At 41.6% G+C, this 576,716-nt stretch overlaps 4 protein-coding genes, 2 non-coding genes and 2 pseudogenes across 11 annotated transcripts in view; 2 read left to right on the top strand and 6 right to left on the bottom strand.

Moving 5' to 3' along the window:
• Positions 1-166,157: 166,157 nt before the first annotated feature.
• LOC122444449 lies at positions 166,158-166,278 on the top strand (annotated as a pseudogene).
• A 12,458-nt stretch (positions 166,279-178,736) lies between these two features.
• On the top strand, positions 178,737-178,843 carry LOC122444500. Its single transcript, XR_006270318.1, has one exon. It is a non-coding gene; the product is annotated as a U6 spliceosomal RNA (small nuclear RNA).
• A 4,645-nt stretch (positions 178,844-183,488) lies between these two features.
• Positions 183,489-194,443, bottom strand: SKOR1 (SKI family transcriptional corepressor 1). The gene is made up of 9 exons (XM_043472826.1): positions 194,318-194,443; positions 189,864-192,063; positions 188,706-188,796; positions 187,721-187,828; positions 187,092-187,163; positions 185,707-185,781; positions 185,378-185,452; positions 184,800-184,865; positions 183,489-184,308 (listed from the first exon to the last, which is right to left on the bottom strand). The coding sequence occupies exons 2-9, from the start codon at positions 192,051-192,053 to the stop codon at positions 184,214-184,216; spliced, it is 2,772 nt and encodes a 923-aa protein (XP_043328761.1). The 5' UTR covers positions 192,054-192,063; positions 194,318-194,443; the 3' UTR covers positions 183,489-184,213.
• A 16,198-nt stretch (positions 194,444-210,641) lies between these two features.
• On the bottom strand, positions 210,642-471,930 carry MAP2K5 (mitogen-activated protein kinase kinase 5). Of its 6 annotated transcripts, XM_043470884.1 has the most exons (23): positions 471,173-471,921; positions 464,505-464,553; positions 447,210-447,277; positions 434,485-434,559; positions 431,145-431,214; positions 426,880-426,920; positions 425,786-425,853; positions 419,233-419,281; positions 412,041-412,105; positions 386,885-386,924; positions 373,705-373,773; positions 373,531-373,612; positions 362,530-362,591; positions 355,416-355,464; positions 325,459-325,532; positions 324,450-324,500; positions 313,855-313,926; positions 291,988-292,017; positions 272,246-272,272; positions 271,902-271,934; positions 252,892-252,953; positions 249,852-249,897; positions 210,642-211,094 (listed from the first exon to the last, which is right to left on the bottom strand). In XM_043470884.1, the coding sequence occupies exons 1-23, from the start codon at positions 471,272-471,274 to the stop codon at positions 210,990-210,992; spliced, it is 1,389 nt and encodes a 462-aa protein (XP_043326819.1). In that variant the 5' UTR covers positions 471,275-471,921; the 3' UTR covers positions 210,642-210,989. The 6 variants fall into 6 exon arrangements, with proteins under 6 accessions (XP_043326819.1, XP_043326820.1, XP_043326821.1 ...); XM_043470885.1 differs by lacking the exon at positions 291,988-292,017 and having other exon boundaries at positions 471,173-471,924; XM_043470886.1 differs by lacking the exon at positions 434,485-434,559 and having other exon boundaries at positions 471,173-471,915.
• LOC122444510 lies at positions 240,874-240,980 on the bottom strand. The gene has a single exon (XR_006270328.1). It is a non-coding gene; the product is annotated as a U6 spliceosomal RNA (small nuclear RNA).
• An 18,299-nt stretch (positions 471,931-490,229) lies between the features above and the next one.
• On the bottom strand, positions 490,230-495,332 carry C6H15orf61 (chromosome 6 C15orf61 homolog). The gene is made up of 2 exons (XM_043470883.1): positions 494,830-495,332; positions 490,230-490,456 (listed from the first exon to the last, which is right to left on the bottom strand). The coding sequence occupies exons 1-2, from the start codon at positions 495,173-495,175 to the stop codon at positions 490,329-490,331; spliced, it is 474 nt and encodes a 157-aa protein (XP_043326818.1). The 5' UTR covers positions 495,176-495,332; the 3' UTR covers positions 490,230-490,328.
• Positions 495,333-496,954: 1,622 nt separating this feature from the next.
• On the bottom strand, positions 496,955-497,419 carry LOC122443076 (annotated as a pseudogene).
• A 20,481-nt stretch (positions 497,420-517,900) lies between these two features.
• Positions 517,901-576,716, bottom strand: part of IQCH (IQ motif containing H) — a 236,794-nt gene continuing 177,978 nt past the window's right edge. Inside the window, exons 16-21 of the mRNA XM_043470878.1 lie at positions 576,412-576,698; positions 546,964-547,134; positions 536,011-536,133; positions 528,966-529,027; positions 523,421-523,529; positions 517,901-518,372 (exon numbers count right to left, since the gene is read on the bottom strand). Coding sequence (XP_043326813.1) covers positions 518,286-518,372; positions 523,421-523,529; positions 528,966-529,027; positions 536,011-536,133; positions 546,964-547,134; positions 576,412-576,698 — 839 coding nt within the window. The 3' untranslated portion in view covers positions 517,901-518,285. The remainder of the gene's footprint in view (positions 518,373-523,420; positions 523,530-528,965; positions 529,028-536,010; positions 536,134-546,963; positions 547,135-576,411; positions 576,699-576,716) is intronic.

The following is a 576,716-nucleotide window of genomic DNA, read 5'->3' as shown; positions in this document are numbered from 1 at the left end:
GCCCTTTACAGAAAAAGTTGACCAACCCCTGATCTAAAACACAGATTAACAAAACAAAACAAACTATAAACCCCCTGATGGCTTCCATCTCACTCAAGTGTCACTTTCTCAGGGAGACCACTTGAACCACCTATTTAATATTCAATACCTGCACCTCCCTAAGGTGGGCACTCCTGATCACCCTCCCCCCATTCTATTCTTTCCCACACTAATTGTCATCTTCAAACACTCCATTTTCAGTTTACTTATTACATCTGTGAGTCTGCCTCTCCTACCACAATGAAATCTTCTCTAGAGCACGGATTTTTGTCCACTGATGGCTCCCAGCACTTACACCTAAAGCAAGTGCATCGAATAAATAAGTAAAAACATAAAGCATTAAGTAGGGCTTCCCAGGTGGTGCAGTGGTAAAGAATCTGCCTACCAATTCAGGAGATACAAGAGATACAGATTCAGTCCCTGGACTGGGAAGATCCACTGGAGGAGGAAACAGCAATGCACTCTAGTATTCTTGCCTGGAAAATCTCGTGGACAGAGGACGCACACACACACACAAAGTGCTGTGCCTAGACCATAGCAAGTGTGTCGAAGCACTCATTGTTTTCATTACTATTGATTGATTAGAAATATGTATACAAGGGCCTAATGTAAAACAAACTTGTAACAGATTTTAATTTCCTCCCCTTCCCTTTATATCTCTTACAGTACTTTGAAAAATGTCTTAACCGTACTAAGCACTCACTATTCTGATGACTTTCCACTCACCCCTTACCCCTTCCTATCAAGCCAAATACTGGCCTTCTAATCCTTGCCTTCCTCCCAATATTCAGCCCTGTGGCTCTGTGACCAGGGGGAAAGTGTGCCCCACCTTACCAGATCTGCCTGAACCACTGTGAATGGTGCTGTGCAGAACTCTGCACCAATCTGGGAAAGACTATTCAAAAGCAAAACACTTAGGAGGTACAGATGCTTGTCCCTAAGATAAAACTGTAATAAAGTCTTCAGGGTTTGCAAATAACCTGGCTGTGTAACTACCATGGCTTCAGTTCAGTCGCTCAGTCGTGTCCGACTCTTTGCGACCCCATGAATCGCAGCACACCAGGCCTCCCTGTCCATCACAAACTCCCGGAGTTTACTCAAACTCATGCCCATTGAGTTGGTGATGCCATCCAGCCATCTCATCCTCTGTCGTCCCCTTCTCCTCCTGCCCCCAATCCCTCCCAGCATCAGGGTCTTCTCCAATGAGTCAACTCTTCGCATGAGGTGGCCAAAGTATTGGAGTTTCAGCTTCAGCATCAGTCCCTCCAATGAACACCTAGAACTGATCTCCTTTAGGATGGGCTGGTTGGATCTCCTTGCAGTCCAAGGGACTCTCAAGAGTCTTCTCCAACACCATAGTTCAAAAGCATCAATTTTTCGGCGCTCAGCTTTCTTCACAGTCCAACTCTCACATCCATACATGACCACTGGAAAAACCATGGCCTTGGCCAGACAGACCTTTGTTGGCAAAGTAATGTCTCTGCTTTTTAATATGCTATCTAGGTTGGTCATAACTTTCCTTCCAAGGAGTAAGCGTCTTTTAATTTCATGGCTGCAGTCACCATCTGCAGTGATTTTGGAGCCCAAAAACATAAAGTCTGACACTGTTTCCACTGTCTCTCCATCTATTTCCCATAAGGTGATGGCCTGGCTTTGTTTAAATAAGAGTGTTAGAAGAACACATTCAGGACTATTTAAACTCAGATTGTTTAGCTCCTAAGGAATTCAAAATATAAGGGTAAACACTTAAATGACTTTAAAGGTAAGCAAGATAGGAGAGTGTATAACCTATATAGCTCCACTCCTGGGTCTGGGGATCAAGCCATTCTCTCTGGAATATTTGAGGACAATAAATAAAGATCAGGGGATGGGGGAGATGAAGTCCATCTGTAGATGTACAATGAAGTCTTACCTCTTGGATTTTCTGAAGTGAAATTTGCTGTCATGTCCTACTCTTTGTGACCCCATGGACTATACAGTCTGTGGAATTCTCTAGGTCAGAATACTGGAGTGGGTAGCCTTTCCCTTGTTCTGCGGATCTTCCCAACCCAGGAATCGAACTAGGGTCTCTGGTTTTGCAGGCAGATTCTTTACCAACTGCGCTATCTGGGGCATGCTCCATATCAAATTTTCTGCATTGTCAGATAGTGTATCTTGGATTTTTATTTCTGCGAATGTGGCCAGCATTTTAATCCATTTAGGTTATCTATTCCAACACCCTTATTTTACAAAGAAGAACATGAGACCCAGAGAGAGACTACCAGTGCTAGGCATAGTTCCTGGTACGTAGGTCCTAACTAAATATTTACCCGTTACTATCCAAGATGGTGGAGTAGAAGGACGTGTGCTCATCTTCTCCTGCGAGAACTCCAAAATTACAACCCACTGCTGAGCAGCCATCAACAGGAGAACGCTGGATCCCACCAGAAAAGATACCCCACGTCCAAGGGCAAAGGAGAAGCCTCAACAAGATGGTAGGAGGGCTGAAATTGCATTCAGAACCAAACCCCATGCCCACCAGGGATGCACAGAGGGCTCAAACAAAACCTTATGCATACCAGGAGAACCCACAGAGACTGAGCCAGACCTGCCTTTGGGTGTTTGAGTGTCTCCTGCGGAGGGACGGGTCAACAGTGGTCTGCTGCAGGGGCAGGGGCTCCGGGTGCAGCAGACCTGGGTATGGCACAAGCCCTCTCTGAGGTCACCATTAACCCCACCATAGAGCCGCCAGAACTTACACAGACTCTTGGAGGGCACAAACAAAACCTTGCGGACATCAGGACCCCAGAGAAAGGAGCAGTGACGCCACAAGAGACTGCCCCAGACTTGCCCATAAGCGTCCAGGAGTCTCCAGGGGAGGCGTGGGTCGGCACTGGCCTCCTGCAGGGTCGGGTGCGCTGGGTGTGGCAATGCGTGCAAGGGCCCTTTTCAAGGAGGTCACCATTGTCTTCATTACCCCCACCATAGTTTGGCCTCAGGTCAAACTAAATCTGGGCCAATGACTTGATTAAAATTAGTAAATTGTAGAGTTAGAAGGCCTCCTTAGGCCCTCACAGCTGGAGACCATCAAGTCCATGATGTGCAGCATCAACTCCAAAGGTCCAATACTGACCACCATGGACAGACTGTTAGCCACCACAGTCCTTCAGGCAGGGGGTTTGAGATTAAGTGAGCTTCTGCATCCTTGCTGGGGTTTCTGGGCTACAGTCATACATTTCTCTAACACCTGTCTCACTGGTACCACGTGATGCTATTCTTAATGGGCCCTTCTGAGAAACCTGTCTTGTTCTGAGTCAGTCAGCTCTGTAACCTATATCCCCGTTTGCTTAGACAAAGGATAAGGCCCATGTCAATGGCAGCCATGTTTATAGACTGGACACAAGAGAAGTTCAGAGGATGCCAGGCATGAGAACTCTGGCAAACAGGCACATTCTCTCTAGCAGAGTGACCAGTGGACCCACCAGCAGTACACTCTAGAGGACAAAGAGAAGATGTAGGGGGTGGTCTGATGGATCACCACATTCCCCCTTTAGGATTGAGGCCCTCATTTTTCCCCACTGCAGGCATTATTGGCTATTCACAACCCACTCCTCTCCTAGACTTGCTCTCAGCCAAATTACACCCCTTCACCAGGAGCAGCCAGCATCTAATGTCCTGTGGGAGAGTACAAAGGGCTGGCCCCATGGACTCAATGTGAATCATCTCTGAGAGACTTCTGCAGCTCCAGAATTCCCAACGGAGGGGCTGAGGCCTTTGTATTGACTACATCAAAGTCTCACTTCTCCCTTGTCTCTTCCTTCTCGTAGGTTTTGATCGTAAATGTTCTTCCCAATAATCTTCTTGCATACAAATATCCATTGCAGTCTTTTCCTAGGGAATCCTAGGACAGAAAGGAAAGCAGACAGTGCAACAGAAGCCTAGACATATTCAGAGGAGACAGTAAGCAAAAGGCCTGACAGGTAGCAGACACCATGTCCTCGCAGAAAACCATTCAAAAGTCAGGAGCTACAGTTAAAAGGAGAGAAGAAAAGTCCAAAAAGCTCAAATCACTTTCCCAATACATTGTTAGCATCATTTGAAGTAACCCGAGTTGTCTCCTTTCCTTCTCACTGGAAAGACCCTTAGGACCACACTCAGCTGGGTAATTGCCTGGAGTCCTTATTGTTTCTCCACTTCCTGCCTTGACTCTGGGACCATGTGGCCAGGACAGTCTGCCCACATTTGTCAGCCTCTCCCTTTGAGGAACTGGCCAGTATTCTCTCAACCCCCAACTTCTGGCTGCCGTCTTGTTCTGAATCAACTGATGACCCAGAACAAAGGTGCTTCCGCCTGTCTGACTCTGAGTATGGCATGTCCCTTTGGACACTGTCTTGGACTGCTGCCCGTCCCCTGGGGGCTAGTCTGATGGCGGAGTCATTCTCTGTCGCCCCATGCCCTCCAGCTCTGGCTTCCCTTCTCTCTCCATTACCCCATGATGTTGAGGGTACAGCCAAGTACACTCAGGTTCCATAATCTCCTTTTCCTTTTTGACTTTAGTTTCACCTCTAAGAAAATACAGACATGGCTTACTACAAGTTGAGGATTTTTTTCCCCTCATGTCTTGCTTTCTTGGTCTGCATGTTTCATCCTTTAGCAAGAGACCTTCTTAAAATTTAAAAATTCATTAGGTCAGAACTAAGGGTTATGGAGAACAACTAACTGGTAGAATAAAGTGTTCATAGTGAGTTTGAAATATTAGTTCAAATATTTCTTGTCATAATATAAAAGTTGGTGGATTGTAAAAAGTTACTTTTTAAATGGATTTATTTATTTATTTATTTTTAAAATAGTAGTATGCAAAATTGTAGGGCTTCCCTGGTGGCTGAGTGGTAAAGAATTTGCCTTACCAATGTAGGAGATGTGGGTTCTATCCCTGGGGCAGGAAGATCCCTTGAAGAAGGAAATGGTAACCCAATTCAGTATAATTGCCTGGGAAATTATTGCCATGGGGTCACAAAAGAGTCAGAAATGACTTAGCAACTAAACAACAACAATGCAAAATTTTAAATGTACACAAAAGAAATCTTATGATGAAACTTCACGTACTCACCATCCAGCCTCATCTACCTAAAATGTACATACTTATTTCTACTATGTTCAGCTGAGTGAGTACAGTCAATAGATGATGAACCAACTGATTTACTTGCATGTAACTCAAGGTCAACCTAAAATGACAACTACTAATCACTTTGTTTGATTGATCTGTGCGTTCCATGACTCCCACATTGAACTGGTTGGAAAAATGAATGATTCTTCTTCCCAACTCTTGACTTTATCGCCTTCTCTCTCCATCCTATTTCTATAGTTTAGGGACCTCAGTCATCTCTTGACTGTGTAACTAGATTTTATATTTTGAGATTTTAATGTTGTCAGTACCCTTCCCCACCCCACTCCCCAATTTGTTCCTCTCTATTCCTCACATTCAAGCAGAGGGTCAGCTCTCAATTCGGATAGCTTGAGAAAGATCTGATGCAAAGCAGAAGGCAGAAGTAGGCAAAACTTTCTCACTTTCATTTCCCCAAAACCCAAGCAGTTTGAGTGAAAATTAGAGGGTTTGCAAAGGAAAGAAAGGAAGAAGTCTTTTTGCAGGTATAGATAGTATCTAGGGGCAAAAATAGAGTTCCTTGTTAGGGGCGGTCCCTGATCCACAGGGAGCCTGGTTCTGATTCCTGGGAGGTAGCCAGTACCCAGGGAGGAGTGACTTCTGGCTGCATCTAGGCTGGGTGACTATAAACAGACTCACAAAAGGTGCCCAAATCCCCAGTGTGGCACAAAGATAGCAGAGAATTCCTGGGGCTAAAGAGACCGTGTGGGTAGGACCAATGGTGGTCTCAGTGGTGCCTCACGTCTGATGGGAACACACTGCCACCCACCCGCACCTTGGCACTGAGGGGGACTCTGGAGCTGTGTGAAACCAGCCCTGTCAGTGAAGCAGGGAAGTCAGTTTCAAGTCTCAGTGGGATGCCCACTGAATCAGTTAAGTAACTTGCCCACATTTATACAACTGCGAACGCATGGCAGAACTGATATTTAAGGCCAAGTCTGTTAGCTTTACTCCAACCCCCCACCTCGCCTTCCCAGTTACTCTACAGCAGGGGTCCCCAGCTTTCAGGATTTAATGCCTGATGATCTGAGGTGGAGCTTATGTCATAATCATAGAAATAAAGTGCACAATAAATGTAATGTACTTGAATCATCCTGAAACCATCCTTCCCACCCTGCTCTATGGGGAAAATTTGTCTTCCACAAAAACGGTCCCTGGTGCCAGAAAGGTTGGGGACCACTGCTCTACATTATAGAAATTCAGTGCCTTAACACCTCCATCAGTTTCCTGAGGAGTGACTGAAATCCTTTTGCCCTAGAGACATGAGGGTACGCCAGACACCATTTCAGCTGACTTCTCTCCTGAGGGGGCTGTGAGGGTGAACGAGCTGAGGCCAGCACAGCCCCAGACCCTCTTAGGCTCACTGAGCCACGATGCCTGACGCCTCCTGGCCTCAGGTTCCTCTGTGAGATGGAGCTACAACATCAGCATCATAGGGTTCCTGGTGAGCAGGAGATAAGATAATGAGAGGAAATGTACTATAACACGTGTCTGATATTATTAGGAGTAATATTAGGAAGAACAATAATAACTAGTACTTTCATACCTAATAACCATGCCCCAAAGCCTGCTGGACCTTCATTATTTTAAAAATTTAATTTAATTTTTATTTTAATTGGAGGCTAATTATTTCACAATATTGTGGTGGTTTTGCCATACATTCACATGAATCAGCCATGGGTGTACATGTGTTCCCCATCCTGACCCTCCCTCCCACTTCCCTCCCCAGTTATGTTTCTGCATCTCAACTTATGCAGAGTTTGCTCCCCTTTCCTGGACATCTTGCCCCACTCTCCATTTGCAAACTCCTTTTTTTAAGCGAATAATTCTATTTTATCTTTTCTATTGTTTGGCTGCACTACACGGTGTAAAGGATCTTAGATTCCCTACCAGGGATTCAACCTGCACCCCCTGCGTTGGAAGCTAAGAGTCTTAACCACTGGACCACCAGGGAAGTCTGCAAACTCCTGTTGATCTAGTCTCACTGTAAAATGTCACCTCCCCTGAAGGCTCTCCCCACCCAAAAGCCCTAAGTGACGCATCCCTTCTGGGCAGTCCCTACCCGCATGTGTTGCCCCTATAGTGCTGAAATTGCCCCACTTGCCAGCCCATCAGCCCAATCCTCTTCCCCTGCAGCCTCCCTTCTCCAGCTAAACTAGCAAGTTTCTGGAGAGTGGGGGCTGTCTTATTTACTGAATTTCTAAGGTCAAGATAGAACATGGCCTCACACAAAATAGACACTCAAGGTTTTAAAATCTGTTGAAGGAAGGTACAAATATGCCCTCTGAGTCATCAAACAGAGATTCATTTGTGGCCCCAGTGGTTTCAGTGCCAAATATGTCTTACTATAATTGAATTTCCTAAAAATTGATAATACAAACAAAGTTTAAACATAACATAGCTAGTCAACAGCCACCCATAAGCACAACATAAGCTGCTCCTCAAAGGGCTTGATAATTTTTTGGCTTGCCTAAGAAACTTCAAGAGACATTTACTGAAAACATTCTCTGACATAAATCATACCAATGTTTTCTTAGGTCAGTCTCTCAAGGCAATAGAAATAAAAGCACAAATAAGCAAATGGAACCTGCATATAAGTTAAATAAGCAGGGTGACAATATACAGCCTTGACGTACTCCTTTGCCTATTTGGAACCAGTCTGTTGTTCCATGTCCAGTTCTAACTGTTGCTTCCTGACCTGCATACAGATTTCTTAGGAGGCAGGTCAGGTGGTCTAGTATTCCCATCTCTTTCAGAATTTTCCACAGTTCATGGTGATCCACACAGTCAAAGGCTTTGGCATAGTCAATAAAGCAGAAATAGATGTTTTTCTGGAACTCTCTTACTTTTTTAATGATCCAGCAGATGTTGGCAATTTGATCCCTGGTTCCTCTGCCTTTTCTAAACCCAGCTTGAACATCTGGAAGTTCATGGTTCATGTATTGCTGAAGCCTGACTTGGAGAATTTTGAGCATTACTTTACTAGTGTGTGAGATGAGTGCAACTGTGCAGTAGTTTGAGCATTCTTTGGCATTGCCTTTCTTATCATACTAAGTAAAGTAAATAAGAAAGAGGACAAATACCATATGATATCACATCAAATTGCCAACATCTGTTGGATCATAGAAAAGGCAAGGGAATTCCAAAAAAATTTACTTCTGCTTCATTGACTATGCTAAAGCCTTTGATTATGTGGATCACAACAAACTGTTAAAAATTCTTAAAGAGATGGGAATACCTGTCTCCTAAGAAACCTGTATGCAGATCAAGAAACAACAGTTAGAACCAGATATGGAACAACTGACTGGTTCCAAATTGGGAAAGGAATATGTCAAGGCTATATTTAGTCATTTTCCTTATTTAACTTCTATGCAGAGTACAGCATGAGAAAAGCTGGACTGGATGAAGCACAAGCTGGAATCAAGACTGCCAAGAGAAATATCAACAACCTCAGATATGCAGATGATACCACCCTTATGGCAGAAAGTGAAGAGGAACTAAAGAGCCTCTTGATGAGGGTGAAAGAAGAGAGTGAAAAAGCTGGCTTAAAGGGCATCTGGTCCCATCACTTCATGGCAAATAGATGGGGAAACAGTGGAAACAGTGACAGATTTTATTTTCTTGGGCTCTAAAATCACTGCAGATGATGACTGCAGTCATGAAATTAAAAGGTGCTTGCTCCTTGGAAGAAAAGCTATGACAAATCTAAACAGCATATTAAAAAGCAGGGATATCACTTTGCCAACAAAGGTCTATATAGCCAAAGCGATTGTTTTTCCAGTTATCATGTATGGATGTGAAAGTTGGACCATAAAGAAGGCTGAGCACCAAAAAATTGATGCTTTTGAACTGTGGTGTTGGAGAAGACTCTTGAGAGTCCCTTGTACTGCAAGGAGATCTAACCAGTCCACCCTAAGGGAAATCAATCCTGAATACTCATTGGAAGGACTGATGCTGATGCTGAAGCTGAAGCTCCAGTACTTTGGCCAACTGATATGAAGAACTGACTCATTTGAAAAGATCCTGATGCTAGGAAAGATCGAGGGAAGGAGGAGAAGAGGGTAACAGAGGATGAGATGATTGGATGGCATCACTGACTCAAAGGATATGAGTTTGAGCAAGCTCTGGGAGATCGTGAAGGACCATCTGGCATGCTGCAGTCCATGGAGTCACAAAGAGTTGGACACAACTTAGCAACTGAACAATAACAACATATGTGGAGTTGTTGGGCTGCACTCCACAGGCCTACAAGGCCTGTGCTTGCTCAACCTCAAGACTGAAGAAAGAACCTGGAGTCAGCAACAGAGACATCAATGGTTTAAAGGATGGGGGAGTTTACACGTCTGAAGCTAGGACCTGGAGTGATACCCCACCATGTGTGGAGCAGAGCAGGGAGAACATGGTGGTAGTCTTTGCTCCCAAGGGGAAGGAGAGATTACCAGTTACCGGGAAATTGATATCAGGTGGGCTCATTAGTTACCAGAGAAACCAGAAGAGGAGCAAGCCCTTACTGTTCCATTGATGAGAACAATGCCTAGCTGGTGGCTGGGGCAAGTACAGAGGAAGGTTAGTCTAGTGTATGAGATATAAGTGAAGCAGGCACTGGTTGGGCAAGAGATGTACAGAGGAGCCTGGTGAACTACAGTCCATGGGGTCATATAGTGTTAGATAGGACTGAGCAACTAACACACACACTCACACCCCACACACACTGTGTAACACAGGGAACTATATTCAATATCCTGAGTGGAAAAGAATGGAAAAAATGTCCATAATGGAAAAGAATATTTTTAAAATGTATATATATGTGAAAGTGAATTATGGCAGAAATTAACACAACATTGTAAATCAACCATACTTCAATTTTAAAAAGTTTTTAAGTCTAAAAAAAAGAAACATTTGCTGAGTAATTGGTCAACACCAATATTATAATCTTCCTTGACCAGTGTGAGGACAGAATTCACTGCATAAATTCTTACTGCTTAGCACAAGCTGAAGTGTGTTCTATGTTTCATAAATTATGGGAATTGGGAACAAGCTTTTTCCTCTTAAAAAAATATCAAATTTGAGTATATCAAGGCCTGATGCCAAGAACTATGAGATTGTTGGGATAATCTAAGGTCTAGATTCTAGACAGCCCTGCCTTCAATTGTTTACAGCCTAATGCTAGAAGATAATAAACAATACACCATTCCTATCTTAACCTTGGCTTCTGCTTAAGTCCGCAGATTTGTGCTCTGTCTTCTATACCTGAACTGGTCAATGAGAAGTTAATGAACGAAGAAGTCTGCCAAACCCTAAACCAACAACTGTCCCAAATATTGACTAGACTGACTGATCAGCCTCAGACAATTCACAATGAATGATGGAAGGGGTGATTCACAGGGAAAGAAAGGGATTCAATCTTACAGCAAACAGTACTAGATTAAATTGTCTCCCATAATACTAATGCAAACAGCTAGGCCATCAAAAGTACAGATTGCCACTTAGGCTAATATATTTTGTTTGCCTCTGGCCAAAAGTCATGACTGAGCGACTGAACAACAACAACAGAATTTTGTTTGCCTGATGCCTTCTGGAGCTGTTTATGTCTCTGCAAAGATGACAGATGTATGTGATATCTTAGTTTGGAGTAAGAACAATGAGGTCTTCTCTAAGTTTTGGAATAGACTTCCCATGTGTTGCTAATAGTAAAGAACCTGCCTGCCAATGCAGGAGATGCGGGTTCCATCCCTGGGTCAGGAAGATCCCCCATAAAAGGATATGGCAATCTACTCCAGTATTCTTACCTGGGAAATCTCATGAACGGAGGATCTTGGCGGGTTACAGTCCCTGGGGTCACAAAGGGTCAGACACGACTGAAGCCGCTTAGCATGCATGCATGCTTCTTATGTATAAGTTTTGTATAGCAGGTCTCAGGACAGCTGTCATCTTTTACAACACCCAGTGAACTCTAAGTACAAATGGTGCATTTACTCCTAAGGAAAAAAGTGGACATAGAGATGTAGTTTTTTCCTGTCTGGCTTCCATATCTCCCTTAGCCTTGAAGAAACTTCAAGGAATCCAAGGCTGGGTATCTCAGGCAAGCAGAGCAAATGAGTGTCTTCTCTGGGAATCTAGAACCAAAACTATTAATCAGAGACTCCATTTTCAGTGGGACTGGTTTACAGATAGGACTTACAAACTCAGGATCCGAGACCGATGGCTTCTGCCACATGACCTGTGGAACAAAGAAAGTAAAAATGCAGTCAGAAAAAAAGCAAGATGGAAAGGATGCAAAATGAAAGAGAAAGTTCTGGCACCAATCCATATTCTTCTCTGAGATTTGGCTACTTATTGGGAGTCTATGAGACTCTTCTGTATCCTCATAATAAACCTCTTTTTGCTTAACTTGGTGCAAATTTTCTTCTATTACCAATTTGTCTTTACCAATTATATTTGACTTAATCTATTGGTCAGAAGATTCAAAACTAATACACAATTTTGTGGCAAACAAACTGCAATAAGAATTTGAGCACATATAATACAATGGTGCTAGAACATTGGCAAGAAATTCTTGTGAAATGAATTGAGACCAGTGATTTCCTAGTAAATGCTTACTGATGGGCTTCGTGGGTAGGCGGAAGGGGTAAGCCCTAATTTGTAGCATTTGCCAATTTCCAAGGTGTAAATACTTTCAAGATATCAATGTGAAGTCAACACATACAGAGTTAGAAGTAGCATACTATTATATAGTATTTCTACAGTATACATACAAGAGATGTATATTACCTCAAAAGCATTGCTAATAGTAACATGTAGTAAAATAATTAGTAAATGATGAGGATTGAATAAAGATTTATCACTTTTGTTTTAAATAGAATGTATTTAATACGTTCCAATTTATGCTATTTAATTTTAACAATGGCTGTTTAATAACTGAAATTCCTATAAATTTGACCATCTGCTTTTGCAAACTGGTACAAACTTGACTCTAGCACACCACTGATTAAGATGAATGTTTGTTGGTCAAATTCTCATACAGATTTATTACCAGGTTAATATAATTGTTAGGGGAACCACTGACTGGAACCACCCACCCTGGCCTGGTCTGATTGTAACCACTTGCAGGAGTTAATCTTACAATAGGAGGTCCTGGTAAGGAACTTGAAACTAACAAGTTACCAACAACCAGAAGAATTTGGGAAAGGTCAAAAGGAGAGAGGAGACTCCAGTCCATATGTCCTGATAATCTGCCAGAATCCTTCTTGCTGGATTCCATCTGGGCTGAGCCATGTACAAGCCACCAGGAAGGACTCTAAGTCAGAATGATAGGCCTGAGACAACCTGGAAACTAACCCCATTACCATAAAACCTGAGACTGTGAGCCACATGTCAGAGTAATTCTCCTCACTTCCCTCACCCTACAGCTCTCCACCAGGGCTGTTGTTGCTCAGTCGCTTAGTCATGTCCAGCTCTTTGCAACCCTGTGGACTGCAGCACTCCAGGCTTCCCTGTCCTTCACCATCTCCCGGAGCTTGCTCAAATTCATGTTCATTGAACCAGTGATGCCATCTAACCATCTCATCCTCTGTCATCTGCTTCTCCTCCTGCCTTCGATCTTTCCCAGCATCAGGGTCTTTTCTAATGAATTGGCTCTTTGCATCAGGTGGCCAATGTATTGGAGCTTCAGCATCCATCCTTCCAATGAATTTTCAGTGTTGATTTCCGTTAGGATTGACTGGTTGGATCTCCTTACAGTCCAAGGGACTCTCAAGAGTCTTTCCCAACACCACAGTTCAAGAGTATCAGTTCTTCAGTGCTCAGCCTTCTTTACCACCAGGGTGTCCTTTCCCAATAAAGTCTCTTGCCTTGTCTGCATGTGCGTTTCCTCAGGCAATTCATTTCTGGGTGTTAGACAAGAACCCACTCTTAGGCCCTGGAAGGGGTCCACCTTCCTGCAACATAATAACTGATGCAGAGTAATCTCACCTAACCCTTCATTCCTATGGCTTGACACGACATATTATTTTGTTGTTGCTAAATCAGAACTTTCTCATTTCCCCTGGAAGCTGTTCTAAATGTTTACCCATCCTTCTTTCTAAATAAGTGATGTCCCACCCTTTCCAAACCCTCATCCCCCACCCGTAAGCTTAAGCTAGGAGCCAGCTCCTCAGGGACATCAGGTCATTAATTGCAGTCAGCGCATCCAAACCTGAACTCATTATTTCTGCCTGAACTTGCTCTTCCTCCCCACTCTTCACCTATTTACACCCTAACCACAAAGAACTATTTGTTCCCTATCTCATTTAATATCATCTCAAATTCTGTTTACCAAGGTCAAACTCTGAATGCAATGGCTCCCAACCTAGGCTACATTCAAAAATACATGCACCTGAGTCCCATGGGCAGCGATTCAGACTTAATTGGTTTGAGGTGTGGCCTGGGCATTGTGGGAGGGGAGGCTTAAAAGATTCCCAGGTGATTCTGATGTTCAGCCAAGTTGCAAACCACTGCTTTACTGTCATCCTTACCTACTCCCTCCTAGAATTTATTAAATTGGCTGCAAAAACCAGTCAATTCCATCTCCAAAATGTCTCTTAATCCCACTGCAAATCTCCATCTCTAGACTTCTTGCTCCTTCACTCCCTCACCTGGACTACCATAATGGCTTCTTGATCCGTCTCCCCACAGTCAGTCCCTCCTCCTCTCAAACATCCTCTTGCACTTATCAGAGTGATCTTTCCCAAATACAGGTCTGGTCGTGTCTTAACACCCACTGAAAATCCATTATAGTGGCAAGCATTTGCACCATAATATTTGGATGCAAGAAATATTGCGTCTCATTATCTCTCTCAATCAAATTAAATTGACTTTGAGCATCCATTTTCCAGAAGAGTGGCTTATTATTGAGGATCTTCTTTCCTAGAATTATACAAGAATCCCAGGAGGCCCTAAGAAGCCAGAAAATACGAGGAAAGGCCATCAAGGTACATCCTGGTCACTCACTGCTGAGTGCTATTTACCCAATTTATAAACTAAGTCCATCCCCTTTGAGTCAAGCAGGTCAGAAAGATCTTTCATCCAGACTTCCAGGCCCCAGCTTGTAGGGTCTGGCCTCCTAGTGCTGTGCTAGGTCACTCAGTCGTGTCCGATTCTTTGCAACCCCATGGACTATAGCCCTCTAGGCTCCTCTGTCCACGGGGATTCCCCAGGAAGAATACTGGAATGGGTTGCCATGCCGTCCTCCAGGGAATCTTCCCAACCCAGTGATTGAACCCAGGTGTCCCACATTGCAAGCAGATTCTTTACTGTCTGAGCAACCAGGGAAGCCCAAGAATACTGCAGTGGGTAGCCTATCCCTTCTCCAGGGGATCTTCCTGACCCAAAAATCAAACTGGGGTCTCCTGCACTGCAGGCAGATTCTTTATCAGCTGAGTTACCAGGGAAGCCCCTGGCCTCCCTAGGCCAGCCTCAGTCTGGGGCAATGGGTACCAGTGGTTGCTCTAGAGTTCACCACCTACAAACCGTCTATCCCAGAACACTCGGTCCCTTCCTTGCCTCCTCAACCCTGGAAGACTTCCTTATCCCAGAGGAACAAGCTTCAGATTCCAACACGAAGTCCTGTTTTCTGAAGGGCACCTGGCCTGGCAGGCCTGCCCCCACTTGGCATAGAGGAGAATCCTGGCCCTGGCCTGGTCTAAGCAGGTCACATCCCTGGGCCCAGAAATAGTGTGGGGCCAACACCACCAGCACAGATAGTTATGACTCTCCCTTTTCTAGGCATTTGTTGTGGACTCACCCACTGTCTTATCAACACATTCCTCTTTTACTTAACCCTATGGAGTTGCAAAATAATAGAAGGAAGGAGTGATTCATCAATGATTAACCAACCTATTGTTGCTCACGTTCTTGCAGAATCTAGCATCAGCCCAAAAAGAGTTCATGGGATCTGGGAGTTTGAGAAGAGTGTCTCTGTTCAGTTGGTCCCTCAGCATCTTCTTGGCCACTTCCAGTCACTCTCCCTGGGTATGCAGGGAACATAACGAACTACCTGTAGTTCACCAACCATGTACCTCTTGTGGCTTCCATAAGCTTGCCTATGCTGGTCTCTGCCTCTAACACCTCACTCCTCTTTTCTATCCTGGTGAACTCCGATTCTTTAACACTTACTTCTGTTGCAGGAAGGGGGACCCAAGAGTAGGGTCTTGTCTAACGCTCAGAAATGGATTGTTTGAGGAGGCACACATACTGACACAGCAAGAGACTTTTTTTGGGAAAGGGTGCTCTGGTGGAGAGCAGAAGCATAAGGGAAGCCAGGAGAACTGTTCTGACACATGGCTTGCAGTCCTGGGTTTTATGGTAATGGGGTGGGTTTCCAGGTTGTCTCTGGCCAGTCACTCTGACTTGGTCCTTCCTGGTGGCACACACATGGCTCAACCAAGATGGATTCCAGCAAGAAGGATTCTGGGAAGTTGGCAGGATGTGTGGACTGGTATCTCTTCTCTCCTTTTGACCTTTCCTGAATTCTTCCAATTAATGGTAGCTTTTTTATTAGTTAATAACTAATTAGTTATTGGTTCCATGTTTCTTACCAGGAACTCCTATTGTTTAGATAACTCATGCAAGTGGCTACTATCTTGCCTGGCTAGGGCGGGCAGTTTTAGTCAGTGTTTCTCCTAACACTTCAATGTCATCTTCTCTGAAACTCTTGTAAAAGCATTTCGCAAACACTTGAGATATACCTTCACCTTAGGCCCCATCACATTACTACCATTAATACTATACATGTTGGGACTTCCCTGATGGTCCAGTGGCTAAGATGCCATTCTCCCAGTGCAGGGGGCTTGGGTTCAATCCCTGGTCAGGGAACTAGATCCCACATGCTGCAACTAAGACCCAGCACTATACATATTACTTCCTGTGATAGTGAATATCTTATGGATAGAAACTGTGTTTTCCTTTAGCACCTTTCACAAGTCAGGCATATGTTAGATGGATTCTAAATTCCTAGAGTTTTAGAGCTATAAAGGAGCCTTTTGGATGGCATGACCGACTCAATGGATGTGAGTCTGAGCCAAAGTCTGGGAGACAGTGAAGGACAAGGAAGCCTGGTGTGCTGCAGTTCATGGGGTCTCAAAGAATTGGACATGATTTAGCAACTGAACAACAACCACAGCAAAGGAAACTTGGAGATCATCTAATCCAGTGGTTTTCAAACTCTATTTCTGCAATCTCTCTTCAAACAGAATCTTACTTGGAAATGATGTTTAGATAGGTGAGAACAGAAAAGCTCGAGTTAAAGCAGATGAGATGCTGGAACCAAGAGAGAAGCCTATGGACTTACCTCCACAGGTCAAAAATTGAAAATTCTCAGGCCTTGCTCAATGCCTTCATTTTACTGATGAGACAATCGTGGTCAGGGAACATTACTGTTTCATAAAAATCTACTTCACCCTGTATCCTTAGAACATTGTTGCTTTACTCTCTCTGATCTTCTAGAATCATCACAGCCTCACAAGAAGAATCAATGACCCATTTTTAAAGCCTTTGTGGGATAAACGATTTCCTTTGCAATATCTTATGCATAATATTAGCCAATTCTTCAAGGAAGGTGTTTACAGGCAAGTTATTACTGTGTCAGGATTGCAGAAACATGTATAGCAATTATCTGGGTTTTTTTTTTTTTTGCTTAAAAAATTTTCCCGTATAATATTGTGTGGGTGTTTGTAAAATTAACAGGCTTGAGTCCATGCCATATAGCTCTGCCAGTGTGCCTCAGTGAGCAGTTCCAACCTGCAAAAATACTCTTCCAGGCTGAAGATACTCAGGAAGTATCTGTAATCTACATGACAAGATCTAGTTTGGTTTTTGTTGTTGTTTTTAAATTTTCCAGGAAGTAGACTAAAGCACTCCCTCCCTCTAAAAGCCACAGAGCTTTGAGATGCAACGTTGAGGGTAGAGGCATTTGCTTATTCTTAAGCAGGTCTCAGGTACTTTTAAATTACAAGGGAAGACATTGGAAATTCTCAGGATCAGATCACAATTGCCTTAGGAGAAATGCATACTGTGAATTCCCGCAGAGAAAATATCATCACTGCCATCAGATTCACAACTCTTTAAATCATAACATTTCTCTCCTTTCCACTGTCACCACCCTAAGACAGGTCTCACCATCTCTTGCATGTATCATTGCTTTATATATATAATACATATATATATATATATAATTTATTTTTTATTTATTTTGGGCTGTGCTGGGTCACTGTTGCTGTGTGGACCTTTTCTCCAGTTGCAGCAACTGAGGGCTACTCTTCACTGCCACGCAGGCTTCTCGATGCGGAAGCTTGTTTGGGAGCACATCTTCTAGGGCACTCCCGCTTTAGCAGCTGAGGCATGTGGGCTCAACAGTTACAGTTCCTGGGCTCTAGAGTACAGGCTCAATAGTTGTGGCACACCAGCTTAGTTGCTCCTCAGGATGTGGGATCTTCCTAGACCAGGGATTGAACCCATGTCTCTTCCATTGGCAGGTGGATTCTTTACCACTGAGTCACTAGGGAAATCCCCAGGCTATTTCAAATCCTAAAGGATGATGCTGTTAAAGGGCTGCATTCAATATGCCAGTAAATATGGAAAACGCAGCAGTGGTCACAGAACTGGAAAAGGTCAGTTTTCATTCCAATCCCAAAGAAAGGCAATGTCAAAGAATGCTCAAACTACCGCACAATTGCACTCATCTCACATGCTAGCAAAGTAATGCTCAAAATTCTCCAAGCTAGGCTTCAACAGTATGTAAATCGAGAACTTCCAGATATTCAAGCTGGATTAAGAAAAGGCAGAGGAACCAGAGATCAAATTGTCGCTATATATTGGAACATAGAAAAAGCAAGAAAATTCCAGAAAAACACCTACTTCTGCTTCATTGACTATGGTAAAGCCTTGACTGTGTGGACCACAACAAATTGGGAAATTCTGAAAGAGATGGAAACACCAGACCACCTTACGTGCCCCCTGAGAAACCTGTCTGCAGGTCAAGAAGCAACAATAGAACTGCACATGGAACAACAGACTGGTTCCAAATTGGGAAAGGAGTACATCAAGGCTGTATATTGTCACCCTGCTTATTTAACTTATATGCAGAGTACATCATGAGAAATGCTGGGCTGGATGAAGCACAGGTTGAAATCAAGATTGCTGGGAGAAATATCAATAACCTCAGATATGCAGATGACACTACACTAATGACAGAAAGTGAAGAAGAACTAAAGAGCCTCTTGATGAAAGTGAAAGAGGAGAGTGAAAAAGTTGGCTTAACATTCAACATTCTGAAAAGTAAGATCATGGCATTGGGTCCCATCACTTCATGTCAAATAGATGGGGAAACAATGTAGACAGTGAGAAACTTTATTTTCTTGGGCTCCAAAATCACTGCCGACGGTAGCTGCAGTCATAAAATTAAAAGACGCTTACTCCTTGGAAGAAAAGCTATAACAAACCTAGACAGCCTATTAAAAAACAGAGACATTACTTTGCTGACAAAGGTCCAACTAGTTAAAGCTATGGTTTTTCCAGTTATCATGTATGGATGTGAGAGTTGGACCATAAAGAAGGCTGACCGTTGAAGAATTCATGCTTTTGAACTGTGGTGTTGGGGAAGACTCTTGAGAGTCCCTTGGACTGCAAGGAGATCCAATCAGTCCATCCTAAAGGAAATCAATCATAAATATTCATTGGAAGGACTGATGCTGAAGCTCCAATACTTTGGCTACTTGATGCCAAGGGCTGACTCATTTGAAAAGACCCTGATGCTGGGAAAGACTGAAGGTGTGAGGAGAAGGGGATGAGAGAGGATGAGATGGTTGGATGGCATAACTCACTCAATGAACATGAGTTTGAGCAAGCTCCAGGAGATGGTGAAGGACTGGAAAGCCTGGCGTGCTGCAGTCCACGGGGTCGCAAAGAGTCAGACACAGCTGAGCAACTGGACAACCACCATTGCTGTTTCCCTCTGACAAATGTCTCTGTCTTTAGTTTCTACCCGTTGGATCCAGCTTTTGAGCTGCTGCTAGAGAGGAATTTTGCAAATACATTTGTGTCCTTGGGAAGGGGTGGTGACCAAAAGGAGCTTCTGGGATGCTGATGTGGTTCTGTGTCCTGATATGAGTTCTTGGTTACATGGACGTGTTCACTCATTCATGATTTGCATACGTTTCTGTCTTGGTGCATTACTCTTATTGTGGCAGGTTTATTTAAACCGTTAGACTGTGATCCAAGGATACTTCTTTGATTATTTTTGTATCCTGGTATCCAGCACAAGTGGGTTATTCTACACATTATTGTTGAATGTTACAGGCATAAATAATCAAATGAAGAAATAGGATTGAAGAGTCAGATGGCAAGGGCCAGAGAGTCTTTCCTAGGGTTGGATGATTACCTACACTAAAATGGAATTATGAAAACTGGGGGAGTGGCTGGAGTAAAGAGCAGCTCAGAAAGTTGTTTGCAAGTGTCGTGTTGAGATAGGAGGAAGGTCAGAGTGAAGTGAGGCAGTTATAGGACACCAGCCAACACAAGCCAGACTGGGATCCCCATGTCTTGTTCCACTTCAGGGCACAATTCCTTCTTCCTCTTTTTTTAAAAAATATTTATTTATGTGTTTGGCTGTGCCAGGTCTTAGTCGCAGGTTGCAGCATGGGGGACACAGCTGCCTGAGCAAGGATTGAACCTGGGTCTCCTGCATAATGAACATGGAGTCTTAGCCATTGAACCACGAGGGACGTCCCCAACTCTCCTCCTTGACATCCCTCTTCTGAGACTGCCATCCTTCCCAACACAAAACTCTTCCTATGTTCTCTCTTTTTTGTCCCCTCCACCTTCAGTTTGCTGCCAAGATGCATGTTTCTCAAATCAACCCTTCTTCAGTTTTGATCACTGGCCTCCTTATTAAGATCCTCCTGACTCTAATAGTTCCTACCTGGTCCCCCAATTAGGACTTTTTGTGGCATGGAGCTGATATTGGAAATGGACTGATTTTTTTAAAAATAGAAAATTAAAAAGGCTTGGGGGGGAAGATTCATCAAAAGATTACAGGGATGACCTCTGGAACCTCAAAAAAGAAACGCTAGAGTTAGGGACAAGAAAAGCACCAAGGTTTGCTGCCTCTTTCGGCGTATTTCTTGGTAATTTTAGTCTATGCCTCTCTTTCCTTTTCCTCAGGCCTCATCATGGAAATCATGGTCAATGGACCCACAACTGAGGTTTTCCACCTGCCTCCAAGAGACCACTTTGGACAGGAATGAGAATGTCTCGGACTCAATACCAAATCTCCATGCAAGCGACTCTGATTAGTCTCCTGGGGCAGGCCTCTGCCTTGGGATCACTTAGCTGTGTTCTGGGGACCTCGTCCAAGTGCGCCATAGACTGTTCATGATCAAGCACCATTGCCATGAAGGAGGGTCATGGCCAGAGAAGAGGACCTGGACAAGCAATCCAACAATGAATTTATACCTTTGTCCCTGACTCTGCCTGGCCATATTGTCACAGGGCTATCCTTCCCAAAGGAGACCGCTGAATAAGTCACTTTGACTTAGCAACTTGATCTCGGCTGGAAGGTTACCTCACCTGTGGTCACAGCCCAGGGTGGCCTATAGCTGCCCGATAGTGAGGCCAAATGCGTATCGTAACTTGACCAGGGACAGCACTGCTAGGCACTATTCCTGGCAGGATTCCCCACCTGAGTGGCTGAGGCTTTGTCAAGCCGGCATTGCAATTCTACTTCTTCCTCCATCCTTCCTGTGTCCTGTTCCAGCCTTCGGTGGGTGTTGATCTCTAGTGCACTGTCTCAGTGTTTGCTTCCAGAGGAACCAAGCTTCAACAGTTCAAGGGTCTTTCTGTCCATCTAGATTTCCCATTTCCTACCATCTCTTCCTGCCTCAATTTGTCCTACTCTTCAGATGTCATCTCTTCTCAGAAGCCTTGCCTAGGTGCCCCAGTCAGACATACTCCCACCATTCAGCAATCTGTCACCACCTTAGATGGTGTACCTCTTTTATTGAAATTGTCTGCTTCTCCCCAGTATTGTAGCTATTTGTGAGCCTTTCCACCACCACCCGCCCCCATCCCCACAATACACACTAATCAGTGAGCTCTTGGAATGAGATTCCTAGTTTTGCCCTTTTTTTCTCTCTTTCTCCAAAGCTCTGCTCAGGACATGGTCAATCCTCAGTGAGGGATTATTATTATTATTAATTTATTTGGCTGTAGCATGTCTTAATGGCAGGGCGCAGGATCTTCGGTGTGGCTCAGAGGAGTTGTAGTGCACAGGAACCAGAGATAAGGGGCTCAGTAGTTTTGGCCTGTGGGTTTAGTTGCCCTGTGGCAGGTGGGATCTTAGTTTCCCACCCCCCTGCACTGGCAGATGGATTCTTAACCTCTGGACCACCAGGCAAGTCCTCATCAGTGAGGGGTTAATAATGTTCTGAAACACTCGGGAGAATCAGGCAGTAAATGAATATAAACCACCAAAACTCTTTAAAAAATTCTTTTTCTTGAACAAGATAGGATAAATTTTAACATACCAAATGTTTGCAAAATTGTTTAATCTTCACTGCTAGTCTATAAGCTTCTGCACAACAGAGATGATATTTTACCAATGTAGTCATATCCCTCCCAAGCAAATTTTAGTAAGATAAAGGCTAACTGACCAGGTCTGTAGTTCATTAGACCTGGGGTTACATCTTGACTCTGTCATTTACTTCCTGCACACCCTTGATCAATTCACTTCATTCATGTAACACTTAATTTTTCACCTGTACAATGGGAAATACCTGTAAAGCATAAGGTTGTCAACGGACTAAATGAGATAACCATATGAAGTATAGGGTCTGGGTTGGGTAAGGGTGTGATAACAGCTAATTTTATTTGTTATTAAAGGGTGTTCTATAATGTTTACTAAATGAATGGGTGAATACAAAGCAAGGAGGAGGAAGAAAATAACTTGGAGAAAATCTTTGTAAACATTTGCTGAAAGTAAATACCACGAGTCAAAGGATGAGATGCCAAGTCTTGTGAATTTTTTAAAAATTAATTAATTAATTTTTGGTAATGCTAGGTCCTCGTTGTTCTGTGTGGGCTTTCTCTAGCTGTGGTGGTGAGTGGCGCGGTGGAGGAGGCGGGCGGTTCTTTGTGGTGATGCACGGGCTTCTCACTGCAGTGGCCTCTCTCGTTGCGGAGTACAGGCTCTAGGCTCGAAGGCTCAGTAGTTGCAGCTCGAGGGCTCTGGAGCGTAGGCTTAGTAGCTGTGGCGCACGGGCTTAGAGGCCCCACAGCACGTGGAATCTTCCTGGACCAGGGATTGAACCTGTGTCCCCTTCACTGGCAGGTGGGTTCTTATACACTGTGCCACTAGGGAAGTCTCAAGTCCCGTGAATTTCGTAACTCTTTCATCCTACTTGTAAGTAAGTGTTTGCCCATGCCCATAGTAGGCACTCAATAAATGGAACTCTTCCAGAGACCAAAATGGGCAGGAGATCAACGAAACAGGTCTGTCTGTTTTACACTAGAGCAACTGCTCTCAAATCATTTGGTTTTAGGAGTGCTTTACGCTCTTAAAAATTATCAAGGATTCTAAGAACTTTTATATGGGCTACATCTGTCACTATGTACAGTTTTAAAAATGAAAACCAAGAACATTTTAGATATTGTTTTATTCTTTGAAAAATAACAATAACAAGCATGTTATTGTTACATTGTTACATAACATGTTACATGTTAACATGAATAATATCATTTGTGAAAAATAGATGTATTTTCTACACAAAAAAATGGTGAGAAGGGTGGCATTTGCAAATACCTTTGATGTCTGGCTAACAGAAGACAGCTGGGTTCTCATATCTGCTTCAGCATTCAATATGTGATATGTTGTTTTGGTTGAAGTACATGTAGAAAATCTAGTCTCACACAGCTATGCAGATGGAGAAGGGAGGAATACTTTAAAAGCCTTTTCAGATAATTGTGAATATTCCTTTTTGCTACCACTCTAAAACCCATGAAATTTAACTTTATTAAATCAAATAAGTTTCTTAAAGGTTAGCTGCAATGTGGATTATGAAACCACATCACGAACCTTTCCCACTCTGTTATATTAAAATCCATGTACTTTGGATCACTTTACTCATGTGTGATTTTGTAACATTATGTTTTGCTCATTTGGAAAATATTGGCTCACTGAGTTATATAGAACTTCCATATGTTGACATAGTTCAGTATATAATATAAAAAAATCACATTTGTTAATATTGCTACTAATCCCATCAGAAAAGTCTTTAAGTATTGGTAAGCTGTCAAGTTCTCAATGGCAAATATAGGTTTTCCAAACTTATAGTTTTCAGTTCAAAACCTAAATGTTATCATTGGCAACAAATGCTATCAGTTGTTTTCCTTAAAGTGACTGGCTTATTTTGTTTATATTAATATTTAAGAGACTGTCTACCAAATAATTGTCTTAATAAACATCTTTGTCAGTCTTCTTTCAAGTAAAAACACTGTTTCAGGGGAGAAAAAAAGCAGGGGATTCAGTTTTAATTTCAGAACAATCACACTTCTCAAGATGACCATTGTTTTTCAGTATTTAGTAGAAATGCTTTACTTGTACTTTTCCATTTCATAATATGTGCTTGCATGTTCAGTCATGTCCAACTCTTTGCAACCCCATGGGCCCCATGCTCCAGGCCCTTCTGTTTATGGGATTCCCCAGGCAAGAATACTGGAAGGCATTGCCCCTTCCTATTCCAAGGGATCTTCCTGACCCAGGGATCCAACCCACGTCCCCTGTGTCTCCCTCATTGGCAGGCAGATTCTTTACCACTGAGCCAGGATAGTATTAAAATACAGGTACTCAAAGATCAAGATATAATATAAGAAATACTTTCACAGCTTCGTTAAGGACACTGTTAAGTGAATCTGGCTTCTTTCCAAACTGAGAGTGCAGAGTGATTAAAAACGCCACATCTACAAGTACAGTTGGTGCCACTGTCTCAATCCATGCTAAAGTGCCAGCAATTGTGCCCATCACTGCTTTTGCATCATCACATCATTGCTTTTGCACCATTAGTGCAGATGTTAACCTGCGGTAAAAGCCAATAATATCTTGTTATTACCATGAAAGTAGTCTTGACAGAGCTTCTGGAATGGTCTTGAGGATCAACAAGGGTCCACAAACCACACTCTGTAATGGTTGGACTAGAAATTGAGAAAGCAGTAAGTCATAATTCAAAGGTTTATGGCCTAGCAGAGGGATTTGGGAAGCTGCAAGGAATTCTGAAGACAGTGTCTCTGGATAAGAGCCCCAGGATTGGCAGATTTTATAACTAAAGTTTTGGTTATCTTTGTTCTTATAGTCTCTAGGGAGAGCCCACCATTTTGTTGCTTGTACCTGGGGAGGGCTGCTCCCAACACTAGTTCTTGTTACAGTCCCGTTGGGGGCAGGGGTAGATTTTTTTGCCATGCATTGCAGGATCTTAGTTTCCTGAACAGGGATTGAACCTGGCCCCTGCAGTGGAAGCACAGAGTCTTAACCACCGGACCATCAGGGAATCCCTACACCCCTATTTTTACAAAACCCTGAAGGCCTGTAACTTGCAATCCTCTGCCCTTTAGTAAAGTAAGTCAGAGAGAGAAAGACAAACACCATATGATATCAGTTATATGTGGAATCTAAAATATGACCCAAATGAACTTATCAATGGAACAAAAACAGACTCACAGATATGGAACAGATAAGTGGTTGCTAAGGGGTCGGAGGAAGGATGGATTGGGAATTTGGGACTAGTAGATGCAAACTATTATATATAGGATTGATAAACAACAAGGTCATACTATGTGGCCCAGGAAGATATTATTTAATATCCTGTGATAAACCATAATGGAAAACAATGTGAAAAAGACTGTATATATGTATATAACTGAATCACTTTGTATATAGTAGAAATAAACACTGTAAAGTAACTATACTTCAGTAAAACAAAATAAAATTAAAAATTTAAGTGATACGAAAGTACTGTGTTACAGTTTATTTGACAGCGTTTTTTTGGTTCATTCTTAGTGATACACAAAATGATGGGTGTAGCTTATAATGAAGGTATATTAGATTTGATGAATTATGATGGTAGTATTTGCATTTAGGTATATCTGAGGTTTTGAAGCAGAGCCCTTGTGAATGAAGAAAGTCTAATGTATTTGTTCCTTGTTTCTTTCCTCATTGTTTTCTTCCCAATATACATTTGCAGCCGCATCACAAAAGATAAAAACAATTTAGAAATGAGTTACCCATAAACTTGGTCACTAGACATACCACTGTAAACAGAATATATTCTTTCAAGAATAAACTAAAATATACTTTTCAAAGAATGTGTATATGTAAGTTATGAAGGATAAAACTAATAACCATGAACCCATCTCCCCTGTTAAGAATTATAATATTCCAATAACATTGCATTTTCTTGTATACACCTTCCCAAGTCCATCCCCCAAATGCTGTTCCCCCACCCCAGGGAAAATTATTTTGTTGTTATTTCTCTGGTTTTCAGTATGATTTTACTGTATATGTGTGAATTCCTATACAGTGCTTTCTGTCTGTTCTCTTGCCTTTGAATTTTAAGAAAAATAGTATTATTCTGTATATATTCTTCTGCAACATGTTTTCGGCACCCAACATTATATCTATGAGATTCATCCATATTAATGCATATAATTCAGTTTCTCCACCTTGACACTGTTGATAGGTTGAACTGGATAATTTTTTGTTGTAGAGGGCTGTCTAGTGCATATCAGTGTCTGACACATAGTAGCTTCTCGATAAATGTCTTTCTCTTGTGGCAAATACAGAAACGTTTACACCAAGGTGCTCACTAATAATATTTGTTGAATGAATGAACTAAGCCTTTACTTTTCTGGGGGATCTTCTTAGGGCTTCTGCTACCCTAGCTTGTCATTCTTGGCTTGGTTCTTTCCCTTAAGTTTTTTTCTTTTGGTGTGCTGGGTTTTAGTTATGGCACAGGAACTCTTGCTTGTGGCCTGTGGTATCTAGTTCCCTGACCAGGGATCAAACCTGGGCCTCCTGCATTGGGAACACAGAGTCTTAGCCACTGGACTTCCCTGTGGGAAGTCACAAGCAACCATGAGAATACGTGACCCATTCAAAGAAGGTGGCTTCTTGTCAGTTCCATCTGAGTGTCAAAGGCCAGAATCTTCTGATTTTCTAGAGACTCCCCAAATTCCAGATTTTTCTGGATATCTTCTGATATTTAAGGGCTTCCCTGGTGGCTCAGAGGATAAAGCGTCTGCCTGCAATGCGGGAGACCTGGGTTCGGTCCCTGGGTTGGGAAGATCCCCTAGAGAAGGAAATGGCAACCCACTCCAGTATTCTTGCCTGGAGAATCCCATGGACAGAGGAGCCTGACAGCTTACAGTCCATGGGGTAGCAGAGTTGGACACGACTGAGCAACTTCACACCTCTGATATTTAAACATTGGCAACAGATTCAAATTTTTTTTTCCTATCACAGAGGACAAATTAGAAATGCCTAAGGTTTGCTTTGGCCTGCAGGCAGCCAGTTTGCAGCCTTTGCTTCAGGCCAGCCACCATAGTCCTGCTTTCAAGTGACCTCGGAGGTAATGGTTCTTGGCCTTGAGAACAGGACCTTCACACAGGGTCCTGGGACCCTTTCTGCTGTATCTTGCCAGACCAAACACTAAGGGAAGGGGAAGGAAGCCAATATCTATAGATGCACCAGATACCCACTCTTTCCCTCAATTGCTACAGCAGTCCTGTGAGATAGGTGTAATTGTTATCCCCATGTTGACAGAAACAGAAGATCAGAATTATTACATAACTTGCTAACATTCCACTTTGCTACTAAGTTGTAGGCTTTGAACCTGGGACTATCTGACTAGACTATAAATTCATAAAGAGAAGGGAGAAAAAAGTACCCTATTTCTCTGTGTATCCTTCCTAACAGAGGTCTGGGCATGTAGTCAGTGCTCAGTCGGCATGGCTGATTGGTGATCAATTAATTGGTGGGGAAAGACACACTTATGGCCTCATCCTTTTCACACTTACACAAGAAATTTGAGATTCGGTCCTCCACCAAGAAAGAAAAACATCACACATGTACAAATAAACTGAATTATCTGAACTGAGTTCTTATCTGAATTGGCATCATAGAGATGCAGAAGAAATGCAGAGTAAGTATTTAAAAGAATAGAATTGTGATTATTTACCAGCTTTTCATAAGCTCTTGCCAGTCTCCCTGCTTCTCGTCTCCCTCCACCAAAAGAACGATTTTGTGGTTAAAAAAAAGTCCCCAATTATTCTTTCATGAGCATATTCTGAATGGGATTCCATACACTAAATTAGTGCGAGTGGCTGGTGATGATGACAAGGATACCTCAGCTTGGAACACTGATTAATTCTCTATGTCAGTATTTCATGATATGGAGCTCAAGTTGCAAACTTAATCCAGTGAAAAAACATGACAGGCATTTATAGTCAAAATACTTGTTGAAAGACTCCCCACCTATAGAAACATACAGGATCGCTCCAGGGTGTATATTATCATTTTCCTAAAATTTTGGCAAGAAGCTGTTAGGAGCCCTGATAAGGCTGGCAAAATGGAAGAACATTTCCTTCTCTTAATGGCACCCAGCCAGCTTCTGACAGCCCTTGCCAGCTTCCCAGAACTGCAAATGGCTTGGGGTGATTTTATCTTGATTTTATTATCCTAACTCACAACCTATAGAAGTAATAAAGAAGGAAACACAACGGATGAAATGTGTGAAATGTGAAGCAATAGCAATGAGCCATGACCAATATACGATGAAGTTCAAAATACATAACCAAGCAACAGACTTAATCTAAATTCAAACAGTAGATAGCAAGGTGGACAAGCCCCAAAGAAAGTAGTGGCATTAGAAAACTACAAGGAAAATAACTAAAATATTCCTTTGCCTCCAAGTGGGGCCAGACAGGTAGAGATTCTGTTTCCTCTCTCTCAGGAGGCTTGAAATGGAAGTCAGGGATGAGAAAAGATTATTTTCAATGTAGTTCATGGTGCTCAGATATCATTTGTAGTATTATAAGAGACTGGGCATAATTTATTCATGTATTCATTTTAAAAATGTCTCAAAAGATGCATGCATCCTAATGTTCATAGAGCAATATTATAATAGCTGAGATATGGAAGCCACCTAAGTGCCCATGAACAGATGAATGGATAAAGAAGATGTGAGATATATATGTGTGTGTGCGTGTGTGTGTGTGTGTGCACATGTGTGCTGTGCTTAGTCGCTCAGTTGTGTCTGACTCTTTGCAACCCCATGGACTGTAGCCTGCCAGGCATATATGTGTATATATATAATTGAAATTATGCCATTTGCAACAATATGAATGGACTTGGAGGGTATTCTGCTTAGGGAAATAAGTCAAAGAAAGCAAATACTGTATGATATCATGGATATGTGGAATCTGAAAAACAAAACAAAGTAGTAAATATAACAAAAAAGAAACAGACTCTCAGATACAGAGAACCAACTAGTGACTACCAGTGGGGAAAGAGAAGGAGGAGGGGCAAGAGAGAGGTAGGAGATTAAGAGGTACAAACTATATATACAAAACAAATAAGCAACCAGGATATATTGTACAGCACAAGGAATATAGCCAATATTTATAATTACTATAAATGGAGTATAACCTTTAAAATTTGTGAATCACTCTGTTGAAACTTGTATAATGTTGTAAATCAACCATGCCTCATTAAAAAAAAAAAAAAACAAACTCTGAAGGGAAAAAAAAATATGTTTTGACATCTACCCTATTGTATTTCTGCCTTCAAATCCCTCATAGTCCAGGGAAGGGCTCAGTCATAGTGAAACGAAATGGTACAAGATGAAATGATAAGTTACAGATCAAAAAAAGTGGCATGCACTGAGGAAGGAGCAGTCTGACTCCTCCCTTGGAATGGAAACAGGAGTAGGAGCTGAGAATCTGAGGCTGGGGCAGGGAATTCCCCATCACGGGTTGTTGAGCCACCAAAACCAGATGGCTGAACCAAGTTCAGAGTCCATGCAGCAAGCCAAAGTCCCAAGTCGAAATAAAAGTCCTGGGGTGGACAAGGCAAAGGGCTCAGTGCTGGAGCACAGAGCTCATGATCCGGAGAATCAGAGAGGCCAGACTGACCACAACTGGCAGGTATTGGCACCCCCACCCCCTGCTGCTCCTATATTCCCCATCCCTCCCATGGGACCTCCCCAAGGTCCAGAAACCAGCGGGTTCAGATGACTCACCAGGGGCCCCCATATGGAGCTGCATGCTAGGCCTGTTTCTGTTCTGATAGCTTTTACATGCTTGTCAGGGGAATGAGATGCAGGCAGATCAGCCAAGTTTGATGGTTTAGGATGCGTTGAAAGGAGTATCTTGCTTTTTGGAGGTGAAAAGGAGAAGTTTTCTCAGACATGTTGAGAAGGCAGGTGTTGAGCTGATGGAAATGGGACGTGAGTGAGTGTGTGTGCAAAGGCAGAAAGCATGTGAGGAGCTGGGTTCTGGGCTCCAGGGGCCATGGGTACCAAGGAGCATGTGCCGGTGGATGCGAGCCATGTTGGGAAGCCTAGGGCACAGGCTTCGGGGCTTAGACTTTATCCTCCAGCCAAAGAGAAGACCTTCTTTTCAAAGGAAAAGAGGTGACTCTGGACCCAGGAGTTCTCACTGCCTTACTAGATGGGTCTGAACACAGGTTGTCACCATGTCTTCTGTGTCCTAGAGAACAAGCCACAGGGACACAGGCGTAAGCTGTCTGCTGCCCTGTCACTGCCTCTGCTGAGCAGGGCTGTCCCGGTCACAGGGAAGTGTGCTTGAGACAGGACAGAGGAGCGCAGACATCAGCTGTACTGGCTGACCACACCCAGGGGGCCTCAGGGGGTGAGCAGTCCCCCTGTCCCAGCTCCTGGGACATAACCATTTCCCTGAACCTCAATCTTTGGCCTCTCAGACTTCCAGGGGCTGGAGAGTCTGTTTTTACAGGCCCGAGAGGTAAGTTTTCACAGGACTTTGGTGGCAAATAATACATATTCTATAATGAAAGAATGTTACCTCACTTGGGACACAGCTTATCTATCCCTGGTCTGTGCCTTTGGGCAATAGCTGAATTGTACAGAAAGCATAAATGTCATCTGAGAATCCAACAGACATTCTTTCCTTCCCACCTATGTAAAAATTTACCTGTAGCCCCACTTCAGGTTGCTCAAAGTTTCAGGGACTCAGACAGACCGTGTCAACCAACTTCGTGGCAGCTTGCTATGGCTGGGGGTGGGCGTGGGGACTGAGGCTCAGAGAGGGTAAGTTTTACAATTTGTGAAATTGAGATTCAAACCCAGACTTGCCAGAAGCCCCAGTCCACACTCTTCCCACTGGCCCACTCTCTGTTTCCTCCCAGGGAAGAGAGGCAAGGCCAAAGTGAGGGCTGCTGTTTCCAAGGACCTGAGATTTGTCAGTTTGGTTGAGTTTAATACTCTTATAACTCAAATCATTTTGACTGGGCCTGAAAGACAACATCTCATGAAGGTGAAAAGTGTGGGAAGGGAGGGTTCAAAATATTATTTTGTATTTCTAGGACTCTATTTTCCCAAGCATTTTACACTTTCCACTGCACTGAGTTACCCAGCCCTCCTGTAAGGGAGCTGGAGAAGTTATTATGGCTGGCTCCTTCTGAGGGTTGGGGCAGAGATCAGGCAGGCTGCTCCAAATTTCAATGGCTCCCCTTTCCTGGGGCTACAAGTCCTCCAGGGTGTATTGGAAAAGAAGGCATTGAGTGGCAGGGACCCTCCAGTGCCAGGCACTCCTCTCTGCTTGTTGAGGCCTCCTCCTGGGAGCTTTTCATGGTCCCCTTGAGAGCAAGCTGCTTGCTCCAAAAGGGAGGGGCAGGCCACTCTGACCCTCCTGCCCCCTCCCTTTATTCTCCAAGGCTTCATCAAGCTAAACTAGTGGGGAGGGGAGGGTAACTAGGGACAATCTCAATGTAGCAATGGAAAAAATTTTAAGCATGCATGCTAAATATGATTTTTTTTTCTCCCCATAGATTGAGAGCGAGTGCCAAGAAGTGAAACCAAGAAGTTTGGGGCCAAGAAGTCATCCCAGGTATGTCTGTGAGAACCACAAGCCCCAGGGCTGCCACACTACACAACTCAGTCCCACCTGGGGCCTTGCCAGTCCCTAATCCTGGGCCCCAGCCTCATGCTTCTCTGAGAAAGCGTCTTCCGTTTTACTTCTGCCTTGCAGATCTGACGTGCAAACCTCTCTATTCTGCCTCACAAATCTGCTCCCACTTTTTAGGAAACCCCAACTTTAAACCCCAGGACTTGGTCTCACTGTAAAGCATTCCCTACCCCAGCAGTATCGTTGCTTAAGTATGAGTTATTCAATCTGGAATGATAGCTAGAAGGACTGCAGGACAGACCGCAGAGAGTAGTGGCACTCTGTTCCATAAAATAGTCAGAGGTTGGGGAGGGCCTCGCGTTTCCTCTAGAATCTGTCCCCCCATATCCTGACTGTCACCACCCTGTGAGAATCAGGTAGCCTTCTTTATTTTTCTGATTAACCAGTTGGTAACTTTAGATCAGATACACACTCATCTCTAATGGACAGTTTTCAGTCTAAATCCCTAAAGCTAAATAAAGTCTGCAAATATCTAGTTGGTGAGTGCTATGTTTTCACAAATGTTGGAAAATTTGAACTCCTCAAAGTAGGGCATGCCTTCTCAATCAGCCACAGTCCCCACTGTTCTCCAGTACCCTACACACAGGCTGACTCATTCATATGTATTATCTGTGTTGGCCCTATAGGTGTCTGTATTTGCTACTATTCTTCCAAACCCACAAGGAAGAGAAACATTTTCCTAATTGTCCCTGAGTTTGCAAACCTGCTTCTCCCTCAGTGGAGCTGGTTCTGCATATTATTACCGCATTATGCTTAATCTTTTCCTTAAACTCCCTTCTACCTTTCAAACAAACTTTCTTGGGTGTTGTGAGAGAGGTTCAAGAGGGAGGGGACATAAGTATACCTATGGCTGATTCATGTTGATGTTTGACAGAAACCAATATAATATTGAGAGCAATTAGCCTTCAAAAAACAAACAAAAACAAACTTTCTTGGCTCTGCTGGCATTTTAAAACTCCATTACTGGGGACTTCCCTGGTGGTCCAGTGGTTAAGGCTCTGCCTTCTGATGCAGGAGGCATGGGTTCCATCCACAGTCAGGGAATTAAGATCCCACACGCTGAGCTGCTTGTGCCTTAAAGGTTGTTCTTCTAATTATGCAAACACATGTTCGAAGTTTTGAAACCATCTCTGGCACTGGGGCAAGATGGTGGGGAAGAGTAGGCAACAGTCTAGCCCTATCACAAGCCAAGCAGGAGAGAGGTCCTGACCTGGCTCTCGGACTGGCCTTCAACTGTGGCGCTCTTTTCAGCATGAGCAAAAGGAGTTGCCCGGAATCAACTGACTAAGACTTGGGAGAGGAAAGGAGCAGCTGAGAGCATCAGATTCAGGTCAGGTTAACAGGAGGTCCCAAATGCTGCCACATGAGCTACTCTCCATCCCACACACTCATTCCCACAGTCTGGCAGACATGATTAAACAATCTCAGCACTGTTTCCCACCAGGCAGGCCAGTCCCTCATGAGTCTACTCCATCCCTCACTCTGGGCAGCTGGCACAGCCTGAGCAAAGCCGACAATCGTGATGAAACCTACTTCCTACCCTTTGATTACGCTGGATGGCTAACCAAGAGACCAGGACTCTGGTGTCAACCCTGCCATTGACTCACTGGGATATCTGGGGCTTGGGCAAGGCTGCTTACCTCTGCAGACCTGTTTCTTCATCTGATAAATGAAGTGGTTGGGCAGTTGATTGATTGACTTGCGACCTCATGTCAAGGTTAAGTGAGTAGGATGATGATTTAGGTGAGGAGGGCTGGAAGAGTGCAGGAAAGAAAAGGAACCCTGTGGGAGAGTGGCCCTGAGTGGGTCTCTAACTTAGGAGAATTCATGCAAAGCTGATGGCCACATTTACAGAGACAGGAGGGGCTTTCAAGCAGGCATAATCAGCAAGGGCATGGAGGTAAGAATGTACTGAACAAGGAGAAAGTCCATAATTAACAATGATCTCATAAATCCCTGTGCTAGACATATGCACTCACTCACTCAGTAAACCTTTCCTCCATCAAGAAATGTCCGTCTAGTCAGGGCTACAGTTTTTCCAGTGGTCATGTATGGATGTGAGAGTTGGACTGTGAAGAAAGCTGAGCGCCGAAAAAATGCTTTTGAACTATGGTGTTGGAGGAGACTCTTGAGAGTTCCTTGGACTGCAAGGAAATCCAACCAGTCCATCCTAAAGGAGATAAGTCCTGGGTGTTCATTGGAAGGACTGATGCTGAAGCTGAAACTCCAGTACTTTGGCCACCTCATGCGAAGAGTTGACTCATTGGAAAAGACCCTGATGCTGGGAGGGATTGGGGGCAGGAGGAGAAGGGGACGACAGAGGATGAGGTGGCTGGATGGCATCACCAACTCAATGGACTTGAGTTTGAGTAAACTCCGGGAGTTGGTGATGGACAGGGAGGCCTGGTGTGCTGTGATTTATGGGGTCGCAGAGAGTCGGACACGATTGAGCGACTGAACTGAACTGAACTGAACAGTGTGTTGGGTGCTGTGCTAGGAGCTGAGGTCCTGTGGTGAACAGAAGACATATACAGAGTGACTGGTGCTGTAGGCTGCCTCCTCACCCATAGTTCGTGCGTTCAGTCACTCAGTCACATCTGACTCTTTGCAACCCCATGGACTGTAGCCAGCCTGGCTCCTCTGTCCATGGGATTTTTCAAGCAAGAATACTGGAGTGGGTTGCCATTTCCTTCTCCAACCTTACTCATAGTGAAGCATCAATAGGACTGAATCCAGCTTGCCCTCTGGCCCTTCCACACAGGCAAGGAGATACATTTCAATGGCTGAGTGTGTAAACCCAATCTCCTAACTGCTTTCAGCATTTCTGAAGATAAGTGAGGTGCTTCATGTAAAGGGCACTTTGTAAACTGTAAAGTCCTCCATGGAAGTTGTTCCTAAATCTTAACTGGAATAATAACAATTGAACGAGATGCTGATGATAGATGTTAGATAAGGGCCCTCAAGTGGGAGAAGGCCCCTGGAAACCAACTCATCAAGGTGAAGCTGACACTGACCCTTGCTTCCTGACCGTCCCACCTTCCGTGTTTTGACCCAGTTTAGGCTTCCGTTTAAAAGCTCATAGAAATATTTCTTCACTATAATTACGGGCGAGGCTCAGGATCTCTGTCATAAGAAGAGCTGGTAGAAAAGGGACAATTAACCAAGGCACATAATTGAAGGGTAGATAAATATATCCGGTGGCAGATGAGGCCCCTTCCTATTGGACACTATTCCCAGTATCCAAGGGCAGAGATAGGAATGTGCTTCATTTAGACCAGATGATGCTGAGCACTTTATTATTAAAGGCTTCTGTCAAGAAGTGAGGTGCATGTGGGTGTGGGGGATGGAGACTTTCGGGTGCCTCCTGCGTGGACGGTGTCGACACGCTCCCTTTCCTACCCAGGAGGCTTTCCGTGCTGCTGGCAGTGGCTCCTTTTTAAAAGTTTGCTAATCATGAGATTGGAGGGCATGCTTGGAGGAGACAGTGTGACTCCTGTCACTGAGCAGAACAATGCAAAGTTCAAAAATAGTAGTATCTGCTAGTGGAAAACCAATAAACATATAATTTCCAGGTAATTACTATCATATAATTAGCTCTCTGCTTTTATATGCCCCAGCGGAAATTGGGTTGGGGAGCAACTGTAACACAGCTTAATAATCATGGTACATTCCAACAGCAAAATGAAGATTTTTTTTTTTTCTCCCAAAGAGCACCAACAGGGACTTCCCTGGTGTCCCAGTGGTTAAGGATTCACCTTCCAATACAGGGGACTCAGGTTCGATCCCTGGTCCGGGAAGATCACACATGCCATGGAGCAACTAAGCCCACATACCACGACTACTGAGACTGTAAGCTGCAACTAGAGAAAGGTGCCCATGCCACAAAGAAGAGACCACAATAAAAGATCTTGTATGCCACAGAGAAGATGCTGTGTGCTGCAGCTAAGATCCAACACAGCAGATGAGTAAATACGTAGTTTTTTTTTAAAAAAAAAGAGCACCAAGACTGGCTGATCCTGGGCCCAGTTCACATGGACTAGTGAGCCAGGTTCTTAGGTGACATAAAATGAGCTCTGGGCTCAGAATTGGAAGAGCAGGTTTTCATTCCAGCTCTGATCACCTTGTATGACAACTCCTCCAGAACTTGGTATCCTTCTAATTGGTAAAATGATGGCGTTGGACTAACTCATGCATTCTTATCACACTCGAAGGGGTGAACATTGGTTCTGGAGGTGAAACAGTCTTAGATATTGCAATGGCTGGTGGCCCTCCAAAGCTCAAGCCTATCTGGCAAAATCTTATTTCTTAGAGCTTACTTGTTTTCTCTCATCAGGTTTTCTTTTGTATTGACATTAAGGTCACAGAAGATACACAAAATGCATGCAGGATCAGTACTACAGGGGATAGATTGAAGACTTTCTCTTCATCCTCACTCAATCACAAAGCCCTGTCATAAGAGAAGGTTCATGTGTGCCTATTGGCTCCTATTCACTGCCTCCTGGAAGTTGTTTATGTTTATTTCTCAGTGACTTTGTGTGTGACTTGGGCTTTGACAATTAAATTAAAAGTTGTATTTTACTATATTTCATCCTACTAAGTTATTCAACCCATCAATAATTATGTCAAGTGCTGAAAAGGAGAAATGTCAACCATATCTGAAAGAATATCTAGCCAAGCACGCATGCATGCACAGTGCATAAATGGATATATAATATATCTGTGGTATTAAAATTTCATGGGAGCAGTGGATAGAGTTAAAAAAAATCTGAAAACACCCTTCGAAAGGTAATAATAGGCTGAGAACACTGCACTAGATATTTCTAAGAGTCCTTCCAGCTATGAGATTCTGTAAGTCCATGATTAAGAAGTGTCCTCTGAATTGGTCCCCACCCAGCACAGCAAAGTCACTTTTTGTCTGGTTAACTGAGAAGGTTTCTTAACCCCTCTGAACCTCGGGATCACAACCCAGGGATCAAACCCATGTCTCCTGCATTGGCATATGGATTCTTTATCACTGAGCCACCAGGCAAGTCCAGAGTCTTCATTTGTGTTCCCCTAAAAGCCAAGCCTGAGACAAGAACTTAAGTACAGGTAGGTTTGGGGAGATGATCCGAGGATGCAAGAGTGATGGAAATGGGAGTAGTGAGACAGAAAGGGTGAAAAATCAGTAAAGTATGTGAGTTGGTTATTGCTGTAGGCAGGTGGGCCTGAATCCTGCTGGTGAATCTCCTAGGAATAATCTAGAACACATCTCACAATTGTTCCTTTGAAGGGTGGGAGGTTGGGGCATTTGAGCATTGATTTTAATCCTCCATAGCAGAGGGTTATCCCTGGGGATGTTGACTTCTCTGCACTTTGAGGTTGCCCTGCACAGAGGCTGAGTGAACTTCTGCAGCTTTGGAAAAAGATTTGAGGCAGGACATGAAAAGATGCTTGTTATTGCTAATTGTTAGAGAAATGCAAATCACAGCTACAATGAGATACCACCTCACACCAGTCACAATGGCCATCATCAAAAAGTCTACAAATAACTGAAGGTGGGAAAAAAGGGAACCCTCCCGAACTATTGGGGGGAATATACATTGGTACAGCCAGTGAGGGGAATAGTACCAAGGTTCCTCAAAAAATTAAAAATAGAGTTGCCATATGATTCAGCAATTCCACTCCTGGGTATATATCTAGACAAAACTATAATTCAAAAAGACACATGCACTCTTATGTTCATAGTATCACTATTCAGAACAGGTATGACATGGAAGCGATCCAAATGTCCACTGACAGATAAATGGATAAAGAAGACGTGTGTATTATACACACGTATACAATGGAATACTACTCAACCAGAAAAAGAGCAAAATAATGCCATTTGCAGCAACATGGATGAATCTAGGGATTATCATACTAAGTGAAGTAAGTCAGAAGAAAGAGAAAAAGAATATATATGGAATCTAAAATATGACACAAATGAACTTATTGACAAAACAGAAACAGACTCACAGACACAGAGAACAGACTTGTAGTTGCCAAGGGGGAGGAGGGGCCAAAGAGGAATGGAGTGGGATTTGGGGGTTAGCAGAGGCAAACTCTTATATACAGGGTGGGTAAACGACAAAGTCCTACTGTACAGCACGGGGAATTTTATATATACATATACCCTGTGATAAACCATAATGGAAAAGGATATTAAAAAGACTGTATATATACACATGTATAACTGAATCACTTTCTTGTACAGCAGAAATTAATACAACATTGTAAATCAACTATACTTCAATTTTTTAAAAAAAGAGCTGAGGCAGAAAAGGGGATAAAATACCTGAGGTGGGACGCTGTCAGTGCACTTGGAAATATCTCTCATGGTCTCAGTGGTGGTCCAAAGCCTCTGCCACAACCACAAAACAGGGTGTGTTAAGCAGTACTCATGGCCATAGCACCATCCATCCATCCATGTAGCATTCACGCATCATCCATTCATTCAAGCATCTATCCATTCATCATACTCCTTCTTAGTATGAAAAAGATTTGAAGTGAGCCACCAACATGTGCTAAGACCCTGGAAAAGTCACTCCCTCTTTGTGGGATTTCTTTCTTCTCTGAAAAAAAAGTGGGGAGGGATTGCGATGCTTGGTCTTACACTCCCCTGCCAGCTTTGGGTTAAGTGTCATAAAAACAAGGATTGAAAAGGCCGGTAGAGTCAGTGGCCCATCGCACCTGGAAAAGTGAAGTACAGGTATGTTCTGGTGAGGTTGGCTGGTTGTCCAGAGAGGCAAGGCCTTGCTGCAGGTCCTCTCTTCAGAATCTGGTCTGCACTCCGGAGCTTTGGACACAGTTATCAAATCTGGATGTGACTGGATTTGGGAAATGGAAGTAAAAGGTGGTTGGGCCCTGATTCTGAATTCCCAAGTTCATCAGATACTCCAGAGGCAAATTTATTAGTTTAGCTTGAGATATAACTGTCAAGAGAAGCAGAACCCTTAGTGGGCTGATAAGGACATACAAAAGAAAACCTATATGGGAAAGCAAATGCTAAACACAGGCTGGGTGGGGAGTCTGGTTCAGAGCCATTGGCGGGAGCAGGTGGTTTCAAGGCAGGTGTCACTAAGCTATGACAGTTTGATACAGCCATCACTCTTTGGAGGCAGGCTCACAGAGGGTGCTGATAGAAAACCCACCTTCTCCCCTCATAAAGTGTTGAGACACGTGGCCAAATTCTATTCTCTGAGTCTTCACCCCAACTGTCCATATTCCTACTGAGAGCCTGTACAACTTCAAGACTGGATACAGTGCAATCAATTTTGAGTCAAGTGACTTGGCTGAAATCCCATAGCAGTTCTGCTTCCCAGCAATGTCCTGGGTGCACTCCACGATTTTGGTCGCCTACTAAGGGTTGCTTTAGAGTGGCTAATGGCATCCAACATGTATACGTTTTCTAGTTTGGCTCTCTGAGAGTGTACCAGCTAACCATCCCCTGCTCGTTGGCAACATACACACTTTCCCCAGATCTAGTCTCTGTCTATTCTGTGTCCCAAAGTCTGCCTCTGTAGATGCACACCCGCTCACTTGCCAGTTGACTTCTGGTTGGCAAGAGACGGGGGACAGGAGCAGATTGGGGGTCAGAGCTTTTTCTTTCCCTCCATCTCCACGCTGTCATGGCTTGTCTCTGACTGCTTCCCTCCATGGCTTGAGCTCCTAATGGGCAGTCCCTTGTCCCAGGTTCAGCAGGCCCCAGTAATACTCCTCCTCTTGGTCCTTCAGACCTAAGGCTGGTCTCTGAGTAGCCTCAACATCCCTTATTTGCTTCCCGAATTCTGCTCATGTCTCTGTATCTCCCCCTATCGAGTATCTTCATTTGAACCATCTGGGGGTAAATCCTACTTCTTGCTCTGACCCTGATCATTACAGAGTGTGCCCTTATTCTCCACACCTTGGTATGGGCCCATAATAGTTTCCCATATCTTCACAAAAAAGGCTTGATGTTTTCATGTGACAACATGTGCTAGTAGTATAAAAGCAAAAGCGATTGATATGGACAGATTTAGAAACCCTGGACAAGAATAAAGTGTTTCAAGGGATTCTTCTGGCAGTCCAGTGGTTTGGACTATGTGCTTCCACTGCAGGGGGCATGGTTTCGATCCCTGGTTGAAGAATTGAAATCCTGCAAGCTGTATGATGCAGCAAAAAAAAAGAATAAAGTGTTTTGAGAAATGTCTCAGCTGGACAATGGCACATTAAGGAGAAGACAGTTATGACCATCAGTGACCTTCTCAATGACACACCAAGGAGGGCGTGCCTGTCCTGAAAGGAATCCCATTTCACTTTATGAGAAAACAGAGATATCAGATTTAGAAATTAAATAGCTTATCAAATTTTAACTCTCAATCATAAGATATTAAAGTTATTAATTATTAAAAATCTAATCATTCATTAAAGTACTTTAAACCTTTAAAAATATACTGAGCTGCTAACAAATTAAATTTTACAAAAAGAACATCTGTTGAAATGAACAGAAGTTAATTTCTCTGGACCTTCCTTTCCTCTCTTGTTTGGCAGAATAATTTTTATTATCTTCCTTACCAGTTTAGAAAGTCTAAGATTCCATGATCCCATGGAGATTCCTTCTTCCCATCAATGTATTCATTCTGGTCACCCTTTTTTCAACTTATTTCATCAACTAACACTGCTGCATAAAAAGTATGTGGAGTCCTCTAAGAGCAGGGCTTTATCCTGCACCCGTGTCTGCTCCAAGCTCCTAAACCCTCCTCTGTCACCCTTGGCCATAAAGAGCTCACCCCTCCTTTCCTCATCAACACTCAGAATTGAAACCACACAGTTTGCCATCTGCATATATTTTGTTCTCTACTTGCTTCATGTGTATTCTTTCTCGTATTTTCAGTGAAATTATGAATCATTCTAGACATAAACAACAAACTTATAGTTATCAAAGGGGAAAGGGTGGGGGTAAAGGAGGAGTTTGGGATTAACCTATACCCACCGCTATATATAAAACAGATAAACAATAGGACCTACTGCAGAGCATGAGGAACTAAATGCAATGTTTTATAATAACTGATAAGGGAAAAGAATCTAAAGAAGAATATATGTATAAAACTGCATCACTTTGCTGTACAGCTGAAACCAACACCACACTGTAAATCAACTACATTTCGATTTTTAAAAAATCACTCTGGGATAGGCACACCATCATACACCATTGTATGCCCTTTGCCACCCAGAATAAGGGCGGGCTCACAGATATTACACATCCACTTAGCCAACACTTTTCTTAAAGAGATGGGAATACCAGAGCACCTGACCTGCCTCCTGGGAAACCTGTTTGCAGGTCAAGAAGCAACAGTTAGAACCAGACATGGAACAACAGACTGTTGTTGTTTGTTGTTGGTTTTGTTGTCCAAATTGGGAAAGGACTACATCAAGGCTGTCATCCTGCTTATTTAACTTATATGCAGAGTACATCATGAGAAATGTTGGGCTGGATGAAGCACAAGCTGGAATCAACACTGCCAGGAGAACTATCAATAACCTCAGATATGCAGATGTCACCACCCTTATGGCAGAAAGCAAAGAAGAACTAGAGTCTCTTGATAAAGGTGAAAGAGGAGCATGGAAAAGCTGACTTTAAACTCAGCATTCCAAAAACTAAGATCATGGAATCCAGTCCCATCACAATCACTGGATGGCAAATAGATGAGGAAACAATGGAAACAGGTAAAGACTTTATTTTCTTGGGCTCCAAAATCATTGCAGATGGTGACTGCAGCTATGAAATTAAGACACTTGTTCCTCAGAAGAAAACCTATGACAAACCTAGATAGCATATTAAAAAGCAGAGATATTACTTTGCTAACAAATGTCCATATAGTCAAAGCTATGGTTTTTCCAGTTATCATGTATGGATGTGAGAATTGGATCATAAAGAAGGCTGAGCATCAAAGAACTGATGCTTTTGAACTGTGGTGTTGGAGAAGGCTCTTGAGAGTCCCTTGGACCGCAAGGAGATCAAACCAGTCAATCCTAAAGGAAATCAATCCTGAATATTCATTTGAAGGACTGATGCTGAAGCTGAAGCTCCAATACTTTGGCCACTTGATGCCAAGAGCTGATTCATTAGGAAAGACCCTGATTGGGAGAGGCTGAAAGCAGGAGGAGAAAGGGACGACTGAGGACGAGATGGTTGGATGGCATTATTGACTCAATGAACAAGAATTTGAGCAAGTTCCTGGAGATGGTGAAGGACAGGGAAGCCTGGTATGCTGCAGTCCATGGGGTCACAAAGAGTCAGACATGACTGAGTGACTGAACCAACAGCAACTATGTGCCAGGCTTGGTGTTAGGCTCTGGGCATAAAGATGATTAAGATAAAGTCCAGATTCTCACGAAACTCAAAATCTGGAGAAGACAATAGATTTGTAAATGTAAAGTTATAGTACATCCCGGTAAGTATTCAAAGGAAATCATGATCTCAAATACCAGGGAGAGCAAAGAATGTGAGGATTGATATAGATGGTGAAGAATAAAGAATTTTCCTACAAGGGCAATGGTGGAAGAGATTCCATTAATGGGGAATTAAGTGAAAAGAACTATGTCTGCAGAAGGCGAGCAGTGGGGTATTTAGACACCTCTCGGAGAGGAAGGGATGGTATGATGCTGGGAGATGAGGTGTTTCAGAGGCCCTTGGTGGCCTCCCGGAGCTAGAGTACTAAGACAGGCGTCTGAATTCTAGTTTTGCCTTTTCTTTCACGTCAACCTTTGTGAACCACCATTTCCTTCTCTCTTAAACAGGAATGGTATTACCTATTGTTTACTGTCTTTGTAAGGATTCAACAAGGCAATGCATGGAAGAACGTCAGTTCAATGTCCTGCCATACCACTTACTGGTTATGGGATATTAGCCAAGTTACTAAATCATTCTGAGCCTCAGTTTCCTCATGACAATAATAATGATACCTAGATTAAATTATGTTTAGAATTTGATAGCAAGTCTTTTCTCTGCCTAACTGATATACATCCTTCTTTTGAATAATTATGGAAAGAATTGCAGTTTCCTTTTTTTTCCCTGGCTGCCAGGAAGCTCAGAAGCAAGTTTGATGCCCAGTCCCAGCAAAAATGTGTCTCCTTTTGTGACTGTCTCTGCCATCTCCTCTTCCTGAACTGCATTCTCTGTGTTTTTGCTCTTACTTTAAATCTGTCCTTTGTTGTAAGGCTTTGTTAGTTCCTTTTTTCCCCTCCCACTTAATCTGCTTCTATTCCATGAAAATTTATACTTTTATGAGATAGTAGTTTTAATGCTTGCAGAATATTCTTGAGAATCCAAGCACCGTTGTATAACCAACCCCTTGTTGCTAGAAATTTAATGAACTTCTATCCTCATATTTAGACAGAAGATAGACAGAGATATGGGGAAATAAAAACAAAGAAATATACTCATATAGATATCAAGGCCCCAAATTACGGCAGTACAGCACTCAGTACTACCTGAACATCTTAATTTATTATGATTTAAAATTTATTTCTTTTTGGCTACCCCGGGTCTTCGTTGCTGGGTACGGGCTTTCTCCAGCTGTGGCGAGCAGGGGCTCCTCTCCAGTTGCACTGCTTGGCTTTCTCAGCGGCTTGCTGCAGACCCTGGCTCCAGGTTGTGCAGACTTGTTAGGTGTGGTGCCTGGGCTTAATTGCCCCACAGCACATGGAATCTTCTCAGACCAGGCATCGAACCCAGACCAGGCATGTCCCCTGCAGTGGCAGGCAGATGCTTAACCAGTGGACCAGCAGAGAAGTCCAATTTATTATTATTATTTAAGTTTTTACTATATAAATAATACACAGATACATTTTCTTTGTGAAAAATGAAACATCGCTGATGAGGCTGAAGTCTTCTTGGAGCCCCTGACTCCGTTACCCTTTCTGCCTCCCCAGAGGAAACCATCGCTCAGTTTGATGTAAACTTCTCAGCCTGTTCCTACAGGAATATACACACTCATAGAAAATAGACTCTTCTTTGCATTTGGACAGTTAGTTTTCTGGGCTGTGCCTAGGGTTGCACTTCATATTCATGATTACTTTTTAAGACAGCCCATGTGTATGTAAGTGTACATAAGTGAAATAATTTATGAAACCTAAGAGAGAGAAGGTATCACCTGGGAAATATCTCTGGAAACTCCACAGCTTTTAAGAAAATAGAGAGCTCACATTCCTCCAGCAGCGTCCAGGTACTTTCTCTTTCCTGAGTTAACCTCTGAGCACTGAGGGCTTTCATGAGCGCTAAAGCAGTGGACACACTTTGTGCCAAAAGGATGAATGTTTCAGAATGGAAGATCCTTGAAAAATCACTCCCAATGCCCATTCTAGAGATGGGTATATCAAAACCCAGGGAGGAAGAAATCAACTTCCAAGGTCACGCAATTGGGTAGTGGCAGGGCTGGGGTAAAAACCCAGGCTTCCTGATTCCCAGTGCAGTATCCTTTTCATGCTCACACGCCCAGTTGCTGCTTTGCCTTTGGAAACTTGCCCCCAGACCAGCCTGTGTGCAGTCACTCAGAGGTGATAACACTCAGTCTACTTGTACACGTGTTGTGCACATTGTAGAGGATGTGGGAAAACTGTGATATTGAAGGATATTGTATGGATGTGCTCACTTATTCTCTTATCCTGATGTTCACGGAGTGTCTTCTCTATGCCAGGACCTGTGACAGGTGACAGAGAGGTCCAGGGAAGCATCAGACCAGGTCCTGCCCTTTAGGAGCTCACGGCTTGACGACATATGACAAGTGCACCAACAGCTGAGTGCCAAGTCTAAGGTGCTGAGTGCCACGCAAGAGGTGGACAGTGCAGACAGAGCCCAGACACCACGGCATCCAAGTCAGACAGCGTTTTGAAGAGGTAGCATCTGAATGAAACTCTGAAGGATGATTAGGTTAGTTGAGGGGGAGTAAGTGAAAGGAACTCCAGATACAGCAAGGTTCCCAGGAAGAAAAGCAAAGAGGGTTTTAGAGAAAAGGCAGAGCACAGGTTGGTGGACAATGAAGAGGCTTGTAAAGGATGTGGGTGCAGGTTAGCCTCCTTGACTTAAAATCCTGAGGCATGTATCTTGTTGCCTTCAGTACGGTGTGTGCCCCCAAAGAGGAGAGAGCTGACCTCACCTCTCTGAGTCTTCTTGACGCCTAGCAACGTCAGGCACACATTACATTATCATGGATTATATTATTATTTGTTGCTGTTGTTGTTCAGTCGCTCAGTTGTGTCCGACTCTTTGCAACCTCATGGACTATAGCATTCCAGGCCTCCCTGTCCTTCACTATCTCCTGGAGTTTGCTCCCATTTCATCCTCTGCCACCCCCTTCTCCTCCTGCTCTCAATCTTTCCCAGCATCAGGGTCTTTTCCAATGAGTTGGCTCTCCGCATGAGGTGGCCAAAATATTGGATTATATTATATCGATAATGATAGTATGTAGCATTATAATGCATACAATATATTTTATATATATGTGGGGCTTCCCAGGTGGTACAATGGCAAAGAATCTGCCTGCCAAGCAGGAGACATGGGTTCAATCCCTGGATCAGGAAGATCCCCTGGAGAAGGAAGTGGCAACCCACTCCAGTATTCTTGCCTGAGAAATCCCATGGACAGAGGGGCCTGGCAGTCTACCATCCATGGGGTTACAAAAGTCGGACTCGACTTAGCAACTAAACAAAAACGTTTTATACACACATACACACACACACACACACACACTATAGATTATACATGCATACATATATTTAGAATGAACTGGATTACAATGTTGTGGTCAGCCATCCAGAGCCAGACATTCTGAAGAGCGAAGTCAAGTGGGCCTTAGGAAGCACTGCTGTTAATAAAGCTAGGGATGTGATGGAATTCCAGTGGAACTATTCAAAACCCCAAAGAATGGTGCCATCAAGGAGTTTCATTCAATATGACAGCAAATTTGGAAGACCCAACAGTGACCACAGGACTAGAAAAGGTCAATCCTCATCCCAATTCCCAAAAAGGGTAGTACTAAAGAATGTGCTAATCATCAGGCAGTTGCACTCATCACCCATGCTAGTAAGGTCATGCTTAAAATCTTGCATGCTAGGCTTCAGCATTATGCAAACCAAGAACTTCCAGATGTCCAAGCTGGGTTTTGAAAAAGAAAAGGAACCAGAGATCAAATTGCCAACATTCACTGTATCACAGAGAAAGGAAATTCCAGGAAAACACCTACCTCTGTTTCACTAACTATGCCGAAGTCTTTGACTGTGTAGATCATGATAAAATGTGGAAAGCTTACACTCCTCATACTTAGACGCTGATTATGCATTTTTGTCAGAAACATGACCGAGGTGATGGTATGTCCTTATCAATAAAGAGGCACATGGTGCCTACTTGTCACATTAGTAGTGAGAAGGGGGCAACAGAGGATGAGATAGTTGGATGGCATCACCAAGTCAATGGACATGAGTTTGAGCAAACTCTGGGAGATAGTGAAGGACAGGAAAGCCTGGCATGCTGCAGCTCACGGGGTTGCAAAGAGTCAGACACAACTTAGTGACCCAACAACAACAACAATCAGACAGTTGCTTCCCTATGGCTCAGCGGTAAAGAATCCGCCTGCCAATGCAGGAGATGCAGGTTTGATCCCTGGGTCAGGAAGATCCCCAGGAAAAGGAAATGGCAACTCACTCCAGTATTCTTGACTGGGAAATCCCATGAACAGAGGAACCTGGTGGGTGAGAGTCCAAGGGTCGCAAGAGTCGGACACAACTTAGAGACTAAACAACAGTCACTCAGTTAAGGTGTTGACTGTCCAGTTTCTCCACTTTAAACTTACTACTCTTCCCTTTGTAATTAATAAGCCTCTCATGGAAACATACTCTGAGACTATGCAAATATTCTGTTTCCTGTTAAATTTTTACCCACCAATTTTAGCAACTATTGATGCTAAATGTTTTACTATGAAGTGAAAGCATTAGTCTCTCAGTCATGTCCAACTCTTTGCGACCCCATGGACTGTAGCCTGCCAGGCTCCTCTGTCCATGGAATTCTCCAGGCAAGAATACTGGAGCAGGTAGCCTTTCCCTTCTAGAAGGGATCTTCCCAACCCAGGGATTGAACCTGGGTCTCCTGCATTGCAGGAGATTCTTTACAGTCTGAGCCATGAGGGAAGCCAAATTCTTATCATGGTGGTGGCCAAAAGGAGATTTTCTGATTCCATCAAAGTTTCTTTACTAGTTGGAATTCTACCCTAAGGAAAAACTTTCCCTTCTCCCTCATTTATAGATTTATTCATCTTTTTATCAACATGGATTCTTATTTATCTTTATTTTATGGGTTATTATTTATTATTAATTATTCTGAAGCTTGTTACCCCAGATTTGTCCACTGGGGATCCTTTCAACTGACTCCTATGTTCTTCTGACAGAAACTCATCTTTTTTTCTGACACTTCTAAACTATCTGATGCACCAAGATAATCCGGGTTTGTCTTGTACCGTCCATGTCTCAGTCCTAGAATCTGTCATTTCTCCAAAGAAGCCTTGTTTACTTTTAGTGGATAATAGTATTTAGAAACCAAGATTTGGACAATAAGTGTACTCTTTACAACTAAAGTATCATTGCCTCTGGGCCCTGTCAGCAGACACAGCTAGGAAACACACATACACAAACACATACAAGCACATATTTATACTTGTGTATCCAAAAACATGTTTTTAACAAAATATTAAGTGGAAAAATACAGAATTACATGTATATACAGCAAATTGAACCTTACCCAGCCTTAGAAAATATAGGGGGGACAAGATATACATTCAAAAACAAGTAGAGGTTTTCTTCATTGTCCAGTAGTGTGAAGGATTCCATGAGACTGAAAGCAGGCAAGATTGGATTAGAGAGGAAATCGGTAGCAGCAACAGCTGGAGTGAGCCACTCCAAAGGAAGGAAGAACACCAATGTGTTCCATGTCCAGAAGTGATGGGAGAAAAAAATAGTGCCCCTGGGGTAATTGATGGGGGAATTTTGGGGAACAGTAGTAGGAGCAGACAGGCCCATTGACCTTGCATTTCTCCATGTACCTTGTATGTAAGAGCTTGAAGGTAAGTACTTGGATTAATGAGAAAGGACCACGTACTGAGTGGCTGTCAAAGTCTGGAAGGAATGAAAAACATCCATGCCCAGAAGACCAGCTGCTGAGGTTCCATGGGCAGCAGGTCCTGCCCATCAAAGTATCATGGAGTGCAAGTCCTAGCAAATGTTATGCCCCCTCTATAAGCGAACTGCTCAACAAGAGACAGCTGTCAACCTAATCAGACACTGCAACTGCAAAAATGCATAGACAGTCAACAATTGCCAATTGCTTGAGGTGTGCAATATTACAAAAAAAGACATCAAAGCTCTAACAGATAAAGGCACATTTGAGGAAATAAAATTAACCAGAACTAGACTTTAAAATAAATGTAACGATAAATCCTCAGAGCTATAAGGAAGAGTGTTTCATTTAAGAAGCAGGAAGAGCTGGTTGTAAAAAAGTAACAATTAGAGATTTTGTAATAAAAATATAATTATTGAAATTTAAAAATAAATAGGCTAATAGCTGAATGAACACAATTAAAGAGTGAATCAGGGAACTGAATGATAAGATCTAGGAATTCTTCTGGAATGCAGCACAAATAATAGAGATGGATGGTAAAAAGAACACTTAGGGATATAAATGATAGATTCAGATGTATTACTGCTACTGCTACTGCTAAGTCACTTCAGTCGTGTCCGACTCTGTGTGACCCCACAGACGTCAGCCCACCAGGCTCCCCCGTCCCTGGGATGTATTAATACTTATCTAAAAAGAGTTTCAGAGATATAGGGCAAAGACAATAGAAAGGATGCAATATTTAAAGAAATAATATCCAGAGATATTCTTTTAAAAAGTCTTCAGATTTAAAGGGTCCATCATGTGCCAATAAAAATTTTTAAGCCACCTTTGGATTCATCAAAGTGAAATTTCAGAAGATGAAGGCTAAAGAAGAAATTACAAATTAAAAGTTCATTTAAAAAATCAGATTTATCAACCACAAAAGAATGAAATCACATTTCTTTTTGGCAGCATCAATTCGATGTCTTCAAAATGCCAACCATAGGGGCACTTGAATTCATTATTTAATAGCCAAATTATTACTTAAATATGAGGATAAAAGAGAGGCATTTTCAGATATAAAAGTACTCAGAAAATTTACTCAGCTCTTCTCTCCAGATCCCTTCTGAAAACAAAACAAAATAAAACAATAGCCAATTAGATGTTGTGCTCCAGTTAAGGGGAAAAAAAGTAAATTCAAGAGGAAACTGTCATTCAGAGACCAAAGGTGAACAAAGAGTTTAAGAAATCATAGTAAGAATTTCCTGGAAAGGTTATAAAATAACCACCTGGAACTAAAATTTCAGGTATCAACAAAGTTAGCATGTATAGAAATATTGCACAAAAAGTGAAAGAAAATAAAAAAGTTTATTATCAGAATTTTAACCTTGTTTGAGAATATAGATCGTAATGAATTCTTTAAAAATGTATTTGTATATGTGCATTAAAAAATTAATGTTAATATAGAAATGAGTTGTATTTCTTTACACTAACAATGAAATGTCAGAAAGGGAATGTAAATAAATAATCTCTTTTAAAATCATATCCAAAAAAGTCCTTAGGAATAAACCTCACCAAGAAGGTAAAAGATTTATATGTTGAGAATTAAAAATCATTAATAAAAGAAATTGAAGATGATTCAAAGAAATGGAAAGATAGCCCATGACCTTGGATTGGAAGAATTAATATTTTTTAAATGGCTATACTGCCCAAAGCAATCTACAGATGTAATACAATTTCTATCAAATTACCCATGATATTTTTCACAGAACTAGAACAACTAATAATCCTAAAATTCACATGGAACCATAAAAGATCCAGAATTGACAAAGCAATCCTGAGAAGAAAGAACAAAGCAGGAGGTACAACCCTCCAGACTTCAGACAATACTACAAACCTACAGTAATCAAAACAGTGTGGTCCTAGCACAAAATGATATAAGGATCAATGGAACAGAGTAGAAAGCCCAGAAATAAACCCACAAACTTATGGACAATTAGTCTTCATCAAAGGAGGCAAGAACATACAAGTGGTATACTCAGCAAGTGGGCATTGGGAAAGTTGGACAGCTGTATGTAAATCAATGAAGTTAGAACGCACCTTCACACCATACACAAAAATTAACTCAAAATGGCTTAAAGACTTAAACATAAGACAAGATGCCATAAAACTTCTAGAAGAGCACATAGACAAAATATTCTATTATAGATCATACCAATGTTTTATTAGGTCAGTCTCCCAAGGCAATAGAAATAAAAAATAAACAAATGGGACCTGCTCAAATTTATAAGCTTTTGCACAGCAAAGGAAATCATGAACAAAAGAAAAAGATAACCTATAGACTGGGAGAAAATATTTGCAATTGATATGACCAGCAAGGGCTTGATTTCCAAAATCTATAAACAGCTCATACAACTCAATAACAAAGAAACAGTTCAGTTTAAAAAAATGGGCAGAAGACCTAAACAGACATTTCTCCAGAGAAGACATACAGATGACCAATAGGCACATGAAAAAAATGTTCATTATCACTAATTATTAACATTAAAATCAAAACTACAGTGAGGTACCACCTCATACCAGTCAGAATTGCCATCATTAAAAAGTTTACAAATAATAAATGATGGAGAGGGTATAGAAAAAAGGGAAGCTTCTTACAGTGTTGGTGGGAATGTAAGTTGGTATAGCCACCAAAAACAGTGTAAAGGTTCCTCAAAAGGTTAAAAACAGAGTTTCCATATAATCCAGCAATCCCACTTCTGAGCATATATCCTGACAAAACTATAATTCAAAATGATACACGCAACCTTATGTTCATAGCAGCACTATTCACAATAGCCTAGACATGGAGACAACATAAATATCCATTGACAGAGGAATGGATAAAGAAGATGTGGTATGTATATGCAAAAGAATTCTACTCAGTCACATACACAAAAAAATGAAATAACGCCATTTGCAGCAACATGGAGGGTCCTAGAGACTATCATAATAAATGAAGTAAGTCAAACAGAGAAAGACAAATGCCCTATGCTTATCACTTATATGTGGAATCTAAAATATGACACAAATGCACTTATCTATGAAACAGAAACAGACTCACAGACATGGAAAACAGACTTGCAGTTGCGAAGGGGGAGGAAAAATGGGGGATGGGAACTTGGGATTAGCATATGCAAATTATTATACATAGGATGGATAAACAGCGAGGTCCTACTGCACGGCACAGGGAGCTATACTCATTATCCTGTGATAAACATAAAGGAAAAGAATATGAAAAAGAATGTATAAATACATGTATAACTGAGACACTGCTACACAGCAGTAATGAATACAACATTGTAAATCAACAATACTTCAATAAAATTTTTTAAAATATATGTTAACAAGCACAGGAAGACGTACTCAGCATTATTAGTCATTAGGGAATTGCAAATCAAAATCACAACGAGATACCATTTCACACTCATTAGGACGACTATAATAAAAAAGATAATAAGTATCAGAGAGGATGAGGTGAAATTGGAACCTTCATATGTTGCTGATGGGACTCTAAAATGGTACAGCCACTTTGGAAAACAGTTTGGCAGTTCTTCAAAATGTTACATAAAAATTTACTATATTATCCACCAATTCTAATCCTGGTAAATACCCAAGAGAATTAACAACATATGTCCACACAAAAACCTGTAAACAGATGTGTTTCTAACGAACAACCATGTTTAAAAAATAACTGGATTATATGGTCTTTTACTTTTATCTAGTTTGTATCACTTTTTCTATTTCATATTCAGTGCAGGTTTGATTCCTGGGTTGGGAAAATCCCCTGGAGGAGGGCATGGCCCTCCATCCCATGGACAGAGGAGTGTGGTAGGCTACTGTCCATAGGGTCACAAAGAGTCAGACATGACTGAAGCGACTTAGTACATATGCACTCATGCTCCCATTTCAGTTTATGTTTTCCAGTTTCCCTGTCTCTCTCTTTTGTTGTTCTTTCTCAAGCCTTTATCAAGCATAGTATAAAAGCTTTCATATACATATATATAGTATATATAACATATATATCAGAAAATTTATGAATTTTTGCTTAGCTAAAAAATTATGACATTTTGGTTCCACCTGTTTGACTTAGTATGAATAGAATGCTAGGTTTCTAACCTATATTCACTCAAAATTTTGATATAGTTCCATGTATTTTGGCATCCAGTATTACTGCTAAAAGTCTAGAAAATTTACTATCTTAGTGATTAAAAAATATTTTTTTGAATGAGGCTTGAAATTTCTAATCCATTCTGAGAATATAAAGAAATACAATATTGTAAAAAAAAAAAAAAAACAGGAAATTAACAAGTAATACAACTTTAAAGTTCAGATTTTGCTCAATTTTCACAAAATTTTATGCCAGTGCCCATTATTTGCTTTCATACGTTATTCAAGACACCACATTGTATTCAGTTGCATTGAGCAAGTTGCATGCAATAAATTCTGGTAAATTCTCTTTTTGTTTTTATTCTATTAAATATTTTCCAATTTTCTGTTATAGCTTCTTAGATACACCCATCATTTAAAAGTGGACAGTTAATTTCCAAATACATGGGATTTTGTTTAGAGTTTCTTTAATATTAATTTCTCATTTTTTTAATGTATAAGATAGGTCATATGTTTAATAAATCATTACATGATTTTATTATTACATATTACACAGTATATTTATTATCTCAAGAGCAACAGTTCAGGAAATTATTATGCTGGTCATTTGTCAAAAATACTTTATTGCTATTTCACCTTTTTTTCAGGCCACAATTTCTGATTTTGATACTAATTTCTTGTTTAAATGCTTTCTTCTCTGCAATCACCATCTTGTTTTTTTCACTCTAACTTTATTGATGCTTTCAATGGCTAAGTTGAAGATCTCCTTGGTAAATGTCACACTGCACTTGCACTTGAAATATATGAGTTATTTTCAAATATCTTTTGATATTGATTTCTAACATAATTCCATAATGATAAGAGAACAGATCTTTAGACCATGAAATTTTTGCACCTTGTTTTATGTCCCTGGATATGTTCCAGTGTCTCCTAGTTTACCGTCATAGGAACTTGAATAGAAATTGGATCCTATTGTTGTGTGAAAATTGTATAAATTTTAACTCTGTTGAATTGGTTTGTAATGCTTTTCAGGTCTACTGTATCCTTCTACTTCTCTGTATATTCATTCTATCAACTTTTGAGAGTTTGATATTGAAACTCCATCTAAAAATCTTAATTTATCTACTTAAAAAATAATTGTAATATATAGTGGAACTATATGTAAACTTGTTCTGTATTTTCTAGTTCAGTTCAGTTCAGTTGCTCAGTCTTGTCCGACTCTTTGTGACCCCACGAATCGCAGCACGCCAGGCCTCCCTGTCCATCACCAACTCCTAGAGTTTACTCAAACTCATGTCCATCGAGTCGGTGATGCCATCCAGCCATCTCATCCTCTGTTGTCCCCTCCTCCTCCTGCCCCTAATCCCTCCCAGCATCAGGGTCTTTTCCAATGAGTCAACTCTTCGCATGAGGTGGCCAAAATATTGGAGTTTCAGCTTCAGCATCAGTCCTTCCAATGAACACCCAGGACTGATCTCCTTTAGGATGGACTAGTTGGATCTCCTTGCAGTCCAAGGGTTTCTAAGTCTCCTATAAATGTCTTATCATACTTTCATAATTTAAAAACTAAAAAAAAATTTAAAACCTATAAATAAATGGTCATAGAAGCATTATTCATAATAGCTAGAGTGGAAACAACTCAAATATCCATCAACTGATGAATGAATAAACAAAATGTGGTATACTCACACAGTGGAATATCATTCAACCAAAAAAAGAAATGAAGTACTGAGGAGAAGGGATAAATTGGGATATTGGCACTGACATATACACACCGCTATATATAAAATAGTTAACTAATAAGAACATACTGTATAGCACAGGGAACTCTACTCAATACTGTGTAATGACATATGGGAATAGAATCTAAAAAAGAGTGAATATATGTATAACTGATTCACTTTGCAGGACAGAAGAAACTAGCACAACACTGTAAATCAATTATACTCTAATGAAAATTAATAAAAAATCAAAATATCATGGTTGATACTATCAATGATTAGATTAAAATTATTTTATTATAGGATGTGTCAGAAAAAAAAAAAAGAAATGAAGTACGAACACATGCTACAACGTGAATAAACCCTGAAATCATTATGGTAAATGAAAAAAATCAGGTACAAAAGGATAACTATTGTATGATTCTACTTATAAGAAATGTCCAGAAAAAACAAAACTGTACAGACAGAAAGTAGATTAAAGATTGCTAGGGGCTAATGGGAAGGGAGAATGGGGAGTGATAATTGTTTGGAATGCTTTTTCAGAAGGATGATAAAAATGTTCTGAAATTAGAGAGTGATGATGGTTGGACAACTCTATAAAACTACACACAAAATACTCCGGTGTACATTTGGCAAAGGTAAATGTTATTGTATGTGAGTGAAGTGAAAGTCGCTCAGTGAAAGTCAACTCTTTGCGACCCCATGAACTATACAGTCCATGAAATTTTCCAGGCCAGAATACTGGGAGTGGGTAGCCTTTCCCTTCTCCAGGGGCTCTTCCCAAGCCAGAGGTCAAACCCAGGTCTCCCCATTGCAGGCAGATTCTTTACTAGCTGAGCCACAAGGGAAGCCCAAGAATACTGGAATAGGTAACCTACCCCTTCTCCAGGGGATCTTCCCGACCCAGGAATCAAACTGTGGCTCCTGCATTGCAGACAATTTCTTTACCAACTGAGCTATGAGGGAAGCCCATTATATCTCACTAAAATTGTTTAAAAAATTAGTGTCAGGGAACTTCCCTAGTGGTCCAGTGGCTGAGAGTCTGCACTACCAATGCTCATGGCCCGGGGTTGAATTCCTGGTCAGGAAACTAGATCCCACCTGTTGCAAGTAGGACCCTGTGCTGTCAAATAAATAAATATATATTAAAAATAGATTTATGTCAGAATGTAACATTATTCAGACTAAAAGAAGGAAGAGCATTCTGAAAGATGTTATGGCATGATTGAACTTTGAAGACATTGAGTGAAATCAACCAAGCCATGAAAGAACCTACACTGTATGATTCCACCTACATGTGATATCTAGAGTAGTCAAATTCCTAGACAGAAAGTAGAGTGGTGGGTAGCAGGGACTGAAGCAGGGGTGAATAGGGAGTCAGAGTTTCAGATGAGAAGATGAAAAAGCTTTGGAGGTGAATGGTAGTGATGGTTGCACAACGATGTGAATGGATTTAATATCCCCAAACTGTACATTTAAAAATGTTTAAAATAGTAAACTTCGCTTCATGCACATTCTACCACAATAAAAAATGATTGTTAACCACTGAGAGTCTCAAATAGAATATGCAAGTTTCAAATCAGTAGATGAAAAAACTGAATAAATAAAATTGGATGATTCTATGGTTTCAAGAAAATCTAGGAGAGTGTTTGTGGGTGGTGGTGGGGTGCAGAAAAAGTTTGCAAAAATCTAGAAATGGAAATACAAATAAGATGATCAAGAATAAGTGCAAGAAATGTGATATCCTGGATTCAGTCCTGGAACAGAAGATAGACACTAGTGGAAAAACTGGTGAAACTGAAAAAAAAAAATCTGAGCTTTAGTTAACAGAAACCTACTAATACTGGGTTTTTTAGTTTTGACAAATGTACCACTATACTGTAAGAGGATAACACCACAGGAAATGAACTGGATGTGCAGTATTTAGAAAATTCTGTACTATTTATATTTATTAGTGTATTAGTACTATCTTTGCAACTTTTCTGTAAATATAAAATTATTTCAAAATAAAAAGTTTATTAAAAAATGAGTATAAGAATATAAATAATTATTAAAATATGGTTAATTTAAAAATCCATTAAAAGAATGTGGTTATATTTTATTATATAGAAAATGTACTTTCAAAAATTACAGAGGAAAGCTGAAAAAGAACATTTGGCAAATAATTAGCAAAATACTTTTCATATTGACAAAAGGGATAATTTGCTAAGAACTTAGAATACTTATGAGATTTTGTGCACCTAACAGCATAACTCGGAGAAGGCAATGGCACCCCACTCCAGTACTCTTGCCTGGAAAATTCCATGGACGAAGGAGCCTGGTGGGCTGCAGTCCATGGGGTCGCACAGAGTCCATGGGGTCGCACAGAGTCCATGGGGTGGCACAGAGTCCATGGGGTCGCACAGAGTCGGACACGACTGAGCGACTTCACTTTCACTTTTCACTTTCATGCACTGGAGAAGGAAATGGCAACCCACTCCAGTGTTCTTGCCTGGAGAATCCCAGGGATGGGGGAGCCTGGTGGGCTGCCATCTATGGGGTCGCACAGAGTCGGACACGACTGAAGTGACTTAGCAGCAGCAGCAACAGCATAGCTATGAAATATACAGCAAGATTTTGTAGAATTCTGGGACTTCCCTGATAGTCCAGTGGCTAAGATTCCCCCATCCCAAGGGGGCCCAGTTTGATTCCTGGTTAGAGAACTAGATCCCACATACTACAACTGAGAGCCTGCATGCTGCAACTAAGACATGGTGCAGCCAATAAATTTTTTTTTAAAGATTTTATAGAATTACTAAGAGAAATTTATAAATCAGCGTTTCTATTGAGAGATTCTAACACACACACTTCAGATCTGACTAATAAGTAAGACAAAAAATGTAAAGGCATTGAGTACCTGAGAGCAAAAATGTTTATCAGTTTAGGTCACATTAACATCTTAAAAAAAACCCTCCCTTAAATATCAGGATTTTAAACATTAAACAATATAAGTTTATTTCTCTTTCATGTAAGATCCAATCTTAGATCACTAGGTACTGAGGAAGGGTCTCTGCTCCAGAGAGTCATTCAGGGATTCAAGCTGATACATATTCTGCAAGCTTCAAAATATGGCTTCCGTGATCACCTAAGTGTTGAGACCTAGCAGATAGTTGTGGTAAAAGAGAGACTGTGGGGGCTTCCCCAATGGCTCAGAGGTAAAGAATCTGCCTACCAACACAGGAGACATGGATTCAATCCCTGATCCAGGAGGATCCCACATGCCAAGGACAAACCAAGCCTGTGTGCCACAACTACTGAGCCTGTGCTCTAGACCCAGGGAGCTGAAACTACTGAAGCCCACACATCATAGAGCCCACACTGCAAATCAAGAAATGCCTCTGCAATGAGAAGCCCACACACCATAGAGTCCACACTCCAAGTCAAGAAAAGTCCTCTGCAATGAGAAGCCAGCACACGGGAACTAGAGAGTAACCCCTGCTTGCCACAACTAGAGAAAAATTCCACACAGCTATGAAGACCCAGCACAACCAAAAATAAATAAAAGTAAAATTATTGAAAAAAAGAGAAAGTGGAGAATCAACTGTGAACCAGTCCTAGAACTGACACATTATAAATTTTACTCAAGTTTCAGTGCCCAAAACTCATATGGCCACATCAAATTGCTAGAGAGGCCATGAAATACAGCCTTGTTGTGTGCCCAGGAGGAAGGTGAAAACAGGTTTGTCTGTCAGCTAGCCAGTCTTTAACATGGTAATTAACAACCTATGAATCTAATGGATATGTGCAGAACTCTGAACCCAACAGAAAATGTACATTCTTTTAAAAGACAAATGGAATATTTACAAAAATTATTAGGCTGCCTGGTAAGTCCCCCAAAATGTTTTGATTGATGTAATAATCTATTGACAACACAAATAAAATTAGATGTCAACAGCAGTATAAAGATGACCAGAAAATTGTATACACCTGGAAATTTAAAAACAGAGTTCTCAATAATTAATGGGTTGAAGAAAAATCATAAGAAAATTAGAATTGAATGAAGTACTGCTTTGGGATGCAAAGTAGTTTTCAGGGAAATATACAGACTTATAGACACCTATTATAAGGCACTTATAAAATCAGAGAGACCAGTGATGGATGACTTAGCTTTTGTATTAGAGCTGCCATGACAGATTATCACAAATCAAGTGACTTAAAACAACAGAAGTTTATTGTTTCATAGTTCTAGTAGCTACGCTCTCTCTAAATACTCAAGGGGAGGATACTTCCTTGTTTCTTGTTAGCTTTTGGTGACTGCATGCAATCCTTGGCATGTTTTGGCTTTAGACACATCACTCCACTCTCTCCCTCATCATCACATAGTGTTCTCTCTGTGTGCCTGTCTTAGGGCCCAGAGAAATATTTCTTTTCTTATAGGGACACCAGTCATATTGAATTTAGGACTCATCCTAACAGTTAGGATCTAACTCAGTAAGATCTCATCTTAACTTGGGTACATGTGCTAAGACCCTATTTCCAAATAAAATCACATTTATAAGTTCTGGATGGACATCAATTTTGGGAGACACCATTCAACCTAGTAGGGCTTCCAATAAAAAAAAAAATAATACACTGGGAAAAACCTTATGAAATACAAGGAAAGTGGAATAAAGGAAAATAGTAAAGACTATAGGAGTAAGCAATTAATAAGAAAAAGTTAATTAATAGTGATTTTTAAAAAGGACTTGAAGAACTTGGTTGAGTAAACCAAAAGTAGGGCAAGTTAACATTATATGTGCTGTGCGTGCTTAGTTGCTCAGTCATGTCCAACCTCATGGACTGTAGCTTGCCAGGCTCTTCAGTCCATGGGGATTCTCCAGGCAAGAATACTGGAGGGGGTTGCCATGCCCTCCTCCAGGGGATCTTCCCAACCCAGGAATCAAACCCAGGTCTCCTATATTGCAGGCAGATTCTTTACCATCTGGGTCACCAGGGAAGCCCAAGAATACTGGAGTGGGTAGCCTATCCCTTCTCCAGGGGATCTTCCTGATCCAGGAATTGAACTGGGGTCTCCTGCAATGCAGATGGATTTTTTTTTACCAGTTGAGCTACCTAACATCACATGCATTGACAAAATGGTCAAACTACCAACTACTGACTCAGAAGAGATTTTAAAGTTTTAAAAAACTACTAAATGACATTATGCAAAAATGAAACCCAGATGAAATGAAAACAGGAAAACATAAATTATCATCAGCCACAAAAGAAATTGAAACTATGGTTAAAGATCCATCCACTAAAAGACACCAGTCCATGTGGTTCTATGGGAGATTGTTACCAAACAATTGATTGTGCTCAGGCTTATGCTCAGTCACTCATTTGTGTCTGACTCTTTGCGACGCCCTAGACTGTAGCCCACCAGACTCCTACGTCCCTGGGATTTTCCAGGCAAGAATACCTGAGTGGGTGTACCTCCTCCAGGGGATCTTCCCAACCCAGGGATGGAAACTGCATCTTTTGCATCTCCTGCACTGGCAGGTGAATTCTTTTTTTTTTTTTTTTTTTAGGTGAATTCTTTATCACTAGCACCACCTGGGAAGCCCCCTTATCAAACCACAAGGGGACCAATAATTCCTATATTATATAAACTCTTTCAGAGAGGAAAAAAAGAGGAAAAGCTACTCATCTTATTTTCTAGGTGAATATTCCATGTGAGCCTGAGAAAAACGTTTATTCTGTTGTTGGATGAAGTAGTCTACAGATGTCAATAACATTAATATCTGGTTGATTGATGGTGTTGTTGAGTTCAACTATGTCCTCACTGATTTTCTGTCCAATGAATCTGTCCATTACTGACAGAGGAGTGTTGCAATCTCTAACTATGATAGTGGAGCCATCTATTTCTCCTTTCAGTTCTATCAGTTTTTGTCTCATACAGTTTCTCACTTTGTTGTTAGGTGCATACATGTCAAAAACTATTGTGTCTTCTTGGAGAATTGACCCCTTTGTTATTATGTATTGCTGTTCTTTATCTCTGATAACACTCTTATTTTGAAGCTAATTGTCTGAAATTAATACAGCTATTCTTGCTTTATTTTGGTTGTCTGCATAGTATATTTTTCTCCATTTACTTTTAATCTATATGTCTTTATATTTAATGTGCGTTTCTTACAGACAACACATAGTTGAATCATGTTTCTTGATCTACTTGGACAATATTTCTCTTTTAATTGGTGCATTTAGAACAATGGCATTCAAAGTGATTATTGAAATAGTTGGATTAATATCTACCATACTTGTTACTGGTTTTCTACTTGTTGCCTTTGTCCTTTGTTCATCTTTTTTGTCTTTCACTCTTTCTGCCTCTTGTGGTTTTAATTAAGCATTTTATATGATTTCATTTTTTTCTCCTTTCTTAACAAATCAGTTATATTTTTTAGTGGTTTCCCTAAAATTTGCAATTATATGTTTGCAACTACTCTAAGTCCACTTTGAAGTAATACTAACCCAGGTAGTGTGAGTACCTTATCATAACAAAATATCCTAATTCCTTTATCCTGTCCCTTGTATCATTGCTGTTATCATTTTATTATATATATATATATATATATATACATGCAAAATAATTGAATACATAGTTTCCATTATTATTTTGGGCAAACTATTATCTCTTAAGTCAATTAAGAATAAGAAAAATGAGTTTCATCTTGCCTTTGCTTATTTCTTCTTCAATGCTCTTTTATTTTTTAATGGAGGTCTGAGGTTTTAGCCTATAGTTGGTCCTCCATATCCATGAATTCCATGTCTGTGGAATCAATCGACCTTAAATTTGGGGGGAAAAAAAACCCAGGAAGTTTCAAAAAGCAAAATTTGAATTTGCCATACCTTGGCAACTATTTACATAGCATTTACATTGTATTAGGTATTATAAGTAATCAAGAGATGATTTAAAGCATATGTGAGGATGTGCATAAGTTATATGCAAATACATTTTATATAAGGGACTTGAGCATCCACAGATTTTTATATCCATGGGAGGTCCTGGAACCAGTCCCCTACAGATACCAAGGGACAACTATATATTTTTCTTCTCTTTAAAGAACTTTTAAAATTTCTTGCAATGCAGGTCTACCAGCAATAAATTCCCTCAGTTTTTGTTTATCTGAGAAAAAACATTTTAAGTTCTCCTTCACTTTTGAAGGATAATTTTGCAGGGTACAGAATTCGAGGTGGCTGGGTTTTTTTCCTCTCAACACTAAATATTTCACTTTACTGTCTTCTCACATGCATGGTTTCTGAGGAGAAGCTGGATGTAATTCTTATATTTCTTTTCCCACTATAGATAAGGTGTCTTTCCCCTCTGGTTTCTTTCACTTGTTTCTTTATCTTTAATATTCTGTAATTTGAAAGTAATATGCCAAGACATTGTTTTTTAAATATTTATTTTGCTTGGTGTTCTCTAAGCTTCCTGAATCTGACATTAATGTCAGATTAAGTGACAGAGAAAATTCTGTCATTATTGTTATATTTCTTCTGTCCTTCTTTCTTTCTTGAGGTATTCCCATTACACATACGTCATACTTTATGTTGTTGCTCCACACACCTCAGATATTCTGTCAAATATTTTTTTCAATCTTGTCCTGCTTGCTTTTTAGGGTTAAAAGGATTCTACTGAGATATTTTCAAGCTCAAAAATTCTTTCCTAAGCTGTGTCCAGTCTACTAATGAGCCCATCAAAGGCATTCGTCCTTTCTGTTACAGTGTTTTCATTTTTTTTTAATCTCTAGAATTTCTTTTTGGTTCTTACTTAGGATTTCCATCTCTCTGCTTATATTGCCCATCTGTTCTTACAAGCTATCTACTTTTATCCATTAGAGCCCTTAGCATATTAATCAGAGTTATTTTAAATTCCCAGTCTGATCATTCCAAAATCCCTGCCATGTCTGGTTCTGATGCTTTCTCTGTCTTTTCGAATTGTTTCTTGTTGTTGCTGTTTTTGTTTTTTGCCTTTGGTGTGTCTTATAATTTTTTCTTTATAGTCAGACCAGGTACTGTGATGTATCAGGTAAAAGGAACCACTTTGCTAATCATTAAATAAGATTATTTTTTTAAATTACAACATAATACACTCTATATAAGGAGAAAAAATATAGAAAAAAGACTGAAAGGAAATATACAACAATGTTGAACAATGGCTGTGCTGGGTGATATGTTTATGGGTGATTTTGTTTTCTCCTTTTTTTTTTTCCTGTACTTTACACATTTTCTGGAATAGCCATGTGTTATTTTATAATTAGCCATGAAAAATGTAAAATAAAAATAAAGAGCCTTTAAAAAAAACCCACCATCAAATTCAGTCTTTAAAGAGTAGTGTGTTTACTCCTCTTTCCCCTAAAGGAGGCCCTGACATTTAGAAACAACATAAACCACTCTGAAGCATCATTTAATCCTATTACACTTCTGGACCTCTTATAAACCAGGGGATGATCCTGTTGGCTCTTTAAAATAAATCTCCCAAGGTCACAGGGCTTGTCTGTAACAGAGGGGGTTGAAACTCCCAGGCCAGTACTCCTCCCCCTGCACCATCTGGCATCTCGGAATTTCATCAAAGACTGCTAGAGCTAGCCAGAGCCAAATGTTCAAATTTTTCTTCTTTCTAAGGAAACATTACTCCCTCTTAGGATCACTCTACTAAGAAGCCATTGCCCTGTCGCTGGGCCTTAGTTTCCTCCTCTGTAAAACAAGGGACTTGTGTTGCCCTAGCAGATGCGGAAATCCCAGGCTCCAGGACAACTGTGCTCTTTGTTTTCTCCCGTGTTACCTAAAGCGTTCTGCTTTTCTCTGCTGGCTCTGTCATAGTCCTAGGGATGCGATGTCCCATTCTGGTTCTGTCACAAGCTCTTTTTTTGGGTATCCTTGATCCGGTCAGTGACTACGTGGGGACCTCAGTTTTCTCATCCGTATTATGAGGGTTTGGGCCCAGACCAGAGATTTTCACATTCTGGGTGTTGCCACCTGGATTTCTGGGGAGGGTGGGTGGAATGAGCAGTGCCTACTCTGTTTGGTTTGCATACTGGATTCTGGGCAAAATTTCCTTTGAAATAAGGATCTGTAGCTACTAATACAATACTACTTGAAAACTACTGAGCCAGGAGACTCTGCAGAGCTTTTTCTAGGGCTGACATTCTATTTCTACACCAACCACAGAATGCTGGGTATTGGGGTGAAAAGAACACAGTACACTCCAATTCGCCATAGCACTGAGCTATTGGGAGAAGAAGTGGAGATGGGTGCTACTAGATGGTGCTAAGATCTGAGAAGCTCAGACCAACTCACACTCAGCCACCTCTCCTTCATTCTGCTCCCCTTCCTCAGTCACCTAGGCAACCAAGCGGGGCACTGGTTGGTGGGCCTGCAGTCCCCCCAGCCCCCTCCGCACTCACTCAAACTCCAGGCTGCGTTCCCACCCCTCTGTCTGTCCACAACTTGTCTGTGTCTGGAGATGTAAGTCTCACATTTAGGGCTGCCTTTTTGTGAGCATGAAACCCAGATTTCAAGCAGGGTGGGGGGTGGAGGCTCACCCCTAAAATAATTCTGGCTTGCATGCTGAATTTGCCTGATTTCCTGGAAGGTGTGTTACAGGCAAGGGGTCTGACCTCAGCAGGGCGGTGAGTGCCGAGCTCTGGGATGCCTGAGACCCCTGTCACCAGGGACTGGAGTGGGGTTTGGGGTTGGGGGACAGAGACAGTGGATGCCCTCAGATGGCCCTCTGTTGCAGGTGGGAGGTTGTGGGTAAAGAGTTCTAGGGTTTCTTTTTTGAGAATTATCTTGGCAACCAGAAGACTGAGCTGAGGGCCAGGGTCTGGGTGGGAGTCCAGCTGGATGATGGTTAAAAGAAGGTAAACAGGAGGTAGAGATTGGGGACTTGGAAGGGATGGATAGGAATTTTGTTGAGGGAACTCACTGGAATTTGTCTCTGCATATTACACTGAAAAGTTCCAGGTTCAATTCAGGGGGCGGTGCGCTGGAGTGCTAAGCTGGGTAAGTGGAGCTCAGCCATAAGAGGCAGTATAAGGTGGGCAAGTCCCAGCTACTGTTTCTTCAAAATTAAATGGAGATGAAAGGTGTGTGGAGGACTTCCCTGGTGGTCCAGTGGCTAAGACTCCCTGCTCCCAATGCAACGGTTTGCATTCCATGCCTGGTCAGGGAACTAGATCCCACATGCCCCAAGTGAAAGATACCACATGCTGCAACTAAAGATCCTGCATATTATAGCAAAGATCAAAGATCCTGTGTGCTGCAACTGAAACCTGCCACTAAGACCTGCTGCAGCCAAATAGATAAATGTTTTTTTAAAAGGGTCGCATATCAATAGCAATTAGAGCTAATAAGGGGGCTTCCCTGCTGGCTCAGTGGTAAAGAATTCATTTGCAATGCAGATGACTCCAGGGAGACCTGGATTCCATCCCTTAGTCGGGAAGATCCCCTGGAGAAGGAAATGGCAACCTGCTCCAGTATTCTTGCCTGGGAAATCCCATGGAGAGGGGAGCCTGGTGGGCTACAGTCTATGGGGTCCGAAAGACTTGGAGATGACTTAGCAGCTAAACAACAAGAGCTAATAAACAGATGTAGCAAAGTTGCAGAGTACAGGATCAATACAGAAACATTATATTTCCATAAATGAGCAGTTAATAGCCAGAAAAGGCAATGGAGAAAACAATTTCATTTATAATAGCATCAAAAAGAATAAGAGAGTCTATCAGAACTCTCCTTACTTTATGCTCATTTTTTCTGTAAACCTAAATGTCCCCCCAAAGTCCATTAATTTTTTTAAGTAATAAAATATTTAGGAATAAATTTAACCAGGACTTACATTGAAAATATCACTGAAAGAAAATAAGATCTAAATAAATGGAAAAACATTCTGGGCTCATGGACTCAAAGATTTAATATTGTTCAAATGGTAATATTGTGCAAGCAATCTATAGATTCATTGTCATCTTTATCAAAATCTGAAAGGCCTTTTTGCATAAATAGACAAAATGATTCTAAAATTCACATGGAATTACAAAGGGCTGCAAACAGCCTAAACAGTCTAGAAAAAGAACTAAGTTGGAGCACTCATTCTTCTTGATTTCAAAACTTACTATGAAGCTACAATAATCAAAACAGTATGGAACTGGCTTAAGAATAGAAATATAGATCAATGAAATAGGATTGAGAGTCCAAGAATAAACCCAGACATCTATGGGCAATGATTTTTGAAGGGTGTGATGACCACTCAATGGGGAAAGAGTCTCTTCAACAAATTGTGGTAGGAAAACTGAGTATCTAATTGCCAAAAATGAAGTTTGAATCCTCATCCCATATTAAAAATTAACTCAAAATGAATCAAAGCTTTAAATATAAGATCTAAAACCATGAAACTCTTAGGAGAACACATGGGAGAAAACCATGAACTCAGATTTGGTAGTTTTTTTAAAATGACACTGAAAACATAAGGAATAAAAGGGAAAAATTTGATGAATTGAACTTTATCAACATTAAAAACTTCTATGCATCAAAAGACACTGTCAAGATGAATGGATAAAGAAGCTGTGGAACATATATACAATGGAATATTACTTGGTCATAAAATGGAATGCATTTGGGTCAGTTCTAATGAGGTGGATGAACCTAGAGCCTATTATACAGAGAGAAATAAGTCAGAAAGAGAAAAACAAATGTCATATATTAATGCATACATATGGAATCTAGAAGGATGGTACTGTTTGCAGAGCAGCAATGGAGACACAGACATAGAGAACAGACTTATGGACAAGGGTAGGGGAGAAGAGGGAGAGGGTGAGATAAATGGAGAGAGTAGCATGGATGCATATACACTAACATAGGTAAATACACTGACATATATAAATAGATAGCCAATGGGAATTTGCTGCATGACTCAGGAAACTCAAACTGGGGCTCTGTAATAGCCTAGAGGGGTGGGAATGGGTGGGGGGGGGGGGTTGGTAGCAGGGGGAGGAAGATTCAAGAGGGAAGGGATATATGTACACCTATGGTTAACTCATGTTGAGGTATGCCAGAAATCAAACCAATATTGTAAACCAATCACTAAAAATAAACCAATCAATTAAAAATAAATAAATATTTAAGATAAAATACTGTCAAGAGAGTGTAATGACAGCCAACAGAATGAGAAAATATTTGCAAATCACATGTGACAAGGAACTTATCTTATCAGAATATATTACAGCTCATCACGAAAAGACAAAAAACACAATTACAAAATGGGCAAAGGACTTGAATAGATATTTCCATAAAGAAAATAGTCAACGACCAATGAGAATATGGAAAAAATGCTCAATATCATTAGTCACTAGGGAAATGCAAATCAAAACCACAAGATCCCACTTCACACCCACTAGGATAGCTATAACTTTTTAAAGCAGAAAGTAACAAGTATTGGCAAGGATACAGGAAAATCAGAACACTCATACATTGCTAGTGTGAATGCAAAGTGGTACAGGCACTATAGAAAACACTTAGGCAGTTCCTTAGAAACTTAAGCATATGACCCAACTACTCCTGTCCTGGGTTATATACCCCAAAGAATTAAAATAGGTGTTTAAACAAAAACCTATACAAAACTTATCATAGCAGCATTATTCACAGATAAAATGTGGAAACAATTCAAATGTCCCTCAAATGATAAATGGATTTTTAAAATGTGGCATATACATTGTTTTTGTTATTTCGTGAATCAGTTATATCTGTTGTATCCAACTCTGCTACTCACGGACTTAGCCTGCCAGGCTCCTCTGTCCATGGGATTTCCCAGGCTAGACTACTGGAGTGGGTTGCCATTTCCTTCTCTTAGGGGATCTTCCTGACCCAGATATCAAACCCACATCTCCTGCATTGGCAGGCGGGTGCTTTACCACTGAGTCACCAGGGAAGCCCTGTGGTATAAACATACAATGGAATATTATTCAGTACTGATGCATGCTACATCATGGATGAACCTTAAAAATATTGTACTAAGTGAAAAAAGCCAGGCACAAAAGGCACATTGCATGATTTCATTTATATGAAATACCAGGGATAGGCAAATCCCTAGATGCAGAGAGTAGATTAGTGGTTGCCATGGCTGGAGAGAGGTTAACAGAGAGTGATTGCTTAATGGTATTGAGGTCTCCTATCGGGGTGATGAAAATGTTCCAGGATTAGGTAGTGGTGAATACTGTAGAACACTGTGAAGGTTCTAAATGTTGCTAATAGTAAATTTTCAGTTCAGTTCAGTTCAGTCGCTCAGCCGTGTCCGACTCTTTGTGACCCCATGAATTGCAGCACGCCAGGCCTCCCTGTCCATCACCAACTCCAGAGGTTTACTCAAACTCATGTCCATCAAGTCGGTGATGCCACCCAGCCATCTCATCTTCTGTCGTCCCCTTCTCCTCCTGCCCCCAATCCCTCCCAGCATCAGGGTCTTTTCCAATGAGTCAACTCTTCGCAGGAGGTGGCCAAAATATTGGAGTTTCAGCTTCAGCATCAGTCCTTCCAATGAACACCCATACCATTTCTGTCCTTTATCGAACCCATCTTTGCATGAATGTTCCCTTGGTATCTCTAATTTTCTTGAAGAGATCTCTAGTCTTTCCCGTTCTGTTGCTTTCCTCTATTTCTTTGCATTGATCGCTGAGGAAGGCTTTCTTATCTCTCCTTGCTATTCTTTGGAACTCTGCATTCAAATGGGAATATCTTTCCTTTTCTCCTTTGCTTTTGGCTTCTCTTCTTTTTACAGCTAATTGTAAGGCCTCCTCAGACAGCCATTTTGCTTTTTTGCATTTCTTTCCCATGGGGATGGTCTTGATCCCTGTCTCCTGTACAACGTCACGAACAATTATGTATATTTTACCACAATAATAAAATGTTCAATGAATTAGTTTCCAAAAGAAAGTGAATTCCCTAAGCACCTCTCCATAAGCAAACAGACAAACAAGTGTGTTTTAACAGCAAAACTATTATGTTCAAGCACGAGCTTATGCAGAAACTCCAACAGAGACAAGTGGAGGTCCTGGGACAGGGGGTGACTGTGCCCCTTTCACTTCACATGAAAGCCCCTGAGCAACTGAATAGCTTCTGAGATGCCTTCTAGCCCTGATCTCCTGAGTCTGAGGTGCTTATGTGTTGAAGGACAGCTCAGCAGAGGCCACCAGAACTAAAGGGTCTTGGATTGGTGATCAGGCCAGCTCTAGTCTGTGTCCACTGTGGAATTCCAGCCAGAGCCTGCTGAGCCCAGCACTGGATGGCATTCTCTCTCTTAAAAAAAAAAAAAAAATTATATATATGCTAGGTCTTAGTTGAGGCACATGGGATCTAGTTTCCTGACTAGGGATCAAATCCTGCCCCCCCCCCCCCCTGCAGGATTTGGGAGTGCAGAGGCTTAGCCTCTGGACTACCAGAGAAATCCCTGGATGGCATTCTCTGAAAGATGACAAAATGAACCAGTAACAAAGGGTCCAAGAATGTCTGGGATAGGGAGGAGGCAGGTGTGGCACTCAGGAGCTGGAGGCTCTGGACCCAGTCTGCTGATTTTGATTCTCGTATCCATACTTACTAGCTATTTCCTGGAGTTAAGTTTTCAAACCATCTGTCCTCCAGGGATTAATAGTACTATGTATGGCATGGTGGTATCATGAGGATTAAAAGCATTAATTGCAGTAAAGTGTTTAGAACAATACCTGGCATATAGAAAGCCCTCAATAATTAATCTTATTTTTTATTCTAGAATGACAGGGTTCCCTTTCATCATATGACTCAATACAGTTAATCCTATGGTGACTGAGAATCTCTCACTGAGAAGGATCCAAGAGATGACCTTGGGCCACAGCTTGCCCTTCATCCTAGTTTCTCCTATAGCATGTATGGCTATGGCAAACGGAAGTATTCTCTCCAAAACATCTGTGTAATTGAGTTCATTTCCAAACTACTGGTCTTAGCCCATCAGTATTGAAATTAACTGAGTGGTTGTGAGCAGTTACGTTTCAAAATGTGAAAAAAAGACAGAATGGCAAACAAGAGTGCAACATAGGTAATTAGGGTGAATATTTAGTATTGTCTGTGGAAGCTTCTGTTTCAGTTTGTGTGTGTGTGTGCATGCTAGTGAGCACCTATGTAATGAGTTATGATAGAACATGTATGTCTTGGTAAGGGTTGCAGTAAAAGAAGTTTTAAGGCCATGACCTGCTAACACCTAGGAGTTTTCCAAAGGTCCCTGAGCTGAGCTGAGGAGGTCTGCCTACCCTAAGAAAGCAGATCTGATTTGGTAGGCAGGACTGATCTCAGGTCATCTGCCCAGCCCCCAGCAAAGCTGGGACAGTGGCTTGCAAAGAGGAGGGAAGAGTCTCAGTTGGAAGGTGGGGAAATTCAAAACATAAATCAGGTACCCTGATACTTGGGGCTTCCCTGGTAGTTCAATCGGTAAACAATCCTCCTGCCAATGCAGGAGACATGGGTTCAATCCCTGGGTTGGGACGATCCTCTGGAGAAGGAAGTGGCAACCCACTCCAGTATTCTTGCCTGGGAAATCCCATGGACAGAGGAGCCTGGCAGGCTACAGTCCATGGGGTTGCAAAGAGTCAGACACAACTTAGTGACTAAGCACCACCACCACCCTGGTATTTGAATCAAGTCAATAGAATTTGGAAGACTCCACTCCACTCCCCTCCCCTCCCCACATAAATGCACACCTCCAGCACAAATGGAGGGCCTGTATCCGATGTTTGCTGTCTCTTTCTTAGTATCTTGTACTTTTCAGGCTACCTTATTCCCCAGAGTGGTGTTACGGCCCCAGAAGCCCCCACCTTCCCCTGCCTTTTAAATGACCCATGCAGGCTCATTTCAGAACTACTAGCTCTGCTGCTCCCCTTACCCCCTGCCTTCTCAGATGTCACTGGCTTCCCTGGCTCCAATTTCTCCTGGTAGCTTTGGCCCTAAATAGACTCCTCCTCCCTCCACCCCAGCATGGAAGACTAGCACCCCCTCTCCTATATACGAACTTAGACTCAACAGAGGTTGGGAGTCATGGCCAAGGTCTGGGCAAGGGCTGTCAGCTTCATGGAAAGGGGCTTCTGGGTATTTCCCAGGTGGGGACTTAAACTGAGAAAGAGACGGCAAGAGCTGGAAGTATTGTTGAAAGTGTAGACAGTGGATAGTCTGGACTACTGATTGGTATTGCTTAATCCAGGATGAAGTGGGTGGGAAGTAAAGTTGCCTTTGAATGCTTGGGGCTTCAAACCCTTACCTTCCCTCACCTTCATGTGGGTCTCCTGGGAGTATGGCAATGCTATGAAGCTGGGACTATCAAAAGCCAAAAGGAGGGGGACTAGACCTCAGCTGGGGAAGTATACATTGAGACCCAGTTTTTAAGGACTATTAATGTGATTTAAAGGGGATTCATCCCATTGAAGGCTTTAAATCCAGTCCTTATGACAACCTGGGTATCACCCGTGTTGATCACACCTTTGCTTTGAATTGCCTATAAGCCATGACCACAGCCAGAGTCTATGGATCAGTCACTTTGGCTCTTTAAGCTCCATCTTCTTCAACCGCAAAATAGTTCTAATAGTATCTTTCATAGGGGGTTGTGAGAATAAAAGAAACTAACATACTAAAATATCCTAGCACAGTGCCTAAAGCAAAGCAGACATGTCACAGATCAATCAGTTATCACAAGCATCCTTGTAGTATCACAATTTTTCATTGACATCACATTTTATAACTTGATTTAAAATTAGTGAAAACACATAAAGTAAAATCCACCTACAGCTCATCTGTATATAAAAAGAAAGAATTGTACAAAGACTTCACAAAACCCTACTTTCTACTTCCTAGGTTAACAGTTTGCTGTGTCTCCTTATTTTTCTTCAAGTTTAATTGGACATCCTATTGATCACTCTCTCTTTCTTCATGGTTTTTTAAAATACAGAAATTAAATCATGTCATCCAGCTAGTCAATGTTTTAACTTGGTACATCATGAACAATATATGAATGCAGTCATTCCTTAGGTACTATCTGTCTTTTTAGTTTTTCCTAATCTGATGGGCAAAAAAGAACATCTCATTGTTTTGGGTTGTCTTTCTCTGATCAAGCATCATTTTGTGTCTTCTGAAAGTTTGCATTTTCTCCTCTATGAATTGCCAGTTCAAACCTTAACAGGGAACTTCCCTGGTGGTCCAGTGGTAACAACTCCCCATTTCCACTTCAAGGGGCATGGGTTCCATCCCTAGTAGGGGAACTAAGATCCTTCATGCTGCAGTGTAGCCAAAAAAAAAACAAAGAAACAAAAAGAACTTAAAACTGTAACCCACTTTTCTATCGGGCCTTTTCTATTTTTCCTATTAAATTGTAGAACACTCTTTGTATAGGAAGGACATTTACCTTTTGTCTGCTACTTGGGTTAAAACTATTTCCCCCCATTTTGCCCTTTGCTTTCTGACTTTATGGTATCTTTTGTCATTTAGAAATTTTAAATATTTTTTGTAGTCAAATGTGTCCTTTGTGGCATCTTGGCTTCTTTGGGTGTTGTTTAGCAAGCCTTTGTTTCCTGGCTTTCCTGGCCCATTGCTATGCTCTCCACCCTCTCATGGGTGACAGTTGGCAACGAATGTCCTCACTGAGCCCTGCTCCGTCCCTCATGCCAGCACCTTGGGCTCCTTATCTGTCAGCGCCGTGTAATAATTGTCTGGGCTGGCAAGTGTTACACTGTGTCAGAGGACACAGAGAAAGGCGAGAATGGAGGAGCCAAGACAGCCTGAGAAGGGAGTGAGAGAAGCCGGGCGGGAGCTGGGGTAGCTGAAAGATTGAAAAGCAGAGAGGAGTGGGGAGAGGAACTTCATGACCTTGAATTGAGTGTCTAAAAGTCACGCTAGCTGATACTCCGAGTCGGGTTTTTAAAACTAATGGCATCTTGGAAAGGAATTTCGTTTAACTTTTTTCCAAACTCATTTCATTCTTTACAAGCACTACATAGTGGCTGGTCTCCACACCTGGGAGGCAATATAAAAACCTCCTGCCAGACTCAAAATGAAAGAAAAAGAAACTGGAAAATAGGACCTCAGCTCAAAAGTATGTCTCTTCTTGAGTAAATTTTAATAGATATTCCAGGCTCCATAGATCAAATGCTTAAATTAAGAAAAAAAAAAATCAAGAAAGTAATGATACTTTGGTTAGAGTGAGTCTGAGTTCCTTACGTCTCCACAGTTTACCTTGCTAAATAAATAGACAAAAACAGTTCAGGTCACCACATTCATGGGAGCACCCACCCTGTACCAACTCTCTCTCCTGAAAACAGCTCTGGAGATAAACAGGACATGGTGTAGGGGTCACCTGGGATCACTGAAGCTCTGATGGCTGGAGCACGGCCTAACAGTCCCTGGCATCCTCTACACCCCTGACTATGGTGCTCCAGCATGAGGCAACAAAGCTACTCTCTGCCCCTACGGTAAGAGCTCCTAGAGGCTTCTGCTCACTCCCTTTCTCTGCTCCTCTGCAGACTTCTGCCTCTTCCCATGCCTCCTCGGTATGCACTGCCTCTTTTTTAAAAATTTTATTTATTTATCGGCTGTGCTGGGTTTTGTTTCTGTGAGTGGACTTTCTTTAGCTGTGTCAAGAGGAGGCTACTCTCTGGTTGCGGGGCACAGGCTTCTCACTGCAGTGGCTTCTCTTGTTGCAGAGTGTGGGCTCCTGGCATGCGGGCTTCAGGAGTTGCAGCACACAGGCTTAGCTGCTCCACTGCCTGTGGGATCTTCAGACCAGGGACTGAACCATGTCTCCTGCATTGGCAGGTAGACCCTTAACCACTGGACCACTAGGGAAGTCATGGATGCCCTCTTGAGACTCACACTCAAACTTTCCAAAAGACCAGGTCTGATTGGTTCTAGTTACTGCTATCCTTTTGGGGTTGTCTCATTGGCTGCTGGTCAATCTATACGGCCAACTCTTCTTGGGTTTGTTGCCCACCACTGCTTCATGGTGGCAAGGTCTCATGGCCAGCTTTCTTCAAAAGGAGCTCCACATGGGCATGAAGGCCCCAAGAATAAAACAAGCTGCTTTCCAATACTCATTCTTTCCAGCATCATGACCACTGAAACAAAATTTGACATCTGGCTATTTAGTTTGTAGTAGATTAGAATGTGAAAGAGGGGAAATGGGAGATGAGAAAGATTTACAGTCATAGTCAAACATTATTAGTTGACTAACATTTGTTAACGTTTCAATGTTTATTACTTTCTAAGCAATAAGTTATGGTTTTTTAAGGCCTACAATGAGGAAATAGGCCAAAACCTAGAGTACAAAATAGTGTAACTGACATATGAGAACTCAAGAAGCAGGACTTCTCTGGTGGTCCAGTGGTTAAGAATCAGACTTCAATGCAAGGGACGCACGTTTGATCCTTGGACGGGGAACTAAGATCTCATGTGGTACAACCAGAGCAAGCCCTGCATGCCGCAACAAAGACCCGGCACAACCAAAATAAAAATAAAAAAAATAAAAGGAATTCAAGAAGCTACCAAGTGGAGCCATGTATTGTTGCAACAAGTCTTGGCCCCTTCTGTGACACCTATCTACCCCTATTTTACAGCACTGAATAATACTTGAGATTCAGAAAAATACTTGAGCCATAGAATTGTTAAGGTGGGTTCCAAATATTCTACTCAGTGGTTAAGAACTACTTAAGTTTGTGATTATTGATCTGTCATCACTTTTTCATTTTGTTGACAACAGTCATCTGTTAGGCCAACTTTGTGGAATCTTCTTGCAGACATTGGGCGGAATACACAAATTTGCCAGAGGAGTTGACTCAAGATATTCTGAACAACCATTTCCTGAGATGTTTCTCAACTCCGTCTTCTATCTATTTTGATTATAGCAATCTTTCAGATTATACCATGTGTTTTTGTTACCCAAGATTGTTATTAAAAACAATCATAACTAGCACTACTACACCATTTCTAAGCTGTGTGTGTCACTCAGGATCCTTGTGGGGGATCTATGTGATTGGAGGAGAATATTTTTGGCTTCATCATGCAGCTTGCATGATCTTAGTTCCCTGACCAGGGATTGAAATCAGGCCTACAGCAGTGAAAGCGCCCGGTCCAAGCCACCGGACCGCCAGTGGAAGAGGATTTGAAAAGGGACTATTCACAAAAGTATGAGAGCAAAGTTTAGGGAGACTCCCCCGGGACAGGGCAGCACCCTGAGGCTAGCAACCGTGGGGAGCAGTTACCACTCCTAGGCTTACAGGGGAGAAGGGAGGAAGTGGCGTATATGGGCTGTATATAGAGAAGGTCCCTTGACAGAGCTGTGGCCTTAGCTAGAGACACGAAGCCAAACCACGGTGACACGGCAGAGAGGAAACCAAGGGAAATATCTCTCTCCTCACTTTCCTCTGGCCCTCCTAACCCCATTATTTCCCATTTGCAAAACCTTACTGGAAGCCTGAGTGCAAGAGATATAGTCCAAGGAAGTCAGCCTCCTAGGATGCAGAGTAGAGTAAAAAGAGATGAGGGGTGAATATAAAAGGGTAAATAGGCAATGTCCAGGGCTTCTTCAATGTCATATTCACTAATGACGTTAATGACAACAATATTAACAACATGTTCCATTTGAGTCCCTGCTTTGCACCCTTCACACCTGTTTGCCTTCTATGGGTAAGGAAATGATGGTTCACAGGCTACTGTGCTCTTCAGGGTCCTTGGAGAACAGGGAAATTACCTTCTGAGAAGGAAATTCATAAGAAAAGATGGGGTTGTCCTTGGTGGTCCAGTGGTTAAGAATCTGCCTTGCAATGCCAGGAATACCATTCAATCCTTGCTTGGGGAACTAAGATCCCACATGCCATGGGGCAACTAAGCCCACATGCTGCAACTACTAAGCCCACACACCACAAGAAAAGAAAAGATCCCTTGTGCCCCAACTAAGACCCAAGGCAGCCAAATACATAGATAAAGGATGATCTCAGCCATCTAAGGTATATTAGTTATCTGTCACTGCTAGCAAAACGGAGTAGTATAACATAACATTTATTATTTCATGCCGTCTCTGTGGGTCAGGAGCAGCCTGGGTGGGTGGGACTAGCTAAGGTCCTGTCATGTGATTGTCAAGAGTTTGACCAGGGCTGGAGGCCTCTGAAGGTTTGCAATGGGCTGAAGGATTCATTTTCTATGCAGCTCATTCACTAGCCTTGCAAGTAACTGCTGGCTTTCAGCACAAGGCCTCAGTTGCTCACCATGTGGACCGCTCCACAGGACTGGTATAGTGTCCTTGAGACATGGCAGTTGGCTTCTCTTAGGGTGATCCAAGACAGCAAAGCAGGTATATTCCTTGGTGGTCCAATGGCTGAGACTCTGTGCTTCTAATGCAGGGGGCCCAGGCTTGATCCCTGGTCAGGGAACTAGATCCCACATGCCGCAACTAAGAGTCCACATGCCACAACTAAGGCCTGGGGCAGTCAAATAAATAAATAGATATTTTTTGAAAAAGATAATTAGGATAAATCTACTTTAAAAAGGAAAGAACAAAACAGAGAGGAACCACAGTACCTTTTATGACCTAGTCTCCCAAGTTATAACCCATCACTTCCACCATATGCTATTCATTAGAAGCAAGTCACAAAACCCAAACCACACTTGTGGGAGGGAGCAGATACACGGCAGGGATTAAATGCCATCTCTTAATGAGATTGGTAAAGAATCTGTGAACATATTCTAAAACCACTAGATATCACAATAGCATATACCAAAGATATTGTAGTTATTAATACATGATTGAAGAGCTTAGGGAAAACTTTACATTGAAACTTGACCATCACCAAGCAAGGTGAAATCTCCCAAGCATACTGTGCTCTACACAAAGAAAAAGCAGGTTAATAGAAGAGGGCTAGTTCTCAAGGAATCTATGAGAAGATGGCCCAGAGGGGTAATACTATACAGAGAATGGTGAACCCAGTGGACACAGTTATCTGATAAAAGGAGAGGAATACTTGGTTTGGGGCAGGAATATATCAAGTCTACATGAAATATCTGTCAGAATTATCCATTTCCCCTGAGTGGGAGATGCCTTCTAGGAATGTAGAGTCTTAGGCAGCAGGCATGAGGGTTTCAGTAAATCTAAAGAATCAACTCCACTTAAGATCAACTAATTGCTAACGTCTGGGTACCCAGCAGTGCCTGATGAGTGTTGGTAATATGACTTGGGTCTGAGCATTTCCAGACTTGCAGAGCTAAGGACTAGACAGGCTCATGAACATAGAGGTCCCGCCCTACAGAGAAATCACTGCCTTGACTGATGCCCTTATCTCACCATGCCTTTTGTTATTGCAGAGCCCCTTCTATAAAAATTCATGTGTCTTTTCCATGCTGGCACCACTGAAAGCAAGCTGGGTCACTGGCAGGATCGCTGAAGCCACCTGGGAAAACTCAGCCAGGGTTCTCACTCATTCTGTGTCTGCTCAAACCAGCACAATCTGATCTGGAAATATGGCCTCAATATGGGCCATCAGCGTTTCTGTTGGTACAGAGAGGATACAGTCTTCATCAAGCCAGACTGAGTGATTTTCCTTGAATAGATTGTCCAAGACATTTACCCAGTGAATAAATAATTTGGGTTCTTTGTACATAAAAAATTTTTAAAAACAACTTCAAAAGAATTCATGCAATAATAGGACATAGTTTATGACACCAAAAATACTGCAAACAACCCAAATGTTTAGCAGGATGGGACTGATAGCATTAACTATGTTACAGCCACACAGTTGAATACATTAGCTGCATTGAACTTTCTGCCATGATGGAAATATTCTGCTCTGTCCAGTACGGTAGCCTCTAGTCACATGCAGCTACTGAGCACCTGAAATGGTGCTAGCTCAGCCAAGGAGTTACATTGTAGTTTTATTAATTTTAGTTTAAATAACCATATATGGCTGGTAGGCTATCTTAATGGACTCTGCTCCTCAATACATTGATATTATATGAACTCCAAGATAGACTGTGGAATAAAAAAACGAAACGTCGACAAAGTATAGAGTATGTTACCTTTTGTGAATGAAAGGGAGAGGAGTAAAAATAAATATTAATACTTACATTTGCATGAATTTTCACATAATTAGTGAAAGAATAAATGAAAAAGGACAAAGGGAACACGATGGATGTGGATGGAATGAAAGTGAGATTTCTCAGTGTATATGTTTTAATATTATTTAGATTTTAAAACCATACAAATGTATTACCTACTCAATAAAAAGAATAAACCAAAATAAAATAAAAATTTTAAGATAAAAAATCCATGTGAAGACACACTTAGCATATGAGTGTTAGGAATAGCTCTTTCTCTGAGTTCTCATAGACTTCCCTCTATCAGATAAGGCAAGATAAATAAATCATCATGTTTCTTTTTGCCTTAGTTGCCTGGGAAGCAAAGCAAAATGTAATGTTTAGCTATAGTATCTTCCATTTATCTAGATTTCTACTATAACACCTCCCCACAGTCCTACCTTTTTCCTGATTTTTGTTAATTTATCTTTCTTACTGACTTTTACTGTAAGCTTCTCTTCTGAGGCAAAATAGCAAAAATAAATAAAAAAATAAATAGAAAATACCTAATTTAAGAAGATAAGAAAGGCACACTTTTGATAGAAGTTTAAAATGATACAATCTTTTAAGAGTGTAATTTAGAAATGTCTATTAATTTCCTAAACATACATGGTATTTGATTCAACAGTCCTTCTAGGAATTTGTCTTGTGAAGATACTTGCAGAAATGTGTAAGATATAAGTACAAAGGACAATCATTGTTCATTGTAAATGATAATGAAAATTATAACCAACCCTAATGTGCATCAACAGGGAGTGGTGAAGTAAGTTATGAGAAAACATGCGATAGTGAAAAAGAGTGGGATAGACCTGTGCTTACTGACACTTGATGATGATCAAGTATTAAACAATGCGTAGAACAGCAGTTCTCAGACTTTTTGGTCTTAGGACTCCATTTTACTCGTGTCAATTAATTAGGACTCCAAAGAGCTTCTGTTATGTAGGTTATATCTACTGGTATTTACCACATTAGAAATTTAAACTACAACATTTAAATATATACTTCTTAATTTACTTAAGGTGTTGGCTAACCTTCCCAAGTGGCACTAGTAGTAAAGAACCTGCCTGCCAAGGCAGGAGACGTAAGAGACACAGGTTTGATTCCTGTGTCCAAGGGTTGGGATGATCTGCTGGAGGAGGGCATGGCGACCCCACTCCAGTATTCTTGCCTGAAGAACCCCATGAGCAGCAGAGCCTGGTGGGCTATGGTCCACAGGGTCGCAAAGTGTCAGACACAACAAGCAACTTAGCACACAGCACATTGGCCAACCCAATAACAATAACAAACACATTACATGTTTATGTAAGTCACATCCTTTTTATCAAAATGAACTATGGCAAGACGTAATTTAGTAAGAAGGTTGGCAACGTCTCACATTTCTGCAAATGTATTTAATATCTGGCTTAATAGAAGACAGCTGGATTCTCACAGCTACTTCTGCAATCAATCTGTTGTGATAGGGTGTTTTGGTTGAAGTACAGGAAGAAAAATCCAACCTCATACTCAGATGTAGTTAGAAAAGGGAGGGTGATTTTCATAGCCTTTTCAGATCATTTTGGATATTCTTCTTGGAGAGCACCAAATTTCCACAAGTGGTGGTTTCTCAAGGATTAGTTGCAATGTGGATTCTGAAACCATAGTGATGAACTTTTCTTACTGTTACTTTAAAATCCATCAATCTATCTTCCACTTGGAATGATTCTTTTACCCATGTATGACTTTGTAACATCATAATTGGTCATTTAAAAAATACCGGTTCACTGAGTTATATAGATGTTTTGTATATTGACACATTTTATTAACAATGTCAAAAATCACATTTGTTAATATCACCACCAATCTCATCATTACAGTCTTTAAGTGTTGGCAAGCTGTCAGCTCATAATGACAAATTTAAGTTATACAGCATACTTTGGGAGCTGTTGTGTAGCTTATAATCCCTTTTTTGTTAAAAAAAAAATCCTAATTTTTGCTTAGAAGTTTGAATTTCATCATTAGTAATACACACTTGTCAGTTTTCCTTGAAGTGACAGGCTCATTAGTTGTTGAGAAAATGTCTGAAAAATGCCCAAATCTGACCCAACATAGTTTGCCTGTTAGTCATTGTTTCAAGTAAAAATATTTCTCCATTAAAACACACACACACACACACACAAACAATTGAATTCAGTTTGCAAGTCAAACAATTGCACAAGTACTACTCCTCCAGGCCATTATTGTAACTTGGAATGCAGCTGAAGTGTTTGATGTGTACTCTTCATCTCATTACACAGGCTCTTAAATATAAAGGGACTCCAGGGTTGAAATTTAATAAAATTAGTCATCTTTACTATTCTATCAAGGGTGTTCTTAAGGAAAATAGAATTTCTGTTATTCTGAGAGTGCGCTGGTGAAGGATACAATGACTCCCCACCCCCACCCCAGGACAGTCTGGTGCCACCACCCTGATCTATGGCACCAGCAGTTTTACCCACTTTCGTATTTTGTAACATCAGTGCAAATATCAACATTGTGAAGAAAGCAAATAATGCTTTAGCACAATCATAAAAACAGCTTTAGCCTTACGGACCCTCTGAAATGGTCTCAGGGATCTTCTGGAATTCATAAAACCACCCTTTGAGAACAGCTGATATAGCCTATGATCCCTTTTTTGTTTAAAAAAAAAGGCAAAGACCAAAAGAAAGAAAGAAAGATACTCACTGAAGTGCTAACAGCAGCTCTAGCAGTAGAAAGTGATAAAGTGACATTTTCTTGGTACTGCACATACTTGTCTCATTTTTGAATCCTTTACAATGAGAATGTATTTCTTAAGTAATTAAAAACACTAAAGAAAGGAAAAGATTAAATAAATGATACACACCAATTACAACACACTCAGAGAGTGTAAAATGCTCCTTGGACCTGTTTTTATATTGAAAATATGAAGAGATTAGATACATAAAGTAGGGAGCTTTAATTATTAAAAAACAAAACAAGACACAAGAGGAACCTCACCCTGAGAAGTACCTCATTTCCCACAGGGCTGCAGGAAGGAAGTGCCGCCCTGCCTGAGATGCTGAGGCATCCTCCAGGCCCAGGTAGCTTAAATGAATGACCCTGCTGATACCTTTACATGCAGTCTGAAAATAAATCTAAAACACATTCTCTGTAGAAGGCAACAGGATTAGACTCGAAGAGTGATTTGACACTTTAGAAAGCTCACAGCTCCCTTCCCAGAGGAAAGACAAAATCAGGCACAGGACCCAGGGCTTACAGAGCAGATATCAAGTTTCTCTTTGGTGCCTTAAGCCTCCGAGCTCTGTGCCTTCCTCTAGACTGAACCCGTCACCTCTTGCCTCTGCCGGATCCAGCACTCTTCTGACCTCCTCTCCTTTGCCCCTACCATCTCAACTGCTACCACGGGATCAGTCATCCACGCCTATCAGTCACCTACACCCTAGCATAAATGAGTTTCCATGACAAGGCTCCCTCCCCTGCTGCATTTGCTTTTTAGATGGATCTCTGATGATGGACTAAAAGCCTGGATGCTTAGAGAAGGCAGCTGAGGCATCATCGGTAATTGCTGGGGAAGTTCCTGAAGCAGAAGTCTCTTTCCCGGGCTTCTAAAATCATGCTCTATGGGTGGCTACCGTCAGCAAATTTTCCTTCTGCTGTGTGACATCAAAGATGTTACTGTCCCTTTCTGGGCTCAGTTAACCCAAGGGGGTTGGACTAGTGACCTCCTGGGTTTCTGTGACTGAGCTCCATTAATGTAAGGGAGTACCGGCTCAGGAGGCCTGGGGAATGGCATCTTGTTTTCAGTTCCTGAATTAAAGGAGGATTCGGAGGAAACTCCCCTCAGCTCCCTGCAGTTTGCCCCCCTCCCCCCTTCTCTTCCTCATGACCTGTGTCTCCAGGGGGAGGATCAAACAAAGAGGTTGCCGAGGGTGGTGGAATGCTGTGTTTGGTTAAGTCCCAGGCTGGATGTGATTACAAAGTTCCTGTGACTGGGGAGACGTGGTGGGGAATGTGGTGGGAGGGATTCTGATGTCCAAGAATGTGTTCAGGCACACCCCCCACCCCCTGCACACACGTACACACACAACTCTTAATACAATTGTGAGTTGTTAAACTTTGTGCTCAGACCCTCACGTTATAGGTACCCACCACCTCCTTAGAGATCTTCTTACAGGCATTTGTTTTTTCCATAAAGGCTTTCAGAAGACCAAACAACTTTCATAAATTAAAGGAATAAATAAATGACTTTCTAGTATTTTTGCTTCTCAATCTCCATCATCCTACATGTAGTGAATTCTCAAGGACAAGAGTCACAACTGACCCCTCTCTTTATCCCTTCCCACTCCTTTCATCATGCCCTGCACTCACTCGATGCCTCTCCCAATTTTGTTCCATGTACAGATATGTGAATGAATGAATGAATGGAGAAATGAATGTTTCCACTAGGTTCAAAAAAGTGTTTTTAAAGGTAATGGGTTACTGGGACTTCCTGGTGGTCTGGTGGTAAAAAATCTGCCTTCCAATGCAGGGGATGCAGTTTCAATCCTGTCAGAGAACTAGGATCTCACTTTCCCTGGGGCAATTAAGCCCACATGCAGCAGCTACTGAGCCCATGTGCCACAAACTAGATAGTTCCGCACACACCAGTGAAAGATCCCAAGTGCCACAACTAAGACTTAATGCAGTCAAATAAATAAAGTATTTAAAAATAAATAAATTAACCTCAGATATGCAGATAGCACCACCCTTACAACAGAAAGCGAAAAAGAACTAAAGATCCTCCTGATGAAAGTGAAAGAGGAGAGTGAAAAAGCTGGCTTAAAACTCAACATTCCAAAAACTAAGATCATGGCATCCAGTCCCATCACTTCATGGCAAATAGATGGGGAAACAATGGAAACAGTGAGAGATGTCATCTTCTTGGGCTCCAAAATCACTGCAGATGGTGACTGTAACCATGAAATTAAAAGATACTTGCTCCTTGGAAAAAAAGCTATGACAAACCTAGACAGCATATTAATAAGCAGAGAGACATTACTTTGCTGACAAAGGTCCATATAGTCCAAGCTATGGTTTTTCCAGTTCCAACCTGGTTTTTCCAAAGCTATGGTTTTTTTCATATATGGATGTGAGAGTTGGACCATAAAGAAAGCTGAGCACCAAAGAATTGATGCTTTTGAACTGTGGTGTTGGAAAAGACTCTTGAGAGTCCCTTGGACTGCAAGGAGATCCAACCAGTCAATCCTAAAGGAAATCAATCCTGAGTATTCATTGGAAGGACTGATGCTGAAGCTGAAGCTCCAAAACTTTGGTCACCTGATGCCAAGAGCTGACTCATTGGAAAAGACCCTGATGCTGGGAAAGAAGGTAGGAGGAGAAGGGGATGACAGAGGATGAGATGGTTGGATGGCATCACCAACTCAATGGACATGAGTTTGAGCAAGCTCTGGGAGTTGGTGATGGACAGGGAAGCCTTGCGTGCTGCAATCCATGGGGTTGCCAAGAATGGGACGTGCCTGAGCAACTGAACTGAGCTGAAATAAAGGTAATGGGCTATTCCTCATGGAGTATCACCATGTCACTCAACTTGTCTTCTTGTCTCCATTTCCTTTACCGTAATTCACAAAAGAGTGGCCCTGGGGGAGTGTTCAAGGTAGATAAGGAAGAGCAAACCGAAAAGGATGCTGTGCTGGCACTTCCAGCTTTATGACCTTAAGAAAGTCACTCGCCTTTTCTAGACCTCAGTTTCAACTCAAAGATAGGGTTGAAAATACCTGCCTCGAGCCTAGAGGACCTATAGGAGCCTATGTGAGACTTCAGTTGAGTGAGCAAGATTTGTCAGGGCCACCCTGTGAGTTAGGGACAGGGAGACTCAGGCTAGCTGACCTCCAGCGCATGCTCCCCACTTGATGCCTGGCTTCCTCACCCCCTTGAAGACTCACAGCAACACAAGAAAAGGGAGCAATTTATCTTCTGCTCCCAGCAGCCCTTCAGAGCCACAGGGACCATCAACTCAACGGGACATTCTGGAACAATTGGTGGGGAGATGGTTGTTTGGTTGGGAGGAGGTCAGGGTCATAGGCTTGGGCTGCGCCCATCAGACAGTTCCGCAGAGCATAAAAGTGTTGCAGTGCAGAATGGAATTTCTTCCCTTAAAAGAAACACATAATGGAAATGAAGTTTAAAATTTTATTTTAACTTGACAATAAAGTAGCCAACTCTTGCTCCTCTGTGGAGAGGGTATCACTATCACGGACTCTCAGCTGCCAGAGTCCCATGCTCGGGTCAGAGCGTTCAAGGCCTGGCCGCAAGAGACGGCTGTGCCAGGGTCTGTGTTATCAGCCCTTGCCGCACAGGATGTCCTGGGAAAGTTGGGGGCAGGAGACAACATTTTCACCCCCAAAGGGACCTCGGCAAGGAGGCGTCACCACCTTGGACTCCAGCCCAGGAGTCCAAGAAGGGTGTCCTGTGGTCCTTCCCCGTGCTGGTCCTGGATCCCTGGGCAGCAGTGTCAGGGGACAGGCAGGAGCACCTGCAGGGTGGGCGGTCCGGGTCAGGATGAGGCCACGAGGGCAGGTTTGGCCAAGGCCAGGCTGTTGGGCATAGGCATGGCCACTTTGCCATCAACTTCTCCAAAATTGGTTTAACATTCTGCAGGATACTTAATCAGATGTTGTGGGAGGCGTAGCAGCTGCTGTTCCTCTTTGTAAAGACACTAGGAACAGAGTTGGGTTTGACCCTAACTGTGGCATGTTGGTGGTGGTGGGTTCCTCTGCCTCTCTAACCCCTGCCTTGTCCCTCTCATCTATGGTCAGCAGGAGAGTGGAGTCTCAGATCCAGCCCTGATTGTTCTCAAAGCCCACCATCTGTCTTCTACAGCAGAGGTCCCCAAACTTCAGGATCTAATGCCTGATGATCTGAGATGGAGCTGATGTAATCATAACAGAAATAAAGTGCACAATAAATGTAACGTGCTTTAATCATCCTGAAAACTTCCCCCTCCCCCTTCCATGAAACTGGTCCCAGGTGCCAAAAAGATTGAGGACCACTGCTCTACAGGACAGAAGCACTGGGGCAAAATTGTCTTCAGGCCCCCTCCTCCTCTCTGGGCCTTTCTCTAGCACCTCCAGCCTCAGATGGCCAGAGTCCCCTGGGTAAAGAGAGCCCGCCCCCTGCCCTTCCCTCCCTACCCCCTGCCCCTGGTTAGGGAGAAAGTAGCAGACAATAAACCCATTCAGGCTGAGGAGTTTTGTGGATTTAATGAGGACAGTTTTAAAAGGGGGAGATGCGAAAAAAAAGAGAAAAAAATAAAAAATAAAAGGGGGAGATGAACAAGAATGATATTTAAGAAAAAAATGGCCTAATTAGCTGTGTGGCTTTGGGCCTTTTACCCAATCTCACTGAACCCCAGTATCTTCATCTATACCGTGGGGACTAATACTATTCTTGCCTTATGGATATAATGATTAAACGTGGGAAATGCCCAGAACATATAGGAATCTATATATTTAGCATCTCTATCATGAGATCCACCACACTGATTTTAAGCTTTCTACATTTACCCATGGAAGAAAGGGCTGTCTCTCCTCTGAAGAGTTTTTTAACAAGTGTGCCCATTTTTAACAAGATAGCAGTAATTAGGGTCTGGGAAAGACATCAGGGACAGCAAAACTCTTATAGGCTCCCACTTCTAGCTCAACCCGTAAAGGAATCTGAGGGTAGATAGAGGAGGCAACCTGGATTAGAACAGCCTGTGTAGTTTAATCAAAGCTCCTGATAGCAGTGTCTCTCTAAATTTCCAAAGAACCATTTATAGCTGCAGAAAAGAATGCATACTGCCAAGAGGTTTAGACATGCATATGGAATTGGCTCTCTGCCGGTAGGACATTTCTTAGAATACACTTGTGTTCACATAAAAATTGCTGCAGATTCTTCTATTCTATGTTCAAATATACACGTATTTAATTTAAAAAAAAATGTGTGTTAAGTTGCTTCAGTCATGTCTGACTCTTTCTGACCCTATGGACTATTGCCCACCAGGCTCCTCAGGGGACTCTCCAGGCAAGAATACTGGAGTGGGTTGGCATGCCCTTCTCCATGGGATCTTCCTGACCCAGGGATCAAACCCAGGTCTCTTGCATTGCAGGCTGATTCTTTACCCACTGAGCCACCAGGAAGGCCCAGATATATATGTATTTAATTTAAAATTGAAAAAAAAACCACCCAAACCAAAAAACAACCACCATGTCTCCCTGCCCCCATACAATCTTCAAGCTGGCACTTTGAGAAGATACAGTGTGTTCAGACTATGGCTTTTTGCTCTGCCTGCATCTGCTACAGACCCCCTTCCAGGTCTGTGCAATTCCAATCTGCTGACAGCATGGTTCAGAACAAGGTTGTGAATCTAGGTGACCCCACCGTCTCCCTTAGTTCCTCATGCCTGACCTGACCTGCTCAGCCAGTGCCCACACCCCATCCACAGTATAAGTAAAACACAGCAGAACCACACATGTGTGTGCAAGCTGAGAAGCCTGAACCACTGGTAGGGGAGGAAACGGGGCTTGAAAGACCTAGCGGGCATGGGCACCATATTAGCCTGGGGTCTTACGTGGTAAGCAGTAGAAACTGACTCTGGGTAACTTGCCCAGAAAGCACTTCATCGGAAGATGAGAGGCAACAGAGAACTCAAAGAAAAACTGAAGCCAGAAGGATGGGTAGGACGGCAGTTTCAGGAATCCAGGAAGCAGACGCCAGGGTATAGTCACTGGAACTGAGATAAACAGACCCCAAACATTTTCTGTTTTGGTATCAACTGCTATCTATTGCTAGGAGAGAGTATTTAATCAGCCTAACTTGGGTGACACGGCTCATCCTCTGGCCAGAGATGATGGGGTCCCTTGATGGCCAATCCCATCAAAATGTATCAGATGAAAGACAGGTCAATCACTAAGGCAAAATTGTGGCGCTAGTACCAGAAGAGTGGGCACTGAATGCAATTCCCAGCTATCTGCAACAATGGACCCTAGAGAATATTGTGCTTAGCAAAGTCAGGCAGAGAAAGACAAATATACTCTCTGACGTCACTCATATGTGGAATCTAATAAATAATACAAATGAATCTGTATTCAAAACAGAAACAGACTCACAGACATAGGAAACACACTTATGGTTTCCACAGGGGAGAGGGAAGGGAGGGATCAATTTGGGGTATGGGATTTACAGCAATAAACTACTATATACGAAAGAGCTAAGCAACAAGGATTTACTGCATAGCACAGGGAATTATACCCATTCTCTTGTAATAACCTATCAATATAATGGAATATAACCTGCAAAAAGACGGAATCACTATGCTGTATGCCTGAAACTAACATGATACTGTAAACCAACTACACTTTAGACAAACAAAATTATCCAGGATGGATCCTACAGCTTGTCTCCAAAGCCAGCCTGGTTGTCCCCAAGTGACTCGCAGGTACTCTCTAAGGAGAGTCTGCTGTCACCCGATCACCTGCATCAGCAGCTACCACTGGGTGTTCCCTTCTCATGCCGGAGCCTTTCACCCCGAGCAAGAAGGCCCAGGATGAAGTACCTGGGCAAAAAGGCTCCAGGGGAGAGGAAGCCCATCTGGAGAGAGCTTAGTCCTCACCAAGATGAACTACAGCCACAATCATTCAAGGGAAGGGGTTACAGGGAAACAGGGTAGGGGATGTACCCACAAAGGGAGAACCCAGACAGAGAGGCCTGGGCTCCTCTAGGCAGCCCGACTACCTTCATAATTTGGCCAAAGGTGGGTGCCAGCCAAGAGGTCGTCACCCTGAGGAGTCTGGAGACAGGCCTGGTTTGTCAGCCAGAGTCTTCTTCCTGAAATACCCAAAAAAGAGGTATAAGCTGGGTGGCCCAGTGGCTAAGACTCCAAGCTCCCAATGCAGGAGGCCCAGGTTCCATCCCCAGTCAGGGAACTAGATCCCACGTGCTGCAACTAAGAGTTCGAATGCTGCAACTGAGACCTGGTGCAGCCAAATAAACAAATTTTTTTTAAAAAAAGAAAGAGAGAAGCAAAGAAACTCACAACACCACCACTAGACATGCAATATACACAGCATGCTTATAAAACTTTCAAGTAGCACAGAACTATATAGAGTATAAAAGTCTAGAATGACTCTTTTCCCCAAACATGGGCCCCATTTTATGGAATATCCAAGCCCGTGCTTTCCCATTCTCAGAGGACACCAAGAGGAGTCCCCAGGGTGAAGGAAGAGAGGACTAGTCAGGGAAACGCCAAGTGCCCTTCCAGCTCAAACAGAGCTGAGGGGAAACCAGGGCAGCCGCCCCACACCCCCACCTGCACGGTGGCTGCACCCTGGGTACCCGGGCAATAAGGAGCTGCTGAAGGAACGGGCAAGCCGGGAGAGAGGCTGGGAGAGAGTGAGGGAATTAAAGTCCCCTTTACTCCCCCATTCCACCCATTCTACTCTTTCCCAAAGGTAGCAACTCTTACCCACATTTCCTTACTCGCTTATATATGGCAGATAATCACATGAGAAATTGACTGGGTGTCATTTTCCTGCAGACATCTTATGAAAAGACAGGAGACCTATTTCACTCATCCTCTCAAGTAAGCAAGTCCACTTGGAGCCCTGGAGGACCGGGGCTCACTTCCCCGTTATCCTCCTCCGTAGAAAGGAAGTTCTAAAAGGAAGGAGATCTGTTTACGTTCTTCAGCTTCTCCCAAGCAGAGCTTGGAATATAGTAAGCGCTCGATTTTTTTTGAGTAAATGAAATTTCTTCTCTCTTTTCAGATGAAGATAGCATTCCCTCATAACAACACCTCCTCCTTGTCCTGACTGATCAAGTTTGACTGAGTTACTGGTCTTGCCACTCAACGACCTCCAGTTGGAGCCTATGTTCTTGCTCGTGTACCCTGAGATAGGGGAGTACATGATGGAGCTGGAAAAGCAAGGTTAAGCTCATTAGATTTAGAGACAGAGGACCTCCATGTGTGTTCCCGCTCCTCAGCCACTAGCTCACTAGCTGTGGGCGGGAGAGAAATGGTGGATAGTGTGGGGAATCACCCAGAGCCCTCTCCAGGGCTGAAGCCCACCTTTCCTAGCAGCTGGAAGTGCTAAAGGCTGATGGCTCTCAGCTGAGTCGCCTCAAGGACTTGCCCTTGGCTGAGAAGGCCCACCTTTCTCAAGCCCAAGGACCGCCTCCATGAAGGAGTACAAAGGCTCAGCCCCTACTTGCCAGGAGGGACAGCCCTACAGAGCCAGCCGAGATCCAGAACAGCCTACATGATGCCCTCAGCCTCTCTGCCCAGTCCTGCCTTCTTCACTCCCTAGGGATGCCAGTCCTGCAAAGGCTTCCCCTGCAGGCCTCTCTGCTGCACAGCCTGATTCTCAGGGTACCCAAAACACAACAAGAGGCCAAAACACAACACAACACATATTCCCTCTGTTCCCAGGCTCATTAGGTATTAAAGAAGATGGGTTTTGAAGTCAAACAGATGTAGATTTTAATCCAAATCCACCACTTGCCAACTCTGTGTTAATGAGCAATGTATTTAACCTTGCTGAGACTTTGTTGCCTCATCTGTATAATGGGGTAGAGGGGACACCTCTGGTGCCCTGCGTCATGTACCCTCAACTGACCTGTGATGTCAGCTGTAGCTATGGGGGACAGTTTCATGGGAGCTGAGTCTCCCCTGTGCTGCAGTGTACCACCATTTGTTCTTTACATCCTTCACTTTGGAGGGGATGTCCCCAAGCCACTTGACCTCTATATGCTTCACTGATGTGTTCGGCCCCAAATCTTGATAGCATTTATATCCTCCCCTCTAGAGTAAATGCATCAGACTTGTTACTTCTTCCTCACTTGGTCTCATTAACGTGGGGTCACTGGTATGGTGCACTCTGATGTGATGCTCTGTGGAATGTCCAGATGATCCAGGTCCCTCAGACTCCATGATGGTAGAAGGTGGGGGAGTTAACACAGCCCTGATGCAAGACATTAATGTATCCTCTCCTCTGCTCCACGTGAATGTGCACTGCTTTGACTCTCCTTTCTCACAGGGATGGAAAAGAAAACAAGAAACAGATCAATGAAGAAGAAGAAAATAAAAGCTCGATGGGCAGGCACCATGTATTGGAGGCTGTGTTGATCTGCTCCAGCAAAGATATCCTACTTAGCAAAACCACCAGCTGGGGCTCCTGCTCAGTTATCTTTGTGGTACTTTACTCTCATCAGCCACTTTATCCAGTTTCTGTAGAGGCCTGATGGGTGAGTTAAATGGGAATATGACAGAGACCACCATTACTGCATGTTTTTATCACTGAGGGTGGCACTGATTTCAGCCATTCCCCCTGGGATAGATACAATCTTGTATTTGATTTACCATCTTGGCCAGGGAGAGGGAGCATTTTAGAGGCTTCAGTTAGCCTTCTTTACTGTATTAGCTCTTATTCCATAGGCCAAGGAACCCATATTGGGGGTTCTACCAGCTACCAAGTATTGCCTCTTCCAATACGCACCCAGGAACTGTAAGTAACCACACTGGATCCATAAACTCCCAGTGAGCTGGAGCAGGGCCAGGGCTCCACTAGTCCCCCTCACTCTAATGGGGAGGGCAGTGGTGATGGCACTTTGGGTCACCAACCCCTGTCAATTCAAACCCTGTGGCCAAGAATTCTCCCAAGTCCTTGGATAAGGACATTCCCCTGTCACATGCTCAGTTACACAAGTAAATGGCCACAGGTTCTTTTTGGAAAGAACTTGGAGGGAGTACTACTGAATACAAATTTGCCATGATGCTCCATGTCCTTTAGTCAATGGCTCAGGTCCGGAAACCTGTTAAGGGATCACGACATTTTACTGGGGGTGGCTGCCTTCAAACCCCTGATCATCCATCCTTGATTTCTTTTGATTGTCTAAATTGAGTAACACACCCATCTATCTTGCCTCTAGGAACACTGTGTTCTATTAACCATCTCCATAGTCCTCGGCAGGTCAGGCACTCCTGACTGCCAATCGGATTGCCACTCAGATTTTGCTGTTCACGGCAATCGTTACACCCACCTGGGTTCTAAAGGCTAAGCACAGCCGCCTGACCACTATTATGTTGGGATCCTCTAATCCCCATGGGTATCAGACAGCCCAGCTCTGTAATAGCATTTCCTATTGTGACCCTCCCTCCCCAGCTTCTTCCCTACTGCCTGCATAAATGATGCTCTCCAGGGCTTCCCACAGCACAGAGCTGGCCGGTGGGTTTTCTGACCTCCAGTACTGCAAACACTCTGACATGCCCACTCCTTTGGGCCTTTTGATTTCTTCCTCCACCCTCTGCCACAGCAGCTCTGACATTTATACTTCACTCGTGTGGACCTTTGCTTTTCCTACACTTCTAAAATCCATCTTTAAAGTGTACTAGCACTACCTCGTAGGCTTCTGGCCAGGATGTTAAATCCACTATCATGGCAGAGTACTTCTGGATCAACACCTGCTCTTATCCAACTTCACCTTCCTCCCCTCTTGATCTTGCCCCCTTGGGATTCAGTTCTGTGCCTACTTCCTACCTGAATGTTATGAGCCAGATTCAGCAGGTAATCTCCCTCCTCCCTTAGCTAGCCCAGCACACCTGGGATATGACTCATTGTCAGTCAGATAGAGAAGAGATAGCAGTGGGTTCCTAGGGAGACAAACTCTATCTTGTAGGGCACCCACCTCATTTCAAACAGAGTGCTATCTTCCTAAATGGGGGAACCATTATTTGCCAACTAGAACTGTATCACTTCTGGGACTTCCCTGATGGTCCAGTGGTTAAGACTTCACTTTCGAATGCAGGGGGTGGAGGTTCTATCCCTTGTTGGGGAGCAAAGATCCCACATGCCTAATGGCCAAAAAAGAAGAACATAAACAACAGAAGCAATATTGTAACAAGTTCAATAAAGACTTTAAAAATGGCCCACATAAAAAAAAATCTTTAAAAATAAACTCTCAGGGACTTCCCTGGGGCCCCAGTGGGGGAAAAAAGAGAAGTAGGTCACTTCTGCAGGTCCGGTGGGTCCAGGAGAATCTGAGAGGTCAAGGCTCTCAATTGCATTTACTCATATATGCCCAGCCCAGGTCTCAGGCTCCCACCGCTTTCCTAACATTGATCTGACCTTGGCACACAAGGCCCTTCAGAACTAAGAATCCCACTTTCTCAGGAGCTCTTTTATTCTTACCATTATGTCTAAAGCCTGATCCTCCCTCTGCAGGTGGGAGCTCCTCAAATGCTGCCCAGGCAGTCCTCTGGCTTTTGCCTTTGGCCTGAGTGATTTTTCACTCTGAGACTGTCATTATCCCTTGTGAGTAAATCAATGGGCCTGGCAAAGTCCTTCATTTCCATGGTCCTTACATTCACTACTTCCTTCAATTGCCAAAGACATTGCACCAGCCAAGTGCAAATACCTCCCACCATATCCCAGCCCAATTCAGCAACACTGAGTGAGTTTTAACCATCACAGGTTATGGCATGCCAGAGACGAAGCTTACTTCTATCCCAGACTAAGCTTACTTCTATCCCAGACTAAGCTTACTTCTATCATGTTCACTGACTGGCAAATGGTCCCTCTCCAAATTCCCTTTTCTGCTTCTTAAGACCACTTCTGGGCCAAACTGTCTTGGTTCGGGTTCCCTGAAAGCAGACTCTGAGATGGAGGAAGTTTAGCAGGCAAAACTCTGAGAGATAAGAGCTATAAGAGGACAGGATTGGAAAGAGGGAGCAAATGATTACAATGTGGCTGCAGGCAAGGCCTGAGATGGTCGCACAGGAAGCTCTGAGCTGGGATGGCCCTTCTAGAGGGTTCCAGGATGTCGCAAGGAGGCCCGGGCATGACTTCTCTGCATCAACCAGTCACTGCCTGAAGATGGCCCAAAGGACAGGGCCTTGCCTTGTTGGAGGCAATGACTTGTAGCCAGGAAAATTCCCAGGGAGGAAGGAGCAGTGAGACACCAGTAGCCAATATTCCCAGCAGCTGGGTTTGTGGCCCTTGAAGGGGGGCCAGTAGGAACACCGTTCAGTTCAGTTCAGTTGCTCAGTTGTGTCTGACTCTTTGCGACCCCATGAACCGCAGCACGCCAGGCCTCTCTGTCCATCACCAACTCCCAGAGTCCACCCAAACCCATGTCCATTGAGTCAGTGATGCTATCCAACCATCTCATCCTCTGTCATCCCCTTCTCCTCCTGCCCTCAATCTTTCCCAGCATCAGGGTCTTTTCAAATGAGTCGGCTCTTCGCATCAGGTGGCCAAAGTACTGGAGTTTCAGCTTCAGCATCAGTCCTTCCAATGAACACCCAGGACTGATATCCTTTAGGATGGACTGGTTGGATCTCCTTGCAGTCCAAGAGTCTTCTCCAACACCAACAGTTCAAATGCATCAATTCTTCGGTGCTCAGCTTTCTTTGTAGTCCAACTCTCACATCCATACATGACCACTGGAAAAACCATAGCCTTGACTAGACAGACCTTTGTTGACTGTAAGTAATGTCTTACAGTAATGACAAAAAGTAATGTCTCTTTTTTTTTTTGCTTAAGAATTGTTTTATTGTCTATTCACAATTCATTATTTGTTTTATGTCTCTGCTTTTTAATACGTGTCTAGGTTGGTCATAATTTTCCTCCCAAGGAGTAAGTGTCTTTTAATTTCATGGCTGCAATCACCATCTGCAGTGATTTTGGAGACCAGAAAAATTAAGTCAGCCACTGTTTCCACTGTTTCCCCATCTATTTGCCATGAAGTGATGGGACCAGATGCCATGATTTTAGTTTTCTGAATGTTGAGCTTTAAGCCAACTTTTTCACTCTCCTCTTTCACTTTCATCAAGAGGCTCTTTATTTAGTTCTTCAATTTCTGCCATAAGGGTGGTGTCATCTGCATATCTGAGGTTATTGATATTTCTCCCAGCAATCTTGATTCCAGCTTGTGCTTCTTCCAGTCCAGCGTTTCTCATGATGTACTCTGCATAGAAGTTAAATAAGCAGGGTGAACATGGTTACAACTTATCAAACTATCTCAGCAAGTTCCCTGAGAATTAAATGAGAGAAATGTGGTGAGAGCTTAGCAATATGCCAGGTTTTCTTTAAAAAGTTACTGGAACTTCCCTGGCAGTCCAGTGGTTAAAGACTCAGTGTTTCCACTGCAGAGGGTGTGAGTTTGATCCCTGGTTGGGGAACAAAAATCCCTTATGCTGCATGGTGTAGCCAAAAAATAACAAAAATTATGAAAACAAAAAGTGCCAGCAGATCTTGTGTCTGGTGAGGTGCTTTTAAAAAAAAAAAAAAGGTAACTATTACTGTTTTTATTTCCAATAATAATTATAGTTTCTGTTTATATCATAGTATTCAGCTGAACCATGTTAAGTTGTTGACATTTAACCACATTTGGCCTACAGATCTCATATGGCTCATCTGTTAATTAATAAGAATAATTAAATAATACCTGTTCTGCCTATCTTATAGATGTATTTGAAGATCTACTAGCAAGGGGCATATGTAAAATGGTTTGTAAAGTGTTCTATTAAAATATTGACACACTAGATTATTGGTGTTCTATTTTGCTACCACATCTAAGAGAATGGCTGTGTTCAGGCTTCCCCAGCCAAGGGTAATAAAGCTATCTTATTCCCTTTAAATACTTAAATTACAACTAACTTTGAACCCTACAGGCCCTTATGGGAACTCAGCCCCAGCAGAGTGTTCCAGCCATCTTGGAGAGCCCCTCAGTGCTGGGTTACACCAGCCCCAGAACTCCCTCTTTCAGTTCTTCCCCTTCAGCTCCCGCAGTGGCCCCACACCCTCTGTGAATTCCCACCTGGCTGGACGACCACTCTCTGTGGCTGGTTGCACCAAGCAGCCTTCCTCTGGCCTCCTGATAGCCACTCAGCCCCAGGCATGACCAGGGGCCTTTTCCCATGCATCATACTTAACAGAAACCAGGCACAAGCTGACAAAATTTCGGAGACCATGGTAGAAGAGCAAAACAAAGAGAAATACTCAAGACCTTGATTGATATGGTTTTTCTCAGAGCCTACAGATCCCAGGCCGATCCCCAGGTAATCTCACAAGGTCACTGACCTGGCTAGCCCTGGCTAGTTCCATATGGCAGGGCCCGGCCCAGCACCATCTCCAAGGTTTGCTTGGACCATGGCTTCCATCAAAGGACAGATGCAACTTTCTTTTTTTTTAGTTTATTTATTTATTTGGCTGGGCCAGGTCTTACTTGTGGCATGATGGACCTTGATCTTCATTGTTGTTGTTCAGTCACTAAGTCGTGTCTCTTTGTGACCCCGTGGACTGTAGCCCGCCAGGCCCCTCTGTCCATGGGATTTCCTAGGCAAGAATACTGGAGTGGGTTGCCATTTCCTTCTCCAGGGGATCTTCCTGACCCAGGGATCAAACTTAGGTCTCCTGCATTGCAGGTGGATTTTTTACTGCTGAGCCGCTGGGGAAACCAATCTTCGCTGTGGTGTGCTAACTCTTAGTTGCAGCATGTGAGATCTAGTTTACTGACTAGGGATTAAACCTTGGTCCCCTACACTGGGAGCATGGAGGGTTAGCCACTCCACCACCAAGGAAGTCCCCAGATGCAACTTTCTTAAAGCAGGGACAGAGGAGGAGAGAGAGAGAGAAACTTCCCTGTCATCCCCAGGGCCCACATCTTGAGTCCTCAATTTCTGCCCCAGGACATTGTCCTCTTAGGATGACTGGCAGTAGGAATTTTTCTTTAATGGTATTTACCCCCCTCCTAAGGTCATGGCCTTGCTCTTTGCTAATTGCAGAATGATTACAGGAATACAGAAGGGCCAAGATCAGTGCAGTCCAGAATATTGTGTATGTATCATGTACATCCAGTCCAGGCTGGTCCAGACCCTTTTCACAGTTTCTGTTCCAGGTGACAATCAGGTTCAAATGTGCTTTCTGCAGTCCTCTGGAACGGAGTTCCTCAAATCTTCTGAAACATCCATTCAAAGCACCCACAGTTCCATAAAGAACAAGCAAGTTTATGGCCCAGTGCATTCTTGATCAAGACAGACAGACCCAAGAAAACTTTCTCCACCCTACACACACCCCAAAGAGCATAGTAATAGCTGAATGCCAACTACTTGCACCACACACACAAGACCCCTACTCTCAGGAACTTCCCCACCAGTAGGGGTAAAAGACATTAACAGGTCAGCCTATCAGCAGAACCCCAGCTGAAGGAACAAGGGCCCATCCATTTGAGGGAAGGCTGGGACAGACTTCACATAAAATGTGCTTTTTATTATGTGCTTTGAGAGAATTGTGGTCAGCAGCTTCTGAAATAGCTGCTGGTGATCCTGCCTCCCAGGATTTACATCCGTGTATAATCCCCTCCTTGTGTATGTGGATGATTGTGGTGGTTGGGGTGGAGATGGGGAACAGCTGGACCTAATAGCTTCTTCCAACAGCTAGAATACAGCAAAGGTCTTGGAGGTCACTCAGAGATTGGGCTTTAAAAAGCTAGGGACTTCCAACTTGCGCACTCTCTTCACAGGGCACTTACCTTGATGATGTAAGCTGCCATGTTCAAGAGGCAGCCAGGTCCTGCAAGGGACGAAGCCAAGGGTCTGGCAACTCCTGAGGGACTAAATCCTACCAACAGTTGCACAAGTGAACTTGGCATCTGATCCCAGCTGACACCTTGATGCCAGCCTGGGAGAGGCCCCAAGCGGAGGACCCAAGTAAGCAGTTCTAACCTACAGAAACTGAGATGTAAATGCTGTCACAAGCCACTGAGTTCAGAGGTAATTTGTTATGTAGCAAGATAATTACGATGGGAATAATCTTCAAGGTGTGTTCTTAAGTAGAAAAATCAAGGTGCAGAAAAATGTCTGTTGTTTTTATTTGTATAAAAGGGGAGAAATATTTCCATTGTGTGTGTGTGTGATCCATATATAGGTATATCCATATATATATATTTGCTTCTATAAGCATAAAATATTCCTGGAATGATATACATTAAATTCAGAATACAAATTGCTTTCTGGGAGAAGGTCTAATGGCTGGTGGAGGGGGAATTTTCCCTGTACACCTTTTAGATCTTGATTTTGTATCAGGTGAAACTGTTGACAAGTCAAAAAGTAAGCACAATTTTTTTTTTTAAAAGAATCAGTCAATAAACCAACCAGGAAAAAGAAAATGAAGATAAGGTTTTTTAAAAAGCAATTAAACTTTAAACTGAGGAGTTCTTATTGATTTGTACCTACCTCTTGTTCCCCACATCCAAGTGCTGTCAACTCTCAGAATATTTCAAATCTGTCCCACTTCTCTTTTTAAAATTTATTTTGTAAAGTCACACTCCATTTATAGTTATTACAAAATAATGGACATATTCCTCATGTTATACAATACATCCTTTATAGCCTATCTTATACCCAATAGTTTGCACCCCTTAATTCCTCCCCACCTCCCCACTGGTAACCACTAGTTTGTTCTCTATATGTCTGAGTCTGCTTCTTTTTTGTTATATTCATTAGCTTGTTGTTTTTTTAAAGATTCCACATTTGAGATATAATACAGTATTTATCTTTCTCTGTCTGACTTATTTGACCTCCAAGTCCATCCCTGTTGTTGTAAATGGCAAAATTTCATTCTTTTTATGACTGAGTAGTATTCTATCGTGTATGTGTGTGTTCTCTGCTTGAGAAGGGATCGGCTACCCACTCCAGTATTCTTGGGCTTCCCTTGTGGCTCAATTGGTAAAGAATCCACCTGCAATGCGGGAGGCCTGGGTTCGATTCCTGGGTTGGGAAGATTCCCCTGGAGGAGGGAACGGCTACCCACTCCAGTATTCTGGCCTGGAGAATTCCATGGACTGTATAGTCCATGGGGTCTCAAAGAGTCTGACACGACTGAGAGGCTTCCACTTTCACTTTCATGCAGAAGAGGAATTGCTGGATCATATGGTAGTTCTATTTTGAGCTTCCTGAGAAACCTCCATACTGTTTTCCTCAGTGGCTACACTAATTTACATTCCTACCAATAGTGTACAGAGGTTCACCTTTCTCCACATTCTCCTAATATTTGTTATTTGTGTTCTTTTTGATGACAGACATTCTGACAGGTGTGAAGTGATAGCTCATAGTGATTTTAAAACTGTCCCACTTCTCTCCATCTTCTCTCCTACTACCCTGGACCAAGCCACAAGCATCTTTTTCCTGGCCTATTGTAATAGCCTCGTAACCATTCTCTCTGCTTCCTCCCCTACCTCCTTTCCTGATTACATTGCTCCCCTTCTTCATACTGGAGCTTCCTGGTCAAATTTTCACTTTCTCTTTCAAAGTGAATTTCAGTATAGGAGATAGCTTCCAATTACAGAAATACTCTTGAAGAAACAAAGGGAGGGGACTTCACTGGTGGTCTAGTGGTTAAGACGTTGCTCTTCCAATGCAGGTGGTGCAGGTTTGATCCCTGAGCAGGGAACTAAGATCCCACATGCAGCAAAAAAAAGAAAAAGAAAATGCAAAGGGAGAAGGGAACTGCTATGTATTAGGTGCTTATGTAAAGCAGATTTTACATATAATACTGTTTACTCTTCGTAACAGCCCTATGGTGTGGGCATAATTACTGTCCCCATTTTACAGATGAAGACAGTTGAGGTCAAGGCTACAGTATTGTGTCCATGGGTACTATCTGCTCAGCATCCCCTTCTCCCGGGAACAATCTCTTCTTTGCTCCATCCATCTGCTTATTGTAGGAACGACCATCATCTGCAAATATCCTGCCTCCTGGTCACAGCTGATTCATTCAAGTACAGACAGCTGACCCAGTCTGGGCAGCAGAGCACTTCCTATCCTGCAGAGACCCCTTCCCCAGCTGCCAATGGCTGCAGAGAGACTCAGTAAACTGGATTGGAGAGGAGCCTTTGATGCACAGCACCCTCAGCTGAGAAGATGCTGAACTCTTATGATCAAAATTCCATGGATTTGGACCAGAGAAACTGGCTACTACTCCCCCTTCTGCCCTGAAATTGAGTTTGTCACTTTCTCTGCACTTTGTTATTGTGTTTGTGAAATAACAGGGTGGAGGCCAGCAGGGTAGTTTGGATTGGGAGAGTTAATCTCCAAGGGCTCTAACTCTTTAGTGCAACCTTGAGAACTCTGTTTCCCTACTCCGAGCCTCCATTTGCTCAACTGAGAGTTGGAGATGGCAGTGGGGGAGGTGGGGAATGGATGAGACAATCTCCTGCAGGACTTTCCAGTTCAGAAAATTAAGGGCCCTTCACATCAGAAGTAAGTGGCTGCCCTCCTTCTCAACAGGAGAGACGTCTCTCCCCCTAACTTCTGACTGAGCCCCTCCAGGCTCTTTAATAAGAGGATGGCGGACCTTCTAATCTGGGAAGGGGCCGATTTCACTCAGAACAAATGAACCACAGAGACAAAAACCATCTGTGGTGTGGTGGAGACCCTGCCAGAGTCCCCTTAGCAGCCTGCCTCTTGCCAAGACCCCAGCCCCCACCCCCAGCCCTCTCAGCAACCCCTCTCCCCATCCCAGATTTGATTAAATGTTACATTTCCCATCATGCAATCAGGCCTTCTGCTGTGAGGTTACTAGCTGCTCTTAAGAGTTCTTTATACAACTCCACTTGGGCTCCCAGCCACCAAATTCTTCCTGCTCATGCATTACTTAAATTAGCTAAGGATGTTGGCATTTAGAGCCAAATGCCAGCATTTATCTCGGAAAGCAGCCTCATGATGGCCACGGCTGTACTTTCAGGGCGGCACCCCTCTGCAGACAGCTCTTTGTAATGTAAGGTGTTACCCAGGCTCTTGCTGTATCTATAATTCTGCATATTTTTATGATTAGCTGACTAGGAGTACATACATTCCACTGCCGGCCTCCAGTATAACAACTGGTCCAGGAGACAAGAAATCACGTTCCAACAACTTTTGTTCCCTAGCTCCTTTTCAGATGACTCCATCCTGACTCTCGGCTGAAACAGAGCAAGTCTAGTGCCCTCCTCTGCCCAGGACGCTGAGAGGCCCTCACACCTGTGTGGCCTTTGACAGTTTATGAAAGTTTCACTTACGCTCCTCATGCTTCTGTGGCTGCTACCTTACAGATGAGGAAACTATGTCTCACAAAGAAAACCTGTCAGTTTCTAATGCAAAGCACAAATCGGTAGTTATCCTCATGATGCAGCCAGATTTCCTGAGTCTAGGGCTTTCCCTGCTATATCACAATAGTTTATATATTGTTTATAATTGCTATATATTGTTTCGGAAACGAAACCAGCTTTCAGAAATGGACTCCTTCTCAAGACGGTCTATAACAGATGTTAGGGCAAGCCTCAGCTGCTCTAATAAAGAGACCTGATAAAACTATGGTTTAGGGAGCAAAAAAGCCTATTCTTCTCTCCTATAACACTCCATGATAGCTGGCAGCTCAGCTGCACTCCATTTGTTAACACCCAGGTTCCTTCCAGCTTGTTGCTCTACCATCTCCAGAGCCCATTTATAATCTTATTTGCATGACTGATGCTGGTTTTGCAGCCACATCTGGGTTGCAGCTGGTGGGAAGGGAAAAGAGGGGAAGACGTGTCCATCATTTTAAGGCCTGAGTCCCCCAGTGCTATGTATCATTACCACTCACATTCCACTGGAGAGAATTTGGTCACAGGGCTACCCTTAACCGCAAAAGGGGAAGGGAAATATGATCTAGCTTCATGCCCAGGAAAGAAGGGAGATAGATTTGGCAGGGTGACTGGCAGAATCTCCCACACAAAGCATTGAAAGTCTCCAACTATTTTTCATACTCTCCTTGACTTCCTCCCAAGATAATAACTCTCTCTCCCACTTGCTTCCTTGCACCTAAAAATCAACCATTAAGGGCCACCTTTGGGTTTTGAAGGCCCTTTGGTCTTCTAGGAATCTTTTGTGTGTGTGTGTGCAGTTTTTAAAATACTTATTTATTTATTTTATGATTATTTTTTGGCTGCATCCAGTCTTAGGTGTAGCATGTGGGCTGCTTGTTGTAGCACACGAGCTCAGTAGCTGTGGCGCATGGGCTCTCTAGTTGAGGTCTGGGCACTCAGAAGTTGCAACATGGGCTTAGTTGCCCCACGGAGTGTGGGATCTTTATTTAGTTCCTCAACCAGGGATCAAACCCATGTCCCCTGCATTGGAAGGCAGATGCTTAACCACTGGACCACCAGGAAAGTCCCTATGCCAATTTTAAATATAGTTTTACTTAAGATGTTGCACTTTCCACTTACAATACAGTCCTTATAAAGTGCAATATTATTTCCTTTCTCTGTGTAAATATTCATATCCAAGTGTCAGGAATGCCCAGCTATGTACTATAGCAGCTCAACTTTAAAAGCATCATGAAATTTACTATCAATTTGGGTCCTTCAGTGTTTTGTGTGGAATGATGCTAAATCCATATGCTAGGTTGGCTTAATCAATCTCTTCAATGGTGTGCCCAGAGGAGGCACCCCCAGGTGGAGGAGCTCCGCCACCAGGGAAGCCCTCCAGGCCTGCCTCCTGCACTCTGGTATACCATGGTAACAATGGGGTTGCAGACTTTTTCCAGCTCCTTCTCCTGATGTTCAAATTCTTCCTTCTTGGCAGTCTGATTCTTATTAAGTCAGTTGATTATTTCATTACATATATCAAGAATCTTCTGTTTGTCCTCATCATTGATCTCGTCTTGAAGTTTTTCATCTTCAGCAGTAGCTGTCATGTTGAAAGAACAGGATTCAAGCGAATTCTTAGAAGACAACTTGTCCCACAGAAGCGCATCTTCATCTTTGTACTTCTGGACCACTAGCTACCATTATTTAAATATTTTCTCATTCTTTCAAGAACCATCCATCCTCTGTAATGAGCACCTAATAGTACCACCTTTAATCCTCAAAATACTCCATTAAAAGAGTGTCATTATCCTCCTTTTATAAGGGAAGAAACTGAGACTCTGAAAATGGAGTGGCTGATCCAAGACAGTCGGAAATCAAACCTGGTTCTGTCTGACTCCAAAGCCCTGTTTCTGCCACATCGTAATGATTCCAGACTGATACATTTTCTTAGTCACTATAGCTTTTCTTCTTATCCAGAAACACCTTCTGAAGACTGAGTACTGGTCCAAAAACGAGGTCTGAGGGACCACAGGAGACAGGCTGATGAGAGTTTGATGTTTCTTTATAGACCCCCTGTGTCACCACAAGACAGTGTGGGCCCCAGGACAGTAGTATATTGTTTGCATGCTTAATCACTCAGTCGTGTCCTACTCTTCGTGACCCCATGGACTGTAGCCCACCAGGCTCCTCTGTCCACAGGATTCTCCAGGCAAGAATACTGGAGGGGATTGCCACTTCCTTCTCCAGGGAAGAAGGAACCTAGGGATCGAACACGCGTCTCCTGCATCTCCTGCATTGGCAGGCAGATTCTTTACCACTGAGCTACTGGGGAAGTCCCAGTAGGAGCATGTTAGAAGCATCTTTGTCTCAGGCCTGTGCTGTGATTGCCATCCAGAAACTCTCCAGGGCTGTGACCCAGACTCTTCACGTTAAATATAATTCTTAACAAAACCAAAGCACATGTTTTGGTTCCAGATATTGTCTTACAGAAAAGACTAATCAAATAAGAAAAACTTTTTTCACAATCCTTGGAAAAGCCCACTTCTATAATAACCCATAGACCAACACGACTTTCAGCCCATATCCATTGTGGTTTTGAACAATCTTGTAATTAACTTCCAGGATGTTGATACTGGGCCCAGCAGTGAGGAGGAGGGGTTGTGCATTTAAATTCTTCAAGTAACAAACTTACTGTCTGTCTGCATCAATCAGCACAGGCAGAGAATCCAGACTAAATGGAACTCAAGGGTTGTCTACAATGAGACCCGTGCAGGGCTGTGTTTTTTCCTTACTGTATACATCCCAGCCTTGGATCCATTCACTTCCAAGCTACCACTGTACCTTTGGGCTACTCCTAAAACCTCAAAATTTTTCTTTCAATTCAACTGACACCTGTTTCTTGAACACCTTCATCTGTTGGCACTGATATTCCCGCTTGCATCATTGAAAGTAAATCTAAGGTTTCATTGATGGTTCAGTGGTAAAGAATCTGCCTGCCAATGCAGGAGACAAGGGTTTGATCTCTGATCCCACATGCCGCGGAACAACTAAGCCCATGCACCACAGCTATTGAGCCTGTGCTCTAGGGCCGGGGAACCGCAACTGCTGAGCCAATCACTGGAGCCCGCATCCCTAGAGCCTGTGCTCCATGACAAGAGAAGCCACTGTAATAAGAAGTTCGAATACCATAATGAAGTAGCCTCTACTCACTGCAACTAGAGAAAAGCCCATGCAGCAACAAAGACCCAGCACAGCAAAAAATAAAAAACAAAAAAAAATTATTAAAAGATAAATAAATAAAAAATAAAGCAAATCTAATTCCCTTCCCATGTGACAGCTCTTTACATATATAAGGATATGCGTATCCCTGTCTCCCAGAAGCTTCTCTTCCTTAGTGAACATCCCAGCTCCTTTGACTTTTTCCTGAATAACTGCCCTGAGTTTCCTAACTCCACAAGCACCTGATCCTCCCTCCACAGAAGGGATTTCCTTACATGTTGCCCAAGAGGCAACCCACTTGACATTTTGTCCAACTCCCTTGTATTGGTCAGGAATAGAAATCCAATTCAAATTAAAGAAAGACTAATAACAAATAAGTGAGGAGGTGTTAAGAATGTATTGGCTCACAAAGCTGACAGTTCCAGGAACTAGACCTTTGCCTTTAGGCATGGCTGGATCTAGGGAAGCAGTGTTACAAGAACTCAAGTGTCCATCTCTTAATTCTGATTTCTTCAGGGTTGTCTTCATTCTCAAATATAAACTTGGAATTAAGTAAGTCATCATAGCTCAAGGTTAACATTATCTCAGTTCTATAGCCTGAGTTGAATAGCTGCATTTACCCCCATGATTGCAACAAAAATTCCTGGGTGTTATTGGTAAGCCTGGGTTGCTTGTGTTTCCTTGAAGTCAGAGAATAAGATGAATCCCTCAGAACCACATAGACTGAGAATGGGGAAGGGAAACTCCCCAAAGGAAAATCTCATTGCTATTATCAGATAAAGGGGGAATATAGAAGAGAGCATAGGTAAAACATTCTCTGACATAAATCATACCAATGTTTTCTTAGGTTAGTCTCCTAAGACAATAGAAATAAAAACAAAAATAAGCAAATGGGACCTGATCAAACTTACAAACTTATGCACAGCAAAGGAAACCATTAAAAAACATCATAAAGACAACCTACAGACTGGGAGAGAATATTTGCAAATGATGTACCCGACTAAGGCTTAGTCTCCTTAGCCAAGACATGGTAACAACCTAAATGTCCACTGATAGATAAATGGATAAAGAAGATGTGGTTCACATATACAATGGAATACTACTTAACCAAAATAAAGAATGAAACAATGCCATTTGCAGCAACACGGATGGGCCTAGAGATTATCATACTAAGTGAAGTTAAGTCAGAAAAAGAAAGACAAATACCACATGATATCACTTATATGTGGAATCTAAAACATTGCACAAATGAGCCTATCTACAAAAGAGAAACAGACTCACAGACATAGAGATCAGACTTGTGGGTGCCAAGTGGGAGACAGAGAGAGTGACGGACTGGGAGTTTGGGGTTAGTAGATGCAAACAATCATGTTTAGAATGCATAAACAAGGTCCTACTGTATAGCACGAGGAACTATATCCGACCTCCTGGGACAAACCATAAAGGAAAAGAATATAAAAAAGGATGTATATATGTATGTAACTGAGTCTTTGCTGCACAGCAGAAATTAGCACAACATGTAAATCAACTATACTTCAAAAGAAAAAAGGAAAAGGGGAGCAAATGATGTGCAGAAAAACACCACTGAAAATAGACATCCATTCCATCACTTTTACCCTCTCAGCCACATGTGTTTTACTATCTTATCTTTCCATCCCCCAGAGTGTTCAGCACAGTGGGAGCTAAAAATTGCTTGCTGAATGTACAAGTCATGCTCAGTGAAAAAGACCAGCTCTATGCAAAAAAAAAAAAAAAAAAGGAAATTGCCTCAACAGGAGGCCAGTTACTCAACAAATATTTTTTGAATGCTTACTCTGTGACCAGGCACTGCTCTCGATGAACCAGCAAAACAGAGTTCTTGCCCCCAGGGACCTCACTTTCCAATGGGGGGTGGGAGGGGAGACAGTAATGATCATAAGTAAATGCACAAATAAATAAACAAAATGAACATGATAGGAAATGCTGGCATAGATGAACCTTGAAGATATTATGCCAAGTGAAATAAGCCAGACACAAAGTAACAAAGCCTGTATGATTCCATTTATATAGGGTATATAATAGTCAAATTCATAGGGACAGAAAGTAGAACGGTGGGTACCAGGGGATGGAGAAGCAGTGAACTAGGAGTTAGTGTCTAATGAGTACAGAGTTTCAGATGGGGAAGATGAAAAAGTTCTGCAGATGGATGGTGGTGATGGTTTGACAACAATATGAATGCACTGACTGTCATTTAAAATTGTACATTTTAAAATGGTTAAATTTCATGAGGTACATTTTTTTTAAAAGGTAGATGATAATAAACAAAAAGCAGGAAAAGGAGGAATTCCCTAATAGCTCGAAGAATCCACATGCAATGCAGGAGACCCAGTTTGATTCCTGAGTCAGGAAGATCCACTGGAGAAGGGATAGGCTGCCCACTCCAGTATTCTTGGGCTTCCCTCATGGCTCAGCTGGTAAAGAATACTCCTGCAGTGTGGGAAACCTGGGTTCGATCCCTGGGTTGGGAAGATCCCCTGGAGAAGGGAAAGGCTACCCACTCCAGTATTCTGGCCTGGAGAATTCTGTGGACTGTATAGTCCATGGGGTCACAAAGAGTTGGACACGACTGAGTGACTTTCTTCTTCTGGAGAAGAAAATATTATATTAGACAAAGGGTCAGGAAGACTCTTTCTTACAGGCTGGATATTGAAGCAGAGTCCTGAATGAGGAAGCAGGTGGTTCACTGACTCTGGGGCATGGGATGGGGGCTGGGGGAGGGGAGAATGTGCCAGGCAGAGCAACAGTAAATGCAATGGCCCTGAGGCAGCAGTGATGAACTTGGTAAGACCAGTGAGGAGGGTAGCACTGCTGGGACTCTACAAACAGGGAAAAACAGCGGGAGTGGAGATCTAGGGACCAGATCTCACAGGGCCTTAAAGGCCACAGGGAAAGCTTTGGGTTTTACTTTAAGGAGCTGGGAAACCATGGAAAGGCTTAACTAGCTTAACATTGTCACCCTCCCTCCCACCCCTTCTATTTATTTGGCTGCAACGGGTCTTAGTTGTGGCATGAGGGATCTTAAATCTTTGCGGCATGCACTATCTTTAGTTGTGGCATGTGAACTCTTAGAAGCGGAATGCAAACTCTTACTTGTGGCATGTGGGATTTAGTTCCCTGACCAAGGATCGAACCCAGGCCCCCTACATTGGGAGCAAGGAGTCTTGGCCACTGGACCACCAGGAAAGTGCCTCCCCAAGTTTTTTTTAAAAATTTCAAAAATATGGAAAGTAGGAAAATGCATACTAGTGAAACCACACAGGACCCTGTGGGGCTCCTGGGCATGGAAACCTTTCTGGGTCCCCCATTTCTTGTTTGTAGAGAACAGACTCCAGCCTCCATGACCTTCCCTGAGTCCCAAAGGGCCAATTCAAACAGCTGCTAATCAAGGAAGGGAGGGGATGCAGAGACAAGGAAGGAGCAGCCAAGAAATAATAGTACAGCCTTGGGGCAGGGTCCTATTTCTGCCTCAAGGAATACACATAGCAATATATCTGAGCTCTTTGCAGAACTAAGATCCTCAACAAATGGAAGGTGTTAAGGCTCTTCATTCCAGAAGAGACCACCTGAGGCCGGATTAAAGAAGTGCAGGCCCTGCTTGAATCTTGTCAGCAACCCCACCCTTGAACCCTTGCCATGAAACTCCTCACCAAATCCTCCTGGGTTGGGACACACAGTTTTTGAGACATGAGCCCACTGTGTCCGCCTTTGCTTGGCAAAACAATAAAGCTCTTCTTTTCTGCTTCACCCAAAACTCTGTCTCTGAGGTTTGATTCAGTGCCAGTGCACAGAGGCTGAGTTTTCAGCATCGCTGCCACCTGGATTTAATAATTATTAACATCTTACATGTTTGCTTCACCCTTTTAAACTTTGCTGAGTTTTTGAAAACAAATTTGTAGACATTGTGACATTTCATCATAATTAAATATGCATCTCTTGAAAATGAAGGCATTTCCTACATAACCATGATATCACACTTGTTCCTAACAAAATTAATGATTCTTTCATATCTGTATTCAAATTTCAACAATTGTTCATAATTTGATTTAACTCGGGATCAGACATGGCATTGTTTTCTGTGAGGCTGCCAGGGTTAATACCATGACGGGCAGCCTGGACCTAAGTTTTAGCTTCCCCCGAAATGGTAGGATTCCCTACCCCCATCAGGTAACCTGGAGCCAGCCAATCAATATGCGCCCAGTAAGAACAAAGGGAGAGCTGAAAAGCCCGCGAAAGTCTGTACCAATAGAATTGCTTTGCAAACATGTAACCAATCCACTTAAGCCAGCTACTAACCGCTTTTGCATATCTTATAAATTTGTGTAACAAGCTTGAGCTCGGCGCTTTCTGACCCTGCACCACTGTGATGTTTGTGGCAGAAGGCCCTGGCTCGAGACAGTAATAAACTTCCCTTTTTGCGAGTTGCATTGTCTTGAAAGCCTTCTCTCTCTTCCCGCTCAGGGATTCGGACATCGGGCATAACATTTTCGTGTTTCCTAAATATTTTAAATCTTGGACAGTCTCTCACTTCACTCCCCTTCTGATCATGCTTTGGCTATCAAAGAGGTTAGGGCAGTATCCTACGGAATGTCTACATTCTGCTGTTGTGACTTACGTGTTTAAAGACCACCCCCACCACCACCACCACAGACTGTAAAGGGACAAGGATGGAGGCCAGGAGACCAGTTGGGGGAGGGGAGGATGCTCACTGCAGTAACTACAAATTCTAGGTACACAAGGATAACAGAACAAGAATGGAAACAATTGGGGGAAAGAGTTGTCAATGTGCTAGGAGGGTGAAAAGTTGATAGAGGGATCCAGTCTGTCTTATCAGCGTAGAAAAGCCAGCTCTTTTTGGCTGTACATTCATGATATCATGAGAAGTAAGCCCATTCACCCTGTAGAAACCTAGAAAGTCTCAGTAACGGGGTACCAGGTAATTCAGAATGCTAAAAATAAGAGGCTTTGTTGACAACGACACTTAAGAGTTCCTCCAAAAAATATACTGCCTACTCTGTTCCCTTGAGTGTGGCCCACCATTGACAATCCTCTCTATGAATATAGAAATTCCATAAAACTTCTCAGTGACTCACTCTTTAATAAGAATAAACAAAGGTTTCTAGTAAAGTTGAAGAAAGCCTCCAACATTAAAGACAGAAAAAATCAGAAAATAAGAGCTTAGAGGAAACAAGGACAGTACAGACAGCAGAAGGAAACAAAAGTCACAGCCATACTTAATATCCTCAGAAGAGAATGAGAATACCCTGTGAATGTATAAAGAGAACATGCTACAGTAAAAACAACAAAGAACAAGACAGAGCTTTGAGAAACCAAAAGTATGGTAGCTAGAATAAAAATAACTTAAATAGAAGGACTGGAAGTTAAAGTCTAGGAAATCTCCCCAAAAGTAAATTAAAAAGAAAAAGGCAGAAAATAAAACTAAGGTTTCAATCCAACGATTAAAACCTAATGAATTTTTTTAGAGCTTCAGAAATCTAGAACAGAGAAAATGAAGGTAGGAAATTATAAAAGAAACATCACAAAGAAATTTCTCAGAACTAAGGGATATGAATGTTCAAATTGAAAGGGTCTGCTGAGTGCCTGGCACAATGACTAGAAATCAGGCCTCACCAAGTTACATTACATTGAAATTGAAGAATATTAGGAATAAAGAGAAGAACATAAAAACCTCTAGAGAAGAAAAAACATATTGTAGACAAAGAACTGAGTATCCAAAGGTTATTAGAATTCCAATAACCTGTATGTTTTAAAATAGTGAGAAAAAAATTATTTCCAATCTAGAATTCTACACCCTGAAAGCTATCACTCAAGACTACTGATGGTAGATTAAAAACATTTTCAGATATATCAAATTTCAAAATTTTACCTCCCATATACATTTTCTAAAGTAGTTACTAGAGGATGTGCTCCAGCAAAAGGAGGAAGTAAGTCAGACAAAAAGACATGGGATCTAGGTAAAAGAAATCCAACACAGAAAAGAGATTAAATGGATTTCTCCTTTCTTCCTAGGACAAGAGCTGAATCCAAGCCCAAAGGGATTGGATCCCAGACCACACTGGAGCAGGAGGCTGGAGGGCTCTGGGAGGGGTTTCAGTAAAACAATGGCACTGGGGGGAAAAATGTTTAACCATGTAGAAAATTATCTGAGAGAAGCTGTTAAAAGTCAAGAAACTATACAAATGAAGAAAAGAATGCAATAGTTATCAATTCCACATAAAAACAAAAGTTGTCTGAGAAAGGAAGTAGGAAATATCACTTGGCTCAGCAGAGAATAGTATTTACTCAGTCACAATATTGCAAACATTAATATTGATTTAGCTTATAATTATGCTATAACTTGGGGCTTTCCTGATAGCTCAGATGGTAAAGAATCTGCCTGCAATGCAGGAGGCCCCAGGTTTCATTCCCTGGTCCAGGAGGATCCCCTAGAGAAGGGAATGGCCATCTACTCCAGCATTCTTACAGAGGAGCCTGGCAGGATATAGTCCATGGGGTCAAAAGCGTCAGACATGACTGAGTGACTAATACTACGCTATAACTCTATTAAGATGACTAGGTAGGAGAAATAACTGCAAGAGAGTAAATAACAGAAGTACAGTCTTATCTGCTCTAATAGAAAATTAATGAGCAATGCTTAAAATTATAAATTAAGAAAATTAAAAATTATAAGGTTTAAGAATTAGAACAGGTGTCAACAAACTACAGTGCACAGGTCAAATGTGTTTTTGTAAATATAGTTGTATTGGGAAATATCGATACTGACTCAATTTACCTACACTACTTTCTAGTTAAAAGAAGAGTAGAACCGTTGCAACAAAGAACCGTTGCATATAAAGAACCGTTTATATGATCCACAAAGCTGAAAACATTTACTATGCAGCCCTTTACAGAAAAATTTTGCCCTTGTACAGAAAAAGTAAACCCCTGATTTCAAATAATGGAGATCAATACATAGTGAAGTAACTAAAGGGTTAAGGGGTTGTTCTGAGATACACTATTTTTGCTATAAATCTTCAAATACTAGCTGGCTTTTTAAATTATGTACATTACTACCTTTAATAAAAAATAAGAAATTATTTTTAAAGAGTTGTCCTGATGCCCCTGGAGAGACAGAGAGGGAGACCCTGGGCTGATATCAGGGTTTGTGCCTGAGCCTTGCCCTATTGTCTGCAGCTCTTTGCCAGCTGTCCATCTAAATGGCATTGAGTGAGTCAGAGCTGCCTGGCCAGAGTTTCATAGGAACTGGACATAGAACCATAGATACCAGACTTGGGAAGAACCACACTGGGTCAGCCTCCTGCCCATTAATAACAGCCATTATTAATATTGTCAATACCATCAGTGAATGGCAATGCAGTAGTGAAGTGGTCTAAGAAGCATGAGCTCTACTGCCAGACTGCCTAGCTTCATAGACTCAGGCTCTCCTCTAATTAGTTATGGTATGGGTAAGTCATCTCATTTCTATGTGCCTCAGTTTTCTCATTGCTAATTGAGGCTAATGATGCCTCCTTATAGTGTGGCAAACTTAATTCAACTAATACATGTAATGCTGAAATCCCAGCCTCTGTGCACCAGGGCCAGATCAAATCTAAGAGACAGAGTTTTGGGTGAAGTAGAAAAGAATAGTTTTATTGCTTTGCCAGGCAAAGGGGGACACAATGGGCTTATGCCTCTCAAAAACCATGTGCTCCAATCTGGAAGGATTCAGTGAGGAGTTTTATAGCAAAGAGTTCAAGGGTGGGGTTACTGATAAGATTAGGGTATGTGCAGGGCCCACACTCCTTTAGATAATTTGATGAGTAATCTTCAGGTAATCTGATGAGTTTCTATGGTTCCTTTCATCTAGAATGAAGAACTCTGACATCTCCCATTTGTTGGTGGTTTTAGTTAATGGAGAAGGAAATGGCAACCCACTCCAGTATTCTTGCCTGGAAAATCCCGTGGATGGAGGAGCCTGGTAGGCTACAGCCCATGGGGTCACAAAGACACAACTGAGCGACTTCACTTTCACTTCGCTTAGTTCTATAAAACCTCAAAAGATATCCCTTAAGGGATATCCCTTAAGGTGGAACCAGGACCCTGCCCCAAGGTTGCATTATTGTTTGTTGGGTGTTCTTTCCTTGTCTCTGCATCCCCCTCCCTTCTCTAATCAGCGACTGTTTGAATCTGTCCTTTGGAACTCAGGGAGGTTCATAGAAACTGGAGGCTGTTCCCTACAAACAAGGAACACGGGACATGGAAAGGCTTTGGCTCAGGAGCCCCACAGGGTTTGCTTGGCTTCACATGTAAGTCATATGAGCCTAATGAACATTGACTACTGGTATTCCCACTATCCAAGTGACATAAATGAGGTCCAGAGAAGGAAAGTGGCATATACTATATCACACAGCAGATCAGAGGCAGAGCTAGGCCTAGTGCCCGGGACTCTTGTCTCAGAGCAACACTCTCTCCTGGCATCACTCCAAGTTGCTTACATAAACGTAAGGCACTTCTGGAAAAATACACAAGAAATGAACAGCAGTGGTTACCTATGGGCAGGTGGAGACTGCAGGATAGGAGTCAGAGTGGGAGATTTTATTTTCACTTAAAAAATTTCAAACCATCTATTAGTAACACGAAACTAGGAAACAAATTAAATAAATGAGCTTAATGCCTTTCTCATGGCAGAGATCAAATGAGATAACAAAAGCAGAAGTCTTTTCTACATGAAAGTGATAGCCAGATATAAAGGGTTATTACTAGTAATTACAGTGCTTTTTAGTAAAGGCAAACTTTGCTGTGGATTTGTGGGATGAATTGTAAGAAAGGGCATACATTTCAGGACATGCATTAGCCAGGGCCTCCTCTATAGGGACAGAATAGGTTTCCTTGGCCACAGGGGAAGCCATCTTGGAGTGCAGTGGAAATTTCCACCTTGCAAGTCAAAGGCTTCTCCCCCCACTGGCTCTCCAACACCCAACACTTAGCATCCAGGCCCCCATTTGGACAACTCTTCTGGAAAACATGATTAAGGCTGAAGAAACTGGGGGTTTTATTGGGGATGACAGTGAGGGCCACAGTTTGTTTTTCAAGGGAGGGAACTAAGTCCCAGAAATAGCTGAGCCCGAGCTGGCAGGCGGCTGGCAAAGAGCAGGAGGCTCCAGGGCAACGCTCCCAGGCCATGTTGACTTTGGACGGGCTGCCTGAGCATTGTAAACAATTGCAGAAATGATTTCCTACCCTGGCAAAAGTCTTGTTTGGACAAGGGGTCTCCCCCCTCTTTCTTTAAAAGGCAGTTTTATCATTTGTTTGCAAAAATGCTCAAACCCCTCTTTCTTTTCTTGTTCCCTCTGTGGCTCTGGTCTCCCCCAGAGCCAGATGAAAAATCTTTGTGTTTCTTTAATGTTAACCAAACCCCCACTCCTCCTTTTTTAAACTGTTCCAGGTCTGTTGGACAAATACTCCCCAGCAACAGGACTTACAAGGGTCTGTTAAAGATTTTGTTAGGCTGGAGTCTTTAGCCAGAGTGACTTAAAAAAAAATTTTTTTTTTCTCCTTGTTTATTACATTTTAAACTCTTAGCATAATAAAATCTGCACACAAGGATTGGGAAAGCAATAAAAATGCAACTCATAATGTCTTGGCCTGAACCAGCAAATGCTCCATCTAGACACTGATATAAGAGATGTGGTCTTACCCACCCTCCCGAGATGTCAGACTAGGAAATAAACGGGTTGTCTATAGGAAAAAAGCAGAGGACAGGGTTGTGAGCTCTGGGCTGCTGGCAAGGGTGGGGCTTCTGAGAGGTTTGGGCAATGGGCTGCACACTCTGAAAAGCGGCCAGAATACAAAGTAGTGCAGAAAGGAATACTGTGTTCTTGACCACCCAGGGACGAGGGCAACCACAAACCAGATGAAAAGCCTGATACGGTAACCTACATACTTGCCTGTCACACAGCTCTAAAACCAGGAGAAGAAAGGATGAAGAAAAAGAATAGTGAGGGGCAGGCGTGGGGGACGGCAAAAGGGAAGAAGAGAAGAGAAAGAGGACAGAACACGTGGAAGGAAGAGGGGGCACTGGCTCTCGGGAATGGTGGAAACAGAGCCGTCCTCGAGCTGGATGACGGAGGAGAGTTAGTGAGGGATGACGGGCAAAGTGTGAGCAAGAGTTGAGGGAAGCCAAAGGGAAATGCAATTCACTTGGGAGCCTGGAACAATGGGAAAGCTGTTCCCAGGCCCAGGCTGGACAACTCTCCTCCGAAGACAGCACAGTAACATTCTTATCATTCACTCTATTGTCAGGAAATCTCTAAAAACAACCCAAAAGATGAATTCAAATTAAGAACTTACAAACAGAATCACTTTGCTATTTACCTGAAACTAACGCAACATTGTAAATCAACTATACTTCCAAAAAAAAAAAAAACAGTGTTTTTCCATGTAAAGAAAAAAAACTTACATAGAGGGAAATGAGGTATAAAAAGACTGGTGGTGGGCATTAAACCTATTTAAAGATATAATTAAGCATATGTAGCTATAATGATTTTATTTACCAAGAAAATAATGCTATGATTGTAGTTATTGTGAACAGCAACCAAAAAAGCCCTACAAAATGTTGTTGCTAATAAGTTATGGGGGGAAAGAACCTCAAATTGTCATTTAAAAAGAAGATGGGAGGGAATCGAAGGAAAACAGATTGGTGTGTGTTTGTTTGTTTATATGTATTTTGGTAAAATATGCATAAATAAAATTTACCATTTTAGCCATTTAATAACGTATACAATTCTGCGGCATTAGGTACATTCACGTAGTTGTATAACCTATCACCATCATCCATCTCAATAACTTTTTCATCTTCTCAACTGAAATTTTGTACCCAATAAACACTAACTCCCCATCCCTCTCTTCCTCCAGCCCCTGGCAACTACCACCCTACTTTCTGTCTCTCTGTATTGGCTGCTTTAGGAATCTTGTATGAGGAATCCTACAGTGTTTATCCTTTTGTGACTGGCTTCTTAATTCACTAAGCACATCTCCTAGGTTCACCCATGCTGAAATATGTGTCAGAATTCCCTTCATTTTTAAATTCAAATCCCACATTTTGTATGTCCATTCATCTGTTGTTGGTCACTCAGGCTGCTTCTGCTTTTGGGTTATTGTGAATAATGCTGCTAAGAACATGGTTGTACAAACATATGTCAGAGTTTCTCCTTTCACTTCTGTACTCAGAAGTGAAATTGCTGGGTCTTATGGTAATCCTTTGTTTAATTTTTTGAAGAATTACCATACAACTTTCCAAAGCAGCTGCAAGGAATACTGTTTAAATCACCAATGTTCTTATTTTTCTTAGGAGAAAGTAGATGATATTGCTTCTCTTCTGTAGATAAAAATTTGAAAAATATTGATTAAACATATTACTTAAAATTATAGAGGTAACCACCAGTGGAACTAAAAATGGTCCAAATACCTTCCAAATTGCCAGAAAGCAATAAACAAAAACAGATCACACAGAAGCATTAAAGCAGAGAACACAAAATATAACAGAAGTAGAATAAACCTATCTGTTACAGGGATGAATAAAACTAATAAAAACTCACTGTTTAAAAGAAAATGAAAAATAGTTATACGATATCAATGAGAGATATGCCTAAAACAAAAAAGCCCAGGAAGGCTGATATTAACGGAGGAGCAAACATATTGCATGTGAATACAAACAAAAAGTAGGCAAGAATTCTGTTAATAATAACAGGCTGAATTCACACTAAGGAATGCTATAATAAATAACAACATTGAAAAACAAAGTAAATATATAACAATTAAAAGGACTAATTTACAGATTATGATACTGAAATAAGTACAGAAATAAAAGTATATTAAGGAGCTGTAACTTAACCACTCTCAGATCTTGACAAATCAGACAGACAAAAATAAGTTGTGATTCAGAGATTTTGAATAATATATTTAATAAAATTGATGAGAGATCACTAACTAACAGGTTAAACAGGAAAATAGACCATATATATAGATATGTATATACCCTGAATATTGAGACCATATCTTATTTTCATGCCCTCATGAAACATTTATATAATCTGATGGTACAATAGGCCATAAACAAAATTATTTACAAAAAGCCAGAAATAGAATCAGTCTTATCTTCTGTCTATAGTACATCAGAAGTGACCAATGAATAATAAAAATAGAAGAAAAATTAGGAAACAGTCTCTAAATACCTTCTGAGTAAAAGAGGAAATCAAAACCAGTGACTATAGAAAATTCTGGAAACAAGAAAACACCGCATGTAAAAAAAAATCCATGACCTTGAAAACATGCTAAGTGACAGAAGCCAGACACGAAAGGCCTCAATGTTGCATGAGTCCATTCATGTGAAGTGTCCAGAATAGGCAAATCCATAGAGACAGAAAGCAGACGAATGGCTGCCAGGAGCTAGGTGGAGAGCAGATGGAGAGTAATGGACATGGGGGTCCTTTCTGAGGTGATAAAAATGTAACTAGGTGGAATTAGGAAGTGGTGATCCTGAAACTAGGTAACTAGCCTGGAACTAGGTAAGTGGTGATGACTGAACAACACTGAAAATGCACTAAAGGCCACTGAATTGTACACTTCAAAAATGTTTTAAATTATAAACTTCATGTTAATATGTATTTTTAACCACAATTAAAAAAAAATCTGTAAAAAGAGGGATTTATGTTTCCATTAATGGATAAACTGGCTACACAGGCCAAACTGAGAAATTAGAAAATCTGGGCAGAATATGAAAAGCATTTAATTGGAGGGCTGAAGATCTAAACAAGACAATGAAAACACAGCGGGTCAAAATTCAGAAAAACAAAACCTAGAGTGTTAAGCTGAGAGTTTGGCATTACCTTGCCCCAGTGGGTGTCAGATGAGTCCAGAAAAGGAATTTGAGGGGCTGAGAAGCTGAGTAGAGTCTTTGTCAGCCTTTGGGGAATGGGATAAAAATTGGAATCTGTTCTGACACCAACTGGTACCCAGAGATGCAGTTCTGATGGTGACCACCTGGAGTTAGCAGCAAAACGCCACAGGTGTCAGAGCAGGGCCAGTTCCAAAAAAAACTGTCCTCACTTCAGACAGCAGCCACACCTGGGGGAGTCCCCAGGCCACCTGCTCTTCTGACCACCTGGCTAGAAAGCTGAGCGTTCCCGTGACCCCCTCGGTTCAACGTTTCACTAGAATGACTCATAGAACTCGGGAAAGCACGATACTTATGATTGCAGTTTTATTGTAAAGGAGGAGCCAGATGAAGAGAGAGACATAGGGCGGGGTTTGGGAAGTCCCCAAACACAATGCTTTGAGCCCTCTGCCCCCGGAATCAGGGGACACCAACCTCCTGGTACACAAATGTGCTCAGCGGCCAGGAAGCTCCTCAGAGCTCAGGGTCTCAGTTTTCACTGGGGTGTCATTACATTTGTTGCTTTGTTGCTTAGTTGCTAAGTCATGTCCTGACTCTTTTACAAACCCATGGACTGTAGCCCGCCAGGCTCCTCTGTCCATGGCATTTCCCAAGCAAGAATAACGGGGTGGGTTGCCATTTCCTCCTCTGGGGGATCTTCCCAACCCAGGGATTGAACCAGCATCTTCTGTATTGGCAGGTGGATTCTTTACCACTCAGCCACCTGGGAAACTGGTCATTACATAGGCAAGCTTGATTAAATCAGTGGCCACATGACTGAACTCAATCTCCAGGCCCCATCCCCTCCCTGGAGGTTGAGAGGTCAGGCTAATATCACAAGTTCAATCAGTCCCTAACCTGAGGCTATCTAAAGGTTCACCCTGAGTCATCTTATTAGCATAAACTCAGAGGTGATCCAACAGCTCATGAATTACAAAGACACTCTGATCTCTAGGGAAATTCCAAGGGTTTCAGAAGCTCTGTGCCAGGAACTGGGAACAAAGACCAGACAAATCCTTTCTTATAAACACAGGCCACCACCCCCCATCCCCTCACCTCCACTCCCACCCGACTCCATCCTTTCTCTGGTCACAGTTCCCACATAACAAAACAATCAATCCTATCTGAGCAGCTACATTTGGTGTAACATTTATACAACATACACAGCAATATTCCAGCATGAATATGCCTAGCCTTTGGAAAAGCCAGTGAGGGGCAGGAGGCTTTTAACTCAATTTCCCAACACATTTGACCATCAATGTCATTATTAAAATCTCACCAACAATGCCAATTTTACATCATTATCACACTGTAGTAGATGTAACCTGAAAAATAAGAGTAAAAAGATTCTGGCACATTACTAGAGTCTCCTAGCATATGACCAAAATGTGTCCCAGGGCAAGATCACTCAGGCTTGCAGATTTCTATGTGATCTTGTCAAAAGCAGGAATGGTCCCAGAAATACATGGTGTCACCTTTTCAGGTATCTGGTATAATTGTACTAAGAAACAATATCATCTCTTGTTATTGAAACCAAGCAAGACCCTGTAAGCCTCTCAGGTACAAACCCTTTCTGAGTCCTCTATTTCTTGTTTGTAGGAAATAGGCTTCATTTAGCCTCCATGACCTTCCCAGAGTTCCTAAGGGCAGATTCAAATAGCTGCTAATCAGGGAAGGGAGGGAATGAAGAAAACAAGGGAGGAGCAGTCAAGAAACAGTAGTGCAGTCTTGGGGCAGGGTCCTGGTTCCTCTTCAAGGAATATACACTAACAATATCTTTGAGTTCTTCTGCAGAACTAAGGCACTCACCCAGACGGAAGGTAGTAACTTCAGGCTGAGCACAAGATTCCTGGAGCATCACCCTGTTACCTCATCACCAACCAATCAGAAGAAAGTCACACACCCTGCAGCCTTCACACCAAGCTTTGCTTATAAAACATCTCCCCCAAAATCATTGGGGAATTCAGGGTTTTTTGAGCAAGAGTCACCCATTCTCCTTGTTTGGCCCTGGAATAAACCTTTCTCTGCTTCAAACTCTAACATTTTGGTTTGTTTGGTCTCACTGGACATTAACAGGCACGTGAACTTGTATTCAATAACAGCATGTCTGTTTCAGTTCTTTTACAGTACTTTGAATATTTGCAACTACAGCTGGGTAATCAAAGCCCAGTCCAGAATAAGTGTTCTTGTTAGGACCCATTTGTAGCCTTCCAGTGCTACCAGTATCAGTCCCATTTGCCATTGTCCCAAGGAATCTTCCCCATATGAAACCGAGCAGGACCCTGTGGGGTTCCTGGGCACAGAATTCTTTCTGTCTCCTGTTTGTAGGGAACAGACTCCAGCCTCCATGATCTTCCCTGGATTCCAAAGGACAGTTTCCAACAGTTGCCAGTAGGGGAAGGGAGGGGATGCAAAGATAAGGAAGGAGCAGCCAAGAAACCACCTGAGCAAGATTAAAGGAGTCAGAGAAGCTCATCAAGATTAGAAGACCACCTGAGATGAGATTCAAGGAATGCAGGCCCTGCGTGCACACCCTAATCTTGTCAGCAAACCCATCCTTGAACTGTTGCTACAAAACTTCTCACCGAAACCTCCTAGGTTAGGACACATCATTTTGAAAGGCAGGGGATCGTTGCCTGGCAAAGCAATAAAGCACTTCGTTTTACTTCACCCAAAGCTCCTCTGAGATTTGATTTGGCACCAGTGCACAGAGATCGGGTGTTTTGGCATCACAAAGCTATCTGCAATCTCTAGTTATCTTGTTGGTAGATAGAACAGTTCTTACTGGCATTTCATGCCTCAGAGGGTGCAAGAAGTATATATCTAAATTCTGCCCATATCTGCCTTCTTGAAGCTCCCATATCCATTTATTTCATGGACCAAGGTGGCCATCTCAAGTGAGCATGCCAGGATATCTACTTGCTAGCTCCAATGATGTTCTGATCATGAAACTTTGTGTGCTTAGATTCTATATTTGTCTGTTTGGCATCCATTAATGCAGGGCCAAACTAAGTGAAAGTTGTTTATATTTCCCTTGTGATCCAGAGTCTGTACCCTACATCGTCACCTCTTTATCTCACATTCAAAAGAATATTTCCCCTGAAACATCCCAGCATCAGGTGCCAGACTACTAGAGACAGTCCCAATGCTCCAAAACTTATTGGAACTTTTCAAACTAGCCAATCCTAAGCTATTTATGTTGTCATGCCTTTCATTTCCCAAGGGAATAAAGGTTGTGACCTATATATTCCCTTTGCTCTTTCCTATCTCCTGACCAACACTGGCTTCTCCTAGTGGCCCTGTATGGCATAAGAAGCCCCCTCCCCTTAGGAAATGTAAGTGATAAAATCTCCTTTCAACAGTATTCATCTCTAAGTGTCATCACTCGGTCACCTTTATCGAGCACAAATAAGATGGTCATTAGTTCAGTTCAGTTCAGTTGCTCAGTCATGTCTGACTCTTTGCGATCCCATGGACTGCAGCATACAGGCCTCCCTGTCCATCACCAACTCCCAGAGTTTACTCAAACTCATGTCCATTGAGTTGGTGATGCCATCCAACCATCTCATCCTCTGTTGTCCCCTTCTCCTGCCCTCAATCTTTCCCAGCATCAGGGTCTTTTCCAATGAGTCAGTTCTTCACATCAGGTGGCCAAAGTATTGAAGTTTCAGCTCCAGCTTCAGTCCTTCCAATGAATATTCAGAACTGATTTCCTTTAGGATGGACTGATTGGATCTCCTTGCTCTCCAAGGCACTCTCAAGAATCTTCTCCAACACCACAGTTCAAAAGCATCAATTCTTCGGTGCTCAGCTTTCTTTATAGTCCAACTCTCACATTCACACATGACTACTGGAAAAACCATAGCTTTGTCTAGACGGACCTTTTTTGGCAAAGTAATGTCTCTGCTTTTTAATAAGCTGTCTAGGTTGGTCATTCTTCCGAGGAGCAAGTGTCTTTTAATTTCATGGCTGCAGTCACCATCTGCAGTGATTTTGGAACCCCCCAAAATAAAATCTGTCACTGTTTCTATTGTTTCCCCTTCTATTTCCCATGAAGTGATGGGAAAAGTGAATAACTGCAGATGGTCATCAATATGTCCTATTTTAATTGCACCCTTCAAATTCCCAACATGACTTCCATAAGGCTGTGCCCCATATGGGCATCTCTTTCTTGGACCCATTTTCCATTGTCCTTCTGCCTAACCATAAGGTCGGGCCATTGACAACTGCCTGTAAGTTAGTAAAAACTCAAACATGGGGCCAAACAACATGCAATATAGACCACTGAGCAGATTTATTTTTGCCCTTTTTAATCAGAGTATCTTGAAACTTCCATTCCATTGAGTAAAAACTCAAACATGGGGCCAAACAACATGCAATACAGACCACTGAGCAGATTTATTTTCGGCCTTTTCAATCAGAGTATCTTGAAACTTCCATTCATAAACCAAGACGCTTTTTGCTGGTCCATAGGACACTGTCCATTTTCCAGTTCCTCAAATGATTTCAAAGCCAGTCTTAGGGCAAGAGTCTACCTGCTTGACAATGTACTGAGTAACTGTTTGTATTCCCTCAAAACTTCATCAAAGAACTAGAAACCATGAAAAAGGACAAAGTAGAAATTCTAGATATGAAAAATACCATAATTGACAAATAAAAACTCCATGTATGGGATTAATGGTAGGATTAGACAAACCTAAGGAGAAAATTAATGTACTTAATAAACAGAACTGAAGAAACATCCAGATTGCATGAAGAGTCAAAAGTAAATAAAATGTGGAAGTGAAAGCAACAATACATTAAGAAGGCCTAATATATGTATAATGGAGTTCCATGTGTAAAAGTGTTAGTCACTCATTTGTTTCTGACTCTTTGTGACCCCATATACTGTAGCCTGCTAGGCTCCTCTGTCCATGAAATTCTCCAGGCAAAAATACTGGAGTGGGTTGCCATTTCCTTCTCAGGATATCTTCCCAACCCAGGGAATGAACTCAGGCTCCTGTATGGCAGGCAGATTTTTTACCATCTGAGCCACCAGGGAGAAATGAGGCAGAAACAATACTGGAAGAGATAATGGCTGAGAAATTTCCAAATTGATTAAAGATATCAAGTCACAGATACAAGAATTCCTACCAACTCCCAAAGAGGATTCAGAAAAAGAGAACCACATGTAGACAAATCATAAACTCAAGCACAAAGAAAATCTTAAAAGAGAGAATAGACAGATTCCATTCAAAGAAGCAATAATTATGACATATTAAATCTTAACAAAACAATGAAGTCTAAAATGCAATGTGGTAATACCATCAGAGTACTAAGATACTACACCCAGGAGAAACACTCTTCAAGATTGAAGATGAAATAAAAAAGACTTTCAGACAAATAAAAACCAAGAGAATTCACATAGATTTGACTCAAAGTAAACATAAAAGGGTGTTCATTAGGCAGATGGAAAAGGTATCAGATGGAAGTACAGACACAGGAAGAAATAAAGAACAACAAAATAAGCAGGTATATAGATAAATCTAGTTGACTGTTGATTGTCAAAAACAATAATAATGTCTTATTAGGTTTGAAATACATATGGAACTAAAATGCATTTAAAAAAATCATATATACATTGGGAATGATGATAAATGGAGTTACAGTATTTTAAATTCCTTACGATATAGGAAGAAGGTAAAACTACCTAGTAATATTAGATTTTGATAAACCAGAGGTTCCTTTATAATCACTGAAGTAACCACCAATAGAATAATTTAAAAATATTTAATTTTCAAGCTAATAGAAGATGGAAATAGAATGATAAAATATATCAATCCTAAAAAAGACAAATAAACCAATAAACAGAATTCAATTCAAACTTATTAAGTCACCTAATTTATAACAAAAGTAACACTGCAGTACATAAGAGAAAGAAAACTTTTTTAATATATGGTCTTGTGCTAACTGGATGCTCAAATGGAAAAAAGAGTGTTGGTCCCCATCTTACATCACACATGAAAAATAACCACAACAGACTCCAGACCTAAATATGAATTTTTAAAAAAACATAAGAGCTTTTAGATGAAAACATAAGAGAACATCTTCACAACCTTGTAGCATACAAAGACTTTTAAAATGGGACCAAAATACTAGGCTAACTATATAAAGAAAATGATAAATTGGACTGTATTCAGAAAAAAGGTATTTGCTAGTAGAAAGAGAGTAAAATGGCAAGCTATAGTGTGTAAGAATATATTTTTCAATAACAGAATGTATTTTTCAATAACATTTGGTCAAAATATATTTAAAATCCCTACAAATCAATAAAAATGACAAAACGAACAAGCACTTCACAATAAATTATATTCCAACAGCCAATAAACTCAGAAAAGGTACTCAACTTCATTAGTAATGACAGAAATACAAACTAAATTCATAAGATATTTCACACTACCTCCAGAAGTGACTAAAAAAAAAAAAAAGAAAAGAAAAAAAATCAGACAATACCAACTGTTGACAAAGCTGTAGGTAAAACAAACAGAACTGCTGGTAAGAGTGTAAGTTAATCTATGGGAAAATTGTTTGGCAGTATCTCTAGTAAAGCTGAAAGTAAGAATACTTAGGAACCTAGCAATTCTTAGGTACATCCAACAGAAATGTTAATGTTTACCCAAAAGACATAGAATGCTCATAGCAACACTACTCATAATAACCTCAAGTTAGAAACTAGCCAGAAGTCCATCAACAGTAGTGGAGGTAGATAAAACATAGCAGTACATTCTCACAAAAAAATTCTATATAGCAATTTAGAAACAATTAACAAACATGCAACAACATTGTCATGGGCTAAACTGCGTTCTTCCCAAATTCATACATTGACACCATAACCCTCAGAGAAACTTATGTGGACACTGGGCCTTTAAGGAAGGAATTAAGGTTAAATGAGGTCATAAGGGTAGGACCCTAATCCAATAGGACTGGTGTCCTTATAAGAAAGAGAGACACCAACCATGCACATGAACAGAGAAAAGGCCCTGTGAGGACACAGGCAGAAAGCACCCACTGGGAAGACAAGAGTGAGAGATGGGAGAAATCAAAACTGCCAAACCTCCATCAGGGCCTTCCAGCTTCCAGAAGTGTGAGACAATACATTTCCGTTGCTTCAGCCACCCAGCCTGGCAGCCCTAGCAGACTATACAGTGTGGATGTGCCACATTTTGTTTTTCCATTTATCAGCAGGTAGCATATGGCTTGTTTCCATTTGGGGGCTATTATGACTAATGCTGCTATGAACATTCATGTACAATTTTTTGTGTGAACATATGTTTCCATTTCTCTTGGGTATATTCAGAAGTGGTCTGTGTCACATGGTAACTGTATGTTTCAACAAATATATATATATATATATATATATATATTGGTTGCAGTGGGTCTTTGTTGCTCTGTGAGGGCTTTCTCTAGTTGCGGTGACCAGGGGCTACTCTTCCTTATGGTGTACAGGCTTCTCAGTGCTGTGGCTTCTTTTATTGCCGAGCGCAGGCTCTGAGCACACAGGGCTTCAGGACTAGTGGCACATGGGCTCAATAATTGTGGCTCAAGGGCTTTAGAGCACAAGCTCTGCAGCATGAGGGATCTTCCCAAACTAGCAATTCATGTCCCCTGCATTGGCAGGTGCATCCTTAACCACTGAACCACCAGGGAAGTGGTTATATAATCTGTCAACAAATTATATTTTTAAAAGTATAAAGGAATCCATAAAGATAAGAGCAGAAATTAATGCAACAGAAGACAAGTTACAACAAAAGACTGATTAAAGTCAAAAGACCATTCTGTGAAAACATTAATAAAGTATAAAAGCCCCTAGGAAAATTGATAAAGGAAAAAAAAAGAAGGCATGAATTACCAATATTAGTCATTTTAAAAAGGGACATTGCTACAGATTCTATAAACATTATAAAGTTACAACTTGATGCCTTCAAATAAATTAAAAAATTTAAGGCAGTTGAGAAAGTTTCTAGAAAATTAAAACTTACAAAAACTAACAAAAGCAGGAATAGAAAATCTGAATATATTATATATATATTAAAGAAATTTAATTTACAATTTAAATCTTCCAACAAAGAAAACTCCAATCCCAGATGGCTTAACTGCCAAATTTTCTAATAAATATTTAAGAAAGAAAAATACAATTATACAAACTCTTCCGAATATATAAAAGAGGAAACATACCCAAACTCAAATTCTGAGATCAGCATAACCTTGTTACTAAAACAAGGATAATAAATGAAAGGAACAGTTTAAGCCAATCTCACTAATGAACACAGGTGCAAAAATCTCTAAACAAAATAACAGAAAAGTAATTCAACAACATATACAAAAGATTATATATCGTGAAAGTTTGTGTTAGTCCAAGAATGCAAGTTTGGTATAAATTTGAAAATTAATGATTAAAAACTTATCATATGGACAGAATAAAGAAGAATCATATAACCATATGATAGATTTTCAATGGAAAAGGCAATAAAATTCAAAATCCATTGATGGATATCCATCCTTGCTCAGACTCTGATGGAAGCCCCTTAATCTAATCCAACTTCCCACTCTTCCTACTTCTCCCATTCTTCCACTCTGACTCTGGAACTCATGGTTCACCCTTATCAAAATGCCCCAAAATCTTCTACTTCTTCTCCAAACATTCATTTCCACTTCTTGCTTGCACTAAAATCTGGTTCTCTCTGAGGACATTGTTTCTTTCTTGTGTAGCAGATGATTTTTCCCTTACATAGGCCCATAGGGAGGGTGGAGGTCCTCTCTGCTCTTCTTTACCTTTTCTAGACTTATTCCTTTCTTTTCCCTACAAATCCCCGTTCCCTTGAAGTTGTGTCCTTAGACTATACCACCACTATTCCTCTTGAAGTCTTTCCCAGCCTCCTGGCTACTCTGCCTCACTCCTTGAAGACTTAAGGCCTGGCTCTCAGCTGTCTCTCCATCATTGATGGTGGTGGCTTAGTCGATAAGTCATGACTCTTGCGATCCCATGGACTGTAGCCAGCCAGGCTCCTCTGTCCATGGGATTCTCCAGGCAAGAATACTGGAGGGGGTTGCCATTTCCTTCTCCAGGGGATCTTCCTGACCCAGGAATCAAACCTAGGTCTCCTGCATTGCAGGCAGATGATTTGCCAGCTGCGTTATGAGGGAAGCCCCCTCTCCATCATTAGAACCTATTTTTCAACCAGCATCTGTCAAAGACTCATACAACATCCTAGCTTTCTGGGTTCCACGTCACTTACCTATTGTTGTGTAATCAGTCAGTCAGTTCAGTCACTCAGTCATGTCCAACTCTTTGCAACCTCATGGACTGCAGCATACAGGCCTCCCTGTCCATCGCCAACTCCCAGAGTTTACGCAAACTCATGTCCACTGAGTTGGTGATGCCATCCAACCATCTCATCCTCTGTCGTCCCCTTCTCCTCCCTCCTTCAATCTTTCTCAGCATCAGGGTTTTTTTTTTTTTTTTTCCAATGAGTCAGTTCTTCGCATCAGGTGGCCAAAGTATTGAAGTTTCAGTTTCGGCATCACTCCTTCCAATGAATATTCAGGACTGATCTCCTTTAGGATGGACTGGTTGGATCTCCTTGCAGCCCAAGGGACTCTCAAGAGTCTTCTCCAACACCACAGTTCAAAAGCATCAATTCTTCGGTGCTCAGCTTTCTTTATAGTCCAACTCTCACATCCATACATGACCACTGGAAAAACCATAGCTTTGACTAGAGGGACCTTTGCTGGCAACGTAATGTCTCGGCTTTGTAATGCGTGTCTAGGTTGGTCATAACTTTTCTTCCAAGGAGCAAGCGTCTTTTAATCTCATGGCTTCAGTCACCATCTGCAGTGATTTTGGAACCCCCCAAAATAAAGTCTCTCACTGTTTCCACTGTTTCCCCATCTATTTCCCATGAAGTGATGGGACCAGATGCCATGATCTTAGTTTTCTGAATGTTGAGTTTTAACCCAACTTTTTCACTCTCCTCTTTCACTTTCATCAAGAGACTCTTTAGTTCTTCTTTGCTTTCTGCCATAAGTGTGGTGTTATCTGCATATCTGAGGTTATTGATACTTCTCCCAGCAATCTTTATTCCAGCTTGTGCTCCATCCAGTCCAGCATTTCTCATGATGTGCTCTGCATATAAGTTAAATAACTAGGGAGACAATATACAGCCTTGACATACTCCTTTCCCGATTTGGAACCAGTCTGTTGTTTCATGTTTGGTTCTAACTGTTGTTTCCTAACCTGCAAACAGATTTCTCAGAAGGCAGCTCAGGTGGTCTGGTATTCCCATCTCTTTAGGAATTTTCCACAGTTCTTTGTGATCCGCACAGTCAAAGGCTTGGCATAGTCAATAAAGCAGAAGTAGATGTCTTTCTGGAACTCTCTTGTTTTTTTGATGATCCAATGGATGTCGGCAATTTGATTTCTGGTTCCTCAGCCTTTTCTAAATCCAGCTTGAACATCTGGATGTTCACAGTTCATGTACTGTTGAAGCCTGGCTTGGAGAATTTTGAGCATTACTTTGCTAGCGTGTGATAAATTACCACAAAACTTTAAACAAAAGCATTTATTATCTCGTGCAGTTTCTCTGGGTCAAGAACTCAGAAGCACCTTAGACAGTGATTCTGGTTTAGAGTCTCTGAGGACCTGTGGTCTGTCTACTGGAGCTGCCATCCGAAGGCTTCATCAGGACAGAAGGACTGCCTTCCAAGGTGGCTCAGAAACTTGCCTGGCAAGTGAGCATTGGTTGGTTCTTGCCACATTGAGAAAGTTCTTGCTCCTTGAGTAGCAGCTGGCTTCTCCCAAGAGACAGAAGCTGTCTTTCACAACCTAGCCTTGGAAGTCCTACACAGTCATTAGTTACACACATCAGGTCTATTGAATGTGAGAGGGACTACACAAGAGGTGTGACTATCACCAGGTGAGAATACCTAGGGGCCAGGTGAGAGGCTGGCATCTTAGGTTCCTGATTTCTTCACCTCCAACTATTTCGTCCTCCACGCAACCTCCATTCACTGCCATGGTCATACCCTTGACTGTCATCAATAACACTGTTACTACCTTTAAAATGTCTCCAGCATCTTTGGCCATTCCCTCCAATCTTTCCAGCTGTCTTACTCTTCTACCCTGATTCAAATAATTCTTCAACCCCAGGTAGACTCCTCAACACTTTCTCGGCCCATCACTTTGCTCATCTCCTCATTTTCTTCATTATCCTTTTAGATTCCACAGTCCATCACTTTACTCCCTCCTTGCCCTACTCTTCCTCATCTTATTGCCTGAAAAATGGTAAAAGCTAATTCCCTGCACCTCACACCCACGCCTGAGCAGCCAGAAGTGGCTGGAGGAACATACAATTATGCTCACTAATCTCTCTTCAAATTCATGACCACAAACCTCAAGTGGGCCATCAGCATTAATCCTTATAAATTGACATCTTTGCTCTCAGGGATAACTTTTTCATCTCGTCTTGTAAGAAACCTCCCATACCTGTCCCCACTCTGCTCTCAGCTTCTCAGCTGACAACCTCACTCATTACCATCTGAGCCACCAGGGAAGCCCCTCCTTCAGATAAAAGCAGCAACCTAGGGCACTTCCTCATCTTCCCACCACCTGACATCCTACCCGCATCTGTATGTTATGAAGGATGGACCATCTCGTCACTAGTACACTGGATCCCATGTCCTCTTCCAGAAAACGGGATCTCTGGCAGAGTGATGTCAGCTCATCCTTGTTAGGTACTTGATGTGAGGGGAGAGATACAAAGTCAGGGAAAGAACTTATGGCAGTTTATGTGCCTTTTAATCAACCAAAGTGCTGAGAAGACAAGAGCAGACAGGCAGAGTGAAGGAGAGGAAAGAGAGGTGCCTGAATTCCTGACTTTCTACACTCCTTCCAGGTCTCATGAAGCTCACTGACTGCAACTCTGGGAGATACCCCTGACTCCTCACAGCACAATCCTTGTGACATAAGTTAGCTTGAGTGGATCATTGTGTGTTTTTGTTTTTACAACTGAAAGAGCCCATTTATTTATCCTATCTGGATATAGAAAGATGGCCAGAGGATGTTCCAATAAAAGTTAATAGTAGTTCTCTCTGGGAAGTTGGATTTTAGAGACTTTTAAATGGTTTCTTCTTTATACTTTCTTGAATTATTTACAATGAGCATATACCAGCTCCCTTCCTCTCCTTACCAATCCATCAACACCTCCTTTCAACTTCAAATGGCTCAGATAGGTCCAGCTCACTCTGTGTCATCCACAGGCGTCACTCTGGCCAAACTGTCTCTCTCCCTCCCTTTCTCCTCGTCCCTCCTTTGCTCCCCCTCCCCTTCTCTCTTACCTGCTTGACTGCACAGTCCCTTCCCTTGTCCCTCTGTTCCTCCCTTGCAAACCTGCACACCAAGTCCCACAGAGCAACCAGCCAGGTCTTGTTACCGTATCAACCCAGCCACGCTACTTTGCTTAAAATCATTCAATGGGTTCCTGCTGCACCTGGAATAAAACTCAAGCCTAAGTCTCCTCACCTGTAGAGTAGGTTGTTGGAGTGGTCAAATACAGTACTATGTGAGCAGCCCAGTACGGAGCCTGGTCCCTAACAGACACACACAGAATAGGTCCTCTTGTCCCAGGCTGCCCAGCTACTCTCAGGAGTTCTTTTAAGTTGGAAAGTTCTTAGAAACCGGTCCATTTCTACTCTGCAACTTCATCTTTAGTCATTTTTCCCTTGCTCCCTGAGTTTCTCCCATACTAGCTTCTGACAGAACTCAGAACACACCCAACACCCACTTCTATCTCCACACCTTCACTTGTTCTTGCTGCTGTAATATTCCACACAACTCCTCATGTGGCTGATTCCTCACCCCACAGTTTTCTGAGTTTCAAGGTCACCTCCTTCCAGGCACCTTCCCAGAACACCTTAAGACAAGCCCCTGCTATCCCCTCCTCTATCCAACATAGCAGCGGTACTTCCTTCGTGACTTGTATCACAATCTGTCATTTGACATTTGCATGTTGACTTTGTTCCCTCTCTCACCAGATTATATGCTCCCCACTGGTTTTATTTGCCTCTTTATTCATCTGGTGCTTGGGGCTGGGCCTGGTGTACACAAGCTTTTCTGGTGTTAAGAGAATGGATTTTAACAAAAGTCTTGCCTGGTGTGCCCAGGTAGAAGCTACCACTGGGTCCCTTGTATCCTCACATTTCTTCATCTCCATTTCTTCAGTTCAGTTCAGTTCAGTTCAGTTGTTCAGTCATGTCCGACTCTCTGCGGCCCCATGAATCGCAGCACGCCAGGCCTCCCTGTCCATCACCAACTCCCAGAGTCCACCCAAACCCACGTCCATTGAGTCGGTGATGCCATCCAACCATTTCATCCTCTGTCGTCCCCTTCTCCTCCTGCCCTCAATCTTTCCCAGCATCAGGGTCTTTTCAAATGAGTCAGCTCTTCACATCAGGTGGCCAAATTATTGGAGTTTCAGCTTCAACACCAGTCCTTCCAATGAACACCCAGCACTGATCTCCTTTAGGATGGACTGGTTGGATCTCCTTGCAGTCCAAGGGACTCTCAAGAGTCTTCTCCAACACCACAGTTCAAAAGCATCAATTCTTTGGCACTCAGTTTTCTTTATAGTCCAAGTCTCACATCCATACATGACCACTGGAAAAACCATAGCCTTGACTAGACAGACCTTTGTTGACAAAGTAATGTCTCTGCTTTTCAATATGCTGTCTAGGTTGATCATAACTTTCCGTCCAAGGAGTAAGTGTCTTCTAATTTCATGGCAGCAATCACCATCTGCAGTGATTTTGGAGCCCCCAAAAATAAAGTCAGCCACTGTTTCCACTGTTTCCCCATCTATTTGCCATGAAGTGATGGGACTGGATGCCATGATCCTCCACTTTCTTAGGACCCATCTTGTTTTGTATTGGAATTATATGTACAGAGAGGCAGGGTAGTGTGGTAGTTAGAACCAGGCATCTGTTCAAATGCCAACCCTGCTTTCTCTAGCTCCACAGCAGTGCCTGGCACAGAGAAAACAACATAAAGAATGAGTATTACTCTGCTTTGCATTATGCCCCCCATCAGGAGCTGAGTCAAAGTTCCTTGAGGGTAAGATCACACATATGACTTAGTCTTTGAAAATTTCCACATTGCCTAGCTCAGGACACATAATAAGTGTGCAATAGATAACAAACTATAAGAGCTGTTTCCATTTCACAGATTTCACCAAGTTGTAGAGAATTAAAAACTTGGCCCAGGATCACTCAGTAAGTACGTGGAGTATCCAGGATTTGAACACAGGACTCAGTCAGCCAAGCCTTAACTACAAGATACAGTCAACTGTAGGCCAACTAATTAGAGAAGATTTATGAGGTTAGAGACAACACTCTATATGATCAACAGAAGAGCTGGTTAAATAAACTGTGATAGAACCATGTGTAGCCTTAAAATGATGATAGACAGCTATATTTATAACACCAAAAGCTAGTCATAAGGTAACTGAAAAAAAGCAAGTTAGAAAACAGTATAATAAACCTACACATGAATGTTTACAGCAGCCTATTTATAACTGCCTAAAACTGGGAGCAACCAAGATGTTCTTCCAGAGGTAAACGGATAAACAAACAGTGGTGCATTCATACCATGGAATATTATTCAGCCATAAAAAGAAATGAACTATTAATCTATGAAAAGACAAGGCAGCCGAAAAGAATATTTTTTAGTGAAAGAAGCCCTCCTGAAAAGGCTACTTATGTGTGACTCCAACGATAAGGCATTCTAGAAAACGACTAGAGAAACAGTAAAAAGATCAATGGCTGCAAGGGGTCTCAGGGGGATAAATAATAAGTAGAGCATGTGGGATTTTTAGGGTAGTAAAATGATTCTATGTGCTACTGTTAATGGTGGATGCATAAGAAGTTACGCCTTTATCAAAACTTGGAACTTTGCAGCACAGAGTGAACCTTAATTAAGCTATGGATTTTAGTTCATAATAGTGTATCAACATTGGCCCATCAATTATAACAAAAAGTACCACATCAACAAAAGACGTTACTCATAATGGAAAAGGGTGTGTGGGGGGGCGGGGGGATGGAGGCGAATAGAGAAACCGCACTCTCTTCAATTTGCTCTAAACCTAAAACTGTTCTAAAACCTAAAGGCTGTTACTTTAAAAACAAACAATAACAGCATGAAATCTTTCATGTCAATATACATCTGTGTGTTTTTGTGTACATAACTCTGCAAGGACATAACCAAAATTAATAGCAATTGTCTCAGAGTGGCAGGATGAATGGAAAGCTTTCTCCTAGTTCTACTTGTCCTATTTTTTTCTTTTTTTAACAAAAGCATGTGTTAATTTCTCATAAATAAGTAAAGTGAGGCGGGGGCCCAGTGCGCCCCGGAGCCGGCTCTGCCCAGCGCTGGCGCCGCGGAGAACCTGGCTCCGGCTCTGCGCCCGCGGGGACCCGCGCCCGCCAGGCATCTGCTCCGCCCTCCGCGTCCCACGCCTTTTCAGCGTCGTGTCCCGACGGCGAGGGAAGAGAAGGCAGAATTCCTCCGATGCAATTGCGTGTGCATACTCGGCTGGCGCGGAGGCCGGCAGGGCGCCGGGCAGGGGCCGGGGCCGCGGCCGCAGACGCCCTGCGCAGCCCCCGGGGTGGGGGGTGGGGGCGGTGGCTGCCCCGCCTGGCCTTGTGGGGGCTGGAATGTTCTCGCGGCCGAGTGTACTTTGTTCTGGGGATGGGGGAGGGTGGAGCGGGGGCAGGGCTCCAGGACTCTAGGGCCCCTGGGACTTGGCAGGCCGCCAGCTTTCCGTTCCCAGGGTGCCTTCCGGGGTGGGGTGGGGAGGGCAGGCAGCGGAGCGGTCTAGTTCCTGGCCGGGCAGCTGCCAGGCACCTTGCGGAACCCCTGGATTCCAGTGTCCGCCCAGCCACGACCAGCTTGCATGCCGCGGGCGTTCTGTCTCTTGACCTCTCTGGGCCTCAATTTTCTCATCTACAAAATGGGGATAAGAGTAACAAAAATGGTAGAGTTATTGCCAGGCACTGTGGAAAAGCCCTCTGCAAGCGCTCACTCCTCCAAAAAGCCCTTTGAGGTAGGCGCTGTTACTATGTATGATAATGTAATTATCCTAGTAGTATTCTAAGGTACCGGTATTCAGGAGTATTCTGTTAGCATAAGAATACTCCCTTGCTGCCAGCCCTCTGGACAGCTCAGATGCTCTGGCTTTAGAAAGCCTGGCCCAGCCTCCTTTCCGGTAGCGAATGTGTACTATTATTACTTTGACTTGAAACAGGAGGAAAGAAGAGCTCAGGGAGGTTAAATCACTTGTCTAAGGGCACACAGCTCCTAAGTGGCCATCCTGGATGCAAACCCAGACAGTGAGGCCAAAACCCTCCACTCTTACCCCATACAGATACTGCCTCCATACTGCTAGTCTCCAGGAGCCCTTTAAAAATCTGTTTATTTGAAAAAAAAAAAAATGTTTATTTGGACATACTGGGATCCATTAACAATTTTGAAGAAGTGTTGCTACTAATAATTATTAACAATAAGTAATGATAGCTATCACCAGTTGAGGACTGTGATTCACGGAACACCCTGTGAGGTAGGTGTTATTATTATTATTCCATTGAATTATTATTATTCCATTATTATTCCCATTGAAGAGATGAAAGAATCGAGGCACTGAGAGGGTGGCTGGGTTCTCGGAGGTGGAACTCATTCATTGTGAAGCCAGACCCCAATAACCGCTTAGCTGCAGCCTCCTTTTGTAGTGTTTGACAGGGAGGCAGACTCCTCCAGAGCCTGATTATAGAGGTTAGCCTGGAAGGACAGTCTTTCTGTCCCTAAACTTGCCTGAGGCAACTCTGCCTGGTGATCTCAGGAGCTTTGGAGAGTGTCATGAGTCTCAAGCGGTATCTGACACCTGCTGGGGAACTGCTCCTGGTGTTCAGCTTCCAGGAGCCCAGCTGCCTAGAACCTGTGGAAGCATCTCCACCCAGAATCTCTGCACAGGGCAGGTCAGTGGCCCTAAGTCGTGGACGAAGGAGTGCTTGGTAAGAAAATCTCCATGTCCCATTTTCATTATGTTCCCTTCCTCCTGCAATTCCTCCATCACACTGACTGGAAAGTCATTATTGGATCTACATCATCCCCAGCTGGGTTCTGCTTCCTTGAAAAATGCAAATATTTGGGGGCTTCCTTGGTCGTCCAATGGTTAAGAATCCGCTTTCCAATGCAGGGGACATGGGTTTGATCCCTTGTGGGGGACCCAAGATCCCACATGCGGCAGAGCAACTAAGTCCGAGTGTCGTGACTAGGGAGCATGCGTGCTGCCACTACTGAGCCTCTGCGCTCTGGAGTCCTCGCGCCACCAGAGAAGCCCGTGCTGCAACCAAGACCCAGTGCAGCCAAATAAATAACTAAAAACCAAACAATGCAAATGTTGCTGTTGCTTCTATGGAATCTTCCCCTTGTGTTCCTTCAACCTACCACCTCCCAGGAAAGGAACACTCTCATTCTTTGTGGTAGGTGTTAAATGTTTGTTGAAGATGGTTTTGCAAATAGCCACATATTGCAGGCTTGTCATGTGGGCACACAGTAGGCACTGAATAACTGCTCCCTCGGCCTGGAAGGCTCTTCTTCCAGTTACCTGCATGGATTCTTCCCTCACCTCCTTCAGCTTTTACTCATGGCACTTTCCTTGTGGGGTTTTCCCTGACCACTACATTTCACTTACACCCTAACCATAATCCTGATTCCTTTCCCCTGTTTCATTCTTTCTGTAGTACTCGTCACTGTCCCATACACTTGGTTATTTTTATTTTATTTTTTTTGTTTATGGTCTGTCTTGTCCTGCTAGAAGGCAATTTCTTTGAGGGTAGATATTTCTGTTTTTTTCCTCCTTGTATTCCCAGTGTGTGGAACTGGGAGGAAGGAATGGAAGAAGAGGGAAAAGTAGCTTCCTAAGTCCTTCTACTCATTGTGACTGCCAGCCCTTGGAGAGATACACATTTCTCATTCAACTGATTCACTTAACTATTGGTGTACCATATCCTTTGGTGGGTTTCCCTGGTGGCTCAGTGGTAAAGAATCTGTCTGCCAATGCAGGAGACGAGGGTTGGATCCTTCGGTTGGGAAGATCCCCTGGAGAAGGAAATGGCAACCCACTCCAGTATTCTTGCCTGGGAAATCCCATGGACAGAGGAGCCTGGCAGGCTACAGTCCATGGGGTCACAAAAGAGTCAGACATGACTTAGTGACTAAACAACAGTCCGCTTGGTGACATCACTTGTAGCACTGTCTCATTCTGTTATATGACTTCACAGTTGTGTACCTCATGTACCTGAGCAGACAGTAAATTTCCTGCCTGAGGACCAGGGGAAAAAGGGCTCTGAGTCTTTTAGTCCCCCAATACCAAGATCAGGGCAGAATTTCTACATGTTCCAGAGCCTTTTTGATTTCAGAAAGAAAAATGTCACCCTTCCCTCCCTTCTTTGCCCCCACCTTTCACTCCCCCCAACATCCCCAGTTCAGCTCCATTATTATTAAACTTAACTGTTTGTTTGATTTGTTTGAAGTTTGATATTTAATATTTTAATCAAATAAATTTATAGCATTTTTGACAAATAACATTTAATATTTCTTAATAGGGGTCAATATGTGAACTATCTTATTTCTTAGCTCTGTTTTCTCATTAAATGAAGCAAAAAAATTCATACCTTGACTATATTCTTGCTATAATCTGCCTCCTTGGTTTCATCTTTATTGTTAAAAGGAATTTTTAAAAATGTTTAAATGACCTAAATGAGAAAGAGAGAGAATGAGTTGCATTCCTCGGAGGTGAATGAAGCCTGCTGCCTCCCCCAGTCCTGAAGAGCAGGGAATGTGCAGCTAGTGATAGCCCTTAGTCTGAAAGCACCACAAATGGCCACAGCAAACACCGAATTTGTCCTCCTCTTCCCAGGTGGTGCTAGTGGTAAAGAATCCACCTGCCAATGCAGGAGACTCAAGAGACTGGAGTTTGATCCCTGGGTCAGGAAGATCCCCTGGAGAAGGAAATAGGAACCCACTCCAGTGTTCCTCCCTGGGTAATGAACAGAGGAGCCTGGGGGACTGCAGTCCATGGGGTCGCAAAAGAGTCAGACATGACTTAGAGGCTGAACACACACACACACACACTCCCTACATTGCCCCAGGGTTGGTTGTGATCTGAGTTGGTGTCATATCCAGCTCAGGGGAAGTGAGAGGTCAGAGGGAGGTGGGAGGGACTGCTTGAAAAAGACTATCTAGTGAATATGTAATTTCTGTTGTCTACAAAAATCTAAAAATGAGCACAAATAAACATTTATCATGTGATTTGAATATGAAGTTTCATCATTCTATTGCATGGGTATGATAATCTTCGTACTTGGCATTTGTTAAATTTGTGATAAAAGGTGCCACTCAGATTGACGTGGATCTACGAAAAATACATCAGAATGGGTTCTGAATAACTCTACAAAAAATAACTACAGAGTCCTCATGAGCTATATGGGAGGAAGTGTTGACTGAGTGGAGAATGCATCAGTGGATGGTAGGTGGATAAATAAGTAGGTAAATGAATAATGGGGTGAATGGCTAGGGGATGGCACAAATGGATAAATGGGAAGAGATAGGTAACTGAATTTGCTGGACTCCAAAGATCCTTTTGAGCAAGGTAATGCTCAAAATCCTTCATGCTAGGCTTTAGCAGTACATGAACCAAGAACTTCCAGATGAACAAGCTATATTTAGAAAAGGCACAGGAACCAGAGATCAAATTGCCAACATCTGTTGGTCATAGAAAAAGCAAAAGAATTCCAGAAAAACATTTACTTCTGCTTCATTGACTACGCTAAAGCCTTCGGCTGTGTGGATAACAACAAACTGGAAAATTCTTAAAGAAATGGGAATACTAGACCACCTTACTATCTCCTGAGACACCTATATGCAGGTCAAGAAGCAGCAGTTTGAATCAGACATGGAACAATGGATTGGTTCAAAATTGGGAAAGGAGTACGTCAAGGTTGTATATTGTCACCCTGCTTATTTAACGTATATGCAGAGTACATCATGTGAAAGCTGGGCTGGATGAATCATAAGCTGGAATCAGACTGCCGGGAGAAATATCAACAACCTCAGATATGCAGGTGACACCACTCTAATGACAGAAAGTAAAGCGTCTCTTGATGAGGGTGAAAGAAGAGCGTGAAAAAGCTGGCTTAAAACTCAACATTCAAAAAACTAAGATCATAGAATCTCATCCTATCACTTCATGGCCAATAGATGGGAGAAAGTGCAAACAGTGGCAGATTTTATTTTCTTGGGCTCCAAAATCACTGTGGACAGTGTCTGCTGCCATGAAATTAAAAGACACTTGCTCCTTAGAAGAAAAGCTATGACAAACCTAGATAGTGTACTAAAAAGCAGAGATATCACTTTGCCAACAAATGTCCATATAGTGAATGCTATGGTTTTTCCAGTAGTCGTGTACAGATGTGAAAGTTGGACCAGAAAGAAGGCTGAGCGGCAAAGAATTGATACTTTCAAACTGTGGTGCTAGAGAAGACTCTTGCAAGTCCCTTGGACAAGGAGATCAAACCAGTCAATCCTAAAGGAAATCAACACTGAATATTCATGGGAAGGAGTGATGCTAAAGCTCCAGTACTTTGGCCACCTGATGTGAAGAGCCGACTCATTGGAAAAGACCCTGATGCTGGGAAAGATTGAGGGCAGGAGGAGAAGGGGACAACAGAGGATGAGATGGTTGGATGATTGACTCAATGGACAAGAATTTGAGCAAACTCGGGGAGATAGTGAAGGACAGGGAGGCCTGGCATGCTGCAGTCCTTGGGGCCACAAAGACTCAGACATGACGTAGTGGCTGAACAACAACAAAGGTCCTTGGCCTACCCAGCACTGACTAGTGAGTTCAGAGATTCTGGTTTATTCTCTTGTCTTCTTCCATGAGATATTGAGGTCCTTAAAGGCATGTCATTGTTCAGTCGCTAAGTTGTGTCCCCTAAGTCATGTCTGACTATTTTAGACCCAGTGAACTGCAGCTTGCCAGGCTTCTCTGTTCATGGGATTTCCCAGGCAAGGATACTGGAATGGGTAGCCTTTTTCTTCTCTATAGGATCTTCCCGACCCATGGATTGAGCAGGTGGGTTCTTTTACCACTGAGCCACCAAAGGCATGCAGTTAATTTTATCATTTTTTGTATCCTGGCCCCTAGGCTTGTTCAAGCCAGTGTCTCGCCCCTTCCCAGATGTGTTGGTTAGAATATAGATTTGACTCCTGTTACAAGCAGGAACTCATTTGCACGATGGAACATCACAAAAACCACAACATAACTAGCATGAAGGGAAACAAAGGAAGGGGTGGGCACACACTGTCCCCTTAAAAAGCAGGACCTAAAAAAAAAAAAAAAAAGCAGGACCTAGACATTGCACACATCATTTGGGCTCTCATTCCAAAGGCCAGAACTTAGTCACATGACTGCACCTCACTGCATGGATGCTGGGCAGGCTCATGTCCATCTAAAAATTAGTGGTTCTAAGGGTACTCTTTCTGCCCCCTTCTGATGTCTCTGTCAGAAGCTTTCTCTCTCTCCTTTATACTTTAATAAAACTTTGTTAAAAAAAATTTAATGGTTCTAAAAATAGCAGAAACAGACATTGGAAGAAGTCTCTCACACATAAGTGGCCAACACACTCTCATTTGTTAAATTAATAACTAAATAAATTAATCTGACATTGAATATCTGTATCCTGAAGAGGTAGGGCATATTGAATCATATGTGTATGTGTGTGCTAAGTCACTTCAGTCATGTCAGACTCCTTGTGACCCCATAGACTGTAGCCCACCAGGCTCCTCTGTCCATGGGATTCTCCAGGCAAGAGTACTGGGGTGGGTTGCCATGTCCTCCTCCAGGGGACCTTCCTGACCCAGGGATGGAAACTGCATCTCCTGTGGCTCCTGCCTTGCAGACAGATTTCTTACTGCTGAGCCACTGGGGAAGCCCCACTGAATCATATAGTAAAGTGAAAAAAACAAAGTAGAATTCATGGACATGTTAATAGTATATAATTATTTGCTTCCTTTCTTTAGTAAGACACTTTTTTTTTGAGAGTGACAATGGGCACAGATAAAATATTCACCTCCCAGACTCCCTCCAAGTGGCTAGTGACATCACTGTGACCATTGGGATATAAACGGAAAGCAGCTGGAGACTTCTGAAAATCTTTCTGTTTTTAATACACCTTCCCCTCTTTCTTCCTACTTCTTGATTAGTGAAATACAGATGTGAGAGTGAAGGTGGAACAATCAACTTGTGACCGTGAGACAATGAGCAAGAGAGGAAAAACCGCACATTAAGTGTGACCAAGCAGAATGGTGGAAAATAGTAGGACATTGATGATATCATGAGGATGCTGCCCACCCTTGAATGCCTGCCTGCAGACTTCTCATTAATGAGAAACAGAAGTTCCTCCGTGGTTCAGCTGGAATAGTGGCCTTTCTGTTCTATCCAGCCTAACTGATATATAGAGGTTGAAAATTCTTTGAGTACATCGAACACTTCTGGAATGATACTCAAGAAACTGTAGCCATAGTTACCTCTCTTGGGAGGAGAAATCATGAGTGAATAGAGGACAGGGATGGACAAGAGACTTGCTTTTCATTTTAGTCATATTTTTGAATGTTGAATTGTTGGCATTTACATATTCAACAAAAAAGTGTTGCAATAACATCTTACAGTGAAAAAAGTTAAAAGACGGCTTCATCCATGAATTTGATGGCTCAAGAAATACAATGTCTAGCAGTTGTATTATTGTAACACCATATTATGACATCATCAGAGGCAAAGATGTCCCAAGAAATTAATCAAAAGGGGTGGTTCAAGAGCTGAAATGTGTAGAGGCAGACACAGAGAACAGCCTTGTAGACACATCAGGGGAATGAGAGGGTGAGACAAACTGAGAGAGAGCTCTGAAACACATACCTTACCATGTGTAAAACAGATAGCTAATGAGAAGTTGCTGAGTAACAAAGGGAGCTCAACTGGGTACTCTGTGACAACCGAGAGGGTGAAAGGGAGGTTCAAGAGGGAGGGGACATGTGTGTACTTATGGCTGATTCATGCTGTTGTATGGCAGAAACCAACACAACGTTGTAACGCAATTATCCTCCAATTAAAAATAAATTAAAAAAAATAAATTTTAAAAAAGAGCTGAATTGTGAAAATTATTTATTCAGGAAAATAAGTTAGTAGATGTATAAGTTAGTAGATGTATATGACACTTCATAAAATAGAGGGGTTTGGTTTTGGGTTTTGTCCTGTTTAAATCAGAAGGAGCTTTCATTGTCTAATGTTTTATTACTTAAGCTACTGCTCTTTGTCTTATCATTCACTATATGTCTTTGATTGCTTAGAATATTTCCTAATTTGAAACTAATTAATTAATTAACTGGAAACTTGGACTGCATTTAAGTATAATGACACGCCCTGCCTCCCTTGAATTATGATGCACTTTATCCTGGCTGGTCCAGTGAACGCCCTAAACTACACATGACCCACAAGTTCTCTTATCTCGGCCTCAGCTGGTGGCAGCTACCCCCGACCGTGGCACCACAAATACTAGTGGGGATTACGAATGATCTTGGTACCTGAGTCATGATCCTTATGCTACTTTCACTTTCTTCTTGATTTTACCCATAGATAAATTCTTAATAAGGAAGGAGGCAGGGGAGATGAATCAAACACAAAGGCTACATCCACCTCTAGAAGGCACAGCAGAGTCTGGCAGGAGGATTGTTTCTATTAGGAACCACACAGCAGTCACCAAATCAAACACAAACTGATGGTACAAGGGCAATTTGTCATAATCATATTCACGTCGATGCATAGATTTGAATTCTGTTATAAATAGTGAAATAAGATGAGCTCATGTTTATTCTGCAACAGCACATTTGTTCCTTTACGTGTATATATATACACATACATATATAGAGAGACACACACGCATACACACATATGGCTTCCCAGGTGGCACTAGTGGTAAAGAACCTGCCTGCCAATGCAGGAGACATAAGAGATGTGGGTTCGATCCCTGGGTGGGGAAGATCCCCTGGAGGAAGGCATGGCAACCCCCTCCAATATTCTTCCCTAGAGAATCCCATGGACAGAAGAGCCTGGCAGGCTACAGTCCGTGGGGTTGCAAAGAGTCAGACACAACTGAAGGAACTTAGCATGCACGCAGATATATATATATTTTGGCCACACTATGTGTCATGTGGGATCTCAGCTCTCTGACCAGGGGTTGAATACATGTCCCCTACATTGGAAGCATGGAGTCTCAACCACTGGACAGCCAGGGAAGTCCCTTCCCTTCCTAATATTATCTATGGTGTGAAGATGCAGTGAAAATTTATTAAAAGGTACATTTTAATTTAAATAAAGCTGCATATTAAAAAAATTAAGTTGGTTATATTTATGCACTTTTCCTTATAAAATGACAAAGTTTTTAAAAATTCCTTAAAGGGTTGATTTTACTACTCATATGTTTATAAATAGCATGCCAAAAAAAGTTTGAGGGTCTGTTTATTTTACTTGTCTATGAAATGTTGGCTATTCCTCAAAAACAGGTTATGTCTATGAAAATGTGTCTTGTTAGTGAATTCATTATGTATGTCTTTGGGGTTAAAAAAGGCTGAGAAACAAGAAAATCACTGCATTGTCAGTAGATTCTAATAAAACTAATAGTAAGATCAGCTATGATTCAAAGGAGAAACTAAGACGATCAAAGCTGGACTTCTGGGCATCGGTGTATATGATAAATTACATAATTAGTTTGTACCAAGTCCAAGACTCTTACATGCTAATCCCTAAACCAAAAATAGAGGGAGATGTATGTGGAATCTGTAACATCTCATTTGGATGTGACTTGCTAAGGTACAAAGAAATATATTTCTTAGAGGAACACTGATATTTTTGTTAGGTTATATATGCTGAAAAGGCTTTATAATAAAGATGTTTGGGCCTTTTGAAATAAAAAAATATATTAAAAAAACTTAAATCCTTGTGCAATTTAAAAATAGTTTATCTTCCAAATCACAGCAAGATAACAGCAAACAGAGCACAGTCAGTGTAACAAAAGACGGGGAAAAATAAATAGACTCATAAACAAGCATCCATCATACGCAAGATTACCGAAAACAAAATGTGTAATCAAAACAATTCATGTAAATGAGTTAAAACTCCCTATTAGAAGACAAAGACTCACGGTTTAGATTAAAAAGAAATCAACCATATGCCTCTTATAAGAGACACACTCAAAACAAAATGAGGCAAAAAAGATTCAAAGGAACACAAAATGCAAAAATTTAACCTTAACTTCATGTGAGTTGTAAATGTAATTATTTCCAACGTTGGAGCGGTGGTAGCATATGAGTTCTAGTAGAATTCTAGAATATAATGATTGAGTATAGACCTATCTGTATTGGCAAAATGTTCATGCTTATTCCTTGCTTATTCCATGCTTATTCCTTCAGACTCTCCTGCTTTCTTTAAAATGTGCCCAGGAGTTCAACGTGTGTGCTGGGTGTTCATGTCCTGGTGGAGGGAGGGAGTGGGCAAGTGCTGCTCACTTTCATCTTTTGCACCACAACCAACTAGAAAGTAAGAGTACAGAGCAAACATCTTTAAAAATATGAAAATGGAAGTTGCACCATCACCTCAATTTAAATTTCATCAGTGAGAGCTTAGTCACATGGTCACAGCAAGTAGCAAAGTAGGGCTGGAAAATGTAGTTTCTAGCTGGGTTGCCCTGGGCCCAGGAAGGAGAGAACAATTTAGTGGCAATAATTCATCCACCAAAACGATCATCAGTGGTCCGTGCAAGACCCCTCGTTTGTTCCATCCAATCATTCACTCACCCTTTTTTATGGCCATCCTACACACACCCCCATATACCTGGGCAATCAATCTATTGTATTTACATACTTCTTGTGACCTCCCTGGTGGTCCAGTGGTTAAGAATTCACCTTCCAATGCAGGGGATGTGGGTTCAATCCCTGGTCAGGGAACTAAGATCCCACATGCCAGGGGCAAGTATGCCACATGCCACATGCCTGCAAGCCACAACTAGAGAGTCTGTGAGTCGCAACTACAGAGGCCACACACGCTAGAGCCCACACACCCCAACTAGAGAGAAGCCTGCACATCACAACTAAGACCTAACATAGCCAAAATAAATAAACATTAAAAAAGAATAAATCTTACAAAAGATATTCAAGACTTAAAAAAATAAAGTACATACTCTGTTTATATTTTGGGAAAAAATTCTTTTTTTGTGGGCATGTGATTCTTTCCTTCTGTGGAGTCAATTTTATTGAGGTGGAATTTACTTTCAATAATAGTCAACAGATCTTTGACGAAGGAGCAAACACAAATCAATGGGGGAAATAGTCTTTTCAACAAAAGCTGTTACAACACTGGATGTCCATATACCAAAAAAAAAAAAAAAAATCTAGACATAGACTTTACAGCTCTCATTAAAAACTAACTCCAAATGGATCATAGACCTAATGTAAAATGCAAAACCATAAAACATCTAGAGGAAAACAGGAGAAAATCTAGGTAACTGGGTTTAGCAGTGCATTTTTAGATATAACACCAAAAGCATGATTCATAAAAGAAAAATGAACTTTATCAAAATTCAAACCTTCTATTCTGCAAAAGATGCTGTTAAGAGGATGAAAATGTCACAGGCTGAGAGAAAATATTTACAAAACACATATCTGATAAAGGACTTGTATCCAAAACATATAAAAGAACTCTTAAAACTCAACAGCGAAAAACCAAGCAACCCAACTTAAAAATAGTCAAAACTTCTGAACAGATACCGCACTAAAGAAGATAAATAAGTGGCAAATAAGCATATAAAAGATGCTCAACATCATTTGTCATTAAGGAATTGCAATTCAATGAATGAGACATATATGTAAGTGCATATTTGACTTTATAAGAAGTAGTATTCCAAAGTGAGACACCATTCTGTATTCCACAAGCAATGTGTAAGAATTCCAGGTGTTCTGCATCCTTAGCAGTAGTTGATATTGTGAGATTTTTTGATGTGAGCAATTTTGTGATTTAGTAGTATGTCATTGTGATATTAATTTTCAATTACTTGATGACATGTCATATTGAGGATCTTTTTTATGTTTATTTGCCATCTATAACTCTTGTGTGATAAAGTGTCTGTTTAAATCTTTCCTTCATTTTGTAAAGCAGGTTATGTGTTTTACTTTTATTGTGTTCTGAGTTTTCTTTATATGTTCTGTGTATAAGTCAGTGTCTATCAGGGTCCATGCAGGAGAATTATTAACAGGAGAAGGAGTAACGGAGAATTGCCTTGTACAAGTTGGGGAACTCTTGCGAATGGAGAATAGCATGCACAGGGACAGACACTCCTGCAGGGCTGAGATGGAGCGTCCGAGGAGAAGCGCCACACCTCACTGGACAGAGCGCAGTGTGGCTCCAGGGATGGTGGGGGAGAATGGGAGGCATTGTTCACAGGCAGGCACCATACCTTGGAACTTGCCACAAAGTCCCCTGAGAGATGCTGGAAGAAGTCATTCACAGTCAGTGCCTTATCGGTGGCACAAGACTTTGAGAAGCTTCTGAGGGAAGATGCCCTCTGCAGAAGCCAGGCAACAGAGAAAGACAGCCTGTAGGAGCCCAGGGCAGGAGACCCTGCTCCCTGCAGGACTCTGGGAAACCGGAAGAAAAAATCCCTTCCTCCTTCGGGTCCTTCCAGCCTCCTCTACTGGCATAACATCAAGCCAAGTGTCCCAGGTGAAATATTTCCACAGCCCACCTCCATCATCATAGAGCCTGCAAAGAACCTGAGAAGTTCAAAATATTTGGACCTGAGAACAAAAATGTTGATGACCTGCGCAATTCTTTATCACATGTGTGTTTTGCAAATATTTCTCCCAGGCTGTGGCTTGCCTTTTCATTTTCTTATCAGTGTCTTTTGAAAAGCCAGTGTTTTTAATTTGATCAGGCTCAATGGATCAATTTTTTCTTTTGCCATTCATGAATTTTTCTATTCTAAAAAATATCTGCCTAACCCCAAATCAAAGATTTTCTCCTGTGTTTTTTTCCATAAGTTGTAGTTTTCGGTTTATGATCCATTTCAAATTTTTTGTATGTTCATTTTTAAAGATTTTATTTTCCTTTGAGCAATGTTAGGTTCACAGCAAAATGAAGAGGAAGGTACAAGATTCTCCATATTCTCCCCTGCTCCCACGCATGCATAGCCTTCCCTATTCACAACACCCCCCAGCAGAGGGTACTCCTGTTACAACTGATAAATCAGCATTAACACATCCTGATCACCTAAAGCCCATAGTTTCCATTAGAGTTCACTCTTGGTGTTTACATTTTATGGGTTTGGACAAATGTATAATGATATGTGTCCATCATTATGGTATAATACAGGATATTTTCAGTGTCCTATAAATCCTCTGTGGTCCACTTATTCATCCTTCCCTCTGCCCCTGCTATGCATTTATTAAATTGCATCAATTTTAAGTGACATATACACAGTAAATTACAAAAATACATGCATTTACTTTCTGCTCAGTCACTCAGTCATGTCTGACTCTTTGCAACACCTTGGACTATAGCCCGCCAGGCTCCTCTGTCCATGGAATTCTCCAGGCAGGAGTACTGGTGTGGGTAGCCATTTCTTTCTCCAGGGAATCTTCCCAACCCAGGGATCGAACCCAAGTCTCCTGCATTGTAGGCAGATTCTTTACCATCTGAGCCACCTTGACAAGAACACTATTGAGTAATTTATCTCACTCTGCTTTTTACTTTTGTCACTCAGCACTGTTTTTAAGGTCCATTGTGTTGGTAGGTATACATCTAATCCCTTGCTTCTCTGACTGCTGCACAAAACATAGATCGTGTGCATCTTCCACATTTTACTCACCTACTCCTCCACAGATGGACAATGGATGTCTATGATTGCCGACTCTCAGAAATGACACAGCAGTGAACATTCTAATCCATGTTCTCTAATGGACCTATACGATCATTTGTTTGGTATATCCACCCAAGAGTTGATTTGCTGGGTCCCAGACTATGCATGTATCCATTGATAATTTGTCTATGTAGTGCCAGACTGCTCTCCAGAAAGGCTGACTGTTCTGCACTGCCACCAGCAGTACGTGAAAGAGCTTACACCTCCACATGCCTGCAACACTTGGCATTTTCCAGCTTTCCAGTGTTTGCCGTCCAACCGTCTCATCCTCTATCGCCCTCTTCTTTTGCCTTCCATCTTTCCCAGCATCAGGGTCTTTTCCAACGAGTTGGCTCTTCACATCAGATGGCCCAAGAATTGGAGCCTCAGCCTCAGTCCTTCCAATGAATACTCAGGGTTGATTTCCTTTCAGATTGATTGGTTTGATCTCCTTGCTGTCCAGGGGACTCTCCAGGGTCTTCTCCAGTCTTCGTTGAATCAATGGACATGAGTTTAGGCAAACTCCAGAAGATAGTGAAGGAGAGGGAAGCCTGGAGTGTTGCAGGCCATGGGGTTGCAGAGTCAGCCACAACTTAGCAACTGAATAACAATGTTTGCCAGTCTAAGTGGAAGGTTATATTTCATTGTTGTCCTAATTTAACTTCTCATCACTGATGGTTCTAATTCTTAATAATTCTATTCATTTGCCTGTTTGGGTGACCACTTTTACAAATTGCCTGTTGATAAACTTCACCCATTTTTTTCTATAGGACTTCCTACATTTCACTTACTTGGAATTTAATTTGCTCTTCCTTTTCTAGTTTCCCAAGATGGAAGCTTATATCATGGATTTTAAATCTTTCTTCTTTTCTAACACATACATCAATGCTATAAGCACTGCTCTAAGCACTGCTTTGCTGTATCACACAACTTTTGATTAGTTGTATTTTCATTTTCATTTAGTTCCAAAGAGTTTGAAATTTCTCTTGAGACTTCTTCTTTGACCCATGTGTTGTATAATGTTCAAGTATCTTGGGATTTTCCAGCTATTTTTTTTTATTGATTTCTAGTTTAATTCCATTGTGATCTGAGGGCAGACATCATATGATCTCTGTTTTAAGTTTGTTAAGGTGTGTTTTATGGCCCAGAATGTGGCCAGTCTTGGTAAATGTTCCATATGAGCTTGAGACGAATGTGTATTCTGAAGTTGTTGGATAGACATCAATTATACCCACTTGATTGATATATTTTGTGTTCAACTGTATCCTTACAGATATTTTGCCTGGTCAGTCTGTCTATTTCTAATAGGGATGATGAAGTCTCCAACTATGATAGTAGATTCATCTATTACTTCTTGCAGTTCTATCAGTTTTACCTCGGATATATTGATGGTTTACCGTTAGGTGCATATTTGTTAAGGATTGCTAGGTCTTTTTGGAAAATCGATCCTTTTATCATATAATGCCTCTCTTTATCCTTGATAACTTTCCTTGCTCTGTAGCCTTCTCTGTCTGAAATTAATACGAAAGTGAAGTGAAAGTGGTGGTCGCTCAGTCATGTCCGACTCTTTGCGACCCCATGGACTGGAGTCCGCCAGGCTCCTCTGTCCATGGGATTCTCCAGGCAAGAATACGAGTGGGTTGCCATGCCCTTCTCTGCTTTCTCCTAATTGATGCTATCATGGTATAGCTTTCTCCATTCCTTTACTTTTAAACTGTTTGTGCCTTTATAGTTAAAGTGTGTTTCTTATAAACAATTGGGTCATGTTTTTTAATCCATTCTGACACTTTTTGTCTTTCAGTTAGTATATATAGATCATTGACATTTGAAATGATTATTGATATAGTTGGATTAGTATGTACTATATTTGCTACTGTTTTCTATATGTTACCCTAGTTTTTTGTTCCTATTTTTGTCTGCCTTTTGTGGTTTTAATTGAATATTTTTACATGATTCTATTTTCTCTCTTTTCTTAACATATTAGTTATGCTTCTTTTTAAACTTTTGTTTAGAGTTTATCTAGAGTTTGCAATATACACTTCGACTAACCTAAGTTCATTTTCAAATGTCCCCGTACCACTTCATAGGTACTGCAAGTACTTCATAATAGCCAACTATTCTTAATTCCTTCTTCCCGTGCCTTGAATTATTACTGCCATTCATCTCACTTATACATAAGCTATAATCAATGAATACATAGTTGCTGTTACTATTTTGAGCAAACTCATACATGTTAGAGGGGCTTCCCAGGTGGTGCTAGTGGTAAAAACCCACCTGACAATGCAGGAGACATAAGAGGCACAGGTTTGATCCCTGGGCTGGGAAGATCCCCTGGAGGAGGGCATGGCAACCCACTCCAGTATTCTTGCCTGGAGAATCCCAGGTCAGAAGAGCCTGGCAAGGTACAGTCCATAGGGTCACACAGAGTTGGACATGATGGAAGTGACTTAGCATGCATGCACACACATGTTAGCTCAATCAAGAATAAGAAAATTAAAAGTTTTTAATTTTACTGTCACTTATTCCTTCTCTAACACTCTTCCTTTCTTTATGTAGGTCTAAGTTTCTGACCTTTATCATCTCTTTACAGGCTTCCTTAGTGGCTCAGATGGTAAAGGATCTGCCTCAAGGCAGGAGACTCGGGTTTGCCAGGTGGGTAAGATTCCCCTGGAGAAGGGAATGGCTAACGACTCCAGTAGTCTTGCCTGGAAAATTCCATGAACAGAGGAGCCTGGTGGGCTACAGTCCATGGGGTCACAAAGAGTTGGATACAACTAAGCAACTAACAGGTTCACTTTCTCTCTGAAGAACTTTTAACATTTCTTACAGGACCGGTTTACTGGCAACAAATTCCTTTAATTTTCGTTTGGCTGAGAAAGTCTTTATTTTTCTTTCACTTTGGAAGGATAATTTCTCAGGATACAGAATTCTAAGTTGATGAGGTCTTTTTTCTCTCAGGACTGGAAATATTTCACTGCACTCTCTTCTTACTTGCATAATTTCTAAGGAGAAGTCAGATGTAATTCTGATCTTTGTTCCTCTGTAGAGGTTTCTTTCAATATTGTTTAATTTACCTTTGACTTTCTGCAGTTTGAAGATAATATGCTTAGGTATAGGGGGTTTGTTTGTTGTTGTTATCTTACTTAGTGTTCTCTGAGCTTCCTGGATCTGTGTTTTGGTGTCTGACTTTAATTTGAGGAAATTTTCAGCCATTATTGCTTCAAATATTTCTTCTGTTTCTTCCTCTCATTCTTTAGCATTCCTATTATGTGTTTGTTATGCCTTTTGTGGGATTTCCCTGGTGACTCAGTGGTAAAGAATCTATCTGCCAATGCAGGAGACAAGGGTTTGATTCCTGGGTTAGGAATCTTCTTTCCTGGAGAAAGAAATGGCAACTCACTCAAGTATTCTTGCCTAGGAAATCCCATACAGAGAAGCCTGGCAGGCTACTGTCCATGGGGTTGCAAAAGAGTCAGACACAATTAGTGACTAAACAATAACAACACACATCTTGTAGTTGTTCCACAGCCCTTGGATATGCTGTTCTGTTTTATTCCAGTCATGTTTCTCTTTGCTTTTCAGTTGTATAAGTTTCCATAGACATGTCCTCAAGTTCAGAGATTCTCTCCTCAACCATGTCCCGTCTTGACTGTGCTGGGTCTTTGCTGCAGCACTTGGGGACTTCTCTCGTTGCAAAGCATTGTCTCTAGAGCATGTGGGCTCACTGGTGGGAGTGTGTGGGCTCACTATTGTGGCATGTGGGCTTAATTGCCCACAGCATGTGGGATCTTAATTCCCCAACCAGGGATCGAATCCGAGTACCCTGAATTGCAAGGCAAATTCTTAACCTCTGGACCATGAGGGAAGTCCCCAAAGGCATTCTTCATTTCTGTTATAGTGTTTTTGATCTCTAGTACTTCTTTTGGATTCCTTTTTAGAATTTCCATCTCTCTGCTTATATTGCCCATCTGTTCTTGCACGTTGTTTATTTTATCCAAGTGCCCTTAGTATGATAATCATAGTTATTTTAAAACCTAGTCTGATAATTCCAACAGCTCTGCCAGATCTGAGTCTGGTTCTGTACTTGCTCTGTCTCTTCAAATTTTGTTTTTTGCCTCTGAGCATGCATTATAATTTTTTGGAAAGTCACTCATGATGTACTGGATACAAGAAACTGCAATAAATAAGCCTGTAGTTATTTGGTAAAAGGGGGAGTGGGAAGGAGAGTCCTAGAGTCCCATGATAAGGTCTTAGTATTTTGGCTTTGTTTTTTAACTTTTGGCTGCCCTGGGTCTTCACTGCTGCACGTGGGCTTTCTCTAGTTGCAGTGAGTAGGGGTGACTCTAGCTGTGGTGTGCAGGCTTCTCACTGTGGTGGCTTCTCCTGTTGCAGAGCATGGACTCTACAGCATGCAGGCTTCAGTAGTTGTGGTGCATGTACTTAATTGCTCTGTGACATGAAGGATCGTAGTTCTAGCATCAGGGATCAAACCTGTGTCCCCTGCATTGGCAGGCAGATTCTCAACCACTGAACCACCAGAGAAGTCCAGGTCTCACTTTTTTAGTGAGCCTGTAGAGATAAGAAAGCATTCCTCAGTGATCAGTGTAAAGAAATAGAGGAAAACAACAGAATGGGAAAGACTAGAGATTTCTTCAAGAAAATTAGAGATACCAAAGGAACATTTCATGCAAAGATGGGCTCAATAAAGGACAGAAATGGTATGGACCTAACAGAAGCAGAAGATATTAAGAAGAGGTGGCAAGAATACACAGAAGAACTGGACAAAAAAGATCTTCATGACCCAGATAATCATGATGGTGTGATCACTCACCTAGAGCCAGACATCCTGGAATGTGAAGTCAAGTGGGCCTTAGGAAGCATGACTATGAACAAAGCTACTGGACGTGGTGGAATTCCAGTTGAGCTATTTCAAATCCTGAAAGATGATGCTGTGAAAGTGCTGCACTCAATATGCCAGCAAATTTGGAAAACTCAGCAGTGGCCACAGGACTGGAAAAGGTCAGTTTTCATTCTAATCCCAAAGAAAGGCAATCCCAAGGAATGCTCAAACTACCGCACAATTGCACGCATCTCACACGCTAGTAAAGTAGTGCTCAGAATTCTCCAAGCCAGGCTTCAGCAATACGTGAACTGTGATCTTCCAGATGTTCAAGCTGGTTTTAGAAAAGGCAGAGGAACCAGAGATCAAATTGTCAACATCCGCTGGATCATTGAAAAAGCAAGAGAGTTCCAGAAAAACATCAATTTCTGCTTTATTGACTATGCCAAAGCCTTTGACTGTGTGGATCACAATAAACTGTGGAAAATTCTGAAAGATGGGAATACCAGACCACCTGACCTACCTCTTGAGAAACCTATATGCAGGTCAGGAAGCAACAGTTAGAACTGGACATGGAACAACACACTGGTTCCAAATAGGAAAAAGAGTATGTCAAGGCTGTATATTGTCACCCTGCTTATTTAACTTATATGCAGAGGACATCATGAGAAACGCTGGGCTGGAAGAAGCACAAGCTGGAATCAAGATTGCTGGGAGAAGTATCAATAACCTCAGATATGCAGATGACACCACCCTTATGGCAGAAAGTGAAGAGGAACTAAAAAGCCTCTTGATGAAAGTGAAAGAGGAGAGTGAAAAAGTTGGCTTACAGCTCAACATTCAGAAAACTAAGATCATGGCATCTGGTCCCATCACTTCATGGGAAATAGATGGGGAGACAGTGGAAACAGTGTCAGACTTTATTTTTGGGGGCTCCAAAATCACCGCAGATGGTGATTGCAGCCATGAAATTAAAAGATGCTTACTCCTTGGAAGGAAAGTTATGACCAACCTAGATAGCATATTAAAAAGCAGAGACATTACTTTGCCAACAAAGGTCTGTCTGGTCAAGGCTATGGTTTTTCCAGTGGTCATGTATGGATGTGAGAGTTGGACTGTGAAGAAAGCTGAGTGCCGAAAAATTGATGCTTTTGAACTGTGGTGTTAGAGAAGACTCTTTCTTGAGAGTCCCTTGGACTGCAAGGAGATCCAACCAGTCCATCCTAAAGGAGATCAGTCCTGGGTGTTCATTGGAAGGACTGATACTGAAGCTGACTCTCCAGTACTTTGGCTACCTCATGAGAAGAGTTGACTCATTGGAAAAGACCCTGATGCTGGGAGGGATTGGGGGCAGGAGGAGAAGGGGACGACAGAGGATGAGATGGCTGGATGGCATCACTGACTCAATGCACATGGGTTTGAGTAAACTCCGGGAGTTGGTGATGGACAGCGAGGCCTGGCGTGCTGCAATTCATGGGGTCGCAAAGAGTCAGACACAACTGAGCAACTGAACTGAACTGAACTGAATCTTTGGATTGTGAACTTTACACGTGCTTCTCAGTTTTTCCCCCTGTTCAATTACACAGGACGGCTAGAGCTGGCTGGAGTTGGGGTTTTCCTTGCTCCACGTTGGCTAGACTCTGCTAAAACCCCAACAGGTTACACTCAGGTAAAATAGCCTCTTCTGGGGTGTTAAGAAGAATGGAACCTTCTGACATATTTCAAAATGGTTACTTTTTGTCTCCCCCTGCTGGATGGAAGTATGACCCAATTTTCCTCTGACATTTGCTGTGAGAGCCTGGTAGAGCTCCTAGAGGTAAAACTCACAGACGTTTAGATGTCCCTATGAGACTGGGTGCCCTCCTGGAGTTTAAATCTCAGACTTGTCCATATGGAACCTCTAGCAGCTCAGCAGGCACAGTTGAGGTTTGCCTCTCCTACTGCTGGTTCTCAGGGAGATTTCTGTCTATGAAGCAGATTTTTGCTCTGGTAAGTTGTGAGTATTCACACGTCTGTGTCTTCCCTTTTTGAAGCAATGGTTTGTCCTGTGTCCTAAATTCCCTGAAAGGTCCAAAGAGAGTTGCTTATTCTCAGCTTGTTCAGTTTTTCCTGAACAAACAGACTTTCAACCTCCTTACTTGCCCAAATGGAAATTGAAGTCTCTTGCTTTTTGGTTTGCATGACTTACTTGTATATTCTGCATAGTAATTCATCATCATTTTTAGATTTTATAAATATCTCCTCCCATTATATCACCTATTGTCCATAGTATCTCTTTTGAACAGAAATCCTTAATTTTGACATCAACAAACTAATCCATTTTTTTCCTTCTGGTTTGTGCTTTTGAGGTTTTGTATAAGGAGTTCCTCTCTCAACCCAAGTTCCAAGATACTCTTTTGTACTTTCTTCTATTAACTTTAGAGTTTTACTTTTCACATTGAAATCTTTTGTACTTTACAGTGTACATTTTTGTTTGGTGTCAGGCAGGAATCCCATTTTCATTTTTCTCCATCAAGTAAGATGGTTAACCTGCCCCTTCTTCATTCATGTGTAATGTCTCACATTATGGTCTGATTTTGAGTTTTCTATTCTATCCTATGCTCTATTGGTCTGTTTTTATGCAAAATATTCTTTGTTTTGCTTTGTCTGTCCGGGTTTTACATGACTTTGTAGTGTGTTGCTGTTCACTCTTGGAAGGCTGACTTAATCCTGCTCATCTGTATAAATTTTAGAATGAGTTTATCAAGTTCCTGGAAAATGTATCTGAAATTTCATTGGGATTTCATTGCATATATAAATTAATTCATAAAGAACTGACTCCTATATAGTATTGTCATTCCATTCAAGAGCATAAAATTTCCCTCAATTTCTTAAGGTTAATTTCTATATCCTTTATTAGAGTTTTAAGGTCTTCTCCATAGGTTTTCTTGTATATTCTTGGTTAAGTTCATTCCCAGGTATTGTACAGGCTTTTTTTGCTGCCATTGTAACTAGAAATTGGTTACTGCTGGTGAAGAGAAATGTTACAGGTTTATATTCTGGGTTAATATATCTAGCGATTTTACTGAATTCTCTTAATAGTTTTAACAGTCATCTGTTGCTTCTCTTTGCTCCTTGTTTTTCAAGGTAATGTGCCTATCTTCTACCCCTTTTCCCCTCTGGTAGCCATAAGCTTGTTTTCCATGTCTGTGAATCTGTTTCTGTTTTGTAAATAAGTTCATTTGCATTATTTGTATCATATTTTAGATTCCACGTATAAGTGATATCATATGGTATTTGTCTTTCTCTTTCTGACTTATTTTACTTAGTATGATAATCTCTGGGTCCACCCATGTTTCTGCAAATGGCCTTATTTCATTCAGCCTTTTAAAAATTGCTGAATAGTATTCTATTAAAAAGATGTGACATATATCATATATCCCTCTCATATATATATATGAAACATATATATATATCTCCATCCTTCTTTATAAATTCATTATATTGATAGTTTTTAAAAAATATTTATTTTTAATTGATTGATGATTGCCTTACAATATTAGTTTGATTTCTGTCATACATCAACAATGAATTAACCATAGGCGTACACATGTACCCTCCTTCTTGAGTCTCTGTCCCACCGCTCACCCGTTACCGCCCCTCTAGGTTATTACAGAGCCCCAGTTTGAGTTCCCTGAATACAGCCAATCCTCATTGGCTCTCTATTCACCTATGTTAGTGTATATGTATCCATGCTACTCTCTCCATTCATCTCACCCTCTCCCTCTTCTCCCCACTCCCCCATCCACAACTCTGTTCTCTAAGTCTGCATCTCCATTGCTCTGCAAACAGATTTGTCAGTATCATCCTTCTAGATTCCATATATATGCATTTATATACAATATTTGTTTTTCTCTTTCTGATTTACTTCACTTTGTATAATAGACTCTAGGTTCATCCACCTCATTAGAACTGACTCAAATGTATTCCTTCTAATGGCTGAGTCATATTCCATTGTGTATATGTACCACAGCTTCTTTATCCATTCATCTGTTGATGGACATCGAAGTTGCTTCCATGTCTTGGCTATTGTAAATAATGCTGCAGTGAACAATGAGGTACATGTGTCTTTTTCAGTTTTAGTTTCTTCAGGGTATACAACATGATGATTGTTTGCTAATGCTTCTCTTATTTTTTCTTCCCAATAGCTTTTTCTAGAACTTCCATTATTAGATGCTGAATGTTAGCAGTAGAGTTGGATTCCTTATTTTTTTCCAAATCTTAAAGAGAATGCATTTAAAGTCTCTTTATTAAGTATGATGTTTAATAATGTTTGCTTTAAGTTTTTTGATATATCACCCTTACCAAGTTAAAAAAGTCTCTCCTATATCCAGTTTGCTAAGTTATATTGGATCAAAAATAGGTAATGAGCTTTATCAAATGCTTTTTCTTCACCAATTGAGCTAAATGTATGATTTTTTCCCCTTTATTAATGGGGTGATTTCTGATGCTGAACCAAACTGAAATTCCTGGGATAAACCCTACTTGATCAAAATATATTTAAAAAAATATATGACTGGGTTAGTTAGCTGATATATTTTATATACATATATATACACACACACACACACACATATATATCACCCAGTTGGAACAAGCCTATTCTTTTCATTTATTACTCTGTCTTTACTGTACTGATTTTGGAACCAAGATTACACCGGTTTTATAAAATGATCTGGGCAGCTTTTGCTCTTTCTAATTTTTTTTGGAAAAATTTATATAAAATAGGATTTAACCATCCCTTAAAAGTTTGGCACAACTCCAAAAGTTCATAAAATTTTTACTACCATGACTCCTCCAGCCTCATTGTCTTCTACTGTTTACCACACATTTTGGAAGATTTGGTTTAAATTAATAAGTGTACAACTTTTTCTTTCCCCAGGTGGCTGTGTGCTATAAAGTACACACAGCCCTTAAGAATGGTGCCACCAGGGGACAACGGTTTGATCCCTGGTCCAGGAAGGTTCCACATGCTGTGGAGCAACTAAAACCATGTGTCACAACTACTGAAGCCCATGCATCTAGAGCTTGTGCTCTGCAATAAGAGAAGTCACCCCAATGAGAAGCCCACGCACCACAATGAAGGGTAGCTCACACTCCCTGCAACTAGAAAAAGCCTGCACCAAGCAAAAAAGACACAATGTGGAAAAAAAATTTTTTTAAAGAATGGTGCCCTCACAAACTCAAGGTCATCCATTTCAACCAGACTGTCAACGTGTTTACTCTCTGAAAGCAAAAGGATCAGTTCAGTTCAGTTCAGTCACTCAGTTGTGTCCTACTCTTTGCGACCCCATGAATTGCAGCAGCCAGGCCTCCCTGTCCATCACCAACTCCTGGAATTTACTCAAACTCATGCCCATTGCGTTGGTGATGCCATCCAGCCATCTCATCCTCTGTCATCCCCTTCTCCTCCTGACCCCAGTCTCTCCCAGCATCAGGGTCTTTTCCAATGAGTCAACTCTTCACACGAGGTGGACAAAATATTGGAGTTTCAGCTTCAGCATCAGTCCTTCCAATGAACACCCAGGACTGATCTCCTTTAGGATGGACTGGTTGGATCTCCTTGCAGTCCAAGGGACTCTCAAGAGTCTTTGCCAACACCACAGTTCAAAAGCATCAATTTTTCGGCGCTCAGCTTTCTTCACAGTCCAACTCATATCCATACATGACCACTGGAAAAACCATAGCCTTGACTAGATGAAACTTTGTTGGCAGAGTAATGTCTCTGCTTTTTAATATGCTATCTAGGTTGGTCATAACTTTCCTTCCAAGGAGTAAGCGTCTTTTAATTTCATGGCTGCAATCACCATCTGCAGTGATTTTGGAGCCCCCAAAAATAAAGTCTGACACTGTTTCCACTGTCTCCCCATCTATTTCCCATGAAGTGATGGGACCAGATGCCATGATCTTAGTTTTCTGAATGTTGAGCTTTAAGCCAACTTTTTCACTCTCCTCTTTCACTTTCATCAAGAGGCTTTTTAGTTCCTCTTCACTTTCTGCCATAAGGGTGGTGTCATCTGCATATCTGAGGTTATTGATACTTCTCCCGGCAATCTTGATTCCAGCTTGTGCTTCTTCCAGCCCAGCGTTTCTCATGATGTCCTCTGCATATAAGTTAAATAAGCAGGGTGACAATATACAGCCTTGACATACTCCTTTTCCTATTTGGAACCAGTGTGTTGTTCCATGTCCAGTTCTAACTGTTGCTTCCTGACCTGCATACAGATTTCTCAGGAGGCAGCTCAGGTGGTCTGGTATTCCCATCTCTTTCAGAATTTTCCACAGTTTATTGTGATCCACACAGTCAAAGGCTTTGGCATAGTCAACAAAGCAGAAGTAGATGTTTTTCTGGAACTCTCTTGGTTTTTCAGTGATCCAGCAGATGTTGACAATTTGATCTCTGGTTCCTCTGCCTTTTCTAAAACCAGCTTGAACATCTGGAAGTTCACGGTTCACGTATTGCTGAAGCCTGGCTTGAAGAATTCTGAGCACTACTTTACTAGCGTGTGAGATGCGTGCAATTGTGCGGTAGTTTGAGCATTCCTTGGGATTGCCTTTCTTTGGGATTAGAATGAAAACTGACCTTTTCCAGTCCTGTGGCCACTGCTGAGTTTTCCAACTTTGCTGACATATTGAGTGCAGCACTTTCACAGCATCATCTTTCAGGATTTGAAATAGCTCAGCTGGAAATCCATCACCTCCACTAGCTTTGTTCGCAGTGATGCCCACTTGACTTCACATTCCAGGATGTCTGGCTCTAGGTGAGTGATCACACTATTGTGATTATCTGGGTCGTGAAGATCTTTTTGGTACAGTTCTTCTGTGTATTCTTGCCACCTCTTCTTAATATCTTCTGCTTCTGTTAGGTCCATACCATTTCTGTCCTTTATTGAGCCCATCTTTGCATGAAATGTTCCCTTGGTATCTCTAATTTTCTTGAAGAGATCTCTAGTCTTTCCTGTTCTGTTGCTTTCCTCTATTTCTTTGCATTGATGGCTGAGGAAGGCTTTCTTATCTCTCCTTGCTATTCTTTGGAACTCTGCATTCAAATGGGAATATCTTTCCTTTTCTCCTTTGCTTTTTTGTTTCTCTTCTTTTCATAGCTATTTGTAAGGCCTCCTCAGACAGCCATTTTGCTTTTTTGCATTTCTTTTCCGTGGGGATGGTCTTGATCCCTGTCTCCTGTACCATGTCACGAACCTCCGTCCATAGTTCATCAGGCACTCTGTCTATCAGATCTAGTCCCTTAAATCTATTTCTCACCTCCACTGTATAATCATAAGGGATTCTATTTAGGTCATACTTGAATGGTCTAGTGGTTTTCCCTACTTTCTTCAATTTAAGTCTGAATTTGGCAATAAGGAGTTCATGATCTGAGCCACAGTCAGCTCCCAGTCTTGTTTTTGTTGACTGTATAGAGCTTCTCCATCTTTGGCTGCAAAGAATATAATCAATCTCATTTCAGTGTTGACCATCTGGTGATGTCCATGTGTAATCTTCTCTTGTGTTGTTAGAAGATGGTGTTTGCTATGACCAGTGCATTCTCTTGGCAAAACTCTATTAGCCTTTGCCCTGTTTCATTCCGTACTCCAAGGCCAAATTTGCCTGTTACTCCAGGTGTTTCTTGACTTCCTACTTTTGCATTCCAGTCCCCTATAATGAAAAGGACATCTTTTTTGGGTGTTAGTTCTAAAAGGTCTTGTAGGTCTTCATAGAACTGTTCAACTTCAGCTTCTTCAGCATTACTGGTTGGAGCATAGGCTTGGATTACTGTGATATTGAATGGTTTGCCTTGGGACATGAACAGAGATCATTCTGTCATTTTTGAGATTGCATCCAAGTACTGCATTTTGGACTCTTTTGTTGACCATGATGGCTACTCCATTTCTTCTAAGGGATTCCTGCCCACAGTAGTAGATGTAATGGTCATCTGAGTTAAATTCACCCATTCCAGTCCATCTTAGTTCGCTGATTCCTAGAATGTCAATGTTCACTCTTGTCATCTCCTGTTTGTCCACTTCCAATTTGCCTTGATTCATGGACCTAACATTCCAGGTTCCTATGCAGTATTGCTCTTTACAGCATCAGACCTTGCTTCTATCACCAGTCACAGCCACAACTGGGTGTTGTTTTTGCTTTGGCTCCATCCCTTCATTCTTTCTGGAGTTAGTTCTCCACTGATCTCCAGTAGCATATTGGGCACCTATGTGGCGGCTGTGACAGACCGCGCAAAAGCGTGGCAGAGAGGAGCTACCCTACGCCCGAGGTCAGGGGCGGCCGCCGAGAGGAGCAACCCCACGTCCAAGGAGCGGCGGCTGCGGGGCGCAGGAGGGCTGAGAGGAGCTACTCCATGTTCAAGGTCAGGAGGGCGGACCCTGAGGAGATACCCCTCATCCAAGGTAAGGAGCAGCAGCTGCGCTTTGCTGGAGCAGCCGTGAAGAGATACGTCACGTCCAAGGTAAGAGAAACCCAAGTAAGACGGTAGGTGTTGTGAGAGGGCATCAGAGGGCAGACACCCTGAAACCATAATCACAGAAAACTAGCCAATCTGATCACAGGACCACAGCCTTGTCTAACTCAGTGAAACTAAGCCATGCCGTGTGGGGCCACCCAAGACGGACGGGTCATGGTGGAGAGGGCTGACAGAATGTGGTCCACTGGAGAAGGGAATGGCAAACCACTTCAGCATTCTTGCCTTGAGAACCCCATGAACAGTATGAAAAGCAAAAGGATAAGGCATCCCTCAGCCCCACCTCAAGTCTCCTCCTTGGCCTTCACCTTTCACATTTGAATAAATGACTCAGCCTCCTACTTTACTGAGCCACGGGGACTCCTAGAGACTAGCTCTCCTGTGTCTCACTTTACCTACTTACAGTGACTACATATCCAAAGCCAATCACACCTCTTTCTACTTGTCTCAGAGAACGAGATGTCCCTTCTTAAATCCAAGATAATTCTTGTAAATGTGCTTCAAAACCCCATCCCTCTCTCCCAGTGACCTCACTCCTTTAGACATCCTCTCTCTCCTGAAATTGAAACCCTCCCTCACTACAGGGCTCCTTCTCCTCAGACCAGCAACATAATCAAATCTCACCCATCCCCAAAAAATCCCTCCTTTGTGTGCCGTGGGACAGGCATTCTCACACACTGCAGGTGGGAGTGTAAATTGGCAAGATCTTTCTGGGAAGCAATCTGGTAACCTGAATCAAAAGCCTGAAAAATATTTGCACCCTTTGTCCCAGTAATCCTACCTCCAGAAATCCATCTAAGAAAGTAATCAGAAATGCTGACAAGGAGAGATGTTTACAGATGTTAATCTCACTGTTATTTTAATAGCAAAAATTGGAAACTATCTAAAGGTTCAACAATCTGGGATAGGTTAAAGAAACTGTACTTAAATACAATGAAATTTTGTGCAATCACTAAAAATATAATTTTAAAAGAAAAGTTGACATGAGAAACTGTTCATGAAGCAACATTATAAGTGAAAACAGCAGCATATAAAAAATATATACAGTGGTGCTAATTTTGTTATATATATATGGAACGCTTCTGGAACATTAGCTATTATATACATCCTGTCCCTCAATCTTCAGAACATTTCTCTACAGTTAATACTGTTGTTCACATTTTGTAGAGAAAGAAACCAACTAGAAAGAAAGAAATCAGTGTTTCCCTCTTCTAGGGAAGAAGGGGGGTCACTGATTAATTTCTTCATGCTCTTTGTACTAACTCTTTAATAAAGAGGTATCACTTTTTATCAAACAGAAATACTCGGCCATTCTTCTCCTTACTAGTTTATATATGTGAGTAAGGAATAATTTGAGCAATACAGAGAAAATGAAAACCCTCTTCCCACTATTGCTATTCCAATCACCAGAGACAGAGACAGTCCACTGTGGGTAGTAGGGCTGTTTTATATTTGCTTTTAATTTATATTTGGCTTTGGTATTTATATTTGTTTTTCAATTTTGTCTGTAGACATATACAGTTGAAAAAGCAAACGTGATTGTCTTACCAAGTCAGTACTTAAAATTTGACAATTTGAGCCCTTTCAGCCACAGTCTTTTGGTTTCACAGTCTTTTGGACATCTTAGGGGATGTCCAGGGCCCCTTTCTGCTGGTGTGGCCCAGTTTAATGTTGTCAAGTGACGAACCATTTCTAACCGTGCCTGGCCGCCCCATGAGCTTTGGGTTTAAGGCCTGCAGAACTGAGTTCTTGTCCTACTTCTGCCACCCACTAGCTGTACGACCAGGGGCTAACGGCTTTTTCTCTGCGGGAGCGTTTCCCCGCCCTTCGGATGGGGTAACAGCTCTCGCCTGCCCACGAGAAGGGGACATTGTGATGCTCCAAGTGGCTGACGGCTGTGGCTGGTTAAGTGCAGCCCGCAAAGCAGTGCTCTTCAGGCTCCTCCCTTCTGCCTGTCCTCCCGATTTCCCTGCAGCCTGAGGGATTCTTCAACTCGTCTGGAGTAGAGAAGAGGGCCAGAGCGCCGCAGAAAGGCAAGGGTCACGGTCCCCAGGCAAACGCTGGACGTCCAGAGGCTCGAGATTGGCTTTTGGGCCCCCTCCAGCTCACTCGAGTCTTCCGACTGAGATCGGCGGCGGAGGACTCTCTGGAGGCAGGAGCGAAAAAAGAAGTGCCTGGAGTGCAGCGGCGTGTAGCAGGGAAAAGCACTTACGGGCTGAAGACGCTGCCTGGCGTCCCCCTTCCAAAGCACATTTTCAAGCCTTTGCAGCAGCGAGCGGGTGCAGCGCCCACGGCCTTCTTCCGCGGAGCCGCCGCCCTCTAGTGGCCGCGTGCAAATATTACAGCTGCTCTGTAGGCCCCGCCTCCCCCTACAGGGGCTGGGCTGCCACTCACATCCTCAAAGTAAGGGGCCCTTAGAGAGCCCCCAAAGAAGACTGGAACCTGGCAGATGGGGAAGCCAGGCCTGGGTGAACCAGGACTGGAACCTGGGACTCCAGATGCCCCACCCAATAGATGCTTACAACAACTTCTCGACATCTTTTAAGCAAAAGGCACCAGGCAGTGATGGAGATTTTATTTAGGCTGTTGCAGTAGGGAAAAGGATCATTCATGAGAACCCTCTCAAAAAAAAAGGAAGGGGCCTGAGGTTTTAGAGAGGCAGGGAAACCAGGAAGTCATCAGCCTGTCTCGTGGGAACAGCAAGAGGTGTAGATGGGTTGTTTTCTTGGAACATGTGAGAGCAAAGTAGCCCTGTTTCCCCAGAACTTAAAGAGGTGGGGGAATTTCTTAACCACAGTTGCCTTTCAGGAGCACAGTACTCAGATAAAGTCCAACGCTGTCCTAATGGAACAGGCTGCAGGAGGGCCACTTAAGAGGTGAGGGTAGTGAGGCCCAGGTCATGCATCTATGGGTTTTAGTGCCTGAGGCAAAATTCCAACCTGCAGATAATTAAGACAGCAAGGTGACCCCAACCTGAAGTTGAAAGCTCCCTCTAAGAGTAAAATCGTCAAGTCAGAGTGCAAGGGAGGAGCCCAGCCTGCCCCAGAAATGGCCTGTGCTCAGGCACGGCTTTCGGTTTGATGGAGCGTATCAGCAATGTGCTGGGACCACCTAGGAAAAATGTTGGGATTTACTGCAGGAAAGGCAGGATGGTGGCTGTGAAGATACTGTGAAGTCCCCTAGTCAAGCTGGGGCCGGGCCAGCAGGGGGACAATTCTGGGATGCAGCTGCTGTGTCACTCTGCTAGCCAGTCTGGGTCTGTCTGTCTCTGTGGCCCCCACTGTTTCTCTTCCTACCCAGCCTCTTTGCTCACTCACAATCTCTGCTCCCCCATAACTTCAGCTGGCACTTGGCCACTTGCAGTTACCCCAGCCCCTGAGTCTACCCAACCTCCAGCTATGGAGCCCACCAGGAGCTGCAGCTTCCTCTGGGTCTTTTAAGACCCCTCCCCAAAGCTAGCCTCTGTTTTCAAGCCAGGCCCCAAGTCACTGACTACCCTGCCATGCCTCTGGCAGGCAGCCCACCCAGGTCCCTCGGTTGTTCAGGGTGGCGTGGATGAATTAAATGACCTGCTTCTCATAGGGGCTGGGACAGGACAGACACACTGGGAGCAGCTGCGTCCAGGTTCCCCGGGGCTGCAGTCTGGGAAGCCAGGCTGGAGGCGTCATCATCTCTAGGCACTTGAGCCCACCTATGGGTCCTATGCTTTGCCTACAGGAGGGTGCTGACTGAAGAGGATGGTCTGACTGACCGGAGAGAAGAGGACTCCAGTGTAACAAGCTTGGGCTGTGGTCCCAGCAGTACTCCTGGCCTAACCCAACTGCCCAGTCTCCTTGACGGACATCTTCTTAGCATGAGGGCTCATGCCCTAGGAGAGTAGTTTGTGAAACCTGGCTCTTTGCTGCCTGTTTTGGCTTGGTCTGAGAGCTAAGAATGGCACTTACATTCTTAAAGGAAAATCATCAAAAGAAGAATGATACAGCAAGACACAGGGTCATTATATAAAATTCAAATTTCGGTGTCCATAAATAAAACTTTTTTGGAACCTGACTGTGCTCATTCATTTATGTGTTGTCTCTGGCTGTTTGGGCTGCAGAGGTGAATAACTGTGACCAAGCCTAAGATGGTTACTATCTAGCATCAACAGCAACTGTTTGCCGACTCCTGCGCAATCCTAGCCTGATGCCACTAGCTGCAAAAATCACCGCTGGCACTGGGGCCTGCTCATCAGGAGGGTTCCAGAAGTCAATCCAGGTGCTTTTTCTCCAGAAGGAGCCAGCAGCAGTAATGACTTGAAAGGCTGATCCAAGGAGCAGTTGAATTTCTCCCAGTAAATGAATCATTGGCTTCCTGATCTATAGGTCAACCTTGCTGGGTCAACTAGAATAACCCTAGCCTCAGTCTGACTTGGAGACTGTCAGGGAAGGATCTTTCATTACAGGTGACAGAGACCCAATGTGGACCATCTAAAAGAAAGGAGACCGGGATTAAGATGACCTGGCATGTGGCAGGGAATCCCGTGCTGGCTGGACGGCTGGACTGTAGGGACGCATAGGCCTCGCTCAGACCCGGTAGAGCCTGGTCCCGCTCTCCAGATGCCCTCTGCACTTCACCACCTCAACCTGTTCCAGGCTGCAGCTTACACCCTTAGCCCTCGAGGAGGGGTGAGCTGACCCAAGTCCAAACATCCTGAAGAAAACCGGGCTCTGATTGGCATGTTCAGATGCCCACCTTTCCACTGGACACAATGGCTTTCTGTAACCAGGGAGGGGTGCTGGAGGTAGGGGACAGCAGTGCTAGAATGTGTATCTTTTTTAATATTTATTTTTTATTTATTCGGTTGCACTGGGTCTTAGCTGCAGCACATGGGATCTTCTGTCTTCATTGTGGCATGAGGGATCTTTACCTGTGGCATGCAAACTCTTAGTTGCAGCGTGTGGGATCTAGTTCCCTGACTAGGGATCAAACCCAGGCTCCCTGCATTGGGAATGTGGACCACCAGGGAAGTCCCTAGAATGGGTGTCTTTACTGTGCTTCTCTGGTATGTCTTTGTTACCTCTCTGCCCTGGCCATTCTGTCATGAATGCCCCCTTTACCAGGCAGGCTCTGCCCTCCTTCCAGACTCAAGCTGGCTGTCACCTCCTCCTGGAAGCACCCCTGCCCTTGGGGTGCCCTTCCTTGGCGCTCCCACGGGATGCTCCCTTCCTGCTTCCTTTCCGCCCCGCACCCCCCAGCTACCCGAGCTCAGGAGTTACTGGAACTCTCAGCTATGTCTCATGCTCAGGCCCTCGGGCCCAGAGGAGGTTCAGGAAATGTTTCCCAGATGACTGATTTGGAGAGCTTGGATGCAGTAGTGGGGGTGAGTTTTCAAAAGGGGATCCCAGGATTTCCTTTCCAGCTGTTTCTCACAGGATGCAGGGTAGCAAGTTCAACTCTTGAGTTTTAATTCCTGCTTCACCACATACAGTTAGGCAAGTTACCTAAGCTTCTGTTTCCTAACTCGCTCAGTTCCTCATCTGTAAGATGGAAATACTAAGAGTACCCATCAGTACAGGTACTGTTGATTAAATTAGACACTGCTGTTGTGAGGTTAGATTACATACTGCTTAGCGCAATTCCTGGAACAGTATACATACTCATTACTGTATTATTGTTTTTATCATATGCCCTTCTCACTCCCCAGTAGAACTCAATGCTGACTCAAATAGCTGTGCAGAGAACAGGATACCCTTTCTTCCAGCCCCTGATGATCCAAAAACAATCATTACTCCATCAATAAAACAGAGGATCAAACCGGAGCCTCATTGGACTTCTGTAACAAAGGTAATCATATGTAACGTTTTGTGGAAAATATGATAAAGAAAAATACCAAGCAATCTAATATACTCTGGCATATCTTTTCCAGTCTTCTATTCTTATGAACATTAAATGCAGTTTTAATCATATTGTATATTTGCATTCTATTGTCCATAGTAGCATCATATCCAACATCAATAACAGAAAAACAATCTAGTCCAAAAATGGGCAGAGGACCAAAACAGACGTTTCTCCAAAGAAAATACACAGGTCAACAGGCCCATGAAAAGAGGCTCAGCATCGCTAAGTATCAGAGAAATGCAAATCAAAACTACAATGGGGTACCACTTCACACTGGCCAGAATAGCCATCATTAAAAAGTCTACAAACAACAAATGCTGGAGAGGATGTGGGAAAAATGGAACTCTCCTACACTGCTGGTCGGAATGTAAATTGGTGCAGCCCCTATGGAAAATAGCACAGAGGATGCTCAGAAAACTAAAACTAGAGCTGCCATATGACCTAGCAATCCCACTTCTGTTTGTAAACCCAGACAAAACTATAATAGAGAAGATACATTCACCCCTAGCAGCACTATTCACAATAGCCAAGACATGGAAACAATCTAAATGTCTGTTGACAGAGAAATGGATAAAGAAGATGTGGTACACACATACAGTGGAATATGACTCAGCCATAAAAAGAATGAAATAATGCCATTTGCAGCAACATGAATGGACCTAGAAGGTACCATTTGAAGCAAGGTGAGGAAGAGAAAGACATAGTGGCATCATAACAACAGCTAAGTTGTTACAGATAATGCTGAACACACCATTTCCCAGCTTTTCAAGAAAGATGACTATTTTTAAGTTACAATCATGACTCATACAGAAACAAACTGAACGCATATAAAGGTATTCTTTAACCCATTATTAACCAGGGGTCAGGAAGATACTATAACCAGTTCAAAGGTGAAAGTACAGAACAAGCACATTTAGAGAAATACTGAGATGAATGTGTAAATGGAATTAAAACTGGCTTCCTAAAAACAGAAACTGGCTTCCTGCACAGTGGGGAAGGGAAGACAATTGAATTACCACTGAACTGAATCTGTGCAGGTCCCCAAACATGTCCGCTGCTGGCTGGACTCATCCATTGTACTGTGAAAGGTTGTGACCCAAGAAAAGCGCACACAGTTGGATTGCTATTGAAGGATGAAGGTATCGTGCACCCTGAGACAGGAATATACCAGATCCAGCTGGCCAGGCTGCCCATGAGGAGACACTCATGGATCACCCAAAAGTGGGAGTAAAAAGGGAATCCTTGCTACCAAGCAAGTTAAAAACCAATCTGGATGGTACAACTGATTTTACAGTAACACATATACAGTAACATAGGCTGCAATGTAGATAGAAATGCCCACAGGAATATATGCCAGACAAGTGTTTATCTCTGGAAGGTAGCGCTATGAAGGATTTTCATTATTTGGGGGCTTTTTTTTAATGGGGTGGAATGTTGCACTGTTTGAATTATTTCTAATGAACCTGTATTACTTTCATAATTTTTAAAATAAGGAAGATGGCAGTTTCCATGATACACATGAAGAGTTTATGGATGCTTTCAGTTACTCATTCATGCAATCTTCCTGAAAGAATTACTCAAATTACTCAACTACATACAGACTCCAACCCACTGATACATAAACTGAAATCAGGAATTTAAGGAAATGCAGTGTAACTGGTCATATTTTTCAAATACAATCACACAAACATATACAAGTATGTAATATGTGTATATATGCGTATGTTCATGTATGTATGTGTTTATGCGAGCATCCCACTTGTTCATCTTATGTGGTGATGTTGATACACTTCCATTTGATCTGGGTGCATCTTTATAACGGCCCCAACCACTGGGATGCAGCAGAAGTGACACTGAGTGATTTCTGAGGTTAGGTCATCAAACAATATGCATCCACCTGACTCTCTCTCTGGGGGCAAGGTGGCAGGGGGATGCTTGCCCTTGGAACTCAGCCTCTACATTTCAAGGAAGTGCAGGCTACACACAGAGAAGGCAATGGCACCCCAAATCCCATGGACGGAGGAGCCTGGTGGGCTGCAGTCCATGGGATCACTAAGAGTCAGACACGACTGAGCAACTTCACTTTCACTTTCATGCATTAGAGAAGGAAATGGCAACCCACTCCAGTGTTCTTGCCTGGAGAATCCCAGGGACGGGGGAGCCTGGTGGGCTGCCATCTATGGGGTCGCACAGAGTCGGACACGACTGAAGTGACTTAGCAGCAGCAGCAGGCCACACAAGAGCTATGTGTGGCATTTTGGCTAACAGCCCCAGCCAGGCCCCCAGCACCAAAGACGAGTGGACAGACATTCAGATGATTAAGGCCAAGCTAGAGACTCAAGCGTTCAAGTCTTCCAGCTGAGGCCCCCAACATTCGTGGAGAGACCAGGCAGCCCTGTCACACCTTGTCTAGCTTCCTGATGAAGGAAACTCCGCTCAGTGTTACAGGGCAGCTGGAGGGGAGGGAATCTGGGGAAGAATGCACACAAACATGTGTATGGCTGGACGGCTCTAATCACAGGATTGTTTAATTGACTACACTCCAATATCCAATAAAGTTTTAAAAAAACTAGCCAATAAATACCTGATGCACAGAAAACACAAGAGATTATAAATGATTATTGCTCTAAGCCACTAAGGTTTTGGGGGGTAATGCATACAGCCATAGTGACTGAACACACAACATACATGGTAACCACCTGAACATAGAGAATTCAATAAAAATAATTGTCACAGACATGGTTAAAATCTGAATGACAAATTCCAATTTTTGAAAAAAGAAGACTCACATAGTTTTGAAAAAGATAAGATAACTAAGCCTTTAATGGAAAGGTGTGGAAGTAGGGAACTGGAAAACTTCTTGCATTGCAAGAGAGACAAAAACTGTAGATTTTTCTTGAATGTGAGAGTTGGAGAAACATGGGTCCCGTAAAATGTTTAACCATCTTCTCTGCAGCCGATTAAGCCAACCATGGAGGCCTGGTGTGCAATGGTTGCAAACAGCAGCCTCCTCCACAGTGTATGCAGCCTGTTGCCTGTGGGCGTTGCCTTAAGGAACCCTGGAGACAGCACTTTCCAGTGGACATTCATGACTGGCATGCTGTCCCCAGCCTAGGCTCCAGGCTTGTAGCCGAGGTGCCTTTGGAAAGCCCAAGGGCACAGTGGTCAGCGTCCACATTGGCCAAGTCATAACGTCCACCCACACCACGCTGCAGAACAAGCAGCCTGTGATTGGGGCCCTCCGCAGGGCCAACTTCAGGCTACCTGGCCGCCAGAAGAGCCACATCTTCAAGGAGTAGGGAGTTACTAAGTTTAATGTGGATGAATCTGAAAACATGAGGGCAGAAAAGCAGCTCACCCAGGATGGCTGTGGGGTCAAATACATCGCTAATCGTGGCCCCCGCACAAATGGTGGGCCCTGCATTCATGAGAGCCTTCTCTTCCTTACTCACGCCCACCAATAAATCCTACCTTCCTGTCCAAAAAAAACCTTGCAGGTGTCAGCAGAATTAAAACCATAAGCAGTATTCTGTCCAAATCAGAGAAGATAAAAATAAATAAATCATACCTATCACAGAAGGCAAGAAAAAAGAGAAAGCTTAGATCAAAACATGAAAATAAACTACCCCCCAAAAAAGAAAGAAAATAAAGCCCAAACATGAAAATGAAAGCAAATGCCAGAATAAATATAAATGCATTATCCTCCTCTACTAAAAGCCAAAGAGCCTGCAATTAATACAATTTCATTACTACTATGCATCCATATTACTGTATATAAGATATAGCTAAATAAAGATATTTTATAATACATATTATATATAATACAGCTAAACAAACATACTGTATATAAGATATAGCTAAATAAAGCCAAAAAATATTCCAACTACCACAAAATTGCATTCATCTCACATGCTGGCAAAGCAAAGCTCAAAATTCTCCAAGCCAGGCTTCAACAGTACACGAACCAGAACTTCCAGATGTTCAAGCTGGATTTAGAAAAGGCCAAGGAACCAGAGATCAAACTGCCAACATCCGTTGGACCATTGAAAAAGCAAGAGAGTTCCAGAAAAACATCTACTTCTGCTTTGGCTACACCAAAGCCTTTGACTGTATGGATCACAACAAACTGTGGAAAATTCTTAAAGAGATGGGAATACAAGACCACCTTACCTGCCTCCTGAGAAATCTGTATTCAGGTCAAGAAGCAACAGTTAGAACTAGACATGGAACAACAGACTGGTTCCAAATTGGGAAAGGAGTACGTCAAGGCTGAATATTGTCACTCTGCTTATTTAACTTACATGCAGAGTACATCATGAGAAATGCCAGGGTGGATGAAGCACAGGCTGGAATCAAGACTGTTGGGAGAAATATCAATAACCTCAGATATGCAGATGACACCACCCTTACAGCAGAAAGCAAAGAAGAACTAAAGAGCCTCTTGATGAAAGTGAAAGAGGAGAGTGAAAAAGTTGGCTTAAAACTCAACATTCAGAAAATGAAGATCATGGCATCAGGTCCCATCACTTCATGGGAAATAGATGGGGAAACAATGGAAACAGTGAGAGACTTTTCTTTTCTTGGGCTCCAAAATCACTGCAGATGGTAACTGCAGCCATGAAATTAAAAGACACTTGCTCCTTGGAAGAAAAGCTATGACCAACCCAGACACACATTAAAAAGCAGAGACATTACGCTGCTGGCAAAGGTCCGTCTAGTCAAAGCTAAGGTTTTTCCAGTAGTCATGTATGGACATGAGAATTGGACCATAAAGAAAGATGAGTGCTGAAGAATTGATGGTTTTAAACTGTGGTGTTGGAGAAGACTCTTGAGAGTCCCTTGGACTGCAAGGAGATCCATCCAGTCCATCCTAAAGGAAATCAGTCCTGAATATTCATTGGAAGGACTGATGCGGAAGCTGAAGCTCCAATACTTTGGCCACCTGATACAAAGAACTGACTCAGTGGAAAAGACCCTGATGCTGGAAAAGACTGAAGGCAGGAGGAGAAGGGAACAACAGAGGATGAGATGGTTGGATGGCATCTCCAGCTTGATGCACATGAGTTTGAGCAAGCTCCAGGAGTTGGCGATGTACAGGGAAGCCTGCGTGCTGCAGTCCAGGGGGTCCCAAAGAGTCAGACACGACTGAGTGACTGAACTGAACTGAACTAAAATAAAGACTCACCCTTTCCTCCTGTGGTGTTGCACATTAGGTGAACATGCGTTCCAGACAGACCCTTTGCCAGTACCGCTTAACTCCCTGCTCTTAGGTTTCCAGATGGACATGGGCTAACAAGAGGGCCCAGGGTGGACAGACATGACCACTTCAGGAAGCCATAACTTCATGAGAGAAGGAGTTACCCAGTTTTCTGGCTGGAACAACTCCAGAGAGGGAGTGAGGGTCAAACATTCCCCCTGCGTGCTTCCTGCCTGAAGGTTCAAGGCCAGTTTAGAGGGCAAAGCATGTATGGGGACTCCCACGGTAGTCTAGTGAATGAGAATCCACCTTCCAATGCAGGGGATGCAGGTTCGATTCCTGGTCCAGGAAGATTCCACATGTCTCAGAGCAACTAAGCCCCTGCAATGCAACCATTGACCCAGTGTGCCTACAGCCCGAACTCGGCAACAAGAGAAGCCACGGCAATGAGAAGCCCATGCACCACAACCAAGAGGAGCCCCCCTCGCTGCAACTAGAGAAAGCCTACATACAGCAACACAGACCCAGCATAGCCAAAAAATAATAAATAAATAATTTTTTGAAAATCATTCACTGGCCACCAACTGTGCCATTGTGCCCAGCCCCACAAGCACATCATTAGGGAAAATTCCTCCCAGGCTCCTGCCAATCATTTGCCACTTTTTCTGAAAGGTTCTGAGTTTTTGTCTTTTCCTATGCCTTAATTAGCTTTTAAATGGGGAAGTTGGGAGATGGTATATCTAGGAAGGGCTTCCCCGGTGGTTTCAGATGGTTAAGTATCTAAGAAGGTTGTTGAATGTCATCTTAAGCCTAAGATCTTATGACCTCTTATTTCAATAGGAGGCCCTTTTTAAAAACTGTCTGTTGAACCTCAGGTGTTGTGCCCTGCACCTAGAGCACAATAATGAACAAAGCCTGGCCCCACGCCCTGGGGAGGTGCTCATGGCCTGGGGAGGGGGACAGGGAGGCAAGCAAGCATACAACTAACTTTAACACAAGGCAGAAGGAAATAAGTGCTAAATATAGATGCCACGTAGCCAGGACAGGGAGGAGGGAGCAATTAATACTGGTGGAGGAAAGAGAGAAGCCTTTATGGGGAGTCTGCAAGGCCTCTCTCTGAGCCCACAATAGTAACTATAGACGGAGGAAAATACCCACACACCGCAAGTGCGATCAGTATTCAGAGCCTGGTCATCCTGGGACAGCTGAGCCCCTTGGAGGGGAAGGTCAGCCCACCGCCCAGGCCCCGCCTCCAGCTGGGACCCACAGAAGAGGTGTGGGGAGGGGGCAGATGAAATGGACCGCATCGGGCTCAGGGGAAAGCAGTGACCCAGGATGAGGTATCAACGTACAGGAGACCCCTGCCCTGAGCATTCGAGGTTTCTGACGTTACCTAAGATGAAATGTTGCTAACAGTCAGGAGAGGAGTTTTGGGTCTTTTCTCAGTCACTGGTTGGAGAGGAGGCCGGAATGAGACAGGGAGCTGGTTGAGTCCAGCCCCAGGAAACACGGGTGAGAGTCTCAGCTAAAGGAGGAGAAGCAGAGCCCAGCATTTATTGACAGCGTCATGGGGCAGGCACTAAGAGCATTGTCTTAGCTAGTGTTTGTTATTCTGCAAATACTTACTGAGCACCTATTCTGTGCCACACACTGTTTTAGGCACTGGGGATACGGTGATAAACAAGACAAAGATACTCCTGGTGAACAAAGAAACAAATATTTGACATAATTTCAGTGATATATACCTATCATCAGTATTAAGTACTATGAAGAAAAATAAAGGGGAAAAGAATAAAAGGAAGTGTCACTGTCAAGAAGTGGTCAGGAAAGGCCTCCCGGAAGAGGTGGCATCTGAGCAGAGACCCGACTTAGCAAGAGAAGAGCCTTACAGCATTTTAGTGAGGCTTCCGCAGCCTAAAGATGAAGAAACAAACCTCAGATGCCTTCCCTGGTGGTTCAGTGGTTAAGACTCCATGCTTCCCATGTGGGGTGTGGACCCTGTCCCTGCCTGGGAACTAAGATCCCACATGCCAGTGCTGGGAGGCTGAAAAAGAAACAAACCTCAGAGAAGTGCAGTGGCTTTCCCTAGGTTACAAAGCTCCTAAGACTCCTCTTGGGAAGGGTGTGAGATTCTAGACTCTGGTGATGAATTCAGAAGCAGCCCCTGACCCTCAGACTCTCCATTCACAGACAGCTGTGGTGACAGACCCTTAGGCAAATGCACTTGGTAAGATGTCGGCCCATGGGTTCTTCTTGCCCTCTCTTCCCCCCTCCTCCTTCCTACCTCCTTCTCCTTCCTGCTTTTACAACATTTTATTATAAAAAAAAAAAAAAACACTGGGAAGTCTATTATAAACAAAGTTTCAATTCAGTGAATAATTTTAGAAAGAACACTTTAACCGGTGCCCAAGAGAACAAGATATTTTAGCCACCATCCCAGAAGACTTCATGTGTTCCTTTCCATGTTCTTATCATTCACAGTAACCCCTTCCTTGTCTTATCATTTCGTACAATCTATATTTGTATTCCTAAACAGTACAGTTTTGCCTAATTTTGAACTCCATTGAAATGGTATTAATATAATTTTGTATATATTCTTGTCTTACTTCTTTCACTCAATATCACGTTCACAAGATTCATCCATGTTGCCAAGTATATTTGTTTATTAGGTCTCCCATAACAAAGAACTACAGGCTGGCTGGCTGGCTTAAACAAAAGAAATTTATTTTCTCCTAGTTGAAGAGGCTAGAAGTCTGAGATCAAGTTGTCAGCAAGGTTACTTCCTTCTGAGGGCTGTGAGGGAAGGCTCTGTTCCAGATCTCTTCTTGGCTTATTGATAGCTGGCTGTCTTCTCCCTCTGTCTTCATTTCATCTTCCCTCTGTATGTGTCTATGTCCAGATAGCCTCATTCTATAAGGACATCAGCTGTATTGGATGCACGCTGGCCCATATGACCTCATTTGAACTTAATTGACTACGTAACTAAATATAGTCACACTGAAGTATGGGGGTTAGGGCTTTAACCTATGAATATAGATGGGGGAGATACCACTGAACCTAACACTGGATGTAACTATGGTTCACTCATTTTCATTATGGTGTGGTCATCTGTTGTATGTAAATCATGATGTATTTATCCATTCTGCTGTTGATGGGCACTCGAGTTGTTTCCAGTTTGGAGGCCATTACAAATAACACTGCTTTGAATTTTCTTTTACCTGTAACTTGGTGCAGGTGTGCATGAATTTCTTTAGGGTTTGTAACTAGAAGTGGATCAACTGACTCACGGGATGAGTTTATCTTCAACTTTATTCTTTTATTTTTTAAATTGACTTGGCTGTGCTAGGTCTTAGATGTGGCTCATGGGATCTTTGGTCTTTGTTACGGTATGTGGGATCTAGTTCCCTGACCAGGGATCAAATCTGGGCCCCCTGCATTGGGAGCATGGAGTCTTAGCCACTGGGCTACCAGGAAAGTCCCTATCTTCAATTTTACAAGGGATGTAGAGTTTTCCAAAGTGGCTACACCAATTTCTTCTTACCCCAGCCATAGAGTCTCACATCTCCATGGCTCTACTCCTCACCAGCACTTGGTATTAGCAGACCTGCCAGGGTTAATTGTGAGGTAGTTTATTTTGCATTTCCTTAATGGCTGATGGCATTGAGCACATTTTCACACGAACCATCTAGAGCTGCCATTTTGTAAAGTGCCTGTTCAAGACTTTTGCCCACTTTTCTATTAAGTTCTCTTTTTAACCTTTGAATCACTCCACTCTATACACTCAGAGCAATTTTATTATCATTTAAGGGCATAGTGTTAACCTTCCTGCTACTGGACCTTGGCTGGTACCATCAGATCCATCCTGAAACTTTTTTAATAACTTGAATCTCAGAGAAAAAGTATTGGAGGTTTAATCTCTTTCTTCCCAGAAGCCCCTGGGCTTCTTAGGCAAACATGCCAACACTCCCACTTCAACTTCCCACCTCCACATGTGGGTCGAGTCCCACCCCAAGTCACAGCAGCCCCTCCTGTCTGACCTGCTGTATGCCACCTACACAGGACAAGGTCACTGAAGGGCATCAGGTGCAATGCCCAGCATGATCCCAGGAACCCCATATGCTGTTAGTGAATATTACTTCCTTCCCCTTCTTGATGCTCTGCAGAAAGGAAAGTGAAAGTGTTAGTCAATCAGTCGCGTCCAACTCTGAGACCCCAAGGACTGCAGGATGCCAGGCTCCTCTGTCCATGGAATTCTCCAGACAAGAATACTGGAGTGGGTTGCCATTCCCTTCTCCATGGGATCCTCCTACCCAGGGATCAAACCCGGGTCTCCTGCATTGTAGGCAGATTCTTTACTGTCTGAGCCACCAGGGAAACTACTGCAGAAAGGAAAAGTAACAACTACTGACCAGCCTCTGAGTGCCAGGTCATATGCCAGTGCCTGCTATTTGCCCATTCGTTGTCATTCTCTTTCTCTTTCTTAGTTGCAGATTTTATTCAAGGAAGTAAAATGCACTCTTTGACGCCTTCCTGACACCTGGAATTTGGACCACCTACAGCCATCTTAGACCATGAGTTTTTGCCTTAAAGGATAAAAGAACTTACCTGGCTCTGTGACAGAGAGGAGACATCAGATAAGACCTTGAAAGACAACTTGTTTTATGCAACAGAGAAATTAACCTCTGTCACTTTAAAGCCATTGTTATCTGGTTCCCTCTTAGCTGAGGCACAGCTAAATCTTGATACTTAATGGAAAATACATATTTTCAGTTAATTATAAACATCTGTTGGCTGGAGTTAACTTTTCCTGCTTCCATTAAAATCATTTTTCTGGTCAATAAATTTTAACATATTTAGATATCCACAGTCAACTTTACATTTTTCAAATAGCCGATTAGATCAGTATTTTCATGCTGATATGAGTATTGAGATCCACTATCTTAAGTGGTTATAAAATTAGGTACTCCCTGTGATAGGAAGTATTCCTTCCTCTCTAAGAAGCTGTCTTGTTTATGACAGCTACATGTAAGTAAATGTTAGGATACTCAGGAGGTAATGAATTCATTCTCTATTTATTTTTTTGGCTGTATCTCTGGGCATTCAGGATCTTAGTTCCTCAACCAGGGATCGAACCAGCCCCCACCGAAGTGGAAGTGACGTGTTAACCGCTGGACAGCCAGGAAGTCCTGAATTCATTCTTTTTGAATGCAGCTAATATTCACAGAGAACTTCGTGTGTGAGTTAGCCAGGCTGTGTCCTTCCTGTTCAAAGTGAGGCTCTCAAGTCACGGCCCTGGCCCTCCGTGACTGTAATGTGATAAAGCCATGGGTCACTGTTGGATAGCAGGTTAATGCATTTGGTCGGGGAGCCATTACTGAAATGGGAAGTAGTGTGCATACCCACACATACACCCACAAACACACAATCACGAGGAGGTTGCATGGGATGTAGGAGCAAACACTGTGGATTCTGACTGTGAAGCTTCACATGATTCACTGAATCTTTCTGAGCCTCAGTTTCGTCATCCGAAAATGGTGGCTTATCCCACGGGTGTACTGTGAGGATGAAATGAGAAAACACATAATTGCCAGCATAAAGGAAGCACTCAATCAATGTTCAGTAAAGTGGATTTGTGGCTTTGTTTTGTTTTTTTTAATTTTTTTACCTCTTTACTGAATTTGTTACAATACTGCTTCTGTTTTATGTTTTGGCCAGGAGGCATCTGGGGTCTTGACTCCCTGACCAGAGATCGGACACACACCCTCTGCCATCGGAAGGGGAAGTCTTAACCACTGGACCACTAGGGAAGTCCTGGTTTGTTTTTATTTTTAACTTAACTGGCTAAGGGTCAAAGACCCATCTGCCACTTCAGCAGAAAGCCTTATTCCAGCCATCTGAGTAACCCCCAAGCCAGGCCCCAGGGCAAGAGGCCTGGCATGGGTCCCAGGGTCTCTCATCTCCCAAAGGCAACAATACTTCTCATCACCAAAGCCTGAAAGAGCTGGGTGTAAGTACAGATTAAGTTTCCATTTTTACTTAAAAATCCTAATTTCTGGATGTTCATTTTGGGGATTACAGCAGTGGATTAGCTACTTTAAGATGTTATAAGTTGAAGTCTTTCCTTTACTTGGCTGCTAAAGTTTAATTCAATCTAATTATTTCATATGGCATCAACTATAATAGTTTCATAATTTCTAGTATATTAAGCACTTAATATGTTGTGTCATTTGAAATCACATATTAAATTCAGCAAAGTACATTTTAATGAGAGTTAAGTGGTGTGAAAATATTAATACAATGTGATGGTTCATCTTGGCGCTCATATTTTGTAGGTCTGTTCCTTATGTACAAATGCCTCGCTCACCAGGTAAGGGAAGCATTTAACTGCCTGGAGCTCAAATGGGTGTCTGACCAGAACACACTCCCACCTTTTCCCAAACAGCACTTTACAATGGGATTTCTCACTGAACCTCATAACCCAGCAAAGCAAGCAGGGAAATCATTCCTTCCATTTTAGAGATGAGGGAGCTGAGATTCATTCCTAGGACATCACAATGACCCTTCTTGGCTCACAGCCATTGCCGTTATCCCCCTGCTCCACAGCTGTTGTCAGAATAACCCAGGGGAGAGTAATGTCAGGACTCCGGTGCAGGGCGGATTTGGAGGAAGTATCATTCTTCCCCCCATCTGTATCCACACATAGAGAATCTGGCAGAGACACAGAGAAGCTGGCTGACTTTGTACTTGCACTTGGCGATTCTTTTTGAACCTTCTTTCAGAGCCTACAAAAATCACAGTGAAGCCTTAAGCTTAAGCCTTAAGGCTTAGCAACAGCTTGGGCTTCCCTGGTGGTCCAGTGGCTAAGAATCCACTTGCCAAGGCAGAGGACACAGGTTCAGTCCCTGGTGTGGGAAGATCCCACATGCCACGGAGCAACTAAACCCCATGCAGCACAACTACTGAAGCCCACAGGCCTAGAGCAACAAAGCAAGCACCCGCAACAAGAAGCCCACCACCACAATGAAGAGTAGCTCCTGCTCACCGCCACTACAGAAAACCCACACAGCAATGAAGACCCACCACAGCCAAACCAAAATGTGTGTGTGTGTGTATAAATATAGAGCAACCGCTCAAAATAATGATGTGTCAATGGCAGAATTTAAGGCAGCAAAGAAAGAGATTTGAGAGAGAGCTTCCTAGAACCCTTCAAACTGCATTCCCATATTCCTTCTAGGTGCAGTTAGCCCTTGGAGTAAGAGATCTGAGAGCAAATTCCAGTGTCGTGGACTAGTTGCGTCCCTTTACCTCTCCAGACATAGGTTTTTGCCATCAGCAAAACAGGAATATAAACTCCCTGTGCTTATCTCTCAGAGATATTAAAATAAAATAACACATCAGAGGGTCCTATGGTGACCTGAAAGGGCAAGGACTCATGCCAAGCTGAGTGAACAGGAGTTAATGAGTCTATGCAATGCTGTCCTTTCCAAGTAATGTAACTACACTTGAATCAGGGCCTCTGGTAACTCAAAGCCAAAGGATTGAAAGTGAAGTCTCTCAGTCGTGTCCGACTCTTTGGGATCCCATGGACTGTAACCTCCCAGGCTCCTCCGTCCATGGGATTTTCCAGGCAAGAGTACTGGAGTGGGTTGCTATTTCGAAGACCTTTGGTAAAAACAGTGCCCACAGTAACTCAGTAAAGGAGGAAAAAACAAAAACAAAACAAAAAATTCCACTGGTGGCTCAGATGGTAAAGAATAGGCCTACAATTCAGAAGATGTGGGTTTTATCTCTGGGTAATGAAGATCCCCTGGAGAACCGAATGGCAATCCACTCCAGTATTCTTGCCTGGAATGAACAGAGGTAGGGGTGTGGGTGTGTCAGTGTGGGTGTGAATGTGGATGTGAGTTTGTGTGGGTGTGTCTAAGAAACAGTCTGCACAGTTGCTTAAAGAAAAGAGGGGAAACCTCTCATCCTCCCCCACCCTCCCTCTCTTTCCTTGCTGGGCCTTCCTGGCCAGAGCAGGGGCAACTGGTTTCTGGTTCAGCAGGTCCCAGACCCTAGATCCACATGAGCCCCTGTGGACTGTTTCCAGGATCTTCCATGCCCCTAAAACAGAAATCAAAACTAGTGTTGAATTTTAACATCTTGCCAATTAGTCTTGAAAAATTCCTCAATCGCCTGGTTACAAAAACCACAGCAGGTAAAAGCAGACAGAAATGTTAGTCTCTAGAGCACTTTCCTCACTTGGCAGAAGTTAAAACTGAATCAGAGAGGTAGGTCCAGAAAGTTGGCCAAGATAGCCAAGACAGGTTCAGGGAGGAATGGGAACTAAAATTCAGATCTCTGTCCTCTGTACCACAGCTGCTCAACAAGAAAAAACAAACAGAACAAACAAAAAACCCACCTCTGGCTCAAAATAACACAAGCTCATAAAGCCAGAAACAGTGAACAACTTGGTCCATCAGCCTGGTCCATCTCCTGCTGGTTTCCGCAATAAGGCAGTTATGAACCCATGAGAGGTACCTGTCACCGTGACACGTGTGTGCATCGACTGTGTCCAAAAGGCTCTCACTCTAAATAAATGAAGAAAAACGTGGCTGCTAATTGAAGATTAGCATCATCTCCCATCAATGCTAACACGCTTTTTGGTTATTTGCAATTCCCATTTGTAAGTCTGAAGGAAACATCATTGCCCAAATTAGCTCTTTTCGCTCAATAAAGGCCATATTAGCATTCTGAGGTTTCTGTTTGCTTACTGCTTATTTAGAGAGAGGTCAGATGAGAAGTTGGGCTGCCTGCACCTGATTCCCATTTCACCGAACACTTGGTGGAGGGGAGGGGCTCCGAAGTCCCCAGAGGCCAGGCCAGGCGCTCCCCCGCTGGAGCTGAGTCAGGCTCACAGTGAGTTGCCAGAGCTCCACGTGGAGCACCTACTATTGACACCTCCACAGTGGCCTCCTCTGGACGACTGGCCCAGATGGGTAAACCGACTCAGGTGACTCGAGTGTTCCTCTGCCTGGACTCTGCGTCCTGTCCGCTCAGGGCTGCATCCCTATCATCAAGTGACAGCTCGACTTGTCACCTCCCTCCTGCCCACCCACGCACGTGGCCTCCATCCCCAGCCACACTGTATCCCCGCATGTTCTTTCCCATCTCTCTCAGCACGAAAAATGCTCTCCCCAGGCTGAAACGGAAGCATCATGCCCCCTGCAGCCCCGGTGCTCACGTCATGGATACTCAATATTTGGTGGAAATGAAGGCAGGGAGGAAAACCTGAGCTGATAAGGCCTTGGGAGCATCGTTTAAGAGGAAAAGGGCAGACTACACTCCTGGTCCCGAATATTTTCTCTTGAGTTACACAGTGAAGAGGAAAAGATCAGTCTTTGAAACCAGATTTGCATCCAAATCCCCAGTTCTCTCACCACTGGCAGGATAATTTTGGCCTTGATAATGTAACCAACTAGAGAATCAGTTTTCTAACCTACAAACTGGCGGGGGGTGGGGGTGGGACTGATCAATCAGATTCAGTGCCGGGCCCCGGACGGATCAAAGGGTGGTGATATTTCCCAGACCGCCACCACCCTCGAGCCACTCTATGCAAAGTCTGGGCCCCAAAGAGGACCCCTCCCCCCAATCCCTCTTTCCCTCGGCTTCAAGCGCAGCGCGCTGGTCCTGAGAGCACCCAGGCAAGCAGCGGCGCACTCGGATCCTTCCTGAGCTGGCGCCCAGCCCCAGCCGCGCAGCACACAGCTTCCCGCGCCCAGTCCCTGCCGGTTCCCTGTCGGTGGCTCCAGCACTCGCGGGGTCACTAGTCCCAACGCGACCATCGGTTCGCAAACGGTTCGGAGTCCCGGACCGCACTTCTGGGGGGATCTCTTTGGCACCATGACCTCTCGTCCCAATAAAGCATTCTCGCGAGGCACTCGCCGCCACGAGTAGTTGCGGGGATCACTGCGCTGCAGCGTTCCCCTCCGCCAAGCGCTGCGACCTACCCTTGGGCATTCAGTCGGGCTGGAGCGCAAGAGGCGCGTGAGCAACGCGCACCACGTGACCGAGCTTGTCTGCCGGCGCAGTCCGCTAGGCGCGCAGAGGTCGGGCGGGCCGAGGGCCAATTTCCCATGGTTCCCCTCATTTGCATATACGATGCAATAAGGCTATAGAGACTATTAAACTCGGTCATAATCAAACGATATGATGAAAGTATGTGTGGTACGAAAGGACATAATTTATTATGTACTTTGAAGCCTAAAGAAGGATTAAAATTTAGTCACCATAACCATAAAACTTTTTCTATTCTTAGCTTTATATACTTCCTGAGAGAAGCCCTGTATCGTGCTCGCTTCGGCAGCACATATACTAAAATTGGAACGATACAGAGAAGATTAGCATGGCCCCTGCGCAAGGATGACACGCAAATTCGTGAAGCGTTCCATATTTTTGTCCACGAGTGTACCGTCTGCACATCTCGCACCTTGATGCGAACGCTTCTCGCCTAGAGTTTCTGCTTTTTGTTTGACATAAAAGAAGCTATAGTCCCTGGAGATGAAGTAAAAGTAAGTGTGGGCAATCAAACTGATCACTTGCTGTGCTTTTCACACCTGGGCCTTGGGCCCCAGTCTTCAACCTTGCAAATCTTGCCTCCGCTTCCCTCTGCATTATCCTGAGTTCTACTGTACCTTACCCTTAAGGAAATGGCCTTGCCAAAGTTGGTCCTTTTCAGGACCAAAGCATAACAGGGCCTTAGTGCCACCATAAACTTAAGTTGTACTATACCAGGAACTTGGAACAAGACTGACTCATGCTACCTCTGAATCTTAAAATAATAACAACACTCACTCCTTATTGAGCATCTCCTATGTGCCAAGGCCTTCACCGATCTCTCATTTTAATATTCCTTACAGCCCTGTCTCGTGGGTGTTACTGCCACTATTTCATAGGAGATGCTGAGGTAAAGCCACCTGGGCATGATCATGTTAAGCAGCTGAAACAAAGCTGCGCAAATCCTGAAAAGCCCTGCCCCCAGGTAATTCAATGGCAAAAGGCACAGTCCTAATAATAAGAATGAGAAGGGGAAAAATGCCAACAAAGTTCAGATATATCAATTTCTTTCCAGGAGAAAAATGTGGGTGCATACGCCTTGCTGGTGCCTGAGCACGCGTGTAGTCCGCCTGGCGGTCTCTGCAGCCGCTGCGAGCCAGGCTGGCTTGCGTCCCGCGGCCCCGGGGCTCCCAGGCTCTGCGCTCGCCTCAGTCAAGGCACAGGGATGGTCGCCGGGCCTCAGAGCCGCCCCAATCGGCGGCGGGTGCTCAGAGCTGCAGAGCAGTGTACTATCCAGGATCCATTTCTGTTCTCTTCAGTGGAGGCAAAATGATCCTTTCCAGGAAACAGCCGAGAATAGGCATCCGTGGGACCTCACGGCCTCCAGTGCATGGAGTTAGAGGACAATCTTTGGTTTTCGTTTCTTCCCCCTAAGATACTTGCTTCCTTTGGAGGCCACTTGGGTCACTGGGTGAGTAGTTTAAAGGCCCCTTTCTGGAATATCTAACAAGAAAATGACTACTATTGGTTTGGCTCTCTCTCTTTCTAGAGAAACTGGTCATTCTTTGTCCTTCTTTGTGGCATAACCCTGTTTCAGAGTAAAAATTAGGAAAGACAGGAGCAATTCCTAGTGCTATAAAAGCCAAAGACCTAGCTGACTTCTGCAGCTCTGCAGTTCTATGAAGTAGGTATTCTTTCCCCCATCGTGTTATAGATGAGGAAGCTGAGGAACAGAGATATTCAACTGCTTGCCCTACAAATGTCACACAACCAGTCAGTGGCAGAGAAGGGACCGAGACCCAGGAAATCTGGCTGTAGAGTTTGTGCTCTTAAGCAAACACTATGTTTCCCTCTGGGAGTGTACAGAGGGAGAAAAGGCTGTTTAGAATTAATGCAAAGAGTGTGCAGGTCCACTTCTGCTTTTTTTGGTGTTCTGAACTCAAGGACAGGAGTCACATTTTTTTGCAAAGGATCAAGGCTCAACTTTAGATCAGGGTAGCTGGGAATGCGTGGACAGGTATGTGCCCAGTAACTTTGCAAAATTAGAGGGAGTGAAGGAGCACCCTCTTTGGGATGCAATTGCAAGAGGAAAAAACTTTCCTGTTCTAGGTTGACCATCCCTTACCTGACCCTTGCCCCCTCCCCCCAAACTAATCCTATGGACAAAAGATCTGAGCAGTAAGCCTGTTTAATTAGCTATGCAAACGAGCTTAGCTGCTTCCCACTAGCTGTGGTCCAGAAGCACCTAAGGATTCCTTCCCTCAGACATTTCCAGCATCCAGATGAACCCCAAAGTTGACCCCATTCATCTGGGCATCTGTTGAGTACCTGTGATGCATTGGTCCCTGTTGTAGATCACAAGAAAAGGCAAGATGTGGCTGTGATGGCCAGGGCATTTACAGTTCTATGGGAAACACAAACACACAAGGATAACTCAGGGAGGCAAGCACCCTATTAGCTTCCTTAACCAAGTGCCACAGGAACACAGAGATTACTCCCGGGAATCCAGAAATCTTCCAGGTGGGTTTTGCTGAGGGGTTACCTCAAATTTCAGAGGATTAAGGTGGGGGGGCTACCTACTGGTTTCTCCCAGGGGAGTGAAAAACCAAGTAGCTTGATGCTGTCTCCACCTGCTCCTCCAGCTTCCCTCAGTTTATCACCCTGGATTTGCTGGGACAGACGAATACAGACACTACTTGTCTGGAGGCGCATCCCTAGAGCCTTCCTCGGCTGAAAAAGGAGTGGGAGCTCCAAGAGGCATGTTTGCCTGGTTCCCCACCCCCAAACCTCAGACTCTAAAGCCCGACCTTCTTGGGTACTGCCGGAGGCCGAGGTGAGGAACAAACAACACGAAAGCTCCCCATTCCCCAAGCCCCACTTTTTCTCCCTAAGACACGGCTCCCTAGTCTGGGGCCTCCGGACGCTGGCTGTAATGCCTAAAGTGTGTCGCAAGGTGGCAACGTTGTGGCGAGAAAAAGACATTAAAAATCGGGATTTTTTTTTTTCCAAAGCATATTTTCCCTATTAATGTTTCATTTAACTTAATTAGAATCTGGTAAACTAATTAAAGTAGCTACGAGCCCCGCAATCAGCAATAATTCGTATAATTATTGATAATTACATCCATACCAATCGCTTGGTTATTAACATGTGGGGGGAACAAACCACTTCTGAAGGGAATCGGAGCCCAGGAGGGTTTTTGTGAGCTCTTTCTAGGTCGTATCCGCCTACACCTCCAATCCACAGAGAATCCGGTCCAGATGCTGCGCCCTTTCCGGCTGGCCTCAACTGCCTGCGGCTCTTTCCCCCACTTTGGGAAATTCGAAAAGGAAAGGTGGAATATTTACCAGGTTCCTCTGTGTGGGGCACAGCCAAAGAATAACTTCCTACGTAGGTAGTAAGTGTTGACCCCATTTCACAGAGAAGGAAAGTGCTGTTTCCTAAGAAGCTGTTCCGTCCAGAGGGAAAGGCGCGCGAACTCTTCCAACCCGCGCTCCTCGCCGGGTCCTAGCTCCGCTCGCCCCTAGAACGCGCTAGGGACCCACGTCTCTTCCTCTCTTGGACCTCGGTTTCTGACCCGGTTGGTTCCACGCATAAAAACGTTCCCGCTCCCTGGAGGGTCCCTATGGGGGACATCGCGCGTCTCGAGGCGAGCTCGTCCCTTAGCGACACCTCATAATTTACCCAGCCATTCTCTCAGTCCCCTCTGGGTCTAGCCCTCGAATGTCCTGGGACGGGAGGGCTCCGAGCCGCAGCACCGGGTGTTCCAGGGCCTGGCTTCCTGCCAAGATCGCGCGGCGGTTCTCCCCTCCTGGGCCCCTTCTCCGAGACCGTCAGCGCGCCCTTGCTCGCCAGCTCCGCCCCGGGCCCTTTGGACGACCAGCCAAGAAACTTCCCCACCAACGCAGCCGAAGGCTCCCGGGTCCCAGCTGCTGGCTTGCTGGGAGCACAGGACGCCCGCCTCCAGGGTCTCCACCCTGGGCGTCCAGGGCCCCCAGGGACGCGCAGTGAGAGTCCTGCGGTGTCTGAGAGCAGGTCGTCGGGGCGCGCGGGTCCCGGCCGCGCAGCGCGGCTCTGCGCTCGCTTCCTCGCAGAGTGCGTTCAAGCGCCGCCAGGGGCGGAGGCCTAAATATTATTTTAGAAAGAATGAGGGGCAAGACTCGGCACCACTGCTAGTCAAGTAAGGAGCGGAAATTGGAAGTCAGGTCAGAATGATTCCCAGAACCGTGTATTTTCCCACTCGAACCACACTCTCCTCCCTCTTCAAAAATCGCGCTGCCGTTTCCATCTTTTATCCGAGCCCAAGCAACGAGTGCGCTGTGGAAACTGAGGCCGAAGGGAGGCCGGTGGCTAGGTAAGGCCTCGAAAACCGCGGCCGTCCCCCGGAACTCAAAGGGCCGGCGTATCTCACCTTCCTCCGTGGGCTCCTCGACGTCCGCAAACCCGCTGGGACTAAAATGGCCGGAACGTCCAACACCGCCAGGACTCCCTGCCTCCCGCTAGCGGCGAGGCAGCGGACATCTGTACCCGCCTGCGAGGCCCAGGCCCATCCCACGTGTTTCGCCCCCGCCCCGCCTCAGAGCTCTAGGCCCCGGCCGACGTTGCCCGGGCCTCCTGGCAGTTCTAGTTGAACCAGGGGTTCCCGGCAGGGCGCGAATTCCGTCTCTGAGCGCCCCGGAGGAGGCTTCTGCGGTGCAGCAGGCATTGGACATGGGCAAGAGTCAATTCTCAGCCCCTGCGAACGCTAGAGCGAAGACTCAGAGACCTCACAGGAGTTCTCGTTCCTCGCCGATGCCCAGTGGAGGGTCCTAAACACGGGGCGGGGACGGCCTGTGGCCTATGGGGCAAGCTGGGTGTGCCCGAAGAGCCAGTGGAGAGGTCGCGGTGCTCGCTGCAGCCCACCTGGTCAAACACAGGTCTCAGCGCGGGCGCCTCAGAACCCGCGCTGCGGTCCCCACGCCCCACCTGTTGCGCCCGCCTCCTCCCCGCCCCTCCCCTCGCCACACTCCCACCTCCACAGCCCCAGGAAGTGTCGGGTGTTTTTTGTTTTTTTTTTTTTCTTTTTTATTAAAAACAAAACAAAACTCAGGGATCCAGGGTGATCTCCCCAATCAGGCTCAAGGTGGTCTCCATCTCGTGAGTCAGTTGTCGCCCTTTTTAAAGTGCTGTTACATCAAGAGGTTACAACAACAACAAAAAATAGACAAAGCAAAAACCCAAGAGGGAATGCAAAATGGGACTGGAAGTAGGTCCAGGAGAAGGAAGCAAAATAACTTACAACATAAATAAATTAAAAATGAACCCATTATTACTGAACCAAGAGACTCACAATACATTTATATCCATTGCACATAGCCACTTTGTCATTAGGAACAAGTTTCAGAAGTGGACGGGGAGGGAAGCGCGGGGCCAGCGAAATTGCTACATTGTATCCACAATTGGGGTTCAGAGACTGTACAGGGCGGAGAAGCCCCCTCTCCCTTTTTTTACCCCCTTTGGTCCGTTAAGCCCATGAGACCCGATGCCCGGAGTTGAACCATGAGGCAAGGTGGTATTTACAATTGGAAACGGAGACTGGGTCCTGGTCTCAGGCTCCCAGGAGGGAGCGGGCAAGGCCGAGGCGCCCGGGAGAAGGGCAGGCGGGCGGGAGGCTGTATTTACATCGGTCCGGTCCGAATGGCTTGTATCTCGCTCTCGGCCGCCGCGGCCGCGGGTATTTACAAGAAGAGAGCAGCATGGCTTGAGGGCGCGTGGGCGCGGCTGGGCCGGCCCTAGGGCAACAGTGGGGGCTTGAAGGAGCAGTTGCCAGTGCAGTGCCGGGGCGTCAGCATCTTGCAGGAGAAATGGTGCAGGGCGTCGTGGGCTTCTGGAGAGACAGTCGATTGGGCCATGTTGGGCTCCTCGCCTGTCTCGCCCACGCGGTCCACGGGCTCCCTCGCTCCCCTGTCCACCCACGTCTAACCCACCCCCTTCAGATTCAGGAGTTCTCAAGCGAGACGATCAAAAGGTGGGAAGGTAGTAGAGACCCCGGTCATTCAGAACCACTGCTCTAGTTCAGTAGCCCCATTTTACAGAAGAGGAAACTGAGGCACAGTAAGAGGGAGATCGCTCAGCTCAAAACCAGATTTGGACCTAGTGACAGATTTCCCAATGCCCAGAGCTCAAGGGGCCCTTTCTCCCTGCCCACCGTTCTAGAATGATTTCTCCATTAAAATGAATTCCCACTTCCCTCCTCTCAGTTACTTATCTCTGCAGACCTGGCCTTCCCCCTCATCATCACTCACGCAGTCATTCATTCATTCATTCGCCCGCACAGCCAGTGCCTGGCACCTCTCCTTTGTTCCCCCGCTTCCGCACCTTTTAATTTCTGCTGGATGGCATAGCGTGCCTTCCGCTCCTGGTCAAGTTCGTTACAAAGAGTATCTGGAAGACACAGGAAGTAGCCGGTGAGGAAATGACACCACCCTAGGGCCCGTTGGGGTCACAGCCCGGGCCTCACCCTCTTTTCAGCGCTCAGCCCCTGGCAGAAACAAGTCCCGGCGACCGAGGGAGGGGGCGTCAAACCTACAAACTGCAGCTTGGCTGAGGGAGGAAATGGCCTGGGATGGCGCTTAAAGGCAGACGGATCTAACCAAAATTAAAGCAAACTTAGGCATTACTTCCCAGGTAATTTTACGCCTCGATTTTTAATTTAGAAACCATGGAAATTGCCGCGATAAGAAGTTCAATCACTCCATGTAATGATGCCTGCAAGCCGTTTGCTGGGCTCGCTTGCCATTCTGAGGCTAATCAGAGTATACAAAGGATATTAAATAAAAAAAATAATTGTTAAATTACCTTCAATTTAAATCCAAATGACTGAGCCAACATTGCGGCTCCTGCCAGACGAGAGGCAGTTACGGCCCGTGCACGCGCTCACCTGACTCCCATCTTACCTCTGACAATTTGCAGCTGTTGCACCATTTCTTCTCGATAAGCCAATTCCCTCTTCATTTGATCCTGAAAATTATCTGTGCAAATTGATTAAGTGAGAGCTGTTACGCACAACCCCCTCCCTCGGCCCCCTTTCCCCACTCCCCAGCCCCACCCCACCCCCTCTGTCTTTGGCCTAGCAGGAAACCCGGCTAGGAAAAGAAGGGTTCGGTGGCTCTGGCTGAATGCGAAGCAGCAGCAGCTGCCTGCACTGGGCCCCCGGTCCAGGCCAGGCGGGGCATGCGGGAAGAAGGCCCTGGCGATCAGGTGGGGTGGGTCTGAATGGGGGTACCTTTGAGACTCTGAAATTCTCGTTCCAGCTTCTTGCGGAGCTCCATTTGTTCCAGGAGCAGTTTTTGCAATTCGTCTGTGAAGGGGCGATAGTGGGATGTAAAGGAGGAGGGTGGTGGGACGCAGGTGGCCTCTAAGGCACCCAGGTCCCACTCTGGCCAGTAGCCATGAGATAGGAGTAGTGGAGGGTGAGACCAAATGGTAGGCCCTCAACACTCAGTTTTTCCATGTGCATCCAAAGGATCTGGGCAGAAAATGGGGTTAGGGGTTTAGGTTGCCCAGGAGAATGAAATTCAGAATAGCAGAATGCTTGTTGGACTTCTAGGTCCTGGGCCCAGGTACTAACCAGCATGGTATCTGCTTTAAGTTGTTCTTAACTCCATAAGTTTAGAGGTAGGCCTAGGAAGACTCAGTTTACCCCTTCAATCCACGGACCTAACCTCTCCCTTCAATGATACAGACAAGGAAGAATCTGGTCAAAGCCTTGGACCGCCACCCTAGAAAAATACACATATTCATAACAGTTTATTTACAATTTTAAGAGGTCCCAGGACCCCAAATCCAGGACCCCAAATATAAGAACACTCATATAAAGCAGAAGGATTTTGAAGGTAATTACATCACCCGTAAAATCTGTAACTGGGAACAGTGGAAGACAACCAATGCTTCCCCCCTCCCCCAACACACACCAGTTTCCAAGCCCAACCCTGGGCTGGGGTGGGGTAAGGGGGCAATTGGGTGTAGAAAGCCCCATAGGTGCTCTCAAAGGTTGCTTTAGAGGAGTGACAGGGGGCTGCCCATGGAGCTATTGGTATCTGGTCCTCCCCTCGCAGGTGCTCAGAAAACACAAAAATGAGAGAGGAGCAAAGTGGGGTTAGAAGTTCCTTTCTCTGCTTCAAGCCATACTCTGCCCTTGCAGTTGAGCAGGGACCCCATTCCACAAACAAGGTCCATCCTCACCCCATTTAGGGTGAGGTGGAGTCAGTTATGCATTGATTCCAGGAAAAGAAAATAACCTCTGAGACACTCCTGAAGTAAATGCCTCCTCAAAATCTTGCTATTCAGATGAGGCTGAGAGACCTAGATTGTCCTTCTAAGGATCATTACTCATTTTTCTTTCTCACTGGACTATTCAGACAGGCCTGGCCTTGGGACTTCTGGGGATGGCTGGTTCCCTCCGCCTACTCCCTTCACCTTTCCACCCTCCCACCCCCCACCTCTGTGCCCGGGTAATGTGTCCAGGGGATTATCTTTTCTGGTCAGTGAAGACTGGTTCCTCAAGAGCCTTGTCTTCTTACACTCACTCCTGCAGGAATACCACCCCTCTACAAGAAGGGACAATTTCCCCAAGCACAGTGTACCCCTGTTTCATAGATTTAACCTCACCTCTGGCCAGGTTCTCGATATCTTTCTCCACTAGTTGAGTTCCTGTGACATCTAGGGTGAGCCCATCTTCGCCTGGGATACAAGGGCAGGTAAGAGGGGTTTTGTTCTGGGAGAGGCCTTGGGAGGGGAGGGGTGAGCTTCCTGGTAACTGAGCTAAGTTGAGTACCTATTTCAGACCCTCTGCCTTTAGAGGAGACAGTTGCAGGCATCCAGTTCTACCCACCTTCCAAACCATTATTTTAGGTCACTCAGAGAGTGACACACACCACACCCCCCCTCACGGAGGAGAGTGGAACCAGGGATAACAGGCTATCTTAGGGCAGGAAATGCTCTTTGATTGTTTTACGTGGGTGATGGTGTTCCTGATATCCTTCTGGTAAGTCTCCTTCCCTTACCCGGGAGAACCCCAAAACCCACCAAGGAGGTAAGGAATTCAGGAAACCTGGCTTGACCCTTGCCCATTCTGTTTAAATGTTTATCTGCCAGCCGCGAGAGGAGAGCAAATGTTTATCCGGCAGCCCCTTAGGCTTGTTAGAAAGCCTCCCTCGCAAACTGGAGTCGGTGGAAACCTGGGCGACCTGGGGTCCAGCTCCCGAGTTGGGGTGGAGAGCGAGGGTCCTAGGGCTCACCTCGGTCTGTATTTGCCGGACTTGGCTGGGAGATACTCCTTTGGTCTGGATAGCATTTTCTCGTTTCCAAATCGTCGGCGGTCGAGTGATTGTCTTCCTTATCTGGCTCTTAAAGGCAATAAACCGAGTTTCAAGGAGAGGCAAAGAAACCGTGACCCGGATACGGCCAGAGCTACCGCGGTCGGGGCGCCCGAGCCCTAATTAAAAGCGTCGTGGCCGCCGCTGGTTCCCGGCTGTGCGCCTGGGCTCGCACCCTCAGGCTTTGGGCCGGGCACCACCTCCCCCGCGCGCGATCTGCTCATCTCCGGCTCCACGCCCCCTCCCCAGCCCCTTGGAAAAGAGCAAATCGAGCAGCCGAGCCCACCAGGGACAAGCGACCTACATCGCGCGCAGATACTGGGGCACCGCGAGCGCGCGTGGCCGCCGGGTCTACCTGCTCCGAGAACGCGGCCCAGGCGGCGACCCGCGGGGTGACGACAGCGGGGGAGACATCGTACCGGGCTCAGGCTGCCCGGATTTCCGAGGCCCTCAGTTCATTCTCTGAGAGTCAATGGGTCCCGCGTGCACCTCCGCGTTGGGCTGCTGCTACCGCGCACTTCAGGGGTCCCTAAGCGCGTGGCCAAGCGCCCCCACCCTCCGCCCGGACCCGGCCTGACCACAGACAACCTCTCGGCCCAAACCCTTGCTGAATAAATGAGAGAATTTGAAAGACGTGCCAGGCGTGGTTTTTAAAAGGTTTAACCCAGTGCATGAGGTATAAGTGAGCGGTATCTTTGCGATGGAGAGGGCGGTTTGTTGTTAAGTAACCAAAAGATGCAAGTTGTTGGGAGTCCTCGCTTAGATTCTTCTTTCAGTGTTTTGCTTCCCCTCTCCCTTTTTCTCTGCTTCTGTCTTTCCTGCTCTAGTCTTCCCTCGCAGGCCTCCTCTGGCCGCGGTCCCCCCCACCCCCATTCCATTGGCCAGCGACCTCGGCAGGGGGCGTTACCGTGGGCCTCTGGGGCGCAGAGGTAGGACGCCGCGGGCCCCAGCGCCGCCGCCGCGCTCTTCACGTGCTCGTCCCTCTCGGGCGCGTACACCTGCGGCGGCCGAGAAATGACAGGCGGTTAAGGGGGCGCTTGACCGCGGCTTGGAGCTGCCCAGCCCTCCACCGCAGCCAGGAGAAAACCTGAAGGGGTGGCGGAGGTCCGCTTGCCCGCGAGACCCCAGCGCCCCGAGAGGCCGTGACGCACGCGGCGCAGCCTGGAGCCCTCGGAGGTCGCATCGCCGTTTGTAGTTTCCCGGTAATTGCGAGCGCCCTTGAGAAAATTACCCGAGACACAAAGCGGTTCCCCAGCCAAGGGCCGCTCAAAGCCCACCCCGCCCTCCTCTTTTTCAGCATCTTCTCTCCCGCCCGCGCCCAGTCCCCGACATAAATGACGCCTTTCGCATCCGGCTAGTAATTCGTGTTTTAATGGACCGAATGGAACTGTACAGGTGTGCCCACCCACTGCCAAATGGCGAACGATTCAGGCTTAGCTGCATACCCCCCACCCGGACCCGCGGCCGCGGCAACCTGAGAGCCCCTCTCCCGCCCCGCACACCGTCTCGACAGCTTCCTGCCAAAGAACCCTGAGGTTCCCAGGGCAGGAATTCTGAGACTCGGAAAACTACGAGCTGGGGTGTTGAAAGATTCCGAGGACCCCGTACTGCAGCTTGAGGGAGAGGCCTCCGTCTCCTCGGCTTACTGGCCCATCTTCCCCGGGGCTCTGATCCCCATCCCGGAGGGCGTGCTACCCGCCCGGCCTCGTGAGCGCTTTTCTCTGGCTTTTGGTCTCTTTCATCCAGACCCTTTGATTTCTATCTCTGTATGCCTGTCTCTTCCCTACTCCCGTCAACAAAAACACAGCACACGCAGTTTTCAGGCCTGCTCCTCCCACCCCTAACGCCGCCCCCGATCTTCCGAAACCCTCAGCCAGGGGTCCCAGCGAGTCCAGCTCCACAGGCTCCCGAAGCTGGGCCTACCCAGAGCAGCCGGGGCCTACTGCTTGAACGCCCGCTCAGAACAAAATTTCCGTCCCCCACCCGGCCAGGGCCTGCCCCACAACCCAGAGCTGCCGAGGGGTAAACAAGGAGGCGCCACCAGCGGGGCGGGCTTGGGGCTCACCTTGGCCGGCGCGGGGCCCCCCAGCGGTCCGCAAGCCTCTCGCAGCTCATAGCCGCCGCTTGGCGGGCTCTTCTCCGGTCTCCGCACTATGTCGTCGGCCACCAGGTCCCCAAATGCGGCCCGACTGGCTGGGGGTAGCCCCGGGCGGCGCCGGGGACGAGGGCTGCCGCCTTCTGGAGAGTCTGTGGGACCGTCGGCGCCGGACGAGGTGATAGACGGGGGTCCTGCGGTCTGGTCTCCATTCGGGCTGCCTCCGGTGCTGGGCGCGCCGGGCTCGGCCTCATCCGGGGCGCCCTCGTCGTCGGGGAAGCGGTTGGACTCCACGTCCACCTCGGGCTCGTCTGCAGTGTCCACGTCGGGGGAGGCGGAGTGGTAGCTGGAGCTGCCCTCGCTCAGAAAGTCCGGGCTCACGTAGCCGCCGCCGGTACCTGCGCCCGGCCCCGGCCCACGGGCTGGCCCACCGCCGTAAGCTTCGCGGGTGCTACCGTAGAGCTTGGCGATGCTTTCGGCGTCCTTGACCACAGGCCGGAAGGCCGACACGTAGGAGCCTTTGCGAGCGGGCGGCGGGGGCGGCGGGGCCAGCGGGGCCAGCGGGGGCGGCAGCGCCTCGTCCGCACCGTCCTCGTCCAGTGGCCCGCGGGACAGCGCGCTGGGGCAGCGCTCCTCTGCGACCAGGCCGCCCTCCTTGGTCGGCTCGGTACCGTCCAGGGGCTCGGGGCCGCCACCTCCCGCAGCAGCCGCGGCCGCCGCCGCTGCAGCCGCTACGGCCGCCGCCACGGCTTTGGCTTGGCTCTGGGCGGCCGGATAGGGCGGCACCGGGAGGCTGCCTGCCGCCGGCCAGAACATGGGAAACGTCGGGTACACAGTGGCTGCGGCGGCGGCCGCAGCCACGGCCGCCGCGTCCTTGGCTGCGCCGGAGGGCTGGTGACCCCAGAACATGGCGCCGCCCCCCGGGCCAGTCCCCGCCCCGGGGGGCAAATGGCCGGTTCCTGGGCCGCCCGCTCCTGCCCCAGTGCCCGCGCCCCCGCCACTCCCGGGGCCTGGGCCGCCCTTGGGTTCGCCTGCGCCTAACACAGGGTCATCCTTTTTGGGGCAGAGACCAAAGGCCGTGGGGAAGCCGTAGGGATGAGGGAAAAGCGGTGGGGGCAGCTTCTGCAAGAGGCCAAAGCCCTTGCTGGGCACTGGGATCACAGGGTAGCTGCGGACCCCGGCGCCGCCACCAGGCCCTCCAGGGCCCGCGGGGCCGCCAGCTCCCGCCGCCAGACCAAGTCCCCGCTGCGCGTGAGGAGGCGGCGGCCCGGGAGGCCCGGCGGCCTCTTCCTCGCCACAGCGCAGGCTTTTGTGCGGCGGCGGACCTGGGGCCATGTCTGCGCCGCACCCCGGGCCGCCCCCGCCGCCGCCAGCACCACCCTTCCCCTGTCCACCCGACCCTCCGTTAGCGCCGCCGCCGCCGCCTCCTTGCAGCGAGAAGGTCCGCTTGCGGGTGCCACCATTGAACATGGCCTTGACGTCCTCCCAAGCGTGGCTCAGTTCGTCTGTGGCCGACTTGTCACTGAGTTTGAGGTGTCGGCGCCACGAGTTAAAGTTGGCTGCGTCGGGCTGCGTGTACTTGGCGTCGGGGGTGCGGTGCGAGTGGAAGATGAACTTGTTCGGCGAGAAGTACATGCTGCAGTAGCCGCACTTGATGCACTTGGCACGCGAGCTGTTGTAACGCGCGGGGATGAAGCTGCCACGCGAACCCCAGGCACACTCGTGCACCACATCGAAGGCAAAGTTCTCGGGCAGCTTGGGCGGCTTGTGCTCGCCGAGGAACGACTTGCACAGGCGTTCGGCCTCACGCTTGGTGATCATGCCGCAGCGGCGCGACGAGATGGGCATGGCCCCTGCCCGACGCAGAATTTCCAGCTGCACCGGTGTGCACTGCACGCACGTGATGCCCAGGGCCACGCGGCGGTTGTGGATCTCATTGTAGCTGTAGTTCTTGAGGAGGGTGTTGGAGATTTGCGCCAGGCATAGGCGCTCCTGGCCGTCGATGACCAGGGACACGATAGGCACCCCGTACAACGACGTCTCGCCCACCTGGTTGGGTTTGAGAGCGCTGGAACCCGAATAGGGCTGCAGCTCCTGCTTGGAGTTGGGAGAAGAGTTTCCCTCGCGCCCCGGCCCCAGCTGAGTGGTGAGAGCCTCCATGCCGCCGCTCCTGCGAAACAGAGAAAGCAGAGAGCCGATGAGCCATTTTCAGCGCCAACGCCGCTCGGGCCCGCCCAGCAGGGCGCGCAGAGTCCGGCGCGCGGGGAAACTTGGCAACAGGGAGTCCTAGCTCATTCGCCCCCTGGACGGGCCTTTTGTTATTCAGACGCATGCTGGCGCTGGAACAAAAGCCCCCGGGGTTTGGAGGAGGAGTAGGGGTAATTGAGATCTCAGGAATGCCCGGGTAGCTGGGAACCCGATCCTGTTTTCGGGCTGGGGAGGAAGTGGGGCCCAGAGACGGAGAGTGACTTGCCCAAGGCCACACAGCAAAGCCATTGCCAAACCCAGGCTTCCTGGTGCCCAGATCCGTAAGACTTCGGCCACCCTCGCAGCCTGCCCTATCCGTCCGGGTCCCGAAGCTCGGACTTCGGGGACAGGCCGCCCCTCTGCTCAGCCGCGCATGCACGCGGGCGGGGGCAGCGCGGGGAGGAATAGGGAGGGGGAGGGGCGGTCACTGCCCGTCTCCAGACAGCAGGGGGCGGGGCGGGGGGGTTGGTAAGGAGAAGGAGGAGGGTCTAGAGGCCGTGAGGGAGGCGGAGAGAGACGGAGACGACCGCTGTTCGCGGTGCTGAACCCGACTCTCTCCTAAGCTCGCCGTGAGCGCCCAGCCCTGGAGTTGCTCTCACTGCACCCAGCTTCGTGCAGTTGGCTCCCCGGGATAACAGCACCGCTTTCCCCAAACACAAGCTTTTCCTCTTACACCCGGAACCCCGCGTTCGTTGAGCAGAAAGATTCCGGCTGGAAATATAAACCATTTTCTTTCCAGCCATCGGTGGGATCCGGGTCAAGCAATTCCTAACCACATTTCCTGCATTTTTAAGCTGCGGTCCAGACCCAAGCTGGTTCCCCTCCGGGTCAGCACACGGGACGAAGAGGTTCTCAAGGAAGTTTCTCAGAAGCCACTTCTTTGCTTGTAGCCGCCCGCTGCCTGAGTTTTCCTCCTTCAGATATACCTTGCCCACTAAGGCCAAACGCAGTCTCTAGGTTCTGAGCTTCCTCTTTGGGGGACATCTTTTTTTTTTTTTTTGGAGTATCCTTCATGCGGAGTTGTCCTGACCCATACGGCTTGGGAGGAATCCTGACCCGTCTCTGAAGCCACCCTAAGGCTCCAGGTCAAAAGTTACTTCTGGTCCCAAGCTTTACTCTCTGGCCGAGGCAGGGAGGCAATCGCTCTGTGGACAGCGGCAGCAGGAAGGACCCGGGGACTGATGCCTGGGGCCCCCTAGATGGCTCAGCCCAACCACGTGTCCTCAGACACCGAAGGCTCGCACTCGGCCCACGGCTGCAGGCAGTCCTGCGGCCCAGACAGCCCAGTCCTGAGGGTTCCTCCTCTAAACTCAGCAGAAACAGACAAATCCATTTTCAAAGGGCAGCTCCAGCCAGACAGGGCATCCGAGCTCAAAAGCATGGGATCTTCTCTCCCTCTGTCTCTCTCCCTCCTTGATCTGTCGATCTTATCTGTCCCTGAGCTGTCTGTCTCTCCCTGCTCGCTCCTCTTTCTCCCATCTGTCTTTATACCTTCTTCAAGTATCAAGCTATTTATCTGTTATTTATTTCATCTTTATCTCCGTGGATCAAACTGAAACTAGTTGACCCTTCTTTTGCGTCGAAGTCCCTTGCAACATTTTAGGAGGCAAAAGCACTGTCCTAACTCCTCGGCTGAGGGATCAGCAAGAAAAGCCCTGCACCCTCCTCCCAAAAGGTCTTCAGGCTGGCTAGGGAGGTGGAAGAGGGGGTGCCGCGGCTCTGGGAAATGAAGATGTCTTCTCGGTTTCCCGAAATCGGCAAGTGTGCCCTGCCCGCATGCAGTGAAGGGAGAGCCCTGAGCGGAGCGCGTCTTCTCCAAGCGGAGGGTCTGGAGTCCCCTCGGGGTCTTTTCGAGTGGGAGGAGGGGACTCCGGACCCCGGAACCAGGAGAAGGAAGACCCTAGGAACGGAACCGAATTTCAAAAGCCAGGGCAAAGGGCTGTGCGCAGCGCCAAGGAGCAGCGGCCAGGGCGGCTCTGGGAGCCCTCGCTGGCTCCTGGGGCTTGAGGGGTGAGATTGGAGAGGGCGATGAGGCGGGAGTCAGGCAGCGCAGAGTGAGGCGATGGAGTCTTGAGGTATAATAATAAAACAACCACAAGAACCCAAATCGGCACTAAACGAAAAAAGCTGTAGAGACACGGCGCGGGGTCAGCCAGCTCCCGGGCGCGGGTACTCACCGTGCGGCGGCGGCTGGAGCCGGGCGAGCGGTGAACGGAGGTGCGCGGCGGGCGGAGCGGCGGGCGGGAGTCGGGGATCCGCCGGGCTCTCCGGGTGACGGCGCGGCCCCTCCCCGCGCGCGCGCACAGCCGCGCTCCCGGGCTCCCCGCTCTCACACCCGCGGCCCCACTGGCCCCTCCCGCGCGGCGCAGGCTCTCAGCAGGCGCAGGGCTCCAGGGTCCCGGGCAGAGAGATATGTGCCCTGTGAGGTTGCCCCTGAGGCCCAGGACGGGCCCGGCGCGGAGGCCGAAGCCTGGAGAGCATAGCGCGGCGACTGGCAAGGCGCGGGGACAGCCCGAGTGGCGAGGCCAGCGCGGGGCGGGCGCGCCTAACATCTGCGAGCCGGGGCGCCACACCCACCGCCCGTGCAGTCACTCGCGCCCTCCCGGGGTCCGATAGCTAGCCCGCGGGCCACGCGCCTGGCCCCGCCGCCTTCCCGCAGCTCCCGGGTCTGGGCGCCCCAGGTAAGCGGCCACACACCTGTTCCCTGAGCCCCGCACCTGCAGCCCAAGCTCGCTAAGGGGGCCGGGAGGAAGGAAGGGCCCGGGGCCACAAAGTTTGCCCCCTAGAGTAAAGTGGGGGAGGGCCCAGTTCTCCAGGCTAAGGGGCAAGGAGCTAGACCAAAGGCCAAGTCAGACTTAAGGAAAGGGCTCGAGAATGCGTACCGCACTCTCGGGCCAGGAAGGTGACCCTGGGACGCCGGAGCAGAGATGGGGTGTGAGGTGCCAGGGGATAGTAAGCCGGAAAGGGGCAGAACCAACTCGCCCACGCTTCTGACTTGGATGCACTGGTGTCAGGACAGCCTCCTCTCTCCTTCACTGAGCTGTGGACTCGGGAACTGGGTTTAGGGGGGTCCTGGGCCTTTAACCACCACCACGCCCCCCAACTAACACCAACCAGCCCAGGGCAGGAGCCAAGTCATCGCTGGGCGATATCTGGGGTCAACTATTAGTTGAAAGCTAGACCCCTCCCTAGCTCTCCTGTTAACTCAGTTTCCCGGTGGTGGGGGTCTAGCCCCTGATGCTGCAGACCCTCCCTGGCATCTTCTCTCTTGGAAGAGCTCCATTTCTTTCCACCCCCTCACTTTTCTGTCGATGTCTGTCTGCACCGTTCTTTCCCTCCACTAACTCAAGAGGTCCGGTTTTCTCCCTCTCTCTCAATCTCCGTCTTTCCTTATTTGAGTTACCAGTCGTACTCCCTCCCTTTTTGCCCGCACCCGGACACCCCCTTGCCCCCCACCCCTCTGTGGCATTAAGTGTCCTTAATGGACACGTTAATTAAACTGTAATTAATCATACTGTCCAGTCCAAGTTTGAACAATTACCCTAATCAAACAGAAGTTAATAATGGCAGGCATGGCCCGGGGCGCGGCAGGCTGCCCGCGCAGGGGGGCGCAGCGGCCGCGGCAGCTCCTGACGCGGGCAGCAGCGGCGATCGCAGCCAGTCCTTGGAACCCGGGCGGTGCCATAAATCTTCCGCGGCCAGCGGCGCCGGGCCGCCCTCGCCCCCGCCCTCTCGTCTTCCCTCTCGCCCTGGGTTCCAGGCCCTCTCCCCTCCTACACTCTGGCTCCTCTAGGGTTCATCTCCTCTTCTCCTGCACTTCTTCCCAGTGCTTTTCTCTTCTCCGCGGGGTCGCAGGGGTCTTGGGAAATGCCTCTGGGGGTGGGAGCGGATCGCCCAGGCCTACCCTCGGAGAGAGGGGGCCACCAGGCCCTGTGACTGGCTTGCCACCCGCTTCTCGCGTGTTTTCCGGGGCTACGAAACTACCCCACCCCAAGCTTGAGGGCTTAGTCTCTGCTGCGGGGTCTCTTCTAGAGGGGTTCTTGCTCTTTCACCTTTATCAGCTCCCGCCTTTCTCTCTCTCTCTCCGGCATTTCCTTGCCTTTCTCTCTTTCCTCCCCGAGCCTGCTCAGCCCCCTTTCTCTCTCTGAATCTTGTCCCTCCACTAGCGCGTCTTTCCCAGCCTCTACCTCTGTCCCGCTCTAACTCTGCGGATCTCTACCCTCGCCCCCCCACGCCACTTCCCTCCAAGGAAAACAGGAACCTATTTTCTGTCCCAGTCCAAGAGCCGCCCCCCAGACTCCACCTCTCATCCCCCTCCCTAGGCCGGCCTCCTCACCCCATAATTACAATCCCTTTCGGTAATTATTCTTAGCCTCCTAATGATTTTTTAAAAGGCATCTCAGTTTTCGGTGTGATGGTGACAACGATCCTGGAGCCCGGACGCCCTCAGGGTGGTGGGGGTTGGAGTGGAAAGAGGATGGGGAGGATCCCCTTGAGCTGGGCCTGTCTCTCCTACCTCTATTGTACTGCGATGCCCTGGGGACGGCCTCCAGGGCACTCCTGGCAGCCGGGCCGCGCGGTCCCGGGGGACTTCTTAGACAAAAGTTCCCTTTGCGGATGCAGCACCGTGGGGTGCGGGGGAAGGGGATGCAGGTTGACCCCTGCGTCTCCGTTCAGCACCAATCTGCGGACAGCTCCCTGCGCCCTCTCTGACTTCGAAGACCCACCCTGCCCTTCCACCGGGTCTGAAGCAGAGAAAGACTTAAACGCGTGTGGGCAGAGGTTGGGGAAGCGGCGCCGTTCGCTTGAGAGATGGTAGTCTCCGAGGAGGGGTCTTGGGGTCGGGCCTGGACTCTGCGCTGGACCAGCGTCCAGTTGGTTAGTTAGTATCACCGCAAAGAGCCTCTCAGTTGGCAGAGCCCTTTCTCCCAACGACCCTGGGAATAGGTAAAGATCATTTATTCCCATTTTACAGGTAGGATATCGAGGGTCAGGCAGTGGAAGCCAACTCACCCAGGCTCCTCAGTCAATAAGGGATGCAGACTGATCTCCCAGACCCCAAATACCGTGCTTTGCACGCTGCCTGGAGGGCCTCGTTTAATGAACGGAAGACAAGTACTGCGCAGCTCACAAGGAGCTTTGAGGGTCGCCCTCACAACTCTCCGCGAGGAGGAAAACAGGCCTAGCTAAGCCAGATGACTTGCTCAGACGCAGGCAGCCAGCGTGGGGCAGCGCTGGGACTTGAACTCAGGCTCAGACGGGGGAGGGCGGCCTCCCTCTTGCTCAGAGGGGGCTCTGGGTCCTGCAGCTCAGACCAGCGCCTGGGGAATGCGCTGGAGTCAGTGCCCTTGGCGTTTCTGACCCCCACTGGCGCGGATTCTATTTTACCCACTGCTGGGTGCACCGGGGTCGGAAGGCCGGGATCAGGGACGCGCCTGGCGCGCACCCCACCAGCCCCCGCCGGGTCCTTGCTGCCTCTGAGTCCCTGGCGTCGCGTCCACGCAGCCGGGCGTCCCGCGCCCCTTCCAGCTCTATCTTGGGCTGGGCGGCCGCGCCTCCTCCGCAAGCACATATCTTTTACCAGTTGAATTAACGGCAGTTTTCGTCAGTTAATTAGGTTTAATTTACATAATTAGTACAGTATAAAGAGGATTGGGGATAATCATGGGGTACGTAGCGCTTACTGTGTAAACACGTATTCTGAATTAAAAATCAGATGTAATTAAGGCGCGCAGGCCCTGTTTAGGCAGGGTTTTAATTGTAATGAATTTCTAATTAACACTCAATGATTGCCAAATGCAAAGGGCTGTAAAATTTTCTTGTAGTTTTGCTAATTTATTGTTTACTTAATATCTGGATATTAATCCGACGGCCAGATAGACCCTAGCCCCGCCCGGCGGCCAGCTCGAGCCAATGAAGGTGGCTGGGCGGGTGGGGCCTGCTGGCCGCATCAGCGAACAGAGGTGAGGTCGTGGGGGAGGCCAGGGGGCCGCAGAGCCTGCGCCAAGGTGCTCAGACGTGTCCATCTGGCTCCGTGTGAGGACAGGAAGACTGACGCTCCCGAGCTGTGGGGGCGGGACAGGCCGGAAGCCCCACACTCTGGGTTCCTGCGGCCCACACCGGGTTCTTGGGGATCAGAGGCCAGGCCAGCACTCCTCCCAACGAAGGACTCCTGGGGACATCAAAAGGAGGGAGGAAGGTCTCCATCTAGATCCAATTCTACTGACCACTTGAGTAACCATGGACCCTGACTTGGCCTCAATATGTGCATCTGTAGGATGGGCACACTGGCGCTGAATGTTTGACTCAGAGGCCCAAGAGCACAGAAGAGGAACATCTTTTTTCCTGGAGCCCTGAGGGGATGGGACCCTGCTTGAGTGTAGGTGGCTTAAGCTTGGGGAAGGGGCAGAGCCAGGAGAACTTAAATGGTATGAAGGTTGCAGGGTCCCGCTCTGCCCACTCTGGGGCTCTCTCTACACTTGGGGAGGAAAATTAGGCTGGGAGGGACTGAGGAGGGAGCCCAGGACAGACTTATTTCCCCAACTAGACATAGAGATGCCCAAGGCCTGGACAGAGGTATTCTGAAAGAGGAAGGGTGAGTAGTTCAGCTGGCTGCAGGACTCTCCCTCAGCCCCAGATCTCTAGTTCGGTTCCCAGCTGCCTCCCCTATGTCAGTCCCAGCTTGGCCCCAAGTCTCTTTCCAAAGTTCTTAGCACAGGGGAGACTCTGTAGACACTTCAAAATTTCCTATCAACCCAAGGAATACATAGGAAGAAAATTCAATGGCCCCTGGAGGTTTCTGCCCCATAAAACAGCTTACCTTGTTTTCCCTCCCCTGTGCCTGTCTTTCCGAAGCCTCAGAGACCTCTCCTGGACACTACACTGAGCCTCCTCTAAGCCTGTCTGCTTGCTTGGATCCCTCACTCCTGTCTGTCTGATGCTATTTTGTTTTCACCCTTGGATTGTTCACTGGTTAACAGTTCCTGATTTCTTTGTGGGTGTCTTCTGTCTCTCCCACTGGAATGTTTTGTTTGCTGTCGTATTGCCAGGGCTTAGAACAAGGCACATAGTTGGTGCTCACCATGTTTGCTAAATGAATGAGTGAACAGCATTTGAGTGGGAAGGCTGTGAGCTGACTTGTTGGCCACTGTGATGGAAGGGTGCCCTTGGTGTCTAGTGGCCAGTCTGGTTCTTCAGGGAAGAGTTGAAGGTTCTGTGCTCTCTGGTGATGTCTAGGAGGATATTGGGACTCTCACCTCCCACACAGATTCAGGCAAGGCTTTTCGCAGAGCCTGTGAAGGCTGAAGGCTGCTTCTTGTAGAAGGAGGAAATGGGCTCTGGGAGGCAGGTGGGAGCCACTGGCAGGTTTTCTGAGTACTCGCTGATAACAAGGGTTTCCCTCCCAGGGCCTCCTCCACACAGGATCCGGGGAGGGCTGGGAAGAGAACAGACTCTGGATTCAGCAAGGCTCGGGTTCAAATCCTAGGTCTGCTCTGGTTGAGTCTCTGAACTTGCATCTGTGAAACAGCTCCTGGCCTTACCGGGTCAGGGCTATTCAGGGTCTCATGAATATGTCATAAGAATTAAATAAGGTGCTGAGTGTATGGCACATAGCACAGTCTTGGACCAGACTGAGTGCCTTGGGTGCACCATGTGAGCAGGGATTCACTCTTGGGCTCCTGAAAATCCTTCTCACAGTCCCAGCCCTGCACAAAGCAGATGGCACAGAGTAGGTGCTCAACATCTGTGAGTTCCCTTCCCTGACAGCCTCAGATCAGTTCTGGACAATCGCCTGCACCTTGGTGGAGTTCAGTCTGCTTGCTGGGACAGGTTGAGCTTTATTGAGATGTCATTCACATACCATACAATTCACTTATTTAAAGTGTACAATTCAGTGCTTTTTCATATCTTCAGAGAGTTGTGCACTACCACCACCATCAATTTTTAAAAATAGTTATTTAACTTATTTGCCTGTGCCAGGCCTCATTTGCAGCATGTGGGATCTAGTTCCCTGGTCAGGGATCGAACCTGGCCCTCCTGCATTGTTAGCACAGATTCTTAGCCACTGGACCAACAGGGATGTCCCACCACTATGAATTTAAGAATATTTTCATCACCCCAAAGAGTAATCCTGTACCCATTAGCTATCTTCTCACCTTCCCCCAGACCCTGGCAACTACTACTTTCTGTTTGCCTGTTCTGGACTTTTCATGTAATTGGAAATGTACAAAATGTGATCTTTTGTGTCTGACTTCTTCTACTGAGTATATTTTTAAGGTTCATCTATGCAGCAGCATCTATCATTACTTCATTCCTTTTTATTGCCAAATAATATTCCATTGTATGGATATCCTACATTTTGTTTATTTATCCACTGATGAATATTTTCATTGTGTCTACTTTTGACTATTATGAATGAAGTTGTACTAATGTACAAGTTTTTGTGTGACTATATGTTTTAATATATCTCTTGGGTACATACTAAGCATAGAATTGTCAGGTTATATGGTGAGTGAGTGAGTGAAGTCACTCAGTGGGGTCCGACTCTTTGTGACCCCATAGACTGTAGCCTACCAGACTCCTCTGTCCATGGGATTTTCCAGGCAAGAATACTGGAGTGGGTTGCCATTTCCTTCTCCAGGAGATCTTCCTGACCCAGAGATTGAACCTGGGTCTCCTGCATTGTAGGCAGACGCTTTACCCTCTGAGCCACCAGGGAAGTCCTGGTTATCTGGTAATTTTATGTTAATCTTTTTTAAGGAATCACCAGACTGGTTTTGCAAAGCACTGCACCATTTTCTTTCCTGCCAGTGATATATGAGGGTTCTGGTCCCTCCACATCTTTGACAGTACTTTTTATTATCTATCTTTTTTATTATCCATTCTAGTGGGTGTGAAATGGTATCCCGTTGTGGTTTTGGTTTGTATTTATCTGCTGAGTCATGGTTTTGAACATCCTTTTCATGTGCTTATTAGCTATTTGTACATCTTTTGAGACATGTTTATTCAGATCCTTTGCCCATTTTTCAACTGGATTATTTGTACTTTTATTATTGAGAACATTCTTTATATATTCTAGAAACAAGTCCCTTATCAGATACATGATTTGCAAATAACTTCTTCCACCCTGTGAGCTGTCTTTTCACTTTCTAATGGTTTCTTTTGAAGCACAAAAGTTTTTAATTTTGATGATGTCCAATGTATCTATTTTATTTTTTGCTACTTGTGCTTTTGGTGTGAGAACTGAGGAGGCTTTGCTGAACCCAAGATCATAAGATTTACTTTTATATTTTCTTCTAGGAACCTTATAGTTTTAGCTCCTACATTTTGGTCTCTGATTCACTTACAGTTAATTTTTTGTGTACAGTTAATTTTTGTGTGTATGATATGAGGTAGGAATCCAAATTTATTCTTTTGCATATGGATATTCAGTTTTCAGAGCACCACTTGTTGAAAATATTATCCTCTCCCCATTAACTTGTCTTGGCACCCCACTGGATTTTCTGACCTGGAGAATGCTATCTTCCCTTCCCCAGGAGAGATGGGGCCTCCCCAGAGAGGGGGCCCAGCCAGTCTATTTCTGATCTTCACAATAACAGTAGATATTATCATCCTGCACAGTAGATATTATCATCTGTTTTGCAGTTGAGGAAACTGAGGCCCCAGAGTACCGGGACTAGCATGTCTTGATTCCTACCGTTTCCCCAGCTCCTGGAACACAGGAAGTGCTGAGTAGGATCTGATGAATAAACAGTGTCTCCAGAGTCTGAGCTGGGCAAGCTGGAGCATTCACAGAGGTCCCAGGGGAGTCCCCAGCCCCTGACACTGAGATAACTGAGACGCTATAAGGGTCACCCTCCAGGGGTCAAGGAGACCAGAGCACTGAGCTCTGTTGGGGGAGGAGAGTGGAGCTGGAGAAGGGAATAAGACTCCTGGAAAATGGGAGTTATTGGCGCTGGATACACGGTGCTGGGGGAGGGGAGAGGGAGGGAGAGAGAGGAGAAGAGCAGGCATAGGCTAGTGAGTGGGGAGGACAGCTGAGGATGGAGGTCTGGAAATATGGGCTTTGTAAAACAATGTATGCACTTCTCAGGTGGCTCAGGGGTAAAGAACCTGCCTGCCCATGTAGGAGTCGTGAGTTCAATCCCTGGTCCTGGAAGATCCCCTCAAGAGGGAAATGGCAACCCACTCCAGTATTCTTGCCTGAAGAACCCCATGGACAGAGGAGCCTGGCGGCCTACAGTCCATAGGGACGCAAAGTGTTGGACATGACTTAGCAACTCAACGTCAACAAAAAGGATGTGCAAATGGAAGGATGTGTTCTAAAGGTATCTGAGACAGCTTGGGCTGGAAAATGAAGAAGAGAAATTTAGTTTCTGATTTCTACCATATCACCACAGTGTTTTAAAACAACACAAATGTATTATTTTATAATACTGGAGGTCAGAAATTGGAAATGGGCTTCTCTGGGTTAAATTCAATGCCTTGGCAAGGTGCTGCATTCCCCCTGGAGGCTCTAGGGAGAATCGGCTTCCTCATCCTTGCCAGCTTCTAGAGGCTGCCTGCATCCCTTGGCTCTTGGCTCCTTCCTGCATCTTCAAAGGCAGCAGTGTAGCGTATTCAGAGCTCTCTCCGCCTCTGCCTGGTCCCTCCTGCCTACCTCTTCCACTTTCTCTAAAGTGGTCCTCTGCCCTTGTGATTACACTGGGCTGACCTGGATAATTCAGGATAATCTTTTATCTTTTCAGGATAATCTTTAAAGCCACGTGAGTATATTCATGGATTCTTGGGGTCAGGATGTGAATGAAGATCTTTGTAGTGGGGGGCTGTCCCCATAGTGTGCCTACTACAGATGTCTCTCAAAAAGAGGCTCTGCAAAGCTGGAGTGTGTGCGGGACCTTGATTACAGCACATGGATGAGAGCAGGGGTGCATTGGGTGAGGGTGCTTCTGCCCCCCTCCTTGGCCTCCTCAGCCTGGAATCCAGAGCCTGGGTGTGGCCAAGGCTGAGCTTGGAGCTACTGCCCCGAGCCGCACAGACCTTCTGGAAAAGCTGAGGCAGGCCTGGGTGTGGGCTGAGGATCACCCTGGTGCGGGGCAGTGTGGTCACCCACAGGCACTGCCATTGAGTCCAGCAAGCCCAGGCCAGGCTCTCACACCAGATGTACATGGCCCTCGCTGGCGGTGATGTATCTTATGTTCCCATCCTTTGTCCTTCTCCAGACTTGGAGGGGGGGCGGGTGGCAGATGAAAAGGGGGGGAGTCATGGGGACTGAGGAGTGGCTGTGTGGGTCTGTGTGAAAGTGTGGCAGGGGTGTCTGGAGGAGATGGGGGAGGAAGCCAGCGCTTTGGGGAAGTGTTCTGTGTGTGTCCCAGTCAGCCTGGAGAATGACTTGATAATGACACCAACAACCCCTTAGAAGGACATTGTCATGACCCCATTTTACCAATGAGGAAACTGAGGTCCTTCCAGAGAGATTAGGCATCCTGCCCAGCGTCACACAGTCAGTGGAGGAGTGAGGATTCCAACCCAGGTCGTGTGGCTGCAAGCCCAAGCCCATGTCGCTCATTGTTACACTCCACTGCCTCCCCGGCACAGGACTGGCAAAAAGGGATCTAGGAGGCATGGGTGGAGAAGTGCTTGATTTGGGTGTCAGAAAACTCACATTGAATGCTGCCTCTCCCACTGCCTTGCTGATCACGAGATTTAAACTACCTTTAAACAAATTATTTTTATTATACAAATAATACATGATTGTTGCATTATATCAGGAAAAGGCAGAACAGAAGAGAGATTAAAGAGCATCTGCACTCCACTGCTGCCCAGTATTAACCAGGGTCTTGTTTCCACATGGTGGGGTGGTAGAGGCCAGGTCAGTGATTTCTCTGAAGCTCCCTGGCCCCACCAGTCTCCCCTTCACTTATTTAACCACTATTTCTTGAGCATCTCTTGAATGTCAGGCAGGGCCCCGGCTCCTGCCTTCCTGGGGCTCTTCCTGGAACAAGGTAGACAGGCGGTGCGGGAAAACCGACGAGGACAAGACAGCGAGGCTGGGTGGTGACGGGGAGCTGGGGGAGTGTTGGAAAACGCCTCCCCAGAGCATTTCATCTGAGTCTCGGAAGATGAGTAGGAGTTGGGCAGGAGAAAAGGGGAGGTGGGCAAAGGTGTCCAGGGCTGAGGGAACAGCCTGTGCCAAGGCTCAGAGGAAATGCTCAGCTCATTTAAGACTAGAGGGACTTTCCTGGTGGTCCAGTGGCTAAGACTCTGAGCTCCTGGAAGGGACCTGAGTTTGATCCCTGGTTGGGGAACTAGACCCCACATGATGCAATTAAGACCTGGTGCACCTGAATAAAAGAACGATTTTCTTTTTTTTAGAAAAAGGGCTAGGGCATCACCCCTTGTGATGGGAACATGGAGTGGGGGACAGAGGTGGGGCAATCATGTCCCTACCCTTGCAGGGGTGCTGGGAGGACCAAACAAGGTGAGTGTGAAGGCGGTGTGCCATGCCCAGCTGATACGGCAAGCCAGCACTATTTCTCCTCTTTCTAAGAGCTGAAGTGACCTGGACACTGAAACTCAGGGGTCCTCCACACTCCCCCCTCCTCCACCCTGCCTGCTTTTCTCAGTGCACCCCACTGCTCTCCCTACTCCCCACTTCCTCCAGAGGGGGAAAAGATAAAGGGCAAACTCTTAGGAAGAACCAGCAGTAGAGCCCGACTGGATGTTTTTAACTAAGTCTGCGGGCAGGAGAGACTTTTTATCCCTTGCAAGTTAATGCAAACTGTTAGGGAGATAAATAAATGACAGAGCTGCCGATGGACTGTTGGGCTCAAAGAAGGGAAATTTGTCTCACTTTAGAAGAAGGACCTGGAGGGCTCAGCCCCATTGACTCGTTCATTGTGCTGTTATCTGCCAGAGAGGTGGTGACACCACAGCAATTAAGACAAACTTTAGTCTATAAGTTCGTGCCTGCAATCTCAGGGCTTCAAAACAAGACAAATGATACTGCCAAGGGAGGAAACAGTCTTTTTCTGACTCGGTCCAGAGTCACTGCGAATATTTGTAGTTGTTCAGCAGAAAATTTGTCATTACGAGGCCAGGCTCTACTCGCTCCCCCCGCCCAACTTCATCATCCATCTTGGTGGCTTGTGCCAGCCTGGGCTGTCTCTGGGATTCTCCCTGGCTGCCCTCTGTGGGGCCCCACCCATTGCCAGGCACACCCGCCTGCCTCTTAGGTTTTATGGGCATCTCGGGTGGAGCAGGAGATGGCTTCTGCCACCCGGAAAGGACTCATGACAACGCCAGGAAGTGCATCAAAACCCAGCCCTACCTCGAGGGCTGCGGACCCTGCCCATCCCCGTCTGCTCTGGCCCGGGGAGTGGGGAGTGCGTCCTGCGCCATTCACTGCCTCCACCTGTGCAGGCTGCCACCCCCCACCACCCCGCCTCCCCCAACCCCGTCCCACATCACCGAGCTGTTGGCCTTCTCCACGTGCCCCTCAGAGCTGCTCCCCTTCTCAGCCTCCCACCTGTGGGTGGACTCAGCTGTGTCCGGCTGCTTGAAGGGAAAGCAACCCCTCAATGTGGAAGTTGGAACCTGGTCCCTGGGAGGCAGCCTTGGGAGAGCACCTGGCCTCACGGGTGGAGTCAGGCCCCTGCTGGCTGCCCGGGTCTATGTGGCCGTGGGGCTGGCTGCTCTCTTGTTCTCCAGCTCCCGTTGTTTCCTGCTCTTCCCTCCCCTGTGCCAGGACTCGAGTCGCCCCCTCCCTCCCCTCCCCCTACTCTGACTGTGAACACAGGCTCCCATTCTAATAGGGCCCAGATTTAGCTAAAGGATGAAGCTCCCATGGGGAACGTGGGCAGCGGTCAGTGGGGATGGAAGACATCTTTGACGCAGTATCTGGGCCCTCTCTGGGTTCCCCAGCCCATGTGGAAGCAGCCGTCCATCCCCTTCTAACCCACCTGTGCAGTAGAGGGGTCTGGAGAGCTGCCGGCTTGCCTGCCTGGCACTATTCCAGGGCCTCGCTTTGAGATTATATTCTGGCCTTCAGTCCCGAGTGTGCAGAGATCAGGAAGCATATTCCTGCCCCCAAAGCTTCAGGTCTGTTCAGCTCAAGCACAAGGCCCCTGGTTCTTGGCCTGCAGGCAGGGCACCCACGGCTTTCTCAGCCAGGCTACAGCATCCAGCCCACCTTGCACTGGCCTGACTTGCCCCAACTAGGCTGGGCTCTGGATCACACTGCTTTGGGGCTGCAGGACCTTTGTCTGACCACACCTGGGGAACAAGGGTCCCACCCTTCCTCCCTGTTCCCATTTCCTTCTTGGAAGATCTCCAAAGCCCTGGGGTCCTGTAACCCCATATTTCCCAGATGGGAAAGCCTGAAGGGCAGGACAAGGAAGGTCCAGGGGGCTGAGTGCTGAGGGGACTTGGCTCCAAGCCCCAGGTGGGGCCCACCTCCCAGTGTGACCTGGGGTCTCCACGAGGACCAACCTGTCCCAGAAAACACCACCTTCCAGGCTTCCCTGAAAGTCTGAGAGACTCGAGGCGGCGTCCCACAGGGCTCTGGTCTCCAGGAGGCTCTGGTTAGAAGGCAAATGGGTGTCACTGAGCCTGGGGAGGGGTGTGTGGGCCTGACCCTTTCTACCCCAGCCTCCCCCACCTCAGAGCACCCACCACGTGCCACGTGTCAGACTGATGAATTGGACCCTCGGCGGGCTCACAGTCTGTACCTGAGAAAGGCAAGGAAGCGTCCAAGAGGAAGGGGGCTTTTAAGAGGGGCTTGGACAGAGGGGTGGGGTTGGCTGCGGGGGCAGGGTGAGGGTGGGTGAGGTGGCAGCTGGGCAGAGTCAGGAGCTCACTCCTGTCCCTCTGTGTCCCCGGCCTCAGTCCTCCATGACCCTCAGGGCAAGGGCAGCTTGGCCTTGGGGCTGCTAGGGGTGACTGGGGGGATGACCAAACCTAAATGGGTTGAAGGTGGCCCTGCCCGCCAGCCAGAGGGGTCTTTGGAGGAGAACCCCTTGGGGTTACCCAGCCCCCATCTTCCCAACACTGAACTGAGAGAAACTTAGACCTGGGGGGCTGTCCCAAAGCTGAGGGTCTAGACCTGAAGCCCTTGAGTGAGTGGGTTCCATGACTCCATGAACTCTAAGGTGTGGACAAACTTTGTGGGTGTGTGCGTGTAGGGGCACATTATTCTGGGGGCAAGGGTCTGTCACTTCGACGATATGCACATGGCAATTCATGACCCCCAAAAGTGAGAAGCCTTGTTCTGGAACATTAGGGCTGGGAGGAACTCCAGGACTTGGTGGGATCAACTCCTGCATTTACTGAAGAGGAAACCGGGGCTCAGAATGAGACGTGCTTTGTCCCAGGCCATCCTGAAAGCCGGTTTCCTGGTCCAGGGCCTCCAAGAGCCCTCTGAAAAAGTGGAAGTGAAAGCGTTAGTCACTCAGTTGTGTCGGACTCTTTGCAATCCCGTCAGGCTCCCCTGTCCATGACTGCTGAGGGGACTTGACTCCAAGCCCTGGGCGGGGCCCACTTCCCAGTGTGACCTGGGGTCTCCACGAGGACCACCCTGTTCCAGAAAACACCACCTTTGCCAGGCTCCACTGTCCATGGGGATTCTCCAGGCAAGAATACTGGAGTAGGTTGCCATGCCCTCTTCCAGGGGATCTTCCCGACCCAGGGATTGAACCTGCATCTCTTACCTGCATTGCAGGCAGGTTCTCTACCACTAGCGCCCCCTGGGAAGTCTCTGATGAGCCTCTGGAGGACGTGTTTCTCAGTGCTGCTGGAGGGCGTTGTGTTGGGGTGGAGGGGGGTGATCACCGAGCAGATCCCCGGGCCCCATTCCAAAGGTACCGATACAGTATCCTCGCACACCAGAGTTCGTGTGCAAACTATTGTAGAGGACAGGGTATGTGTGCACCTGCTCACGTTACGTAGGCAGTGCTTGCAGAACTGACTTCTGGAGCCACGGTTAAGTGTGTGGTTGAGAGTATGGCTCTGAATCCAAACGGTACCTTGCTACTCACTTGCTGGGTGTCCTTGGGCAAGTCTCTGGACCTCTCTGCTTTGGTTTCTCCATCTGTAAAATGGGGGCATTCACAATAGCTCCTACCTCGTGTGAATGGTACAGCTGATAATGGAAGCCCTCAGTAGAGTGCTGACATGGATTCCCGCTCATCTTCCCTCTCTCCCTGGGCTTGGGATCTGAGGATGACAGGCTGCCTGGGTGCATCTTCTCAAAGTAAGGATGACCTTTGTGTCTGGGTGGCAGCTGGTTCATGTCCTGGGCTGGGCAGGTCCCTCTGGGGAGCATCCTTCCACAGCATGTACTCTGTGCAGCTCTCCCCGCCCTGAGCACTGACCCGGGGAGCAGCAGTCTCGATGGCCCGGGCCTCATCTCATCCTGTGACCTCCCAGCCTCAGGGATGCGGCAGGTGCTTGGTAAGTGGATGAATGCTCTGCCCGAGGCCCAGGGGCAGCTGGAGGCCTGCACCACCTTGAAAAGTGTTACCAAGAACATGACGACTCTGCCCCAGGAAACAAAAGGATGTCACACATAGGCTGAGCCTTCATGGACAAAGAACTGAGCAGCGCTGGAACCACAGCCCCACCACCGTCCACTCAGCCCACATTTACTGGGCACTTGCAAGACCAGGTTCTTGGCACTGGGTGGGGTGGAGTGGATACCATGTGAAGAAAACAGTATCTCTGCCCTTGTGCACCGTACATTCTACTGGGGACAGGGTGGTGGGGGGAGGAGGTGGAAGATAAAACAAGTGAGAACAATTAGTGTTTGCAACAATGCGATGGAGGGCGGTGGTGCAGGCAAGGAGAACACTAGTCCCAGGGAGCAGCTGTGGGCAGGCTGCAATTTTAAATAGAGTGGTCAGGCCAGGCCTCACTGAGATGCCATGTGAGCAAAGACCTGAATGGGACAGAAGGGAACCACGTGGATATACTTGAGGGGAAGACATCCTGCACTTGGTATGAAGGCCTGTATGAGGTGGTGTAATACTAGCTGCCAGGAACATAGACGCAAAACAGTTTAGTCCAAGCTCATTGAAGAGTCATCAATGCAAGGGTTCCTGGGGGTGACACATTCCTCCATGTAGTGATTCAAGGATTCAGGCTCCTTCCGCTTGTATCTCAGCCCTTCCCCGCCTCCCACCACAGTCACTTGTCCATTTAGAAGGGGATGGAAAACCGTGGAGCCCAGAAGGCACACCTGCATCTTAAGCTCCTTGGCCAGGAAGCAACCTGCCATCAGCTTCAACTGCTGAGCACTAGCCCCAGGGCCCCTGATTAACGAAAGGGGGACTGGGAGACGGGGTCCCGGGCTGGGCAGCAGCTTGCCCACAGCCCTGCACTACACAGGGAGCATGAACTTTTGGGGGTCAGCTTGGTGTCTCTGTGGTGGCCCTCAGTGGGGAGTGGGCCTGGATGTTCAAGGGCTAGTAAGGAGACCAGGTGGCTGGAGTGGAGTGAGTGGGGGGTGATGGGAGGTCAGAGATAACGGGCTTGGGGGGTGCGGCAGACCGTATAGGGTCACACAGGCCACTGTTGGGTCTTCTGAGCAAACAGGAGCTTCTGGAGGGTCTGGGTGGGGAGGGCCATGATGCCAGTGTTCTAACTAGCTCCCTCTAGCAGCCGTGTGGAGAACAGACTGCCGGGGAGGTGGGAGCAGGGGGCCTGGGAGGGGGCTGTGTGCTGGTCCAGGCGTGGTGCCTTGGATGGAGATGGGAAGCAGTGGAGCCAATATACTCTGAAAGCAAAGACAACAGGACTTCCAGGTGGGCGAGTGGTGGGGTGTGAGAGAGAAAGGCAGCAAGGCCATGGCCTGGTACGCCAGAGGGCGCTGGGAGGATGGAGAGTGACGGAGGGGGCTCTTACAACTCTGAGACCTCCGAGCGGACCCCCAGCCTCTCTGAGCCTCGGTTCCTCACCTGTAAAATGGGAGGAGAGGCCTCCTGTAAAGACACACTTACCTGGCGGGTGGCTGAGAGGATTACTTGACAGGATGGCTCTGAACAGCTGAGGTGAGTGAGGTGTGCTGAGGGTGGGGTCAAGGGCAGTGAGGGCAACTTGCTGTGAGAGGAGCTGGTGGCGGGGGTGGGGTGGGAGGGAAGCGGGGGCCTCTGAGAACCACCCCAGTCCGTTCCCAGCTCTGGGCCTCCTTCACCCATGGCTCCAGCTCAGATCACCGTGTTGGAGCCGGAGTTGGAGCTGGGACTGCCTGGCCCTTGGGTGTAGCCCAGCAATGGCACAGGACGGGTGCTGGCTTGGCCCCTCTGTGCCAGATGACTTGGTTCAGGGACTGCCACACCTCAGTTTTTACCTGTCAGATGGGTTGGTCTGCGAGCCTCCTCAGAACTGGAGGAGCACGCTGGGGGAGGGGCTGGCACTGCCCCCCTACCCCCCAGCCGTCCCTGCCCCGCTCCCAGCCCTGGGGGGGCAACAGATACTTCACAGCACAGCCCTCACAGGGGGAGGCAGTTACAAAGAAGTAATACTTTTATTCCCATCAGGGATGCTGACGGGGCCCGACCCTTTACAAAGAAGACGGTTAGGAAGAAGGAAGGGGGCCAGGGTGTAGGGGTCACCGTTTTCTGATGCCCCAAGCCCTCCACCCACCCTGCCAGTCAGGCTTCCAGACCCGAGGCGGGCGAGGGCTGGCTCTGCAGGGCGGGCCACCCTTGAGGGCTCCCTAGGCAAGGCCATCTGCCAGCAGTGTCGAAGGTGAGTCCAGCAAAGCTCTTTTGGTGCGGACAGCAAACGGAGAAGGCGCAACAGGTGGGTCTTCCCCTTGGTGACCAGTCCTGAGCTCTCAGCGTCCACCCAGCCTCAGGGGGGGCCCTGCTGGCTCCGCCTCTCCTCCAGCGCCCTGCACACCCACATGGACACCACGGTGGCATTTCCATCGTTGAACTGCACGATGAACGGGTGGCCCTGTGGGGAAGAGGAGGAAGCTGTGACAGGCATTCCCCGGACTTTGCACGTCGCCTGTTTACCGCCTTCCTCAACAGCCCTGTGAGGTGAGGGCAGCTTCAGTCCCATTTCATAGCCTTGATCACTGAGGCCCAAGGCAGAGCAGTCTGGAGCCTGTCTGGAGCACTCGCAACCCTCACATTCTACCTTCTCCTTGAACTCCAACCAGCCTGGGAGGTCCCCCAGGGTCTGAGCCTGTCCCAATTCCACACAGCCTGGCCGTTCCTCGCCCAGCGTCACTCCCAACAGCTGGCAGGCAAGGCTGGGCACCGAAGCCGCCAGCGTTCCAGTCCAGTTGCTGCCCAGAAACCGGAGAATCATCTCGCCAGGGGCTATGTCAAGCCCAGCTTTCTTTTGTTTCAAGCTCTCCTATGAACAAACCGCAGTCTCCGAGTGGAGGGAAGGCACAGTGTCGGGGTGCGGGGGCAGGAGGGGTGCGCTGGCTCCTGCTGAGCAGCCGGGGCTGGGGAGCGGACTCAGCACAGCCGCCTCGGGCTCTAACTACTTAGCCACAGTCAGTCCCTTCCCTGCTGTCCGGGAGACAAGATCCCTCCTCACGATCTTAGGGCCTCCTCGGGAGTCCCAGGAATGGTCAGAAAAAAGCAAGGGCAGCCACGGGTGAAAGGAAGACTGCAAAGCCTTCTCCTCTCCCCCAAGCGCTTGTCTGTTAAGCAGTGCTCACACAGCAGTGTCCTCCCCTACCAAACTCTGCAGCTCGAGACTCAGGGAGCCACTGGGTGAGCAGAGAGAATGGGGGGCTCCCACTCCCCCCAGCTCCTTTCCTCCCTCTGGCTTCAGCTCTCCAGCTCCAGCTGCCCCGCTCCCTCTTGTTCTGCACCCTTCTTAGGTGCCCTCCCCACCCCCCACCAGGCTGGGCTTTCCAGGCAGCTTTCCCTGTGAGCTCATCAGGAGGCACTGGGTCGGGGCTTGCCCGGATCCCATGTCTGTAGGAGCAGTCAAAGACCAGGCTGGGGGAGGGAAGGCGGCTGCTTGGTCAGCCCTGGGACCAAGGGACAGTAAGAAGAACATGCAGGCTTCCTCACCCTGGGCTGACACCATGTCCCTTACCCAGTTTTCCCAGTTTGGGCAGGAAAACCCGTCCGTGGAGCACCCCGTGTGGGGCCAGCTCAGAGGCCCAGGGAACAGTGTCTAAGGTGCAGGCGGGGAGGGAGCTCGGCTTAGAGGGTGCCAAGGGCACCTCACCCAGGGTAGAGGCTCACCAAGACCACAGTGGAGCTGGGCCTGCAGCCCTGCCTGGCACCTCCTGGGAGCTGCCTGTGGCTCCCAACACACCTGCAGGGCCCCCCAAGGGAGCAGATGCCCCTGCAGACTGCAGCTGGGGAAGGGGGTGGAAGGTCAGGCTGGGTGAGCATCCCCCCAGGCTGCACAAACCTGAGCGGGGGCTGAGGCAGGAGAGCTCAGGGGGGACTCCCTCGTCGCTCTCATATGTCCCCTTGCCCATATATATAATCCCACCTCATATGTGCCCTTGCCCATATATATAATCCCCCTTGCCCATATATATAGTCCCACCTCATATGTCTCCTTGCCCATATATATAATCCCACCTCATATGTGCCCCTGCCCATATATATAATCCCACCTCATATGTGCCCTTGCCCATATATATAATCCCCCTTGCCCATATATATAGTCCCACCTCATATGTCTCCTTGCCCATATATATAATCCCACCTCATATGTCCCCTTGCCCATATATATAATCCCACTTCATATGTCCCCTTGCCCATATATATAATCCCACCTCATATGTCCCCTTGCCCATATATATAATCCCACTTCATATGTCCCCTTGCCCATATATATAATCCCACCTCATATGTGCCCCTGCCCATATATATAATCCCCCTTGCCCATATATATAATCCCACCTCATGTGTCCCCTTGCCCATATATATAATCCTACCTCATATGTCCCCTTGCCCATATATATAATCCCACCTCATATGTCCCCCTGCCCATATATATAGTCCCACCTCATATGTCCCCTTGCCCATATATATAATCCCACCTCATATGTGCCCCTGCCCATATATATAATCCCACCTCACGTATGCCTGCCTAAATCAGCGCCCAGATAGAAGGAATTCTTCCTGAGGTCAGCGAGCCTTTTCAGGAGGCTCGGAGGAGGCGACCTTGTGCCCTTCTGAAGAACAAAGGGGGACGCTGTGCTCAAGAGCCCATGGGCCCCTCCCCTGCAGCCCGGGGTGGCACAGTGTCACTTTCCCAGAATGCCGGGTGACTTTGGGGGCCATATGCTGCCTCTCTGCGATCATCTGTTCAGGAGCAAGCAGAGCGGAACCACAGGAGGGGAGAGGGGAGCGTTCTTCCAGTTACAGCAAGGCTGAGGGCTGCGCTGCAGGAAGCATTCCGCCCAGGTGTCCCGGGAGGGGGACCTAGGACAGGGTGGGCACCCACCGCTTTGGTGGAGATTCTGCCCCCTTCCTCCCCTCCCCCACCCCCTGGCTGGGACGGGACTCCTATCTCCTGGGTACCCCTGGGGCTTTACACCACCCTGCACGGGTGACTGGGGCAAGCGGTTTTGTCCCCAGCTACTGCTGATGGGTTTGGGGGGATAAGAAGGGGAATCACAGAGGGAGGAAGAAAGGAGAGACACAGAGACGGAGGGGAGACCCCAGCCTCTCCAGGCAGCCTGGGCTGTGGCTTGGGAACTGGAGACTGCCTGGCCCACCACGTGACTGGATGCGCCGAGAAAGCCAGTACGTGGGGAGTGAGAGGATGGAGAGTCGGACAGAAGGAAACCGAGCTGGGAAGGCACTGGGAACGCTAGAGATCATGACAGTCTGGGGGCCTTTCTGCCTACAGGGTCCGTGGGTACCTCAAGGTCAGGGGTGGAGGCGCTAAATCACACAGGTGGGCACGATAACCTCCACTTTGCAGATGAGGAAACAGGCCACAGGCTCACGGTTGACCTGCCTCGGCTCCCAGAGCTGTGACTGGATCACAAGTCTCTGAAACCCAAACCGACTGTCTGGGGCTCCTCCTGGGCTGACTTGGGGTAGGCAGACGTCGAGAGTCAGCTCCCCCTTGCCTGATTTCTGCCACGGGATTCAGGCCTGTCTGAGCAGAGGGGACTGAGACTGCAGGTCCTGACCCCTGGGAGAGGGGTGTCAGGGTGGTATGTCACTCTTACTTGACTCCCCCTCCCATCAGCCCTGGGCGGGAAGCAGGGTAAGTATACCATAACCCATTTTACAGAAGAGGACACAGCCCTGGGGAGGGAACACGACTCGTTAAGTGCTAGGGCTTCTGGTCGCTCCTCTGGTACATTCTCAGGGCTGGAACCCAGCCCCTGTGACCCTCCTCCCTACCATGTAGCAGACGCCCCTCCACTCCCAGACATGCACAAAGCAGGTATTCCTCACGAGTTTAATGAACAAACAAAAGCTGATGGACGATGCTGGGAAAAAGCACGAAGATCACTCTGCCACCCTGAGGGGCCTCAGTTCCTAGGTAGCTCCTGACAGGTTCGAGCAGGTACCTGCAACCACCAGAAGCCTGGAGACGGGATGGAAACTGCACACTGGTTAATACCGAGTCCAGCACTCTGGACTGAGTGCTGTGTGCCAGGCCTTGCCAAGAGCTTAGTCCCGATTCTCCCACCGGATCCCCATGCTCGCTGCGGAGGTGCACATGGCCACCTGGCAGATGAGGAAACAGACACTCAGGGACCGGTGTGAAGTCATGGAAGTGAGGGCTGGGCTGGAAGCACCGCCTGGGTCTCTGAACACCAAATGCCATGCTCAGGACCGCATGCTCTCCGACACCGACAACAGCTGCCCTCACAGGCCCCTCCTGGGGTTTCTGTGTGGCCCCCTGCAGCTGCAGCCACACCCTCTTCAGTACCTGGGTAAATGCACACACCGCCCCCCTCTCCCAGGCAGAGTAACGCAGATGTGGACAAGCTCTCCAGCTCCCTCAGGCTACCAGGATCAACAGGAGCATGGCGTGGCCCACCCCCCTGCTGCCAGAACACCCACATGCCGCTTGTCAAGAGCATCTTCCACCCACGGTGACCGCTCCAGACACCCAGGCTTCTGCTGCCCACACGTGTGTGTGTGTGAGCGGTCACTCTGCAGGCTGGAGCCCCGGACAAGCTCACTGGCCTCCGTACCAGGCAGTGGGAGCCACTCTCATTTCCCGGATTCTCTCAGGGCCAACTGCAACCATTAAACTGGCGAGGGCTGAGGTAAAACGGACCACAAACTCCGCCACAGAAGATGGAGGCATAATGAAGGGGAGAGGATGGGACCGCGAGAGGTAGGGTGGATCCCAAGGTGGGGCACAGTGGAGGGTGAGCGACGGGTCAACGACAAACAAAGCCAGCGGGTCGCCGGGTGCAGACCTCCCACCACCAGGCAGATGGTGCTCTGGCAGTAACTTGCGAAGAGGAACCAGAGCACAAAGTGTGTCCAGCACACCCTCCTCCACCTGGGCACTAGCATCCAGGGCTTCGCTAGAGTTTGGGCCTTGACTTTTGTAATGACGTCCTAAATTTTTGCCCACTTGTGTCATCGTGATGAGACGCTTTCCTGACGACTAACAGCATGACCCTCCCCCTATGGACAGCACTCCATGCTTCTGCCAGAGGGGACAGGGAGAGGAGGGGTCTGGGTGCCCACCGCATGGGCACAAGGTGGATGTTTGGAACGTGCTGCGGTGAAGGGCGGCCTGAGGCTGACATGTCTGGACTCCCAGGCCAGTGCTCATTCACTGACACTTTGCTCTCTGACATCAGTTGGGCTTCGAATTTCTTCCCAAATAGGAATTTACCCCACTGGGGTCTCCACACTTTCTTCTCTTGCATAACTTCCTAGAGAACTCTGTGCATGTGAATCACGTAATGACTTGCTGGTGCGGCTGCCGCTCTGCCGCAGTGCTGGCAGGCAGCAGGTCCTCCATTAGCCATGGGACTGTGGCAGGTAGAGAATCTGCCTGCAATATGGGAGGCCCGGGTTCCATCCCTGGGTCAGGAAGATCCCCTGGAGAAGGGAATGGCAACCCACTCCAGCATTCTTGCCTGGGGAATCCCATGGACAGAGGAGCCTGGCGGGTTACAGTTCATGGGGCCGCAAGAGTCAGCCACGACTGAAGGGACTAACGTCCTGTGGCGGGAAACAGTGACCTGCCTGTCCTCTCTGCCCACATCTCGTCACCGAGCCCCTGCTGGGGGCCAGGCCTCGGTTGCCTAAAATGGCCCTGAAACCACCCAGCACACTGTTTACAGACAAAGGAGACTGAGATGCCAATAGACGTGAGCTGAGCTAAGGTCACAGAGCTAGAAAGTGGCAGAGCTAAAGGCTGAACCCAGGACGGTGTTCCACCACAAGGACACCACACTCCTCTGCTCACTGAGGTTGGGCACAGTGAGTTTTAAATTCCTACTCTTTTAAAGAATATATGGTACAAAATTATTTTTTATCATTATGTATCTTATTAACCCCTTGAATAAGTTATCAAAGGAGGTACTGTGTTCCCTCCACCTCCTATAACAACCCAGGCTTTATGTGTAGGAATGGGATAATAAATTCTGTGCCTGTTCATTTTTATGGTATATTATTTTTAACTGGGGCTTCCCTGATAGCTCAGTTGGTAAAGAATCTGCCTGCAGTGCAGGAGACCTGGGTTTGATCCCTGGGTTGGGAAGATCCCCTGGAGAAGGGAAAGGTACCTACTCCGGTATTCTGGCATGGAGAATTCCATGGACTTAACTGGTAGTTTTTAACTGACAACTAAAAAGACGGTGGCAAAAAAGGCAAACAGTGTCCTCCCCAATTGAAGTTGTATCAGGCACTTCTCATCAAGTAATTTCTTTATTACTCAGCAAGTCTACTGAGTATTACATTAAGCCCGTTCTATAGACGGGTAAGCTAAGGCACAGAAAGACTAAGGACTCTGTCCAGGACCAGGGTGCTTGAATGTGGCCCTGTCTCTGGAGCCCGTGTCCTCAGCCATCACACTGTCCTTCCTCATCAGTACCAGGGCTGGGGGATGGTGGCACCCACTCTGCAGGACAGCCAGCCCTCAGAGCAGGCACCGGGGTCTATGTGACAACCCCAGCCTACCCAGTTTTCTGTTTCTTCTCTTTGGGTCTAGATTCTAGGGAAGCAGGAAAATGAAGACCTGGGATCTGGAAGAAATTTTCCAGAGCTACAGAGACCACATGCTAGAGATAAAGTGAAAAGTGAAAGTTAAAGTCACTCAGTCATGTCCGACTCTTTGTGACCTGACAGACTATACAGTCCATGGCATTCTCCAGGCCAGAATACTGGAGTGGGTAGCCTTTCCCTTCTCTAGGGGATCATCCTAACCCAGGGATCAAACCCAGGTCTCCCTCATTGCAGGCAGATTGTTTACCAGCTGAGCCACAAGGGAAGCCCAAGAATACCAGAGTGGGTAGCCTGTCCCTTCTCCAGCGGATCTTCCCGACCTAGGAATCGAACTGGGGTCTCCTGCATTGCAGGTGGATTCTTCACCAACTGAGCTATCAGGGAAGTGCCCCCCTAGAGATAAGGGTGGCGATAATAAACAGGATGCCTGGCAGCAGATTGCACCCCACACCTAAGATCTACTCTGTGAGGTCTTTATTCGTCTCCTCTCGAGGGGCGCCATCTCTTCCGGAACAAGTGCACACACTTGTTCTGCTGTGTGTTATCAACATTTGAGCCCACCTTATCCTAGCACGAGACTGGAAGCCTCAAGAACATGTGGTGCTGATCACTGAGGAACCGCCAGGAGAAGTTAGCTGGGCTGACGGGTCCGTTACACTGCCTCCCAGGAGCCTGGTGCTAGGTTGGGAAGTGCAGCAGGTTGGGTGGGCAGGCCCGGGGAGAAGGCTCCACAAGCTGAGGCTGCTCTGGACTCCCTGGATCATAGGGCTTTTCTCTCTCTGGAGGAGCCCCAGGCCACCAGGCACCTCCTGGCCCAGTAATGCTGCATGGGGCAGAACGCCAAAAATCCATGAGTCAGTTCAAGCAAGTAAACCACCCCCTCTCCTCCCACCAAAAGCCAGCCCAGCCCAGGTACACTCCAGTTAAGTCCAAAATAAAAAGAGTCCAACATGAGCCACAGGACCAGTCCAGGCATTAGGCAGGCCCTCTAAGAGGTGATCTGAGAGGCCAGAGGGGCGCTATGGTCAATGCACTGCCCATCACGTCACCTTTCTGCACTGAGCTTGCCGGCCTTACGTGAAGGCTCTCTGCATGTTCCTTCAGGATCCAGCCCTCATGGCAGGGGTAACACTTCAGTCCCTTCAAGTATGGAGAAGTGGTGGGAGGGGATGGGACCTCAGGGACCAGCAGGGCCATAGGCGGTGAGCTGTGTTGGGGTTTCCACAGTTTGATTCAAATCATTAAGATATTTTAAGCTATATTTGTTTTTAAAAAACTAATTAAAAATAACATATACACTCAACTATCTTCAACTCTTAAATGCTACCTGGAATACTGGCAGTGTGTTACCCAACACTGTGATGGTAACTGATCTTCTACAGCCCTTCGGACAGGTGGTCTTGTTAGATCTTGTTAGATCGGTGCATACTACTGACTGCTAAGATATGCGCTGATGCCTAGGAAGGCCGGGGTGGTGCACTGGGCACCTAAAAGAACTCAGGGCTGTGATGCTTACTTACTGGAGCCAGGGCCTACAGAGCACGTCAGCCCAGGGGCCAGGGGCACGATGCCCAGCCGGGGTGTGGGCCAAGCCTTCCAGTGGTGTCAGCTCCTATAGGCCTGTAGGCTTGCTGCAAGCAATTCATATGAATAGCAGCTAGCTACTGTCAGCAACTAAAGTCTAAAACTTTTCTGCTATTCCTTTTTCAAGCTTCTACATGGGTTTAAAGGATGTCTAAGCTGAGAGGACAGTCGGGGGGAGTCTGGATTTCCTTGATAGGAGGCTCCTGAGACAGTGTCAGAGATAAGTGGGATGCTGATGCAGATACTAGATGCAACCATCACCTATGACCCAAGCTCTCAGATTTTTGTGTCCTTCAAGAGAGGTCTCATGCCTTTATGAGGTGCCTTTAATGAATACTAACACACTCATGCTAAAAAAAAAAAAAAAAAGCTACCTTCCCCCTATATTAATAATGAGATCCTGCATTAATTTTACACAATAAAAGCATTGCACTGCTAAAGATTCAAAACTAGCAATCTAATCCTTCCTTATCCTGGAGACAACTGCAGGTTAGAGAAGTTAAACAATTTTTGGAAAAATGCAGAGACTGTCCAATGTCTGCTAAACTGCTGACGAGGGCAGGGCAGTGGGCAAGCCTATATAATATTAATTTTTTTTTAAAGAATTTTTTTTATGTGGACCATTTTTAAAGTCATTACTGAATTTGTTACAGTATTACTTCTGTTTCATGTTCTGGTGTTTCGGCCATGAGGCATGCAGGATCTTAGCTCCCTGACCAGGGGCTGAACCTGCACCCCCGCACTGGGAGGTGATGTCTTAACCACTGGACCCCCGGGGAAGTCCCTAATATTAATTACTGTACATGAGATAATAAGTCACGCTCATCCTGAGGGTCCGCTTCCTTCCAGGGTGGGTGTGCCTGGGCTAATCAACAGGGGGTGTCTGGGAGGAAGGTGGCCAGGACTGAGGCTGCAGTAGGGGGTGTGGGGAGGCGCCCCAGGACTGACTCAGCAGGAGAAGCTGAGGCACCACCAGAGCAACTCTTGCATCTGCCCCCATGTTGGGTAAGGCAAGGGGCCCTGGCCTGAGAGTCAGTGGGCCTCCTCTCGCCAGCGCAGGAGTCATGGAGGCTTGGGAAGGGCCACGATGGCCTCACTTATAGAAGAGAAAATACTCCAGGGCACCTCCATCCCCTTCCCTTCATCATCCCACATGGAGGGACTTGTGTTGTCATTACACTTCTCTGCCCTGTCCCCAGGGAGGAGGAGGAAGAGTCAGGCTGGCAGGAAGTATGCAGCAGGCCCAGCCCAGGGGGGCTCTCCTGCCCACAGCGGGGCTGGGTTCTGGCCTGCCCTCTTCTGGTGAGCTCCCAGGCAGGCTCTGGACTGCCGTTCACCTCTGACGGGGCTCCGTGGGAAATTCCCAGCAAGGCCCTGCACACCAGCACAGCCTGTGACTCAGACTGCATACAAGGAGAGTACTCCTGAGTCTTATTTCTCAGCTGGGTTTGAACACGGGGAGGCTGCTGGCTGGCCTTGTCACCCTACGGAATATCTCTGCTCCCTCTGCCTCCGGGCTGGGGTAGGAAACTGCCTGTCTGCAGACAGGGCTTCCCAGACACACACAGAGTAGCTTGATGGGAGACTGCCAGGCTTCCATGTAGATACACCTGGGGGAGCGGTAGTGCGATGAAGGTGTGAGCCCTGTGTCAGCTCGTGCGGAATCTGTCTGCCTAGCCTGGCTTACCTGGGCCAATGCCCTGCTGCAGAGCTCCCAGAGGCAAGGCGTTGGTCCTGAGACTGCTTTTCTCAGCCTCTGATTCCTAAAGTTGGGGTGCGGGTTCCCTTCTAGCCTTTAATTTTCTTTGAAACGAAGAAATGGTCCTCAGCTGTGACATGCCATTTCAATCACCCTTCCTAAGTTTATTCTTTACAAATACCATGGAAATAGATGTTTCTTCCCAAATATTCAATTATTAGCAACAAATTGCTTACCTCTAGCCACCCTAGACTGTACATGAGGCACCTAAGGGGGTCAAAGTGAGATCTGCTCTCACCTGAGCAGATCCATGTGTTCCTACACAGAGTAATTGGCCAGGAAATGGCCCATCGAGAGGGCAAGGTGTTTCCAGAGGCTCTGCCAGTCATTCTAGAGGGCCTATGCTGACAGGGGAGCCCCGGGACCAGAGCAGTGTGGTACAGGAGAGGGCACAAGGAAATTGCAGTGGGCCACTGTGAAGGGAGAGGTGGGGGGTGCCAGCACCCAGGAGTTTATGTTGGAGGAAGTGGATCCATGTGGGTGGCAGAAGGGTGCCCCCTGCCCATCTAGAGGGGCTGTGGTGGCTGCCCTGCAGAGAACTCAGACAAGATGGGTGGGCGGGAAGAGTAGAGAGCACGCTGGCTATTCCAGTCAGTCTCGGGCTGAGCAGACACCCAGAGAAGTCAGGACGTGAGGATGCCAGAGGGAGAGTGGGGTTCTTGCTCCAATAATGCTGAGGCCTCCCATCTGAGAGGCTGAGTCTGCAGCAGGTCTAAGCAGTGAACAGGGGGGCCAATTACAGGCATCTGGATGTTCAGGGTTTGTCTTTTGGTGTGATGGGCTGTGTGGTGGTGGAGGTTTACAGACACAACGCTCAGAAGGATGGTTCCCTCCTGTCCTCTTTGTTCTTACCTTTTGAGATTTGATGTTTAAACTCTGAGACCTTGGCTCTCAGTGTGTGTGTGTGCATATGTGGGGGTGTGTGTGTGCATATGTGGGTATGTGAGCATGCAGAGAGGAGGGAAGAGACAGTAAGTTCCATCACAATTTCTGGCACAGACTGGGGCGCTCAGTAAGCTTGTTGAACAAAACAGAATGGGCTGATTCTGACAATGAGAGAATGAAAGAGATGGGGAGAGACTGAGCCTAAAAGTCCTCCCTCTACAAACTCCCAGGCAAGGAACATTTTACCAAAACTGTAACAGATGAATTTGTAGGAAAGGAAATCTGCAAGTGCCAAAAACGAAGAGGAAACGGAAAACCTCTTCAGTAAGGGTGCGAGTCTCGACTCTTGTGGCCCTAAGGGAAGCTATCGGTTCAAGGAATGCAGTACCTGGAAAGTGTGAAATGCTAAGTGGAAACAGGAGACAAGGTCCAGCTGGGGAGCTGGCCTGGGACCCTGAGTGAAGCTGGGACTGCAGAAAGGGTAAGCCAGAAAGTCTGCCCATCAGCAAAGGGGATGCTATGTAAGGTGACTCTGAGCCTTGTGCACTTTGGGGTCCTATGTACCGCTGCTCTGGTCTGAGAACACAAGGCTGATTAACCTAACATAACATTGATACTGATCCAGCAGTACTCTGGAGTATCTCTCAGGAGCAAATGAAAAAACATTCTGAGGCAGTACTTGTGGAATGCAATCATTTCCACAGCAATAAGCCCCATTCAGTATGAGCTTACAATAAAAATTCCAAAACACGTGAGGAAACAATTACCCATGGACAAGAGTGAGCAGACACAACACACAGGAAGATTAGAACCAAGGTGATAGAAAAATAATTGGAAAGAAAATGCAAAACAATGTACAATTGAAAGGACTAAAGACATAAAAGAAGTTGAAACACTAAGAACAAGATATTATGAAAAAGAGGAGAGATTTGAAAAAGAATCAAATATAACTTATAGAAATAACACATTTCTATGTGAAAAAAAAAAAAGAGAAACTCTCCATAGATGAGCCAGACAGCAGGCTGAATATAGCTGAGGAGAGACTTAGCAAGCTGGAAGAATGGTCTGAGAAAATTATCCAAAGCACTACTCAGTACTGAGAGATAAAAAAAAAAATAATTTTTTAATGTGAAAGAGAAAGACCCTGAGGAAAGAATGAGAAGAGACGAGACACAGTGGCAGACGGGAAATATTCAAAGAGACAACATCTGAAAATTTTGAGAACTGATGAAAGATATGAATTTTCAGATTCAAAAATCAAAATGATCTCCAGGTAGAATAACTATAAAGAAATCCATACCTAGACAAATTGTAGGAAAACTGGAGAATACCAGGAACAGAGATTTTAAAAGCTCCCAGAGAGAAAGACCATGGCAACTGGGCAGCCAGCAGATTCTCACCAGCTAGTGGAGAAACCTGGAGAAGGAAAAGGCAGTGGAGTCTCCACTCCAGCGGAGAATTTTTGGAGAACTGCCTGGAGAATTCTGTGGACAGAGGAGCCTGGTGGGCTGCTGTCCATGGGGTCGCACAAGAGTCAGACATGACTAAAGCGACTTAGCAGTAGCAGCAGCATAAAGAAGCCAGATGACAACAGACTATCTTCAAGGCTCTGGGGAAACTGTCAATCTAAATTCTTAAATCCAATTGAACTAACAATCAAGAGTTAGGGCAGAACTTCCCTGGAAGTCCAGTGGTTAGAATTTTGAGCTTTCACTGCTGAGGACTGGGTTTAATCCCTGGTTCAGGAACTAAGATCCTACAAGCTGTGAAGTGCAGCCCCCACCCTCCCCCCCATAAAAAAGGGCAAAGTGAAGACAATCCTAGAATAAATGACAGAACTCTTAATATACTTCCAAAAGGAAAAGAAACTTCAGGAGGAGGAAGTAGGGTGCAACAGGAATAGGAACACATAACTGGTAAACACATGGATAAATATCAACAGGTATTGATTATGCAAAATGAGAGCGAGAGTAATGACTAACTGTGAAGACCTAAAAACAAGATGCCAATGAAATCCTGGACATGAAAGAAGAAGGGACTGATTAGAAATTCTTAAGGTCCTTATATTTGGTGGAGTGAAGTTGTGGTTGAGGCTGCTAGCTGCCTGTCAATATCCATTCCCCCTTCTTCCTTAGTGATATGAATCCTGATTTTAATAAGGAACAGAGTTGATGTCTGGCAGAAACCAACAAAATTCTATAAAGCAATTATCCTTCAATTAAAAAATAAATAAATTAAAAAAAACACAATGGGAAAGCACACACAAATACACACATACACACACACAAAGGAACAGTGTCATCCAGCAAAGCAACTGCATGCCCAGCCTCCCTTGCAGCTAGTTGTTGGCCAATGCCATGTAAGCCTGTAAACTGTGTGCTGATCCACAGATCTGTCCTTAAACAGAGGAGTGTTTTGACCACTCTTCCTCATTCCTGTTGGCTAGAGCTCAAATGCCCCTTGACTAGAAAGGAACTGCCAGCTAATCTGGGATATATCCTGCCTGTCTTTATATGTGTGGGGAGTGTCCTGCTGTCATATTTAAGCTGTTGCTTATTTTAATCACGTGCAGTTAAAGCCAACTCTACCTAATACAAAGGTTAAGAGACTGAACCTAAAGCTGAGTATTGTCAGGAAGTGGGTATATTTAGTGATTGACCTTAGGCTTTGCGAAATTAAGTTAAAACTTGGGGATAACCATCACAAGCCTAGAAATAGAATACAGTATCTAAACCAATGGGAAGACTAAAAAGAGAAAAAAAATCAATCTAATAGAGTAAAGAAAGGAGAAAAAAGAAGTCAGAAAAGCATTGTAGAGAGAAAAGTACAAAACAGAAGAGTAGAAAAAAAATTTAGGTGTATCAATAAGCAATAAATATAAATGATTAAACTAATGAATTAAAAGAGAGTCAGATAAAATTAAAGACATCAAAAGCAAAATGCAGAGATTCATTTAAAACAAGAACACAGAAATAATGAAAACAAAGGGGCAGGAAAACATATGGCAGACAAATACTAACCAAAGAAATATCGCATAGGTATATCAATATCAGACAAAAATAAAATTTAAAACAAAATATATTAGAGGTAAAGAGAGTCACTACATAAAGATAAAAAAAGAAACCTTTTAAAATGAAGATATAGCATTTTGACATAAGCACCTAACATCACCACTTTAAATAGTGGCAAAATCACAAGGAGATGCAAAACCACACTAATAGTGGGAGACTTTAACACAGCTCTCTCAGTAACTGATAAAGTTGCTAGAAAATTAGTAAGGACACAAAATATTTAAGTAATGAAATTAACAAATTTGACCTAAAGGATGTAAAAAGGACACTTCATTCAACAATTAGAGAATCACATTCCTTTTAAGCAAAGAGAGTATACTGAAAAAAACCCACAGAGTAGTAATGGCATTTCAACAAATAACAAAGGTGTTTGTTATTTTGGTTGATATTATATCAACCATGCCCTCTGGCCATGGTGCACAAAAAGAAGACAACAATCACAAGATAACACACCACCACTGAGTATATGCAAACAAAAACACTTCTAAATGATTCATGGGTCAAAAAAGAAATCCCAATTGAAACTGAAGATTACTTAGAAATGAATGACAATGAAAACACTATATATAAATATTTGTGGGATGTGGGTAAAGTAATACTTAAAAGGCAATGTATAGCTTTACATGGATATATTAAGGGAAAAAAGATTGGAAATTTATGAGTTAAGTCAATAAATTATAAATGGAACAAAAAGTAAACCCAAAGAAAACATAAAACAGCAAATAATAAAGAACACAAAAGAATTAGACATTAAAGAGATGATCAAATCAATAAAATACTGGTTCTTTAAAAAGATGAGTAAAATAGACTAACCTCTGACAAAACTGGTAAAGAGGGAACTGAAGCAAAGATCACTGGGGATGAAAAAGTGGTACATGCCCATAAATGTAGGGAAAAATTTAAACTAGTAAGGGTGTACCGTATGAATGATATGAGACCAACATAGCAACATGACTCACCAGGAGGGAGAGGAGAGAGGGGAGAGGGGGAGGAGGTGTGTGTGGGTGGTGTTGGGGCAGTCGGGAGGGTGGTGATGGTGGTGACCTGGAGGTGTCAACGAGTATTGACAAATAATCACCCTGGTAGGGGAGTCACAGGTTTTGAGCCCTGATATCACACTTTAAACTTTTTAAATGACTCTTATCTATTGCTTCATCTGATTTCAAGAAGCATCCAATTAAGTAAAGGTGCTACCAAAATCCATCTCAGTAGCCGCTTTTCTAGTTTCTCAGTAAGGAAAAACAACCATTCACACAAAGACTGAACCTAAAGTGGAGATTTTTTGAAGTTATCAAATCAACAAAAAAACCTTAAGGAAAAACTGCTAACGACACCAGATGTTGAACTTTGGGGTAGATAACTATAACTGAAGGGCCATCTTTTTTTTTTCTTTTTTTTCCTTTTAAGGTTTCCAGCTATGACACCCCAGTTATCTGAGCTTCATTTAATTCAGTAGACAGGGTTGCTGCTGAGGTGAGTGTGGGGGAACCAGGGGGCTGCCTGGGGCAGCCCTTTTGGAAAATCTGAAATAAAAGCTTAACAAAGGGCAAAGTTACCAGGCCTAGCCTATAAAATACAGGATCAAAAATTACTAGTTACTCCAGAGTTTCTGCTATCATCAACCATTTTCTGAAACTGCCCCCTCCTTTTTTTTTTCCTAAAGAAAATCCACAAAAAGGAAACAAGCCATTTGAAAATTCTGATCATTTTGTGTCCTGGCAGCAAATAAAAATCATCAATAGAACTCGCTTTTAGCCTTGAGCAATATTTTCTAAAACAAAAAACAAAGAACCTGTGGTACTTAACTATTCTGTTATTGATTTACTGTGGTTTGCAAGGTAATGTTGAAGAAAATTAAATGTGCGGAAGGCTGAAATGCGTTTTCTGAGGTGGTGAGCAGGGTAGCCTGTGTTTTCTGAGGCGGTGTCGCTGGTCATGCGCAGAATGAACGACTAAGGGAGCGCACTTCATCTGATTACAAATAAGCTGGAGAAGCTCGTTGCTGCAGAGCTTTATGAAACCGAAGTCTGTTTTCACTGTTGAGAAGGACAAAGTTATTTAGTTGCAAGCTTGCTTCTGCTAGTTATGTGCCAGTGTACAGGGAGACTTCAATTAAATCCAATATGGATGTACTGGGTGGCTTCTGTGTGTCTGACTCTAAATCTGGTTTTTAAAGTCTAAGGACTCCCTTTTTGCACATTCATGGCTTATTAGGTCCCTAGGGCTTCCCTTGTGGCTCAGCTGGTAAAGAATCCGCCTACAATGTGGGAGACATGGGTTTGGTCCCTGGGTTGGGAAGATCCCCTAGAGAAGGGAAAGGCTACCCACTCCAGTATTCTGGCCTGAAGAATTCCATGGGCTGTATAGTCCATGGGGTTGCAAAAGAGTCGGACACAACTGAACGACTTTCCCTTTCATTTCACTTTCAAAAAAACAAACAAAAAAAACTTCTACAAATAATAATTCAAAATAATTTTGTGCTAATTACCGATTCAAGAGCAAAGTGGTCATATTGTTTCAAACTTCAGCATTCACATGCAATCTTACAGAGCAGTGTATTTCCTTTTTAGCGAAATGGCCTGTTTTCAAATCTAGAGGCACTTTACAAACCTACAGGGCATAAATTTGACTCCCTTACTTAAGACTAAGAATCTGAAAGTTGCATTAAAACTTGAACACTTTACTTTCAGTTAGCCCCTCAAGCCTTTATTTAGTCCATTTTCTTGTAGTTTAGACTACTAATGCTAACACACTTAGTATCTTGTTTCTCAATCTAAAGCACAAAATAAACAGACAAATAGAAGAGGAAGAGCGGAGGGCTGTTAGAAAGGGAACAAGGGCAGGAGTACCAAGTGACATCTATTAGCAACGCTACACAACAAAAACCAAGGAACCAACTTGGGACCAGCCAGTGCAAAGACAATGGCCCTCCACGTGTTACTATCAGGAGACCTGCTGCTGCTGCTGCTAAGTCGCTTCAGTCGTGTCCGACGCTGTGCGACCCCACAGACGGCAGCCCACCAGGCTCCTCCGTCCATGGGGTTTTCCAGGCGAGAGTACTGGAGTAGGGTGCCATTGCCTTCTCCTGTCAGGAGACACTAGGACAGCAGAATACAGCAAATGACTGTTTATGAAGATGGTCTAAGAACATTTTCTAAAAGGCCAAACCCTGATGCACATAATCCGTTTAAGAGGATAGTGAAGTGTATAATACCTTTAAAACCTCTTGCCTGTAATCTTTCTGAAAACCTTTGCTTTTATAAGGAGTAAGTTTCAGTTATCTGAATAATTCCCTTTATTTGGAGGTGCTCGTTTATGGAAAGTGGTGACTAGGGGACTTGCTGCCCTTTGCATTTTGGAAGGTCAGTATTAAACAGGGAAAAGCTCACACTCTGGCTGCCTTTCAGTAGCACCGTGTGATGTCACCAGGCAGACAAGCCTTCAGAACCTCTGAACTCAGTAAAGACATATGGGGCCACTTAGGGCCCAAGTTTATCTTGGCTTCCTTTGGAGCGAGTTTGATTACTTCTAAGATTTATGGTCAAAGCGGAAGGGGAAGAAAAATACCTCACAGAGCAGATTTATAACCTCATCTTGTTTTTATAATAACATTAGGGATGACATCCTATGACAGAATCTTGGAATGACTGCAGGGCAACTTAGAAACTCAGTGGGAAGTTTTATATTTTTGGGGTTTAGAGCATTTTGTACTTCCAGAGGTCAGGGAGGAAAGGACCAGGGAAATGAGCCAGGGAGACGGTCAGAGAGTGAGTGTCAGCTGGTCTAATTTTCTGTGTCAACTCTGAAAATTAGATAAACAATGACAAACCAGGCTTTTTAAATGAACTTGTCACTTCTGGTTTTCTTGATACAAGGTAACATTTTTCAAGTCCTGGTAGTCCTAAAGACAGATTTAACCCCTGAGAGGTTTCTGTAAGTATTCTAAAGCACCCACATCTAAACCAAAGGTTGAGTCCAACCCTATCACCCTTAAAAGAAAAACTAATTATCCTTGAAAGTTAAATACTCTTCTTCTAACAATTAAGGGGATTATGCCTAGAGCTAAAGGTCCAGGCTTCTACAGGACAGCCTTAGCAACTTGATTTGTTTTTCTTCTGGTCATCTTCTGGGCTCTCCAGGCCAGCTCCAACCTTCAACATGGTCCTTTGATCTTTCAACCAGTGTTCTAAGCAGGGACTGGTTCCTCGCACCAACTCAGGGGAGCACAGACTGTTCTGGGTCCCCATCTCCTCTGTCATGAAGACATGGGTCAGGAGAACCGCTCTAGCCTACAATTTGGCTGTGACAAGCTCCCTGGTGGGGAGAGGAAAGATCAGTGAATCTTTAACAGCTGCCCTGAGTGGCTTTGCTCTAAGGATATTTATTCAGTTGGAACATGTTGATTTGGAGAAAAAAATAAGGATAAATATAATTAGCAGCATCTGAGTAGAGTTTTTCATTCCACAAAGTGCTTTCAACCTCATCATCTAATTCAAATGTCACAGTAATGCCATGAAGTCTCAAGATGGCATTAGTGTCATTATCTATTTGTGGATTTGAAAACTAGGTTCATAGAAGTTAAGTGATCTGGCTAAGGTAGGGTTGGGATCTGAACTGGACATCAGCTCCAAAGTCTGTGCTTTTTGTTAGGTTTGTTAGTGTGTTATGTTTTGTTACATTATAATATATGATAACAGCAATATAACAGCCAATAGGCAGATACCTATTCCATGGCAGATACTAGTTAGGTGTTTTCATTTACAGTATTTCCTATGATCCCCAGTCACCTGTCAGAAGAGATGTGGGCCTACTTTACAGCAAAGATACTGATGCTCCCAGGTGGAAAGCCCTGCGCTTCAGGCTGAAGTCTCAACACTGGCTGGCACCCAGGTTCTACGACTTCACATACCACTCCTTCCCCACACTCTATAGCTTGCAGCAACAACCCCCGACCCCCCCGACCCCTGACCTCCTGCATTCCATACAAAGCACATGTGCCATGATCTGCCCTGGATCAAAGTACAGAACAGGTCTTTTAAGGTTCTCTGACCCCAGCCTTTGCCTCATCCCTGAATTCCACTGTCTTTTTCCTTTCTGATGTAGTAGAGTCTCCTTTTCTAAAGTGTCCCAAGCTTCAAAACTACCTCTGCCTCGAGCTTACTGTTGAGAAGAAAACTATCTGATTACACCAACTCACAGGATGGTATGAATAACTAATAAGAGCATTGGGACTATATGCATTTGAAAAGAGGACACCCGCCCCAGTCCAGCTGCATCTCTGATCTCTCAGGTGATAAGAGTTCTGGGGGTGAGGGGCTCTGTCTGTGTGGGCAGGTAATTCCCCTGTGGTTTCCAGGGGCCTGTGAATTTCACTCTCCATCATGCAGCTTTCCCCCCTCGCTCTGGGAACTCTGTGCTCCGGACAACCAGGAGAACATCACCAACTGCACAGGAAGGCCATGGTCTGCCCCGGACATCAGGAAGGCTGTGTGTAGGAAATGCCCAGCACAGAGGCTATGCTGGAAACAGCTCTATAGTCATAATTATCAGTGGCCTGGACTTGTTTTTTCTAAGGACATTTTTGCAATACCTAACACGTACTCAGTGCTAAGTCTGGAAGACCGAGACCGGCTCTCCTGACAGCTGCACACGGTGTGGGTGGACAGGCAGAGGAAAATGAGGGGTCTGGCTCTCCATGTAGGAAGGACTCTCCTCACTCACTGAGCTGCCCCTCTCCTGAGCCTCAGGCCTAAAGATACAACTTGCTCCCTCATTTAAAACGGGGATGAGCTGACTTCCCTGAGTTCAGAATTGCGTGTAACTAAAACACAAAACAGAAAAAAAGGAAACCCAACTGTTGCACTCGTGCACAGCTTATAGACAAGACGGCAGTGCCCTCAGACAGCATTTCAAATACAGTTTATTAGTGTGTGATATGAAAAGGGTATTTTTATTGCATGATATAATGCAATGGGACCTTGGGCGCTCTGTGGAAAGACCTCACACTCAGAAGTGTAATGAACCCGTAGTCCCCAAAACATTATACTGTACATTAACCTATCATTAATGGCACGTTAGGGCTAGGGGCATTGCACGCTTGCTGGTCAGGGCTCCATCAGGACAGTGTGGAGAAAACCACACAGTCTTCCCAGGCTTAAAGCAAATAGAGAAAATAAATATTCCCGATGTCTACAGGCAGCTTTAACGGAAGTTCAATCCCAGCTCTGCCTTGCAATTTCCAAGACTGCTTTTTTAAGAGAGGAAGACGCACAACTGAACAAAAGAAGGAAATGAGCCTTCTGCAGTTCACCCGCAGCTATATGCCCCACAACCCCAATGCAGGCTCGACAAGGTCACAGGCAGAGGGCGCCTCTGGTAGCAGTGCAGAAGCTGCCCGCAGGACACTCAGGCCGGGACCTCAGTCTCCAGAGGCAGAAGGGACCTTGGAGACTGTGCACCTACCTCCCTCACTCTCTAGATGGGGAAATCAAAGCTCAAAAAGATAAAGGAAGAGACAACCTATCCAAAAGAAAAATGCGCACAGTATGTGAAAAAAATAGTGATGGCCAATAAACATGAAAAAAAAACTTCATGCTTAATAAAAAGAATGCAAATGAAAACAATTGGATACCATTTATCACTGATCAGATAGGTGAAGATTAACGTCTAATACTTTAGTAGCAAAAGAGGTGAGTGCTCAGTTGTGTCCAACTCTTTGGGATCCCATGGACTGTAGCCTGCCAGGTTCCTCTGTCCATGGAAATCTCGAGGCAAGAGTATTGGAGTAGCCATTCCCTTCTCCAGGGGATCTTCCTGACCCAGGACTGGGACCCACATCTCCTGCATCACAGGTGGATTCTTTACTGCTGGGCCACCTGGGAAGCTCCGAAAGCAGTGAGGGGGAACTGCAATTCTCATATCCATTTTGTAAAGGTGTATGTATATATATAGAAAGATGGTCACCAGCTTAATAGCAAAGGTCTGGAAATCACCAAAATGTTTTACAGCAGGGTCCTGGTTAAATATATATGAAACATCTATATAATGGGACACCATGCAGCATTAAATAGAATGAGACAGACTTTCATGTGATATGGAAAGATCTCAGACCTCAAAGATATAAGCAAAAAAGTAAGGTACAGAAAATAAAATTAACAATTTTTGAAGGACACACAAGTTACTATTAACAGTTCTTAATTCTGGAGAGTGGGGCTGAGGGTATATTTTGTGTCCTTCTGTATTCCTTGAATTTTTAAGCATAATTTTAACACTAGTTTTAGAAAGTCAATTTTGAGAGTAGGAGCAAACATTTTGGGGGAACATTTCCTAACTTCTACGCTAAGTGATTTATCTTGTCTGGATTTTCACACACACAAAAGCAGTAATTTGGTCACTATTATCCCTTTCTGTAAGGGCTTCCCTGGTGGCTCAGATAGTTAAGAATCTGCCTGCAATGAAGGAGACCTGGGTTTCCTCCCTTGTTTGGGAAGATCCCCTGGAGAAGGGAATGGCAACCTACTCCAGCATTCTTGCCTAGAGATTTCCATGGACAGAGGAGCCTGGCAGGCTACAACAGTCCTTGGGGTCACAAAGAGTCAGACATGACTGAGCAACTAACACACACACATCCCTTTCTGTAATATGGGAACTGAAGTTTCGAGGGGTAAAATAATTTGTTCAAGGTGACCTTATTGTCCATCTACTTTCAATAATGAAACAGTATTTTGTAAAATAGAGAAAAATCTCTCCAGATTCTGATGCAGCCCATGACCACCTTCCTGGGGAAAGCTGGGAAAGCTTGCCTTATCCTAGCTGTGGTCAGGGAGGAAGGCAAGACAAAAGACTGCTGACTGAGGTAGAATTGAATTTCTGGAGGTATCTAGTCTCCACATCACAAAAGGAGATGGGCCGAGGGACCCCAGGCTACCCACACTGTTCAAGAAAACAATGCTTGGCAACCAGGGCTTGAACACATGAAGGGAAGCATTTCCCCAATTAAACATGAAACGACTTCAAAGGAAACCCAGCAGGCACTTCATGAATGAAGAGGCAGCTGTCTGAGACCAGCAGAATCACAAGTGAGAGTCGGGGCCAGGAAGGACAGGGCAACCCCACGCCTTAGGACTATCTGTGCGGAATCTTGACACTGCTTCAGGAAGCTTGCTCTGTTTTCTCATTCCTCCATTCTCCCCAATAAAAGAGTCTTGTTATTTTTGGATTACAGACTTTGCAGCAACATTTTAAAATGCTAGATTTTATTTGTCCTAGGGTCTGCCAATACACGCTGTAATTAAAATGTTGATTAGTAAACAGTTTAAATATATGACAGACAATGCAGTTAAAGCCTACAGTTAGGTCAATATGTGATTTAGATTTGCCATTTAAAAAATCTCATTTAAATTTTGCATACATTAATCACTACCATACTTCAAGGTTCTGATATCCACCTGACTACAATATTAAAATAAAACTTGCTGCCCCAGGGAAATCCTACTTATTCTTAATTGTTTCGAGGCTTTGATGGGCTTTTAATCTAAGATTAATTTATGCAATTTTAAATAACTCTTCTTATGATTAATAAGCTTGAAAATTAAAAGGAGTCTAAAGCAATTATAATGAGCATTTGGTCATAACCTCATTAGAAGAAGGAGTGAAGGATACAGCTCTGGAATTCTTACAAGACTACAATTTAAGGTTACTTTTAGAGAAGTCAAACGTAGTTCCTGAAATTGCAAAGGCAGGTTAGCAAAGGTCAGTGTTAAAATGACGGCTAGCTAGATTAGCATACTAATGATTTTCCCTGATAGTGACAGAAAGGACACTGAAAAGAAGATGCAGAAAGAGAGACAAATGACATGCTGCCGAGAAGCTACAGGCTCTCAACTGGGTTTCCTGTTATTCTGGCTGGAGAACTTCATGGAATTTCAGAAAGAGTCAGGGGATTAGAACATCCCTATTTATAAATCAATTTCAGCAAGAGAGTCTGGTCCACATGGAGCAAGCAGAGATCAGTCCTCTGTAGCCTGTTTGCCTGTTGTGATGGGATCACTGCCTTGCTGTGGATAGCAAGGAGATCAAACCAGTCAATCCTAAAGGAAACCAACCCTGAATACTCATTGGAAGGACTGATACTGAAGCTCCAATACTCTGACCACTTGATGTGAAGAGTCAACTCACTGGAAAAGACCCTGATGCTGGGAAAGATTGAGGGTAGGAGGAGAAAGGGACAACAGAGGATGAGATGGTTGGATGGCATCACTGATTCAATGGACACGAACTTGGGCAAACCCTGGGAGATAGTGAGGGACAGGGAGTTCTGGTGTGCTGCAGTCCACGGGGTCATAAAGAGTTGGACATGACTTGGCGACTGAACAACACAACACTGCCTTGCCGAAGAACCAACAGTGGCTTCCTGCAGCTGCAACTCCTCACTGGCGTGCAAAGCCCTTCGGAGCTGGCTCTCTGCTGAGCCACCCCTTCCTTTAAAAAAGGAAGTTTTTTTTTATGTGACCCATTTTTAAAGTCTTTATTGAATTTGTTATAATATTGTTTCTGTTTGGGATTATTTTTTGGCTGCAAGGCATATGTGATCTTAGCTCCCCGACTAGGGATCCTGCATGCTCTGCATTGGAAGGTAACATCTTAACCGCTGGACCGCCAGGGAAGTCCAGAATCACCACTTTTTAATTTCTATTTTCAGACAAATCCTACAGGTCTGGCTGGAGCTGGGATGCGTCCCCTGACCGCCCTCACCACGCACCACGCACATCAGCAGCCCACAGCCCACCCTGCATTTTCTGTATGTCTCCTCTGGGTGTGTCCAGTCTGCTCCTTGAAGATCTGGATATTTCTTACATTTCTTTTGAGCCCATCACAGCACCTCACAGACAGCCCATTCTGGTTATTTAATTGTTTCATAATAATCCCTCCAACAAGATGCTCACAATACTGATACTCGAGGACTGACACAAAAGTTAAGGCTTTATAATGACTGGGGCAGAACAACTCACAGAGATCTGTCTATCCCTAAGAAACTACCAGTTCATTAGACACTACTACAAATGTCTAACTTATGTTTATTTGTTCTAGATGGCATTAAGCTCCAATAAACATATTTGTCTTTCAAGAAGCTACTGATCAGACATGTCCAGGAACATTAGATGAGACAAATCATGACCCAAAGAGGCTAAAGGATTCAGTGTCCCTACATATTTAGCACTTAACAGTTTACACACTTTCACAAACTATTTTAACAGGGAAAATACCCACCCTTCAAGATTGGTATTACTACTGTCATTTATAGATGAAGAAGCTGAGGCTCAGTTAAGCTAAGTAACTGTTGATTACCCAGGAGAGGCAGAGGCTGTATCTGAAATTGCGTCTTCTGGTAACCCAGATCAATGCTCTTTCCAATCTGCCAAGCTGCTTCTCATCTCATGTTCACAACAGACTCACTTTCGAGATCGAGAGCCCATCTGTGGCCTCTGCAGACTTCACACACAGAGGACAGAGTAGGTCCTGCTGGTTGTCAGCCACACACCTTTCCACTTCTACAACCATGGTTATAGAAACGAGTGGCGTCATGGGATCATCGACACAACGGACATGAGTTTGAGCAAACTCTGGGAGACAGGGAAGGACAGGAGAGCCTGGTGTGTTGCGGTCCTTGTGGTCACAAAGCGGAACACGACTGAGCGACTGAACGACAAAACCTATGAACAAGTCACAATCGAGAGTGGAGGGAAAGCAAAGTGTCGGGAGGTGGGGGTGATGCGCTGGTTTCTGCTGAGCAGCCGGGGGCTGGGGACGGGACTCTGCAGGGGCGGTGCAGCCACCTCAGGCTTTAACTACTTGCCCACGGTCAGCCCCTCCCCTGCTGTCCAGGAGACAAGATTCTTCCTCATGATCTTAGAAGGATCAGAAAAAAGACTCTAGGGGATGCAGGCTTCAGTCGTTGTGGCTCATGGGCTCAGCAGCTGTGGCTCCTGGGCTCCAAAGCACAGGCTCACCAGTTGAGGCGCATGGGCTTAGCTGTTCTGCGGCATGTAGGATCTTCTGGGACCAGGGATCGAACCCGTGTCTCCTGCACTGGCATGTGGGTTCTTTACCACTGGGCCACCAGGCAAGCCCAATGCTTTTTCCCTTGTGATGAGAACATGTAGGCTTTACTCTCTTAACAGCTTTCAAATATATCATGTTAACTATAGTCATTATTTTGTGCATCACATCCCCAGTACTTACTTATCTTAGAACTAGAAGTTTGTACCTTTTGACCATCTTTATCCAATTTACCCTTCCTCTGCCTCTAATTACCGACAAACTTTTTCCAATGAATTTTTTTTTAAGATTCCACATATGAGATTTTGTCTTCGTCATTATCTAATTTACCTCAAACACTGTAATGCCCTAAAGATGCACCCATATTGTTATTAATGGCAGAATTTCCTTTTTTATGGTTGGATAATATTCCACTGTATATATGTGTGTATCTATCTCACAACTTTTTTACTTATTCATCTGTTGATGGACACCTGGGGTGTTCCCATGTGTTGGCTATTGTAAGTAATGCTGCTATGAACATGAGGGTACAGGTATTTCTTTGACTTAAGTGTTTTTGTTTCCTTCAGATACAGTCCCAGAAATGGAAATGCCGGATCACATGACAGCCCTATTTCCATTGTTTAACGAAGCTCCACATTGTTTTCCAGAGCAGCCTTACCAGTTTGCAATCCTACCAACAGTACACAGGGTTCCCTTTTCTCCACATCCTTGCCAACACTTATATCTTGTCTTTTTGATGACAGCCATTCTAACAGGCATGGGGTGATATGTTCACTGTGGTTGTGATTTATATTTCCTTCCATAATTAGTGATGTACTTACTGGCCATCCGTATAGCTTCTTTGGAAAAGCGTCTATTCAGGTGCTTTGCCTATTTAACTTTTTTATTTTAAATTTTTATTATTTATTTATGGCTGCACGGGGTCTTCACTGTGGTGCACAGCCTGTCTCCAGTTGCAGTGAGCAGGGGCTGACACACGGCTTAGTTGCTCTGCAGCATGTGGAATCTTCCTGGACCAGGGATTGAACCCATTTCCCCTGCATTGGCAGGCAAGTTCTTAACCACCGGACCACCAGGGAAGTCCTCCTTTGCCTAGTTTTAAATTGGTTTGTTTTTCTTGCTTTTGAGTTGTATGAGTTCTTTATATATTTTGGATATTAATCCCTTACCAGATATATTGTTTGCAAATATTTTTTTCTCCTTCTGAAGAGTGTCTTTTATTTAGTTCTTTTGATCTTTGGACAGCTACTGTGTGCCTTGTATGTGCCAGCTGGCTCAGTGGTAAAGAGCTCGTCTGCCAATGCAGGAGGCACGGGTTTGATCCCTGGGTCAGAAAGATCCCCTGGAGAAGGAAATGGCAATCCACTCTGGCATTCTTGCCTGGGAAAGCCCATGGACAGAGGAGCCTGGAGGGCTACAGTCTATGGGGTTGCAGAGAGTCAGACGAGACTGAGTGACTAAACAACTGTGCCGGCTGCAGGGGGTGCAGGGCCTTCCTCACCACGCTGTTAGGCTCCTGGAGGGCAAGACTGGTGTTTCATCAGTCTCTGTGTTCCTCCCACTGTGCAACTGTAGTAACTGGCCCGGGAGCCACTTGCTACTAGTTTGCAAGAAGATAAGAAGCTATGCCAGGAAGTAAATCAGCACACAGCTTCTTCACAGAGGGAATTCTGCTATAAAAAACTGTCAGGTGAACTAAATAGAAAACTTCCATACGTGCTTGATTTATATTCTAGCACAAACTCCTCATCTTGTGTTCAAGAAACTGTTCAGATATTATCATTAGTCCACAGTCTGTATCTGAGTTGCACTAAACTATAGCACCTAGCAAGCTATTCCGCATATAGAACGTGCTCAGCAAGGTTTGCTGAGTTAAAAGAAATTTCTCCCAAACTCAAAGAGTAACATTGCTTAGAAGCTAATCATTTCTATAGTTGTGATAGTAAACTAAAAAGGTGAGAAGGTTTTGTGGCCAGATACACTGCAGAACATACTCTGCCTTCAGTTTTTACCATAGATTGATGAAGCCAAGAAGCAGGAAGAGCTCACAAATTTTCACAGCTTCCCTTCAGAGAAACAACAGACAGGTGCAAACTGCTGGTGATTACTTCCTCTCTTCCTACTTGGTTTATCTGCACTGAGGTTTAGGCCCCAGTCAGGCCCCAGCCTCTGTGTCCAGACACCAGCTCTCTGCTCCAACCACAGCCCTCCAGATGTAGGACGAGGCCAACGTGGAGGGGAATAGAAGAGGTGAGCTGAGTAAGCATCCTGGAAGGATGAACAAACACAAACTGTTGACATTCTACGTTTCTTTGTGGGGTGTCTGTTTTAGTTTTGTTTCGGATTGGCTTAGCTGCAATTGTCACAACCATAATAACAACCCTCTGCCTACTATGCACCAATACATATTAGCTTTGATGTAGTGCTGAACAGTGCTATATTCTTCCTGGCTGTGTGACTCTAGGCAAGTCAATTATCCTCTCTGAGCCCTAGTTCAGTGTATCAGTAAAACGGGAATAAGAATAATCTTCATAGTGTTTGTGTGAATGTCAAATGAGATAAGATATACAAAAGATCTCTGTAAATACATGTGTACTTAAAAATGTGATCTGTTAAGCTTACTATTCTCTCTAAAGTAAAGCTTTTCTTTCTTTAAAGATTAGAAGACTTTCTGAATTTATCTGCAGCCACAAGTTGCATGCAAGAGTTGCTCCAATTTCAAGTAATTTCAGAGAAAATAGGTATAGTATGGATTTTGACTAGTGTGGATATTAGATATAAGCTGTGTCTCACGTATGTGCAGAGAGTAATACACTCAGAAAAATACTACAATGTCCTGCAAAGCGTGGCTCAGCTGTGACCCCATGCATAAAGCCTCCCCAGGCAACCCTGGCTGGAAGAAATCTTGCCTTTCTCAGAGCTCATGTACCTGTTAAATTCATATCACTTAGGTTCAATAATTATCTATTGAGCATTCACCGTGGGGCTAGGGATTGGGCTAAATGCTGAGGTACAAAGATAAAGATGACCTGATCTTTTCCTCTAGGAGCCCGTGGTCTTGCTCATGGCCTGTTACGTGACTGCCACAAGGTGTGAAAACAACACTGACAGAGGTCCTTGGCCAGAAAGAAGGGTGACACACGGCAGGAAGGCAGCAGCCCTACTGAAGGAGGCCTGGGAAAGCGCCGCAGAGGCTGAGCCAGTCGGGCTCTGCAGGCTGCACAGGAGTTCACCACGTGGGTATAAGGAAAGCGCATTCTCGATGGAAGAAACAGCACATGCAAAGATATGACCATGTGAGGACGCCTCATGCACTAATGGACTGTCAGACTGTTAGGACCTAGGCTGAGTGTACAGGAGCGCAGAGAGGTGGAGGGCCAGGTGAAGGTGGGCGGAGGAGGCGCAGGAGGGCCTCTGGTGAGTCTATCTATCCTGCGCTTGGCTGTTCATGTCCTCATATTCCTTGCTAGACTGGAAGCTAGTTGAAGGCAGGACGCAAGATTGACAAACTGTTTCCTCGGCATCAGGCAGGACGCTCTGCCCAGGGTAGACGCTCAACAAAGAAGGCTGGGTGTGTGCTCAGACGCACAGGTGTGACATTCTCTCCCTGTCTCTTAAGAGCAGAAAAGGCTGCTGAAATACAAACCTGCACCAGACGTGCAGTGTGTTACAATTCAGCCAGGCCCCGGAAAGCTAGCCTCATGCCTGCCTTTGGTACTTAACCCACTTTCCAGATGACACGCGCTGCTGCCTGCACAGGTGAGCGGGAAAGGGGGCCACGTCCAAAGGCAGGAAGCCGAGCTGCCAGACAGGGCTCTGCTGACCTCCCTGACAGGGGAAGGAGAAAGAACTTTCCAGTCCTGGAGCTGGCGCCTCAAGCCCTGCCAACGCCAGCATTCCAGGGCTGCTGATTTGCCTTCCCGAGAGCGAGAGTATTCCAGAGGCAAGCCTGTGGCTTAAAAAAAAAAATCATGTTTAATTTAAAAATTAGAAACTGGAGCAGGCTGTGAGCACAGGGGTTGATTGAAACAAAATTTAAATTCCTGTCAAGCCCATTTAAACACGGGGGCCCTTCATAGACAATTAGCTGCTCCCTGTGAATGCTGAATAAACTCAGGCCTGGTCACTGCGAGCAGAGAGGCGCCTACTGTGAGGCGCTGAAAAAAAAATTAACTAAAATCAGGCTGTATGAAATATTCAGCCTTCCAGTATATCACAGGGGTTTGAAAGTGTAAACAAGACAAAAATCGATTCCTTAGTGCCCTCAAATCAAGCCCCCAAAATGGTTAGGGCATCTGTTTCTGCTAAATTTTGTTTACATCGGCAGATTTGCCTTAATTGCAGTTGTTTATTTCTCATTGTCCCTGGGGCCCTAATCTCCCGATTACTAATACTTAACACTCATTTCACATCTAAAGCTACTTCTAATCCTCAACAGGTTTTGGGGGCTCTTAAAATTATTGAAACCGCAGAGGCGGGAGAGACAGCCTCTTTGTGAAAGGAACATTTTCTTATCTACTACCAGCTGGGCCCAATCATCACCAGGGATGGCTACAACAAAGGTGCTAAAAGGCTCTTCCACAATGACTGCTGCTCCACTGGGGATTCAGAGGATAAAAAGGAGCTTTGATGGAAAAATCTGAACAAGAGGCTAAAGCAGTCCAGCCAAATAAAGTTACTGTCATAATCAAATGCTGTCAATCACCATGAAAATCCAATTAAAAATGTCTCAGCACAGCCCTCTTAAGTGGAAAAATGTACCCTATGTATACAAATTTTTGTCAACTCCACACCAGTCCCACAATGAGAAAGTCCTCCTATTAATTGAACCCCCCTCCCCCACCCCCAAAAGATGCTGGTCATTCAGAAGCAGTCTGAGGGAGCTGCGACACACACCGGCTATTGGTATACAATTAAAAGAGTTAATCGGGTTACATTTGAAAATTCCATTTTTATTTGTGTCGAGGGAACCTTTGCACGAATAAACGAATGGTAACTTATTTTCCTACTTCAGAATCAGTGACCATTTATATTAAGAGAGCGGAGAAACAGTAAACCAGGATACTGGAAAGAAAGTAGTCCATGCTCCGGCAAATGTCTCTCGGTAGACCATGGCCTAATGTTTAATTCTAATCTTGAAAATTAAATAGAGGACAGAAGGCCCAAATGTTTCTGCTGCCTTTCTGCAGTCTCTCTTTTTTTTATTTTTTTTTATTTTTTTCTTTTTAAAAAATATGGAACGCTTCACGAATTTGCGTGTCATCCTTGCGCAGGGACCATGCTAATCTTCTCTGTATCGTTCCAATTTTAGTATATGTGCTGCCGAAGCGAGCACTTTCTGCAGTCTCTTAAACGGCCAAGTGAACCTCAAGTTATCTGCAGGCAGATCTGACCCCCCAAATAGCTGTCTACAGAAGGCCTCACTGAAACCACACAGCTCCTGGTCCCCCAAGGTCTCTCTCGAAACCGCTACAAACTAAAAAGCAGACAACCCATTAAACAAATCCAGCTGGTTACAATTGTAAATAGGGGGCTTCTAATAATTTTCCAGCCCTTGAAATTCCTGGCTAGACTCATTCACTATTGATAAGTATTGCATCGATTTATTGGAGCGCTGTTGATGTTATTGTTCGGTTGCTAAGTCGTGTCCGACTCTTTGCAACCCCACAGACTATAGTCCACCAGCTTCTCTGTCCGTGGGATTTCCCAGGCAGGAATACTGGAGTGGGTTGCAAATTCCTCCTCCAGGGGATCTCCCCGACCCAGGGATCAAACCTGTGTCTCCTGCATTGGCTGGTGGGTTCTTTACCATTGAGCCCCCAGGGAAGCCCTTATTGGAGTGTACTTACAGGAAAACAAGTTTGCTGCTTTCAATAGCAATTCCCAAATCACAGAGACTGGGCTTCAGGGTTGTTTTATATTCCCTCCCACAAGTGGCTGAATAACTCTGGATTTTTCAGCCTGATCTATTATTCCCAAGGACTGGGGGGCAGGGTGGCCCACATCTGATATGGTGATGGATAGAAGACCTTGGGGTCCCCTGCCGTCAGTCTAACCTGAAAAAACATGGTGCTGGCCAGGTGGTCTCTAAGTCTTGACTTTCTAATGACCTCTTGACTTGGAATGAACTGTCAAAGGTGAATTCTCCAGTGGTCAGAACACACGCCAAAGATCACAGGTGGGCTCTGAACAAGGCTTGCTTCACACTTTTGCTCTTCCTGTCCTTCCAGGGTGGAGAGCAGAGCCCTGGGGCCTGTTCTGATTGGTCTGGCTGCACTGGTCGTTAAAAGCTGTGAATGGTATCCAAGCAAACCATGTGATGTCCCAGAAATTCTATTATTTTGGAACCAAATGATTTTCCCACATGACCTCTCATAGCAGAAAGTCAAACAAGAATCTCTGATCAGACCATGTAGTTCTAGTGTGGCCATCCTAACTCATACTGAATATCAGAGCGCAGGATGGCATGTTCTTGGGTGAGTTTCCCCAACTTTACTCTGAGTTCCGAGAGAACAGGGACACATGATGTCATGTTTGTCTTTATGTCTGATTCAGTGTTTTACTACAATGAATTAGAGTGAGTGGCACGTGCAAAGAATAATTGATAGTGCTTTCTCTTCTTTTACTCAGAACAGAGAACATGCCTGAAAGAAAGCCAAATACGACTAAGCTAGGAACTGAATAAAAGATCAGGCTCTCCTTTCAAGGAACTCAATCTAGTGGTAAGGAGAAAAAACGGTGTCAAACCAGTGAGTTTCACTTGGACAGTTTTTAAAAGCAGCAGCAACAAAAAGAGTCCTCAGTATCTGCTCCCTGGTCAAGTGCCAGAGATTCTCTGACTTGGGTTGGGATCTGGGCAGTTTTCTTTTAAAATCCACTCAGATGATTCTGATGAGTTAGGAACCCCTGGACCACATGGGCCAAGCTGTGAATCTACCATGAACATATATTTTATGTGATAAAGTGCTGTTTCAAGTTAGAGACAATAAATGGTGGAGGGATTCCGAGAAGGGAAACAGAGGAGTGGGGAAAGCTGCAGGGAGGACGAAGGAGAAGTCTGAGGACAGTGGAGAGGAGGGCATTCTAGGCTGAGGCCACCACCCAAATAACAGAAACTCCCTGCGAACTGAGCAACGTCAAAGGAGGAACAAATGCATAATACACTCAGAAGACCCAGCTCCGCCTGGGTGAGTGGACAGGACACTGAAAAGCGGCTCCACTGTTGCACTTCACGGCATCCAAGGGAATCAAACTGTTCCTGTGGCCAAGGCCGTGCAGCCCCCATGCCCTGAAATGATGCTGGGAAGATGGCAGTCAGTTCAGTAAACTGAGAAAGAAGACTTGCAGGCAGGAGTTCAAAAATCGCAATCTTAAACAGGCAAATCATCACCATATTGAGAGATCGGACTTGACTGATGGAGGAAAAAAGTTATCCTTAACTGGGAAATTAAAACTGTCAGATCACTATGATCAAGGAATGACAGATTTTTATCTGTCTGTATCTCTCTGGTTATGTGCATATATACAAATACATTCACACGTATACACATGCATTTATCTGATAAAGTCTGGTGAAAAGATTAAGCAGTCACATCCTTGAAAAAACAAAGCTTACTTTCTGGGGTTATAATCTCTCTGTTCTCACTGAAGTGCTAACATGTCATCAAAAATTCAAATTAAAGCTGTCTGATTCAGTGTGATCTCAAGCATCCAGACAGTGATTCTGCCGTTGTAATTATGTGCAATTAAAAACTAAAATCAACTTCTTACTAGTGCCTTCCTATTTATAAGCAGACATAAAACAGATGCTTTTAATGGCCTTTAAAACTTGAAAATAATAATAATAAAAAATTCATTACGTGGTTGTCCACTGGACCCTACGTGGAGCCCCCAGGCTTCTGTGACGTCTTTTGTGCTTGGAGAAAATAGTTAGTTGAAGTTTCAATGTTATCCAGTTTCCCTCTGCAAATCTGGGGTGTCTTGGCCAATGAGCTGATGTGCACTTCCCAATGGTGTCTGCAAGAACTGGTGGCTAGACACACATGTAAGTCTGGCCCTAATGGTCTGTTTTCAATACATGGTCCATGTGATGCAGCAAACTAGCTAAAGGTAGTGAACTACCACCAAGTTCAGAATTGCTTATTAAACCATCACTAGTAGCTTAAAAAGCTTAGATTACAAGCACATGGTCCATGAGTACTGGGCAAGGGGTGTGTGTGTGGAAATGTGCTTTTCCTCTGTGCTTAGGGACTCAGTAAGCATTGGACCAAAATAAAGTGGAACTTCATCTTTGGTCCAGTTAGTAGAATATAGTGATAATGCTGAATTTTATTTGAGTCCTAGGCTCCCAGAAAGCAGTAACACGTGAGGAATCTCCCTACTCCCGTGTTAGCTCCAAAGACCAGTTGCTCTCACAGAGATCAGACCCCCGTCCATCCCTCCGTAAGGCTGGCGGCTAACTCCCTGGTTCACCTGACTCCACAACCTTGGCTCCCTCCCTTTGCCTCAAGACATTCCTCACTAAGAAACATTCTCCCTATTGCAACAGCCTGACTACAATCATCTTCTGTGGGTTTGAGTCCCATAATAAAGCCATTTGGTCTGAATCCAGAAGTCACACTGGAATCTGAGTGCTGGAGACAAAAATCCTAACATGATGGTTTTTCCAATTTTTAAAAGGGACCCTGTCCAATTTATCACATACCTGGATTCGATTAGAGAACAACGCACCAGCCTATCTGAAAATGTAATTATAATCGGGTTTTGGATAAGCAGAAAAGCTACCAGTGACAATGTAATTTAGAGGAGTTAAACAAGTTAACATCTCTTTGCAAGTAATTAAATGTTTAAACAGATTTTTCTGGAATAGTTTGGTGTTTATTAGCCCCCAAACAATACCACCTCCAGTACATAAAGCCTTTTCTGAGAAATGAGATGCCTTCAAGTTTGCAGCTGCTAGAATTCAGATGAAGGGGAAAAAAAAAAAAACCTTTCTAAAAGCACTATTTTGATTATAACTGACACTCCTCCCGCAAGACCCCTATTTGCTTCTCTGGGGTTTCCAGCCCTGCTATTTACTTGCTTTCTAAGCAAAATGTCAAATTTCAATCACAAACTGCACTGTGTGCTTCTTCTCAGGTGCCTGAGTGGAAAACCAAACCTGAGGAAATGCTAAACGAGGATGCCCTGCTCTGGAATGCACCAGGAAATGCACAAAGTAACAGGCATGATTATGAGAACCTGAGGAGAAAACCCATGTTTTTAAACAATTACTAAAGCAGTATAGTGATGGCATAAAGACAATTTCCGCGCCAGCTTGTTTCTCTGAAATTCTCTCTGCCACTGAACAGCTAGAACAGATAATAACTATTAGTAAATCAAACTCCTCTGCAATATCCAGCTGTGCCTCACACATTTACATACAGATAGAATGGGTATATGTTTTTAATATGTATGTGATACGTACTTGTAACACAGCCGAAGAGCATGGTACAAAGGAGGAGGAGAATGGCAATCGGATCAGCATGAGATAATAAAGTGGCCTAGATAAAGTATTAGCCAGCGATTGATCTCAAACCGGGAGGCGGCTTCTTCTGACCTGATTACTTACTATGCATAGATTCCATTAAATAGAGCTTAGACATGGAAAGCTTCTGGAAACACTCTAAATGCATAGAAGGATCTACAGCGCTCTGAACTGCATAGGTGCCCATGGCCCACACCGTCCTGGCTTGAGTTAAAGCCCACATTCAGGATAGGCTGAGAGGTTAAGGGGCTGCCTGACAGCTGGTGGGAAGCTCGCTGGCTGAGTCCCACAGGGAGCGCCCATCCCCTTCCTTCCCTCCCCCATGCCAGCGAGCATTTCACCCCCCAAATGCAGGCCCCCCTCCCGAGCAGCTCGCCTGGTCCTGGCCACAGGGCTCCTGTGATCAAAGTGGGAAGGAAGTGAGGAGCTGAACAATCATTTAGGGTCACGGTCCCCCTTTGAAAAACTGGTGACAGCCATGAGTTTCTCTTAAAAAAAAAAAAACACACATCCCCACAAGCATATGCAATTCGGAGTAATTTCAGGGGCTCTAACAGACTTCTGGAAGTCACTGACCCTAGGTCAAGCACTGCTTATCCAGTCCATCCCTTTCATTCTCAGATGAGGACACAGAAAGGGGAGAGGCACGGGGGAGCTGCAGACCAGGGCAGAGGCTTCTCTGCTAAGTCAGCCTGATCTTTACTATAAAGGAACCGGGAAGGAAGATTAATTCCTCAGAAGGAATTCTCTGTGGTTCATACAAATGGTCTATACAGAAAGGTTGCTCACCAGGTGCCTTTTACTTGAAAATATGTAAACGTATAATCTGAATAGCCAAGCCAGACACACACCTCTCCAGCTCCATGCCTTCATCTCAGGTCGTCTCTCTCCCTGAACGCAGGGGTAGGATCCTTACTGTTTTGCTTTGGGAAACCTCCCCCACCGCCTGCACATCACCATCCTCTCCCCTCGTGTTGCAATGCCATCAATGCTTTCCGCCTGGCAGAGGCTGCCCTTTCCCCACAGAAGCTGGAACAGGCTTGCTTGGTTGCCTGAAGCCTCTGAATACTGTCTGCCACTCCCTCAGAGTTTCTGCAGTGTGGAAACTTAGTTTTCTAAGTTTGCTGGTCTTCAGTCACACAGCCAAGGGCAGCACTGACGTAGGTCTTTTTTGTGCTCTGTATCAGGGTGACTTGAAATTGGGTTAATTATGGAATCATCATCAGAGGAGCAGAAAGAGTATATGTGTGGGGGTTCCTAACTGTCTGAATGTTCCTCGCTGTCTGCATGGCTGGTTTTCCTTTGCTTAAAGTCAGCAATAACTAGCTTTAAACGATAACTTGAAGAGTTACTCATGACATAACTCGAGGAGAGGGAGGATCTTCCCCAAGGATGAAGGACTTCCCTGTAAGTGAGTAGGAGTCCACTCAGGAGAATGACTCAAGAAAAAAGGTACTGATGGGTGGCTGTGCCGCTTCTATGTCAAGTCAGAGTTTTCAGACCTGGATCCTAGGGTTCCTTCTACTGGAAGTGGGATTTCTTAACGGATCACCCAGCATGTGGTGAATACATTGCCTATCTGAACGAACCCTTGTGGCTTTGTGACTCCAACAGGCCAGTGTCAGTGGGATTTCTGTTCCGACAGCACTGGAGGTTTCACATTGCTCGGAGAAGGTCTGGGGACTCAACACACTCATGCTTTGCCCATCCTTTCCTTTGCCCGGAATGACTCCATGCAAACTCTCTATTAAAATTCAATCCAACCTCCAAAGGCCCTTTTCAAATGCTACCTTCTCCATATAGCTTTTCCCCATTTCTGAGGATCCCCACAGACCTCTGCAATTCTTTTCTAGTAGTTGGTTTATTCTAGTTACTTGCACAGGTGCCTTACCCTCTGCAACACTGTATGTGGAGGCACACTCTGTTATCTTCCGAGTCTAGCACAGGACTCTGCACATGACAGTCTGTATGCATCTATCGAATTCAGTTGTCTGCCTGCTTCTGAGATCTCTCAATATGATGTGGATGCCAATGATGAGAATTCTGAGTTAATTCTTTATGTAGCTTAAGGGCTATGTGCCAGAAAACAGTACCAGTTCCTGTGGATCCTGGCTGGCCTCCCCCAAATGTGAACATCAGGGGAATTTCTTAGTCCAATTTTAAGACATTTCCACTTAGAAGAGAAAAATTGTAGCCATCTTAGGAATAACCATGCAAAGCAGAGAGAATTAAATAGCTAAATGGCTAAATGAGTTCTAACACTCTAGAGCCTAAACTTGAGTTTTACATTTCATCTTTTAAGAATGACATGGTCAAAAACTGCAAAGATGATGATTTTTAAGACTCAAGTATTCTCGTATGTAAGGCGACTCCACCAAATAAAACAACAAAAACCACTTGAGCACTTGCCACATGCACGGCCCAGGCCCAGAGGTGTGGGTGATTTGGCACACCTCTCCCTATATTCTCATTTACTAAGGCTGAGACTTGTCAGGGACACACTCAAGTTCATGTAAGAGTTTCTTGATGAGTCTGTAACTTTCGATATTTCTATCCAACTTCACCTCTGATGTTCTCCCTCTGATCGAGAAAATGCAGGCCCATCGGGAAATCTCAACAATCCTGCAGTCTTCACAGCCGATGTGGCCCAAGCTGTGCAGACCATGTTGGTATCCTGCTGGCTGGAGTCACCGGGCTTGGGAGATAAACTGCTCTTTCTGTGAAAGGCAGGCCCCCACCCACAGTGACAAATGGCCTCTACAGTTCATGCATTCCAGAGAATGCTCTCAGCTTCCAGATGGGAGCACCGTCAAATAGGTTGTAGACGGAGAGAGAAAAGGAAAAATTAAAGCCATTAATATGCTGGAAGGAAGAGAGAGACTGGTTCCTTTAAGGGGATCCCGAGGATGTGACTCAGGTTCCTCAAGTCAGGGACAGCCCTCTTTCTTTCTTATCCCCTAGGGGGTCCAATATTTGGGCTCAACCCCCTTGACCACAGAAGTGTCACACACACTTCTTTGTTTCCTGTCCCCTCCCTGAGGCTGTACTAAGGCAGGGTGCCTCACTATTGCTATACCTAGGGGAATAAGCTCACTCAAATCAAACTGTGAGCAGTGCTAGAAATAATGTTAAATTAAGTATAGGATGGTGCTTCCTGTGACTAAATTTTTCATTGTATCTTATTGATTTATTGATATTTATTAATTAAAAATGTGGGACAGCACACATCAGGGTGTATAGTTGTAAAGAGATATATCGGAATATGTCTCCCTTGTCTCTCTGCACACACACAGCCAGCCACGTATGCTTGCTTCCAAGGCACTGACAGGACGTGCCCTTCAGCCTTGTCTTTACGACCTGCCACCCTGGAGTGGTGTTCCCCACCAACACAGGCATCCGGATGCATTTATGAGTGTATGTACAATCTGTAGATGTTTTATTTATAAGTGGCCAACTCACTGCAGCACTGAAACGTGCATTTACAAATATATATCTGTTTTGTGAAACCCTATTCCTTTGTTTTAATAGCTGAGCTATCCAGCCATAGCATGATAATGTACAAGGTAAATGGGTCTCCATCTCTAGAACCTGTTCCAAGTTTCCTCAAATGTGACTAACTGCATGAATTTCCCAAACATCAGAGACCTCCCCATCAAAAAAAAAAAAAAAAAAAGAAAAAAAAATATGAGTTTATTCTAGACATGCAACCTGCACAGTTATAAATTGCAGGGGTTTTAGGGGTGAACTTTAACTTGAAATTACCCTGAAAACTGAGATTTTGCTCCAGGAGTAACATGAAGAAGAAAACTACCTTCCTGGAAAGCACATATGATGTAAAAGGGAAACACACTGCTATATTATATTTGGGGATGAAAACTGTATTACACAGAAGTTTGAGTGTTTAGAGTATTTACAAGGATGAAACACAAAGGCTAAAAACCTTTGAACTGATATCATAAAATACTTATTATTTAAAGTGGTGAAAGAAAACTGATCAGAATTCGTCCTGATTGCAATAATCTAGAGACAAGGAATGGTATGCAAAACGTCAGAAAGAGTAGACTATAATTATTATTTACCAATGCTCGATGCTAATGTTGTTCTAACAGCTTGTGCATTGTCAAATCAACAATCTGCACTAAATAAATGACCATTTGGGACTTTGTTAGGGAACGACTCTGCTCCTCTCCGCTTGACGAAAAACTGTCATTTGTAATCAAAGAAAGCGGCCTTGGAGCTGAGAACACAGCACTTGCAGCCTTACAGTTGCCTCTTTCTAAGGAAAGACTAAAGATTCACATTAACTTGATCTTTTACAGCCAATCTAATTTCATTCTACATGAATCCAAGAGGACGCCACGGCACACTCAGAATTTCCTCTAGGATTGCACTAAAAACTTAATATGCTGACTATCTTTTCTGTTACCAAGCCTCTGAATTCTGAGAGGCTGTAATAGCAAATAAGGACAAGGAATAACCTAGATTAACTTGTGACCCTTGAGTGTGAGGCAAAGGCAAAGGATTCTGCATGAAGCTTCAAAATGGTGATGGGTTTTTAAGAAGTGGAAACTGCTATCTGAGGATGCGAGCTTCAAGAGCACCCACCCAAAAGAAGTAGATCATACTGGCTTTCTGGAGCCTGTGGATACTTGAAATCTGTAACTAAAAACATCTACTTACCATCAGTTCCTCAGGGGCTGGCCTTTCTTTTGGCTGTTTTCGCATGCTGTAAGAGAAGAACTTGCATTATCTGTGTCGCTCGTAAATCTGTGCAATAATTCCCACCACTGGCTACTTGCTCTGGAATTTGAATGTTTTCAAAATTCATCACGTTCAATTCTTGGCCAAAGCATTAGCATGTGTTCTCTTTCGTTTATTTTGGCCTTCAAATAATCAGGTTTGGGGGGAAGCTCATGAATCAAAAATACAAAGTTTTTTTTGTTTGTTTTGTTTTGTTTTGGAGTTACTTTTGTAATACAGATAAATAATCAATTTAAATTTATCCTAATTCTACTTTTGAATGAATTATGAAAAAAAGCAGCAATGTTCTCTTCCTGACTTGGTTATCAATTCATTTCAAATAAATTTAGGGAATCATATACTTCTTTTTTGGTAACTGGGATAAGACAATAAGAAAAGAAATGTGACAATCAGGTTAAATGAGAAAACATCTCATTCCTTCATTACTACTCGGAATAACAAGTCATACATAAAAGAGGTCAGACATCTAGATAATGCTACAAAATTATAAATGGGTTATTACATTGTCTTGTCTTTCATTTATTTTGGCTGCTCTGCAAGTTGATAATTCATTAAACAGCTGTGGGGAAGTTAAGTTTGCTTAAAGAATCACATTCCTCTTGCAAAATATTTCGTCTGACATACAACAGGTATAATTAGTAGCTGCAGCATGTACTTAGTTAGGTGACGAAGCACCCACGCATGGGACTGAAGTAACCATGGGTAAGCTACCTACTGATGGCCAATTTATACTAAACTCAGAGTATCCGTGGGATGAAGTCATGAAAAGAGATTGCTGCTTCTGCTGCTACCTGGAAAATCATAGATACTCTTTCTTCATATGCGGCAACCTCAAACAAGCAAGAAAAAACAAAAACAAAAACATACAATCTCTGCATTTGCTGACAGCATTTTTTTTTTTTTTAAAGTAGAGATCTAATGATCATTTGGTAAATAAGAACCGTAGTTACAAACTGTTAATGACATCGAGGACATTTGCCTTCCCAATAAATAACCATATGCACCACTCAAATACTGCATCTATTAGCAAGTAATTCAAGCTGTCTCACCAGTGGATTTGGTAACACTCCTAATCTGACATTCCAAAGTAGCTGTATCTCTTGGGAAAACAAGGCTATTACCCACTATCATTTCTGTTTTGGCTTGACATCTGTGGAAATTTCAACACAGGTTATCCCTCCCTCTGTCTCCACAAAACTTTAATATAACAGCTGATCAATTTTCTTTGGACAGAAGGCAGGCAAGGCCCTATCTGCTCAGAATGGGCTCCACCCCCAGGTTGGTCCCAGACCACACAGCGAGATAAGCAGGGTGGTCAGGGCACAAACCCAACATCGGTGAGCAGGTAGGTGATGCCCAAACCCAGTGCTCCAGGCAGCTCAGGAATTGCACAGTTTATTTTCCAAAGTGTACATTTCAAAATGGGACATTCCCATCGTGTGCTTCCGTTACTAGGAATTCCGCATAAAGGATATAAAGAGAGACTAATACGTATACTAATACGTATACTAATACTAATGGTTCTAGTATTAATGAGCTTAGGATTCCAGTGTTTAACCAATATGCATGCTTTTTAACAACATGGCACATTTTGGAAATAAAATGTTTGCAGAATGAAAGTAGTTTTTACAAGCTATGGAATATTATATAAGTATTTTAAATAAACAGAAATAGTGCTAATAAAAATTTTAGAAGTTGGGGGTTAAAAATCTCTTCCCCACATATTTTTCCTGTGGAATATAAACTACATAAGACATTTTTATTAAGAGGTAACATATTACACTTAGTCAAAAAGGTGATAAAGCTTGACATTTATATTAAGGAATATTTCTTTTTTCACTTGAGCATCATCATCAGATGGCTCATGGGGTGGGGGGAGGGGAGAGCGTACAGCCTTTCCGGGTTAGCAAGGACTCCTGAGTGCACTGTTTGTGCCCCCACAGGAACCAAGGGCTCATCTTCCACTAGTGGACATGATTCTGAAGGGGTGATGAAATGAGGGCTTTGGGAAGGAGGGAAAGAGGAGCAAAGGCAGTTGGGAAGGAGTTCCAGAATGTGCAGAACAGCTTCTGATCAGTTGTGTCTCCTGCTTTGGGGGCGGTCATTTCTATGCTCCCAATTTCCTTCTCCCTCTCCCTCTCTTCATGTCGGGGTGAGGGAGCAGGCAGGAGGATGGCAGTGAGGGAACTGGGGCTTCCAGGGCCACACGGGTGTGTCCCAGTAGAGGAGAGGTGGATGATGTGAAAGGGGTGATAAAAGAAAACTTCATTCTACGGGGAAGAAAAAGGCAGACGGCTGGAAAAGAACCCTTATACCTGTTTCCTCAGATGTAAAATGACAAGGGGTTGCCTAGAGACTCTGAGAGATTCTGTGGCCCCTTTGATCTAAATCCTGTGGCTTTCAGTTCTTACAAAGGTTAAAGTGGGCCTAATGGAACCACATTTTCATACCCTCTCTAACATCAAAATTCATTGAAATGGGACACCAGTATTTTGCCTAAAATATAACCAAAGATAAAAGTTATTTACCGGAAATCTCATGAATTAATAAACTATTCTGCTTCCACTAAGTGACAGGCATTTTTATGGGTAGCTTGAGGTCCCATTAATAAAAATAAGCTTCACATGTCTGTGCAACAAGGGCTACAAAATTGTGTATTTCTTAAAAAAAAACAAAACAACTGGATAGCAACAGTATCTGTGCTCAAAGAAGTAGTCTGATTCTCAGAAGTTTATTGAAACAGGAAAAAGCCTCTAAAGTACGTTTATGACCCTGTGTGTAAATAACGTTTACATAATTTAAACAATTCCTTCAGCTTGCTGCCCCATCTGCCCAAGGCCCCGAAGTCCCTCCCGTCTCCGAAAGGAAGCAGGGAGAGCCATAAGGTCTCACGGAGCCGCCGAGTTAATGGCATGTATCATTTACATTGAGGGCATGGCATGTTTGCAAACAGGCTCACCACTGAGTGATGAAGTGTACAAACGGCTCGGAGAACTCTCCAACCGGAAGGACGGGCGAATCCTGGGACGGAGGAAAAACAGGTCATCAAAAGTCACAGCAATTCCTTCTCTTTCTTTATACCCTCCACCCCCCATCCCAAAGAAGCAGATAAAGATGACCACATAACAAGGATTCACCAGCATGTGGGAAGGAAAATAAGGCATCATCCAATTAAAAAAAAAACAACTGTCTATACTCTCTTTCACATTTATGTAAAAATGCCAAATTTAAAGCCACACACATTGTATAATGGTGAGAAACAGGAGAGCAAAGAGGGAAGGGAGGTGAAAAAAGGACAATGATAGCCACGGGGTAGGAAAGAAGGTACGAATGTGTAAATGAGAAATTAATGATTATTTAAGTAACACACAAATGGTCGTGTAATTAACAAAGAGCTGTGAAATTATTCTTCTGTTGACCTTTGTTTCTTTTACTGGATTTGCTATTTATTTACACTTTCCTTTTTACTTACATTTATTAGTATATTCAGTTGCTCTTAACTGCTTGCCTTTAACTGAATCATGTGGGTCAGAGTTGGGGTTTTTTTTCTTTTTTCTTTCATTTTAACAGAAAAGCTTTGAAAGGGGAAGAGCTGTTTACTAAAAAAGAATTTCAGCCTATTTGCCAGTCTAGGCAAACTCATCACAGGAGAAAGCCAGTGAATTAAGGACGCCCACCTTGACCACTGGCAGAACTAGTGTGGGGATGGGAGCCACTCAAAGAAGCAGGAAACTACCACAGCAACAAACCACAATCGCCATGTAACACAGGGAGCAAACCCCATTACCATTCGCAAAGGAAGGCTTTAAGAATTTAGGAGTTTTTCCAAGAATGACAGAGCGCGCCACTGTGTTTATAGTGTAACAGCTCAGGATGTAATGAAATTACACTGCAGAGTACTTTAACAGTCATCTCATTAGACCTACAGTTGGAACAAGAGAGCCACATAAAGTAGGCAGCTGCAAATGACTCCATTCTCATCCATTCTCATTTGCTATTAAAAATACCTTTCGGCGGCTTTTTTCCTCCCTGACATCCCCACACAAAGTGCCCTGCAAAGTATGATACATGCACCTATTTAAATTAACAAAGGAATGACTTATTTTAATCTCACTGTGCTTTGGAGTGCTTTGGCCATTTGGATGAGCAATATATCATTACATACAACCTTCTAGCGCTGCAGGCAAGAAGCTCAAAGCATGCAGCATTTGGTGGGAGCCAAACAATTTCTCTAGCACACAACTGTGTCAAATGCATGCATGTATTCATTATTGAGAACGAGAGGAAATAGCTTTGATGTAGTGGAAAAAAGAAGATGATAAAAGCACCTCTGCAATATGCGTGTCATTATCAATGGTGGCAGATAGATACAATTGCACAGCCTCCTCTGTGATTAGTAAATATACATATAATTGCTGTGGCCAATTATCAGAAAAATGAGATCGGTAATTACAAGACAGAAAATTAACTAGAACTCTTATTAAGGCTTTGTTTCCAATTCAAACAATTGGGAACTGGTGGAAAATACAATTAAATCAAAAGAAACGGAGGGGGTCAAAGCAGCCCAAAAAAAAAAAAAAAAATCCCAAAGAGGTTTAAAAAAAAAAAAGGAATGTGAACCAAATGTTTCTTAGTTTTTGCATATCTGTCCTCTTTGAATTGATTCTGTTCATCCAGAGGAGAGGCAGGTCAGTAATCATAAAGTTAAAATTCTCATCAGTAGAGACAGGCTTCCAAGAGGAAAAGAAAAAACAAAGGAAAATGGGAGCGAAATAAAATCTTGCCAAGTTCACGGGATTACATGCAGGCATTACATAGAGAGGACATGAAAAATGGGGGGCTGAAGAAACAGTCTGCTCAAAAGAAACAAGGCACATAGTAACATGACAAGTCCTCGATAAAGGAACTATAAAATGGTCACGGAAGTCCTATCAGTTTGAAGAGCAAAAATAAAACATGATATCAATTTCAGCCCAGTCTGTTTTAGGAAAGCGATATATATCACCAACCTGCGAGATTCTACAAGGCCCAGTTCAAGAAATGACATTTTACTGCCTCAAACACTATTAGTAAAAAGATATTTCAAAGTCTGAGGTACAAAAATTATGGACTCTGACCAGGTAGTTAATTTTTTCTAAGTCATTCCTTTCTGAAATTTTTTGGGACGTGGTAGTACTGGAAGTATCTGAGTAGCAGTTGCTTTAAGATGAATGTTTAGGAAAGTAAAAGCCTAGTGTCTTAACGCGGCTGAATATTTACTGAGATGGTTAAAATTCTAGACTGGTTTTCTACAAAGACCCTGGTGCAAAACGTGATGCTGATGTGGGCCTCATTTCAAAGTACGATACCAAGAGTAAATTGATGAACTATAGGCAACTTGATGAAGATGTCATTTTAACATGGATGAGAAACAAAATGAGGGAACTGTGATATCTGTGCATGGGTAGTTAATTTTATTTAAGACCTGATATTGTAGCCTGTTAAGTTCCTCATAATATAAAACTAAGGAACACTGGGTGGTGCCCATGAATAATTTATTTCACTTGTGAAAATGCCAGCACAAGTCGACTTTGCAGAACCACCGAGTGGATTTTCATCGCAGTGGTGCCTGGAAAGAATCCGTCATCAAAGATGCAGGGGAAATTCTAATCTCACATGCATAATGCCAGATACTTCTTTTCATTTTAAAATCCATGTCTCTTGTGTATCTCAGAGGAGAATTTTCTGAGATACGGAAGACTGACTAGTGCATGGGTGGGTGGGTGTCAAGAATGCTACATGAAAACATGGAGGCAGGGAGTCCTCGGAAAGCCTCCTCCAAATCCACAAAAGCATGCAGGCTGTGAACATCTCAAAGGAACAAACACACTTGATAGCGGTCACCACGCTGAAGAATTTTTCAGGTATATTTTTCTTGTTTAAAAACAAGCTTAAAACAAGTAAAATTAGAAGTTAGTTTACATCAGGATGTAAAAAACAATCTCCAAGAACCTGTCTATTTTGTTATCTAATTCCAATCTGTGCAAAGGGGACGGGGAGGCTCACAAGAAAGCTGCTCTGGCGTCTCCGTGGCCCCCAGGGAGGGAAAGCAGTCATTCACCTTGGAGTCAGAGCAAGAGAGAACCATGCCCAAGGGATCAGAGGAGCTCTGAAGTCCTGCTACTTTTGCTGCTACTTATCAAAAATCTTCTCTGTGAAACATGGGTTCAGGCAAAAGGAAGAAAAAAATACATTCTAAAAATGTAAACACAAATTAGAGAAGCAGTTACACCAACAGCTCAGCACTGGCGGAAAGACTCTAAATTGTTAACAGAAGTCACTGTCTTTAGGAGCTTAGGGGCCACACCTCACCGGGCGGGCTTCTGCGGGACACTTCTCTGTTGAACTTCTAAGCACGGAGGTATGGAACAAGAACAGTGGACACAACCTTAACACAAGTCGTGACCTGAGATTCTGGTCCCCAGCCAACTTTCGTGTTCTGCTTAAAGGGACACAAGCCGGATCTTGTTACAGAACAGGCAACTGTTGTATAAAAACCGCCAGGGCCATTTCAGTGAGCAATTCTGGTCATCACAGAGGACAGCCTTCAAGTCTCAGAGGTTTCATGAACTACCTGGTCAGCCCCTCGTGCTGAACAACTGGAGCACAAGCAGGCGGCAAGCTAGGGAACAGTGAAGGACAACGGGAAGAAAGTTTGAGTGATGCCTTTGCCTTGTGAATAATGAACGGTTCAGGAAGGTCAACCCATTACAACAGAAACTGTTTAATTATTAATTATGCACAATCTATGAGCAAAAGGACAAGTTCAGAATGTTTAATGTACGCTAACTTCAGCTGGACTCTCTCTGGGTATTTTGTTATTAGCACTTGTCAGCAAGGTACTCAGGCATAAAGAAAGGTAAGCAGCAGAAAGTCAGAGTGTGTGTGTGTGTATGTGTGTGGACCTGCGATGAGGAGGGGGCGGGGAGGAGGTCCAACTCCAACCACAGCTGCTGCCAGTTCAGCTGCAGAGTAAGTATGCCAAAAAACTACACTTTGTTACCTCAAGAACGGGCAGGTAAGTTGGACACTCCAAACAGAGACAATACAAATGAGAAAAACACTTTTGAAATGACTTACTTAGAAAGGAAATCATTATTTCAAAGGCATAGTTTTTTTTTAAACCATGATGTTTCTTGGCTTTAAAGGATCTGTGTCATTTATGTTTACACACATGCTAGTGCACACACACACACTAGTGCATGTAAAACTGGCAGAATCTGAACAAACTCAGTGGATTATATCAGTGTCAATTTCCTGGTTGTGATACTGTACTGTACTTACAAACTGTTGCCACTGGGGGAAACTGGGTTAAGGATACACAGGGTGTCTTTAAAGTATTTCTTATAACTGCATGTGACTCTAAAATAATGTCAAAATAGAAAGTTTAAAAGTTAAAAGGTAAGGAGTTTTTGTTTTTTTTTTAACTCATTGAGGTCCAGGTTTTTAGTAGAGTTCTGTTTTGAATAATGGAGAAGCCTGGTGTAACTATTCAACTGGAAAAAAGGTTGAGGAATCTTTGCTTTAAAAATGTACCTGAGGATTTAATTTTTGCCTTTAATTCATAATAAAAGATGACAATGGAATCTGACAATGATGTGGTGGTAAATTCAGACACTGATAGGCAGAGACACAAAATATTGTGTAAAAATGATACAACCATTCATTATTTATTTATTGCTTCACTCATTCAACAATTTTCTTGACCCTCTACCATATCAAGGTGCTTGGGTGGACAATGCAAGATGACTGATACTTAATCCACATCCTGGAAGAATTCACGTTGTTCAGAGGGATAAGATGTGCACTGCTAAGAATGATGGGGAAGAAACTAGGAGAGTCTGGAGGGCTGGAATATTCCATCTTTGGTCTCCTACTTTCTTCCATCCTCACTGCCAGAGAAGCACCTAGGGGTGAAGGGACCTTGAACATCTTAATCTCTGTTATGTTCCCTTCCTGTGTGCAAAAGAGACATTCCTTCAAGCTAAGATTATACACTTACTGGGAGTAAAGCGTAAAGAAGACAGAAGGACAAATTCTCAAGAATCTCAAGGTGTTGGCCACACTGGTGAATTCTGAGGTCAGCTGTGCTGTGATTAGATTAAACCAGACAAGTTAAGCGAAATATGGCCATCCTTTTTAACAGCCTATTTATAGACTTCTTGGTGTCAAGCCATCAAGCCAACAGGTAATTAACATCAGACAGTCACCTGTGGTCTGACCAGAACTGAGAGCTATGCTCTGACATTTTAAAACTATATTTTTAAACTCAAGCCTCATGTGCCTTTGGCCTGGCTCAACAATCTTTGGCCCTGCACACTAACGTGTGCATTCATACTAATTGGCACAGCTCTCCTAGCTGCTCCATGTCTGTCCACAATGCCGGGGTGGAAGGTTGCCTGTGATTCCAATGGCTTCATGTCAGACTGTGTACAACATTTTGCTTTATCAGATCTCAAGTTGTTTTTTGATCCTCCCCTGTTCACTGCCTTAAAGTGGTATCTTTGTGAGACAACTGGCAGAATCCACAGGGCAAATCTGCTCTTGAATGGGGAGGAAACCTTGTTTGCCTGGGCGGGGGTGGGGTGTGGGGAAGATACACACACAAAAACAAAAGAACCAGATCCTGGCCTTTAAAGATCTCCACAGGGGACTTCCCTGGTAGTCCAGTGGCCAAGATTCTGCATTCCCAATGCAAGGGGTCCAGGTTCCATCCCTGGTCAGGGAACTAGATCCCACATGCTAAGGCTCAGCACAGCCAAATACATAAATATATTTTAAAAAATCTCCACAGAAGTCATCTCCAAACCAAAAATCTACCCATCTGAAGTGTAATCCAATGGTAGATTCTGGGAAATTAGCTCAGTTTTAAATATTTTGAAGGTTCTCAATGTTCACATCTGCAAGTTTCTGCTATAACAGACTGTAGCCAGGGGGGAAAAGGCAGTCACATCTCATCAGAGAGAGAGAGGCGGAAAATGGATAGACAAGTGTTCAGTCAGAGAGTAATTCAGCCTGGTTAATATATTAGTAAATCAGAATTCCACACCAGGCTTGTACAAATTCAATCAATGCTTGTTCAGAACACTTAGTTTACTTAAAAATGTGGCCACTTTGTCAGGGAACAATAAGTGTTTTGACCCTAAAGTCTATTTTTGATTTCACAATCAGATAGAACTGATCTCATCTGCAGGATGCGATGAGGGATAGCGCTGGGGTGAGAAAGAGGTTTTGCGTTTAGGAAGGCTTGCAGATGGACGTCCTCAGAAAAGGAAGCCTCTGACCCTCTTCAGCTGGAGACCACGGAGCTCTTGTCTTACTCATCTCACTCCACATCAAGACTTGAGCAGAGAAAGTGAAAGATGATTCAATTTCCACGCCGGGTCGCCCCATGCTCTGGGTTGCCAGAAGTGACGAATTACACGTGTGGGCATTTGGGTGTGAAGTTCTATCCACTGGGTCCTGGCTGACAGCATCAGCTCATTTAACTGGTCTCAGGTGGACCTGGAACCAGGGGCAAAAGGCTAGACTCTTCACCACTGAAACATCCACCTTACCCGCAAACTGTTAAATCATAGGAGAACCAGCTACTAGCCAAGAGAACATCACGACCAGACAGCTTATAAAAAACACAAAATATAAATGAACAGTTCTAAAGGAATCTCTGAAATTTGAGATTATGCAGTCCCCACTCTCCTCCCCATTTTCTCCTAAATGTTTTGGCAGTTCTTCAGTACTGGGATAAAACAGAAGATAAACTTTGTCATTTATGTCAAAACTAACCCCCCCCCCCTTTTTTTTGTCATTTAAAAGACTTACATTTACTCAGATATTTTCTAAACATATGGCAAAGATCTTGGTGTTTCATAAAATTCCTTGAAAATAGGTAGGTGGAAAACTTGAAGTGGATTAATCTCTTAAAACCATATTTGCAATTGCTTCTTTTCCAAAGTCAATGAACATCTTTTTTTCTCTTTTTATTTTAGGTCTCTTGTTGGTCATAAACTCTAGTTCACAGTATTACTTAGAGGAGCCTATCTGAATGGTAAACACACACATATACACACAGACACACCGACATTCACGTTATGTCTTCCTTTTCAATGGCTTAGGCAGAGCAGAAAAAAAATGCTTGTCTCATACCAAAGGGATTTCATTTACAAAAGTAAAACCCATTATTGTTCCCTACCACTCTCTCTGTAGTCTCCCAATGCATTTCTATTGCTTTTTCATAAAACACTGGTGCAAATAATCAAGCATGACCATTGACATCCACGAGATTGAGTTTTAGGAACCATTAAATGAGCTCACCCTCGTGGGAAGCCTCCTGCTCAGGCTGGTCTAAAGGTAATTATTCAGCAATTCCTACCTGTGGTTTTACCTAGTCCCTATATAGTGTTTGAATTTTATACACTGGTAAGGTTAGTTTTTTTTTCCTCAGGAAAAGTCCAGCTTACACATGTTTGATCCAGGACCTAAATTATAATGTTAATATACACACTACCATTTCACCAGGTTCTCTGTGTAGAAGTGCTGATTAAAAGCAATCTTAAAGGTACATCACAAACTATATTAAACAAAAATGCAAGAGGAAAATCCAGGAGTGAAAAAGAGCCCTTAACATGTTCCTAAATGAAAGGAATTATTCCTTTTTTCATTGGTAAAGGGTTAACATTGAAACAGCTGAACTACATCCACATACTGTTCAAGGGCAAGAACCTGGCAGGTCCGTGTCCTGAAAAATCAACAAGCCATAACGCTATCCAGATAGACTCAGGGAACTGAGTCTGAAAATCCAAAGTCTCCATCGCCACACTGAGTGTCCTCCTGAATGTTCACTCAACTGTTAGTTAAAATAATTACTGCTGTTTGCCACCTACACTGCCAGCTACAGATACAGGAGAGAACAGAACTTCCAGTGGCTTCACGGTGTAGGAGTGTCAGTTGTATTTGCTTACACATTTTTATAAACCAATTCAAAGGTGATGTCAGCTGCGAGTTGCAGGTTGGGAATTATATATCAAATTGTGCCATACCTGGTTCCATACAATAAACACAGACACAAGGGGACTGAAAGCTGGCTAAAGGAGATACTGAATCAGTTTAAAATTAGCCAGTATGAGAGGAACAAAGAGAGGAACAGGGAGGGAGGAAGGGAGAGGAAGTGAAAAAAACAGAACTACATACTGTGAAATGAACAAGTTCAGTTAGAACGTTCATCAGGATTTGGAAAATCATAATGCCATCTGCTACTCTGGACCTCAGAACATCAGGGATCTCATGGGCCCAGACGCTTCCATTTCCAGGAGGAAGGAAGGAGCTTAACACTCCCTGGAATGCTGCCTCCGTTCTGGAATGGAGGCAACACCCCAGCCGACCAGTTTGGACTCTCTTTTGAGAACATTTGTACAGCTCACAGACATGTTTTCTCTGGTTTAGGGAAAATTAACGGCAGGCAAAATGATTACAGCGACCCGGCAGTGAGGCAGCGCAGGGCCCCAGCCCGAGCTGCTGCATAACTGACCCTGGCATCCAACGTGGGCTCAGGGTGTATAGGTCCCATCACGGTGGATTAAACGAGCACTGTCCTACGGCTGGGTAAGACTTCACAATAGAGCAACACATGGTAAATGACAGCAGCCAAAACTGGCCCCACCAGGCAACTGCCCATTCACAGAAGCTATTCACGAGCCTTCACCACCAAGAAATTAATTCATTAATAATACATCAGGCTTCGTGGACAATTCAAAGAAAACAACACAAAGCTACTTGTTCAATGACTGTCTGAAGATGCAGAATTTTCCCTGTTTCAAAAAAACACACTAATCTAACTGACTTATTACCAAGATCAAGATCATAAGGATGTTTATGCTAATATTTTGATTAGTAAAAAAGAAGAAACGGAAAAAATCTATCCACTGAATTCATTCAGTGCCACTAAGAAATAATAAAAATATATATTTTTTTCAGCAGTAGCTAATAAAATCTGATTTTATATAGCTGTATTTAAAAAATTATTTTTTCCCACTTTAAACAACTATATATTCTTCAGACTATCAGGAAAATTTCTGTTTTTAATTTGCTTCTTCTGTTACATTTAAAAAATTTCCTTCCTTCTTTCTCCTTCCTCCCAACAACTCATAAATATGAATTAAATATAATTATAAATGAACAGAACATTAACTTTTGGATTACTGCTGTGTTTTGGTAGAATGTTAATGTCATTTCTAAAGAAACAGTTATTACCAAAAGAAAAAGTAATTACTAAAGGAATCATGGCCTTAATGCTAACCTATTTTCAATCTTCAAACCACTCAAACTACATTAATTTAAACATACTGGACTTTTCAAAAGAAGTATTAGATTTCAAAAGATTGCCTTACATAAAAGAGGAATATCGGTTTTCAGGATCCCAATTATACATTCCCGACATTCTGAGACAGAGATCTAGTTAACAATACTGCAGGACGACACAACTATTATGTATCTACTTGTATCAGCTTACCAAGTTTCTAATGCCTCCCAGTCATTAAGTTGTACAAGTTACAAATAACATGAAATCTCACATTATCAATACCCATTTAAGCCAGTGGTTAGAGTGTCAGCCACTGTGGTGGGAAGCTCCAGGCAGGCATGGGTCGTCAGACAGCCCAGGCCATCGAATCTTGTCTCACTTTAAACTACCTGCAATTTACGTGCTATGAAAGCAACAGGCCATCCTAGGATGCTGGAAGCAGGAGGGGTGGGGATATTCCTTTTACTCTTGGCTAACTTCAGAAATCAGAATTATGGTGAAGGCCCTCGGGCAAAAAAATGAATGGATATTATTCCCTCTGGAGCTGGTTAATACCACTTTTTGAACTCCAAGGGGGTATTATTAGACAGCCTTGTTCACACATCCACACCCCTACCTGGACTCCCAGAAAGCACCTGCTACGTGCATACCCCAGCAACTTCTCAGTTAACCAGCCCTCAGTCAACCTGAGGAGAAGGGATTCTCCGTGAAGGAATTTTTAAAAGGCAATAGTGGTTTTAATAGTCAATCCTTTTGTATACATAAATCTTTCTAAAAGGAGTCTATCTCCTCCCTGCCAACTTAAACAGAATATGCAGAAGAGAATTCAATTCTTTTTTACAGGCATGGAGTCATTCTTATAGACAGTGAAACTGAACTGTGTTGTAATATACTTCTGCCCTGGGGGCATGTCTGCAATGCTTTCTAACTTGTCTTCTTTTACAGTTTTGAAAAATAATCTCTCCCTTTGATGCCAGAATGTTCAGCTGTTGCTTTTTGCTTCTATCAAGGGCAGTCACAGTGTAGTAAAGAGAGCTGTGTCCTTTGGCCCTCAGTTTCCTCATCTGTAAAACTGAGTGTAGCTGGAAAGCAATGTGACACTGGGGAACACGGTGGAACGGCTGGTAAATCAAAAAGGTCAAGGCCAGACTTGTGAGTTTTGATAAAGGACTGTATTTATTAGCGAAGTATCTCCTCATCATACACTATTACTTTTTGGATTTGGTTTTCTTAAGTCTTAAAAAACAGTAGTAACTTTTTATAGTTATGCATAAATTTCATTCAACAAATAGTTATGAATAGATACAGTACTAGGAAGACAGGGGAAAAAAAAAACCCTGGGAACTTAAAACTTTAGCTGATGTATTTATTATAATTGAGTCTGAAACAGGAATTGATATAGTTTTTCAAAACATAATTTTATTTATTTTTGACTGTGTTGGGTCTTCGATGCTGTGTGGGTTTTTCTCCAGTTGCAGAGAGCGGGGACTACTCTCTAAGTGTGGTGCGTGGACCTCTCATTGCAGTGGCCTCTCTTGCGGTAGAGCATGGGCTCCCGGCCATGTGGGTTTCAGGAGCTGTGGCTCGTGGGCTCTAGGGCACAGGCTCAGTAGCTGTGGCATGTGGGATCTTCCTGGATCAGGACTGAACTCGTGTCTCCTGCATTGGCAGGTGGATTCTCTACTACTGAGCCTCCAGGTAAGCCTGGAATTGAGTCTTGAACGAGGTGCGTGGTGCTGTCCTATGAACAGAATGCTAATTATCTCCTCCTTATGTGTGTGTGTGTGTGCCCCATCTCAGTGAGGGCTTGACTGCCCATGCCAAATGCTTCTTCTCTGATTCCATCTTCCCACTCTCCCCTACGTGCAATTACTCACCAAATTCAGTTTATTCTATTTCCTAAACACCCTTCAAACATGCTAAGGCTGTCCCAATGAAAAGTCTGCATATTTTCTGATCAAGACTATAAGCACAGTAAATTCCTGTTGTTCCCAATTCACTTTCCGCAAGCCTGTCAGAGTGACTTTTCTAAAACACAAATCTGGTTCTGTTGATTCTCTGCTTAAAACCCTTTCACCCCCTCCTCTTTCATTTCAGCAAATGCTTTTGGGTACAATGTTTAAAGATTTTTCTAAACCTGGCTGTTGCTTCATCTGTTTTAATACTTTGCCAAGCAGTGCAGCCATATTGAACTCCGTATGGGCCTCAAGCATCTCTGAGGCCAACTCCTACTGGCCCTTGGGCTTCCCTTCTCTGTAGAGCCCTCTGGTATATTATCACCTGCTTCATTACGAGCTCTCTTCTCTGTGTATCCCCTGTGCCTTGTCTACACTTTGGGTATATGTGGAATTTATGAGGGGCTTCCCAGGTGGCTCAGTGATAAAGAATCTGCCTGGCGGTGCAGGAGACGCTGGAGACTTGGGTTCGATCCCTGGTCAGGAGGATCCCCTGGAAGAGGAAATGGCAACCCACTCCAGGATTCTTGCCAGGAAAATCCCATGGACAGAAGAGTCTAGAATTTATAGGCTGCAAACATCATTTAATGCCTTATCATACATGCTCATTTATGTCAGTAGGTAAAACAGCAGTCACTGTGCTCCTCTGAGAGCTCATCAAGTCATACCACTTATACCACCTGCAGTTTAAAGTTGGTGATGGCAGGAAAGCCTGGCGGGCCGCAGCCCATGGGATCGCAAAGAGCCGGACGTGACTGAGAGACTGAACTCAATTGAACTCATATATGATTGTTTACGAGCCTGTCCCCCTAACTAAAGCAGAACCTACTGGCAATTGTATCTTAACTAATTCCCTATCCACTGTACCTAACTCTGGGATTAATACAGGTTTATAGAATGATTGTTTGGGCTATAATTAGTGGTTTTCAAACTGTCATCTAAGGAACTCTAAGGACTTTCACGTGGTTGCCAGAGGTGGGATGGGGACAGTGTGGAGACCTAAGCTTCCTAACCTGTGATCAAACCAGAAAGGCTTCAAAGTTTAAGAAAAAAAAAAATTTTATATATATATATATATGTATATATATATTTTAACTTTCATGTGTCAAAGGACACCATCAAGAAAGTGAAAAAACAATCCATAGAATGGGATAAAAAATTTAGAATCTAGTATCCAGAATACAAAAAGAACTCTAACAACTCAAAACTAGTAATTTAAAAATAAAAAACAATTTAAGAAGAGAAAATGCACTTGAATAGAAGTGAAGAGAAGATATTCAAACAACTAATAAGCACATGAAAATATGCTCAATATCATTAAGTCATAAGGGAAATGCAAATCAAAACCACAATGAGAGACTACTTCATATCCACCAGAATGACTACAAAAAAAAAAACCAAAAAACTGAAAATAACAAGTGTTGACAAGAACATGGAGAAATCTGAACCCTTATAAACTGCTGATGAGAATGTAATATGGTACAGTTGCTATAAAATGCAGTTTGGAAGTTCATCAAAAAGTTAAATACAATGTTAATACATATATAAGACAAAACAAAGGTATAAAGGATGTACAAAAAGAGTGTAATTGGGCCCATCACTGGATAGGTAACTATGGGTGATGCTGGCATTTTCCTGTACTTTACTTGCCTATGGTTTTCTAAACATGTACTACTTGGATAATATTAAACAATAAGCGTTGCTAAAATGAAAAAAAAAAAAAGCTAAACACAGAATTTTCATGTGACCCAGAAATTCCACTACTGGGTATATATAACCAAGAGATTTAAAAACATACATCCACATATAAACTTGTTCACAAATGTTCACAGCAACATTATTCCTAATAGTCAAAAAGTGGAAACAGTCCAAATGTTAATCAACTGATGAAAGATAGACAAAAATGTGGTACATCCATACAATGGAATATTATCTGACCATAAATACTGATAAATACCTCAACATGGATGTACCTTGGAAATATTATGCTAAATGAAAGAAACCAAACACAAAATGCCAGATATTACATGTCCAATTTATATGAAATGTCCACAGCAGGGAGATCCACAGAGAAGGAAAGTACATTAGTTAGTGGTTGCCAGGAACTGGAGGAGAGAGAGGAACTAGGTTACTATTAACAGGTTCTGGGCTTCTTTATGAAGTGATGAAAATGTTCTGGAACTGAGCTGTATACTTTATAAGAACGGATTTTATGTTATATAAATTATATCTCAATACAAATGTCAAACAAAACAGAAAAACAGAAATAAGTTTCTCTATGATGATCTGTACTTAGCAGTCCTTTTCAGCTGGACAGGATATTCCACACATTGATTCTTATGCCAGAACCACCCTTATCTTGACTACTGTATCTTGTAATATGTTTCAAAGTCAGGAAGTTTGAATTCTCTTTGTTTTTTCTCCCCCTAAGATTGCTTTGGATACTCTGACTCCTCTGCATTTCCATATAAATTCTGGAATACATGTAAATCCATGGCTGATTCATATCAATGTATGACAAACCCACTGGAAAAAAAAATAATAAAAAAAAAAAAATTCTGGGATCAACTCATTCATTTCCACAAGAATCCGCTGGGATTGTACTGAATCTGTAGACCAGCTGGGAGGTACTGCCATCTTAACAGTGCCAAGTCTCCCATTCCATGAATCTGGGATGTTTTTCTGTTTAAGTCTTTTAACTTCTTTCAAAGATGTTTTGTAATTTTCAATGTAGAAGTTTTCTACTTCTGTTAAATTTATTCATAACTATTTGATTATTTTTGATGCTAACTAACTTGAATTGTTTTCTTAATTTCACTTTTGAGTCATTCATTTCCGGTTACTAATATGAAGAATCACAACTGATTTTTCTGGTGGCGGCGAGCGGGGGCTGCCCTCTAGGCTTCTCATTGTGGCAGTCTCTCCTGTTGCAGAGCATGTGCTCTACGTGTCATGAGGCTCTGTAGTTGTGGCTCGTGAGCTTAGATGTCCTGTGGCATGTGGAATCTTACTGGACCAGGGATTGAACCCATGTCCCCTGCACTGGCAGGCGGATTCTTAACCATTGGACCAGCAGAGAAGTCTTACAACTGATTTTTGTGTGTTGCTTTTATAACCTATCATGTAGAAGATACTTCTGATCAGGTATAAAACATGACTTACAGCAATTCACTTTTTCCTTTTTCCTTGTAAAAGGAATAAGTAAACAGAAGTATATATCAGAAATTTGTTAACTGTCCTGCTGAGCACCTACAGATGTTAGAGAGAAATTTATTTTTAGCTATAATATGCTTGAAACATATATATACACTCAGAGTAATAATCCATTTTTTTTCTGGCTATCATATTTTAGATACCCTGAACATTCTGAAATACATCTGGGAACTCAAAAATGATTTGCAAGACAGTTTCAAGCCTTTCTGTCTGACATTTAGTTTTCTCCTTTTCTGACCTTGTGAACTTCTATTTATGCTGTAAGACCTAGCTTAAATGCCACATCTCCTCAAGGCCCTCTCCTAACCTACCCCCAGAACACATACTCTTCTGGTAAAACAAACTCTCCTATTTCTGGGTTGTGTAGTATGCACCCTATAATGAAGCATAATTATTCATTTCTGTACCATTATTTTTTCCAACTCCGTGGCTGGGTAGGCTCAAGGGGGAAGTCCCCACTTCAGTCTTTGTAGTTTCCAGCACCTCAATTCATTGATTTCCTGGCTGGCTCCAGCCAGCCCTGGGTTTCAGTGACTCAGCTATCACCTCTCTGTTCCCATCTACCATCACCAGTGTGGCCAGTCCTTTGTTGCCAGTCAAACTGGGAGCCCACGCACTACGGAGAGCTCTGGATAGCCACATAGCCTCCTGGGTCCCAGTACACTGCATTGGCCCAGGATCTGCGACTGTGCCTCTGCCTTTCTACCCTGACTCACCTAATTTGCAGTTGACCTGGGAGCCCTGCCCAGAAGCCCAATTCTCTCTGGTCTTGGAGGCTGTCCTGAGCATGGCTTGGTCAACTTGGGCTAGTATACAATGGGCACTTTTGAGAACTATCTGCTGAAATGAATGAACACAAGTCCACTCATTTTACTTCATCAGTCTTATTTGCTCTTCTCAGATGAGTGTGTTTGACCTTACACATAGCACTTGGGTATTCAATTTCATTTGATACCTTTCAGTTTTGCTATCAGTCACTGTGAGGAGTGTAAAGACTGAAGACAAGATGATCAGATCACTGGGCTAACAAGTAGTCACTGACAAGAATGAAGAGTGACCACAGAAAACAGAGGTGATCACAAGAGAGAACACAAGAAAAGCATGAAGCAGATCAGCACACCCTTGTAGGGCCATTTAGTCTGGGAACAAATGGTTCTATACACCTCAAAAAGCCCAAGTATATTGCTGAGTGCCAAAGCAAAATAACACAGGCAAAATGGCTCAGAAATTCACTAAAAGAGAAAGGCAAGATCCCCATAATTCTGTAACCCTATAGGACATCAATACATCAAAGTTTAGTTCAGTGCTGTGTTCAAAACATGGACTTCAGTCATCAAAAAAAGGTTATGATACAATGAAACCTTTACATCAGTGAAAAATGATATTCACCACACTTTATCAATAGGGTGCCAAAAGCAAATACATTTTAGAAACATTCTTTCTAAAAATGCAAATTTTCTCATTGATGTCAGAGCTCAAAGCAGTTATCAGTTATCTTGACAGTAAGGGCCACCTTATTTCCCAAAGACATCAGATGGCCAAGGCATCATGGCACACATAGACATACATGACTGACAACAAACCGAAGGACTTTACAATTCAGGCATTCAAGGACTTGGAGTGGACCCGGTTACGAGTTTTACAGTAAGAAGTTCTCTTGAGAGAAGCAACTCTGAGGCAAATACGGTGACTCTAAGACAGCACTCACATGCTGAGTCAGCCAGGTCCAAGCTGGATAAACTCCACCCCCACCCCCCTGCCCGGTTCTTTGGCTACGCTTCCAGTTTCTATTCTGTGGTTCAGATTTCATGTTCACGGCTCTTACTCCTCTGGTTTAACTTTTGGTGTCTTCTATCTGGATCTAAAATGGCTAACTCTGGCTTTGTCCCACAATTCCACCTCCTGACTCCCAACTCCTGAGGTTCACCCCTGGCCACTCTAGCACCACCTGCTATCCACATGATGTTGTTTTACTACTTCTTCATTCTTTGCAAGGCCATGCTAGGAGGTCAAGGTATATCCACATAATAATAAATAAAGTATGTTACACTGGGCTTTGCTTATTAGCTATTTTGTATGTGACTCCAAATATATCCATCTTATCTGAATTAGATTCCTTTGAGGGTGGTCCTTTTTGATTGTTAACTTTTTCCTAAGAGAAACAGTATAGGCTCATTGGAGAGCCATTTCATAATGGGGTGTATCCCATGCCCAAGGAGTAAGATGGTTCAAATCCTGGCTGGTTATACTGACTCAGAAATAGAAGCCCTAAATGTCAGATGTAAATGAAGATAGATAGGTAATTGTCCTCTGGGATCTACAAGGGCAGACTTAGCCATTATATCAATAGAAGAGGTTCTCAAACTTTATTGTGCAAAATTACTTGGGAAGCTAGGAAAATGTAGATTCCTGGACTCCATTCCTAGAAAGTACAATTCAGTGATCTAGGTCCAAGAGTCTCCATTTTAAACAACTGTCTTAGATAATCCTGATGTAGTTAGTCCTTGAACTACCCATACCCTTTGAGAGACACTGTTTTACAGCAATGAGAAATCTGACAAACATGGGACAAGCACAGTTATCAAAGGATCCCACCAACCCTTCCTTTCTTAGAAGCTATGATGCACCTGGCCTAAGGAGGTCATCTGGCCAACTCATTCCTAATACTCTTATTACCAACCATCAGCTGGTTCCAAGATCAACTTATGTTTGTTTTAAAGATATATGTGAATTTCCCAAGTCTCCATAAAAAAGATACCGATGTTTTTAGATGAAATGGGAATAGATATCTAAGTTACAGTTTTCTCTCAACTGAGGAAGAAGCGCTATAAAGAAAAACATACTATTTAAGTTATAAGCTATTGTCCTTCATCACATAGACCTTCTCTTCTTAGAAAATCTCCCTATGATGATTTCAAAAGTCTCAAGATTTTACCCAACTCAAACAAGTAAAATATTTTACATTTAATAGCAATCACGGCTACTTTAAATAAGGAATACAAATATCCATTTGATCCAGAAAATCTTCAAGTGAGTTCTCTAGCAATACCCGTATTATTGGAGAAGATATCTGTACCTGAATATACTGCTGCCCAAGAGTCTGGCAGACCAAGAACAGTAGAGCCCAGGAAATGTGGCAGGCTGTGCACTTGACTGGGTAGGCCATTTCCCGGGACACTTTCCTAAGCAATCCTGAAGGGGGAGCTCACGAAAATCAGTTTAATTAGGAGGATTCTGGTGGGGATGGGATGCCTTCAGAATCTAAGATGACAGAAGACATTGATGAGCTATTAGATCCAGGAGGTCTGTCTGATATTTGAGATAATGGGGCCTCCATTTGTTTCAGGATGATGCCTTCATTTTTGCACTAACATGGTTTATGGCTTGCATGGGATATATGGACTGACTGATGCAGTCATTAAGGATGCTGGAGCCCCATTCTTACTATTATTGTGATATGTGTATGTGTTTGTTTTTTTCCTAGGAGGATCTTTATTTTTCCTCCCAAATCTCATAACTGGTTATACAGATGTTTAATTGAGAGGAATAATTATGAATTACGATTTTTTTCTTTCAAACTTTCCTATCTGAAACATTTATCGCCTTCACTACAAGCATTTCAAATATTGTAAAATTAAAGTTTAAAAAATAAACACTGCTAGCAGGCAAGCCCAAGCCCAGAAAAACTGTTTCTACAAAACATTAATGTTTCTTAATTGGAATCTTGTATACCGTAAGACTGCTAATTTACAGAAAAAAAGGAATTTAAAGGCAGAGTTTAAAGTAGAAAAGCTGACTGAGAATGAACTTCAGGTAGCTTAACTCCATGAAGGCAAAAGGGACAGTGAAACTTGATGAATAAGGATGATCAGAGGTAGGGTGACTTAACATGTGAAAATACCAGTTAAAAGCACAAAAAGTCAGGAGTATGTTCGGTGGGGCGGGGTGGGGGGCGGGCGGGGTGGAGGGGGGGAATGCCTAATTAGGAATTAAAGCTGAATTGTTAACCTAGAGCTTTTCAACACTTTTGTCACTCTGCTATACTTTGGGTAAGTAAAGCAAGGAGGACAAATTTTATCCAGCTTATTTCTGCTGTTCAACTCTGACCCTTGTCTACTGAACGACTTTAAATATCTGTTACAGAAAAAAATGGTACCACTTTAATTTCCGGCTCCATCCCCATCTGGCCAGAGAAAGGATAAATTAATATTATCGTGTTTTGTCTTTAGGGCTTCTGATACCCCCAAGGACCAGCCTGTAGGATAGTCTGTTTTGGCAGAGATCCTCAGCCGGCATCAGAAGAGCGGGATTCGGGACAAGGCCAGTTCACGTAACACAGCTCAGAGCCACACCACACAACTTGCTCTGAGGATGTCGGGCACTGTGCTTCATTAGGAAACAAAATATAAGCTTTCCACACCATTAGGAATGACTTTAGGAGTGAAAGCACATAAGACGATGCCTCACCTCATCAACAATGCACTGCAGAAGCTGGAGAGGCTGCAATGGGAAAGAAGAGAGGAAAAAGTATTAGCCTCTATGCAATATCTTTACAGTGGAGTGGAAAGAAAAAATCATTAATGCAATAAAATATAGCAAGATTAATCAACAACAGCAAACTCTTATAAAAACATTGATGCTCAGGATGTTCTATTATTTCTAATGGTACCTAATCTAATACAGGCAGTTAAAGGTTTGCATTTTCTTCAAAATGCAATTTGCTAAGTTTAAAACAAGGCATTCAAGCATGCAAAGGAAGCAGCCATCAGGAAAAAGAAAAGTGAATTTTTTTCTGAACTCATAAAGCTTACCATTAAAGATCCCTGGTTTTTCTGAATCTGAAAAAAGGCAATATGTAATTAGCATGTCATAATCAAAATGACTCACTTGGACACATTATGATCACTGAGAGAAAATTATTGCATTGCTGGTGGCAATTTGTGGGCATGTGTTAACACAATTTACATAATGAAAATACACAAATGTTAATAGCTCGCTTCTCATTTATAGGCGAAAGTCAGCAGAATGTTAATTTCACACAACACTTTTTAGTACCCTCCAGGTTGTATTAGAATAGGGAGAAAAACCATAATCCATTTCAAAAGGCTGTTTACGATTCAGATATAAATAATGTTTTATATTGCTAGATTGTGAACACTGGGCTTAATGTTGCAATCATTGCTAATGTTATGAAGCTCACTCTTTTTAAATTAAAAACCGATTTATTTAAAATTGAAATTAAATCATAGTCAGAAATTAGAATTTTGGATTCCTGCCAGTGTCTGCTCACAATCCCCTATTTTGTGAAGAAAACTTTAATTATGTGGTTGAAGTATTTGCCTCTGACTCAAGAGTGGGTGAGGACTCCACCTTTTCCAAAGTTCCTCCAGCCTGTTTGCAGGGCAGCAATGCTTTCTGGGAAAATCAAATGCATGCAAGTTTTAACACTCCTTTTTAGGGGATGAGAGCTGAGTTAAAGAGGAATGCCTGTTCTGGAGGCAGGACGCTCACATAGCTAACATCGACAAACCATGTCTCTTAGAAAGTCACTAAATTAATAAAACATCCACTTAGTAGTTAAAGTATTAAACACTTAAGTGTCCCTCCCTCTCCAACCACCCCCCTAGGAAAAACTGCCTTGCAGTTACTACAAACTCAATGAAAATGGAGTCCCAGGTATTAAATTTCCTGAGGAGGAAAATTTCAGGGCTTATATACAATTACTGAGGGGTCAGTTGCTTGCTGGGATAGACTGCTTCAACAAGCTGGTAAAATATAAACTAGTTAATAGTTTCTTATATGCTTTTAATGGTGCTTTTAGAAGTTCTTTCACATACACATTATCATTAGATTGCACAACCACCCTGAGTCTGGCAAGGATGGACATCCCCAGTCTATGATGGGAAAAACTGGGCCTCCCAGAGGTGGGGGCAGGCCCAAGGCCTCCAGGATCTGGCTGTGGTTCTTCTGGGGCCTCTCCCATGCTCCCCTCTCTCTAGCATCATATCCGTCTACATCATAGCATTCCTTAAAAACAACTGGATTCATATGTGTTTATATTTGGCATGGTAAAGTTGATAAATTACCAGTTTTGGCACGCGGGTTCTTCTGAACTGGACTGTTACGCTTCTCCAGGGCAGAAGCCCTGTTTCTCCATTTCTTTTGCATCCCTATGGCTGACCAGCAGACCCTCCCACCCAGTGCCTGAGTGTTTTAAAAAGTGTTTCCCCATGTGTTGTCTTAACTGAACATGGTATCCTCTCTTTCCTGCTCTTAGCTCTGCATCATGCCCTCCCCAGGCACGACTCCCTGAAACTTCCATCCGAGCTGGACTGGGTCTTAGTCTACTTTGGTAGTTCCTACTGAATACTGCCGCTTCTTATTCCCCTAGTCAGCGTGTACTTCTGTATAAGGATCTGCAGGGAAATGTTTACATTAAAAAGGAAGACGGCTCTTAACTACCACCTTGGAGTGGTTAGGATTTTAGTAAAAAGCCACGGCTCCTTTAAAAAATCATGAAAACCCCAGGCAAATTCTCCTATCAGATATCTTTGGTGCTTGCTTTTACAGCTGGTCCTTGAACAACACGCATTTGAAATGTGCAGCCCACTTACACGAGGCTAGTTTTCATTAGTAAATACTAGAGTACTCGATGGTTCGTGGTTGGTTGAATCCATGGATGTGAAGGAACCTCAGATATTCAGACATGGGGGGCCAACTAAATTAAACCCAGATTAACCCCTTTGTTGTTCAAGGGCCAACTGTATTTTTTTTTAAGTATACATAGATTACCCATGCCCCCAACATTCTTAGTGAGATAAATCTACTTCAACAGGAGAGTTATTTGCAATGAACACAGAATTAGAAAACCATTTTTGACATCAAAGAGAATGTTTTTCCACAAATTTCCAGCAGTCAGAGGGATTACAAATTCTCCAAGGAAAACATGTAGCCAACATTTTAAGTGATAGGTTTCAAAATGAATTCAGGGATGGATTGTGAGACATTGTTTCCAGTAACAGCCATTGCCTGAAGTAAATGAAATTTTCCTCACAGACTGAGACCTAGGAAAAAGTCTCCACCTTGCCCCATTCTTTGGGTTAAAAGCACGGTTTAAGACCACTTAAAACTGTACTCTTTACTACAAGAAAAGGAGAAATAGCAACATCAAAGTCTGTTTTATGATTTTATAACCATACTGTTTTGCCCAGGTTTTTAAAGAGAGACATTGTTACCAGGTTTTATTGTACGGTTTTGATAGCAACATATTACATGAAATCATCTTCATAAATTTTGTATTAAGGTAGCAGTGCCAGTACCTGAAATTGATTCAAAATGCTTAAGATACTCAATTACTTTTTAACACTGTTACACAATGCAGTGACTTATATCTTCTATTTCACAAGAATCTGATGATGCAACATCATTGTAATTGATTCATTTTCTCAATTAAATAAAGCTACTGTGCTTTTCTTTATATGAATGCCACACAGACTATAGAGTTAGATGTATTATCTCCTTTCTCTGTCTCAGATATATGGCCTTAAATGCTATATTCTGTTCCTCTGTTAATTCCACCAGAAAATTTAATGCCATGGTCATATTTTTCAAATTCTGAAGTGCCATGTACTCGACTGTATTTATATTAGGCGTATTTTTCACTGCTAAACTCTTTGTTGTTTACCTTTTTCAAGATCACATTACTGTACAGGCGCATCAACCATAAAACAGACCCGAACAAAGTCAGCCTCCAGTCACTGCCTCTGCGTTTACACACAGTTCATGAAAAAGTGAAGCCCCTGGTTTTATAGCGCATTAAAAGGGGTACTAAGGGTTCTCAATATAAAATGTTAGCTTCGTGAATGCCTCTCTTTATTCTGGGTCTGCCTTCCAAATGCTTAGATCTGAGAGCAGAGCTCAGAGGGACACAATAACATTGTTAGGGCTGATGTACTGCCTGTAGCTCCCAACATATGAGATGCTGTTTATAACTAACTTGTCCAAGTCCACCTTCCTGCCTACACATTTTGCTCACACCGAGTTTTCTATGTCTAACTAATAACTGGGGACAAAGAACAGAACGATAATTGCTCCAGTCATAGACTTGGCTGATCAGTCTCTAGAACCAGCAGCATTTTGAAACACTAGTTAGATAAACCTCTTCTCTCTTCTGGGCATAGCTTTTTTTTTTTTTTCCTGTTCATCAGCTGTTAGATCTAAGATTTTAAGCCACACTAACAGGGGATGCCTCATTCTAACATAAGACAGGCCCGTATGTGTCTAAATGGGGAAGAATGACTTCACAACAGGCAGGCCTAAATCTCAGTTGGGTCTTCTATTTCCTTAAGAGGACCATAGAGCTGGCGATTTAAAAAGCTCTTGTAATGTGGCCTGTGACTCTGGAAGATGAACCTGGAAAGGAAATTACTGATGCAAAAGTTTGCTTATGGGGCCTCAATTATTTAGTCAATGACTCTGGTGATAAAAGGCAACTTTGGAAGGCTCCCATTATGCTTCTATCTCTGGAGAGGTACTTTTTCACACACGATGGTAGACAGACCTTGCTACCAGCCCTTTTATATTCAGAAGCACAATCAGAAAACTAAAATGAATCCACCTATGGAACTTAGAGAAGATATACAAGCTTGAGCTTTCATTTTCTCTTTTACTCTCTGAAATTATGGCTTGCCCTGCAGCTCTTGTCGGAGAGATTTATGTGTGACCTGGGTCAGATCTTCCAATACCAGTTGACAAATTTTCTCTTTACATATTTACTGCTTTTCAAGCTTGTGTTATTTTCTCTTAAATAGAGAGAGAGAGAAAAAAAAAAAAAAGAAATATAAAATTAAATCATATGACTGGAATTTTAAAAGAATACTGTTTTTATCTGTTGTGCTCCTGGTATCACATTCTAGCTTTTGATGCTGAACTCTATTCTCTTTTTAAATGTCAAATTTTAAGAACTGTAGCTATTTTGCAAGGACTCTCTTTTAAAATCAGATGCATTAAGCTAGAACTCTGGCTAAATATTAACATAAACAAGTATTATAGCAAACTGAGATTTTATATTCTACATGAAGAATGATGACCCAATTTTTTTTTTTTAATAGATGGAAGGGACCTCTGAGATCTAGTTTAATCTACTCATTTTGCTGTTAGGGAAACTGAGGCTCAGAGGGGAAAAGTGCCCAAGGTCACAGAACCTGGCTTAGAATTGACTGCTGACTCATGAGGCAACTAGTAAGGGAGGGGGAATGCATCAGCTTTGGAATCAGAAAGATTCCTGGAATTCCTGTCTGATTCTCATGGCTTCAGAAGCTCCCTCCTTTCACTAGGCTTAGGGCTCTAGTTTAGAAAAGATAAGCTAGAGGGGCCCAAATATCCATCCCACCCCTCGAGTCTCCCACTCAGGCACAGAGTTTCTTTCCTGACACAGACATTCAATCCGACTATATCTGTTATTAGGCTGGGTGCGAAAACTGAGTTGCATCACCTCCAATCCATCAGAACTTGTAAAAAAAAAAAAGTGCCCAAATCTCAAAAAGCCCTCAGAGGGAGAAAAAAAATCACCTTCACGTGACCACAAACTGAATTGTTATTGTTGTTGCTGAGTTGCTGACTCTTTGTGACCCCATGGACTGTAGCCCATCAGGCTCCTCTGTCCATAGGATTTTCTAGGCAAGCATACTGGAATGGGTTGCCCATTTCCTTTTCCAGAGGATCTTCTTGACCTAGGGATCTGACCCTAGATTCTTTACCTCCGAGCCACCAGGGAAATCCCTTACAAACTGAATACACAATGCTTGGTAACTTAAAATAATAATGCTTAAACAAAGGACTGTTTTTTTGAGAAGGAACAGGACAAAACTTACCCTGGTTAACTATAAATGGGAATTTTGGCAAACTGATATTTTTAGATTAACTGAATGTATTATGAGATAAAATGAATAAAATATATTATTTCTAACAATGTAAAGTGAACAAATATAGTTCACTTGTGCTCTATCTCCCCTATTCATCAATCTCTGTCCTTGTTCAAGTTCTTATCATGCCTGTGAATCTATCAGCATAGCTTGTATAGGACAAAACAAAAACAAAAAATAAGTTATATCACTCATTTAAACACAAATAAATGACCTAAAAATGAGTGATAAGAGGATTTAGTAAGAGGTTACTCAATAAGGTATAAGAGGTCACTGTGATCCCCATGTTCTGAGATCCACTCACTGGCATGTTCTCCCTGCCTCATACCCCAAACTTGGGCCAGGGTGCTGCATTCCAGAGTGACCAGTTTTGAAAAGTTAAAAATAGATATCCCTGAATTTGACAAACAGTTGGGGCAGCCAGAAAGGCTCTAAGGTGCCCAGAGGAGGGCACAGCTCAGATGGGACCAGGCAGAAAATCATCACAGCCATAAATTAGATCACTTGGCTCTTACTGCTTCCCGAGCATCAAGGACAATGCATGCCCACCACACACAACAGCTGCAGCACCAAGGTGCGGAGCAGCTATTACTCATGTGCTGGCTCTGCCGGCCAGAGAGCAGGGGAAAGGGCAGGATGGCCGGCCTCCACTCCTTCATCCCTTGTGTATTTAAAACTGACGCGGCTCGTGTCCTCCCCTACCCAGGGGTACAGGAGCTAGCGTGAATCATTTCCTGGGCAAATAAATGAGAATTTCAATAGTCAGACCTAAATCCTGTGAGAAAAGCAGGAGCTGAGAATCACAATTCAACATGACCAATGTGAGTTACAAAACTAACTTTTTCCCTCACAGTACAAGGTCTGGCCGAGGAGTCCATTAAGTAGTTGTGTTTCAAAGAAGATCTGAGATGTTTGCTGCATCAAACTTTTTTCTTTGCTACAAAAAAAAGGTGTGGTCTTATTTCAGAATCTAGTTTAAGAATATCTGTTCCCTGGGTGTGGGAGAGGGGTAGGGGAAGAAGGAGGTGTTGCTTTTTCTGAGAAAGGCCTGTTGACCATTCTACATTTTATGGTCAAATAAATCTGCTACAGCAAAAGCTATTTTAGCATGGCAAAATATCTGAAAGGGTTTTTCTAGAGTCGCCATTTAGGTTGCATCTCTATTAGCCTAAATCCTCCACATGCGACAGAATCCAGAACAATGTTAGAGGTCACCTAGTCCAATTCCTTGTTTCTTGTAGAAATTAGCTTTGTAATATTCCTGACAGACAGCCATTCTGTCTTTGCTTGAAGACCTCCCAGTGCCAGGATTCCAATGATTCTATCTTGGGTAGCTTGAATTGTTGGGAAATGTGTTCTTATTCTGAGTCCAAATATGTCTTCCTATAAGATACGATCATGGTCTGGAGCTGCAGTGATTAAGTCTAAAGACAGCTCTTCACATATTTCAAAATGGCTGTCATGTCTTAACAATGTTTTCTTTCCTCAACAAACATCCTATTTTCTTCCTAGGATCATTTGCTATGTTTGGCTGCCCTCTATCCTTCTCCCTTCCGTTAGTAATGGCATACTAACAAACATCCCCTTGCCCCTAAGTAACCCATGAGCTTCATGGGAAGATGACGTCAACCCCAGCTTTAGAGGTGGGGCATGTAGCTCAGTCTTAAATTAGTCGCATTGCCTACATGCCCTGGGTGCAGGGAGTTAAACTGGTCCAATCAGACTGAAATCTACTGCCTCTGGCTGCTTGAGGGGAAAAAGAGACCTGCTCTTCCCTTCTAACCTGAGAAGCAGGTCACCCCAGGAGCTCTATAGTCATTCTTGGTCTGTGAAGGGAAAAGCCTACTAAGATCAGAGCCCAAAGTGAACTACTGGATAAGGTTCTACCTAAAACCAGCAATACTTAGCTTTTCGGTCATGTATTTCAATAAATTTCCCCTGTGATGGAGGCAACTTTGAGTTGGGTTTTCTGTGACCTGAACCAGAAACTTCTGGAAGAATCACCCAGGCATGATTTCACATTCTCCTTTGAAGCTACCTTTCTCTGAATGTGGTGCCATTTAGGTACATTCCTCATAAAGTGCAATGCCTATGCCTGAACACATACCTTGCACTCGCTTACATCACCTTATTCTGGACACTGTACTTGGTAGAATCTCAGAGGCCACAAGGGTATTCACATTTTTGATAGCCATATCACATAGTCAGCTCAATGGAGAGAAACAGAGAAGTGCATAAGTTTTGGGCTGGAAAAAAATCACTTCTTTCTTGTACTCTTCTATTTCTTATCTGTTTCATACTGACAGAGTATTTGAGAGTCAAAATGAATGGATGATTAAACCAATTACAGCATCTAGACAAGTCTGATGAAGTTTCTGCCTGGGGTCTTTCCCTTGTAACTGATAGAAAATGCATCAGTCTTTCATTTGGCTGAAGGAGACTCATAGACTTGGTGTCTGAAAGCACCTGAAAGGTTCTTTAATCTGACCCAGCTCCATCCCATCTGACTCTTGAATCCCTCCATCATTACACCCCTGCTGATGTGGTTTCTGTTTGAATACGTACAGTAATGGGGAGCCCGCGCATTTTCTGACTGCCCATCCTACCTCCTGTTCCAGTTCTATCCTCCTAATATTGCAAATCCACATCCTTTCTTACAGAGAATCCTCAAATATCTGAAGACAACTATCAAATCTCCTTGGAAGGCTTTATTCTTCAGGTATTGATGCTGGCAGGATAGAGTGGAAGTACAGACAATGGAAGGGGATGAAATTATTAATTTAAAGCCTAAGTATGTGAATCGATTCTTAGTTTCTTCTGATTCTAAAACATGCTATGCCAACATGCAAAAAGGTAAAATTAGACTAAATTATCAATTCATCAATTCATATATGTTTATGAAGATCTTGCTCTATGCCAGTCACTCTATGAGACTCTAGGACCCAAATGATGGATAAGATATATACTTGCTGGTTCACAAAAACAAAGTGACTTTTTAAGTTCCCTGAAATTTAGTGGCAGAGATGAGACTTAAGCACAGGGCATGCACTCACCTCTATGTCACTGAATATTTGTATGAAATATAGTTCGATGGATTCAGGATGCTGTAAATTTCTAAGACAGCTTCCCCATGAGGCCCACAACAAGTCATGTTTTCAGGCATTGCAAGGAAGGTTTTCTTTGTGAGCTAAGACTCCACATATTGCTCCTTAAACAAATAAACAAAAACCCAAACAAACATGATATATCTGACAACGTGGTCTGGCCTGCTGAGATTCTGAGATAAGCCGCAATTGCAGCCAATATGTGGTTCTTACAGGATCAGGAAAGAACAGAAAATCTTGAAATACAGTCACACGTAACCATGTTAATTAACAAATGTCTTATTGGCTTGACTGTGAATTCAAAATAGATTTGAAGAGAAGAAGTCATAGATTTAGAATGAACTAAAGAAACTTGACTTCTGTTTCAGAGTTTTGGTTCACACCTCTCATATTTTGATATAGGCAAAATAAAGTTTCAATAAATTCTAGGAGAGGATTTAGGAGATGGGGATGAGAAAGGGGGCTGAAGATGTGGAAAAGAGGAGGAAACTGCTCACACAAGATGAAAGCAGGGACCTCCCTGGTGGTCCAGTGGTTAAGGTAAGACTGTGCTTATAATGCAGGGGACATCGGTTCGATCCCTGGCCGGGGAACTAAGGTCCCACATGTCATGTAGTGTGGTAAAAAAAAAAATAAAAATAAAAAAATGAAAGGAGACCACAGATGTATCTAGCCCAGCATTTTTCAGTCCTTGTTTGCCAAATAACTCTTAGTTCGTTTCGATGTATTTGTGTGTGCATGCACATGTGTCAGGGAGTAGATGTCCACCCACACTATGTCCTGTCTTCCCATGATTTCCCAAGTCACTGACCTAGGCCACCTCTGTCATTTTTCCAGATGAGGAAACTGAGGTCTGAAAAAAAAAAAAAAAGGTCAAACGACTGATAGGAACAGCCAGGACCAGAACTCAGGTTAGCTCTGCATGAGCCACTGGGCAGAAACCATATACTGACAATGCTTTAATCTGTTATTTGCTGGGTGTGCTGCTCACTGCACCCCGGTCACCTCTGCTCTGAGTCACTGAACATTTCCAGTTGCCTGGCTACCGAGGAGGTATAGGGCTGTTCAAAGAGCAGGGGCTGTAGGGAGACCTTTAGCTGGGAACATTCTTTTGTTTACTGCATTTTACCAAACTAGTCAAGGTCTCCTCAAGCCCAGAATGATGCTCTCTGAAGCTGGTTTCTAAACAGGAAATAAAACAAGCTCCATGGCCATCTTTGGTCTTTCTCTCCTCCGAGCTTCCTTCCTCCTAAGACTGTCACGTTCCCCAGCCTTCCTTACCTTCTCTCCGTGGTGGTCACCACCTATAGACCCTGACACTGTGTAGCATAACAGAGTCTACACTTGGTTCTAACTGGTTGCCTTAGGTTCCCTCGATACTTTGGCTCCATGCATAAACAGACAACTGCCTCCTTTCTTAGCTTCTAGCAGTCGCTGGGACCCTTCTTTCCACCTGGTGTGTCCTGGGCAATCTCCAGGCTTAAATCGAATCAGCTCTTTGCTCCTTTTAGGCAACTCATTGGTTTTTCAATGAACTTAGCTTATCTGTTTCATTGGCAGTAAAGAGGGTTGGGTTCTGAGCATCATTAACATTTTAGTTGAGGAAGAATTCCCAAGACCCCAGGCATTAATCCAGAACTGTTAAACATCTGAAAAGTAATCTGTACTCAAACAAAGCTTGGCCAGGTCTGCCCCCTTTTTAACTTGGATGCCAATGAGCCCCTAGCCCCAAATATACCTAAGTTTTCTATACTGAATGTTGTTAAATAAAACACTGGAGTACAATAAAAGTTGATGTCTTTGCCTGTTGTTGCTGCTGCTACTACTGCTGCTGAGGACCACTTTCCCTCCAGGGATCCATATCCATCAGCAATTACCTAGCAGGTATGGAGCATCCTAGGACAGTAATTTCCATCTCTGAAGACACGCCGGTTGGAGGCAGTACCTGAGTGGATGGGCGTGTAAAATAAGGGTAGCCATTTGGGCTCAATGCCCCTGAGTGCCTTTTCTCACTTTCTCCCTGCACCCCAGCCCTCCAGAGCAGGAGATAGTCTGGTTCTATTGCCAAATACCTGGTAATCATCAGTGACTCATTTAACAGCTATGGACCCCCATGTCCTCCTCTATAAAGTAAATGAGTTGGACTGGACCATTGTAAGATCGCCTCACATCCTGCAATTCTATGCTGCCATTAAGGAGCACCAATGAAACCAAAGGGGGAAAAATGGCCAGCCTTCCAGACCACAAGTCTCAGAGGGAAAGAAGGCAGTGACGCCACTCGTAAAAGCCAGACTGGGCACCAAATTCTCTACTTCAAGCTTTAATTCTATTTCTGGGCTAAACTGCTTATTTAAAAATTGTAGAAGAATAATGGTCTCCAGTTATTAAATTAAAAATTACTATATCCTGCATATAATTCTATATATTAATGACTGATTGTTAATGATAGATTATAACTGAAAAAAGAAAGACTGTAAAGGAAGGCTCTTATGGGATCAGAAGAGTAATTCATTTTAGTCCTACCTGGAGTGAGACATGGTCATATATTTTCAGAGCTACATGGGTAAATCCCTAAAGTACTTTCTGAAAATATAAATAATACTAATATTACCTTACTCTTGTTTACCAACTTATATTTTTCAAAGGGCTCTCTTAGGTATTAGGTCGTTTGATCATGACAACCCCCCAGTTCCCCAGCAGTCTAGCCAAGTCAAATTCATAAAGGGTGGCAGAGAACCCCTCAGAGGCATGTGCCAACTGACTTTAGGCGAAGTGCTCAGTCATGTCTGACTCTTTGTGACTCCAGGGACTATAGCCCGCCAGGCTTCTCTGTCTATGGGATTTCCCAGGCAAGAATACTGGAGTGGGTTGCCATGCCCTCTTCCAGGGGATCTTCCCAACCCAGGGACTGAACCTGCATCTCTTGTGTCTCCTGCATTGGCAGGCGGACTCTTTACCACTAGCACCATCTGGGAAGTCCAGACCTTAGGGGTAGAAATCTTAAGATGCAATGACTTCCAGATTTCCCTGGAGTCCAGTGGTTAAGAACCCGCCTGCTAATGCAGGGGACATGGGTTCGATTCCTCATTCAGGAAGATTCCACATGCCTCAGAGAAATGAAAGCCCGTGTGCCCTAACTACTGAGCCCACACTCTAGAGCCCTTGAGCCATAACTACTGAACCTGCATGCTGCAACTACTGAAGCCTATGCTCTGTAATAAGAGAAGCCACTGCAATAAGAAGCCCATGTACCACAGCAAAGAGTAGCCCCTACTCCCTGCAACTAGAGAAAGCCCTCACCCAGCAATGAAGACCCAGCACAACCAAAACATTTAAAATAAATCAATAAAAATTTTAAAAATGTAATGATTTCTGACCTCAGGTTGGTTCTCAGTCATCGAAAAGGGAGTCATGAAATTCTCAAGCCCAATTTCATGATCTGGGCTCTGCTACATGTGCTGGCTCCATCCTGATACAGTACCTTTCTCCTCTATAATTCCTCCCTCCCCTTCTTACTTTCCCTCCTTGTGTTGCATTAAAAGTCATCTAAGGAAACTCCTAAACTATGAGGGAGATAAAAGTTAACAGCAGCAGTAGTTAACTTACTGAGTTGAAGTACTGCAAGGAAACCAAGTTCAACATGATGCTTCAGACCTTTGTCTTAAGGAAAGAGAAAATGACTCTCTTGACTAGAACGCCTGGAGCTCTTTTCCATCCTTCTAGCCTTAGAGCCTCAGCTCAAGCATCATCCACCCTGTGAAACCATAGCTTCCTCAAGTGAGCTGACCTCTGACTCGTTAGGCCAGAGCATACCATCTCCTGTAGGGTTCCTTTTATATCAACTGCTATTTATTCATGTTTTTCTGCTCACTGCATTAGATGCTTTGATAGCAGGGACAACACACTTCATTTCTGTACTCCCAGGGCTTAGCACAGTGCCTGGACTGAGTAGATGCTCAGTGACAAATATGTGTTCAACTAAACTGAAATGTATGTCATAAAATAGTTTAGAAGGTGCTATAGAAACAAACCAACATTGGGTTAGTGCTTTAAAAAGCAAAGACAGGAACCACTAACCTAGCTGAGGTATTAACAAGTAATTTATCTTGAAAGTCTCACATTTCTAAGCTACCCACATTTGGGGGATGATTTCTCTTCCATTTCTGCTCTATCTTAAAGATATACTGGGAACCCATCTCCCATCTTCAGCATAGGCCAAGCAAATAAAATTATGAAACATCTTTATAAGTATGAAATAGGCATTGGGAGAAAAATTTGACAGAGGCAATTTAAAAATTCCTGGGAAGAAGCAAATGTGTATCAGCAAACATCTTCATATCACTTAAATTTCACCTCTGCATTTTATGGAACATAAAATCTGATTTTATGGCTTCAAATGTCAGTATATTTTAAATGTCTATATCCCAAATAGTGAGAGTGAAAATAAACAATGAATTAAAACATGTAAGCTAGAAATCTGTTTGAAAAAATAAAACCGCACACATATCACTCTTTTGGACTCTTGCCAATTAAAGATTATAATTTGAAGTTGGGGTAATTACCCACTGCTACTTTTCTCTTTGACTAGAGATCTCACAGAAAAAACTGGATACTTACAATTTACTAAAATCCTTTATGTTCAAATTCAAAAAGTTCATGTAACAAAGGATAGATTCTGAACACCTCTTTTCAAAAAAGGCAGCTTTTTAGGTTTAATTTTGCAATACTAGGTTGGTCTAGATGTAATCAGTACGTTAATACATATATAAGATAGTGATAGCTATAGTGTGAATATAACAATAAATATAAAACAACATTAAATTATCAAAGTTAGGATCAGTAGCAGTATACTCAAAGAAATTTAAAACATGAATAAAATTAGGAGTAAAAACTCTTGTATTTTGACATCAACTTTTGAAAAACATTTACTATTTTAAAATAGTTTTAAGAACATATACTTTTTACTTTATTATGAGAAAAATACTCTATTCAGAACACAATTTATTACTACAAAATAAACATATGTTTAAAAGACAGTGTGTCAATTGAAAAAAAAACTTACACATATTAAAATAGCAGGTTTCCAAGCCAAGTTAAACAAAATATTTTCCACTTGACAAGCTGCTTACATTTAAATGAAAACAGGGCAACTGTGGTCAATAATATGGATTGCATATAATAAAAAGGACCTTAGATCATGTTAATACAAGGATCAGAAAGCAGTAACTTCCATTAAAACCACCCAATTACTTAGGAAACTTTCAGATACAGCAAATAAATTAATCTGTTTTAAGTGAAAGTGCTCAGATAAGTAGCTTTTTGACCTATGAGTAAGTCTCACTAGCAGCAGTCACAGCAAAACCAGAACCTGCTGAAGCAAGGCAGAGTCCCCCAATCAAACAAATGGTATTAGTAATCAAAAAGCATTTGCAAAACATATTTCCTTGGTTAGCAGCAGGGGGTTCTGAGCACATGCCACCTACAGCTTCCTTCATACTTTGATATACAGTGTACAAGGGGTGAACACACCTTCCTCTAACCCATGAACAAGTGGGGTATTTTTGCTTTTTAAGAACAGGATATTTTCATTTCTGTACTATCTTGTGAAAAAGGCCAGTCATTATACTATTAAGAATATATATATCTTTCACTTAAAATCCTCTTATCCACTTACATTTAACTTGTGTTGGGATTTAAGAATGCCTCTTTATTGAGACAAGTAATATGTCATCATTTTGTTCAGCTAACAGGCCTGACAGACCCCGTCTCCCTGAGTTAAGAACAGCAGATCTCTATTTTGTACATTGGTGGCAAAAGGTGGCAGAATAAATGAGAATCGCCACTTGGTAGTAAAGATTTTTAATCCCAAAGATGCAGACATTCCTTCTACCTTGGCCTTAATTATTCTCTTTGGCCAGAGGATGGTACTTTTTTTTCAATAAAAGTGATCTCTACATATTGCAATATTTTATTTGAATGCCATTCTTATGTATTTTAACAAATAACATCACCATGTACTATATCTCATGTTTTTGATCCTTTTTTTACTACTTATCATCTTCTTTATTTGAAACAGATTTTTAACAGATAATCTTGATCGTTACAACAATATCTTGCTTGAATTTTATTCAAATAATTCTTAAAAACAGCTTAAAAAGCCGTTTGGAATAACATCAAGCTTGCCATCAATCAAACGAAAAAATTCCGCTGGCGGTTGTATAAACATCAGATCAAGTCTGATGTCTTCAAGGATTTCAGAGTGAACCATAAAAAACTCCATTAACTTCTGACAAAGAATGCAAATTAATCACAACATGGGGTGAAATGAAATTAAAGGCTCTTTTCTAATCAATGACAAGGCAGGATGAAATATTTGTTACTCTCTCTGCACTCAGGCTGCCTATGATGTTTGCACTTCCCTTGAAAAGCCCCAAATGTAAGGTGTGAGTACAGATTCACCCACAGTCGATGTTCAGCCCTCCCCGCCACCCCCAGAGCTATCTGCTTACAAGTCGTAGAGATTCACAAAACACACTAATCATCTGAATCTCAGGTGCATCCAATTTGTTATTCACACTCTCCCATGCCAGTGAAAAGCCTGGCGCAGACAGATGCACCAGGAACCCTAAATGACAGTTTTGGCCTCCGGAAGTACGATCACTACAGCAAAATCTAGTACAGCCTCCAGGTGAAATGTCTGGAGCTCCATATGGAGCAGGGAAAATTAACAACAAGATGAAAATCACTGCAGCAGCGGGGAGTCGGAATTTTTGAAAAAAAAAAAAAAAATGAAATTTAAAGATGAAGAAAGAGAAGTAATAAATTAATGGGGTGTGAAAACATTCAAAGCTTTACAATACCAGGGGCACTATTTGCTCAGATTTTTTTTCCTTTTTTTAACTTCAGGTCATTTTGATGTAATTTATTAACCAAGATCAGGAAATGTAGCCAAAAGAAGAACATTTTTATACATGCAAAAGTACCTTAAATACATGTGTATCCATATTATCTTCACTTTCCTGTAGCATCTTGCTTACCAAATTTTCAAATGTCAGAGCCGACAGAACCCTTGAGAAGTCTCCTTAATGGATTTACTATTGCCCTGATGCAGGGCACTGTTGTAAAGCTTGAACGAAGGACAACAATTTTTAGCAGGCAATCTCTTTCATTTCTCCTAAATTACGGTGTCATTAAACCAACCATTGCCCACCATCATGTTTTTTAAATCAACTGGATTTGGATGTACATGATTAACTACACACAGCTACCACCCGTGTCTGGACATGGACATTGTTTCCAAAGAGTATTACAGCTAAACTGTTCAAGAAATTGAGATACTATCTCTTTACCAAATGTTTAAAAACATGATTTTTCATTATGCTATTGCAGAATATGCTTCACAGGCACCCAGAGTTTAATGGCACTGGGGTCAGTGAGAGCTCCAAGGCCTCCAGATCCCCCATAACTCTGCTAAACACATGGTGAGAAAAGCAAGGGGGCTCCAGGGGAATGGCTTTGTCATCATCTTTCACGGGACAACCCTTCTCATCTACACAGAAGGCCTGCCAAGGGCAGAGAAGGTGAGCGAGGAGAAGGGCTTGGGGCTGAGAGGGAAGAAGGGCAGTGGTTTGAACAGTCAACCAAAATCAGAGTTCACAGAGCCAGTCATTTAGTTTAGTCACCAGCAAGTCTCAGCTTTCACTGTACCGATTCATCCCCGAGGCAAGGTGCCTTGGAGCCTTGGAGACTCAATCTGGTCACCTCGAGGCTGGAAATAATAGTTCCTGCAGGTGGGATGTATAGCCTGAGTCACATAACAGCGAGCACTCTGGAGCTCAATGTTGGAAAGGCGCTAGGTGGCTCCGACATCATTGGTCCTCCTACGATGAACTGTGGTAACAAGACTGGGTAATTATAATGACTTCTAGCCTTTTTTGCCATAGAGCCCTAAACTGCATGCCAATGAGGCTACATACACAACTTTAAGGCCTAAAGGAAACTAAAATAGATAGTGCTTTCAAATAACAAATAAAAACCAAGCCCCCCAACAATGAAATTCCTGGAGAATGATTCTTTCAACGACAATCCAGCCCTTTAACCTTTATGTGGTTCCCAGGCCACTGACTCTTCCGGCTATCTTCCCAGCACCCCTCCCGCATCTGCATCCCCAGCGGGTACACTCCGCGTCACCAGCAGGAAGAGACGCTGCTAACGACGCTGTCAGCGGCGCTGACGCTGGGCTGGGGGAGGATGAGTCTGGAAGCTGGCCTCTCCCCCCTCCTTCCCTTCTGCTCACTTTACGCTCTGCTCCAGCTGCAGCTGGCAGGTTGCGCACACATCTTCTTGCAACCTTTGGTTGACGATTAGAAGTTCTCTTTTGTGCTACAGTCCCACGTCAGGGCCAGTAGGGTGGCCCTTTGTACTTTCCCAAGTGGTTTCACCATAATCTCATCTGATCTGCATGCTTCTAATCAGACAGGCTCATTTTAGAGATGAGGAAACAGGCCTCAAAGAGTTACAAAGCAAGAATTGAGGCCTGCGGTGACTGGAGCTTATGGTAGAGCTGGGTTCATTTTTTTTTTTTTTTTTTTAAGATTTATTTCTTTTACTTTTATTTTTTGGCTGCTCTGGGTCTTTGTTGCTGTGAGTGGGCTTTCTCTAGTTGTGGAGAGTGGGGGCTACTCTTTGTTGTGGTGAACAGGCTTCTCGCTGCGGTGGCTTCTTTGGTTTCGGAGCACGGGCTCGAGGCACATGGGCTTCAGCAGCCACACACACAAGGACTCAGTGGTTGAGGCTCTCAGACGCTGGCTCAGTAGAGGCTAAGGGGCTAAGCTGCTTTGGCGCAGGGGCTAAGTTGCTCTACGGTATGTTCAGTCTTCCCAGGGCAGGGGTTAACCTGTGTCCTCTGCATTGGCAGATGGATTCTTAATGACTATACCACAAGGGAAGCCCCAGAGCTGGGTTCTAACCCTAATCTCTGGCTACTGGTCTAGAGCTCTTTCAAAGAGGCCAGTCTCCTCAGCTTCCCACTAGTGAAGAGAGCTGAGATCTGGTGCCCTGATTTGACTCGGCACCAGCCCTAGGGACAGAAAGGATGCAAAACTTTGAGATCTTAAGGATATATGAAAATCTTTCCTGTGTTCAAGGAGCCGACTAGTGGGTAACAACTGAGATGAGGCAGTCCTTAAGCGTGGTAAATCAAGATTTGACTCTAGGGCTGCTTTGTAAACTAGTGAATCTCCTATTACTAGATGTGTTCAACGGTTTGCTTTTCAGGGATATTACAGAGAGGTTTGATTCGATGTTGTCTGAGATCCCTTTCCAATCTTGAGAGTTTGTGATTCACTCCTGCCCATTATACTCGGGATTCAATGGCCCCAAACTAGCTACAGTACAACAGTGAGCAAATCAGCTATCCTGTCTGCCCAATTTGTGAGGGGAAGCTACCTCACAGGGTGGTTGGGGGTTCAAATGAGATAATACGGGCCAAACAGAAGGTATTATTTCATAATCAAGTTCTTGCGATACTATAAAAATGTTTATTTTTCTTCATGTGTTTTATCTGAAGGCAAAAGGTAAGGGTGGAAAAGGAATTTATAAAGTATCCTTTCTCAATCCTCAGTATATAGTACAAAGCCTGAAATAAATGGCAAGTCCATCAAAAGTCATTACTGATGCCAACAATGAAGTGCACAAACTTCTGCTGAAAGACCTCAGAAACAGACCTGATGGCATCAAAAGCTACTTCTATTATTTCAAAGCCCCAGTTTGGTGACAATACTCTATCATGATCCAAGAATTATAGTTTTCCCCTCACTCTGGTGTAACAGTGATTGCTAACTAGGGAGTGCAGCACATTTGAGTTTTCCATTTCCACTTGACTGATCCAGTAAACATACACTTAACACAATTCCCGAAAACATTCAATACTGGGAAGGTAGACAGCCTCTGCCCAAATTCGACCAGTCTTTCAAAGCTTCATTTGTCAAATGCAAAGGCAATCGTTTCTTAGACTTCTCACTTAACCAAATTTCACTGATTAAATACTCTAAGCATTAGGAATCTCAAGAATACAGCTATATTCTCAAACTTTGGTATTTTTTTCTAGATGGCTTACAAGCTTTCTACCAAGACTTGTTTGAGATGTTAAGTTGTATAGTGCCTCTTCATTTACAAAATGAGGGGATTGCATAAATTGGCCAAACAGTGAATTGTTTAAAAATTACTGACAGAATAAGAGGCTTACCAAGATAAATATTCTAATGAGCTATAAATCCTGAAAATGTGATTTTAATTTGATGGGCTACCTAGAGCTAAGCAGCAAGGCTGTATACACTAAAATGTCACTAAATTCGAGCATGCATGCCAAGTGATTACATTTCAGATCTCTTTAAGGAAAAGATTATGTTTAAACAAACAATCCTACACATTTGAAAGGTGAGACCGACACTCCTGAACCTAACAACTTGGACAGCTTCTCCTCCATTTATCTGATGGCTTTAACTGTAAAAGAAAAAGGATACAGAAAAGACATTTCAGCGTGTGAAGGGGCTTTAAATGTTCACATGGGTATCAGGAGAATTTGTTTAAAACTGCTTATAAAGATGGGAGAGAGAATGAGCCCCATCCTATTATTCAATAACCATGTTTGTGATGCATCTGCATAATCTAACCATGCATAAATTAGTATGTGTAATACAACACTTATTTGCATAATAATAGCAAGTTAATAGATGCTTAAAGAGCAGAGACCAACACCACCTTTAAATCAGACATGCCTCCAGGCACTTTGGCCTGTACAGACCAAGATGCCAGAAAAACAGTGAGCATCAACCAGAGGAAAACAGTCAAACCATTCATTTTTCATCCCTCTAGACATTTCACTTCTTTCTCCCCACACATTGGGGAACCATTTTCAAGCCACAGAATAGCTTAACATTTTAAGTGCTAACACCCTTCTACAATAAAAATCTTAAAGAAATTACCACAGAGATTATCATCAGCAATGGCAACATAACGGACAGTTTATTTTCTTAGAAATGTAAATAGAAAGGAAAAAAAAAAAAAGCTCAAAATCATATCCACGTAAAAGTGGGGGTCCACCTATTTGCTTAGCAAAAATAATGACCTAGATCAGATACTTTCACCCTTCACCTCCATCCTTTAATTCAAATAACTAATTGAATCCAAAAACTCAAACATTGTATCAAGAAAAGGCTTTGCCTCTCTTCCAACCTCTGTATGAGCACATGGTGCTGGGCTGGGATGAGGAAAACATCACCAATGTCACACAAAGGAAGAGCACGGTGATGGCTTCCCACCTTTAACAAAGAGGAAAAAAAATCTGGAGTTTAAAAAAAATAAAAAATCAATAGAGACTTCTAAATGACTCCTTTAAGATATCACTTTTCAATTTAACAGGACAGATTTATTTGTATGTGGCTCAAATGTTCACAATTGCTCCCTGTACCTTCATACATAGGAATGAATGTCACAGTGGCAAACGGCAGTAATGAACAATCTTACCTGAGGATATGGAAACCTCCCAAGAGCAAGCTGGGAAAGGAAATAATATTTGTCTAGTTATAGATTTGCATGCAGGGCAGATCTCCTTAAGACAGACAAGTACTAAATTTCAGAATTGTATCCAGCAAAAATAAAAATCTCACAACCTCAAACACACAAACTAAATTATTGTTGTAATTACACTGAAGAGTTGTATTTAGAATGAACATTTACATTGGACAACACTGTATTCCCTGATAAAATATTCTAATTTTAACAACTAAACACTATCCTTATGTCATTTCTCTTAGGAATATTCTCAGCTGTACAGGCATTATTCACATTTACAAGTGTACAACAGCTTCTTCTAGACAGAGACACAAAATCATAGGAGACTGTTTCTTTTCTCTTGTAAAAATGGGAACATTTAATTGATCCTAGCCGACTGTTCTGTAGAATTGTCAGTTATAAGAATTATTAAGAAGAGTTGTAGGAAATGGGCCATATGAAACAGGAAATTTTGCCACTATTTTCATTTTTTTCCCCATCCATTCATAGTTAAAAGGAAAGAGCTATTACTAGTGGGAAAATGGCATTTCGAAATGGTGGAGCTGGAACAATAGGTCTGAAATTTGGAAAATGAATCCTTAGAGCTTCCAATTTTGCTTGATTTGTAAACTGCTATGTGTTTCTACACCACTCACTTAACTTTGGTCTTTGAATTCTCACCTGCGGAAACAAAATGACTCAACCAGGAACAGGATTAATACACAGTGATACGATCAAATTTACCAAACATACTATAAGACTATAGTATAAGACTATACTATTTTATTTAAAGAAAATAGTGGCTAAATTTTGCAACTTCATAATGTGGCCCATCTTCAAGCTCGAAATCCTTTATATGTATTTGTAACTATTTAAAAGTAGAATTGCTACAACAGGGAACTTTGAAGCTGGAATGGATCCAAGAAACATCAATCCATTTTCCAGACTAGAACTCCAGAGTCCCACTGAAGACATTTCCACGTGGTTAATAAGTGTGGGGATTGACCCCAAGACTTGCAACCTGATCCAGGATTCTTTCCAATGTAATTATACTACCTTTCTATAACTTGAGAAGTTGTATATTTATTTCAAAGACACTGACCCTGCTCAAACGTTTTTGAACTCCTCTTTAGAAACTATGTTTAGAATCATTTCAAGTAACAGAAGAATGACTTCATTTTATTAGAACTGCATCTTATCCTGAACTTAAAATTATACCCCTCTGCTTTTTGATCATGTAAATTATTTGTTGGCTAAGGTTTGAATGGCCTTAGTCAACAAAACCCAAAGCCAACTTCAAAAAATAAATATTTTGTTCCTTAGTAAGGATAGACGGGAAGGTGCTGAGGTTAATTTTTAAAGTTCTAAAACCAGTGCGTGCTTCAGCAACGTAACAGGAATAAACCTATTGACCTATATGACCAATAAAACCAATAAACCTATATGACCACAAAAGGTGACTACTTGGAAAGGGTCAACACTCATTTGGATGTATCTATCTATATATATATATGTTTTGGAATACTTGGTAAGTTTTGTTACCTTGCATTCATTTCTTATATATTCAAAGTTCTCAGATTTTCAAGATATAAAGTTACAAGATCATTGTTTCATCTGGTGGACATTGTTAATCCATTCAAGTATAAAGTGAAGGAAAAAGAGTGTGAATGTTAAACTCCCTTTTCACAGTTTTGCACGATTATGTCTGTCTATATACTGCTAATAGTTAGGAAGGGAAGTGACTCAGCTCTCCACTGCCTCCACTGTACCCTCCACCCAACACTGACCATTGATTTGACTTACATTTTGTAAATACAGTGTGTTTCTGGCCAATGAGAATGTGTACATTGTTTCAGGAGGAGCCACTCTGGTCTTCTGTGGCAGAAATGGGTGGGCTAGGCATTTGCCCCATCTGTTCTGAACTGACACGCAGTGACTGCTCACCAAAGGCTGTCACCTATCACCACACCCATCTGCAGATTATGAGCTTTGCACACTCTTTCATTTGGATTTTAAAAAGTAGCAAGAGGAGGGTCTCTCATCTGAAAAAGCTGACAGCTTAACAACTACTAGAAAACATTTAGAACATTCTATCTGAAGTCCTCCACAGGTGCTGCACCACCCCTGGTATATGCTGAACATGTTAATAGGGCCTACGGAAAACTTCTGTCCACCCGGCTTACAGCAGGCTTACAGCAGAAGCAGCTTGCCCATCATACATACAGCTAAGGTCTCGACTAGCTGGCCAGTGTCAACATTGGCCAATGGTTCTTGCAGATAAAAGAACTAAGCAATGATAAATGGAAGGCTTAAAAAAAATGGGATAAGATGAAAAATGTGAACTTTTCCCACTTCCACACAAAACCTCAAATTCTCAAGACATCACTGTCCTATGGAGAGGTGAGACTATAGCTGACTTAGGCACGTGCACGCATCAACTTGGCTCCCTTCTCATGAGTGATAAAAGGTAATGAGGCTGGCTGATGTCATTGATTTACTCTGTCAGAGACCTCCATGCAAGAGAACAGAGAGAAAATTCAGCTGGGAGCCTCTGTACCAGCCTGCTTGGGAACAGGTGGCAGTGCTTGAACAAGCAAACTCATCATCCTTGGGACTGGCTCTACTTGTGTGTACTTTCCTGATATCCTGTGGAAACTCAGTTTTACTTGTCAACTACATTCCTGGAAAGACTGTTTCTAAGGCTTCTTGCAGATCTGACCTCTTCTGAATCAGAGGGCAGAGAATGGTTCCTACTTCTTGACCAGAGATGCACAACAATCATTTCCTCCTTCACAGTGTTGCCACTGGGTTGTTCCAGTGGCAAGCCAAGGATTCCAATTCCACGTCAGTGACAACTGGCCGCGGCACTGTAAGGGTGGCACCAAAAGCAGTCATTCTAAGACTCTGGGAGAAGGAGCTGCCTTCCACATAAGTCTCTGTCCGTTTACGTTTAATGCAGCTGCAGTGTTTATGTTCTGTACTATTTGTCTTGTGACAAAACAGAAGGAAATATACAGCTAGGCCCTAGAACCTTTTTATCAAGTTCAATTAGGAGAAGGTAAAAAAGGAAAAGGACTCTTAGCAGATAGGTTGAGGCTGTCAAAACTCAAAATAAACACTGAAACGTTATGGGGAAGAGGGAGCACATATGCTATGAGTGACTATTTCAGAGACAGACAGACCTGGGGCCATTCTGTATCTTTTACCCCTACTGGTCTATTAATCTACTTGCATTTCCCCAGTTTTTATTGTCAAGGTATTATTATAAATTAGGAAACTTACAAAAGAGAGGATGTAATCTTCTCTGAAATGGCCTGCAGATATGTCACTGTACTAAATGTGTTTCAGATTTAATGAAGCTTTAATGTCCTTTTTAATTTTGCCTGTTTCTGTATCACCAGGGGTCGGGCAAGGCAATCAGCACTCAAGAGGGTGGTTTGGTTTAAAACTAGGAAAAAACTCATTTGCTTATGAGTTGCACTGTATTTTCTTAATTAAATTTACTGAGTAAAATGGTTTAAGTTCAGCCAACCAATGACCTTTGTATGTAGATTTAGATTTATAAGTAGGTTAACAGTTAAAGAAGAAAAAAAAAAACAGAATCACAACAAAGCAAACAGATTAGGGCTAAGCCAATAGCAGTCACTGCTCTCTTTATCATCTTTACAAAAGAAGCATTTAAATTTAGGCAGCTTAAGTCCAGTTAAAAAAAAGTATATTGAAAAATGTGGATCTACGTAAGTGCCAGCAAGGCATCAGATGACTCGAACATCCTTCTCATTCCCAGGAGGGGAACAGCTCATATTATAAAAGATTTGGAAAAGCTTTATTTATTTTGGAGGAGTGGAGGCAGAGATGGGGGAGCGACAGGATTCTATTTAACATTAAATTTAAAAAGTGCATTTTAATTCTAAATACTTAAGATTCAGTAAACTGCTAAACACTCTGAAAACATTTACCAGTTAGGAATACACTTAAATAACAGTAAACTACTAACATTTCACTGTAAAACTAGTACTGTTCCTTAACGTCATCTTACTGACCTTTTAATCTGTCCATAATCTATGAAAATACTACTGAGTTAGCATTATTTGAATAAGTTGGATTTTATGATTTAAATAATCAATATATGTGTGGGTGTGATTATAACAATTGCCAGATACATAACAACTGCATGATAGAAACTTTTGCATTTCAACAAAAAATCAGGGCAGAAGATATTTATTTACAAAGCAACAACAATGGCTTCTGTTAACAGTAAAGATCATTACTGTCATGAAGTCATAAAGGATAAAGAGAAAACATACACTGTAGCCAGAAAGCCAGTGTAGGACATAAACTCAGGATATGTTTTTGGTGACCAACTTTCCAACTTAGAATATCAACAGTGGGGGAGTTGTTTTAAATTTACAGTTATGTTAAAGAGCACTGGAGTTTTACAAATTGCTAATTTAGACATATTCTATGTTTCTCAATAAAACAGCAAATTGAAAATAAGTGTTTTCAACACAGCCAGTGATGTAGCTGAAGGAGGACTTTATAGTCTGAAATATTCTAAAATCTGTGAATTACCTATGCACATCTTACATAGTTAAATTTCCACATAAGGATTTTGCCTTTAGTTGCCTTTAGACCGTACACTGCAGTTAAACCCTCATTTTACAGGATCACAGCAGCCAGTTTGCAACATTCAGACACAGGGAAACTTAAAAAAAATCAGACTTAACTATTGGATTACATAAAATTCCCTAGGTGAGATTTCATCCCAAGACCAATTTACACAGTCCTAGAGAGAGAGCTTAAATCATCTGAAACTATGCTGGCAAAGGACCATAATAAATATTAAATACCTCAAAACCTACCCTAAGATTTTACTTTTCCTCCCATGTATCAATTTCACTGTCCTCCTACTGAATGGTTTAAAAACAATCCGAAGGATATAACAGCAATTTACCAGTGCTAAAGTGCTTGGGAGGTTAAAGTGACAACAAAGAACGCAGAAACACAAAGCATCTTGAAGCAGGGTTTCAATTAAATGTGGAGGATTTACTAATACAGTATACCAAAAAAAAAAAAAAAAGAGTTACAAATTAATTTAATCTTCTGCCTATAGTTTGCAGCTGCACTCCAAAGTGTCTAGGGCTTAAGAACAAAGCCTTGAAGGGCCTCAGAGTGAGGAAAGCTTCAATTTTTAATGTATAACGCCATTAGCTGATAACTTGTGGAATCTGCAACCCCTGCGGAGGGGCATAAGTGCGAGTAACAGAGACTGATGAAGTGACATATTTGTTCATGTCTAGAACTATGAGGAAGAGGGTTATTACTAACACTATCAGGCCCAACAGAAATATGCCCTAATAACCTTTGGGACCCTCCACGTTATCAGTTCTCACTACATCAAATATATTAAAATCAAAACCTAATTCCCTTTAATTAAAGACAATTAGTTTGTTTTACTATTATTGTTTTAACTTGTATGACATTATAATACATTGCAAATTAAAGATGGAATAACAAATGGAATGAAAGCATCAAACTGTGAACACTTCTCCACCCATGTTTGGTGAAATGGACTTATGACTGGCGTCTATTTCAGGAAATTCAAGAACAATCATCACTAAACATTGAAAAGTGGTGTAGAAACAATTCACCCTAAAAAGAACACAGTGGGACCATGCATATGCTTTCCCTATTCAATTTATACTTTTCACATAATGCTTTCCTATCATTCCAAGGATTTCTTTAACACAAGCAGAATTATGGCTCAATGGAGGCATAAGAAGCTTAATTAATTTGCCCAAGGTCATACTGGAGGTTGGTGGCAAAGCTTGTTAAATTACTGGGAATTCTGGACTCTACAGATGTTTTGGCAATGGCAAAGGTCCCTGGTCGGCAAAGGCCCCATGAGACTCCCAGTGCAGTAGGTGAACCACAGCAAATAGCTCCTGACGCCTGTTCAAAAAGTGCCAAGTGCTCTGGAGGGCTCACAAATAATGTTTCCTTTGTGTAGAAAGAGTCTAACTGTGAGGTTCCCATCAGGAGTGCTTCTTAACATGTCCCAATATTTTAAAAGGAATGACTCATCCTCACCAGAGCCCACTGATAGAAAGTAAATTTGTTTTAACTTAAGGATCCCAAACACAGCAGCACAAAGAAATAAATCAAACGTTTATCCATCATTCAGAAGGTCCTGCATTCTATTCCACTGATTACCAGTAATAATGGAGAAAAGACAGCATTACAAATACATGTTTCTAATTCAGTAGATTTTTTTTTCTTTTTAAATTAGAAATGGGTTTATAACAGTGGACACTTAAATGGGGCCAGGGCAACAGTAATTCACAAGTACAATATCTTAATGCTGTTCCTTTAATTGCTATATTTGTTTTACTGTAAAAAATGATTGCTTGCTGTAGTCTAACCATGAATGCTGAAAAGCATGATACATTGAGGTCTCAACCTGGGCAAACTGTACCTAAACTTACACTTTATTGCAGCTTAGTTCACAATCTTCACCTAATATAGGGTTATATCCCAGTGCAGCAGGAGGATAAATCATCCTGGAATATTACTCTGGCAAAGTTTAGCTGTGACTGGAGCATATGTGCTTTCGAGCCACTGAAGCAGAGGCCCATAAAATACACTAATTACTGGAAGTTATGGTCACTGAGTGATTGATAGCGCTCTGCAAGGCAACTTCCTCATTTTCAGCTCTTCTGACGGGGCTCATCCGCCACATAGCAATTATTAATTCATGACCCACCCCTCAGGCACTAGTACCTTTACTTCTAATTCTCCTGCTACCAAACTACTGCTGCAGCTGGACACTGTCTTTCTTCATTCTGATGGCTGGGTAAGGATGATAAAAAGTAGATTTCATGCTAAATGCTATTGTTTTGAATCTTTAAATGTTCCTTGGTCTTTCTAACCTTGCTGTCCTAAAACACATAATTCTCCTCCTCCCATAATACTATTTTACTTGTGTCATTTTCTTCCCTTTTCCCTTATAAAAAGTTTGTGTGTGTCTATGCATATATATGTATATATGAATATGTGTGTGTGATATATACACACATATATAAACACACATACAATCCATCTGTCTACACTATACTATAGTAGACCAAAAACTCTGCCTGACTAATTTTTTAGTTGAACACTGTGGTTTAAATGCAATATATAACTTCAACTAGGCCATAGTAAATATGAGCCAGCAAATTGATTTAAAATAAAAGGCACCCCCCCAAACCTTCCATTTAAATAGACCCACTTTGAAGCTCTGAAGACATTCTAATTGTTTCAAGTTGATTTCCATCAGTAGCTTCACTCAGAGCAATGCAAATTAAGATATCTGAGTATATAACTGAATCTCTAAAAGTCTCTTAAAAACAACTGCAAAGGTTTTTTTTGATGATGTTCTGTGCATTGAGAAAAAATTCAGTGAGAGACTCTGAATTAAAGAGAGAGAAAGTTCAGTCATGATGGATGAAAGCAAACATTTTACTTTTCTAATAGTAAAACATGTTCTTCAAAATCTTGAGCAATTAAAAATGCAATAGTGAGGGTGGTTTTCCTGTGTGGAATCTGAGACAGGGTAACAGATGAATAGATGACTCTAAGCTACCTACCCTTTCAGAACTTGTTTCAAATTATTCCTCCTCTTCCACTGGGAGTTAGTCCCAGAAAATAATTTGGAGGACAAAATCCATACCCTCTCTGTCCATAGTATTCACTGGGCAGTGCATCACATCCCATCTGGTAACATCTTCCTATATATCTAGTGCCTGGTAAGTTTCACTTGTTTAAGGGCAAACTCTAAGTCACAAACTTTCATACATCCTCCATGACACCAGAAATAGTATTTTGCATTAGGCTAACCATGAGCATTTCGGAGAAGGCAATGGCAACCCACTCTGGAACTCTTGCCTGGAAAATCCCATGGACGGAGGAGCCTGGTAGGCTGCAGTCCATGAGGTCGCGAAGAGTCGGACACGACTGAGCGACTTCCCTTTCACTTTTCACTTTCATGCACTGGAGAGGAAGAGGCAACCCACTCCAGTATTCTTGCCTGGAGAATCCCAGGGACAGCAGAGCCTGGTGGGCTGCCGTCTGTGGGGTCACACAGAGTCGGACACGACTGAAGCGACTTAGTAGTAGTAGTAGTGACCATGAGCATTTGCTGATTATGATAAGCCCCCTGATGGTGATGTCTCCTAGAGCTTAATCAGCTTGGTGGTACATGGATGTTTCTACCATTAACACTACAATACTTTAATAAACATAGTATACAAACTTCTCAGTATTAGTGGTCGATAGTTTTAACTGGGGCTTCCTCTAATACTGAGAAATTTGTATGCTATGTTTATTAAAGTATTGTAGCATTAATGGTAAAAACAACCATGTTTTAACTAGCAAGACACTCTTACATGTACATCACTGGTTAGAATAATCATTTTCACATATTTTAGCATTATGATGAATTTAGCTGACTTATTTCTTATTAAAGACTAAAGGGTTACAAGAAGGAAAAAAGATTAGAGTTAACTGCCTCCCAAAACATTTCATGTGCTTATGAATTCAACAACCATTCTCATCTTTACAGTAAGAATTAAGAAATGACACTTTTTCAGGCTGTTCATCTAATGTGACCTGTGTCCTCTAACAGTAGCTAGCTTTAATCCTGATAACAGTCCCTAAGACCTCGCTTGGGTTGGGGTGTCCTCCACCTCTAAACTGCTCACTGGAGTCAGGTAGCTATGGGTACCCTGAGAAAACATCAGTGCTGGGGTACAGTCTATGAAACTCAATCTAAGTCACATTTGTATTTCTAGGCATTTCAAAGAGTCAAAATCAGAAGATACACTCACACTTGTGGCCTCTCTCTGTGTTGCTGCTCCTTGAGAAAGGGAGACAGGAGGCATGGAGGGGAGAGAGAAAGATGGAGTGGCCATCCCCACACCAAGAGTCCATGCATGCAAGTGAAGGCATCCTGAATTTTCCATTCTTAAGCACCACTGGACTGCACCCTCGTGAGAGGATGCTACATGGGATGCTGAGCCCTACTAGGATTCCTGACTCACAGAATCCTGAGAAAAAAATTAATGACGGTTATTTTAAGCTACTAATGTCGGGCAGTTTATTAAGAGTAACAGATAACTGAAATGCCATCCTTGACATTGATGTCAGCTCTCCTGCTCGTCTGCGCGGTCATGCGGACTTTGCTTTTTACAAAGACTTTTATTTATCTATCCATCTTCGGCTGTGCTAGCCCTTTGTTGCTACACATGCTTTTCTGCAGTTGAGCCAAGCGGAGGCTACTCTCTAGCTGCAGTGGCTTCTCTTGTTGGAAAGAGCGGGCTCTAGGGTACTCGGCTTTCCAAACTTAAGACTCGCAAGCTCTAGAGCACAGGCTCAATAGTTGCTGCTCACAGGCCTAACTGCTCTGCTGCATATGGGACCCTCCCAGCTCAGGAATCGAACCCATGTCTCCTGCACCAGCAGGCAGACTCTCCACCACTGAGTCACCAGGGAAGCCCCCTATGCGTTTTTCCATCGCACTTTTACTGATCTTTTCCCCTCTGAGTCAAGGAGCTCCTAAGGACAAAGTTTTTCTATCCCTACTGCTAACACAGGGCAGCACTACATGAATTTACTGATTAGATGGAACTCTTACCTACCCACTTCTACTTTATTTCAGCAGACATACTGGAGATTAGGTTAATTTTTGTGTTTCTTTAAGAAAAATAAACTAGGCCTTGGTTTCTGAAAAACAACAGCAATCGTATTAATACATTTCAAAATACAATAAAGCTGAACCAACTATAGGGATAGTGTAGGTAGCAATCCTGTGAAAAGCAGTTGAGTCACAGTAAACCAGTCTTTCCCTTTGTCTAATTTCCTGCTCATTTACATTTACCATTTCTCACTCCTTTCTTCAAAACTACTGATCCACTTCTTTTCTACAGCTTAGTGAAGAAGCAGACTTTCATCCAGAGTCAGGATGTTTAACTGCCGCTGCCTTGTCCAGTCACCTAGCCTCTCTGGAAAAGTCCTTTAATTTCTCTAGATCTCAGTTTCCTTATTTGTCAAGTAGGAACTTTGACGCTTACAGATCAAAGTTGGTGGAATGATCTTGGATACCTTAAATTGCTGATTTTTTTGGTCACTTCCCACCACAGTGGGAAGAAGCTTAAATGAGATAATAAATATCAAATGGCTTTGTTAAGTGTTGCATACACATAAAGTGTTGATATCCTTCCAGAAGGACACTGAGCAAGAAGATGGCAACAGAGAGCAGCAGAGGAAAGCGCACTTCCCTTCACCTCAGAGGTCCCAGCCGCAGGGCCTCTTCTGCACAGCCCTAGCTTTCACTATACCTGCAGGATCCAGCGAGGAACCAAGCTTCCTCACTGACAGGAGGAGGGATCTGGTTTAACAAGTTCTAATGTCTCTTCTAAATAGTTAAAAGACACTTTGGTCTCTAAATACAAGATAAGGTGTGTAAAAGATTTTTCTAAATAAATGCTAAAAAAAATTATTACTACTCAGGTCAGAGTCAAAGCATGTAAAGCAGACTGGAGGATCTTTGAGAGGATTTTTAAGTCAATTCCAGGTCACTGGATTTGAGTATTGATAGAACTCAATGAGCAGTGATATCTCAAAGGTAACAGCAGCAGTCTCAAATTATCACACTCTGAGAATTTCAGACTTGACACGAGTCACTAGAACCCCGCCCGCTTCTTATCTTTTAGATCTCAACTCTAAAGTAACCCCACACTACTCAGTTACCCCTATTGTACGATGTATTTCTGTCTAAAAAGTTACTACTGTCAAGCATAGTATATATTTCTAATGTAGGCTCCGTGAAAGCAGGGATTTGTCCCTTTCACTCTCAGCAATGTCCCCAGTGACCATCACACTGCCTGCCACATAATGGCATTCAACAAAAATTTGCTAAGTGACTAAATGAATAAATGACTGCATCTTGTCTAACTTTATCCTTGGCTCTTTTACAGAATACTTCTTAAAAAAAAAAACAACCCAAACCTCAGACAAGTCTTCAGTCACTACTTAAATGTTTCTAGGGATGGGTCATTTTTCACTTCTAAAGGGATGGCAGCACTGTTGAATAGCAAGGGTGTAGGGATCTATTCATCAGAAATTTTTTTTTGAAGATTTTTTTTTTTGATGTGGACTATTTTTAAAGTCTTTACTGAATGTATTACAATATTGCTCCTGTTTTTTTGCTTGTTTTGGTTTCATTTTCTGACCACAAGGCATGTGGAATCTCAGCTTGTGGGAGTTCAATATGTAGGATTGTAATCATACCCTCTGCACTGGGAGGTGAAGTTAACCCCTGGACCGTCAGGGAAGTCCCAGGGAATTCTTCTTTAGACTGAATAGAAAACCATGGACTTTTTTTTTGTTGTTAGCTTCAGAAAGTTCGGCCTGCCAGTCATAAAGTAGCAGATTGCCTATCCTCTACTGACAATTCTTCAAACACTGGAATATGAGTTGTTAAACAACTGCTTTGTCTTCTCTTTATTTCTTTATTTTTCATATCAAGACTTGATTCAAATGTTTTAAAAGTCCAAATTGTGTGTGCTTGTGTTTATACACGATTTGGACATGTGTGTTGAAAAAACTTTAAAAACAGTCTGAAACCCATCAAAATAACAAAATGCTTAGCTGGGATTGCGAGCACCTGTTCCATCTTGTTCTGTCAATCTCATGGTTGTTCACGACAGCTCTGAGCACAAAGCAAGCTCAACAATGCCTCATTCAGTGGGAAACACTTCACTTTGTCTGCCAGTTTCCCATGCACTGGCATCACTGACAACCCTGGAAAATGCACATTTAGGCATGGTAATCTGAGACAGCTGGATCCCTTCACAGACCCCGCAGAGGACTGAACCAGTCAATCCATCATCTGCCAAAGGTCATTTTAACAGCTTCTTTTTGCAATAAGTTATATAAAATTTCAGACCAAAAAAATGACAATAGAAAAAAATCAAGTTAAGACAGAATTACAGAAAGGGGAGTGCGAGCAGGGGCATGAGTGACAGAAACTGTTACATGCTCTTTTCCTCAATATTCTTCAATGGAAGGGAAAGAGGCCCATGACAAGAATTCCAGAACCACACTTCTACCCACTTTCCTATACAATCTCCACTGAAATTTCCTTTGTCCTAGGACCCTTCAGCTTTAACCCTTCTGCTTTCTGATGGTTTTCAGCAGAAACTTCGATCAACAGGTAAGATACTTCACTTGATGGAGCAGCAGGCAACATATTATAGTAAGAGTCAATGTCCACTCACGTTCTTGATAATGATTATAAAAAGGAAGAGGAGGAAAACCTGGTTATCTGTGGAGCACACCAAAGGCTAAGCTGCCATGGTTGAGAGAAGCTGACAGCAGCTGCTCAGAGGGCGTCCAGAGCCATCCGTCACCCCTCAGACCAGGTTCACAGTCACCGCGGGCTAGGAGAGCAAACGACGCTGCAGCTGCAGGCTGACCAGCAAAGTGACACTTCTGTTTTTGGTTTGTTTGCTTGTTTCAAAAGCTGGGAAGAGGTAGGTTCTTCAGTATATTTAGAGGCAGGAGCTGAGTCTAGAGAATGCTCCGTAATTCTTTTCACCTGGTAAACATTCACTGCCTAGATGTTATTTCAAAAAGAAGCTTACTTCTCAAAGTGACTTCTTAAAATATATATATATGTTTATTATTATTGTTTATCACCTGTCTCCTAATTACACTGTAGGTTCAACAAGGAAAGGGAACATGCCTGTTTTATTTATCAATGTATCCCCAGCACCCAGTAAAGTATTTGGCACATAAGAAGTTTTCAATAAAATTTATTAATGTTATATTAATATATATAAGTGTAAATTAATTAATGTTATATTAACACAACATTAACACATTAATGTTATATTATTAATTTATTAATGAATATTCATTAATGTTTATTAATACTAATGTTATCTTTGGTCCACAGATAAGAAGAGACTGATACTTGGAGTAACAAAATGACTTGGCCAAGATAACACTGATTATAAGCAGTGATGCCAGCATTTCTGGTTAATGCAAAATGAGAACTCTTAACAGTTCAAGAGTGAGGATGACAGCCTTAATATCTGAAAATGTATCAGAGAAAGAAAACGACATACTCTTCACCACACTTTTCCAGAAACTTCTGTCAATGGTACTGGGTGGAGTGATCTGTGTCACTTTTTCAATACTTTTTATTTTCACTTCACATAGCTCAATATGCTTCATGTGTTTGTTCATAAACACAGAAAATCACAGTTCCTTTTCTTGATATCTAATGAGACTTATCTGATATCCATTCAACAGTATGGATAAAGGCAAAATTTAAAAAATTAGATGTGTTAACAGCTTCTCAGAACTCCACAAGACAAGGTAGTTACAATCAACTATTTGTACATTTAATGCTAAATTTCCCTTGGGAAAATTCTATTATAGATGTCTACAGAGAATTCAATAATTTACGATTCTCTGACAAAAATTCACTTTCTCTGGGTGAAAGCACTGATATATGTCATTTTTTAAAAAGTTAGGGCTTTTTTTTCCTCCTGTAGGAATATTAAGAAGAAGTCCATCTCAAATGACATATAAATATTTCTTTCACGTTATAAAATTAAAATCAAAACATTTATTTTGATGATTTTCTCTCCTTTGTTTTCTCTGTTCCTTCTTCCTGAAACTTCTGTTTTTCACGTTAGATTGCCTAACCTGGTTCTCTAATTTTCAATTCTCTCTTATTTGTTGTTGTCATCTGAAAATTCCTTTGTTACTGCAGCCTGTTCTTTTTTCCCGGATGCCATAATTTCTCCTATCCCTCTGAGAGTATTATATAGTTCATTTAAATGTCTCTCCTCTGCAGTTTTTGAGTTCTCCAAATTTTTTTCTTTTTTAGTTATTTTAGGTCTCTGTTCTTACCTTAAAATCCTTCCTCAAATGTTTTGCTAAGAGTAAAATTTTGCTAAGAGTAAATTCTGAGTGAAACTCTGCACTTATGTGTGGAGACTGTAGGCTTAGTTAATGCCATTTAGCCGGACTGTTTCTACAGGAAACTCCCAGTGCCTGGATCTTTAAGACCTCTTGGTCACATTTTCCTTGAGAAGGTCTCTTCCAATATTCTACCTGAAAGGTAATCTTGGCTGCCAGTGTCCCAGAAACAGGGTGTGGTAGGACAGCTGCGAGTCTCCACATTTAGAATCTGAACTTTCATTTAATGCCTCTGTATCAAGAATGAGACTCAGCCTCCTACAGTACGAGGTATCACTTATTTCATTCTCAGGGAAATTCCTCTACTTACTCCTCCCCTAACATACAAACTCCTCTTGTGCATTCAGGTTTAGGAGGGTGACCGAGTTAAGGAAAGAATCGCTGAGTCAGACAGAGTAACTATTTGTCAAACAGCTTAACTGTTTCTCAGATGAAATTCTCTTCTCTGGCCTCACCTCCACTCTTAGTTTCAGACACCTGGTGCCACCGATTTCTGAGGCTTCTGGGGGTTTAAAGTAAATCAGGGGCTTCTTTTTTCTTCACTGCTGGCTTCAGATTCCAGTACTCTCCGTTCTGTTGTTTACTGTTGGCCATCTGCTTTCCCACACCCAAAATTTGGTTGCTGTTGTCTCCTTTCCCTTTCTTCATGGTAATAAAGCTTTAAAAAATCTCTTTATGACCATTTTCAGTGGAGTTTGAGGTGAGAGTGGAAGATAATGCATGTGCCTCAATGCCAGGCTCCTCTGTCTATGGAATTTTCCAGGCAAGAATACTGGAGTGGGTAGCCATTCTCTTCTCCAGGGGATCTTTCCGACCCAGGGATCGAACCTGGGTATCCCACATTGCAGGCAGATTCTTTACCATCTGAACCACCAGGAAAGCCCTTAACTGTAATTTGTAGGCTTTCTGAACCATATGTGAACATTTCAAAAGGTAATTCCTCTTAAAGAGAAGGGATAATGGCTTAATTTTCTCATTGTGACCTTTCCACAAGCTCTGAAATGGAGTGTCCATCTAAAGGCCCCAAGAGATTAAGTGATTTACCCTAGGATCTATAGTTTATACTGGCTGAAGTGGAATTTGAATCCAGGTCTGATTCAAAACTCTTCTTCACACTCCAAACACTTGTGATCCATTCAGCAAATGTTTATGAGTGCTTACGTTAAAGACTTCATCAAACTTTAACTCTGATCTTTATTTTCAGAAACTACTTTAAAACCATTACAAAAGTAAGAAAAAAATTGAGCCCCAAAGATTTCCTGAGTAATCACTAGGGCAGTGAAATTGTGCTAGAGAGGGCAGGAGATTATGAGAGAATCGGATTTAAATTCTGCCATAAGGATCTATGACATAGCAATAAATTAATATAATACAAAGTGAAAAACGCACATGCCACAAGGAAGATGTAGATGAAGGTCAGAAGAAATTACTTTTAGCTGGAGAGATGAGTTGGTGTCATAAAGGATGGGTATTTAAATTGTATCTTGGGGAGAAGAAGAAAATGATACTCCACATAGAGTGAATGGCATAGTGCTCCCTGAATATTTTTAACATGGTTAAAGAGAGTTTGAAGCTCATAAGAAAAATTCTAACTCTGTCAGAACAATACAACCCATCAAATCTTCAGAAGACGGTGCTACTTTGATGACAATGACCTCGTGTGACTCTCTGAATGTGCTCTTCACCTATCTAGAGACATTTTTCATCGGACGGACCTTGCTTTCATCATTTAACACATCATTCAGACCACTTCAGTAAAACAGTGATCATGCTGAAGAGGGGTCTCAGAGGACGGGATGACACTCCAATTAACCAAGCACATTGAGCCAGACTGTTCTGTGCTTTGGACTCAAGAGACTGCTGGAGAGAGGAAGTGAACAAAGGCAGAAAGAGCGAGGAGGACCCAAGTGAAAAGAGCAAGATGCAGGCGCTAAAGATGGGGCTTTCAGTTTGACTCCTACGGAAAAGCCTGCCAGATTATTCACAACTGACCTTAATAAGTTTATAACAGCCCGCCAAAGAGAATCACAAACCAGAACATGCACTTGGATAGCATACTCAGTGAGAGAAAGAACCCTGACGACTGACCTGGTGCCTTTTTAGACGTGTGTGCATCGTCCTGGGCGCTAAAAATGCGAGGATAGAGGAGGGCGTGTGCTGACTCATTTTTTTGACCCAATTAGGACCAGCTGATAAATCCAGCTTTTCCAAATATGACTGCTTACTTCCCTCCTACAGATTTGTGTTGTGATTTGAGTGACACAAGAGTATGAATGGGGGGAGGGGGGTTCAGGGCCGGGAACGCATATACACCCATGGCTGATTCATGTCAATGTACGGCAAAAGCCACTACAATATTGTAAAGTAATCAGCCTCCAGTTAAAATAAATAAATAAAGAAAAAAGAGTATGAATGGGGTAACTAATTAGTGAGAAACAACCGTGGGACTCTCAAGCCATTCGTTCCGTGGGAGAAGAGAGAAGCACCGCACAGCCTATGAAACTAAGAAACCCTGCCCTAAAACATCTTAGGTGCTTCCTACCCCCAGGAATGAAAACTACCAGTTTTTACTATGTACACACTCTTTTTCATTTTAAAGTGTAGCCCTAAAGTCTTTAAAGAGCAGCAAGAAGGGTAAACAGTCCTAAAAACCACCCAGGCAAGTGAATCGGTGGGATTTCTCTACGAGAGTCAAACAAGTATTCTAGATAGAGCAGGATTAATCTTCCTAGCTTGTCCTAGTTTAGACATTTTGTATACCTGTTAGTGGTTTCACTTCTTTTTTTTTTTCATTTTCACACTGATTGTTGTCATAAAGGCTCAAGGAAGAAGTGCAATTAATTCCACGTGGGTTCTTTTCCCCATTATAAACCCCTTACATGGCAATGACCTTTATTTTGTTCTATAATTCACATGAAGAGAAATAAAACACATTTCAAGGTCTGAGTTGAAAACCATAAACAAAAAACACGGAAAGGGGCTGAAATCTTCATAGCTTAGTAAAACCACCATGCTTAGTCAAGCTGAATAATCTCAATTTTTCCCTCCTTAAGGATAATTTCCATCCTTTATCTTACTTCAGCCAACTCCAAATACTATATATGACTAACAAAATCCTGGAGAAGACCCATTTTAGCTCACAGAAAGAGGGATACTGAACTGAGACAAGATGGGGGCAGTGTTGCTGCTGGATAAAAGATAGTCTGATATTAAAGATTCTGTGCTTAAGGCACAAATGTACCTGCGACTTTTTAAATGGCACATTTTAGCGGCATGTAGCATCATCTTTTATGGAAGAGTGTGGCGAGAGGCCTTGTTATGACTCCCCATGGGGACTGGGACAGCACATTAACACGGGAAGGGCAGGATGAAGAAGGCAGGCAAGGGTGCACCTGTATTTTAGGAGTTTAAAGCAGTGAAGGCAGCCTTTTGACTCTTGAATCACCAAAAACCTCAGGGATTTTATGGAATTTAAGGGCGGATGCTAGGTAGAAGCAGAAGGGAAAGAAAACTTTAGTCCCCATTTTGTCTCTGATTCTTGTGTAATTTCAGGAAAATTTCTTGGCTCAGTGTCCCACATTTTTACCCCACTGCTTCTTTTAAAATTTTTACTGATTTATTTTTGGCTGTGCTGGGTCTTTGTTGCTTTGCACGGGCTTTCTCTAGCTGTGGTGAGCAGGGGCCACTCTTCGCAGCTTTCTCATTGTCCTGGCTTCTCTCGGGGCGGAGCACAGGCTCCAGGCGCACAGGCTTTAGGAGTCCCAGCCACAAGTCCCAGTGGTTGTGGCATCTGGGCTCTAGGGTGCACGGGCTCAGTAGTTGTGGCACCTGGGCTTAGTTGCTCTGTGGTGTGTGGAATCTTTCCAAACCCAGGGATCCTGCATTGGCAGGTGGATTCTTATCCACTGCACCACCAGGGGAGTCCTCCCCCATTGTTTCTTTACCACCTGGTACTCTAGGGGAATAAACTGATTGATTCAAAACATTTTGAGGAAGGTATCCACACAAGTAGGTAGACCTTGCATACTTGGACATCTGCTCTCTCCTGAAAGGTTTACAAAGATCCACCCTAGAGTGTGCTGGGGGATGGGGAAGGGCTCCTCCATCTCTTCCTTCTTTCTCCAAGGGGCAACTCGCTTTAAGACAACCAAGCTCAACTGTCAGCTCCTTTGAGAAACCTGTCTTGCTCTCCCCGCCTGAACCTTTGTGGCTCAGAGTACTTCCTTTTTACTAATGACTGTCACACTGCCCTGGGCTTTAAGCGTCTGTCTTCTCTATCACAGGCAGGCCTTCCTCATCTTCGTGTGCTCCACTCTTCAAGGGTCACTACATGGTAAGCACTTAAACAATGATTACTGAATGAATGAAAGTGCCTACTCCCCGCAGTGCATGTCTAGGAAGGGAATCTTATTTTTAAAGGTGAGGATAAACAGAGGAGAAGCAATTAGTCTTTGAAGATGTTAACTATGTTTCAGGACACAATTTTCTACTCAGAATTTAAAAATGCTGCTGAGATGCACACTTCTCTCCATCTGCAGTGATTCTGAACAGGATTTACCACATCTATTCCTAGCACACCATGATGAAAGCAGAGAAATTGGTCCTTACGTGCCTTTTGTGGGCTGACTTCCCAACCCCTTCAGGTAATGTTCTTATCACATCTGCTCCTTAAAAAAAAGAACCTCGGTGTTCTCTGATTGACTCACACACAGTTTCTCATCTATGGACTCAAAGCCTCTGACTCCTATTACACATTACATACCCAAACGAATCTGGTATAAAACACATTGTTGTTTGGTAGCTAAGTCATGGCCCACCTGTTTTGTGACCCCATGGACTGTAGCCTGCCAGGTTCCTCTGTCCATGGGATTTCCCAGGCAAGAATACTGGAGTGGGTGGTCATTTCTGTCTCCAGGGGATCTCCCCAACCCAGGGATTGAACCTGCATCTTCTGCATTGGCAGGCGATTCTTTATCACTGAGCCACCAGGGAAACCCATAAAACACATGCCAGGGCCTTACTCTTCTCTCTCAAAACTTAATTCACCACCTGTGTTTGGTCATTTGTTCTCACTTGCCTATCTGCTGGGTCATAAGCTCCCAGAATACAGAGACTGTGATCACACAGTTCCTTTCAAAAGCATTTAGTTAAGTATCTCACATAGAGGTGCTCAACAGCTCTTCGTGATGATCATAAGCACACTGCACTTTACACCCTCTAAGGCCATCTCTTCCTCCTCCTAACATCTGGCTCCTCAGCATCTATTTTAAAATGCAGGGAGCGGCAAAACACTCTTTTCAGCCCTCACTCTTGACCAGTGGTCCTTTTCTACTCCCCACTTCATCACATGAGCCAAGGCACTCCTTCAGGCCTCCAGGTGTCTCACACTCATTGTTGACACTTTTTCACACAGTTCCTTACACCTTAATCTTATAAATTCAACGAGTCCGTTTTCTTCAGTCTTCTAGAGACTATTTAATAGTTTACCTCCAGGATAAATGAACATGATCAACAAAATCCCAAATACATCAATGGCAATCTCCCTTCCTATACAACAGAGTCTCTTTTTATTAATCTTTGTATCCTGAGCACTCAGCAAAATGCTGGCAGACATATATTTCAATATGCAACATAAATATGTTCTATTTATTAAGTATCTGTCTATCTACCTACCTATCTTAACTAGTCTCCCTGTTTCCATGACTGTCCCTCTATATTCTGTGCTCCATAGAGCATGCAGCTATCCTGTGAAAACATATTTCAGATAATTCACTCTCAGAGTAACATCTAAAATCCTGACCATGGCTTACAAGGCTGTATATGATGTGGCCCCTGGCTACCACTCTGAATGTGTTTTTTCCCATTTTTCCTTGCTAACTCCACTCAAGTAACTCAGGTCTCTCGTATTATTTGCTGTTGCCTGATGACCCCTTCTTTTCACACCATTCCAGTCTCAGCTCAAAGGCTGTTTTATCGGAAAGGAGGACTCCACTTCATTTTTTCCCACAGGACTTACCACCACCTGACAGATTACATACTCAGTTATCCTTCTGTTTCCTGTCCCAAATACTCCACCCCTCTCACCAAATGCAACTTCACGAGAATCAAGAATGGAGTGTCCTTCATTACTATATCCCCATTGCCTACCTACTGGACATAGCAGGAGCTCAATACATGGAATGAAGAAATGAATATGAAAGGAAGGAATGGTGTGCTCTAAATCTTAAATCTGTTAGTTACCCTGTTTGACAGTATCACTATGCCTCTGCATGTTTTTAAGTCACACAATTCCAGAGTTGTTGCAGAAAGTTAGAGACAAGAGCAGATTGCTTAGAGTCATAAAACGTTAGTTTGGAAAGGGGCTTAGAGATCATTATTTAACAGAAGAAGAAACTGAGGCCCAAAGTTAAGCACAGGGCCGCCTAGAAAACCAGTAGCAGAGCTAGAACTGCAACCTAGGTCTTTCATTCCCACCCTAGGACTCTTAGCTTTATACCATGCAACTTCTCAAATGCTCCACACTATATCTGGTCTTTTATCAAATATACTCAATGACAACTCATTTAAAATACACAAAGGGTAATTATATAACAGCGAGAGCTGAGCTCCACAAATCAAAGGTACTAGTTTCCCCTGAAACAGGCTAACTGGACACGCCCTTTGGGATTCTGTTGGGAGACTCAGTTCTGAGCATCTGTCCACCAGCATTGCCAATCTCTCAGCTGTTGCATATACACTGTATTTCCTCTTAGAGCCCCTTTCATGAAGAAGCAGAAAAATATGGTTCAAGAAACACTGAATATTTTTGCTTTCTTTCTATAGTGCAGGTGAATTGACTCTGAAGATATCTCCTTAGAAATTCAACTGCATTCATGCATTGCAAAAATCACAGAAAAAGTGTTTGACCAAAAAAAAAAAAAGTGATGGAATTGTGACTGCAACTCTATCCATGATCTTATTTAAGGAGTTCTTTTTATTTTTTTAAAGAGTTCTCTTTTATCTGAATCAATGCGTGTAAGATATATCACTTGAAACACTGGTGGATATCTAGGCTCTATACTGCAGTAATTCATGCTGAGCCAGGTCTCCATCTAATACAAATTCTTTGCATTTCCTTATAGATCAACAATCACTGTACAGAAACCCTAGCACAAAACTCTAGTGGGGGTACATGTAGCATACTAAAATAAAGTCCATTCTAAATACAGCTGTAAAGAGTAAATACATTAAAACTGTGTTACATACATATACCTACCCTCCTTCAAATCATTTCATACCCTGTCCCGCAACATGTGATATGAGTCTAACTGGAATAAGGTGGTTTTCTTCTTTCTAAGCAAACATATAGAAATTATACATCCAAATGAGTAGGGCTGTACTGTTTAATAAGGTAATCACCTCTAGAAGTCATATATGCCTTCCAAGAAGGCTGCTATCACACATACTTTTTCTGGAATTTCTCTTTTCAAAACACAGGTTCTCCACATTTAGTGTGCATATGGATCACACTAGGAACGTGTTAATAAGGCTAATTCTTACAGATTTGAATTTAACTGGTCTTTTGATGGGAGTCCGGGAACCTGTGTTCTTAAGAAGCACTCCAGGTAAGTTTTACACAGGTGATCTGTGAGAAAAAGCACTTTAGAATAGCCATGTAAGGGGATCAAAATAAGGACTACTGAGTTAACCTCTGTTACATATACACATAACACACTGGAAGCTTAATTTTTTTTTCAAATAGAAATGTTTCTCCTAATAGAATATATCGGTACAGATACACATAAGAGCATCTATTTGCAATCAACATACCTCCATGAAAGAGATTCCTAAGCTCCAGACATCAGAATGAATTCCATACTGCTCCCCTGAAATTCTTTCAGGCTGAAAGAAAACAGAAGGGAGCTTGTGAGTTGACGTAAGCTACTCCAGGAAACACATATGCTCAAGTGAGCTCAGCTAAGGCACAGTCACCAATATCTGCATAGCACATTATCAACAGAAAAACAATCTTATATGTATGTGTATTATATAGATAATCCACAGAAACTGTATAGGTAATACAGATATATTAGATATAATTGTATTGAATCCTCACAAAGACCCTGTGAGGGAAACTTTGTTATCTTTATTTTAAGATAAAGAAAATGAAGGCTCACATTTGTGAGATATTAGGCAAAGTCCTAAACTAGTAAATGAGCTGAGACTTGAACTCAAACCAAATCCAGTGGTCTTAGTTGTCAAGTGACAAATTACAGGACATTATATAATAGTATCACTTATTTGCATTTTGAGAGATGGGTCTGAATCACTAGGAATTCTGCTATTTAAAAATTTTTATTGTATAATATTAAACTTGTAGGAAATTTTTAAGATGAAGACTAGTACAAAGAAAACCCGTATTTCCTTTGCCCAGATTCACTTACTGCTCAACATTTTATCCCATTTATTTGGCTTCTTTTTTGATATAAACCAAGGAACAGTTTGAAAGGTCCTTTTGGGACTCTCGGTCCCAAAAGATATGTAGAAAATACTTGTTCTAACAATTACTCTCCAGTTCAACATTTATTCTCTAGTTCTCAACAATTACTCTCTAGTTCAAGAGGACTAATTCCATACTCAAGTGGCCGCTGCCTAGTTTCTCTATCCCTCCAGGATTTGGCATTCAGTAAGGTACTTCACAGAAGTCTTTTGAACGAACACAGGAACAAATGAATAAAAGAAACTGAGGTCTCACTGAGATGGAATGGTTGCTTAAGGTTACAGGGCTAGTAATGGCAGGGCTAGGATCATGACCCATACCTCTTGGCCCCCAGTACCATACTCTATTCTTGGTACCATCCCTGGAATTCTTGGAAGCCACCATAGCCATCATCCTTCAAAAGCTAGCATGAGCCACCCCTAGTAGTAACTGGAGTTAGGGTGAGTCTGGTCCACTGCAGATGGAAGAAACAGGCATTCACCACTCACCAGCAGGGGATGCACCAGGGGTATGGAAGACGTGGGCCAGATACTCTCAGGTGAGTTGGCGCACTTGGGACCCGAACTTTGTAACCTACTTCCCACACCCACCTACCAGGCTATCTCAATATATTTACTGTCTTCTCCTGGGACCATTTTTCATAAAATTACGTAAAGCCCTACCCTGGGGTAGCAGGATGGATTGTCTTACTTCCCTTCCTTTATTTATTTAATTCGTAAAATACCTTTCCTACCAAGAATAATTCTTCCCAAGGGCTAAGAGTCATGTGACCATTTCTCCTAGCCGCAAACAGACATGGTCATTCCAATCCCCTCATACTTTTTCTTTTATGTTCTAATCCCCGCTACCATCACGTTTTAAGTTTCAAGGTCATATCTGAACAAACCCATTATCCAATTCTAGCGAGATCAATCCATAATAGGAAGCATCCACATGGAACCAGCCAGCCAGTTATAGGAGTAATGCCATCATCATCACCATCAACGACAACGTCATTACTCTGTGCATTTATTGAAGAATTTCCATGTGCCAGGCATTGTTCTAAGTGCTTTTCATGCATATTTCAGTTCAGATTCATAAATACCCATACTTGCTAAGTCACTTCAGTCATGTGCGACCCTGTGCAACCCCACAGACGGCAGCCCACCAAGCTCCCCCGTCCCTGGGATACTCCAGGCAAGAACACTGGAGTGGGTTGCCATTTCCTTCTCCAATGTGTGAAAGTGAAAAGTGAAAGTGAAGTTGCTCAGTCGTGTCTGACTCTGTAGCGACCAGATGGACTGCAGCCTACCAGGCTCCTCCCTCCACGGGATTCTCCAGGCAACAGTGTTGGAGTGGGGTGCGATTGCCTTCTCTGAAATACCCATACTATACTGGTACTATTCATCATCCCCATTTAATAGATAAGGCAAATGAGGCACAGAGAGGTTTAATTTGTACCCACTGGGAAAGGATGATAATAGCTACCACTGAATGACCACCTAGTTTGTCCCAGACACTGGGCTAGATACTCTGTATCCTCTACATTTCATACAACCTGACAAACATTATTGCCTTCATTTTACAGATGTAAAAACTGAGGTTTAGTAAGATTAAATGACTTGCTAAAGTCTAGAGTTACGGATTAAGTATTAAATGTATTATTTAAGTACACAGCCAGGATTCAAACTAGGTATGTCTGACTGCAAAACTGAGGTTCTTTTCTGTGTGTCAAATGGCCCCTCCGAACTATAAGTCAGAAGAGCCACACACTAGTCTTGATCTGGTCAGTATTTCTCAAAATACAGCCTTGGACTCATCCTCATAGAACTGCCCGAGGTGCCTATTACAAATGAACTTCCAGAATCAGAATCTCTGGAGGTGGCTCTGGGAGACCTTCATTTTAGAAAGTTATTTCTCTGGGTGAATCTTCAGTAAACTCGGCCCCAGTCACCAAACATGTCTTTGTTTCCTACAGAGGGGACGACCTGCCTTTCTCATCTCCGCTTAGTACCCAGAAAGGGCCCTTCTGAGGCCCTCCTGTTCAAGGGCCACGCTTTTCAGGTGAAAACTTCCTCCACTCCTCAGGTCGAATTATGAATTCCTGCCTCTGTACTTCTTTAAAATGCTGTTCATATCTTTCACATTAATTTATTGCACTGAGTTGTAACCATCCAGTTGACAGTCTGCTTCTGAGAGGCAAGGAGAGTTCTTATCTCATATCCAGCACCATGCCTGGCACCTAGCAGGCAGCCGGTTCCACAGGTCTGTCCTCAAGAATTCGTGCTGTAGTAGGGACTGGAAAAATGTGTCCAGGCTGCTGAAACTAACTTGGATACAAGATGAGTCCCAGTACATCCTGAATTTATGGAGCCAGGGCTTGATGGCCTAAGACTGCACAACTCAAATCTGTTCTCACACTTGAAGCCAAGATGGCCCACTCTGTCCTCTTCCCTCCAAAACAAAACAAGACAAAGCCAACAGCCAGGTACCACACTACTGAGAGAAGAGCTGTGATGAGTATTTTTCACTTAAAAACCAAAAGCTGGGTTACTTATGGACATGACATCTGTCACCAGTGTGGAAAGCTTAATAGAATGAAAAATATGACTCTTGTCTGAAGCACTTCTGCACTGAAGTTTAAGTGTGGAGGGAAAACTCTGGTCTGTTCTTAACGAGAACACTAAGGAGTGGTGATGATTTAAAAACCAGAGGGTCTTAGAAGAGCACTGCTCCAAGATGGCATGCACACTCCACCCCTCCACTTACTGCTGTGACTGGGCATGAACCTAGGACCCAGATTTAGTTAACTCAGTCCAGAACTGTCTCACTAATTCTCTCTTGTCTTCAACATCCTACCAAACAGTGAGTTTTCACTTTTATCTAGTAGTTTTGTTTGGGGCTTTCTCAAATCAACTATGTCACTTTTAAAATCTGTGATCTGAAGTCTGTTTGCAACCTTTTTTCCTAGTGGTCTCTACTTAAAAAACAAAAGACAGGCTTCCCTGGTGGCTCAGATAGTAAAGAATCTGCCTGTAATGCAGGAGACCCAGATTCAATCCCCGGGTTGGGAAGATCCCCTGGAGAAGGGAATGACTACCCACTCCAGTATTCTTGCCTGGAGAATTCCATGGAGGGAGGAGCCTGGCGTGCTACAGCCCATGGGGTCACAAAGAGTCAGACACCACTGAGTGACTTACATTCTCTCATAACACAAGACCCTAGCGTTTACTTGTCAAAAGCAGGACGATACCTGGTACATCACATCCCTTACTTCTTCCTATGAAGGAATTTCTGCTCAGGGTTAGGCTACTCAGAAAATTAACAAAGTATGCACAAAACTTTAGGTTAGTATGTAATAACTGCAAGGAGATCAAACCAGTCAATCCTAAAGGAAATCAATCCTGAATACTCATTGGAAGGAGTGAGGCTGAAGCTGAAGCTCTAATACTTTGGCCACCTGATGCCAAAAGCTGACTCATTAGAAAAGACCCTGAAGTTGGGAAAGATTGAAGGCAGGAGGAGGAGGAGACAACAGAGGATGGTTGGATGGCATCACGGACTCAATGGACACAAATTTAAGCAAGCTCTAGGAGATGGTGAAGAACATGGAAGCCTGGTGTCCTGCAGTCCATGGGGTCGCAAAAAGTTGGACATGACTGAGTGACTGAACAACAACAGTATGTTAAAAAATATATATATGTATCAATCATAAACAATGGGGATTCTTTTTTTTTTTTTTTTAAAGCTGGCAAGATCACCGTGTGGGTAGTAGAACATTCAGGTTAGACAGGGTTCTGTAGTCACACTACTCTAACTCAATCTATCTTCCAGTTCACTAACTCTCTCTTGTCTTCAACGTGCTACCAAACAGTGAGTTCTCATTTTTATCTAGTAGTTTTGTTTTGGACTTTCTCAAATCAACTATGTCATTTTTAAAATTTGTGATCTAAAGTCTGTTTGCAACCTTTTTTCCTACTGGTTCTTTGGGTTGCTCTGTTTCTTTGTGGGCCTGGTTTTCTTTGCTTTACAGTTTTTGTTCACCAAAAAAAAAATTTCGCAGAGGTTTTCTGGGGCCTCACGTTGACGTGTCTACTTCAAACAATATTCTCAACATGAAGATCCTTTTCTAACTCGGGTCACATATACAAACATCCAGGGTACAAATTTATGCCAGTTAGTCTGTGGCCACAACTTTTCCCCTTTTTCTTTTTCTTCCTGTTGTTCTTCTGTTCCCTGGGATGGGGAAGAGTAGCTTTAGATCTAGTTTGTTTGTTTGTTTTGTCCTTGGTAGGGTGGGGGGCTCTTCAAGCTTCCAGCATAGTATGGGGAAGATCTCCTCTGAGATCCTCTGCCTTAAGGAAGCCCCCTTATCATTCACAGCTGCAATACAGGCAAATATCCTCAGGAATAAGTAGCTTTGGCACTCTAACATTCTATTTTCCCCTCTGTTTTAGGTTTCCTTCTGAAAATCATCCTGGGAGTCCCCAGTTGTCTTCTTAGCTCTTCAGTGCATTTGAGATGGTTTTTGAAACTATTTTAATTAGCATTTTTCAGCAGAAGAGTTGGTCCAAATAACCTAATGTGCTACTATCAGAAACTAGAAGCTGGGGTCCTAGTTAAATCTTGACCATCATCCTTGGCCAGCTCTGAGATTCTGGGCTAAAGTTACTTCACCTTTGGTTTCCTTACCTGTAAAATAAAGACATGTTTACCTAATGGAGCTGTCTGAAGACTAAATAAATCCATGTAATGTGCTCAATTCAGTACATGCCACATGGGGATGCTTAGTAAATGCTGGCCTCCTTCCAATCATCACCACTATCACTACGATCACTGCATGAACATGGCCAACTGAGCCAGATCATGGAATCTGCACAGGTTATAATCTGGGTAAATATACTTTCCAAGAATAGGAAGAGTGCAGGTGGAAAAAATGTCCAGAAGATAGGAATAGTTATTTAGACTGACTTTCTGATTCCAAAGGACAAGTATTTGCATAAGATTTCTTAATTTCGAAACTTCAGGAATTCATAGTAATAATGTTAAAATTTTATATCTGATTTTAGGAAATTATAATAAATTACAATGACTCAATAGTGGGTTAAAGTTTCAGAGGCTTCTATCTTTAAAACAAGAGTAAAAGTTCTAGTAATTAGAATTTTCAAGAAATGATTTAATATAAATCCCCAAAACCTTTTGGATCCCGTTTGTAATCCTTCTGGAAGAAATCCTGTTAAAATATACCTGAAAATGTTTCTTGCTTTGGATTAAAATGTCCTTTAAACCTAATTACCTGCCTGCCCCTAAAATGTAATGTGTACTTGAACATGCCACTTCATTTTCTGGGTCATCGAGGAGGTGGGACCAGATGACTTTCCAAGTCTCCCACAAGGACCACTGTTTAACACGCCCATAAATTGTTATTGTTTGCTTGCTTGTTTATTCTAATGACTTTATAATCTTAGAAAAGCTTCCCTATCTTTGTCCTAATTACCATTTTCTTATACCTAACATTTCAGATTATAGGAGAATAAAGTGAGACTGTTCATACATGCAAGGCTATTTCTTTGATTTATTTTCAATATTTGAGCAGTCTAGTGGGTTGTATCTGAGTCATCCGAGGGTCTTTATGCTTTATCACACAAGCAGATAAAATACAGTACAAAAACTTAAATCGTCTGCTTATAATTAGTGAACAAATCATTTTTGGAATGCAGGTTTCATGAACTGATTCATTCATTTAGCACCATGTGAAGGACTGGATACAGAGAAAAAGCCAGAATAAACCCTGAACATACTAATCCAGATTTGAAGAGACACATAAATAATTTGGATAGAGTGAGAGGCACAGCAGTTAAGAGTTCAGTCCCTGGAAGCTGATTACATAAGTCTGACTCCTAACTCTGCTACTTATTAGCTGCATGAAATTGGTGAAGTCACTCAGGTTTACTATCCCTCGTTGTCTTCATCTGTAAAAAAACAATATTTATCTACCTCATAGGGTGGTTGTGAGGATTTAAAGAGTTCAGTCATCTCACACGCTGGCAAAGTAATGCTCAAAATTCTCCGAGCTTGGCTTCAACAGTACGTGAACCAGGAACTTCCAGATGTTCAAGCTGGATTTAGAAAAGGCCGAGGAACCAGAGATCAACTTGTCAACATCCACTGGATCATAGAAAAAGCAAGGGAATTCCAAAAAAATACCTACTTCTGCTTCATTGACTATGCTAAAGCCTTTGACTGTGTGGACCACAACAAACTGTGGAAAATTCTTCAAGATATGGGATACCAGACCACCTTACCTACCTCCTGAGAAATGTGTATGCAGGTCAAGAAGCAACAATTAGAACTGGACATGGAACAACAGACTGGTTCAAAATTGGGAAAGGAATGCATCAAGGCTGTATATTGTCACCCTGTTTGTTTAACATATGTAGAGTACATCATGCAAAATGCTGGGCTGAATGAAGCACAAGCTGGAATCAAGATTGCTGGGAGAAATATCAATAACCTCAGATATGCAGATGACACCACACTTATGGGAGAAAGCGAAGAGGAACTAAAGAGCCTCTTGATGAAGGTGAAAGAGGAGAATGAAAAAGCTGGCTTAAAACTCAACAATCAAAAAACTAAGATCATGGCATCTGGCCCCATCACTTCATGGCAAATAGATGGGGAAACAATGCAAACAGTGATAGACTTTCTTTTCTTGGGCTCCAAAATTACTGCAGATGGTCACTGCAGCCATGAAAGTGAAAGACCTTTGCTCTTTGGAAGAAAAGCTATGACCAATCTAGACAGCATATTAAAAAGCAGAGACATTACTTTGCTGATAAAGGTCCACAGAGTCAAACCTATGGATTTTCTAGTGGTCATGTGTGGATGTCAGAGTTGGACCATAAAGAAAGCTGTGCGAAGAAGAATTGATACTTTTGAACTGTGGTGTTGGAGAAGTCCCTTGGACTGCAAGGAGATCCAACCAGTCCATTCTAAAGGAAATCAGTCCTGAATATTCATTGGAAGGACTGATGCTGAAGCTGAAGCTCCAATACTTTGGCCACCAGATGCAAAGAACTGACTCATTGGAAAAGACTCTGATGGCAAAGATTGAAGGCAGGAGGAGAAGGGGATTCCAGAGGATGAGACGGTTGGATGGCATCACCAACTCGAAGGACACGAGCTTGAGCAAGCTCCGGGAGTTGGTGATGGACAGGGAGGCCTGGCGCACTGTGGTCCATGGGGTCGCAGAGAGTCGGACTGAGCGACTAAACTGAACTGGTACGTAAAGCTTTAAAAGGGTGATTAGTGCGTGGTTCTAATTAAGTGTCCACTATTACTATCATTGTTATTATCCTTGTACTGAAACAGCTATGAATATAAAGTGAGAGAAATGGATGTGAAGTGAGTGCATTATATTAGATGACCTCTAATTGTAGGTACTTAAAATTTATTATTTGTCCTCTAGCCTATACCTCCCAGCCCCCACTCATGTCACCCCACACTCTAATTCTGTCTTTGTTCATCTTCCCAAAGTGATCTCTCTCTTTTATAAGTGCCCTTTTCACATACTATTTGAATCATCAGATTCAAATATTATATGCCTTCTTATTCTCTAAAGGTATGCATGGTAAAACTGAAGCCTTTATTATGTCACACATGACATGGCCACATATAACGCCATGTTTCCTATTTTCCTATTTTGCCCAACTCTTATGTGGATTACAGAGTGGTGCCACCATACCTGGCTAACTGCATGGAAGGCGCTCAGTAATTACAGGTTGATTAATTAAAGGTACTCAGTTTCAGAAATAGCTTTTACTGGCATAGACCAGAGGTTGGCAAACTTTTCCTGCAAAGGGCCAGACAGTTATTTTTCACTTTGCGGGCCATATGGTCTCTGCTGCAACTGTCAAAACTATCCCACTCTGCCACTGTGGTGCTACAGCAGCCATAGACAACACATAAATAAATGGGAGTGGCCATCTTCCAATGAAACTTCTTAAAATTTTTTACTTTGAAATACTTATTAATAAGAAGTGGAAAAACATATTCTGGGAGGTTTTGTACACTCTTCACTCAGTCCCTCAGTTGCTAGCACTCTAATACAGCATCACAACACCTCAGGCAGGGGTTAACATCTGTATCAGAATAAATGGTACTTCCACCTTCGCCCACTCCTAACCTCTGATCTCACAGCAGTTAGGCAAGTCATGTTCAACAAGAGCGTGTTGATTTGAGCCAAGCTCATGATCTGTGTATCACACTCTTTGCTTTCCAGGTATCTTACCTTTTTACAGCTTAAACTAGAAAGTGGATAACTAGAATTCCCTTGCCCAAGAAGCAAAGCAATTTAACTTTGCCAATATGAGCTAATGTTTCATAATTTTAATCTTTACATTTTCAATTAAGAGATGGATGCATCACATATATCCATACACAAAAAGGAAAAAAAAAAGTCATTTCTTTACTGTGTACCTGGAAAATTACAACTGTAACCTAGATTTGTACATTCAAACGTATCACAATTTAATTATTAGAGCTAACACTACTAAGAACATGATGGAGAGTGGAAAAGTTATTTGCTTTAAACCATAGTGTTCCATATTTTTTCAAAGACTGACATGGCATTTGGCATGGCTTTGTTAATTATAAAGGTGGCTCACCAATCTCAGCTAAGCTGGTAGAGCCAAGAGGGTGATTAAGTTTTATAAAAAAACAGGTATGGGGAGTTCTCTGGTGGTCCAGTGGTTAAGAATCTGCCTTCTAATGCAGGGGACGAAGGTTTGATCCCTGGTTGGGGAACTAAGATCCCACATGCCATGGGGAAAACCCATGATTCGCAACTAAGACCTAATGCAGCTAAATAAATAAATATTAAAAACTAGGTATGATGACTTCAGAGATTAATTTTTTGTCACATTACCCAGAGAAATGAGATATAATGAATTTTCTTTAAAAACAATGCAAGGCAAAAATTAACTGTTTTGGTATCTCAATTTAAAAAATGCTTTGCATTGTTCTGAGAATAAGATCCAGGGTTCTATCCTTATTAGCATCCTTTTAACAAAATAATATATGAATAAAGAACACTGAGAATAAGATCCAAGGTTCCATACATAATTCATTTAACTATAAAGACTACTTGGAGTGCAACTGACTACCTGAATAAATCTAGAACCCTCATCAAAAAACTAAACCTAAGTTATTAAAACATTGCTCCAAAATACTAAATAAGTTTCCTGCTTGTCATTTCCTAGCACCCTACTCTTGAAGTGAAAGTGGAAACCAATAAATAAAAGCAATTTTATGAATAAAGATAACTTCCCTTACTTAAAAGGCAGGCAAAAGAAAAATGTCAAACCCACATTGGTATTTGAAATAGTTCTATGCTTCTTATTCCTGGTAAATTTATTTCAGAGGGACTAATAAGTTATCTTTTAATAGACATGAACTCAAATAAACAGAAGACAGACATACAAGTTTGACAGTAAAATGTCTGCTAAATCCTTACATTCAGAGACCCATAAGTAATAATTTAATTTTTAATTAATAATTTCATTTTCATCTGGTGTGGAAGCATGCTTATTCCTGGAAAAAACAGCTGATCTTATTGACTGACATTTTGATATACGTTAAGGTTAATTAAATAAGCAATGAGGCAAAGTAGCCAGCGTGCTGTAAGATGTAATTTTTCTGTAGGATTACACTTCAAAACAATTTTATACTCGAACCAACCAGTTAAGTCAACAAAGTGAGATAAGTTGGTAGCTCCTGTATAAACCCTAACATCTTTTAGGAAGACTTAAAAATCAAATCATGACTGGATTGACTTTGTAATTTATGATCTGTTAGGCTAAAGCTGTGGATTTAATTCAAGAATTGTACATTACGAAGTACATAAAGATGTTGCTTTTAAATGTTATTTTTGCATAAGTTTACTTACCGCCATATAAGCATTTGTTCCAACATACGTCTTGGCTATAGAATTCACCAGCTATGAGACAAAACAGTCTGTTAGAACAATATAAAGATAATGTGGAAATAAAATGGGCAATTATTCCTCATTTAACCTACAATCATCATTTCTATAAATCAACTAAAAATTATGTAAAAGGGAACAAATTTATCTACAAAGGCATTAAAAATGATTAAATCTCTTTTCTTTTGAATGTGATTTCCAATTTAAACAAGCACGGCTTTACAGTTTATAGCAGATAACCTTCAACAATTCACTTAAGCAGGATGCTTATCGCTTTAGTACCCCAAACCCGCCTGATATAAAAAGTCAATTTGAAGTAGAATTTGAACACTCATTTTTTAGTCAGATGGCTCCAGATGTGAATGAAGCCCCATGCCTTACCAGAATGAAGCGAACACTAAATACGCTGGAGGGATAACAGACTTTGACAACTCATAATACAACCATGACCTTCGCTTTGGTCTTCGTGTTTGGCTGGGAGTAAAGGTGGCTGCAATTCAAATCAACATCACAGCACGCTCATGGGTCACTATCACTGGGGTTCTCAGGGGAGGCCCAAAATGGAAATTAATTAAAATTTGTGCTGCACATTGTAATGGCCCTCCACCATTGTTGCTCCCAATATTAATTTTTATTGTGGGCCAGTTGGGCTCCCCAGGCACAGCTCCCACTCTGCCCTCCCTTTTGTCTGGCCAAAACGCTTTCATATCAAAGCTGCATATCAATGAAGTTTGCTATTCGTAAGTAGTAATTACAATATCAGCAGTTTTTACTGTCATTAAACAATGAACAATCATATTCTGATGAAGGCAACTCGCTCAGAGATTAAAAATGAATAACACAATCCCAGCCGACGAGAAGATGCAGAGTTCTGTTTGTCTGGCAGCTAGGTGATTTTTCAATCCAGAGAGAGAATGAAAATAGGAAGTAGATGTTACAGAGATGAGAACAGATCAGGAGGAAAAAGACCTACCTGAGTGCTAACTCCAAAATCACACAGCTTGACTTGTCCTCTTGTGTTTACTAGCATATTGGAGGGCTTCACATCTAAAAAGGGACCAGAAAAACCCATGTAACTAATTCCATATCTACTGAGCTTGTTCTAAAAAAAGCACACGCACACCAAACCATATTGCAGAAATGACATCATCTGTTCAACCTAGAATTCTAATCACAAATTTAATGCAAAGCATTTTATCTGGAGGCAAAATGTAAGGTCCTAACTCCCTCACTTCCAACCATTTTTGGTTTCTGTAGAAGCAAGAGTTTATTTATCTCATGTGAAAGTCAAATAAAATCTTTGCTTCCAACAACAGTAAACACACCTAACATCCTACTCCAGCTTTCAGAAAAAGTAGATAAGAATATGTAGCCTTCTTGCATAAAATTTGTACAAAAAGGCTTAGGTTTGCTCTTAATGTGAAACTGCTTCTCCCACCAAAAAAGTAAGGCCTAAGGGAAGCCAATAAAGAAAAAATCATTCAAAATGTTTGCTAGTAACAGGTTTATCTGACTGAAACAATGAAAGCGTGTGTGAATGCAGTACTGCTTTTTCCTAGTTTTACATGCAAACCATACTTCAGATAATCCTCAGAAATTGACCTAAAAGATGTATGTATGTGTGTGCATGTGTGCACTTATCAAGTCTTTTATTTATCCCTCTCGTCCCTTATATCATTTTGACTGTTTTTAAAGTTAACAAAAGAACTGACATAGCTTTTGCCAAGGCAGTCTGCTAAATAGACACAAAGGGTTTCTGTGAAGCATCGTCAGTGACAACAATAAGCCTTTTCAGGAATTCAAGGAGCCAACAAAAACCATCCAAGCGGGATGACACCACAGCACTTTTGTTGGTACAGGACAGCACCTGCTTCAGTATTTCATCTTCAGCAGCAAAAGTGGTTTGGAACAGACAGCTTGCTGTATTCAATAGAATATATGACCATAACTACTCCGAGGCTGAACAAAAGACTCAGAATTTATATGTAACATCTTAAAAAAACTGTGAGTTAATCTCACTCTGCCCCTCCAATCTGCAAAAGGGTACCCCCCAAAAAGTATCTTGCCAAGAGTAGGTACTTAACTCAAACCTTGGGTTCAAACTCAGTAACCAACGATTACTGAACTCTACCTCCCATGTGACAGGCATCTTCTCACACGCGTGCTCGTTTGGTGTTGCCTGACTGACACTAGAATATAAACTCCATGAAGGCAGGGACTTTGACTCTTTTACTGACTTCTAGATACCAGTTCCTGAAGAGGGCCAGTCATACAGGAAATGCTTAATAAATATTTGTTGAATAGATGAAAATAAATTAACGGAAACCATGAACACATAGCATTATTTTGTTAATGATTATGTTTCAGTGATCAGGGGTTAGCTATAGACTATGCCTCTGTAGCATGCCCTTTCAGATAAGACACACTTCTTGTAGAGGGCCTTTCTCTCTGAAAACAGGTCAGTATGCTTAGGCATGTGTAAGCTTTTTTAACCAACTTGCCTCTCTGCTTCTAGTTTTCCCCAATTTCAACATAAACCTCATACCACAATCATATTAAATACACTTTCACTGTATAACTTCTCTCCTAAGGAGGAAGTAAAATATTCCCTGACTTCCCCCGCCAACCCCAACGTGAATTCCCTAAGAAGAGGGTTGTGCTTTCAAATGTGCCTCAGTTCAGTTCAGTTCAGTCGCTCAGTCATGTCCAACTCTTTGCGACCCCATGGACCACAGCACGCCAGGCCTCCCTGTCCATCACCAACTGCTGGAGTCTACCCAAACCCATGTCCACTGAGTGAGTGATGCCATCCAACCATCTCATCCTCTGTCGTCCCCTTCTCCTCCTGCCCTCAATCTTTCCCAGCATCAGGGTCTTTTCAAGTGAGTCAGCTCTTCGCATCATGTGGCTAAATTATTGCAGTTTCAGCTTAAACATCAGTCTAAAGGACTGATCTCCTTTAGGATGGACTGGGTGGATCTCCTTGCAGTCCAAGGGACTCTCAAGAGTCTTCTCCAACACCACACTTCAAAAGCATCAATTCTTCAGCACTCAGCTTTCTTCACAGTCCAACTCTCACATCCATACTTGACCACTGGAAAAACCATAGCCTTGACTAGATGGACCTTTGTTGACAGAGTAATGTCTCTGCTTTTTAATATGCTGTCTAGGTGGGTCATAACTTTCCTTCCAAGGAGTAAGCGTCTTTTAATTTCATGACTGCAGTCACCATCTGCAGCGATTCTGGAGCCCAAAAAATAATCTGCCACTGTTTCTGCTGTTTCTCCATCTATTTGCCATGAAGTGATGGGACCAGATGCCACAATCTTTGTTTTCTGAATGTTGGTTGATCTTTAAGACAACTTTTTCACTCTCCTCTTTCACTTTCATCAAGAGGCTCTTTAGTCCTTCTTCACTTTCTGCTATAAGGGTGGTGTTGTCTGCACATCTGAGGTTATTGATACTTCTCCCGGCAATCTTGATTCCAGCTTGTGCTTCCTCCAGTCCGGCATTTCTCATGATGTACTCTGCATATAAGTAGTCTTATATGTGCAGCTTCAGTAGTCTGCACAAAAAATACACATCATAGACAGCCACAGTAGACATTCAATAAACATTTGCTGAACTGGAAGAAATGTTAGGCTCTACAAAGCCTGGTCTTATTTTCCAAATTTAATTCTCACTACATGCCCTCAACTTCAAATATTTTTCTTTTGGACAATCTGCTCTTTTATATACTGATACCCTTAAACTGGGCTTCTCTGGTAGCTCTGTTGGTAAAGAATTTGCCTGCAATGCAGGAGACCCTGGTTCCTTTCCTGGGTCGGGAAGATCCCCTGGAGAAGGGATAGGTTACCCATTTCAGTATTCTTTGGCTTCCTTGGTGGCTCAGATGGTAAAGAATCTGCCTGCAATGCAGGAGACCTGGGTTCGATCCTTGGGTTGGGAAGATCCCTTGGAGGAGGGCACAGCAACCCACTCCAGTATTCTTGCCCAGAGAATCCCATGGACAGAAGAACCTGGCAGGCTGCAGTCCACGGGGCTGCAAAGAGTCAGACATGACTGAGCAACTACGCACAACACAGCACCCTTAAACCTCTCTTAAGCCACACATCTGATGGAGACAGTTAATGAACAAATATTCTGAGCTCCTGGAAGAAGGGGCTGCCTGAAAATCACAAGGTATGGTAAGATGAACAAATCCTTAGCTTTAATCAGACACACATTTGACTTAAGTGGACCAACAGAGAGAAAAGAATAAAACAGCAAAATTTCTAGATTATGTTCTGAAAAGCAAGGTGTAAGTAAGAACTGGACAGCATTTTCAGCTCTCCAATATCTTTTTTTTAACTTACATATATACCTACTGCCTGATTTTGCACATTTATTTTTCAGTTCAGTTTTCAGAAATAGTTTGTGTATGAAAGCAGTAGGCATACAGCCATCCTCTAAACAACTTCTGTATTCCAACTAGACTGGTCTAGCCATTGTCTCAAAAGAAACAAATCTCTAAAACACCACTACCATGCCATCATTCATGCCGTGTCCCAGGCCTCAACCTTCTTGGGTTTAGAAATCCTTATTTGATATTTTTTTGACAGAATCCTGTCCATCCTTCAACTCAAGTATCCCATCTCCCTGTTAACGAATCTACTTGGCCACCAAAATCACTGCTTCCTTTGAATTGCTAAGGCATTTACTGTCTGTACCATTTAGAACTGAGCATGTGACACCTTTTTTTTTTAAAACCAGTAATTACTTACCATATTCACTGTTAAAGGTATCAAGAAGTAACAAGTTCACAGGGGAGGAATGTCTTTACACATTTTTGTATTTATCCTGTGTGAGGATACAGGATATATCCAAGATGTATAACACTTTGCTCACTGGTTGATGGCCTCCTAAACAATACACTAAATTTGCTAGTATAAGTGTTCCCCTCCCCAGCAACATTGGACCATAACAGATCCCTTTAAACAAAATCAATGGATTCAGGTGAGGAGATAGAAGCCTGACTCAATGGAGACATAAGACTTGGATTTTAGTCTTCTGGGCCCTGTCAAATGTAACTTTGGACTAGGCATGTGATGTTTTAGTTTTCACCTCTGTAGGGAGATAATAAAAGTTACTGTATCTTAAAAAATTGTGGGGATTAGATGAAATAATGAATGCAAAATAGCTTTTAAACTGTCAAACACTCTATAAAGTATTATTATTATCTACTGGCAATCAACCAAGTCATAAAAAGTGTTATATTTCTTTATGTTCAGGAATAATTTCTGTTGCTACTGCAGTAAATTCAAGCTGTATTTAGGTAAAATACTAGCTGAAAGAAAGCAATTCCAAAGTCCAGTAAGTAGACTGATAAAAACCTATTCAATGTTTATGAAGAGGCATATTTGCCAGACTATATGTACTCATTCCCCAATAAGGCCAATTGGTCTTCTTACTTTCACACTTGCTCTACAGCCTGTCATGAACAGCGCTGCTAAAGTGACTTTTTAAAACCTAAATCAGGGACTTCCCTGGTGGTCCAGTGGTTAAGATGCTGTGCTTCCACTGCAGGGGGTGCAGGTTCAATCCCTGGTCGGGGAGCTAAGATCCTGCATGCCACATGGCATGGCAGAAATATAGAAAAAATAAAAAAAAAAAAAAAACCTGAAATCCAAATAAGACCATGTCAGTCAGTTCAGTCGCTCAGTCGTGTCCGACTCTTTGCGATCCCATGAATTGCAGCACTCCAGGCCTCCCTGTCCATCACCAACTCCTGGAGTTTTCTCAAACTTATGTCCATCGAGTCGGTGATGCCATCCAGCCATCTCATCCTCTGTCGTCCCCTCCTCCTCCTGCCCCCAATCCCTCCCAGCATCAGGGTCTTCTCCAATGAGTCAACTCTTCACATGAGGTGGCCAAAGTATTGGAGTTTCAGCTTCAGCATCAGTCCTTCCAATGAACACCCAGGACTGATCTCCTTTAGGATGGACTGGTTGGATCTCCTTGCAGTCCAAGGGACTCTCAAGAGTCTTCTCCAACACCATAGTTCAAAAGCATCAATTTTTCAGTGCTCAGCTTTCTTCACAGTCCAACTCTCACATCCATACATGACCACTGGAAAAACCATAGCCTTGACCAGACGGACCTTTGTTGGCAAAGTAATGTCTCTGCTTTTTAATATGCTGTCTAGGTGGGTCATAACTTTCCTTCCAAGGAGTAAGTGTCTTTTAATTTCATGGCTGCAATCACCATCTGCAGTGATTTTGGAGCCCCCAAAAATAAAGTCTGACACTGTTTCCACTGTCTCCCCATCTGTTTCCCATGAGGTGATGGGACCAGATGCCATGATCTTAGTTTTCTGAATATTAAGCTTTAAGTCAACTTTTTCACTCTCCTCTTTCACTTTCATCAAGAAGCTTTTTTAGTTCCTCTTCACTCTCTGCCATAAGGGTAGTGTCATCTGCATATCTGAGGTTACTGATATTTCTCCCGGCAATCTTGATTCCAGCTTGTGCTTCTTCTAGCCCAGCGTTTCTCATGATGTACTCCGCATATAAGTTAAATAAGCAGGGTGACAACATACAGCCTTGACATACTCCTTTTCCTATTTGGAACCAGTCTGTTGTTCCATGTCCAGTTCTAACTGTTGCTTCCTGACCTGCATACAGGTTTCTCAAGAGGCAGGTCAGGTGGTCTGGTATTCCCATCTCTTTCAGAATTTTCCACAGTTTACTGTGATCCACACAGTCAAAGGCTTTGGCATAGTCAATAAAGCAGAAGTAGATGTTTTTCTGGAACTCTCTTGTTTTTTCGATGATCCAGCGGATATTGGCAATTTGATCTCTGGTTCCTCTGCCTTTTCTAAAACCAGCTTGAATATCTGGAAGTTCATGTCACTCCTTTGCCTAAAACCTCCAGGGGTCTCCCAACTCAAGGCAAAATGCAGCCCTCATGGTTTCTGAAGCCTTCTCTGAGCTGCCCCCATTACCTCTGTACTCTCATCCTTCCTACTGCTCTCCCTGCCTGCTCTGCTTTATCTCACTGGCCGCCTTTTCAGGCGTGCTCCTGCTTTGTGGTTCCGTACCACTGGAATAGTTTGCTCCCATATATATAAGCAGGCATGGCCTGAGCCTTTGCTTTTTTTCTTCTTCCAGGTTTCTGCTCAAATGTTACCCTTTTAAGAGAAGCCTTCCTCAACCACCCACTATGAAGAGCAATACGTCCAACCTCAGAGATTCATTCTCCCTCTTCCCTATTTCAATGCTCCTCTTAACACTTAGCATCATCTATATCCTATATAAGTACATGTAAATCTGTTCTCAGTCTTCCCTTTTTGAAGGAAAGCTCCATGAATGCAGAGACGTGATCTGTTATGTTCAATTCTATGTTTAGAATGGTGCCTGATACAGATAAGAAATGGTATCTATTGAATAAATTGTGAGTGAATATTCCCACTAAATAAATGGGCAAATATGTGTACCTGGAGAAGCATGAATTTGCACTGAGATGGAGCTCCATGTTTTCCCATCCAATTGCATATATTTCAGAATAAATATATTTCAGTATTAATGAATACGTTTGTGAATGATATTGTTCATTCTGAGAGAACCTACAGGCGTTCAAAAATACTCATTCAACAAATATTAACTAATGCCTTAGCATGTGCCAGATATGATAGTAGGCACTGTGGAGAGAAGCCTGAGTAAGACCTGCCTCTACTCTTCAGAAGAGTCATATTAAGGAACTGTTGGTATATATTTTGACCAAAAATAGTGTATATGAGATTTCAGGATAATACCACTGCTTATGTATACTCTAAATGGTATTTGCTTTCTATAGTAAAAACAATGAGAATTATGTAACTAGAGAGTTTCCAAGCGTGGCTGTGCATTCAAAAAAAAAAAAAAGCAAAAACACTTTTGGTTCCACCTCAGATCTATGTATGTATGCTATGTCACTTCAGTTGTGTTTGACTCTCTGTGACCCCACGAACTGTAGCCCACCAGGCTCCTCTGTCCATGGGATTTTCCAGGCAAGGATATTGGAGTGGGTTGCCATTTCCTTCTCCAATCTGTGTGTATATGTATGTGTATATACATATGTGTGTTGTCTGTGTGTATATACATATATGCATACACACATATATGTGTGTTGTCTGTGTGTATATACCTCAGATCTACTGATTCAGAAATCAATTTAAAACAGTCTGGTCTTCATGGCAGCATTCAGAAAAGATCAACATATCCTGCTATATTTCCTTCTGATTTAACTGCTGGCAAGTTCAGAATATCTGAAAAGAAATCTTATTGTTTAACTTTGCTTTTTAAATCAATTTTATTCATTAAAAATCAATTTTACTGCAGTCATTTTGAATATATAGTTTAATGAGTTTGACAAATGTATACATCCATATAACTATTCCACAATCAAGATATGAAACATTTATATCACCCCCCAAAATTCCCCATGTCCTTTATAGTCAATTCCATCCTGACCTCTGGCAACTGCTGATTTCTTTGTTATTTTTAGGTGATTTTTTTCCTTTTCAACATATATCATAAACCCTGTAATAATTTTGATTTAAAAAGTCGATGATTAGTGTTTGGATAATACCTCTCTGTCACTAATATCTAAGGAAGTTATGTTGCAGACAGTATCAACTGGGTCTTAGTTTTTTGACCAATCTGACATTTTTGCTATAAATTGTAGTATTTAGACCATTCAAATTTAATGTAATTGGTGATATGGTTGAGTTCAACTCTACCAGCTTACTAATTGTCTCATCTGTTCTTTGTTCCTTTCTTCTTCTTTTATTGACTTCCCCTGGATTAGTTTGGCTCTTTTTAGCATTCCACTGATCTCTACTCTTGGCTTCTGAGCGAGAAGTTGGTAAGCTTTTTCTGTAGAGGACTACATTTCAGGTATTGAGGCCAATACTCAGTTTTGCCACTGTAGGGCAGAAGCAATCACAGGCAGTATGTAAATAAGTGAACATGGCTGTGCTCCAATAACCTTTGTTTACCAAAACAGGTAGTGAGTCAAATTTGACCCATGGGCTAAAGTTTGCCAGCCCATTGGAAGGTTTGTTTTTGTTTTAACGGCTGTTCTAGGGATTACAACGTTTCTTTAACATTTCAGAGTCTACTTTCAAATAATATTAGGGTATTTAATTGATAATGTAAGAATATTAGAACAGTATGTTTCCATTTTTTCCCTCCCATCCTTTGTGAAACTATTACCTATCTTTCCTCTACATGACAATATAGTCTTTATTTTTGCCTTAAATAATCATCTTTTTAAAAAACTTAAAAGAAAAGGCCTTTTATATATCCACAGGTATATCATTCCTGGTACTATTTATTTCTTTATGTAGACCTAACTATCAATGTGGTATCATTTTTCTTCGGCCTAAATAACTTCCTCTAACATTTTTTTATAATGATCATCTATTGGCAATGGATTCTCTCTTCTTTGTTTGCCTTAAAAAGTATTTATTTAACTGTTATTTAGGAGAATATATTTACTGGACTTAGAATTCTGGATTTAAAGGATTTTTATTTCTTCAGTATGTTGATGTGTTTCCATTGTCTTCTGGCTTGCATAGCTTCTGAAAAGAAGTCTGCTGTCATTCCCATTTTCTGTTCCACTTTTTAATGTATTACTTTTACTCTGAATATTTTAAAGATTTTTAAAAATTACTGGCTTTAAAGTTTTTATTTGTACTTTGGTATGGTCCTGTATATGTCCTGGTGAAGTTTGTTAGGCTTCTCAGATCTCTGGGTTTATGGGTTTCATCAAATTTGGAAAGTTTGGGAAGCATTATTTCTTCAAATTATTTTTTGCTCCCTTTTCTTTTTCCTTTTCTTCTGAGGCTTTACTCACGCATATATCCTAGACTTGGGTGGTACTGTCTCAAAGGTCACTGAGTTGGTGCTCTTTTTTTTTTAAGTCTTTTTCTTCTTTGCAGTAATATTAGATAATTTCTATGTTTCTAACATCGAGATTGCAAATTGTTTCTTCTGCAATTTCTATCCTATTGTTAATTACATCAAGTGAAATTTTTTACTTCAGGTGTTTTATTTTTCATATCTGGAAGTTCCCTTCGATTTTGTCTCCCATTTCTCTCCTCATAATGCTCATGTTTTCCTTGAAATCCTTAAGTATATTTATTAATATAATAACTGTTCTAAAGTCCTTGTCTGCTAATGGGAGAGTCCCATTTCCTTTTTAACAGAAAGAATTTAATATAGGAAATTTGCTACATAGGAATTCGAGGGCTAGAAAAATGAAACTAGGGTAATAATTTTAGGAAGCAGCTATTTTGTCCTCAGAGAGATTTCTGCTTCTATGTCAAAGGGATTTCCTAGGCAAGAATACTGGAGTGGGTTGCCATTTTCTTCTCCAGGGGATCTTCCTGACCCAGGGATTGAACCCATGTCTCCTGCATTGTGGGTGGATATTTTACCATTTTGCCACCAGGGAAGTCCCAAGAACTCAGAAGAGAAGCTCCGAAGAGTCAGTGTTCAGACCTCCAAGAAGAGGTCACTGCCCAGTTGCAGGTCATATCTGTGAGGGAGCATTTGGGGCTGGTTCTCCATGTGCTACCAGAAGCTGGGTGTTTGGGTCAGGACCCAGTGCTGAGGTGGTGCTGCAGGAGGCGCAGAAACCAGGAAGACCACTGGCTCTGATTCCCACCTCAGTCTCCCTCTACTGCCCGCTACTGGCAGAACCTAACAAAGAGCCACCAGTCCAAGGGTCCTCTGAAATGTTATTTGCAGAGACCCAGCCTCTGCATCACAGAGGAGTATGTGGAAAGAAAAGTTGATGGGGGTTGAATTACTGCAGATAAACAACTAGCAAGTCTCTTACACAGAAGATCTGGACTCTGCACACAAAGCAGGCTCCAAGCTTTGATATTTGGATGTCTGTCTAGTATCTTCCTTCTAGATTTGATTGGCTTTTTCTTCCTAAGTAATTTGTTGTTTTGCCTATTTTTTAAATTTAAGTTTAAAAAGTTTTTTTTTTTTTTTACAATGTTGTGTTGATTTCTGCCATACAACATCGCAAATCAGTCATAATTAATTATACATACATTCCTCCCTCCATAGCCTCCCTCCCCTCTCCCTCATTCCACGCCTCCAGGTCATCACAGAGCACCAGACTGGGTTCCCTGTGCTACACAGCAGCTTCGCACCAGCTATCCATCTTACACATGATAAGGTATACACGTTGACACTACTTTCTCCATTTATCCCACTCTCTCCTTCCCCCACTGTGTCCACAAGTCCATTCTCTATATCCACATCTCCATTCCTTCCCTGCAAAAAGGCTCATCAATACCATTTTTCTAGATTCCATATACTGATATATGTATTAATATACTATATTTGTTTTTCTCTTTCTGACTTGTTTCACTCTGTATAACTCTGGCTCTAGGTTCATCCATCTCATGAGAGTCCCATTTCTATTGACTGATTATTTCTCTGGTTATGGTCTTTAATTCACTATCAGAAGAAAAATATTTTTTTTTCATGTGCTGATTTTTATTTAGATGGCAGATATTTGGATTATGTTGTTGAGTGGCTTTATTGTAATCCTTTAAAGAGTGTGAAACTTGATACTGCCAGGTAGTTAACTTACTTGCAGAGAATCAATGTAGGAGACCTGAGTTTGATCTCTGGATCGAGAAGATCCCCTGGAGAAGGAAATGGCAGCCCACTCTAGTATTCTTGCCTAGAGAATTCCATGGACAGAGAAGCTTGGTGGGCTACAGTCCATGGGGTTGCAAAGAGTCAGACATGATTGAGTGACTTTCACTTTTCACTCCAAATTGTTAAACAGAACTGCATCATAACTACTGATAATCTACACAGGCTGACACTGCTGCAACTCCACTGTTTGTCACATCATCATTAAAAAGCCCACCTTACTGTGAAATCTCATTAAAGGAGTAGGAAAATATTGTGACAGGAGACACATGTGATTGGATCATTGTTGGTTCTTCTGTGAACAGCACTTGTCTTTCTGGAAGAAGCCTGCCTTCAGGTAGAACTCATATAATGAAATTTGAGTCTGATGTAATGTATCAGATGATTTATTCACATCTTGACTTTCTAGGATAAGAGTCATTGTCATTACTGATTCTACAGAGCAGTAGCTTCCAGTATATACAGTGTATGTTTCTCCCATTTATTGTATTTATTTGATGATTCATTGAGCACCATTTCTTTGACAGGCACTGCTATGTGGGCAAATACATGCACTTTCTGTATCACCTCTGCATTTTCTGAGAGGATCTGGCCAGCAGGAATCTACACTGACTCCTATACAGCCTTATCTGTATAAAATGACTAAGATTTTTCTAAAATGAAAGAGGATAGGAAATACCTGATATCACAAATGGATAACTTCACATTGAACCTTCATTTCACTTTATCTGACATAATGTTGACTTCGAGGCCAACACAAAGCAAATCTCAAATTAGGAAACACTAAAACGAATTATTTTATGTATAATGCAAAGGAATTAGGGTTAATTTGGTTTTTCACTAAAGGTTTATGGTTTACATTAAATGCAGCTTGTTTCTTTTTAGCGGTATGAAAAGGACTTGTATATAATTTCAGATTCTACACATCTCATTTGTATTTTCTTTTAGAAAATGTCTCAGTTAAATCAATGCTCTACTATTCATTTTAGCTCCTTTGCCTTCAACAAAACTAATTGATAAACCCTAATAATTAATGGCCTGATTAAACCAAAATGACTTACATCTGCCCTGATGATTGCCATTTATATTCAGTCACTTTAAGGACTCATCTTTTTTGTGCTTTGCTTACAGAAGAAAGACTGTGATGTTTTTAAGTGAGCTGAATGAAAAGCTGTATGCTCTCAGTTGTTTGTTTTCCATAACTTGAAACTGCATTAAAATAAGCATAGTTACAACTGTCTTCTTAAAAGTAATGTTTCTTGCCTAATCTGTTGTGCTCTTGTTTATGGCTTGGAATGAAGTTGAAAACAAGCCAAAACAACAACAAAAATTATTTTAGTATTCCTGGAACTATTCTTGAGAATTATAGAAATTGTATGTTTTAAGTGAAAACATGGAAGAGACAAATTCATTGATTATATACTAGGTTTGTTGATGACTCAGATATAAGGTGGATTATTTTACTCAGATAAAGTGAAACTTAAATCAGAGGATTTAGTTAGCCTAAATCTGAATTCATGTGATGGAATTTGAAGCAAATTCCAACATAAAAAGATTCCATTTGCTTCAAATTCCATCACATGAATTCAGACTTAGGCTAATTAAATAAATTCTTAATTATCATAGCTTATTTATTTCAAAAAAGGACTTGAGGGCACATGTGTATGAGACAGTGAATATGTATGTGTGAGTGTATGATATATAAGATTAAAGGTGATATCTGATCTTCCTACATTGACAAAAGTTGTCATAAAAATTAACTGAGACTGTGTGCTTAGCAGTGCCTGTCAAAGAAATGGTGCTCAATGAATCATCGAATAAACACAATAAATGGGAGAAACATACACTGTATATACTGGAAGCTACTGCTCTGTAGAATCAGTAATGACAATGACTCTTACCCTAGAAAGTCAAGATGTGAATCATCTGATATATTAGATCAGACCCAAATTTCATTATATGAGTTCTACTAGCTTTGTAAGATTTCACCCTACTTTGTAAGATTTTGGCTGATACTTGGCCAAAAATTCCAGGCAACTTCCACATAACTTCCTGGGCTCTTTTCTCTGCACATTCCTTCCTCTCCAGAACTCTGCTCCATAAATTTTAGCCATTTCAGTCTTCTTGATAACCTCCAAGGCAGGCTCATCTGAAGTGCTTAGAGGATTACTAGGGGCTTCTCAGGTGCCACTAGTGGAAGAGAATCCACTTGCCAATCTAGCAGTCTAGAGACTCAGGTTTGATCTCTGAGTCGGGAAGATTCCCTGGAGGGCATGGCAACCCATTCCAGTATTCTTGCCTGGAGAACCCCATGGACAGAGCAGCCTGGCGGGCTACACCACACAGGGTCGCCAAGAGGCAGACATGACTAAAGCGACTGAGCATACACGCATGGAGAAACTATTAGGAGAAACTATTAGAAAACCATTAGGAAGCTGGACAAATGGCAGAACTTAAAAATAGGACATCAGTGTCACGCCGCAGGTGGTTTTCTAGAGGAGCCTGTAACTAAATAAAAACCAGCCTCAAAGTGTCTTTTAAAATTAAATGTGAACTTACCATATAATCTTTGTGGTTGCATTCCTATTTTAACTTTAATAAAGTATGAAATATCAGTTAATTATTGACACTGATCATACAGTATCAATGGAAAATGGCTATTTTTTTTCAAAACTGATGTGCATTAGGTGATCTGATTCAATGTGATTACAAATATTTAAAGAAAGATACATACCACCCCAGGTAGCAACTCAAGAGAAATGAAAACACAGAACCAAATAAAGACTTGTGTACAAACAGTATCATTATTCGTAATAGTCCCAAACTGGATACAATCCAAATATCCCTCTACTAGTAAATGGATAAATTCCTAGGAACATACAAACTCCCAAGATTGAATCATGAAGAAATAGAAAATTGAAAGAGACCAATTACTAGTAAGGAGATTGAATCAGTAATGTTAAAACTTCCTACAAACAAAAGACCAGGACCAGATGGCTTCACTAGTGAATTCTATACCAAACATTCAAAGAAAAAACAATACCAATTCTTCTCAAACTCTTCAGAAAAATAGCATAAGAGGGAACACTTCCAAACTCATTTTGCGAGGCCAGCATTACCCTGATGCCAAAACCAGACAAAAATATCTGACTATTCAAAGGAGAAATAAAAGACAGTCTCTTAAATAAATGGCGTTTGAAAGCAATGCACAACCACATTTTAAAAAATGAAACTGGACCACTATCTTACAACATACACAAAATTTCACTCAAAATGGATTAAAGACTTGCATATAGGACCTGAAGGCATAAAAGCCCTTGAAGAAAACAGAAAGGGTTAGTTCCTAGACATCAGTCTTGACAATGATTTTTTTGGATTTGACATCAAAAGCAAAGGCAACAGTGACTTCCCTGGTAGTCTCAAGGTAAACAACATGCCTTGGAATGCAGGGGACATGGTTTCAACCCTTGGTCTGGGAAGATTCCACATGCTGTGGGGCAACTAAACCTGTGTCCACAACTGCTGAAGCCTGCATGCCCTAGAGCCTGTGCTCCAGAACAAGAGAAGCCACCACAAGGAGAAGCCTGTGCACCGCAAACAGAGAGTAGTCCTGTCCCACTGCAACCAGAGGAAAAGCCATGTGCTGCAACGAAGACCCATATCAGCCAACAAAATTAAGTAAAAATAAGAAAGCAAAGGCAACAAAAGCAAAAAACAAACAAACAAAACACACAAGTGGGACTACATCAACTAAAAAGCTTCGCAGAGCAAGGGAAACCATCAGCAAACTGGAAAAGCAACCAAATGAATAAGAGAAAATATTTGCAAATGATGTGTCTGATTAAAGTCTGTCTGTCTGCATGTGTGCTCAGTCATGTCCAACTGTTTGTGATTCTTTGGACCGTGGAGTCTGCCCGACTCCTCTGTCCATGGGATTTTTCAGACAAGAACACCGGAATGGGTTGCCAATTCCTCCTCCAGACGATCTTTCTGATCCAGGGATCGAACTCCCGTCTCCTGTCTCTTGTATTGCAGGTGGATTCTTTACCCTCTGAGCCATTGGGGAAGCCCCATTTGATCAAGGGTTAACATCTAAAATATATAAAAAGTTCAGACAACCTAACAGAAAAAAAAAAAAGTCAACGTGATTGAAAAGCGAACAGAGGGTCTGAACAGACATTTTTCCAAACAAGACATACAGATGACCAACAGGTACATGAAAAGGTGCTCCACACCTCTAATCATCAGAGAAAAGCACATCTAAACCACAGTAAGATACCACCTCACATCTGTTCGGACAGCTACTATAAAAAACACAAGAAATAACAATTGCTGGCAAGGATGTGGAGAAAAGGGAACCCTGGTCACAGCTGATGGAAATGTAAATTGGTACATCCACTAAGGAAAATGGGCTTCCCCGGTGGCTCAGACGGTAGAGTCTGCCTGAAGTGCAGAAGATGTGGGTTGGATCCCTGGGTCAGGAAGATCCCCTGCAGAAAGGAATGGCTACCCGCTCCAGTATTCTTTCTGGGAAATCTTATGGACAGAGGAACCTGGCGGGCTACAGTCCATGGGGTCGCAAAGTGTCGGACAAAACTGAATGACTAACACTTTCACTTTTACTATGGGAAACAGTATGGAGATTCCTCAAAGTATTACAAACAGAACCACCATAAGATCCACCAATTCTACCTCTGGGTATTTATTCAAAGGAAATAAAACACTCACTCCAAAAGGTATCTACAACCCCGTGTTCACTGCACCATTATTTACAATAACTGAACAGGAAAACAACCTAAATGTTCATCAATAAAGAAAATGTGGTACATACAGTGTGGTGTATATATGTACTATATAAATGTATATATAATGAGATACTTTTGGCCATAAAAAAATGATATCTTGTCATTTGAGACATGAATGGACCTCAAGGGCACTATGCTAACTGAAATAATCAAAAAGACAAATACCATGTGATCTCACTTATAAACAGAATCTAAAAACAACAACAACAAAACAAACTCAAAGATACAGAGAACAGACTGGTATTTGCTGGTGGGGGGGGACTGCAAGGGGGGCAAAATGAGTGAAGGGAGTCTAAAGTACAAACATCTATTTTTCAAATAAGTATGTCACAGGGATGTAATTTAATATACAGCGATTACATTTAATAATACTGTATTACACATTTTAAACTTGCTAAGAGAATAAACCATAAAAGTTCTCATCACAAGAAAAAAATTCCCTATGTATGGTAACAGATGTTAACTAGGATTATTTTGGTGATCATTTCATAATATATACAAATATTAAATCATTATGTTGTATACCTGAAACTAATATAATGTTGTATGTCAATTATATCTCAATTTTAAAAAGACATTTTTAAAAAAGGAATGAACTGCTGACATATCATGCTACTAAATGGATAAACCGTAAAACGATTATGCTAAATCAAAGAAGTGAGATAGAAAAGACTTCATGTTATATAAATCTGTTTATATAAAATGTCTAAAAAAGACAAATCTATAAATTCAGAAAACAGATTAGTGGTTTCTGGAGGCTGGGGCTAGGAATAGGAACTGAACGCAAGTGGGCATGTGGATTCTTCTTTGGGATGATGGGAAATGTTCTCAAATGGGTTACAGTGATGTTAACACAATTCTCTAACTTATTAAAAACCCCTCACACCTAAAATGGGTGAGTTTTATGATATATAAGTTACATAACAGTAAAGTGGTTTTAAAAATCAGCCCCAAACATAACTAACTTCTCCACAGTTTTTCAGGTGCTTTGTGATCCCTGTGGTCACCTTCTTACTCTATTTATAACAAATTATAAAACATGAGTTATTTACACTAATCATATACTACATATTAATGGTAAAATGGTTGTTCCCTCTCAAAACCGACACGTTCTAGAAGACCTGATTGTCATTATAAACATTTTAAATGTTACTTCTGTGTATTTAAGATTATTTCCCAAAATGACTAAGGCTATGTATACAAAATGTGAAAACAAATGGTCCAAACATGAAAATTTTGATCAACCAACCATAGTTGCCTCAATAACCTCTAGTACTCCTTTGACTGATTTTCAGGCTGGACTGACTCTTTTTTCTTTCCCCTTCACTGAATTGACCAAATTGACTGTGGAAATTGGTATCATGTTGAGACAAACCCATGTTGCCACCCATAACTGCCTCATGCAGGAAACTATATCCTATCCATGCTGCATCAATTAGCCATTAAACAACCCACATAAACAGCATCAAGCTGAAGCTCGATAATAAAGGCCCACAGGAGCATGTGCTTTCTGCAGCTCTTCACAAAAGGCTCCTCCGCCCACTGCCCAGCCCCCACCCCCAGCACAATCAGGGGTCAGAGTGGGAGGCAACCCTCAGTAGGAAACGACTGGGTACCGAGGGGGCTGTTCAAAACAGATAAATAAAATCCCTTTCACAGAACTACGACTGGAGTAATCCAATGCACTTTATATAGGGCTCTATACATCAGTTTTAAGTTTAGTTCCAAAGAAAATCACTTTGTACATGTGACTCTACGCTTTCTCTTTTCAGAAAAGGAAATTCATGCAAACTGAGGATTCTATTTTTGCTGTGATCTATTCATATCAGGTTCTGGCGATGCATCTGACTTCTGCTCCCTCCTGACTTCTGGTCTCCATTTTGTCTTAGAGTGTTTAGGGTGCTCTGTGCTTTCATATGGAAGTCTCACTGGACGCCTTTAGAAACGGGCACCAGGCAATCCTTAAGGAAACACGAACTCAGTTTTGAAATACAGCATGTGGTTCTCTTGTGGGATGATAATGGAAGCAGAAATAAACTTCTCTTTAATTTTTTCCCTCTATAAAGCAATTACAATATTTTGCTTGAACGCCACGAAACCACTGTTTACCAGGCGCTGGAGGACACATTACAGGTCTCACTCCTAGTAAGCTCTCAGAACACGATGCCAGTGTGCTTCAGCAACCTTCTTTCATTATGTTATTGCGTTTAATTGTCTTATGAAAAGAAAACTAATATATCTATCTAGTTATTTCTTGGGGACTGCATTCTAATGAATGAGAACAGCAGGTACAATTAAATATAGACTATGATGACACTCTGTGTTACAGATGCATCTGTGCACAACAGGAACACACTTAAGAGAAAACCACAATGCGATATAAAAGATACTCTAATCATTCCATCACACAGTAAAGGGTAGGCCATCCAAATATTCTTGGAAAAGCCTTAAATAAAATTAAGCAGCATAATTAGCCATCCTAAATGGAAGCTATTATCTAGAGTCTCATGATTCACTTCTGAATGGAAGCAACAAACATTGGTTTTCTCTCTTTATATATGATAAAGGCAGGAGACACACGGCATCTATAAGACTAATATCAGAGGCAAAAAGGCTTAGGCCTCTCAATGCTGCCTTCCTTTTAGTAGTAAGTAAAACAGGCTCCCTTCTAACAAGGTGGATCTTAGATCCTACCCAGCAACATTCTCTGGTTGATGCATGGGAAATACCAGGTATGGAGGAACAGGTTCCTGGGAGTCAGAAGGGAACTATATTCTGCCCCTAGCTCTTAACTACCTACTTCCCACGAATCTAAGATACTCCTATGTATCTTATGAGTAAGATTCCTATGATTACAAAATCTTTTCTGCAAAGAAGGAAAGGAAGCAACAGAATACCACATAAATAAATTATAAGATACATTTTGATTATAGACTTGACTTGGAGTAGCATGTCCAGAAGACCAACTGTGGTAAATTACTCTAAAGCATAACAAAAATTAGGGCAGATTATACTTCTCTGGCATTTGCTATACGCCAAGCACTGGGCTAAATGCATTTATCATCGTATGTATTCTGCAGCTTGTTTAATTCTCATCATAACCCTTGAGATAGGTCTATTATTAACCCCATTTTATAGGTGAGTAAATTGAGACTCCAGTTAGTGAAATTACTTGCTCAAAGCCACACAACTAGAGTTTATAATCCTAACTCTTAAACACAAGCAAAGAACATTATGTTTATGAGATAAATATCATCTGAATTTGTGGGCTAGGTTACTATCCCAGTTTTGGCCTTGAATAGCTGTGTTGATCTTTATCATATGCTTATTTTAGATTTTTTCCACTTGTCACATAAAGTAGATATAGGAGAGAAGATTGAGGAAGGTTCTAACTATTCTCTCACTTAACCTCTTGCTGCTTGTCTTGATAAGCAGTAATTTGAACTATAACATAGCTATTATGTGCCAGACAGAGTGCTATGATCTCAAAGAGGTTAAAACTGACCCAAGGTCACATAGTTGAGTTATATTAAGAAGCTAAAGCAGAACTTAAATCTTGATCTGACCCTAAATCTAGAGCTACCAACCAGTTATCACTTTTCTCCTGATTCAGTTATGTATCCTTTTTAAGGTTCAGTTTCTTCATCTGATAATGGGAAGACAATGACCCCTTCCTTGCAAGGTTATAAAGAAGCTTAAATAAAATGATACACACAAAAGATCTAATATAACAGTACAAATAAGGCACTCAAAGAATAATATCACTAACAATAATAATTACTGCATCCAAAGCAGAAGAAATTTAATTCCCCAACAGCAAAAGAATGGATTTAATTTCCATGGTGCTGATCACCTTAAATCATGCCTTTGGAGAAAGGGACAGCCATGGAGGTTTAACTGCTAAACATTCTTGGCAGAATATTCTATCTGAAGATAAATATCTTGCTTTAGTAACACAGAGAGGAACAAACGATGACTTCCAAATAAGCTACACTACAAAAAATTCCAGGAGAAAAAAATTATTCTCAGAAAACTGTGATTCAATTTATTCACCTAACAAATATACACTGGCACACAATCAGTGTTACAAACTAACTGGCCTCCAACCCTCTACCAATAGGAACTACCTAGCATACAGCTGTTCTCCCCCTCTGAAGAAATCCTAAAAGTTCATAGATTAAAAGACAAAGCTGTGATCAGGGCTTGGTCACTCAAACATGCAACAGACCACAGAGGGCCTCATGTTGGCTTGTGGGACAGCAGCTCACCACTACGGTGAGGGGCATATATTTGGATGCCATAAAGAACTATGAGTGAAACACACAATGACAACATAATCTACTTTAAATCCCAATCCCCAGCCAGGCAAAAGGATCTTAGAGTAGGTATTTACAGGGGACTAAATACCCTCTCAGACTATTTGTAATCCCTTCCTGCATTGAACATGACTTCTCTTCCCTAAGGCTTTCACTGAAACTCATTTTCAGAATGAAGGCAAAGCGGTTTGCATGGCAATCTCCCTGGGTCCTCACCTTCTTAGAAATGTCCTAAAAGCGATGGCTCTGCCTATGACAAATGCCATCACAGATGCATGGGTGAAAGAAAAACTAAGTCCACAATATCAGTCCTCTCTGATTAACCATACCACCCCAACACAGACAATCACAGAACAACCACATATTCATTCTTATTATTAAGCTTTTTAATTTGAGATAATTGTAGACTCACACGCAGTTAAAAGAATACAGACGTTCTGTATACCCTTTACCCATTTCCTCCCAATGGTGACATCTTGAAAATCTATAGTACAATATAACAAATAGGATATTGACACTGATACCGTCAGGACAGAGAATGTGCCCATCACCACATCTTTTATAGCCACACCACCTCCCTCTTACCCCTGCATCCTCTCATTAGCCTCTGGAAACCACTAACCTACTCTCCATTTATGAAATTTTTTCATTTCAAGAATTTTATAAAAATGGAGTCATACAGCATCTTTTGTGGACTAGGTTTGTTTTTACTCATCATAATTCTCTGGAGATTCATCCAGGTTGTGTATATCCAAATCTCACTCCTTTTTACTGCTGACTAGTAGTACATGGTGTGAAGGGAGCACAGCTTGTTTAACCATTCATTCATAAATGATGTCAGGGCTGTTTCCAGTTTGTGGCTGTTATGAACAAAGCTACTGTAAATATTTGTGTACAGCTTTTTGTGTGAACGTAAGTCTTCATTTCTCTGGGATAAGTGCCCAGGAGTGCAAGCGCTGGGTCATGTGGTAGTTGCATGTTTAGATTTTTTAAAAATGTTAAATTGTTTTCCAGCAGGGCTGCATCATTATACATTCCTATCAGCAATGTATTAGTGATCTAATTTCTCTGCATCCTTGCCAGCATTTGATGTTATCGTTATTTTTTAAAAATTTAGCCATTCTGGCAGGTGTGTAGTAATACCTTGCTGTGGCTTTAATTTGCTTTGTCTTAACAGCTAATGATGCTGAAATCCTCTCCTGTGCTTTTTTCCATTTGTATATCCTCTTCAGTATAATGTTTCTTCAAATATTTTGTTTATTTTTTATTGGGATTGTTTGGGGGGGTACTGTTGAGTTTTGATAGCTTTTTATATACCCTAGACATACAATCTTTAAAAAAACACTTTTAAGTAATGTTACATGGGGTTTCCTGTCTTGAAAATCATTACCAGAAATACAGAAATTTCTAGTGATTACCCGGGGGAAAGAGAATGAATGACCAAAGTGGGTAAGGAGGCTTAATTTTTAGAGACGCTCATTTGTGTGGCAAGTAAGAGATACTTGCCAGGTTATGTATATCCAATATAAAACCAACAACCCAGAGTCACTGAACTAGTTTGTTTACCTCAGCTAATGGGCTAAACCTTCTTTTCCCCCTCCAAACCCACAAATGCTCATAAGTTACTATCTACTACATCACTGGCATATGATTAATGTATACATTTAAAGGATAATATTTAAAGGATTTGAACAGGAGCCTAGATGCAACTGTGCTCCCACCATGAGCACTTGCTTAACATAAACGCCTCCTTCCAGACACATTTGATTAAGCAGTCACGAAGCCCAAGGAAGGAGCCCGTGCATGCCAGTCCTCTCATCATCACATACTACAACATAAAACAACTGGGGACGGTTTCTTTTAAAATGCCTCGGGTTGCTCAAACCAGTCTTTTTAAAACCTGTGTTTGGTCCTCTAGATAGCAAAAATAAAACTCACCTATGGGTAAGCACCAACTGTGTAAAACTCTGCAAAAAAGGTTATGAAAATCTGTGTATGCTACATTTCTTCATACAATACTTAACCAGGTGAGTTTCCTATTGATAGTAATGTCTTCCAACAATCCTTTCCCTAAAGAATCCAGCAAATGATCATTCCTAACTTTTTCCCATCACAATTCGCAACTTTTATATACACTAAAGTATTCTTTTAAAACTACCACCTTGACATCAAAGTTCATTTTCTAAGGAATTCAGAGGTTTTACTTCTACCAGTTCATTCCTTTTCTTTCATTTAATAAAATAATAAAACAATAAAACATAACTTGAAATATAACAAATGTTCTTATAACACTCTCTAAGTTTTAAAATTTACACTGATCTCACTTAACAGGTATTAGCAAATATACATAACATTCAGCTGCCTAGACTCTTCTGAGTTATCAGCCTCCAATTCTCCTACACATTCCTTCCTTAAAAAGGGTGCCCTTGAGGGCATTCTGGTGGCAACTTCCTGTGGATCTACAATTATTTCAAAATAAAAAGATTTTTAAAAAAGAATTCCTTTGTTTTCCATCTAAGTTGTGACCCTATATATCGTCTCTGTAACTTTTTGTTCATAATATTTTATTTTCCATATACTTTACAGTTTAAAAACTTTTTCCCCGTGAAGTGTTTATCTTTTGATTTGATTTCATCAGTTTGATTTAGAAAGCAACCATATTCTTAGATAAGCCACACTGCTTTAATTCTTAACTATTTTTTTGCATTTAAGCCTCTTTAGTTCTAAAATATTTATTTCCTAGAGTTCCCCATTTTGAAGGAACACAAAATAGTTTGTACACATTAAGTACTTAAAACAGGGCCTGGTACAGAGTAAGTGCCTAATTAATATTCATGATTGTTATTATTACCATTATTACAATTTCATAGAAAAATCTACTCTCAGGGATTTTCATTTGTTTTCTTTCTTCTCCATACCTCACTTGCTTTGTACCTTGTTAAGATATCATATTGCCTTCTGTCACAAAGCAAAGAATCCAGAATCCTGGTGCTTGTCGGAACCTGAATGATCATCCAGACACCCTTTCATCATATGTATGAGGAAACTGACTGACGCCTAGAGAGCAGGAGTCACCTGCTGTTCCAGGGTCACACAATGAGGCAGTCGGTCAGCAGGACTGGATTGGGAATTTACTATTCCCTCTTAGAAATTGAACTTTTAAAATTGCCCGAGTCAGGCCAATTCAGTGCTGCACATTTGCAGTTCTTAAATAATATCTGAGGGGAAAAATGGGTTAACTAAGGAAAGAAAAATCTGTCCAATTTCCAGATGCTCTAAATTGCTGACCAAGGACAACAGCAACTTTCTTCTCTTTTCCTTCCTTTCCCCCTCTGCTCCCTTTCTTTTGCCACCCCCTTTCTTTCTGACATTGCAAATGTCCTTTAAACCGTGAGGGTTTCTTTCTTTTTTTTTTTTCCCCAAGCTAGTGAGTTGCTAGACCAAACCTAGGTAGGACTTTTCAGGCATCACAAGATATGGTAATAAAGACAGAATCAACCAGACCCCTTGAAAGAATGGTCTGTCTCTTTAGGCAGGGAAACCTCTTTCTAAAGTAGAAATTCCACTGTACTGCCAAGAACTAAGAGAGTGCCTTTTTCCTCTTCCTTTTTTAAAAAAAGTTTGATTTACTGATTTGATTTGATATATTGGGTTGGTCCAATATAATTTACAGTAAAATCCACCCTCTCTAGATGTGTAAGTTTAAGTGTTCTAATAAACGTGTACAGTCATATAACCATCACCAAAATCAAGATACAGAACATTTGCAACATCTCTCCAAACTCCCTCACAGCTCTACAGTCAACTCTTCCTCTGACCTTGGGCCACCACCAATGTGTTTCCATCCTTACAGTTTAGCCTTTTCCAGAATGTTATGTAGTGGAGTGACACAATAGGTAGCCCTTTGAGTCGGGCTTCTTTCACTTAGCATAAGGAAGTCAGGATGCATCTGTGTCACTGCATGAATCAGCAGTTTCTTCCCTATTATTGTTGAGTAGCATTCCATGTAGGGATGTACTACAGTCTATTATTCACCAGCTGAAAGACACGTAAGTCATTTCCAGTTTGAAGCTATTATACATAAAGCCATGTGGCGTGGGACTGCCAAATCACTTTGGAGGACAGTATCAAACTGCTTTCCAAAGTGGCTGGACCATTTCATATTCCCACCAGCAATGTATGAGAGTCCAGTTGCTCTGTATTCTTTGTCAGCACTTGATATTACCAGTTTTTTCCTTAATTTTAAAGAAAGTCTCTCTTTTAGCAGGAAAAAAATGCGGCAGGAAACATTTTTATCACATTGAGCTATTGTTGAAAGTTGAAGCAACTTTAGCTCCTCTCTTCCTCTTAAAATCCCTAAGTAACCCTCCAGGAAATTCTAACTCTACATTTACATATATATTCAGAATCTGACCACTTTTCCACATCTTCACGACGGAGCCTCTACAACTCACCTGGTCACTGTGACACTGCCTAACATCTCATGTCCTCAGTGAGACATGCTGACCTCCTTGCTGTTCCATGCACATATTACGCACATCCTGCTGGTATCTTCTGCTCTGTTCTCCCATACACCTTCCCGGCTAGTAACTCTCCTCCTTTAAACCTTGGCTTCAGCCTCATCTCTGTGAGACCTACCTGATGAACACTGCAACCCGTCCTTTGCTTCTGCTAAGTTTGATCTACTTTTTCTTTTCTTTATATTAATAACTGCCCTCTAACATACTATGTATTTATTATTTTTTATTATGTTCATTATTTATGGATGGCTTCCCAACCTAGATGTAAGTTCCATGAGTGTCAGAATATTTTGTTTTATGTAAATCAATATATTCCAACTACACAGACAAGTGCCTAGAACATAGTTGAGATAAAAAGTTGCTCAATGAACAAACTAAAAACATTGGCTTTGGAGAAACAAGATATAGAGAACAGACTTATGGACATGGGGAAAGGGGAGGAGAGGGTGAGATGTATGGAGAAAGGAACATGGAAACATATATTACCACATGTAAAATAGATAGCCAATGGGAATTTGCTGTGTGTCTCAGAAAACTCAAACGGGTTTTGCATCAACCTAGAGGGGTGGGATGGGGAGGGAGATGGGGGGGTGGTTCAAGAGGGAGGGGATGTATGTACACCTGTGGCTGATTCATGTTGAAGTCTGACAGAAAACAACAAAATTCTATAAAGCAATTATCCTTCAATTAAAAAATAATTTTAAAAAATTGGCTTTGGTGTCTATGACAACACCAATTGGAAGATAAGTATTGAGGCCAGATTTATAAAAAAAAAAAAAATAAGAGGGGTAGAAAATAAAATTTCTAACATGTATATTGAAACCATGAGACTTAGTTTCTCCAAACATAAATCTGTTTGGGCAGCATTCACCTTCAGAGTAATACAACTATATACATACATATATATACATATATATGTGTGTGTATATATATACACATGTATGTATATATATAAAATATGAAAAAGCTCTCCTATTAGATAAAATTAATGAAACTAACCAGGATCGTATATACAAAAAATATCCTGGGACACCAACTATCTAGGCTTTTTTCTTTCTATAAACTCCTCCATCTGTGTAAGACTGCCCCAGCCTGACTGCCAATTTTATTTTCTTAATCCAAGTTCTATTCTCATTACCGTTCCATTTCTATTTTTTATCCTCAGGGAAAGAGAAAGCAGTTACTGCCAGGGCATTCTCACATCTTCCAAAGAAATGGCATAGGTGTTAATCTTGTATTTATGTTTGATGTGGGTAATGATGGCTGTGACTGGAGCTGTAGGTTTATTAATATGCAGGGCTCTCACCTCATTAGTGGCGATGTATGTTTTGAAGTTAAGCTGCAATATTTGCTGTGATGTTGGATCTGGCCTAACAGACTTTCTCACTGTTCATTTTCTTTGTTTTTACTCAGTCAGTACATGCTATGCTTACAGGGCTCACACAAATGCTTTTTAATAAAGACAATTTTTTCCACAGTAGTTAATCTCGGTGGAAGTTTCAAACAGTTTTAATAATTATGTCTTCATGTGATATCACATGCTTTTCTTGGAGAAAAGATTTTCATAATTTTTGACCTAGTAATACAAAGTAGAATAAACTCTCTCCCTGGATTGATTTGGAAATGAGATAAGCTTATTAACAGGATAAAGTGGCTAATTCTAATAATGTTTTTTATATAATTAAAACATACCTGCACTATCTCATAGTTTATAAAAACTTTCATATATATCACATTAACTAGATTGTGAAAAGAACAAAATAAACATCAGTAAAACCTGACTGAATATAATATATGATGATCCCCTATGGGTGGGTGGGATCTTATACACTTCAATTCCTAAAAAAATTTCCAGTTTACACAATACACAAATAACCTGACCTGCCAGACCAACAAGGCTCACAGGACGGATGGGTGGCCTGTCCCTGCTGTTGCTCAGGCTTCATTCTGCTCTACAGTCCTCATGAGGTTTTGCTCTGTAGGAAAGGCTCAATTTTCTTGTCTGGAAGCCATTAGCTATCTTTTATAATATAAATTCCACAATATATTACATACTTATATACACATAATTTTTTTTTTAACAGTCACAAATCCAGGACCATTATACTTCAAGGAAGCTACTGAAATGTGAGAAACAGTTTGTCCTCTTACTAAATACATATCCATTTCTTAATCTTTCGACATTTGTGTTCCTAAGTATAAGGATCCTGGCTTTTAGGGACAGCGGCTGGTAGGGAAGAAAGCAACTATCAGAGGAGAACACAGGTACTCAGACAAGACAAAGGAAAGGAGGCTTAGCTCACTTCTTAGTGTCTGTCTTTCACTGTCTTCATTTCGCTCTGTCTTCTCACAGCACTTGTCCCGGGCTCCCCCGCAACCCCCGCCAGAGAAGGACCACTGTCTTTGATTTGACAACATGACACACATTCAGCTAGAACTCCCCTCCCCATTCATTTCGAGAAAGCAAAAACAAGGATATGTGCTTTTAAGAAGGTACAGCAATAGCCTATACAGCATAAGTGTATAAAAAAAGTATATTACCTACTTAATTGCCTTAGCCGAACTTAAAAGCTCTGATCTTTAATTGCCTGATTGAACTGATCTAGAAAGCTACAATTTTTTAATCAAGGAGAAAATTAAATAGCTTTTGGTAAATATAAAGGCATCTTTAATCTTATTTTTATGAAATCCAAGTTATTAAATATGGACAAAACCTCTAAAATATTAAGTCAACAACTACTCAATCTAGAGTAAATTTCTCATTACAAAGCTTTACAAAAGTCTCCAGGGACACTTGGCTTCTTCCACTCTCCAATAAAAAACATGTACTTTTAAATCCAGAAGGTAAAAATTTCCACAAATAACAAGGAAACTCAAAAGCTAAACATACATATTTAATAAGGTAAACTACGACAGAACACTGTTTCTATAGCTGAGTATCCACAGTTACTGGGGAATAACTGTCCATCTGCACTGTAATTCATCAGTCTTTGCATCGAGAGAGACACAGAGTCACATTCACTTACTGGTACTTATTTAACACTGAATATATACACATTCGGAGAAGGCAACGGCACCCCACTCCCATACTCTTGCCTGGAAAATCCCATGGATGGAGGAGCCTGGTGGGCTGCAGTCCATGGGGTCGCGAAGAGTCAGACATGACTGAGCAACTTCCCTTTCACTTTTCACTTTCATGCATTGGAGAAGGAAATGGCAACCCACTCCAGTGTTCTTGTCTAGAGAATCCCAGGGACGGCAGAGCCTGGTGGGCTGCTGTCTATGGGGTCGCAAAGAGTCGGACACGACTGAAACGACTTAGCAGCAGCAGCAGTAGCAGCATATACACATTACTATATATAAAATAGATAACGAACAAGGAACTACTCTATAGCACAGGGAACTATACTCAATATTTTGTAATAACCTATGTGGGAAAAGAATCTGTATATCTTTGTACAAATCTGTGTATATTTGTGTAAAATCTGTGTATGAATGAATCATCTTGCTGTATCCTATACAACATCGTATACCTGAACATTGAACACAACACACTGGATACCTGAACACAACGTCGTAAATCAACTGTACTTCAGTTAAACAAGTAAATTTTAAAAATGGAAATTCCTTGAGAGGGTTAGTTGGCCCACTACCAAAATCCCCACTCAGCCTCTCACCGATAACCTTAACCCATAACCAGTGGCATCTTATCGGGGTTACTCTCTGTGGGAACTGGACTGGCCAGCACAAACTGAAAAGAGAACCACAGGCGTAGGATTCCTTTTGAAACCTCTATGACCTTAATCAGTCAAACCACTAACGCCCTCATATACCACAGCTCAAAGAGCCCTTCTCAACCCACACTGCATCCAGAGCTGGGGAGAAGGACCTCTCTGCCTGAGAGGCTCCGGTCAACTACACTTGCTCACAGAGACTACAGCGTGGTGGTATAAGACTCTAGCCAACACTTCAGTCATTATTTTCACATTCAGACGTAAATCCATTAGAAATGTCTATCAAGACAACATTGCAAATGAAAAATGCCACTACTCCTCCAGACAAAAAGTGAAGCTAAAACTGAACAGCATTTCCCTACCTACTATAGTTCTTAGTGCTATTAAGAGTCCTCGTAGAAAGTTATTGTTAGTGAGAATTCCCTATAAGGCAGAATTATGCTGTATGCCCAGAGTACAGGATGAGCCTAAGGGTCACTTTAATAATAACATTTGCATTTCCATGGCAAAGGCCTTTAAACAAAGGTTCTGCTGCAGAGCACTGATGACTTCCTTGAGTTCCTTTGTCAAAAGGATAGCAGATGTTAATAAAAATCAATAAAATGACAAGAAGTGACCACTGTGTTAACTCCTATTAAAATGGTTATAACCACTTTATGGGTTGGCAAGTGTGGGCAGTAGGAGAACAGGGGAGGAATATAAGTCATATTACATTAAAGACTGTTCTCTTTTAATCCCAGGGGAGACAATGCTCCACTTTTTCTCACCCACCAGATGTATTTACATGTTTATTTATTCCCAGGAAGAATAATTCTGACACACTTAGTTCACTCTCTCTACATATAACTTTTGTACCAACTATATACTCAGAAATAGAGTGGACTGGCTTTAAAGAAAAACTTGATTTATGACTCCATTTAATCAGCATAAACACCTTCAAGAATTGAACTGAAAGTTTTACATGTCAATATCTACATACCCTCTTCAAAAGAGGAAGGAGAATTTAAACAAAAATTTGGAATCACTAGGATATTAAAACCACCACCACAATCACAACAAAAACCCTTAGTGACAGATGCGATGCTACAACTGAAGGCATCAGTTGTCTTCTCTTTCACAGCTTATACCTTAAAAACAAACAAAACTTCCCCTTAATCACATCTAATGTGCATGTTGTTGCATTCTCCAAATGCGCATAAAGCTAGGCTGAACAGATGTGTAAACTTAAACAGTAGTTACTAACATTAGGCCAACTGAAGTTGCTTTTTTATAGTCTGTTTCTCACTTAATAATTTGCTCCAAATGAATTCAGACATTTTGGGAATATTAAAAAGTGCAAAAGGAGGTTCCTTTTGCAACATTCAACAGTTACCTGGTAATTCTTTTCATGTATTCTGTTAATAGACTTAGGAGACTAATTGCTGATGTATTCACCAATTCCTTAGAGTTTCACTTTCAAGGTCTGTGAAGCTGCCTCTTAAGAAACGATGCATGAGGGTATTTGAAATGTTAACAAAAGGAAGGGATGCAACTGCTAGAAAGTGAAGGTTTTTCATTAACTAGAGTTAAGAAAAATAAGATCTTGTCATTTCCAAATACTGTGAAATAACCTTTTATGTGTTTCATAAACATTATTCACATAAATATAATACCAAGTATATAATCTATATCAGAGCTGTTAAGGAATAAAATTTTTAAAAAATAACATTTATGAATGAGCCATCTTATTGACTATCAAATATATCACCTGGCTTACATACGAGATCATCTAATTCACTTTAAAAATCAAGGTATCCAGAGAGCTCCCCACCCCCACCCCCAAATAAGTCAGAGCTTGTAAGCTCAGTACATACCTCTATGTAAAATCTTTAAACTCCACAAATAAGTAAGGCCTTTAACAACCTAAATTTAAGAAAGAGAAAACATGTCAATGATGGTTTTTATAAGGAATTTTCCACATTTAAACACACAATCATATCAACCATAATTTCTTCCTTCAAAAGTCTGTTAACCAACAAGCATTTATTGAATACCTTCTATGCTGGGCACTGTGGGGATACTGAATGTACAAGCTACAGGTTCCTTCATTTAATAAGCTCACCATGTTCTGAGGATACAGTATGAAAGAAATGAGTATGTGTGCACATAAAGTGACTTCTAAGTCCAGTTACACCAAAGTTCTCAGTGGTAGTGTGCGGCGGGGGGGCAAGGACAGGGACAGGAAAAAGGGACAAAGATTCTCACTTCTTTTCTATACTTCCGCATATGAAAAAACAAATTAAGTCATGACATTTATGACCAAGGAGAGACATTCCTTTTCAAATTTACTTTTAATTGAAGGATAATTGCTTTTACAGTATTGTGTTGGTTTCTGCCAAACATCAACATGAATCAGCCATAGGTATACCTATGTCCCCTCCCTCTTGAATCTCCCTCCCACCAAGAAAAGACATTTTAAAAAACTTAACTAATGAAGGCAATGGATGGAGTAAAGGCTGCTTCCCCTGACAATAGTCAAGAGGGCTTTATTGAAGTGCCAGGCTCTGAGCAACAGATTCCACTAATGTGAGGAAAAGTGGAAAAAGCATTCAGGCCAAGGTAAAAATATATGATCAGAGTGTTGGGGCAGAGTGTTTTTCAAAAACATTGAGGTCATGAACGACAAAGAAACACTGAGACACTCTTCTAGATTAACAGAGACTAAAGAGACATGACAACTATTATAATGTATAATCCTAGAGTGGATGCTGGACCAGAAAACTTTTTCTTTTGGTCTATAAAGGGTATTATTAGACAACTGGCAAAACCTGAATAAGGACTGTTGATTAGATAATAACGATGTACCAGTGCTAATTTTCTGATTTTGATCAGTATATAGAAGTGACATAAGAGAATATACTTGTTCTTAAGGAAAATACACCTGGAGTATTTAGGAGTAAAAGGTCATGATACTTACAACTTATTCTCAAATGTTTCAGGAAAATAATCTATATAGGGACTTCCCTGGTGGTCCAGTGGTTAAAAATTCACCTATCAATGCAGGGGACACAGATTCAATGCCTGGTCTCAGAAGATCCCACGTGCTGCAAGACAACTAAGCCTGTGCGCCAAGCTTCTGAGCCTATGTGTCACAACTACTGAAGCCCATGCACCTTAGAGCCTGTGCTCCACGAAAAGAAAAGCCTCCGCAATGAGAAGCCTGTGCACCACAGCTAGAGAGTGGCCCCCACGTGATGAAACTAGAGAAAGTCTGAGCACAGCAACAAAGACCTAGCATAGCCAAAAATAAAAATAAAGAATAAAATAGAAAAATTTTTAAGTGTCTGTGTGTGCGCACGTGCGTGCATGCATGCGTGTGCACGCGTGCGTGTGTGTGCGTGCGTGCATGCGTGCAGTAATTGTGCACAGGCCTAGTGCGTGCTCAGTCACTTCAGTCGTGTCCGACTCTTTGTGACCGCATGGACTGTAGCCTGCCAGGCTTCTCTGTCAAGGGATTCTCCAGGCGAGAACACTACAGTGGGCTGCCATGCTCCTCTCCAGCGGCTCTTTCCAACCTGGGGATTGAACTTGCGTCCACCTGCATCTCCTGTCTCGTAGGCAGAAACTTTACCCAATGAGCCACCTGGGAAACCCATGCTGTGGCTCAGGCAGTAAAAGGTCCACCTGCAAGGCAGGAGACCTGGGTTCGATCCCTGGGTCGGGAAGATACCCTGGAGGAGGGCATAGCAATCCACTCCAGTATTCTTGCCTGGAGAATCACATGGGCAGAGAAGTCTGGTGGGCTACAGTCCATGGGGGTGCACTGAGTTGGACACGACTGAGCGACAAACACACTCACAAACATACCACATTTGCAAATGTGGTTAATTGTTAACAACTGGGGGGTCTGGGTGAAGCATCTTTGGGAATTCTTAGTATTTCCAAATACTAGTTTTCTGGAAGTTTAAAATTATTCCAAATAAAAACTTTCCCCTAAAACATTTAAAATGACATTAGGGTAGGAAACAACAAACTATATCAAGATGATGATCCTCACAAGCCATTCTGACTGGCTGGTGCAAGTATATGTGTGGAATCACGTAGACAATATTAAAAGGGCATGTAAAAGAAATAAAGAGAGAAAATACAAACATCTGAGTTAGAGTTTGGATTTTTAAAATTTAATAGCCTGAATTAAGAATAATTAGTCGAGTAAGATACTGAAAAGATGTTTCTGAGACCTTAAGTATATGGGTGACAGTGCTACCTTCTGTGTGGGAAATTTGATCAATAAAAGTCTCAAAAGTCTTTATATAGAAATTTCATATTATAAAAGGACATACATATGTTTTTGTTCATACCCACTGATCCTGTATGCACATGAGTGTGAACTTAACAATCTGAAGGCTGACTATTCATAACTAGGTATCAGATACAAAGGGCACACCACTATTATTAAAAATTTACTGCAAGAATTTTTATTTTTTTTATTATTTTTTTTCCATTTATTTTTATTAGTTGGAGGCTAATTACTTTACAATATTGTAGTGGGTTTTGCCATACATTGACATGAATCAGCCATGGAGTTACATGTATTCCCCATCCCGATCCCCCCTCCCACCTCCCTCTCTATCCGATCCCTCTGGGTCTTCCCAGTGCACCAGGCACGAGCACCTGTCTCATGCATCCAACCTGGGCTGGTGACCTGTTTCACCCTAGATAATATACATGTTTCGATGCTGTTCTCTCGAAACATCCCACCCTCGCCTTCTCCCACAGAGTCCAAAATTCTGTTCTGTACATCTGTGTCTCTTTTTCTGTTTTGCATATAGGGTTATCGTTACCATTTCTAAATTCCATATATATGTGTTAGTATGCTGTAATGTTCTTTATCTTTCTGGCTTACTTCACTCTGTATAATGGGCTCCAGTTTCATCCGTCTCATTAGAACTGATTCCAATGAATTCTTTCTAACGGCTGAGTAATATTCCATTGTATATATGTACCATAGCTTCCTTATCCATTCATCTGCTGATGGGCATCTAGGTTGCTTCCATGCCCTGGCTATTATAAACAGTGCTGCGATGAACATTGGGGTGCACGTGTCTCTTTCAGATCTGGTTTCCTCAGTGTGTATGCCCAGAAGTGGGATTGCTGGGTCATATGGCAGTTCTATTTCCAGTTTTTTAAGAAATCTCCACACTGTTCTCCATAGCGGCTGTACTAGTTTGCATTCCCACCAACAGTGTTAAGAGGGTTCCCTTTTCTCCACACCCTCTCCAGCATTTATTGCTTGTAGACTTTTGGATAGCAGCCATCCTGACTGGCGTGTAATGGTACCTCATTGTGGTTTTGATTTGCATTTCTTTGATAATGAGTGATGTTGAGCATCTTTTCATGTGTTTGTTAGCCATCTGTATGTCTTCTTTGGAGAAATGTCTGTTTAGTTCTTTGGCCCATTTTTTGACTGGGTCATTTATTTTTCTGGAATTGAGCTGCAGGAGTTGCTTGTATATATTTGAGATTAATCCTTTGTCTGTTGCTTCGTTTGCTGTTATTTTCTCCCAATCTGAGGGCTGTCTTTTCACCTTGCTTATAGTTTCCTTTGTTGTGCAAAAGCTTTTAAGTTTCAATAGGTCCCATTTGCTTATTTTTGCTTTTATTTCCAATATTCTGGGAGGTGGGTCATAGAGGATCCACTGCAAGAATTTTTAAATGTCCATCACTATAGACATTTTTAGGTGAGTTAGGAATATAAGAAAAACTACCATTATGAGACGTAACTGGCAATTTACATATCTTGAGAATGATGGAAAGAGGGTTGGCGCTAAATATGCAAGGATTTTAGTTGATCAAAAAAGATTAACAGCAATATTAAAAATAGAAATATAAAGGGAAAAACTCAATTTCTAAATACAAAAAATGTAGAAGATAAAATCTATATCAATTAATGCTGAGCAGAAGTTAACATATTTAATTATTCTCAGAGTGGAATGTACTCCTGAAAAATTTGCTAATGCATTATAATCAATTCTATGATATATTTGTCTATTTTAAGAGAACAGAATACATATTTATAGTAAATGATTTCTTCCAGAATTCAGACTAATTCAGAATTACTATTGTAATTAGGCATTACTATAAAACACATGTACTCTGAACAGCAAGATAATAAAAAAAAGAAAATATTAAAATAGCAATAATTAACACAGAAGGAAGAAACAGGACAAAAATATTTCCTTAAATGCTTATAAAAAATAACATTAACAATAAAAACAATATCTTCCTTGAGCAAAGGACAAGGTCATCTTATTTAGTAATCACCCTCTGAGTTCTGAAAACAAGGTTAAATTTCTCAACCTAAGCTTAGTTGAATATTATAAAGCTTTCCCATTAAAGATAGCTCACCACTAAAAATTAGTCCCACAGAAAATGAACAATCAGGAAACATACAAGGCAAAGTCAATCCACCATATTCAGATTACTGGGCAGAAAAAAAGTAAAAACAAATACTGATTTTATGATACTTGCTAAAATTAAAAGTTTTATTGGAGATTCAAAAAGAAAATACTATTCTTCCAACTTTGTCAAAATAGACTACATTTTCCTTTAGAAGAAAAATAAGTGTACAGGGAGCTAGCAATCTGTTCATTGAAAATCTAGAGGGTATTATTGGTATTCAGTAAGCTAGGTTTCACAACAATGGCTTGACAAAGCCTTGACACTAGAAGTACTTATATCTGCTGTCAATCACTCACTCCTTGACATGTCAAGAGCACATCGTTTCAGGGACAACTTCAATCAACATTAGCACTCACAGTACACAGTGTCACTGCTTCAGGAATAAGAGGAAAAATAAAATGTGTTAGATGGCAGGGAGAGGCAGAAAAGCATTCTTTTTTATAGGAAGGCCAGATTCAAACAAAGTGAAAAAAAATCACTGAGCAAGTTGGAAGGCTGAAATCAACCAGTTTATATGGACTTCTTTGTCTGGGAAAATACTCTCTTGCCATACATCCATCAACAGAAAATGTGAACGACATATTATAAAGGCTGACAGGGGTCTATTCTGTAATGAACCTTGGATCTGTGGACCTGTACAACATGCCAGACTATTAGAATTCAGAAAATAAAGTTACTGTGGGAAGGGAGAGATGCCAAGATGAGGTTCTAAGACATGAGAAGAATCTGAAGCAGTGTGTGTTGTTACTCTCATGTTCTCTCATTTATACTTCTCTCTCTTAATTTTAAATGTTGTTCTTCCTTTCGTTTCCTCCTCTTTTTTTCTCATTCTCTTAGGAAAGCAGAGGGAAAGAATATGGGGCCCAGAGTTAAAATGCCCTGGGTTCTGATTATTACTGATTAATTACAGAACTCTAGGCAAGCTATTTAACTTTGCTGTACCTCATCTCGCACATGTTTAAAATATGTACAATAATCTATAGTTACCGTGAAGGTTAACTGGCATTTATTTTAAATGCTTTTCACTAAAACCACTGTCATATTTTCGATTACCCAATAGGTAAGCCCTGTATTGGAGCTGGATTTTTTTTTTTCTGACTCCATTCACTTCACAGGCTTCCCACTTCAGGAGAATTGAAAATACCAATGGCCTTGTGCGGCTGCCCTACACAAGAGGGAGGCAAGATTTATGAACTCCAGGAAGAACAAGCTTCTCTTCTGAAGAAGGCAGATTCCTATTTTAGCCAAGTTTGATAGATAATTGAGTATAGAGAACTCATATACTTTTTTCTTTTCCAATTGGTATCCCTCTTTTTTTTTTTTTGCCCTTTATTATACGTGTTATTAAACTTTAGAGCCAAGAACTGCCAAAAGCCACAAAGCATTCATTCCCCCTGAGATTAAAAGAGGAAATGAAACATTTTTATTTTCATCTAAAATGGTGATTTAAGTACTCGAATTTCATACTCATCTACCTAAACATGTAGATTAGAAGCTACTTAGCAGAAATAGCATCAGAAAAGAAAGTTCTCATCACCCTGGGCAGTTCACACTAATAATTGGAAAGAAAAAAGGAAAGCTGTGAATTACAATGAACTAAGACTAAATAAGGGTCCATGTTGGATTAAAGGATTTGAGTTGTCAGTTTGATGTATAATGAATGCGAAAATCAGCCATTTAATTAAATGGTACATGGTATAATCACTTTGTTCTGCATTAAACTGCTTAAGTTATCAGAGTGCCTTTAGGTTAGCAACTGTTTACTATTACACCACCCATGACTTCTCTTAGACAGTGTTTAGCCTATGTTATTCCAAATTTGAAATCTGGAGTTTAAATAATAATGTTAATTTAGTTGATATACTTCATCAGTTTATTAGTGAATACAGAAAAATGGAAAACTTCTTTTAATTACAAAAGGAATAAATTCCTAGATACAGATGGTGAAAAAATTAAAAACCAAGTCCATAAAAAGTATACAAAAATCTTTAAGACTAAAGTAGTATTTCCTCGCAGATGGTTTTACTTTAATAATTTAGGCTTTACACGTATTTTCTAACTGTATGCCTGTAACTACAAAATGTCAATGAAACAGCTTTCTTTTTGAAGATGTGGAAATTTTACTGATTAATAAGAGCAGTAAGATCCCTGCAAACACATGAATTAGCACAAATCAGAATATGCAGGAAATTCCCGAGCGGTCCAGTGGTAAGGAGTCAGCCCTTTCACTGATGGGGCCCAGGTTCAATCCCTGGTTCAGAAACTAAAATCTTGCAAGCTGCATGGTGTGGCCAAAAAAAAAAAAAATCCATAAGCCTGAAAACCGTCATGTTTCTATGTCATTATTACAGGTTGGTCTACAAAAAGAAGAAAGGACAAAAACGATGAGAGAGTTAAGAAGACCCTGACAGTCAGTAGGGATTGAGGAAAAAGAAAAACAAAAAATCCTAAGGCTATAAGGAGAATAATGCCTGACTAACACAAATAAATTATCCAAATGTCATAGAGTGGAAGCCATATACTCACCGCCACTGCAATTCTTCCAAGGACATGCTCTGGAATTTTTCTATATACGTCCAAAGATCCTCCTGTGGAGACAAACATGTTGTATTACAACAAATGAAGCTACCAGAACAGTGCACTGGGCCCCTCCTCTGACATTCACTGTGAGACTTTTTTTCCCTCTATTTACAACATGAATTGTATGTCTAGGGTAAAATTAGCTTTCCAGTCCAATTTTATTTATGATACAATTGTAATTCCAGATGAAGCATAACTAGACACTTTCATTTTATTCCCAAGTGTATAATCATACACATGCAAAAACTGAAGGAAAGTAGTGAAGGACCAGCTAAGTATCTGTACTTTATGTAAACTTAAATACCTACACAAAACTAAAGATCGATAGGACGATCATATCTAGGTATCTCACTTGTTTAACAGTTTTCTCAAAGGCAAACCAGGACCTTATCTGAGAATTTTCATATTAACCAAACAGAAGCTGATGAGTATAATGTTCAAAATACACATAAAAATTAATAAAGTAAAATGGCAATGTTAACATCTATCTGAATGTATGTTAACCTTCAAATTAGGTACCATGACAAGCAATCAACATATTCCAAAGAAGCTATCTTAGAACAAAATAGTTTTTTTGTTTTTTTGAAATTCTCTGATACTATTTTGAAAACTACTTTATGGGGTTAAAAAAAAAATCTCCTTAGTCATAATATTTTTCACTAAAATGGTATTCACTAATATCCTTCACCTTTACCAAACGGAGCTTTTGGTGGTTCCCAAAAAATAAAATCACTATATTATAAACATAATAAAGACAGGAGTCATGTTGTTTTGATTTTTCATCAATCTATAAATTAGCACAACTAGCAGAGAGTACATATTCTGTATCTGTCAGATGCATAAATAAGTGAATTTAAATTACCATGAATTTTACCAGATAGGTTAAGTTGCTCTGCAAACAGTTTCAAAAGAAGGGACCACAAACCATTTGCAGCAACAATAACGTCATTAAAATTACTGCATAACTTTCCCAGGAAACTATTTCAAAGGAACCAATATTCATTTGGAAGTATAAATTTGAATATGCTTATTAAACATTTAATCTTACACAAGTAGTATAAGAATTTCAGGAAGTTATGCAAAGAAACATTACTTTACTCCTGCTAATGATATGATTATATGAGAACTATTTTAACCACATGCAATAACATTTCTTTGAGTCAAGGGTGAGACTTACAGTCTTTCAGCTCCATGAAGGAATTACCCAAGATATCTGAGAAACAATTTTTGTTTCTATTATAGGCTAAAAATTCATATTTAACAATTTACCACTAGATGATTTGTAAGTATGCCTCATAAGATAATAACACGGAGCATATTATCCTTTTCAAACGCAGTTAAGTCTATTTGGCAAATACAAAAATTTTTATGTGACACGTTTTCCTAAAGCTGAATATCAGAGAAAAAGTTATTTTTCCCTGTAAAAATTATTACATATATTCAATATATAAAGAAACCGGCTTTGTATTTATCCTGTTTAAAGAAGGAAAATGATCACTGCTTTCAGCAGCTTTGGCTTGTGTTTTCCAGATTCTGATGTGAAGCTGGAAAGCCACAGCGACTAAACCTTATGCTTTGTCTCTGGGTGTTACCGGGAAGGGAATGAAAGGGACTCCTCCAACGAGGGGAACATACTGATTTACTAAAATGGCATGTTTATTATATATGCAAAGAAGTGAAAACATGGTAGAGAAAACATTTCATGTTCTCACTCATCTTTCAGATGAACTGGCAGTTGCAAGGATAAAAAATCTCAAGAATACCAAGCTTTACATGTTGGTATTTGGAATGCTCAGAAATAAGAGTTTAGCAGGCCAATCCCCTATGAGGTGAACAGCTCGAGTGGCTCAAAACTAGGAGGTGCAAATCTATTCACATATATTACTAAGAAGTCCTAAGAGGAGATTTACTTTTACATAGGCTATAAATCAGGGCCTAATTAGCTAACAGGACAATAGTCAAGAAGCTAAATAAAAAAAAGCAAAAGATTAGGCTATTACTATTATTAGTGGAACAAGCCAAAAAGGAATCTCATTTTGAGGTAATTCACTGGTTTTTGTAAATATCTTTTTAATCTCAATTATATCCCACTCTCTTTAGCCATCCATATGGGGAAATCTTTACATAGCTGGCTTTGTTGTCATCACAGATTCATCTTGTCTTTGACATAATCATTAGATCCACTTAGAATCAAGAGTTCTGGGACTTCTCTTGTGGTCCAGTGGCTAAGACTTCACACTCCCAGTGCAGGGGGCCCCGAGTTTGAGGTCAGGAAATTAGATCCCACATGCTGCAACTAAGAGTTTGAATGCTTCAGCAAACACTGGAGATCTCATATGCCATAACTAAGACCTGGCACAGCCAAATGCATACATACAAATATATATATTTTAAAAAAGACTCAAGAGCTCCTACTAAGCCAGATGAGTTCTCATGATATTAAATAATTCTTATCAGGCTACAAATGGCAGAGGATTTTCAGTTGAATTTTTACTGAGTTTTACTATCATTTCTATTGCATAGGCCTATCCCCAAAAGGCAATCCTTAGACTCACTAAATCATCAAACATTAGTGCTGGAGAGACATTAAAGATCAGTCCAATAACTTTATTTGACAGAGGAGAGAAACTGAGTCCTGGAGAGGGACGTGTTCTAGTCACAGCCACGAGTCAGTTCAGGCCAGAACCCAGGAGAGACTGGAGTCTCTGACTTCTTAGAACTCCAAAGATCTAAATGGTTTCCCCACAACAACACACAGCTTGAGAATCATATGTGAACTTTTTAGTCTCACTGAAATGGGACTATATAACACACACTCAGAGAGACAGTTTAATCTTAGCTGTGACATTGGTATGCGAGGCATGTAGAGACTCACTTATCTGTTGCATGTTTGGTTTGATCCTTTTCCTCACGATTCCAAGATCACTGGTCCAGGTCACTGTGCCTGTCCCTTTCTTGCATTCCCTAGCCTTAGTCAGTCATTTCCTCGCATGCTACTATCCACCATGAGAACTAGGAGGAGGAGTGCTAATAGAATAGAAAAAACTCATCTCAACTGTCAAAAAACTACATAGATCTGTTGACGAAGTGGAGCTATCATCTTCATGAAATTCAGTCAAAAGAACTCATGGGGTAAGGTCTCTGCTTATCCTAATACAGGGCTACAATACAAAGTAGTATCTTGCATGTGGAATAAACACAGATATGTAGCAAATGAACAAAGCAACATTACTGTGATATTCATCCCAACATTTTCCTTAAAATGATCATGATTATTATTAATTATTAATCTGGAAATATTAAAATGGAATTACTGTAGAACTATTCAAAATCCTAAAGGATGACGCCATCAAGGTGTTGTATTCAATATGTCAGCAAATCTGGAAGACCCAGCAGTGGCCACAGGATTGGAAAAGATCAATCCTCATCCCAATTCCCAAGAAGGGTAGTACCAAAGCATGTGCCAGCCATCGAACAATTGCACTCATCTCCCATGCTAGTAAGGTCATGCTTAAAATCTTGCAAGAATTTCCAGATGTCCAAGTTGGGTTTAGAAAAGGAAAAGGAACCAGAGATCAAATTGCCAACATTCACTGGATCATAGAGAAAGCATGGGAATTTCAGAAAAACATCTACCTCTGTTTCATTGACTATACTAAACCCTTTGACTGTGTGGATCATAACAAACTGTGGAAAGTTCTTAAAAAGATGGGAATACCAGACCATCTTACCTGTCTCCTGAGAAACCTGTATGTGGGTCAAGAAGCAACAGTTAGAACAACTGACTGGTTCAAGATTGAGAAAGGAGTATGACAGGGCTGCCTACTGTCACCATGTTTGTTTAACCTATATGCATTTCTCATATCATGAGAAATGCTGGGCTGGATGAGTTATAAGCTGGAATTAAGACAGGTGGGAGAAACAACGACCATCTCAGATGTGCAGATAATACCACTCTAATGGCAGGAAGCAAACAGGAGCTAAAGAGGATCTTGATGAGGGTGAAGGAGGAGAGTGAAAGAGCTGGTTTAAAACTAAATATTAAAAAACTAACATCAAGGCATCCGGCCCCATTACTTCATGGCGAATAGAAGGGGAAAAGGTGGAAGCGGTGACAGATTTCCTCTTCTTGGGCTCTAAGATCACAGGGGATGGTAACCACAGCCATGAAATCAGAAGAGGATTGCTTCTTGGCAGGCAAGCTGTGACAAACCTAGACAGTGTGTTGAAAACATTACTCTGCTGACAAAGGACCTTATAATCAAGGCTATGATCTTCCCAGTGGTCACGTATGGTTGTGAGAGCTGGACCATAAAGAAGGCAGAACACCAAAGAATTGATGCCTTCGAACTGTGGTGCTGGAGAAGAGTCCTAAAGTCCTTTGGACAGTAAGGAGATTAAACCCAGTCAATCTTAAGGGAAATCAATTCTGAAAGCTCATCGGAAGGGCTGATGGTGAAGCTGAAGCTCCAATATTTTGGTCATCTGAACAGTGACTCACTGGAGAAGTCCCTGATGCTGGGAAGATCGAGGGCAGAAGGAGAAGGGGGCATCAGAGGATGAGATGGCTGGATGGCATCACTGATGCAAAGGACATGAACTTGGGCTAACTTCAGGAGATGGTGAGAGACAGTGAGGCCTGACCCGCTGCAGTCCATGGCGCTGCAAAGAGGCGGACATGACAGGGTGACTGAACAACAATTATCAATACTAAAAAAATTGAAATCTGAAGCCACAAGCAAGAATCTCAGAAGCTCTCTTAGCCTCTTCCTGTTGAAAAAAATTAATAGTCCTTTCTTTCTTTGCAACATGGGTTGTGGGGGAAACAATTTACTCCCATGATGGTAATTCAAATACATGTACATAAAGTCTCACATGCTATATTTGGGTATTTCTGAGTGAATTTAATTTTGACTTAATGAGAAGGCATATCATATCACTTCCCTACTTGAAACCTTTTAATACATCCTAACAAATTCAGGCTAAAACATAAATTCCTCACCAGGACCTATAAGGCCTACACAATTTAGCTTCTGCCTACTTCTCTGTCCTCCTGTCTTGCCCCAGGTTCTCCCAAATCACCAAGACTTTCTCGTGGGGCCCAATTACACCTTGCTTCCCATCTTAGAGCATTTATACTTGCTACTCCCTCTGCCTTGAAGATCCTCCCTAAGCTGGCTCACTGACTAAGTCTCTGTGAAAATGCCACTCCCATAAAGAAGCCATCCCTGACTGTCAAAGGTAGCGCTTCCTCTCCTTATTAGTTATCATCTACCCTGCTTTAGGTTCTAACTACACTTATTCCTCTCTGAGAACACATTGTATGTTTCTTGTCTGTCTCCCCTTCTAGAATTTAAGTCCTGTACCAACAGGGATTAAGTCTTGTTCACTGTTGTACCCCACGTTTAGAATAGTGTCTGAAAGAAAATGCTCAATTAATATCTGGAAATAAGCAATATATGATTAAAATAAACAATGAAACTCTACACTGAAATGAGAGATCTAGCGTTGAGAGAAAGTTGTTGTGAAGTTTTACTGCAATAGGAAGAGAAGGATTGACAGAGGATGGTACACAGTTTTTGGTCCACGTATTTTTCAGGGCTGTTTTGTTGTGCTACAGAGAGAATAAAAAAGAGAGGGTGGTTAATGGAGAAACTCTACCAAGGGGATGCACATGTAAAGAGATTTACCTTAAGCAGCTCTTCATGTGAGAGGTGAGTCAGGCGTGTGCGGTTGTGGCTAAGTTACAGGTGGAACAGTGAGGACCTGGGAGAGCTCACTATTGTCTCTGAATGAGAAAGAGGCAGGTAAAATCTGGGGGAGGGGAATCAAGTTTTAGAAGAGTTGATGAGGATATGGGAAAAACTTAAGTGAGAGATTTAATTGTTCAGGGACCAGTTAGTGTGGAGTAAAGGGAGTTGCCAAAAGCAGCAGGAGAAGGGTTTTAGAGCCTAGAGAGTGATGAGTCTCAGAAACAGTATGAAATATAGGCTACAAAGTGAATATTTTACGCTAAGGATTTAAAGCATTAAAATGTATTAAAAGGTGATATCACTGAAAATGGCAGGGTATAATAATGTCCTCTGAAAATTCCCTTCTCTGCAAAAGCAATGAAAGAACAGACAAAATTTGTCAGAATCAACCTTTTCAGAACTCTGGAAATTAGCCAAAGGACTGTGGCAACCCCAAAATTATCTGTTCAGGACTATGCTTGAATCTTGGTAAGAACAGCAAGCTTTGCGGCATTTTAGCTTGCCCTATTCCCACTGCGTGCTCTCCACCTTCAGTGCAGCCTTGAAAATCAGCAGCCTGCCGTGACAGTAAACACCCGCTGCCTGATAGTCACTGCGCAGGCAGAGTTCAGTTGGCGCTCCTTCAAGATGATGTAACAGTTAAAACATATATGCATCTAACAACAGAATGCCAAAATATTTCATGCATAAACTGACGAAAGTGAAGGGAGAAACAGGCAACAAAATACCCCACCTCAATACCCCGCACTTTCAACAACAGGCAGAACAACGGCACTAAAGATTAACAAGGAAATAAAATACTTAACACCATAAAATAACTAGTCCTGACAGACATCTGAAAAACACTCTACCCAACAACAGCAGAATATATTTTTCAGGTGCACACTGAACATTCTCCAGGACAATATTTTAGAGCATAAAACAAATCTCAGTATGTTTCAAAGGACTGAAATCACACAAAGTATGTTCTCTGACCTCAATGGAATATTGGAAATCAACAACAGAAGGACAAATTCAATGTGGAAAATGACACACCCCTAAGAAAGAAATCACAAGGGATTATGTTTGTGGGGAATCAGAAAACACTTTGAGGTAAATGAAAATGAAAAAAACAAAACCAACATATCAAAACTTCTAGAGTGCAGCTAAAGCAGTGCTTAGAGGGAAATGTATAGCTGTAAACACCTACATTAAATAAGAAAGATTTCAAATCAACATCCTAACCTCACAGCTTAAAAATACAGAAAAAGAAAAGCAAACTAAAAACAGTGCTAGCATAAAAAAAATGAGTAAATATTTTAGACCAGAGGTAAATGACAATAGAGAAACAATAGAGAAAATCAAAGAAATCAAAAATCAAGAGTTTGTTCTTTGAAAAAGACAAAGAAACTGACCAACTTTTAGCTACCCTGAAGAAAAAAGGAATATGATTCAAATTACTAAAATCTGGAATGAAAGAGAGAACATTAATATTGACTTTACAGATATAAAAATGATTATAAAGGAATACTGTTTACCAACAAATTGGATAATCTAGATAAAATAAACAAACTTTCAGAAAGCCACAAACTACCAAAACTGCCTCAGGAAGAAATAGAAATGCTGAATAAACCTATAACTAGTAAAGATATTGGTTGGTAATTTTAAAAACTACATCACAATACTATTCAGTATTACCAGAAGCAAATTTTGACATATGTCCCAACTTGGGTGAATCTTGAGGACATCATGAAAAGTGAAATAAGCCAGTCCCCAAAAGACAAATGCTGTGAGATTCCACTTAGATGAGGTATCCAGAGCAGCCCAATTCATAGAGACAGATGTAGAATGTTTGCTGCCAGGGGCTGGGAACAGGACGCAGAGCGTCGTGCTTTCATGGGTATAGCGCTTCAATTCTGCAAAAGGAAAGGAGCTCTAGAGATGTATAGCGGCAGTGGTTTGCACAGTAATGTGGATATACTTAATGCTGTTGAACTACACACTTTAAAATGGCTAATATGGTAAATTATACTGGAGAAGGCAACCCACTCCAGTATTCCTGCCTGAAGAATCCCGTGGACAGAGGAGCCTGGTGGGCTGCTGTCCATGGGGTCACACAGAGTCAGACACAACTGAAGCGACTTAGCATGCATGCATGCAATGGAGAAGGAAATGGCAACCCACTCCAGTATTCTTGCCTGGAGTCACAGGGACAGAGGAGCCTGGTGGGCTGCCATCTATGGGGTCGCACAGAGTCAGACACGACTAAAGCGACTTAGCAGCAGCAGCAATATGGTAAATTATATACGTATTATACCACAATTAAAAAAAAAAAAAAAAAACACAAACCTTTTGGAAAAGACAGCCTTATGCCCACAGTCTTGCAAACCCTACTTGGCCACAGAACAATGGGCCATGGGGCTAGAACAGTTGCTTACTAAGAGATAAAGAGGCCATACAGCTTGTGCTGGGTTTATCTCCTTGTTTTGGACCCTTTCCCTGTTTTAGGCTCAATATGTACTTCTTTGTCCTGTTTAAGCATGTGCCTCAATGGACCTTAGGCATACCTTCAGTTTTTAGCATTTCTGACTCCAAGGGAGTGAGGTGGAGTGGGGGCTATTTCTGCTGCAACACAGATGGGTATGTGCAGGCCAACTGCCCTCCACAGACTGCCAGGAGGGACCTGCGGCTGGCCATGGGGAACTGACACCCACTATTGAAGCTGATCTTGCTGTCTCTCATTTTATTGTGTGACTGAAGAATTGTTCAGTCCAGTGCTTGCCTGGTTGTGTTTTCCTTGGCAACTCCAGTACCAAGATGCAATGGGCAGAAGTACTGGACTTCTCCTAATAACAGACAACAGATGCCACCTGACCATAAGAACTACTCACAAACAAAACTGCAGGACCAGATGGCTTCACCAGTGGATTACACCAAATGTTTTAAGAAAAATTAACATCAATCTTTCTAGCAAACTCTTCCAAAAAATGGAAGAGGACAGAACACTGTACACTCATTTTTTGAGGACAGAAATATCTGGGTATCAAACTCACACAGTGACATTATAAGAAAAACTACAAATCAATATCACTTAAAAACATGAATGTAAAAATTCTCAGCAAAATACTAGTAAACTAATCCAGCAACATATAAAATGGACTATGCAAGATTGGTTCAATATGCAAAAATCTATTAATACACTACAACTATAGAATAAAGGACAAAAACACATGATCACTTCAATAGAAAAAGCACTTGGCAAAATCTAACACCGATTTATGATTAAAAATATCCAACAAACTTGGAAAAAAAAAAAAAAAATATCCAACAAACTTGGAAGAGAAGGGGACTTCCATAACTTGATAAACGACACCTACCAAAATCCCACAGCTAAATCATACTTGATGATGAAAGACTGAAAGCCTCCCCTCTATGGAGCATCAGTGCCCATCATGGATGAAAGAGTAAACAAAATATGGTACATCCACACAATGGACTAGTATGCAGTTGTAAAAAAGGAATGAAGTACTGATAAATGCTAAAACATGGGTGAACCTTGAGAACATTATGCTAAGTGAAAGCAGCCAGACACAAAGGCCACATACTGTATGATTTCACTTATCTGAAATGTCCAAGATAGGGAAGTTCATAGAGATAGAAAGTAGATTAATGGTTGCTAGGGACTAGAGGGAAGAGAATATAGGAAGTGACTACTAATGGGTAAGGAGTTTATCTCTGGGGTGATAAAAACGTTTTGGAATTAATGGTAATGGTTATACAATCCTGTGAATATACTAAAAACCACTGAACTGCACAAATGCATATCCTCCATTTAGAAGGATGAATTTTATGGTATTTAAACATACCATCTTAATAAATAATTTTTTTAATGTAACACAAATTGAAGATTCAAAAAAGGATGACAAAAAGCCATAAAACATGACATGTACTGGCTCTATGAAGGGCTCCCCAGGGGGTTCAGTGGTAAAGAACCCACGTGCCAATGCAAGCAGATGCAGGAGATGCGGGTTTGATCCCTGGGTCAGGAAGAGCCCCTGAAAGAGGAAATGGCAATCTGCTCCAGTGTTCTTGCCTGGAAAATTCCATGGACAGAGGAGCCTGGCAGGCTACATATAGTCCATGGGGTTGCAATGGTCAGAATCAACAGAGTAACTGAGCACGCACACACTCACTGGCTCTGTGAATTCCCTTTTTCTAGTTGGTCTCCTTAAAGAGTAACTGTCATACTAATATGTTTGTAAGACTTTTAATTCTTGACATCTACTGTAACAAATTTAGAACACATTCTTCTAGTATCAAGGTATCAAAGTGGGCTCATTAAAAAGTCTTATATGGAATGAACTAATTGTATTATTAATATACTGAGAATGCCCCAAATGAACTATATATACACACACTTGGCTGCATCCCTTGGCCTGAGGGACCTGAGTTCCCCGACCAGGGACTGAACCCAGGTCACAGCAGTGAAAGCTCTGAGTCCTAATCACCGGACCACCAGGGAACTCCAAGTGTTGAGTTTTAATGAGCTGGACATTAAAAAATTGAATATGTGAAACGTAAAGACTGCTCTGATTTCAAATGGATAAACAATAACAATGGCGACATCATTTCACTGACAGGGAACCAAGAAATCTGCATTTTTGCCATAATATTCAGATCAAAAAGATTTACCAAAGTAGAAATGAATAAAAAATAAAGGAAGGAAGGAAAGGGCTAGAGTCCAAAGAAAACAAAACACATCTTGGCTAAACAGCTGTGCTAGAAAACGATTTCTAATCTTGCAATTAAGAACTGATTTCTTTCTAAAAGACATAGGACATTGGGTTAATAGATTTCTCTAAAAGAAAATCTGTTTTGGCTATTGAAACATTAAAAGAACAGAACATCTGTTTCACAAGTGAAGACAGATTGTATAGAAGAATCAAATATCAAACCACCGATTAGACTAGCATTTAATCTGTTCTATTTAAATTTTCAATAAAAGTAAATGAAACGACATTCTTGAAATTATAGCTCAACTATAAATATTTAACACTAGGAACCCTTAATATTAAGATGTTTTAGAGCATAAAGGAGGTACTTATTAGTATATTTTAATTATTTTTAATTCTACTTGATACCTGTATCAACATCAGGTTTTAAAGTATTCTACTCTCAAAATCACTTTTAAAGTATTATAAAAGGGAAAACTCACCATCCATAAATTCAGTACATATTGAAATCCTGTTCTCCACGAAAAATGCACCATAAAACCCTATGATATATGATGAATCACACTGTAACAAAAATAAGACAAAAGCAGTTAAAAGCCTGCAAGCCAATACCATAGGCATACTTTATAAGGAAAAATAACCAAGAAAAAAATTACCTTATAAAGAATTTCCAATTCAGACATAATTTGCTTCTGAAGTTCCAGTGTAATATCTAGTAGTATGACCTGAACATATAAAGGAATCAACATTTACACATTTATTCACCTTTAAATTAAATCTAGCCATATTCACTATGAAATATAAAAACTAAAAAATATGGTGTTTCCTCTATTCATTCCACCTTTCTCCTCTCCACCACCATAACCTCTGGTAATACAAACTGTGTCCACATCTGTCTAACACTTTGTATTGGGGGAGGTGGTACAGAAGTGATTGATGGGATCAAGGAAAACGCCAGGTCTCAAAGGTCAGTATTAATGGCTTCAAAAGTCAGTTACGTTATAACACCCTTAATTTACACACCCTATTTTGGCCACATTGGTTATTTTGAAACAAGGAAGACCGGAGTGACCCTGAAACCATTAAAAATTAATTGTCTTGTAATTCAGGCACTGGGCAAAGCAGAAGAGAATGATAAGTAAAAATAACATTTAAAGTAGATTCTTAGTTATGAGAGAAATAAAGAGTTTTTAAAATATATCAGGTTTTTATACTCTTCCAATTGGGTAATCTTTCTTTGCCACAACTGTTATTAAATTGAGCTTGAAGTAACCTCAGAAATTATTTCACCTAATTCCTTTCTTTCTAAAGAGGAAGAAACCAAAGCTCTGAGGAGTCACAAGGCCCGGCAACATCAGGGCCTCTCCCTGATTCCAAGAACCACACACTTCCCAGTATGTTCCAAAGCTTTACGGTCTCCCTTAAAATATCAACCACTGAGTCAAATTCATAACACAGAAAGGTACAATAATTTATAAACATACCTAGAACAAATTCTAGTTTATTTTGAACACTTACTTTAAGAAAGAAGCCCATTAACCATTCAAATTTTACTTAGCATTTACTGTGAAGTCAATTCAAAGGGAATTGTTTTTTACTTAAAAAGAACAGTGATGATAATAAAATAACTAGAGAATAGTTTTAAAGATTTGCAGCAGAGTTTTTGATTCCAGACATTTCTAGATAAAACTTATTCAGGATTACCAAGGACAGTAATTATACACCAGCCAACATTGATCTACATTTTGTATTACAATTGCAGAATATATATAAACACACACAGACACATATATGTAATCATACTGGAGGAAAAAACATAAATTTTCAATTGTAAACTGATGACAGAGCAAGGAAAGAAAAGGATAATCTCTAAATACACAAATTTTCTAGTACTGACATTCATTGGGGAGGGTAGAATGAGTACAAGAAGGCACAGCAGTTTCTATCAAGAGTTTGCTCTAGGGTTATTTATAAAAGCTCTCACTAAACTAGATTGTAAATGTAAGGCAAAACTGCCAAGAAAACATTTAAACATTTCTCCCAATCAACAGTCATTTGTTACAACATTCACTTACATTTTTGCTCCCGTATAAAATTTAGCAACAAAATTAATTCATCTAGTATTGTTTCAATTCTATACCATATAATATTAGAGCTAATGTTGACCCTCTATGTCAAGTACAGGGAATCTTCCAGCCTGAAAAATTCTACTAAAAGGAATAAAGCATCATTTACCTTAAAGCAATGGTGCTCAACCCTGGCCTCACATTATAATTACCTTTATATCAAGGTATTTATATACAATAAGGACACTTTAAGCAAAGCCTGATGATGCACAGGCTTTACCCAGAATAAGGGAATCAGAATCTCTGGGGTTGGGCCCATATCTTTGCATTTTTAAAAACTTGCCAGCTGATTTGTAGCCCACAGTAAGGTTGAGAATCCCTTATTTAAAGTTTCAAAAAAATGCTGTTTATTCAGTGTGCAGTATCACTACTAAAGATATACTGCATCTCCAGGCCCCCAATCAAGAAACAACATGATTCCACACGGCTAACCAAAATCTTGGAATTAACCTAAAACTACCAGCCAAGAACATATTCTTTTCACAGACAATCTTAATTGGGCTTCCATAGTCTGGAATAAAGTTGACATTCTAGCATGATATTCAAGGAATTTTTCCACAATCTACCTCCAATTTGTTATTCCAGTTCCTTCTCCCACTACTCCGTACCACAAATCCAATCTACATGTAAAGCCAGATGACTGCTACAAGCCCACATGTCCTGTGCTTTCCCTCACCTTCAGTCTTTGGTCCAGGTGTTCCCTCCACTTGAGGTATGCTTTCTTGCTCCATTCCATAGTCACTGGCCATGATACCTTTTCTATGCTTTAAGCATAGCTTGAATGCCACCACCATCTCCATCAGGCCAGCCCTAAAGCCTTCCATCAGACCCTCTATCTTTCTCCCATCACATGCTGCCTTTTGCATTAATGCTTTGGCTCCTAAAAACTGAAGCCTAGAGAGCACACTGGTTGTAAGCCTGTGAAGGGCAACAACTAAGCCTTGGGCATTTTTCTCCAGTTCCCTCCCTCCAAACCCAGCACCCAGCACATGGTCTTAAACAAGCGGTGCCCACTGAGTGATGTGGTACTTAATTTTATCACACCTTACAACCGTAATTCTCTAAATAAGACGCTACTTCTAGACAGGAAGAAAATGAATTGTTTGATTTCTATAATTGAACTTAAAATCAAAGACATAAATACCAAAATAAATAAAATTGCCACACTGGCCTAAACTGTAGCAAGTAATAGTATATTTTGGGGACCAATCCATTGCACTCTAAAAGATCTTGATCATTCTTGAAATTCGCTTTAGTCCAGAATAGTGGTGATTCCATATTGGTAAAAAAGTGAATAAAGTAATTTCTGGGAACTTGAGAGGGAAAGTAAAATCTACCATAAAATGGGAAAACTGGGGAGAAAAGCATGACAAATACTAAATCTTTTTTGGAAGAACAAGGAAAGTATGAACTTCCTGAGTCCTCATGATTATTTCCTCTTCTCTTTAGGAAGAGCTCAATTTTTCAAACTGGAGAGAATTTGAACACGAAGCACTTCCTGGAGAAAGGGTTAAGTGAGAAACTGAAATACCTGAGTGCATTTCCGCTGCTCTCCACTACACCTCCAGGACAAATAAGGATGAGTTGTCAAGTTAAATACAAGCAGTCAAGTGACTGAATTATAATTTACTCCGTGCTCAATTTAAATTAGTGTGAGGCTATTAAAATATACAGTATAAATACGGCAATTCATCACAAGCTGTCATGGATGGCTTCATTTACTTGCTGGAGTGGCACACGCTCCACTAAAGGGAAGGGGAGCAGAGTCACAGGTCACATTCAGCCGCTTTCTGTTTCAATTCGCTTATTTAATCTGTGGCGACGTAATTGTCTTTTACAGTATGTACAACTCAGAAAGGAAATTTGGGAGGATTACAGTCAGTATACAAATGATTAATCAAATGGTCCATTTAAATGCTACTTTAAAAGCAGCAGAAACCCAAAGCAGTCAAAGAATGATAATCAGCATGTGCTACATACAAGGCTAAATTTCCTGTACGGTGGGTTTTTCCCAATTAGAAAATATATAGTACAAGGGAGACTTTCAAGCTCCACTCTTTCAAAGATTTTACAGACTACATTAACAGTATAAAAAGGTTCTATTTGCAAAATGGCTAAGAGTATTTTTATTTGTTTTCTGCTCTACTTGTTTGCAATCGTCTTGCTTAACTACATTTCTCCCACCACTGTTAACCCCCAAAAGCTAGTTAGAAACATGTATTTAGATACAGTCATCAAATAGTTATCTTTAAAATAGCACTAGTAACATTTTCAAAGTACTCTCTTTGAGGCATTTTTTTTTTTCTAAATTCAGTGATATAAATTAAAAATTCAGGGTACTTGTATTCTCCCCAAAATTCAACTTGCTTTTTATAATATCTGAAGTGGTATTTTCCACCTTTGAAGTCTGAAGTGGTAAACACTAATATGCTTAGACACTGCAATAACTTTTGGGCAAAAAAAGTCTAAAAAATAAGAACATTTACAAGCACAAAAATTAGAAATATTTTGAGTAGGAAGAGGAAAGTAACACATTTTCAAGGACTCTCATCTAATTGATCCCACATGACATTAAAAGTATGGGTGAAAATGATTATTTGACTTGGGAAATTACATTTCCCTCATCGTTCTATGCAGGCATCAGAGCCCTGCAGGTGATTCCATTTAGACAAGGACTGTGATTTGCTGCTCTTCGCAATCCCTCTATGACACTAGACAGCCTGGTTTCACAGCTGAGGTCACTAAGAGGTTCAAGTGACATGCTTGAAGTCACACAAAAGTCAGGAGGGGTTCAGGAAAAGATCAAATGTGCTTCTAACTCTTAACCTTTCATTTCTGCCCTTAATATAAAAAATGCTAAGAAATACTCTGGGTGAGAGCAATGAACACAATGAATACAAAGAACACTATGGGATATTTTGTTTGTGAACCAAGCTTGCTTTCAGGATATTACTTTAAAACATGAATGAATGAACTAAAGAATAAATGAAATACTAAAGTTTATGTATTCAGTTAGTTGTTCAACAAATTACGTGTTGAACACCAAGTCATGACATGTAGTGCTCTATATTACACTCTATATGCAAGGTTCTACATAAATCAATGACTAAGACAAGAAAATAACAAGACCTGTTCCCCACTTTCAAAGACATTTCAGTGTACTAGGGGAAATGTACACGTATACTATTAGAACACTAGAAGTCACCATGTGATGACACCCATAAGCGACACATTCAGAGAATACTAGATAGGTCCGAAGGAGAAGGTGGTAAGTGATAGATCTACCAGATGTAACAGGATCTATTCAAGCCAGCTCAAGGAGGAGCAAGCTTCGGAGCTGACCCATGACGGGTGCTGAGGATTCGGATAGGTTGGAAAATTGGTGAAGGCATTCTAATTAGAAAGAAATACATGAATAAAAGTGTTGAAGTAAGAAAGTACTTGGGTTCAGATAAGGCAACGAGTTCAACTTAAAAGCAGCACAGAATTCAGACACATAAGATAATGCTTTAGAAGTAGGCTGAATACGTATTGTGCAAAATCTTGAGTTCCATCCCATAGAGCTTTTAGTTTACTTGGAAGTAATGCAGAGCCTTTGAAGACTTTTGAGAAGGGAAGAAATGTGACCAGAGCTATGCTTTAAGAAGCCAAATCCCAAAGTACTGAACAGAAATACAGAACAGAAGTTAACAGCATGGACTTGATTGAGGCAAGACTTCCCTGGGTACAAAGCTAGTTCCCATTACTTATTAGGTGTGGGACTAAACTATTTAAATATTCTGTACCTCAGCTTCTGCATCTGTAAAATGAGGATCCATAATAGTAGTAAATGCAAAAGGTCATGGTGAGATTTAAACATGGAAAATGTACATAGAGTGCTTAGCAGAGTTTTTTGTTGTTTAGTTCCTAAGTCTTGTCTGACTCTTTTGTGACTCCATGGACTGTAGTCGACCAGGCTCCTCTGTCCACAGGATTCTCCGGACAAGCACACTAGAGTGGGTGGCCATTTCCTTCCCCGGGGGGGTGTTCCTGACCCAGGGATTGAACCTGGGTCTCCTGCATTGGCAACTGGATTCTTTATCAGTGAGACACCAGCGTAGACACCTGCTTGTGTGTGAGTGTGTGCTCAGATGCTTATTTGTGTCCAACTCTTTGCAACTCCATGGACTGTATCCTGCCGGGTTCCTCTGTCCATGGAATTCTCCAGGCAAGAATACTGGAGCAGGTTTCCATTTCATACTCCATGGGATCTTACCTACCCAATGCATCTCCTGCATCAGCAGGTGGATTATTGACCACTATACCACCTGGGAAGCCCAGACACCTGCTTAGCATAACACACATGATCTATTGGACTTCTGTAGCTTCTATTCTTGAGAGAACAATTTAAAAGCTGGTCAAGAGACATGTCTGCCAAGACGCAAAAATAAGTGCATGGATTAGCACAGTGATAAGAACGGAAAAGATACTAAAAAATAAATAAATAAATAACAACAAAACAGAAAAAATCAACAAGCTTCCAGAAATTAGACCTCAACTAAAATAGGACAGTGATCTCTGAGAGATGGAAAACCAATGAGATGAGTCCTATGACAGCTTAGTGACTAGACAAGAGTTTTTAGGACCCAGGCAGGGAGGGGAATCTAGGGGAGCTCAACCACCTCCCCAGGCTGAGAGAACTGGGAGTTCTGAGGAGGCCAAGGCAGCTAGAATTCACTGGCAGAAGAGCAAAAGGAGACAGCTACAGAAAGCTGCAGAGGGCACCTGGAGTCTTTAGCTGAATAATGATTAGCACACGGATGTCAGGAAACTACGTGAGGCAAGGGAAAGAACCTCAAGAAAGAACCAGAAGAAATAATCTCCAGACCTCACACTAGGCAGAGTTTGTGTTCCCACAAGGCAGGATGAAAAACCTATGTTTGCCAAGGCATTGGGATAGAGTATTCAGAAGACTACTGCTTCAGTTGACTGGGGAAAGTTAGCTCTAGACTAACCACTGGAAAATTCTGAAAGAGATGGGAACACCAGACCACCTGACCTGCCTCTTGAGAAACCTGTATGCAGGTCAGGAAGCAACAGTTAGAACTGGACATGGAACAACAGACTGGTTCCAAATAGGGAAAGGATTACATCAAGGCTATATACTGCCACCCTGCTTATTTAACTTCTATGCAGAGTATATCATGAGAAACGCTGGGCTGGATGAAGCACAAGCTGGAATCAAGATTGCTGGGAGAAATACCAATAACCTCAGATACGCAGATAACACCAACCTTATGGCAGAAAATGAAGAACTAAAGGGCCTCCTGATGAAAGTGGAAGAGGACAGTGAAAAAGTTGGCTTAAAGCTCAACATTCAGAAAACTAAGATCATGGCATCCAGTCCCATCACTTCATGGAAAATAGATGGGGAAACAGTAGAAACAGTGGCTGACTTTATTTTTGGGGGCTCCAAAATCACTGCAGATGATGACTGCAGCCATGAAATTAAAAGATGCTTATTCCTTGGAAGCAAAGTTATGACCAACCTAGACAGTATATTAAAAAGCAGAGACATTACTTTGTCAACAAAGGTTCGTCTAGTCAAGGCTATGGTTTTTCCAGTAGTCATATACGGATGTGAGAGTTGGACTATAAAGAAAGCTGAGTGCCAAAGAATTGATGCTTTTTAACTGTGGTGTTGGAGAAGACTCTTGAGAGTTCCTTGGACTGCAAGGAGATCCAACCAGTCCATCCTAAAGGAGATCAGTCCTGAATGTTCATTAGAAGGACTGATGTTGAAAGCTCAAACTCCAATACTCTGGCGAAGAGCTGACTCATTTGAAAAGACCCTGATGCTGGGAAAGATTGAAGACAGGAGAAGAAGGGGATGACAGAAGATGAGATGTCTGGACGGCATCACTAACTCAATGGACATGAGTTTGGGTAAACTCTAGGAAATGGTGATGGACAGGGAGGCCTGGTTTGTTGCGGTCTATGGTGTCGCGAAGAGTCAGACACGACAGAGTGACTGAACTGAACTGAACTTAACCACTAGGCTACTACTATCTAATAAAGCATAAAAGCAAGTCTTGAAAGGACCAAAGTGTTTCAGATTCACTAGACAGCTCCTCAGAATAAAGCTCAAGGATATTTACAGGAATGTACCTATGCTATATGACTGGTATGCAATAAAAAATTAAAAGGTATTAAAACAAATAAAAAATACAACCCAAAACAGAGAGAAAAAGCAACCAGTCAAAACTGACCCCAGGATGATAGTTATGGTCGAATTAAGAGACAAGACCATTAATTGAATTATCATAACTATATTCCACATAGGCAAGAAGGCAGAAGAAAGATAGAGCATGTTAAGTAGAAACATGGAGGATGTAAAAAAGACCCATATAAACTTCTAGGGATAAAAAGTACATCTGAAATGAAAAAATATACTGAGCAAAATTAATAACAGGTTAGACAATGCATATGAAAGAGTACAAACCTGAACATTTGACAACAGAAACTATCCCAAACTGAAACACCAGAGAGAAAAAAGGCTAGAACAAACAAACAACAGAGCATCATTTTGCTGTGGGAAACCTTCAACTGAGATAACCTCATGTCAGAGCTGGACCATAAAGAAGGCTGAGCACCAAAGAATTGATGCTTTTGAACTGTGGTGCTGAGAAGACTCTTGAGAACCCCTGGGACTGCAAGGAGATCCAACCAGTCCATCCTAAAGGAGATCAGTCCTGAACATTCACTGGAAGGACTAATGCTTCCAATACTCTGGCTACCTGATGCGAAGAGCTGATTGTTTGGAAAAGACCTTGATGCTGGGAAAGATTGAAGGCAGGAGGAGAAGGGGATGACAGAGGATGAGACGGTTGAATGACACCACCAACTCAATGGACACGTTTGAGCAGACTCTGGGAGATGGTGAAGGACAAGGAAGCCTGGCTGTAGTCCATGGGGTTGGCAAAGAGTTGGACACAACTGAGTGACTGAACAACAACTTCAAGTGACCTAATATATATGCAATTTAAGTTCCCAAAGGTGAGGGAATACGTGAAGAAAATAATGCCTAAAACTTTTCCAAGTTTAATTAAAGTTAAAAATCTACAAATCCAAAAATCTCAACAAATCCTAAGTACAGGAATCATGAAGAAAATGACACAAAAACTCACCATAACAAAACTACATAAGAGGGACTTCCCTGGTGGCACTAGTGGTATGAACCCGCCTGCCAATGCAGGAGATGTAAGAGATATTGGTTAGATCCCTGAGTAGGGATGATCCCCTGGAGGAGGACGAGGCAATCGACTACAGTATTCTTCCCTAGAGAATCCCATGGACAGAGGAGCTTGGAGAGCTACTGTCCATGGGGTTGCAAAGAGTTGGACACGTCTTAAGTGACTGAGTATGCACAGTGATTTAAAAAAACCTTAAAAGCAGTCAGAGAAGATGTCAATTCTAATGTACAGAGGAATAAAGATTTCTAAATGACAGTACAGTAAGCTTTTCACTGGAACCAACATGAGCCAGAAAACAGTAAAGCAAAATCTCTAAAATACTGAAAGTAAAGCACAATTAAACTAGAATTCTCTATCTGGTGAAATTGTTTTCCAAAAATTAAAGTCAAATATACACTTCTCAGACATGCAACAGCTGAAAAAATTCATTGCCAGGAGACTCATGCACTGTAAGAAATGTAAAAAAAGGGAGTCATTCGGACAGAAGCAAAATGATACCAGATGGAAATCTGGATTTGTACAAGGGAATACGGAACACCGGAAATGGTAAAAAGGTGAGTAATTATAAAATAAATCTCTTCTTACATTTAAAATGCCTTTAAAAAATACTATCTAAAGCAAAATCAGTAACAATGTATTTTGGGGTTTATAACATGAGTAAGTAAAACGTACAGTAACATCAACAAAGGCCAGGATGAGGGAAATCAAAGTACACCACTGTAGAGTTCTCACACTATAGGTCAAGTGGCACAATATTACTTGAAGGTGGACCTCGGTAAGTTAATGATGTATCCTATAAACTTTAAAGCAACTGTTTATTTTTTTAAAGGACATAGACACAGAATAAATAGAAAACAAAGAGCAAATTGATATACTCGAATCCAACCATATCGATAATCACATGAAATGTAAATGATCTAAATACCTCAATTAAAAAGCAAAGATAATCTGACTGGATTAAGATACAAGACCCAGCTATATGCTGCCTACAAGAAATCCATCCCAAATATAAAGATACAACAGGTTAAAAGTAAAAGACTGTATCATGTGAACACTAGTCAAAATAAAGCTGATGTAGCTATATTAGTATCAGACAATATACATTTCAGAGTAAAGAATACTACCATGGATAAAGAAGATCACTTTGTAATGATAAAGGGGCCATAAAATCCTAAATAGCCTAACAGATCTACAAAAAAATATGAAGTAAAAAAAAGGATAGAACTGCAAGGAAAAAATAGACAAGTATACAATTATTGTTATAGATTTCAACACCCTATTTTCTTATTGATAGGACAAATAGATAAAAAGTCAGTAAAGATACAGAAATTTGGAAAAACATTATCAGACAACTTAACCTAATTGATATTTATCCCACATCCTATACATCAGACTACACATTGTTTTCATGTGCACAGGGAACCCTTATGAATAAAATTCACATGCTGGGCCAAAAGATAAATATCAATAAACTTAAAATAATTCCAATTATATGAAGTATGTTACCTGACCATATGGATTTAAGTTAGAAATCAGTAACAGAAAGATATCTGGAAAATCCCCAAATATCTGGAAACTAAATAACACTCCTAAGATTTAACGAAAAAACTCAGCCTGTTTTAAAGCAAATAATGACACTTTTTTTTTTCTCTTAGATTATGACTAGTCCTTTAGGATTGCTTGGAGATCAACCCAGTCAGTCCTAAAGGAAATCAACCCTGAATATTCACTGGAAGGACTGACGCTAAAGCTGAAGCTCCAATACTTTGGCCACCTGATGTGAAGAGAGTCAACGCCCTGGAAAAGACTCTGATGTTAGGAAAGATTGAAGGCAGGAGAAGAAGTGGGAGACAGAGGATGAGATGGTTGGATGGCATCACTGACTCAGTGGACATGAGTTCGAGCAAACTCTGGGAGAAGGTGAAGGACAGGGAAGCCTGGCATGCTGCCATTCATGGGGCTGCAGAGTCAGATATGACTGAGTGACTGAACGACGACTAATATACAGACAAAATGCTTTTTGCCTTCACTGCCAAGAAGCTCAGGGCTAAACAAAAGTTTAAACACAATAATTATACCTACTCAAATCATTCATTCATTCAACTTGAGCTTCTAACATTTGATTTTATAAAATCAAGGGATACAAAGTGAATATGATACAGTCCCTGTCCTGTAGCTCAGTTTTACGGTTAGCTGTAGCAAACAGTATATTTGTAAAGCCCTGTTTTCCTTTATTGAAGGTCTCTATTTTAACAGCCTTTTAAAAATGTGTCTTTTCTTTTAAATTGCTTTTAATCGTTTCCAGAGATAACTGTTGGCCCCTTGCCACATGCAACTAAATAATCATGCAGAAGAATTTTAGTATCAGCCCAGGTTAAACATAATTGAAAATGTATGAAATTATGAAAAATTATAATACAGTTGCAAGGCCAAATAGTGATGCTTTGGGGGTGATTTGTAGCAGTGCTCCACTCTCCTGGAATAAACAAACTGAAGTTGATTATCTTTAAAACATCATTGGCAACAGTCTAGAAGTTTTGACATCAAAAGAATAAACAAATAACTAGACAAAAAGGAAAACAGTGCTGAGTTGGTGGAGGTGACTTTGAGTGAAGATGGAGCCAGAAGGCACAGAAAGGACAACTAACGCTAAGTTGGTACCATAGAGCTGTGCTCAAGTGAACTCACGGAGGCTGAGGTGGAGCCTGAGCTCTAGAGTACTTACCCTGGGAACTGGCTCGACTCAAGGCTCCTCCTTTTTAAAAGGTGGGGCCACGACAGATGATCTCTAAGGTCTCTTTCAGTTCTACAACTCTGTGAACCTAGTTTGGCTGGAATATCAAAGTAAACGTCCCAAGAAGGAGCTCTGTTGGAGCGACCCACCAAAAGCTATTTAAATTATTAAAACTAGACTTGATAATACACATAACACATCCTCAGTGCTGGATTAAGGGTGGCATGGGAGAACAATTCTGGATTGCACAGCAATCAGGAGACTCGAGTCCATTTTGGTCTGACTTTACTAAAAGATACAACACACTGCAGTTTAATCACTCTTATTCTTAGTTTCCTAGGTTAGATAAAAGATGCAGAAATATATCTATATGCTCACTGTGGACAGTTAAGAAGGCATCTTGGAGGAGATGGACCTTGAAAGGATAGATAAAAGTCAAAAGGATGGGCAGTGCTAGTAACATGTATCCAGGCTGCATGGTGTAGGAGAAGACATGTGCTTTGAGTTGATGCATTTTGTTTTAAATCTTGGTCTTGGCTCTTCCATCTGGGTGACCTTGGACAGTTCAGCTTTCTCAGTGTCCTCAAATCTAAAATAACAGGCTTACTTTATAGATTTAAAAATTAAAGATAAGAGGTACATAGAATCAAGCATTATACCGGGCATATAGTAGTCATTCAAAAAATAAAAAGCTCTCATTACTAAGAGACTGAGGATAACGGGCATTCCAGAGAGCAACAGGCAGGTAAAGCAGAGGATGTAGCTGGAAGGTGTGTTAGGGGTCTGTCTGTAGAGTGCCTAACTAATCAGGGGAGTGAGGGATGAAGCTGGCCTCACCAGTCTGTTAGCTAAAAGCCCAGTTTGCAAGTGGAGTTCTATGGACTTGAATTTGAGGTAGTACAGGGTTCAGTCAGAGGTGCAATTCAGAGATTCCACAGGGAAATCTGAGATAAAATGAGGGAAAATCAGGCACCAACAGCCAAGGCCAGAAATTAAACGCAAAGTAGCACGGGCAGAACTGGGATCTTGGAGTACGGCAGGGATGGAGTGTGGATTATGGACACAAGGGCAACAAGGGCAACAAGCGAGGAGCATCTAAGGTAACGGCCTAGAACGTCCCTGAGTTACGTGCGCTTGACTCTATTCGATGGTGTGGTGTTAGGGTCTCTCAGAATGCCGTAAAGAAAGGCCTTATGTTGTACACTACTGGGGCTGAGGGAAGAGGCATGCCAAGATAGTGATGCATCAGGTCTGGGGTTCAACTTCTCAACTCCAGTGGCCAGGTGAAAGGTACAGTGAAGAAGTTCCTATAAACGTCTAAGTACGACGTATGTGAGCCTGATACAAGGCAAAGGTAACGAGGATGAGAACAGAAAGAAAGTGACACACGGACCCATTTCAGGGGAAATTTCTGACAGGACATGGTGACTTACGGGATGTGGCAGATGAAAGAAAGAAAGAAGTGAACAACTACGAAGTTTTTGAACTGTAAGATGAGGAAGACAGTGGTGCAGTGAGCAGAGAACATGGAAAGAACTATGGGCGATGAGGAGTCAAATCACAGTGCGGGGATCCTGAAGGTCACAGCAGGGCCAGAGCTTCCACCAGCCACCACCCAAACCTTAAACCACTTCATTTCCTCTTTGACAATACCTATGATTCAAGCTAACAGGGGTCATGATGGGAGAGAAGGCAGTAAGCATCAAAAAACTCATGAAATTCATAAAACTTATCTAGCACTTACCTTTACAGCTAGTATTTTCCCACTTGGGACATGATATGCTCTGTGGAAAGAAAAAAGAAATCACTTGGGATTACTAAACAACCTCCAAAATGGCTAAGGACATAAAATAAATATGAATACATCCTCAGTAAGAGAAATATGATACTTTTAGAGAACACTAATAACAGTGGTAATTTCCATTTCTATTGAGGACCATGGTTTACACAGTGATTCATTATGTACTACCTTAAAATAACTCTGAGTTAATTCTGGTATTATTATCCACTTTTTAGAGCCCAGAACTCTGAAGCATAGAGAAGCTAAGCAGTTTATCAATGGCACAAGTTAATAAAAGGCAGAACTAGACATCAAACCCAAGTCTTCTGGCTCCAGATCCCTTACAACATACTGTCACGGTATGTGGCAGTGTGTTCTCTGCTAAGCACGGTACAGAGCCAAATAAAATGGGAGGTTTCCCTTTCGTTTATCTCAATTATATACACAGATAAACTGCATCCCTACATTCCATTAAAATAATCTCAAAACACATGACTGAAGATATAAATTCATGTAAGAAGTCATAGAGTTACAAGGACCAAGTATGACAGTTATCTTTTTCTAAAAGCTAGCATCTCTCAGTATTTTTCAGAAAACTACAGAACAAGGCTTCCCTGGTGGCTCAGTGGTAAAGAATCTGCCTGCCAATGCAGGAGACATGGGTTCGATCCCTGATCTAAGAAGATCTCACATGCCATGAAGCAACTAAACCCTTGCGCCCCAACTATTGAGCCTGTGCCCCAGAGCCAGGGAGCCGCGACTACTGAGCCAGCTGCTGCAACTACGGAAGGCTGCACGCTCTAGAGCCCATGCTCTGCAACAAGAGAAGCCACTGCAAAGAGAAGCCCACACTCTCAAACCAGAGAGTAGCCCCTGCCTGCCACAACGAGAGAAGAGCCGACTCAGCAAGGAGACCCAGTGCAACCAGAAATAAATAAAATTACATTCTTAAAAAAAAAAAAAAAAAAAAATTACATTCCTAAAAAACTTCAGAGACCAGTTCAAATGATCAGATACAGTGAAATAATTACAATTTAAATCAAGCAATATGAATACATTCATTTGTGAAAAATACTAAGGGAATAATGTTTGCAGAAATAAAATACCATTACATCTCATCAAGACTTTTTATGTGAAATGAAATGTGTGCCCATGTACTGCACTGACTGCACATTCTGACCACTATCCAGAAACAGTACGCTTTAAATAAAAATTTCAAAACAAACCACATAACACAAACAAGCACTTTTTATGGCAAGTTCATATAAGTATAAAGAAACAAATTAATTTGGAAGAAGTAAAATCTTGCTCCACGAAAGATTTTACATATCACCCAAGATCAAATTGGTCTTCTCTTAATCCAAACTAATGTTAAGGTGTAACTGGGGTAGGAAAGATGTGGGTGAAAGAAATTTAGCTTCTCAGGAATTTCTCATCCTTACATGCTAAGCTGCAAACTACATTTTCCAGGCTCCCAAATTTTACTGGGTAATGACCTAGCAGTAAACACTTGTCATTTCTTTTATTGTTTTAATTGAGATATAATCGACATACAGTATTAGTTTCAGGTGTACAACATAATGATTCAATATTTGTATATACTGTGAAATGATCATCACAGTAAATCTAGTTTACATCTATTACCACATAGAATTACTACAAAAATTGCTTATTTCATAAAATAAAAACAAAACATATATCCCATCATTATTAAAAATGATTACTAAATTTGGGATTTAGTAGCACCATTTTCTGTTGTTTTGTTAGAAATAATCATGTGGTTGCTCTGAAATTTTTTAACAGCTTTATTGAGGTATAATTATATATGATAAAACTCACTTGTTTTAAACATACAATTCAAGATTTTTAGTATGTTTACAGAGTTGTGCAGTCATTGACAAGTGTTTTTAAAGTTACTGACTTATAGAAATGGTTCAAGTATTTGTAATTTTTCACACATAAAATGTTACAAATTCAGGTATGACTAAGAAAAAACATATATCAATATGTATATAAATCCATATATAGGACTGTTATAAAAAATTCATTCTGCTTCTCCTGAGTAGACAAAGGTCAAGACAATTAAGGAAGGTAAACCTAGCCTTTATCAATTAATTATACAGAAATTCAGATCTATCTCACTATAGGAAAGGCAAGCTTATAAAAATCATCAATTGTTCACTTTACCAGAGAATACTTTAATCTATACAAATGTCTAAAGACTTTTTCTAAACACCAACCTCCCTATTATATATAAATACTATTCAAATACTGTAAAACTTAAATAATTAAAAAAAATTGTATACTTTGTATAAAGTGATATACATTTTCAAAAGTGGAACCCCTGTGTTATACTGGTTTTACAACAAATTACCACTTACTTTACTACGTTAACATAGGACTTTTACAATGTATGAAACTACATGTCATGATTTAATTCATGATATGTCTGAACTCATGCCATAAATTAATATATAAAAGCTTACACTGTATTTATTCAGTGCATGACAGAGAAGTTGCTGGCCTAAGCCAATTTGAAGTGTGATTTGAAGGAATTTAGCAGCTTTATTCCAGGTAATATAACACGTAACATTTAATAATGATATACTCTTTTTCCTCTCGAATTATCATGGTGTCTTCCAATGTCAACATTTAAAACACTCTATATTACAAAAAATGAAATGTAAAGATAAATAATTGAATGCATACACAAGGACTCAAAACAGTGTTGTTACACTGGACAATGAGCAACACCTGGCTATATTAGACTAATAGCAGTGATAGGGAAATGATTAGCAAATAATCGAGTACATACTATATACCATACTGGACAGTTTAGCAACTTAACTAGCTTATCAAGAAAGCCGATCTATTCCAAAAGAAGGGTCTCCTATTTCCAAGTGAATTAAAACGGGAGACTTGATGATTTAATTATGATGCAGGTTTATTCATCTGTGGAAGTTTGGGTTCAGTTTCGAGCAATAAAAACGCTGTGTGGCTTGGTTTACAGTGCAATGACAGTACCAAATTAACATTTAATTTTCAAGAAGAAGTGGAAGACAAAGGCTATGCCAGGTAAGAGTCAAGTGTGTCCCTTAACTTTGCAAATGGCATTCTACCCAGAGACAAGGAATTTGTTTACTTTCAGTGGATACTGCATCTCAATTGTCTTGACCTTCCTCAACACATTAACTGTAAAGTGATTAATGAAGTTTGAATGGAGGCTCTGGTTACACCAAAAGACAACTATACACCTCTGCATTGTTTTAATTAACAGCTAACACTTCAAATTAGCTTGCTGTTGCCACAGTAATTACCTGTTCCAATGAGTGCATGAAGGAAGCACTTTTATAAGTTATTTTTAGTGCTGAGTCCTTGAGCATTCCACTTTGTGACCAGCACAGAACTTCTGGGAATAGTACCAGCCCTTAAAATTGAGCACACAATCTATACACACTTTAGGACTGTAAAAGCTAAGTAGCCTGGTATAAATTTTTTGAGTATTTAAAATAACAAGCAGACCAGCAAAAGAGAACATCTATACTTTTCATACTTTCTTTACTTTCTCTTTTCATTTGGAACAATAGGTTCCATATGAATAAACAAAAAAAGTTGGTACCAACCCTTAATTTTGGTAGTACAAATTCAGACAATGCATTGAGCAAGTCAGTAATATTGAACACTGTCTTATCTAATCCCTCCCTTTTAAGGCAGAAATATCTAAAAGGTTAAAAAACTGGTCCAAGCATACACAGTCAATGGCAAAGACAAGACTGGAACTGAGGCAGAACATGTGTATTCTAGGAACTAAAAAAATATGTGGTAACGTTTAAGTTTTCTTAACTGCATTCTAGAGCAGGGAAACTCAAAATTCAAAACTTACAAAGGCGCCGCCCTATTTCAATCAGGCTAAGGACTGTCACACTAAATCTTTCCCAGCAAGGAAGCATTCTGCAAGCACTGCCAACCTGTCAGGGGAGGGGGAGGAGGGAAGGCTGTATGCTCTAAGACACTGCCTGGGTTCTGATGCTAGCTCTGACACTTAATGTGAACATGGACTGTTATCAAACCTCACCTTGTCTCTCATGCCTTAAGCCTGAAAAGGGGAAATTGGTCCCTATGTTATAGACTTGTGAGGTTTAGTGAGAATAAGTAAAGCATAGAGGACAACGCCTGGCACAGAGTAAGTGGGTGTTACACGTTAGGAAGCTAGAAAGTTTCCAGGGTAGTTGGGTGTTTTAAGAGTAAAACCATTAAAACAGACTGAAAAAGCTCCGTTTTCTGCTTCTGCAAATCTCCCTTATCCACAATACTTACTCTGCTCCACAAAACATCTTTCTGCCTCAGGCCCTTTCTACCTACATCTCAGCCTGCACCACTCTTCCTTCAATATCCACTTGACTTGTTCCATCACTTCCTTCAGGTTCAGTGTTACTTCTCTGACTATCCTACGTAGAACAGCTCATTCTCTCTTTCTTTATTCTTCATAGAATTCATGAACACTCTACTCAATTTATTATTTGTCTCCAGTCACTAGAAAGCAAGCTCTGTGAAAACAGGGACATTTTGTTGTTGTTGCTCTATATGGCATCTCCAGTGCCTAACACTGTACTGGGCAAATTTTATAAATATTTGCTGAAAAAACTAATAAATTGCCCTTTTAAAAAAATTATTGGTTTAGATTCTAAACCTATTAATATCCAATTTTTCTTTTCTTTTCTAAACTCATGAGCCCTTTAAGTATGACTGGGCTCATGAGTTTTTACATATGGTATTTTTTCACTGTTCAGTTGCAAATATTTTTGTCCCATTATAATGTGCTACACGACCCATAAATTATTCAGATGAGTGCATTTTAATTCTCAAATGAATGAGAGGTTTAACATTATTATTATTAATTTCTAAACTAATTATATTATCGTCAGAAAAAGTGATCTGTAAGTTACAAACTTAAGTGAGACTTGCTTTGTGCCCTAGTATATAATCAGTTCTTAAATTTTCTATACCTGTATATTCTCTCAATATGATTGATAAAGAGTTACATGATCATGTGATCAACTTGTTAATGATGATGTTAAAGTCTTCTATATCTTTAATTTTTATCTGTTTCATCTATTGATTATTGAAAGACAATTCTCCTACCATGATTGTGGATTTATTAAATTTTCCTTGTCAAGCTTTTTTTTTGCTTTATGTATTTTAAGGTTATGTTATTAGCTATATACAAGCTTAAGACTATTATATATATTTTTTCTTCTATCATTATATAGTAGTCCTTTCCATCTTCATCCCTAAAATTACAAAAAAACACCCACAAAACTTTTTGCCTTAAAGTCTGCTTTGCCTTATGTTAATATAACCACACTAGCTTTCTACTGATTAATTTTTGCCTAATATCTTTTCCCCGACCTTTTCCTTTCAACCTTTCTCTGTCTTCATGTTTTAGGTATATATTCTAAAATAGTCGAAAACAGCAGATAGCTGTATTTTTTTAAGTTCCACTTGACCAATCTACTAACTGGCAATATCAGTCAACATATATCTATAATTATTGATACATATAGATTTATTTCTACCACCTTATTCATTTACTTTTCACCTCTCTCCCTCTACTATACTGGATTGTTATTGCTGTTTAACTGCTAAGTTGTCCAACCTCTTAGCAACCCTGCAAACTGTAGCCTGCCAGGCTCCTCTGTCCATGGAATTATCCTGGCAAGAATACTGGAGTGGGTTGCTATTTCCTCCTCCAGGGGATCTTCCTGACTTAATTATCGAACCCGTATCTCTGAAGTCTCCTACACTGGCAGGTGGATTATTTAACACTGCGCCACCTTGGAAGACCTGATACACAGGTGGATTATTTAACACTGCGCCACCTTGGAAGACCTGATACATGTACACAATCCCCTTTTTTGGATTTCCTTCCCATTTAGGTCATCACAAAGCATTTAAAAAACTATTTATTTGGCTGTGCCAAGTCTTAGTTGAGGCATGCAGGATCTTTTGAATTGCGGCATGTGAGATCTAGTTCCCTGACCAGAGACTGAACTCGAACACCCCAAAATTGACACTAGAGAGTTTAGCCACTGGACTACCAGGTTAGTCCCCTGCCCTCACTCTTGAATGACAGTTTAACTGAGGCAGTTATTTCCTTTTCATCTCGTGAGGATACCACTGTCTTTCAGCTTTCAGTACTATTGGTGCAAGATTGCTATCCACAAATTGCTGGCCGATAAATGCCACTGAAGGTTCTTGGACAGAAGAGTGGTATGATCAGGCTTTAAAATTCTTACCCTGGCTGCAGATTACCACAATACTACTTGAAAGAGCAAGGAGCACTTAGAATGGTGTTACTATAGGCTACATAAGAGGGCATAATACGAATCTAGGTAGTATTATCAGATGTGGAAAAGGGGACATAGATAGAAGACTTTGGCCAGATATAATTTATGACACATGGGGATGAGGAGGCTAAACCTAAAACTGCAAGCAAAGATCATAGAATTATGGTGTTTATTAACAGAAATAGAAGACTCTTATCTAGTCATCCTTAAATATATAATCCTGCACTTTTAGCTTCATGAGGGCAGAGACCACATCAACTTCATTCAACAATGTATATACAGCATCCAGCAAAATACTTAGCACATCATAGATACTCAAATATTTATGAGTTAATAAGTAAATGGTGTAGTCAGGAAAGGGGAGAAAGAAAAAGGAAACGGGGAACTAACAATTTCTAAGAGTCCACAGAATTATTCTCATTTTCATATGCTGTATGTAAGATAAGCCACATTTCACAGATAATGACAGAAACAGACTTGGGGATGTTAAGGTGATAAGAATTTATGAATGGCAGGTATAAGATTCAAATTCAGGTCTATTTCAATTTAATGCTTGTGTTCTTTCCAGTACAGACAGAGTATGCACAGGGAATGATTTGAAATAAGTTTACTTCAGGATAATGTGAGTGTTGAACATGGAATTCAGAAGAAGAATGTACTAAAACTCCACATATCATATTCCCTATTCTATGGCTTATATTTCCCTATCCTGTGGTTGATGCCAATTCATCCACTGGCATCAACTACTCTGATGTTTTATGATATGTCACATGTTGCTGTTAATATTATTTTTCTTCAAAAGTGTTATGTAACTTCAGTAGTATAAGCTTCATTTAACGATACTGTAAACTCTAATTACCAAACAATACTATAAATTCTTAATATAGGGTCTGTATCTTATCCTATTTTATTGTAAGTTTCAAGTCAGGGTCAAGGTCCATTCTCTTAACTGCTGTATCCCCAAATTCTACCACAGTATATGACACACTCTCCTCTTAGATACCTAGTTTTCGTATTTAATAAATAATGCACATCTCCAACTGCCAAACACAACGGTGGGCACTGTGGCTGGGGTAGAGAACAAACCAGACAAGGTTCCTGCTTTCCTGGAGCTTACTTTCTAGTGGGGCAAGACTGACAATAATCAAATAAATACACAATATGTCACGTATCAGGAGTGCAACAAAAAAGACTAAAGGTAGGGATATAGACAGTGATCAGGATTAGGGGCATTTTTAAAAAAATATTATAGGTAGGAGGAAATTAAGGAATGCACTGCTCATTCAGTTATATGTGAGCAGTAAAGGAGTATACCACTTAGATAGTCAGAAAAAGAGGACTGTGGGCAGAGGAAGTGTTGAGTTCAAGGCCTTAAGGTGGAAGTGTGTATTTGACATGTGTGTGGAAGTAGAAGAAGCAAGAAGACTAGGTGTGGGAGACAAAGTTAGAAAGGTAATGGAAAGACAGATTGTTTAGTACCATTTAGACCATGGAGGTCTTTGGCTATCATTCTGAATGATACAAAAAGTCACAGAGTCATGTGGAGAGTTTATATTCAGAAAGATCATTTTGTCTGTCACGTAAAGAGAATGCTTTGTAGGAAATTAAGGACACAAACCAGAATAGTAGCTGGGAGACAAGAGATAATAGAGGCTTAGAATATGGTGGTAGGTCAGAGGTGGTCCGCTTGCTGAAACAGCTTTGAGGAAACGCCAACAAGATTTGTGGGTTAATATAATGGATGGTCTGGGAGAAAAGGAAGAAAGAAGAATGACTGGAAAGTCACTGTCATGAGCAGCTTGTAGAATGAAGTTTCCATTTACAAAGATTAGAAAAACTAAGAAGGAACAGATTTTAGAAGAAACCAAGAACTCCACTTTGGGTAACTTTCAAATGCCTAAGACATTCAACTGGTAATTAGATATGAGTCTTAAGTTCAGGGCAGAGGACAGGACTGGAGATATACATTTGGGCTTCATCAACATATAGATGATATGTAAAGCCATGAAAGTACAAAATCTCACTTGGGAATTTTTTAATAAAAATATTTTTATTTATTTATCTGGCTGCATGGTTCTTGGTTAAAGCACACGGGGATCTTCAATCTTTGTTGTGACATGTGAAATCTTCAGTTGAGGCACATAGGATTCTTAGTTGTGCACGCAAACTCTCAGTTGCAGCATGTGGGATCTAGTTCCCTAACCAGGGATCAAATCCAGGTCCCTGGCACTGGGAGCACAGAGTCACAGCCAGTAGACCACCAGGGAAGTCCCTCAATTAGGAATTAAATTAAATCGAGATGAGGTATCAGGAGTGGACCCGAACAACTCCAAATCTAGCAATCAGGGAGCTGAGACGAAATCAGTGAAGGCGATGAGCAGGTACAGAATGTATGCCAGCAACGGAACCCATAGGACAGTGCTCCCAAGGCCTGAATGTTGGCGCTGCATCTCTGACACTGCCAAGAGCAGTACCTTGCTCAGGGCAGGTACCCAAAAGCACATGTAACCGACTTCAAAAGCAATATTTGGGGACAAATGCAACGAATCTTATTATTTTCTATATGAAGACGGGTCTAGTACAATACACACAAGGTTAGAGGTGTGTTAACTTTCATCTAATTCCTAATGAGACTTTATTAAAAGATACATCAATCCAAAAAACTAAACAGAATTTCTATAAGAATCTTTAAAAGTGTGTAAGGAAAAGGAGAAACTTGAAAATGAAATGTTAAAAAGTCCTACATTCACACAGGACATAAGGGAGAAGCAACCTGTGTTCACATTTCAACATCTGGACTCCCACACAAATTTATGTCATGCGTAAGATCAATTGCGTCTGTATTTTACAATGTTTACTGAAATTATTTATGCTTAGAATTTCAAATTCTAGGAGAACCGAAAAAATATGAATCGGCCCAGATGACTCCTGTTCACAAAATAAATAACCTAGAGCTGATCATATATTTTCTGATAAAGCTTGTACAATCTCATACAATTAGAGCAGGCATCTAATTTCTACGACACAATTCTGCATATTAATTTCTAAATACTTACTAATCAAATTATTTTCAATTATGAGAAGAAAGAATTTATAATAGGGAATACTTATGCTTCTCTAATTGTGAGGTAGGATATAATTTAAGAATGGGGGACTGACCTATGATCTGACTGCAAATACTTCATATTTCAGCATAAATTATGATATGACATGGGATAAATGTCACTCTTAGTGAAACAGTCATCAAAATGACTATAGAAACACGACTCCTCCCTTTTTTTTGCCTCGTAGAGCCAGGATTTCAAGAGTAATTGCACGTATGATGACTTTTAATCATGATAGCAAGACAAGAACACTAAAATGACACACCGCCGCTGCCCTGTGAAGGGGGCAGGGCAGTTCTCTCACACACCATGTGGAATAAACGCCACTGACTCAAGTTCCACTCTCACAGAGCATACCGCATAAAAGGTTAGTGAAAAGCGGGACGCAATTACTCTGTGAATTATTTATAGAGCGCTATCAATTGTTGGAAATTCTCCAAATGAATGGGAAACTTAAGAAAAAAAGCCAGTCACTAAAATGGTGAAACCAGTAGTTAAGGTCTGGCTTAAGAATTACATACATACAGAAACAAAACAAAAATATTTTGCTATTTTGTGAGATTAATTTTTTTTTAAAAAAACCCTAGATGTTGTCTTTTAATGCAATGACATGCTTTCAGGAACCAAATGTAAACTAGCTATGGTTCAGTTAACGAAAATTTTGTTTTATTGTTTGATCATTTTAGAGATTTATTCTCTTGGTAGGTTTCTTTGGGGGTGGATTTTACCAATATGTCACATAACAAAATAGCCATCCACAGGGAAAAAAAAAATTCAAATAGTTTCAGGGAAATCAACACTGACAGTTGTTGTCTCCCAGAATAGATAAACACATTAGCCGGGCTCTAGCTGTTAAAATAGGAAATCCAAAGTAAACAGCAGTTGTAAAAAGCTTTCATATAAACTGTACTAGTTCAAATAGCAGTCTATGCCAACGTTCCTTCTGCCTAAAAACCCATTACAAATGCTGACTACTGATTGTAAAATGATTTATGGTTAAGCAACAGGGCCCCCCAGACTGTCTAAGTATCAAATCAAACATGTTATTAGGTCACACATAGTAACAGCTCTTTCAAGATGCTGATCATACACAGGGCTCACAAACCAACCTAATGTTTCTGGTAGGGTTAGAAAGAGTTCCAACCAGAGAAGAGCTATTTCAACTCTACATTTTATGATTTCTTCTTTCTATTTCCTTTGGTTCTCTTTTTTACTCCCACATCTGTCTCAAAGTTAATGTGGTCATCACTTCCTCCATATTTCTTTCGTAAGTTGATATAGCCTGATTCAAGCCTTTAACATCAACTAGAATAATGTCTTTTAATACACGGCCCAAGTGCATTTGAGATTAAAGAAGCTATAGTCATAGTGATCTCTTGATCAAAGCTTCTGAAAGAATGTTAATGGGCAAAACAGAGGCAAGAGAAAGCCCAATGATGAGGATGGGAAAAAAATGAGGCAACACATGTGGGATGGAAACAAGAGTATCTCGAGGATTAACTAGCTAGGAAACTTCTTTCCTGAAATGGCTCGATTACAATATCATCTCTGCTCATAGTGGAAAGCTAACAATAAGTCACTTTCCAAAATGAGATAGAAAAATCGCTATTTCAGAAAACCTCCTTCTACTAATAAGTAACATTCAATTGTGCTTTGTGGTTTATAAAAAGTTTTTTATATAAGGAAGCTATTTAAGTTGCACAAAAATGTGTAAGGCAGATATTCTTATTAGCCTCACTTTACATATAAGGAAACCAAGGCTTAGTGAGGTTAACGACTGCTTCAAGATTCTTATCTCCTAAGCTTTGGAGAACTTTTTTTGGAAAAAGTTGGCTTAAAACTCAACATTCAAAAAATGAAGATCATGATATCCAGTCCCATCAATTCATGGCAAATAGATGGGGAAACAATGGAAACAGTGAGAAACTTTATTTTGGGGGGCTGCAAAATTACTGCAGATGGTGACTGCAGTCATGAAATTAAAAGATGCTTGTTTCTTGGAAGAAAAGTTATGACCAACCTAGACAACATATTAAAAAGCAGAGACATTAGTTTGCCAACAAAGGTCCATCTAGTCAAAGCTATGGTTTTTCCAGTAGTCAGGTATGGATGTGAGAGTTGGACTATAAAGAAAGCTAAGCGCCGAAGAATTGATGCTTTTGAACTGTGGTGCTGGAGAAGACTCGAGAGTCCCCTGGACAGCAAGGAGATCCAACCAGTCCATCCTAAAGGAGTTCAGTCTTGGGTATTCATTGGAAGGACTGATGTTGGAGCTGAAGCTCCAATACTTTGGCCACCTGATGCGAAGAACTGACTCATTGGAAAAGGCCCTGAGGCTGGGAAAGATTGAAGGTGGGAAGAGAAGGGAACGACAAAGGATGAGATGGTTGAATGGCATCACCGACTTGATGGATATGAGTCTGAGTAAGTTCCAGGAGTTGGTGATGGACAGGGAAGCCTGCAGTGCTGCAGCCCATGGGGTCACAAAGAGTCAGACACGACTGAGTGACTGAACTGAACTGAACTGACTGAAGCTTTGGACCGGGCTGTGGGTTCAAATTCCTCTGGAGCCAAAGCCAATGCTTGTCCCAAACAAGCCTGTGTGAACATAATCAGGCTGCTTCTAGATCCTCTAATTTCAGTTGTCTTCAAGGTTCTCTGGATATGGTCAGTGCTGGTTTTTGAAAAGCAATAGGGAAAATCGATTGAATGACTCACTTTTCAGAGTTGCATTAACTTTTTCAGGCCACTGGGGTACAATTTACTAAATTACCTCTCCTAGAACACTAAATAGTACCCTAGTGGGTCAAAGAGTAAATGCACCTCTGAAAAGTGAGCCATTTATCCCCTTCTTCCCTGTAGTACCAGATGCAATCTGTCCCCTATGACAGAAATATTAACCCATTTCCATTAAAAACTCAAGAAATTGTCCCACACTAGAGAAAATGAGTATGGGGAAGCTTCCCTGGGAGAGGAAAACAAAACAGACAAACAAAAATCTCTCTTCTATAACCTTGCCCACAATACTGGTGAAAAGTCAACATGTATTTATATGAAAATACTGGGGTTTCATTCACTGAAGATTGATTTTAATCAAGGCCTCAAAACACAACAAAAAACTAGAAATTCAAAGCTGATGGTTTTCAGCAGGGAGATGCACAGGACATCATGATAACTAGTTTCATCCTGTACTGCAGTATTTAAAAAGTAAAGCTCAAACATATATCTTGCATGTGTAATATGATACATATCACAAATGGTGGTTCTTACACATATATCACTATCCTAGAGGTTATCCCTTTGACATAAAAAAATCTTCCTGGCTAGCAAATAAGCACATTATTGCTTTCAACCTTTATAAAGGCAAAAGCCTCTGAATACATTTCTGAGTTGCCTCAGGAATAGCTATTGAGTGATTTAACAGTTGCTAGATATCTTAATAAAGCTAAACTTTAAGTTTTCAGCACTGTTAGTCTCTTACTCTTCTGGAAGATGGCTATGCAATGAAAATAAGACAACTTTAATTTAAGAATCATCCAGCTTCTAATTAAACTGCCATAGGCAGCTGGTTGGATAAGTTTTAATCAGTTTCAATCACCTATTGATTGGTATACTGAAGCCTAAAAAATTAAAAGTAAAAGATGATTGGGGAATTGTCCCATCTCAGAACAACAGTACAGGCCTCTGTAAATAACTCCTCTTTTAACCATCAGCTAAATGAACACTTCAATACTGCAGTACAAAGTCTTCTGCAAAATTACTTTAACTAACAAGCAGAAATTTATCAGCTTCAGCCAAAATCAATGCTGAAATCAATTTGAACACTGGTTGTGTCTAAAGGGGCTCATTGGCAATTTAGGGAAATTACACCATGTAAATGCCTGTGCTTTAATTGAACAGTTTCATCAACTAGGCTGTGATTGCTGTCCATTCACTTATTTACTTTCGCTGCAGCTACCATTCTGCAAAGGAATGGCTTTTGTCAGGCTGAAGAGAGGCACTTTATCTTCATTTTGTGCACTTTTGTGCATAACAGACTTCATGAAACTGGCATACCATGACTAGGGTCAAAACAAACCAGGAGGGACTTTTTCCTTTAACCTAAAAAATGAACAACACTCAAACTACCATCATACTTTATACCATCCAGGGAGAGTCATCTTTAAGCAAAGAAAAATCTTTGCCTCTATGTTTTGGACAACAGAAGAAAGTATTTGGATTCTAAACCAAATTCCACCATGCTCTTCTTTTTGAGATATCTATAGCGACTTCCAAAAATATATAAACTGCATTAAAACATTCTCTCCAAAAATTAAGTAACATTTTGTTTTACAAAGTCCTTTGAGATTAGTCAAGAGGAGCTGATTCTCCAATCTATTCAGGAGATTAAGGCTTAAAGACATCACATATATTTTTGAAGTAAGACTAATGAGAGGAGAAAGGGAGAGGGGTCTGCATGGGAGGAAGAAATCAGACTTGTTTGTAAAGATCAGAGGCCAAAAACATCTATAAGACTCCAACAATGACAGATACACAAAAATACATACACAAAAGCACTCACAAAATCATGAGCAATGAAAAAAACCCAAAGATGCAATTTCTGCAGAACTATATGTGGAACTGACTGAAGTGTGGAGACAGGAATTAATGTTTTAAATACTGGGTTAATCACTTAGTTCAAAGATTACAAATTTCAGGGAAGGTGAGAAGAAAGAAGACCGGTTTGTTCACATGAGTCATCTGTAAGGTTCACGTGCCTGATGCAGAAAATAAGAATACAAAATACAGCTGCAGTATCTGTGCTAGACAACGCCATCAGAGTGTTTTAGGCTTTCACACAGTTTGCTTACCTTAGCTCCTCAGAGAATCAAAACGTAATTGTTTACTAAAAAGGGCACTGGGAAAGCATCAAGAAATAAGCAAGCGTGACTTTCAGCGGTGGTTCTAGCCCTTGTCTTGCTTTAACTCCTCAGAGAAATCCCCTGATTTCAGGATTTCATCACAGGTTACAAGATGTTGGTGACACCTACTCTACCCAGCTCATTCCAGCATTGCTGGCGTTAACCCTTGGCATGCGATGGTGGCCCAGGGTGGAAACAGAGACACAGCCATACGATTCTGAGCATCCACTGCATCCTGGTACCCGAAGGCAGGGCCCTAAAACATTTTACTAGGCTTCCAGGGAAACAAGAGAAACTCCTCATTTGCCTTTCCAGTCAGTTGCCCAAGGCTTACACTCTGCAACACTAAAAGATTAACTTTCAAGAAAAGTTAAAAGGAAGAAAAAACAAATGGTGTACAGAAACTAAACTAGGTACATGTGTTGTAGTAAAAATTCACTCTGTAATTTTATCCCACCTATCATTTTCTCTACAACGATAAAATTTCATTGGCTATATATTTTGTTGCTCAATGTAAAAATATATTTTATTCATAGTTCTTAGACAACTTTTCAGAAAACTTAATTATGGTCTAATCAGAGCTTTGTTTATTGACTATAGTATATTGTTACATTTTGTTTCTATAGTTAGTAGTCATAATAGAATCAGTATGCTTGAAAATCTTATACAATGTATATTTTCCAAGTACACTAAGCTTGTTAAAATACTATATTGATTGTGCCCTAAAGCAAGTTCTAATTTTGTCTGAACTATTCTTCATTCCATTATTTGAATTCACAAAACAAAAACCACAGTTCTGCTTTGAGCAATAATACTGTACATTCTTTTTCTTTCCTTCTTCTGTAGTACTGACTAGGAAAAATATGGAAAGTTTAGGATCAGATACATAATACAAAGTTGGAGCCCATTATACAGAGTGAAGTAAGCCAGAAAGATAAACACCAATACAATATACTAACGCATATATATGGAACTTAGAAAGATGGTAACGATAAGCCTATATGCAAGACAGAAAAAGAGACACAGATGTACAGAACAGACTTTTGGACTCTATGGGAGAAGGCGAGGGTGGAATGACCTGAGAGAACAGCATTGAAACATGTATATTATCAAGTGTGAAACAGATCGCCAGCCCAGCATGAGACAAGTGCTCGGGGCTGGTGCACTGGGATGACCCTGAGGGATGGGATGGGGAGGGAGGTGGGAGGGGGGTTCAGGATGGGGAACACATGTAAATCCATGGCTGATTCATGTCAATGTATGGCAAAAACCACTACAATATTGTAAAGTAATTAGCCTCCAACTAATAAAAATAAATGGAAAAAAAAAATCACAGTAATGTTTAAAAAAACTTGATGCTTAATACCCAGAGCTTAAGTCTCTATTGCTGTTTCCCCCTCTCATTTAGTAACCTGCTCCTCCAATTCAGTTTTAGTGCACAAATCAGAACCTAAGTGTATTCGACTCCAGTAAGTCAGCAATTTAACAGGAACATGGTCTCTTATAGCAAGGTAACCAAAGACAGAGCAATGGAAAAAAAGAAAAACAAAACTGTGGCAGAAAGTTATACACAATAAATGCGGTTTGTATTTCCCCGTGAATTATTTTCCAAAAAAGCAATTTAAGTAAATACCCTAGATGCTATGGTATACAAATATCTGCCTGTGCTATATGCCAACCAAGAGCCTTTAATTTTCTAACACATCAGATACTGTAAAACAGTTTAGAAAAATTTAATGTGTCTTATAAACCAAGAAATGCTCCAACTCCTCTAGTACAACCATAGAATTAATCTCAGGATCCAATTATTAAATTCAAAGCTTTTGATACATAAAGAGACCCAAAGGATAGACCAAATAACATGTTGCCATAATTCTGTCAGTGAAGTAATGGTTGTTTTAACATCTACTAAAAAGCCTCTAAAATTAACAACTAGAGATGGTGCATCACTGACTTTCAAGATCATATATTAATTTAGATCTCACACTGAAAAATAATTTGGGTTAAAAATTGAGAAATGTAAAAGAGTGTAGATGACAAAAAGGAAAACCGTGGCTTGAGAAGTAAGCCCAAGTACTGATGTAGTGTCAGAAGAAATTTGAGGTGGACAACTCGATGTTCTGATACTGAGTTCTAATCTTGATTTGACCATGGGCATGCCACTTAACCCTTCCAAGCTTTATCCTTCTCACTAGTAAAAAGGGGCTAAGTATACAGACCATGCTTCTTGGCAAGGATTTAGCGAGATCTCAAAGATCCCACATGATCAGGCTCCTTCCCATTTCTCCACCATCCCCCAAGCTTGCTCTACTCCAATTCCAACCACACGCCTAAACACAACACCTTCACACCCATCTCAGGGCATTCTCCACAGCAGTTCCTTCTGCCTGGGTTCTAGATTCCCAGATTCTCCCATGACTGGCTCCTTCCTGTCCTTCAGGTCTCAGCTCCAATATCCCCTCCTCAGATAAGCCTTGCTGAACATTCTTTACAGCACTTGTAAGGTCTGGTATCATCTCACTTTGGTATTCATTTTCTTGATTGCTGTCTGTCTGCCCACCCCCACCCCAGAACAAGCTTCAGGAGCACTGGCCACTTGTGTTATTCACTACTGGATGGCTTTGGCACAGAGTGACTCTTGGCGAGTATATGTTCAATGAATATCCAATAAGCAAAATCTAAAAGAACAAAACTAAATGATACTTGACATTAAGATTCTTATGGTAGCTGAACGCTAAATTTCATTCTGGAACTTTAGACCTTTGCAGTCATTTCATGTCCAGTCTAGGTAGGAATTCTTTTCTCAGCAGTCCTGAACACTAAGCCATATCATTCTGCTTAAGGTAGACGCCAGAGCCACCCAGCGATGCACAATACTTTGCGTCTATCCTGAGACTGTGAAGACTGCCTCTGCAGGTTAATTCCTAAAACACCAAGTGTCTACAGTAGGTAGGGAGTGGTACTGGGCTCTGGAAAGACATCTGTCCAAATGACCTCTAGGGAGGACAGGACAGTGGGAAGAAGAGCAGAAAGAGTACGTGGCTCACTCTAACCAAAGGCACTGTCACACAGACGTTCAAGACCAGCAATCTGAGGGGGCCTTCAGAAAAACCTGCTCCTCTGTCTACAGGAATGCCCTTCAGACTTTATGTCAGTTGTCATGGGACCTCTTGATTTTCTCTCATGCAGATAAAAGGCAGCCAACTCCTCTGATCACTTATCAACTCAAATAACAGTTCCTCCATGAGGCCCTTTCTGATTCCTCCTGAGGAAAGAGCTAAAAGTCATCACTCCCTCCTCACCCGCAAGGGCCTGTGTGCCACAGAGACACATGGCCTAGACTGCGAGGCCCTGCACTTACCTATCGACAAGACGTCTCCCTCCATCTGGACACAGGCCGATGAGAGCCTGCTCTCCCCAACAGCTGACACAGTGCCCTCCACACGGCACATGCTCAGAAGGCACCCACTAATGAACGAAGGAAGACTGGACATGCACAATGTCCCAGGCCCCTGTTTATTCTCCCCACGCTCCTCTGAGTGGTCTCTGAACTGTCCATCTCTCTCTGGAGTCAGTACCCAGAACTAGACACGAAAATCCAAAAGTTACACCCTGCGAGACAAAGTCAAACCCGGATGCTCTACGCTCTTAATGCACCCAGAAGATAGATTTTAATGGAAACTAGACCTCTTCCACCCTATAAAAACAGAAGTGTGCTAATGCTTATCTGTTCTTAACCACTTCTGCTGAGGACTTTATATTTCGTTATAAAGAAAGCACTTTTATTAAAATAAAATATTAGAAAGAAGTCTTGCTACTTCAAAACTATTCTTCCCTGAAAGGAGATAGGGTTGAAATACTTCGATTCAGCAAATTCTTACTTGAAATATTACCATAATGTATTGATTTTTACCAGACTCAATTGACTGAAAAGTTGTTTGTATAGCAATATTGGCCAAACCAATATACTAGAACAATTTTGTTACCCATAGTAATCAAGTGTATTTCTGAAGTATAATTATACTGTCATAAAAATAAAGCCAAGATACCCTTTTCCAAGCAATAAAACAATAAGGGCTATAAAACAGGAAGAAGAAAAGGCTAAATAAATGAGATTTTTTAAAATGAAATTTAGTGTCTTTCAGAAATACCCCCGCCTCTTCTTCCTTCCCTTAAGCCAAGGTTAGCAGAAAATGATCAATACTTCAATCTCAATAAACTATTTCAATAATAGTTAATTCGGGTGGAAACAGAGTCTGAAAACCTCTGCTCAGCGACCCGTGGCATCCTGTCGTGTTGGCTGGATGCCGACAGTCCATCACTGCTGTAATGGATGTGAGCACGTGTGCAGTTACGGGACGTGGAGGTGGGGCAGCAAAGGCGGAAGAGGCGCAGTCAGGGGCTCGGTCCACTCTTCAGGTTCTGATCAAGACAACGCACACCACTGTACCAAACAAACCTGTGACAGTGAACGCTGAGAGAGGGGGGTGTGCACAACTAATTTTATTTGACAAATGCCTATTGATTTTCTGAAAATACTTAATATCCTTGCTTGTCACATGATACTATCATACAATTCAGCCATATACAAGTATTTAATTTTACATTAAGATGATGTCGTATTTGCTAGTTTAAAATACAATCCTGGCTGCAAGGAAAAGGCACTTCATTTGATTGGAAATTTAAAGTTAAAATAAATCAAACAATCACCCTAGCTCTTGGGTCAATATCAAAACCATTTAAAAACTACTCTTAATTTACAAGATGCACTTCAGGGAAAAAACAAAAAGAAGTGGGGTCACTGATGCAGTTGTTACAGAAACTGGGGTCAGGCCTGTGACTGTTTCTGGTTTGGCACCTTTGGGTTGTTTGGTGAAAAGGGAAATCAGAGTTTTTCTCGGTATTATGTGGTTCCCAATATTTACATCAAGGACTCTCCTGGTTGTGCTTTCCCTTCAGGAATCCTGTTTTAAAATATTTTGTTTACTAAATAGCATTTAATTAGGCATCAATTCATATATTTTTTCATTTTCTATAACTGATCACCACAGCTTCTAATTTTCATGAAATAAATCATGTTTATCAGCAATGGGCTGATACAATTCCAGTCCTGAAACAAAAATGTAATGTTTTAGTTGGCCTTTAAGCCATATCACAAGGGCAGAATACAATTTAATAGTACACATGATCTGAGTTACCATCTCCAAGAACCATCCCCACCCTACTGCCCAACGAATATTTCATAATATAGGTAAGACAACAGAAAGAAGGCAAGACCAACACCTTTGAGAACTATTAACCCTTCTCTCTTCTCTTATCTCTAGATATGGCCAAATTAGTTGCTAAATAATGGTATATATCCAATCTTTGAAACACCATGTAGTTAGCATATATGCCACTGATTATACCACTGAGAAAATTCTACCTCAAACCCAGGTTACACTCTTAACTTTACCGTAAGAAGCAGCTGGATTTAGAAAGTTCACTAGTGTTTTCCAATACCTTGAGATTAGAATACATGTCCAGAAAGCTGACAGCAAGAGTCTTAACCTGAATAATTGCATTAAGGAAAAAGAGAACATACGATCCATAAGTGTGTGTTGGCTAACTGACTTAGCATGGCCTAAGTCCTAAGAGGTAGATACTACTTCATTTTTGAACCCAAAGCTTACACGACTCCTTCAAACAATGCACTGAAGGAGCAAAAAACCTGAGTGCCTGACTCATTATCATAGAACGTTTTCAAAGTAACTGGGCCTATTAATTACTTTGACTTCCACGTGACTTACTCTCCAAGAAAAAAGGACAGTAACTAGAATGTTGAGTTAGTGGATACCAAATACTCAGTTTTAAATATGTGAAAGAAAATTAACCATTCAACATATGTTTTTAGTTTAGAAATCCTTATGTTTCTTGGTGAATGTTCTAAAACAATTATGCAGGCTCAAAATTATGCAGCACCTAAAACTAGCTAGATATGGGGAGGATCTAATTAAAGAACTCGGCTAAAACCTGCTTGGAAAAAACCTCCACTTGCCTCATTCTCATTACAGCCAACATGTATAGAGCATCTCTTCTATCCTTAGGACTGTGCTGGGTACACTAGAAAATACAAGTAAATGCAATGGACTCTGCTTGACCTTGACAAAACGCTGCCTCAGGGAAAAAGAGAGTGAAAGGAAGAGATGCCGCGTACGTGCTGGCTCTGCCGCGTGAATGTGAGCCCTAGCTTCCACCAGTGGTAAAAGAGGCTTGCCATCACACCAGCTGTCTTACAGCAATTTGAAAGTAAACTACGATAAAAGAGAATATACCTTGAAGCTTCGAAAAATCATAATATATGATATAATAATAAACCATATTCATAAGTCAACTAAAGAACAAAAGGAAACACAGAAATACATTATGTATCATACTGTACAATTTCTCAAAGTTAATTCAATACAACTTTAATTCTGTGAGATATTTACAGACCTTTCTCAAAAATAGAATCGCATGGCCAAGTAAGCATAGGAAGCCCAGGGATTAATGCTCTATCATTGTTCATTTCTATCATGAACAGTAGTAAGTTCATGTAAGTACAATGAGCATTCAGTGTCAGTTACAGTACTAAGCCTTTTTTATGGAACATCTAATTTAACCTCACAGTAATTTTGTAAGATGTGTACTCAGTCGCTAAGTCCTGTCCAACTCCTTGTGACCCCATGGACTACAGCCCACCAGACTCCTCCTTCCATGGGATTCTCCAGGCAAGAGCACTGGAGTGGGGTGCCATTTCCTCCCCCAGGGACTCTTCCCAACCCAAGGACTGAATCCATGTCTCCTGCGTCTCTTGCACTGGCAGGCAGAATCTTTACCACTGAGCCACCTGGGAAGCCCACTTTTATAAGATCGGTATTAGTATTATCCCCATTTTATGCATAGGGAAACTGAGATAGAAGACGCTATGTAGCTTTCCCAACGTCACACAAGCTGGTTAGTGGCAGATGCAGAATTCAAACTCAGAGTCCCTATACTTAACCACAAGACATACTGTTTTCTACTTCCTCTAAGTCTTCAGAACTTATTGTGAATCTATCAGAAGGGAATACTACATGTGCGCTTCCTGATTTAGTTTTTGGAGCAACGTGTACCACTTTAGAAAATGAAGCAGTTAAAGTACATTCATTTACTTTTCCTAAATTATTCCTTCTCCTAGAACTGATCCATTTCATTCAAACTAATAATCCAAGAGATACCACAATTTAAAATTACCTGGCTGGATCGCTATCATAATAAGAGTTCACCAGAGGGCTATACACAGGATCCACATTTGGTTCAAATATATAGGCCCAGAATTTCATATTGTATAACTGAGGAGAATATCCAAACTTAAAGGATGAAAATGTGATCAACTATTAAATAATATATATTGCAGTTACACAATAGCATATGCTTTGAAATTTACAACATCTCCTCAAGTGGAGCAAATAAGACTGAAATATCAACTTTTGCTTCACATTTATTAGCTTTATTATTCTTTATAAGAAAAAAAATAAATAGGCCCATTAGGCAGTTTTGTTACCAATGAGTGGATTTTCCAATATTTTCTTCATCTAGTTTATGTAGCATAGCCTGTAATGTAATCATTTTTGTTTGAAAAATCACAGTTTTTATAGTCAGCACCATTAAGGTAAACTTACTATAGAAGAGAGTCAATCATAACACATCAAACACTCAGTTTTATAGAGACTTTAGTAAAGTGGCTTTTCATTTCTTGATGATTATACCATTTCTTTGTGCTGAACTAAAAGGCAGAAATACTTGAACACCACAAATTGAAGCCCAGACAGAAATGAAGACCAATGATCAATGACAATGATCAATGATCAATGACTTGATGGATATGAGCTTGAGTAGGCTCTGGGAGTTGGTGACGGACAGGGAAGCCTGGCATGCTGCAGTCCATGGGGTCGCAAAGAGTTGGACATGACTGAGCGACTGAACTGAACTGAACTGATCAACGACAAGTAGTTATGTAATTTTATATCTTCATGTTCTCTCTCCTTAAGAATCACCTAGGCAATAAGTGAAATGTCTTCTTTTCATAAGAAATCTATGACATAAAATAAAATACTGAAATGATCATGATCCCGCTACTCACCCTCCATAAACAACCACTGTCAAAAACATACGGAATCTTACAATGTGTTCTGAGCATTAGCAATGGAAGCCAACTAAATAAACCCAGGAGAAGTTGCTAATGTCACTGCGGCGTCCTAGCAAATTAAAAAACTCGCACTAAGAACCCTCTCTTGGATACTGTGACTCTAATAAAAAGAAAACATCTAGCCACACTTCTTAGCTAAAAGCATTAGCCAGGTGAATGGGAAATTATTTGCAAGACAAAAAAGTTCTGCAGATGGCCAGTGTTGATGGTTACACAACAATGTGAATGTACTCAATTTGTAGACTTACAAATGGTTGAGATGGCAATTTTTATGTTTTTACTACAATTAAGGGTAACAGTTAAAGAAAAACAACACTGACATAATTTTATGTTTTAATTTTCCCTTGCGGGATGGGCATACCTATTTTAAGATAAAAGATTAAAATTTTAACACCTAGAATATTATTTCCAATAAAAATTATCTGCTGGGGTTTGGTCTTATGATTTCTCCTCTCTAGAATAAACCAGGATGGTAAATTCACAACAGGCCTTCAATTTAAAAATATAAACATGCTCGAGAGTCAAACATTTGGTGAAACAGCACAAATAAGTAGGTTAGACGTCTAAACAAATATGTTTGCATTCTATTCGAAGCCAATAAAAGAAGTTCAAAGAGTTGCTAGAAAACTTTTCTGTTTTATTATACCTGAACATTAGCATAAAAGCATTAAGAAGAAGAAAGGCTGAGACTTTGAAAACTGCTCCCTCTAGGGAACTCAAGAGAAGCAATTCGAGTATACATGTTCCTTCTTATTTCTAATGGTACCTGAACCCAAGAACCTTCAGGACAGGGTAAAAGGTCAAGTCAGATAAGAGTGAGGAGGAGAAGACCAGGACAAAGAAATGCTATTTATGTAGTACTAGGTGTTGCATCAGAGAAGGCAATGGCACCCCACTCCAGTACTCTTGCCTGGAAAATCCCATGGACGGAGGAGCCTGGTAGGCGGCAGTTCATGGGGTCACGAAGAGTCGGACACAGACTGAGCGATTTCACTTTCACTTTTCATTTTCGTGCACTGGAGAAGGAAATGGCAACCCACTCCAGTGTTCTTGCCTGGAGAATCCCAGGGACGGGGGAGCCTGGTGGGCTGCCATCTATGGGGTTGCACAGAGTCAGACACGACTGAAGTGACTTAGCAGCAGCATCAGCAGCAGCAGCAGGGGTTGCATGGGAAGGACTGATAGTACAGATCCAGGAAAGGACAATGGTAGCCTCAAATTCTTTAGACAAATTAAGCATCACACATTTTAAGGGCAAGAGGGTAAGACCCAAGGATTGTGAAAGAAATGTGTTATTATTTAATTATGTGAATTAGCACAGTGGAAGCAACTAGCATTCAGACCAACTACTCACCATACTCAGTCATCTATAGGAAAACCACCCAAATATGTAAACATATCTTCTTAAAGGACTATGCTCCTTTAGGAGAAAGGACATTTCCTGGCTCTACCTACAGAGAGAATCGAAGCCCTAGGGAGGGAACTGGATCAGATAACTCTGAAGGAGCTTCTGACCTGAGAAATCTAGTTCTATGCCACGGCTGCATCTGAGCTGAGGATATTCTGGAATTTTAGGATATGACCTTTCATGTTCAAGGGCAACAGGGCAATTTTTAGCTATATTCACATGGTTAGTAAGAACTCAAAATTCTAAGAAAATCAGTAACCAATAAGAATATAAATTAATTATTTTACAACTTTGAAAATATATATTAATATCAATAGTAAAATATCTAAGGTAAAAACACAATTATAATGTGATGCAGGGGTAGTGTATATATGGAAAACAGCTCTCTGGAGGAAAGCTTTATTACTCCCTCAGGGCTTTCTTACAGAATATGGATTTTTTAATTCCTAGTGGAATATTTTTCATACATCATTGCAGACTATTAAGTACCAGATATCACATTATGTAGTTTAAACTTTGCACTACTTCATGAGAAAGATTTCCCTGTCGAGAGAAGTATCTTTTACGGTTAGCATTTTTTAATATGAAAATGAATACTCCTTTAGGCTAAGATCACTACAACCAGAATTTGGGAGAATTTTATAACTTAACATATTCATCAGTGTGTAGAAATTCTCTCAGGGGTGTAGGGTGAGGAGAGGAGGAAACACAACAGGAAGAGGCTTTTTAATAACTAAGTGTCGACACAGGGCAAAGCCACGGTATTTATAAGGTTTGTCTTCCACTGGGCATAGGTGTAAACAGGCAGGGGGGCTAGCATAGGGTGCTAGCAAGTTAAAAAAAAAAATAATGGTGTTAAAGAGTGAAAAAAAAATGCATTAAACTTCAGGCCAGTTAAAGGTATACTTGCTAATGGTGGACTACTAAATGCTCACCCAGGAGAGATGCAGACTCAGAAATATTAAAAAGGCAATATAAATGCACTTTTCCAAGCAATTCCTGAGAAAATAGATGCCTTGCAGAATTTTGGAATCACATGTGGAAATAAAATCTAAGTGCTGGTGGTCATTTAAAAATCTCTGCCGTGGAGAACTTGGGTACCCACATTTGGCAAAAGTGGATAGAAAGTTTAAACAAAATTGACTACTCACTTGTAGACTGTGCCGCCGTTGCCATGACCAAGAGTGTCTCGATACCGTATGTCTTGTTCATTCATCTCCACAAGAAAGAAAGAAAAACAAAAAGGGTGTCATGCTGGGGATGGAAATGTCAAGGAAAAGCAACTCTGGGCCATAAACAACAAGCAGTCTGGGTCATTTCAAGTTCAGCTGCAAGAACGAGAAGATCAATACAACATTTGCTGTCCAATTTATAAAAGACGATACCAAGGGACAAAGTGATGGAAAGTTTAATGACAATTTGTTTGCCTGGGTCATTTCATTAAAGTTTGATAAAAGGTGTCAAAATGGAATGATATAACATAGCTCAAAAGGGTCAGGTCAGAGATACCGATAAGAACAGTCTCCAGCACTACAATAACAGCCGCCAAACAGCACGGCACAGAACCAAAGTCAGACTCGGCAAGACACACACCCTCCCACCCAGGAATCCAATGCACAATCTGTAAATACATCAGCCCCTGAAAACTCCTCAAGTGACCCTCTAATTAACATTAAACAAACTAACTGAATAATGTTAATGATTTTCCTAGATTTGACACTGCTTTTTGGGGGGGAAAATGATAAATTAGTACCCAGCAATAGTTGGGTAGAAATCTTATGGAAAAGTGCCAAATCAGTGCACTTTAAAAGGCACATATAGTAAAATGTTATAATGCATAAAAGGAAAACAAGTAAGCATGTGATTCATATAAACTAAAGTCATTTTTCTAATCTGTTATATACATTTTCTATTCCTATTTCTATTGTGCACATTTTCCCAGGTTCTGTAAAACTGTTATATCACAAATACTACTCTCATTTGTATAGTGAATAGAACTGAAATTATTTTAGTACTCACAAAATAATGTTTTGGAGTTTGAAACAACTCCCTAAGTAATTATTTATCAAATGGCTTTAAGACTAGTCAGATTCTATTTAAGGTATTCAGTAATTTTCTACACACTGGTCCAGTTGCTTAAAAATTAACTGCCAACTTTATTCACTAAGTGGATTCAATAAAGTGTTATTTTCCATATAGCTAAAGGTTGCGAAAAGCCACAGTAAGCCCTGAAAAAAAAATCAATTTCCAGGGAATTGCACTGCCTTGCATGGGCAAAAAATGGATGGAGTTTTTAATTTAGTATCACCTGGAAAAAAAAATAGTTTGCTTTCAGACCATTATAGTAAAGCTTTAAATATTTTGCTCTACTCTAAACTTTCACCAATGGAATAAAACAAGGTTCCATTTATCAAGGGAAATATTTTTCTTCTATACATTTCTGAGGTTGAAGCTTCAGAGAGCTGTGATAATTAGGAATACAGTGGAAGTAACAGAAATAGCTTCCTTTCCAAGCCATTCCGCCAAACTGTAAAAGAATATTGACAGATTAATGTATAAAGGTCAATCTCAGCACCTAACTTAATTGTAGTTCAACCTAACTGATGTAATTTGCAATCAGCTAATTACTACATTTAGGGTCAGAGGCAAAATGACAGATGAGTCATAAAAATTGGAAAAAATTTTTCTTTTTGAAGGAAATTCTTTTCCTCATTTCCTTTAAATCACTAATACAGAAAATAAAACATATTTCAACTTATATAAAATATGTGGCATGAAGAAAAGAAAATCTCATTATTCTGGACCAAATGATACATTTTAAAGCAGCATGAAATTGCACATAAAGTAACTTGAGATGCTAAACAAACTAGCAGAGTTGCTACTGGGTTTACCTTGATCAAACAGTATAAAATATACATATGTAAACATCAGTATATACTGGCGGGTACAAATAGGCTACTTCCTTGAAAACATTCCTCAAGGTAGCCTAAACATGACTGCAACAACCTAATTTGTACTAGTAACTTGCTGAACAATCTGTATCCTCATCACGGCCTGAAGTAAATTTCTAGGAGAAAGTTCATTCAACGTCCACAAATTCTGAACTGGTAGCAATGAGGTTTCGGAGATGGCAATGGCAACCCACTCCAGTACTCTTGCCTGGAAAATCCCATGGTCGGAGGAGCCTGGTAGGCTGCAGTCCATGGGGTCGTGAAGAGTTGGACACGACTGAGCAACTTCACTTTCACTTTTCACTTTCATGCATTGGAGAAGGAAATGGCAACCCACTCCAGTGTTCTTGCCTGGAGAATCCCAGGGACGGCGGAGCCTGGTGGGCTGCCACCTATGGGGTCGCACAGAGTCGGACACGACTAAAGTGACTTAGCAGCAGCAATGAGGTTTAAGGGTAAGCTGGATGCAGCTATAGGATCTGGGCCCTTAGAGAGGTCACAGTCCGATTACATCCCCTCCATCTACACCACACCATCAGAACTTTCCACGTAAAAGGAACAGTAGTTTCCTCTTAGAAAAATATGAAGACTCAGTGATACTACACATTCAAATAAAATACTGTGAGAGACCTAGGACTTTTGAGGGGGCTTGATTTTGTGATATTCTGCTGGAGGCAGAAAAGGCAAAGGGGTAGGTCTCTAAGTAGCTTCAATGATTATAATCCCAACATCAGTCTTTTTTTACCTTTAAAACCCCTAGGCTGAAAAGAAAAGTGGAGCAGCCACCCACCTAGCATGCCAACTTAACCAGGAGTGGTAGACAGAAAAAAGGCAGGGGCTGAGCGGAAAGCTTCAGCGATATGGGGATGTTACGGATGCTGTATAAGGCGTAGGGGTGTGTGTGTACAGACAAGTGTTATGCGCGTGCCGATACAATGTTTAGGCAATTCAAGGGTGGAAATTTGGAATCCCTCAGATAATAAGAAAGATTGTAAGAGTATCGTTAAGATAAAAATGGTTTTAAAGAGTAAGTTCTAGAACTATGTCACTCAAAAAACAGTCTCCATAAAAAATTAAGTGTTTCTACAGTGTTTTAAAGTTTTATATAGAAATCTGCCTATACTGTAAATAGACTGGTAGATTTTTCTATTTAAAAATATCAGATCTTTTTGCCTATGGGAACCTTCTAATTTTTATAGAGAATATAAGTATTAATCATGTCAGAAAAGTTTTAAAAAGGAAAACTATTAGGGTCAAGCTTATGAACTGATTACAACAAATTTTAAGAATTGTATATCTGAAAAAAAAAAAAAAGAATTGTATATCTCTGATCAAAATGGGTTACTTTCATTGATCTTAAATATGAAACAATCGTTAAAGGGATAAACAAATAGCTAACAACATATCTGCTTTTTTAGTTTAGAAAAGCATATTAATTCAACTTTTCAAAAATGAAACATAGGAACAGTGCTCGTTATGATACAAAAGTGGGATTTATAAGCCTACAAAGTACAGTATTTAAATATTACAGTTGAGATCGGGTAACATAAAAGTCATATTTTTACAGCATTTTAAGCTTATAACCCAATTCATTTGTGTCATGTAACTAGTCAAGGTGAGAATTCAGTCTTTGAGGATACTCAGCTCTGCGATCTCAGTTGATCTCATGGGTAAGTATGGAGGGACAGCCTCTCCATCAATGGTCACTGGCCCATAGGAAGGAAAATAATCAACTGAAGGGCACTCAAAAGTTAAAAGCAATTTCATCAACTACAATGTTTGTTTTTAAGAAGAGAAATCACATAGCTCTTTAAATAAGAAGTAAAAGGAAGTTTTTATACAATTAAAGATACCAAATAACTTTTCAGTATTAGTCAGTTTCCTTGTTTCAACTAAAAAAAAAAACAAAAGCAAATAAAAGGCAGAATAACAGATGTGAGGGAGGAAGAAGAAAAAAACCCTGAGAGTTACAATTACGTGTCAACTGCCATGTTGGCAAATGACCTGAGAGCCATGAGTGGCACTGGGCTCTGATGCTGCTGGGGGGCGGGGGGCACCAGGAAGGGCGGGAAGGTTTTGTTGGTGTGGGGAGCTGAGCTGTCACGTAGTCTGGACACACACACTCTCGTCCATATTTAGGTCAGACCTAAGATGAACTGTAAGAAGCTACGTGTTTTATATATTGGTAATAGGACAGTTTTTAAAGCTAATTTTACGTTGAATACTATTTTTCTTCCTCCTTTTTTTTTTTCTCCTAAACACAGGAAGTTTTTTTTAAGGTATCTGAAGTTCACAAAACAACAGTTTTGTAACAGGATTAGAATTATTTCTAGATTTCTGACTTCACAGTACATTTATACTTGACTTATTAGGAATACAAAAACACTGTCACCCTCTCCTACAAATTCTAAAAACAGAGGAAAGACAACTTTAGAGATGCAAAGGTCAAAGTCATACATCCCTGGAGTAACTGCACTTTTTTTAATCCTTTAAATTGACCCACTGGGCCATTTCTAATCAGTTTAAAATCAAGGGCCAATGTTAAACAGATGATACTGCACTACAAATGAAGTGGGAAAAACACATTCAGAAAACACATCAGTGGTACTGACTTATAGTGCTCAATAAAACATGCCAAAAATACCTTATGTTTTTTTTCAAGCAGGAAATAAAAGGAATCCTCCATCAAAAAGTGATTACAGAAAAACAATGCCTTCATTCCAATGACTAAATGTTAAACTTTCTAAAAAACGTTTGATTTAATATAATATTAATGAAATTAATGAGGAAAATGAAATGGAATTCAATTATGGATCAACAAAGAAAATATTCTTTGTTTACTGTCTGCCTGTATTAAGAAGAATCAGTACCTATCGCTTATAAATCATTAAAACAAAAATGCTCAATTAATCTTACTTTTATATGTAAAGGTCTGACAGAAACCAGTCCTATCACCAGACCTTTGCTTCACAAATCGAAGCAATAATGGTTTCAGAAAGCAGTCACACTCTATGAGCAGACAATTGGAGAGATTTAGTAAATCCCACTTTATAGAGCAGAGACTAATCGGAAAACACAAGCCAGTCAAATGTTTCTTATGAACTGTTGACACTATATCAATGCTGAATCAATTGGTGGCATTTACTCTGAGTGACAGAAAAGAAATAAATATTTATATCACATAACCTATATCAATGAACCCAGGCAGAAAGCTATTTCTAACCTGTCAATATTTGATTATCTTGAAGAATCATGTCCCTTTCTTTTAATGATTAATATGAATTCCTTATTAAATCTAAGTGGAGGCTAGTGGAAAGGCAAATCATTATTAATGCTTGAGAGCATAAACCACTAAAATAAAAAACTACGCTTAAGTGTTAAAGTATCGTTAAATGTGACTTACATCTTCCATAGCAAGTGGTGTCAGTGTTCAGCCCAGAAATTTATTGACGCCACAATGCAGCATGTTACCTCACTGCAATGCAATCTCGCTCACTCTTTACTTACCTGATAGCACCAAGGACTGAGGAATTAAGAGGAGGAGGAGGTATTTTGCAGACTTCCAAAGGTGGGAGTTCTTTGTTTTGTTTTGTGAATAAAAGTAAACATTAAATGGCTAATCCTTAAAAATAACGAAATGCCAGGCTGTTTAACGTGGGGCTTCACATTCCCCAGGGAAAGCAATAAACAATCTTTAAGTGTCAAAAATCATTGCCATGACAATTCTCCACCAAAGAGAATCTCCTAACTGAGAGCACTAAGATATTTATGGTATTAGATTCAGAATACTAGGAACATTTCAGAATGTTTATTTTTTTTGCCCTGAAAATAAAATGTTTTTCATTTTTGAAAGAATTTATGATAGGTTATTTTCCGTTGCCTGGGTTGAACAAATGTAGTTAAAGCTTCTTAATTTATGTCAATTTTGAAATATATTTTCCAGCTGAAGAACACAAGTAACTCATAAGTTACAGTTAGTAACTAGAATGCAAACACGTTGGGAGATACACAAATATCCTAGGCTCAATATTTCAGCTTTTAGTCAGGTTTTGTTTCATGTGTTTGAAAACGTGCAGGGCACTAGGGGGATATATACACAGACCTCAACCGAAACAAAAACTTTGGCTGCTTAAAGTTAAAAGTCCTATTAGATAAACATGATCTAAAACTTGGGGACCAATAAGATTATACATACAACATCAGATTCTCCGTAGCTGTACACTGCATAGTTAAGGACTAGAATTCACACACTCTGGATGACAATCAGATGTCAAATACAGATCAGTTTACTTTTTCTAACTATATTCAAGAGATTACATGCTAAATAAATAAGGTTTCCAGAAGTACCACCATACAGTCATCATTTTAAGGCACACACATCTACTAGGCCACCAAGTTACAGGTGATATTAAAGGACAAGCATGGGGACCCAGCTTTGTCTTCTTGACATGCTCCACTACAAGCACTTGATTCATGAAATGCCAATGAGGCTTGGAGAGGTCAGCATGTGAAGGCACTGAATAAGCATCTGAGATAATTAAGATTTCAGCCTTCGAAACATGGACAGGAAGTGAACAGCAGTTAAGAAAATCAATAAGAGTCTTTTATTTGCGGTGACACAGATGTCTCAGTCAATAGAGCCTAATAGGTAGGCTTGATCGCAATAGACAGGCGCCTGCCTCCAAGGCTATCAAAGGGCTTCCTCTATAACAAACATTAAAGCGCATTTATGTTGCTATTGAAGAATCGTGGACCCTGTAGGTAGCTTAATTTACCAGTGTATGTTTAAAAGCACTATACTATTTCAGATGTGTCCATTTACTTGAATCAAAATTAGTGAGAAATAACTGGCCTGCAGGCCCGTTTGCCCCTCACTGACTGGAGTAGGTCATTCTGCTTTCGATGACCAGTCAGCTGGACAAACTGAGGGTTCCTGAAGGCCAGGAATTTTAAATGGCAAAGGTCTGCTGTGACTCTGTTCCTCTAAAAAGCCAGAGTTAGTTTCAGGACAAAAGAAGGAACTAAGGTGAGAAAGTTAACAGTTTTCCTTTTTCTCCCTAAAGATAATGAAAGCAGCAGCCACCTCGGGACGCAGGGCCATTCCAACAACCCACAGTTGACACACTTGTTCAGAACTGATTAACTTTTCCACCCTGAGCTGGCAGCAGGATGTGTGCGCGGTACTTCAATCTGCCGGGAGTGAAACCCATTAGCACAGTTTGAAAAACGTGCGGCAAATTGTTCTGCCAATCAAATTAAGCCATGTAATTCATTTATGACAAGAAGAAATTTATAGACCCTTTATCTGTTTATTAAGTTTACGGATTTAAAAAAAAAAAACTAGACAGCACTAAGTTACCATCAGAAAATCTTAATCTGTAATGACACCTACCTGGCCATTGGCTAATATTTTTTTCAGTTCGGCAGAAGACTTCTTTAAGCTGAAAAGAAAAGGCATAGTTTTTAATAGCAAATTCATTAACACCTCTGAACAACACTGAACATTCTAGATTAAAATACACTTTTGCTTTAGGTATAGACATAGACTACACTTTTTACATCCTTATCCCTACCTATTTTCTAAAGAAACTAGCCAAATGGCAAAGGCATCAGTAAGAGACTGAAGCCCATTAGTAATCTAAAGCAATAAAGAAGCCTACTGTCATAATGAAGTTAGACTGTTGCACAGACTACTTCAGACACTTCTCCTTGCTATTAGTTCTGCTATTTTGGGGTAGCCTTTCAGTGGCTATTTTATGTTGAGCACTACCAAGCACTTAGGAATGCCCTCTTAGAATGTTCACAGCAAAGATTACAGAACTTCAAAAGATAAAATACTTTAAGTTTTGATTTTTTTTTTTATTATAGTTAAGAGTTACAATTCAGCTTCCTGAGAAGCAAATGTGTAGCAGAAATAATCGCAGTATTTACTCACTATGTGCTCTGGAATGAGATACTGAGCCTCTCTAAATCTCAATTTCCTCTTTTTATAAAGTGGGGGAAATATCAATGTTATAGTACAACCAAGAAAATTAAATATGACAAAAAGCCTAGCACTGGGTTCTGTAGACAGTAGGCATTAAATCAATTTTAGCTGCCTTCTCTTTCTTTTCTTCTCCTACAGGTATGACAGCCAGTTTCCAGAATTATGTAAGAAACATGGAAATGTTCTTCTCTGGTCATATATGACTATGTAAAAATTTATATGGATGAGCTTAGGGAAAGTGGCCAAAGGATGCTATGAAGTCCTTCTAGCTTCATACTGAGTTATACCTGTACACATTCACTCAATTAGTAGAGTGGTATATAAAACAGTACCCTTTCCCATCAATGTTTTAATTGAAATTTAAAGCTTGTTAACTCTATCCTTAATCTATCTACTCTAACCCTCTCCCCATCTGCCAAATTAACTCTTCCCTTTGGTAGTTATCTGCAGATGTCTTTCTTTCCACCACAGCCTTTCCGAAGACTGGAAGCTCCCTGAGAACCAAGACCACATCTTACTCACGTCTCTATATATTCCATTTCCTTCCCACCCTTGAGCCTAGCCCAATGACTTGACACATATCAAGTGTTTGATAAATGGGGGTCATTATTCTGGTTGTTATTATATAATAGTACACACATACACACACACACACACTCTCACTCACACACATTCATTTGTTACCTTTAATAAGTTATATTTGAGAAAACCTCAGACTTCAAGTTTGACCACACTCACCATTCCAAGTTATAATTACTTTTCTTAATAAATACTTCTTAAATTTCTTAAATGAAAACTATGGGCCTCTAGTCTCTATATTCCCCAGACTTTAGAAAATGTGTCTTCAACCAATGATTCTAAACTTTAATAACATCCTCCCAAGTCTAAGAATTCATGCACTAAGCAGCAGTTAAGAATTCTGCAGAATAGGACTAAATCTGAAATATATTAAAAAAATAAAATAACTGCCTAAAATGAGACCAGCTGAAAATAAAATAATAGACTCTACTATTTCCCGAGTGATGAGCATGTGCCACGCATTGTGCTAAATGCTATTACTTAGTATCCTGATCTAATGCTCACAATAACTATACCCCTGTGGGAGTTAGTTATGGGGGGGGTGGTTACCTCTTATGTATAAAGAAACCCAAGGTACAGACCTTGCTCAAGATCACTCTAGTCTATCTCTCTAACATAAATACACTTTTTCCCCCCCTGGAAAACATTTGAATCCTTATATTCCCAGAAATAGTCCCAATTTAATATTTGCAATTATTATAAAAACAGAAATAACCAAACAATGCCCAGGCAATGTTTCTCCACAGATATTCCATTATGTCATGCAACTTGAAATAATAACATTTTGATTCATTGCATTTACACAACACCTTTCATCCAAGAAACAAAACGTGATTCCTTAATACAACTTCATCAATCTTCTAAACACCAGCGGTAGATGATGGAAAATTTAACCATCCTAATTTTACAGGAGAAAGCCAAGATGTTCAGGAAAGGCCGTGCCTTGGCAGTGGGACTTGATCTCAGTAATTATGGCCTAGGAACACCATGTGAATGAGTAAGCTCAATTTAAAAAAAAAAAAATTTATTTATTTGGCTATGCCAGGTATTCGTTGCAGCATGTGGGATCTTTCAGTTGCAACATGCAAACTCTTAGTTGTAGCATATGGGATCGAGTTCCCTGACCAGAGATTGAACCTAGGCCCCCTGCACTGGGAGCTCAGAGTCTTAGCCACTGGACCACCAAGGAAGTCTCGTAAGCTCAATTTAATGAACAGTCATCCACCTAAGGCAAAGACCAATTCATGCTTTAAGAGTGACAGAGGAAAAAACTGATTTCATTCATTATGCCAATATCTGGCTACCAACTTGATCTGGTAAAAAATTACATTTATATATCCTGGCAATTTCTTTGTGCCCCAGTTGACTATCTGGTATCTGTGACTTGAGCTATCTAAAAATCACTTTAAAAGATCCTTTAAAATTTAAGTGTGATACAACTGTCACCTGGGTATGACACTTTAAGGGGACACTGAGATATTCAAAGAAGAGTGAAAGGGTGAGGGGACTAGAAATAATGTTGCAGCAGAAAAGCTGAATGAGCTGGGAGAATTTAATTCAGAGACAAAACCTAGAGGGAGTATAAATGAATCTGCCTACTCATTTCTTCAAGCAGTACTGACTACCTATCACCACCCGTGTGTGAAGCATCATGCTGGGAACTAGGGCTCGACAACGGCTGAGTAGTAGTAGTAGTAGTCGAGTATATACAACGGTATATACGTACCACATGTTCTTTATCTACTGAAAACCATAATGGAAAAGAATATGAAAGAGTATCTATATGTGTGTATATATATGTACCTTAACACTTTACTATACAGAAATTAATACAACACTGTATATCAATGTCAATAAAATAATCTTTTTAAAAAAAATAATGAATATGCTACCATCACTGCCCTCAAAGAGTACAGAATTTATTGGGGGACAGAAGTGATTACAATAAAATGTGCTAACCACTATAGTAAAAGCAAGCACAGGGAGATAATGGGAATTCATAGAAGGGATACCTGGCATAGACTAGGAGGTGGGCAATAATGAGGGACAGTTTTCAGAAGACAACAGCTTTGCTCCTCAAAGATAACCAAGGTTAGCCAGGATGAAGGCAAAGGAGGGAGTGGATTAAAAGAAGAAGAAAGCAGGAAAGAGACAGCAGCGGATGTGAAGGCCCAGTAGCAAGAGGGAATGTGATCCATCAAGAGTACCATGTATTCATCAGCAAAGCTGGAGCATCAGCTGGAAGGGGTATGGGGAGTGGCAGGCCTAGAGCGGGCAGAGGACCCAAACGTGGGAGTCCAGGGCTTACCTGCTGTGGAAGCTACAGCTGGTACTAAAGGCTAGATGGATCAGTACAGTGGGGAATGAAGGGCTCAAAACACCCATCGGCAAGATCACGCTGGCTGCAATGTGGAGGAGGTACTGCAGTGGGGAGCTATTATGAGGCTGTAGCAACGATCAAGGGAGCCTGATCTACCTTTGTAGAAACAGAGATGCTGGCAGACAGACTTCACAGTGATTCAGAAGGCAGAACCTACACATGTACGGACTGATTGGATGTGGGGCTAAGGGAGACCCAGGAAGCAGCGAAGGATGCCTGGCAGGCCATCTGGAGTTTGCATCCAGGCAGATGTGGGAGAATTTACTGAGACAGGAAATCTAGGAGAAGTCTGTCTGGCGGGAAGATGACTGGTAGATGCATCACTTAGAAGAGGTAATAGCCCTGGCCTGGGAGCTAAACTCAGTCTTTACAAGTGGGTGCTAAAAGGACACAAAGCTCCGCTCATGGAAAAGAATGTTCTGAGACAAGGCGACAAGAACGTAAAATAGGTACTTCAGCCAGTAAAGGGCGTTATTGCCACAGGGATGTTTAGGAAGCGCCTGGACGGCCATTTGGCAAGGGGAAGGGAGTCAGGAACCCAAGGAGGGCTGGATTAGATGGGGGCATCTCCTGCTCCTGCTCCACACCACAGGCAACCATCTTCTGTAAACACAGAGCCGGCCATGACACTCTTCTGCTGAAAGTCATCTAACGGCTTGCCAATACACTGAGAGGAAAACTCAAACACCAGGCACCCCCGATCTGGCTCCTGTCACCTCCTTTTTTCCTATCACTCCTACTGCTCTCCCCACCTCTTCATGCCCTCCCCCAGCCCAGCAGTGCTCCCTGTGTTCCAGCCTAAGTGGCCTCCTTCCAAACACATGAAGCTCCTTTACCACCCCTGGGCCTTCACTGATGCTCTCCCGCCCCTCTGAAATGCCCTTCTCTGGCTCTGGATAGGGCTAGGGCCTCCTTATCCTTCAAGCCAAGATGGAATGTCACCACCCCCTTCCACTCCTGACACCCAGTTCAAATCTAAACACGTGCCTGCCCAGAGTTCTTTCACTTTAAAATCTGCTTGTTTTCTTCCTAACAATGATTGTAAAGTATAATTATCTGCGTACTGTAGGGTGGTCTCATATGCCTATTAGCATACTTCAGAGGATAAGGAACACAATGTATTCCTAGTGAGTAGGACAACACCAAATAACTAGGAGGCACTCAATAAATACTTTTGATTAGTTATCAATACGGCACAGAAAACGGCCAACCTAGGGTGGTACATTAAAATCACCTGTAGGACTTCTCCAACTTCACTCCTCCCATAACAAAAATCTCTCTTGGAGCAAACTACCATTACTATCCGGGAAGTTGTCACATCCCTAAAGGAAGATGCTGCAACAAAGGGCTGAGAACCACTAGATCAGACAGTCTCTTTCCAACTCAAAGATTATATAATACTTTGTGAACATAAATGATAGTCTTTTAAAAGCCAAGCTAATTCACTTCAGTTTTGGTTAAAACCAAATCTGAGAGAACTGAAAATTTATCCTACTGCTTTTCTGTCTTACCATCTTTCTCAGCTTCATCCAGCTTTTTATACCATGATGAAGTTTGACCTAAAACACCAGAAAAAATCCTTGTTTTCACTCAAGGCTCACAGTCTGTCTGAACATCATTTTTTCTGGAAGCGGTGGTAGTGATTAAAGGCCCTGCCCTCTTCGCACGGACTGTAACAGGGAGGCTCAGTCCCCAGGCCTCCACTTGGCGGGCACGGCCCACGTGCCCAACAAGCATGAAAAGAGAGGCGGCAGACCACTGCTGAGCAGGGCCACACACTTGGACGAGGACTACAAGACCTACCCCTCAGGACCAGGGGACAGGTGACCCACTGGCGAAAAACCAGTGGATGTATTTTAACACAGATAAATTGTTTAAAGAGGAAACACACTTTAAGAGTAGTGTGTTCACGGCAGGAAAGCTGTGGGTAAGATCTACTGATGCTATAAAAAAACAACCAAGGAAGTGACTTTTGGGGAGGGGACAGGAGAGCAAAGAAAGAGTCAAGAGGAGAGACTTTATCTGCAGTAAAGCCCAGCTGCGAAAGGACCAAGATCTGAATGGAGGGGGTAGGGAGGGGCATGGAAGGGAAAGTAGAAGCCTAAGCTACATCTCAGCAGATGAGGGCTTTGTCAACACGGAGTACAGCCTAAACCCAGGAAGACCAGGGCATACAATGGAAGGGTGATCTGGCTCTGTGATGGCTTTTCAGTCACCTGTGTGAATAAAAACACACAGAACAACCACCTTCAAGTGTCCTCTTCAAGCACAGTAATAAGACGTCTACCAGAGGAATAAAAATAAGATGTCTACCAGCAAAATAACTCAGTGTATAACAAACAAGACCTAGATTTCTTTCAGCTTAAGCAGGTCAGTCTACTTGAGGACCTTCATCTTCTAGAAGTTAAGTTCTCAGGCCTGTCAGAACACTTTGAAGAGGCTCAGGTCTTGAGTATCCATCCCAGTCTGGGACAACATCAGAATGAATTAATGAAAACTGTCTTCCTTCTAAAATACCTCAATTTCTTATATAACCAAAGGTACAAAAGTGAACAACATGGCAGGTCAATTTAAATTTCACTACCTTACTCTTTCCTTGTCTCTTTCTGGGGAAGCTGTCAGTGGAACATCATACTGCCAAAAGATGGACAACCAAGACAAAAATAGTAAGTATTATACAACCTACAAACCAGATCATCAGAGCAGGAAATGGTCAAAGACACTGAATTTTCTGGTTCTGTATAATCTGGAGACTGAAGGAAAACCACTCCACAGACCAAAATTAACAGTTCAACTTGTTTAATTTTATCTTTCTCTATGAGGTCCTTTCTTTTCAGTCAATATCAAAGCTAGGGTTACTTAACTGGCCAGATTTCCTCTTAGCCACATACACACTTTTGTGGTCTTATGGAAAAGAGGTGTCATCCCACAAGCCTCTTCCCCACCCTCAGCTCTGTAGATAATCATGCTTACGGGCACATTTGACTTGCGTGCTCTCACCTATTGCTTGGAAGTGAATCTGAGACTGCTGGGCTGCTGTGTTGAGAGGGTCCAGCCCGGGTATTCACCTACAAGTAAAGAAAGGATCTTGATCAGTCTGTGTTCTGAGGACACAGTTCTAATTAACCTATAATTTGCCACAAATTTCTCATTTCACTATGAAGGTTAATTAGCTTGTTGCTAGACCGACCCATAGTCTATTCAGTATATAGGTTACAAAAAATGTACAACCTGTATATTATATAATACTTCACTTCTGCCATTATTCAAATATTTAAATAGTGCTGAAAAAAAAGGAGAGATAAATGGGAAATTTTCAATTCACTGTCTAGAACTGAATTCAATTCTAGCGAAGAAATTCAGTTTACTGTTTCTTTTTGTTTTATATAAAAAACAATGTGTTCAAAAAAGTATATTAAGAACACATCCAAGGGCCAATAGCGAATCTCACATTATCATATCCCTCCAGCTCTAAAACCAGACAGAATGTTGCAGAATGTCTCTTATTCACTGAAAAATGAGGTCCAAGTAATTAATTACAAAACGCTTGAGTCTAATACAATAGCCAGTTTTTCTTTTAAATGTAAAGCCTTAAGCAGAAATCTAGAATTTAAAATACACAGAACAATGAAAGGACATTAAATAGATATATGTTTCCAGCATAAACATGTCAAAAGAAGAGGGGGGTATTCTGTGTGCAATATGCTTATGTGCTTAATTAATCACCGAAATGAAGTCTATATTTTCACTCAAATAAATCTTTGTGGAGATCAGTAGCCAGGATCATCCTGAAAAAACAGACCAATGAAACAATTCCAAAAATAAAAAGGTTTTTAAAAATTTGGGATCAAATCCCATATATATATATAAACACACACACACACACACACACACATACACACACACACATACACACACACGTATATTGAACAAATACTACAGATGACTCCCCCTCCACATCCCATTTAAAAAAAAAAAAAAAAGGATCGCTTGTCAGAGCTTGAGAAAGTGCAGTTTTATTTGACATTTCAATAAGTGGAACACAGCATTACAAATCCATCTAACTTTACTGAAACAATTATTGAAATTCGTACCTTCAGGCCATGTATGTTCCGTTCCCCAGGAGGCTTGCAGGCTGAAACAGTAATTGACTAAATTGTAGAACACATCAGGGCCATTTACAAATTTGCTCAAAATGAATCGTTTAAAAAGAAATGAGGGTGACACCAAAATTAGCAGAGAGAAATGATTGAAAAGTGGCTCCCAAGACCCAAAGTGGGAATTATGAACCAGGGTTTTTAACTTGCAGGAGTGAGCATTTATAAATGCAAAGAGCTTTCTGACACCGCCTCATATAAATTCCAATTTCTGCTTAAAACATATAAAAATCAAGTTAACTGAGCTAAAATGATTAGGTTCCTTTCATAATTCAAATTTCTGCAATCTTTCCTCACTCTATTACATTGTATATTTGCTATCACTTATTCTACAATGAAAATAGCTACGGTTTTTGAAGGGGAGAGGCAGGAGGGTCTTTTAACGCCAAAAAGATTGCTAGAGATTCTATGAAATATTCAAGTTTGAATACTAGTTTGCAAAGCAGTAAGTAGTCAAATTTGCTAAAATACAGAGATATCATTAACTTTTGTCACGTTTCTTGCAAATCTTGACATTTATTAATATTTAAAAGTCTAAAGATAAAGCAGTACCAGGAAAAGTAACATTAATTTCTCTACATCATCTTGAGTTACAGATTAGTACAACACTTGTCCAATTCAGTAAACGCTTCTTCATCAAATGTTAAAAAAATAAAGAGCTTTGTGCCCAAGTTATAGGCTGCTTCCATCTGAAAACCACAGTGTCCTACATATTATATGTTAAGGGGCCATCAATTTTGATTGATTGTTTGAGGAAGGATGAATCTGATTTTTTTTTTTTTGCTCCTTTCTCAGATGTACATGTATTTTCCTCTGTTTCTGACAAGAAATAGAGCTGGTAAATAAGAAGATGATGTAGGTAATAACTACAAAGTACATCAGTTGCTTTAGTTTTGTGTATTTCAAGCATCTTCAAATTTATTGTTATTTTCCTTAAAAAAATCTAAACCTCAATAAAGCATTTTTATCTGTTTTTCTAAAATACATTAAAATTAAGACTCCAAATCCTCTTTCCTTAAAATGGAAATTAACTTTTTGAACAAAACAACAGTCACATACACTTGAGGCCTGGTCCTTCAGGGACCATTAATACTTCCTAAGAAAACACTTCAGAGCATTTCCTCTGAAGTACCAGTGCATTTATAAACTTCACTGAGTAAGGAAGTGACTAACTAAGGAATTAGAGACAGGCATCAATTCTTATCTGGTACCTTAACATCTGCCTCACTCCTCAATTGGCTTCTTAAATCTTTGTAACTGGAAATCTAAACTGTATTCAAAAAATACAGTAACCTTAATGTTCTGAAATTGTAGAGTGAGAAGTTACTGTAAAGTCAGTGAATTTTCATGCTTATCATATCTTTTAACTACAAAGAGCACTCAGTCCTGAGCAGGGAAGTTACTATCCAACACAACTGTGCCACTCAGAATGAGAAGACCTGTTGTTAGAACAGAATCGTTTTCTCCTGTCCCTCTGATTTGCTCAGTCTAGAGATTCTTTATAACATGGGGCCTGAGAACCTCTCATCAACTCAGTAGACCCAGGTAACATACCCAATGTCTACACTCTTAACTGTAAAAATTTCCATAAACTCCAAATAAGTGTAAATCTATGGCTGATTCATATCAATGTATGAAAAAACCCACTGAAATGTTGTCAAGTAATTAGCCTCCAACTAATAAAAAAATTAAAAAAAAAAAAAATAATAAATAAATAAATAAATTACTATAAGTCAGGCTAAATACTATTACTAAAAAAAAATAAATAAATCTAATATAAAATTATATATATATATTTAATTTATATAAAATGATATAAAAATAAAACTGTATAAAATCTATATGTAGATAAGTATGCAAAAAAAGTAGAAAACTAAAAAGAGTTATACAACAGTATATACAAAACCACAGAGAAAGGGAGACTGAGTCTCATACTTTAAAAAACTTAAATGTGATGTGGAACTATATTTAATAATACATTGGAGGCTAATAGAATCTGCTCATTGAAGGCTAATTCTGTTAATTGGAGACTAATAGACTAAGATAGACAACAACAACAGCAGATTCTGTGCTAGGACTACATGTAACACTCATATCTAACATATTTTCTTTTAAGAATCTCCTCCCTACAACATACTTTTCTCCACACTCCTATCAAATCCTCCAAACTACCACCATACACACTCTACTAATAGTTTAACCTGTATAAGAGCAAATAGCCCTCCTACTTTAAGCAAATTACAACTTAAACAAAATTTTTATTCAAAGTGTACAATAACCGCTTAAAAACTGTGTGTCTCTAGAGTTACTTCATGGGCTTCCCTGGTGGCTCAGATGGTAAACAATCTGCCTGCAATGCAAGAGACCAGGGTTCAATCCCTGGTTTGGGAAGATCCCCTGGAGAAGGCAATGGCAACCCGCTCCAGTATTCTTGCCTGGAGAATTCCACGGACTTGAGCCTGGCAGACTACAGTCCATCGTATCAGAAAGAGTTGGACACGATTGGGCAACTAACACTAGAGTTAATTAATGTCTCTGTACCTAAATATTCTCAACTATAACATGAAAGCAATAAGAGGCAGGACTTTTTAGAGAACTAGAAATGGTAACACACAAAGCAATGTTAGTGCTTGAACAGAGAAGATATCTAAAAATGGCTGTTATTATCATGGGAGGGGCACAATGGATGGACAGGGAGACTGACAGGGACTGTTCACAAGATAAAAGAAAACAAAGAGAATCTGGAAAAATTCTGGACGAAGAGAAGTAAATATTATCTGGGAAAGAAATGAAGACCCAAGGCATTAGAATTATAATAATCCAGGATACTGTACTAGGGTTTGCTACAAGAGAGCTATAAAGTTATAAAGCAGGAAAGCAATTAATGGAAATTATTTCAGCCAGTAAAAAAAAAAAAAAATTCCTCATGGAAAAACAATTCTGAAATTTCCCCAAATTCTCTTATCCTGTTAAGAAATAATTTGCATCCTGTTATTGGCCTAATACATAGAAATGGCAACTTTTTTTTTCTCATTTTTTTTTCAAGTTTTAGTCTTCAGGTACAACAGAACTAAATTAATCATAATTGTTTCAGACACGTTATCAATGGCCAAGTTTTATTTACTTACTTAGCTCTTTAATAAGTTATTATCAATATTTTACTAAATACTCCTAAGCCAGCTGCCCACCTTAATGGTAGAAGAATATCATTACTCTTGAACCCAGACCTTCTCACGGGCTGGCCGAGCCAGCTGCCTTTGGAGACTTCGTCAGCGCAAATAGCAGTCTACTGATTAACTGAGCCATTTAAACGTCAGAGTTACAGGTAATGAAAGTCTAGAATGCCTAATTGGAAAACTCATACCATGATTATTGGCACAGTATCAGTTAATGAAGGTAAGTTTAACTTTTAATTATTTCAATTAAGTTATTTCTAGAAGACTCAGAGAAATTTTCTTATCTGTTTCGTCCTTAGAAAACAGATTTCCAAGTAGGGCAATGTATAATGGGTGAAAGACTTAATGGTTTATATAATTAAACTGTTCTTTTTCACCATTATTCAAACTTTGAGGAAACATTTATATACAGTTGAGCAATCATATCTGTTACAAGGCTAGTACTATCAAACCTAAAGGGAAAAACAAATTATTTGACTCACCAAGACTCATTCTCATCAGCTCATATTTTTTGAGACTTAACAACCAAATTCCTATTTAGGAGGATTTTCAATTATTTAGAAGATGTATCCCCCAAAAAATCCAGCACCAAACATTCCACCAAAATATCTCTCCTAAAACCCCCTAGTAAATCATGGCTTCTACACTAGCTGAAAGCTTTCTCCTTAATAGCAGCTCTGGCTACCATCACGAGCCACAATTTATAAATATCCAAAATTAAAGTCATTCATTTTCCTTGGTTTAGAAACCATGTGGACCCCCAAAGAGTTCTTTAAGCGAATGTAAGTATGCACTTCAAAAACAAAAAACAATCTAGTTAGTTTAATTTACTCTAGTAAATTAGATATTTTATCTGCCATAACTATAATATAGCCTGCAATCCCCATGGTAATGAATACTTCTTTTGTTTTTTCAAATTAAGAGCTAAACATCATGTTATGTGCATTTAAACCTTTGGAAAACATAACTGTTGATGAAACAGTTTGCTGAAATAATCATTGTTGATTAGAATTTGTTCAACATTACCTCTTGGAAATATCTGCAGAGGCTCTATTAACTGTCCATTTACTTGCTGTTCCATTATTGTAGAATAATACTGCAAAGAGATTATAGAAAGAGATTACTCAGTAATGTATGAACACTGGAACAGACACTTATGGGTTGTTTAATTCACAGTACTTTTGTAAATTGCTGGTATATACATATCAGCCTAGAGAATTATTTTTCTCTATTTGCACATCAAACTGACTATAGCGGATACTCAGGACTGAAAGTCCAGTATAGTGTTATCCTTCACGTTGTCTTTAAGAGTAAAACTGGCTGATTAAGACTTTAGGCTAGTATCTGATCTCTAAAAATGTTCTGAAAATGATATATATTAAAAATGACAACAAGTATTTTAGTAGAAATTTCTCAAATTGCCTTTTGTTCTTTTACCCTGGACTTTACAAAGAAAAATGGAGATGCCTCATATTCAGTTTGGACCTATATGCCAGTTAGTTAATCAAACATTATTCATATTTGTATATGAAATGTACAGACAATGGAAATCAAAATCACAGAGACTGTGTAACAAGCAAACAAGATATGACCCATCCAAAGATAACAGGATTAACATGATAAAAAGATAGCCCAATTTCAAGTAAGCATAACTTTCAAGCTTTAATCTTCTAAATACTTTAGTATAGATCAAATTTAACTTTAAAAATTTGAGCATGAAAAATAAAGTTCCAAATTCAAAAAGCTTTCATATAGCATCATAAACAAGTTCATCCAGTAGGCTGTATTATGGTCTGCTCCTATTTTCCTTAATATGCTAATTGGTGAGCATGTTTCCACCTAACTTGGAAATGGCTTCTGTGCCCTGACTTCTTTTAACACTTGACAAACAACAAAATGATGTTCTTGGTGGAAAATATCAACAATGAAAACCACTGATTTTGTGTTTCAAGGGACTGTCCAAGAGCAGAACTCCCCTTTTGTACTTGTTTCTATATTAAAAACAAATGTAGGGACTTCCCTGGTGGTCCATCTGCCTTCCAGTGCAAAGGACGCAGGTTCAGTCCCAGGTCGGGGAACTAAGACCCCACAAGCTGTGGGGCAACTAAGCCCACACCCCAACTCCTGAATCTGAGTACCCCAACTAGAGAGAAGCCCGACTGTTGTCATGGGAGGCCGCATGCTGCAACTAAGACTTGATGCAGCCAAAATAAGTAAATAATAGTTTTTAAAAAACACATGCATATTTTCTTTTTAACTATCCCATTTCCAGAAAATTCCTCTTTGATAATCATTATTTGTTGACATTCTTAAAAGTTTCTTTTTAAAAAACATGTACATATATCTTCTTATTGTTTTTATGTACATTAAAATTATCACAAGATTGAGCTTATTTATCCCTTAGAAATAAAAGGGAGTTACAAAATTCCATATCATCTTTAGAATTTCAAGTTAACAAGTCTAAGAATCTTCACCCTAAAAACAAAGTGAAAGTGGATTTTTGATGGCCATGGACTAATAGAAGGATACCCTGCCTTCTGAGAGCTTTCAAACCATAAAGGAAACTGATTCTTTCCCTCTATGATGTAAAAGTGTATGTACATACAGCATAAACATGTGACACACACTCTGGAATACTACTAAGGCAAATGTCTCTCAGGAAACTATATTCTTTAAAATCACAGAAATATAGTGCTCGCCATTACTCAAACAGTGATGACAAGTAAATGAAATATCAATCATGTAGGCTGTCAACCTTATGGGACAGCAATAACTGTTAACAAGTAGTCTGGAAAAATTGTCCGAAAATGACTTGTCCTCAGCACACAAGTATTTGAGGTTTCCATGGAAAATTAAGATGCCAGTGGCTATTTGGAACATTGCTCAGGTATTCTTTTTAATGGGAAATTTGCTGGTTATTGATCCACGGCATGTACCTCTTGCTTCTGGAAGGCTGCAAGCAACTTTCCAATCAGTAGCTGTCAAAAAAATTACTGCCTTTTTATACTGATACAAGACAACAGCAGTGGTGGTGTTCTCCTATACTTAATGCTTTTCTTTAATTAACTGCTATGTACAATAGGTTAGTAATTTCAGTTACTACTTGACCACAGTCCTAGAAATCAAAATAAATAAAATATCCTTATGCTTTATCTAACAAATTAATTATAGAGTTGTCTGAAACTGGTGCTTGGGGTCAAGTTTGAAAACAAATAACCTCACATGTAAAGGGTCAGAACAGGTGCAAGGTATTTTTTTCCTACTATAAAACCTTGCATGCATGAAATTGACCTGTTTTCCAACTTTATTTATTTACCTCACAAAATATATAAATAAAAATGGTTTCCCTTTCATTTCTGAGCTGTGCCAATTCAACTGGCAAAGCCATACATACTTTTACAACCGTTGTAGGAATTTTTTTAGCAATCTATAAACATCTCTTTGTACACTGATTAACACAGTCACAGTAATGATATTAAGCATTCCACTTGACAGTTTCTTCAAAGCAAGTGGTTAAGATTTGTTTTTTGTTTTCTACAGTTCTTCCAAATCCAAGGAACGTTTTCTCCTGCTAAAATACAGGGTTTGATCTGTGTTCACATTAACACAGAATCTTGTGTTCCACACACCAAAGTAATTCACCCTCAAGGACAAACTATAAAGGGCAGTAAGCGAACCCATGGCATGGGCCCACTCTCGGCAACTGACCCCTCAGGAGCAGGCCTGGGGATGGCTGAGAGGCTGCCAGGGGGGCTCAGAGCTTAGGCCACTGCTCACACGGCATTCCTTAATGGACAGGACCTCCCGGCACGGAGCAGTCCTGACGAGCCGCAAGGCCTGTGCTGCCCAGAGAGATGAGCAAGGCACTGAGACAAGTTAGAGACTCAAGCCCTGGGATTTCAGTACTGGCCACTTTCAACTGATGAGCTCAGTGAGGAAATGCTCACGGCGTCTCAGTTTACTCAGCTGTAAAATGAAGGTGGTATGTACCCACAGGATTACTGTGAGACTCACATGAGAAAATATGAGAGCACTTAACAAGTTATAAAGTAAGTTCCTTTTAGAGCTTCATCCTCTCTCAGGGTTTTATATATTTTCCCTTTAGAGGGATTCTTTCCAATTTTGTTCTAAATAGTGATAAAATAAGCAACAATAACAAAGACTAGGTTTGTACTGCTGCTGCTAAGTCACTTCAGTCATGTCCGACTCTGTGCGACCCCATAGACAGCAGCCCACCAGGCTCCCCTGTCCCTGGGTTTCTCCAGGCAAGAACACTGGAGTGGGTTGTCATTTCCTTCTCCAATGTGTAAAAGTGAAGTCGCCCAGTCCTGTCTGACTCTTAGCAACCCCACAGACCGCAGCCTACCAGGCTCCTCCATCCATGGGATTTTCCAGGCAAGAGTACTTGAGTGGGGTGCCATTGCCTTCTCCGAGGTTTGTACTAGATAAAAACAAAATGAAAAGACAACCAACCAAACCAAACAAAAGTCTAAATCTTTTACACCAAGGTATTTATTAATGATATGGTTTAGACAGAAAAGTAACAAAGTGTTCATGATAACATTAATAGACCTATAATTTGAAGTTATCCAAAAAGCTTTCTTAGCTCAACCTCTATTATCCTATCCAGCTTTCATTACCTCTAACACAAAGCCTGGCACATAGTAGGTGTCTAATACCTACTGACTGAAATGGAGTCTGATACCAATTCTGCCATTTATTAATCTGCACAGCCTTTAGGAGGTTATTTAACCTCATTGAACCTTAGTTTCCTCTGAATGAGAGTAAAGATAGCTTCTCTATTATATAGGGTTACTGTGAAGCTCAAAATTAAACTGTAGCAATAGAATTAGTGAAGGTATTTGTAAATGGTAATGACAAGTAGTTGAGAGATTTAAAAGTGAACCTCCTTAACAGTGAAACAATATTAAGCACAGTGCTTTCTAAGTAGAAGTGTTCCAGGATTTAAAGACACAAAAACGGTATGTATGAAAAGTACAAAAGACTGCATTCATTCTGAACACGTCAGCAGCAGTTATAAAACGTTGTTTTCTCTGGTATCCCCTGTAGAATCTGTTACATGCAGTAATTGCAGCAATAATCAATAAGCTAACTGAGTAAAAGATTAATCAGTTTTGTGATTGCTAATGGAATCTCCAGTACCAGACTCAGATTAGTTTCAAAGTCCCTCTGAGATGTTCTTCAAAATCCTTAAACAATTTTAATAAGGATGTGACAAAGTTTAGCATAGTTATCCAAAAATCTAATTAATTTGAAACAGAGGGCCAGATTCAACAAGGGGATAACAAGTACAATTTTTGGCTTTGTTCTGTTTGCAAGTTTATCATACCATATTCCTATTTGTTATGAACCTAATTCTAATTCTAACAGCACAATCCAATCAATAATTACAACACTTTTTTCTTCATGGAAATCTGCCACATAAAAACTTGAGTTCCAAAACAGCACAGTTTAATTTTACAAGGCACAAGTCCTCTGTTGAAAGGAGAGAAAACAAAGAAACAGCAAGACAGATACACCCAGAAATAACTCCCTGAATACCCTACTGTCTGTCAGGCTCAATACTGATACAGAGCTCCTCAACCCCCTGCCAAGTCTATGATTAATTTCTCCACCCAAAACTTTATTCCCTTTCTTGTCCCACCTCTGTTCCCCTCAGTATTAAGGAGTATCAAAAAAAAAAAAAACAGGTGGGATTGAACCTTAAGTACCCTGCAGGGCCATCCTGGGTTCAAAAGCCCCTCCGCGTCCTCTGTTTCTTGTTGTAGAAAAAGGCTTTGGTCTCCTAGGCTTCCTTGAGTTCCAAAGAGCAGATTCAAGGAGTAAACTATTAGGACAACAGAATCACAGACCTGCTAGTTCCTCCTGAAGGGATATTATTAACAATCTGATGCATATGTGTTCTATAGAAACTGTTATATAGGGTTACTGTGAAGCTCAAAATTAAACTGCAGCAATAGATTAGTGAAGGTGTTGGTAAACTGTAATGATTAGTTGTTGAGAGATTTAAAAGTGAGGTGGAGGATGGTAACTACTTGCTGACCACAAGCACTGGACCCCAGGCTGCTTGGAACCAGAAGGCTGAGATTCCTGAAACCTTACCCTGTAACCTCACCTCCAAGCAATCAGAAGAAGGTCCATGAGCTGATCAACTTCCTATGACCCCCACCCTTCACACTGTCTTTAAAAACCCCAACCTGAAAGCCATGGAGGAGTTCAGGTCTTTGGACCATGAGCTCCCCATTCTCCTGGCTTGGTGCCTGGCAAATAAACCTTCACTTCACTACAAATGGCCACTGTCAAGAGCATTCTGTACCTCATGCACATGAGTCCTTGCTTGGTAACAATACTAGATATTTACATTTATTCATCCAGTTTCTCACAACCCTACCCTATTCTAGGAATATCATTACACCGATTTGACAAAAGTAGCAAACGATTTATCAGTCAACCAAGAAAGATACTCCTTTCATTATAGTCCATGCACTCAGAACATAAAATGTTTGTTTGCTAGTTGAGAGTCAAAAGGTAAGTTATTCTCATTTATGACTAAAGATGCTAACTGTCTGTCATGCAATGCAAATGAAATACCATATTTTATTGCCATCAATTTACTATGGTGTTTTGTATTTTGGTTGTGTATTAAGATATAATCGTGTTTTTTCTTTTTTTTTTTAAGATGAGCTACCTCCTATTGCTCATACCTCAAAAGATTTAACTAAAGCAGGCTACTGGGTGGACTGCTGAGCTGGTGAAGAGCCTGGCTTCTTCACTGTCACCTATGTGAGGGAAGCCATGTCACCTGACCTCTCAGAGACTGGGGATGGTGGGAAGATTTTAATATATTGCAGATCCCTGTGCTGGCTGGTGACTTCTCCTCTTTCTTCAGGGACTCCGCCACTCCTTCACATTTTCCTTCTACCTCTCTTACCACACTGCTCAGTTTCCCGTAAGTGATTCTCTCCCCATTCCTCCTTTAAATGCTGAAGTTTCCCGTGACTTCATCAACCTTCGTTTTTTTTATTTTATCCTCTCCTTGAGTTAACTTCAGCCACTTCGAAGGTTTCAATTACCAGAGGAGTCACTGAGACTAATTAGGAGCTGATGAATCACAAACCTTTATTTCCAGCCCAGATTTCTCTCCTAAGATTTGGAACATACCCAATTGGTTGTCCAGAGGCCCCTCAAATTCAACAGGTCCCCACCTCCCCCACCCTCCCTCATACCCTAGGCCTGTCTTCCAACATATGGGTTCACCATCTGGATGAATGAAATCGCCATGACCTAGCTTCCCAAACCAGCTATCTGGGAGTCCTCCAGACCATCCCTTTCCTTCTTCCCCACATCTAGTCAACCACCATTCTTACTAACTCTACATTTCCCCCCCTGCTCATATCCTCAAGCTAGGGCCCTCCATGATCAAGCCTACCTGCCTTTGCAACCTCATCTCAACCCTCCCTGCACTGTCCATACCACACTGATCACAGGCAGTGCCTCCTGAGGGCACAGGCATCCTTTCACCTGGGCCTTTAAACACCCTTCCAAGTCCCCTTGTCCTTGCTACTCCACCTAGACACCACTCTCTTCAGGAAGCCTTAACTGTCTCCAAAGCTAGATCAGGTGCTCCTTCTCTGAGCTCACAGAACACCAAATGCTTAGGCATATGAGAGCACTGATCATTCTGCCTGGTAATTCTGAGTCTTTCCTGTCCTCCCACACGAAACACTCCTCCCTTTTTTGTTAACTTCCCTGACTGAACCATGAGCTCCCTGAAGGAGTGAACTGTATGTTCACTGTACCTCTACCACCTAGCATAGGGCTTGGCTAGACACTTGCCATCCCATAAATATTGACTGTATGAAAAGCTGCTGGAGGCTTCCCCGGTGGCTCCGTGGCAGAGAGTCTGCCTGCCAATGCAGGAGACAGTTTCGATCCCTGATCTGAGAGGATCCCACATGCCACAGAGCAGCTAAGCCCATACGCCACACCACTGAGCCCGTGCTGTGGAGCCAGCAGCCACAGCTACTGAAGCCCATGCGCCCTAGAGCCTGCGCTCTGCAACAAGAGAAGCCACCACAGTAAGCCTCACACTGCAGCGAAGAGCAGCCCCACTCTCTGCAGCTAGATAAAGTCCACGTGTAGCAACAAAGACCCAGAACAGCCAAGACAAAAAACAAACAAAAAACTGGTTCTATGAATAAACGGGCAAATCAGTGAGTGAGCTCAGGTCCCACCTCTACACTGACCAGCCATGCGACCTTGAGAGAGGCAAGTTGTTTGTGCCTCAGTATTCGCAGCTGTAAATATGAAAGAAATACCTGCCTTGCTCACCTCATAAAAGTGTCAGGAACATCACAATCATAGAAGCTGGTATATAAGAAACAGTTTTATAAAGTACTTGAAAAACATCTTAAAATAGGGCACCATGTTACTATGAATCTCCCACTCCCAAGCAACAGTACATACAAGAAAAATGGCCATAACAATAGGGTGACATAGAAACCACTAAACATACTGCCAAAATCTTCAGACCAAGTACAGAGGTAGCATTTAACTAACGTTTATCAAGACTGAGTCAGTATGCCCTCAACCCCCCTCAATTAGTACAGCACTATAAATAATAATATAAGTGGAAGGGTACTATAAGGAACATTGTTTCTCCATTTGGAAGTTCATCAAGGGCATGGACCATGTCTCATGTATTTCATTAGGTCTTATGCCAGAGGTGTTAATCTGGTGTCTATATGGGCCTTGGGAGATCCTTGAAATTCCTGAACTTCTAGGTGAAATGCTGCACTGTGTGAATTTTCTGGGAAAAGAACAAACAACTTTCCTCACATTTTCAAAAAGACGTGTCTCCAAAAAATCTAAGAAGCTAGTAGAGTATCAAGTCATAGAGTGTATAGCACTGTACCATATGCATAATGGCCACTCTGCATATGTTCAAGAGGAGAAGGCCAATAGGCAATAATACAGACATTCTCATTGGTTAGATCTTCTAACTTAGTGGCAAGTCTTACATATCAACTCAAATCAAATTCATTTATCATTCTTCTATACATTTATAACAGAAAGCTTTCTAATCTCTCCTTAGCATGCCTCCTAACAGACAATATAAACAGTACAGTATGAGGAAATACTTATAAAAAACTAAGCATGCTGGCTTTTCCCTATTAATGATAAAATTTTTAAATTCCTATTTTGTCAGTACTGCAAGCATACCCCATTATATGTAGCTGAGCCAGTAATTACAGCAATAATCAATAAACTAACAAACTATTTGCAGTTCATAGTTATATAATTTAGTTTTCCTAGTGAAGAACTCAACAATCTTAACTCTGTCAAATGGCTACAAATTCAATTACAATACTACTCAGCTATGTCATCAATTATACTTTCTTTCAATTATTTCTTATACTTTGCATTTAAGAGGTATCCCTTCTGTGATGCTCACCTCTTAAGAAGCATACAGCAGCTCCTTAGTCAAAAATAACATACAAAGCTAATCTATTTTGAATACCAAATTAATAACTATCTTTATTACCTGGCTTCAATCCCTGAAAACTCATTTTCCCTGCCTTGAGGTGACTACAAGGCACACATGTTCTTTCTTAAATGACTCTAGACCAAGGGTCCACACATGGTCATGGATTGATTAGATGAAGAGAAAAAATCACAATGAAAAGTCTTCCAATGAAAGGTCAACAGGGAACAACTCTGGGGCCTCTTTATAAGTCAACGTTACCAGACAAATGTATTTATTAGTGATTTGAAAATGAAACAGACAGTAAGTTGGCCAAGTTTAATGATAACACTATTTGTTTTGGACAGTAAAACTGTAAAGGATGTTAGGGAACTCCAGATGGTCTTAATAGGAATTGAGGTTTGGATAGCCAACAGCAGATGAAATTCAACTTGGCCAAGTTTCAGCTAATGTGTGTTGGCAGAAGTTTAAACTTGTGTTCAGCGATGAGTCCAAAACTTGTGGGATCCCCTCAGCTGAGGCTTTATTAGTCACCACCATGGTTGGCTTGAGGTACTGTCTACACTGGCCTTTCACCTGATCTCCAAGTTGCAGCAATTCTGCCATACTTCCAAAGTAGGAAAAGTTTAAATAGCTTCAGGGAACCTACCACTTAAATAAAACGGGAGCATCAGGTCATACAGATAGCAGGCCAAATAGGACATTCCCTTACAAGTAGACTATTTAGCCAGTTCCAATTGTGTTCAACAAAGATTCAGCCTACTGCTCAAATGCTGTTAAAAAAAAATAAATGAAAAGGAAGTGAGAAATGAGTAAATAACATATAACAGGGAGACCTATATAAACAGAGACAACTTGTTTTAATTTCCAATTACAATTTACACCTTTTTGGACATATTATAGTCATGAGTTGAAAATTTACTGAATTCCTCTAACTTTACTGTATTATAGCAAATTTATGTTCACCTTTCAGATATATATAGAAAACATCCCTCAGTATACTGTCAAGGGTGAAACAGATCACCAGCCCAGGTTGGATGCACGAGACAAGTGTTCAGGGCTGGTGCACTGGGAAGACCCAGAGGGATCGGGTTGGGAGGGAGGCAGGAGAGGGGATCGGGATGGGGAACACATGTAAATCCATGGCTGATTCATGTCAATGTATGGCAAAAACCACTACAATATTGTAAAGTAATTAGCCTCCAACTAATAAAAATAAATGAAAAAAAAAAAAGAAAACACCCCTCTTGTTTCCAGTAAAACTGGCCCTAAGAGAATGGGTTCATTAGGAGCTGCTAACACGAGCCCAACGCCTTGGTTATGCCCCACAGCAACCTGACTGCTAGAAGTCCATCATCTCCTTCCAGTCCACATCTCCCTGGAAGAGAAGCTCCTACTATAGCCCCTAAGAGCCTAATTGATGTCCTGCATTTTTCGGTCCCCTCATGTCAGCTGCCTCAACATAGGACTCCAGAGGACACAAACCGTAGGTCATTCTGAGTCCTCCATAGAGAGGGAGCTGAACCAGGAGCGCAGCCATATTAATGACAAAATATTGGTGGTTTAAAGCCCCAGAATACTCTGGTGCCACGCTGACTGAGGCCTGCTCATGCTGTCTCTTCCTTTGCTTCCACGAGCTACCTAATAATCTGATGCAAACTTCCATCTGCTTTTGCTTCTTGTTAGCAAAAATGTCCTGAGGTATTTCAAAGAGGGGCTAAATAAGGGGCCATTACATTCTTATCACTATTTCAAGGACATCCATATGTCCCAGATAACATAGAGAAAAGAGTTAAAATAATCTGCCTCTGAAAAAAGGTTTCATTCTTTGACAAGGATGAGAAAAAAATACAAAAATTTTACTTATAGCTTGGAGCATGACACCATTCCAATTAAAAAAAAAAAAACAAAGCTAAATAATTTCCAACACCATTTATTTATTGCATTCAGTTTTCCTGTCTTGTTCTTTTCAGCGTTTCTCCACCCTACCAGGAGAGTATCGAGTATTACCAATTGTTTGGATGGATCATGACAAACGAGGGGACTGAAGACCAAGCTATTTTGCTGCATACAAAGTAAGCTGGACCGACTTAATGTGGAGCATGTTTAAAAGTACCATTTGGAGAACAGCTTCCAATCTCTGCTCTACATAGAAAACTTCCTAATCATAAAGGCCCTAAGTCTATTAAATGTTTAACAACTAACTGGGCAACACATCCTAAGGCAAAATTCAGCCCTGTAGGAAGGAAACTTCAAAAGCCCAGAGTATTTCTTTACAGTCCTTTTCAAACTCAGGTACACTGACGTTCTACTAAATAGCATTATTTTTTTGTTATTAGGAAAACAGTGGTATTTGCAAAGCTTCTTCTGTAGGATCTCAATAAATGCCAAAACAAAAACAACACTTAACCAGGAGTGAGGACTGGGAGTCCAGGACCTAGGTCTGTGTCCAGGCCTTCCCATTTATTAGCAATATAACCTCAAACTGAATCTGATCTTGCTGGGCCTCAGTCTCCTCATCTGTAATATGAGACAGTTGGACAAGACCACTAAGGGTTTCTTCCAACTCCACTTGAGCAACTATGATTTTTCCTTTTTTTAAAAAATTTATTTTTTAATTGAAGGATATTGCTTTACAGAATTGTGTTGGTTTCTGCCATACATCAACATGAATCAGCCATAGGTATACAAATGTCCCCTCCCTCTTAAATCTCCCTCCCACCTCCCTCTCCATCCCACCCGTCTAGACTACTATGGAGTCCCGGTTTGAGGTCCCTGAGTCATGTGGCAAATTTCCATTGGCTATCTATTGAGCAACTACGATTTCTGAAGCAATCTCCAAGTTATGCACACTAGGATAAAGCGAATCATATCCCAGTTTACAAGGTGCTACAGAAACAGAGGTCAAAGAGTATTCTCCCTCATGGTACCCAGCATCTAACAAGGTACACTACGGTCAAGTATATCAAAGGGAATACTTACACTCCAATAATACACAATGTCTGCCATAATGGGAGGTGTTACAGTTAAACCCATCCCATATTCTTCTGGCAATGTGGAGAAATGGTGTAAAGAGAGAGATTAGGCAAAACGAAGAACATAATTCTTACTAATACTGTTTTCCACTCACACAAGCCTCTCAGTATCAAGAGAACTAGGTGTAATAAACTCTTTACTAGCCACAGGATTTAGCAGAAACAAATATGAGTCCATTTACTAAAGTAGGATGTACTGCTGAGCTCCTTGAAGAAAGGTCACCTAAAAGTAGAGGTTAACATTAAAATAACCCCCTCAATGATAAATAAAGCTTATGATGAATCAAAAATAAGGCCCAGCACTGATGTTTCATGCTGTAAGGAAATGAGGTCAGCACTACCAGATAACAAATACAAAAAGATGGAAGGAGAAAAGCAGTAGATTATTGTCTATCCTAGAAAATGAGAGAGGAAAACAAGAACAAAAAAAAAAAATTAAAACTACTTTAAGAGAGTATTTAACAGGGTCCTTTAAATAGTTAGCAGTGATCAGGTATTTAGTTTTCAGGATATGTAGGTTGGGTGTATTTTTTTTTCTAATAAAGCATTTCAAATTCTAATTAAAAAAATACTTTATGGAGAAATTAAAAAGATACAATAGTGTCAGAGGAAAAGCCATGATCCCAGAAGTGGAATATTCTAACAACATAACTTACAAGAAACAACGCTATAAAAACAGATTGTTGATTAACACAAACTCATAACAAAACGCAGAGAGCGATCACAACGGTGCTGTAATAACACTTGGCTGCTGAATTCTCTCAATACATTAAATATCTCCTTGGAGACCAAATTACTTTACATTTTCTTAAAAGACAATTTATTATAGCTTTGTTTTCTTCTCATTATCTCTTAAAAATATATCTAATGAAGAAAAGAATACAACTTCTAAATAACACATAAAATGGTACTAATGTGTGACAACAGACTTTGGTTTAATGTGCTAGTTATTATTTAACAGCATACAACCTACTGTCATGACAAATCCTTACCACAATGCGACATTCTGTGTCACATGCATCAAAAACCACTGCATGCCATTATTACGGCACACATAAAATTAACAGCCTCGGGCTGCTAGCAATTTAAATAATTGATAAGTTTTCAATTAAAAAGGCAACATTTTCAGGTCTAATACAAAAATCTATTTAAATTACTGATAAAAACTTATGTTTCTGTTGGCCCAAAGCCAGAAAATGCTTACATCCAATGGGGGAAAAAATTCTGCAAGTTTCAACTCAGACACTGTAGCTTTTTTTAAAAATAATGATTAAAGGATTTATGGCAAAAATATGTCTAGTTTTGCTTTCCCCATATGGTTTTTAAAGAAATACTAAAGTGACTGCAAATTTATTGAATTCCACATGAAAAGCACAGCTTTTTTTTTTTTTTTTAAACAGTAAATATGTGGTCCCAAGTCCTGGAATCAAATTTTTTCAGAGCCAAACTGAACTTAAAAAATAAAAGGCCAATACAGGTTTTTAACACCAGGTTGGCAACTGAAGACTATCAACCAAAATCTATTGTGAGGTTAAGTCCAAATTGTTCTCTTTATGGCAAAACTGTAACCCAAAGGAATTTCAACCATAAAAACCAAGACAGATCAAAATGGCAGCCAACCAACCTTGTTTGTGCTTTTCTGAGACAGGGCGTCCTCTCGTCCTCTACTCTTTACTATTTGGTTATTTATTCAGAGCCTGACTCTACATAAACAAAGAGTATTTGATGGTAAAGGCTGCCTCGAGAGATAAGAGCAAAAGGAAATCCAGTTAGGTTTTAAATAACTTAAAACCTGTTATCTCTCTCAGGGATATTTTCATTTTCATTTTAAAATAATCTGCTCCAACATTCACAATCTGGGGAGTGGAGCTCTACCTTGGGGCCTCAGGTTCTTATCTATAAATATCAAGTGAATTAATGAGAAAACTCAGACCTGATCATCTAGACCCCATTCTATGAACCACTGCCAGTTTACAGAAAAAAGTTCTCACCATCCACTGCAAATGAACAAACATAAGAAAAATGTAGTGAGTTTTACATAAAACTCTCTGAGGAATATAACCTTAACCAGTCAGTCTGGAATTTCCTGGTCATTGCTAGTGAGGTAATCCACATGACAGACCCCTGCTGTCCCCGAGGAAGGTGACCTAGCCTGAAACCATCAGCTCTTGGCTAAACTGACTTCCTTGTCCTGTCTCCTGCCTAAACACGTCTTTAGAGTGTCTTTCTATCTGCTGGATGGGATGTTGCCCAATTCATGAGTCATTATATAAAGCCAATAAGATCTTACAAAATGTACTCAGTTTTTACAATTTTTAAAACTTTTTTTTTTAATTAAAAAAAAAATTTTTTTTTTTTAAAGCTCATTTTTTAACACACAGGAAGCTCCCAGTACTAGTGAGCAAGTGGGTGGGTGGGAGAGCAGCCGAATGAAACAGTGAAGGCGCATGGGCCTTGGCACCAGGAGAAGCCGAACTTACAGTCCATATGCATACTCACACAGCTCTAAGACCTTGGGCATGACTCTTAGCCAGAGCTTCCTCATCTGAAAGGTAGGGGTGATATCTACTTTACAGAGTGATTATTAAAATCAAAGGAAACTAAATACCTTAAGCATCTAGTGTAAAATGGGCACTTAGAAATGGAAATAATTATGACTATCACCATGATCACATGTAGTAACACTTCTCAAAGAGCACAGTTTGTTAGATATTCCCAAAAGTACATTTTTGAAAGCACAGTTTTGTGTGAGGTCATGTCAGAGACATAATGAAAGTACATGGATGTCAGCAATGCTCTTTCTGCAGTGGCTGCTGCTGCTGCTGCTAAGTCACTTCAGTCGTGTCCGACTCTGTGCGACCCCACAGATGGCAGCCCACCAGGCTCCCCCGTCCCTGGGATTCTCCAGGCAAGAACACTGGAGTGGGTTGCCGTTTCCTTCTCCAATGCAGGAAAGTGAAAAGTGAAAGTGAAGTCGCTCAGTCATGTCCGACTCTTAGCGACCCCATGGACTGCAGCCTACCAGGCTCCTCCGTCCATGGGATTTTCCAGGCAAGAGTACTGGAGTGGGCTGCCACTGCCTTCTCCGCTCTGCAATGGATACATGTGAAAAAACTAGAACCCATCTGTGTGTGTGTGTTTTCTAAAAATAAGCATGTCACATTCTCAGGAAAGGTAGTCAATCTATCAATACTAGTGCTAGACCTTTCAGCAGACAATCCTACTCTGCCTTTCAAGGTACTGATGAGCCCTGCTCTAAATTCGCAGAGCACAAAGACTCGCAAGTAAGTTAATGTGAAGTCAATGGGAAATTGACTTTTCCTCCTCTGCGCTGGTCTGAATGCAACGCTCTGTTAATCGTGCCATCCTTCTTGTTCTCTGTCCTCCTACCCTAAATTAAAACTATCAGTGGAAACCCACACAGATACGTTACAGTTTTCATTACAATGAAACAACATTCTGGTTAAAAACCTACAACCTCATCATCTGCTAAGATTAGAGACTCACTGAAAAGCCGGGGCGCCAGCTCCATCGTTCCCACCATAATACCACTTTGCATTTGTATAGAATTTTTAACTTTTCAAAGGGTTTCACAGCTATTATCCCATTTGACCATTACAACGACCCTGTGCAGTAGAAAGGACAAGTATTATTATCCACAATTGACAGATGAGGCAACTACTGCCCAGAAAGGTTAAGCGTTTTGCCTAAAGCCAGGAAGCCAGAGAAGGGCAGTGGTCTCCTGACTTCCAGTCCAATGCTCTCTTCATCAGACCACTAGAGAAGGTTTTGTACACAGACTGCAAGCTCAGAAAAAATAAAATGAATTAAGAAAAAATAAAGTGAAATAAGAGAAAAGAACAAACCAGGGCTCAGGGAAGCTATTTCTTTCCATAGTAGCTAAATTATTCAAGCTTAGTATTAAAGTTTTAGAAATGTATCCTTTTTTCTTGTTTATCTACTTTGGCCCTGAGACAAATGTTAATGCAAATTTTCACTGAAATTTGAAACACAAAAGAAAAGTCATTTCGGGATATATTCAAATCACTTAGATTCAGTAAGTAACCTTGTAGTTCGTTTTAGGGTGGGGTTGTTAGTGCATAACATCACTGACAGTACATCTGTAAGTCATGTATACACATTAAGCCAGCAGCTACATTATAACTACAGTCTGTTTGGAAGGGGTGAAAGAGATCTCCAGTTGAAAGTAGATTTTGAAAAATTTTTTAGAGCCCAGGGGTTCATTTTTAATGAGCCGTTACTTTAAGTACTGCATAAAAAATACAGGAAATTGATAGTCCATTTAGTCTGCACCATACCTAATGCAAAAGTCATTAAGATGCATTATTCTTAATGTTCATGATATGATCAGTGTCTTTTGAAAAGAATGCCCTTAACTTTCACATAAGGAAATCCTTAAAAATTTTACATATTGTATAGAAAAATGTTAAGAGCAGCTGTGATTTACTTTCATGTCTTCACTACATAAAGAAACTGCATCCTCAATTACACTAAGATTTTTTAAAAAGTCCTCATTAGTAGTATACTTACATATGACAGCATTGCTTTCATTTCTTCATCACTTCTCACTGTAATTCGATCACCATCTTCATCTTCATCTGTTTAAAAAGCAACATAATGTAAGGGATAAGATTTTTTAATATACAAAAACCATGTCAGCTGGAAACATAATACAATCGGTTTGTACAACTTGATGTCCACATCCTCAACACTGTATTTCGCAGATGCTGACGTTATTAGTTTGTCGTTTTGGCTTTTTGTTCAGAATACAACAGAATCTCAATAAAGAACTATAAATTTTAGGGACAGCTGAAAATTAAAACATTGCTCATGTCATTTATGACATAAACCTAAGTTAAAGTAAATATAGGGATTTTCCTGGCAGTCTAGTGGTTAAGACTCCAAGCTTCCTCTGCAGGGAGCATGGGTTCAATCCCTGGTCGGGGAACTAAAAATCACATGTTGCATGGCACAACCAAATAAATAAATAAATATTTTAAAAATAAAGTAAATACAACTGGAGTATGAACAGGTTTGGCTTGAAGAACTTTAAAAACTGAAGAAAGGCCAGTCTTATTCAACTGTTACTACTTTTTGCTTTCCCACACGGCACCCTATCCCTCTATTTCTCCATTCTTCCTCTCTCCCGGCAATCTGTCATAATAGCATAATAAAAATGGCTATCATCTACTGAACACTACTATAACACAAAGCACTGTGATTTATGCTCCATACACCCTTAAAAGCCTCATAACGATTCTATGATGTGGACAATATGACTTGATTATTATCATTCCCTTTTTACAGAACTGAGAGTGGAAGGTTAACTTAGAAAACAATTCTAATACAGTTCTCATAACCCACTTGATCTCTCATTTTCTGAACTGTTTCACTTATACCGAGTACTTGATGACCACAGAAAGCTTCAAATGGTGATTTGCACTACTGTGAAATCATTTAAATGGTCTTAAAACTAGAGGATAATAAGACTTCACAAAATACTGAACAAGAATGAGTAAATCTGAGTAAGCGGATCATCAAAGGAGCCACATCCAAAACAATGTACTGATTTCACTGATTCTTCCCTTAATTAAAATAGTTGTGAAATATGGCTTCAAAACTGCTTTCAGAACCTGAAGATAAATCAAGCAAAAATATCAGATCTCGTTTTCAGTCCCAAATGAAACTGTCCACATCTGGTCACTCACTCATCTGTACTACCTGCCAGGCAGAATAACTTCTGGTTTTTTCTAAATATTTAGTTAGTTACTTCATCCTTCTAAGGATAAAGATCTGTCAACAGGAACACAGCATACCTGGTAGACTCTAAATGTACAGTTGAGAGAAAAATGCCAAAAACATTTTGAGCACGGGCAACATTGATGGAAGATGTTAACAGCCTCCCAAGGGGACGACGTGGAAGGGACAGGCTCTCTCTCAAAGGGATGCCTCAGCTGTTGTGCACTTGCTAAACCGAGCTAGTATTTTATTTATTTATTTATTTTGGTCACTCTTGGGCATCTAATTGCTGATTCGATCAGAGGCAGAGAACCTGATCCCAGGCCTGGAGAAAAAGACAAATCTTTCATCATAAAGAGAATAAGCTAGCACGACATGCTCTGAGAACTCTTACTGAAAATACAGGGGGAGTTCAGTTTAGCACCTGGATCTTAGCCCACCACACCTCAGGTCCTCCCTCCGGTCCAGCTGCAGTTTTTAAGATAGCCCACTGTTTGGTGACCAGGCCACGGGAACCCTAAGAGGGAGACTGTTTTCTCTCCTAATTAGTCTATTTCAGAGCACACTGCTACCTTCTTTTTCTCCCTCACAGCCAACAGCACTCTGACAGCATGACGGAAAGCAGCACCTGAATTCGTCCTGTTCAGTGACCAAGACAACAGCTCTCACTGGGGTTTTCCCTCCAAAGTAACTGTTCTGGATCCTAGGTACAGGTTCACTCCTGCAGAGTTCCCCAACTGGATGTAAATCAGTATCATCAAGTCACACTGAATATTTACATAGCTAGGAGCTGCAACAATCACCACCGGTATTACCTACCAAGAGCTGCCTATCTTAAGTATAAATGGCACCCAGGGGTCACCTTCAGTAACAAAGAAGGCATATACCTAAGGAGGTTACATATATAAAGAACTACACAGAAATCCAGCATTTTCCTTCCCTCTCTTTCCTTCTTTAAGCCATAGGCTAGAGTCAAACTGGGAGAAAAATGCTGTTCTAATTTTGGAAACAGAGATAGTTTCTACATAGGTTCCAGAAACTAATATTTTCAAGGTTAAGTCAAAAAGCTGTCACATAAATGCAGGAAACAAAAAAGAAAAAAACAGGTATTGTATAAAGGAAAATAATGTTACACATCACCACATATGAAAGCATTTTACATTTTTTGTTTTAAAAGCAAGTTAAATTCTCAGTTTGGGTGTAGACTAAAATGATTTGTTCTTGATAAAGTCCTGAACTTGGTAAAATTTTCAGCCTGAACAAAGTAGCTTTATGTAAACCTCATCTCTACACCAGAGCTAGCTGTAGAGATGGTGGCTACAGAGCGACAGATTATTTTTGAATCTCAATACACACTAGACCTCAATAAGGGATTGTCCACACGGAATGAAGAGGTACTTGGAGTTTAATAAAACAGGTGAAGAATCTTTTTAGAAGGCACAGATTTCAGAAAAAATTGTTTAAATCACAGTCTCTCTAAATCAGTAACAATAACAACAAAAATAATTATCTAACCTCTCAAAGCCTGGGCTTGAACCTTTAAGGCTACTTAAAACCAAAGATCCTATAATTCTAAAATTCTATGAAATCATTGAAGGATGATTTCAGTTACCATAAATAATCTGGTAACTGTGAGGGCAGTCAGTTATCAAAATCATCTCTTACTTAGCAGCTCCATGGAAAGCAGCTATGAAACACTAAAGGGCCCTCTGCTGCAAGTGGTGGAGAAGGAAATGGCAACCCACTCCAGTATTCTTGCCTGGAAAATCCCAGGGAAAGAGGAGCCTGTTGGGCTGCTGTCTATGGAGTCACACAGAGTCGGACACAACTGACGTGACTTAGCAGCAGCAGCAGCAGCAGCTATAAGTGGACAGAAAAAACTTAGGCCAAGACACCAGAACAGCTTTGAGGCAAAGCTAAAGTGCTGTCTCATAAGGAGACACGGTAACTTGAAAGAGGCATTCTAATAAAGCCTGAGGATAAAATCAGGTTTATATGACACAGTGATTAGTAGTTCTCATGGTTTAATGAGAGGTTCCATTTTATGTAGGTACTACTTTCTCCTACAGATTGCTCTTTGTAGGACTGTCTGCTTCATTCTTTAATAAACGCAATTAGTAGTTTTAATGAAGACTCCTTGTTCTTGTCAGAAAGGAGATTGAGTTGAAAAAGGAATTACACTGAGAAGACAAATGATTCTGGCCCAAAGGCAAAATCCAAGCCATCATGGCAACCCAAGAGCAAATCATCGGCCTTGAAATATAAAATGAGAATACACTTCTCTCTAAAAACAAGGAATTCTGAAAAAGACATACAAATGGCCAATGGGTATACAGAAAGGTGCTCCACATCTCTAATCATCAGGGATATGCAAATCAAAACTGAGATGAGGTATCCCCTCACACTTGTTACACTATCATTAAAAAGACAAGAGAGAACAAGTGTTGGTGAGAATGCAGAGAAAAGAGAACTCTCGTGTACTGTAAGTAGGAATGTAAACTGAAACAACCACTGTGGAAAATGGTACGCAGTTCCCCAAAAAATTAAAATTACAACTAATATATGATCCAACAATTGTACTGCTGGGTCTGTATCCAAAGGAACTGAAATCGGAAGCTTACGGAAGTATCTATACTCCAGTATTCATTGTATTTCAGCATTCTTTGGCATTGCCTTTCTTTGGGATTGGAATGAAAACTGACCTTTTCCACTCCTGTAGCCACTGCTGAGTTTTCCAAATTTGCTGGCATATTGAGTGCAGCACTTTCACAGCATTATCTTTCAGGATTTGAAACAGCTCAACTGGAATTCCATCACCTCCACTAGCTTTGTTCGTAGTGATGCTTCCTAAGGCCCACTTGACTTCACATTCCAGGATGTCTGGCTCTAGGTGAGTGATCATACCATCGTGATTATCTGGGTCATGAAGATCTTTTTTGGACAGTTCTTCTGTGTATTCTTGCCACCTCTTCTTAATATCTTCTGCTTCTGTTAGGTCCATACCATTTCTGTCCTTTATTGAGCCCATCTTTGCATGAAATGTTCCCTTGGTATCTCTAATTTTCTTGAAGAGATCTCTAGTCTTTTCCATTCTATTGTTTTCCTCTATTTCTTTGTATTGATCACTGAGGAAGGCTTTCTTCTCTCTCCTTGCTAATTCTTTGGAATTCTGCATTCAAATGGGTATATCTTTCCTTTTCTCCTTTGCTTTTGGCTTCTCTTCTTTTCACAACAATTTGCAAGGCCTCCTCAGACAGCCATTTTGCCTTTTTGCATTTCTTTTTCTTGGGTTTTAGAAAAGGAGGAGGAACCAGAGATCAAATTGCCAACATCTGCTGGATCATCAAAAAAGCAAGAGAGTTCCAGAAAAACATCTATTTCTGCTTTATTGACTATGCCAAGGCCTTTGACTGTGTAGATCACAATAAACTGTGGAAAATTCTGAAGGAGATGGAAATACCAGACCACCTGACCTGCCTCTTGAGAAACCTGTATGCAGGTCAGGAAGCAAGTTAGAACTGGACGTGGAACAACAGACTGGTTCCAAATAGGGAAAGGAGTACGTCAAGGCTGTATATTGTCACCCTGCTTATTTAAGTTATATGCAGAGGACATCATGAGAAATGCTGGGCTGGATGAAGCACAAGCTGGAATCAAGATTGCCAGGAGAAATACCAATGACCTCAGATATGCAGATGACACCACCCTTATGGCAGAAAGTGAAAAGCTAAAGAGCCTCTTGATGAAAGTGAAAGAGGAGAGTGAAAAAGTTGGCTTAAAGCTCAACATTTAGAAAACTAAGATCATGGCATCCGGTCCCATCACTTCATGGCAAACAGATGAGGAAACAGTGGAAATAGTGGCTGCCTTAATTTTTCTGGGCTCCAAAATCACTGCCGATGGTGACTGCAGCCATGAAATTAAAAGACGCTTACTCCTTGGAAGGAAAGTTATGCTCAACCTAGACAGCATATTAAAAAGCAGAGACATTACTTTGCCGACAAAGTTCCATCTAGTCAAGGCTATGGTTTTTCCAGTAGTCATGTACGGATGTGAGAGCTGGACTATAAAGTTGAGCGCTAAAGAACTGATACTTTAGAACTGTGGTGTTGGAGAAGACTCTTGCGAGTCCGTTGGACTGCAAGGAGATCCAACCAGTCCATCCTAAAGGAGAACAATCCTGAGTGTTCATTGGAAAGACTGATATTGAAGCTGAAACTCCAATACTTTGGCCACTGGCTACGAAGAGGTGACTCATTTGAAAAGACCTTGATGCTGGGAAAGATTGAAGGCAGTAAGAGAAGGGGACGACAGAGGATGGATGGCATCACCGACTTGATGGACATGAGTTTGGGTGAACTCCGGGAGTTGGTGATGGACAGGGAGGTCTGGCGTGCTGCAGTTCATGGTTTCGCAAAGAGTCAAATACGACTGAGCAACTGAATTGAACTAAACTGAACTCATTGTACTATTACTCACAATAGCCAAGATATGTAAACAACTCAAGTATCCATCAATGGATGGATGGATAAAGAAGATGTGTACACACACACACATACACAAATACAAACACATGAATATTACTCAGCCATGAAAAAGATGGGCGTCCTTCCATTTCTGACCACATGGATGAACCCTGAGGGTATTATGCTAAGTGAAATAAGTTAGAGAAAGACAAATACTGTATGATATCACTTATACGTGGAATCTAAACAACTGAAATTCAGGGTTACCAGGGGTTGTAGAGTAGGGAAACAGGGAGATACTTGTCAAAGGGTAAATACTTATTATAATATTAACAGAGTGTGAGGATCCAATGTACAGTATGGTGATTATTGCTAACAATACTGTACTACATATTTGAACACTGCTAACTGATCTTAAATGTTCTTACCACAAAAAAGAAACACTAATTATGTATCAGGATGAACATGTCAGCTAACACTACAGTGGTAATCACTTTGCACTATATAAGATCAAATCAACATGTTATACACCCTAAACTTTCACAATGGTATGTGTCAATTACATCTCAATAAAGCTGGAAAAAAAATTTTTTTTTTTTTTTGGAAAAAAATTTTTTAAGTAGACAATGAATTGAGAGAAATGAGAAGTTAATAAAGGATAAGAAAGCAGAACTACATACCAAGCAATTTAGTATGAGAATAACTTAAAATTCTTTTCTGAATAAAAAGTAGGATATACATAGTCAGCCCATCTATCAAAGAATCTGGCTGGGCCTATCAAACTGGATTAGCTATAAAAAGTACACTAGCTGGAACCATAAATCATAAAAAACTTACTAAAATGGCAGAAAGAGTTTCAAAGGTACAAATACATTGAAGAACACCAGGAAGCCAATGCACTAAGTAAAGAGAAGTAAAAAAAATAATTTGAACTCTTTTTGTCTTACACATGGAGGTTCTTTGCCATCTAACCAAAAAAGCATTACTAGATATGACCAAGAAGCGGGGAGGGGAAGTGCTCTGATACACTGGTTCACAATGAGAATTCCAGCCTTCTCTAGTTGCCTGGAGCATAGTAATATGATTTTCCAGCACATTAGGGAAGCAAAAGTAGAACCAGAAAGTCTATGTTCTGGCTGGATTCTGTTAATGTCACTTAAAATGGAGGAAAAAAATCCTAGCAAGATACCAAATAGAGTGCAGCAGATGGTAAACAAATATTATGAAGCAATCTTCACAAAATCTGCAGTATGTCACAAATACACAAAATGGCAGAGTTTGGGAAAAGAGAATCATAACAGGCCATATGTTGGCAGCGATTTCCTTCGAAGCAACATGCAATCCAAGAGAGAAACCAAGAGGAGGAACATAAAGGCCCAATAGAGGAGAGGCAGCCTCAGGTGAGGGGTGGTCAGAATGGCAAGCAGAGTTCCCACTGAGCAAACAGCAGACAAACAGCAGACTCTGGGGAGTTCTCAGGCACACTACACCCACTGCAGTGGCAGGGCTCAAGTCAGCTTTCGAGAGAAATAATTTAGCTCCTGCCAAGAGCCACTGAAAGTTAAGACAACACTGTAGTTTATTTGTCATGTGTCATAGTGCTTCAGTGCCAGGTAAGAAGGATCAATTAGAACTACAGCAAAGGCAGTTTTCTAAGGCAAGAGAAAAGAAATGAAAACAGAGTTGCAGAGGTTAAAAAAGACATCAACAGGAAATTATCAGAAGACCTGTCAAGTTTAGAACCCTTCACAGGGTCTAAGATCTGGTCAGGACTGGAGGCCATAGTCTCTAAGGCTAAATCTTCATATACATGAGTTTTAGTTTAGCTCCATGCCTCCCACCTCCTGAATCCTTCTTCTTTGCTTCCTGTTTCTTTCCAAAAAAATATCTAAGTGCCCACTATGTCAAAGGTAATGTTCTGGACATTGGGGATAACAACAGTGGAAAAAGGAAAACCCCTGCCCTCACAAAGGTTACACCCTACTTGAGAAAGACTTGAAAGGGATGAGGGGATGAATCACACAGGTATCTGGGAAAAGAATGTTTGAGGCAGAGAGGCAGAAGAATACCTGACATGCCTGAGAGACTGAAAAAAAGCCAGAGTAGCTGGAACAGACTGAGAATAAGATGAAGGAGAGAGAGACCAGTTCACAGGAGTAATGATGGAGTAGAGCTGCGGACAGATGAGAAAGGGCAGGGCCTTGCAGGACTTGGCTTTCACTCCTGAGTGAGACAGAAACCCTGGAGGGTCTTGAGTGCAGTGATCTCACTTAACTTCTAGAAGGATCACTTTGGCTGGAGTCTGAGAAGAGGCTACGCGGAGGCAAAGCAGAAACAGGAGACAAGTCAGGGGACCAACGGTCCTAATCCACGTAAGAGGTGATGGTGGCCTAAACCAAGTTGAGATTTTGAGCAGTCATTACATGCTGGATATATTTTAAAGGTAGAGTCAACATGATTTGCTGATGGATGAGAGACAGAAGGCATGTCCTTACTACTTCATTCCTTCAACCATTCACACATTCCAAAAGCACAAACTGAGTTTACCACGTGCCAGGTGCTACGCTGGGTTTCTAGTGATTAAAAAGCGAGTGGTACTGGGACTCCCCCGCTGGTCCAATGATTAATACTCTGTGCTTCCACTGCAGGGGACATGAGTTCAATTCCTGGATGGGGAACTAAGGTCCTGGCAAGCCATAGGGTGCAGCCAAAAAAAAAAAAAAAACCCTCAAACACGAGCATCACTATCTACTGCCCTTAAGGAACTAGCCTGGTGGTGCTTGGGTAAAGGACTTAGACTTCTAAATTCTCATGTAAAACAGCCAGACTACAAATACTTACTACTACTAATAACTAATAAGACTACCAATACCTACTACTACTACTAACAACTACTCTCATAAGACTAAAAATGTTTTGGACTTTTTGCATCAGTGATATTTCAAAATAAAATTTCAGTAAATTAAAGCTCCCTTTATACCATCTCAAATTCTAAGAATACACAATTAGCTCTTACATGTTATTATTTTTTTCCACCAGCAATGGCGACCATTTAAAAAATTTATTAGATATTTTGACGGGTCATTAAAAGGTATCTCCAGGCTACAACCAGGATGGCCTTTTCCCCTGTGTTTCTTTTTCTTTTTTTAATTGGAGTGTAGTCGATTTACAATGTTGTGTTAGTTACAGGTATACAACAAAGTGATCAGTTACACATATATACATATCAACCCTTTTTTAGATTCTTTTCCCATACAGGCCACTGCAGAGTATTGAGTAGAGTGCTCTGTGCTGGACAGCAGGTTCTTATTAGCTAGTTACCTATTCTATAGATAGTAGTGTGTATATGTCAACCTCGGTCTTCCAGTTTATCCCTTTCGCCACCCGCCTTTGCCCCTGATAACCACAAATTGGTTTTCTACATCTGTGACTCTACTTCTGTTTTGTAAATAAGCTCATTTGTATCCCCCTTTTTTAGATGCCACAGGTAAGTGATATTTATATATTTGTCTTTCTGCGTCTGACTTACTTCATTCAGTATGACAATCTCTACGTCCATCCATGTTGCTACAAATGGCACAATTTTGCTCCTTTTTATGGCTAAGTAATATTCCACTTTGGGCTTCCCTGGTTGCTCAGTGGTAAACAATCTGCCTGCCAATGCAAGAGAAGTGAGTTTGATCCGAGGGTCAGGAAGAATCCCCTGGAGAAGGAAAGGGCAACCCACTCCAGTATTCTTGCCTGGGAAATCCAGAATAGAGGAGTCTGGCAGGCTATAGTCCATTGGGTTGCGAAAGAGTTGGACACAACTGAGTGACTCAAAAAAGACAACAAATATTCCATTGTATATAACTTACATGTTAATTTTTAGACTCAGTGTATGTCTAATGTGAATTACAATTTTTCATTAACCTACCCACTTTTACTTACAGGCAAACAGTTAGCTTTTAGATACGATACAGTGTAAGAAAATAATGCTTCATTTTCCCCAGAAATTCATAAAACATCTGAAAAGGATTCTATTCAATGAAGAGTGAGTATAAAATGGTCACAGTTAAAGAAAAACAAAATAAAGATTTATCCTAAAGTCATATTTTCCAAACCAAAACTCAGACACATGGCTTAACCAGTGTGAAGATACCGATATGAGGGCTATAGATCGGAATATATGACGTCCGAGTATCCCAGAAAAGTGGTACCTTATGGTATTTATAGGTATAAGTCAGCATTTGTCTACATAGACTTAAAATGCGTCTATCAAGTCAACAGTAAGATTTTTACTGTCCAGCAACACCAGCCCAACCATAATTTTATACTAGTAACTTGTTTAGAGAAAATCCAGGGAGAGGAACACATGTAACTAATATGCACAGGAAACTCATTAGCGGGCACAATTGACTTTTCTCACCTCATGTGTTGGTGTACTCATTAATCTGTTAACGAAAATGTGAAAATCAGCAGGGATCTTTGGACCTATATAAATGTCAAGCTCCTATAGCATACATAGCCCCACACATGCAAACATACAAGATGTTTGATGGTTATGGAATTTAGCTTCATCTCAGAAGTGTTCTCATCCCTGGGGAAAGACAAATTATTCAATAACCAGCATGGAATCAACTATCTGTCTTCTTGAAAAACAAAGTTGGATCACCGCCTGACTCCTCCTTGGACCAAAATAAACTGGAGATGGTACAAAAATTTTTTAAAAAATCCTCTGCCTTTGTAATAAAATACATGTTGTTTTATTAAAGAAAAAGAATCCACATGAATACACATACAAACATACATATTTACATACATACCTAAAAGTGTGTATTTAACCCCATTAAAGTAGAAAGAAAAAAGAATCTGAATTAATGTTTCTCCAATATCTTGGAATGTGGAAGACCTTTCGAAATATGACATAAATCCAAAGGTCACAAAATATAACAAACCAGACCATGCAAAAATTTTAAACTTCTCCATGGGAAAAAAAAAGAGAGAGAGAAAAAAGACCAAAACAAGCTGAAATGAAAGCAATAAACTAACAAAAATATAACATCTAAGACAAAGGACCGATTTTCTTAATATTGGAAAGCGCTTCAGTCAACTAGAAAAACACAAATAACCTAAATAGAAAAATGGGCAAAGGTGATAAATAGTTCACAGAAATTAAATACAAATGATCAAAATATAAATGAAAATATGCTCAAGCTCACTTATAATTGAAGAAATACAAAATAAAATTATAATATAATAATCTTTTTCACATATCAAATTGACATCAACTAAAAAGTTGACTTGGTGAGGATAGAGAGAAATGGGCATTCTTGAACACTGCTGGTGGGAGTGCAAATTGGCTCCACCTTCTAAAGAACATCATGGAAATAGCTATTAAAACATACAATATGGTACTCTTTGTTTCAGTAGTTCCAAATCCATTTCTACATTGTGGAAAGTCATAAGAGACAATGTTGTTGTTGACTGCAGCATTTTTTTTTCTAATGCTACTAAAAAAACTGATAACGTCTTAAACTTAAAACTGGTCCACCAACAGGTTAAATAAATTAAGTCATAGCCATAAAAGTATCCAAAAGAATGAAGTTGATTTGTATATACTTACATTAGAAACAGACCCAATATATACTATTAAGTAATGGCAGGGGCAACTAGCTGCAATATTGTATATATTGTATATGAGGAAATATCTGGATGGATACAGAAGAAACTGTTAACTAGGGAATTGGGGATGTGGACTTTTCGCTTTATTTTGATACTGACTGAAATTTTTTTAAGATCATCTTCTTAACTTAAAAAAACAAAAAACTAGACACTATATACTGAAAAGTAGTACTCTCACCTAAAAGTGGTAAAAAGAAAAAGAGGTTTGAGGCCATGAGTCCAAAGGTAAGTCTGGCATGAATGGGACTCCTTCCCCTAAGTCACCCCTAAATCCCCTTGGAAACACTATCCCCAGGAATAGAAACCAGAAAGAATATAGCCACTTACAGACCCTCTGCCCTCTCAGGACAAGTGTGGGAATTTGATTTTGGATCCTGAATTGTCCACCACCAACCAGTTATATCCCATGGCTGAATAACTGCACAAATAATCCAAAAAAAAAAAAAAAAGCAAATTTTTTTACTTAACTTTAGGTTACATGCATTTTACAATTCTCTTTTGAACATGGACATATATAACATTCCACCTTATTTAACAAGGGTGTTTCTGCAAAGTACAAAGTATACTTGTTCTCTCAGTATGCACACGGCATTAGTTCCGGAACCACATCCCTCCCGCTCCACCACGAACAGGATACCAAAATCCGTGGACCATCAAGTCTCTTATATAAAATGGTGTCACACAATTGGCAGATGCGGAACCTGTGGATATACAGGGCCCACTGTACTAAGAAGAGAGCCAGAGTGAAATCAAACGTGGCCCCTGTCACCAAGCCATCAAAATCCAGGGGGTATGGGACACAGGCACACAGCCAACTGGAGGGCAGGCCCGAGAGGTCACCTGCTCCAGGGAAGTGCCCAGAGAGATGCTCCACACCTGTGGGGCTGGGGGTTCCACCAGCAAGATGGCACTTCTCAGAACTGAACTTCCAGTAAGAGAACCTTAACCCCTCTCCTCTTTCCACTTACTCTTTTTCTCTACATTTACGTAGAACCAGTAAATTTGACACTGTCCTTTCTCTCGTCACTTAATTGTATCACTAAATATAATACCACCTCTTCTGTATAGGTTACTGTTGGGTATACCTTGCAGGACTTCCCTGGTGGCTCAGTTGGTAAAGAATCCACCTGCAGTGTAGGAGACCTACGTTTGATCCCTGTGTCAGGAAGATCCCCTGGAGAAGGAACTGGCAACCCATTCCAGTATTCTTGCCTGGGAAATACCATGGACAAAGGAGCCTGACAGGCCACAGCCCATGGGATCCCAAAGAGTTGGACATGACTTAGTAACTAAACCACCGCACTTAGCAGCCTTAACTATATTACCATAAATATCTTAAAGTTTTATTTATTCAAGATTTGTTCCATCATACTATAAACTACTGAAAGAGCTCAAATATTTCAGCAAATTAGCATATAAACTACATCCTTCCAAATATCAATATTTTTTGCACATAGATTTCATTCATTAGTATGGATCTTTGGTACAGAAAATAAGGTCACCCTATAACACTCACAAAAGAAGCCCGCGTAGGATTTTAAGTCTATAATGGAAAGTCCACAACAATCTGAACACAATAAAACAAAGAACTATCATTACTTTATCTCTCTGTACTTTTGTTCTTATTCTTGCCACCTAAAACTGGTCCAGAAGCTGATGGGTATAGAGCCACTGCCCTTGTTGTTGGGGGTAAAAAGTAAAGATCTCTAAGAAGTTAAACCTAGAAGTTTAAACATTTCTTCCGTTAGTGTTAAGTATACTTTTCAGTGTTAAATATATTACCATAAATATTTCTTTGATCAAAGTTTCACTTATTCAAGAGTTGTTCCATCACACCCATAAACCACATCTAACACCCTTCACAGGCTTTCAACGTACTTGGTTACAAAGGCTGCAAGTTGCATGCTCAAACAGAACTGTATTTGCATATGGACTCTACCACTTCCTAGCTGATCACTTTCAACAAGCTCTTTATGTCTCTGAGTTTCAGTTTCCTCACAAGTGTAATTTTCCTACCTTACACAATTATTGCAAAGATTAGCAACAATCGGGGTACCTCATTTAGAACACTGTCTGGCACACAGCAGCCCATCAGCTAGTTCAGTTCAATTCAGTCCCTCAGTTGTGTCTGACTCTTTGCGACCCCATGGACTGCAGCACTCCAGGCCTCCCTGTCCATCACCAACTCCCGAAGTTTACCCAAACTCATGTCCATTGAGTCGGTGATGCCATCCAACCATCTCATTCTCTGTCGTCCCCTTCTCCTCCCACCTTCAATCTTTCCCAGCATCAGGGTCTTTCCCAATGAGTCAGTTCTTCACATCAGGTGGCCAAAGTACTGGAATTTCAGCTTCAACATCAGCCCTTCCAATGAATACCCAGGACTGATCTCCTTTAGGATGTACCGGTTGGATCTCCTTGCAGTCCAAGGACTCGCAAGAGTCTTCTCCAACATCACAGGGCAAAAGCATCAATTCTTTGGTGCTCAGCTTTCTTTATAGTCCAACTCTCATATCCATACATGACTACTGGAAAAACCATAGCCTTGACTAGAGGGAACTTTGTCGGCAAAGTAATATCTCTGCTTTTTAATATGCTGTCTAGGTTGATCATAATTTTCCTTCCAAGGAGTAAGCATCTTAATTTCAAGGCTGAATTCACCATCAGCAGTGATTCTGGAGCCCCAAAAATAAAGTCTGCCACTATTTCCACTGTTTCCCCATCTGTTTGCCATGAAGTGATGGGACTGGATGCCATGATCTTAGTTTTCTAAATGTTGAACTTTAAGTCAACGTTTTCACTCTCCTCTTTCACTTTCATCAAGAGGCTCTTTAGTTCTTCACTTTCTGCCATAAGGGTGGTGTCATTTGCACATCTGGAGCAGACAATGGCAACCCACTCCAGAATTCTTGCCTGGAAAATCCCATGGACAGAGGAGCCTGGTAGGCTGCAGTCCATGGGATCACTGAGTCAGACACGACTGAGTGGTTTCACTTTCACTTTTCACTTTCATGCACTGGAGAAGGAAATGGCAACCCACTCCAGTGTTCTTGCCTGGAGAATCCCAGGGACGGGGGAGCCTGGTGGGCTGCCGTCTATGGGGTCACACAGAGTCGGACACGACTGAAGTGACTTAGCAGCAGCAGCAGCATCTGCACGTCTGAGGTTATTGCTATTTCTCCCAGCAATCTTGATTCCAGCTTGTGCTTCATCCAGCCCAATGTTCCTCATGATGTCCTCTGCATATAAGTTAAATAAGCAGGGTGACAATATACAGCCTTGATGTACTCCTTTTCCTATTTGGAACCAGTCTGTTGTTCCACGTCCAGTTTTAACTGTTGCTTCCTGACCTGCATCAATAAATGATACCTAAAATAATCAGCATTACTACTATGAACCCTGACCCTGAAAGCCAGAAAGGCATAGGTACATCAAGCCACTTGGAGGGATACAGAAAGGGAGAAGTAGAAAAAGCAAGGTAAGATTCTTTTTTGCTTTACCTAAAAACAATCAGAATGCACAACATCAAGAATTATGACAACTCTTAGAACAAGTCTCAACAGTGGCTGAGAATATACACATGAGAAATTCCACTTTATCACTTACTAGCTGTGAGACTTAAACAAGTTACTTAGAGGAGATGTCCTCAAGTAGCACAGAGCAAATAACAGTCCTTCAAAGTACTTCATGGGGATCTTGTGAAAGTTAAATTAAATGAGATAACCCATGGAACACTCTTTTTTTTTTTCATTTATTTTTATTAGTTGGAGGCTAATTACTTTACAATATTGTAGTGGTTTTTGCCATACATTGACATGAATCAGCCATGGATTTACATGACTTCCCCATTCTGATCCCCCCTCCCCCCTCCCTCCCCATCCGATCCCTCTGGGTCTTCCCAGTGCACCAGCCCTGAGCACTTGTCTCATGCATCCAAACTGGGCTGGTGATCTGTTTCACACTTGATAGTATACTTGTTTCAATGCTATTCTCTCAGAACATCCCACCCTCGCCTTCTCCCACAGAGTTCAAAAGTCTGTTCTGTACATCTGTGTCTCTTTTTCTGTTTTGCATATAGGGTTATCGTTACCATCTTTTTAAATTCCATATATATGCGTTAGTATACTGTATTGGTCTTTATCTTTCTGGCTTACTTCACTCTGTATAATGGGCTCCAGTTTCATCCATCTCATTAGAGCTGATTCAAATGAATTCTTTTTAATGGCTGAGTAATATTCATGGAACACTCTTAACACAGCATCTGGCAACAGTTAAGTACCCCAAATGTTAACTACCAGACTATCCATGAAATCCTTGGCATCCCCAAGAAGTTACCTCAAGGTGTCTGAAGAGCCTGTAACACTAACATGTATTTCAGATATACATACTATTTTTCAGTAGTATATGGAGTTCAGTGTGGTTAATACAACACTCTTCTTTATTAATTAAGAGTTCTACTCCAGTAGCTTTTAAAACCATGTAGTGACTGTTGAAAAACATTCAACAGAGATATAGCAATAGCAATAGAGAGACAGAGATAAAGCAGGAAGTGTGTTCATTCAGTCAATTCTTCCCTCACGACAGCCCCAAGTCTGCTTTCCAGGAGAAACCGCTGGAAAGCACTGTGGAAGGCACCCCTTCAGATCTTTGTCTCAGTATGTACATGAAGTTGGGAGGTGGAAGTAGGGAATAAACATGGGATCATACTATATTTAATCAAAATGGGATCATACCATACATATTTTGTTTATTAATAGTATATCCCAAATATATTTCCATGTCAATGTTCAAAATTCTCATTCTTTTTAGCCGCCACTTAATGCTTCAGACCATAGTTAATTAATTAACTAATTGTAGGCATTTAGCTTACCTCTAAATTTCTTGCTTTTAAAAATAATTCCAGGGAATTCCCTGTGGCCTAGTGGTTAGGGTTTGATGCTTTCACTGCTGTGGCCCAGGTTCAATCCCTGGTCAGGGAACTGAGATCTCACAAGCCTTACAGAGAAGCCAAAATTAAAGAAAAAAAAAAACAAATTCCACGATGTACGCTTTGTTTGAAGAGCATTCAACACATGTGTATGTATTTCTGTTGGACGGTTTCCTAAAAGTGGATCTGTCCAGTCAAAGGTTTTGAACATTCTATATTTTGGTAAGTATTGTCAAATTGTCTCCAAGAGAACATAAATAAAAGAAAGGATCTTGTACTCTCTGTCATTAACCATCTACTTAAAAAACAAGAACAAAAAGATACAATCATGTGGAGAAACTGTACATTTTTCCACAAAGAAAAGCAGACCACCACATCATCAATAAAAGATGAGGCCAGTTACAAACCTTTCTTTATCCTTCCCAACACCAGAGGCCCTGGGCTACTGACTAAACTCTCATCCTACTCGGCCCTTCACATCCCCCCGCTAATGTCAAAACCAGTTTTCTAGTACACCTTGCCCTCACCCTAGGCCCCAAGCAAACTGGTTTCGGGGGGTGGGGTGGGGAATGACTCAAGACCTGAAGTGTTGCTGTCCCCATCCAAAAGCCTTGCCAAGCCCCACTAAAGCAGAATTATTCCCGCAGCATTCACTTAATCGCTCTACTCTGTTGCTTTAAGGGAGCAAAGGATTAAAATCTTTTCATCAATAATCACTGGCCTACAGGTAGTTTACACGTTTCATTTTGTCCTACAATATTATTACAGTGAGGAGCAAGAGCAGATAAAGGTCATGTTGGTAATTAAAGCTATATTATAGAAATATGTACACCCAAGATATGATTAAATAAGAAAATATTACTTGGCTCAGTATCATCATTAAACTTGCATTAATTTATAAATATTTAAATGTACCATATGATGATCATAAATAATCTGTTTTTGTCAGTTTCTAAAGTAACGCAACCCATAAACCCTTTGAAAAATTACTGCAGAGAGAAATAGTCAAAGTATATAACCCAGACTTACATTCAAATGCTGTGGTTGTTGCTTCAGGCAGAACCTGGCCTATCACATCCTAAAGAAAGAAAGAATAAAGAAACACAATTAGCCATCTTCTTTACTGCTAACATGTGGCAAATCCTAGAGGAAATACGAGAACCTGGAAAAGATTTTTGAAATGTTGGCATAAACTATAAAAACATTAGCACATAATCACATTTAGCCCAGCAATCTAAGTCCAGAGTTTAAATCTCTATTCTAGAGTTTAAATCTTTTCTAGGGGAGGGGATCATTAAAAAGTCCTTTCTACTCTGCATGAATAATGTAACTTTTTACCCTGGATTCAATAGCATAGACAAGTACACTGTTGCACATTTACAAAAAAAAAAAATAGGTTTCTTCTAGGGGAAGCTATAGAAGGAATGTACTGTTAGTAGAAAAAGAGGTTTCAGGAGTCAGACTGGCCTGGATCTGAATCTCAGCTCTGCCTAAACAAGCTGTGTGACTGGGAACAAATCACTCATCCTCTCTGAGCCTGAATTTGATTATCCTCCAATATGGGTTTATGATGCTTACGGTACTTGTGTTCACGCTCAGTCACTAAGTCGTGTCCTTCTCTTTGCAACCCCATGAACTACAGCCCCATCAGGCTCTTCTGTCCACGGGATTTTCTAGGCAAGAACACTGGAGGGGGTTGCCGTCTCTTCCTCCAGGGGATCTACCTGACCCACAGATAGAACCAATGTCTCCTGCGCCTCCCGCACTGGCAGGCAGATTCTTTACCACTGAACCACTCGGGAAGCCCAGTGCTCACGGAGGTAATGTAAGAAGTATTAAATAATGTAATAAACATGAACTAACCTAATATACCATAGATCTTCAACAAATGTAGTTCTTGATATGTAACTAACAATGCCACGCCTTGCACTCGTAACGGGAAGAGTTCAAAAAACGAGTTTCCATGATGATGATGTCAATCTATAATACTACATTTAATACACAGAATTATCAACCTCAACTCTGTGCAACTGAGAAACATATTTAATGACATCAAAACAGAGTTAATCGAGCCTACAAAAGAAGTGCATATAACTTGGTATCAGTGTTTAAATGAACCTGTAAAGTTGAAAACACTTGAAAAATAGTCTACAGAGACAGTTTATTTAAAGGGGTACAGAACACCTTCGAGAAACAGCTCTGGGAAAAGTGACCCTCCATGATGTCCAGTCCAACCCAAATGGTCTACACGCTCCATCGCTCTCGGGGAGCTCTGCCACAACATCCCTCCTGGGATGCCACAGCTGGTACCAGGCGCCGGCTGACAAAGCTGCTGGCAGCATTTCTCAGCAGGGCACCCACAGCCCTTCCAAGCAGGGCACTTAGCGGTGTGGTGGCTGCAACTTCCTTCTAAAGGCAGTGCTTTAGAAGCTTTTGCTGCAGTGGAAATTTGCATAATAGCCTCGCCTCCACTGTGTGTGTACATGTGTTTTAAGTAAATCTGTGCATATAAAATTGATCAGAAGGAACCATCATAGGCAGCCCTCACTCATTACAGCCAAAAGAGATTTTTTTTTCCTTTAGTCTTAGCAAATGAAACAACTCTTTGAGGAAGTATCTGTGAAAGATGTTAATATTGAAAAAAAAATTCTTTCTAGATATTTGTAGGTAGAAAGTATCTCCTGACAGGTAAATGAAAACTGCTGACTTCATATGGAACACACAGGCAACCGGTGCAAATCCTGAGAGTGTGGAGGAGAGCCCAACTGCGAGGCTTGGACCTTGGCTCTGCTGTTCAGGCCCCGAGTGACTGGATCGCTCTGGGCCTCCATTTCCTTCTGTGCAAGATGAGATCATAACTGTACCTACCTTGTAGGACTAATATGTTAATATTTACAAAGTGCTTACAACAGTGTCTAGCACGTGGTAAGTGCAGTATTAGCGTCTGTTAAATAAATAAAACAGTCACTGGTGACTGGAACGTTACAAATCTTAGCTCATAACAAAACCCTAAATTTCAGCACCTAACAATTCATGGAGGATGATCTCTGGTTCACTTAACCCTGCTATGCATTTACCGAGGACTAGCCAGTATTGGTTTAAAAAGGGGGAGAGAAGGGCGAACACCCTCCACCTTCCCAACTCTCCAAGTCTAGGTTATGACTGCTTACTTTCAGATAACCAATCTCGAGGTGTGAACCCTACAGAATTAGCAAACTAACTTAGGATCCTTCCTACTTATGAAGAGCAGATCCCCATAAAATATTAATTTCTAACAACTATTTGAATACACTGCTGGGCAGCAATGGCCTCCTTAGCCCATCAACATAAATAAGGAGCCACACAAACTTTACATCTAACATGGAGAAACAGAGAAAGAAAAAGCAAGAATCATGAGAGAATCATGAGAGTCACATGAACATAACCAGCCACTTGTTCTGTTAAGGCAAATAAAGTGGAGCTATTGTGATTACAAAGCTGTAAAAAGTTGGAAAATAAAACACAATCTACACAATCTCCTGGTCTTTTCTAAGCAGGCACATCCAACTTTATGCATATTTCCCAGTTGTATTTTAAATGATTAATTTCAAAATGACCCTATTTTACTCTCAACATTTTACCCGACCTAAAGAAGGTTTCAAAAGAGCACATGGGTTTACACAACTGGATGGCGATCGTTTCTTGATCCTTTTCTTCTCCTTCCCTTCAGTCAAACAAATGGCAAACCAAAAATATAAGGGAGCATCCACAACATGCCAGGAGCACAAAGATAACAAAAGTGTAGGTAACAGAAGAATATGACGTACTCCTTGATGTCAGGAAGATTATAATCTGTCATAAAAATAGAGACAAACTTAAAAGACTAACAATTCAGAACACTCAACATTTCCCCGACGGCCCAGCTGGTGAAGAATCTGCCCACAGTGCAGGCGATGCGGGTTCAATCTCTGGGTCAGGAAAAAGCCCCTGGAGAAGGAGATGGCAACCCACTTCACTCTTGCCTGGGAAATCCCATGGACAGAGGAGCTCAGCAGCAGACTACAGTCCACAGGGTCGCAAAGAGTAGGGTACGACTGAGCAACCAAGCACGCACAGCATGATAAAAGGGCCAAACAAAAGACATCAACTAGCAAATAGCAGTGGTTAAGTCAGAAGGCAGGAAAAATCACAGACTCAGTTAAGACAGACACTTCACAGATAAGAGGAAATGTGGGCTGGAACTTGGGAGAGAGGATTCAGAGGACAGGTGGAACGTTCTCTACTACCACTCACTAATCCACACCTCCTACACAATTTTCCCCAAATTGGGGAATGTGTTGCCTAAACGAGGTGAAACACAGAAAGCTGAAAAACAGATAACCCAAATGCCTCTGCCCCAGAGGACCAGCTGGGCCTCCTTCACATGGCAGCCAGTCCCTAACTCCTTCAGACGAAGGACACAGCCACCAGAGAGGCCCCGTGACTTGCCCAGGGAGTCCCAGCCATTTGGGAGAGCTATGAGCAGCACCCTCAACTACTGACTCCGAGTCCAAAACACCCTCAGCTCCAGCTGACTCAGTGACTACAAACTGCTTCTGGCTTTGTGTCTGGTTCTGCCACAAGCCAGCCGTATGGCTTTATCATTTTCCTCATCTGGGTTTCATGAGTGCTCATTTGAAAAATGACGTGAGGACAGTTACATGAGACGAAGGGGAACAGTGCAGGTTTCATTTGGCTTAAAATTTTAAGGTTCCCAGCCAAAAATGCTGGTGTGACTATTGGTTTCTTGCTGAAGGTGAACCTGGAAAAGAGAGCTCAGAGGTCCTGCAAGATTTGAGCTCACAGTTCAAATAACTTGATTTGCCCCCACTGTCACAAGTGGCCTTCCCAACATAATACGCTCCACCTGAGCTTATCTGAGTAAGCACGTGTAAAGGCACCTTGCACTCTGAGCTCTCAATCATGGAACTGTTTGTGCAAGGTTTACTTTTAGGCCAGTCATCCTTGAGCCAATGTACAACTAAGAGATGCCCAGGCCCAATCGCTTCTGTTGCTGTAACAAAAACACTTAGAACTTAGTAAGCTCTAGGTTGTTGTAAGGCCTTTACAGGTATTGACTGCCCTAGAACTCAGAACTCTATGAGGTTGGCACTACTTTTATCCCCCAACCCTATTTTTTCTTTTTTACCAAAGAAGAAACTGAGATACAGAAAACACTTGCTCAAGTGAGTACAGTAAGGTTTGCAATTTAAACCCAGTCAGCCTGGCTCAAGAGTCTGTTTCAAACACTGTACCATTCCACTCGGGCTCATTCTACTGTTGGCTCAGTGGTAAAGAATCCGCCTGCCAATAAGGGAGAAATGTGGGTTAAATCCCTGGGTCAGGATGATCCCTTGCAGAAGGATAGGCCAACCCACTCCAGTATTCTTGCCTGGGAAATCATACGGACAGAGGAGCCTGGTGGGCTACAGTTCATTGATTTGCAAAGAGTCGGACACCACTGAGTAACTAAACAACAACAACCATTCTACTTAAAAGAATACCTTCTGTTGTCTCAAATGAGTAAAGTCAAAGAAATCTCATGTCTTTCTCATCAAAAATACAATCTCAGTTAATCTTTACAAGTCTTTGAGGCAGGTATCATTACTCCTAATTTACAAGCAAGAAAATTTAGGCTCGGAGAACAGTGACTTGCCTGCTGCTGCTGCTGCTAAGTCGCTTCAGTTGTGTCCGACTCTGTGCGACCCCATAGACAGCAGCCCACCAGGCTCCCCCGTCCCTGGGATTCTCCAGGCAAGAACACTGGAGTGGGTTGCCATTTCCTTCTCCAATGCAGGAGAGTGAAAAGTGAAAGTGAAGTCGCTCAGTCGTGTCCGACTCTTAGCGACCCCATGGAGTGCAGCCCACCAGGCTCCTCTGTCCATGGGATGTTCCAGGCAAGAGTACTGGAGTGGGGTGCCATTGCCTTCTCCAGTGACTTGCCTAGTTACAATTAAATCCAAAGTTCTTGATTCAAAACTTAGTGTGCTATCCACAAAACCATAATGGTGTGGTTTGAACTTTGAAGCTCCCTCATAAACAAATCTTTCAGGGGCCCAGGTAGCACCAGAAACAGAGATGTCTGTCTCCTCTAGAATTTTATCATCTAGTGGACGGGACCAACAAAATTAGCACAAATCCCATGTACTTTGCCAGAACAAAGTTGTGGGCACACAGAGGAGGGGCATGTGACCAAAACCAACGCAGAGAAGTGAAGCTCGACTCTGAAGGACAGGTAGGAACAGGCTAGATAAAGAAAGAGGCCAAGTGGACATGGCCTGGGCACCTTGGAGAACTCAAGGTTAATTCTATATATCTGGAGGACAGGATGCTCATGTGGGTGTAGTGAGAGATGAAGCTGGTGCCAGGCAGGCATGAGCCAATCAAGAACGATCCAGAGGACCATGCCAAGGAGCTTGGGCCTTACCATGAAGGAAGAGGTCAAGAAGCAACAGTCAGAACTGGACATGGAATAACAGACAGGTTCCAAATTGGGAAAGGAGTACATCAAAGCTGTATATTGTCACCCTGCTAATTTAACTTATATGCAAAGCACATCATATGAAATGCTAGGCTGGATGAAGCACAAGCTAGAATCAAGATTGCCAGGAGAAATACACAGATGACACCACCCTTATGGCAGAAAGCAAAGAGCACTAAAGAGCCTCTTGATGAAAGTGAAAGAGGAGAGTGAAAAAGCTGGCTTAAAACTAAACATTCAAAAAACGAAGATCATGGCATCCGGTCCCATCACTTCATGGCAATTAGATGAGAAAACAATAGAAACAGTGACAGACTTTATTTTTCTGGGCTCCAAAATCACTGCAGATGGTGATTGCAGCCATGAAATTAAAAGACGCTTGCTCCTTGGAAGGAAAGCTATGACCAACCCAGACAGAATATTAAAAAGCAGAGACATTACTTTGCCTACAAAGGTCCATCTAGTCAAAGCTATGGTTTTTCCAGTAGTCATGTATGAATGTTAAGAGTTGGACTATAAAGAAAGCTGAGTGCCAAGTCTAACATTCCATTTTATTTGAAATACATTTTGAATATTTATTATGAAAGTAAGGCTTCACTGAGTCTTAAAAGTACATTTTAACATCTGTGAAATAACACCTCTATTGTAACATCTCTGAAATTGGGTTTTGTACAATGCATGGCATGTCATAGTTTAATGAGCTGCATTTTTCTTCGTTTTACTTCTCTTTGTCTCTTTAGATAAAACACTATCTTAAAACTTAGGACACTTTAGGTTTGCTAAAACGTGATTGGTTAGACTTGTCTACTTTCTCTTTTTCACTAGTTACCAAGTTTAGAGAACTCAGTAGAAAGGCCTGGAATCCGGCCAGGAACATTCCACAAAACTCTCTTCTAGATTCAGCTTTTTGTAACTCAGTTGGTTGCTTCTGTGTAAAAAATTTTATCCCAGTCCAGGCTGAGTTCCTTGAGGGCAGGGGTCCAGTCTGATTCATCTCTACTTCCCCAGGGACCTCAACACTTGACAGATTTCAGCCCATGCAATTAATCAATGCTTGTGGAAGCAATAAAACTGCCCCCACATGGAGGCCAGCAATGGCCACTAGCTCAGGCCACCAGGGTAAGATTCGGCGATCACAGTGCTGACTGCCCCACAAATGCCGGCCCCCACTCCCTATGACACTGTGATGAGCACTCACCAGCACATCCCTGAAGAGGAGCTGCGGCCCCGAGTGCACCGTCCAGTCCACCGCTCCACTGTTGGGAATCTTTATGCGAATCACCAGCACTTGGTTCTCCATGGCATGGAAGGGCCAAGGACCAGCCACGCATTACAGGTGAAAGGGGCTCACATCCTGGTAGGGGCCCCCCGCCCTCCTGGTTAGACGAGGGGGGCGCCAAGAGGACCGAGGGTCAGAGCACGCAGGGGCAGGAGGAGTGAAGAGAGGAGGTGGTCCGGAAGCAGCCCGCAGGCTGGGAGCCAGGCCCAGGCCCAGGGGGCTGAGGGACGTCTCCTGATGAGCGTGGACGGGGTAAGGGGCAGAAGCCAGGAGGAACTAGCGGAGGTCAGAAGGTTCTGGAGTTGGAGAAGATGGCAAACGGGATCGTGAAGCTCTCTGCCGTCTGTGTGGGTGTGAGGGGACGGCAAAGAGAGGACCCCGTTTTAGGGAGATACAGGTGCAGGTGTCCACTCCTCTTTAAGAGGAGCGGAGGGTCCCCGACTTGGGGGGACTCGGTTCGGGGCTGTTAGGGAGGAGTCCCAGGGCCGCCGGACCAAAAGAAAGTCGAGCGGACCGTCCCCCTGCCCCACCTCAGCCAAAGTGCGCGGGGCGCGCGACTCAGCTACGGCCATCCGAGGCCAACATCTTGGCGGCGGCGGCGGCGGCGGCAGCGGCAGGAGGGGGAAGACGGCGGCAGGAGGGGGAAGGCAGCGGCGAGGGCACCGTTACTCCGGAACCAAAACGCGCAGCGCCGGAACCCCGGGAGCCGGAGAGCGGACCCGCCTCCCGCGACGCCATGTTGGAAGAGGGCAGCTCCCGGCCGGCCCCGCCCCCGCGCGTCGCGGGGCGGGACCAGAGGAGCAAGTGCTTGGTGCTGGGGCTGGAGTGAGGATATCAAGTGGAATGCTCTGTTGGCTAGACCCGAGAGGTCGCGAAGTGACCATCCACGGAGACGGCCCTTTCCTTTCCCGATCCTCATTAAAGTCGTCAAGGTAAAAGCACCTAACAAAAGAAGGAGGAAAGTGAATTAGGGCAGGGGTCCGCCAAAAGCCGATTGATGACTTCAAATGCGTACTGTTTGTCTGTACAGAAGGCTAGAAAAATAGAACTGCAGCTCTCGTTAATTCCTGCTTTATCAGCCCGTGTACTTAAATATTCGCGGAGTTTGTGCATCAAATGATCAAGAACAAGGTTTCCTTCTTCCAAGATACAGATCTAGAGATCATCTGTCTCCCAAATGAGTAATATGACTGTGTATTTTTCAGTGAGGTTCTTTACCCCACGGTTGCCCTAAAATAGCAAACAGCCCCCTACTGAAAAGCAACAGGAAAGAAATTCAGTGAAGAGGTTAAACTGCCTAGGGACATTTGGAATTGTGGCATCCTTTTCCTATTAAACCGTTGCAAAAAATATCCTAGACAGCCCATAAATTTTCACCTAGACAGCAATGTTTACACAATCGGTGATGTCACAGGTAGTAGCAATAACCCTTGATTATTTTTAAATGCCTTGTTAACCTCAGATTTTTAAATGCACAATTTTGTTGATCTATGACGCCTATATGGAAATTCGTTTACAAATTGTTTCGTCCTTTATCTCTAAGAAAAATCTACATATCGCTTTACATTGGGGGACTGAAATTTGTATAAATTCGGGCGAGCAGTGTTATTTCCCTCTAACAGTCAGTTGATGAATGCAACCAAAAAAAAAAAAAATCATTTAAATATTTGTCGGTCTTGATATAATACGAATTTTTCTGCACATTTTCTCTACCTACGTTCCTTTTATATTTAATTTGAAAGTCCATTGTAGGAGATAAATTATCTCTTTTCAGTTATTGTAAATTAATAGCTTAGGTAGAAATTCATTTAGTCAGATCCTCCAGATAGTCAAAGAATTGCCCCTTTCCACCTGCACATCAGTCTGTGAAAAATAAATCGTTTGTTCAAGGTCCCCATACACTTTTTATTGAAAGTTCATTTCCTATTATTTGAAAAAATAGACCACAAAACCAGAGATTTTCTATGAACTCATAATTTGTTAAAATGGCTTTTTTATTCATAGTACTATGGGGAAAACCAACTCAATTTGTACTTTCAATTCTTTTGGATATATACCCACAAGTAGAATTGCTGGATCATATTCTATTTTTAATTTTTTTGTGCAGCTGCCATATTCCACAATGGCTGCACTATTTTACATTCCCACCAGTAGCCCAAGGGTTGTAATTTCTTCATATCTTCACCAACACTTGTTATTTTCTGTATTTTTGTTAGAAGCCATGTTCCCATGCGTATGAGGTGATATCTCACTGGGGTGGTTTGCATTTCCCTAGTGACTAGCAATGTTCATGTTTTCATAAACTTGTTGGCCATTTGTATATCTTCTTTGGAGAAGTGTCTATTCAAGTCCTTTGCCCACTTTTTAATTGGGTTATTTATCTTTTTTGTTATGAAGTATTTTTTAAATGAAGAAAATTAACATTTTACTGCTACATTGATTCATAGAGGTTTTCTTTCATCACTTTTTACTTTGCTACCCATCACAAATCCTTAACCCAGAATCCTTGATCCCTTCTGAATGCTTCACAGGTATTATCCCAGTATTATATTCATACTATATTTCTCTCTTAAACTTCTGTTTCCATTCTTGCCACTGCTAACAACAGTCTATTCTCATCGCAATTACCAAGGTTACATCAAGTCACTCCTTTGGTTAAAACTCTCCTGATCACCTCCTAACTTGCACAGAATAAAAACTAAAGTCCTTTCCTTGGACTGGAAAACTCTATACATTCTGCCCTCCACACCTCCTGGCTTTAAGAGCTCTCAAACTTCATTCACACCAGCCTCTTTCTTAGTGTTCCTTGAATGCATCAGGCATCCCACCTCAGGGCCTTTGCATTTGCCCTTTTCTCTCCCTGGATTGCTTTTATCCAGATATCCACATGGTTCACTCCCTCACCTTTTGCAGATCTTAACTTAAAAATAACCTTCTTGGAGACTTCCGTGGTGGTCCAATGACTGGGACTCTGTGCTCCCAGTGTGGGGGGGGGGGGAGGGGTAGTCAGAGAATTGGATCCCACATGCTGCAACTAGGGGTTCCTCAAGCCACAACTTAAAGATCCCACATGTCACAACTGAAAAAAAAAAAAAAAAGATTCTGCATGCCTCAGCTAAAGATCCTGCATGTCACAGCTAAAGGAACCCACATGCCACAGCAAGGATCAAAGATCTTGTGTGCTGCAACTGAGACCAGGTGCAGCCAAATAAATAAATAATCTTTTAAAAAATCAACTTCTTGTTGAGGTATTCCTTTAGCTCACTATTAAAAATCCACCCCAAGCCCACCCCACCCACGGATGCAGTCATGCAGGTGTGCATGATGCCTGGTCCCCTTCCCTAATTTACTTTTCTTCTAACACTCATCACAATCTACCATGCCACAGGTTTCACTCCTGTGTTTGTCTCCACACTAATCTATGACGTGTTTTATTCACTGCTGTATCCCTAGTACCTAAAATAGTACCTGGCACACAGTGTGCACTTTAATATTTGTTGAATGGATGAATGAATAAGTGGGTTTTGGAGGCAAAGTAGATTGACTAATACAAATACAACTTCTGTGTGTATCTCCTGCCTCTCTTGAGCCTCAGTTGTTCCTCTGCCTTCCCACTGCCTTCACCCCCACCATCGCTGAGGCTGCGACAACAAACATTAGAGACTCCCATTGAACCACAAACTTCATAACATGTCGATTGCCTCCTTTGTTCAAGAATTCCAGTTGCCTCCTTCAGCGCCTAGTGTCCCTGCATTGTTCAGTCACTCTGTCATGTCCGATTCTTTGTTGACCCCATTGACTGCAGCACACCAGGCTTCCCTGTCCTTCACCATCTCCCAGAGTTTGCTCAAACTCATGTCCAGTGAGTTGGTGATGCCATCCAACCATCTCATTCTCTGTTGTCCCCTTCTCCTCCTGCCTTCAGTCTTTCCCAGCATCAGGGTCTTTTCCAATGAGTCGGCTCTTCGCATCTGCTGACCAGTGTATTGGAGCTTCAGCTTCAGCATCAGTCCTGCCAATGAATATTCAGGGTTGATTTCCTTTAGGACGGACCAGGCCTTTAGGACTGACTGGTCCTTGCTGTCCAAGGCATACAACATTCAAATACTTGATTTGGGGATTCTTTTTTCTTTTTCTTTTCTCCTCCCCTGCCCCACCCTCAGCCACACCGCTGAGCTGGCAGGATCTCAGTTCCCCGATCAGAGATCAAACCCAGCCCCAGCAGTGACGGCACCAAGTGCTAACTAGTGGACCACCAGGGAATTCCCAATACTTGTTGATTTTCATTTAAAGGAATATGATGAGAATAGAGGATGGAAAGAGTAACTTTCTAGTGGAAAAACCTGGCAGACACCATCCAAACCAACTGATCAAGGTTAACATCTTCTTTGATGTCATGTACTCTCTGATATGATGCAATAAATAGGGCATTTGACCTGTGGGGTCTTCTTCCCAAAACTCATTACATCAATCTAATCATGAGAAAACCATCAGACAAATCCAAACTGAGGGACATTACACAAAATATCTGACAGTTCAGTTCAGTTCAGTCACTCAGTCGTGTCCGACTCTTTGCGACCCCATGAACCGCAGCACACCAGGCCTCCCTGTCCATCACCAACTCTTGGAGTTTACTCAAACTCATGTCCATTGAGTTGGTGATGCCATCCAGCCATCTCATCCTCTGTCGTCCCCTTCTCCTCCTGCCCCTGAATCCCTCCCAGCATCAGGGTCTTTTCAAATGAGTCAACGCTTCACATGAGGTGGCCAAAGTACTGGAGTTTCAGCTTTAGCATCAGTCCTTCCAATGAACACCCAGGACTGATCTCCTTTAGGATGGACTGGTTGGATCTCCTTGTAGTCCAAAGGACTCTCAAGAGTCTGTTCCAACATCACAGTTCAAAAGCATCAATTTTTCCGTGCCCAGCTTTCTTCACAGTCCAACTCTCATATCCATACCTGACCACTGGAAAAACCATAGCCTTGACTAGACGGACCTTTGCTGGCAAAGTAATTTCCCTGCTTTTTAATGTGCTGTCTAGGTTGGTCATAACTTTCCTTCCAAGGAGTAAGCATCTTTTAATTTCATGGCTGCAATCACTATCTGCAGTGATTTTGGAGCCCCAGAAAATAAAGTCTGACACTGTTTCCACTGTCTCCCCATCTATTTCCCATGAAGTGATGGGACCAGATGCCATGATCTTAGTTTTCTGAATGTTGAGCTTTAAGCCAGCATTTTCACTCTCCTCTTTCACTTTCATCAAAAGGCTTTTTAGTTCCTCTTCAGTTTCTGCCATAAGGGTGGTGTCATCTGCATATCTGAGGTTATTGATACTTCTCCCGGCAATCTTGATTCCACCTTGTGCTTCTTCCAGCCCAGCGTTTCTCATGATGTACTCTGCATATAAGTTAAATAAGCAGGGTGACAATATACAGCCTTGACGTACTCCTTTTCCTATTTGGAACCAGTCTGTTGTTCCATGTCCAGTTCTAACTGTTGCTTCCTGACCTGCATACAGGTTTCTCAAGAAGCAGGTCAGGTGGTCTGGTATTCCCATCTCTTTCAGAATTTTCTACAGTTTATTGTGATCCACACAGTCAAAGGCTTCGGCATAGTCAATAAAGCAGAAATTGATGTTTTTCTGGAACTCTCTTGCTTTTTCGATGATCCAGCAGATGTTGGCAATTTGATCTCTGGTTCCTCTGCCTTTCCTAAAACCAGCTCAAACATGTGAAGTTCACGGTTCTTATATTGCTGAAGCCTGGCTTGGAGAATTTTGAGCATTACTTTACTAGCGTGTGAGATGAGTGCAATTGTGCGGTAGTTTGAGCATTCTTTGGGATTGCCTTTCTTTGAGATTGGAATGAAAACTGACCTTTTCCACTCCTGTGGCCACTGCTGAGTTTTCCAAATTTGCTGGCATTTTGAGTGCAGCACTTTCACAGCATCATCTTTCAGGATTTGAAACAGCTCAACTGGAATTCCATCACCTCCACTAGCTTTGTTTGCAGTGATGCTTTCTAAGGCCCACTTGACTTCACATTCCAGGATGTCTGGCTCTAGGTGAGTGATCACACCATCGTGATTATCTGGGTCATGAAGATCTTTTTTGTACAGTTTTTCTGTGTATTCTTGCCACCTCTTCTTAATATCTTCTGCTTCTGTTAGGTCCATACCATTTCTGCCCTTTATCGAACCTGTCTTTGCATGAAATGTTCCCTTGGTATCTCTAATTTTCTTGAAGAGATCTCTAGTCTTTCCCATTCTGTTGTTTTCCTCTATTTCTTTGCATTGATCGCTGAGGAAGGCTTTCTTATCTCTCCTTGCTATTCTTTGGAACTCTGCATTAATACTCCTCAAAACTGTCAAGGTCATAAAAAACTAAGGAAGTGTCACAGACCTGAGGAGACAAAGGAGATATGATGATTAAATGTATTATGGGATCCTCAATGTAATCCTAGAACAGAAAAAGGAAGAGTAATAAAAAAGCAGTGATATGGAATCAAGTTTGGAGTTTAGTTAATAATACAGTAATATACCAATGTTGACCTTTCAGTACTGTACAATGATTATGTAAAATGCTTACATCAGGGGTATAGACCTATCAGAAATCGTATGGACCTGAGGGAAGCAGAAGATATTAAGAAGAGGTAGCAAGAATACATACAAGAATTTTACAAAAAAGTTTTAATGTCTTAATGACAGATTTTAATGTCTTAATGACCCATTAAAACCCATATTAATGTCTTAATAACCACAATGCTGTGATCACTCACCTAGAGCCAGACATCCTGGAGTGTGAAGTCAAGTGGGCCTTAGGAAGCATCACTACGAGCAAAGCTAGTGGAGGTGATGCAATTCCAGGAGAGCTATTTCAAATCCTAAAAGATGATGCTGTTAAAGTGCTGCATTCAATATGCCAGCAAATTTGGAACTCAGCAGAGGTCACAGGACTGGAAAAGGTGAGTTTTCATTCCACTTCCAAAGAAGGGCAATGCCAAAGAATGTTCAAACTACTGCGCAATTGCACTCATTTCACATGCCAGCAAGGTAATGCTCAAAATCCTTCAAACTAGGCTTCAACAGTATGTGAACTGAGAACTTCCAGATGTACAAGCTGGATTTAGAAAAGGCAAAGAAACCAGAGATCAAATTGCCACCATCTGTTGGATCATAGAAAAAGCTAGAGAATTTCAGAAAAATATCTACTTCTGCTTCATTGACTACACTAAAGCCTTTGTGTAGATCACAACAAACTAAAAATTGCTTAAAAAGATAGAAATACCAGACCACCTTACTTGCCTCAGAAGCAACATTTAGAATGGGACATGGAACAATGGACTGGTTCCAAATAGGGAAAGGAGTACATCAAGGCTGTATATTGTCACCTTGCTTATTTAACTTATATACAGAGTACTTCATATGAAATACTGGGCTGGATGAAGCACAAGCTGGAATCAAGATTGCTGGGAGAAATATCAATAACGTTAGATATGCAGATGACACCTCACTTATGGCAGAAAGGGAATAGGAATTAAAGACCCTCTTGTTGAAGATGAAAGAGGAGAGTGAAAAAGCTGGCTTAAAACTCAACATTCAAAAAAGTAAGATCATGGCATCTGGTCCCATCACTTCATGGCAAATAGATAGGAAAACAATGACAACAGTGACAGACTTTATTTTCCTGGGCTCCAAAATCACTGCAGATGGTGAAGTTAAAAGATGCTTTTGAAATTAAAAGATGCTTGATCCTTGGCAGAAAAACAATGGCAAACTTGGACAGTATATTAAAAAGCAGAGACATTACTTTGGCTAGAAAGGTCCATGTAGTCAAAGCTATGGTTTTTTCAGTAGTCACATATGGATCTGAGAACTGGACAATAAAAAACGCTGAGCACTGAAGAACTGATGCCTTCAAACTGTGGTGCTGGAGAAAACTCTTGAGAGTCCCTTGGACTGCAAGGTGATCAAACCCATCAATCCTAAAGGAAATCAACCCTGAATGTTCATTGGCAGGACTGATCCTAAAGCTTAAGCTCCAATACTTTGGCCACCTGATGCGAAGAACTGACTAATTGGAACAGACCCTAATAATGGGAAAGGTTGAAGGCAGGAGGAGAAAGAGATGACAGAGGATGAGATGGTTGGATGGCATCACCAACTCAATGGACATGAGTTTGAGCAAACTCCGGGGAATAGTGAAGGACGGGGAAGCATGGTATGCTGCAGTCCATGGGGTTGCAAAGAGTCAGACACAACTGAGCAACTGAACAGCAATATTACGGTGATCTGGGTGAAGGTATATGGGAACTCTCTGTACTATAGTGCAACTTTTCAATAAACCTAAAGTTTTTCCAAAATAAAGTGTTTTTTAAAAGTAAGTTGTGTTGCTATACACCTCCAATAATGTCTCAGAAATTTTAATTTTTAAAAGATATCATTTAGAATAACAATAACAACTAAAAAATAACATTTTCCTCATAGGGCTAATATCCATTAATTTAGAAAAGAATATGGAGAAGCATGGACAAAAGTGATAAGAGACCAACCCCTGAAAGTGTGATGGGAAAGTCTACACTTTTGTGTTGTGGCAGGAGTGGAAAAAGGACAGTGAGAGCAATTTCAGCAGCATGCAGAAGCAGAAACAACAGTTCAACAGATACACGTAGAACACCAAGTATGTGCTATGGATTTTGTATTTTTTAATCATTTATTTTATTTTTGGCTGCACTGGGTCTCCATTACTGCACGCGGGCTTTCTTTAGTTAGAGCAAGCTGGGCTACTCTCTTGCTGTGGAGCACAAGCCCCAGGTGTGCAGGCTCAGTAGTTGTGATGCAAGGGCTTAGTTGCTCAGCTGCCACGTGGAATCTTCCTGACCAGAGATCAAACTCATGTCCCCTGCATCGGTAAACGCGATGTAAACGTGACGTAAACGTGAAGTCGCTCAGTCGTGTCTGACTCTTCAAGGCCCCATGGGCTGTAGCCCGCCAGGCTTCTCTGTCCATGGGGATGTTCCAGGCAAGAATACTGGAGTGGGTTGCCATTTCCTTCTGCAGCGGATCGTCCCGATCTAGGGACCGAACTTGGGTCTCCTGCATGGCAGGCAGACTCTTTACCCTCTGCGCCCCAGGGACGATACTGCTCTGGTGGGTGGATTCTTAACCATTGGACCACCAAGGAGGTCCCTATGCTATGGATTTTAGATGCTCTAACATGAATTAAATTTACTAATTTGTGATGTCATTGGATTGAATTTCTACCTAATACATTTTCCCTAAGGTAGAGTAGGCTGGTGTTACTGAAAATCATGTAAGTTTTATTATTTCCTTCTTTTGATTGTTTAAAGGCATCTATATTATTTTCTTTGTGTTAACGAATAAAATATATCTCACATTTTTGTGAGGCTTTAGAGCTTGCAAAGCTCTAAAACATCTCCCTTTGTTACCCTGTGCATCATAGGAAAGTATAGAGTAATGCTTAAGAACTTGGATTCTGTAGACAGATTACAGAAACCAGAATAACACTCATCATGTGTGTTGATATAAGTCTTGAGTAAGACTTCTTGGTTTCCACAGCTTTAAAAATGGGGTAAAAATAGTGTCTAATTCATAGAATTGTTAGGAGAGGATTCCGTTCAGTTCAGTTCAGTTCAGTCACTCAGTCGTGTCCAACTCTTCATGACCGCATGAACTGTAGCACGCCAGGCCTCCCTGTCCATCACCAACTCCCGGAGTCGACCCAAACCCATGTCCATCGAGTCGGTGATGCCATCCAACCATCTCATCCTCTGTCGTTCCCTTCTCCTCCTGCCCCCAATCCCTCCCAGCATCAGGGTCTTTTCAGATGAGTCAGCTCTTTGCATCAGGTGGCCAAAATATTGGCGTTTCAGCTTCAACATCAAGTGCTTGATCTGGGACCCAGCACAAATGAACAATATGTAAGTGTTAGATAAACTCCATATTGTGTATTATATATACTAAGAAGGCTCTAATTTTTCTCAGTATTGTTGTTCAGTCGCTCAGTCGTGTCTGAGTCTTTGGGACCCCATGGACTGCAGCACACCAGGCTTCCCTGTCTTTCACCATCACCCGTAGGTGACTTAAACTCTTGTCCATTGAGTCAGTGATGCCATGCAACCATCTCATCCTCAGTCATCCCCTTCTCCTCCTGCCTTCAGTCTCTCCCAGCATCAGGGTCTTTTTCAATGAATTGGCTCTTCACATCAGGTGGGTGAAGTATTGGAGCTTCAGCTTTAGCATCAGTCCTTCCAATGAATATTCAGGGTTGATTTCCTTTCAGACTGACTGGTTTGATCTCTTTGCAGTCCAGGGGACTCTCGAGAGTCTTCGCCAACACCACAGTTCAAAAACATCAGTTCTTTGGCTCTTAGCCTTTTTATGGTCCAACTCTCATAGCCATACATAAGTACTGAAAAAACCATAGCTTTGACAGTACGGAACTTTGTAGACAAAGTAATGTCTCTGCTTTTTAATATGCTGTCTAGGTTGGTCATAGCTTTTCTTCCAAGGAGTTAAAAGATGCTTCCAAGGAGCAAGTCACTGTCCACAGTGATTTTGGAGCCCAAGAAAATAAGGTCTGTTACTGTTTCCATTGTTTCCCCATCTATTTGCCATGAAGTGATGGGACCAGATATCATGATCTTCGTTTTTTGAATGTTGAGTTTTAAGCCTTTTTCACTCTCCTCTTTCTCAGTGTTACGCAACCAGTAATGGTACAGCAGGAACTTAAACCATATTTATCATCTTCAAGACAAGGTTCTTTGTATTATACACATAGTGGAAAAGCAATAAAACCAAGCTAAATCAGGCCCAGGCCTGAAAAAATGATAATAAAATCTGAGATAAAGGAAACTTACAAAATCACCAATCTAATCTTCTGCACAATTCAAGAATTCTCTCTACATTCACCTAATGAATTATCATACAGCCTCTCTGAACATCCACAATAACAGGACTCACCACCTCAAGAGGTAACCGTTCCTTTTTTTTTTTTTTGCCAAATCAATCAAAATATTCTTCTTGTCTCCTCATTACTAACACTACTTCTAGTTCTGTTTAAAAAGAGTAAGTCTAACTCATCCTAGTAGTTTCTGCTTTCATTGACTTTCAAATAGCAAAATTCCTGCACAAGGAAACAATGAGGCCTTTTGAGATGCCTCAAAAGGATAACGCGAGTCCAATCTTTTATTTTTCAGAAGGCATAGAACAGTGTATGTTCATTACACCTGAGATAATATTTCAGACTTGTTGACTATTCTTGTAAAAAAACTCCATATGATTTCCAATTGAAGTATCCTTTTCTTAAAGCTCTTAAAAAAGTAGACAAGCTTTCTTTTTGATTTTGAATCATCACATGTTCATTTGACATAGAGCCTTCATTATATGAAAAATACTGGAAACACAAAACTTAGTAACACATTGTTGTCATCCAGCTGTGTACAGAAGTCATCTTTTTCACTATGGCTTGAATGAACCTGTGTGTAGATTCAGAACTACTAGATTTTGTTGATAGGTAAAATTAGTAAAGATTGCCTTCAACGTGGTCAATGCAAAGGACTTGTAGGATGAATGGATGAGTGTTGATGTTTAATGTAATCTAAAAATGAGTGACACTATTTAAACTTTAATTCAAACTTTGAAATTCTTGGTCCCTTCATTTCTTAAATTTGGATATTTGAAAGCATAAGAAACCAAAATTTTGCCTTTATCTCATAGTTAGAGCCTTGGTACTATGTGTAAAGAAAGGTTGCAAGATAATCTCCTACATTTATGAATTATTTTAATCCAATTCATAAACACATACATTTTTTAAATAAAAATATCTATTTTCACTCAATGGAGTTTTAAATTCACATGTATTTATTAGAATACTGATTTTTATTTTGTACATTTTGGGTAGACAACATTTTGGATCTGACTTTAAATTATACACTTACATGAAAATAGAATTAAATGAATCACTCTGTGGTTAATAAATTCAATGTTCTGCTTACAGACAGATTGTTGTAAAATTACTGATATATTCTAGTGAAAGCAGTAAAGGTTATGTCAAATAACTACTAAAAAAAATCATATGTAGCGTTAATGATGTTACCTTAACATACCAGCTTCAGGGGCTGCATAATTGTTTCTGCCAACCTATAAATTTTTGAGTAACAACAAAATTATTGTGATTTTTCTTGCTAAATAATTCATACATTACAAAGCATGTATGTAACAAGGTCCATGAATCACTAAAGCATATAATGATCATATATCTAATGACATATCTCTTTTCATAAGATGAATTCAAATAGATTTATGTATTTAGGTTAACTAAAAAATACTGAGTTTATAAGGTTCATAATTCTATCATCATCAACATCAAAAATCTTCAAATCTTAAGAAGTACATGATTTGCTTCTAAATCTGAAAGCTTTGGTTTATCAAAATCCTTGTTTAGGCTACTTTTCATGAAGTTTTACAGCTTTTAAATTGATACTATAAATATCACTGAAGATAAATTAATAATATAATGGAGTAGTACAATGTTCATAAACTGTATTTAAAATGATATAAGTGCAACTAAAATAGCTATAAGCAATACTATATAAAACCTCATTCTGGTAGTAGCTGATATTCTTTACCCAGCAACTAGGATCTAAAAGATCATTTACCAACATTTTATGTACTTTTCTTTGGTCTTATCTTTTTTAAAAAAAATTTTGGCCATGTCATGAGGCATGCAGAATCTTGATTCCCAGACCAGAGATGGAACCCATGCCCCCTGCAGTGGAAGCATGGAGTCTTAACCACTGGACAACCAGGGAACTCCCTGGTTTTTTCTTAAATTAACTCAAACCAAGTCTACCCTTTTCCTAATGCTACTAAAAATGATCCCAAATGAAATTTCATCTATTTAATTCAAACTAGGTTTCATACTAAAATTTTTAAAATTCCAAGAATACAACATATAAAATGTTATTTTAAATTTTTCTTTTAATTTCTAACATTTTTCTAAATAGCTATTTTCTATAGAAATTATGCAGTCATAGTTTATCATAGTAATATTGAATCCTTTACTAATCTTTTTTTAAATTTAATTGAATCCTTTACTAATTTATTTTCTTGGGCTCCAAAGTCACTGCAGATGGTGACTGCAGCCATGAAATTAAAAGATGCTTGCTCCTTGGAAGGAAAACTATGACCAACCTAGACAGCATATTAAAAAGCAGAGACATTACTTTGCCTACAAAGGTCTGTCTAGTCAAAGCTATGGTTTTTCCAGTAGTCATGTATGGATGTGAGAGTTGGACTGTAAAGAAAGATGAGCGCCAAAGAATTAACTGTGGTGTTGGAGAAGACTCTTGAAGAGTCCCTGGGACTGCAAGGAGATCAAACCAGTCCATCCTAAAGAAAATCAGTCCTGAATATTCATTGGAAGGACTGATGCTGAAGATGAAATTCCAATATTTTGGCCACCTGATGTGAAGAACTGACTCCTTAGAAAAGACCCGGACCTGGTGCTGGGAAAGTCTGAAGGCAGGAGGAGAAGGGGACAACAAAGGATAAGATGGCTGGATGGCATCACCAACTCAATGGACATGAGTTTGAGCAAGCTTCAGGATGGACAGGGAAGCCTGGCATGCTGCAATCCATGAGGTCACAAAGAGTCTGACATGACTGAACTACTGAACTATGAATTTTTAAAAATTATTTTTATTATGGTGAAATACACATCATGGAATTTATCACGCTAGCCATTTTTAAGCATACAGTGTTAAGTACATTCACATCACTGTGCAACCATCATTACCATCTATGTCTAGAACTTTTTATCTTACACAATTAAAACTCTATACCTAATAAACACTAACTACCCATCCCCTCCCCGCTTTACTAGTTTCTAATGGCTTTATTGAAAGCTAATTCAGATGCTGTACAGTTCTTCCTTTGAACATGTACAATTCAATGTTTTGAGTATGGTCACAGAATTGTGGGGCCATTAGAACAGTTTCATCATCCCCCAAAGAATCCCCATGCCCACTATCACTTACTCTCCATTTCCTGCCAATCTCCCCAGTCCTAGGCAATCACTAGTCCAATTTCTGTCTCTACAGATTTGCCTATTCTGGACATTTCCTATAAATGGAGTCACACAATATATGGTCTTTCATGATTGGTTTCTTTCACTTAGTGTAATGTTTTCAAGAAAGCTTTGTTGGTGCTATAGCATGAATCAGAACTTCTTTCCTTTTTTTGGTTGAATATGTAATATTCTATTGTGTGAATATGCCACATTTTATTTATCCATTTATCAATTGATATTTTAATTGTTTCCAGTTCTTTGCTAGTGAATAGTGCTATGAACACTGTGTACAAGTTTTTCTGTGAACATATTTTCAACTCTCTCGAGTATATATCCTAGGAACAGAATTACTGGGTAATATGATAACTTCATACTTGATATTTTTAGGAATGGCTGAACTTTTCCAAAGTGACTGCACTATTTTACCTTCCCACTAACAAGTTATGAGGGTTCCATATTCTCCACATTTCTTGCTAACACTTACTATTATAGCCATCCCAGTGGGTATGAAGTTGTATCTCGCTGTGGTTTTGACTCCCATTTCCCTAATGGTTAATGTTAAATGTTTTTCACATGCTTAGTAACTATTTGTATAATTTCTTTGGAGGAATGTCTGTCCAAATTTATTTTTCAACTGGGTTGTTGAGTTAGAAGAGTTTTTTATATATTCTGGCTACAAGTCCTTTTATCATATATATGATTTGCAAACATTTTCTACCATGTCAGCTGTTCATTTTCTTGATAGTCCTTTAAAACACAAAAGATTTTAATTTTGATGATCCTCAATTTATTTAGTCATTTGCCTTTTCTAACATTTATCCTTCCCCCAAATAGATTTTTAGAGTAGGCTGTTTATGAAATCAGTTTCCTTACTAGAAAGCTAACGGAACTTAGAAATACACTTAGTAAAAACAATCTAGATTTATTTCATCCCAGTTGTGTTAAGAGTACTTTCATTTGCAAGACAGTTTTCAGAAGTCACTGGATGACTAAGCTTGCATCATTGGGAACTATTGTATCCACATCTTCGTTTAAAGCAGAATTTTTCCCTTAGTATCTGATCTCTAATTTTTGTTAGAAAAAGACTCTATGGCCTGTGCTCACTACTACTAACACTGCTTATTGTTGGGAAAACTCTTGTGAAACATTTGTCAAGCACATAAAATAGTATAAAAGTGAAATATAGTAATTAAGATGTGTGTTCTATCGATTGGGTAAGCTAAAGTAATTTTTCATTACTAACATAAGATTTAATAAGTATAAGTAGTTAAAGATTCTGACTTGGCACTAGTCATTAGCATGTAATTGAACTAGTAAAAAAGATCAGTTAAAGCTGTGCTGATTACCACCTTATCTTTGAAAGGCAATTAAAGACCTCAATCATTACAACAAGATTTGATTGTGCAGCCTTTATTGGACATTGATCTTTCAGCAATGTGCAGTTACATTTTCCATTAATTTACAGTAACAGTTTAACTCTGATACCCTAGACTGTTGACCCAGGTGAGATGTAATGCTAAGTACTGGTTTAGGTTAAGATGCCCCAAACATCATTACTGTCTGAATGCTAAGTGCTGAAGAAAAGAAGATACCCAATCCACTAGCTTTAGGATAAGGTTTCTGTTATCTGTATTAGCTTTTAAATGAAATGAAATCCAGATCCTTGTCTTTAGGTCCTCCACTCATTCAAATGATGTTCATTCTTTAATGGAATTAAAAGACATTACTGCATGAAGAATTATAGATGTTTTGTGATTATAGTTTTGTGTGAATATAAATATAAATGACACAAAATGTATATTTTAAAAGAAATATATATGGCTTTTAATAATTAAAAATGTTTCCATTTCTCCTGAAGCCAACAATAAGCAAAATATTAGTGACCAAATGTGTGATGAATATGGACTTCCCTGGTAGCTCAGATGGTAAAGAATCCGCCTGCAATGCAGGAGACCTGGATTCGATCCCTGGGTTGGGAAGCTCCCCTGGAGAAGGAAATGGCAACACACTCCAGTATTCTTGCCTAGAGAATCCTATGGACAGAGGAGCCTGGTGGGCTACAGTCCGTGGGATCACAGAGTCAGACACGACTGAGCGACTAAACACAACACATGTATATGATGAAAGAATTTATAACCATTTGTACAATTTGGTGTGTTAAGACATTAGCACTGAGAAACTAGGGACTTTATTATTAGCAACCTCTTTCTTGCCCCCAACTCCGTTGTTCTTTTTTTTTTTTCTGTTATGGAATCTTTATGGTGGTTCACCACTTACACAGGAAGCTCGAATTTTGACTAGAAATTTCTTCAAACATTTGATCAATGACTTGTACAGAAGTAGCAATGGAAGAGATGCAAGATTTTAAACTGAAATAAATCTTCATCTTCATTTTTAAAAGTTTTGCCTGGATTAAAGACTAAAATCCCATTAAAGAAGTAGATGCAGAAAAGCTGTCTGTTTCCACAACTCCTCCTCGTTAGAAAACTGCTATCCAGAAGGGCAGAGTCCACTTGAACCCTGCTTGCCATCTCAGGCATAGCCAGCATGTGCAGACAGGCTCACACAAACTGCCTTAAGTGTGCCTCCTCCTCCCTTCCCCTCACCCTATTTTAAAAATCCTTTTCCTGATGAGGCCCTTTAAACATAAATGGAAAACAAGAATGAGGATTACAAAACCAGCATTTCTGAAATACGACTGACATTTGCTTACAAGCACATTCAAGATACACTTTTAAGGTAGAAAGGTTTCTTACTTTGCCCTTCTCAGATTACAGGTAGAAAAAACTAAGACACAAAGGAGGAGTTATTAGCCTGAAGTCAAAAAGTAAGACAGCACTGTTACTAAAAATAGAATCAGTCTCCTGACTTCCAACATTTATATTTTATCCCTTTTACGCCACAATACTTTGATGTAATATCCAACTTCAAATAAAAAACTTAAACCATTGCTGTTCAATGAGAAGCATTTTTCAGACTAAATGGTTCACTACAAGACTTCATAAATCCAAGGAGTGATATTTTAAATATTTGAACCATGCCCTTAGCCATTGTTGAGTTCATCCTTCACCATGATCAACTCCATGAGAGCAAGAGGTCTATTGATTTTCATGTAATACAAGAAAATATTACATTTGCTTAATTGTTACACAGTGAGCACATCAGGCAAGAAATCAAGGCTCTATTTAATGCTGCAAACAGCAGAGAATTACAGAGATCAATAGGGTAGTTTGTCAAAGATGTTCTCCAAGGGGACTTACCTATCACCATATGGACAAGAAGTCACTGTGATTGTAGCTATTGAAAAACAGGTAAGCAGAGTCAGCAGTACAAATTATCAGAAATCAAACAGGCCAGTGTGAAAAGAAGTGCAACTTTACTGAAAAGCTGTATTTATAGTCTAGTAATTAAGAACCATTTTATCAGCCTTGTGTGGGGACCAAACCTTTACAGCAAGTATTGACAAGACCAGCAGCAATGAATGACCAGTATTTGACTTAAAACTTATGAGCTATAGTTATTTAACTTTGCCCATTACAGAGGAAATCAGTTCTAGCCTTCCTTGCAAAATGCTAATAGTCAGTTTTATTATTAATGAAGCTTAATGTAACACTATCTCCTTTGTGTAAGCCGTTCATTTAACTAGTGTCAAGTATATTCTTCTAGACTATAAGTACTTCTTTGATTAAGGCGTTATTTAGAATTGCTTTTAGACAAGTGAACACTACATATATTTGAAGAACAGTTCACTCTCTGTAGCTTATTTAAAATGACTACCTTTAACGAAGCCAGTTTGTGTTACTTCCATTATTCTGGTACCTTCACCTCAATTACTTCCACTAGCTTTCCCTGATTTGTTAGAAGCACGCACCCAAATGTTGGCTAGATTGAATTTTATAAAATATTTTGCTATAAAAATGTGTAAACGTTGCAGAGCATCAGCAACACATTAACATAAAATGATATATAATGCATGTTTGTAATTATGGGAGAGATCATAAATCTTAAACACCCATTGGTTTAGAAATTAAACAGTTCTACTTAGTTCTCCCTAAATTACTCCAAATTTCTGAAATTTACCATTCGTCTGGGTATTTTGTAACTACCCCCAAGGATAAATTTTTTTTAATGACTTTGCTTTCAAAAATGCAATTAGCTTAATAAAATTCTAACGCAAAACTGCCATCAGGTCTTTAAAATTTCAGCCCACTTCCCATGGCCAATAAGTCTATGGATACGTACCATTTCAGCTAATTGCTTTTTTAAACAGTTACCAAATTTATTTTTTCTGGGTCTTTCTAGATCTTAATTGTTCTTACAGCTTTATCAGCATGCTATTTTAACTTTTAATAAGTCTTAATTTATTTTGCTGCACTTGCATTAAATGGAGTTGTTATCATATTTAAAAAATTAGTGTGGTATTGGATTCTTTAGGTAATAGGAAGGTCCAACATTCCACCCACACCTCTAGTACAGGAAAATGGCACAAGGGCTTTTAACACATTTCCATTTAAAATCCTGGCAGTTGAATGGTTTAAACTTCAGGTTGCAGTTAGAATTCTTACCAATTTTAGATTTGCTACTGATGTTATCTCTATCATATATTCTAAAATTCTCTACTTTTTCCAATGTTAAAGACTTTTTCTCCTTCCTTCTTTGTGTGCATATCTATATTTTCAAAGAGTTGATATATAACTACAGAATCTATAAATTACAATCATTTTTTATCTCTAGTTCAACCTAGTTATAGGAAAAAATTGGTATAATGTTATGTGTTTGTGGTTCCCATTGGCTAAACAGAGTACGCAATATATTACAATGTATGAAAAGTTTTGCCTCTTGAGGGCAATGATTCATCTTAAAGAACCAGACACTGCAGGAAGAAAAAAGTATTTGCAAAGTTTTATTTTAAAGGATCAAAAATAAATATTGCACATACACATGAGAAAAAATCTATTGATATTTATGTCCTTCAATGCACACTTTCAGTACATGGCACCTTCATCTTCTTTATTTAGAAAATAAACTGTTATTGGTCCATAACTGGTGTGCACAGTCTCTGTGACTCTAGCAAATAACCAGGAGCCAAGTCCATATAATAAAGTTGGAATACCTAGAAAACAAATGAATATGTTATTTGTGAAATAAACATTTATTAATCATGTACTCATATTTGTCATGGTATAAATCACATAGCACTCTTTAGCAACATCAAGAAATTATAAAGTTATAAAAATATGAGTAAACATTGACTCTACCTAAGAGGTCAATTTCATCTGTGATTGTGAAACACAGTAACAATTGTGAGAGCCTAGAGATTTTTAAAACTATAGATAAGGCTGGTGAAAACTACTTCAAGTACTTTACAAACATTAATTCATTACCTCTGAGTAATTATGAAGTAATTCTATAGTCTTTTCACAAATAAGCAAATGGAGAATATTCATTTATTCAGTTGTAGAGGCTCTTCATTATAGGCCTTGAGCTTAAATTACTAGGTCATATTTATTGTGCTATAAGTTGGACAGTAATACTGATGGCTAAAATAATTTTTGTACAATTTAAAAGAAACTAGGTCAAAAAGCTGTCTTCAAAATCAAAGGCAAAACCTAATTCTAAGGAAGATTTTGGTATAATAACAAGCATGAGAAAGAAATAATCCCATTCATAGTTTTACAACTGATTTGAAAATCTTGTTTCAACCTACTTGAAATAGGTTAATAGTAGACTCCAAGAATATATTTCTTCTTTGAAATATTTCCATTTGTGATAGGCTGCCATTTGTGATACATGCAACTAAACATACACTAGTCAGAGACTGCATTAAGCCCCCTCATGGGCACATGAGAGTAAGCTGGACTAAAAAAAAAACAACCAACTTTCACAATTCCTATTTTTTGTAAGACACTTATTTAAAATCAGTGACTATTAATAACATTAAAAACATATGTATAAAACCACAGGCACATAAAATCAATAAAAATATTGTATACTTTGCACAAATAATTTTACTGTTCCTGTGTATGAGCGGAACATACATAGGACAGAAATGGACAGAAAATGTCAATTTAAAAGAAGAGCTGTAATTTGGAAAATCATTTTCTTTTTAGTTACTAGGGAAATCAACACATACTTAGGACTAATCACATTGCTAAATTTTTTTCTTATTTTTTCTGTAAGAGTATCTTTGCTGTGTTAACGCTCTTTTTTGATTGTGTAAGTTCAGTGGACTACTTTGTGCTTATTCCCTGAAGCTGCATTCCAGCCACTGTGATGCCAAAGATTAATCAGGGGAAGCATCACTAGTTGGCAATGAGATAAGGCAAAAAAACCCATTCAGACTGGCACCTCTCTATTTTTAGGAGTATACTGGGTCACAGCTTTTTATAATCATAGGGTTTCCTGGAACTCCTGTGAAACCTTTTCACAGTATATTGCCTTCTTTGCCTTGTGAATACCTCCCTGCAAATCTCTGAAAGCCTCAAAGGAATGTCACAAAAAAGGCACAAAAACTATCATCATAAAGCTATTTATTAATCATTCAACCAAAAAGAAAAAAAAAAGGGCAAGTGGGGGTGTAGAATGGGGAAGTGGACAAGAGAACAAGAGTAAGACAGGCAGAAGTGACTGAAGAGGGAGCAGTTGAAATAAAAAATAAACTTTAATATATGTTATCACAACTTCAAAAGGTGAAAATCAATGGAGAGAAAAACAGGTTCTAGAAATAATTACTAATTTTCCAAATATATTAATAGTAAAATAAATAAAATATGACTTTTAAACCAATGATAAGGACATTCAGTTCAGAAATAGCTGGCGACACTGAAAATTGTTTGTTTTTATAGTATTTATCAGTTTCCTGTAAAATATTGATATTAAAAAAAAAATCACACAAATGGTCAATATTTTTTCAGCTAAAATGGAGGACTGACCAAGGATTACTAATAACTACATTAGCTCTTACTAAGAAACAACTAGGAATTGTTAATGCTGTTTGATAGGGGGTTGAGATGTGACATGGAGTCAGAAATTCTCTATTTTTTTTTTAATCCTGCAGTCTACTTATTTAATGCAGTCAGACTAATACACTAAATGTGAAGATTAGCCACATACATAATTAACACAGTTAAAAAATCCCATAATTCTTTATAGCTTTATATTTCTTTATATTCTTATATGCTATAAAATCTATAAGGTTTGATGAAAAATTAAATTTTTTCTAGACTGTCTGAAACATATCATAACATCAAAATGAATGTGAAACTCAATTCCTTGCATAATAATTCATTTTGAGTCAGCTGAACAGTAGGTAAACCAATGTCAAATTAAGCACTTAAAAAAAATTAGAACTTTGTAGCAAGTCTCCAATTACCCATTCATTCCAATGGTAAGTTGATTTTCTTAAATCTCAATCTACTTCCCAGCAGGATACCCAGACTGATAAACCATCAGTAAAATGTCGCTTCCATTGAAAGGAAGGCAGGCGAGAAAGGGAACAAATGGGTAAAAGAGAAATCTTTATTATTTACAAAATTGAAAAATGAATTACTTTGATAATTACTAATTTGAAAGGGAAGAGAAGGAATAAAATCCTAAGTATTTTTTAAAAGAATATATACTTCATGGTCCAGAGGCGCAATAGCACAACACAGAATAAGAAAGAATCCTATTATCTAATTCCCTCCTCTGAGACAATAATACAAAAGAAACATTACCAAATTGGTGAATAAAAAGTCCAGGGGAAAAAAAAAACACCTCCTTTTATCAGTATAAGCCAATTTGTATTAAAGCAAATACCTGAGCAGAAAGTTTTCCTTTCAGTTTAATTTAAAACTCTTATTCTCTTTTAAACAGAATTTTTAGAATTTTAAAGAGGTCATAAAGACCATTAAATCACTATTCAGCTTTCTCTTGCACACACATTAAAAAAACTACAGCTGTTTCTTTTTTAAGATTTTACTACTTTCACTACTTTTCTATGTGAGAATGTTCTGGGCCTCCTATTTTCTTTGGATTTCTTTCTACCTAAAAAGATTAGGCCCTAATCAGTAAGGTGCTCTTAAATGGTGGAAACTTTTTTTAAAAAAGGCATTGGGTACATAGTTTACCAACAACTCTTCAGTTATGCTCTTCCTAACCTATTAAAGTGTATTAACTGTACGTTTGGGAAGAATGACTTTTTTCTGTTTCTGAAGATGCTATTCAATAAAACAAATGTATTCTTCCTGAATCTAGTCATCACTCTAGTCTCTCCAAATAATTCTAGATTGAATTTTCTAAATCACTACACTCTTCAACTTCTTTACATCAACCTCAAAATTAGTGGGCATGCTCTATATAGTTCATCAGCCAAATAATAAGGCATACTTTTAAAAGATTACACATCGCTAAATAATCTTCTCCTTAATGGGATGAACTCAGGACAGTACTAGTGGAGCAATGGCTCCAGAACCCCATGATTTACATATGTGAGTAATTATAAGCAAAAAATACACGTGATGTATTTAAGTTTAAGAAACTGTCAAGACTACATAGTAAAAGTGTGGCTGCGTAGGGGTTGAGCTTTAATTCTGGTTCAAAAAACTGGTTGGGTAATGTGAGTTAGCTTGCACATCTAGATTCTGAATTACTGAAATATGGATTAACTTGATTATCAGTTATTAATAGGTTCAAACATCCTAAGGCCTATTTTTCATTTACCTATAAAACATGAAAGATGCACCCATGTCAATGTTCACGCCTCTTCTGTCATTAAAAGATAAACATTCAGCAAGAGTAAATACTCTGACTTAGAATATTCCCATGAAAACATACCAGTATTAAAGAGGCAATCTTTTAAATATCTTTTAAGCCTAGTATCTGAAGAAGCCAGTGAAAACCTTCAGTGGTTTTAGTAAAACTAACTTGCTGGGACTTCATATAAAGAGAACAAAGAAACTTAAAAAAGTAGTTCGCACCCACAAAGTGATGTTCATGAGAATGAAGCCTGCCATATAATCAGGCATTTTATAAAAACTTCAGAGCCATTTCCAGCGGCCTACACCCTCCTTCTTACTGCCCAATGGAAGGCTCCTTCTAGTTAACGAGGGGCTGGAAATAAGAATAAAATGCCCTCTCACCGGGAGCGGATGCAGAGAGGTCCCACTGTACAGGCCTGTCAATAAGCCCCACTTTCCGGGGGACCATTCAGGAGCAATAACTTAGCTCTGACAAGCACCTGCTGGGCGGGGAATACAGAAGCCTAGGACCAGGGTCGGTCCTGCACGGCTGCAGAGGGGGTGGGACACGCCCCAGCACTGGGCGAAGCGTGGCGAGCGCGTGCGCCCGGGCGAGCCTGCGCGGGGCCGGGGCAGGGCATCCTCGCGCCAGCGCTGTCCGATCTCGGGACCGGGTGGCGGCCTCGGAGGCAGAACGTTTGTCAGCGTGCTTTGCAAACAGAGGAGCCGTCGGCGGCGGGACGTGCTTCACCGGCCCGGGGCCACTCACCGAGGTTGACGACCTTGAGCGCCGTGAAGAACCGGTCCTGCCCGGCCAAGTCCTGCCAGGGAGCCTTGGAGCAGTGGTACTTGATGAAGGGGAAGCAGCCGGTGCGCAGGACGTGGTAGTTGGCGCCCTGCACGGGCCAGTTGAAGTGCGAGAGGCCGAACTGGTCGTTCCGGACTGCACTGTAGGGCACGCAGAAGGAGGTCCAGTGAGGCAGGCGCCGCTGCAGCAGGTGCCGCGTCAGCACCTCAGAGGCTCGGGGCTTCGGGCGGGAGGCGGCGCCCGCGGCCCAGGGCCGCCACAGCAGCAGACGAAGCACAGCCTCGTGGGCCCTCCGTAGGGCCTCCATGACCGGCCTCGCCCGCGCCCCCCGCCCCTCGGTCGCCTTACGGGCGCGCGCCCCTGGGGGCGGGGCCAAAGGGCGCGCGCGCGCCCGCTCCCCGAGGCTAGTAGCGGGACGCCCAATGGGCGCCGCGCGAGTGCGCGAGCGCCCCCGGGGTGCGGCGGCGCGTGCGCACTAAGGTCCCGCGGCTTCCTGCGGAGAGAGTGGATCGGGGAGGAGGGCCCGGCGGCGTGAACTAGCTGAGGTAGTTAAATCGTCACCAAAGACCTCATAAAGTCGTTAATAATCCTAGGGAGGGAGTGGGGGGTGGGATTCGTGAGTTTTATTCGTTCAGCTATGAGGAAAATTAAGCTTTAAAACAATTAAATAATTTTACCCAGTGGAGTGGCAGAACTCAAGCCCGCATCTCTTCCAAGTCGTGGACTGAAGAAATCCTTCATTGGTGGTGTTGAGGAAACACTTGAAGAAGTTGTCCTCAGGGAAGTGAATTAAAAGCCAAGTCCCGAGATTTGCATTGACTAGTAAAGTCGGGGAGCACTTTTCAATTTAGGTTCCCTCTTTCGTGTTTTTAAGAATAAGTCCCAGATATTTCAACAGAAAAAAAAAATTGTTTTTTAGAAAGCCTTATATCTCTCCATGCAGTGTGCACCACCATCTCCCTCAGAGCCTGGAAAACGGCCAGACCGGGAGTCTTTTAATTTTAAGCCCTAATAATCCTGTCACCCATTATCAAACCTCTTTAGGAATACTTTTTCTCAAGTTTTGCAGCTTCTTGGGGTAAGAACTTGTATACATCTGTTTCCTAGAGAGGCATTTCCTTTTACATGTCATAAATTCATGTTTGGAAAAAAACCATACATAAATGTGTCTGGAAAGTGCTGGATGCAAATGAGATCATTATGTGTAAGCGCCATATAACCACTGCTGTTAATATTGTTGCTGAAAACTCAAGGGGAATGGAGGATAGTGTGGCGACTCTTATATTCTCCAGTTTTTATTGATTCCTTCAACAAACCGTAATTGAGCACCCACCACCATGTGCCAAATCTTGTAGGATAAGTAATTTCAGGGGCCTTGTGGTCACGCAGATAATTTAAACCTTACCTTTATAGGATTCCCTGTTAGATAAAAGTTTTTAAAAGATTTTATGGGGAGGCACGATATAGTTAGATTTGCACAGAAATGGTTGGAAGGAGGCTAAGACAAGAATCTGGGAGGAGATTCAATACTATGATTTCAAATTAAACGTTTTTAACTTTTTTTATAATGGGTTTATATTTAACATTTTAAAATTCAGTACCATTATTTTTAACACTTTACATAATGGGTTTATATTTAATATAGTAATTCTCACCATGGAGATGTTGCTCAGTTAATATAGAGATATTTTTGTCTTTGTTAAACATTAAATCTCTTGTCCATTTCAATGTTAAATACATTAAATACGTTCTCTAAACTTTTTCCCCCAGAAAAGATAAGTTTTAATCTTTAACCAACTGTATTTAATATCTAGGTACAATATTAACTTGGGAGGTAACAAAAATCCAGTAAAAATAATGGAGAAAAGACTCCTTAGTGATATAGGAGGTACTGGTTATAACTGAGCAGTAACAGTTTCCTAGGATTTTGAGCAAGAGTCTCCTTCTTCCTACTGAGAATTCTGAAACTATGAAATATTACTTATGCAAATTTCAGCTATCTCACTTGTTTGACCTTCTTTCTAACTAGCAAGTGCAAACTATAGATGATGTTTTTCAGTGCATTATTTGTTGTGAAGAAAACATTTTGTTTTCCATTTAGCACAATATTATCAATTTGTTCAATACACCAATTGTTCAAACATATCAATTTTTCCATCATATTGGTTTGTGCAGTCAATAACCAAGAATATGAAACTACCCAGTTTACTCTTTCTTGCGAACTTGCCAACACCAAAGCTCAGTTCTGAACCTCAATAGGACAAAGATTTTCAGGGCAAGGCTTGATTCAGGAGGGCTCTTTAAAGTCACGTCTGTCCATTTCTTCTTCGTGTATATACACACCCTCCAAACAAGCATGGATCCCTGTAATGCTGAGAACCACACCTGACAAGAGAGCCGTTGTATCTTTAGTTTCTACTGCTTCAACAATAGGCAGCACCAAAAGCAATAAAAAGATGATTAGGAAAGGGTGTGTTGAAACTGATATCAGACGTTGAGATCTTGAGGTGACTGGTTCTTGAAGGCCGAAGCTTACAAAGAAAGGAGTATTTGTTTAATTCTAACTTCCAGGAACTCCGGATGCTGAGGCTAAGCGGCTCTGCATGGCAGTGCCTTCAAGGCAGTAACCATTACAGGAATTCAAATTAAATTTTAAAAAGATGGAGTTCTTTTTGAAACAAAATCTGTCATAGAACCCCAACCTATAAAGTAGATGAAAGCTTGTGTTTTATTACTAAACATTTATTAAGTGCAAAATTTTAATATTAAAGGTAAATTTTTAAAATGAGACTAGTTTGTTGTTGTCTTGGGTTTTTACTTTGTTTTGTTTTGCTTTTAGCAGAAAAGGAATTTATTGGAAGGCAGTTGAATAGCTAAAATAATAAATAGGAAGTCTGCAGAACCAAGCTTAGAAATGGGAAAGAATCAAGGGAGACTGGCTGGCAGAGACACAGGTAAGACCCAACAGGAGTTAGTACGGTTGGAATGCCATAGACTCTTGACCCTGCTGTTTTATGCTCAAAATTTTTCAAAGTTGGGGGCTATGGACAACAATTGCAGTTATAGTAGCCTGAGTATAGTTTCTTTTTTTCTTCCTTTTTTAAAAATAACAGTATATTTCTTACTCCTTTGTTTTAGTAGTTTGCTATCAATAAAATCCTGATCTCTTGGGAGAAATAGACATAAGTAAGAGTCGCTTTTAAGTGATTCACCGTAAAGTCTTGGGCATGTGCTTCATCTAAAGATGACAAGTGGAGATGAATTTTGAGATCTATACTGAAATGACTTAACCTCAAATTAATGCATGGAGAGTTTGTAACATATTAAAAAAAATTGACATCTCCCTTTTGACAATATAAAAATTATTAAAAAAATAAAATTTGAATCAAACATTTGGGGAACCTTTGAATTCAGTGTGAGAAATTCTACATTCTGTAGTATATAAGGTAAAAACCACTGATAAAGAGACAGTACATATACACAATGGAATATTGCTCAGCCATTAAAAAGAATACATTTGAATCAGTTCTAATGAGATGGATAAAACTGGAGCCCATTATACAGAGTGAAGTAAGCCAGAAAGATAAACACCAATACAGTATACTAACGCATATATATGGAATTTAGAAAGATGTAACAATAACCCTATATGCAAGACAGAAAAAGAGACACAGATGTATAGAACAGACTTTGGGACTCTATGGGAGAAGGCGAGGGTGGGATGATCTGAGAGAACAGCATCGAAACATGTATATTATCAAGTGTGAAACAGATTGCCAGTCCAAGTTGGATGCATGAGACAAGTGCTCGGGGCTGGTGCACTGGGAAGACCCAGAGGGATGGGATGGGGAGGGAGGTGGGAGGGGGGTTCAGGATGGGGAACACATGTAAATCCATGGCTGATTCATGTCAATGTATGGCAAAAACCACTACAATATTGTAAAGTAATTAGCCTCCAACTAATAAAAATAAATGGAAAAAAAAAAAAAAGAACTGGAAATTTACATAGGTAGCACAGCATTGTCTCATTGAGGCTTGTAAAACAGCTAGGGAACTGAAGGATTTCTGTTGGAAGGTGCTCTCCTGGAAAAACCTCATCAGTGGTAAAGGTTTCTCTAATCCAAGGCTCTTTGATTATCTCTCTTTTCTGTTCTAAGATAGGAAGTTCGTCCAAAGATTTCTGATAGATGGTGTACCACACCTAGGTTTTCAAGAGTGTTTTAATGAAATATTACCCCAACCTAAAGATAACAGAGCTGAAGAACATGACATCTAGATATCTTTTCTAACTTTATATAGTACTCCTTCCATAATTGAAATAAGATAATCTCTGAGTAAACTACAATTCAGATCAGATGCTTGATTTTCTTTTCTGTTCTAATTCTTCATAGCAATGAATTTTCAGTTCCAATTCTTCAAGTGCCCCCAAAGGGACTTAGAAGTTGTTATTCAAAAGCCTAAATTGGTGTTTAAAAACACTGCTTAGTGTATAGTAATTAAATGCATTAAATGCACAAATACTTAGTTTTCCACAAAGTATGGAGAGATGATCTATCCCTAGACAGAACCCCTTAAAAATATCTATAAATAGTGCTGCCTTGTACAGATTTTAGCATGTGCATGGGTGGTGTATCATGCCGCTCCTAGAAAGAAGCAATTTTGTTTTGGTTTTGTTTTAAAGGCACTTATGACATAACAAATGTTTAGAACATGTTAAAAATAAGTTCTACAAAGTTGATAGTTTGAAATATATTAAATTTAAGAATTTCTGTTCATTAAAAGGCATTATTGAGAGAGTAAAAAGGTAATCAAAAGAGTGAGAGAAGAATTTGCATTACATATATCTGACAAAGCATTTGGTATCTAGAACAAATCATTTTAAAAAGACACTCTAATAGAAAGCTGGCCAAAGTATTTAATGGACCCTTCCCAAAGGGGAACATCTAGATGTTCAGTAATGTGAAAAAGTGCTTAGTTTCTCTAATCATATGAGAAATGGGAACTATTAATAAAATATATATTACCTTAAATATTACACACCCATTGGAGTGGGCTAAGATAGAAAAGATAGAAAGTACTAAGGATATGCAGCAGTTAGAACTTTTATACATGGTTGGCAACCAGTTTGGAAATTTTTTTTGGCAGTTTATTAATTAAAGCTAAATAAATACATACCTTATGACCCAGCCATGCCACTCCTAGGTAGTGTGCTCAGGCTACCATCACAAAATACCACAGACCAGATTTAGCCAAGAACAAATTTATTTCTCACAGTTCTGGGGACTGGGAAGTCCAGGATCAGGTGCCAGCCAGTTGGGTTCCCTGTGAGAGTTCTCCTCGGCATATGTTTCCCTCTTGCTGTAAATCCTCCCATGGTAGGCAGAGCTAACTCTGTGTCAAACTGTTTTCCAGTTAGGATACCAGGCCTATTATAGGGTCACACCTTTATGACCTCACCTAACCTTTATCCCTTCCTCACACATGGCGACTTATCTCCAAATACCATCACATTGGGTATTAGGGCTTCAACGTTTTCAACATAAACAGTTGAAAAACTGTTTATGGGGTCACAAACAGTACATGGCAATTCCCAACAGAAATTGTGTGCATATGTTCTTCAAAAGACATATACTAGAATATTCATAGCAGCACTATTTATATTTGTAGTACTCAACCAGGAAAGTACTCAAATTCGTATCAGTAGTAGAGCAGATAACAAATTATGGCACATTCATACGATAGACTACTACACAGCAACAAGAATGATCTATAGTCACACACAGCATGCATGGATCTCACAAACATAGGGAATAGTGCAAGAAGTCAGGTGTGAAAGTATTTACTGTTTGATTTCATTTACATGAAGTATAAAAACTGGCCTAAACTCATCTGTTCTGTTAGAAGACAGAGTAGTGATCACTACTGGTGGGCAGAGACAGTTACTAGAAGGAGTATGAGGTGACTTCTGGGGGACTGGAATTATTCTGTCTTTTAAAAAATATTCTTTGATTTTTATAGTTCTTTTTTTTTAAGACAATTTTTTAAGAGTGGTTTTAGACTCACTACGAAATTAAGAGGAAGGTACAGATCTTTCTCATAAATTCTCTGTGCCTCACATTCGTAGCCTACCACATTATTAGCATCCCCCACCAGAGTAAATGGGCTTCCCTGTTAGCTCAGTTGGTAAAGAATCTGCCTGCAATGTAGGATACCTGGGTTTGATCCCTGGGTTGGGAAGATCCCCTAGAGAAGGAAACGGCAACCCACTCCAGTATTCTTGCCTGGAGAATCCCATGGACAGAGGAGCCTGGCGGGCTACAGCCCACGGATTGCAAGAGTTGGACACGAATTAGTGACTAAACTACCACCAGCAGCAGCGGAGTAATACATTTGTTATAGTTCATGAACCTATGGATTATTCTCTTTCTTGATCTGATTCTTGTTAATTGGGTATATTCAGTTTGTGAACTACTAAACACATATGATGTGTGCCCTTTTCTGCATGTATGTTATACTTCAATAAAAAGCTTGAAAACAATGAGTTCTGTAATACATAATATTACCTATTAACACGTCCGATTAGTATTTATTAACAAATATGTACAGAAACCATACATAGTGAACATGAGCCAAGCATGACCTCGTACATATATAGAATCTTTATCCTTGTATTGTTTTTACCACCATACTGTGAGATCCTGATCACTATATTTCTGTGTGTGTGTCTGTGCTCATAATGTGATTTAAAAGAAAGTAGGGTAGGCATGTAGATTTTAATTCACTGCTATTCTCAGAAGGAGAATTAAAAGCAAGATACTAAGTGCATATGTTAACGTGTTGGTAAAAGATAAAGGAATTATTTTAAAGGGATAGAAATATTTCCAATTAGAATTTCATTTACAGTTTCCAGCTGGAAGCTTTAGGACTTTTGATTTAAGAAAAGGAGGACCATGGAATTGCTGCTGCCCCAGTTCATATTCCAGCATGTGGTGGAATTTAAAAACATACTGCAAAGAGCCACTGTCCTGAGTCTCCTAGGAACCAAATATTGCCTAACAGTTCAGTGCCCTCTATGCCAAGCTCAGCACCAGAGGAAGTGGATGAGTTATCTCTACAACAGGAAGGATGCTCATTCATTCTTCCCATTTCTATCAGTGGCAAGCAGTGCTTGCTGCTCCATTCCTATATGGTTGTGTCTTCCCTGGGAAGGACAATATACATTGGTTTTATGCAAAATCATTCTCTTGGAGGTACTGAGTTATGGCAGGAGTCATTAGGAAAGGAAAGAACTGCTGTATTCTTATCTAGATCTTTTTGAGTCCTTCTGTGGAATTGATTGATGTTCTGAAAGCCTCCAAGGAGTCGGCTGGCAGCTGGGGCTGCTGTTAAAAAGAGTGACAAGAAGAATTACTCTGGTCAGATATTTTATTGTGAACAAAGTGGGTACAGGGATCTCTTCCAAAAGTATCTATGTCTAAGCTACTTTCAAGTTCTCCCTGCCTCCCCCACCCCACTGGAATGTAAACTTTATAAGGCCAGACGGTTTTGTGTGTTTTCTTAACCTTTGTGACCCCAGAACCTAGTAACTTGGCCTATGGTAGGCACTCTTTCTTTGTTGAATAAGTGGGGCGGGGTGTGGAAAGTGGGTAAAGTGAATACAGTTAGTATGTTTGAAGGATGTTGGAGAAAGGAAATCATAGTATTCAGTGTCAGTGGTTTTAATTTTAATTTTGGTAGTTGGAGAAATTAAGCTGCAGACTAGGAAACAGACTTATCTAAGATCATACACGAGAAACATGAATCAAAATTCTGGTCTCTCAGCTTTCAGTAAGCTTCTCATTAGGAAACATTTCTGTGCTATTCTCCTGTCCTATGGATGCTAGAATCCAGTAGCAAGGAGACATATTTGTGACTTTTTGAAACCAAGTATGATTTATGCTGGTAGATAACACAGTCCACTTCATGGGCATGTTTTCAGTGTTACGATCTTTATAACATGTAGTCGGTGTTTGGGGAAGCATTTGAAAACATGACCAAGTAAATTCACTTTGTTGTAAAACCCATATTAGTCTCAGCTTCGTAATGTGAGCCTCGTCCTACTAACAGATTTATTCACGAATAGCATAGAGCATTTTTGTAGTAGAAATCAGATTTTCATATCAAATTCCTAAGATATTTTGGCTTTATTGCTGATCTTCAACCGACAGTGACTCTTAGCACTTTAGCTGTGAGTCTTTATGCCCCCTCTCCAGACTCACTGTCAAGTAGTTAATGATCTATAAACAAATACTGAGATGCCCTGAGGGGGCTCTCTATTTAAAGGGGCCTTGAATCATTTTATCATAGAAATACAGTAGTCTACCCACTGATTTATGATTTGTCAGTTTAGGTTTTGGAAGTGGCATTCCACTGGTATTTTCAGATGGGACAGGGTTTTAATTTACTGTTGTTGTTTAGTCACTAAGTCGTGTCTGACTCTTTTGTGACCCCATGGAATGTAGCCCTTCAGGCTCCTCTCTCTCTGATTTTCCAGGCAAGAATACTGTGGTGGGTTGCCAATTCCCTCTCCAGGGAATCTGCCCAACCCAGGTATTGATCCCAGGTCTCCGGCATTAGCCAGAGGATTCTTTACCACTGAGCCACCTGGTAAGTCCTTTAATTTACTGTGTGCATGTGCTTAGTTGCTCTGTCATGTGCAACTCTTTGCAGCCCCATGGATTGTAGCCACCAGGCTCCCCTGTTCATGAATTTTCCAGGCAAGAATACTGGAGTTCCACAGCATTAAATTTTATCAGTTTTTCCCTTCAGGAAGACTTCAAAAAATGTGAATATACATTTTTCAGTTTCCATTATATGAAATAACTTTTGATTTGTGTATGTATACTTGTGCATATTTCATTTTTTTAAGCTAAAAGTGGCTGCAGAGGGCCATAATGTCAGTGTAATAATACTTAGCCAGTTACTGAGTATTTATTTCATGCTAAGTAGTTTCCATCTGGGCTTCTCAGGTAGCGCAGTGGTAAGGAATCCACCTGTCAACGCAGGGGATAAAAGAGATTCGGGTTCGACCCCCTGGGTCAGGAAGATTCCTCTGGAGAAGAGAATGGCAACCCACTCCAGAAGTTCTTGCCTGGAGAATTCCAAGGACAGAGGAGCCTGCTAGGCTACAGTCCATGGGGTTGCAAAAAGTCAGACATTACTGAGCAACTGAGCATGCATTCAAGTTTCTACTTACTGTTTCATTGAAACAACATTCCAGATCAGGGTTTCACTTTCCTCAAATTCAAACTGAAGAAACCAAGTGTCCAAAGTTAGAGGTTACAATAAGCTGCTCCAGTCACCGGGCAGGCAGGCAGTAGAGCTGGGACTCGAACCTTACATTGATAGGATTCAAAACCTCATGTTTGACTTCAATTAAAAAGAATCATCTGATGCTAGACTCAGATGTAAAAGTTACTAACACCCTTTAAACGTTATACAATTAGTAAGTAAACAGGAAATAGCATTATAGATCCAAAATATGGCCTATCTATGCCCAAGAGTCTATCTGACTCAAAAGGAAATTTGAGAGCACACATTATGATCCTTAGAGAAAAAAAAAAAGAATTATTTTTCATAATGGAATCACTTGCAAAATTTGTTAAACAACTATTTCTATGCATATCACAGTACTTTTGAAATATCTTTAAAATTGAAAGGCATGCAATAAGGCGTTTGCCTACCATACGCAAAGATCCCAACTCTAAGCAAGTTATCAAGCTCTAACACTTGGATTTTATTAGAGGAACCCAGGTAGAGATTTGTAGGAATTCTTTGGACTGCTTTTACAACTTTTCTGTAAATCTAAAATTTTACTCACATTAAAAAAGTTTGGTTTTTAAAAACTTAGTTTTTAATGGAGAGAGCATCTGGCCATAGTTTGGACAGGTATGAATAATGCTGCTGCTGTGAGTCATAGGCACATTTAGCAAGCTAGCACTTCAGTGAACCACAACTGTAGTTCAGCTCTTTCTTTTTATTCCTTCTTGCTTTTTCTAATAAAGCAAGATGTTAAAACAAACTACATGCTCTATTAATTATATGAAGGTGAACTTGAGTCATATTTGTTACTGAAGATGATTAATAATTACCAGTTCTGCACACATTTCTGGTGCATTTCAGTAAATAAACGGGGTACATTGTTGGGTAGTAATTGATTAATTAGCACATTCATCCTACACAGCTCAATGGTCTAAGGATGCTGAGTTTGAGATATTGCTCATAATTATTATAGGAAACAGATCTGTTCCATTTCTCAGTTTATTCTTCTGTATGCTGAGATTTTTTTTCTAATTCGAATGTTTAATGGTTCAAAACCTTATAGGTTTTATTCAGATAAATCAATTCATGAAAAATTGCTAGTCATAATCTCAGAATCTTGTTTTTGTGTGAACTAGGGTGAAAACTTTTACAAGGCTAATTTTAACATTAGATCTTGCTGTTAAACTGGATCAAATACTGTAAATATAGGGCACTTTCCCACTATGCAGGAAATGCTCATTGAGCACCTATGCGCAACAGGGGCACTGGAATCTCATTTGCTTCCCAACCACATCAAATAAGCTCAGGATTGCAAGTGTCATCGGGTTGGCACTTCGCAGCACTGAGCAAATATACAGAGTAATCTTCAGAGAAGTGTAACAGCATGTGTTGGTCACCGTTGTAGCTATAGAGCAATTTGGGTTTTTTTTTTCCTAATTTGTTGACCCAGCATGTAGTTGAGAGAGCTTTGGACAGGGAGTCAGGAGACCTGGGTTCTACTTTACCTGTATTCTTTCTTAAAGAAGCTTTGTGACTCTGGGCACATCATTACTCCCTTCTCTAAGCATGGAGCACTCATCTGTAAAATGAAGGCTTCAACCAGGGGTGATGACGTAAAGTGAGGAGCCCAGGCTGCAGAGATAGATAGACCTAGGTTTGAATCTGGACTCCCTATTACTGTTCTTTTTTATGATTTTAGGGAAATTATGTAACTTTTCTGAGTTTCTGCTCTGTTTGCTTGAGTTTATTGTAAGGACCAAATGGTGTATGAAAATAGATTGTGAACTGTATGTGTGAATATAAGGCATTGTTAATATTACTTATAACTATCTTAACTGGTTGAGAGTAACATGATGTGTGTTGGAAGGATGTGCTGAAATGCCCATGTGCTTGATGGTCTAACAATAGAGAATTAGTAACATCCTTAAGCCATTATTAGAATGGCATTGGGTAAGAATTTTTGGTGACTCAGATGAATCTGCTTGCAATGTGGGAGACCTAGGTTCGATCCCTGGGTTGGGAAGATCCCCTGGAGAAGCGAATGGCAACCCACTCCAGTATTCTTGCTTGGAGAATCCCATGGGCAGGGGTGCCTGGTGGGCTACAGTCCATGCACTCACAAAGAGTTGGACATGACTGAGCGACTAACACTAAGAATTTCTGATGTGCCATCATAATTTATTGCTAAGTGAAAAACACAGTCTGCAGTATAGTATGTCTGAAATAACCTATTTTAAAAATTATATGCAAAGATAAAAGACTGTATAATAGGAACTCGATGCTGTGCAGTGCTCAGTCGTGTCTGAGTCTTTGCGACCGCATGGACTGTAACCCACCAGGCTCCTCTGTCTGTGGAGATTCTCCAGGCAAGAATACCGGAGTGGGTTGCCATGCCCTCCTCCAGGGGATCTTCCTAACCCAGGGATGGAACCCAGGTCTCCCGCATTGCAGGCGGATTCTTTACCAACTGGAGCCGCCAGGGAAGCCCAGGAATACTGGAGTGGTGGCCTGTCCCTTCTCCAGGGGATCTTCCTGACCCACGAATCGAACCAAGGTCTCCTACATTGCAGGCAGGTTCTGTACCAGCTGAGCTACCAGGGAAGCCCTAGGAGCTCAATATGTACATGAGAAAAGACTAAGTTATGTGTGTACATATCAATGGGCTTCCCATACAATACATACAATAAAAGAGTGCCTGCCATGCAGGAGATCCGAGTTCAGTCCCTGGGTTGGGAAAACCCCCTGGAGAAGGGATTGGCCACCCATTCCAGCATTCTTGCCTGGATAATTCCATGGACAGAGAAGCCTGGCGGGCAGCAGCACGTGAGGTTGCAGAGAGTTGGACACAACCAAGCGAACGAACACTTTCACTTTTCATGTATATATCAATATATATAAATTGAACAACTCTTTCTACTGATAGCTACTGTTCTAGGAGCTGGGCTGTATCTTTATACTTATAGTCCTTTGGGTGAGACAAATAATGTAAAAGTAGGCAAATCTTTTATTAAATACCATGTATTGTTCTTTGAAAAAAATAAGGGAGAGTAAGGTGATAGAGAGTATGGGAGTGCTAATTAGGAAGGGTGGTCAGGGAGGTCTCCTCTGGTCTAGGGACAGATAAACAGAGACTGAATGCAGTGAATGAGACCCCAGAAATTTCTGGGAGAGGAGAGTGTCAGGCAGACGAAATGGGAAAAACAGCAGCCCAGGCAGGAAAAACAGCACATGCACACCAAATCTTTAACAGTCACTAATCTCCAGGTGGTGAAATAATTGTTGATTTTTAAATTTCTTCCCTGTTCTTTTCTGTTTTTAAAAAGGTGTCCTGTGTTTGTGTTTTTTCCTTGTTTTTTGAAGAAGCTATGTGATCTTATTTGACTGTTTTATCCTGAGTATATGTTTCTGTAATTAGAAAAATTAAAATATAGGTATATTGAAAGACAAACCTTACAAAAAATGCTCATAGGTAGTTTTAAAAGCTTACATCATCTATAAATTTTGGTTTTCATGGTTTTAATGCCAAGAATCTATGATTTGGTAGTGAGAATGAAGGAAGCAAAGGGATTTCTGTCCTGGTAATGAAGTTTAAGGAAGTGTTTTAGCCATAACAATTAGTGTGGGCTTTATAGAGGGATAAAGAATCATCCTACTTTCAGCTCCCTATTGAGGCCTCCCTACCGGGATGTCAGAAAACTTCTGAAAAAGGCAGTGCATGCCTGCTTATGGATGTGGCCCAGGAAATAGTGCATTTTAGGAAATCTTTTAAAATATGGTATCAAAGCTGCCCGTTTATGCAGCCTAGGGAGGACATCTGCTTTGTAGCAAAATGGTACAAAATACATCTTCCACCTCTTTTCAAGTCAAGATACAAGTTAAAGAAAAGTTCAGAGATAGAACTCTAGTTATTTGTCTCGCTGTTGCAAAAATGAAAGTGAAAGTGTTAGTTGCTCAGTCGTGTCTGACTCTTTGCAACTCCTTGGACTGTAGCATGCTAGGCTCCTCTGTTCATGGGATTTCCCAGGCCAGAATACTGGAGGGGGCTGCCATTCCTTTCTCTAGGGGATCGTCCTGATTCAGGAGTTGACCCTGGGTCTCCTGCGTTGCGGGCAGATTCTTTACCATCTGAGCCATCAGTGATGCAAAGTAGATATGTAAAGAAGATATGCTCTGGTTTATACCATTTAAAGCTTTTACTCACATTTCTATCCCACCTATCTGTACCAAGATCTGACACAGGAGGTACTCATTCCATCAGTTTAGATAAAAATGTTTTCAGAATAGAATGTTTTCATTACTTTAGGTAATTTGCAGTATCTAAGAGCTTAGTGCAAGAAGGTGGTGTTGTTGTTCAGTCAATCAGTCGTGTCCGACTCTTTGAGACCCTATGGACTGCAGCATGCCAGGTTTCCCTGTCCTTCACCAGCTCCCGGAGCTTGCTCAAACTCATGTCCATTGAATCAGTGATGCCATCCAACCATTTTGTCCTCTGTTGTCCCCTTTTCCTCCTTTCTTCAGTCTTTCCCAGCATCAGGGTCTTTTCCAGTGAGTTGGCTCTTCACATCAAATGGCCAAAGTATTGGAGCTTCAGCTTCAGCTTCAGTCCTTCCAATGAATATTCAGGGTTGATTTCCTTTAGGATTGACTGGTTTGATCTCCTGCAGTCCCAGGGACTCTCAAGAGTCTTCTTCAACACCACGGTTTGAAAAGCATCAATTCTTTGGCACTCACCTTTCTTTATGGTCCAACTCTCACTCATCTCTCTCTCATTCATACATGACTACTGGAAAAACCATAGCTTTAACTTTGTAGGCAAAGTAATGTCTCTGCTTCTTAATACACTGTCTAGCTTCATCATGGCTTTTCTTCCGGAGCAGGCATCTTTTAATTTCATGCCTGCAGTCACCATCCACATCCTAAGAAAATAAAGTCTGTCAGTGTTTCCATTGTTTCCCCATCTATTTGCCATGAAGTGATAGGACCGAATGCCATCATCTTCATTTTTTGAATGTTGAGTTTTAAGCCAGCTTTTTCACTCTCCTTTTTCACCTTCATCAAGAGGCTCTTTAGTTCCTCTTCGCTTTCTGCTATAAGGGTGGTATCATCTGCATATCTGAGGTTATTGATACTTCTCCCGGCAATTCCAGCTTGAGCTTCATCCAGCCCAGCATTTCGTATGATGTACTCTGCATATAAGTTAAATAAGCAGGGTGAAAATATACAGCCTTGATGTACTCCTTTCCCAATTTGGAACCAGTCTGTTGTTCCATGTCCTGTTCTAACTGTTGTTTTTTGACCTGAATACAGGTTTCTAGGAGGCAGGTAAGGTGGTCTGGTATTCCCATCTCTTGAAGAATTTTCCAGTCTGTTGTGATCCACACAGTCAAAGGCCTTAGTACAGTCAATGAAGCAGAAGTAGATGTTTCTCTGGAATTCTCTAGCTTTTTCTATGATCCAGTGAATGTTGGCAATTTGATCTCTGGTTCCTATGCCTTTTCTTTTTTTTTAATTTTTATTTTTTATTTATTTTTCATTTATTTTTATTAGTTGGAGGCTAATTACTTTACAATATTGTAGTGGGTTTTGTCATACATTGACATGAATCAGCCATGGAGTTACATGTATTCCCCATCCCGATCCCCTCTCCCACCTCCCTCTGCCTTTTCTAAATCCAGCTTGTAATCTAGAAGTTCTTGGTTCACGTACTGTTGATGTCTAGCTTGAAGGATTTTGAGCATTACCTTGCTGGCATGTGAAAAGAGTGCAATTGTGTGGTAGTTTGAACATTCTTTGGCATTGCCCTTTTTGGGGATTGCAATGAAAACTTACCTTTTCCATTCCTGTGGCCTCTGCAAGTTTTCCAAATTTGCTGGCATACTGAGTGCAGCACTTTAATAGCATCATCTTTTAGGATTTGAAATAGCTCAGCTGGAATTCCATCACCTCCACTAGTTTTGTTTATAGTGATGCTTCCTAAGGCCCACTTAACTTCACACACCAAGAAGTCTGACTCTAGGTAAGTGATCACACCGTCATAGTTATTTGGTTCATTAAGATCTCTTTTTGTATAGTTCTTCTGTGTATTCTTGCCATCTTTCTTAACATCTTCTGCTTCTGTTAAGTCCATACCGTTTCTGTCCTTGATTATGCCCATCTTTCCATGAAACATTCCCTTGGTATCTCTAACTTTCTTGAAGAGATCTCTGGTCTTTCCCATTCTATTGTTTTTCTCTATTTCTTGCATTGATCACTAAGGAAGGCTTTCTTATATCTCCTTGCTATTCTTTGGAACTCTGCATTCAGATAGGTGTATCTTTCCCTTTTTCCTTTGCCTTTCACTTCTCTTATTTTCTCAGCTATTTAATGTAAGGCCTCCTCAGACAACCATTTTGACTTTTTGCATTTTTTTTCCTTGGGGATGGTTTTCCCCCCAAATGAAAGACATTATCCTGGTCTAAAGCACATATTTGGCTTGCTACAATTTTTAGTCAAAAAATTCCTTCCAAGAGAAAATCATTAGCATTTCAGTGAACCATTTTAAATTATAAAATATTTTGTAACCATTTAATGTCACATCACTTGGAATTCTCTGGTAGTCTGGTGGTTAAGAATTCACCTACCAATGCAGGAGGCACAGGTCTGATCCTTGGCCTGGGAAGATTCTACATGCTGCTGAGCAACTAAGCAACTATGCCACTTCAGCTGAGCCTGTGCTCCGAAGCTTGTGGCCAAAACAAGAGAAGCCACTGCAATGAGAAGCCTGTGCACTGTAAGGAAGACCCAGTGCAGCCTAAAATAAATAAATCAAAATTAAAATAAAATCACATCTCTTTTGAATAGTTGATGAGGGAATTAAGAGGCTGTACTAAGTCACAAAATATTTTTCATCCATTATTTCCAGTAGATGGAAGAGAAAGTTGGAAGAAAAAATCACCTCCTTGTGTGATACATAAAATGTAGTCCTCTTGATAGGTTAGTGATGGTGGCATAGAATCATAGAACATTGGAACTAGGAGGAAGTTTAGATATCAATTCTACTTTCTTATTTTACATGCCAGAAACCAAGAACTAGACAGGAGAAATTACTTGTCCATTAAAGAAAGAATCGGAACTAATATCCATTAAGACATTTAAATCTACAGCAGATGTTATTTATATATACATATACATATATATAATCTCCCATGTTCTGTGTTGTGCTAAGTCACTTCAATTGTGTCTGACTCTTTGTGACCCTATGGACCGTGCCTTCCAGGCTTCTTTGTCCATGGGATTCTCTAGGAAAGAATACTGGAGTTGGTTGCTGTGTCCTCCTCCAGGAAATCTTCCTGACCCAGGGATCAAACCCGAGTCTCCTATGTTTCCTGCATTGGCAGGTGGGATCTTTACCACTGGCATCACCTGGGAAGCCCATATATATTCCATACCCATTTAGAATAACTACAAATGCCTCCTAATCACTATCTGTTCCTCCAAACATTTGCAGGCGCAGGTGCCAGAAGAATTTGTCCTTTTATGCATCTCTGTTTACATGAGTAGGTATCACAGAAAAGTCATGGCTTGGATTTTTGAATACTCAGACTAAGGGTATTGAGCTTAGAATACCCTACCATGGTGCTAGGGAACAAAGCTATCTGGTGACAGCTTTGTGAACTTGGAGCTGTGAGCTGGTTATGGTATCCCCAGGTCATGTCCCTAAGTTCATTATCACTTTGGATAGTAGAACTTATGGTGAAGAAACTCATATTTTGCTTTCCCAACCTCCCCCAAATTAGATTGTGTCATTTGTTCCATTAGTTAAAAACAGGTTCATTATAAGCAAATACAGAAAAAAAAAACCCCCACCATTAAGAAGTAAGCACTGTTAACATTTGGGGGGTTATCCTTACAGTATTTTTGTGTGTGTGTGTGTGTGTGTGTGTATACAAATATGCACACATTTTTTAAAAGTCATAATTCGGAGTCACAGTTTTCAGGCTGTATTAAAATATGCATTTTTACTTTGTAATAAATATTTCATTTTCTTCTAATGTAGTGTATTCTCCTAGTACATGATTTTTTAAAAACAGCTTTTTGAGGTATAACTGACATTCAAACACTGCATGTACTAAAGGAATACAACTTGATAAGTTTCGACATCTAGGAAGTGATTTTCACAATCAATATAGTGAAGCCCCAGAAGTTTCCTTCTGCCCCTTAGTAATCCTCCCTTCCCCTACTATCCCACTTACCACCCCAAGCACTATTATTGATCTGCTTTTTGACACTGTAGCTTGTATTTTCTAGAATACTTTGTAAATGGATATGTACTTTTTTAATTAAATTTTTTCATTCAGCAAAATTATATTGAGATTCATCCATGTCTTTAAGTTTCTCCACAGTTCACTCCTTCTCATTGCTAAGTAGTATTTTACTGTAGGATATTGCACAATTTGTTTGTCTGTCCACTTGTTGATAGATGTTTGGGTTGTTTCCAGTTTGGGGCTATTACAAATAAAGCTGCTGTGAACATTCATGTATAAGTCTTTGTATATGCTTCCTTTTCTCTTGGGTAAATAATTAGGAGTGGAATGGCTGGATCATATTTTAAGTGTAGGAACACGATTTTTTAAATGACTGAACAGAGGTCCTTTATTTAACCATAATTTTTAAGAATATTGTTGAACATTTAGAACTTTATGATTTTTCACTGCTGTTGCAAATGACATATAACTTTTTGACTTAGGAATATGGATATAGATATTCAACTTGAGAACAAAAAACACCCAAGATAATGAGTAGAAAGGCATTGTGAAGAAAATCTGGAGATAAAGAATATGTTGTTAGAAAATTCTGAGTTTTTTAATGACTGCAAAAGAAGTATTTTGTGTCCTCTGCTGGGAAGTAAGGGCTTCCCAGGTGGCGCCAGTGGTAGAGAATCTGCCTGCCAATGCAGGAGACAGAAGATACTTGGGTTCAGTCCCTGGGTTGGGAAGACCCCCTGCAAGAGGGCATAGCCACCCACTCCAGTATTCTTGCCTGGAGAAGCCCATGGACAGAAGAGCCTGATGGGCTAGAGTCCATGGGTCCCAAAGAGTTGGACACGACTGAGGCAGTTTAACACACAGGCACATTGGGAAGCAAAGTGGCATGAATTTTTAAAAGAATCAAAATTTGAATTTAAATTTGAAGTTTATTTTGCTGTTTTGTTGTCAAGTTTATGGAACCATGATTTTATCATAAGATTCCTTATGAGGCAACTGCAATAAACTTAGGTGTGGCCTTTTGTTTCTGGGAGCTATAATTAGCCATCTGGTATACTTTTTAACATTTTGTTAAATAAAAAAAATCTTAAAATGTAGCATTTTACTCACTTCTCTTTCTCTCCATATATGTATAATCACACATACATGATATGTATGATGATAAATGTGGAAAATGTGGAAGTGAGACAAAATATTTACAGAATGGAAAAGGAATGCTTAGGGGAAAACCACCATCATAAAACCCCCAAACCAAAACACACTTATGCATAGATGCCAAAGCTCTATTTTTCTGTGTTATGTTTTAGGGTTTTCGTGTAACAAAACAAAAGTTGTTTTTACCAACACATTTTTAAGCAGCAGTGACATGCTTATTATTTACTGTTTTGGTATCTTTCCCTCATTTACATAAATACCCCAGAAACCAGCAGTTTAAAACTAATAAATGCAAGGGCCCTCCATCAAGTGCAATAAAGTTTCATAACCATGAGTTAGACTGTTAGAGTGAAAAATAAACCTATATATGTGGTTATGAAAGGGCTTTCTTGGGAAGTGCATAATCACATTTCAAAGTTAGAACTTCAATTTGGAGTTGCAATGTAATAATGATACTTAAACATTTATGCAGGATGCTTCATCTTTACAACACTTTCCCAACATTGGTCAATTAATCTCTACTGCTTCCCTAAGGAGCAGGTCATTTCTCTAGTTAGAAAGCTGAGAAAAGTATGGCCAGTCCAGAGAAAGGCAGGGCTGGGGAGACGGGTTTCTAGTCCTTATTGTTCTGTGACTCTTTGGGATGTGACTCTTAGTAGAATGCATCAGTATTCTGTTCCACGGAATTAGCAAAAAACAAAGACGGAAATAGTAGCTCAGTCTGTCTCAGGCTTTCAGACACAGCCCTTACCCTTGTGAGGCACACTTTTTGGAAAGAATGGGATACAGAAGAGCCACAGCACATTCATTTCCTCTGCATTTGCCACCAATTGGACCAAACTTCTTTCAGTGAGAAAGGTGAAGTTAAATGCTTCCTCCCTCCCTGCAATTTCTACCCTCACATTATCTTGGCAACTTAATTTCTAGTTTTCCAAACAAGATTTACTATGATTAACACATTTAAAGAGTTGAACAAATGTGTTATGCACATTAAAGCCAGAGGAACAGTAAAACAAAACTAATGAACATTTACATTTTTGGAAGTATAATTAATGTATGCTTGAGAAATTCTTAAAGACAAACATTTAAATGTTAAAATACTTATTACCTTCCCCACAGGAACAGTCTTAGGAATTAATGAGATAACAAATGTAAAGTGCTTTGAGCTCTTTAGAAGAAAGGTGGCAGATGCATAAAAATGATTATTAATTGTTAAAAGCTAGAAGATGATAACTAACATATTACTTAGGATAAAATACATCTTTTTATACTTGAAAAATAGGATGCTTGTGATTCTTGGAATGATACAGCTGAAGTAATGCTTCCCAGACTCCTCCCAGGTTACTCTATATCCTCTTGGAAGTCTTTTCCCATTTCTTAACACCCATCTTTCCAGTGAAACTCTGGGGCATGATTTCCTATATTCCAGATTCTCCCACACACCTATCATCAGTCCTCCACCTTACAGATCCATCCCCATAGAATTCTACTGACTGATGCTACTTTCTCTTCTGATTTATTTGTGTGTAGTTGTGATGCTTCACAATGCTGTCAGTTGCCCAGGTTTATGTTATGAGCAAGAAACGTGTAAGTTAAACTATCTTTCTATGCTTTAAGCAACACATTAGAATTTGTTATAAAAGAGTAAGTCCCTTACACAATCTGGGACAAGTGAAACTGAACTTTCTACTTTATTTCAGTTCAGTTCAGTTGCTCAGTTGTGTCCGACTGTCTGCAACCCCATGGACTGCAGCATGCCAGGCTTCCCTGTCCTTCACCAACTCCCAGAGCTTGCTCAAACTCATGTCCATCGAGTTGGTGATGCCATTCAACCATCTCATCTTCTGTCTTCCCCTTCTCCTCCAGCCTTCAATCTTTTCTACCATCAGGGGCTTTTCCAAGAGTCAGTTCTTCACATCAGGTGGCCAAAGTATTGAAGCTTCAGCTTCAGCATCAGTCCTTCCAATGAATATTCAGGACTGATTTCTACTTTATAAAACATGCTATTAATAGAATGTGTGTTGCATGTGTGCTAAGTCTCTTCAGTCTTGTCTGACTCTTTGCGACCCTATGAACTGTAACCCTCCAGGCTCCTCTGTCCATGGGATTCTCCAGACAAGAATACTGGAGTGAGTTGCCATGCTCTTCTCTAGGGTATCGTCCCAACCGGCATCTCTTGTGTCTCCTGCATTGGCAGACAGTTCTTTACCACTAGCTCCAAATGGGAAGCCCAGAATTTGTGGTAAATGAGTTTAAATCTCAAATTTCATTCAGCCTGAGACACGGGGTGAGATACCTTCACTAAATCTCTGTTTTCTCATATGTAAAATGAAGACAGTAGTATTATTTCTCCACATGGTGTTGTTGGAAAGATATAATTAAAAAATTTATATGAAACTTCTAGTACAGTACCTATCTAGCCAACAATGTGTTCAATAGAAGGTAAATGTAAGTGGATAGTGAAAAGTAGTTAAGCAGAAAGCACAATTTGCCACTGAACATCATTTATTTAGTTTCTTGAAAATCAGTATAAAATAGGTAATATATAAAAGGAGATAATTATCATCATCCAGTAATGTGCTCCTAAATGTTTAGTTGAGTTTGCTTCTCAAACCACCACAAACATTCAATATTAAACGATGGGTCATTTCTCTCACAAAGATAGCTCTATGGTTAAATGTATGCTTTTCCCCAAAACTTCCTGAAAATGGCAGTCATTTTCAAAAAATCCTCTTATTGACAAAGATTTCAGTTTCTCATTTAGAGTAGTAAAAACTCAGTAATTTATATTGATTAATTTTATGTTTAGGACACATTGTACACATATACATGATTTTTTTTTTCAAACTTAGTTTACCAATAGCACAGTATCTTTGCTATTCATATATGCTAAAAGATAATGGACTATGCTTCTTTTCAAATGTTCTGTAATTAAAACATTTCACTAATTTAATCTGGTCCTCTGGCTTCTTTCAGGTAATTACTTGAAGTGATTGTTTTATTATACCAATTTTTCTCCTTTGATTTTGAAGCCGTAGCTTTTTAGGTAGAGACCCTGACTCTCAAATCACTTTCCAGTGAGACCTTAATCTGAATATAAGGCCTGAATTTGGAAACAGGCATTCTGTGGTGTCTGTTAATGATAGAGGCAAGAAGGAAAGTGCATTGTTTGAGAAACTGATTATGTGGGTTAAAAAAAAAAAGGTACGGGAGAGTGAACTCATTTTACTCTTGCCAGCAGCTTGAGGCTCAAGAGTGCTAATCAAAATTCACATATAAAAACTTCCCTGATAGATTTTAACAGTTTTGTACTGTTAAGAAGGGGATCTCACTATGTGAAAGATCCACTGCTGTGCTGAACAAAACAGAGACAGTTTTCTTTTAAAGTCCAGAGCAGATGAGAGCCATAAGGAGACAGAGGGTTTCATTTACTCTCAGGACACGATTGTGCCAGTGAACTAATGAGTCTCTTGGACCTTATGTTGCTCTGGCTTCAATCGAGGCGAGACTCTAATGGGCATGTAGTACTTCCTATCCGTCAAGTGTCTGGACAATGGGCCCCTCATATGGATTAGAGCGATCTGGCAAGAAAAAGAGGTCATCGTTGTACCTAGCACAAGCAGGAAACCTGGCTAATTAGTCTGCTTCCAACTATAGCAAAACAAAAGCTGACACATACACACACAAATGTTAATTGTTTTGCAGAAATTTAGCCTATAGCTGAGGCAGAGTTAACACATTATTGAAATTCCATAGGTAATAAATACCCCTCTTTTCCTCAACATACCCAAATAGTTTTAAAGATATAAAGGTCATTCTTTAAAACAACTCTGTGATTTTTGTGACTTGCATATTTCACCCTTCAGTTAAGCTGGATGATGTAGAAATACTTTGAACAGTTACAAAGCAAGAGGGTCAACACTGCATAATTTTAACACTTTGCCTTTTAAAAGGTACTGTTGAATTAAGCTTGTAAAAATCCTACTGCTGTATTAATGGAGAGCTAGAGAATACAAATGTTTATTCAAGAGAGAGGGCTGAGTTACATTGTTAAACTAAGAGCAGATGCTGCCACCTAGATACGTTCTGATTCTTTATTTAACTAGATGTTGGCTTATTTTACCTTTTGAAAAATGGCAACAACAGACAGTAGTGGCTTGGCACAATAAAAATACAATGAGTGACAAAAGATCACTTTACAAATCCATAGAAATGTAATTTTCTTGGGGAAAAAGAGACATTTCCATTTTGCCAAATAGAGAGGATTAAGCCTTTATTCAATTTTTTACATGCAGAAGACAAATTATTATTAGGAATAGGAGGAGAAAACTTTATAGAATTTGTGTTTTTTTTTTTAAAGCTTCATAATCCTGAAGTTTATTTATAAAGAGAGAGATGCAGAAGTAATATTAGTAAGACTTGTAACTTTCTTGATAGCTTATATCTTCTTGTGTTTGGGAAGAGGAAGAGATTGAAATGATAACACAAATAGGTTTTGGTTTGATAAGTAAAATAAGATTACTTAATAAACAATTTTTAAAGAAAGCATTACATTATAATCTATTCTGTTACCCTTCCTAGCAGAGAAAGCAAACTAACTTTCCCTTCCTTTTATTCCTAACAGAAAAATGAATGTTGCCCATTTTTTGGCTTCAGATTGGAATCCAAAATCAGTAAAGTGTTCCAGGATCATTCATTTATCAGGTGTAGAGAGGGTTTTTAATGTTTGGACTGTAGGTTTTCTTCAAATCTCAACTTGTTTTCCTCTGTTACTCCTAGAATGGCTTCAAGGTCATCAATGGCAGTCTGTAAATGAACAGTGAAAATAATATTTGTTACTTAAAGACCTCTTACAAGTCTTCCATCCAGTCCCTCAAGCATTTGCTCCTTTTTGAAGTTAACTATGGTTTAGATCAGTTCTGCTCAAAGTGTGTTCCATTAACCAGCAGCCATCTATTAATTGTTGGTTATCAGTCTTAACGAAATGGGTTAAAAACTGAGAGGAAGAACTTGGAAACTTTTACAGAGATTTTTGTGTCTATTAAATATAATAAAAAATGGACTTCTGTTTAATATGTCTTTGATTTTTTCATTTTATTTTTCTAGTAATTCATTTTTGTTGTATTTCACATATGTATTGATGCATAATAGATCAGAAAAAATACAACAAACAGGTCCTTCATTGCAGTTAATTTGAGATGCCCTGGTCTAGTCACCCTTTTTAAAAGGAGGACTAGTAGACTGATGGGAGCATTTATTTCCATTGGTTTGGCGGAGGAAAAGTGGCACATTTCCATGCATTTTAGTTTTTTTTTTTTTAATTGAGGTAAAATTCACATATCATAAAATCCACCCTTTTAAAGTGTATAATTCAGTGGGTTTTAGTATATTCATAAGAAACCATTATTCTATGTTATTCCAGAACATTTTCATCACCTGAGTAGAAATTCAATACCCATTATCTGCCACTCCTCATTTTCTACCTCTCCTACCTGCTGGTAACCTCTAATCTATTTTCTATCTCTATAGAATTGCCTACTCTGGATATTTCATGTAAATGAATCATAAAATATGTGGCCTTTGTGTCTTAGCATAATGTTTTCAAGGTTCATCCATTTTGTAGCATGGACCAGAACTTAATTTCTTTTTTATGGCTGAATAATATTTCATTGTATCTGTTATCTATTTCTACTTTGGTTGTTTGCACTTTAGGTATTATATCTAAGAAACCATTGCTAACCATGAGATCATGAAGATTTATACTTAGTATTCCAAGATATGAAATATTATTCATTTAATATGATATAATGGAATTCACCTATTTATCTGTTGATGGGTATTTGGACTGTTTCTACCTTTTGGCTCTTATGAATAATGTTTCTATGAACACTAATGTATGTTTTCATATGAGCATATATTTTCAGTACTCTTGGGTATAAAACTAGGTGTGGAATTGCTGAATCATATGGTAATTTTGTTTAACATTTTGAGGAAATATGAAACTATACATGGCAATGACACCATTTTATATTTCTGTCAGCAGCATATGAGGGTTCCAGTTTCTCCGTATCCTTGTCAATGTTTGTTATTATGTCTTTTGGATTGTAGCCATCTTAAGTGTGTAATGGAATCTTGTGGTTTTGATTTGCATTTCTCTAATAAACTAATGATGTTGAGTGTTTCTTCATGTTTTTATTGTGTATTTGTATATCTTCTTTGACAACAATCTATTCAAGTCCTTTGCTCACTTTTTAATTGGGTTTTTTGTTTTTCTGTTGTTGAATTATAAGAGTGCTTTATATACTGTAGACACTAGAGACATCATATGCATGATTTGGAAATAACTTCTCCAATTCTGTAAGTTGTCTTTTCACTTTTGTAAGTATCCTTTGGTATACACAGAAGTTGTCAATGTTGATGGAATCCAATTTAGTGTTTTTATGTCGCTTGATTGCACTTAACGTATCATATCTAAGAAGCCATTGCTAACCACAAGGTCTTGAAGATTTCTACCTGTTTTCTTCTAAGAATTTAATACTTTTAACTCTCATATGTATGTCTTGAATCCAATTTTACTTAACTTTTGTATTTGCTGTGGAGTTGAGAGGTACAACTTCATTCATTTGCATGTGGATATCCATTTGTCCCAGCACCATTTATCAAAAAGACTATTCTTTTTTCATTGAATGGGCTTGGCACTTGTTGAAAGTCAATTGACTGTAAAAGTGAAGGTTTGTTTTTGGACTCTCAATTCTATTCTATTCATCTGTATGTATATTCTTATGACAGTACCACATATTCTTTATTACTGTAGCTTTGTAGTAAGTTTTTAAAATTGAGAGACCCTCTAACTTTGTTCTTTTTTCCCAAGATTATTTTGACTATTTTGGATCTCTCAAATTTCCAAATGAATTTTAGGATTATGTCGTCAATTTCTGCAATAAAGCCAGCTAGGATTTTGATAGGAATTGCAATGAACCTGTGAATCAATTTGGAGAGTACTGCCATTTTAGCAATGTTAAGTTTTCTGTTCCATAAACATAGAATGTCTTTCTACTTATTTAGGTCTCCTTTCTTTTATGCTGTTTTGTAGTTTTCAGCAGACAGGTCTTGTACTCATTCTGCTAAACTTATTTGTAAATATTTTATTCTTTTTTATTTAAAAGTTAATTTTAAATTGTTCATTGCTGACGTATGGAGATACAATTGGTATTTATATTAATATATTGATATTGGGTCTTACAAACTTGCTGAATTTATTAGTTCCAGTAGGTTGTTTCTGAATTCTTTAGGATTTCTATATACAAGATCATGTCATCTGTGAATAAAGATAGTTTATTTCTTTCCAATCTTGGTGCCTTTTATTTCTTTTTCTTGCCTAACTGTCCAGGCTAGAACCTCCAATGTAATGATGAATAGAAGTGGTGAGAGCAGACATCCTTGTCTTGTTCCTGATCTTGGGGGGAAAGCTTTCAGTCTTGCACCATTAACTATGATGTTAGCTGTGGGTTTTTCCCAGATGCCCTTATCAGGTTGAAGAAGTCACTTTTTAGTCCTAGTTTGTTTGAGTGTTTTGTTTAATCAAGAAAGGGTGTTAGATTTTGTTAAATGCTTTTTCTGCATTACCTTTTTTATTTGGCCTTTACTTTGCTGGTAAATGTTTGTTTACAAACTGAAAATACTTATTAGGCTGTCATTAGGATAGTAGACAAAAATACTACCAAAAACGAATCTATTACACTTTTTAAGTTTTTAAAAGTTATTCCTATTTTATTGAGATTTAAAGTTTTTACCTTTGGATCTTCTACCAAGGGTTTAAAAAAAAAGTCAAGATAACAGTGATTCACATGAGATGCAGAAACCATGAGATATTTAAAAGCTACTTAAGAATATCTGACTTTTGATGATTTTTAAAGTCAGACAAAGGGCAGAGAGAAAAGGCCTTATTTTGTCAATAGCAGTTGGCTCTGCCAACCTCAAGTCCAAGGTTGGAGTCTACTAGGTCTGCATGGTTTGGGGGATAAACTGTGCCTTAGTCTGCCCAGGCTGCTATAACAAAACACTGTAGATGGGGTGGCTTAAACAACAAAAATTTATTTCTCACATTTCTGGAGGCTGGGAAGTTTGAGGGCAAGGTGCTGGCTCTTTCTGTTCCTGGTGAGAGCTCTCTTTCTGGTTTGCAGACAGCCATCTTTTTGCTGTGTTCCCATTTAGTGGGGAGACAGAGACAGAGAAAGACAGAGAGAAAGAAAGAGTGCAAGGTCTCTGGTTTCTTATAAGGGCACTAATCCCATCATGAGGATCCCACCATTATGACTTCATTTAAACATAATTACTTCCCAAGGTCACCTTCTTCATATATTATCATACTGGGGATGAAGAGTTCAACACGTGAACTTGGGAGAACATAGTTCAGTCCACAGCACCATCTGATCCTGACTATTAGCTGTATTTGGACAGACTAAACTGATCACGTGCATATAGGCTCAGAATTTTGCACATCATGGTAATGGATGAAATGATGCTAGCTGGCAGGAACTTAGAATATAAATGATGAGCACAGATCCTTTAGAAAGACCAGTGGAAGTTGATGCAACACATAAAGTCACTCTGAAGAGCTAAGCATTACTATCATTATTACTGTTACAGAGGGACTCTTGAGAGTCCCCTGGACTGCAGAGATCCAGCCAGTCCATCCTAAAGGAGGTCAGTCCCGAGCAGTCATTGGAAGGACTGGTGCTGAAACTGAAGCTCCAGCACTTTGGCCACCTGATGCAAAGAACTGACTCAGTGGAAAAGACCCTGATGCTGGGAAAGACTGAAGGCAGGAGGAGAAGGGGACGACAGAGGATGAGATTGTTGGATGGCATTACTGACTTGATGGACGTGAGTTTGAGCAAACTCTAGGAGTTGGTGAAGGACAGGGAAGCCTGGTGTGCTGCAGTCCGTGGGGTCGCAGAGTCAGACATGACTGAGTGACTCAACTGGCTGAGCTGGGACTGGGCCCTAGCTCAAGGAAAAAAATATTCAAAATTTTTATTTTTATCATGCTTTTGTTGGTCTTTCCATTTAAGAGAAAAATCACATGTGGTTTCTGATTGAATCCCTTGAGTTACTTGACCCATTCAAACAAGATGAAGGCTAACTGGGAACCAGATGCACACTCCAGTGAATAATATCAAGTGTTCGTCTCTGTTTAGCTGATATTTTAAAAATTTTGGTGTATCTTGCTCTCATTTTCTAGAGTTTAGAGACTTCTAGTCAATTACACATGACTGGATTTCCTGAAGCAACATCATTAGGTGATGTTTGGAAGCTTCAAAATGTTATGATGATATACCTGTCCCACTTCAGCGAAATGGGGTGGAGCAGATGGCTTACAAATATACTGAGGTTTTCTTCTGTTTCTCCCTATACACGTCCTTCCTGGAATCTCAGAACTTTTCTGGCTCTAGAAACTTAGACTTCCCAGGAATCCTTAGCCAGATATCATATTATCTGAAATATAGGTAGATTATAGTTAGGATTTTTGGTTGTGACAGTCTCTGTTTTGGCTCCATTGTGGCACTTCAGCGTCACCTTCAACATCAGAAAGCCCTGTTGTCTTGTAAGTTTAGATTTGGAAATGGCAGCAAGTTAAAATAAGTCTACTATATTTAAAGAAAAAGTTTCAAACTATTAAATTTAACTAACAGGTTCAATGGGAACCTTACAATATTGACCCTACATGCTGTAAAATATGTACCGCTTACAATGAAAAAAAAATGGCTTAGCACTTGTTTACAATACAGCATGAGGTATTTTCAGCCCTTGTATAGAAATTAACCAGGATCGTTAGTTAATTAACACCTCACCTTAAAATTGGTCTCGCCTTGCATATTAGGTGCTGATATTTCTTGATGGATGATGAAGAGATTGCGAGCAAAGGTCATGAGGACCCCCTGGAGATCCTCACCGATTGTTCTGTTAATGATATCCAAACAAATGAGTTTACCAACGATTCCCCTCACATGCCTAGAAACAATCACCCTCTCTTTTGTGCCTGTCTGGTGATGGAATTTAATGAGTATTTTCAATCTCACAAGGTGGCAATCTTCAGGGAGATATGAAAGATGAGGCTCCATTTTAACTTGTCAACAAAAAGGATTTGTGTAATAAATATTTTTTATTAATCAACATAGCAGAATGTAGGAATAGGTTCAGTCATTCCTAGCAAAAGGCTACCACTGAGCTAGAACACTAGTATTAGCTCATTTTAAAAACTGTTAGTTTAAGAGAATTGTTTCTGAGTGTAATTCATGCTAAACAATTTACTTGCCTACAGAGACAATGGCACCTCAGTATTCTGGAGATTTTCATCTAGGGTTTATTTTCTATTTCATGTGTACAAGTGATTCCTGCTACTTATGAATGCATCCCATCTATTTGCAGAGGAGAATGTGCCCCATTCATGAATACCTGTCTTTATAAAGCTGAACACACATTTAAAGACGATTTCAGAGAACTTGGAAACCATCCTGTAGAACTAAATTATGGTCAGTGAACATTCCCAAACCACTAGATCATTGTAAATTTTAACTTGGAAACAAAACTCCAGGGTATTTTTCTAGCAATTATTCAAACTTTTTTTTTATCAAAGGAAAAAATAGATTAAATGAATGGATTAATTTTTAAAAATTGTTCTGTCCTGACGGGGTGAACCTAAAGAGCTAATGCCTCTTAAGGAAACTGCAAATAACTTTGGGATTACTTCTTTGCCAGTTGTTATCTGTAAACTAAGTCACCTTAGAGTCAGGCTTAGACCCTTTCAGAATGGCTTCCTTACAGCCTGATTGGGCTTTCCTTGGATCAGGTTGGGAGTAGAAATCTTCCCAGTTCCAAGACAGGAGACCAGAGCTCTATGCCCTGCTACTGACTTTGTGACTTTGGGGAAGTTACTTGAGCTATCTGAGTCTTCATTTCTTTTCTCTGAAATGAAGGAAGTGGACTAGACAAGTGCTTCCAAACTTCTTGAGTTACATTCCCCAAATCCAAGGACCACGTACTCCTACCCCTTATAGCTACTGAACATTGGTATCTTTTCTTTAAATAGAAAAAACAGTAGCCAAAGGCAAATTTTTGTTGTTGTAGTTCACTCATTAAGTTGTGTTGGATTCTTTGCTACTCCATGGACTGCAGCACGCCAGGCTTCTCTGTCGTCCACTATATCCCAGAGTTTGCTCAAATTCATGTCCAGAGAGTCGGTAATGCCATCTAACCATCTCACCCTCTGCTGCCCCCTTCTCCTTTTGCCTTCAGTCTTTCCCAGCATCAGGGTCTTTTCCAACGAGTCAGATCTTTTTCAGTGAGTTGGCTCTTCGCATTAGGTGGCCAAAGTATTGGAGCTTCAGCTTCAGCTTCAGCCCTTCCAATGAATATTCAGAGTTGATTTCCTTTGTGATTGACTGGTTTGATCTCCTTGCTGTCCAAGGGACTCTCAAGAGTTTTCTCCAGAGCACAGTTCGAAAGCATCAATTCTTCTGTGCTCAGCCTTCTTAATGGTCCAACTCTCACATCCATACATGAGTACTGGGAAAACCATAGCTTTGATTATATGACCTTTGTCGGCAAAGCAATGTCTCTGCTTTTTAATATGCTATCTAGCTTTGTCATAACATTCCTTCCAAGGAGCAAGGAGATGGTTTATGTATCTTTTAATTTCATGGCTGCGGTCACTGTCCACAGTGATTTTGGAGCCCAAGAAAATAAAATCTGCCTCGCCCACAGTAGTAGATATAATGGTCATCTGAATGAATTTCATCCATTCTCATCCATTTTATGTATTTTCCATTTTTTTAGAACCTTTTAAAATTTTTAATTGTAGGATAATTACTTCACAAAATTGTGATGATTTTTGCCATACGTCAACATGAATTGGCCATCGGTAGACATATGTCCCCTCCCTCTTATACCCCTCTCCTGCCTCTCTCCCCCTCCCGCCTTTTAGGTTGTCACATAGCACTGGCTTTGGGTTCCCTGAGTCATAACATCAAACTCCCACTGGCTGCATATTTTACATATGGTAATGGGTATGTTTCAATGCTATTCTCTCAAATCATCCCACCCTCTCCTTCCCCCACTGTCCAAAAGTCTGTTCTTTATGTCTGTGTCTCCTCTGCTGCCCTGCACATAGGATCGTCAGTACTATCTTTCTAGATTCCATATATATGCATTAATGTACAATATTTGTCTTTCTCTTTCTGACTTATTTCGCTCTGTATAACAGGCTCTAGGTTCATCCACCTCATTAGAACAGACTCAAACGCATTCCTTTTTATAGCTGAGAATATTCCATTGTGTATATGTACCACAACTTCCTTAGCCATTCATCTGTCTATCCCATCCATTTTAATTCACTGACTCCTGAGATGTTGGTGTTCAATCTTGCCATCTCCTGCTTGACCACATCCAAATTACCTTGATTCATGGACCTCACATTCCAGGTTCCTATGCAGTATTGTTCTTTAACAGCATCGATTTTACTTTCACCACTAGACACATCCACAACTGAGTGTTGTTTCTGGTTTGACCCTCTTGCTTCATTCTTTCTGGAGCTATTCGTAATTGCTCTCTGCTCTTTCCCAGTAGTATATTGGACACTTTCTGACCTGGGGGCTCATCTTCAGGTGTCAAATCTTTTTGCCTTTTCATACTGTTTATGTGGTTTTCCAGGCAAGAATACTGGAGTGGGTTGCCATTTCCTCCTCCAGTGGACCATGTTTTGTCAGAACTCTTCACTATGATCTGTCCATCTTGGATGGCCCTTCACCACGACAAGGCTGTGATCCATGAAGGGGAAAGGCAACTTCAGAGTCATTAATTTTTCTTCATTTTTTTCTGTTTTTAAATTATGAAAGTATGATAACACATTTACAGGAGACTTGGAAAACACAGAACAAAGTTACATACAGTTCTATTATATTTTACAAGTTTTTAAGTAAATAAATTAAGATTTTTAATTGGAGTTTCAATATCAAACTCTCAAAAATTAATAGAATGAACAGACAGGAAAGTAGAAGGATATAGTAGACCTGAATAGCACTATAAACCAATTCAACATAATTAAGATATATACAATTTTCATATAATAGCAGGATACAAATTCTATTCAAGTTCCCATAGACTACAAATCAGGAGACACTGAACATATCCAGGGACATAAAAAAAGGTGCAAAAATTTCATGGTCTAAAGGTATTGAAATGGTACAGAGTCTATTCTCTTATCACTGTGGAATGATGTTAGAAATCATTATCAAAAGATATTTGAAAATAGTCCACATATTTTCAAGTGCAATGTGACACTTACCAAGAGAAGTCTTGAGAGTAATTAATTTTTTAACAGTGATTTGTATTTTATTGCCACAAGGTCAGTATGTATTGGACCCAGGTGCTTCTCCATATTCCTGGGTCCCATCCAGATGGACGAAATCAGAATCTTTGATTGTGTAGTTTCACAAAGTCCCTCAAGGTGATTCTTACATATCCGGAAGATTGTGACTCATACTTTAAAAAAAATTGTGTGTGTGTGTGTTGTATGATGCTGAGTCCACACATGGATTCAAGCTCCTCTAGCCACCCCCTCAGCCTCCTCAGGTCCACAGTTACCAGCTTGGGATCCAAGAAACTAGATGGACTGTATGTCCCCTTTCCTATTAATAATTCATCTCTAGAATTTCCTTCATTTTTCCCTTCCTTGAACTTTCTACTTAAATTCCACTATTTCCAGAAATACCCTAGTATAAGTGAAATCAGATGAAGTTATCCCAGTGAAGCCAAGCCACACAAATCTGATGTGTAAGGTTCCCCCTTAAAGCTCTCACCTGATACGGCCTGATTGTAATAAACCCAAACAAAACCCAGTCAACTCATGAAAAAGCCTCTCATTCCTCCAGAGAAAAGCAACACTAAGAAAAGTTTATATTTGTTCATCTTATCTTTTTCAATGTGCTCTAAGTATTAAAAGGATGAAAAATATAAGATAGAAAGTTTCCCAACAAATCAGAATGACTTAAAGGTACCAAATAACCATATTTCAAGATATGAATAAGATACAGTTCAAGGCTATGGCTTGAGAGTTCTGAGTCCTAGATGAGGTAACAACTTCTACTAGCTCTCCAGAATAACCTGGAGAGAAACTTGCAGGAAACAGGAAAACACAGAGAAACCTCCTGAATGGTGCAAAGGACTCTTAGCATAAAATGTATCTCAAGGATTTCTTAAAAAACTGGAAATAGAACTGCCATATGACCCAGCAATCCCACTTCTGGGCATACACACTGAGGAAACCAGATCTGAAAGAGACACGTGCACCCCAATGTTCATCGCAGCACTGTTTATAATAGCCAGGAACCATGGAAGCAACCTAGATGCCCATAGCAGATGAATGGATAAGGAAGCTGTGGTACATATACACCATGGAATATTACTCAGCCATTAAAAAGAATTCATTTGAATCAGTTCTAATGAGATGGATGAAACTGGAGCCCATTATACAGAGTGAAGTAAGCCAGAAAGATAAAGACCAATACAGTATACTAACGCATATATATGGAATTTAAGAAAGATGGTAACGATAACCCTATATGCAAAACAGAAAAAGAGACACAGATGTACAAAACAGACTTTTGAACTCTGTGGGAGAAGGCGAGGGTGGGATGTTTCGAGGGAACAGCATCGAAACATGTATTTATCTAGGGTGAAACAGATCACCAGCCCAGGCTGGATCATGAGACAAGTGCTCGGCTCGGGCCTGGTGCACTGGGAAGACCCAGAGGAATCGGGTGGAGAGGGAGGTGGGAGGGGGGATCGGGATGGGGAATACATGTAAATCCATGGCTGATTCATATCAATGTATGACAAAACCCACTGAAATGTTGTGAAGTAATTAGCCTCCAATTAATAAAAAAAAAAAAAAATGTATCTCAAGGAGACTGCATCAGGGCTGGAACTAGATCTGAGGAGAGGCTACAGACCCTGCCTTTTGGGGAGCATCTTGCCAAGTCACCAGAGCATTTTTCTAAGCTTGTCAGAATGACAACTGCCCTGCTGCAATCAGGACATCTGAGCTGGTTCCTCATTAGTAAGATTTGCTGTGGCTTGTAGATATATGTGTTTGAATATAATATGTTGTTAAAACTAGACTCTCACCCATTGATTCTGGATAATTAATCAGTTATACTAATGAACTTCCACTGACACATCTCAAGTCAATTTATGAAATACTTAAAGATCTAAATAAAACAAGATAGACTTTCAGTAAATCAGCATACTGGTTAAAATGCAAAAGAAGCTTCATTCTTGTTGATTGTTATAGTCTATTTTCTTAGTTTATTACATCTCTTAGACATACTTCATACTTACAACATTCCCAACCTGTCTCTCTTCAAGTTTTCAAATAATATAAAGATAGTTCCTTGTCTGTCCTATAAAATTTGAATGGGAAGAAAAGAAATAGCATATTATGTTGGAAACAAAGTAAAGAAAATGTACTACACTAAAACCACTAAGGCTGATTTGAATTGAAGTCTACAACTAATTGCAAATATTGTGAGAAGCACATTTGGAAAGGCTGTCTCCAGAATATGGAATAGATAGATTCCTGGTCAGTGTTTTCTTTTAACTGAGATTATAATTTACATTGAACACTGTATAAGTTTAAAGTGTACAACATGTTGATTTGATTATCACAATAGCTTTAGCTAAGACTTCTATCTCATCACATAATTATGATTTCATTTTTGTGGTGAGAATATTAAAGATCTAGTCTCATGGCAATTTTGAAGTATATAATATAGTATTGTTGACTATAATCACTATGCTCTTCATTAGATTTCCCTAAAACCTACTCTAATTTTCAAACTGCAAATTTGTCCCTTTGACCAATATCCTCCCAATCCCCCACCCACCCCAGGCCCTGGTAACCACCACTCTACTCTGTTTCATTGAGTTTGACTTTTTTTTTTAGATTCTACATGTAAGAGATACCGTATAATCTTTGTCTGACTTTTCTCACTTAGCATAATGCAGTCAAGTTTCATCTGTGTTCTCACACATAACAGGATTTCCTTCTTTCTCATGGTTGAGTAATATTCCATTCTACATATACTGCACCTTTTCAAAATTGATATATAGTTGATATACAATATTATATAAGTATCAGGTGTACAACATAATGATTGACAATTTTTAAAGGTTATACCCCATTTATAGTTATTTTAACATATTGGCTGTATTCCTTGTGTTGTGGCTTATTTATTCTACACATAGTAGTTTGTACTTCTTAATCTGTCCCTGTCTTATCCCTCCCACCTTCCCTCTTCCCACTGATAACCACTAGTTTGTTCTCTGTAAGTCTGTTTCTTTTTTTGTTATATTCACTAGCTTATTGTATTTTTTAGATTCCACATTAAGTTATAACAAATAGTATTTGTCTTTCTCTCTCTGATTTATTTCAAACATAATACCTCTAAGTTGCTCCATGTTGTTGCAAATGGCAAATTTGCATTCTTTTTTATGGCTGAGTAATGTTCCATTGTACATATATACCACATCTTCCTTATTCATTTACCTGTTGGTGAATACTTAGGTTGCTTCTTTATCTTGGCAATTGTAAATAGTGGTGCTATGAACATTTGGGGTGCATGTATCTTTTCAAGTTAGTGTTTTCTACCCAGGAGTGAAATTGGTGGATCATATGGTAATTATACTTTTAGTTTTCTGAGAAACCTCCATACTGTTTTCCACAGTGGCTGCACCAATTTGTATTTGCACCAACAGTGTATGAGGGTTCTCTTTTCTCCACATCCTCACCAACATTTGTTATTTGTGCTCTTTTTGATGATAGATGGGCATGAGGTGATATCTCATTATGATTTTGATTTGTATTTCTCTGATTACAAATGATATTGAGCATCTCTTCATGTGCTTGTTGGCCATCGGTGTGTCTTCTTTTGAAAAATGTCTGTTCAGGTCTTCTGCCCAATTTTTAATCAAATTTCTTTTTTTTTTTCATGTTGAGCTGTTTGAGCTGTTTATATATTTTGGATATTAACCCCTTACTTGTCATATCATTTGCAAATATTTTCTCCCATTTAGCAGGTGGTTTTTTGTTTTGTCAATGGTTTACTTTGCTGTGTAAAAGCTTTTAATTAGGTCCCATTTATTTGTTTGTGCTTTCATTTTCTTTTCCAATCTGCAATTTAGCTCACTTTCTGGGTGATTCTCATGCACATCAAAATTTAAAAACAACTGTTCTAAGAGAAATTGATAGAAAATATAGGGAAGCAGTTTGTTGTGTGAAAAATAATTTGTACTTCAAAGGAAAGCTATATACTGTCTATATCACACCTTGATTCTATGGAAGATATTTTACAAGTGACTGAGAAATTCTGTCCAGTCTGGTAGAAGTTCAGTTGATTTTCCTCTCCTGCTTCCCATGTGGAAAAATCAACTTTGCCTCCATTTACATTTTCATTTCAATAGTCATGATCTATAAAGATGTCTGGTTTCTTAAAATTCTTTCTTGTCCTGATTATAAAATCTGCCTAATTCTTCTCTCTTAAATAAAATCTTTATCATGTATGTATTTTTGTATCTGTATGAAAGGCATGATTTTATCCTTTTTGGAACACTATCTTTTAACATTTTTGTCTCAAATAAACAAAAGCTAATGCTGGAGTTGTCCAATAGTGGAAATGGCTGCCCCATGAAGCTGTGGACTCATCACTGGTAGTGCAGGAAAAAAAAAAAAAACAAAACTACATTTGGGGGATTTGGTAAAAGATCCCACATACCAGAATTACAACTCCCTATTGACTCTCCATTTTATCAGGAAACCTAGGCATTAGAATAGACAATGGACTAGAATGGTGGTCAATGCTGGCTGCATATTAGAATCATCTGAGTGCTTTAAAAATTTAATGCCTGAAAAAAAAACAACAACAAACAAACAAAATTTAATGCCTGGACCCTACCTCCAAAAATACTGATTTAATTGGTCTGGAGTGGGTCCTGGGTACAGTGCCAGACTAAGCCATACTAGAGCGCAAGGGAAAGGAAAAACATCAGTATATTTTTATTTGAAATATTGATATTTTGTTCATCATGGATTTCTTGAATTAATTTTGGTTTTAACATTTTGCATTACATTATTCAATTTATCTTTATTACTGAGGAGCTTTGGGTAAGTGCCTCACTTGCCTCTCCCTATTCCCAAACTTGCCTGAACATCTGTACTTTTAAAATCTCACTCAGGCCATTCTAATGGGCAGTCATGGCTAAGAACTATTGACTAGATGATCTTGTCTTGCATCCTTTACTGTGCTGTCCAGCATGGTAGCCACTAGACACGTGGGGCTACTGAGAACTTGAAATATTAGTCATCAAAATTGAGTTTACTTCAGCTTTCAAGCTGTCCTCTTTAGAATAGTGGGGAGTATCCCCGCCTGTCAAATGGGAGATGGGGTTTGTTTCCCCGAGGCAATGTGCCTTTTTTTGGGCTTCCCTGGGGGCTCAGACAGTACAGAATATGCCTGCAATGCAGGAGACCCAGGTTCAATCCCTAACTTGGTACACAAATGTAAAATATCATTACTTTTTGTACTGACTACATGGTGAAGTAATAATACTTCTTTTCTTTTTGGGGTGCATCCTTTTCTTGCTACTAATTTTTGAACCAATCAAGTAGGCTAAGTTACGCTTCAGTAGTTTAAAAAAAAATCAATTACTAGTTTGTGTAACAAAAAAGTTGGTTCTTGCTCATACTTCATTTCCCACATGCATCAGCATGGGTCTCTGGTCCCCGTTGGTACATCAGAGCTGAAGGAGGCTCCATTTCAGTGTGCTTCCAGGATTTCCAAGGCCGGAAAAAGGACATGGTGACTCATGGAGTGGCTCTTAAAGGCACAGAAGACACACGTCACTTCTGTTCATATTTCGCTGGCCAAAACAAGTTACATGGCCATGTCTAACTTCAGGCAGAGGGTGGAGGAAGTATAATTCTGTTATGTGTGTGAAAGGAGGAGAATCAGAACATTTTGATCAGCCACCACGACAATCTGTTGTCCTGAGGAAGTGTTTGCTAGGGGCTGTGGGGCCATTTAGGACCATGGCACACTGCCTGTATATGTGTGAGACCAGCCCACCACACTGTCGCAGGCAGTAAACGTGACACTTTTCTCCATATGGCTTTCATTACAAGTTCATTTCATTAGGAAATCAGTGGGGGTATTTTGTAGCATTACAGAAATACCAGGAATGAGACCTACCGAGTTGGTTACAAACTCAGCAATGCTTCCTTCCAATATTCAGCAAGGAAAAATAGACTCATAGGGTGATCTCATTTCCCTTTTTCACCCCTGAGATTTTGGACGAAAAACAACATGTGAAATTCGATGATGATAATGGGAAGAAAAACATAATGTTGAGAATAAGGACTTTTGAGGATTCTTCTTTTGGTAGCGATGACATTGATGTGTTATTAATATTGCTTCTTGCCACATTAAGTTTGATCAAGAGTGGAAATGGGTAGGGCTTCCCAGGTGGCTCAATGGTAAAGAATCTGCCTGACAATGCAGGAGATGTGGGTTCAATCCCTGGGTTGGGAAGATACCCTGGAGTAGGAAATGGCAACCCACTCCAGCATTCTTGCCTGGAAAATTCCATGGACAAAGGAGCCTGGCAGGTTACAGTCCATGGGGACACAAAGAGTTGGACACAACTGAGCAACTGAGCCCACACGCATGGGAAGCAGGTAGCATATGTGACACTGGAATTAGGGTAAGTGATCTTCTTTATAGACTCAGAATAACCCAAGGAGGCAATAAAATTTTAGGGAAGTTATTGCTATACATATCTTTTTTTTTCCTTTGTCAAATGGAGACAGTTGAGGGGGTTATCGAGAAGTTTGTGCTTCTTCAACTGAAAAATATATACCTAGGTGGAATATTTTATTTGAAATGGATCTCAGATTTCTTGGAATAGATTAGAAATAATATTTTAGAAACATACATAGTTAGTGAGAAACAGTCTTTAGAGAGAAAAAGGTGCATGGGAGGTATTCTGATGTAAGAAAAAGAATCATATTTGACTTTATGGACACTTGTGGATTAAGGCATTCCATAAAATGTTTGGCTGTGTGGCCTGGGGAAAGTGCTTAAACTCTTTGAGCACAAATTCCTCACTGTAATATGGTAGAAATAGCAACTTCTTACAGAAGATTAAAGAGATAATAATGTGATAGTGCTTAGCTCAGTGCCAGAACATAGTAGGTGCTTGTTTAAATGCCTCTCCAAGAAAATGCAATAGAGAGAACGAGTGGAGAGTTCTGACCAGGGATGGACCCCAGGGTCTGAAAAGATGTGAATCCTTCTTAGGAAAAATAGAGTAAGGTCATTGTTAGAGAATTTGCAAATTTTCCAAGTAGTCACATGTCTCCTTCTTACCTCAGAGTTTTATGACTCAATTTCTCATCTCTTCTTGTAGTTTTATTTATTATTTGTTCTTTTTCTTTCTGTTTATCTCCTCCTATCTTATTTTTATGAAGCTTCCCTGGTCGCTCAGATGGTAAAGAGTCTGCCTGCAATGTGGGAGACCCAGGTTTGATCCCTGGGTTGGGAAGATCTCCTGGAGAAGGAAATGGCAACCCACTCCAGTATTCTTGCCTGGAAAATTTCAAGAATGGAAGAGCCTGGCTACAGTCCATGGGGTCACAAAGGGTCGGACACGACTGAGCAACTAACACACACACCTTATTTTTATAGAATGTTCCAGTCTCTGGATTTTATCCTCCAGATTTTCTCCTGTTATCTTTTTCTTCTTCATATTGTTCCATCACTCCATTACCTTCAGTCTATATTTCTCTCTCTCTTCCATTTCATCTTTCATCCTTTGTAAATTGTTTAGCACCAGAGACCTGGAGGCTATGCCCACTGTGTCTTCTGTGGTTCTGCCCTTTCTTCATTCTTCTCGCCCTCAGCGGAACCCCTTCCTCTGCACCATCCACTGTTCTCCTGGGCCATAGCAGCCTATTTCCTGTACTGAAATTTGTTCTTAGAAATGAGTCTGATCAACTCAGAGCCACAAAGGTGTAAATAACTTAAAAAATTTGGTGCTTTACTTTTCCCAGGGGTACTAGAACTTCAATCAAGTACAAAGCCTTCAGCCAAAGAAATAAATCTCTCGTAATAATTTTGGGCATTATAAAGTTATGGAGTGTGTTTTCTTTTCAACAGGAGAACTTCTCTGCCAAATATGCCCACTCACAGAGCTTGTTCTGCTTTGATATTTTAGAAGTAAATAAAATAAGTTAACTCAGATAAAGCTAGAGTTAGATTTAGCCACCTTCTGGCATATGGAAGTCTGATAAAATTTGAGGCTGAAAACTACAGTTGACTCTTCAGTTGGCCATCAATAAAACTGGAAATAAACTAAAAACGGGGGAAACTGTTTTCTATCAGAACTCCTCCTGTAAAGAAACTACGATATGTATGTAGAAGGATGCTCTGAATTGAATTGTGTACCACTCCCCTGCACCCCAACTCATATGTTTAAGCCTTAATCCCCTATGTGAATGTATCGGAAACAGGGACTTTAAGGAAATGGTAAAGGTTACTGAGGCCATAAGGGTGATGCCCCGTTTGTATAGAACATGTGTCCTTCTAGGAGCGGTTACAGAGACACCAGCGATTGCTCTCTCTTCACCATGTTAGGACACAGCAAAGAGGCAATTGCTCTGTTAAGTCAGGAAGGGTCCTCACTGGGAACTGCATTAACTGGCAACTTCACCTTGGATTACTCAGCCCCCAGAACTGTGATAAATAAATTTACATTATTTAAGTGAAGTGAAAGTTACTCAGTTGTGTCCAACTCTTTGAGAGCCCGTGGACAATACAGTCCCTGGAACTCTGCAGGCCAGAATACTGGAGTGGGTACCCTTTCCCTTCTCCAGGGGATTGAACCCAGGTCTCCCACATTGCAGGCAGATTCTTTAACAGCTGAGCCACAAGGGAAGCCCTTTAAACCACCTTGTATATGGTTGTTTTGTTATGGCAGCCCAACCAGACTAGGAGGATGTTCATAGGTAAGCAGCTTTGGGTGGGGTTAGAAAGTTAAGACATGCTTCAAAATGAAGAGAGGATCCCCCCAATGACTCCCAAGTCTGGTGAGCTACAGGGCTTCTACTTTACTAAGGTGGGGTGTATGAGTCTGGGGACAGATATCAGCTTCCCAGGACCAAGTGCGACTCTCTGTGGGGTTGCCTTTCTGCTTGTCCCCAAGCCTTCCACTAAATACATGTAAAACCGATGTTTAAAGAACATCGGTTTGAAGGGGTACCAAAGTATTAGCTGCCTAAATCACCCACAGGCCTATATTTGGTCCAATCTTGGCCAGCTGTCATCCTTCATACCTCAACATTATAGCCGATGCCATGGGCCTTACACATTTGGAGAAAAACGTAGTGGAAAACCAGAGAGAGAGTGTCATGCCTCAGCTGGGTGCTCATCACCGCATAGCGACTGGTTGCCTGTGACTGGAAAAAAAAAAAACAAACCACAGCTGAATGTCAGACTTTTTACAAAATATATAAACTTAAAAAATTTTTTATTTCTTTATTTTTTTTTTTGGCTGCGCTGGGTTTTGTTGCTCTGCGCAGGCTTTCTCTAGTTGCAGTGGGCAGGGGCTACTCTGCATTGCAGTGTGTGGGCTTCTTACTGCAGTGGCCTCTCTTGCTGCGGAGCACGGGCTCTAGGGCTTGTGGGCTTCAGTAGTTGTGGCCCGTGGGCTTAGTTGCTCCGTGGCACATGGGATGTTCCCAGACCAGGGATTGAACCTGTGTCCCCTATATTGGCAGGTGAATTCCTAACCACTGGACCACCAGGGAAACCCTAAATAAAATTTTAATCTCAGAATAATTGTGGATTAAGAGAAAAATTGCAAAGATTATACAGAGAATTCCTGTATAGCCCACACCCAGTTCCCCTACTTTTGACATTGTATATAGATGTGGTACATGTACGTGATGTTTGTCATGACTAAGGAACCAAACTGCCACATTACTGTTAAGTCCATACTTTATTTGGATATAATTAGTTTTCCCCTACTTTTCTGTTCCAGGATCCCCTCCACCTTATATTTGTCATATCTTCTGTGACAGTTTCTCTGTCTCACCTGACAGTTTTGAGGAGTACTGATCAGGTATTTTGTAGAATATCCCTCAAGTGAGGTGTGTCTGATGTTTTTTTCATGATTAGATGAGGGTTGTTGGTTTTGGAGAGAAAGGTAAACTGCTACCTTCATCACCTCATATCAACGTGACTTATCATTATGACACCAACCACAGTCCCCTGGCTAAAATAGCTTTCATTAGATTTCTTGCTGTAAAGATTCCTTCCGCCTTTCCATACTGTGCTCTTCGGCAACAAATAATTAAGTGTACTTCACCTCCTTGAAGGGACCAATGCTAGAGCTTTAATTCCAACTGCTTTCTTTGTTTGGGAAATTGCTATTCTTTATCTTGCTTGCCTATCAATGAAAGCTATCCCAAAAAGGCTGGTTAGAGTAGGTCCAAAGTATTTCAACTATAGTATCTCCTAAAATATTCAAAATTTAATATGCACAAAAGAAAATATTGAATCCTGATAGTTTCATAGCATGTCCTTCATGAAATGTGATATTTGCCTTTGACAATTATCTCTGTTTGTCTTTGGGCAAATGGAAATTTGGAAAACTGCTCATAGAGCCGTGGCCAACCTTACAGCATAAAAGTGGCTACACATGGCCCAGATTTTGAACTTTGGGGGCCTCAGGTGCTGGGCAACCCGGTGCCTGATCGCGTGCAGTGACTTGAAATAGGAGAAGGAAAAGGGGTGCTGCCGGTTCGCTGCTGGTTCACAGCTGGTTGTAAGGATCCTAATGACCGGACACACTATCTTTTGTGAAACCCCAGGCCCCCTGTCTGCCTCTGAGCTAATGCAGGGAACTGCGGCTGACTGAGTGAGTACCCAGCAGAAAATAAACATCCTTTCCCCCACATCTCACACACAGACACACACAGATTTCATGTTCATCTTTTGTGACATACGTCCCCCACATAATGTGTCTTTTCCTTCAATATTTACATAGCATATGTGATGGTCATGTTATCAGTAGTAGTAATTAAGCCCACACATAAGCAGGGTCCACATCTACAAAAAGGTTAGGCCCCCACAGGCTAATGCATCGAGCTGTGCACCTCCACACTGGGAATTCTACTTTTACAAAAGAAAATCTATTTGACCATCTATGTCTCACAACTGTAGTTTGTTGTCTCCCTAACCTATTATGAGTTGTTCTCCCAGCTGGCTCCCTTTCATGACTGGGAGTTTTCTGAGGGCAGGCACTGTTTGGCTTCTGAATCCCCAGGCTGGACATGATGCTAGTGTTCAGTGTTTCTTGAAAGAATGGATACATGAAATAAAGTAAATGGGCTGCACTTCTCTCAGACGGAAGAGGCACTTCAAAGAATGTAATTCAGGGGACTTAGTCACTGAGAGCTTTGGGGCAGAAACAGAGACTGATTCACAAAACAGGGGACGGTCACACCTGCTCTAGAAAATGACAGCTCAGGACAGTCATCCCAGGCCTTGCCCCTAGAGGACACCTTTTGGAGGACAATGTAGCTCTGGCAGAGGTAATTGGAGGGTAACGAGAACTGGCTAAGAGAAGGTCTGGCTCAGCTATGCAATCAGTGGGGGAGCATGACCACCAGGCCTGCTCACCCTGCCACGCCAGGCTGCACCATGCTCCTGCCTTCACAGTAAAGGCCCAGAAGCCTGAGCTTTTGTGTATGGAAGTGAGCTGTAAATACTCTGAAATTCCATTGTGGTTACTGAGCATGTAATTGCGTGGTAATTACCATGAATTCACAAGATAATTCCAAGGTTATTTTTGTCTTCTAAACTTGTCTTATGCTGCTATAGTATATAAACTAGCAAACCCAAGATCAGGCACCAGGCAGTGAGGGGGAGAGATGGGCAGGCATCTGATACCAGGAGCCAGCTCAGCACGTGTCTTGGCTCCAGAGCGAGGCAGAAGAGCTCACTGTTCAGTATTACTGGACAGCAACTATCCTGAGGTTTCTTCCACTCTGTGGAGACAGACTGCAGTTCCCCTCCTCCCAGACCTGGGCTTGTGATTCATAAGGAATTGGAAAGAAAAAGTAGGATATTTGCTATATGTCTCCAAGTAATGTCTTCTTTTCCATGACCCTCCCCATCCTAGTCCAGACCATTATAACCTACTAGAGAGGTGCAGGTACAAGCAGAATTGGGTAGTGGAGAGGTTATACAGAGTCAGAATGACCAAAGCTCAAAACCTGACTAGGCCACTTACAGAATGTGTGATCTTGAATATGTCATTTAACTTCTCTGACTTCTGATGACTAAACAAATACCTAGTACTTGATACACAGAGGCTGCTATTATTGTTGCTCTTTCTTTGAGGGCTTCCACAGGGCCTGGAGCATTGTAGACCTATACCAAATGTAATTTTCCAGGCTGTTCCTTCCTCCACTGGCACCTGGGATGTTGAGCATTACGACCATAATTTAATGTTTTCCAAACTCAGGTTGGTCACTGCTCTGAACTCTTCAGTGTCTCCTTCGTGCCTTCAAGACTCCCCAACTTTCTCAATCACTTTTCCCACTGTCCGCCTCCCGTAATCTCTGTCCCAGTCCAGCTGGTTCGTAATAGACCACAGTCTCTCTTCAGCTACTGTCCTTTCTGCTGGAGAGCGTCTTCCTCTCCTTGTCACGTGGTGACTGCCTTAGTCTGTAAGGTCAGACCAAGTTCTATGTTCTGAGCAAAGAGTTCTCTGTCCACACCTGTCCACAATGTTTCTCCTAAGAACCCCAGCAGCAGGTTAAGGGACTGTCACTCAAAAGGCACTTCAATGAGACCTCATGGTCTTCCTTTGTGTGTGTGCTACCTATTTTATATTTCTTTTCAACTCTTCAAGGACAGGGACTTTGCCAAATGTCCCTGTATCCTGGATGCTTGATGAAATTCCCAGCTTAAGTGCTTAATAAATGTGTTATAATAATGCAAATAAAGATGAATATACATGATACACCTATATTTTTAAAAGATTTAACCAAGTCTTTATAGGCAAAAACAGTCAATGATCTAGGGTTGTCTTTTATCCAGACTGACAGCATAGATGATAGTATTGTCTCGAAAATTAGATGAGTTCATAAAGACCTTGGAACAGTGTCTGGCACAGAGTAAGCACTCAAAAACAAGCTAGCTCTTATTAACATTTGTTAAGTTAAATTATTTCACAAATAAGATAAAATATTTGAAATTAAACAACCAACCAGGAAATCTTTTCATCAGAAAGGGACTTCAATCAGAAAACCTGGGGTTTTCTACTTACTTAACTTTATGATCTTGGGCAGCTCACTTACCTTTACCTTTAGCCTTACTTTCCTTTAATCTGTAAAATGAGTATGATAGCCCATGTCTTAATTATTCTTGGGGTTATCATGGGGATCAAATAAGCTCAGTTCAGTTGCTCAGTTGCATCAGATTCTTTGTGACCCCATGGACTGCAGCAGGCCAGGCATCCCTGTCCATCACCACCTCCTGGAGTTCACTTAAACTCATGTCCATCAAGTCGGTGATGCCATTCAAACATCCCATTCTGTCGTCCCCTTCTCCTCCTTCCTTCAATCTTTCCCAACATCAGGGTCTTTTCCAATGAGTCAGTTCTTCGCATCAGGTGGCCAAAGTAGTGGACTTTCAACTTCTGCCTCAGTCCTTCCAATAAATATTCAGGACTGATTTTCTTTAGGATTGACTGGTTGGATCTCCTTGCAGTCCAAGGGACTCTCAAGAGTCTGCTCCAACACCACAGTTCAAAAGCATCAATTCTTCAGTGCTCAGCTTTCTTTATGGCCCAACTCTCACATCTATACATGACTACTGGAAAAACCATAGCTTTGACCAGATGGACCTTTGTCAGCAAAGTAATGTCTCTGCTTTTTAATATGCTGTCTAGGTTAGTCATAGCTTTTCATTCAAGGAGCAAGTGTCTTTTAATTTCATGGCTGCAGTTGCCATCTGCAGTGATTTTGGAGCCCAGAAGAATAAAGTCTGTCACTCTTTCCATTGTTTCCCTATTTGCCATGAAGTGATGGGACCAGATGCCATGATCTTCATTTTTTGATTGTTGTTTTAAGCCAGCTTTTTCACTTTCCTCTTTCATTTTCATTAAGAGGCTCTTCAGTTCCTCTATGCTTTCTGCCATTAGGGTGATGTCATCTGCATATCTGAGGTTATTGATATTTCTCCCGGCAATCTTGATTCCAGCTTGTGCTTCATCCATCCTGGCATTTCGTATGATGTACTCTACATATAAGTTAAATAAACAGGGTGACAAAATACAGCCTTGATGTAGTCCTTTCCCAATTTGGAACCAGTCCGTTGTTCCATATCCCATCCTAACTGCTGCTTCTTGACCTGCATACAGATTTCTCAGGAGGCAGGTAAGGTGGTCTGGTATTCCCATCTGTTTAAGAATTTTCCACAGTTTTTTGTGATCCACACAGTCAAAAGTTTTGGCATAGTCAATAAAGCAGAAGTAGATGTTTTTCTGGAACTCTCTTGTTTTTTCTATGATCCAACAGATGCTGGCAATTTGATCTCTGATTCCTCTGCCTTTTCTAAATCCAGCTTGAACATCTGGAAGTTCAGGTTCATGTACTGTTGAAGCCTCACTTGAAAAATTTGAGCATTACTTTGATAGTGTGTGAGATGAGTGCAATTGTGCAGTAGTTGGAACATTCTTTGGCATTGCCTTTCTTTGGGATTGGAATAAAAACTGACCTTTTCCAGGCCTGTGGCCACGGCTGAGTTTTCCAAATTTCCTAGCATATTTAGTGTAGCACTTTCACAGCATCATCTTTTAGGATTTGAAATAGCTCAGCTGGAATTCCATCATCTCCTCTAGCTTCGTTTGTAGTGATGCTTCCTAAGGCCCACTTGACTTCAGACTCCAGTATGTCTAGCTCTAGGTGAGTGATCACACCATCATAGTTATTTAGGTCATTAAGATCTTTTTTGTATAGTTCTTCTGTGTATTCTTGCTACCTTTTCTTAACATCTTCTGCTTCTGTTAGGTCAATACTGTTTCTGTCCTTTATTATGCTCATCTTTGCACAAAATGTTCCCTTGGTATCTCTAATTTTTTTTAAGAAATCTCTAGTCTTTCCCATTCTATTGTTTCCTCTATTTCTTTGCACTGATCACTGAGGAAGGCTTTCTTATCTCTCCTTGCTATTCTTTGGAACTCTGCATTCAGATGGGTATATCTTTCCTTTTCTCCTTTGCCTTTAGCTTCTCTTCTTTTCTCAGCTATTTGTAAGACCTCCTCAGATAACCATTGTGCCTGTTTGCATTTCTTCTGCTTGGGGATGATTTTTATCACTGCCTCCTATATAATGTCACGAACCTCTGTCCATAGTTCTTCAGGTGCTCTGTCTATCGGATCTAATCCTTTGAATCTATTTGTCACTTCTACTGTATAATAGTAAGGGATTTGATTTAGGTCATACCTTAATGGTCTAGTGGTTAAATAAGCTCACATCTATTTAAAGTGTAAAGCATTATACAAATTATAACAAATAGAAAGTGCCATTTTTAACCAACTTGCTTCTGATGCTGTAAAATCCATTTAGGTTTACCAAGGGAGTCATAATCTAAATGGGTTTTATTGCATCAGAAGACTCCTCCACAACCATCTGGACCATTCAGGGCTCACTAAGTCCTGGCCTAGCTCAGAGCAGATTAGGAGCCTATGGATAATGGTAGTATGTCTGCAAATAACCTCATCACACAGGGAGATGAAGCCTCCTTTGGAAGAAGAGCTTTTTCCACGGCTTCACCCAGAGATTTCTTCAGGAATGAGCTGAAGCTGTACTGTGGGGTTGAATCATTGACTCTCAGCCAACACAAGGCAGGTTGGGTAGTACAATGGTCAGGCACACAGGCCTGGGCATAATCCTGGCTTCCACACTTGCTTGTTGAGTGACTTTCCACAAGTTGCTTAACATTTCTTAATCTTAGTCTTCCTATCTAAATATGAGCATAATAGCACCTACCTTATATGTTAAGTTGTACAAAGATTCATGTAAAGCACTTGGTTAAAATACCTGGTGAGGAGTAAAGGCTCAGTATATTTTGGATATTATTATCATGTTATTATATGCATTATAGTTATATGCTATATATCTCGGTCCTTTGGAAAACTTAGAGCTCTTTACTACTTATCCTTATATCCCCTGTGCTTAGCAGAATGCTTGGCACAAAGTAGGTGAACTTACTTCCAATTGATTCTGGCTGAAAGTTTTAACTGATAGCTAAGGTGTGGCTGGTGAGAACTTACAATGTGACCTGTCACAACAGTGTTACGCCTTCCCAAAAGATTCTTCAAGAAAAAGACCTTTCAATGGAAGGCTGTGGTACAGAGGGATGGGCCCTTCCTGTGTCTCCTTACAGGACAAATCCCCCATCCCCAGGTCTCACTGTACATGAGGGTGCCTAGGTCAGGCTTGAAACAGAGTCCTACTCTACATACAAACCCCTTAAAAAGTAAATGCCTTAGGAGACTCTAGGGATCATTTAGGCCTCCCCTATTTTGCAAAACAGGAAACTGAGGCCCAAGAAAGTATCAGAATTCATGACCCCTGACTTCCAGTGCAGTCATGCTCTCTCCAGATTCCCACTGGCCACGTTTGGAGTGTGTGGGAATTTCAGAGATTAGCCTTTTCTAGGAAAACAAGGGGGAAAAAAATAGAAGGCAAAATATTACTGGTAGAAGTCTAGTTTTATTAAACTACCTTTCTAAATCACAATCTAACAAGAACGCTTCAAGCTAAATAAAGGAAGCTTGAAATACTCCTTTTCACTGGAGAATATAATTTTGCTTCAACCACAATTTAAATTGATTTAGTTCTGAGCACCAGCACTTGAAGTGTGGAGCATATTCTATTTTCGCCATGATACTTGTTTTGACAGTGATGCATTTCAGTTGACATAGTTGAAATCCTTATGTAATAAATCTCTGCCTGAAAATTAATCATGTTTATAATATTCTGAGAATTAATAACACCCATTGCTCAAATCATTAACTTAAAAAAGGAGCTTCCAAAAATCTGTTCTCGGCAGTAAGGGACCACAAATAAATGAATGTTTGATAAAATAATCCAAGTAGCAGTTTAACAAGCGTAAACTTGAATGTGGTGGCAATAACACAGAACTATTGTTTAAGGGTTGGCAGAGGCTGATGAGGTTCTTATTTCAGTTACGAAGCAGGCATCCACATGCATAATGAACTGCTCTCTGAATTATTAATGTGTTGCTTATTTAGCCTCATCTGTCTAGAAGATAATGTATCCTCACTCTAATGAGCGATTGGTTTTGTACATAATTACAGTAGCAGCAGTAGTGGGGGAATGTGTGCCTTCAAAGAAGGAGTTCTAAAAATAAAGTCATCACATAAACTCTGTTGTTGTTGCATTCTATCAAAATCAAACCCGAAGCGTTGGAGAATTCATAATAAATCACAGGAGACAGAATCATTATTAACATCATAATTTAACACAAAAGGTTTTACTTAATCATTCATTACAGATCATGTGCTGTTAAAATGCTTATAAATGACTGGGGTTGTTTTAAGATGTTTGCAGAGGTGATCCCTTTTGGCCACCTCACCAACTGTGCTGTTGGAGGGTCCGCCGAGAGAGAAGAACAGTAAAAACAGGTAGCAAAGGATAACAATTTATGTCCACTCTGGCAGGATGTTAATTTAAAAGTTAAAAAACCGTTGGGTGACTCCTTTTCATTTTCAAAACACACACGTCTGGGACTCATCTGATCTTGTTTCCACCTTCAAGTGGTTATTTGTGGAGGACACTGGACCAGAAGTCCATGCACGTGGTCTAAACGGGTCTAAATGAGAGTAATTTGCCACCTGTTTCTACTAAGGGGACAATAGCTCTTCTTAGAGTTCAGAAAAGTTTTTACTTTCCCCCTGCACAGCATATTATTTAAAGGAATAGGCCCAAACTGGAAATCTTTTATAGGCACTCATTCTGAATGTGCCCTCATTATTGCTAGGTTCTATCTGTGCATTTCCTTTTTCTTGTCTTCAAAGGGGTTTGTCAGCTGACTGATTGTAAACTTGATGGCATCACAGTCTGTTCACACTTGTTCAGGAGCTTCACTTTGGTTGTAAATTGTACCATGTGCATGTGTGCATGCTTCCTTTAAAACTTTCCCATCACATGTACACATGCACGTAGGAGCACGTGTACGTGCACAGTGGCACCAGGGTGAGAACCTCCATTTATCTTTCTACAAGCAAAAGTACTTTCACTTTGTCCCTCCATCAGTAAACCTGCGTAGCTCTTCTTCAGTGATTATAGAGACATTTGATTTACTGAAGATCATGATGCTTCCCTCTTGAGTTCCTAAAGTGTTCCTAAAAGTGTTTAAGACTCTTGATCATGGGAGAATTCCTGTATGTTGCCTTTAGCTAGGATTGAAATCTATAGGCAAGACGGGGAAGATGGGAGAGTGCTTCTAATTCCAAGTGAAGCTTCTGCTTGCAGGTTTCTGAAGCAACATATTTAAATGCAGCGAACTGTCTTTGAAAGTCTTGCGTTGAATACTAACTCAGCGTCCAGCTTCCTCTGGGAAATGGCATGGAGTTAGGTTTGCTCAGCCAGAAGGTATCAAACTGTACTGCTGTCTCTCCCTCTGGCACTGAACTTAGAGTCTGGTAAAGGTCCCTTTGGTGAGGACAGAGGGAACAGGTGGGACCAAACCTGGGATATCCCTAGTAAGGTCCTAGATCTGTTTCTCATCCCTAGTCCAGTGCTGCTTCTCATCTTAATAAGCAAAGAGAGCTAAGGGATTTGCATGAACAAGAGTATCTCACAGGACAAGTGAACTGAGGAGGAGAAGGCGGCTGCTTCAGCCCCGCCAAGACATCTGGCACGCTGTTCAGGCTACCCTTCCAAGTGTACACTGAGTTCCTGCCAAGGAAGTTGACATAGGGATCCTTGGCAGAGTCAAAAAAGGGTTCTATAAACCCAGAGGTGTCTCTTGGATCCAAAGAGACTCAAGAGAGAGGCAGCAGACCCTGCTCTGAAGTGATCTCTCTAGGGAACTGGTGTGGGGGTTCTATTAACCACTGGCATTCCTCTTTTATCTGCTTGACATATCAGATCTCAAAGAAAGCTTCATTTGCAGGAAGAGCACAAAGCCCCCTATTGGGAGAGGAGGCAGAAGAAACCCTCTGGCATTGTCAGAGCAGCTGTGGCTTGAGCCCCAATCTGCTCGCACATCCCACCTAGAGGAAGGGCCATCTGGTCCTCTTGACCTTTGCTCTCCTTCCCCAGGACCAGTCTAGCCCACTGTCCCCATAGAGGTTTACCCTTTGTTACCCAGAGTCCTGAGGTTAGTAAACCTTAACCAGTCCCATTACTACTGCCTCCAGCCCCCTAGAGTTAGGCTAGTGACGAGATGGGAGACTGGGCCATGGATCATCAGGGGCCTCATCAACCAAGCTGAGAAGTTGGGATTTTTCCAAAAATGACAGGAGTCATTTCAGAATTATAAGTAGCGGAGTAACATGCTCAGATTCGCCTTGACTGCCTTGCCTTCCTTGAGAGGAGGCAGGGAATCTTAGTGAGAAGCTATTATAACACTAGTGTGAGACCCTGAAAGCTGAAATGAAGTCTGTATCTTTGATGGGGAGAGGAGGGGTCAGAGTTGAGGCATTTTAGCAGCAGGCATCAACTTGAGTTGCTTGCCGACTGGATGTTGGGACATAGGGTGACTGATCCGCTTCTGGCCCAACTCACCAAGAGGAAGGAAGGAGAGACCATGAGTGCAACTGTGGGTAGTTTGAGCCTGAAGACTCTAACATTCTGTTGAATATAGAATTTAGGAATCGGAGGCTCAAAAAAGAGATTTGGGCTAGAAAAATACAGGTTTGGTTGGAAGCTTCTGGTAACTGCAGCAGTGGATATAGATGTATTTGTCCTGGGAAGTGAGCTGAGAAGAGAACAGAGAGGAACACCCAGACATCCAGCCCTGGAAAGCCCTTTCTCCTTCCATCCTTCCACGTGGTGCTTCTCCCCATTCCTATATTCCCCGTTCCTACAGAATGCTGTCTCCCCTCTGCCAGATGCCCATTTTGGGAGATTCAAAGATTTGCCTGAAATTCTTTTTTCCCTCTGGACCCATAGAGCTTGGCACACAACCAGAGCTCAGTAAATGGCACTGAGGAGAATCAGGATGCATCATTGGTCACTTACCGGCACTTTCTGAACATTTAGGTTGTTCATTTTCTTGTCTTTCTTGGGAGCAAAGCGGGGCACTTCAAGGGTGCTCAAACTGCAATCCAGGTGGCCGTTGGTCAAGTATAAGGTGAGCTGAGTCAGGGCCAGCTGGTCGCTGTACGAGAGGTTGAGGCCTGTTGCCCACACCTGAGTAGAACAGGAACCACAGATGTGAGGGTACAAACCGCCAGCAGGGGAGAAGGTCCCTGCACCCACGACTGCCCTGACCCACCCTGAGCCACACCAGGCCCGACTGCACCAGCGAATACATGACTTAAGATGCTGTTGCTCATGTTTCTCCTTTGTTCAACAGAAGGATAGAGCCTTCAGTCTGATCCTTGTCAGAAGATTCTAGGTTCTTGTGGGGCATTTACACAACTGGAAATACCTGGCCAAGATAATCTGATGGAGAGGCCCGGTTCCGAAAGTGTCCCTTATCCTTTGATTTTTCTGCCTGTGGTTGGCCATTTCTAAAGTGGCCAGTGCAAGGCTTTCAACTGAGAAATGAAGTTGGACAGGAACTCCAGAGGATGGGCAATTAAAGGGGAGCAGATGGAGAAGGCAAAGGGCGAGTAAATATTAGAAAAGGGCAGTTTGCCCTGGCTTCAGAAAAAGCAGTGCTGGCTTCTCTGGGAATTGCAATATGATTCTTCTTTTTTATGGAGGGAAAATCATTTTTTTATTGTGGAAAGTTTAAATTTAGTTTTTGGGTTTTTTTTTTTGTTAAATTGGAGGATAATTGCTTTACAATGTTGTGTTGGTGTTTCTGCAGTACAACAACGCAGATCAGCTATAATTACATATATATGTCCCCTCCTCCTTGCGCCTCCCTTCTCGCTCCCATCCCAGCTCTCTAGGCTGTCACAGAGCACCAGGCTGGCTTCTCTATAATGCAGCAGCTTCCCACTAGCTATCTATTTTACACATGATACTGTACATACGTCAGTGCTGCTTTCTTAAATCATCCTTCCCTCTCCTACCCTGCTGTGTCCACAAGTCCGTTCTCTATGTCTGCACCTCCATTCCTTCCCTGCAGATAGTTTCATCAGTACTATTTTCCTAGATTCCATATGTTGCAATATGATTCTTGAGGGAAGCTTAGGGTTGGCCGACAAGCCTTAGCTCTACCACTATTTTAACCTTAAGAGTACAAGAAAGTCATTTTGCGCACCTTACGCCAGGAAACCGTGATAGCAGTCACCATAGCTGAATGCCAGGGTCATTAGAAGGGTGTGGGCGTGCATGCATGCTCAGTTGTTCAGTTGTGTCCAACCCTTTGTGACCGCATGGACTGCAGCCCACCAGGTTCCTCTGTCCATGGAATTTCCTAGGCAAGAATACTGGAGTAGGTTGCCATTTCTTACTCCTGGGGATCTTCCTGACCCAGGGATCAAACCCCTGTCTCCAGTGTTTCCTGCATTAGCAGGTGGATTCTTTACCACTGTGCCACCTGGGAGGTCCTAGAAGGATACTTTGATGCAATAGAAATTAAAATGCTTTGAGAGACAGATACATGTAAACAATAAGTTACTCTTAAGTTATTAGATGCTTGATTAATGTCCAGTAACTCCCTTGACAGATACTTACTGAGCATCTACTATGTGCTAAACTGCTGTTGGCAAAGTGGGTCATGTGCCACCCTCTCCTGTGGCAGACCAGCCTTAATTTCTCTTGTCACTCCCCCCACCCTACACTGAATCCAGAATCCTCCTCAGTTCAATGCTCAAGGCATATTACTGTGCTAGTCATCTACGTGTAAAAGGCAGAGACATAGCTCCGACCACCAAGAGGGGGAAGACGGAATCATATTCAATTAATTATAACACAGTGAATACTTGAGGGATGGAACAAACTACCACCAAAGCAGAAGGAGTGGACAGATCGAGTCTGGCTAGTGATGTCAGGGCTGTATCATGGAGAAAGTAGCATCTGAGCTTTGGCAAGTCACACACACATGGCCAGTCTCTGTGTATCAAGTACCTCCAGTGTGCCAGGGGCTTCATAGACACCTCAGATCTTTATAATAACCTTAAATATAACAGCTCTATGTCACTGATAAAGAAACAGAGGTTCAGAGCGGTAACCGTGTCTAGGAAGTGGTGGTACTGGGGTTCGAATCCAGTTTGAATCCAGTTCTGCCCCTTCCCTGCTGGAGGAGATGGCATCGATCCTGACCCAGTCCATCCTTACCCTGGACCAGCTTCCCAGTCACGCTAAAAGCCGAAGCACAGAGGATCAAACATGTTTTTGTTTAATATATCCATGCCATGGAAATGTCTTGTGGAGAAAACATGAAGTATTGTGTTTCTGGAGTATGCTGTAATTAGCAGTAATGCATTTTCACTGTAGGAAGTTGGAAACTAACACATTTTCATGAAGACTTGATTAAATAGTTTTTCCCCTTAGAAGGCCTACATGTGCCTCACACACCAACTTGGTATGTTAAAATACATAATACATCTGCCCTAGAGTGGACGCCTCTCAAACAAATCTAGCAGTGAGTGACTTGAGTAAGCATTGAATGTAAATGGCATCATTATAAGGATATTAAGAGGTCAGGCTGTCAAGGCCCCTTGCTAAACTGAAGCTAATTTCAGGAGTCATATTCGCACAGTAATGCCCTTTTATAATAGCAAATAAATCACATTTGCAACAATTGTTAAAAACTAACTGCCAAGTATCTGTTGTGGTTGTAAATATCCTATTTGTCAACTTAAATATTTCCTGCTGTATGACATAAAATGCAAATCAGATGGGGACAGCTACTTTTCCTTAATATGAGAAAGTGAACTTGCTCTTCTTACATGTTGGGCAATTTTTTCCCAGAGCTCTATTGATGTTGCAGAGTCCTTGATCAAAGGGATTACATATAACAAACATTACTAATATTGTGCTAATAATATTCATGTTTTGGTGATAAGGATTTTAGTGGAAAGCCGAACGGAGTAGTGGAACAAGAATCAAAGAGTTGGAGAGCCCGAATCTGGCCCTTGCAAATAGTGCAAACTTGAACAGTTATTTAAACTCTGTCTCAGTATCTTTACGTGTAAAAGGCACAAATGATGATACGTACCACAGGAGATTTTTGAAAGCAAAATAGAATAAATGCATATAAAATTCCCTTACATATTATAAAGTCCAATACAGATGTTATTGATGAATACTAAACGTTTCCTTTAAGAGGAGTAGAATTTTAGGAGACACAATTTCCGTTTTCTATGCAGCTATTAGATTGCCTCATTTAATAGCTATTTTCCCCATTCATAAACATTGGGTTCAACCTCACAACTCAATCCAGTCAGTGGTTAGGTGTGAACAAGGTTGGTATTACCCTAACTCTATTTGACCCATGGAAATGCTAAGATCAAAAAGCGGCTTCATAGTTTGCCTAAGAGCATAGAGCATAGGCCAGAACTCTGAACTTTTTGTAGACCCAAAATAATTTTGCTACCCCAGGCTTCCCTAACCCCTTGGTTCACAAAGGAAACAGAACAAATTTCTTCATGCGTTTTCCTCAACAGCAGGCTTGCCTGAATTGCTCAGATAATTGTTCTGTTCTCCATCTGGTTTTTCTATTGAAGACACCGCCTGAGGCATCTTTGTTTTGCGGACAGGGGTTCCTATTTCCCCCTCTAGACTGTGAGCCCTTTGGGGAAGCCGCTGAGTCTTTGTCTTCTGAGAGTGCCCAGCGTCTGGGGCAGGCTGGCTCCCAGCAGGGCGCAGCCGCACCTCTGAGGTTTCACGTGAGCTCCTCCACAGCCTGTCAGGGACTGGGTCTAAGTGGGGCCCTAGAAGCTGGTTTCAGATTTAAAAGCAGCAAATATTCATTGAGCATCAACTCTGTGCCAGCCCCAGGCTTTCACACATATCTCGTTTGGTCCTATTTTGATCTTGGATTTTGCTGTTACCTTTAGAACTCAATCTCTCTCGACACTGGATACTCCCAACACGCTTTAGATGTGAGATGATGTACACAGCACTGTAGAAAGGCACTGTGACTGGGATGGAGAGAAGTAGATATATTTTTAAATGTTTACGAGGTGGCTTTGACGCTACTTTAGGACTTGAGATTACTAGCTTGATAGATTAATTGGTTAGATGTGAGGGTGAGGGAAAAATACCATTGAAGGTTAGTGCTTGGAAAGACTCTCAGAAATCATCTAATACAGTCAGTTTATTTTATAAATAGAGTAACTCAAGTGTAAGAAGCAAAGTGATTTGCCCTGGGTTTCAGAGCCAGGTATCAAAGGGGTGGGACAAGAAGCCAAGGTGGATCAGCTGTCCACTATAAAGCACTTGTTGATGGTTGTTTGACTGATTAATGGTATTCAAAACCCATTTTGTTAAAAATGGCTAGAGAGGTTTACAATACTAGAGAGGTTTACATCAAGGCATTAAGAAGCATGAACAACACAAAAAATCTTCATCTCAGCATTACTTGTAAAATTGAAAAATTGCAGCTGTCCAACATCTGGTCATTGGCTAAGGAGATTCTGACACATCCACATGACGGGAGAGTCTATGACATGATCATTAAAGACAGTGATTGCGAATAACTTTTGATGATGTAGGAAGATACATAAAACAGTAAGAGAAGGATATAAAGTCATATAGACAATATGACTTCAACTTTGTAAAAATTATACCTAGAGAGGACTAGATGACAATATAATAAAATGTTAACGTTAGCAGATTTATGGTAAGTAAAATTATATACAAACTCACATATATTCTAGATTTGTACTGTCTATCATGGTAGCCACTGGACATGTGTACCTGTCAAGCACTTGAGATGCGGTTGGTTCAAATTCAGATACGCTTTAAATGTAAAGGGCTTGCCTTGCGGCTCAGCTGGTAAAGAATCCGCCCGCAATGCGGGAGACCTGGGTTCGATCCCTGGGTTGGGAAGATCCCCTGGAGAAGGGAAAGGCTACCCACTCCAGTATTCTGGCCTGGAGAATTCCATGGACTATATAGTCCATGGGGTCGCAAAGAGTCAGACACAACGGAGTGACTTTCACTTTCACCTTCATAAATGTAAAATACACACCAGACCTTGAAGAATCAGGAGTAAAAAAAGAATGTGAAATATCTCAATATATTTATATGCAGACTACAAATTAAAATGATACTCTGTATGGATTACATGTCAAATGATACTATCCTGCTTATGTTAAATAAAGCACATTATATATTAAAATTATTTTAATTGATTTTTCAGTTACATTTTAAAATGAGACTACTTCCCTGGTGGCTCAGATGATAAAGAATCTGCCCGCAATGCAGGAGACCTGGGTTTGATCCCTGGGTTGGGAAGATCCCCCTGGAGACGGAAATGGCTGCCCACTCTAGGAAGTCCCAAGGACAGACATGCCTGGCAGGCTACAGTTCATGGGGCCGCAGAGAGCTGGACACTGCTGAGCAACTAAGCATGACTAGAAAATTAAAATTACACATGCGGCTTACATTTGTGGTTTACATTCTATGTCTAATTTGATTGGTTGCAAAACAAAGTCCATTGCAGCTTCCGCCAGGGGCAGGACCAGTGGGGAGAGGGGATGTGGGAGAGGTGCTGCGGAATCCCAGCTCTACACTCCCTGACTGGGTTGGGCTAGACGCAGTCCACACTGTAGCTGCAGTGGCAGAGCTGGGGCAAGGTGGGCAGAACGCGGGGCAAGGCAAACCAAGAAGCTACAACAACCTCAGTGCTTCTAAACAAGCATGTGAGAACTGAAGACAGGATCAGGCAGAGGTGAGCTTGTCCAGAACTGTTCAGTTCCGAGGTTCTGGGTCCCGCTTGGGCTGCAAGCTTTGGGATGAAATGGTAATAACATGCTTCTGTGTGGGGAGGTGTGGGAGACAGGGTCCCGGGATTGAGCCCTTTTTGCCTTAGGTGTTCCAGGCAGATGGAGGCCGCCTGCTCACCCCTGCTGTTCCTGCCTCTTTCCTGTGACAGGCAGGATGGATGGGTGGCAGAGGGTATAGATGTGGGCAGATGTGCTCAGGCCCTACATCCTGCGACTATCTCCAAGGGCAAATAAAACAGCAAAGACTTTGGTCTTGCCAACCTTCTCTTTCGGGCATTGGGGTGGGTATGGGATTGACAGACTAATTTACAGATCAAATAACATTGTTGAAGAATCAGAGAACTTCAGAACTGTCAGAGCCTGGATGTTTTGCAAACCCATCTTTAGGTTTTCTTTCTTCCTTCTTCTTTATTTGTGAGGAGAAGAATCTGATGCTCCAGACAGGGTCAGTGACTTGCTAAAAGCCCTACTCTCAGTACCAGAGTCTAAGACAAATATTTGTGACTCTTGGCAAGTTACCTCTCTGGGCCACTTTCCTCCACTAATCAGGGGATAACAGTCCTGGTGAACCCTCCCTCAGCTGCATCTGTGAGGCTCATTAGGAAAATTTCTAAGCTTGTATAGAATTTCTTTCTATTTTAAAATTTTTATTTACTACAGAACCTTTTATTCTGATAATAAATTCGGAAAAATAATCAGTAGGTTTTTAAGAATATTCAGTCTTTTTTCATTTGAATTTTTAAATTGAAACATAGTTGATTTACAATACTATGTTAAAGTGCACAGCTTAGTGATTCAGTATTTTTATAGATCATACTCCACTTAAAGTTATTATAAAATATTGACTATATTCCCCATGCTTTAAATATATTCTTGTAGTTTATTTTATGCATAATAGTTTGTATCTCTTAATCCCTTATTCCTATCTTGCCCCTCTCCTTGTCTCTCTTCCCACAGGTAACCATTAGTTTGTTCTCTGTATCTGTGAGTCTGTTTCCTTTTTTTTTTTTTTTAATATTCACTAGTTGACTTTTTAGATTTCACATATAAGTGATAACAAACAGTATCTAGCTTCCTCTGACTTATTTCTCTAAGCATAATAACCCCCAGGTCCATCCATATTGTTGCTCATGTGGAATTTTTTTTTTTTTTCATGTGGAATTTTTTAAAAAGGTAGATCCTCCAACTAAGGCTTCCAAGAGATGCAGCACTGGGAATTCATTCACCACAGAGATAACATCAGGCCTTTAGAACAAAGCATGATACAAGACCCACCTTCCTCAGCAGCCTGTCGGGGCTAGAGGCTGTGTGCACCACCCACTGCCCACATTCATGTCTTTATTCACAGACCCAACATAATAGGAAACCCACTGTTCGACCAGTGGATTCTTTCTAGAGCAAAACCAAACTCTCAGTCAGACCCACGGCTATGCCTAAGCTGTGGAAGTCAGGCCACCTCTCTGATGGTTGGGCTATACAGTCATGGGTAGCCAAGGTTCCCCCTGTCCTTACTGAATCGTCTGAAAACAGAGCCAGCGGCTTATTTCTCACTTATAACTGTGGAGGCTGGGAATCTACTTGAGGGTGCTGAGCAGAGGAGTGCCATGATATAACATATTTTTAACTGCCCTAGTTGCGGTGGGGAGAAGAGACCGTGAGATGGCAAGGATGGAAACAGGGAGGTCAGCGAGGAGGCTGTTGCAGTCGTCTGGGTGAGAGACGATGGTAGGTGGTTCAGTATCATAATAGTAGAGGGTGGAGAAGTGGTCTTATTATAGATACACTTCAAAACTAGAACCTAAAGGGCTTTTTGATGGGTTGAATGCAGGTGTGAGAGAAACAGAGGAATCAAAGATGTCTCTAAGAACTTTGCCTTGAAAAAATGAAAGGGTGGGACTTCACTGGTGATCCATGGTTAAGAATCTGCCTGCCAATGTGGGGGACACGGGTTCGCTCCCTGGCACAGGAAGACCCCACATGCTGCAGGGCAACTAAGCCCCTGCCCCACAACTACCGAGCCCACGTGTCTTAGAGCCTGTGCTCCGCAATAAGAGAAGCCAATACAATGAGAAGCCCACTCACTGCAACCAGAGAAAGCCCATGCGCAGCAATGAAGACCCAGTACAGTCAAAAATAAATAAATATTAAAACAACAACAAAAAAAAGGAAGGGTGGAATTACCATGTAATGCATGGGACAGATTGCTTAGTTTAGAAATTTAAACTAGGAATAGTTTAAAGGATAAAATTAAGATTTCAGGCTTGGGAGTGTTAAGTGTGAGATACCTTTCTTGAATTATGTTCTGGAGGATGGGAGAGGATTTCAGGCACCTTTTCTCCTCTCTCAGCTACAAAATCAGAAGGATGTGCTTGGTTGGGGGGATAAAGCAGAATCAGTCCCTGTAGGGAGGTGTTTTTTTCTCTGTTGTTACTTTTGGGCTTTATCTCTCCCTGGTTGAAGAGAGGCAAGGTCTGCAGGACATGGTGTCTTCCCTAGGGGACAAGCTTCTCACTAGGTTTAGGTCAAGATGAAATAAGGCTGAGAACGGCAGGGGCAGCTTGGTAAGGACAAGAAGTGATGGCAGCTTGAGGGCGATGGAGACCTTGAGGGAGGCAGAAATCTTTACTGGATGGATGGAGCGCTGGACCAGAGTTTCAGGACCTCAGCAGGAGGGAGTGTTGACCTTGCCACTTGCTATCTGCATGATCTTAACTTTCTTCGCTCTCTGGGCCATAGATTCCTTGTCTGTTAACACAGACTAATGTTCATTATCCCTGAGGGTTATTGTGAAGATCCAGTGACTACATGATATGAGACTATTATCGTAGGGTCTGGCAGAAACAAATCTGGATTTGTTCCCTGTGTGACTGCCAGGAACAGAGTCTGGGGCAGAAGTAAGAACTTACTTCCCTGGCTCTTAACTCTGGTATTCTTGCCTGATTCTCAGATATAGGGTGCACATTTAACTCTTCTCAGATGCTGTTTAAAAATAGGTTCCAGAATCCCATCTATTATACAGAGAACACACTTTCTTAAGTGTTAGTTGCTCAGTCGTGACTGACTCTGTGCGACCCCGTGGACTGTAGCCTACCAGGCTCCTCTGTCCATGGGGATTCTTCAGGCAAGAATACCGGAGTGGGTAGCCATTCCCTTCTCCAGGGGATCTTCCTGACCCAGGGAAGCAGCTACTAAGTGAGATCTCTTTCCATCTTGATCACTGAATTGCTAGACAGCATCAAACTCTCCATTGTGGTAAACAACACACCTGATACTTAATTTTAAGGAAGGTGGTACACTGCACTGTAAGAATTTTTACTTAGTAAAATATTGATGTGATTATGATTCTTGGTAAAAATTGTTTGTATCACATAAAAATATCAATAGACAGGCAGAGGGGACTTCAGCCTCTTGGCATGTTGCCACCTAGTGGCAGCTTCTGGGATGGCCCAGTCTCTCAGAGAGGGGAAGAACTGCAGTTTCTGCTGGTTGGGGCAGTCACCCTGGGCCCTGATCAACAGTTGAGACTCCCAGGATTCATCCTGGAAGTCTTCCCCTCTGTCTCTATTAGTTTTATATATCGTTCTCGGCACAGTTTAAATCACAGCTCCATAAGACTTTCTCAGAGCAACCAGAGTTCTCTCTCCCACCCATCTGGCCACTACCTGATGTTGGGCCTTTGGAGTTCTTGGGGCTAAAGGCAGCAACAAATCTGGGCCCTGCTACTTAGCACTCAGGGCCATGTAGTCCATCATGCCTAGGGCCTCCGTGATTTTCAAGGGCCTTAAAAATACGTGGATTTTGAAAAAAAGAAAAAGTTACTGGCCCCCAATATGAAAACTATCAAATAACAATGTATCAACAAAATGGACATGTCAGTTAAATGGAACGCAACTCTTACACACTTACATCGGTGTCACATTCCATGGGGGTGCATTTATACATTTGATGTGATGTAGGGTAACAGAATCTCTAAAACTGAAAATATTCAGGGCCCAAAGAGGTCTGTTTAAACAGCCCTGTCCTGGCAGACCTAAAATGACATTCATCATTCCCACCTCCTAATTTTATGGCTGAAGACTCTGAGAGGTGAACTGACACACTCAGGTACCACAATTAGGGGAAGAGCTGGAATCAAGTTTCTAGACTCCTGCTCCAGCTCTTTTCATGAGACCTAATTACCAGCATTCATGATCCAATTTCTTTATAGCACCAGAAGCTTCTCTATGATTTTGAAAATTCTTTCAGGATGTTAGGGACAGTATTCAAAATTAATATGGGGATCCCAAATGGAAAACACTGAAACCTGTGCTGTGAGCAGCTATATTTATGTTTTCCATTTTTGTAAAAAAAAACCTTTTTAATACACTCTTGCCTTCTCTGCTTCCTTTCCCAAGCTTCTTCCACTGCCTCTGTAAATTTATGATTCTCTATTACTTTCAAGATTGATGGCCTACCTGATATTATTTGTATTCTTAAGGTACAGAATTACATACTCATTTCTTTTTTCCTTTAAGTATTTCCTCGCTTTTTTTATTATGAATTTTTGGAAAGCCATTTTCTTATTTTGCCATTGACCATTAAGGTATAATAAACACGAAAACCCAATTTTCATAACCTGTTATAGGTTTCTAGGACTAGTAATTATATGTGCTTCTTCCATGCCAATTCAACATAATAATCCTATGCTGTAGATAGTTGTTATTCTTAAATTTTCCCACTATAAATGTCAGGACTGGTGAATGATTTGCTTAGTTGAGAAGTGCTCTTTTAAAGTTATTAAAATGATCTCCAAAAGGCTTTTGTGTGGATTTTCAAGGCAGGAAGCTCTTATTCCGGAGCTCCCATGCTCCCGTCGGGAGCATTCCTGTGCCCAGTCCTTGTGGACATGGAAGGCTGTCTTGCAAAGTGAAGTGAGGATGTGCCTGCGGCAATGGCCCCATCAGTGCAGTGAGTTAGCGGTAGAGTTCGCCTTCCCCTCCTCATTTGCTTGGGGGCTTCAGTAAACCAGAATGTCTTATAAAGAACAATCTTGGTTGCAGACTATGTGGGCAAGAAACATGGGCTGTGGCCTCTGAGGAGATCTTGTCCAGCCTCCTCAAATCCCAGGCACAAGACTCCAAGAGGGGAAGAGACCAGAGTTCAGAGCCCTTGATTTAAAGTTGTTTACATTTGGGAAATTCCTAGAGAGGAGAATCAGACCAACAGCAGGGCCCTCTGATTCATAGCTGAATCACGCATAATACCTAGCACAGCACGCCTGATATGTGGGCACAATAAATCTGTGTTGGACAATTCCATTAAATAACACAAGGAAATAGATCTTCTCTTTAAAACACAGACAGGAAAGATACCACTTCAAACCTACAAGGATGGCTGAAATAAAAATGACAATAAAAAGTGTGGGCCAAAATATAGAGAAATAGGAACCTTCATGTATTGCTTAAGATGGTAAAATGGTGCAGTCACTTTAGAAAAGAGTTTGGCAGTTTCTCAAAGAGTTGAGGAACCTGGGAAGAGGGGCTTCCCAGGTGGTGCAGTGGTAACAAATCGCCTGCCAATGCAGGAGACATGAGAGACGTGGGTTCAATCACTGGATTGGGAAGATCCCCTGCAGTAGGAAATGGCAACCCACTCCAGTATTCTTGCCTAGAAAATTGTGGGCTACAGTCCATGCGGTCTCAAAGAGTTGGACATGACTGAGCACGCATGTTTGCACACACAAAGATTTGACATACAGTTAACCATATGACCAATATTTCTACTCCTAGGTAGGCAAGCAAGAGAAATGAAAATGTGTTTACACAAAAACATGTGCATGAACGTTCATAGCAATATGGTTCATAATCATCAAAGAGAGGAAACAACCCAAAGGTCCATCAACCGATGAATGGATAAACAAAATGTGGTGTATGAATGCAATGGAATATTATTCCTCCATTAAAAAGAATGAAGCACTGATAAACACTTAAACATGGATGAAGCTTGAAAATATTCTGTTAAGTCAAAGAAGCCAGTCACAAAAGATCACCTAGTGTATGATCCCATTTATATGAAGCAAGAGTAGGGAAGTCCATAGAGGGAGAAAATGGTTTTCAGTGACTGGAAGGAGGAAGGTGTGGGAAGTGATTTCTAATGGGTACAGTTTCTTCTTGAAGGAAATGGCCTAAAATTAGATAATTGTGATGACTGTTTAACTCTGTGAATATACTAAAAGCCACTGAACCATACACTTTAAAACAGTGAATTTTATGTGTATGATATCTCAATAAAGCTGTTACACACACACACACACACACACACACACACACACACACACACACCAGTCTCCAGGAGACCCTTGCTATGGAAAACACCTCCACAATTTGTATGACCACTAGTTTAAATCTAGTTGCATGTGTAAATCATGACTGAATGAGGGATCCCGTGATTAAACCACCTGCCAGACTGCCCTCTGAATATATTCCAGGTATTCTTCAAGTTTTCCTTTTAAAAAGCTTTTCCATATGTGGGTAGCAAAATAGCTGCTTTATAAAGCAAACTAGCATTCAGCAAGGGTTAATACCTGGAGCTCAATAAAAAGTTATGGGCTGGAAGAGATAATATATTAGCACCTGTCAAAAAGACTCAGGCCTGGGAATACAGCGTCACTTTTCTGGGACACTTAGCTGACTGCCCACTGCAGGCTTTCATTTTTTTTTTTAATTGAGTATAATTACTTTACAATTTTGTGTTAGTTTCTGCTGTTCAGCAAAGTGAATCAGCTGTATGTTTACATATTAATACATCCCCTCCCTCTTGAACCTCCCAGGCTTTCATTTTGTATCAGCTCTTGTACTGAGTGGGGCTGGGTGTGGTCAAATCCAGAAGAGCGGCAGGGCTGGTCAGGCAACTGGGCACGTGACTAAAGGAAAGTTTTGTCTTAAACACAGCTGCTTCCCTTTTCCCATCTCATTGCTCATTCCCCGGGCCCGCCCCCCCACCCCCACCCCCACCCCCACCAACGCCTCCGCCTGCTTTCTATGGTTGGGAGTGACTCCCAAGCTATATGCCTTCCATAGTGACATCAAGTTAAACTAATAATACAATAAGTCATGACTAATTTGGTGACAGTAGAGGGTTGTTTACCATAAAAGAACCTTTTGGATTTGGTTATCTGAGAGATGAATCTGGATTCCACAACTTTGCCTCTGTTGTCTACAGATTCTGGTGTTTGAAAGATTTGGCACCCTATCAAGCCAATATGCTATCTTTGTTGATGGCAGCAGGATTTAGAAAGCTGCCTATTTGACCACATAGAGGACAGACTCTAGGAGGGAGACTTGGGGAGGGAAAGAGGAAGGAGAATTAATGTACATCAAGGGTTTATTCTGTACAAGACACTCTGGTATTTTCTCATGTCATCCTCACAACAACCTTATGAAATGGATATTAACACCCACATTTTATAGAAGTGGAAGTGGAGGCTCAAAGGACCCCCAAAGCTGCCCAAGTTCCACAGCTAAGTGGCAGGGCTAGGATTAACGACCCAGTTTGCCTGACTCCGAAGTCCAGGTCTTCCCCGTACTTGATCTTGGCAATTACTCCCCAGCTGGCCAGGGGAACAAACGCTTGGGGAAAGTGAGAGAGCGCCATGCTGCTGGCAGTCACCTCCAGAAGCTCCACCAATTCCTTGGTTGTTCTGAAGCCAAAAAAAGGCCTGTGACTTATCGTGGAACTTTGGGTGACCCACTTAACACCTTTCTGCCTCGCCTTCCCCATTACTTGTCTGTGAAGCAGTTTGACAGCCTATAATGAAAGAGCTATATGAAGACAAAGAAATACTGTCCTTCAGTGCAGGCAAAAAGCCAAGGTTCCTACCATGATCAACAGAAGTCCTGTGTCACTTCCCAGAAACGTATGGGTAGAGCTTTAGGGCCCTGGGGAAAAAATCCCAATCGAGTAACTGCTGACAGAAAATCCCTCTGTAGTTTCATCTGCGTAAGTGGTTTTCAGTCCTGGCTTACCCGTCTGGGCTCTGCTGCTCACTTAGGGCTCTGCTCCCTCTGAGCTTCACCCCAGAGGCTGCTTTGACTGACATACCATTTGTCCCTAAGTTCAATTTCTAGCAAATGAAAGAAACTCATTATGGGAAGTATTTCCTTTTTTCCTTCCTCCTTTCCTCCCCCTGTCTGTCCATCTTTTCTTCTAAAAATTCAATGCACTTTCTTAACATATAGCTTACTCTCAGGAGAATGTACTTAGAGGGCTTGCAAATCATGGCAGATGTGTGAATTCTTAGTTTTAGCTCTATTTATATTTGATAATTATTTTATACAATCTTTAAGTCAGTTTGTAGGAAAAATTGTGAAATCACTTTCTTCATATTTCCCTCATCAACAAGTGAATAAAAAAACTTTTTCTCTGTATATATTTAAATCTGACATAGCATATTCTTTAGTATACCATATGTCTTTAACGTGAATAGAAGTCTTACAGTTATGTCTTTGAAACATGTCTTTTTTATATTGAGCCTCTTTAGAGCTGTCCTCTCATCCACACTTATACGCATGAGGGTAGGATTCCTGGTAGCTGACACAAGGGGTTCAAAGCCTGCTCCTTTCAGTGCTGAAAGACCCGCCGAAGAACCCAGTTGTCCTGCTTCCTGGTAACTGCCAATCCCATGTTCTTTTGGAGCTATATGTGACTCTTTCCTCTATAACTCCTCTGTATTTTCTGACAGTGTTCTCTCCATGGGAGGGGAATTCTGCTATTTGGACTTTTATTTTTTATTGGATCCTGACTGATTCTGGTCAAGTTTCAGTGGGTTGGCTTGATATTATTTACATAATTAAGACGTTTGTGAAGAAATTGGATAAGATTTAAAAAAACAGACATAAATAAGTAGAACTCTAGAGTGGGCTAGGAATGTGGTCTGTAGGGGAAGAATGAGTCCCTCAAAAAGTGAAGCCATTTCATTTATTTTAAGGGCTCGGAACGCTAAGCAACACAATGAGTCTTATGTATAAGAAAGCAAAATATATGTTTAAAGGAATATACATACTGTTAAAACAGCTCTATTTATGCAAAAGATTCATGTAACTTTATAAAGGTTTTCAGGGATTTTAAAGGATTTTAAGTGCTGTGTTAGACTGTACTAGTAACAGATGTTCAACGGCATGTTTAAGGTTTTGTTTTACTGAAAAAGCAATGGATTGCTTGATATTTTCTTTTAAAAAAACCATACCAAAGTCACCACATTTTAAGTATAGCTCAAATTCATTATTTCTAAAAAGCATAAATGATTGAAAATAACAGAAGGGCTCCTAAAAATAAATATTACTGTAGTGGAGCTAGAAGATTTTGTTTGCTAAATATTCCCTTCAGAGTCCCAGTCTCTTGTGTCACTTCTTGTTCTTTTTCTATGAAGACAGATGGTGTCAGTAATTGCCTATATATTTAATTAAGTTAAAAAGCTACAAAGTAAGGTTTTGGCAAAAAGAAAGATTTCATGATATGAGCAAAGAAAGCAAAAGGAAGCAAAAATTGGTAACATTAAGACACTATTCCTCGCCAGATACACATTTTGATATCATACGTGTTAGAATGTAAGATTGGATTTTGTAAACCTAATGATTAAAAAGAGGGCATTTATTCTGAAAGATAAAGCCCATAATAGAAATCTAGATGGCAGTTCTCTTACATTTCTGACCAGCTAGATGGGAACGTGTCTACTGTCAACATCGCCTCCAACCTTAGCCCAATATTCAGTGGTTATTCTAAATTCTTCTAACACTCATGTTTTTGCCTGGGATTTTTCATCCAGCAGGCTAATCATTGTGAAATTATTATGGAGGGAAAATCAGTAGCTACTTGTAGAAAGTGGTTTGGAAAGCTGACTTAACCATTCTTGTGGTGTCTGTTTTCAATGTTCCCATCCCGTGAATCCACCTTCTGGCTTAATGGCAATATGGCGCTCCCAGCTGTGGTGCTGTGTACAGGCTTGCTCATTTAAACTCTTAAAGCTTAAAAATGGCTACCACAACACTGATTTTATTCCATTTCCCTTAGTCATTAACATTTAATGATTACCTTATGTGCTGAGCACAAGGATGGAATATATTAAAAAAAATAGGAGATGTGTTTTCTGGCTTTAAACTGTTCAGCTCAATTCAACGAGCATATTGAGGATCTACAAGGGGAACATACATTTTCCTTGGTGATGGTGGCTGAGGAGCGGGGAGAGACTGACAAAGGAAGTCACCATCATCAATTCAGTGCAGCACCATGGGAAATAAACGCTGTGAGAAAAGGAATGTGCGCTCAGCAGGCGGCTAAATCATGGTTTGAACCCTGGATTTGCCACTCAGTTGCTGAGTGACCTTGAACATGTCATTCTAGCCTCAGTTTCCTCATTTGTAAATTAGGGATGAGAGTATTCTTTTCTACACATAAACTATATAATGTCAGAAGTGAAAGTGAAAGTAGCTCAGTTGTGACCGACTGTTTGCGACCCCATGAACTATACAGTCCATGGAATTCTCCAGGCCAGAATACTGGAGTGGGTAGCCTTTCCCTTCTCCAGGGGATCTTCCCAACCCAGGGATCCAACCCAGATCTCCTACATATAGGCAGATTCTTTACCAGCTGAGCCACCAAGGAAGCCCAAGAATACTGGAGTGGGTAGCCTATTCCTTCTCCAGTGGATCTTCCTGACCCAGGAATCAAACCAGGGTCTCCTGCATTGCAGGTGGATTCTTTACCAGCTGAGCTACCAGGGAAGCCCATATAATGTCTGGCACATGACAAAAATTCAATAGACAGTTGATATTACCATTCGTAATTATTCTAGCTGTCAGTACTGTACCTCAGCTCTGAGAAGCTAGAGAGTGAAGTGGCAATGAAGGGGGATTATTAAGGTGGGTTTTCATGAAGAGTTGGATTTTGAAACATGTTTTAAAAGAAAGGAAGCTGCATATTGAAAGAAAATAAGGAAAGGCCAATTGTAGGAATGAAGGTGGCATGTGGGAGGCAGGATGTTGCTGTTGTTGTCCAATCTCTAAGTCATGTCCGACTCTGCGAGCCCATGAACTGCAGCACGCCAGGCTCCTTTGTCCTCCACCATCTCCCAGAGCTTGCTCAAACTCCTGTCCATTGGGTTGGCGATACTATCCAACCAGCTCATCAACTGTAGCCCCCTTCTCCCTTTGTCTTCAATTTTTCCCAGCATCAGGGTCTTTTCCAATGAGTCGGATCATTGGAAGGCAGGATGAGAATGCATTTATTAAATATGGGAGCTACCAAGCAGGTCTAGTATATCTTGTCCTAGAGATACTCTGGACATGAGCAATGAGAAAAACACTTGGTACCACATTGTGGGAGAGGGATGGTTCAGGGCTGTGGTAAGAAATAGGTAAGGCTTAGAGCAAACTTCCCTGTACTTTGTCATCCCAACGACATGGTTCAGGTATAATAAAATGAAAATAAATGCTCTGGACTCTTTCAAAGGGGAAATTTTATCACGCAAAAAGTCATGACCACACAGCCCCTTCTCCCTTCCCTGCAGCCCCTCCCCTTTCTCATTCTGTCTTGAGATTCTGGGAATCTCTCCTTTCCCCAAGGGCGTCAGACAGAATGTGGACAAGCTGTGGGTAGGGTGATTCCCTGTCCCCTCCATGGTGGGTGGGTCGGCGTAGGTGAGTGTTGGGGCCGTGGGACGGTGATCACTGGTTTCTTTAGGGGATCTTCCCTGGTGGTTCAGTCGTTAAGACTCTGCACTTCCAATGTTGGGACTACAGGTTTAATCCCTGGTCAGGGAACCAAGATTCCACATGTGGCTGGCCACGGCCAAAAAAAAAAAAAAGCTGGTTTCTTTGGCTTCCCATGAGAGCCAGCTTCCAGAGGTCAGAGTGGTGGGTGGGAGGACTTTGCTTCTAATGTGGCTCTTTGCTTCCTCAGCCCACCTCACTCCTTCCTGCCAAAGCATCCTCCCACAGGTCAGGGGAGTATTTCATGCCCTCATAACGGGGGGCAGGGAAAGTCTTGACCACGCGTGACAGCTGGAAATAGGATAGGCCACTCAGCTACTATGATGCTGGTAGACAAACTGTACCTACATGTTTGTGGAGAATGTTTTGGTCTTTCTTAGCATCAGCAGGAAGACTTTTCGTTTCTCCCCACCTGCTGCCCTCCTGAGTCCTAAAGAACTGTAGCACCTCCTGAAAATTGCGGAATGCAGTGTGAGTGCCCACATTTGCCCTTCACTGGCAATGTTTTTGGTATTTAAAGTTAGTTAAAGACCTCCAAGTTCAGGGAGAAGTGTCTGGGTTTCATTCAAAAGGAAGCAAGAATCTCCATGATGAGAGTAGTCATCTAAAGAAGTCCCGGGTGGGACAACCAGATATAAACAGAAGACCTGGGTCTATTCTTTGTTGACCAACAAAAGTTCTATGCAGGAGCTGATGTTTAGGCTTGGGCTCAGTCTTCCTAAAGGTTAAGGCTTACAATGTAAGGAGGTTGAAAAAGTGAAAGTGAAAGTGAATTTGCTCAGTCCTGTCCGACTCTTTGCAACCCCATGGACTATAGCCTACCAGGCTCCTCCCTCCATGGGATTCTCCAGGCAAGAGTACTGGAGTGGGTTGCCATTTCCTTCTCCAGAAGGTTAAGCCAACATTTAAGGACAATTACATATGGTAAGATTATATATAGCAAAGTTGGTCACTAGCTTACCTGCACTATCAGTGTTAAGAAACATAATTGTAATTTTCACTGTAAAAATTATTGTCATCATTGCTTTTGTGCTTACTGCAGAAGTCATGGTCATCACCATCATCATTACTATTACTTGTACATTACAGGTCTCTTTCAATGGTACAAAGATGTAGACCTTTCAAAGGGACAGGTCTTTTACTTTAATGCTTCAGAGCCCTTGGGATCTATTTTCCCTTCACTAGGTATTAACTTGTGATTTACAATGTGCCTATTATAGCATTTAAAAAACACTGAATAACAGGCACTTCTGTTTATACTAAAGGCCTATTAAATTTTAATTTGGATATACACTGTTAACCTTCTTACATATAAATAAAATACCTTCCCTAAAGAGGAAAAGTAAATCTCATTGAAGTCCCTTGGTGAATACCTTGTATATCTTGAAGAGAGAGATAGGGAGATCTTGCAAATGAGAGTACTAGGGGGGGACTCAGAGAGAAGTATTCATTCATTCATTTAATAAATATTTATTGTGGATCCATTATATGCTAGACATGGCGCTAGGTGCTGGGTATAGCAATGAAGAAGGAATTATGATATTTCTGTAGACCTTGGTTTTTCCACTCTCTGAAATAAATATATTCACTTTTGATGCTTATATATCACTTTGAGATGATAATGTTCACTGACTTTTAAAAATAATGCTAATTCAATTCAGATTCCATTCACAGTTTGAGAACCTGCTGAGGGCTCGGCTGACAGTTTTACATGTGATTATGCTGTTTGATTTAATAAGAACGGCACCTTGTATCTGCTCAGCCTCTCAGAACATCCTGTGGGAAGGAGGGCAGGCACTCACTATTTGTCAATGGAAACGTGAGGCTCAGAGAGGTCCAGTGAGTTGTCTCAACTATCACAACTGCTAAGTGTAAAGACTGGGGCCAGAACCCATCTATCATAATGAAAATATTTTCAGCTGTCTCTTTTTTTCTGTTCTAGGCTGATTCATTTGTATTTAGAAACTCAGAAACAGTTTTCAGAATACATGAGATACAATATGATGTATAATCTGACATACATCAGGCTCTCCATTTTTGTCTTTCCTCATAATTTGTAACAAAATTCTTTTCCTTCTGTAACTACCTTATGTATCTAGGAAGAGCCATTGTTAGGAGTCTGTAAATGTTTTCATCAAAGCTCTTTTTCAAAATTAGATGTCCTTTCTTTAAAAAGTTAATAACTATCAATGCTCATAACAGTGATAGCTATTTCAAAATTTGTGTGTTAGTTGCTCAGTCTTGTCTGACTCTTTGTGACACCATGGACTGTAACTTACCAGGCTCCTCTGTCCATAGAATTCTCCAGTCAAGAATACTGGAGTGGCTTGCCATTTCCTTCTCCAGGGTTCAAAAGTTTATAATAACCTAAAAACAAAGACGTTTTTAACCTAGGGATTTCAACAGAAAGCATCTTTGTCAATCTATTTGTTAGCAAGTTCATATAAAAGGAACTTGAGAGTGATATTTAGAGGAGTTCCCTTGCGGTCCATGGAGAGTGATGACATAAATGCATACTGCGCTGGTGGTAAAGAATCTGCCTGCCATCGCAGGAGACACAGGAAATGTGGGTTTGGTCCTTGTGCTGGAAGGATCCCCACTCCAGTATTCTGGCCTGGAGAAGTCCATGGACTATTCCAAGGAGTTGCAAAGAGTCGGACATAACTCAGTGACTTTCACTTTTCTCTTTTCACCTGGAGTAGGAAATGGCAACCACTTCAGTATTCTTTTTTTTTCTTTTTTATTTATTTTTATTAGTTGGAGGCTAATTACTTTACAATATTGTAGTGGTTTTTGCCATACATTGATATGAATCAGCCATGGATTTACATGCATTTTCTATCCCGATCCCCCCTCCTGCCTCCCTCCCCATCCGATCCCTCTGGGTCTTCCCAGTGCACCAGCCCTGAGCACTTGTCTCATGCATCCAACCTGGGCTGGTGATCTGTTTCACCCTTGATAGTATACTTGTTTATATGCTGTTCTCTCAGAACATCCCACCGTCGCCTTCTCCCACAGAGTCCAAAATTCTGTTCTGTACATCTGTGTCTCTTTTTCTGTTTTGCATATAGGGTTATCATTACCATCTTTTTAAATTCCATATATACGCATTAGTATACTGTATTGGTCTTTATCTTTCTGGCTTACTTCACTCTGTATGATGGGCTCCAGTTTCATCACAGCACTGTTTATAATAGCCAGGACATGGAAGCAACCTAGATGCCCATCAGCAGACGAATGGATAAGAAAGCTGTAGTACATATACACTATGGAATATTACTCAGCCATTAAAAAGAATTCCAGTATTCTTAGCTGGAAGATTCCATGGATAGATAAGCCTGGTGGGCTGCAGTCCATGGAAGTGCAAAGATTCGGACATGACTGAGCAACTGAGCACACACACGCAAGTCAGTAGTGATGTTTGTAAGACTTAGACCATCTTTTTTCCTATATGTGTTTTCTGCCTTCCTACCACCACCTTTCAGAGCATCTTTCCCACTTGGAATATACTCTTTCTAACCCTCCTTCAAGTTCTAACTGTCTTTCAGCTCAAACCCCACCTACTCTGTAAAAACATTTTTTGATTGCTCCAAACAGAAGGCAATTAAACTGGCATTGCCTTTTTTATGTCTCTTTTATTGTTCTATGTAGTTGTCACCTAAGATTTTTCTTGTAATCCATTTTTCAAGCCTTTCTCCCCAGTTAGATTGCCCTTACTCCCCAAGGGCAGGCACTTTTACTTCTTTTGCATCTTTGCAGCCTCTCTTGCTCCTACCATAATATCTTGGACATACTAGATGCTCAATAAACAACTTGTTCTTTCCTTAGAATTTCCCAAAAGTGGAATATAAGTAAGTTCAGCAGATCTGAGTGTTCAAGAAGTTCCCAAAGTCCATTAATCAAGTGGCTATCATGTAACTGTCGTTGTGTAAGACATCAAGAAGAGTGCACTTTCTAGAGTGCACTTTCCCAAATCTCATGGAGGTAATGTTTATGGCTAAGAACCAGTAAGAGGATAAATCATTTGTGGGCTTGTGTATCAGATGGAATTGGCTGATGGATGCATGTTCCTTCAGCATCCAGCATAGGGACTGAGTAGACCCTGGGAAGGCATTTGTTCAATGAACATGTTGGTGTCTTTTCAATTTGAAGTCTTTGGCAGGAGCTTCATGTCCCTCCTGGAAACCAGTAGACATTGCCTATCAAGGACTCTGGGTCCAGGGCCCATTGGGATATGGAAATAGCTTTCACTGCTCTCCATTTAAGGGTTGGATCCCTCTTCTCATCTGCATGTGGGAAGTCCAGATCTCCAAAATGGCTACCTTATAACTCCATGTATTCTGCACAGAGTCTCCTGGACTCTCCCCATTCCTAGGGTACTGGAATCTTGGACATAGTCTACTAAGTGGACATAGGTAGTTTTGCACTATCCTCTCACCAGCTCCATTTCCCAGGGATTGGCTCTTTTCCTTTTATTCCCAATGACCCTGTGTCCTGTATGATGTTAACAATATTTAAACATTACATTTCCCAAATTCTTCTTCCATTCTGCTACCCTAGATTGGGACATTCTCATCTCAAGTCTGGGTAGGATTTTCCACTCTCTTCTGGATTGATTCACAACTGTGGGCCTGTCCTTGGTGCACCATTGTGATTTTATCTATTCTTCCTTGACTCCCAGTCCCCTCTGCTCTTATTAGGACAGCATGGTATGTTATATTATGGAGGCCTGGCTGGAGCCAAAGAGCAAGAGTTTGAGATGGATTCAGTCATTTCAGCTTTCTGTCTCCCACCTTGATTGCAAGACATATGTGGATGTAAGATCATGTATGTGCTTTATAATTATCATTGTTTATGATTATCATTACATATATTTTTTTTCTGACTACAAATACATGCTTACTTTTGAGAATGCAAAGGCAGAAGCATAAGGAGCAAAACAGAAAAAGTTCTTTGTATCAGTTTCCTATTGCTGCTGTAACAAACTGCTGGACGTTTAGTAACTTAAAGGGTCAAAAATGAGAAGTCCCACTGAGCTTAAGTCATGGTGTCAGGGGGGCTTCATTCCCTCTGGAGGATCTAAAGGAGTATTTGTTTTCTTGCTTTTTCTAGCTTCTAGAGGCCACCGGCATTCCTTGGCTCATGGTCACTTCCTCCATTTTCAAAGTCAGCAAAACCCTTGTGATTACACTGTCCCCTGCATAATCCAAGATAATCTTTCTATCTCAAGATTATTAAATTAATTACTAATACATGTCCATGTTACCATGTGTGGTAATCTTCACCAGTTTCAGGGATTAGGACATGAGCATCTTTGCCAGGTCATTACTTTGCCTATCATACCCTCAATTCTTTGATCCAGAAATAATGACTTGTAACATCTTGGCGTATTTCTTTAGGTTCTTTTTGTTTTGCAAATATTAATGTATGTTTTTTATTTTAATAAAATTGTTATCATATTACATATGTTGTTTGTTTTTCTATTTTTAAAAAATTTACTTATTTTTGGCTGTATCAGGTCTTCACTGCTGCATGGGCTTTTCTCTAGTTGGAGCGAGTGGGGGCTACTCTTCAATGCATTGCACAGGCTTCTTACCGCAGTGGCGTCTTTTGTTGTGGGGCACAGGCTCAAGGGCACCACGCCTCAGGAGTTGCGGCACGTGGGCTCGTGATGCGGTTCCTGGGCTCTAGAGCACAGGCTCAGTAGTTGTGTCACATGGGCTTGGTTGCTCTAAGGCATGTGCGATCTTCCGGGACCAGGGACCAAACTCGAATCTCCTGCATTGGTGGGTGGATTCTTTACCACAGAGCCACCAGGGAAGCCCCTATTTTTCTTTTTTTTTTTTTTAATTTTCTTTTGTCTGTGCCAGGTCTTTCGTTGCAGCATATGGGATCTAGCTCCCTGAACAGTGATCAAACCTGGCAGTCCTGGGTGTTCATTGGAAGGACTGATGTTGAAGCTGAAACTCCAGTACTTTTGCCACCTGATGCAGAGAGCTGACTCATTGGCAAAGACCCTGATGCTGGGAAAGATTGAGGGCAGGAGGAGAAGGGGATGACAGAGGATGAGACAGATGGATGGTGACTCAATGGACATGAGTCTTGGTGAACTCTGGGAGTTGGTGATGGACAGGGAGGCCTGGCATGCTGCAGTTCATGGGGTCATAAAGAGTCAGACATGACTGAGCGACTGAACTGAACTGAACTGAACCCTGCATTGGAAGTGCAGAATCTTAGCCACTGGACCACCTGGGAAGCCCCACATATATTCTTATATAATCTGTATTTTACCATTCCACTGTTTATGAATAGTCTCCTGTAAATATTTTTCAAAACTTTGAATTTTATTGTCTTCCTAGCACTTGATTCTTTTCATCTATCATAATTTCTTTAACAAATTCTCTATTATTAGAATTTAATCTATTTGAAGTTTTTTTACTTCCCTTAACAATGTGATTAATACATATGATGTAAGTTTTTTTCTTATTTCCTTATGATGTTTCTAAAAAGTGGATCCTTACTATTATTACTAGAACTTTAATACAAAGGCACTATGAAAATACTATTGAAATAAATAATCTTTGAACTCAGAAGTCAAGCTAACCAACTCATTTTATAGCTGATAAAACTGAAGATGATAGAAAATGATAAGCTCAAGGTAACACAGTAATTTAGAAAAGGAGTTAGATTTGACTATTTGAAGTTTTAGTTTGATGAAGAGCATTACAAATAAACTTAAAGCACAAATGACAAGGTTCATTATCCAATTACAGATGTGGTAGGTGAAGAAGGTAACAGAATTAGTTGGGAGACTGGTTAGATTGAAGCAATAAATAAATTGACTGAGGAAATAAGTAAATACATTGAAGATAAAAGACTCAGGTTTCTTACTGTTGGAGAAGATATTTGTTTGTAAGTGTGGAAAAACAGAAGTCTAGAATAATCTTGAAGTGTCAGATTAGAATTAGAGATATTGGCAGGAATGCATGGTTTTAAAATATATATCCTGAGAGATACAGAAATGGTCATAGATGCATGTATATATATATATGTATATATATATGTATGTATATATAATACATATATGTCTTAGCTCTGTCCACTGAGAGAGGCCAGAAGCAATGACACTCCAGTAGCAATGATGGCACTAACATCCCAGACCTTAATTTAATATCATCCTCCTCTAAAGTGACTCAAAGCTGTTGGGTTGATTCTAAGTCTAGGTCAGAAAAAATGTAAAATGAATCTGGACCATCTCATTGTGCAAGAAAGTAAGACAACACTCAAAGAATGATGAGGACACATCAAAAGAACCACTCTAAAGACTCTCCTACTAGACAAATCTGGGACAACTTGAGCATCAAAATGATGAAAGTGTCAAAATATAACTAACTGAAGAGACTAGAAAATTACAAGTTCAAACTGGTATAAAAATTAATACATACATGCTTACATATATAAATAAAAGATGGAAAAGGAAAAATTCTTCTTTGCAGTAGATTTCCAACTAATCTATATAGAAAGAATGATTGAAACAGAAAATTACCAGTGTCATCATGGTGGCTGAACCAGGAGAAAGTTGGCAATGGATACTAAGTTTTGTCGGAAATTTGATGAGGAATAAGATATTATTCCTTGAAACACCTTTTCACAAAATATTACTAATCAATTACAAAGAAAAAACAGTGATTTTATGGTGGAGAAACATGACTGGAAAAAAGCCACAAGTGACACGTGGAGAAGGTATCTGTAACCTGTATAAAAGTCAAAGAGTAACAGTTTCTTATGTGCTGTGTGCTGTGCTTAGTCACTCAGTCCTGTCCTACTCTTTGCAGCCCCATGGACTGTAGCCTGCCGGGCTCCTCTGTCCATGGGGATTCTCCAGGCAAGAATTCTGAAGTGGGTTGCCATGTCCTTCTCCAGGGGATCTTCTCAACCCAGGGATTGAACCCAAGTCCTGCATTGTAGGCAGATTCTTTACCATCTTAGCCACCAGGGAAGCAATTTCTCATATACAAAGAATTTCTACAAATCAGCATTTGTATTATAGTTCAATGTAAAAGGGGCAAAAGATATGATAAGCCAATTAAGACAAGATATATAAATACCCAACAGACATAGTAAAGATGTTCATCCTCACTAATAATGAAAGAAATACTGAAGAAAACAAGATGTCATTTTTTTCCCCTGTTAGACTGGCAAAAAAATGACAAATTGCTAATATGCCAATCTCTTCACTAGCACCACAATGCAGCTGAGTTAGAAGAGAAAATAAAATGCTTTCCAAACTGATGTCACTTGCAAAATGGCAAGAGTAGATACCAGTGATTTTTCAAATAATCTATTACATACAGAGAGTTAGCATACATCCCTTGCTAGTGTAGAAACTCCTTTCTGTGGGCTCACTGAGAGCTTCTTCCAGTGTTCTAGTGAAAATTGTTACACAAATGACTGTACACCAAAGTATTAACAGGAAGAGACAAGGTAAAGTATTAGTATGATAAGATCAGACAATCTTGGATAAATATTTCTTTATCCCACCCATCAATTAATTTTTGAGCTCTTCTCTAAAAGCCTCAACAACATCATGCAACATCTGCTAGAACACCTCTATCGTTCATTCATTCAACAAATAATTTACTGAACACCTACTTTGTGCCAGGTCAGAGGTAGGCTGAGAACTAAGCAGCAAGCAAAAAGAGATAAAATATATCTCCTCAGGGAGCTTATACTATACAGGGGGAGACAGCATTAATCAGATAATCATGTAAATAACTGTAAGTTGTAACAAAAGCACGTGGTATAAAGGAGAGATGCACGATGATATGAGAATCTAAAACAGGGGAGTTTGACTTTGTCAGGAAGTCTGGGGGAGGCTTCCCTAAGAAAGCGTGGTTGAGTTGCACTATGATGGATGAGAAGGTTACCTAGAAGAGGCAAGAGCATTTCAGGCGAGGGGTGGCATGTGTAAAGAGAAGCTCTGTGGCAGGAGGTAGTATGATGAGTAACGGGTTGGAAAAGAGAAATAGAGGGGAAGCTGGCATGAGCAAAGGATGTTAAGGCACATGGGGCCAGCCCTGTGAAGGGTGGGACCTCTGTCCCCGAAGCTGGGAAGGGCTGTAAGCCCTGGAACAGGACTAGCTCAGTGTTTGAAGACGATACCCCTCACTGCCATGGGTGCAATTCTCTCTACATCAAACTTAAATGAATAAAAACCATGGTCAACTGTCCGCACAGTTCCATCCTCCCTACTGCTCCAGGGATCATAGATTTGATCTTTGTTTCTCATGACAGACATTTGGAGGGGAAATCCTCTCCTGCTTTTCCCCTTGATTCCTTGTCACCTAGCTCTTTTCCAGAGGGTATTGTTCCTGTCCTCCCTCCATCCCATGCTGATTCCCGAATGCCTTTCCATTTGTCCTTTTCTCTCTCCATGTGTGGGCCTGAGAAAGGAATGCAAAACCAGTGGAGGGTTCAGGAAGGCAAATGGAAAATGATTATTAAACAAGCTGAAAACTACTGCTCAAAACATAAACACAAAATGCTTTGGAACTATCATCTGACTGAAATGGAGAACTGTAAAACTGAGAGTAATAAAACAACTGAAGTTTATTTACAATGTTGGCTGGGCAGAGGGTATCAGGAGAGGGAAAGCAGGAGGTCATTCCATCCTTTAGACTGAGTTGTGGTCACTGACACTAATGCAAGAGGAACTGAACATTTTGCAAAATGAGTCTTGTGAAGTAGTAGTGAATTTAAACATTATAATTTCTGGGGCAGGGGGAGAAGGGGGCAAAACAAAACAGGTTAAAAGTTATCTAGAAAAAAAAAAGTTATCTAGAATTACTGTACATCAGAGGCACACCTGGACAGATGCAGAATCTCATGGATGAAATATTGAATAAGTAAAAGCATGTTATAGTAGAATACATAGGACGTTATGATCTAAAAAATTTTAAAACAAGCAAAATTAAGCTATATATTAAATATGTAAATCCATTACACTTGCAAACTGCCTTCACTGATCAAGGTCATTTTAGTTGTTGCTATATAAAGAAAAGTGTGTGTCCTCCAAGCGTACTTAGCCTAAACAATATGTTTGCCTGAGCTGTTTCTCAGAGACTTGGAGTCAGCTGTGTCTAATTCAAGCTGAGCTTGTTAACACTGGGTAGGACCACTGACCCTCCAGCTGGGCAGCCCGAGTGTCAGCTTGGTGATCTTTTGACATCAGAGGCCAAAAATTTACCCTTGGATAATGACAAGTGCTCCATTTTAACACGCCCCCTCTACGTCTACCTGCCAATGCAGGAGACGCAAGAGATACGAGTTCAATTCCTGGGTCTGGAAGATTCCCTGGAGTAGGAGATGGCAACTCACTCTACTATTCTTGCCTGAAAAGTTCCAAGGATGGAGGAGCCAGGAGGGCTATAGCCCATGGGGTCACAAAGAGTCAGGCATGACTGAGCACGTTCCCGTGAAGAAGCCTGTTGCTTAGTAGTTACTCCTGTGCAGAATGACTCCCTCACCTTTTTCTCATTTCCAATCACCTGTTCCCATCCTTCCCAAGCCTAAGACCACCCTGTTCCTTTATCCCATAAATATCTCAAGCCCTTTGAGGCAGGTTTGAGACTTGTTCTCTGTTCTCCTTGCTTGGCTGCCTTGTGAATAGACCCTTTTTTTTGCTGACATCAGTATTTCAGCATTTTGGCTTGATGCATGTCAGGCAAATGAACCTGGATGAATAACATTCATGTGCACTAGAAAGCATAAAGATATAGAAAAGAATATAAGTCCCAATTACAAGATGATGGATACCTCTGGGAGGAGGAAGGGCCATGTGAGGGGGACTGGCAAGGAGTACACAGAACTGGAGGTGGTCTTGGTTCATTATATCAGTATTTAAGCCTTCTTATATTTATGCATATTTTCCAGTAATTTTTAATAAGAAAAAATTGACCACCTAAGTTGCTGGTGGACTACTGATAAGAAAAAGGAACAGAAATAAGAACTCTTTCCTCTTTTCTAGTGATTGACTCTCTATTTAAGAACAGATTCTAGAAAGGTTCCCCCCCTGGATGGCACGGAATAGTCTCATGATAAGATACAGACAGAGCATTAGTGGGCAGCACTCAGACCCCATCAGCATAAGTTGCAGTGATTTAAACTCCAGCTGTACTGAATGAGGAGACCCTGGGGTATTGGCAGAACTAGCCTGAAACTGGACCTATACTGCTTCTAACAAGAAACCGAGTTGTTTTTCAGAGACAAGAGAACAAAACCACAAGTCATACAGCCAAAATATGCACAGAGGAGAAAATTTTGACCTCAGACAATACCCAAAAGCAAAGTTTCTCCTTCCACAGAATCAAAGGACTGGGACAAGACTGGAGCCTGATTGCCGGAGCCCTTTCTGAAGCAATGGGTCTGCCGTCCCAGAGGAGCTGCTGCTCAAGTCCCCTTCACCACACCTCATTATAAATGGCTGAGTCCCAAAGCCTTTCAGTGAAAACCTGCCCTGTACCAACGCTCTTACCCTAAAAGCCTGACCAAACCCCAGATCAGGGAAGATGCAGATGTGAACCATACCTCCTGTCTCCTTGCCAGCTGACCTCGAAATAAAATCTTTTCTCAAAAGCTGTGCCATAGTATTGGCTGCTGTGCCCATTGGGCAATGAACCCTTTGCTTGGTAACACTGGTCCCATCTTTACAGCCATAAAGTACGATCTCACCCAAACTAGCATGGACCATATACAATCAGCTCATCAGAAGAAGCGAATCTTGGAGGCTCCCTCACAGTCCCTGTGGGATGAGCATGGATGGTACTGGAGTCTGTACATATTTCAGTATTTCACATGGCATCAAGTCGACTCACCTGCTGCTCCATGGTGCTCGGATCAATAAAAGTCACCAGGTCTACGGAAAAGTGACCAATCACATTTTCCATTTTACAAGCCTTCCCAATTTGAAGGCACAAAGAACTGAGCACTTGGGGATCCACGGAGGTCTGAGGCATGGTGGTCCCAGAGGAGATGAACGGGCCTTCAGCATGAAACTGGTCGCCTGTTGACAGCAGCCTGATTTCTCCATTGGGTTCTATCAGCATGTCCACCGTCACGTTGGTAACACTCTCTGAAGGTGGGTACGCTTCAATCACGCCTCCTGGGGGGAAACGCATGG

The sequence above is a fragment of the Cervus canadensis genome, chromosome 6 (assembly GCF_019320065.1).
Source record: "Cervus canadensis isolate Bull #8, Minnesota chromosome 6, ASM1932006v1, whole genome shotgun sequence".
NCBI classification, from domain to species: domain Eukaryota; kingdom Metazoa; phylum Chordata; class Mammalia; order Artiodactyla; family Cervidae; genus Cervus; species Cervus canadensis.
Note: the sequence above shows the minus strand (reverse complement) of the source record. Positions and strands in the feature narration are given on the sequence as shown.

Coding starts and splice junctions, on each gene's coding strand:
- SKOR1 (XM_043472826.1), bottom strand. CDS start 192,053: ATGGAGGCTCTCACCACTCAGCTGGGGCCGGGGCGCGAGGGAAACTCT. Junction 187,829..188,705: donor CTGCGCCCCAGAGGCCCACG/GTAACGCCCCCT, acceptor ATTGCCTTTAAG/AGCCAGATAAGGAAGACAAT. Junction 184,866..185,377: donor ACAGCTGCAAATTGTCAGAG/GTAAGATGGGAG, acceptor TGTGTCTTCCAG/ATACTCTTTGTAACGAACTT.
- MAP2K5 (XM_043470884.1), bottom strand. CDS start 471,274: ATGGAGAACCAAGTGCTGGTGATTCGCATAAAGATTCCCAACAGTGGA. Junction 431,215..434,484: donor CCCATGGATGGAGGAGCCTG/GTAGGCTGCGGT, acceptor ATCTCTTTGCAG/TATTATTCTACAATAATGGA. Junction 272,273..291,987: donor GGAGGTTTCCATATCCTCAG/GTAAGATTGTTC, acceptor GCCTTTTTTCAG/ATTCAGAAAAACCAGGGATC.
- C6H15orf61 (XM_043470883.1), bottom strand. CDS start 495,175: ATGGAGGCCCTACGGAGGGCCCACGAGGCTGTGCTTCGTCTGCTGCTG. Junction 490,457..494,829: donor GCTCAAGGTCGTCAACCTCG/GTGAGTGGCCCC, acceptor TTTGTTTTCTAG/GTATTCCAACTTTATTATAT.